At 44.9% G+C, this 576716-nt stretch overlaps 1 protein-coding gene across 6 annotated transcripts; it reads left to right on the plus strand.

Moving 5' to 3' along the window:
* The first annotated feature begins 656 nt into the window (after nucleotides 1-656).
* On the plus strand, nucleotides 657-408415 carry LOC147728640 (palladin-like). 6 transcript variants are annotated; one of them, XM_086962405.1, is made up of 16 exons: nucleotides 657-794; nucleotides 9798-9821; nucleotides 32074-32193; nucleotides 45067-45412; nucleotides 271449-272147; nucleotides 295550-295682; nucleotides 297537-297644; nucleotides 303802-303852; nucleotides 314635-314856; nucleotides 317112-317261; nucleotides 334145-334239; nucleotides 346798-346930; nucleotides 367063-367270; nucleotides 396448-396613; nucleotides 399989-400122; nucleotides 406345-408415. In XM_086962405.1, exons 4-16 carry the CDS (start codon nucleotides 45189-45191, stop codon nucleotides 406509-406511), a joined length of 2490 nt encoding a protein of 829 aa, XP_086818531.1. In that variant the 5' UTR covers nucleotides 657-794; nucleotides 9798-9821; nucleotides 32074-32193; nucleotides 45067-45188; the 3' UTR covers nucleotides 406512-408415. The 6 variants fall into 6 exon arrangements, with proteins under 6 accessions (XP_086818531.1, XP_086818532.1, XP_086818536.1 ...); XM_086962406.1 differs by lacking the exon at nucleotides 303802-303852; XM_086962408.1 differs by lacking the exons at nucleotides 657-794; nucleotides 9798-9821; nucleotides 32074-32193; nucleotides 45067-45412 and adding an exon at nucleotides 197608-197751.
* Nucleotides 408416-576716: the final 168301 nt, after the last annotated feature.

Genomic DNA, 576716 nt, shown 5'->3' on the forward strand with positions numbered 1-576716 from the left:
ATAGGTAGACATGATGTAAGCGATTAATATTCAGCATTTTAAGCGTGGAGTAGTTATTGCGTCTTTGAGGTTATGCAGGAGTCCTCAGTTGAGCTGCTGATGGGAGCAGGCAGTGCCGCAAGGCACTGATGGAGCCCTTCGAGCTGCAGATGTTGAGGGTGGTGATGAGTATAAGAATGGAAGGTGGCTCTTCTTGATACATTGGTCTTGGACAGGGGTGAACCTGCCGGATAACGATGGCACCCCGTTTTCTGTGTGGGTGTGGGTAGACACTGCCATGCTTTCTTTCCAGACTCAATCTAGCATTGGCTTTTGATAAGCAGTGCAGTTTTGGGACAGTCACTCACTATAAACATGGAACATTACTTTGTAGGAGTTCAAAAGATTCATGATATGTGCGTGGGAGTGAATATTCGTCTTTGAGTCTCTTTATCAAGTGATCTATAGCTTAAAAGCAAATCTTGAAGCCATGATTTTAATGGTGATATATATATGAGACAGTCAAAATGCTCAAAATGAAATATGCAATGCTATGGATTAAAAATATACATACTGCAATACTGTACTTCGGTATACTGATGCCATGGGAGTGTCTCCTCTCTTGATTCGCCAGGCTGATAGTGTGGCTTAAAGTACTTTTCTCGTGTTTCAGGAGCTTCAAAGCATCGCGGCCTATGAAGGGCAGGTGGTGGTGCTGGAGTGCAGAGCTAGAGGCGCCCCTCCCCTGGAGGTCAATTGGTTTCGCCAGGGCACTGAAATCCAAGACTCTCCCGACTTCCGGCTGCTTCAGAAAAGTAAGTGACTGACGTACGTGCTTGCTCTCCCGGGCAGCCGGTCCACAGTGTTGTTAATGATCGGGGGCGTGCAGTGCGGTGTGTCGGGTGGGTGTGTGAGGGGTTGAAAGTCTTACTGCTGAAAAAATGGGCAGGCACGTACAGTACTGACTGAGTTGAGAGAACTCCATTAGCCCCGACCACCTGAGACAACAATAAGCATCTGTTTCCCCACAAATCCTTGCCAGCCTGAAGTTTGTTAGAGTCACCAACGTTCATAAATTAACATAATTCCTACATTCCCCGCGTGGGAACCTTTCAGCAGCTAAGGTGTTTTATTATCCTGGCCCAGTGTGCCTTGGTGGTGTGAGTGGTCCTTGTGAGCGCGCACTGCAGCAGCGTCAGACAGCGGGTGAGCGCTTTACGGCGAGATGAGGACAAAGATAACAATAATAATAATGAAATAACCTATTTTTTGTATCTTTATTTAAATGTTTTTCAAAAGTACTTAAACAGTAAATTACTATCAAATATGAAAAGCAAATGTAGTGCCAATAACTCTGTTTCATACATTGGCAATTAAAAGAAATCTGAAAATGAAAAAAAAAATGTTTACAGCAAATAAATATATGTATTCAGAACCAAAACCTAAGTGTAAACCCATTACCTATAAATGTGCAAAATATAATCAAAATGGTCATGAATTTATGAAAGGACCCCGTACATAGTTAAAATGAATCACGTTGTCTTTCAGTTTATAAATCCTATTTTCAAAATTAGCCACATGAAACGACTTTATACCTCACTTCTGTCTTCCATGATCCCTGTAAAGTGGCATGTATTACTATTAACCACTGTAATTTACTGACCTTAAAAGGATAAACGCCGGTTCGGCCTTGAGACGTTCAGAGGCGAGCGGTCAGTTCTCGGAGCCATTGCTCTCACCTGAGATTTTTGTGCAGTCATGATGTTGAAATAAACATGTAGTGAGACTATGGCAAACAAGTTAACTGAAGATATATTTTTATGTTGTGCCAAATCAGAGACCAAAAAAGGCTTGCTACAGAAACTGCGATGCCACGCAAATGACACTTTGGACTGTAAGAGTCGCCGGCCACCTGCTCTTGTAGCCTTGTGTCGTTTAGCCTGGTTGCCCTTCTGTAATGTCGAGCATGCAGACGGAGTCGAAGCACGTCTATATTAAAATATTACTTTTTTTTATTTGCTCGGGTGGCATACCATGGAAATGAAGCACGGAGTATGTGGCCCTGAGTGTGTTGCCAGTAAAATGTTGCCGCCAGGGCACAAGTCCTAAAAAAAGAAGTGGGGGGACGCTGACGTCACAACAGGAAGTGACGTCACGAAAGGTGGCTTGCACTCCGTTGCAGTTTATAGTTATCGTGCCCCAGGTAAAAGAAGTGGGGGGACGTCATCCACCCGCGACGTACCCCTACTGGAGCCCTGGTTGCCGCCATTTATTCCCTTCTCCAACCCAAATTCTGTATGGGTGTTTTCCAGTGGTGGCTCCTCCGCTAGGGCGGAGTAGCGTCGCCCCACTGCTTTGAGTAGTGTAAAGGAAAGGAAATATGAAATTATAATAACTTTTAGTTATTATCATTTTAATTTTCCTTCCTTTGCTGGAGGGCAGGGCTGCTCTGCTCACGGAGCAGGGCAGGAGTGGTTTGCCCAATTCTAAGTGTGCAGTGACTGTCATGTGCAGACATGCGCACTTTCCCCATTCTCTATGCAGGCTGCATTACAGCCTGCATGGAGAACAAGCCCAGGCCCCCATTTTCTGGTTGAGCGTTGAACCAGGATGCTCAAAACAAATCACAACGCTGCATTGCAGCATTGTAATTGGTCAGGGTAGCCTGGGTAATGCAGCGTTGTGATTGGTCAGGGAAGCCTGGCTTCCTGTCCCAAAAGGAGAGCAGGAAGCAAGGAGCAGAGACACGGTGGCAAGGTAAGCTTGAAATTGTTTTTTTTCTTCTTTGCGCTACCTTGCAATCTGCTCCCGCCCCTTCTGCCCCCGCCCCCCACCTGCGAGTCATGCCAGCCGCTGCTGGTGTTTTCTCTAGCCAAGCAGTGTAGCCCAGTGCACACAGCCTGTCTCTACTCATGGTTAGCACTGCACATGCCAGTTACAGGTTGCAGGGTCACCTCAACAGTGAATGCACTTAAGAAATGCACCCACACTTAAGAGAACCCATTTGTGGTGATGGGTGCAGGTGGATCCAACCGGCACCCTGTTTGGGGGACTGAGAATCTCTTTTTCCCACCTATGTGCTGCGGTTCCTATCAATAGTAGACCTGCCTGCTGGGTCATGTTACATTAATAAGGCACTTAAAATCTTGTTATAATCGTCCCCAGGCAGTTTTTTCCCCTAGTGCCATGGTATCTCATTCCTTGATGGCAGGGCGAGCCATGGCCATTGGCGGAGTTGTAGCCTCTCAGAGTGTACATCCTCCCAGTACTTATTTTAGTAAGAAAAAGTGCCAGGGCCTTTGTCAGAAGGCCACTGCAGCTTGCACCACCCATTGCCCCCATTAGCGCCGCCAATGACAGTACCTACCCAACTAACATTCACACTCACATAAGTGTGACAATTCAGACTTTAAATATACATGAAACATTACTAACATATGCCAGCCAACCTATTTTAATTGCTTTGGGTGGCAGGTTTTTAGTGATTCTAATGTATATTTAATTATTAAGCAACTGTTGTTGTGTTCCTCACAAAATCAGATAAACTGCGCCACCATGTGGCTGGCTGTTATAAGAGCCGGTGTTGACAATAAAGTGCTGGTGCCGAGCACCAGAAACTAGGGGCTGAAATTAAGAACCGCTTCCTTCACAGTGCCTGCGCAACTCAGGCTTAATCAGCCCTGTTGCCTTGGCCCATGGTCGTTGCCTCAAACATGTCGCCTTGTCTGATGCTGCCCCCCTTCAGGAGCAGCATTAGACACTGCACAGAGTCTGATGGATTTCAAACCACTTGTGGAAAAGAGGCCAAGAAGGGAATCCGAGACACAACAATAATCAAAATCCACCTATTAGGCAAACCACATACGCTTACTCATTCACATTTGTTTTTAGATGTTTTGTTGTCTGCCTTTCTAAGGTACTGTGGATTGTACTTTTAGTTGTGACTTAACAGTAGGGTACATGTTTGTGCTCCTACGAACATCACCCTCCTGTAGTTATGGCTGGGTGTTAATGGAAGCCAGTTTTCTGAGGCTGAATATTTCCCCTGACAATCAGCACCCCTACAAATAAAGCGCCACCCAGAAAAAAAAATCAGATTTCTGCTTTTTGGGACAAGTCCGTAACTAGATGTACAGACTTTTAAGGCACTTTTGTGCAGACTAAGCTCACACCTCCGGGCCTGCATCATGTCTCCGTCGTGACATTCAGACACCTTTAAATAGATGACTGCTTAAACAGGCATTTGCAATGCAATAGGTCTCGCATTAGGAAAGTTTGAGCTATTGGTATTGTAAATGACACATTTTTTATTTATGTTTTGTTTTTGAAAATAGCAAAATTAATAGCTTTGTCATTTACAATGCCAATAGTTATAACTTTCGCAAATGTGACACCCATAGCATTTGTAATGCAATATGTGTTGTATTTACGTGACTTACATGTATTGATATTACAAATAACAATGGCTTTTATTTTTTTTTCAATAATTAATACTTAAATAAAAGTTATTGTAATTTATAATGGCAATAGCTTAAAGTTTTGTAAATAACTTTTGTGAAGATTATGTTCAGTGTATTTTATTGTGACAAAAATTCAATAACAGAAGTGAAATATTACATCTTTTTGTTACATTTGTAATAAAGCTTGAAACATTGAGAGAACATATTTGAACCAGGTGTTGTTGAATGGTTGCACAGATTGATGCTGTGGTGGCGCTGAGTGATGTTGTGATGGCGAACCAGTGATGCTGTGGTGGTGCGGAGTGATGCTGTATGCTATGCTATGTTTTGTTTTGCTATCCTATGTTTTGTTTTGTTATGCTATGCTATGTTTTGCTATCCTATGCTTTTATTTGTTATGTTATGGTATGCTGTGTTTTGTTATGCTATGCTACGTTTTGTTATGCTATGCTATGTTTTGCTATGCTATGCTTTGTTATGCTATGCTATGTTTTGTTATGCTATGCTATGTTTTATTGTGTTTTATTATGCTATGCTTTTTTTTGCTATGCTATGTTTTGTTGTGTTTGGTATGCTATGTTTTGTTGTGTTTTGTTAAGCTATGCTATGTTTTGTTGTGCTTTGCTATGTTTTCCTATGCTATGTGTTGTTGTGTTTTGTTATGCTATGCTTTGTTATGTTATGCTATGTTTTGTTATGCTGTGCTATGTTTTGTTTTGCTATCCTATGCTTTGTTTTGTTATGCTATGCTATGTTTAGTTTTGCTATCCTATGCTTTGTTTTGTTATGCTATGCTATGTTGTGTTGTGTTTTGTTATGCTATGTTTTGTTGTGTTTTGCTATGCTAGGCTTTGTTATGCTATGTTTTGTTGTGCTATGCTATGTTTTGTTGTGTTTTATTATGCTATGCTTTGTTTTGCTATGCTTTTTTATGCTATGTTTTGTTATGCTATGCTAAGCTTTGTTTTGTTATGCTATGCTATGTTGTGTTTTGTTATGCTATGCTATATTTTGCTATGCTTTGCAATGCCATGTTTTGTTATGTATGCTATGTTTTGTTGTGTTTTGGTATGCTATGCTATGTTTTGTTGTGTTTTGCTATGCTTTGTTATGCTATGTTTTGTTGTGTTTTGTTATGCTATGCTAAATTTTGTTCTACTATGCTATGTTTTGTTTTGCTATGCTTTGTTATGTTATGCTATGCTTTGTTTTGTTATGGTATGTTTTGTTATGCTGTGCTATGTTTTGATGTGTTTTGCTATGCTATGTTTTGTTTTGTTATGCTATATTTTGTTTTGCTATCCTATGCTTTGTTTTGTTATGCTATGCTATGTTTTGTTAAGCTACGCTGGTGAGGGTGGGTGAGGGTGAGTGAGGGGGCGTGAGGGGGTGTGAGGGTGAGGGTGAGGGTGTGAGGGTGAGGGGGTGTGAGGGTGAAGGTTTGTGAGGATGTGTGAGGGTGAGGGGGTGTGAGGGTGAGGGTGTGAGGGTGGGAGGTGTGATGGTGAGAGTGTGTGAGGGTGAGTGAGGTTTGAGTGAGGGTGAGAGGGGTTGAGGGTGTGTGGCGGTGAGGGTGTGTGAGGGTGAGGGGGTGAGGGTGAGGGGGTGTGAGCGTGAGTGAGGGTGTGTGAGGGTGAGTGAGGGTGTGTGAGGGTGTGTGAGGGTGAGGGTGTGTGAGGGTGTGAGGGTGAGGGGATGTGAGGGTGTGGGTGGATGAGGGGGTGTGAGGGTGTGGGGGTGTGAGGGGGCATGAGGGTGAGGGGGTGTGAGGGTGTGTGAGGGTGAGGGGGTGTGAGGGTGAGGGGGAGTGAGGGTGAGGGGTTGTGAGGGTGAGGGTGTGTGAGAGTGATGGGGTGTGTGAGGGTGAGGGGTGCGAGGGTGTTGGGGTGTGAGGGGGTGTGAGGGGGTGTGAGGGTGAGGGAGTGTGAGAGTGTGTGATGGGGAGGGTGTGGGTTGTGAGGGTGAGGGTGTTAGGGTGAGAGTGAGAGGGTGTGAGGGTGAGGGTGATGGGGGTGAGGGTGACGGGGGTAAGGATGAGGGTGTGTGAGAGTGAGGGGGTGTGAGGGTGAGGGGGTGTGAGGGTGAGAGGGTGTGTGAGGGGTTGTGTGAGGGTGAGGGAGTGATGGGGTGTGAGGGTGAGGGTGAGGGGGTGAGAGGGTGTGAGAGGGTGAGAGGGTGAGAGGGTGTGTGAGGGTGAGAGGGTGTGTGAGGGTGAGAGGGTGAGTGAGGGTGTGTGTGGGTGTGGCTGTGTGAGGATGAGGGGGTGTGAGTGTGAGGGTGTGTGTGAGGGTGGGAGGGTGTGTGAGGGTGAGAGGGTGTGTGAGGGTGAGTGAGGGTGATGGTGTGTGAGGGTGAGGGTGTGTGATGGTGAGGGGTTGTGAGGGTGAGGGGGTGTGAGAGTGAGGGCGTGTGAGGGGGTGTGTGGGGGTGAGGGTGAGGGTGTGTGGGGGTGTGAGGGTGTGTTGGGATGTGTATGGGTGTGGATGAGGGGGTGTGAGGGTGAGGGTGTGTGTGAGGGTGAGGCTGTGAGGGTGTGTGAGGATGAGGGGGTGTGAGGGTGGGGGTGAGTGAGGGTGGGTGAGAGGGTGTGTGAGGGTGAGAGGGTGTGTGAGGGTGAGAGCGTGTGTGAAGGTGAAAGGGTGTGTGAGGGTGAGAGGGTGGGTGAGGGTGAGAGGGTGGGTGGTGAGGGTGAGGGGATGTGAGGGTGAGGAGGTGTGAGGGTGAGGGGGTGTGAGGTGAAGGTGAGGAGATGTGAGGGTGAGGGGATGTGAGGGTGAGGGGGTGTGAGGGTGAGAGGGGGTGAGAAGGTGTGTGAGGGTAGGAGGGTGTGTGAGAGTGAGAGGGTGAGTGAGGGTGAGGGTGTGTGAGGGTGAGGGTGTGTGAGGGTGAGGATGAGGGTGTGTGAGGGTGATGGGGTGTGAGAGTGAGGGGTGTGAGGATGAAAGAGTGTGTGAGGGTGAGGATGAGGGGATGTGAGGGTGAGGGTGTGTGAGGGTGAGGGTGTGGGGATGTGAGGGGGTGAGGGTGAGAGGGTTGTGAAGGTGAGGGGGTGAGGGGGTGATGGTGTGAGGGTGAGGGTTTGAGGGTGAGGTAGGGTGTGTGAGGGTGTGAGGGTGTGTGAGGGTGAGAGGGTGTGATGGTGTGTGAGGGTGAGGAGGTGTGAGGGTGTGGAGGGTGTGGAGGCGTGAGGTTGAGGGTCCGAAGTAAATGGTGGCAGGGCAGACATCATAAGACAGAGAGAAGAGACTGCGTTATGACTGCGTTGGTCAGTTTCAGAATCAGGAGGGGCAGAGTCAGCACAGTCTGAGAGGGATCAACGTGTCTAGAGGCAAAGCATATCGGATGTAGCATTGCAGCTAGCAAGTCGAGTGTTTTCAAGCTGAGTGTCCCTAGAGAGATGGCAACACAGCAACAGCATTTGAGGAGCAAGGCTACTGTAAACAAGCACGGTAGGCTTTTACTTTCGTCCAGAAAAAAAAACAAGCAAGGTACAGAGAACGCCGAACAAAACACGGCTTCCCCGCGAAATGTATGCAAAAAAAACCAAGCTCTCGGCATTGCTGTGGCGAGGTGGGCGGGGAGTGGGAGAGCGCATTCCTTTGAAGTCAGATGCCAAGGCTCTGACAAATGGTGGTGTGCGATGTGCACGCAGGGGCGGGGGAGTGACAGCCTTTGAAGTCTGATGCTGAGGCACAGACAAATGGTGGTGTGTGATGTGGCTGGCTCTGTGCACGTGCATAGCTCACATGAACTGTACGCGATCCGCAGGCTAGGTAGACTTTTCTTTTACGCTTACTATAATCTCGCCTATTTATCCCTGCAGGATATAATAGGCAAGACCTAAAAAACACCATTAACAACTGCTCTCCTTCTGCCTACAGTGTCAAAATGCAAAGTTCAGGCTGATGTCTGACTCTAGGGTGTGCGTGATTCATGGAAGGTGTGTCAGTGGTTAGCCGAGGCAGACCTTCACTCTAGTCTCAGTAGTCAAAATTGCCTATAATTTTTTCAGGAAGTCTGTGGCCCATATGACCCTCCATACGTTCCATGTTGTCTTTCGGTACTGCAGTCAGTCCTATATTTCAACTGCATTGTGGAACTTGTGCTTTTGACTTCACCTGTCTGAATGCAAGGCTAGGTATAGAAGAATGTCTGTCAAGATGGGTGAAATAGTCAAGCATAATTTGGGACAGCTTGGAATCTTTGTGTGCCATCTCTAAATTGAAAAGATTTGTATTTTGCCCTGCCAGTGGTGGTAGTGGGCGGCACTGGTGGTGAAAGTGGGCCATGTTTATTGTGGAAGTGGGGAACATACCCTTGGGAAGAAGTTTGGCCACCAGCATGTATATATTTATTTATTTAATAAATTACGCACGACTAGTACCCATTGGCCACCCTTCAAGGCCGTGGAAGGTCTCTAGATACATTCACAGAGTTGTATGACACAACCACGCATCTGCTCCCTAACACGACTCTTTGTGTGCAGCAAAGTAAGTAAATAGCCTCCCCCGTAGAATGCGCAGCAAACACATTGCATTTGCTACGATTTTTCTTACAGAGCAGGCTGTCCCTGTACCCTGTCACCAGCGATCCTTCTGTCCCTTGAGATGAATCTGTCCTCTAAAATTCACACTATTCCTCCAAGGAGGCTTCAAAGCAAAAAGGGGAACATTGTATATACATTCAAGTTTAATTTTCTTATGGTACAAGGAGTGGAAATTCCTAGAAGTTGCAGCCCTGGCTCGAAGGTTCTGTGGGAAAGATGACAGGAGATGTTATAGTGTTACTGTTCATCAGCCGGCGGATGTTTTTTTTTCTAGGATTGGACTTACCATAACTATTCTTGTTGTTGTCCATGCAGCTGATTCCTAAAAGCATTTATGAGTAAGAAAAATAGCATTATAGGAGTATTCTTTTGCCCACTCTCAGCGGCGTAGCTAGACCTTTGGCCGCCCTCGGCAGCCCCGGCGTTTGTCGCCCTGCGGGTGTGTGTGTGCTGGTTATCCCTCGCAACAGGCACAGGTAAGAGCGGCGGGGGTAAAGTTGTGCCACACTGGGCCACTGCCTCTACTGCCAATATATCATAAACCCTGTACAATCTTCTGCTGCCTTTTGATTAGGTTTATGCTAAACAGTCTGTACAAATATACATAAAACTTTACTGTGTACAAACATATATATATAAAATGAATTTCTCCAGTGCAGTACAAAACAGTAGCCATAATTAAGGCCACTCTCAAATAATGTTTTGACAATATACTAGCTAGATAGGCTTACAATAAAAACCTGCTAGACATGACGATGTGCTAACAAAACACCGATTGACTTGTTTTCTCTTTATTTTCTTCTCATTGACAGAACCTCGATCTGCCTCCGAACCAGGTGAGTGTCCATTATAAAGACATTTTGGTCTCTGACTTGTTCAAAGTGAAGGTAAAATCATGTGAACAATGCTGTGTGGTTTTGTTGCATAGAGAATTTATGTGATCTTCTGTCGTGTCTAAAACCAACCCTAATCTGTAAAATAAAGTTGAAATATGTGAAAAATGTTTTACAAATTTATGTATAAAAAAGGTAACCTCTTCAGCTGAAAAATAGAAAATCTGCAGAAAAGTCTTTGAAGATGAGCATGCATACTTCAAAATGAAACACCCCAAAACATGGCTATAGAAACCATTACCAACAATGTTGAATATTAGGAAGGATTTTTTTTTTTTTAAAGGGAGGAACTCGGTTCCTTGAATGCACACATTTCCTCACAGAGGGGCTTGGCTCCGCCCACACGTTGGGAGCCGGGAACACATGTTTTGATTAGACAGAAATTGTGTGCTTTCACAAAAAAACTGCTTGCCCTTCACGCAGCTGTGATAATTTTGTTTTATTTATCCAGCTTCCTGTGCTTGAACTTTCAAGTGCGCACACATGACTTTGGAATGTTATTAAAGGGTCTTAGATAACTAGATAATTCATATTGTTTTTCTCTGGCAGCAATACAGATGGGAGGGCAGTCATTAACCTACATGGGTTTTTATGTCTGGCTTAACACTGCAACTGTCACTTGAACTTTTAATCTACACCAATATTATTCTACTGTTCTCTGCTTCTGCACAAATACATATCTATTCCTATGCTATTTACTTGTAACGCTTCATATGACTATACAACATTCCTTTAAAGCCAGACCTATTGGCATTGCCGATGCTTGTTTTGTTCTTATGGTAGGCTGCTGCACCTAATTCACTACCCTTCTTGCGCCCTCTTTGTGAGTTTTGATGTCAGGATTTCTCTTACCCTCTTGCTTCTCTCTCACTTCTCCTGTGTTCTCATCGATGGAAGAACACCACATCACATACCATTGCTCAGTGTCTCTCTTGAAGCTCATCACAGAGGTACTAGCCTTCTACATGGCAGAACCAAAGGACATTCTCCCAGTCTAGGAGAGGGAAGGGCTGACTGAATAATGCTTAATTGGCAGCTCTCATACCCCTGCCTTACTAAATGAACAACCAGCTTACTACATCATTGTGAAGGAGGAAAAGGATGAGAATAAACATTGAAGAAGAATATAGCTCCATGCATGGTGACCTTCTTGAGCTCCCTGCCCAGGATGCTCACTGTCTTAGAAGACTTCTTTGAATTGTGCTTTCTCTTATGGCTGGCGTTTAACTCTTGTATCATATAGCCACTGCTCTGGCACCCTGCAAGACCCCTGCGTGTCAGCACTGAAGGAATGCATGGGCGCCATTGGTTCTGATTTGCTGAATAGTATCACCAGCTCCTTTCCCTGCTGTGTAGTCCTCCCATCTGTTTAGTCTGCCATGGTGATTCCCCACCTGAGGAAGCCTTTTTCTCCCCTTCCGATGCCACCACATCACAACACACCTATTGTACTGCTTACTTAAGTGATGGCAGGGGAAGCTTCCACTATCATGAAGCATGACGTACTGCGTTGCACACACAGCTTTCCTATCCTTTAGGCTTCAAAAACCTTTGATGCTTTCATGATTTATTGAAGCCTCCCCTCTCTCATTGAGCACCTCCCAGATGTGCATTTTCACCATGTGCAAGTATCCCATAGGCTGCCATTCCTGGCCTTATGTTGATCCTTACACCAAGTATGGGCCATCCTTGGTTGTGATGCTTCAGAAATCACTTTAAACAGTGACAAGGCAGTTCTTCCCTCTCTGCCAGCCATATGTATGAGTTTTAATTGTCCTATCCCAGAATGCTTAACATGTAAACGTGCTTCTGGAGTCTACAGCCAGGAGTATGAAGATGTGGTATGGGAGACGATTTGACAAGGGTGCAGAGTCATGGAAACCATTCACCAGTCTGCCACTTTTTGAGGTTGTAATGATGGCATCAGGAGTAGTTTGCGCCAAACAGCGAGAACCCCATCCTATTACAGTGGGAAGTCAGCTGCATTAATAATGACTAACACCATCGGCCGAGATTATGTGCTGTGTTCTTCTCAGCTCCACCTTAATAATCCAGCAGGTCCAAAGAGCAACTGCTGTGATTATTTTCTGAGAGCCTCTTTTATGTCCCTAGTGGGCATATCCCACCATAGAAATCATGTTATTCCACCAAGGCATTGTCCCCTACCTTTTAACCTTCTCCTGCTTGTCACTCTCTCCCAGACCTTACAGCTAATTCAAACTTGCTGAGATGTGGCAATTCAGCACCAGGTATCCAGGAGCCAAGTATTGAGGGTATTCCACACCACTACATGTCTTCAGACTTTGGCTTACCCAAGGCCTACTGTCTCCAGCAGAGACTCTGACTTTGGGACAGGGCGATACAGGGACAAGAATGCACATATATCAGGACATTAAGACACAGGCCCTCGGAAATAGATGCGCATACACCAGGTATTGGAGACAAGTATAGAGGTGGCACGAAGACACTGGTACCCCGTTTGCTGCTAAATATAGACATGGGACAGGAAGAGAGAAATGTCAATAATAGAAATCGATCTAGGAAAAGGAGACACTGCCACCAAGAATGGTAGACAATGACCCCAGAACAGAGAGACGTAAACTCAGGAATTGATTTACCTGGGTGAAAGTGACAAGTGAAAGCATCCCATTTATGACTTACTGGTCTGCTGCAGGAAATTTTGACCGCTTTTGGCCGCCATAAGTGTGGCAGGGTATGCTCAGACGTGAGTCCCTTGCTCACTTTGCCACTGGATTCAAGCAAGCCGGGCTGAAGACGGCTGGAATGGCAGAAACCGGTCCTCGGAAGCTTGTTTCCGGTCCAGGGAAGGCAAGGCCCGGCAGTTCGGGCTGGACTGTTCCCATGAGGCACAGGGTCAGACTGCTTTGCATATAGCCATGTCTGAACTGGGGTGGCAGAGTGGGCTAAAGAACGGTGATGGATTAAACCCAGATCTTTTGACTGGGTGTGAGTGCTTGATTGGTTCAGATGCTCCGTCCATTACTACCCCCTTTTGTACCGCTTTTGGCCGCCATAAGTGTGGCAGGGTATGCTCAGACGTGAGTCCCTTGCTCACTTTGCCACTGGATTCAAGCAAGCCGGGCTGAAGACGGCTGGAATGCCAGAAACCGGTCCTCGGAAGCTTGTTTCCGGTCCAGGGAAGGCATGGCTCGGCAGTTCGGGCTGGACTGTTCCCATGAGGCACAGGGTCAGACTGATTTCCATATAGCCATGTCTGAACTGGGGTGGCAGAGTGGGCTAAAGAACGGTGATGGATTAAACCCAGATCTTTTGACTGGGTGTGAGTGTTTGATTGGTTCAGATGCGCCGTCCATTACCACCCCCTTTTGTACCGCTTTTGGCCGCCATAAGTGTGGCAGGGTATGCTCAGACGTGAGTCCCTTGCTCACTTTGCCACTGGATTCAAGCAAGCCGGGCTGAAGACGGCTGGAATGGCAGAAACCGGTCCTCGGAAGCTTGTTTCCGGTCCAGGGAAGGCAAGGCCCGGCAGTTCGGGCTGGACTGTTCCCATGAGGCACAGGGTCAGACTGCTTTGCATATAGCCATGTCTGAACTGGGGTGGCAGAGTGGGCTAAAGAACGGTGATGGATTAAACCCAGATCTTTTGACTGGGTGTGAGTGCTTGATTGGTTCAGATGCTCCGTCCATTACTACCCCCTTTTGTACCGCTTTTGGCCGCCATAAGTGTGGCAGGGTATGCTCAGACGTGAGTCCCTTGCTCACTTTGCCACTGGATTCAAGCAAGCCGGGCTGAAGACGGCTGGAATGCCAGAAACCGGTCCTCGGAAGCTTGTTTCCGGTCCAGGGAAGGCATGGCTCGGCAGTTCGGGCTGGACTGTTCCCATGAGGCACAGGGTCAGACTGATTTCCATATAGCCATGTCTGAACTGGGGTGGCAGAGTGGGCTAAAGAACGGTGATGGATTAAACCCAGATCTTTTGACTGGGTGTGAGTGTTTGATTGGTTCAGATGCGCCGTCCATTACCACCCCCTTTTGTACCGCTTTTGGCCGCCATAAGTGTGGCAGGGTATGCTCAGACGTGAGTCCCTTGCTCACTTTGCCACTGGATTCAAGCAAGCCGGGCTGAAGACGGCTGGAATGGCAGAAACCGGTCCTCGGAAGCTTGTATCCGGTCCAGGGAAGGCATGGCCCGGCAGTTCGGGCTGGACTGTTCCCATGAGGCACAGGGTCAGACTGCTTTGCATATAGCCATGTCTGAACTGGGGTGGCAGAGTGGGCTAAAGAACGGTGATGGATTAAACCCAGATCTTTTGACTGGGTGTGAGTGTTTGATTGGTTCAGATGCTCCGTCCATTACTACCCCCTTTTGTACCGCTTTTGGCCGCCATAAGTGTGGCAGGGTATGGTCAGACGTGAGTCCCTTGCTCACTTTGCCACTGGATTCAAGCAAGCCGGGCTGAAGACGGCTGGAATGCCAGAAACCGGTCCTCGGAAGCTTGTTTCCGGTCCAGGGAAGGCATGGCTCGGCAGTTCGGGCTGGACTGTTCCCATGAGGGACAGGGTCAGACTGATTTTCATATAGCCATGTCTGAACTGGGGTGGCAGAGTGGGCTAAAGAACGGTGATGGATTAAACCCAGATCTTTTGACTGGGTGTGAGTGTTTGATTGGTTCAGATGCTCCGTCCATTACCACCCCCTTTTGTACCGCTTTTGGCCGCCATACGTGTGGCAGGGTATGCTCAGACGTGAGTCCCTTGCTCACTTTGCCACTGGATTGAAGCAAGCCGGGCTGAAGACGGCTGGAATGCCAGAAACCGGTCCTCGGAAGCTTGTTTCCGGTCCAGGGAAGGCATGCCTCGGCAGTTCGGGCTGGACTGTTCCCATGAGGCACAGAGTCAGACTGATTTCCATATAGCCATGTCTGAACTGGGGTGGCAGAGTGAGCTAAAGAACGGAGATGGATTAAACCCAGATCTTTTGACTGGGGGTGAGTGTTTGATTGGTTCAGATGGTCCATCCATTACCACCCCCTTTTGTACCGCTTTTGGCCGCCATGAGTGTGGCAGGGTATGCTCAGACCTGAGTCCCTTGCTCTCTTTGCCACTGAATTCAAGCAAGCCGGGCTGAAGACGGCTGGAATGTCAGAAACCGGTCCTCGGAAGCTTGTTTCCGGTCCAGGGAAGGCATGGCTCGGCAGTTCGGGCTGGACTGTTCCCATGAGGCACAGGGTCAGACTGATTTGCATATAGCCATGTCTGAACTGGGGTGGCAGAGTGGGCTAAAGAACTGTGATGGATTAAACCGAGATCTTTTGACTGGGTGTGAGTGTTTGATTGGTTCAGATGCTCCGTCAATTACCACCCCCTTTTGTACCGCAGGAAATCTAGAGACACATGCAATTTCACCACTCAGACAGCCCTTTGTGCTACCAGACCATAAAAAAAGCAGAGGTGTCCTGCAAAAATACCAACTAACATAACACAACATCACATAGGTGATTACATTTCAAAATCCCTTTTCCAGCATATGTGAAATTAATCTACCCAACATGTCTTTGCCACTTTGAAGCAACCACTTCTGGGTAGCTGTAAGGGGCCTTTCTTCATTGACATTTGCCTCCATGAAATACCTTGGCATTGCACTTGGCAATGATCTTACCCTTGTTAAGCAGATTAGCCCAGTCATCATTTCATACTTTAGACATTTCAATGCTCTAACACACATTCTCCAAAACGCATGCTTCTCTCATCAGGGCCCAGGTGCTATTACTCTGGTTTCATCCTGCCTTGACTACTTTAACAGCGTGTACCTTGGCTCACCACAGGAATCCCTTATTTGCTTGCAGCATGTTCCGTAAGCTAGTCTTCTGCAGGAACTCGCGAACATATTACTCCAGTGCTACATTCACTTCGTTGACTGCCAAAGACCGGTAGGGATACATTGAACTCACTGGCTTGGAATGGGCTGTTGTTCCTGTCAAGAAGGTGCATGTTCTGTGTCCCTGTTATATCTGTGGTTTTGATCCTTTTTACGCCTAATTCAAACTGGAATCAGATAATAAAAATGTACCAATTTCCATGAGCTGCAGTTTATGCAGAAGATCTTCCTCAATGCAAACTACTCTGTAATGCAACTTTCTTCCAGTTTCAATCAGACAAAGTTATTTCTTTTTGAGACATTCATGAAATTATTTGACCTATTTGCAGGCTCTCTATAATAACTGGTTCTGTCCTCACAAGCCGGATGAAGCCTCAAGTGGACTTGTGTTTGCACAAGTGAAATGTAAGAGAGGCTTCCTGGGTATTTTCGCCCCAAATCCTCAAGTTTGAACAGATCCTCCCATTTTTTTTAAAACACCAGCTTCAATCAGGTCAACTTCAACTATCACCCAATCACACACCTCCCTTTTCTGGGCAAGATCACTGAGTAGTCGCTTGTTCCTCAGCCATATGAGTGAAAGAGATCAGACTTACAGGATTGTCAATCAGGATTCAGTCAACAGTGCAGCCCAATGAAAGCAAGCATCCAGGTGGGTGATGATGCCTGCCACATAATAGACAATGGGGATTGGCTTCCTATCCTCCTCAGCATCTCTTCAGCTTTTTCCTCTGTTGACCATCAAACTTGATCTATCCTTAAGAATAGGTACAATGACATTGTCTTTCAGTGACGGGCCAACAGATACCAGCCCATTGAAGTCAACATCTCATCCCGTCTTGACTGCTCTAACGGTGTATCTTGGGCTCCCAGAGGTATACCTTTGTCTGCAGTGTGTTCAAAACTACTACTGAAATGTTTTCACCATTGTCACATAGCACTGATATCTCATAGCCTAATAATGAAACCAGATTCTTTCATACAATAACACCAAACAGAACCATATCAAACGAGGAACCAATAAAATATAAGGAAGCGCACCAAATCTGTTGGAGAAAATGTAATTCTTGGGTTTATTGAAACTATGTATTGGGTTCAATTGTGAGCCATCTGCATGTATCTATTGATAAAGGTTGAATGACAAAACAAACGCAGTGAAATACTTTGCATGCCTTTGCAGCGCATTTTTTACCCTGCATTTTTTAAGAACACATATGTTTTTTGCAACGCATACTATTACCACACATTGTTTATTTATATAAAAACAATGGGGCAGATTTATGTGGGACTTGCACCGCTGTTGCATCACTTCTGTGACGCAGCAGCGGCGTAAACCCTGCGCCAAGTTGCAACATACTTACATTGTGACGCATCTATGGAGATGCGTCACGGTGTTATGCCCTGCACCACATGAAACCTGCGTCAGGTTTCATGTGGGCGTTTCCGCTCAGGGTGGGGTTTCCGTCGCAGCTACGCCCCTGAAAAATGACTCAGTGAAATCTACAAGATTTCACTGAGTCACTTTCCCAACGCTGATGCGTCAAAACCCTGCGCCTGCTTCAAGCAGGCGTAAGGCTGACGCACCACGTTAGAGATAGGGCAAGTTGGAATAGTCCTGGAGTTGTGTGCCGCATGCAACACAACTTCAGCACTGCGCCAACTTCACGCCCTAGATGCGACATGCATCTGTTTATTCCTGTGCCATGGTGCGCTGCATTGTAAATGCGGCGCATCATGGGTGGCGCAAGAAAAAACCTGCATGCCGTATCTTTCCTGGCGCATCTCTGCCGATTTGCAGTGATGCGTCAGGCAACATATATCTGCCCCAATGTATTTGTGGGGGAGACCCCACACGCCCCCTGTGGTAAAAACCTCATTGTACAGGCTGTTTCCTGTGATAAAATAAGGTAAGATTCATTCTGCATCAGGGGTACATCTTTATATGTTAATTGATGCAGTACTACATTTGGCTTACAAGGGGTGACTGCATCTGAAGACCAAAATCCAGGAGAGCAAAGCTCCCACTAAGAGGAGAGTAATCACAGGCCAACTCCTGAACTGCTAAGGGTTGTGACCGTCCTAGGGGATCCAGAGAGCATCGCTTTCAACCCGGATCCCATCCAGATGCTTTCGGAGACATATCAACCACGGCCCTCTCTGTTCGCATGCTTGATTTTGAGAGCCATAGGTACTGGATCCCCCGTCATTCCATTTGCAAAGCACAGAATAACTGCACGAACAATACAGGATTGACACGTTAAACCTCAAAAACCAGAAATCCTCATTTATAAGGGGTAATGGGCAAGGAAGGTTTTGCTGAGACCAATAAAAAGAAAGGGAGGTCACAGGCGGGAAATGGTTAATGAAAGCCCTTAAGCCTCTACCCCAGAAGTGACGATGTCGTAGCGATTGCACCCATCCACCCACTTTTGACCTCATGCCAATCCGCACCATGGCTACTAAGTGGGGGAGGGTTACATAGCAGCGGAATGGAATGTTACGCAGCTGCCCGCCTACTTTGTGGCACTTGATAAGACACTGTCAGTAAGATTACTCTGGCACTGTGTTCACGTCATTGGCTGCCACCCTGTGTGATCGAACATGGAGTTGCGCCTCTTTCCTGTGTAGGTGTGGCATGTCCTTGCTATATCTCTATTGTTTTCCTTTTTTCTGGCCCATTTCAACGTCCAGATACAATAGAATTTTCAATTTTAATTGCTTTTCGTTTTTTTGGTGTAAGATCTTTCTTGGTGGTTCAGAGATACAGGGCACTTTTTGACTTGGCCTCAGAATAAAGCTTATCCCTCAAACCTTGGTTGCTCTACCAATGGGTAGTCTCTGGATAGTATCTGGACCTGTCATCTAAAAGTGCCATGGAGCCTCTGGCATTTTTACACTTCAGTTATAAATTATTGTTATTGTTGGCATTAAAACTCACTGTACATGTGCTCTGCCCATCTTGCATTACTGCTGAGCTGTCATTACAGTAAGTATCTGAACCAGTGCCAGCTGTCTGCTAGCCTGGGGTGATAGCTGCCGCCCAGCCTTCTTGGTTCTAATCACTCCTCCTGCTTTTTCAGTGCTTCTGTGCACTTTCTCTCTCACTGGAGAGACATACCATAGAAATTTGTGGGTAATATCCCATATTTTCAAAATCTTAGAATATTTTATAAATTTGCTGCTGGTTTTTAAACTTGTGCTTGTTGAGAAGTCTCTGCTATTTAATCAAAACTCTGTCACAGATTTCCAATGTACCAAAGCTGGTGATTTACAAGTTAATCTTTGCATGTCCTTGAGCTCTGATTGATTCCATTGTCAGTGCCATACTACATCCCATTGGATTTTCATTCCATCTGCAGCACATGATTTGCAAACTTTAAAATGTAGTTGTTCGTTCAGGCTATTTCACTAAGCACCAGGGGCAGATGTATGAAATCGCTTGTTTGTGATTTCCTAATAGCACATTTTTGCGAATCGCTATTAGTAAATCCCAAACTGCGGTGAACAGCAGTGTGTTTGACATGTTAGCAATTCGCAGTGGGTCGCAAATAGACCTGCCTTCATGAGCAATGTGCAACCCATTGTGAATGGCTCCAATCACAGGGATGGTGTCCTGCTGCGGTCAGCAGGCCACCATGTCTGCGATTGCTTTTTAAATAAAGCAAAAGTTTCTGTAATGCAGCCCGTTTTTCCTAAAGGAAAATGGGATGCATTTCAAAAATAAAAATGAAAAGCTACCTTTTCATTTTATAAGAGCAGACAGCGGTCCATGAGACCACTGCCTGCTCTTAAAAAATGTTGGCGCCCACATTCCCTTGGGTTTCTTTTCCGAATGGGTTATCACTAACATTCCCGGTCGCAAAACATTCATACATACCAGTGCTATTCAGTATTAGGAAAGGGCGCTCTAAACACACCCCTTCCTAATACCAAATCGCAAAAATGCGATTTGGTAACAAGTTACTGAGTCACTTTTTGTCTTCTGTACATTGCAAAATGCATTTTAACGGTCAAATGATTCGTACATCTGGCCCTGCCTGGTTCTGTTTCCCTGAAAGTGCACATGTTACACTTCCTCTCAAGCCCACTGACCTGCTAAATGCAACACTCTGGTTTTATAGGAGTGTAGTAGTAAAACTAAGGATGTGTCCTATTGCTGTCAGCCAGCAATTGCTGGGAGTTTGGAAACGTCATCATAAACATTTCTAAATACTCATTTATTTACTGCAACACTATAATTGAAATAGGCATTTATATGTTTTCCTATATTTATTATTTGGTTTATTTTCATAGAAATCAGCAATAAAGCCAAGAAGTGTATTTGTCTTGGTCTGTCCGTGATTTGGATAGGCAGGTCTGCATGTGCCTAGCCAAAGCTTCACCCTTGTTTTCTCTCCCACACCTGCCTGGGCTACTAAAAAGGGAAAGCTTTTAGGGTGTCATTCCCCCTTCCGACTCAAGCGGTACCATGAATTGTGAGGAGAGTGTCCTTTTATTGCTCAACCCTATCCTGGGACCTCATCTCTAAACCTTAAATGTTTCTGATCAACTGTATTAACAGGCAGCTACTCCCTCAAATGCACTGTTCTTTAACATCCTCCAAAGAAAATGCATTTGTATCCTCTTGTCTGATAACCCTTGCCCAACAATCCATCTCTGTCATCCAGAACTGACTTAATGGGTCACATAAACATCTGGCTGAACACACCCACACAGGCTGAAGGAATTGTTTATGACTTGAGCAACTTTAGATTTCCCCGGGTTATCAATATGGGTACTCATTTACCTTACATCCCTTATTCCTTAACTCTACATTTCAAGCTACCTGTTTCTTACATGTGCTGGAAAATCTTTCATAGATTTCACCATTGACAGTGAGCTCGGAACTCAATGCACACGGGCCAATAGGAATCTGTGTTTTATTTAACACAGAACCTCAAAAAGAAAGCCACTGCCATTTTGAATGCATTCCCTACCACAACGCGTCAGCCAAATCTCTTTCTGAGACAATCATGGACGTCATCAGAAAGGGATAATCATATTCCTTTCCTAAATCGCACCTCTCAAAAAGAGAGGAAATTGATCAAAATCATGTGCAAGTGCTTGGTTTACAGAGGACCAGCTTCGAATGAAATTACAGATCATAAACTAGGAAAAGCCTTTGATCCATGCTGATCACAGAACTTGTTCCCTGAACTGCAAGAGATACAAATGAGCTGAGCTGCGGTCCATGAAAGCTGACACCATCCTCTCTCATTTCAAATATTGGATGGGATGCTGCTAAGGTGGAGAGTGGTCAAAGTCACCAGATAACTCTTTTTTTCATAGCAACATCGACTCATTCAAGAGAATAAGGTGACCTAAATCCTGCCCGGCCTCAAACAAATGTCTCCAGTTATAGACACTTGCAATGCAATAGTTCCTAACCTGGCAATGCCAGTTTAGCACATTTTATCAGTACCTCCATGGCATTTGGAACATTACCCTAGAAACTCTAGTCTGCAATTTTCTCTGAAAATTGAACCTAGGCATCATAGCTAACTTCCGACCCATATCGGAACTTCGTGGTCAAGATCTTTACAACAATCCTGCCCGAGAACCTCTGCTTCCACCTGGAATCGCACTACATCATTAGCACCTTTCAGTCCTTCTTCTAAACATTTCAAGGACCAGAAACAACCTAATCAATGTAAGGGAAGAATGTCATGCTCCCGTAAATGCAGGAGCCTGTCTATCTACACCCTTATATCACTGAATCTTTCTGCAATTACAAACACAATTTAAAGCAAGATGTTCTGTGTCTGCCTTTCACTGATGCTAGTATTGATGGCACACATCTGAGGGATCCTGGAGAACCAGACTCATCAGGTGTAGTGTGGCACATTCCTCTAGAAAAGTGGCCACTACAAAACTTTGTGAATAGTCAGCAAGGATTTGTATGGAAGGCCTCCAACTGACGTATACAAGTGTAAATGTAAATACCAGCCGATCAGATGCATACGTTGGTTTCTCTGATCCTGCATGCTATGAAGCCTGTAAAATTCAAGGAGTTGATGGAAAAACCCAACATACCTATGACTCCAATATCTGATATTCCCTTCCCCGCTACCTAAGGCTTGAGGACAAATTCTTGAGATTATATATTGGCCTCAAATTCCAGCTCTTTATTCCTCACTACAGCCTCAGCACCCCATACTATGATGCCAAGACCTCTCACTGTTTATCTACAGCCAGCAAGGCATCAAATATAAACACTCACTTTCCATTGAAGTACTTTCAAATGACTGTCAATTGCTCTGTGTGAGGATGAGGCGAGAGAGGCCCCATGGCGTCACAGTGGTGGGCACAGTCTTAAGATCTCCTAACCTTTCCCTGAAGTCACGGAAGAGGGACTGTGAACCACATAGGCCAACTCAGAGTGTAGGTTGTGGATCTGTAGAGTGGCAGTGGTCCTGAGATGTGGCGCTTCCTAGTGCTTTCGATGCAAGAGCGGGACAACGAGCCTTGAACAGGACACGTATGTATGGGCAAAACCCCTTAAATTGTGGGCGTTTTCATGAAGAGTGGGGGGTATCCTGTTATTGGACACTACAGGATGGGAGGTAAATACAATAAGATACATAAGTGGCATGGTTGCTTTTTTAAGGCAGGTGCTTTTGCTGAATAAACATCCATTTATCCATTGTGTAGGTAGCACCGCCTAACATGAATCCTGAAATTAGATACAAAGATAAGGTCCTGAATCCCCTGTCCATTTAATACATCCTTCAACCAGTGGCATAACAAAACTTGAGGGGGCCACCCTGCAAGGTAGAGGGAGGACCCCTTCCGACCTCAATCAGGAGCTCTCAGGCCAGGGTACTGTGCTGAGGGGCCCCCCTGGAGCTTGGGTGTCCCCCACACTGAGGGGGCTGCGGGGGTCATTTACAATACTAGTAGCTTCAACTCTTGCAATAAAGGGCCTTCTCGACCGTTTGTTAGGTTGTAAATATCAGAGGAAGAGACGTCTTCAAAGTAGCGATAAATAGTGCAGTGAAGAAGATGTGTAAGTGCTGTAAATTGCACAGACACAAAGTGTCAAGTGAGAGTTACATATGATTTGAGCTATAAACACTAACAAAGCGTTCCAACACCTTTCGCTCTGTGATTACACTGTTGCATCTCAGGAGGAAGAGCGGGGGGGCTATTTCCTGCCTTCTGCGTGATTTGAGTGTGCAGTATGGCATTCCATAATGCCATTGCTATCTTTGGCCTAATAAAAAACACTCCAGCTGTAGTAGGTCACTGGCTTCACCTCCTGGTGCAGGGCAGGCTGTGCTTTATGGCAAGCATGGAGGGAGGGAGGTATGGTCTCGGCTGCAGCTCCGGTCTCTTACAGTGCCCCTTCTAATACAAGTGAGCGAGAGGTGCTGAGGTGGTGGTAGTATTAGTGGTGGTGGTATGGGTGGTGGTGGTGGTGCTATTGGTGGTGGTATTGGTGGTGATATTGGTGGTGGTGATAGTGGTATTGGTGGTGGTATTAGTGGTGTTGATGGTGGTGGTGTTGGTGGTGGTGGTATTGGTGGTGGTGGTATTGGTGGAGGGGGTGGTATTGGTGGTGGTGGTGGTAGTATTGGTGGTATTGGTACTGGTGGTGGCGGTAGTGGTGTTGGTGGTGTTGGTGGTGGTGGTATTGGTGGTAGTGGTGTTGGTGGTGTTGGTGGTGGTGGTATTGGTGGTGGTGGTATTGGTTGTGGTGGTGGTGGTGGTGGTATTGGTAGTGGTATTGATGGTGGTGGTGGTATTGGTGGTATTGGTGGTATTGGCGGTGGTGGTGTTTGTGGTAGTGGTATTGGTGGTGGAGGTGGTGGTGGTGATGGTGATATTGGTGGTGGTGGTGGTATTGGTGGTGTTGGTGTTGGTGGTGTTGGTGGTAATGGTGGTGATGGTATTGGTGGTGGTGTTGATGGTGGTGGAATTGGCAGTGGTGGTGGTGGTGGAGGTGGTATTGGCAGTGGTGGTGGTATTGTTGGTGGTATTGGCGGTGGTATTGGTGGTGGTGGTATTGGTGGAGATGGTGGTAGTGGTGGTGGTATTGGTGGTATTGGTGATGGAGTTGGTAATAAAACAGGCTTTTGAACCTGTCAGTGGCTTTAGTACAGATGACACGTAACACAGAAGTGCTGTTGTCAGCTTCAGCCCATTAGCACAGGATTATGTGCTACCTGGAATTCACATTACTTAATTCACTAATCATTTCTAAATCCATTTTACTTCGGGTGGTTGAAACAGACACAAGATAATGCCGGGTTAAAGAGATTGAAAGCAGGCGACCGTGTTACGGGCGGCCCTGTTGCTTAAAAAAACACAAGCAGTTTCAGCTGAAGCAGGGTATGTCTGGCCTGCAGTAAGAGGAACTCAATAAAGTTAATAGTGCTTACAGACTAAGGGCCCGATGTAGGTAAATCTACATTTACCACTTCATAAATACCGAATCATACCGAATCGGTATTTATGAAGTGGTAAATTAGAGGGGGGGAGATGTAGGTATTTCAGATTCGGTAAATACCGAATCTGTAAGATTCGGTATTTACCGATTCTGTAAATACCGATTCGGTATCCCCCATTGCTTCCTATGGGCCTTGAAGCCCATAGGAATCAATGGGCATTACCGAATCGGTAATTACCGATTCGGTAATTACCGATTTGTGCAAGGGTGCAGGGGGTGTCACTTTGACACCCTCCAGCACCCCAAAAAAAGGCATGTGAGCCATGTGGCACACAGACATGCCCTAAGGGCATGTCTGTCTGTCACATGGCATAGGTGTGCATGCACACATGTGCATGCACACCTGGATTCGGTATTTTAACACCCAATTGGATTGGGTGTTAAAATACCGAATCTGAAGGGCCTGTGGGAAAGTAGTCCCACCTACATCCCAAATTTAAAAAATCGGTAAAATTACCGATTCGGTATTTTTGCGATTCGGTAATTTTACCGAATCGGTAAAATACCGAATCGGACAAAAAAAGGTCCCCTACATCTCAGTAGGCCAAATACCGGTCGGAAACGGCCGAAATCGGCCGTTTCCGACCGGTATTTGGTACCTACATCGGGCCCTAAGTAACCGGTTCTGTGTAACAACTGAAGTAAAAGGGCCAGTCACCATGGGAGGGTACAAATAAAGACGAGGCTGTACGAAAGAGGGACTAACAAGCCTATTAACGAATCCGAAGGCTACATTTACGAAAGACATTAACACAAGTCAATGAAAAATATGGGAAGAGAGAGGGCGCGGCTTCTTTCTCATACTGTACTACAGCAGTCTCACAGTGTGAGCAGTGCATGCGCGTTGCCACTAGGCTCGACCGAAAAACTATTTCCCCGAGCCTGTGGTCTTAAAATAAATCTGTATGTGGCACTCTGGTCCCTTCAGGAACAAATGGGTTAAAACATGGGGCAGCAGCATGGAATTAGCATGAGTAATGCATTGTATCTTGCATGTCCAGTAGTAATTTGGCAGAAATAACAGGATGCAGTTTAAGCTGTGCAACTGACCTGTGGAAGAAGATTGAATCTCAACAAAGGTTCCTAGAACATACAACTAACAAGCAGATGCTTGGAACAGTTTGCTGGACATTACAGCATCTGATTTATCTTTTGTTTAGTGGGGTTCAAAACAAATGTGAGGCCTTATTCAAGGCTTGCAACCCGGGTCGGTAATAAGATCACTAATACATACTAGATTAATTAGTACATCGGAAAGGTTGCAGCGTGCTATATGTGGACAATCACAGGAACAGCTTCAGTTCAACTGTGGACTCTTCAGTTGTGCTGCAACCCCAAACCTGTTGCTCCTATGGCCAGTTGTGCTGAAGTTCAAAAATTACCCTCTTGTGTTGAAGGTCTGAGACATGAATATGGGTGGTTCAACATCACTCATCGGGGTTCATAATTACATTTGCACCCATCAATTTATGCCTTTTAACAGGAAAACTGCAAATCCACTTCAAGAACAGCTTTTTAGCAACTGATGAATCTCTTCAGTGGAGATGAAGGCCAATGGCAGTTTTCTACGTTCTGGGATAGTTTTCAGGCCATTCAAATAGTTAATTTCAGACAACCAGTAGACCACACTTCTACTGCCGGATTTACCAAATCAATGAGCATGACTAGGTGTAGTCTTGATTGACTTCAATTGAATCAAATGGACAAAAGCAGCGGGTGACAGTAAACGGTAAAAGGAAGGCATATGACTGAAAACATGGTGTCCTGGTGATGTGGAGCCATCTGGCCAATCATTTCAGGGGTCAGATCCTTTCACTCATGAAACTGTGACTCTAGCAGTCTCAGGAGGTCCTGGGGCGGGTGCACAGATATACTGACCATTAACTCAATATGGCTAATGCCTGATTGGCCACCTCAATTAAAGGCTTATGAGCCAGATCTCTGTTTCTTACGCATGGGGACAGATGTACAACGAGATTTAGCATGCGAAAACAGGTTTGCGACCCGTTTGCGCATGCTAAATCTGATAGGGCCATGTGCAAACATTGTTTTGCGAGTCACAAAAAATAACGACTCGAAAAATAATGTTTAGCGACTCGCAATTAGGAAGGGGCATTCCAAGGGCAGCCCTTCCTAGTAACGACTCGCAGCCCTACGTATGAATATTTTGCAACCACATTTTACGGTCACAAAACACTAGCATTTTACTGCTGTCTTCTAGAGGGTGGTAATGCTGTCGCAAATGGGAAGAAGTCCCTAGGGGCACCCTTCCCCTTTGCAAATGCAGGAGAAATGAATTTTTAGGGGCAGACAGTGGTCTCAGGGACCTGCCCTTAAAAAATGAAAAGAAAGCCTTTAAAAAAAAAAATGCATCCTGTTTTCCTGCAGCGCCTCCATTAAAGTTACCTTGTATACAAGCGCTGGTTCCTCTACCATTTTTATTCAGTCCATGTTCAGCATGCAGCGCCGCACGGGGCCCCCTCCGAGGCGCTCAAGGCTTATCATCACGCGCCTGGACTAATGGAATAGAAAGATATCGGCCACTCATTGGTCATGGTCCCTGCAACATCTTCCTTGCAGGGTCACAGGGCTGTCTTAACCCCTTCCCTGCGGGGGTAATTCCCCCACGGTGCGGGGGCTTGGGGGTGAGGGCGGCTCTGCGGTGCTCGTGACGAGACCAGCTCGTCATGGGTCACGGTGGAGCTGTGCTCATGAAGAGCTGGGCTCGTCATGACCCTGCCCACTGATTAATTCGCCCGCACAGGCGGGGAATTAATCGCGCGTGGGCGGAGCGCAGCCGTTATGACGAGACCAGCTCGTCATGAGCACAGATCCACTGTGACTCATGACGAGCTGGTCTTGTCACGAGCCCCGAAGAGGTTTTTAAATGCCGATCAACCCGCCGACCTCGACCCTAGCGTGCCTTTTGAAGAGAGACATTCGAGTCAGCAGCAGGCAGCAGGTTTCCCTGCCTGTCACGGCTTTGTTGTGTCTGCCTAATGTGTTTCACACTCCTCGCTCTGTCTAGACGGAAATCAGTCCATATCACAAACCTCCCCGGGCTGCTTTGTGGATTAAAAGCCAGTCACGTGACTTCAGGGCAGCATATCAGTCTGTCTGATTACCTGCACTGAAGAGAGTGAATCACGGGCCAGCTGCGGATGCCGCGGCCATTGCGCAGCTGTCTGCAGGAAGCCGCATACCAGATGGAATTACTGCGAGGCCGGGGCCTGTTTAATGGCACGTTCGATGGGTAATACATACAAGCCATTGTTCGAACACGACAAAGGCATTGCTGTGTGGACAAATGTACAAAATGTAAGTCTGCATAAACCTCACAAAAACCGGTCAAATCCTGGCTGTGCTTACCTTCAGATTTCGACACGGGCTTAATTTAGAAAACACGCCAGCAAGCTGCAGATCTGTTCTGGAATATGAAGCTTGTGTGTGTGTGTGTGTGTGTGTGTGAGAGAGAGAGAGAGTGAGACTGAGAGAGAGAGAGAGATCGTGCGTGTGTGTGTATGAAAACTTCATGTGTGCAAGTGTGTGTGTGTGCATGCATGTGTATGCTTGTGCACATTGAAAACCATAACTATCTGTGCATGCACTTCCAATGCTGTCTATCTAATAGAGCAACAGAAACAGTATGACATGGCATTTGAGCAAATCAAATGCAGTGTGAACTCCCATGCCTTGGTCATACAGTTTCCCACCTAGAAGACAATCGCATTTGTGGGCTACTTTCTGAGCAAGGTTCCCGTGGAATGTTATCTTTCCGCAGAGGTAACTGTGGGAAGAAACAGGAAGCGACTAATGCCATGTTTGTTAATGATGGTTTTAAACAGCCCTGCAGCAGACAGGACTCTGCCTGTCAGGCAGGTACCTAGACATGTGTCATTGGCCTCAATAAAGTGCCCTTGGGAACCTGAATTAAATAGATGTTACACAGTTTATCCTGCATTCACTAGTACTGGGAAGAAAAAGGATTACTTTTTATGTAGAGCTTGTTTGAAACGACCGCCTTCAAAAGTAACAGCAATTTCTATAACTTGTTTATTTTATTCCCAAATAGTGTAAATTGGCAATTACTCACACCCGAGTTATTACTAAGGTAGAAATCATTTCAAAAGACACTATATTGGATAATGCTGTGTAGTTTCCAACTGCAGTCTAGTCGCCTTTACTGTATAAAGCAGGGGTTCAACTACCCCTGGCACACCTCCCAGGGAACGAGCCGGGGCGTTGAGTACATTTTTAGGAAGCGGCCTCAGCGAGTGATGGCGGCCGGGAGACAAGTGTGGACTATCACATCAGAGCTGTCTTTAAAGCGCGCCAGCCTCTGGACCCAGAGGAAGCTGATGCAGCAGTGTACTCGTGCACAGCTGACCATCTCTGAATTAGTAAATGTTAGCAGATGATAATGCTAAGGAGCAGGCATGTTGGAGCAGACTTGTGTGATGCGTTCTAGGTGCATCTGTGAATCTAGCACTCTTAGGCGGTGAATGAATGGTTGAGTGCTTCACTTAAATGAAACCATCCAACAACAGCAGCAACAGTTGAGGCAGATATGAAAGTATTAGAACTTTGCACTTTGAGGATGCAAATTGCAGCTTTAATGGGATAATAGTGGAAGGAAGATTCCAGTAGAAATGGTCCTCGGCTTGTGAGATCCATCACCCACATCCTGACCATTGCCAGCCCCTACCTCCTGGCAGGGACTTTTCGCCCCTCTCTGAAGAGTGACCGCATCCTACAAAAAACCGAACTTCGAGGCGGCTTGCTAGCTCGCCACGCAGCACCCCATCAGTTATCTCTGATACCTACCTAGGAAAATCCTGGGGAGGACCACAGCATCTAACTCCAGGCGCGTATTGACTATCGGCAAATGCTTCGGACCTATCGGTCTAGGTTCTGCTCTCTCTGCAGAACCAAAACGGTCACCATCTTAGTCAAGCGTATTTGCTTGTATCACTGTTTTATTCCCTGAAAAGTAAATTATATGATCCGTACGCTTGATGTGGGGATGGGTTTATTTACGATTCAGGCACAGATTGAATTCCTTTATGCAATGCTTTTCCCGAAGGTTGTGCCTGGGATTGTATTTGGTCAGAATTATTGACCAATAAAGACAGTCCCAAGCAGCAAGATTTGTTTGCTAGTAAGACAAGCCTCCACTTGATGCAACAGAAGGATTTTACACAATTACGTTCTGGATTTGGAGCTTTGTAGTTTGTCATGGATCCTTCTCTTCACTTTGTCCTCCATCACCTTTTAACACCTGCAGAATAGTGCAACTGTGGTAAAATGTGATCATTAGAAACTGTCCAGACAGTTCCACCATTCACAGTAATCTGGAGCTGCCCCCTATATTCCAGCGCCTAATTATAGCAGTTAATATAAAACTATCAACAAACACATGTTCCTTTTTTTCTCTTAACCCCTTAAGCGATGCGCCGGTCCAGCGGCCGACGGCACCACTACCTTGGGAGTGCTGCCGTCGGCCATTGGACGTTCCAACTGCACCTGCGCAATGGAACGTTCAGCACTGGAGCTGGACGTTCCAAAGCAGCTAAGGTGTTAAAATAGATATCATTCTTAATCAATAAAATGTCATTTTATTGACATCTACAGAAGGGACGCTTAGTCAGTTTGAATCTGTGATCATCAGATTGCAACACCTGCAGCAGCCACTCAACTCAGTAACATATCTTGACTATGACTAGAATGCGACACAACTTAAGCCCTACATGCAACTGATCTTGAATGTGATAGAGTGGTTGAGGTCCATAAGTGTCAGGCTGGCTGTTGAGATGATGTAACTGAACACAAAACGAGGATGGCTATTGCTTCAGAGATGCCTTCCAGACACAAAGGAACGCAAGGGTTTGCAGGTGATGAAAGCTGATGCGCACTGCTCCAGTAGTTTGGGTGGCAGGATACCAGGAACTGCAAGAGTGACATGGGGACAGGTTTTAATGTAGGTCCCGGTGGCAAGAAAACCTCCAATAACCCTCACAATGACCTCAATACTAAAGGATACACAGGGCTGAAGCCTACACTCACTTACAATAGAAGAGCCTGGAAGTCATGGGCCTCACCAAAATGTTTGAACAGCCCACAAAAGCAAATCCATACAAACTGTACGGGTGTCATAAAACACAAGATTGTTTTTCAGCATCACAGGTCACAAAGGCTGTGGATTAGGATGCTGGTGAGATTTTTATAGCAGCATGCCGAGGCTGCCACATCTAAAAATTAGTCGAATCATGTATCACAGTGGACTTATTAATATGCAACTTGAATACATGTTGAATACTGGGCAGCAACCTCACGGTGAGCAGCTCAGTAATGCATCAGGTGGCCATGTTAGACCAGAAGAATGATGATGCAATTGGAGCCTGCAGCATGTGGGGCCAGCCATGTCAGTCCAGGAGCTGACTACTGCTGGCATACAGAGCCCCGAGCAGCAGGGAGTGCCACCCACAGCACCCTTTATGCTTTGCCCAAGCAGCACCAGTGTGACAGGTGTTAGGGCGGGATCAGTTGGATGCTTCAGTCACACTAGATTTTGAAGCCTAGATCCAGAGGCTGGTTTGATCTGGAGGACATCCTGGGGCAGGTCAGCCGGCAACCAGAGGAGCCAGAGGTTACCTTTAGGAACCCGTAAGTGGGATGGATTGTGGGAATAAACCCACACAAAGTATTTCACTAGTTGTGGGACTGACTGTGTTGCTTTATATATAGGTTTAGATCGTATTTGCTGTCTCCTTCCACCCGAGAACTCCTGTCAATCTCCTAAATGCCATTTTAATTGTTAGATCAGAGGGATTTCATCTCTGTTATGATTATTCTCTGCCTCTGTCCCCCTAGCAACTGCTATGCACTTGCCTTGCACCAAGGATGGTGGAAGTGCTTGTTGTCTTGGATTCATAGAGGTCACAAGCGAGAAACAATAGTGGTGGGCCTCAAACTTAGATACGGCAGTCGCCCTTCACGCATTTGTATGTGGGCCTCAATGCAGGCAGGCCAAAAGTGTCCTGGGATCTCACTGAGACCCAGGTATGGGATATGTGTTCCCAGCCCAAACTGCTGTAGGGAACCAATATAATCTCAAGGATTACCCTCCCCAGATAGGGAAGAAACTCATGCATGGCCATCTATTGCAGAGATGATGTTGCCAAAAAGTGCGGCAAGTCGAAGTCAGTCCCTTTAAACTGAGGGAGGAATTTAAGACCATGGCTCCACCGTCTAATCCATTATCAGCCCACCACCCATTTAATTGGGTGAGAGAACGTTGAGGGGAGCGGATGGCACTTACAACAGCTTTAGAAGATGTCTCTAAATGAGATGGGACCAGCAACAAGTTTGGGAGGATGCCTTGCAATGCGACGGGACCAACAGCAGATTTTGAAGAATTTCTCTCCCAGCCCTCATCTTAATGTTTGTGCACTACTTCAGCTTCTCTGCATCGGCCACTGGCAGAGGTTGGAGGGTATTAATGACTCATAAAACCATTGATGAACAATCATGTATAATTTCTTAGGAAAAACTTCACACATCAATTGCACAGTTTTAGCTAGTTGATTGTTCAGAACATGGCCTTGGCAAACATCTTGAAGCAACATACTGTGCCAAGGAAAGCACAAATCAGTCGAAATTAGTGTTTTGTAAATAACTCTTTGGTATTCATTGAATACATGTTTAAGAAATATGATTTGAGCTCAAATCATTTCTGTATAAAGATGTGGCATCTTTTAATTGTATGAATGCATGGCGTTGTTTGATTGTTCAATAGAAAAGGCTTGATTTAAGGCCCATTTTCCCCTTCTTTCCATTTTACTCTCAGAGGAGATCTGCACGCTGGTGATTGCAGAGGCCCTCCCGGAGGATGGTGGGACATTTTTATGCAGAGCCAGGAATGAGTATGGGTCGGTGTCCAGCAGCGCCCAGCTGACTGTCTATTCCGGTGAGTTGCTGTCAAGTTAAAATGACATCTGTTTGGAGGAGAGGGAAGTTTATACTCTGAATTCCTTGGCTTGTACACTATTTACATGTGTTTGATATATATACCTATGTGAGCTTAGAAAGAAATCAACACACTGATGGTGCCTCACAGAGTGCCAGAAAGCATAAAAATCTGCTCCAATTACCGCATCCAGGCAAAGCACCACAAAACGTCCTGTGTGGCTGTGACCAGCCGCGGTCAATGCAGGTAACAGCGGTGGGGCAGTGGGGCTATGGAAGGGGGAATTCCGAGGGACAATGCCAAGGGAAAATTAAAGAAATAATTAATTTTCCCTTGGCATCGTCCCTCGGAACCCCCCCTTACATGGCCCACCACCCCACTGCGGCTACCTCCACGGATCGCGGCTGGCTGTGGCGCATATTGAATGCCCATAAGGCATGGACGTCATTTAAAGGTCGCAGCTGCGACCCATGGCTTACCCCTGCTACCCCTGGTACTGCTTTTGCGACCCCCTAGCTTCAGAGGTGGCAAAATCAGTGCCTGGAACACAGGGGCAGCTCTTCCTAGTGGACACTGGTTGGAGCTTCACTTGCCTGGTTTCTGTCATTTTTTTAAATGATAAACATAGTGAATAATATTAGTCACTATTAATGTAATAAAAAATGGAATACATTATCTGGAATATGACCCTATCTGGAAACTATGGTAAGTAAAAAATGCTGTTAAATGTATGTTGTATGTATGCTTGCAAGTGTGTTTATGTGTGCGAAAGTGCGTGAAAATGTTAATATATGTAAGCATGTGTGTGTAATCAAAGTAAAGGACAAATGGTGTGTGAGTTCACTCCTGCTTCCCCTGGCATTTTGGTGAATTGATGTCCATGAAAGGAAATGAAATGAATGAAATGAAAAAAGGACTTAATTAAGCGCACTGCGGCCAAGCGGCTTCCTGGCGCTGAGGGTTATTAGGTGTATTACTTCCGGCTTTGCACTAAGGGCATAGGGAACCAGGATGCATTAGGTGAACTTTTGGGGAAGCAAGAAGTTTGGGACTCATTTCTGCAGTCACTGCAATAAAATAAGGTTGCTCAACGTAAGTCCTTCTCTACCATTGTCGTGGGTTCAGACACAGTGGACATACAGCCTTTTACGGGCTCTGATAGCAAAAATGCATATGGATCACAGAGGTAGTCAATGCATGCTTACAGTAAGGCATAAATGCATGAGAAGGCCTATGCCATATACCCTCTTACCCCATTACAAACCTAGTACGTGCTCATACGCTTTGTTGTACCAACATTAGTGTTTTCTAATCAGTGCATGCTCTTAGTTATGAAAACTTCCTAGGGTTCTTCTTGTCCAAAGAAGGACTTTGGGGATAGGGGAACTTTGAGTACTGGGGCAGGAGAAACTAAATTACACTGGAGATCAATACCAGTTTAGGATTACACTGTTGATCCTCCTGCAACTACTAAAGGGAAAAACATAAATTATAATTGACCAGTACATTCTTTAAAAGATGAATGGTTTACAGTCTCTCAAACAGAAGTTGACCAGAGAAGTTAAAAGTACGTCCCTGAAGCTTCAGTGGTGGTACTGAATGACTTATCTTTGGAACTCTTCAGATCATTGAAGCACTAGGGGGTCTAGGCAGAGCTGGTCTATATCTGGATGACTACAGCCTAAGGCATATTTAGGAATCTCTATGTCTCCTTTGTTATGACTCAGCTAGATATGTTCTTGAATGTTATTTAGTCTTGTCTGATCTGTGTTTGGTCCTCCTTTGCTGAAAGCATTTTCCAGGTACCCCTTGGTCCTCTTCTTATCCCACTTGGGGTTATTTGGTCCTTTTTGGGTATTCTTGTGTTTGCTGGAGCACTTGACCAAATGTTGCCTCTCCCCTAGCCTCTCCCAACTCATGCAGTCACTGTCTCTTGCATAGAAATGAGGCATGTGGTTACTCTCCCACCCTTTTATGAACCCCAAACGCATCTCATGTGGGGTATCACAAGAGTCATCATTCCCTCTTTTCTTTAAAGCGTAACTGATTCCAGCAATGAGTTGGGCTTCACCCAATGGATTAACTCCTACGAATTTAGGTGTACCGACAGTACTCAGAAAATCGTAAAACTATGCCCCTCACCTCTGCTGTATGGCTTGCCTAAAAACTGTACTCAATATATGATTTTTATGGTTCAGAAAATACATTCAATGAAGGATGAGATTTCTGGTATCAACCGTCAGGCCTTAGTTTGGAATTAAGACCATAGTGCCCTTCTACAGCTAGGCCCTCAGTACGTAAAAAAAAAGATATTCCTTATGATCTTACCAGCATTACATTTATCTCATCTGGAACAATGGGTAGTTTCTAGATGTATAATAACTCTCCGTAGAGGCCGGTCTTTTTTGGTGCAGACAAGTAGGTTCTCGCATTCCACCTTATAATAATGATAATAATAACAGCAACTATTATTATTATTGTTATTATTATTGTCCTTCCCACCTCACTTCAGCCACTATCATCTTGTTGACCTGAGAAAAAGGAGTAATGTCTTCAATGGTGGGTATAAACCCTATCACAGTCCGATTACACTACTGGGATTATCTTCATATCCCGACAGTTGTATTTCTTCTACATTTAGCCTAATGGGACCCCTAATGGCATATTATTCTATTTCTAGACACATGTTGGCATGCCTTTCTTAAGAATACTTATACCTGCAGATTCCACTCCTATTTATTCTCCCTCAAATGTCAGACTAAGGGGCATATTTACAAGGACGGAGTTAAAATTATCGCTGCTTTAGCGGCAGGAAACTGCCGCTAAAGCGGCGATAATGGGCTTGATAATAAGCTCTTGAGAATTCCAGAGAATTCCAATAGAAGCCCAAGTTTACACCAGAACATGGGCTTCTATTGGAATTATCTGGAATTATTAAGAGCCTATTATCAAGCCCATTATCGCCGCTTTAGCTGCAGTTTTCTGCCGCTAAAGCGGCGATAATTTTAACACCGTCCTTGGAAAACCTAGACTCACCTGTCCTCAATATCCTACCTTTTTTCACACGCACCCAATCATTGACTCGCAAAGGGAATAAGGAAATCTTACCTGAAACATTGGAATTATCAACCACATTTTTCCTGACTCCATCTCCTTTGTAAACCAGATCCCTCATCCATCCTGGCTCAAATTGCATAAACTCTTCCTACCTCCCATTTTTTCAAAGGGAGATATATCTCCCTCGCTTCTAAGAGTTTTCCTGTAATTCCAGAGTAATTCTTTGATGGCATCATGGCAATTCTTTACATTGCTAATAGCAAGCTGCAATCCCTCTTTCAATACTCTTATCCATATTTCTACAATTCCATTGCTTTGAGGATAATATACTGAAGAACGCTTGCTTATAATACCATGACTCTCAAGAAATGACTTCATTTCAATACAAGTTAATTGCACCCCATTGTCTGTAAGTAACGATTCTGGAAAACCATCCTTTACAAATACTTCATTTAAAAATTGTATAACAACTTAGGAGGTAACTTGTGGGACCAATTTGACTTCAGGCCATTATGAAAGTTGGTCAATTAAAACAATGGCACAGACACACATTCCCACACTTGCGTGGGTCTGGAAACTGGAGAGTGATTATGAACAAGAGTTTTTTGTGACATATCACTAATACTACATTCAATACAAGATCTGACTCTTCTTTCAATGTATCTATCAACAGCAGGCCACCAAAATTCACTCCTATCCTCCTGGCAAAAAAACAATTGAAGTTTTGGGGTTTTTCACTTCTGATCTTAGTTTTAATGGTAAAACCATAGCTGCCAAAGTTTATGTGGCTAAAGAGGGATCTTGTCTTTTGGGTTGGCCACAGCAGCGAGATTTAATGATTACATCAGACCCCAATCATCCTGATCAAGTGTTGGGTTATTCTGATTTGATCCTTCATGTTGTAACTATCCCACAACGGATTGGGAAAAAATATTCCCCAAGGTATTTTCTCCTCAGTTGGGATTACTGAAAAAGTTTGTGCACAAGATCATTTTAAAACACAATGCAATTCCCAAAGTTCATAAAGTCAGGAATATTCTGTTACTGTTGAGAGATGCTGTAAAGAATGAATTAGAAAGATTGTGCCATTTAGATGTAATAGAAGAAATGGAATCTTCTGAGTGTCTTTCACCTGTTGTTGTTGTGCACAAACCTAATGGAAAGGTTAGGTTATGTGTGGACTTATAAGATCTGAAAGCTAATGTATGGGTAAATAGACATCCCCTACCAAATATTGGCAAGATGTTTATTAAACTCAAAGAGGCCACAATATTTTCTACTCTAGATTTATCAAACGCATATCATCAGATAGCTTTATATGAAGATAGCAAACAGTATACTTCTTTCATCACATCAGAAAGTGCTGTTAGATACAAAAGGATGCCTTTTGGGCTAATATCCGCTTCCTCCGTATTTCAGAGGGTAATGCATAAATTGTTCAAGGACATTAGGAATGTTTTGTATTTTCAAGACGATATCCTTGTTTTTGGAAAAAATGCCCAAGAACACACTGAGATACTACACAAAGTTGTGTCTATTCTCCAAGACAATGGATTAACTTTAACTAAAGAAAATACTAATTTGGGGTAGACTCCGTTGATTATCTGGGTCATTCCATCAGTAAGAATGGTATCTCCCCCAAACGAAATTTGGGTAAAGCTATTGAAGAAGCTCCCGAACCACAAAATAAAGATCAGTTAAGATCTTTTTTTGGTCTGGTGAAGTACTACGCCAAATGTATTCCTACTTTTGCAGACAAAACGGTTCATATGAGAAATATTATGAAAAAACACCAAATGTTTGTATGGGATCTCAAATGTACTGATGAATTTGCCCATCTTAAAAAATGCATAGCTTCAGCACCTGCCCTATCTCCATTTGATACTGCTTGTAAATCTGTTATCATTTCTGATGCTAGCAACGTTGGTATTTGAGCAGTGCTTATGAAAAATCAAAGAGGACATCTTTTCATCATTGTATTTGCTTCAAGGCCCCAAGAGGTGCTGAAGATAAGTACTCCACACTTGAAAAACAAACACTTGCTTGTTGGTGGGGCATTGAATATTTCCGCATGGATGTGTTTGGTACTGTATTTAAAGTTAAGACGGATCATCGTCCTTTGGTAGAATTATTTACAACTAAATGTTGTGGGAAAGCGACGCCTAGAATTGCAAGATGGCAATACAAATTACTAGATTTTCATTTTAAGGTAGAATATATTCCCGGAGTAAAAAATGTACTAGCTGACTATTTGTCAAGATTGCCTGTGAAAGATGATAGTGTCATCATAGACAATGGTGAATGTGAAAAAGTTGTGTCCATATGTTAGGTGTCTAATGGGTGCATAAAGAAGATCAGTGGAGAATGGCCTGTGATAATGATGAGAATATTAGCAAAGTGATGTCTTTTGTGAGATCATCTTGGCCCAAGAAAGCTGAGTTACCTCAAAGCCTTTTACCTTTTAACCTGGTCGCACAATAATTGTCTATTCAGGATGACATTTTGATGAGGGGTTTACAATTAGTTGTGCCTAGTGACCTCATAGAAATTGTTTTGTATACGGCACACGAAGGGCATCATGGTATGACTACTATGAAGAGGAGATCGGAAATAAAGCTGCTTCATCAAGCCTGAGCTAACGGTCCTTCTGTGGAATCTGGATCACATACCCAGTGTTCCAGATTCCACCCAAGAACTGAAGGATGCCACACAAGACCAATTATTTCCTGCCGTTCAACTTGTTATTCTCAAAAGCGTGCACTGGATGTCAGCATGGTACTTTTTCTGTCCCATGTCGCTAGATTGTATTCCCAGCTTGGTTTTACAAGATGATCACCTTCATGGGTCTGCATATTACTATTCTTTTGTCTCCTCAGACCCTCCTCCTGGGTTTATTACTTTGATATTGATCCATGAGGAGAGTAGACTGTACTTAACCTGCAATTACCAGTATCCAGCAGAAGAACAAGTTACTTTGTTAACAATGTTTTTGGTGTTTACTCTATCTACCTGCATATTCCTCACTGAGCCGCCCACCTCCCGATTCTAAGAAGTATTGTTGCATACTTAATAAGGTTCCACGTTAGCTTTGTGGGCTGCATTTCTGTCACTTTCGGCAATCTTGTACTGGTGGCAGGGCTTTAAGTGGGCCGGGTCTCACCGGGTCTGAGCACCGGCAGTTTTTGAAAGGGGGGGCTCGAAACAGGTCTCTATCTGGCTCTGTTTTGTGCCCTGGCACAGGCGGTCCTTTTATTTCCGGACTGCAGTGACAGCAGTCCTATTGATGTGCACGGGATCGCACTGCTCACTTCTCATTAGTGGAGAAGTTACGGCATGACGTCATGTCAGGTGAGTGTTGTAGAGGAAATGAAATCCTTTAAAGAGAGTCATTTTCTCTCTGGATTTCCCTTCTCTTTTTTAAACTGAGGAGCAGCAACATTGTCGTGTTGTCACCAGAGCTTTAAGTGGAAACTTTTTCAATATTATTTGCAAGCCATAATTGCTGCTTATTTATCTAATGCAACTAACAACCATTGGCCGAGCCAATAGTCCTGACTTGTTGAGGGTATGATGTTACTTGTTGCATCATATATGTGGATACAATTACAGAAACAGCAAAATACAAGTCGGACGGCAAACAATGCTAAGCACATATTTTTAGCTTATGTGTTTTAAGCCACACCCTTAATTTAATTGGCCACGCCTCTTTGAGAGACCCCCCCAGTCTTTTCATCACACTTAAATCCCTGAAGGCAAAAAAGGCAGGAAGTGACATCGAAGTGCTATGGTGGCTCTATATATTGCTCTGGTTGTCACTCTGGAGAGGTATCGGAGTCATGTTAGAGCCACTTGCGCCACTCACTGGTGCAGGAGAACTGGTTGAACTTTTCCGGATACAGTCTGGTGTCTGGAGAACTTTCAAGAGTTGAGCTATCTGCAGATAGATTATCCGCCAGAAACATCCTTCCTGGACGTAAGTAGCTTGTTAGTTATTAGCACAATTTACATAGAAGCAGGTCCTGCTCCATCAAGCTGTTAACAGGAAAGAAAGGTGGCACGTGGGTACCCCGGGTGATTGTCCCAACTTCCGCACTGCAAACATTGGACCATAGTGGATGCTGCGCCCTGGGCGCGGGGGTCAGGGAGGGTGGGGGAGGAGTGTAGGGAGGGAGGATTAACAGTAACTTTACAATGTTTTCAGATTGCATTATCCTCAACGGGCAGGTCTGAGAATATGAGCCATATGGATTCCATAAAACTACTCTCAGTGTCGAGACACTAATTTGGGGTCAAAAATGTGACCCACACACTATATTTCAGGCACTTGCAACAGGCATCTGCAGTCAGCCAGCTTCATCACTTTTAAGGAGGGAAACCAAAACGTAATCTTCTTTTTCTTCTGTCAGTTCAATCTTAAATGAAGAAAATTTGTATTGAAAAACAAACAAGTCAAAGAGAAATTAGAGAAATTACGAGTATTATTTTACTGAAAAAGAGCGAGAAGCTTTAATGTCAGAGCATTAACATGTGCTGTTCTTTCAAATCAAGACCATGTATTCATTTACATCAATGAACTCACACGTGGTCATGTTAATCACACGAGTCCCTTTAGATCTCCTTATGAGAGGCTTAATAACGCCCAGTCAGCCGATAACAAGCGGTAAAACCGAACCGGAACTACAGGCAGTGCGGAAACATTCCAGGCAAACATGCCGCTGGCAGCCAAGTGGAAGACGGGCCTACTATAACTTACAGCCCTCAAAAATCGGTTCAGGAACACAGATGTGCGCAGTTATTCCGCATTTTTCAACATCCAATGTGTAATTTTGCAACCTTGAATTACCAATGCCCTCGGTATCAGTACGCAAAATAACCGCATCTGCAAATCCTGTGCACTTGTATTGAGGGCCAAGGGCCCACATGCATCAAGCATTTTTGTAGTCGCAAACGGTGCGATTCCTTAAAATCGGCCGTTTGCGAATGCAAAAGTGCTTTTTGGGATGCATGAAGCAATTTTAGAATTCGTAACATGTTTGCGAGTTCTAAAATTGCGGGTGCTTTTAAGAAGTCGCAGATGTGCGATTTCTTAAAAGCAATGCATCATTAAATTTAAAACTGTAAATTCGCAATTAGGGTGCCAAATTTACCGAGTGGTCGAACCACTCGGTAAATTTGGAAAAAGTGTTTAAAATGCTTAAAATGTTTTTTTTCCAACATTCATGTTTCACACACACATGTCCCTAGGACATGTGTGTGTGAAACATGATGCGAAAAATACATTTCAGGGGTGCATGGGGGGGGTCCTTTGGACCCCCCCCTGCACCCATGAAATTTTCAAAGTGCCACTCGCAATTCCCATTGACTCCTATGGGCCTTTTGGCCCATAGGAATCAATGGGAATTGCGAAAATTAACTTAAGAATTCGGTATTCATTTGGGATTCGGTAAAAATTGCGATTTTTACCGAATCACAAATGAATACCGAAAATAATGATGCATAGCATTTTGCACTTCTTAATTTGCGATTCCTTATTTTTCGCAAATTAGGAAGTGCAAAATGTCACAATGATGCATGTGGGCCTTTGTTCTGTAGGCTTTCCAGTTCTGTATAAAGCTAGAAAATGTTTTGTTCCTCCGGGAATCAAGTCTCCATCCTGCTTAACCTTCCGATCAATGAAATATAGGCTGGTTTTAGCACTAGCGCTTATTGGGGAAACCGATTGTTTTGTGTGACTGCTTAGTTAAAAGTAAAGGTTAAATATATTTGGGGAGAAGTTGAGAGGATACTGCTCTATCCTTAATTTTTAATTAAGAGGAAACTGCTGATGTCTTTAATTTTTGCTGTTATTTGAGCTGCTCTACTCTTTTGCACATTGCACCATGTTGGGGGCATTATTTGAACTTCTTTTGGGGCATAATACATGCTTTCACACAGAGGCGAGCGCCATTTCTATTGCATCTCCCGGGACAATTTTTTGGTGCCTTCTTCATTGGTGAGCGGCCGAGCATCAGTAGACCTGCTCCTAATCACCATACCTAAGGAGACCCACACGGCAGACATGCAGCAGATGAGCGCAGCGGGCGCGCTGCTGGTGCACCAAAGGCAAGCCCATCTGCACCCGTCCGAGCCCGGACAGCGTCCAGCACCAGCCATGCTTCCCATTCCTCTATTAATAAGGCTAGTCCCCTATCAAGAGAAGATATTTTATCCTTAAATTGTGAACCATGCCATTTAACTATGCTTTATGATCCTTGTGCTGAAAGTACCGTAGACTTTGTGTGCACGTTTTGTAGTTTCACTCCTAAAGTAACACGGTATGCTCAAGCATTGCCCTGGGATGGCGTACCCCCGCCTTCGCTGTACCTTACAAAGTGGTCAGCTTCAACGCCTGCCTTATTAATTGCAGGTCCCTCCCCAAGCACTCCACTGACAGATTGCTTTTACTATCCAATAGCATGGGATTTCATATTTTTCACTGAAACCTGGCATACGGAAGGCTCCATTCCAGACCTTGCTATGGCCATTCCTGTGGGCTGTTGGATCTTGTGTGCTAATCCAGGTGGAGACAAGATATGAGGTGGCGTAGCCATCATACTCATGGACACTTCTAAGGTCCCGTCCTCTAGGCTGGGACAAATTGGAAATATTAAAGGTCTTACCTTCTGTATCAAATTAACTCCCACATTTTCTTTCTCCAGTTTATTGATCTAAAAGCCCCCGGACTGCCCCAATAGCTGAACTGTGAACTGATCACTTCCTTGTTCTGAATATTTACGATAGTCCCGGAAACCAGTGATAGACTAGAACTACACCCGAAATGAAGAGAAACTGATGGTAGGTGACGAAGGAGTTCCTTGTGTCTTCTCTGCAATCCTCCTTTCATGCATACTCTGGCAACACTGACAGGGATGTGATCCTATTTAATCAATGTACCGCCAAGGCCTTGGATATTCCTGCACCCCTGAGAAAGCATGCTGCCAAAAGATCCAAGCCTTCGTCTACCTGGTTTTCCCCTGCCCTAACAGCAGAGAAAAACCTCTGTAAAAAACTAAAGCGCAACTGGAGGTTTTATGACCGCAATGCAAAACAGTCATAAATGGCGGATCCAAAAAACGTCGGCAAACTCACTCGCAAGAGCATTTCTCAATACGTATTGAGATAGCCACCAACTCCTCTAGGGACGTTTTTAATAGTGTTAAGTCTTTTTTTTCTCATAATGTGGTTAAGAGCGCCTTTACCCCCTTACCGAATCTCTGTACTAGGCTCTCATTTTTTTTCAATTCCACTTTCCCCGAAGAAGCTGGTACAGTAGACCTAGTGATGCTGCCTGCCAGTCACCTACTTGTTCTCTCCGAGTTCTGCCTAATATCAGAAGATGACTTGCACGATGAATTCCTGAAATGAAAATCTGGCTGTCTGGAGGACCCCTGCCACTCTCCCCCTCCCAGTCTCAGACTATCTGCACAATTTGTAAATCCTTTCACAATTTTTGAAACGCCTCTCTGAAATCCAGTATCTTTCCTGATATTTGGAAACAAGCGTTCCTGCTTCCGCTCCTGAAAAAAACTAAAACGGACCCTAGTGTGCTCAGAAATTTTCGACCGATTTTACTGCTGCCAGCTCCTGCTAAAATCTTGGAGAAGCTATTAAATCAACAATACACAAAAACCCCATCTCCTGTGGGCGGCCAACAAGTTTATATTGTGCTAATGCGCGAAAAAATGTGTTCTATCAATATCTTCTGCTGCAATATCCTTCTTATTCCTGATTTTTAAGATCTAGACAGATGTCGCCATTCATTAAAAGTATAGATCACCTTCTTCAACTTGACAGTAAACAAGGGAAACTCTCAATGTCTGTGCATTAGATCAACATTACATCAAAGAGTGAAAAAATGTGTGTGGGACAAGATGACCCCTCACGGGCGCACCACCCTCGGGGTAGCTGGTAGGTACTCACCAGGCTTAGCCCCTTTTCTCATCACAGGCAGTCATCTTGTCCCAAGAACAAAAAAGTGAAAACAAAGAATGTGTCCAAACACAAAATAAGTAAGAAAGTGTCAGAGTGCAAAGGAGCGGACAGCAGACTCACTCCCTTAGTGACAAAGAGTGAATAAAATCAACAGGCACACTTCTTGCACACCTTTATTCTTAAATTTTAGGTGTGCTCTGTTGAATTAAAAAGGGGAAAGGTAGCTATCATTACATACCCACATCCATTGGCAATGGATGTGGGTCTTTGTCACTAAGGGAGTGAGTCTGTGGGGCCTCTGCCATGGTTGTGCTGTTAGACCTGTCGGCAGCATTTGACAAAGTGGGCCTTTTCACCATGCTGAACAGATTAAGCCTACTTAGCTTTTGGGGCACAGTTCTGTCCTGGATCCGATCTTTTTTGGAAGTATGTTTGCAGCAGGTCTTCCTCCATCCTTTCTCTTCCTCTCCTAAACCCCTAGTTTGTAGGGTACCTTAGGACTCAGCACTCAGCCTGCTGCTTTTTCGCAGTCAGCGAACGGCCGTCGCGAGCACTACCTGGCTAGTGCTGCACACGTCCGTTGGCCGACGCGGCCCCGCCCACTTTTCAGAACTCCCGCACCGTGGCGGAATTTGCGCCGTGGTTAAGGAGTTAAATCACTCCACCAACTCATGTTCGTATAAATCATAACATTCAATGCCTTTTGCATAATGCACAGAAATGTAAAGGTAAAGAGACTTGGCTATGTATTGGAATAAACCTCTTACCACCACTTTACTAGATATTCTAGATTCAAAGATATTTCCCCAATTGACTGCTCTGGGACTATGTGCACTTATGGCGCTTTGTCAGTGAAGAGGCTACTGAAAGACCATCAACTTTTTCTTAGGAACAGGGGGTCCAATCATTTTTGGCTAAGGGTGATTTTTAATCAGTTTCTTCAAGTGCCCCTTTGAAATCGAAACAATGCCGGCATGGTATTATAGAATGAGTTAGCATCATCTGCGCCTGCCCGCTGACTACCGACTATTATTTACCACAATCTTGAAAAAAGCTGATAAGGGGCCACGAGGTTTAGTGCTTAATTTGTGTCCTAAAGTTAAAAGTACATACTTTTTCAACATGATTTCATAAGATCCATATTTTGCTATCACACTGTTGAGTGACTGAGTATGAGAGAGAGGAAATTTACTTGTACTGCAACAAAAATCAGCTTATCAACTTCCAGTCTTCCTCGGACTCATTTTTAATTAGTTCTCCTTGTAAATCTTCTTCTAGAACTTAGATAGGCCCCCATATCAGTGGCCAGGCGCTGCATCTCAGGTAGGTTAATTCCTTTTGTTGTGCGGGCACCCCAACTCCATAATCACGAATACTTTCTAAGGAAATCAGAGCTTCCAGGCAGCTAGAGCCTCACACCCCTACTAATCTGTGAAGCTGAATATGAAGTAAAATGGACACAAATATCTAAGTTGTTAGTAGACATCACCAAGTTCTTCACGGATAGCATCTACAATACCAAGGAACTTGCAGGCATTTCAGGGGGGGAAATTTGTTTCTCTTTACCATGAAAGATATCAAGCAATGTGTTGTGGAAAATCATGGCATCAATACAATAACCATAAAAACAGTGATATAAAAAGTAGTCATGCCTGAAAGAAGCTAGACAATGGTCACCAGATAATAAATAAAATTGCTCGAATGATGTGTGATAGCACTGTTTATGGAGAACAGAGCATATCGTTGCATTATTGTTTGCTGCATGTTCACTGATAGTGAAAGGTTATGTACAATTATTTTTCCTTTGACAGTTGTTGCGCTTGTTTCCTCTCTCTTCATCACCAGATAACCATGAAACCCCTGGGGATGACACAGCAAGAGGAGAAGAAGTCAGTGAGCGTTGCTTTACTCCTGTGTCTCCAGGTGTGGTCTTTGAGAGGAGTGTCATTGAGCTGCCCCCTAAAAACATGAGTGGGCACCTCCCACTGAACAATGCGGAGTTCCAGCTTGGTGGCCCAAGACTTGGCTTACAGCTTAACCCTGATGAACTTAAAACCAATGGCATGCACCGTAGCAATGGACTTAATGGAGTGAGTAATGGCAAATCCGACAGCGAAACATCTGGCCCTTCTCCCACCCTCCTGCTGTCACCCACCAAGGAGCCACCACCACTGCCCACCAAGCCCAAACTGTGAGTACCTCAAAGATGTTGGTAAGCTTGGTAAAACATCTTTATTTATTGCCTGGCCTTTGCAGATATGCCCTCTGCCCCAGAATTCCTGTGTATTGGAGAAATACTAACTGAAGCTGATGGTGCTTCTGGGATACTGAGGCAATGTGCTCTATGTGTATGTAGCTAATAATCTCTACTCTACTTCCTGAGAATGGACTATGTGATGAAATATAACAAGCACAAGCCCTTCGGCAAGAGCCTCCACTGTAGACCGGTGAAATCCTCCATCCCCAATTCTAATATTTGTATTTAGGATGACTACACTAATCACCACTACATGATGAGTTGTAGAGATGGCTTTATGTTTACACAAGGCACGCCGTTGGTTTCCACTCATTCTTCACAGATTTGTAGGTAGAGCACTTAGAGAATGGCTTTCTAAAAGCTTCCTTTCGCAGTCGGTTCTTGCAACAGAGAGGGGTGAGTTCGAATGCCTAACTGCAGAATATCATTCACATGTTTCTATTCTAAAGAAAGAGATGGATCAAATCTCAAAGGAGGTCTGAGTTGAGAGAGTGCTGGTAGAAGGTGTCCAATTTGATCCTAAAAGTAGGAATGGATGATCATAAAGAACCAGTAATCTATTCTCACATCAATATTTCAATGACCACAAGTTCAGACTTTCTTCTTAGTAGCAGTATTATCCGAAATGTCAGGTGGGTAGCAGCCTTAACATTTTAATTCATAGCCCCAGTCTGAATGGTTAACATGCAGTGGTATTTGTATGTACCACAATATACCAGGAAACGGGCTCTATAATAAGGCTTCCATGGAAATGGACAGACTACTCAATCGTTATGTGGCTTTAACCAAGGCTTATCAATACATTTTACTACACAAACCTTGTGATGGGTTCTCTTTGCCTTGCAGGTGCATGTGGACTTCCATTGGAGGCTTATGTTAAGATGAAACTTTAGAGATTTTTGTAGCATCCCATAATGCTGTCCGGCTGCTCCTGTTCTTTGAGGGACTATGGAAGGGACTTCTTTCCTTAATGATTGATTGTCAGCAGGTTTTAGGATCTGGCAGTGGACTGTAGCAAAAGTAACCCACAGGCGCTTGTGTCATTTACATGGAGGCCCCCCCAATCATTTTGGTCGAAGAAAGCAAATTGCACAGCCCAGAATATTACAAACACACGACAGGAAAGATGTCCATGAGGAAATTGTGTCAGGCTTCTTAGTTGTATACAGCATGTTCCCTAAAATCAGGATATTTGCAAAGTGCCTCACCTCTACTAACAGGACAATCAAGAGCAACAACTAAAAACCACTTCAGAGGTAGGAGAACATTTTAAATCATTAACTGCTGTACAGAAAATGAGCATTAATAGTATGAATCATGGTAAAAGGGAACTAAAGGAGAATGCACTAAACAGACAATACCTCTGCGCCATAATTTGTTTGGTACCACACAATTGTGTGGTACCAAACAAAGTATGGCGCGGAGGTATTTATGTTTAGTACATTCTCCTTTAGTTCCCTTTTCCCTTTATTCATTCTATTAATGCCCATTTTCTGTACAGCAGTTAATGATTTAAAATGTACTCCTATCTCTAAACTTTGCACAAACATTGAAGTGGTGAACAGCTAATACAAAATAATCATTTCTGTAGTTCAGCAGTAGAGAAAGCACCTCAAAACTTAAAAATCAAAAACAAATTGCAAATGGTTAATGTTTTGTATGTCACAAGCGGATTTGAGTGATTTCTATTTGTTGGTTCTGCACTGAGTGCGGCACAGCAATCTCGCCTGCCACCTCTGCGGTCGGTAAGGTGAAGGTGTAAAATGAGTCTCTTCCACCTGCAATGCTACAGGAACCTACATGTACACTGCACACATGTGGATGAAAGGTGTGCTGAGGTGTCACGCCTCGGCCACATGCAGAGCCGGCATACACACGGTGCTAAAAAGTCATGAGCAGCTCTTTTGCCTGAACTGAGGGATTTGAGGGCCCACAGGCCTCATTTATGAGGCCGTGCGTCACTTTTACGCTGCCGGTGCGTCACTTTTTGTGACGCACCAGTGGCGTAAAAAATGTGCCTTGTTGCGCCATATTTGCAAAGTGACGCATCTAGGTAGAGGCGTCACTTTGTAAACCCCTGCTCCACATTATACCTGCGCCAGGTATAATGTATGCAAGGGGGGCGTATTGACGCAAGGAAGGGTCGTAGAAGTGACGCAGTGAAATCTATGAGATTTCACTGCGTCACTTTTAGGACGCTGTTCCGTCAAAATCTGGCGCCTGCTTCAGAGCAGGCGTAAGACTGACGCAGGCCCTTTCACATGGGGCTTGCTTCATGTGAAAGGACGCATTGCTGGAGTTGCGTCACTTTTGTGACACACTCCAGCAATGCGTCACTTTTGTGCTTACAGATATGTCAGAAACACACAGACGTATCTGTAACTCCTTGCGACATGATGCGTCATACATTAAATATGACGCATCAGGAATGTCGCAAGGAGGGCGCAATGAGAAGTGATGCATTGCTGCTTTCACGCAGCGATGCGTCACTTTTCATAAATGAGGCCCCACGTGTTAAGTAGAGGCTACGCTACCCGATGTCCCTCCCTGCCTCCTTCTCCCCTCTTTAAGTTTAAAAGACATCCTTTTGGGGTCAGCTAATGTGGTAACCAGGGACAGGACGCTGCAGAAACTGTCACTCGTTTAACACCTGTTCCTGCAGCCCCCCCTGTGCACTGTCTCCTGCAGTCCCTCTTGCCCTCTCCTTGGTTGGGGTGACCAGAATTTTGAAGCCCAAAACTGGGACATTTCCCAAAAATAGAGGAAGGACTACAATTTACCTTCAACCCAGCGCAAAGAGGGACAGTGCTCCTTAGCACTGTCCCTTACAGAAGAATCAATAAGAACATTCATAAAATGCCATTTTTAAAGCCAGTAGCATGCCTGCTCATTAAATTGCTTTCTTATAGCAGCTGCTAACTATCCCTGCTTTCCAAAACCTAAAACCGCACCTCCCACCCTTTTCAGCCGACGCCCTCCAAAAACCGGGACATGAGCCTCATTTGCTTAGACCTGCTGGGACAGCTGTTAAAAAACAGGGACAGTCTAGGCAAATACGGTCACCCTACCTCTCCTGCAGCCCCTTCTGCCCTGTCTCCTGCAGCCCCCACCTGTCCTCTCCTGCAGCCCCTCATGCCCTGTCACCTGCAGCCCCTCCGTCCCTGTCACCTGCAGCCCCTCTTGCCCCGCCACCTGCAGCCCCTCCTGCTCCGCCACCTGCTGCCCCTCCTGCCCCGCCACCTGCAGCCCCTCCTGCCCTGTCTCCTGCAGCCCCTCCTGCCCTGTCACCTGCAGCCCCTCCTGCCCCGCCACCTGCATCCCCTCCGGCCCTGCCACCTGCAGCCCCTCCTGCCCTGTCTCCTGCGCCCCTCCTGCCCTCTCACCTGCAGCCCCTCCTGCCCCGTCACCTGCGGCCCCTCCTGCCCTGTCACCTGCAGCCCCTCCTGCCCTCTCACCTGCAGCCCCTCCTGCCCCGCCACCTGCATCCCCTCCGGCCCTGCCACCTGCAGCCCCTCCTGCCCTGTCTCCTGCGCCCCTCCTGCCCTCTCACCTGCAGCCCCTCCTGCCCCGTCACCTGCAGCCCATCTTGCCCTGTCACCTGCAGCCCCTCCTGCCCTGTCACCTGCAGCCCCTCCTGCCCCGCCACCTGCATCCCCTCCGGCCCTGCCACCTGCAGCCCCTCCTGCCCTGTCTCCTGCAGCCCCTCCTGCCCTGTCACCTGCAGCCCCTCCTGCCCCGTCACCTGCAGCCCATCTTGCCCTGTCACCTGCAGCCCCTCCTGCCCTGTCACCTGCAGCCCCTCCTGTCCTGTCACCTGCAGCCCCTCTTGCCCTGGCTTTCTCCTGCAGCCCCACTTGCCCTGTCTCCTGCGGCCCCTCCTGCCCTGTCTCCTGCAGCCCCTGATGTCCTGTCTCCTGCGGCCCTCCTGCCCTGTCACCTGCAGCCCCTCTTGCCCTGGCTGTCTCCTGCAGCGCTACTTGCCCTGTCTCCTGCAGCCCCTTCTGCCCTGTCACCTGCAGCCCCTCTTGCCCTGGCTGTCTCCTGCAGCCCCATTTGCCCTGTATCCTGCGGCCCCTCCTGCCCTGTCACCTGCAGCCCCTCTTGCCCTGTCACCTGCAGCCCATCTTGCCCTGTCACCTGCAGCCCCTCCTGTCCTGTGACCTGCAGCCAATCTTGCCCTGTCACCTGCAGCCCCTCCTGCCCTGTCTCCTGCAGCCCCTCCTGCCCTGTCACCTGCAGCCCCTCCTGCCCTGTCTCCTGCAGCCCCTCTTGCCCTGTCACCTGCTACCCCTCCTGCCCCGTCACCTGCAGCCCCTCTTGCCCTGTCACCTGCAGCCCATCTTGCCCTGTCACCTGCATCCCCTCTTGCCCTGGCTGTCTCCTGCAGTCCCTCTTGCTGTGTACATTTAGGAACGTGCTTGCGTGTGGCTTCATATGCATGTGCTTTAATGTGTCAGAGTGCATATGTGTATGTGTGTATATATCTATAGCATATGGATGTGTGCAATGACTGTGGAGAAGACACCGTAGCATTGGCTTGCATATTGGGAACTTGACACATGCACTGACTGGCATATACATTGACATACCTGGGCACATGGCATTGACTGGGTCATCCCCACAATAAGCACTTGGGGTTGAATAGCATATCATTGGCTACCCCTGTAGTCATGACGGCCGGTGTTCATGCCAAGGGCTGCAGAATGCTGGGCTACTTGGGCACATAATCTGTATGTTAAACACTGTATTGATAAGCACTACTCAGACATGGCCATACAGCGCGAGCACATGGTAAACAGTCTTCTGTTCCATTTGTTAGCAACAAGTACTGGCGCCCAGCCCGGCAGAGACCGCCACAAATTAACTACTGCTAGTATGACAGTCACTGGTAAATACGTTACTAACAGTGAAAGGGATGCTTTGATGGAACACTGCTGGGTTTACTGAAAATGACAGACAGATATTTGGGGAGGAAATAAGTGCATGTAACGAAAATGTATATTTGCAAGTAAATTCATGTATGCACTAAAATGAAAAAGTGATCTTTGGGACCACAACTGATGGACTAGGAAGCTGATGTTGGAGAACAGGCATTTATAAATCCTGATGTTTGCAGACACACTGACTTTTTTTAAGCTATTACTTTAGCTTGTTTTTAACTGGAAATGACAAGCAGGTACATTGGGATAAAATTAGAGTATATTCAAAGAGTGTTCCATGCTGATTTGGCGTGCTTTTCAAGGGTGATTGTGGGGACGCGGTGATCATATGACATAATTTCCTTAGTTGCAGACAGCACTTTGTTGCGGCTGGAGTGGGTGTTTTGTGACTCACGAGGCAGCATTTCACAATCCGAGTTTGTAGTGTTTTTAAATTCATTCTACATGAGATCAGAACCTTAAGGATTGGGGCGAAATAGCTCTATAGAGCCTTTGACATGTTTCTAGCTTTAGGGAGTTATTCCATGCCATACTCTGGTATATTGTGCTCTGTTATCATTTGTATAGTGCTGAATGGCCATGCTATGGCCTCACAGCACTGTTGGACACAACAGTGCACGCTTCAAGGAGCTACACTCGGGAGAATAGACCATGTGGAAGAGACTAGTGCCTAGAAGTCAATGTGCGCACAACTGTGCGTTCCATTGGGTAACAGACACCATCCACCAGAACACATTACATAGAACACGGAGAACACAGCTAAAACATGTTCGGATACTATAGCTTTGTATTACCTAGCTCCCAACAGTAACAGACATAACCATTAACAGTCACAACAGAAAAGCTTTAAACAGGGCAATGTGTACACGCCACACACAGAGGCACCATACAGACCTCACTCAGCTTGTGCGATCTAGGTAACATTCCTAATCCATCATCCCAGTATCTGCTAATCAGATTATGTGACTGAGTCTCCATTTGGGAGGGCAGAATATGAAAACGAAGGACTTCATGCGGGGATTCAGACGTTTGCCCCATAGGTTGCTTGCACAGCTTTGCGGTAAGTGCAGAACCAATTCAGGGAACTCACTAGGATTCATGCATGTGACCTGCAAATTACTCGCTGTGCTCAGCAGCAAGTGTTTTAGCTATCAGGGCTACTTTATGAAGATTAAAACCTGTGACCAGCAGATTATAGGCAGATCTCTGTACTGTGCATTACTCAGCTGTGACATATAATCAGTTATGGAGGGTGACAGAATGAGGCAACGAGCGCCATCTAAAACATGAATACATGTGTTTGTGTGTCAATATCTGACCCTAAATAGATTGGAATCATGTGTACAAATAGAAATATGCAAAGTGGCAAAACCGGTCTCTGTAGCAGTGGTGGACAACCACTTCACATGCTGACGAGGCCCTATGACCTCACAACACGTCATTATCACTTCTCCCTGTGCCTCTTCCTCTGTTTACCTCTGGCTAGGGTCTGCCAGCACACGAGGCACTGGAGGGTTTTAAGGGGGGGTTGATTCTTAGCCCAGCAGGTCCTGGGTAAGTGGTCTGGCCTGAGGCTGTGGGGCTGCTCTGTGTCTGGTTGAAGGGAGGCCACCGCCTTCACTGTCTATTATTACTTTAAGGTATAAATCTTTTTGTGAACAGTGCGAACAGCTGCAGCCTTGTCTTCCATCAGACAGCTGTAGGGGAAGGGCCTGTCTGATCTAGGCTGGTTACTTCTGCACACTTAGCAAGTAGTAGATGAGTGCACTGGCCGTGAAAGAGAAGAGGTGTTGCTACAGGAGTGGTGGTTTGAGGATAGGATTGTTCTGGGAGATCCTGTTTCATCCTGTGGGGTTGGAGGTGTTTACTTGTGGAGCACATTGATTGCAGTACAATTGTTTGCCCTGCATATCTGGTGTATTATAATGAGGGATGGGTTAGTGTTAAGGGTCAATGGGACTCCCCAGTTTTCTCAGCAGACATACTGTTTTATAATGTGGTGAACTGTTATGTGAGGGGATCAATAAGCTGATTAAGTGACATAAAATTGGCTCCTTCCTACCGGGATAAAATGTTAAGGTTGTGTTGTGCCAAGAACCCACCTCAGAAAGTAGGATAGGTAAAAGCAGAAGGTAAATCGAAGATAGATGACCTTTAAACAGAAGGTGTGTTGCATTATAGGTATCTAACCACATTCAACCCATGGGAAGCGCCTCTGGTCTTATAGGTGCTAGGCTCCCTTTGCAGATCAAAGGCAATTGCAGTTGCACTGGTGGTAGAAGGAGACGCAATTCTGTGGCACTTGAGCCAACGACAGTACTCACTCTACTCTAACTAATGCTTCATATAACAAACTAACTGCAGTAAAATCCTCAAAAGGAGCAAATCGAGAGGCAAAAAAAGTGATTGAGAAAATATTGAAAGGTTGGCAATATTGTCAAGGAGAATGCACAGAAAAGGAGGATACAAGTTCCTCTACTTATACCATGTTTACAAATTCTTCCTCAAAGAGAAAAGCAAGGACTCCCAAACTCCTGGCGTTGCCTTATCATCATCAAACATTAATATTAAGGTCGACAAGTTGCAGCCTTATTCGGCACCCCGAGGTATAGATCCAAGCTTGCAGGTACTCGAGTAAACTATCCTATCTCCTTTTATGCCCGCTCTATTTCTGCACCTCGCCTGTTTCAACAAACCTCACAGGTGTCTGCGTCACCCACATCATGTTGGGACTGCGAAACCTCTAAGCGCCAAGGCATCGGATGTATGGCAACTTACACAGCATCCCAGTGGTCATCACTCAGTTTACCTACAAGTAATATCATAAAAGAAAAAAGAAAAATGGTAGCGAAGAATGACGTCGTTTTGAACACAAATTCTGGATTCACGGAATAAGACTACTATCACCAAGGTCCCCTACAACTTTGGAATGAGTCACTGGACACCCTGCAGGACAAGAACTAGTCCTTGCTGACCCTGCTGCGACCGTGCGGCATATTCAACTAGGTCAGAAGAGTATGCAGCTTCAACTGGACTGAACCAAACCATTGTCGAATTCAAGGGATAAGAAATCTAATAAGGACCAATAAACAGCATTCTGAGCACAAAATACTCCAGTCTGCGATTTCTTCTTTCATAGAAGCCCTAGTGAATGCCACGTCCTTCTAATTGTATTCCTCCTCCATTGTTCCCTGAAGGAACCTGTGCAAAGACATGGTCATACTGTCTTTGCCTTTCTCCCTTTGCATCCTGTTTGCTGAAGGATCCCGACTCTGAGGCTGGCACCAGTGCTTAATAGGTCAAGTAAGTGCCAGGGCCCTCATACGGAGGCCACTGCAGCCTACACCACCCAAGGCCTCTGTCAGCCCTGCCAATGACGGTGTTGCGGTTTGTAGGTGACTGAGCCAGGGCGGGCCTACGGAACGATTGTGTTCTTTGGCGACCTCCTCACCGGACACCAGTTCGAGTTTGTAATTTATATGAACTTGTGAATGTTCTCTCGCATTTGAGGGAACACTCTTCACATACAATACAGGAGAGGTACGGATCGATTTGACCTGCCCCCCTGTTGGGATAATATTTCTCCGAAGTACGGTGGTACCCAGAGTGACACCGAATGCGACGGTCCTGAAGAAGACCGGAGTGACCTTACAGGCGCATACAGAGCGGTCGAAACATGTTGACTCTGGCAGTGGTAGGAGGGATGCCTTGAGGTTCCTAATTACTTCTTAGAGGCTTATTCCCATCCTTTTCATCTATTTTTTAACCCTGGTAGGGGTGTCAAGGAAAGTTTAATAAAGGTTGTATTCTGGTTGACACCTTTAATCAGTTTTAATCACTCCTCATACTGCACTGTCGTGTTAAGAGAAATTTTTTCCCCTCCCTTATGCTCCGCCCTGTGTGGGGTACACCAGGGCGTATTGTAAGCAGGCCCGATGATGAAGCATGTCACATACCTTGGTATGTGAGTGAGGGCAGTTTTTTCAAATAGAGTGATTTGCCCTATCGGGGCCCTCTCTGTTTTGTTGTGCATATATGTATTTTTATGTTACCTACTCTATCCACCCCTTATGTGTGTACAATGACAGTACCAAACCAGCTACTAATCATCACACTCATACAAGTGTGACATTTCAGACTATTCCAGGCCGCCAAAGCTATAAGATTAGCAAGGGCAGCAGGTATCAGTCATTTTAAACGTATATTGAATTAGTAAACAACTGTTGTTGTACTCACTGTAAATCAGAAAAACAACCCACCCAAAATGGGCGGGGTCCGTCAGCCATCGGCCGACGGCAGCACTAGCGAGGTAGTGCTCCTGTCGGCCAATGGCCGACGGCAGCACGCAAGGGGTTAAGATCAGCAACAAGAAGAAAAGCTGAAGTTGTAGACAGTCTGTTTTGGATGCAGCATTTGAGACGGAAAGATCCAAGCTAGACTGATGATGAGGATGAATGATGATTGGGCGGGCGCTAATGGTGATGCTGACCTAGCCCAATAAAACAAAGGGCTACAAATGGAGGTCAGACGTGTTCCAGCAGCAAGGATTGGTCTTCTGGCTTCAGTTGGGCCCTCTATCAATCCCCAGTGATGGGCAGCCACAGACAGCCTCTGTAATGATGTTTCAGAGCTCGCGCCAGTTCCACGCGCTCCAGAGTTCAGGCTGACTCTGGGCGCGCGCTGCTCCTATGTCTTCCTTCAGGCATTGCTTCATGTCTGCGTGAGATAGACACAACAGCTCCGGGGTTATTAGGAGGAGAAGTGGTTTCGGCAGAGGGTTGAAGGGTGACATCATGGTCTCTTTCGGCCAGCGCTCATGTCCAAGAGCAGCGGAATCAGCCAGGATATGTGAACTGAACTTTGAGGTGATCCGACAAGGGAAAGCACCCTTGATTGACGCAGAACCATTAAGCACTTAAAATAGACAAATCACCACAGCTCGCCTTGTGCTTTAGAGATGCATTCAAGCTGTTGTCACTCCTTTAGGATTAGATGAGTGAGGCCCGATGACCTAACCCACCTTGCAAAGACAACTCAAAGTTTACCTGTCTAGCTCAGCGCAGCCACGATGGAAAGAGCGTCGACTAGAGCAAGGTAACATGTGTCGCATTTCGTCCCATCTGGGACTTCTTCAGAGCATTAATGTATCATAAGTATATTTCACAGGTTCTCCATGTCAGGCTTTGATGTGTTGAGAAAATGGTGCAAAAAGTAATGGGATAGGTGCCTCCCAAATGTGTGGTTGTGACGTCCAGTTAAAAATTTCTATTCTATTTCATCCCAGATGGGACGAAACGCGTCGGCTTTCGATTCTGTGCCATGATTTTAAGAAACATTCACTGAATAAAAGAACAAAGAATAAAAAGAAAATATTTTTCGAGAAATTACGACTTACAACGTCATTTATTTGGGAGATACCATTTCCACCTTTGTTTTGATGGTCTATGGACATTGCCTTGGGGTTCTCTTTCTCCATCATTGGAGACGTAGGAGGGTCACATCTCTGTCTCGCTGCACCACACATGGAATCTTTCTATATAACCTTCATACTTTTTTGACTGGTGCAGGATTTTGGTTGCCTTGACCCTTTTTTGTGTGTGTGTCCTTATCATGTATGCCAGGGAGTACTTTATCCCATGTAATACATGGTCACACCTTCACCTTTCCCACAAACCACTTAAACTTGGTGCGTAACCCTTTCATATGAAAATGCAAGCATGTAGGCGAAAAAGGAGGAATACAAGCTTCTAGTGCAAAATTAAACACATCAAAAACATGTTAAATATTTGTTGCACACAAGTATTAGAAACAGTTCAATACAAGTCAGTAGCTTGAAAGGGTAGAAACATGCAGACAGATTCTAGCTTTTCTGCATCTAAGGAGTGCAAAAATTAAATATTCTTTCTGCTTGTCATTGTAAGCTATTAAAATAGAGCAGAAGAAAGAAAAGCAACGTTCTGTTTATTGCTTTAAACAGCTACTTTAATTATGCTCTGGGACATGACCTGCCTTTCACCTCCCTGCTGGCTCTTATAATAGTCGAGTTCTGACATCTTTATAATTGGCAACTTGAGCCATCACAAGTCGGGGATTATAAAGAACTGCCGTTTATACAGGGATGACAGAATACCTTGTATTATAAAGAAAATCAGCAGAAAACAAATGACACATGAAACATCTGTAGACAACAGACAACTTGAAACATATGGGGCGAAATATAGACACGCTGGAGAATGTGTCTGGAGTTTCGAAATGTACACATCACCCCTGGCCTATTCCTGTGTGTTTGCTTGGTCTGCCTCTGTCGACTGCCATGAGGGCTCGCACCAGCCTTTTGCTGTTTTGTTAGCAGGCGCCATGTGTGCTTTTGAGCACGCTGTGGCCTTGCCTGAACTAGGCATTTTTAAGGCCCTGTTAAGGGAGCTCAGGATTCCTGTTACATATGTCCCTACATGGAAATAAGTCCCAGGGGGCAGAAAGTTACAGACGTGCACTGTTTTTGGAAAACTGGACGCCTTTCCCACACAGCTGAGATGATGCACAAATGGAAACTGAGAATCTGGACCCGTCACCTGTCTCCGTTGCCCACCTTTTTGTTTCCCCCGTCTCCGTTCCCCACCTTTAATAAAGAGGTTTTATTCCCCTAAACCTTGATTTTGTATCCGGGCCTAGCGGTGGACTGGCTGTAAAGCTGCCTTGTGCAGAATTTCATTAATGACTTATAGGCCACGATTAAAATTTGGGAGGAAGGAAGGAAGGGAGTGAGTGCGCGCGTCCTCGCCTGCCTGCCGGTCGACAGAAGCAGCAGACAGCCGGAAGAGAGGAGGGGCCGGGGCACTGGGCTGCTCTCTGCGTCCAGACTTGTAGGACTCTGAAGCGCAGCGCCGGCATCCTTTCCTCTGCAGGAGTCACTGCTGCGCTGGAGCATGGTGACGGAAATACCGCCGGCGGAGAATCCGCCAACGGAATTTACGCTTACGGGGGAAATAGCACTTCCACCAGGGTTGGATTGGGATTGAAAATCGGCCCGGGCACGACCCCAAAAAAATCAGCCCACATTTGCATAATCACTCCTCAAATCACTGCTTTGGCGTAATGTTATAAAAAAAACTTTAGGAGTGGAGGGGGGGAGGGTTAAAAAAATGCACGCGTTAGTTTACACTTGTGACACAAGTGACGTCACTTCTACTGCACACATTAATAGGCCGGCCAGCGAGACAAAGGGAGTGTGATACCTCTGCCTGTTGCTATAAACTGAGGTAATGGGCGCCCATCTGCACCCAGAAAGGCCACTCAGACACCCACTGGGCCACTGGCTGTATTCGAACAATAGAGACAGCGCCCAAATGGCCCCCCAGACTGCTCAAAAAAGCAGCCCACAGCTGAACTCGGACACCGGCCCCTCGGGCATTGCCCGAATGCCCGCATTACCAATCCGACGCTGACTTCCACTGCTGTTGAGAGGATTCAACGTTGGTGCTCGAGTCGGGGTACCACACGGGTGGACGGCGTCCCCCCACTTATTTTGCCAGGAGCTCGATTACTGGAGCAAATGGAGCCACACATTCACTCGCCTTTCTGGGGCGAGATCAGAGCTCATTCAAAATGCTGCTCACGCGCTGGCTTCTCTGATGCAATCGCATCTAAGGGGTGAGCGTGGGGAAGCAATGAGTCTGATGGTGCAAGCCACCTTTCGTGACGTCACTTCCTGTTGTGATGTCAGCGTCCTCCCACTTTTTTTAGGACTTGTGCCCTGTTCAACGTCACTAACTTGTCTGAATTAGGCACTTCATCCATACCACCATGGCCTTTTTGTGCCGTTCTTCTGGTGATTGAGATCTAAGAAATGCACATAGCAGCGGGCCACGTGGTTTCGTTTCGCTGCAATTCCATGCAACTAAAAGTGCTCCTTCTGGAGCAACATGCTGGCCTTCTCCCTCCCACCACGTCACTGCCTCCCCACAGACTCTTCAGGGTTAACAGAGTGCTGACTACAGTACAGGTGAATTGACAATACATTTTACATGACTTTGCAAAGACCCCGTGCAAGGCCCTCTATAGCCAAGGATCTGCCTACATCAACCATCGACTGAACTTCCACCAACCCTCTAGACACCTGTGCTTCTCCTCGCACACACCTGTGCATCCGTTGCACCCGTAGCGGTGGCCGCTCCTTTTACTACATAGCTGCCAAGACCTGGGACGACCTTCCCCTCCGGCTTGTACGGCCCACTGGCAAGCAGACTTCAGAAAGAAACTCAAGACGTGACACTTTGATGGAGACATAGCGCCCAGATACCTCAAGGGATGACAGTGTTGCGCTTTACAAATGCTGTTGATTGATTGATTGTGAGACAGTCGGAAGGGAAATCAACGAAATACAACAACAAAAATAGAAAAAATACTACTGATCTATCAACAATGCTAGAATGCTGTGTGCAGTGAGTGCTTAGCTACGAAAACAGGAATCGTAGCACTGTACATGAATAAGGAATTTTTGGATGGTTGCGAACAAGAGCGGGATCCGGGATGCAAGGGCATGGGGTTAGAGTGGAGTCAAGAGGACATAATAAATACATTATGCATATTAAGTGGAAAAGCCTCAGGTGAGGTGTTTGGGGACCTTTGAGCACATGAAGGAGCTCCTCCTTAAAAGACCTGTGTGACTGCAAAGTCAGATGAGAGATACACTGTCAAAGGACGTTTGGTGGACAGTTAACTCTTCCATCTACGTTATACCATGAGTGAGAGTTCAGTGGGCTCAAAATAAACTTTGATTGGCACCTCCTCGACCAGTGATGTGGTTGACCTAACAGCCGAAGTGAACCAGTATCAACATTACAAACTTGTTGAGCCTCTTTGGGCTCTCCTGTCTCGTACGCCACTTTGAGGACTAGGACAGAACTTCACTGTGCATTTTTGCCTTAGGACCAGCATAACTGTAGCTTGTCTGAAGAGATGTTCCTTCATCACCCTTTGCTTTGTGATTAGTGAAGATTCTCTAACAGGTGTGCAATATTTGCCCTCACTTGATTTTGATAAAGCAGAAATTCTCTGAGGCGATTGCTTTCTTAGCCTACACATCATGTGCAGTAATTCACAGTAACGCACTCGGACCCAGCTCGAAGGCCCAATATCACTGAAATGATGAGGATTCTGATGGGGACGCAGATCATTGCTTCCGTTCACTCAGAATAGACCGTTAGGTCTGTTGGAGGGCCGCACAACGTGACCTCCATCTTCTCTCATTCTCCGTAAAAGAGAACTTCATTTTGCCTTATCCAAGCCCCACCTTTTGAACATTTCAGATTACTGTACAAAGAGAACCCTCAGCTGAGTTAAGCAGGTATTTAAAATTGTAAATACCCTTGTAATTTAAGGATGATTTCCAAAGAGACAGCCTTTTCCAGGCTATGCTTTTTATAGAAAGCTATGGTGTATTATATGGTTGTTAGGGTGACAAAACTGCTTAACCATCCAGTTTGATGGGAGAACATTTGCATTATTAAATCAAGAAACACTTCGGCTTTAATACCTATCAGCACCCAAACTGGAACTCAGCATGCCAGACTGAAATGTTGAAAACTCGTTAGACAATCAAAAAGCTTCATTTGCAATAACCAGCAGAGTAGACCAGGCCATAAACCTTCTATGGTTGCCACCCTCCTATCCCCCCAGCAAATGTTGATCGGCCCTTTCGTGGTGGACTTCAGCTTGCCGCCTCCTTTGTAGTTTTTCCTGAATCAAGTTCAACCCACTTTAGCCCCTGAGTGATAATAGCAGCTATACAGTGTATGAAGCCAGGCCCTGCAGCCAACCCTGGCTTTACACGGAGGTAGGACGTGGACATTGAAACTTGGCCACTTGATTGAAGTTGTATGTCTGTGTATACATATATACACTACGCTCAAATCTGTAAATGTCTGTGGCTCCAACGGACTGCGAAAACGGAGAGAATGAATCAATTATTTTGCCCTGTTTGGAACTCCACCGAGTATGTGAGGGCCTGTAGGGATGAACCTTGCCTTCTGCTGGGAGCTGCCCCTTGAATGTGGAAGCTCCCGGCCATAGTGGAGAAATAAAGTGGGGACATACCAGAGGACTATTCTTTTCCAGTGCAAGAGTCTATATTGATGAAAGTATCAGGAACTGATTGGTCAGCTCCGCCATGAGGGCTTTGTTTGGTGGTGAAACCTATCAATCGTCGCTTAGGTGGTGGTCTGTGGATTTCTGAGGACCCAGGGCAACCTTTTCTTGTGTCGGAGGATCCTCCCCTTGGAACCTTTTTTGGTTTAGTAGATTTTAATATTAATTACTATCGGGGAGCGATTTAGAAGCAAGATTGTGAAGCTGTCCCCGATCTCAGCTCTTCTAGGGTGCTGAAAGCTCTTGAGAGGCAGGAAGTGCCGTTTCAGACCGCTGCCGCCTGCGCAAACCGGGGAAAAGGCCCAGTTCAAACCACTTTCCTTGGTGACTAGTGCGCTCGTCCAGGTATCGCAGCTGCACCCAGGACTGTCACCAGGTGAGTCAAGGTTATCATTATGCCCCAACCCTGCTCTAGTGACAGGCGACACAGAAATATACCGGCAGGAAGGGTGGAAAGGGAGAGGGGGCCAGCGGTCAGCACACAGTGGAAGCGTGCGGCGGGGGGGGATAATGAAAAATTGAAAAATCACGTACCTCATGCTGCAGCCGGCATTGCGCTCCTCTGCTGCAGTTTCTGGTCAGCATCACAACTCACATCCAATCCCTGCACTGCTCTCAAGCTTGAGAGCAGCGTGGGGATTGGCCTGAGCAGTTTGGAAAGACACTCGCTCAGGCACAGTGAGTGTGTGTGTTTCAACAACCCGGCTTTACAATACAGCCGGGTTGAAGAGACCTAACGGCGCATGTCAGTTTCGCTGGCCGACCAAACTGACATGCGCAATTACAAGTGCACGTACCACTCCTCCTCCGCCCTCCCAGGGCCTTGCCATGCCCCTGCCTGCACATGCTGGCTCAGAGCTAGCATCTAAAAAAGAAAACATTAGTAGGATATTGTTTTGTTTTCCACCTACTGGCTCTGAGCCAGTGGGGTGACGCTCCTCCGCCATTGTGGAGGGGCCGCCGCTGTCCTGCTCTTTTGCATGGCTCCATGCTGCTGCTTCAAAATCTATTCATAGATCTTAAAAAGCAAGCCAGCCTATTTTATGACGATACAGCTATCACAAAAATAGCACTAGTTGGTGTGCGATGCTGGGGGCAGGATTTGACACTTTCTTTCGTTCTATCCGGTGCTGGATGCACCCGGCATAAAAGGAAATACCAAAAGTTATTAAAAAGCGGAAGACTTATTGAAGAGTAAAGATGTAACTATTGAATTTAAGTAAATATCTGCTCTCTCAGCCCACTGATTTCAACCAAGTGACCAAATAATACGTTAAAAGTAACTGGACAGAGTAATATTTTAATATAATGTGAGAGATTATCAGCAGATTGCAGTACGAGCTCAAAAGGCGGACTATCGAAAAACTGGTGAGCGCAGAAAGATATGCCTGTACCTGTCACCAGATAGACAATAATAAATAAACATGGCCAGGCTGCAACCTGTAAAAGCATTGTTCAAAATGGTGTTTGTAAATCATTTTACGTAAGTTGTGTATTTACTTTGAAATTTAGTGGCAGTAAAATAAAGTGTACTCTATTACATTCTGTTGAATACATGCTATAATCAATAATTAAGGTGAGTGGTTTCCGGTTAAAGTTATGGATTCACAGACTAGCAAATTTAGTGTATGTTTGAGATCGAGGCCAAAGTTTAACAAAAAAGGGGTTTTGGGTTGGGGAAGGGTAGAATGCTCGAAGATGAAGGGGTTGGGTAGAACAGATTAAAGTTTAGCTTTTCAGGAGCTTCAGAGAAATATCGAGATTGGAACAGAGTACCCGAACTGTAGATAAGTACTGGTACAATTTAGTAGTCAAAATAAAGGTAGATGAACTCAGATTCCGCTAGTCTCTGCACACTTGGACCTCTGGTGTGTTGGTGAGTTGTTCTGTACAAAAACAACAGTTGATGGACAGAATGCAGAACAATAACAATATCATACATCCACCCCAATACAGAGATCTGGGCCTAAATCCATAGTTTTTTTTGTGTGTGTGGGTTTTTTCTATACAGCCTGCATTATCTTGACCGCGTGATGCTGCAGTACCGGATTGGCTCCCCGCTGGCCCTCAGGGGAGACACAAAAGAGAATAAACACGTTACATGAACTCATAGAGCATATTTCATCCCCCTTGTTATTTCTGGCTTCCAGCGTGCCCTTGGCATCCTTGCTGCGAGCTCGGTCCAGGGGTCCACTTAGCCTGCTCTTTTGTTAGCTTCTCTCGTCCCCCTTTCATGTCTTGCTTACTTTAGTGAGTAGGATAATACAAGCATTGCTGGACATACTTCCTCTGACTAGCCCTGACCGTGGGCCTGGGTTCCAGTGCAGTCTGTCCGTCTGCCTACGATGTGAACTTGAACTGTTTCCAAACTTCTGGCTCCTGATGCTGTCATTGCTTTGTCATTGGACAGAGTGAAAGGTGATGGACATTATGAAAGGATGCCATGGGATCAATGTGCAGAAACTCTCCTCCATGGATGCAGTCCACCAACTACTCCATTCAGTGTAGGTCTGCCATGTTTGTTTCAAAGAAATCATGGAGATCCCTTAGTCTAAGCCATAAGCGTGGAAGACCTTCTCTGCGTCCGAGATGTCTGTTTCATATCTAGTTACACTTCGCTATGAACCCCGGTCCATTCGGATAAGTTCTTGGAGTGTTTTAGACATTGTTGTATGCAGCAGCCTTGCAGTTTTGCAACACTACGATTGTCACATGCGCTGTTCCTCGACTCCATGGTACTTACGTGCTTGACCATGGAAGGACCCTGGATATCGATTTACATAATTGCTATGGGTAAGTGAAGTGACGCATGACTTTAACACCGAATGATATCATATTGTTGATCCCTCACCCCAAGGTTGACCTTACGCTCCACTGAGGGACATTGGGTCTGACTTGGAGCCAGTAGTGGATCATCGGTGTCCCAAGTAGCATTCAACAGTGCATTCCGCAGTTGTTGTGGCTGTAGTACAAGCAACATTATGCACAAACTAAGGGAGGAAATGTGTATGGTGCAAGGGCAATGGTGTAAACTGTAAATGGAGAAATAGAGCAGCTGGAAAAAGGCAGTCTCTGAATGTCCATTGAGATGCTCCACACGCCGCCATCTTCATCCTGAAATGCCAAGGTCTTTGATGATGAACGAGGTTAAGGAGCGTTTATCCTGATGAGAGTTGGAATATATCCAGTATAGGTTGCCTGCTTGAATCCAAGTTTCTCTGAGCGCTGGCCAGCTATTTACTGCATTTTAAAAGAGGCCAAACTTAGAAAACAATGTTGTGACTGTGCATTCAATTGTTATTTGAACTGTCAAATTTAACTTAATTCTGATTGAGCATCTGCCGTGAGCTTTTGGTGATGCTAAATTTTTAAAGTGTTTAATATGATACAAAACAGAACATGCCACTGCGCGGCATGGCTTATTTCACAATCCATGGCTTATTTTCCTGTTAGTTTTGGCCATTCCTGAGTCAATCTGACTGATTAAAGCACCTCTGTGGTCTTTATTTCATCAATATTCGCAAACAGAGAGTCGCCAAACATGATCATCTGCGTCTGGCTTTCCTCTGCTTGATGATATTCTATTCTAGTTCGCTGTTCCAAGTTGAACCTGGATCGCAACAAGGAGGGTCTTGTCCATCACAAAAGGACACATCTGAAGTGTACTGGACCAACAGTATATCACCCCGCCTGGTACAGAAAGGCATTTGAAGCCCCCGCCCGTCCCTCTTTAGCGCCGCCACTTATAAACCCACATGCATTGCATGGGCTTTTCTAATATAGGCTTCGCAGGAACTATTACAAACAACTTGCTTTCATGAAAAAATAGTGACTATATCATAAGTATATCCCTACAAGAAGAAAATACAACTATTCCACACAGGAACTTCCACAGTGTGTGGCAATGCACAGTTTTGCAGCGCCACCTCGCGATGGTGCCACCTTACTATAAAAGGCCAGAAAACGTATCTTTTTCCAGTGCCTGGGGTACACTGCAGCAGGCAATTGCTATTTTACCTGGAGCAGAGGAATCTATATACTGTTCCTAGCTCTTATCATGATGTGGGATACAAGACAATAAGCGGCCAGGTTTGTTCACTCGATTTACAGAAAACTGTGTCACGAAGTTCGTGCCTCGGAACTGTTCTAAGACTCAGGTAGTGAATGCTGATGTGGGAGCCAGTATCCTGTACTCTGATACTGGACATACATGTGCATCTCTGCTACCATCCCATCTTCACTTGACATATGGCCGGAGGTAGTATTCATGGGTTGTAGGGTCATCTCTATTAGGAAGACGATAGATTTCATTCCACGTTGAGCAGGGAGACAGTGTGTTCGATCACTGATGGAAAACACACTTAACGTGATGAATCGCCATTAGAACTTTGGAATGTTGAGAACTCCATTGAAAACAATGACATGTCTTGGGGATGAAAATGGCTGGTGCAGACCTTCTATTCCGCTCTGTTCCAGTCTGGTTCTCCCTGTTTATTTTAGAACATTCCACCCTCAACCGGTGGTATGTTCTAGTAGCACTGTAGCCCTTCTGCCATGAACTATAGCAGTTGTTAAAGACCTTCCTCTCCTTCTAGACCCTTGCCTGCAGCACAGGCCAATAACTCTGGTGTGGGGACTTTAACAATCGTTAGAACTCTTGGCATGGACTATAATGCTTTAATAAGCTCTTGGAATATTGAAATGAGAAAAACGTAAAAGAAAAATGCCTCCGGCTTTTGCATTACAGGAAAACAGTTTGTTGCTTGAATGGCAATTTCCATTTCAATATCACTCAATACTAAGCACATTTTATACTGCTGTGCTGATGAGCTCTAATTTAATCTCAACTCATAGATAACTTCAAACGGTTCTTTAACCTCTCATTAGAAAAGGGAAATAAACCAACTATGATTTGTAACATCACGGTCATCGCATTTGGAAACTGCTCTTCACTCTATTTTCTGATTGCTTTAGGGTTTTTTCCCTGATGAAAATGTGTATGTTTCTTGTTTTATTGTATGTAATGAGGACATGAAAGTATTTGTCAAAAATAGGCAAATGATATGCACAAAGCTAGCAATCAATGGTGGCGAAATTGGATCGATTATTGTCCTTATTTCAACCCATAGATCCCTAGAAGCAATTAACAGTAACACACAATCTGGGAATTTTAAGATTACAGACTTCCAAGTAGTCCTTGCTGCTTAGCGGCTTCTTAGCCATAGCACTGTGATTATTAACTGTTTCTATAACTCAATAAAATGGTACTCCTTTAACAACATGAGAAGGATGAAAGGCTAAGGCAAACACATCAAAGTACACATATGTGCTCTACATGTTGTATGTAGGTTTCTCTAGGACTTAAGTGCAGCTATCCACTGAGCTAACTTGACAGATGGGCATAGCACTGCTGAATATATAACAAAATAGGTGTATTTCTTTAGCGCAAGAACTGAGATAGTGTTTTTTTAGTGCATTGAATTGTTGGACACAAATCACAGAGCAATGCAAACCTGTATTCTAGTTTCATAATGCAGCAGCAACACAGCAGCAATACACCAAACTCAGATTATGAAAAACTGACACAATGCAGCATAGCAACTAAAGTTGCGGTATTGCGTTGCGTGGAAGGGACAGAGACACAACAATGCTACAGCTTCTAAGAGATGACCCTGTTTCCTTCTCTGCCTGCGCTGGCCCACTGTAGGCTGCCATGCGCCAATGCACCCAACCTTGCGCCATAGTGCAAAGGTTTGTGCGTTCTGTAAGGACTAGGGGGCATATTTACGAGTTCTGGCGCATCTCTGCATATCAGCAGAGATGCGCCAGAACAAATGCGTCACGCAAAACTACCCTTGCGTCACGGCAGATGCGTCGCATTTACAATGCGGCGCGCCGTGGCGCAAGGGTAGGCAGATGCGTGACGCAACTTGTCACGTAAGGGTGGCGCATCGCTGGAGTCGCGTCGCAAGCGCGACGCAACTCCAGCAATGCTCAGGGCCGCCCAATACTTAACTTGCTGCGTCAGTCCAGGCGTAAGGAATTGACGTAGCATTGTCGCGGAAGTACCTGCGTGAAATCTTGTAGATTTCACGCAGGCACTTTTGCGAGGCGCACAAGCGCCGGAACGCCCACCCTGCGTGGGAACGCCCCCATTGTGGTGCTGGGCTTTATAACATGACGCATCTCCCTAGATGCGTCACATTGTAAATGCCTCGCAGGGATGCGCCACATTTACGCCGCTGTTGCGTCACGCAAAAAGGCGTAAACGTGGCGCAAGGGGCTTGTAAATCTGCCCCTAGTTTTGTACTGGAAGGGGACAATTCCAGTGCAAAAATGATCCTTTAACACTTTCCCGGCTTTGTATCTATATGTTCAAGGCAGCACGCATGCAAAGTAGAAAAGACGAGGAGAAATTAAAACATTTCTCATCGTTATGCCTGCTTCCAGATGGCGTAAGATTTTGGTGCAAATCCAAATCTACAAATGTTTGCTGATAGAGTTTTGCGTCAAAACCCATGGGTGGTTGCGTTACTTTGAGAAACTATCCAACGTAAACCATGATTTGCGTTGGATATCAAATCCCAGCCTAGCACTTTGAGTGCGGTTTGCGTGACAAAAGTTACGCAAACCTGGTGCAAAACATTAGTAAATCTGTGCCCTAGTCTGTTTATCTTATAACAGTGCATCTCAGGCCACCTGTGTTAATGCCTTTGTGTTTCTTTACCGCACATAGTGCAACATCCCCAATTTAGTTAGAAACAGAGGAATCTAATTTTTTCTCAGAGGGCATTTAAACCGTTTCGGACCCCAGAATGATGCTTCTAGGGAGAGTCGGGGACCTGAAAGCAGGATTGGTGATTTATTGCTCACTTGTGGTCCGACCAGGTTAGGCATAGCTATGAGGCTACAGAGAGTGAATCTCGTGAGTGAAGCCGCTCGGCTGGGGGGTGTGTCACTGCTTGGGAAGCCAAACAACCCAGGGTGATTTGTCATGGACCCATCTGTCATCGAGTATCATTTATTCCCCCACGGTATCTGCTAATAAATTTCCTATTACAATGAAATTAAAGTGTGGGAAATTTACGAAAAATGACAAAGTATTCTATATGTTTAGTTGGAATTATGCAGAGGTCAGAACTCAGCCCAGGGAGTCTCTCCATATAGAAACACAACATATTTCAAGCTACAGCTCATCTGGCATGTCACCATTTTTTCTTGTAATCATTGGAAGGCTTGGAAGCGAAGGGAGATTGAAAAATTGTGTGTCGATCCCACTAGACCCTCGTACAAGTATGCGCACTTTACACCTACGGATGGTGTCCATCTACCAATGCCCTCACCTGACTCCGTCCCACCCCCTGTTCCCTCTCTTCATCTTCCACTCTGTGTCCAGCTAAGTATCTCTGAAGCATCCTTCACCTTCAAGGCCGGACTGGCCGTAGCGGGCACGGGGCAATCCCCCGGTGCGCCGCACAGGATATGGGCCGGTTTTGGGAACCAAAACCGGCCATGGAAAAGAGCTCGGCGGCCCCCAACCCCCCTCTGCCCCCCCCGAGTAGGGAGGGGGGGCGCGGCCGAGCACTTTGCCAGGGCCGGTTTTGGTTCTCAGTCTGGCCCTGTTCACCTTGCCCCTTCGGAGTTCTGATGGCAAAGGCCAGACTCGTGGGGGTCTACTTGAGAAGCGGTTTGGTACCCGTCAGTGGCGGTCTCGATCCCGGTGTCATAAGTGGATCAGAGCATGTGCCGTGGCCCATGACTGGTTCCGAACTTTTTGGCAGGTTCGGAGCATCTGGACTTTGCTCCTGTGTATTCTCTCCCATTGTTGTACAGCACAATCAGTGTCTTTGAAGCCCCCTCATTTAAATGATGTTATAAAACCTATAACCAGATAGATCTTTGTTGTCCCCCTGCCTTACACAATCCAAGAGCCACCTGACCCAGAAACCGGGTCTGGAGGCTCAGTGGATTAATGTATCCACTACAGGGGCCTGAGTTCGACCTCATGGTCACAGATTCAAATCCCGGCGGGTCCACTCAGCCTTTTATCCATCTGAGGTCGATAAAATGAGTACCATTGAGTTGGTTAACAATAAACATCTGTTACTCAGGGCCAAGATGCCTCGTCAGGGGTGAACGTGCGCTTTACAAATACTTATGTTATGTTATAACCAGACGGCTCTTCTTTGTTGACCTCTCCTATATTACCTCTAAGTCGATTGGCTGTCCTCCTCCCTTATGATTTATATAACCTATGACCAGACATGTCTTCATTATCCTCCCTCCCCCCGTCCCTTATATTATACCAAGTAACCAGAACATCGTTGTCTTTCCGCTCCCAGATATAACCTTTTCACAACATATAAACAGAGGGCTCTTAGCTGCCCTCTCGCCATTATGTAACCCTATATAACCTTTAACCTGATGGGTCTCTGTTTTCCCCTCCCTATATAAGCTATAACCAGACAGTCTCGATTGTTCCCCTCCCTTGTATACCCTTATATAACCTATAACCAGTTGGGTCCTTTTGGTCCCCTCCCCTACAAAACCTTATATAATCTGTAACCCATATTCAGATGAATCTTCATTGCCCCAGCCAAGAAGGGTCTTCGTTGCCCTTCTTTCCTGATGTAAGCTTATATACCTCTTCTTCAGATCACTCCTGGATTTGCGCAGAGTACGGGTTTCACTAAAACCAATGGCATGCTGATTTATTTACATGTCAGTGGCCCACAAAAGTGTTTCCTAAAATGCTGTACAGTCAACCTTTGGTAGGTGAATGGATGGGAGAAATGGGGCATATGCTGAAAACCACAGGAGTGAGGTGATGATGTTGGGTCCTTTTAGATATAAACTTGCCCCCCTGCATGTCTGCCCCACCTATCCATTTATCCATTTTAGGTCTGACCTACAAGACAGCACTGATTGCAAAAGACCAATTATGGGCTTACCAAGTACTTACAGGGGTTTACAGACCTCCCATTACTTACCATTAGTTGACTTTAACATCACTTCCAATATATTTGCTTCTTATTTAATTGCATTCATGTGCGAGCTTGTCCATCTTATGCTTGTCTGTCCCATGGAACATAGCCTCTTTACCATCTCCCATACTGCTTGGCTTCTATCCTTCCACTATTTACTTTTAGGGGGCTTTTTTGATCCTCTTGCTTAAGCCCGTCATGAGACTGCATGTGTTTTCCAGCTCTCTCCCTTATTTGCTTCTCTTCCGCCCAAATACCTGCCCTATGTTGCTGTCTCCCTTGTGTTGCAATTTCTTTCTCATGTGCTTCTCTCTCTGCCAAACTCCCTCCCTCTCCTGCCGCCATGTTGCTATCCCTCCTGTCCTGCTTTTCCCCTCCCCCACTCACTTCCCATTGCTTCACCCCACCTGTTCCTCCATTGCCCGTGCCAACTGTCTTTTTTAACTATTTTATATATATGTATGTATATGCTATTTTTATAGTGCGAACCTAGGTGAAAGGCAGAACAGTGCTGTACATGGTTAAAGACGAGCATAAAGTCAATGAGTAGGAGGCGAAGAAGCTGGTTTGTGGACGGTTAATATATTGTGATGTAATGTTCTTTAAAAAGTTGAGCCTTGAACTCTTTCCTAAATCACAGCAGCTTTTGACTGGTCCTGATGGATACAGGGATGTTGTTCCAGATCCTGGGTGAAGACAGGCCCGGACTGGCCGTCGCGGGCACCGGGTAATCCGTTACAGGGCAAAATCGGACCTGTAACAAAATCGGCCGAAAACCGGCCCTAGCAATGAGCTCAGCCGCACCCCCGGACCCCCCCCCACCTTTGGGAGGGGGGCCGGCCGAGCACTTTGCCAGGGCCGGTTTTGGTTCCCAGTCCGGCCCTGGGTGAAGAGATGGAAAACGTCTGCTGTCTTGTTTTTTCTTTCTTATACTTCTTAGTTTGACTGTGTCCTGGATGAGGGTGTGCTGAGAACCACCAGAGACATGGAGCTTGTCTGTAAGATAAGTGGGGCTGCTGGTTGTGATGGCTTTGTAAATGACGCAGCTGGGTTTGAAGATGGTGCGGGCAGTCAAGGGAGCTCCATCCGGATGAGTAGATGTGATCATATTTCTTAAGGACCTGGGTGAGTCATGCTGTGGCATGTGGGATGCCCCCTAATGGGTGCGAGTGTGGAGTCTGGGAGGCCATAGAGTAGGACATTACAACATTCAGATGTGAGGGTACGATGGCTTGAGCAGCAGTTCTGAAGTCGCTTTCTGAAATAAACAATTTGAATCTCTTTAGAAGTGAAAGCTGGTACGAGGCGGCTTTATGCTTTCTGGTATTGTATTCCTTGAGTGTAAGGTTGGTGTCCAAGGTGAATCCAAGTGACTTGCCATTCATTGAATGGTGGGATTCAAAGCCATCAAGGTTCATGACAAGAAGCACGCTTTGTGCTGTATCTTATTTCTTGTTTTTGGCCATTAACAGAAATCATGTCTTAGCTTGGTTGAGTTTCAGGTATGTGCTGGACATCCAGGTGTTGATACTGTGCAACTAGTGTTTGATGCATTGGATGTCTGAAGCAGAGAAGACTTTCAAGTAGAGTTGTATATCATCAGTATATTGGTGAATGTGCATGCTGTTATCTGTGAGTAGAACACCAAAGCATCTAAAGGTTGAAGATAACAGAAGACAGTAGGGAACCCAGGATGTGGACCAGGCAGCACATTTTTTCCAATCCTTCCACCCTAAAAAACAGTTTTGAGCTGCTTCTTTTTCATTTATTTTTTAAATAAATGTTTTAAAGGATTCCACCTAGCATTATTTTGTAGGCACAGATGCATAATGACGCATGTGAGCACGCACATCATCACACATGGTGTGCCTACAAAATGACGCAGCCAATGCAGCAGCATCATCGTGCCTTTTTTTCCTTTAGGCCATGGTGCAAAGAATGTTGCCAATGCTGTACAGCCTTGCCAAAAGGCACTGGTAAAAACAATGGAAAGGGCAGAACCTTTTGGCTTTGCAAATGTGTGTCAAGAATTGTACGTCATATACCAGAAAAGGGAGAAATCATATTTATTTCAGCAGTGCAGAGCTCCTTCATCAAGTGCCACGAACTAGATTTGAAATCTGATACCTGGCACATTAATTTGTAACTGTAAATGCCAAAAGGCACTGGTAAAACCGATCCCTCCTCTGCCTCCAACTACCGCCCCATTTCACTTCTCCCCTACCTTGCAAAGGTTCTCGAAACCCACATCACTTCCACTCTGAGCACTCACATTGAGGCAAACCATTGCCTCTCCCCTTGCCAAGCTGGTTTCCGTCCCCTGCACTCTACCGAAAAAGTGGTCATCTCAGTCATGGACAAGCTGCGTGAAGGCATCGACATCAACCTTCCGCAAGCCCTGATTCTCCTTGACTTATCCGCCGCTTTTGACACGGTGGACCGTACCATCCTCCTTAACCGTGTCAAGGCGGCGGGTGTAGAGGGCCTAGCCTTTTCTTGGCTGGAGTCCTTTCTTGCTGGGAGAACACAGGGAGTCCATTTGGCTGGTTTTGTGGCTGCCTCTCGTAAGGTAGAATGCGGGGTCCCTCAGGGTTCATCACTTTCCCCTCTTTTGTTCAACCTTTACATCTTTCCCCTCATTTTTATGTTACAGCAACTGGAGGTCACCGTGTTCAATTACGCGGATGACCTCCAGTTAATCTTCAACCTGTCTCACTCACCTTCATCTGCCCTGAATGTCCAAACTACCATAACCCTCATTCAAGATTGGATGAACTGCAGCCACCTCAAACTCAATCCGGACAAGACCGAGCTGGTCCTGACCGGAGGTGGCTGCAGTCCCTGGTCCCCTTCCTTCTGGCCCCCCTCCCTTGGTGCCCCTCCACTTCCGGTGTCCAAAGTGAAAACTCTGGGAATCTTTCTTAATCCCCAGCTCACTGTTCTCCCACAAGTTAACTCTGTGGTCTCTTCATCCTTCTTTTCCCTCAGAGTAATTAGGAAGGTTTCCCGTTTCTTTTCCCCTCCAGCCTTAAAAATCATCATGTTGGCCATGGTACTGTCCCGTATAGACTACGGTAATATAGTCTATAATGGAGCCCCTGCATACATGGTCCATCGACTATAACTGGTGCAGAATCAGGCGGCCCGCCTGATCCATGGCCTTCCCAGATATCATCGGGTCACCCCATTACTCAAAACTCTGCATTGGCTCCCCGTAAGAGAGCGTGCCCTGTTTAAACTCGGCTGTCTTACTTATCAAGCCAGAGCGGGCACTGCTTCCGAGTTCATTCGCTCCGTCATCAAACCATACTGCCCAGGCAGAGAACTTCGCTCGGCCCATTTGGCCCTCCTCACCATCCCCCGCTTCAAAAAGCAGAGGGCGGGCGGAGCGAGATTCGCTGTCCTGGCTCCAACCTTTTGGAACTCCCTCCCGATCACTCTGCGCACCTTCCCGTCCTACCCCTTGTTCCGGAAAAACCTCAAAACTTTTTTGTTCACACAAGCCTACCCTTAATCTCTCTGCTGCTGCCTTCCACTGATCACCACTAGCGCCATGAAACCGCTGGGTATACGAGCGCTGTACACATTTTTTTAAATTCAAATTCAAATTCAATATTATGGACAGGACCTATTGGCTCTGCCAATGTTTGTCAAGAATTATACATCCTATATCAGGTAAGGAAGAAATCATGTTTATTTCAGCAGTGCAGAGCTATTTCATCACCCACCAGAATCTGTGATGGAAATCTGGTATCAGGCACATTAATTTGTAAATGCAATAAAAAGAAATTAAAATATTTTTTAATTAAATCAAAAACAGGTACAGTTTTTTCAATATTTTTTAACATTAAATTATAATTATTTATATTTTTAACTGTTTAAAATAATGTAATTTAATTTCAAATTATTTCCTCTGGGGTTTACATGTAAGTGCTTGCCTTTATTATTTTCAATGGTGGGTGTTGCAGTGTTAGAATTTGGCCATGTGTGGTGCTAGACTTACTGTAGTACATAGTGGTAACTTACTCTTCTAAGTTAAGCTCCACCCCCATTTTCCAGTGTTGTAGACATGTTTTCAGTAACTTTACACTCAGGTTTTGTGAAAAGCAAAAAGTTGTAAAGCTGCTCAAAAATTGTAAGAGCAAAATTACACGTGTAATTTACTCACAAGTGTAACTTACCTTTGTGAATAGCCCTGTCTCTTTTTTTTTTTGTCGACTTGGTATGAGCTGTGTTATCTTCTCACTTCTACTCGTATTGAATCAAGATGCAAACTATTTTGTGCTGTTGCATGCTACAAATTCTACTAAATAGAAATGAATATTTGCCTGGAAATCTTCCAAATGATCATCTGCTCAGCACATCCTCTGCAGCTGTTCATCATAGCAAATATTTTAAATAAAGTTCAGCTGAAAATCGAACGCCCCTAACTTAGTTACTCTTCCTGTGTTAGTGATCAGAGTCTGAAGTAGTTGAACCCAGAAAATCATAAAACAATGTTTCCTTTTAAGTGTGTACAAGAGTCCAAAGAGGCCTAATCAGATTATCTGGTAGCTATCTAGTATCATCCCCAATTATGGTCAGTTCATGCCACTGGAAACAAGGACATTACACTGTGCGCTTGCATTTTATTTTCATTTTATGATTGGCTTTTGTACAGCGAATGATATCAGGGAATGCAAAGAAAGAGAACTCAAGCTACCGTTGTTCGTGACATTTGTGTTTTTGTGCTATTTTAGCAATAAATGTGTCCTCTGGTCCAAAATGGATTCCAGGACTCATTTCACACTAAAACATAACACTACATGCAGATTTGCATTTTGCAAAATCTTCAATGATTTTTCAGAAATTTCGCATAATTATGCACAATGAAATTACAAAAAGTTTGCACACCTCTATACCTGGAAGAGGGATTTCCTTTAAATCTTGACTGTCCAGGAACAAGGAGACACCAGAGGCGGGATGGTATCTGCTGGTGCGGACCCTCTCCCCATATGCCGTAGTAAGATAATAAAGTCTTATGCATCATGGAACTCTGAATTCGCCCTAACATGCCAGTCCTATGCACTGCTTCTACCAACGAGTACCTGCAATGCAGAAGCTTGTTCTTTAATGCAGTTAAAAGGATCCTTTTTTTGGCATAGAATCTCTCTTGGCAGTGGAAATTCTCAATGTTCTGACCTTCCAAAGGTGAAGATAGCCAGTTGTACATCCTGCTTACCGCAGCGTTCACCGGTAATTAGGGCGTAGAAGTCCAGTGCGCACATCCAGTATCCTGACCCTGAACACTCCCACATACACACATGCCTCTTGTACAAAGTGGCGTTTCAAGGCTTCCAACATATCATAGGGATGCAGGTTTCCAGTACTCGGATGTGGGTGAAAGACCTTCACTGGTGTCTGCAATGTGGCTTACGCTGTCCAGAAATCTACAATAATAGTTTATGGAAATGTTTGTTATAGGGAAATAAGCATGAAAATATATATGCTTTACAAAGAAGGTTGAAAGAACCTATACTCAAGAAGCAGAAATGACCCCCTTTGCAGAGTCTTTCAAACCGCACAATTAGGGCAACACAACTCCGAAGAAAAAGAATACATTCCATAAAGCATTTACTTTAAAAAATCTTCCCTAAGCACACTTCATTTTGTATCATGGCAAGTGAGAGGTGTACATACACCTCCAATAACCACTAGGAGGCAGTCAACTTATGCCAAAGTGGGCATGCCTTTCATTTGTATTCCTTCATACCAGGGGTTTGTTTGTGTGCGATTCTCACTGTGCAAATGAGCGGCCCCATCTGTTGCCTGTTCTGGCCTGTCACTTTGTCAGCCATCTTTAATTGGTCTACTTTTCCGTGCAAAGCGAGTAATTGCAAATGGTGCTTTAAACACAATTACTGTAATTTGAGGAAACCGGCTTGAAGTACTTCATCTTCCTTTGTAGCCTTATTATCTGTATAGAAACGGGGTTAACACACAAAACAAGCATTACTTTCTCCTAATGCAATGTGTACACTTGTGTAGCTGTCATACGGTGTGATTAGTAATTTCTAGGCAGATTTTGCTATTTGTAGTAAAAAACAGGATCCGCATCAGACACAAGAGTCCGCAGCAGACACAAGAGTGCAGTTCCTTCATCTGTTTGTAGGAATCACCAAAGAGCACGGAGACAGTTTATACAGCAGCAGCACTATAGTGTGTGTGGGGGGGCGGGGAGGGGGGGGGGGGAGGAGAGGGTGCAAGATGCACATTTTAAAACAGCGCCAAAAAATATTGCGTTGCTTGCACTACAAATTCACTTCAGTATTGCTCTACAGCTGAAACAACTACACCATTTCCAGTAAAAGATACAGTACCTAAAAATAAAGTCCTCCTCCAGTACATTAAACATTGCCGCTGGTTTTCCGAGCTGTCCCTAGTATTGTATAATTATTTGATGAGTATCTCAACAGAAATGCAGTATCGACCACAATATCCTCACCTTGCCTAAAACTTACTAGAACTCATAAACATACTCAGGAGTAACTCGAAAACTGGGTGTGGTAATACTGACCAGAATAGCGCGTGAGGCCATACTGCTGACAGTATCTGCACCATATACATGTGCATACACAGGCCACAGTCATTATATGGGAACGTAGTGGTGGATGGTAACAGAAAACCCAAGGGAGAAGGTGGGGAATCAAACATTAAAAGACAAGCACAAAGCTAAAAAAAAGCACTATGACGTGGATGCAGGAGCAACAAAGACAACAGAAGGGTGGGGGTAGCAGGAAAGGGGCAACTCAGACAGCATCAGCTTGGGGAGTAGGAGGAAAGAAGCAACACAGACAGCAGCAGGGTGGGGAGTGGGAGGGAAGAAGCAACACAGACAGCAGCACGGTGGGGAGTGGGAGGGAAGAAGCAACACAGACAGCAGCACGGTGGGGAGTGGGAGGGAAGAAGCAATACAGACAACAGGAGGGTGGGGACTGGGAGGGAAGAAGCAACACAGACAGCAGCACGGTGGGGTGTGGGAGGGAAGAAGCACTACAGACAACAGGAGGGTGAGAAGTGGGAGGGAAGAAGCAACACAGACAGCAGAAGGGTGGGGAGTGGGAAGGAAGAAGCAACACATATTAGGAGGGTGACAGATAAGAGGGAAGAAGCAGTACGGACATATGGAGAGTGGGGGTGGGAAGGAAGAAGCAAGAAGTACAATGGGAGGATAGGCTGTGGGCAGGGGCGGCTCTAGGCTCATGGCGGCCCTGGGCAGGGAGCGTAGGTAGGGGGCCCCGGAAGAGGGGGTCCGGGCGGGGCGGAGCACGGAGGACAGTGAAGAGGGTGGGGGGTCAGGGTGTTAGGAAGTGGAACAGAGCCGGAGGCCGCCAAATCCCTGCTAGGGGCCACCACGCAAATATGTATCCATCCTCAGATTATTATTATATTAAGGATATATATTGGCATGGTTGCCCCTGGGGTTTGGTGGCCCTGTGCAGGTGCACAGCTTGTACATGCCTAAGGCCGCCCACAGAAGCAACGTAACCAAGTGGGTGTTGGGGTTGGGAGGAAAGAAAAAACATGGACAAGAGGGGGATGAGAGGGAAGAAGCAACAAGGACGACTGCGCTATATGGAAAGATAAATAGTCCCTCAATCACAACACAGCAGCAGAAGGATCCTAAATAAGATGAAGCAATCAGTACTTGGTCCATGCTCAAGACCAAAAAAGAGGAAGTGAAGCCAACACCCGCTGCCCAATAAAGAGGCATCAAAGGAGAGTGACAGTAAGCCCTAAGAATGTTAAGAAATGGGCGGGCTCCAAATCCCTTGTAGTAAACAATATAACCTGCAAGTGAGAGCTCATGCGCTGTCACAGGCGAGACCTACAAATGACAAAGCCATTAGCCACATCTATCCATACACGTAACACATTACAAAATCTTGAGGGGGAGGGGAATGATTTTACTTTTTCATTAACCAAAAAAAGCATGACTAAACTTCACATTTCTCTGCTACCCATACAAAACCAAAAAGCAATTCACAGTGGAATAATTGAAACAACAGAACCATATGAAAGGGCAGGCAGATTAAAAACTCTGAAATGCAATCACCATGGTAGAAGGCCCTACTTACCTATAGAAATACTGACAGCGTAACATACCAAAACAAAAATAAATGACAATAGGGAGACTAACTACCAGACTAAATTACTGGAGGTTTTTCACGAGCATAAAATAGAGTGGAATTCCCAAACAGAAGCCATTGTGCCTCAACAGGTGTGGCTCTCACAAAGAATACACAGTAGAAGTGGGAATAGGACTCATGAATTGACAAGGCTGGGTCGGACTTTAGAAATAAGTGAAAACGATCCTACAAAGTTTGAAACGTTTCCAAAAAAGAGAGAAATCTGGATTCGTGTCTGGTGTCGTTTTTGAAAAGAAAACTACAAAGAGATGAAATTGCTTCAATATGAAAAAAGAAATGAACTAATGGGCCACGTGATGACAGAAATACGGGAAGAAATGATGTATTTTTAGAGAAAGGTTTATTTGTCAAAATCAATTTAAACCACGCTGATAGTAAAGAGCAGGGCCTCCAAACGTTTGCAGAATAAAGAGAGAAAATGTATTTCTTTGACTGGCATGACTGTAAGAATAAATATAATCCCACTTTTGAAATCGACCGACGAAAACTTTTCTTTTGACACTAATTCCACTCATCAAGCAGCACAGTGTGTGATGACAGCTGCCAGAACAGAACAAAAACTAATATACTGTAAATCGAAACCACAGGCATACGTGTCAGGAGGAGGAAGGAGCTGGCATCACTGCTGCCCTCGACAATGGTGCTTCGTGAGAGAGCACAAAGCAGTCAGAGACCCACAAGAGCAGCAGAAAGCCTCTTCCTGGTCCCCCGGCACTGTTGTGGGATGTTTGTTTACATCATTTGGCAGCAAGCAGGCTGACATCACTGCACTGCACCTGGCGGAGGGTTGTAGCGCCCATCACTGAACAGCAGGTATTATCAGGACCGGTGAGCACTGCTGAGCTGTGAGCTACACTAGGGGGCATCAAAGGGGGTTGTTGCCTGTTTATAAATTTTCTGTCTTCTCAGCTGTGTCCTTCATGTGCACAACCAGCATAACATATAAATGCAACCATAAAAATACATACTTTGTGTAACCCAAAAGAAAATGACACTGAGAATCCACACCCATTACTGAGACCAGCCGAACCCAGCTTATTTTCCATGAATGACAAGCATTTGCAATGCAATAGGTCTCGCATTAGGAAAGTTTGAGCTATTGGTATTGTAAATGACACATTTTTTATTTATGTTTTGTTTTTGAAAATAGCGAAATTAATAGCTTTGTCATTTACAATGCTAATAGTTTTAACTTTCGCAAATGTGACACCTATAGCATTTGTAATGCAATATGTGTTGTATTTACGTGACTTAGATGTATTGATTTTACAAATAACAATGGCTTTTAATTTCTTTAAAATAATGAATACTTAAATAAAAGCTATTGTCATTTATAATGGCAATAGCTTAAACTTTTGTAAATAACTTTTGTGAAGATTATGTTCAGTGTATTTTATTGTGACGAAAATCCAAGAACAGAAGTGAAATATTAACATCTTGTTGTGACATTTGTAATAAAGCTTGAAACATTGAGAGAACATATTTGAACCAGTTGTTGTTGAATGGTTGCACAGATTGATGCTGTGGTGGAGCTGAGTGATGTTGTGGTGGAGACAAGTGATGCTAAGGCGTTCAGTGATGCTGTGGTAGCGCATAGTGATGTTGTGGTGCCCCTGAGTGATGCTGTGGTGGTGCTGAGTGATGCTGTGGTGATGCGATAGACTGAGTGTGATAGATAGATAGAGTGAGGGCGATAGATAGATAGAGGGAGGGAGGACCATAGATAGATAGAGGGAGGGCGATAGATAGATAGAGGGAGCGCGATAGATAGAGGGAGGGCGATAGATAGATAGATAGAGTGAGGGCAATAGATAGATAGATAGATAGATAGATAGATAGATAGATAGATACATAGATAGATAGATAGATAGATAGATAGATAGATAGATAGATAGATAGATAGATAGATAGATAGATAGATAGATAGATAGATAGATGGAGTGAGGGCGATATATAGATAGAGTGAGGGCGATAGACATATAAATACATAGAGTGAGGCGATAGATAGATGAATAGAGTGAGGGCGATCGATAGAGTGAGGGCGACAAATAGATAGAGTGAGGGTGCTAGATAGATAGAGTGAGGGCGATAGATAGATAGATAGAGTGAGGATGATAGATAGTTAGAGTGAAGTGGCCTCGTGATGGACGTGGTGGTGGCCGTGGTGGTGGACATGGTGGTGGTGGACGTGGTGGTGGATGTGGTGGACATGGTGGTGGACATGGTGGTGGTGGACGTGGTAGTGGTGGATGTGGTGGTGGACGTGGTAGTGGTGGATGTGGCGGTGGGTGTGGTGGTGGTGGACGTGGTGGTGGACATGCTGGGTGTGGTGGTGGTGGACGTGGTGGTGGTGGACGTTGTGGTGGTGGACGTGGGTGTGGTTGTGGTGGTGGACATGGTGGTGGTGGACATGGTGGTGGTGGACGTAGTGGTGGTGGATGGAGTGGATGTGGTGGTGGTGGACGTGGTGGTGGAGGTGGTGGTTGTGGTTGTGGTAGTGGTGGAGGTGGTGGTGGAGGTGGATGTGGTGGTGGTGTTGGTGGTGGTGGACGCGGTGGTAGTGGACGAGGTGGTGGTGGACGTGGTGGTGGTGGACGTAGTGGTGCTGGACGTGGTGGTGGTGGACATGGTGGTGGACGTGGTGGGAGTGGGGGATGTGGTGGTGGTGGCCGTGGTGTGGTGGACGTGGTGGTGGTGGTGGATATGGTGGTGGTGGTGGACATGGTGGTGGACATGGTAGTGGTGGACGCGGTGGACGTGGTGGTGGTGGACGAGGTGGTGGTGGATGTGGTGGTGGTGGACGTGGTGGTGGTGGACGTGGTGATGGTGGACGTGGTGGTGCTGGACGTGGTGGTGCTGGACGTGGTGGTGGTGGATATGGTGGTGGTGGACGTGGTGGTGGTGGATGTAGTGGTGGATGTGGTGGTGGACTTGGTAGTGGACATGGTGGACGTGGTGGTGGTAGTGGATGTGGTGGTGGTGGAGGTAGACGTGGTGGTGATGGATGTGGTAGTGGCCTCGTGGTGGCCGTGATGGTGGCCGTGGTGGTGGAAATGGTGGCGTTGGTGGTGGACACGGTGGTGGTGGATACGGTGGTGGTGGTGGTGGACGTAGTGGTGTTGAGGGAGGTGGAGGTGGTGGACATGGGGGTGGTGGACGTAGTGGTGGTGGATGGGGTGGACGTGGTGGTGAAGGTGGTGGTTGTGGATGTGGTGGTGGTGGATGTGGTGGTGTTGGTGGTGGATATGGTGGTGGACGCGGTGGTGGTGGACACAGTGGTGGTGGATGTGGTGGTGGTGGACGTGGTGGAGGTGGACACGGTGGTGGTGGACTTGGTGGTGGTGGACGTGGTGCTGGTGGACGTGGTGGACGTAGTTGTGGTGGTGGACGTGGTGGTGGTTTTGGTGGACGTGGTGGATAAAGTGGTGGATGTGGTGGTGGACTTGGTGGTAGACTTGGTGGACCTGGTGGTGGTGGTGGTGGTAGTGGATGTGGTGGTGGTGGTGGAGGTAGACGTGGTGGTGGTGGACGTGGTAGTTGCCTCGTGGTGGACGTGGTGGTGGCGGTGGTGGACATGGTGGTGGTGGACATGGTTGTGGTGGTTGTGGACATGATGATGGTGATGGACATGGTGGTGGTGGAGGACGTGGTGGTGGTGGACATGGTGGTGGTGGATGTGGTGGTGGTGGTAATGGTGGTGGACGTGGTGGTGGACGTGGTGGAGGTGGGTGTGGTGGTGGTGGACGTGGTGGTGGTGGACATGGTGGGGCTGGACGTAGTGGTGGTGGATGTGGTGGTGGTGGTGTTGGGTGTGGTGGTGGACGTGGTGGTTGTGGACATGGTGGTCCTGGACGTGGTGGTGATTGACGTGGTGGTGGTGGACATGGTGGTGGACGTGTTTGTGGACATGGTGGTGGTGGACGTGGTGGTGGTGGATGTGGTGGACATGGTGGTGGTGGAGGTGGTGTGTGGTGGTAGTGGTGGACGTGGTGGTGGTGGACATGTTGGTGGTGGACGTAATGATGGTGGATGAAGTGGTGGTGGATGTGGTGGTGGTGGAGGTGGTGGTGGTGATTGTGGACGTGGTGGAGGTGGATGTGGTGGTGGTGGACGTGGTGGTGGAGGTGGTGGTGGGTGTGGTGGTGGATGTGGTGGTGGACATGGTGGTGGTGGACATGGTGGACGCGGTGGTGGATGTGGTGGTGCCCAATGTTCAGAGGGGACTGGCCCCATCACTGGGCAAGGGGGGGTGGGGATCCCGCTTGAGTGAGACAATAGTTGTATAGCGCTTTTTCAGATATCTCTTTAGGCATTCATGTGCGTCTCTTTTGCTTTTTCATGGAATACTTTTTTCCACTTCTGTATTTGATTTTGAATTTTGCATAAGGAGTTCCATCACCTTAGTCCCAGAGCGCCAAGGGCGGAGAGAAGTGCATGGATGAGAGAGAGCAATGTGGAGCCCGGGGGGAGAGACACATGGGTGAGAAAGAGACACACGTGCATGTGTGTGGATATAGAAGCACCTGGGCAAGAGAGAGCAACAGGGAGACTGAGGTAGAGAAGCACATGGGTGAGAGAGAAACATGAACACAGGTGGGAGAGTGAAGCACATGAACGCAAGAGAGCAACATGGACCATTAAGAGAGAAGCACATGGACGAGAGGGAGCAGTGTGGAGCCCGGAGCGAGAGACACATGGGTGAGAAAGAGACACATGAGTATGAGTGTGGATATAGATGCAAATGGGCAATACTTACCATCTCTTCTCACAACCCCTGTTGCGAGCTCTCTGCACCAGATGGCAAACCCGACTATCAGTTTCCCTAGAGGAGAACGAATTGGCAGAGCTCCTAGAAGCCCTGGATAGAGGCACCCGAGAGGCATGATTGAAATTCAGTCTATTTAAGACCCTGTACGATTGGCACTGGACACCAACAAAACTACATAGAGCAGGCCTGCTTCCACATGCAAACTGCTGGAGATGCATGAACACAAACTGCAACAGAACCCATATTATATGCGGATGTCCATCTGTACAGCTCTTCTGATCTTATGTGGGCCAGATCCTGAGCACCACTATGTCCCTACAGCTACCACTCACCCCCGCCATTCTCCTCTATGACCTGCGGCACTCTCCAGAGCTCTCAAAGAAACAACGGCATCTCTTTTACACGTCGCTGGTCATAGCTAAAATATGTATCCCACGGCAGTTAAGGTAGCCGACCCCACCATCACAGGAGGCATGGCTAGTGGCTGTGATCCAAACTGCCTCCCATGAGCGAGTCGCTTACAACCTCCAGGACCAATCTGACCTATTCCTTCAGGTATGGGCACCCTTCCTGCGCTTAGAGGGTAGTAACAAGGAGAACCATACAAGATGGAACCTGGATCCTGCAACAGTAACGTGACAGATAATGATACATAAACCGCGACACACAAGGTCACGTCACACACTGGGGCTATCCCCCCCCTGCGCTATTGCCGAGGTACATGCTCCCACCCCCTCCCTCTTTCCCCTACATGTACCTTGTACAGATTATACACATAAAGCCTACTCTGTATCACCCACTCTTCATATTCAACTACTCTGCACCCCCTTATGTTCTGCCAAATCTAGGGAAACTTCACATCCCTCCTATAAGCTTGTCCCTGACCTCTTCTTCCACCCCTTGGCACCCCTGTCCTTTCTCCACCTCCCTTCCTCCCTCTCCCAGGCGAATGGCCCCATGGACCGCTTGCAAACGGTTCCCTAGCTGCACCCAAGTACCGATATAGGAGCCCATGGATGGTGCTATACAACAACACACTCCCTACCAGCCCCTGCACCCCAGCAGCCGCTCCTCTGAAGTCTACACCACTTCTGACAATGGCATATCCCCCCAGTGATAACAGCAGACACTGTGACATTGGATACCTTACATCACTTGCCATACCTTCTCGTCATATATTCATGCTGACATGCATCACACACACACATACCCCGACACCTGTGAACCGCCTCAGCCTCATCCTCATGAACACTATCATAGTCCTCAGGGCTCACTACAACTCCACCCATGCTTCAGGATAACTCCCCCACTACCCCAGGATAGGCATTAATTACCACCCGGGATATCCCCACTTACACACTTCCCACGCTATGGACACACCCCCCCATTATCTCTCTCCCTCTACCTCCCCCTCCCCTACATGCTGGGACATTCTAGAGCGCACTGACTCTTCACCCTAGCGGAGGATGCCATATAGTACTGGTTGGTTTGGCAAACAAAAGCAGTCCTGGTAAATTGTATGACACCTGATGATGATGATGAGAAATTTATAAAATGCGACTAATACCCTGGGGTGTCTAGGCGCTACTTGCCATGTACAGAAACAAGCACAGACAAAAATTATGACCATATGCATGTATTTTCGGTGGATACATTCTTCCCAAAAGCAACATTTGAAGATGAGGTCAAACACTGCATTTTTACTATTGTGGTCTTCCACAGTAGTTAGGGTCGTAATTCTCTGCAACAACAGAATTGTCTCGCGTTGTAACAGCCTACCGGGAACGCTGTCACATTGGATGCATCTCTCTCAAGCCCTGATTTGTCTTGGCGTCTTGCCAGCCTACAAGACTGTGTGCAGGGGTGGCCTTAGGCATGTGCAAGCTGTGCATCTGCACAGGGCCACCAAACCCCAGGGGCTACCACGCCAATATATCCTTAATATAATAATCCTCTGAGGATGGATACATATTTGCGTGGCGGCCCCTGGCAGGGATTTGGTGGCCTCCGGCTCTGGTCCACTTCCAGACACCCTGACCCCCCCTCTTCCCTGGCATCCGCGCTCTGCCCCGCCCGGACCCCCTCTTCAGGGGCCCCCCGACCAACGCTCCCTGCCCAGGGACACCATGAGCCTAGAGCCGCCCCTGCTGTGTGCTCTCCGATAATCCAGCTACAAGAATGGGAAGGAGTATCAGGCACTGCACTGGACTGGCAGTGTTCATTTCTGACACGTGCCAATAAGCACAGACACATCCCTTTCAACATCAAAGAATGTGACGTGTATAAATCCAGGGCTTAGCAGTATCACTGCTCCTATTCAGTATCTACCCATGTCAGTTAACTGGATGATGGGACACTCTCTCAAGGAACTCAGGCATCACTATGAATACCTTGACCATATCTTAAGTTAGATTAAACTAATCCTTTCAAAGAAGTCCAAGATGTCAGTGTTCATTCTCAGTGGAAAGATAGATATACTGTTACATTTGCTTGGCTATATTCACTCCCAGGGGACATATTTACAAGCCCCTATCGCCACAGGAACATCACTTTTAAAGACATTCCTTTGCCAATGGGGTCTTCAGCTTATTTACCTTATGTGGCGTTAAGCCACTTAATGTGGTTTTACGACACCTTGTAAATAAAGTAACCTTTCACGCTATACTTACAGCGAAAGGGGTGGGCAATGGGTGTTGCGGTGGCCTTTCCACCGCAACACCCATTTATTTTGACGCTCCCCTTATTTACAAGGGTGGCGTAAATATGGGGCAGTGCCAAAGTTAACCCCTTAAGTGCTGCCTCGGTGCATTGGCCGACGGCAGCACTACCTCCCCAGTGCTGTGCACGACCATTGAACGTCCATTCAGCACTAGTTCTAATGGACAGCGCAGCACTGGGGAGGAATGTTTAATAGCAGCTATGAAGTTAAGACATGGGAATGCCTGGTCTTAACATGGCGAAACGAGGAGAAATAATTTCTCCTCATTTTTGACGTTTCTATGTGTGCTGCATTGTGCAGTACACATAGAAACAGCAAAATGCAATGAATGATTGTTTATGTGCAGGAAGGCCTCCCTTCCTGCACATAAACAATCATATAAACAATGACAATTAGCAACTTCTATATGCAGCACACATAGGAGTTTCAGATCGCCATTCTGGATTGTTTATGTGCAGGAAGGAGTCCCTTCCTGCACATAAACAATCATTCCACCAACGCAGACACTCTTGCACTATGGTGCAAGGGTGCCTGCGTTGTCGCTAGGCAGCTGAGTTTTGCACCAGCACAGGGAGCAATGCAGGGGTGAGCCGTATTATTGTAAATACAGGGCATCCCTCTGTTTCTACAGTGACGAAGTACTGCGTTAGCTGTTTTGGAGCTAGCCCGTGCTCCGCCACTTTTGTTGTAAATATGCCCCCAGTGTCATACTGCACTCTTTGCATAAGGTAGGAGTTTTGATCATATTTGGCCCTGACCCAGGCAAATATCGTCACCAAGGAGGCCATCTTCCAAACAATGTCAATAAATGCACTTCCAGCAGTGCATGTGGATCCCTATGGAATCATAAGATTGCAGGTGTTTTTTAAACTGATGTATTGCTATGTCATGTATAACACCATGTCCAAATAAAAAAAACCTGCAGAGATTCTAAACAACCAGTGGCCCTATCTCAGATATGGCGCAGTGTTCCTGTTTGCACCACAGTGCACTTTTAATTATGTGCGCTGTGTGCAAACCGGGAAAGTGCGCCCTGTTATGAAGAATGCGCTGCCCCCAAGACAGCCAAAAACGTGTGCTGCCTAAGGGGCAGCACTGTCATGTGAAATATGGAGTGGCAGCTTCAGAGCTGCTACGTGTTTAACAGTGAAGGCGGAAGCCGGCCTGCACTTTTAAGAGGGATTAGAGATGCCCTAGCATGTGGGTGCAGTGAGTGACTGCATGCTCCTGCAAAGGGAATGGCTTGGGGGCCCATGGGACACCCTTTTCATCCCTTGAGAGGGCTGCCCTCAGGGGGTGCACTGACAGTTTGCTAACTTTTTGTGGTGCACTTTCAGTGCGCCTCCTGCCAGATCCTTTGTTGTTGTATGCACGTCCAGAATAAGACGGGGTGCAGAGTCAAAGGGGTTCTCTCATTTGCATTGGGCCACGCCCCCATGCACATGAGGGAACGCCCTCTTGAGATAGCGCTGGCGCTACATATGCGCCAGTGCTATCTGTATTCCAGATGGGGTAACTCAAGGGTCTTCAGCCCCTTCTGTAATACCAAAGTGACCCGGGGGCGCAAGGAGTGGGAGCGCATGCCTGTTTTGCCCCGGGGTCACTATCTGTAATACGGCTCCAGGAGTCAGTATCCGCTTGGCTAGATGGAACTTCAACCACATAACACCAGAATTAAAGTATTTACAGTGTCTACCAATCGCATGCAGGATCACAATCAAGCTGCTGTGTACTGTACAGCAGACGTGGGTTAACAACAGATCCAAAACCCTTACAACATCCCAACCAGGAACCTGACGTCAGCCACTTGCAGGCCATCAGACAAACCCAATTCTGATCTTCACATGTGGAGGCATGGGCATCAAATTACAGGTTCCCCTTCTCCAAAACCGTAGAGGGCTATACCGGCTAGTAAAGGCCCGCTCCCGCGTTAAAGGCCCGAGCCGAAGGCGAGGGACTTTAAAAAGGGTCCAGGACTTTAATAGCCAATATAGCCCTGCTAGGAAGGGCTATAGGGCTATTAGAACATTCTGCCACTGGGGGGCAGAATGTTCTAACAAATAAAACAAAGGGCCCTCGAAGCTTAATGGGATTTAAATCCCCTCGAGCTCCGAGAGGCATTTGTAAAACATTGGGCTGTTACTCTGCGGGCCTTTACCTGCCCGTAGAAGCATGGAGCACTCCATTGTCTACAATAGAGCTTCCAACATTCCGATGTTCTAATAAGAGTTAACATGGGGCAAGTCATTATTTTAATGGCTCAGGTTTTGAACTGTTATTTTGCATGACTAAAGTAAAATTACTTTGTTAGGCCTTTCTAGGCTAACATTTATTTATTTATTTTATGCGTTTTTATATAGCGCAAACTTTACCCGAAGGTGTCAGAGCGCTTCACAAATACCCGAAGGTGTCAGAGCGCTTCACAATAGGACATCAACAAAGGTGCTCTAGAAGTCGATATAAGAGTCTCAAAAATGTAAACATATATAAAATCTAGTAAATGTGGTTAAGCATTCTTAACATTAAGCATCCTAAAATGTACATCAATTTCCTTGACATACACACATTTGAGGGAAAGGGCACTCTTAGAGCTTGAGATCATGACATGAAACTGGAGGGCAGAACACATTAAACTCAGGAGCCACATTTTTAATGGAAAGCTTTCATGCATTGGTCATGAACAATAGCTGTGAGAACTCCAAGCACAAGCTATGCAGAAGGAGGAGGCCGAGAAATGGATAGACTGCACCAGGCCAGCACCTCCTCAGGTGAGGGCTGGACTGGCAGTAGCAGGCACCAGGCATTTCCTTGGTGGGCCGCCAGTGTGGGGCCGTTTTTGTTACAGGGCTGTTCTGTAATGTCTGCCCCTGTAACAAAATCGGCTAAAACCGGCCCTGGCAAATAACTCAGCCTCACACCCAACCCCCTGGAGGGCCAGCCGAGTACTTAGCCAGGGCCGGTTTTGGTTCCCAGTCCGGCCCTGCCTCCGGTCCTACTTTGTGCTCAGTCACAACAGTCAAAATGCTACTCATGAACACATTTTTGTTCTAGGCTCATGTACCCTACCAGCTGTCCAGTGTGGCCACTTCTGGTATAACCTTGCAAATTATTGAACTTCTATGATCATGAATATGTATGTGTAGCGGTTGCATGGGCTCTGAGATGGCCTCCTACCTCTCTTGGGTCCCTCCCACCCTATGTATCACCTGAATTCCTTATTTGTTTTACTCTTTCTTTCCTTAGTCTCTTGTAAAGGGTTCTAATACCCTTCTAGGGTCATGTTCGTGCTATAAAAAAACTTTTGTAAATAAATAAATAATGTAATGAGACACTTTTCCCAATCATAGATCTTTCAGCCATCATTCCCCTTTCCCAGTTGGGTTTTTCTCCATGGCCCACGGCCCATACTATGTACAGGAGTCACTGTCCTGGTCTGCGCTGTGATGCAGCTTTAACTGGGTGCACCAGGGGCAGATTGAGGTACTGCACCCTGCTACAGGTGCGCAGTCCCCAGTGCATCAGCAAACTCCGTGGGGCAGCAAATTAGTGAAAGACAAACCTGTAGTTTGAAGAAGCCAGTCTGTCTTTCTTTTGCATGTGGCAACTCAGACAGCCTTTCAGCAGAAGACAGATAAGTGCACATGACTGCCGGGGGATGTCTGTGGGCTCCATAGAACCACCTTTACCCGCTTTCATGGGATGTGCTTGGGTTGCAGCATACTGACCTTGTTCTGTCTGTATGTAGCACACAATCCGCTCAGGAGCCTCTGTGGCAGCATTTGTAGTCCGGCCTGGGTGCAGAGGCCAAATGTTTCCTCATTTGCATGTGGCCATGCCCTAATGTAGACGATGGAACGCCCTTTTAGGAACAAACGAGCTCTACGTGTGCGCTGGTGACATCTGTATTACAGAAGAGGACATGCGAGCGTCTGCAGACCCTACTGTGATACCAGAGGGCCCTAGGCGTGCAGAAAGCGGGCACACATGCTGCTTGCTCCACGTCGACACGTTCCATATTACGGCCCCATGTCTCTTTCTTTTGCCTTCATCTCGTCGTTTCCCAAGGCTTTCAAAAACGTGCCTTCCTGGTCCAGTTCAGCCTTCAGGGCTTCCCTTTCTCCCATGAGCCTGTCTTCATTTGAGCCTGCCTGCTGCTCCTTAGCTTGTTGTCACAAACCGCTGTGGGAGGTCATTTTTACGGAAAGCTGCTATAAATCCAATGTTGGTTTAAGCAATCAAAGCAGAACGGCAGCTGTTCCTAATGTAGTAAAAATCTTATGCAATTTTAATGTGAGACACGAAAGAGTTAATTGGTTCTAAACACTACTTTTTATATATAAATCTATGAAGAGTAGCTAGTAACATTGTTTTTACTCTATGTCTGGTGCACAAAACTGAGCAGTGATCAGAGTCCCTCAGGAATTTAAAGGTATATTTCAGTGGTTAATTTGTTTAAAAAAAAAAGTGCTGCAATGCTGGGGCTCTAGTCAGGAGGCAGCTTGCATAAGCCCATTTCTCCTGTTAGCGCCGCCCAAAACAGAACCAACTACTAACCATGAACGTGGGGAGAGGATGTGGCATAATGACCAGAGCTGCCAACTTCAGAGCTGAGGAGCCAGGTTCAAGTCTTGGCATCGGCTCAACATCCTGTGATTCTGGGCAAATCATGTAATCTCCCTGTGCATACCATAAATTAATGTGTCCTTAACTAGTTCTCATGAAAGGCACCAGTGTTGCTGATTCAGTGCTGGTGCTAAGCACCGGAAAACCACTGCCTCAAATTAAGCACTGGTATATTCAAAAGGAAAATATCTGAAAACAAGCAGTGGTCGAATGTGCACACTGAAACCAGGTGGCGTCTGTTGCAATGAGGCTTCCATCACGAATTTTAGAGTTGTAAAGTTTGTAGATGCTGTATATTTTTGACTAGTTCAAATAAATATTGTTTTTATAAACCTGGTAGATGAATTTCCTTCTTGGGAAGTTTGTAATGCCTCCCCCGGCGAGGTTATCACAGGCCAGTTTGTAGAAGGCCATTGCTGGGTCATTTTGTGAAGTGAATAAAAACATTCTTGTGAGTACACAGATTACTCACTGTCCTCTGTCTTCATCTGTTATGACAACAGACTGGCTACTGGGAGGGGGTGCGCGTCAGCCTCTGCGAAAGAAGCAGAGTGGTGAATGCTTATAACAAAGCCAACAACTGCTGCTTTCTCCCATGCATGACTTAGCAATGTCATCACTTCTGGATTTCCCAGGAATTTTCCTTTATTAATTGGAATCCTCATGATGTGAATGTAGTTCGATTATAATTTGATTATTTCTCTGGTATTTGTGTTGCTAAAACAATTGCCATCCAACAGAAGGCCCAGTTAAATGATTAAATGTATTTACTATCCTTCTGGATACCACACATTCAACAAAACACCATACCAACTATACAGAAATGTTCTGTTTTTGCACACCCTTAGGGAAGGAAAAATGATTAAGAGCAGAGAGCCAAACTTCAGGAGAGGTCAAGGAAAGGCACACAGGGTGGTGGGGTTGGGTGGCAATATGCCAGTTAACCCGTTCCGTGCTCGCACCGACCAACGGCCAACGCAAGCACTACCTTCTGGGTGCTGCGCACGACCGTTGGCCGACGCAGCCCCGCCCACTCCGTAGAACACCCGCACCTGGGCGGAATGTCCGCTGCGGTAAATGGGTGAAGTTTCTGCGTTTGTAATAGGGAGGAGAGACCATATTATATATGGTTCTCCATTTCTCCTCTGCCCCTGCGTAGCAGTTTGTAGAAAGGGCAGATGATTTTGCGGGCATAACAAGAATTCTAAATGGATAAAATTGAATAAAGGGTTGTTTTTCAGCTCAGGGTTCTTAGTGACGTCATGGACAACTCAAGTTTTGCTCTCATTTATTTGATGCCACTCAGATTGTTATATTCCCAGTTGCTTATTTCTTACACAGTCCTCACAAATAAAATTTTCAGCTCTGACCTTTTGCACCTATTTGCGTGTACAACAATGTTGGATTAATTTCCATGAAACTAAACTTGTTTACACATTTAGTTTTGCACAACATTATCACGCCCTGAACATCATGTACAAGGTCTTGTTTCGCACTATGTACAAACTGCATCACTATTTTCATCCACAGGGCTTCAGGACTTTCTACATATCCATAACATAACTAATCTATACGTACATGCAAGGCTAGTTTCTATTATAAAAGATGAGCATCCCGATAGATTAGTAGAGGAGGCACTTCCGCAGACACCGAGGTCCTTGCATGCTCAGAGATCACCAAGCAGAGGTCAGAGATCTCGAGAGGGGTGTGCAATTCATGACCAAGGCGTGGTCTTTCACTCTATCCCATCAGGTAATGGGGTTGGATCTTCCCATGGAGGGATTCTCGGCTTTACACCTACATTTACCCTAGGTACACTTACAGTAGGTTGCGCATCGTAGGAGTACGCTTGATTACTGCATTGTGTTATATGCCTGCATATATACATTATTTCAGCACCATGGTAGAACTATATCTACTATTTACCCTTTTGGTGCTTGTAATCATGTTTATCTGCATCTGTCTACTAATCATTACACAAAGTTTATGCAAGACTAGCATTGGTTCAATAAATATTATTAAAAACGTCCCACTGTGTATTCTCTGTATATTTCTTTGAGAATAAGTCAACACGAGTGACTGAGCGAAAAGTTCTGTACTGTTTCCTGAAGGGTCAGGGTTGTCACGTTCAGGGGTTGCCAGAAAACAATTCGCTCCCTGGAAGGTTAGGGGGGCTTGCGGTGGCACTGTGACGTAGCAGGTCTATAGGCCAACATATCCTCTGGGGGTGTCTGGAATTAGTCTTGACACCAAGCCCTTAGTTTTTGTTGTCCAAACAATTCGCTGGTTCTACGGATTTGTAGGAACTACACAATAAGATCCCCTACGTGAAAGACATCCAACATTAACTGCACCCAAAGTATTTGCACCTGAGCGGTCTTATGTCAAGACGTGTCTGTGCACCCACATTCACTTGGTGAATGTGGGATGTTTTTTACTACAGGCTTTACTGGCATCAAATAAAAAAGAGAGCGAAGCTCGATGTATCTATGATGTCACGCAGCACCCTGAGGTTTGATCGAGGCCAGGATTAGTTTTGCAGTGCTGACTCATCACGAACACTGTGAGCCCAATTCATAAAACAGGGATATAAAAGTCAGCACTCTACTCCCCTGGGTTGCTTCTGTTAGGAGCAAATATCTGTCTTGCGCTGCCATGGAAATCTATAACAGGAGCAGATATGTAGCAGTATTTCGATGTCCTATCACGAGAACACATGGGCTGGAATTACAAGAGCCAGAATCACTGATTGTTGTAGTCGGTAATTCCTCCCCTACACAGAACTATTCTGAGTTTTCCCAACTAGATTGGGGGTTTATAAGTGGGACCGGATTTTATTGGGCCTGCTCCGGCGTGTTTTACTCGATCCCAGCCGTGTTTCTGCTCAAAGTAACACCGAAAGAATCTATACACAGAAACACAGAGGAAGAGACCTTATTCCGATTTCCCATTAGATGGAAAATCTGAATGAATAAATCATATAGAAATGTGCAATTGCAAATGTTTTTTTAATTTTTTTGTATATTTTCTCTGTGGGGAAATCCCTTCCTGAACTTCTCATGGAACATTGTTTTCCACTATGCAAAGGCATCTACTTTTTCTATTGCTAAGACAAAAAAACAAGCTGTAATAAATGCATTATGACATGGAGGAACACCAGCCAACCAGATTCCACAGATGGCTCCATGGCATTTGCCCTGGTCCAACCTCTTTTATACCGGTGTCCATTATTAAATATTCTTTTTGCACACAATGTGGATATAGTGCTGTTGACTGCTGTTTCACTTTGGCTGGCTAGGCACCTCCCTTACTTCTTTGGGAGTAGCTTAAGAATCAGAAACCATGGTCGAATTACGTCTGTACTACTGAAAGACTGCACTATAGCCTTGGAGTGGGCCGTGGGTGCTTCTGATGCTGGCTTCTTCCAACCAGGTGCTGTTGGTGCCCCACTCTACTCTGGAGTTCATTACCAGAGTGTTGCCTTTGGCAAAAGTGGCCTCTGATTCTTTTGCCAACCCACTTCAATAGTGAAAGGCATGAAGTGCATGATCTCCATCTGGGCTCCTAACAAGGGTGTGCCAAGCCACTGTCTTACCCGTAGAGCTAGTATAGTGTGGGTACATCACCTGGGCATGACAGCTATGCGGGAAACACTGTGAGTAATAGACGTGGCTGGTAAAAAAGTAAAGCCTATGGTACTGGATTGGGCAAGGGGGGGGGTAAGTTAGAGGGTTTGCAGGTCTGCTTCTGTTCCCAGTATTTGGAAGCCAACGGTGTCTTGCCACTGCAGCGCCCTTAGCAGCATATCTTCCGGGGCTGGATTGACCTGTAGCCAGTTTTTCCCGCTCCAGCAGCTAGGAGAGGTGCAATCTTCCAGCGATTGCCCTAACCGCTGGCACTAACACTGCTTTACTCCTGTTTAGAGAGTCTGCTGCATTCAAGCTCTCTACTAAGCATATGCCATCAGTGGTGCTCTGATGTTCATCCTGCATGGTAAGATTTGCACTACCAAAAAGGGGGGGGGGGGGGTATTGGACTCTGAGGCTCCCAGCTGGACTCCCAGTGATGCAGTGATGCACCCACAGCGTCCTCCTCATTACACAGGGCAAACCAGGCTCAATCCTCGATGCTATGGGTTGACTTACGGGTCATGGCTCACAGTTCTCACCTTGCAACAGCTTGGGTATTGGCAGCCCCTCCTGGCATACACGGTTGCTATAACTCTACTGGTCAAGGTGTCGGCCCTCAGCACATGGTAGTCTGTACCAGAGTGACTCCTTCTGGCATACTGGGTTGCCGCTAGGCTCCACACAGGCTTTGGTCCTTCATATCTGGCACAACTTACACAGCAACCCCTCCTGGAATACAGGGTCACTGCAACCGGCACAGCACATTTCCCTTGCCTTGCACAGCACTCCGCTCATGGATTTCTTCAATGTGGCCCCCTCCTGGCATACAGGGGTTGCCAACTGGTATCTGCACATTCACAATGACCTGATCGGTGCAGCATCCATCTCCTTATACCTCGTACTGGTAGTCAACTCGGCTGGGCTCCAACTAGACTTCACTCCCTCCAACGCTCTCCTCTTCCTCACCGGGCGCGCTGGTCTTGGCACGCAGGCAGGTGCTCCAGGCTCAGAGCAGGTGGTCTTGGTGTCCCTGAGTGATGACCTCTCATCCAGCAGGGAGACTAGCAGGCCTTGGCCCCCAGTCCTGGTCACAGTCAGAGATCTTTCAAAGCTGTCCCTCCTCACACAGCCCATCTGACTGCTTGGCAGATGGTACATTTTTGAGGTCTCAACCTCTCCTTCTTATAGACCATTTCCAGACACCAAATGTGGGTTAGAGCCTGGGTCTTTGAAATTTTATGTTGGGGTTCTGCTTCTTTTGAAGTGTGCACTCTTCCTCTCTCTTGTTCCTCTTGAAAGGCTTTCTGTCACAGCAGAAGAGACTCTGAAGCTGACTGTCCTTCAACACAGGCCATGGAAGTGACTAGAGTTCACACCTGGATGTCAGCCTCAGTGTGGGTCCAGCCCTACTCTTTATGGTTCCCTCATCAGCCCCATCTCCTTCCTGAGATGTGTCCAGGCCCCTTCCCTTGTGACCTCTCACTGAATCAAAGTACACTCTTTGAAGTGTACAGGGGGAGTTTCTCTCTCCCTTGCCCAGTGTGTCTCACACAACTTCCAGAAATGCAGCAATACACAAATATGTCATATGGAATTCCTCTATTCATCATGTCTTGACCAGGCAGACCTTGCTTTCCCAAAATGGAACCCTGGGTCCTCCAAGCAATGTACCATTACAGGCACACTTGCACGCAGTGTACATACACAGCACACATACTGTCCACTACTATCACCTCCATTTACTGTGCCATACCAGACGTTCACACAATCATTCTGTGCTCACTGCTCAGTATTGTATCCTTTCTGTAATATGCAATGGTGTGCTGAATTCACACACACCCATTGCTAGTACACACATTACCCTGCACAACACTTCACTCTCCATGCACTGCGCAGTACTACATCTCTCATGTAATGCGTTCCTCTCTGGTATACATACACCGAGTACACGCACTTGCCGTGCATGTACTGCGCAGCACCTCTCCACCCTGTTCTGTACCCCTTCCAGGCACACATACGTCCAGCACAGAGTCACCACTCCTGCGCTGCGCAGCACTCCTCATTTAACTGATGTAGGCCAAGGGGGAGTTAAGCACAAAGGAGCAGGACTGTAAAACAGTGACTGAGCTTTTAGGCCTCACTCCAGTGACACAGGTTAAAGGGGCCTGTTCACTCCCACTTATTACTACAAAGTATGCTGCCTCCACCGTACTTGTGCAGCTTAACTTTTGGTGAAGGCAGTAGCCTTCCATCACTATGAAGGTAGCGCTTTGGGAGCCCCTCCCCATCCACCACGACTGCAAACAGTGAGACAGGCCTATGTCATCGCATACACACATGATTCGTGTGTACCTATGACAACAAAAATCTGCATTAGGGATCCAGACAACAGTACATTGGGCCACGGCAGGGTTACATATCCATTACCACACAGAGGACTTTTCTCTCCCAACACCTTTGAAAGCTGCTGGTGAATTTGTGGTAGCAATCAGACCAGATTTCCATCCAAGGGATTTTTCTGTGGTTCTGATAAATCGCAGTTTAGTGTATCACTACAGAGGCAGGGCAAAGGCACTTTTCCATTTGGCAGAACTTTTCTGTGGTTGTTTCTTTTACGCCAGCATCCTCTAGTCTCTTCATTTCGGGATATGTATGTAATAAACTAATAATACACCTTTGGAGGGCCATTCAGCCTTCCACCGATCATGGTTCTGAATAAATATGTGGCATTCAGAGGCAAGATATTTTGTGCCATATGCATGAACACATTTTCCCATAGACATAGAATGGGCAAAACTCTTTGATGCATCTGGCTCTTGTTTTGTATAGCCAAACCCTTACTTATAGGGGCTTTCACCCAGCCCTCTTCACACCTTAGTCTGCTGTAGTGTCATTCACATTTTATTTCTGTCCACCACAAACGCAGAATACAGCATGGGTCAATGTCAGCCCACTTTCGTCATTGGTTAGTTTCTCTGTGAATTGCCTGTTTTTTTTTATTTTAACCGAATCACAGTTCGACACCCACACGGTAAGTAATCCTCTTCAGTGCCAGGGACTTGTGAGCATTGTTGTGCTTTTTAAATATATTTTTCGCTTTTATTTAAGCTTTGCAAGATCCCAGCAGTTCCCCAGACACCCTTCAGGGCCTTCGCTGCCGCGAGCACACTAATAACGGAAACTACGTCATCGCGCTCGAGACACAAAGGCCTGTAGGTAAGAACTCAAGGGTACGCCTGGCGACTTTATACATTTTTGGGGCATTTCGGCATCACAACTAGATATTGAAACGCCGGTTTCCTTTCCCACTGTGTGCAGGTACAGTAAATCTCCATTCTCAGCATCGTATTGCAGACCAGAAACAGCACATGAAGCTGGAGCAACTCCGAGAACCAGCTTACAAAAACAGACCGAATGCTGCTAAAATCTGTTTAACATTCACAGCCACATCTGTTTTCTATCTCGCTGTGCTGTTTAATTAACATCAATCTTGCACATTCACACGGGCCCTTTCCATCGAAATAATGCTTTTCAGGAAGTGGCTTTTTGTTGAAATCATAAGAAAAAGTCAGGGTAACATGGGCCTGATGATCGTTATTCTAGATTTAATTTCATTTCGGTGTCAGTGTCTACTCCCTTCAACAAGACGTTTTTGAGGAAGACAAAGGACGCGCCAGATGTTGCGTCGTTCAAGATACCAGCGCCACCGCCACGCTTCTGGGAGACCAAAAATGGAAGAAATTTTAACTTGACGATGTAGCGCCGAGACAACGCGGAAGTTTGGCGCTGTTTACCTCGCTGAGTGAATTTCAGGCCCTCTGGAAGAAGAAAGAGTTGCTGATTCCTGTGCTTGTACAAAGCTCTAACTGCTTGAAGACAAAATTAAACATAAAAATACTTAAATCGACTGCGTCTCGCGCTTGCTTTGGGTTGTCCTTGACATTTTTCCAGACAAGACCATCGATCTTGTAACTCGTGGAGATGAAGCTTTGGTTCTCCCGAGAAGGGGCCAAAAGATTTGTTCTCACTGTAAGAAAACGTGTGCTTTTTAGCATTTTTGTATCTGTGGACACAGGCGCTCGAGCGGTTTCCAGCAGAGGCCGCAGATACAAAGGCAGGGCCGGATTTCCAAAAGTCATGGCAAAGGGTCAGATGCAGGGAAGCATTTTAGAGTAACAAGTATGGAGGCTGAGGTGAGAACAACTTGTATTTGCGCCTCATTCAGAAAACGCATTGCTGTGCAGCCTGCCTTTGGCTAGGTTCACAGTTTACAAATGCAACATGCATACAACCATACACACACATATAAGTCACAGTGACTCAAGTGAACAGAAATAGCTAATCGTAGTTTACAAAATCAGTTTTAATTCCTCATGCACTGACTTTAATTTGGGGGGAAATCTGCTTCTCAGGGAAGATTCCACTTCGTTGTCGTTTAGACATAGGGGCAACAAAAAATAGTTATTGATAAACGTAGCATATACAATTTCCTTGCATTTTGGGTATGCTAACTGTAGTCAGTTATCAATTTGTAGGGCAGTTTTTGACTACTGAACATCCTTCTGTGATTTACCAGACAAAACAAAAGTGCATTATGGGATTTGTAATGTTGCATTTTCACGTCTCTGCTGAAGATCCTTCCCCCATTGCTCATTTATTTGGTTTATATGCATCTTGAGAGGGTTGGGGTAGGACACACTGGGAAGAAATCAGTGGATGGCCAACCATCTACCATTTTAATCTTAGTACCAGATCCACTCTCGAAGTCGAACAAATGTTAAATTAAGTCCAAAATTGTGTGTCCTGGCAAGTGGGGTAGGCTTACAGATGTGTCGAAAACGCACAACGCTGTAGCTAATATTTCGCCTCCTTCTGGAAGTTGTAAGTGGCCCAATAAGAGTGAGAAAGTGTTACAGACACCCCTGATTTTTAAGGTCGAGCCAGGGCAGCGCATGCCCTGCTCTGCGAGGCATGCGGTATTGAGGTAGGGACTTGAAGCTCCGCCCACTCTCCGCCCGTATTTTTCATTGGCCTGTGTCCTTGTCCACTGTAAACTGTGGCTGTTCATTGGTCAAAAGGCTTAGTTGTCCCTCCTTAGTACCGCTTGTCTCATTTTGTAACCTCCCATGGCGACACCCCCTGTTATGTGTGTTGTTTCTCAGTAGGCTTTAATTACAGCCTCCGAGCATTATTTTCTCAAATAGCTTTGTCCTGCCTGCTATTGCAGGCAGGAAGGCTCTCTCCTAACACTTTTTTAAATTAGTATAGCATGCATTTACAATGCAATAGGTCTCACATTTGCGAACGTTTAAGCTACTGGCATTGTAAATGACAATGTTTTAACAACAATACATAAATAGAAGGCATTGTCATTTACTTCGCAAATAGCTCCAAGTCTCGTAAATGTGAGACCTATTGCATTGCAAATGCTTATTTTAGGTGGAGAAGGGCAAGGGATTTCTTCAGTTGAAAAAAAAATGTAAAGGGGCTAAACTGTTCAATGAAAAATTTACACTAACGCTACGCTGTGGGTTTCTTTTTGCTTGTTAAGCATTCTGCAGGCTCCGACTGGCAGGCATACATAAACCAGGAAAAGTAGGAAAGTTGCAGTCAGAGCTTTCCCTGAAGCACACATAAGGGTGTGTGAATCACATACATTCAGAAAACAATGCAGATGCTAGGAGTATGTTTACGCCTGAGTGACTTCCGCATTCTTTATAAATCCAGCCCTATGTTATTGCAGCGGGCACAAAAATGTCCATGCCATACGAGCCTTACAGACCTTATCCGCCATCTGTACATATTACACTTCCTGCCCTCCATTTGTCCCATGGACTGCCTTGAGCAGATGGAATATCCCATTAAAAAATAAACAATATCACAATTATACTTAATGGAAACGTTCTGACCACAAAATATTCTTTTTTTTCAGATCGTTTTTTCCACTCACATTGATGGAAATGATCTCACTGCATTCAGAACAAATACAACAATGGCTTCCAAAACCACTGATTTCCCACTTCTGTTTCCAGTTATCGATGTTAATGCAAAATCCTTCAGTCAGTTAAACCAATGTAGATTGGACAGAACCTTGCGGCAGGATAATGGCCTCCAGCTGCCCTATTAAGGGCAAACAAAGCCCGTCTTGCATTGAAACAAATTCTCCTGTCACTGTGGTCTAAGCCTGATGGTTTTATTTTTGTTATGATCCAGAAGTAAAGTATAGAGACAAGCTGAGATTGGATCCATCTTTCATAAAAATCACTTTCTCTTGTAGAACATGGATACTCAACAGTGACATTTATTAAGCCGGTTAAAATGAGATACACAACTGGTTTGAAACAAACTTGTACTACTTCTTCCCTCTGTTATTTGAAACATGTTCAGTGTAAGGGACCATGAGTGTTACTTTGTGTTGTTAGCACAGTGATATTGTCTAGATGTAAGCAGTGGTACACTGTTGAACTGTCAATAACAATCAAGTGGCAGTCCAGACCTGGAATTCCCTCCCCATCCACCTCCGTCTTACCCAAGACCACCTCTCCTTCAGGAAGCAACTCAAGACCTGGCTGTTCGAGCAGTAGCGGACCCCCTCCCCCCAAAGCGCCTTGAGACCGTCCGGGTGAGCAGCGCGCTATACACATTTCTTGATTGATTGATTGATTGATTGAAGTCACATCAGTTACTTTTGATTTTCTGAACAGAAAGATCATTAAAATATACACAATAAATAAAAACATACATTTTCTAACTCCTGGTTTGGAAAAAGTCACAGTGCTTTAAAAATTCTGGGCTACTCCTGCCTCCTGGGTTTAAATAGCGGCTGGGCTCTCGTTGCTTCCTGATATGTTGTGTGCTCAATGGATAGCCCATCAAAATTATAGACGCTGTTGCACTTTCACTTCTTTCCGAACTGATCCTTGGACCCTACTAGAAATGGCTGACATGCTGTTGGGTTTCTGGCTGCCTGAGCACAGGTTCATTTAGGCAGTTGTGGGCAATGTAGCTTTTAAATACTGTAGGTGATAGGCATATAAAATGCTCACATCACAACTCAGAAAGTCTCCTTTCAGTAGTTCAAAGCTCTCGCAATATCCCGGTAAGGCAATGTCTCGGTAAGCACTAGCCAGATATTCCCACTCAGACCATTTCCCATTGACCATGTGCGCATGTTACTGGTTATATCAGAGAAGATATGAACCATGCAGCTGATTCCAACCCACCTGATATTCTGGCTGTAAACATGCTTAGTGTCCATGCACCCACTTACAGTTCCAGGGAAAGTGCATTTACTGGCTGTACATAAATACACACATCCTCTCTGCCATTCATATACCCTAGGTAGAGGAAATTAATTTACTAGAAATTAAAAAATCTGTAATTTTCGACTGCCACAAATCCTCCTCCTCTACCATTGCTATGTCAACAGTACCTTGCCCTGTTCATGTCAATGTTGCGCATTGTAAGGCATCATATTTAGTATGTATGTTAAAGTGCTAAATAAGAAGTTGCCTTTGTCGACTCTCTATCTGATCAGTAAATGTTTTGACTTAACATCACCTCCTGATGGCTCAAAAGCCACCGCCACATATGATTGTTGGTTAGCACAGCTGTGTGATGGCACTGGTTTTGTATATGTGTGTATAGCTTAGTATATTCATATAGACACATATTGTCAGCATATACTCCATTCGGATAGGGCCAAAGGGCAATCAGAGGCTACTGGGTTCCAGCCATGGTGGTTGAGGTTGTTTATCATTGGTGTCCTGAGACCGGCCTATTATGCACTGCAAATGTGGGCAGGTACACCCTTTCCATACTTGTCTCTCAAGGTAGCAAGGACGAGCAATGAAAGGTTTCTCACAGAGGTAGTGTGGGGAGCATGTCCCACCCAGTGTTGTCGTAGAATAATAGCACAGCAAAGCAAAATACTACAAACACAAAAGGGGCTGAGTAATAGGGTTTTCTAACACTAAGAGCTAAAAAACAGCTTGTGTAACTCATGCACCACCCCATGGTCCTAGTTCGGGAATGGCAGTTCCGTCGCCCTACGGTGGCTAGCACCATGACTGTCGTTCACACCAGCCTTTGCGAACGTAATATTATATTGAAACTTAGTGTGAGAATCAACTCAACTGAGTGTGAATACACCTTAGTTTTTGCTATGTAAATGTATTTGAGCTTATATAGCGCACAGCTACCCACAAAGGGTTTCCCGGCGCTTGCTTAGGGAACCCGTCCTGGTATTCCCCTGTGAGATAACCCCGGCAGGGTATCCACAAGGTGAAAGCCAGGCATCCCGCCGCGAGGGGCCGTTGTGGAGATTAAGCAAGCTATTGCCCAGAGTTGCAGAGTGTGAACCCGTGAGTCGAGAAGGCACCGGAGCGAGAATTATCGAGTCCGTGGAATTTTTGAGCGCAAGACCCGCCGAGGCGGGGAATTGAACCCTGGTCCAGGGCCGATCTCAGCTTCCGGGTCTGCCACCTCTAACCCCTGAGCCACACTTCTCCGCTAGTGATTGCCAAATGAGGAGACCTGTAGGTCAGTTCAGTTCTTATCTTGCTATAGATTTCGTAGCAACACTCCTGCCTTCTTTCATCTGGCAGTCCGAGCGCAAAACACTCTCTCAAACATTGCCTCATGTTTTACCGGTACTTGTGAAGCACCGCTCATAGCTGCAATGAGAATGAAGCACCCTTTTGATCACACAACAGTGTCCCTAGCATTGGATGCAGGTTCACAGCAGCAGTCCTACCTCTCGCCGCATTTCCCTGCAGATATGCCATTTGGCATTTGCGTTCTCCGGCTGTCGGGGAGTCATCTAGCTACAGCAGTGCGGATATCTGCATTCACAGCTCCTCAGTGGCAACAGGCCCATCTGGTCACAATGGAGATACGAGATGGTGCACTACTACTTGGAGTATACCAAATGAACCACTTAGAGCGACGGGGATGATCTCTCTTAGCTTTGGTCGACACAGGGCACACTCTCAAACAAAAGTTGTCGAGTTCTGGTTGTTCTACATGCTAGTAACATGGGTTGGCTACCTCCCTGGAAGGCCAGTCACCCTCCTTCCCTTCCAGAGCATGAATACACGCTTGTAGGGACGAGGCAGACCCACAGCTTCTCCTGCAAGTTGCACAGATTTTAGGTAATGTCCCTCGCCTCTGGGAGAATGGTTATCAAACTGATATCTGGCCTGGATCACATCACCACTTTGAATGCTCAGCAGAGCACTTCTTTGCTTGGTCAAGAAGAAGTTGGAACAGGAACGAAATAGGATGGTTTGAATCCCACCTTTACACTTGTTTTCCCCACAGGAAATACTAATTCACTGTCTAATGTCCTTGTCCTGGTTGGAGATGAGTCCCTTTCAAATGTCATTTTCTGGCAGCAGGTGAGACTCAACCTTTGTGCACGGTGGTGAAATTTTGGGTGCTGGGTTCAAGGTACAGTATCTAAAATGTGGAACAATGATATTTGAAGTCTCTGCACCTGCCTTACAGCAGCCTTCCTAGAGTAACAATCAGGGAAAGCCTGGCCTAGAAACTTCCTAACGCTGAGAAACACAATCTATAGACTCATCCACTACTTATTAGCATCCACCAAATGGCAGAGCTCAGGAAAGACTAATCAGCAATCCCCTGCTTAGAGGTCCCCATAGAGTTTCTAAGGCCACCCCTGTCCCCATCCTGCCTCTCTTCAGTGTCTGGGGCTCCTCCCGTCGGCTTCGGGAATGCATGCAATATATACTTCTAAGGTCTATGGAAACTGTATTTGCTCCTCCGTCTTGTGTCATGTCAAACTAGTGGCCATCAAAATGGATCGAATTGGTCCCATCAATCAGACTTTCACCACAACACGGAGGTCCACTGTCAACCATATCATATATGCATGTACATGACACACGCATCAGATGTCAGCGTAAAGGTCTGGATGTCACACTGAAGTGGAATTTACTTGAGTGGGGCTGTTAAGCCGCGCTCTCCCTGAAACAGGGAAAATGGTGTGCTCAGATCTGTCAATTCACAAAAGAAGGTATGCTGTCACCACAATTTATGTCAACAACCCAGGACATGGACAGTAGTCCTTTGTCAGCAATGCGGGCACACTTGGTGCACCCCTCCAGGTTTCGGAATGGACATAGAAATGTTTTGCCCTCACCGCACATACTAGATTAGGTTCAGGGCTGTGCCAATAAAGAGACAAGATACCAATGTCACCCAGGGCAGACGCAGGTCTGTTTAGTGTCCAGGGGATGGATGAAGACACACACACACACTCACACACCCTCTCTCTTTCTGATTTGATTTAGTTAGAGTATTGTATAGCGTGATAACTGCCATTGGGGTGTCTTGGCGCTGGCTTTCCCAAGGAGGGAATGATGAACTTCAGAGGGAGAGTGAAGAGCCAGGTCTTCAATCTTTTCCTGAAAGTGAAGGGGTTAACTTGGTTCCTCCAGCTCCAAGGCATTTGGTTCCATAACTCAGAGGAGTTATAGACAAGGCTTCTGCCCCCCAGGACACTTTCCTGGTGGCTGGGACTCGTACCTTATAAGCCGGAGATGACCACAACGCTTGTGTTGGTGTGCACGAAGAAAGTTTCTTATTTCTCTCTTTCTATTTCTCTCTCTATATATATATATTATATTTTAAACACAGTCAGGTATTAAGTGCATGAAAAATAAAAATGTCACCTTCTTTGTTTTACCTTAACAAATTTTGCTTATTATTCAAAACCTTGGTGTTAGTAACATGGCACCAAATTCTGAGAAGATTAAAATAAGATTTCAAATATCCTTCAGTGCACATCACGGTGCCTTTATTATTATACAGCGAGTCATTTTTATGATGGAATGTTAAACAGCTGTTATGTATAGGACTGAATGTACAAATCCTGTTCGACCACAGGTATGAGCTTAAGCGGGCTCAGGACTTTCACTCAGACAAAGCTTCTTTAGGGTGAATTAATCACTTTAATGAGAACACGAAGATCCCAATAATCTAAATAGAATCGTGTGTTGCTCTTAAAATAGGGCAAATCAGTGGAAATCGTTTTATTCTTCCTGATATGCATGCTCAGTTTAAGCTCCTTATAAGAAACATGCCCTTCAGTGCCTCTAAGTCTAAAACATTTCAGTCGTACAGTTTCGACTAGTGTGCTGAAGCTACATTTACAACTTAGCAGAACAATGAAAAACAGCTTCGTGAATGGCGAAACCGAGCTCCACATACCAGGAGGCTGACACAACCAACAAACAAGATTTTATATCCTGTCTGTAACTCTAAACTACAATTCGGAGACGTGCAGCTGGATGAATTGGGTCATGTATGTAGGCCACTAGCTACTTCCCTCTGATTCAGTACTCAACATCAGTTGTTCACCTGCCAACACTACTGTGCCATCTCCAATCAGATATTTTTGCCTCCTCACCACCATCCCACTAAAGGTGCTTTACCTGTTGACTTGTCACAGTGCTTAATTTGTTAGATAATACTTGCTAGGGCCCTGACCAGGAGGCCAACTCAGCTTGCACCACCCATCATCGCTGCCAAAACAACTACTAACCATCTCTCTCACCAGCAAGTGCGACAGTTCTAATTATTCCAGGGCCACAAAGCTAAAGGAATGGCTGGGGGGCAGGTATTAGCATTTTTTAATGTATATTGTATTCATAAATAACTGTTATTCTGCTCATCTCTAAATTAGATGAGCCACGCCACCATGTGGCAGACTGTCCTAAGTGTGGTATTGACAATTAAGTGCTGATGCCGAGCACCGGATATCAATTAAGTGCCTATGCTGAGCACCGGAATCCACCGGCTCAAATTAAGCACTGACTTGATAGCAATTACATTCTTACACCACTTCAATTAAACAGTCCAAAACCTTCTATTCTTATTCTGTGTTGCCATGTGTTGACTACACAGCCCACCACAATCAGTGGCAGAAACGATGCCCCAATGGTCCCCTGGACCTCTTTGACGTTAATAATGCCAAGTATCCTAATCATCTTGATAACGATTTGTGGACTAAGTCATTTTCGTGTTACAAGCATAGGCCACTGCTGTGGGCACAGATTTTGGCACAAAAACTATTTTGAGGGATTGAGTTCTTGCACAAGTATTGAGAATAAGAGAACAAATGATGGGGAGAACACGTCATCTGGGTTGTATTGCACTCCTTTTGTTCTCCTTCCTTGTACCACTGCATGCAGAAACCCAACGCATGCAAATTAGCTTTGTTTCTGCTCCACTAGGAACAGTACAGCCTGAAATGTCAGGCCATATCCCTTCTAAATGAGAACAAGCATTGGCAAAGCCAATACATCTCGCCTATGTGAGAGCTATCGGCTTGGTCAATGTTTTGTTTAGCCATGTTGTACAACAGTGTTGCTGTGTTGCAGCATGCCTGAAAAGTAAAGAAAAGAAATTGCTATGACCGGGTCAGTGTATAGGACAATTTTTTTGTGTTTTTTTCTGCAATGCTGCACTCTAGCTGCAATATGGAATATCATGCTAAAGCACATTGACAAAGCCAGTTGCGCTATGGAACAACATGCTAAAGCACATTGACAGAGCCAGTAGCTCTCACACAGATGAAACCTATTGGTGCATGCCGTCTCTTTGCCAAATTCAACCCGGCATCTAGGAATCTATGAAAATCTGATTGCTTCACCAACTTGCAGTCAGGACTAATAACTCAGTGGGCTAATGCATCCACTAATGTGACAGAAACAGGACGAGATCTGAACCGCAGGCTGCAGGATTACATCCAGGGTGCACTTAAAAGTTCGACGTCGGGAGGGTCATTCAGATTACACTAAGGACTGGTGTCCACGCGCTAACCTGGAAGTGTCCGGTGTGATCGCCATCACCGAGTCAGCAGTCCCAAACCTAGCATGAGGAGCTATGCCGACCACTTTCAGCACCCACCACACGTCCGACCCCATCCTCCTGCATCACACTCCCCCAAGGGTAGCCAACATTGTGCACTCTACAAGCGGCCGGGTTAAAGGCTGTTGTACAAGTTAGTCTGGCACCCAACGTACTGTGCCAAAAATCCAGTGCCTCTGAGTTTACTGTGGCTGGATTGGGTCCTGCTATACTACATAAATAAAAGTGGCCACCACCACCAGAGACCAGCACAAGATGCCACGTCTGAGCACATATGACTCTCCGCATGGTCCTTGTTCCGGTGAGGGGGTACCAATTAACTCGTCCATTTAAACCAGGGCACAAGTAATAACTTTATTGTCTCCATCTTGGGACACATTTGGAGGTAAGGGGGAAGAACTTGGAAAGCGAGTGCACAAACCCCTTCATCTGTCTAAAAGCTCCCTTCACGGTTAATAAAGTACAGTTAGCGTAGAAATTGGACCCCGGGCAGCAAGGCTACTATCATTGACAACTGAGCAGGGATTGTATTTAGTGCCACATATTCTGTTGGTGAGTTATCAGCATAATAGTTGGAGCACGGGATGAGCAGGCAAATGTTAGGTGCAGGGAGGGCTGGGGTGATTGTGTGCACTTTCTTTACTTTGCAGCGAATTGCCAAGGCAGACTACCCGGTTCACGAATTTAAAGTGAACATAATTCTCGCTTCGGTGCCCACTCTAATCACGGGTTCACACTCTGCAACTCTGGGCATTAGCTTGCTTAATCTCCACAACGGCCCCCCGCGGCGGGATGCCTGGCTTTAACCTTGGGGATGCCCAGTACGGGTTATCTCACAGGGAAAAAAGCCAGGACGGGTTCCCAAGACAAGCGCCGAGATGCCCTAGGGTAAGTCGAGCGCTATATAAGAACACACATACATACATACATTGCTATGAGAGCTAGGCCCTGTGTGGGAAGCTCTTTTTTGTCATATCTATGTCGTCCTTAAATTCCAGATGTTAGCACACTGGATGGTACTAAGGTTAAGTGGATGTGCACTCCAGTGGCTGAGGTCGTTAATAATGGGAAGCCTGCGATTTGTTTATTTCTACATCAATACTGAAATTCTGATTTCATTTATATAGCACATACTATCCTGGGCAAGATGTGAAAGCGCTTGTGGTCACTGAGACTATCAGACTATACGTTGTAGGACAACCGGATTGTCTACAAATCGTTTGCGGTCACTTGGACGCTGAGCCTATAATTTACTGGACAGCCTGCTTGTCTTCTTTAACGAGGTGTATAGTTCACAGCATGCTTTCCTTTACAGTGGAATGCAGATTTGCCAGCATGTCCTGCATTGTTGCTTAAGTTTGTGGCTGGGAGGGGGAATAAGTCATACGATTTCATTACGTTTTGTTCCCGATGTGGTCATTCAGATGCGGTGATACAGAACGTACTACCCTGGATGGGGCGTGGAAGCGCGTGCTGTCTGTCATTATTATTAACAAAAATCGTACCTAGTGAAGAAGTGTAGCCTTTGACTTGTACAGCAATAGTTTCTTAATGAACCCTTCTTACAAATAAGGTTTTATGCATTTAATATATTTATTTATCATTTAAATAAATTATTATTTAAAATATAAGATAGTATCAAATGTCAAACCAAGGTGCTCCTATATGGTGACAGCGCAGTGAAAAGTGATATAGTGAATAAATGGTGCGCTATTTCTATATACAATGATATATACATGTGACTGACAGGGATAGTATGATGTTATTTATGACATTCATGACATTTGTAAATTGTAGACGTTTGGATTCACAAAGCCAAAAGAGTCGGAAAAGAGTCCTCATCAGGACAGATGATAGAAGCAAACGCCTGGCAATTTTGGCAACAGTCCTACAATCACAAAAAGAACAATTGATGGCCAGAATGCAGAACAATGTAATATATTCACCCCAGTACAGAGATCTGGGCCTAAATCCATCGTTTTGATGCTCAGCGTGCCATTCCAGTTTGGACCCAGGCATAGGCAAATCAGTCTTGACCCTGATCCCAATGGGAACAGTCCAGCCCGAACCGCCAGGCCAGGTCTTCCCTGGACTGGAAACAAGCCTCCTAAGACCGGTTTCGGGCTTTCAGCCCTCATCTGCCAGGATAGCCTGACTCCTGTGGCATGGCGAGAACGGGACCCACGTCTGGGCACACTCGTCCCACTTGAGGTGACAAATGCAAAGAGAAAAATTGGGAATTCCCAGACATGGGTTCCTTGCTCACTTTGCCACTGGATACAAGCTACCCTGGCTGATGAGGGCTGTTAGCCAGAATCCGGTCACCGGATGCTTATTTGCGGTCCAGGGAAGACATGGCTTGGCAGTTTGGGCTGGACTGTTCCCATGAGGCACAGGGTCAAGACTGATTTGCATAAAGCTGTGTCTGAACTGGGGTGTCGAAGTGAGCTAAAGAACGATGATGGGTATAACCTAGATCTGTGACTAGGGGTGAGTGTCTGAAAGGTTTCAGCACGCCGTCCATCATCTCCTTGTGTTTGCTTTGTTCACCTTAAGTTGGCAGGGTATGCCCCGACATAGGTCCCTTGCTCACTTTGCCACTGGATTCAAGCTAGCCTGGCTGATGAGGGCTGTTAGACCGAAACCGGTCCCAGGATGATTGTTTCCGGTCCAGGGAAGGCATGGCTTGACAGTTCGGGCTGGACTATTCCCATGAGGCACAGGGTCAAGACAGATTTTAATATAGCTGTGTCTGAACTGGGGTGGCAAAGTGAGCTAAAGAACTATGATGGATTCAACCCAGATCTGTGACTGGCGGTGAGTGTCTGAAAAGTTTCCGCACTCCGTCCATCATCTCCTTGTGTTTGAACAGTCCTACAATCTTCAGGGATCAACAAACCCAATTAGTACGTCTTCCAGCTTAATCTCATACATGAAAAGCTACAGGGGTAGGGGTCTGGCTGAAAGAGCCCCAGGAAAGGAATGATTAGGATTCACAAAACGCTGAGATATTGATGTATCGTCCGATAACAGACCAATGCCGTCACAAAGATCATATTGTTTGTCGATGTGCGCGCCGTGCCGAATGAATCTGAAGTCTGTAATTAGGCTTTTTGATCTTGGAACAAAGTTCAAGGACACTGGGTGAGTGGCAGGTGGGGGAAAGCTTCAAGGTGCAAGGGAGGAAATGGGTGAAAGCAATAGGACAACGATGGGGGTTAACTGCCAAGGTGCAAGAGACGGAGGGAGGCTGCAGGTGAAAGCTGCAAGTGGAAGCAACAAAGCAATCAACCACGATGAGGAAGACAAAAAAATAGTACATCAATGAAGTTGTGAGCAGCGGAAAGACACCAATAAAGACCAATTAATCAATACTTTGTCCATGCTCCATTAAAAGATTGACAGGATGACTACACATGAAGACGAAGTGATGTTTACAAGTGCTGACTAATGAGGTGTAAGGAACTAAGTGTGATGAAAACATCACCCAATGCTAAGTAATGGGGCAGCTAACAGCCCCTTTTTAGTAGAGTTTTTTTTTAAAACACAAGAGATCATCGCCATAGCATGCAGGTTCGACCTAAAAAGTAGCATCTGTGAACTTTGTTGGGGCTCCTCAGTGAGGTTCAGGTACTGGTAATTGCCATGTCCCTTATTCAACTCAAATATATATTTGCTCAAAATGCCACTACATACAGTGATCAAACTATGTAAATTAGCATGAGACCTGTTCTAAGAGGTTTTTTTGTTGCCTCCAAAGAGTGGGAATAGCTTGATACAAAGATTTCACCCATCTCTTTTTGTACTTTTTTCAGTGAGACTCCTAAATCTTCCTGAGCTCCAACGTGGGTCTCATAGCTCACTGTGCCTAGGGCTCAAGAGTGCACATCAGTGATGAACCCCAAAAAGGGTAGACCCGTCTGGGTAGATTTTTTACTTTCCTTCAGAGGGGATGTGGCCTTGCAGTTAAGGTCAGACTGCTTCTACTAATGGCAGAGCAAGGTCAAGAGGGATTTGCAAGCGGCTGGTCTCTTTCTGATGTGGCACAGTGAGCAAAAAAACGATGGACTGGAATGTGGCTGAGCTATGTTCAAGCATTCCAGCTATCACTTTTTTGTGTTTCTCACTGTTTTAAAAATTGGCACAACAGCTGATTGGAATAATGATGGATGTCACAATTGCTTCCACAATGTGTTTAGTGTCACACCAATAGCTATGAATGGGGCCTATCACAGACAATGTAAGCATGATAAGTGTATCTCTAGTAAGAATATTCTGAATTCTACCTTGGTCTTCTGGCCGTAGTAGGGATTAGCATAACGTGCAATCGAGGCCGGCATGACTCGCAGGTGGGGGTGGCGCGGGTTTGTGGGGGGAAGAGGGGGTGTTTAGTTTAATTCAAATTTTTTAAAAACGTACCTTACCGGGTCCCACACTGCCTCAGCTCCTGGCCGGGTCCCGCGTTTTCCTGCTTCTCTCCTGCTCAACAGGAAGCAGGCATCCTCCATTCCCTCCCCTAAGCCAATCACAACACTGTAATGCCAGCGTTGTGATGGGTGTGGATGGCAGCCAGCCAGGCGCCTACGGTGCGGCCATTTTCTCTATGTAGGCTGCATGCAGCCTACATAGAGAAAAGGGAGAGTGCGCATGACTGGTTCGGTCGGCCCCTGAGGGCCGACTAAACAGTAAGGGCCCACTGCTTTGGGCATGCCACTCCTCCCCGCCCCGCCCTCCCCCAACCAGGCATACCCTTCTGCTTTCTAGCAGTGGGAGAAGCAGAAACATTAAATGGTGTATAAAATACCATTTTATGTTTCTGCTTCTCGCACTGCGAGAATGCAGTGGGCAATGCTCCTCCGCCCTAATGAAGGAGCCGCCCCTTATTAAATAAGCGCGGCTCTCCTGACAGAGAATTTATGATATGCAGACATTCTCCAGTGGCAGAACCGTCTTCACCTGTGCACGCTGGGTGAGCTAATAAATGTATTTGATGCAGAAGAGGGACATTTATTCTGGGTGCGGTGGAAAAACTTAAAACGGCACTGAAAACTATGGCTTTTTAACCTTTTGTGCATCTGTTTGCGGGAGTGTTTTCTAAAGCGCTACACGCCACCTTGCGTTTAATTGAAATTATTTGCTGCAGTGCTCCTCTCCCCTAGGCTAAGATATATACATCTTCTCTAAAAGCGTAAAATCCCTCTTTCAGTAATTGTCCTTTTTTAATAGACGAAATTTGCTTTTTATATATCGCATCTTGTGACAGAAATGTGACCTACATCGTAAAAGAAGCACACATCTCTTGACAGGCCCATTTATTGCGATCAGTGGGGGAGCGCACCCGGGGAACTCACTTGCGTCATCCTCGCATAAAAATCGTCATTCCTGAGTGACAGGTCGCGCCCGGGACTACCCCCGCCCACCGGAGTACATTATCAGAGGAAGTATTTTCAAATCTTTGGGGTGTCTGCAGCACTGAGATATCTCTGCGGACCACCTGGGGCGGCCCGCTGCCTGCCGAAGCGAATCCCACAGGTAAACGCGTTTTATGACAAGCGTGACCCCGAGGCTTTGCCCCTCTTGACCTCGTTGTCCTCTAGACGGTTATTTACCGCCAACATTTAGCAACACCGGTTGCAGAGGACCGCTTGTGCTCAAGAATGTACAGACTGTATAGACAGTTATTGCTCTGTGAGAATATAGAAACGTTAAAAAGGGAACATAGCACAAAAAAAATAATGTGTCCTCGTGTAACGAAACTGGTGCTCATCTAAAGCGCTCTGATGCCCGATGTCTCGGGTCTAATTAGCGCTATATAAAACTGCAAAACAAAGATATATCTATAAATAAATAAACACAAGACTAACAAAAAGACTTGTTAGTGGGGACTGGCCTGGCACGAGAGAAGTTATAAAAGATGACCCTCAGCCCAGCGCGCTCGAGACGCGCATCCAGAAGTGTGCAATCAGTGCACTGAATTTCTGAAATACGCTTATACTACGTCACAAGAGGAATAGGTGCCCCACTTTCTGTAGGAGCCCCCTGCTATGTTTTCCTACCATGCTGTGTTTGGCGTGATTCATATGTGCTTTGCGGGCCTTCCTGCGCCATTTAGGAGATCTTCCATTTCTCACCGTCTTTTGTTGTGAGCGCTGATGGTCCCACCGGGCATCGTCAGGGGGCAGGCCTACAAGCAAAGACCTAGACGTCTAGAGCTACTGCTACTGGTCTGTACAGGAAAACAACGCTCCAACACAGCGTGGAAGTAAAACTACCAATGAGCGGCCTTCTATCGATCTCAAACAGCCATTTGACGGCGAGCAAAGCTTGATTTTGAACAAGAACACTGTAAGGATGTTCAACTGTACAGGTAAAAACATTTTTCCCTCAGGGGCGCTCCCCACTCACCAACAAATTGCTCAATTTTTGGGCTTTTTATTTGATTTGGTCACCACCACTAGGTGGTGCTGTCTTGCTTCACCTTTTGAAAGCAGTGTCTGCAACTTGACTTAAAGCGTAGCGCGCTGTTTAGATTCAAGTGCTTCAGAAGCATTGAAGGAATAGGATAAAGTGTTTATGGAAACTGCGGTGGACGCGCATGTTAGTAAATCCAGAATTAATTATTGTACAGGAGCAAAGCAAACAAAGTATAGCCTGCCAGTGTGCAGCCAACTTTCAATTACCCCAATCTGGAACATAGTACATCGTGAGATACACAATTCTAGAAAGCAGACCCTGCTAGCATCAGTACCACTCAAAGGCACACAGCATGTGACTATCAATGAGGGAACCTAGAACACATAAGGGACACAATGAACTCAGAGACAAGGCTATTTTGAAAGGGAACAACGTTAGGTGTTTAAACTTAAAACGCACGTCAAATGGCATGAACGATATTATCCCGTGGGGCCAGTTCACCAGATGAGATAGCCACAGAAAGAAGAAAAATTATTTCCCAGATAATGGTGTATGTGTTATACGCACACTAACCAGCTCTCCTCTTTACTGTATTTATTTTTATAGTTGTCCGTGAGTCATAGCCATGACTCGAATAAATAAGAGTAAATCATTGAGTAATAAGGATATGCAAATAAGAAGGGCTCCAGACTAAGCATATAATTTCTACTGGAATTGTTTTAATCCAATGTACCCCATTCGAACCATGCCACTGTTCCAAGGTGCCCTTGGCCATTTTGAACTTTTAGTAACCGTCTAGACTCTTTTAAGGATGAACACGAGGACGTCCCGTCAGCACGCAACTATCGATACTTATAAATATCCTTATACAGCTCCTTGACGCCCTTGGGCTTAGTTTGCGCTATACAAATTGCTCATTCATTCATTTATTCATTACCCCGGAAGACCACGCATCTGCAAGATGCAATCCTCGGGTGAAGCCCACAATAGGTGCAAACAACGAGGGTTCGCATTGATGCGGTAAGCGATTTAGTAGACAGCGGCTTCTGCTCGATCCTCTGTTGAGTAGCGGATGTTCTTCAAAACCTTCCCTGACAACTATGTCGGCGCCGTAGGTACCGGCATCACATGAAAAGAACACAGCCGGTTTAACATTGTTATAGTTGGGTATCATAGATCCAAACGGATCCACCAGAACATCTCTGCTTTAATATACCTAGGCAGGCTCCTTAAAGCCTAAAACCAATCTCTTACCTTTCCCCGCAGAGTGAGATAACAGGCTACCCTCTTCCCGGAAGAGGAACCATGATGCGATATTAAAGCATCTAATATGTTTGTAGATTCTTTGTTTTACTAAATGTTTGGTCCTACCAGTATATTGATTCGGTAGTATGACGATTTATCTTGCATCATATGACCAATGGTTGTGGGAATTTATCGAGTTCAATAGAACTACACTAGAAGTGCTCACCCGTGATATGTATGTTTTTATCTAAATAGCACACGTTTTTTTCATGCGGAGGTGTTCAATGAGTATATGTAAAAATTACATGTAGCGGGAGGCTGATACACCTAACTCTCTATTTGTATCTCCACAGAGAAGCAGATAAGGAACACCAATTAGGTGGTAAATGCTATATATATATACATATATATATACACTTGAGGAAAGGGGGCGGAGCGGGTCCCTACCAATAGGGAAGTTGCTGGACTTTTAAAATTTGGTGCATCCTGATCATTTAGGCATCTGAAGAAGGACGATATACGCCGAAATGCATTATGCTGCAAGACTTACATTAAAGGTGTCTCCAACAAGTCCCCCGTGTGGCCTCTGCTCTTTCCTTCGGAGGGGGTAGTTCGCATGTTTTCCACGCAGGCCAGAGACGTGGTTCAGAGGCCCCTGTTTCACAAGCTGGCCATGGACGGCGCTGGCTGCTGCCTCAGCAGGTTTTGTTCTTCTTCCGAGGTATCGGATGGTCTGCGGCCTGCCTCTTCAACCAGGATCTACAGACGGCGGTGAAACGTAGGGTGGGATGCATTGATACTTCTGCCTCAGCCTGAACTGTAACCTGGCATGTGGGGGCTGAAATGGTGTTTGGGGACCCAAGGAGATGCAGAATAGACCATTCCAGCAGGAAATAGGCAATTTTAATTCACCAATGTTTGTCCCGCACCACGTGATTCCAATCGGACAGCATAACCCCCCTGCAGCACCTACCTGGATACTGGTGCATCCTGGGATCGGTAGTTCCTACGAAATACGCGATGGTGAGCAAACACTTGAGGAAAGGGGGCGGAGCGGGTCCCTACCAATAGGGAAGTTGCTGGACTTTTAAAATTTGGTGCATCAGACACCTCCTGATAATTTAGGCATCTGAAGAAGGCCGATATAGGCCGAAATGCATTATGCCGCAAGACTTACATTAAAGGTGTCTCCAACAAGTCCCCTGTGTGTCCTCTGCTCTTTCCTTCGGAGGCGGTAGTTTATATATATATATATATATATATATATATATATATATATATACAGCAACAGCAGTTTCCAATACAACGACCCAGGAAAACCACACGAATCCAGCGTAGATAAAGGCACAGAGTTTATTAAAAGCTTGAGTCCAACAGAATCTGACGCTTTTCGGGCATCCGCCCTTGCTCACAGACAGTCAGTTAATGCGACATCCACATTTAAATACCCAGTGCTTCACAGTTTTTTTCTTTCAATTAACATTTTTTTCTTTCTCAAGTATTACACCATGTGATCATGAAAATAAAGGACATACTCCATTCTTAGCACTTGGAAGTCTGTTTTTCAAACAATTATACCATGAGCTGTTTTTTTGCTGCATTCAAATTGGTTAGAATCCACAATTTAGAAGAATAAATTGAATCCATTATTTATAATAAAGTGCAACTAGTGGCCTTCAGAAAATGTATCAAACACACAATAGTTTAACACATATAATACAATTGCATCTAATGCTTATAAAATCCGACTAATAAAACCATGTTAAAATTCATTGAAAAACAGTACATTGAAAAACAATACAATCTTGTAGATAAAACCCAGTCATTGTGCAAATTACGCAATAAGGTGCATTTTTTTAGTTAATATTCTAATAAAGTGCAAATGCAAAGTGCAAAATTCACAACTTTATATGTAAACATTATAAAGTGACAAAATGCAATTTGTGCAAATAATGCAAAAAATGTAAACAATTGGATGAAATCCAAGATGACAGGGTTCTATATGTTTTCAGATGTAACATGGCAGTAAAGGAAATTAATGCTTAGAATGCAAATGGCCAGGAGTGCTGTATTCAAAAGAAAATGGATCAATAGTGGATAAACCACTATAAAAAATTCTCAATGCAGTTTTAGGTAAAGAAAACAGACATTAACAAATAGTCCCACGTGGCTATGTCCAAACAAAATAAAAAGAGTGTTACCCAAATAATAAAAGAAAAAAGTGAGAAAAAGCTTATATGGTCACAACCATGAAGCCATATGTGATAGGGAAAAATAGGGAAGTAAAGAAGTATATAAATGAAATTCTATATATAGGAAATATCAGACCGTGTGTATTTCAGGCGGCTGGCCCTGAGAATAATCAAAATAATAAGCAACAAAAGTTTACAGGAAAACGTGCAAATCTTCTGTAGTATTGAGCCCATTTGGAAATTTACTGTCTAATTCCAAAATAAATTGGGACTCAAGTCTCCTAAGCATCTTGTCCCTGTCACCGCCCCTAACAGGCTTATATATATATGCTACATTTGTGATATGGCATGCAAGTAGTGTGTTTTTCATTGAGAAAACCAACGGGAGTGGTACCAGGAAACTAGGCTCCCATGGTACTGAAGAAGAGCTAATAGGGCACGGCTCAAAACATGTTGACCTCTAGGACTGCAGGTACATTATAACCTAATTTTCCTAAAAAAAGAAACAGTTTTTAACCATACAGACTAGAGGCAGGATTAAAACTTAGACATACCTACTAGCCAGGTATTTTTAAATTACACCATAGCACTCCACTATCCCCCACTCCCCTACTTAAACATCCATCATCATATAAAGATCAATAAGTGCTCCCACATATTTCGTAGGTTGCAGCACACCCCAAACTGCAGTGGATCAGGATGGACCAGATGATGAAGCATACCACCAAGGGGTAACCCTGGTGGGTGAGGGTTTTATGAGAAAAACTTTGTTTTTTTCTGTTGTGGAGTGTTACTGAGTGTAATATTACTGGGTTCCTTGTTTAATTTACTTACATTAGCCATTTGGTGCCTGCCACTTGTGTCTGTTGTTTCTTGGTTGGATGACAGCCGGGCTTTGTGTATTTCCTCTCGACAGCCACCCACACAGGGAACTGAGGTGTGTCTTAATGGGCCTTTCTGTGAGATCAGAAGGAGGAGCTGGGCGTAGCCTCACACACCTGAATAGCTTGTGTCCTGTCCACACACAAAGGGCTGCATACCTCCCTGTAGCGAGGCTGGAGTCAGGGTCGGAAGGGAAGACTTATGCAGACTCCAATGCTTTTTTTGAAGTCTCCCCCACTTCAAAGGTATAACGTGGTGGGGGGCGTGGCTAGCGGCCGATCATGGCGGCAGCATAGCGTGAGAGCTCCTGAGGGCACTGTGGCCTTATCTTAAATCCGGCACATAAATCCGCTACCTTGCACACCTGAAGCGGCGGCGATCGGGTCCGGGCACGAAGCGGTGTCACCGGTCCGGCTTTCGACTGAATCCGAAGGATGGAGCCCGACTGAATCCAAGCGACCATATCTGGGCCTACCAGCGAGACGATAGCCCCGACCTCGCGTGAAGCACAGATCCCGGCGGAAGTGAGGCCGAGCCGGCCTGACCGAACGGACACATCCCGGCATCCGCCCGACTGAGCTCCTTCGCCGCCTGGGACTCCGTATAGGGAGACCGCCGTACAGACCACATACAGGTATCTGCACATTGCCTGCACGGGACGGGAGCGGTACGCGGGCACAGGTCCGGACTGCTACGGCCAGGGGCGCGCAACGCAGCGGCAGTACCCCGCCCCCACCCCCCGGAGGCCCAGCGCACTGGCCGGGACAGCTGCGGCAATCACCGCGCCCCCGCATGCCCGGAGGACGGAGTGGGCACAAATAAAAGCCCTGGTCTGAGGCTACAAAATACGTACCCCCGGGGGACAGTGGCACACAGAGGACCCACGCTGGGACCTACCGTAAGGACTTGGGGTTCATAGACTGACCCGGATGCATCAGCAGCCCTGGCACGGTGGAGACGCGGAACCTATACACCGAGCGGGATAGCCTGCGGACGGACTGACCTGTAGGTGGGAAGCACCTGCCTGAAACGGACCATCCGCCGTCTGAGGAACGCGACTGGGGTGGCTCTGCCCTGCAGACCCCAAAAAGAGGCTGCAGAGATCGTCCCTGCTCGGGGAGAAATTGTTGGACGGTGCGAACGCAGACCACGAGGCGCGGCCTGTAACAAAGCAAATCGCAACACACGCAGCGACCAACGGCAACATCCTGCACCACTAAATCGGCCTCTACAGATGGAGGAAGACATTACTACACTGAACTTGTGCCAGCCTACTACCCCCCCCCCTGCTTCCTTGCTGCGAGCCGCGGAACAGGACGGAATCACGACCCGGCAGGGGAAGACTCCGACTACCATGAGCCCAGGAACTATGGCGGGCAAAGGACTTAGAAGTGGCTCCACACAGGTCAAGTTGGATAAATTTGCCTACGGCTAGCAAGGTCAGTCGAACAATACAGGGCGCAACTCCACGGGCAATACCCAAGACTCCGAAGGTACCCAAAAAAAATAACGCTAGAAGACATTATGAAAACCCTCTCCGAGGTTAAAACGACAGTGGGCGCCATCTCCTCGGAAGTCACGCTGCTACGAGCGGACTTTCACAAAATGGCGGAAAGAGTGTCCCAAGTGGTGGTGGTCACGAAATCTCTTGTGGAGGACACGTCAGACCTGCAAGTGGCCATGGAACGCATGCAGAAAGTCACCAAGCTCCTTCACGACAAGCTGGACGACCAGGAAGGGCGTTCGAGAAGAAACAACGTGCGCATCCTTGGACTTCCAGAGACGGAAGGGAAGGGGGCCATGGGCCTCTACGTGGAGGACCTCATAAAGAACAAACTGCAACCTAAGGGCCTGTCCCACTTCTTTTCGGTGGAAAGGGCGCACAGAGTTCCGAGAGGTCCGCCCAAGACAGGAGCAGCGCCGAGACCTGTGCTGGCCAGGCTCTTCAATTTTAGGGACAGGGATGCGATCCTGCAAGCGGCGAGAACCTCACCACCTGTTAGGATCCAAAATGCAACCTTGGCTTTCTTCCCAGACTACACGGCAGAGGTGGCCAGGCGTCGCAAATCATTCACTGAGGTGAAAAAGGCATTGCGGGACAGAGAATTGCCATACTCCATGTTGTTTCCTGCTAAGTTACGTATTGTGGCCGAGGGGAAGACGTGGTTTTTCGATACACCGGAAGTGGCACAAGAATGGATAGAGGGCTGGAGACCAGCGGGACAGCGACATCGCCCACATCGGGACCGCCCGACACATCGCAAAGAAAAGACAATGAACAGTCAGGACTCCCACTCGCCCCGTCAAGAGGGCGCCGAAGAAACGGAATCAGATCTTGAAAGAGACCCGCTTGACTCTGGACAACTGGCTCCGATCTGAAACCAGATTGTGGTATATGGGACTGAGTATGGCACGACGGGCCCTGGACCTGGCGTAGCTGAGTAGGGTGGGCACAGTCAGTGCCTGTAAGGGACTCACCAACCCCACGAGCAAGTAAGATGGCGGGGGAAGGACTACAGCACTCTGCACAGTTGGGGACTTGGGCGGGGGTTTGTCCGAGGAGCAGGGTAGCAGGGAGGGGGGACGGGAATGAAGTTTTCTTGTTAGAGTTCATGTTTTTGTTCACAGTCATCACACAACACTCACACTATACCATCACCTCGAATGTCGCCATTCTCCTCCACTGTATAGCACGAAGCAATACATGTATTTTTCCTAGAGACACACTTAATGCGAAGCTCTCACACCGACTCAATGGCCAGGCCGCTTCACAACACGCCCGTTGAGGGCTCCCCTGTAGCTATGGGGGTGCCCCCATTGCGCATGCTAACATGGAATGTCAGGGGCTTAGGAGACAAAATAAAAAGAGGCTTGGTACTGCAGGTCATAAAGAGGCAAAGCCCGGACTTGGTCCTTCTACAGGAAACCCACCTTGCGGGATCCACTTGCAAAGCACTTGATAGGCACGGCTATTCAATGGCGATACATGCTGAATTCACTACCGGCTCCAGGGGGACGGGAATACTGGTAAAGAAGTCAGCACCCTTTATCATAACACATCGCGTGGCGGATGATCAGGGTCGCTTTGCTGCACTACATGGCAAGTGGGAAGGCAGACCTCTTAATATAGTATCGGTATATATCCCCCCGGCACTGCACTCCGTGGCCCTGCCTGCACTAGGCAACTTCCTCCTAAACCTTCCTGAAGGGGACACGATTATTGGGGGAGACGTCAATGCCATTATGGATCCACTAAAGGACACCCTACCCACTAGGGCCCGCTCACGAGGAACGGCTTCACTCTCGGATTTTGTAGAGGCCCTGGGCATCATAGACATCTGGCGGCATCTACATGCCGAAGACACTCAGTACACCTATTACTCAGCCGTACATAATAGCCTATCCCGTATAGATTACTTTCTAGCCCTGGGGTTGGGATTGGGAATGGTGGACAAAGTGGACATTCTACCCAGGGGCATCTCTGACCACTCCCCGATTGCGCTGTCGCTTACCACCAGGGAAAGAAAATGTGCTAGGCTCTACCCAATTTACCCAAATTTCTTAAAAGTCCCGAAGATTCGGAAGAAACTTAAACTAGCGACAATGCAATATTTTGCTGAAAATACGGGGACGGTGACATCACCATCAATCCTGTGGGAGGCATACAAAACAGTCCTCCGGGGGGCGGCCATAGCAGCCATAACAGGACACAAACGAGGCTCCCGGAAGGAGCTCGCGGAACTGGAACTAGCACTCAATACAGCCAACACTGCACACATGGAGAACCCCTCCCCGGCCACGACACACGCACTCATGATTCGGCAACAGCAGTACCAGGCCCATCTTAAGACGACAGAGAAGGGTTACATCGCGAACACTAAACATAGAATATATGACGTGGGTGACAAAGCGGGTAAAATGCTGGCATGGTTGGATAAGAGGGAGAATGGAGCGAAAGGCATTCAAAGACTACACACGGAGGGAGGACAGACACTAACACACCCAGAGGAAATAGTTTGCGCCTTGGCTCAGCATTTTCAAACAATATATACCCCAGACCGCATAGTCACAAAGCAAACGGCAGCAGCAACACTGGCGGACATTGCCGTTCCCAGCATTACACAGGAAGATATGCTAGCCCTGGAAGTAGACCCAACGGAAGAGGAAATTCAACTGGCAATTCAGGCATTACAGTCTGGTAAGGCACTGGGTCCGAATGGGATACCCGTGGAATGGAACAAGTCCATGGCTCCGGAGCTCAGTACCCCGCTGCTGGCCATGTATTTAGAAAGCAGGGACAAGGCAGAACTGCCGATAGACCAACGCACGGGGGAAACATTCTTTACAACGCAACTTTTACCACGCAGTGCTATTACAACGCAGGTTTTACAACGAAAACCATTACAACGCATTGCGCTGGGGGGCGCTCCAGGATAAGGAATAGATTTAATTTACTATCCAACACCTTCCCTAGTGTCCACAGGGACTGGAGTTGGAATAGTAAATTAAACTATTCACTATCCAGCACCCCAAAGCGCTATGCGTTGTAATGGTATGCGTAGTAAAACCTGAGTTGTAACAGCATGCATGGTAAAAGCATGAGTTGTAATGTCATACATCCAACGCACGGCCACGATTGTGGCAATACCTAAGCCGGGGAAACCCCCGACTGAATGTGCCTCATATCGACCGATATCATTACTTAATATTGAGGCCAAGATATTGGCTAAGCTTCTGGCCACCCGTTTGCTGCCGCACCTCAGTACCCTGATCCACCCTGACCAGTCAGGCTTTATGCCACACAGAAGCACGGCGCTGAATCTCCGGAGAGTTCATGGAGTGATGGCCCGTGCACACCTCCTCTCGGAGAGGGCTGTGATTCTCTCCCTCAACGCTAAAATGGCGTTTGACCTCGTCGAATGGGAATATCTCTTCATGGTCCTTGAGCATATGGGATTTGGACCGAAATATATAGCCTGGATACGACTGCTCTATACGAAGCCAGTCGCACAAGTGGTGGCTAATGGCCACATATCGCAGAGGTTCCAGTTAGGCAGGGGAACTAGACAGGGTTGCCCCCTGTCGCCTTTGCTCTTTGCGCTGGTGCTAGAGCCCCTGGCAGTTCAAATCAGGGCTACACCCTTATTTGCGGGCATTAAATGGGATGAGGGATGGGAGGACAAAATCTCTCTATACGCCGACGACATGCTCATCTACATGATGGCACCTGACGCCGGCATCCCAGCCCTGCTAGAACTCTGTAACACGCACGGACGCTCGTCGGGCTACACCCTGAATTGGTCAAAATCTGTTGTGTACACGCTGAAAGGCCCGGCACCGAGGTTGCGGGATGACTGTCCCCTGACTACGTCAACAACCTCCTTTAAATACCTGGGAATTGTCATCACGAGCGGGGAAACTGACTTCTTTGCCAGTAACTTAAAGCCACCTATAGATCGCCTACGGGCGGACGTTAAACACTGGGCGACCCTGCCCCTGACTCTACTAGGAAGGGCGGCATTATACAAAATGATGGCACTCCCAAGGCTCCTCTATGTCTTAGAAAACACCCCACATCTGGTGCCACCGCGATACTTCCAGCAGATTGTGGCGCTGGTCTCTACCCTGCTCTGGAATACTGGCCCGACACGTATAGCGTACGACAAATTGGTTAAAAGCTGGTATGGGGGGGAATAGCACTCCCTAATATTCAGCTGTATTACTGGGCGGCCCAGCTTAAAGTAATAAATTATTGGATACACACCCCGAGAGAAGACCCTGCCTATCGGGCGGACTGGTCGCAGCTTGGAACGGACTGCATGCTGTCAGTGCTATACAATAAACCGCAACTTAAAACTCTAATCGGTCCGACCAGACACACGGCGACCCTATGGCACATGGCGCAGGCTCGCCTGGGATGGGCAGGAAGAATCACCAAAATGACACCATTATGGGACACAAAATCATTGGGAAATCTCAGGGGCTGTAAAGGTTTTGAACGGTGGGACTCCATAGGCATTTCTACAGTCGGGGACCTCTGGGACAATGGCACGGTAATACCGTTTCCACGCCTACAGCAGCAATATAACCTCGGGCCCATGGAAACATTCCGCTATGTACAAATTAGACACGCACTACTTCGAGCGATTCCTGCGGATACTACTCTGCCGGACTCCTCTCCGTTAGAAGATAGGCTACTAACAGAATTCATGATCCAAAGCGCGACCTCACTCACATATAAAAAACTGATCAATAATTTGAAGGACCCCACACTGAAACTTAAAGAAAGGTGGGAGGGAGAAATAGGCGAGGCGGATGAAACTGAGTGGAATGAGGCGCTGGCCTCCCCAAGAGAGGTTGGAATCTCGAGTAAATTCAGACTGGTGCAACTAAAAATTTTACACCGTATCTACTACACCAGAACGCTACTTCATAGAATACAGAGAGCACCACATCCCTTTTGCTTGAGAGGCTGCGGGGAGGAGGGGACATTATTTCATACACTATGGGAATGTCCACAAATACAAGAATTCTGGAGGCAGATAATGCGCACGATCTCCCAAGCACTTAGGGAAGGGGAAGACCTAGACTCGGATGGGGAAGAGGAATGAAAGAGTGGAAGGGGGGTGTTAACCCTGGCGAAACGAACACACAATGGCTTTTGCGCTAACCTGGCTATGTAACGGTGAGAACACTATGGAAATGGCTGATTGAAGAGGTGGGTGGGAACACATTGGCAATGATGACACCGGTTTGAGGGGTGGGTTGTTTGTTTATTCTATAATATAAAAGCAATATTACTGTTGAATAAAGCACGAAGGGGGAACAATATTACAACATAGTACATACGACTAGAACGTACGAAAATGTATCTAAGAGTCCTCAAAGGTCTAATACATCACGATCTGAGCTCCTAACATGAATACTGCTACCTATGAAGAGATAACTGTACGAAATGTAACCATGACCACTTGAATGTATGTTACTATGTGAACAGTATTCCTTCCTGTCAATAAAGTTTAAAAAAAAAAAAAAGGTATAACTGGGTATAAGTACTGGACCTCTGAAACCATAACTTCAATACACCTCTGGACTTGTGACTACTCTACCAGGAAGAAGAGCTGCTGTGCTGCTGAAAGGACTGCCACTCTGCTTGACTTCTGCTTTGCTGGACTTTCGCCTTGCTGTGCTCTTGCCTTTCTGAGTTGCCCTGCTGCCTGCTGTTCTCCTTTTTGGGTGAGAAGAACTGGACCTCCATCCATGAAACCAGAGTGGCTTGCCTCCAGTTACAAGTCTCAGGATATTGAAGACTTCAACTACCTCCATCTGCATCGGTACTCTACAAACCTTGAGTCTGCCCTGCCAAGTGGAGCCCACCTGTGCTGGACCATTGGAAGTGAGGCCTAAGGTACTTCAACATCGAGAACCCATGCACCCTCATCAGATTAGGGGCACCTTTGCCTTTGCATGAGTCAGAACCAGCACACCCTCGCCTTGGTGTGAGTTGAAACCAGCACATCTTTGTCATTGCGTGGAGCGAACCCAGCGCATCGTCTTCGGAACCAATGCATCACCTTCTGAATCAATGTGTTGCCTACTGCGGGAGCAGGCGCTGCGCATCAAATCTACTTTGCACTCAGAACCAATACATCGTCGCTGTTGTGTGGAGAAAATCAAGTCATCTCGTCCACTGTGTGTCTAGACATAAACCCATCACCTCGGCTGCACCTCGCATCCTCGTTGACAACTACGCATCCCTGATCACTGTACTTTTGATTCGGTGGGTTTAAGAGGGTTCCTGTATCTGGCCCACGCTCCATCGCGGTCGGCCTGAACTTTTGATTTTGCCACGGTCTAGCGCAACCAGATAACCCATTTAAGTGCTTGTTGCTTTAAAGCGCTATTATACATTCATCCTTTAAAAATTCCTATCTCGACTTCTACTCATTGGATTTTGTCATTTTCTGCTTGTTTTATTTATAAAATGATTCTTTATTTTTCTAACCTGGTGTGGGGTCTTTTTGTTGGGTTTTCACTGTATTACTGTGTGAAGAGTTGCACACATACTTTACACATTGCCTCCTTAGATAAACCTGGTTGCTCTGTGCCAAGCTACCAGAGGATGAGCACGGGGTATTTAGAGTGTGTTGTGACTTACCCTGACTAGGATTGTGGTTCCTACTTAGACAGGGTGCACACCTCTGCCAACCAGAGACCCAACTTCCAACACTTGGCCGCATGTCACTTTTGTGGCTTCGACTGATGTAGACTTTTGTAGAATCTAAGAGTGCGCTTGATGGATGAACACAATCACAGCACTATAAAGAAATATTTTTAAAAAAACATAACTAGATCATTCACAAATTGTGTTCTTTATCCCCTCTGAGGGGTTTACAAAGGTTTCACACAGACGATCTACTTAGGCGTAGCAGAAAATTGCACAGCGCCACAAATCAGCACCCATGCAACCCTTAGTAAATAACTCTGAGGGGCTTATTTACAAGCCCCTTGCGCCACCGGTACCTCACTTTTTCCCATTTTAAAAGTGACGCACCGGCGGCGCAAGGGGCTTGTAAATAAGCCCCATAGTTCGTAATAGTACAGATACTGCTAATTTCAGATCAGCCAAGTTACATGATATCTGCTCCCTTCACATGTTCACCCAGTGAGAAGCCCGGTGGCAGGGAAGGCAAGCTGGAAACCCCTGCTCTGATTGGGTTTGAATCCTTCTTTTCTTTGGTGGCTCTGACTAGCAGATGTCAATAAGAGATATGAAAACACCCAAGGGCATTGGTGGAAGCCTCAGTAGCTTATATTTATTTTGGAAGGGGGTTGATGTGGGAAGGGGGAATAAGTGCCCCTCAGGAGGTTCTTAGCATGAAGCCCTACCTCCTCATAAAACAGTAAAAAAAATGTGGGAAGTTGGCAAGTCTGCACTTTACACAGACTACCACTACTTCCGTCCTGTTAGAATTGCAGAGCAAAATATATGAAGCAAATAGTAATTATGTTGTGATACGTTTTATAGTAAAATCATACCTCATGCTGCATATGCTGCCAGCTTTACCAGATAAAAATACCAACTGTTTGCTCACATTTTAAGATTTTCCAATAGTTTGAACATGATACTTAAATAGGTTATAGAAAATTGCCATTATTCATTTTTTTCGACCTTTCGTATTTATTTTATTTAATTGTCAGTTAGTGATCATTTAGGCATCTCTAGAACACATTTTAAGTGTTTTCTTCTTGTATTTACTGTTTAAAATATGCACTGATAGGTGGAAAAATGCCAGCTTTTGGTGATTGCCCTACTTTTTTTTTTACCTGCTGGAAAATTAAAATACTATTCTTGAAAAAAAATTCCAGGTGGCAACCCAGCGCTTGGGAGATGCTAAAGGCCTTGTTGTGAAAGGGCTTTGATCGCGAGAGTTAGACACCGAGGTCACTTCGACGCACTTGAAGAGGGAGTGACGAGCACACGAGTCACGCGCAGGTCTGCACGCTCATGCACAGACGAGCTGTCTGTCACAAGTGACCCGAGACAGAGGTGAAAGAAGGTCTGGGAATCCTCGACTCATCGGATGTGTCAGTTCACCGGAGCAGCAGGTGTGGGAGTCGCCGAAGAGAAGCTGAATGATGCCACACTCTGTAGCGGCTAGAGGCGATGTCTGCCCCTCTCCCTGCAGCAGAAAGACGGATGGGCCTTGCACGTGCAGCGAAATGCGCTTTACACGCACACTGTCGCCCGCATAAAAGAGTGCTCAAACTCCCAGTCCCTGGTGGTGATAGTACTTTCGGGCATTGTAAAATAATCAGAGCACTGGTGCAACAAAACGTTAGCGCCCTCCCTTCCCCCCGCAAAGTACACGTAGAGGGCCCCCCTCTATGGGCCACCACCTGGCACTTTTGCTGAGGGGGTCTCCTGGAGCTCGACCCCCCTGCACCTCGGGGGCTTATGTTACGTCAGTGATTCAGAACTTCTAGGTTGTGCTATGAACGAGTCAGGACATACAAGGTTGACCTTAGCTTTCATTTTAGTAGCCCTTTCTATATTCAGATCGCCCACCATCCACCTTCTCTTGCTGGAGGTCCTTCAGCCAAGGACGAGGACAGCAGATTTTTACCGGTCAAGTACAAGTTTGTGGGCCTTATTGTTGCAGTTCAAAGCATTTAAAGAACCATGTAGGCCAATTGCACAGTGGACACGGGGATGATGTAATCTGCGTATTGTAGGAAAAGGAGCGCATTCGCTTGTACACTGGGAGAAGGCCCCCTGAGCCGCAATTTATGTATTTGCATATGATGTTGCACAAGAGGATCTTGGCAGGTTCTACACAGTGATTGCTGGCAGGGCCGGACTGGCCGTAACGGGCACCGGGCGTTTCCCCGGTGGACTGCCAGGGTGGGGGCCGGTTTGGGCCCCTGGGGGCCGTTTTTATTACTGGGGGCCAGCAATATGGCCCCCAGTAACAAAATCGTCCGAGACCGGCCCTTTGAAATAGCTCGGCCGAACGCACCTCTGCTTCCGGGGGGGACAGCCAAGCAGTTTTCCAGGGCCGGTTTCAGTTCCCGGTCCGGCCCTGGTTGCTGGCAACCCCTAGAGTGGTGGTGGGGTAGGCAAATGGGTGGTGGGTGGGTGCAATCAGGCGTGGTATATAATAAAATTAAAAGCCACTTACCTCAATGCAGCAGATGACACGCCCTCCTCGCTCCAGTTCTCTTCTCTTGTTGAGACTCCAGCATGGGGCCCAGCCAACTCCCTTGACCAGTCCTGGCGCTGCCCTCATGCTGTTAACCAGCATGAGAGAAGCACCAGGATTGGAAGAAGCAGCCTCTCTCGATGCTCCCCAGTGCACTGGTGGCCTGTGCTTGCTCTCAACCCTGGGTTGAGGGGTTTAAAATGCACATGTAGGCTCTCACAAGACAGTCGGCCAAAGAGACATGCACGCTTTAAAGTAGTGTCCAGGCAGCCCACCAGTCCTCCCTGCGTCTTTCCCTGAGCAGGTGAACAAAGCGGCTAGTGACTTTGTATTTGGCCGGGCGAGGGTAGATACTCAGGAGGCAAAATCCTGGGAAGGAGTCCGAACACAGTCGGTGGCCTCGGCCAACAGGCACACCACCTCGGACCAATAATGGGAAAGGCAGGGGCAACCCCATAGCATAGGGAGAATATCTCCCAGAGTAACATTGCAACACGAGCAGTCGGGGTGGGGGAGGCGTGGGGGGGAATACTCATTAAGTTTCAAAGGTGTGAGGTACGCCCAGTGAAGGATATAATAATAGATTAATTTGAAACAAGCATTGCAGGAAATATAAAAATGGATTAATTTGAAACGAGCATTGCGGGAAATCTTTGGCGCCTTTTACCATATAGATGACCAATCATCATCTGAAAAGGGGTCCCCAGGTCCTCCTCCCATCGACCCTGCAGTACCGCAAGGGGGTAGCAGGCAGTGTCCCTTACAGCTACCTAATGGCCCGAGACCATGTGGCGAGTGTTGATGTCACAGAGGAAACAACAGCTGGGAAAAGGTGTAGGTTCCATACTGCGTCGACCCCAGATTGTTTGTTTAGCCGCTGTCAGGGTACCATATAACAGAAATTGCCCCACATGTATATCAAAGCCTGTGCATTGGACCTCGAACGGCAGTAGCACACCACCGGAATACAACAAGCCCACTCTGGCCACCCCGCTGATACCCATTCCAACAAGCGATCCTCTTCTATCACCTGCACCTGGGTAAGCAATGCCTGTAGCAGTAGTTTTGGGGAGTACAGTGACTGCAAGCGTGCCCTAGCGAGCGAGGACACACATCCAGCAAGATCAGAGAGCTGTTAAGTCGTGAGGACCAGCATGAGTGACCTGTTTCGGGTTGAGCAGCAGAGTCCAAAGCTGTTCCGAGATAGGAGGCTCCAATAAGCGTAGTAAACCTGGGCCTCCCATCCCTGGGTACCAGCCCACTCACCGTTGTAACTGTGCTGCTAAGTAGTAGAGATAAATGTTAGGTGCATTCATCCCCCTGTCAGTCGTTGCAAGCAGCAATTTAACTAAGGCTCTGCATCGGTGACCTTTGTTCCAAATAAGGTTACCAAACATAGCTCATGGTATCACCAAAGGGAGCACTGCAAAGAAATGCAGGAGAGGAGGGAGTGCCACTATCTTGGCCACTGTGATAGGGCCTCCACAGAAAGGGGTATGGTCTTCCAGAACCTCACGCTTTGGTGCACAGTGGCGACCACCTTACCCACATTGCCCTCCAAGAGGTCAGGAGCAGACTGATATACCCGTACTCCTATATGTTGCACCATTGTTGCTTCCCAGTGCATGCCCTCGAAATCCGGCGGTTCCTCTCTATCGTTGCGCATCAGTAAAAGATTGGTTTTAAGCCAATTTACCTCAAGACTGGAGCCTCCCCAAAAGTGAGAGGAAGCAAGCTGCTCTTGCTGATTCCATGAGTGGATCTTGAAGGAAGACCACCATATCATCCTCGTAGAGGGTAATACAGTGGGCCACCCCACAGATGTGAACACCTGAAAAGGACAGGCCACTATGACCCTGCACGCCAACGGCCTGACCACAAGGGCAAAGAGTGTAGGTGATAGTGGGCAGACCCGCCTAGTCCCCCGGCCCACTGTACATTGATTAGAAATTGTGCCTCCAATATGTTTCCTAGCTATGGGATTTGTGTACAATAGAAATGTCCAGGCCACAAATTGGGGCCCAGGCTCCAGTTGAAGCATGGCAGTGTGGAGAAGGCTCCAATCAAAGATATCGAAGGCCTTCTCTATGTTAGCAAACATGCACCCTGCCCATCTCTGGAGTCATGCGTCCTCCCTGAGGAGTGCCAAGAGCCTCCTAATATTGCAGGCTGTGCAGCAGCCAGGTATGAATCCTGATTAATCTGGGTGGATCAATCTCACTATGTGGGGAAGCAGGTGGTGTGCTAGTACACTGCTCAGATTTTATAGTCCATGTTAAGCGTGGACAAGGGTCGGTAGGTGGACACATCTGTGGCGGGGTTCCGCCGTTTAAGAAGAGGGACAATAAGGGCTTTGCATAACGTAGGGGTAATATCCGGTTAGTAAGTGTAGTTTTGTGTAAGTCCGCGAGGCGGGGGCAAGAATGTCAGGGTATGTGACGTAAAACTCTATAGGTAGGCCATCTGTCCCCAGGACCTTCCTGCAGGCCATGCAGCAGATCTCAGCCCAGAACTCCCCTTCGGTGATATTTCTTCCCACTGCATCCACATCCTCCAGGGTCAATCCACCCTCCAGCAGGGCAGCAAGCCACTCACCAACAGTGTGATCCCGTAGAGGTGGGCGAGCAGCATATAAACAGCATATAAACAGTAGTAGAAGTCTGCATAGGAGCTATTTTTGTCTTCCTACATATATAGGCGAGTATTGTCAAGAGCGAGCAATTCCAGGATAGGTGATCCACGACTGGAAGGGTTGGCCACCCAGGCCAACAGCGGAACAGATTTGTCCCCCTCAGTTATGTGCCCATACCATACAAGCCTTGGGGTGAAAACAGTGGAGACGTTCCACATGCTCAGCCACCTGCTCCTTGGCCTCCAATAGGTACAGCTGCAGCTCCGGTTGGCCAGGGCCCTGACCCTCTAAGTCCGTAAGTGTCTGTTCATGGACGACAACATCTTGTAGTAGTGACTTCCAAATTCCCCCCGATTCGGACAAGCCACTTCCCCTAATGATCACCTTAAAGACCTCCCATTCCTCAAGAGGGGAGGTGGCCGAACCAGCATTCTCATCAAATGAGTCCTGAATACCCTCCTGGAACAAATCCCAAAGCATGGGGTCCTCCAAGCCCACCGTCTTTAGTCTGCAGCTAGGAATACAGGCGCGCATCCGACCCCACCCCCCCCCCCCCTCCCCCCCACTGCAGTGTCATCAGCAGGGGATTATGATCTAGACGTACATCAAGTGTGTGCATGGTTGAGTGGAAAGAGTAGTCTCGTTGTAGTGGATGATGATGTCACCATACAACCATCAGGCCTCAGTTGCCCTGCCAAGTAGTAATCCTCTGAACCAATCTCCTCCAACTATAAGTGCCTGTGGTAACAATAGTGCCAACACTAGGGACAATGTACATCTTAGTTAACAAGGGAAGTATCACGGCCATCTAAGCGGCCTCTCAATCCTGAGTGCCAACCATCTGTATCTACCACACTATTGGTAAGTTAAAACAGGGCCCCATGTTATACCCGTATGAGTGTCCCCCGTGCAAATGTTGAGTAGGTGGTATACACGCCCAGACCTCGCCACCTTTTACAGAGTGCCGCGCCCTCCGTAGCACTCGAGTGGGTTTCTTGCAGAAAGGCGATATGAACCCCCTGCGTATCAAATATACCTTGCATCGCTTAATCATAGTATGAAGGATCCTGACATTCTAGGTGAGGAATATATAAGCACAATGATCATTCCCCATTGCAAAATAACAAAAGGCCAACCATCCCCAGGGGATGAGCGAACATTGGCAAGTAGCCGTGGAGTCGTAACCAAGTAGAAGGGGAATGAGAGGAAGCAGCGGCCGGAACCCAGAAATCCCCCCAAACAAAACAAAACAACCCAACATCCCCTCTCCAGGGCAGTAAGGCAACCACCACCCATCCAAACTAATAGGAACAACAAATAACTAGTCAGTTCCTTAAGTCAGAGATACACCTACGATGTAACTTGTGTGGTGGTGAAGGCAAGACATAGCACCCCAAACATGGGAAGAGAGCCCCAACGCGGCATTCCCGCCCACGACCTTAAGTGAAGGAAGGAACACCACCCCCAACGGGGTCTCATAGGAAATAAGGAGGGGGAAGTGAGTGGAAACCCACCCCCCTTAACTCTCCCCAGGCATACATGTCAGCCTTCTGAACACATAAGGCAAGGAAATAAAGGATGAAAGAAGAAAAGGTGACAACCCATGGAAATGTATAAAGTGAAAAAGGACATCAGCTGTCTTTCGGATTTGTGTGTTTTCCATTACTAGCTCTCTGTAAACATCTGATCTGAATAAGTGCTGGCCCGTAAAAATAAGTGCTAGTGACACCCATCAGCAACCCCCTGCTCGAGTTAAGCTGGGCAGAGAGAACATTTATGTCCAGAACACCTAAGATTTTAATTCAGTTGTTCTTACTATGTTGTTATTGAGATCAAAAGGACGATTTGCACATCGTAGTGTATTGTGTGAATGTAAAAATATTGTACAGGGTTACAGTTTATGTAAATTTATCTAAACATTTTAATACCATCACAATAAATGCTGTTATCAATGATACCCATGAGTAAGCCTCTCTTTTTAAAAAATAAAATTGATGATGTGACTTTCAAATTTGTTTTAACATTTATAGTTCGTTTTTAGTCAGGGATATGACTTTTGTGTAAAAAAAGTGAGATTGCAAATACAAATCTAGATCTATATTGGAAGGCGAGGTTCAGGATTTTTAATAGACTTTTAATTCCTGTCAGTAAATATTTCTTTGGGAACCGATATTTCTCAGATTCCTCTAGGATGAAAATTATCTTGTGAGTTTCATACTGCACTTGCAAACTATTCTCAACAGGCATAATCTGATGATCTCACTTTCACAATAATGGTAAGTAGAAGCTATGGGGCAGATTTACAACCCCCTTACGTCACTTTTACGCCGCCGTTGCATCACTTTGTGACGCAGCGGTGGCGTAAACAATGTGCCACGTTGCGACTTATTTACAACGTGACGCATCTATCCACATGCGTCACGTTGTAAAACCCTGCGCCACATGAAACCAGTGTCAGGTTTCATGTGGGCGTTCTGTCGCAGGGTGGGCGTTCCCTCGCAGGAAAGCCCCGTAAAACTGACGCAGTGACATCTACAAGATTTCACTATGTCAGTTTTACGATGCTGCTACGTCCAATACTTACGCCTGCTTGCAGCAGGTGTAAGGAGTGACGCACCACGCTGAGTATGGGTGGCCCCTGTGCATTGCAGGAGTTGCGTCGCGCTTGCGACGCAACTCCAGCAATGTGCCGCCCATACGCCACAAGATGCGTCACGCATCTTCCCTTCCTTGCACCATGGTGCGCCGCACTGTAAATCCGGCGCATCTGTGGTGGTGCAAGGAGGGGATTGCATGACGCATCTGTTCTGGCGCATCCCTACTGATTTGCAGAGATGCGCCAGAACATGTAAATATGCCCCTAAGTCTTTCCATCATGTTATGAGGCCTGGCTACTCAGACACTCCAAAAACTAATGTAAACATCAGGTTTGACGTATCTTTTCCAAGAGGGAGTAAGCAACAAGAGTTTTTCTTTACAGCTATGTGTTTTCCCAGAATTTCTGAGTTTTTTCAGTTTACCTTCGAACAATGTTCCCAGGATAAATTGATAGTTGAAAAGAGATCTCTGGTGACGTAGGCTTCCCTCCTCTGCCCTCATTGCCTGCTACTACAATTCATAACTAAATATTAAAGTATGTATGCTTAGTGCACGTGGTGGCTCACCAGGGAGTTGATAAATAGGTTCATTATTTACCTGGAATATTCAGATATATAACTAGGTTGCTATCAATAAGGACATTGTTTTCCACAGAGAAGTACCAAACAACACTATAGACAATGAAAGTGTAGATCGGATTGTTGAATCTGAAAACTACAGTGAAAATGTCCTGTTACTGACAGCTCCCAATCCTTAACCTGGCAACTGACATCCAGGGAAAGAAGGTATGGGGAGCCGCAGACAAAAAGCCATTTCTTCCTTCCGTTCCTACTAATCTCAGACTCTCTCCACCTTTCTACCTCCATCAGCCTTCCAAATGTTAAAAAAGCAATACTCAGCATCCTTCCGCCCTTCCTCACCTCATTCAGTGACCTCCTCAAAAATATTCCCTGTACTGTATTAATCCCAAAATTAATGTGTGATCTGTTACCATATCAAAAAATTAAAATCTGGTGTCCTAAAATCCATTCCCCATCGCCCTCTAAGAGTAATACCTGACATCTTGAAACCATGCCACATGTCCCTAACTAACCCGCTCACTGTCATCTTCTAATACAAAAACTGATGCCCTGTCATCATCCTGCCCCACCCTCTGAGCCTTCTCTCCCACACCCAGTGCAGGGCCATGTTTTCCACTCCCAGTGTTAAAGCAGAGAGGAGACAGCAGGCTGACAGCAACCGGATCAGAGCTTCTGGCAGCAAAGAGAGAGAGTCCTTGCCAGATGTGGCTGACAGGTTATACTGCTGTTGATGGAGAAGTGTGGCTCAATGGTTAGAGCGGCAGACCCTGATGCAGAGGTCTGGCCCGGGACCAGGGTTCAATTCCCACCTCGGCGGCTCTTGGGCTCAATTTCCCTGGACCTGATAATTCTCGCCTCGGTGCCTATTCTAATCATGGGTCCCACTCTGCAACTCTGGGCAATAGCTTGCTTAATCTCCACAACGGCCCAAACAACTCTAGGATGTCTGGCTTCACCTTGAGGGTGCCCAGGAGTGGGCACTTCAGAGGGAAAAGGCCAGGAAGTATTCCTCAGCGGTATTCGTACAAGCGCCGAAATGCCTCATTGTGATTCGTGCGCTATACAAGTACCATTACATTACATTTTACATTACATTGACGTTACAGGAGCATCAGCCATATCCATCCTGTTCCTTTCTCAAGTCTGTGTAGATCTTTGGGAGGTGAGGGATATAGAAGACCGTCATCCACCGTTCCACTTCTCATTTCAGGTTACTGTAGACACAGATCACCTCCATCCTTCCTCGACTTTGCTGTGGTCTCTGTAGAATCCAGTGAGTCAAATACAGAGCAGGGAAGTGACTACTTTTCCAAGTGATATCAAAGCAGTGACTTTTGATTTTTACTGCGGCTATGTTATAGTAGTCGGTAGGCAGATTTTGAAAATGATATTCCCTCGAAAGTCTTCAAATGAACATGATAAGCAGCATCCTATTGAGAATCACCTCAAGGGATAACTTGAGCCCATTCAAAGAAGATGGTAACAGATTCTAAGTCTCAGAACTAGAGAACAGATTTGTACTTTCTATCAAAAAGAGTTGTGATCGTGTTTAATTTGGGACTATCTCTGAAGATAGTTTTCGTGGTTAGCCTCTACTTGTAACTGTAAAATATGTAGGTTTTTTATGTACTCAAATTGATTGCGTTTTAGTGCTTTTCCATGACCTGAGAGTGCCTACTGAAGATTAACAGGACAAACCCCAAATTTAAACTCACTTTAATACGTCTTGTATACTTGTCACTCACTAATCCTAGCAGCTAGGAGTGATGATAAATGTAAGATCCACCACAATCTAAAAAGCGTACACATGCATGAATATAATTGTTTCCTGACTTCTAGGCCTGTTTTATAAATATATGTTGTAAAGATGTGTTTATACAGATCTCACGAGTAAAAATAAAGTATTTTGTTTTATAACGCACTTTGGTGAATGAGGAAGAGTCGTACATCTTGATTGAACAAATCGGATAAATATCACACTACTATTAGTTGAATATTGATAAAGCTGCAATCAGACAATGCTATGCTAAACGTAATAAATGTTTGTTTGCTATGTGAAAAGCAGTATCAAATAAAGCACGTTCATCAAGAAGGTGCAATGATAAATCTTTCATTTTTCCAAATAGCCAGAATTTGTTCAGATAACATGTTTTACTCCTGGTAAGTGCAAGGTCTAACACTCAAACATACAATTTTTCATGTTTTTCCATGAAACCACTTGAAATGTTAAGCCACATGAAATGAAAGTATAGAAATACATTCTATCTTCTAGTTCTACATTATGGTAATAATGGTGAATGTGTGTTAGAATCATTGCAGAAGGGAGTTTATTTGCAGTGATGGTAGTACTGAAGACTAGGTTGTGATGGTCCAACCTCCTTTTATCATACCATGAAATCTATGGGCCAAAGATGCTACCATGTTTGTTGAGCAAAATTCACAGGGGAAGCTGAGAAGAGCATTTGCATGTTGAAGTGACTTTCTGGGTACAGAAAAGTGGACCAGATTTAACAATGTATGAGTTTCAATACTTATAAAAATTTGACATGCATAAAAGACTAATAAGATGACATGTTGAGACAAGCATTGACGTTCAACAATTCAGACTAATACATGCCAATCTAGGCATGTACATATGTTGTTTGCATGTGATTCAAGCCCAAATGCTGTTTAGCACATTAAAGCAATACCAATTGCCTTTGTCAGTACTTTGGGCAAAAAGTATCAGAAAATTTTGTTTTCTGTATGGAATACATACAAGGGATAAAGAATTGACTATGATAAACAGTGTTTTGATTGAATGTCGTTTTTAGATGTAAAATAGTCCCCCACGCATGCCAATGGAAGTACTCCCTAGAAGGAAGAATAATACACCAAAAGCCAATACAATGAAGTGATAGAGAAATGTTTCGCCTGGTGGAGCTAAAGGCCACTAGGTGTATGTTTTAAATAATTGAAACGAATAAGATTGCAGGCATCTGCGCTGTCAAGCCATATCTAAGAAAACGATCCTAGAGGCACATCTGTATGAAAACATACACCTGGGAGTTAAAGACTACAATAATGTAGAGTAAAATATGCAAACTCCAATAACACCAACTATTATAAAATAATAAGTACTTCCTAAAACATTGTTAACAATTGCAAATTGTTACCCACTTATTGTATGTTTGAGTTAAATTTCTATTATTTTATTTCCTATCCTGGTATTTTTGAGGGCAAGTGTTTGATTGCATATTTTTGTGTTTCTACTTTTGCTGGACAACTAGTATACTGTGTTCTCTGTCACTAACTCTTTGAGACTACATATGATTTCTAATTTACCTCCAAGTGACTGTTCGAATCACTTGAAAGAGGAGACTGATATATTCAACCTTTTTATACGTACAAATTAAGGAGTCATACTGAGATGATTCTGTCTGGGCAGATTTTATTTTCAGGCTCTGCCTTTTCTGAAAAAATAAATGTTAGAAGTGGTTAGGTCCTAGGTTGGGCCTGCCTTACCTCTCACACGTCTGAATCACTTGGCAACGGCGGGGATTTGCTTCTCTACTGTATTGCATTAGTCAAGTTATTGCCACAGGGCAGAAAGGAAGTCTCAGAAAAAAAAACAGAATAAAAATGAAAGGCCAAGTTCTGGAAGCCTTTGATGTGGCAGGCTTTATATATGACATAGCCACTGCCAGTCTGCTGCAAGCGAGAGCATGCATATCACATCGCCTCTCAAGTGTACCTGTTTGGACTGTGCCAGATTTCAAGTCTTTTGTGAAGCAGCTGCTCAGTGTTTCCAAGCTAGAAGCCAATGAACTTAACTAAAGACTAGAACTGATTGCCCCATATGCTTAGCAAGTATAGACCAATAAACTACTTTTCTTTGCTGACGTCTATAGAAAACTTTTGTTCAACAAGCAATTATTTCTTATGCTCAAATTGACAATTGTCATTAGTTAAAATACTGCAATTGTAATTGTATTTATATAGCGTATACTCCAGATGAGGCGTCAAATCGCCTTTTGGCGAGTTGTACGCTACTCTGGAACCCAAAAGAATTAGCAGTGGATTAGCATTGGGAAAAATGAGTTAATTTGAGCACTGGACATGTCAGTCTGTTATTTGGATTGAATAGGGTAATGGAGGATAGAAGAGGGAAGAGTCGAGAAAGTGTTATTTGAGAGATCATAGTAGTAAGATTAGGTTTGGGATGAGTCAAAGGAGAGATGGAGGAGGGAAGAGTCTCTAGAAAGGGATTCAGGAGAGCATAGTAGGTAAATGAGGTATAAAATGAGTCAAAGGAGGGATACATGAAGGAAGAATTTAGGAAGGGTTGTTTGGGAGATCAGAGTGTAAAATGCGGTTTGGGTGAGCCAAGGAGGGATGGAGAATATCATTCATGACTGGTTTAAAAAATGCAAATATTGTACAATTGCAACCAAGCCTCTAAAATAAAATAGTTAAAACATTCTAAGGAGGCAGACTATTTTTAATTAAAGTAGCTACTGGAAATTTCTAAACTAGAGTACACTTTTCTAACATGATATGCCAGTTTATGCCTTTAGTGTTAGTGGGTTTAGCTTCCTACATGTGTCAAAATCCACCTAAGCAAGCTGCTTTTATTATTACTACTGAAAATCCCACATGCTCAGAAAAGAGTTTGCCACCAATTTCTATTGCTAAAGGGCAAAAGGTACTTTCATCCAGGAACAACTAACTTATAGCCAGTGCGCACCCTCATCTCCACTAGTAAGGCTTAAAGAACCAGTCTGCAGAGATATGGCCTGAAGAAGGATATAGCCACAGCATCTCTAAATGCAGATCTAAAAGGCAGGCACATAGCAACACGAAGGCACGCCTTAAAAGCAGAGCATGGCTTTATGCCAGGGCGAGACCTACATCCATCGCAGTATGGCCCACCTCCATTACCTCTGGGAGCGCCCTTGCCACCAATGCTTGCCCGCGAAGCAGAAACTTTCAGTGGAATGGGCGCAAGCAATTGGAAAAAACTAGGATGCCAGGGTGCGCAAGGATAATGATTAGGAAATTATTAATTAAGGAAACACGGGTAAGTAAAGCTGTGTGTTAATAGAAACAAAAATTATAGAGATTTCACTGCAGGAAAATTACCAACATAATGTGTTCATTAGTGAGGATCCCACGTTCAAAGTGGTTGAGGCAATCTACTGCAAGCCGGATCAGCATAACCAAGATCCTCAGCCTTGCACCACTTCAACCAGCATGTCTTCTCTGTTCTAGTGCCAAGAAGCAATTAACGTCTGCGGTCTGAGCTATTCAAATAAACATAAACTTTTACCCATAAATTTGTGAAACGAGCACCTGAATCTCATTTCTGACATAAGGGTTCTAAACAAGCACATGTTGTCCATCACAGTGCATGACGGGATGTGCTAACCCCATTCCCTCCTCATTTAATCAGCGTAAATCTCCACCTGCTGCAAATCACCACCAAGCAATCCTTGGCTCAAGAACACGGCCACATTTAATGGGCCGAAGACTTGCACTGGAGCACTGAAACATTTGACATACTGATATTTGGTTATTCTAGAGGTAATGTTTGAGTGAATAAGGGATAAATAGTGTAAGACAGGGGACCCCCTGCATAATATGAACACTCCAAGGGCAGGGATAAGAACAGTATTGTATAACAACCCTATCAACGGGCAAATTCACAGACTAGCTTCCTGTATACTATGTAGGGCTCAAGAGAAGAAATATGGGCTGAAGTGAAAGATTTTTTAATAACAATCCATATTTTTTTTGAAAGTTCATTAAAAACATACAATTTGTTCAGTAATATTCATCGTAATCTGTTTTTTCCACTCGAGTTCGCGGTTCCGCTGAAACGTGTCGAGGATGATTTATATTTCAAGCCACTGATTTAATAACCACACAGAGTATCAGATTATATAAATATATTGCAAAGATAAAGAAAAATAAGATTGTATTCAACTCGGTAAAAGTTTAATACAGTGAACTGTATTGAGCCAGAATGGTGTAAAACAAACATTAATATTATTCTTGTTAGGTACAGAGTAATAATTGGGGAAGATTTATACACTTATAATTGATATTCTAAGGGTGTGAGGTATGATTGAAAGTGTGAATGTTAGGTTTAAGTCAAGTTGAAAAACTCATGTCTATCCTTCAGGTGCAGCGCACAGGGTCAGACTGGCATATGGGGCAAACAGGCAGTGCCTGATGGACTGGCCTGATAAATCAGTGTGTTGGCAGGTTTTTCAGCCGTTTTGGGCCGGTTTGATGGCCAGGTGGGCCTGGTTTTAATGTACATTTCTCATATATTACCACTGTTTAACCAAATACTTCACTAATATGGGCCACTTTCAGCAGCGGACCCCCTATTAGGACAGAGGAGCGCACCCCCCCGACCCCCCCCCCCCCCCCCGCTGCCAGTGCAGCAAAAGTGAAAAATAAAATTAATTACATTTTATTTTTTACTGCTCCCAGCCCGAGCAATGTTTGGGGGTGAGGCTGCTACTGACTGGCAGCAGGAAAGTGATGCTTACGCCACCAGTTTACATGGCATAAGTCACTTTGGCCGGCCGTCTTGCAACGGCCAGCCTGCCATACTCAGTGTAAACCTCTCTACCTAGCTGTCTCGGAGAGCTGGGTGGAGAGCAGGCACAGGCCTCCTGTGCCTGTTGGAGCATTAAGGAAAGCCCTCTCCAGCCAATCCTAAGGGAACATTGTTACGGATGCCATCCACTTTGTGATGAACAGGGCACATGTAGAGGATTCTGGTTTTCTGACATCACCTTCCTGGAGGCCAGAGATTCCACTAACAGAAGCAAGATGGTTGTCTATAGCTGCCCGGGCAGTGAGAAACGTTATCTTCACAGTTTCACAAAGAATTGCTGCATAATATATCTGGTCGACCATCTCCTTCTTTGCGGACATCACCCTGAGCCCCGATACGGATACTTGATACGGATAACTTGAGATCCTGATAACCCTGAGACTCTGATAACTTGAGTAATTTTAATACCACCCGAGCTTGCCTATGCACTCTGATATGTGCCCACATTGTACATCAGCATGGCTGTCCCCTTCTCATCACTATATGCAGCTTGCTGCACAGCCCCCTAAATACACAATGCATATGTACTACTAAGCGCTCCCTTGTTGCACAACGCCTGGTGCTCACCTCATGCACAACACTCAGAGTTCCCCTGTGCAGAACATGTGTTGGCAGCACCCAGTTCTCCTCAAAGGCACACCCAGTACTCCACTGAAGTGCATTATTTGTGCTCTGGTGGTTCTCATCAGCCTGTGCTCCACCGATGCTCATCACCTTCTGTATCTTGCTCTCCTTCCCCCTGATACTCATGACTTAGTGGCCAGCTACACGCTTCTTGCTGCACAGGGTGTGGTGTGACTGTCGGTCTGTGTGTTAATGCGATCTGTGTGCATGCATTTATGTTGGGTCTTGGAAATATGGTTGTTATGGGTGTGTTGCTCTGTTTCCCTGCACCCCCAGATTTTCCTAAAGGCGTGTTCGACCCCACTCCTAGCATGCCTGGGGGCCAGTACGTTTCTTTTTTTTTTTTTACCTCTTTACCACTACATACATCGAAAACGTAGTCGATTAGTCAGTGTTCGCTTTTTCCGAGGTACAACTCACCATACAGACTTGTAAAAATGTCTTATGAGACGCCTTAGCCTCGGCAAGTGCTTTTTTGGAACACGTTCTTAAGAATCAAAACGTTTTTAAGTGTAGATCTATGGAGGTAATGGCTACACTGTGCTTAGACATCACAAAGTTGACTATAATGACCATCTTTCTCCCCTGAGTTACACATTCAACTTTATTTTAAATATGATGTCAGTGATTCGAATCCAAAGATTTTAGTGTTGGGGGGAGGGGCAGTAGTGAGCAGGTGCAAACAGAGAAGAAAGGTAGGTAAGGCAGGCAATGGGGCCATCAGTTCGGCATCGAGCTGTTGTTAAATGCACGTGTGGTTCACTTCGAGTGTTTCACCACATCTTTTCTGACGTTTTAGGACACCAGGCATTGGAATGAATAACTACCCTGTTGTTGCTTTTGTGCTGATCTGAGTTTCACTTTTAAGCACCCCTGTAAGCACAGCTGTCCGAGGGAATGACAAAGAGATTTACCCATCATCTCTCATGTTCATTTTGTATTTGCTGTTTGCCATAAATTTTACAGTAATTAATCCCAGAAGCCGCTGGGACAAGTTTCCATTTCTTGCTACAATTTTTGGCCCCCTCTTCTTGCTTTCTCATAGTGTGTTAGCACATCTCCCTTCGTCGTTCTTTCAAAAACAATGCTCTGTGAATCACCCCAGAGCTCTCTGGGACAAAAACACAAGGCAAGGCCAGGGTTTAGTCTCCAGAGACGTGCTCGGGGCTTGTTTCTCACCCTAAGGTGCCGCTTGCTCTTTGTACCGATGGATCAGTGAAGGTCTGGCAAGGGAGGTTTCACCGAAACCCAAATGGTGAGTGGCGGGGTGCAAAGTTTTTTGTTTGTGTCTTGAACGTCAGATCTTTCTCACAAATAGTACAAAGTACATCTATAGGGCACCAAGTTCCATACAAGTTGAGGGTCGTGTGAATAAGTCGACGTTTAGGAGGATTTTGATTGCAGGTGTGAACTGTGCTGTGGTACTCACAGGGACAGGAGAAGCAAGGCATTCAGTTGTATTTAAAATGTTGTGAGTTACCAGTTTTGTGCACTCACACGAAAAAGTGGAGTCAGGTATGCGCGGGAAACAGCCATTACAACGCAACTTTCACAACGCACTACAACTACAACGAAACTTTTACAACTCAGGATCCATTACAACGCATGCCATTACAACGCAGATGCTATTACAATGCATGCCATTACAGCGTAAGTATGGGTAAGTAATTTCATTCTAACCCCTACACTATCCGACACTTACCCTATTACACCCCCTGGAGTTAGAATAGTAATTTTAACCCCTACACTATCCAACACTTACCCTACTATTACACCCCCTGGAGTTAGAATAGTAATTTTAACCCCTACACTATCCAACACTTACCCTACTATTACATTCCCATTAATAAAAATTAAAAAAAAATACGTACCCATACTTACATTGTAATGGCATGCGTTGTAATAGCATCTGCGGTGTAATGGCATGCGTTGTAATGGCATGCATTGTAATGGATCCTGCCTTGTAAAAGTTTTGTTGTAATGGTATGAGTTGTGAATGTATGCGTTGTAACGTCATACATTCGGTATGCACTGGCCTACAATATGCGCCTGAGTTACTGGCACCCACAACACAAGAGGGAAACCCATTCCCATGTCTACAGCAGGCCGAATATCGGGAAACAGTGCGAGCTTTGCACATCCCTAATGGTGAAAGGAACATTGGCCTCCAGAGTCTAGTCTAAGTTAACTACTTTCCCGTGGTGGGGCTCCTTGGGAAACATCTTTACCAGATCTCTAGAAGGTGAAGGTCTTTTCACAGCGCATGCAGTAAAAAACTGCACTCTCGCCACAAACTCACGCCTCAAAGGTATTCTGAAGAGGATATAACAATAAAAGGTTGTGTTTTTTTTAAAAGAAAGAGTTCCAAGCTGTATTGTTGGAGCAATGTAAATCCTGACATTGCAGCAGCCAGAGAACAAAAGTGAAAGTCACAAAGCGCACAAGTGGAAACTCTGCCCCTTCCAGAGAAGGCCCCAAGGAAGAGGTGCTTTCCTATAGTGCAAAGCAAAGCTGCTGTCATGGAAGTTCCAGGTGGATGGGAGTGCCAGCCATACATGCTGGCCAGAGAGCAACAGAGGCACTCACAGACCCAGTACTGACAGTGCCTAGAAGTGCTGGGGGGCTTCCACCCAAGAATAAAGGCCTCCTCGAGGCAGCAGTGAGGGGCGCCATTTACAGTGATGGTACGACCAGTGCCAGACCGGCCTTAGATTCCACCAGGCTGGAGCCCTTGAGGTGGCTTTTGAAGACCCATGGCCCTGCCTCATGCCACTGCCACTGTCCCCAGCTCCCTGAGGTCAACTGCAGCAGGCGGGGTGGGGGGGAGGCTTTGGGGCAGCAGTGACAGCTCCTACGCTAAGGATTTGCAGCAGTGAAGTAATGGAAACATAAAATGATAATAACTTGTGTTATTATCATATTATGTTTCCTTCTGCTGCAGCTAACGACAGAAAGTCAAGGCAGGAGTGGTTTGCCCACTCCTAAGGGCACATGACTGTTTGGCCGGCTTGAAACATTCATGCGCACTACCCATCTTCTCCATCCAGGCTGCAAAACAGCCTGTGTGGAGACCATGCCCAGGTCCCCAGTCCCCGTCTGAGTGCTGAACCACAGCGCTCAGACCAATCACAATGCTGCATTGCAGCATTGTGATTGGCTATCGGGTTGCTGGGAGCAGGTTGCTTCCTGCTGCTTCCTGCATCCTGCTGCAGGACTGGAGTAAGGAAGACGAGAACGGAGCCGAGGTAGTGGCCGGCCTTCACAGGTAAGTTGGTTTTTTGTCGCTTTTTTCATCCCCACCCTCTACCCCCGCCTCACCACTTGGGTCTGGTAGCAGCCGCTACTGAAAGTTAGAGAGAAACACAAAGAGGAGGAAGGTAGAGGGAAAGCGGCAGAGAGTGAGAAGTGAGATAGGAGAGAAGAAGTGAAAATGGATGGATGGATAGAAAGAGAGATTGTACAGAAGACGAAGGGAGTAGGGCTGGTTTAAATATTTTTTGCAAGGGTTGCGTTTAGCTCCCCAGTCCCCCACTCTGTATGACATGTTTAGTTTCAGTGATGTTTTGGGACATGAACCAGAAATAACTACTTCACAAATGAGAGAGGGCCTTCAATGAGAGCACGCAACCTCGCAGGCTGTGTTTGTCTGCATTTGGTAGGGTGACCAGACGTCCCAGATTTGCCCTGACAGTCCTGGTTTTTCACCGGCTGTCCCAGCAGATTTTGACAATTTTGGCTTATCTCCCGGTTTTCAGAGGGGGTCGACTGAAAACAGTGAGAGGCACTTTTTGAGGTGTTCTAAAGCTGTGCTAATTAGCAGCTGTTGTAAATAAGCAAATTCATTAATAGATATGATGTTGGTTGTAGAAATTACATTTTATTTACTTTCTTAATGCATATTCTGTGACCCTATGTTGGTGACAGTTGTCATTTTCTGCTCCATTTCGTGGATGAACATTTGTAGTCCTCCTTTTATTTTTCCCCAGTGTCCCGGTTTTTGGTTCTCAAGATCTGGTCACCCTAGCATTTGTCATCTTTCTTTCTTGTTGAGGTGGATAGTGCGTGTGCACGTGCACATAAGCACTGTTCTTATTAGAAAACTAGAATGTACATTTTTGGTTCAAGGGTCGGTACACTAAATGTGCAGGCCAACTGTTTATGGAGGTTCATAAGAGTCTAGGTACGTACCCAGAGCTTCCCATAACCCCCTCGAAGACGTTTTCCAGGGTGAGTAATGTGAAATGAATGAAATGAAATTTGATTTGTAGAGCGCATGGCTGCCCGAAAGCGTCCCAGCGCTTGTAGTAGTGCAATGCTGTCCACTCCGGAGCAGTACATAGCCCGGGTGGGCTCGCAGGCGGACTCAAGAACCCTGAATGTCTGAAAGATGTAATTCAGTTTGTACAGCTGTTGCCTATGTAATGCCAAATGACTGTACCTCTCTACATGCCTATCCTATCCCTCTTTTGTTTCACATCTAATCTTCCTGTCCTTTCCTCCTTACATCTCTTTCACTGTCAAAATACAAGCAGTAGATGGTAGCTAAATATGCTTCATTGTATGAACGCCTACTGCCATTCGTGGCTAACCCTGCAACAGTATTTGTGATTGTATTCTGTATATAAAAACAAATTTAAAAAATAAAAGTAAAAAATAAAAAAAATAAAACCAGAATGTGGACAATAATCACAGACAGCCGGGTACTTTTCTAAAGACTCTTACAGATGTACCCAACTAAAAGCCATTGTAATATTGCAGGGCCTCCTTTCCGGCCAGCTGCAGCAAAACAGTCTAGAGACATTGAGAAACAGCCCCCATCACACATGCATTCTTTCAGTTCATGGCTTTTGCATCCATGTTTGCAACCAGCAGGTATACTGCTTCGTCTAACCCTTTATGCCCCCCACACCTCCACCCCTCCAGAAATACCACTCAACCCCCTTTGTGCATGGTCTGTTCGAATCTAGTGGAACACTCTGGAATTTTTCATTTTGAGATTGTTGTTGTGGGCGAATGCAGAAACCTGAGCTTTCCTCACCCAGTGATTCAACTCATAAAAGCAGTGACATTTGCCCAGGTATTACTCCTTCTCATTTATATGCCAAGCCCCACGGCTAAATGAAATGATGAGAATATTCGAATTGAATGATTTATAAATCTATAGGAATGTTGGACTTCAGCCAGAAGAATGGTTTTGTGGGATTGAGCTGTGAAGAGAATTTCTGAGCACAAACACCCCAAGCCTTGCGGGAACCAGTTTCAGGCAGTTCCCAATATAACTGAAGAAGTACCTGTAAAGTTGTGTCCCCATTCGCTGTCGATTGTTTTTGTTTTCACTGTGTGAAATGGATTGTTCACCACGCGGGACTAGTGCATGACCACACCATTGCACACTTCTAGCAAAAAAGCTGGTCCCATTACTGTTTATCAAAGTATCTGTCTCTCCAGAGATCGCCTTGATCTTATTCTTGGGCCAGTTTTTCAAAAATTAACTGCCACCGGGTAAGATCAGAAGGCTCTGGGTACATTGAGTAACACAGATGTTTAATATAATCTCATATAGCTTTATAATTCATTTATTCATCTTGCTCTGTTTCTTGCTCATGCAGGTTTCCTCAAGCTTTGTCTGTTTATTGTTCGTGCTATTTTAGAGGTATCACACAGCTGTGTTCAGTAAATAATGTAGGGGTTCGAGGTATAAGAAACCAATAATCATATGGAATCAAAATCCAGAAAAGTCTATTTGTCACAGATGAGGGCTGAGGAGGGCTTTCATGCCAAACAGGGTGAAGCATGATGTGCTCAACCAGATGATTCTTAGCAATGAGAAAATTAGCAACAGTGCGTGACAAAATAGTGAAAGCCACAACAAGGTGATGATGGAATGCATGAATTAATCTGTGCCACTGGCGCTTGCATGGGCCGCGATCCAAGCCATCTTTCTTCGCCCGTCATGCCATTCTAGACAGAGGTTTCCCTTCCAGATCTGTACTGACCCTGCTCCTCATGGGAAAGGTTTTTCTGAACTGCCAGGTGTAGGCCCCTCCAGAAGAGAACAAAAGCAACCCCATACCTTAGTGGAATGGGTGTGCTTAGACGTGGGCTCATGCTCTATGTGCTACTAGCACCAAGGTACGCCCTCCTGATGAGGGCCAAATAAGCCGAAACTAGTCTGGGGTTCCCTGTGTCTGGTTCAGAGAGAAGCTGGCCTTACAGTTTGGGCTGGACTGCTTCTATTGGAGCAAGACCAAGGCTGATTTGCACATGGCTGGGTCCTGTATGAAATGACATGGTGGGCAAACAAATAATGGAATGGGATGCGGCCCAAGTTGTTACTAGTCCTTAATTTCCGAATTCCTTGGTTCTCCGTCTGAAGTGCAAGGGGTATGCCCAGACAGAGGTTTGATGCTCACTGTGCTGCTGGAATAAAGCTTCACCCTAGTGACAAGGCCCAAACAGGCTGAAAACAGGTAGAAGTTGCTATGTTCTGGTTGAGCAGGGGCCTGGCCTGACAGTGGCACGTGGCCTGGCCTACTTTAATTGAAGCAGGACCTATGATGATTTGGATATGGCTGGGTCCTGTCTGAGGTGGCATGTTTTAGCAAAAACAGACAGACTGGGCTGTGGCTCTGATTAATTACCAGTGGCTGAGATTAATTAAAGCATTCCACCCGTAACGTTTTGTTTTCCTTAGTGCGACACCCCAAGTGTGACAGATATTCTCCGGCGTGGGTATTGTGCTAATGCAACTGAGCTACCCTCTACTGATGCGGTCCAAATAGGCTGAAACCAGTCTAGGGTTGATTGTGTTCTGGTTCAGGAGGGATCCGGCTGGCAACATGGGCTTTGCTGCTACTATTGGAGCAGGATCGAAGTTGAGTTGTATATGCTGGGACCCATCTGAGGTCTCATGGTGGGCAAAAAAAGGGGCTGGGATGTGGTCTGAGTAATTACCAGTGCCTGAGGTTTTCTAAAGCCTTCCACTCATCACTATTTTGAATTTCTCAATTACAAATTAATTAAAGTATACTACTGAATAATCAGCATTTTTCCAAATATCCCTAATAGGAATATCGTTTACAAATACAGAAAACACAAAGCTGGTCTGATGGAACCAATTCTTGTGGGAAACCACTAAGTCCCTCAATAGCAACAGGCCTATAGAGTTGTAAACCTTAACTTATTGTCTTTGACACAGCTAGCGATGGTACACTCACTGAAACCCAGACAACAGAGTTGTCAGGTCTTGGTGGCATGCCAATTAAATCATTTTATGTTTGACTTAAGAAACAGGCACAATAAAGTCACGCTATAAAGAAAAGCTTGATTTTGTTTAAAAGGTCTTACTGAAGAGTAATATAATACAATAGCACGAGGAACGCATCCTCCTTAAATGCACCCTTCAAGTGAACTATCTTTTCTTGCTCAACTGTAGAAAAACACAACACCAAGATCAGCTATTTAAAGATTTGGTAGACATAGAGGAATTGTGTCCATACTACAACCCACATGGGCATACCTAGTCCCACAGCGGCCTGGGCTGGAGAGAATAAACTGATGACAAGCTCTGAAATAAACATGACCTCACAGTGTGGTTTTCTAACACTGTGTTTAAGCCATAAAGGTGTCAAACACTTCAGGGCTACTTGTTTATTTCTTTGCTGTATGTAGCTTAGAAGTCAATATCAAAGTAAAAAAGATCCAAATAAATATATATAATAAACAAGAGGTAAAAATGCAGTGTTCTGCACCAGAGAGAAGGCATGCTAGTGAAATTGTCCACTAGAGGGCAGCCGTGCGCTGAGAAAATTCACTAGTGGATGTGTCAGGAATGTTCCCAGAGAACAGTGGTGCTGGAATGAAGTCAGTTTTATCTTTCTAGATGCATGCTGTTTCTCTCTGGTGATGTTGCAGGGGCTCAAGGTTCCAACAGGGCTTCGAGCCGAGCCAGAGTCAGACTTCAGGCTCGAGCCTGGCTTGAGCTTTCAGAGGCCCGCCCACCTCTACAGCTGATTTTAGAAAGGGAACACCTTGTCCGTCTTGCCCGATGCCGGCTTGGATGTGTTCTTTTTATTGCGGTGCAGCACCCTGGCTGTGCTCTGGTGCAATAAATGGTATTCTTCCTGGGTGCCCAGGGCCGGAATACGCGAGCTTTGCCTTCGTCCACTCCGGCCTGACCAGCAGTTGATGTTCCTTCTTCAAAACTTTAGAACCACTAGAATCCTCTTTGGACAGAGTCCCATCAATAGCCATAGTTGGAGAACAAGGAATGTTGAGGAACAGGCACCAGGACTACTATTACACTTTCATACCAAAATGCAAACGTTTTTGCCCCAAATAAAATGTACAAATTACAGTTGGTGGAGGAGGAGAAAAAAAAGCCATAAATTACCAAGTTCATTATTACCTCGCTTTTTGTTTTGTTTTGAGGTCCAAATCATAGTAATTGCTTAGGCTAGGGGTCCTCGACTTCCGTTAATGAGTCATTTGGGGTCCCCGGGTTACATTAATGATGCAGGGAGGGTCTACAGAAATCAAAAGGTTAAGAACCGCTGGCTAAGTCTTATATTCCATATGTCATTCCCGGTTCTCCTGGGGATAAAGCTATCAACGACATTGCAAAGAGAGTGATACATTCTTATGGTTATGAGTTAATCACACTTCTTCCACCAGCGCATTAAAGTGTGTCACTCATGAGTGCCAGTGGACCCCACCGGCAGCCACCGGCTAAAATTAAGCACTGGCCTTGCCACTATCCTGGTCGTGTTACCTGCCCAACCACAATTTAGTGAGAATTAGTTTACAACCTAGGTACAAGTATTAGTGGCTACTGTAATATTCTGATGGTACCCTGCATCCTGTTCTCTTGCACTATCAAGGTCATTGGGTTGCACCCCACCACTCCCAACTTCCTTTTACCCCTGAGTTCCTCTGAAACCTGTTTGTGTCTAGTGGTGGGTGTAGCTTGCTTGAGCGGACCTGCAAACATGCCAAGTACACAGATGAATATAAAGGGGGGGGGGGGAATCCTGCACTCCTACAGCCAGTGCATGTTACACTGTGATTTAATATTTGACGCTTTTCAGTGTCAGCCTGGCTTCGCCTCAAAGTGTCAGGCCTGTCCTGTTACCACATCTTGCACTGGGGGTGAATAGTTGTTTAGACACCATATAAGGAATGGGGCTAATTAGAAGGCCCAGACCTTAGCAGAGGTTTACAAGTGGAGTAAAGAAGCAGAAAAGCCTAGGGATTCACCAGAAGTAGATGTCTTGCAAAAGTTTTAGTGTGCTTGAAAGTGTAGCGCTTCCATTTTAGCCCAACTTTTTGTAGTGGAGTTGGATTTATGGCCTCGTTGTTTGTGCTTGAGAGTCAGAGTTCCCTTTAAGAAAGTAAAACAACAAAGGCTTGGAGATGACCATGTTGGTTTCATTTGCAGGGAGGAGGGGCTTTAGACACCTCGACAGGAAGGACAAAGGCAGGAAGTACTTGATTGCATTTGCATTAGCATAATTTTCCAAAAAGAGAAACAACATCAGCTGCTCCTAACTTTGGTATAGGGTAGAGTCAGGGAAAAATAGTTTTAAGACCAGTGACAAGAAATTCAAGTAAATTTCATTCAAACTGTTCTTGAATGGATCTGTTCATTCTAAAATAGAGGGTGGCGCAAAAGGTTTGGTGCCAGTCAATGAGAGGTAATGACCTGAAATTATAGCAGGCCTTTCACATTACTTTTTAATAGTATCTATGGCAACCCAGAGCCACTCCCTTCTCTTTCCCATAAATGCTCGCTTGTGTGGCAGGATAAAAAGCCCTGCATGTTGAGACTCCGCGACTTCCTTTCAAGCGCTAAGCTTTCGCTCTGTGTTTCCCACAGTGGCTGTTGACTCATGCCGCTAAGCCCCTAGGTTCGAGAGGCAGCTTGGCCGTGGAGCCCTCTGTTGTCTTGGGCCTTCCCCCGATAGCTCTTATCCTGCAAAGTGAAGTGAAGTAATCCATTGATTGCTTTGCGAGGCCTGCGCTAAACACCCCGTTCATGTTTCTCTTTTCTCTCATATCACATGGCTTTACGATATCTGTTCCTTTCTTTTATATGGCTCCTTCCGGCGAGTGCTTATTCTCTAACCTCATTCCTAAGTGATATGCCTTAAAGAATCAGTCTGTTCCACTGTAACTTAACTCTGACACACCCACCCTTTTCAACACTCTGCTGCTCCAAACATGCAGGTACAAGCGCCTGATATTCTTACCTCATTCACTGCTCTTTTACTTTCATTCAATTGTAGTTCTCTTTCTTTTGTACTTTGTTTCCTCTTATGACTCTGCCCCTCGCCCCTCCTCACCCCTTCAGAACAAAAGCCTTATTTCCTGGCCATATTACCCTCTTTCCAAAAAAAGGGTTGCATTTCAGCTCCCACGTGGCGACATTATCAGTCCTTCCTTTCTGTTCTCTTTTTTGTCGCCCACTCAGGTTATATTAAAACGCTAGTCAATCCTGGGGTAATGAACACAAAAGAAGGACAACCCGTGAGCCTAGGAAGCATTATTGCAGAAGCGCTCGATACAAGGGGTATTCTGCATTTCTTATAGAAAAATACAGTGAGGCTGCTGGCTGCAGTTCAAAGGGAGCTGCCTGCACGGTGGCGTGCTGCCTGCACCATGGTGTGCTTGCTGCCTGCACGGCGGTGTGCTTACTGCCTGCACGGCGGTGTGCATGACCCCGTACCAAGTCAGTCCTTGGAATCCAAAGGTGCACGTCCAGCAGTTTGTCCAGGTTGTGTCCAGGTTATAAATAGGACTAGGTCGGATCGGCTTTTATGGGTGATGATTTGAGTGAGTCTCAGCCTACAGAACCCGAGAACAACCCTTTGGGGGCGCCACACAATTTGCTGATAAACCCATGCGTTACTTATTGCTGAGAAACAATGATGCTTCTTAATTATTGGAATATTTGATTAGGCTTTTCAGCCATTTTGTTCCAAAAATAGAGCTGTAAGCTGAATCCCTCCCCCAGTATTTAAAAAAAACTTGAGGTAGAGAACCCATTAAAACCTGCCAGAGCTAGACAGATTTGCTTGCTAAGTTCATGCGACGCAATATGGGGATGTGTTGTGCCCTGCCAAGCATTACTAAATTGTGCAGAGATCTGTAAGTCGCCATGGCCATCTTTGAGTGGTACCTTTCAGGAGGCCACTGCAAATCACAGAGGGCAGGTGTTAGAAGCTTGTAATGACTAACATACCTTAACATTGTAGCAACCATTTCTGCACTAACTGAATTACTATGGGACGCACTATCTTACTTGAGAAACCAGAATGTAATTCTCGCAGATTCAAAAACAACACTTGATGGACAGAATGCAGAACAATGTCTTACATTCACCCCAGTACAGAGATCTGGGCTAAATCCATCGTTTTTTTGCACTCCACACCACCCCAGTTCAGACATGGCCATATGCAAATCAGCCTTGACCCTGTGCCTCATGGGAACAGTCCAGCCCGAACTGCCAAGCCATGCCTTTCCTGGACCGGAATCAAGCATCCTAGGACATGGCTTGGCAGTTCGGGCTTTGCCGAATTTATTCCAGTGACTAACAAATAAGTGGATGGGCTCATTCACTTTATAAAATCAAAGATGTCCTTATGACCCTTGCCCTTCGTCCGTGCTAAACAGATTCCAGAGCCGATAGCGATAATTCTGACCAACGTTTTCAATTCCATGTTTGCGACCGGCTTCTTCCCTACTACCTGGAAGAAGCATCAATCCTCCCTCTTCTAAAGAAACCAAATTTGGATGCAGAAGGTCCGGACAACTATCGTCCCATCTCCTGGCTACCATTTCCTGCAAAGATAATTGAGAAAACTATGAATACTCAACTGGCTCAGTTTATCCAGAAAATCATCTGCTAGATCCAACACAGTTTGCATTTAGACATGAACACAGCACAGAGACTGCGCAGATTAAAGCCACCGATGAGCTAAAGACCGTCTTAGATAAGGGAGGCACTTCATTGCTCATCCTTCTGGACTTATGTTCCGGCTTCGATATGGTGGACCACACCATCTTGGTCCACCGTCTCGAGTCACTGGGCGTAGAAAGCACAGCTGTGGCACTCCTGAAATCATTTTTTGAGAAGAAGGGAACACACAGTGATGCTGGACAGCTTAATTTCTAATACGTTCTCCCTTCCTTGTGGGGCCCCGCAAGGGTCCTCACTTAGTCCAACACTTTTTTATTTTAATCTTACAGAACTAGCCTCTGTAATTCAATCTTTTGGTTTTTCTTTCACTTCCTATGCAGCCGACACACAAATTGTGTTGTCATCTGTGTTGTCATCCTCCTACGATATCAACTCCACAAGCTCTCAGCTGCCTAACTGCAAGAGAGCAATTGGTGTTTGGATGGGTAATCACTGGCAAAATTAAAATCGGGCAATACCAAGGTTATCCTCTTTGGGAACAACCCTCAATTTTGGACCCCCACCAGCTGGCCTACAGAAATTGGCCCTCTCCCACCCCCAGTTGCGAAGGCAAAACATTTAGGAGTGATAATCGATGATAAACTAAATTTCAGTAAACAAATCAACTCTATCTACTCCTCTTTCAACATCCTGAGGATTAGAAAAGTAGTTCCATTTATTCCTTCCAACACTAGAAAAACAGTAATTTAATTTTTAGTCCTATCAAACATGGATTACAGTAACAGGTTGTACATCAACCTTCAAGAACAATACTTTAAAAAACGGCAAATCCTGCAAAATGCCGCAGACAGATTTTAGGCCTTCGTAAATATCACCCGGTCACTTGAGCAATTAAGGAATTAAGGAACTCCGCTGGCTGACGATTAGGAACTGCATCAAATTCAAAGCACTGTGCCTAACATACAAAGCCTTGCACAATACTGGCCCTGGATATTGAAAACAGTGTTTCTTTTGGTATGAACCCAGAAAAAACCTTAGATCAAGAGGAACTAAAAAAGTTATATCCTGCAGATTTAAAAGAGCAAAATGGGGAGGAAGCAACTTTGTTTCAGGAGCTACTAAGCACTGGAATCGCCTACCCCTGAAAATCAGGTCTGCCCCATCGCTGCTAGCATTCAGAAAGCTCCTGAAAACCTGGATTTTTAATAATTAGATCACTCTCAATCTCTGTTCATGTTCAGCCTGAGTTAGCACAAACACCCACCAGGGTAAACAATCCCTTAACAAATCTGTTAACATAACATAACACCCGGGCAGAGGCGAAGAAGGCAAAAAAGTAAAGGTGTTTCTGTACAACTGGACGGTCGGACTTTTTCAGCTAACACGGCTCGACTATGGAACACCCTACCACCTGATTTGCAAAGGGCCCCGTCAGAACTGAGCTTTAGGAAACAGCTCAAGTTTTGGTTATTTTCACTGGATCATTAACTTTGCTTGCTTACCAGGCAGTCTGGCTTTGTTTTGCTCTCACAGCGCCGGGACACCTCCTAGTTGAGGTAGCTGTTCGCGCTATAGAAAAAACAGTATTATTATTATTATTATTACAAACAATATACAGAGTCAGACCACTCTTGCATACAAACAATATGCCAAATCATTTCAGAGTACAAATTTAGGAGTGTTGTCTGTGAAACACTGCAGACTCTGATCTCACCAGTAATGCACCACACACGATATAACTGGTTGCTGTAGATTACATACATGAAAGGAACAGTGATGTCATGTTGTTGTTAAGTGTCCTAATCCTGAGTTTTGAGCTGGTCATCATACCAGCTGGACTCCCCACGCTGCTTCCTGGGGGGGAGGTGGGGCGCAAGACCAGATGGAAAATGGGAGGGGGAGAGCTGGAGGTGTAGCAGATGTGGGGAAACGTGAATTACAGTACCTGCTGCACGAAAAGTGATGTCATTGGCAAAGAGAAAATCGAAAGTCATCACTCCCAGTTTTACCAATGATCCACGTATGCCAACGCTCCTTATTTAAGAGACACGCTGCCTATCATTTCTTTTTTTTTAAAGTTAACCATTCTTTGCTTTATCTTTCATATGGATCTCTTGCTCAAATGCAAGTCAGAATTTTCATAGATCCTGCAAAATCTCCCTATTTGTAGTCCTAAATGACGGCAGGAACAGACGCATTCAAAGAAAGGGTGCGAGACCTGAACCAGCAACTGAGAAAACAACAGAAATAAATGTTTTTCCTATTCCTCACACCTGATACAGTCTGTGTCTTTGCAGAATGGTGACATAATACTGTGCGAAGAACAGAGACAATGTCTGTGTTCTCTGAGCATGACCTGAGGAGACCCGGCTAAGCCACAAACACTGTGATATTGTACAAGTCTGGCTACTGAACTGTTATGGGGACTTCTTTTTGCCAGCACTAGGAAGGAGCTTCCCCTGGATCTTACAGGAATGCTTTTGTCTCTGAAGACATTCTAATACAGACGCATATCTCGTCCGCCAGACTACAATTCCATTATATCCTATGGAACTTGTAAAATGGTGGATGGCATATACATCACGTTTGTGACAGAGTATCCCATCCACCAAACTTGTAATCAGTTCCTGTGTTTTTTTATGTTTTCTATGTAGAGGGCATTTATTTCTGCTTACTCTCTCTCTCTTTCCCTTTGCTGTTAAAGACCGAGGGCTTAATTTATGAGGATTTGACACAGGGCAGAGCCGCAAGTAATCTTGCAGCGCTTCCCTACATCAAAACAAAAGGGCAGGAATGCACCATACCTATCAGATATCGCACATTCCTGTCATTTCCCATGGTGCAAGGGTGCCTGCATTGCTAGGCTGATTGATTTTGTGCAGGAAGGGACACTTTCCTGCACAAAATCAAACGATTCAGGTGATTTCCTCTTTCTATATGTGCTGCACAATGCAGCACACATAGAAAAAGAAAAAAACGAGGAGATATGAAAACATTTCTCCTCATTGCGCCTCCCTAATCAGACCCCCCAGGATATAGCATCATGGATTAGCAAATTTAGCGGCACAAAAATGGAAATTTAGCGGCACAAATATGGAAATTTAGCGGCAATTATGCGGCATTTTATGTGCATCCATCCATTAGCAGGGGGACCCATTATTTTGCATTATGCCACTGGGTCACGATGATCCAGTGTAGAACTACAGTACTGGATAGAAATCACTCCAGGCTTCCTGCAGTAGGAGCACCCGGTGTTGCCCAGCACTGCAACGCAGTGATGTCTGCCATCACAGCACCCATTCATAGCCACCACAACCAACACAGAGCAGCAGAGCTATCTACCAGAGACCTCCAGTTATCCCGCTTCACATACGATTAGTTGATCCTGTTCCCTGTTCTTTGTTGTCTCTTTGCATCCTGTTGCTTTATCTGAATTTTGTTATTTGTGTTGGTTGCATTATTGGTCCTTGCAAAACTCGAAGTGCCAGAACACAAAGATAAAAGTCAAGCCTAGATAAACAATTTCTATCTGCCATGGCACACTTTCGGCTCTGTCAAATGTTGGACACACACTCTTTGCAGTGGTGCTTTCGCGGCCAAGGGCTTCCAGCTGGAACCTACCCGGCCGTTTGTGGATTGAAGCCAGACAGCAGATACACAGGCCGCAGCGGGGCGTCCCACTCTAGACATGCCCCAAGGTGGCACTGCTGAGGGCGAAGACCTTGGTAATGGGCTGCATTCTGCCCTTGCAGGAGGGCGGATCGCGCCTTGGCATGACAATGGCTTGGGTTTGCTGTTTTATTATTCAGTGTTTCTGTAATGCATTCGCGCGCCCTCCTAAGGACCCCCAGCTCTTTGGGCTGCAAAAAGCGCCACCTTTGATCTGGGGTCGCCCATTCATTAGGAGGACGCTTGTTAACTCGTTAACACATTACACAGACCCCACAGGATATAGCGGCTTTTGTTAAAATGCCGCGCGATTTCTACAAAAGTGCCGATTTCGCGGGCACTTTTGTAAAAATCGCGGCATTTTTACAAAAGTGCCGATTTTGCGGCAAACCGTGAAATCACGATATCCTGGAGGGTCTGCCTAATGCCACCCCTTGGGTGGCGTTAGATTTTGAGTCATTCCCAGGTTCATGATTTCTCGTAAATCTGGGAATGCTTCAAATGCCATGCTTGTTGTGTGGGAAATCCCTCAGCAACACCCATGGAACACCCCTTTCACACAGTGTTCTGCGTGAAAGGGGCACGTATTTATAAGGCCATGAAAATCCACATAAAGTGGCTTTACGTGGCCTTGTAAATATGCCACAGCAAAATGCACCACCGGAACGTCAAAACAGTGATGTTTCGGTGGTGCAAAAGTGCCGCAAGGTGCTTCATAAATGAGGCCCCCAGTTCATAAATATTTTTGCACATTTCGTAGGACTCTTAGATGCCCTGATCAGGAGCAATGGAAATTGGCACCCACCATTGGAACACAGGCCCTTACATACATACAGGTAGGTCACAATAGCTGGTTCAAATTATAAGCTGACTTTTTTCAACGTATCTATCATTTTATGATGCAACCTATGTATCAATAGACCACATTGCAAAATGTCCAGTTTGTAGAGGGTCGCAGAACGACGTGCCTATTGGATATTTATGAGCAAGTTGTTATTTGTGATCCTCTGCGATTGGCTGCGAACACAATGATGATGGCCTGCTAGAGACAGCAGACCTCTACCCCAGCATTCACATTCCTAAATGGGAAACATTTAAAAAAGAAACAGCTTGAGTCCCTTTCAGGGGCAGGTTTTGCTTTTAAAAAAATGTTTTTCCATTTGGGAAGACATCCGGTGGTAGAGGAGCATGCAGGGGTTCCATGTTCCAATGCCTCCTCCTCCTGAAAGTGCCTAATGGAATTCCCGTTAATATCTGATCAATGGCAATTCATTCACCAATCTCCATAGAATTGCACATCGCAATTAAGCGGAGACAACCCTTACATGCCCCCCTCCTCCCATTTGCGATTCAGAATGAGTTGCAAAATCCGATTTGCAAGTCAGAAAGGCATTCTTGACTCAGAAAACAAGTTTCGTGAATTAGCAGAGAGGAACTTTTTTGCAGTAGCATACCCTGGTATTTTGCAAACTGCAGAGTTTGCATCTACAAAATGACTTGTTACCTCAGGCCCATTGTTCTGCAAAAGCCTTTGCTACTATCATGCATTGTTTACTGCTCATAATATGAGTGGTGTGGATGGAAAAGAGGTTGTTAAGTGGGTGTGGAGGGGTATCCAGGCAGAATGTGCATCATGGCAATCACGATGTGTGAGTATTCTCAAAGATGTTGTTAGTTGTTTCCCACTTAGAACTGCCATTAGTACCGCTTTTTATTTTCCATGGTAAGACACAGGATCGGACTGGGATATAAAATAGTCACAGGCACCAAAATGAAAGTGCCCCCCATTAGCGAATCATCAGATAGTTAAAATGGGGGCCCCATTTGCAAATACGACCGTTTTGAACTTGTACAGGCATGCTGGATAGATGTTTTGCAAGGAATGGGAGACTGCATGCAGGCATGTTTGTGGTTATATGAGGGAAATCAATAGTAAAAACCATGAAACAGGCCCCCACCAAACCTCTAAAAATCCGGCCCACACACTCACCTATCAGACCAGCCTCCCAGGCACTGCCTGATTGCCTGGCACAATCCTGGTAGGAAAGGGAAGGGAACCCCTTCATGTTACCCGAGGGTGTAGGGAAGGAGTCACTCCACAGGGAAAACAAATCCTGTGGCAAAAAATAAATAGAAACACAGACTGTGGTTTGATTAGTGCAGGTGTAATGTGCTCAATTGCTAGTGCCTTAATCACTCTGATTGCTGCACTGAGAAAGAGTGAAGCTAAGGATAATAAAGTAAATGGAGAACTTTAAAACTTAACAGCACACAACAGGAAGGTTATGTAACACAGGTGGTGCTATGGTTAACAAAGTAAGTGTGGGACTTATGGGGCATATTTACAAGGGGATACGGCCACCAGAAAGACACTTTTAGCAACATTCTGGTGGCGATATCCCCTTCTCCTTATTTACAAAGCAACAACCGCCCTGTAAATAAGGCACCTTTTCACGCTTCACTTAGCATGAAAGGGGCGTGCAATTGGTGCTGCAGTGGGCGTTCCCCCACAACACCTATCTCTTTTTGACCCTGCCCCGCATTTTCAAAGCTGGGGCAGTGCCAAAAACTAAGACCAGGGAATACATGTTCTTAGACTGGAGATACAAGGGGAAATTATTATTTCTCCTTGCTTTTTGATGTTTCCATGTGTGCTGTATTTTACAGCACACATAGAAAGAGAAAATCGCCTTTTAAGATTGTTTATGTGCAGGAAGGTGCTCCTTCCTGCACATAAACAATTGCCCCTTGCAGCACAGGTACCCTTGCAACATGGCACAAGGGTGGCCTGCACTGGAGCTAGGCTGCTTTATTACGCCGGCGCTAGGGGAAATACAGGGGCGGTCTGTATTTTAGTAAATGTGCTGCATCCCTGCATTTTAAAAATATCCGAGCGCAGCATTACCAATTTTGGCATAACACCGCGCTCCAACATTTTGCTGTAAATACTCCCCCCCCCCCCATGTCTTCATAATACACACCATGAATAATGTAGAATGTGACTGTTTTTTCATGCATGACTTGCGTTTACCCATATGTGAACAAGTCAATAATATTTACTACTTTAATAAAACGTATGTCCTTACTTACCATTCTGAATTCTAAGAGTATTTCATTTAAGCTTAATTACTGCTTTAGTTTTTTTTGTCCTATTGAGTCTTCTTAAATATCAACCACATGTTCTTAGTATGTTTTCGCAGAAAGCTATTCAAATTCGTTCTACTTGATTATTAGAAAGTACTTTTATTTAAAAGCAGACCACACTGCTAAGTCACAAAAAGGCTTTTCCAGATGTTTATCATTCCCTTGTTTAATTCCCAAGAAAAGTGACGAAATAGTCAAAAGTGCAGTACAGCCATCCTTATTCATGCCTGTACTTGCTAGGGATTTCAGAATGAAGCCCTGGAGTTTATGAGGGGCCCTAGAGTTTATGAGGGAAGCCATTTTACTTTTCCCACCTCAAAACACACCATAGTTAACAGCAATGCCCCTGACCAACAGTGCAAAGGTTAAAAATCTAGGAGTGCTGAGTGTCTCAAATTAGTGAGATGGTTGAAGAACTATCACTGCTCAGAAGAGGAGTACTGCTGCTGCTTTCAGGTTAATTATTATGTGCAACTAACCGAATGCTACCAAGCATGGACCACCGAAACATAATTCACAGTGTCCTTTCCAGTCCTCAAATCCAAGCACTCCAGGGACTCCTAAATCAGGCATCCACACTCTGTCTCTAATGTAAAGATGTGTGACACTGTCCTCATTGACTTGAAGACACTGTACTGACTCGTTTCTGATACATCACAAGACCCAGTTCAAAATAGTGTACTACATGCACAGTGTCTTGTGTGATGAGGTTCTCTGTACCTTCACCATCTGGCCATTCATAGCATGCCTTCCCAAACCTCATACCCAAATGCACTGCATCTATGGGCCAATTCATGCCAAAACAGGACAAGTATTTGCAATGTAAAAGGTCTTGCATTTGCGAGAGTTTACGCTATTGGCATTGTAAATTACAATACCCTTTATCTGTTTTGATCATTAACACATAAAAACTCTTGTAAATGCGAGACCTATTTCTTTTCAAAGAAGCGGCCGCCATTGTCCTTAGCTGCTTGGATAGTGAAAGTGCGCATGGGGCGCTGAATGCTGTCCCGCGCTGCTTGGAAAGTGAAAGCGTGCATGGCGCATTGAATGTTGCAGGAAAGCATGTGGTGCCTGCAGTAGGAAAAACTCATTAACCCCTCCCACGCTTGTGACGTAACCGTTCTGTCACGCCCCTCGGGTGGGCTGTGCTGGTGACGGAACGGTTCCATCACAGCCCGCTCGCCGCGCATGCGCTGCGCTGATTTCGCGCCTGCGCGGTGCATTTTACTGAGCGGACGGGCCGTGACGGAACCGTTCCGTCACAAGCACAGCTCACCCGAGGGGCGTGACAGAGCAGTTCTGTCACCAGCGCGGGAGTGCCGCGCGGCCCCCCGCCCCTTAGCACTGCGGCGGAATAGCTGCCGCAGTGAAAAGGTTAAAGAAAACAGTGCTTACAGACTAAATAAAACATACTGTGTGACAACAGAAGTAAAAGGGCCAGTCCTCATGGGAGGTTCCAACTGAAGACAAGGCGGTACTAAGGAGGGACTAAAAAGCCAATTAATGAATCAGAAGTCAGCATTTAAAAGGACAATGACACAAGCCAATGACAATTAGGGCGGAGACTGGGCGGGGTTTCAAGTGCATACTCGAATACAGCATGCCTCGCAGAGCATGCGCTGCCCAGGCTCGACCTAAAAAGGAGAAAGAAACTTGAAGGGCCTTGGATCCAGTCTATGGAGCAACCAACACTCAAGCCTGAGATACTAACTAATGCCACAGAAAAGTTCTGGAAAGTCATAAAACCTGCATGAGAACGGAAATAGTAGGGTCTGAATAAGTCCCAGTGCACATCTGTCATGCTAATACCTTTGAATGTCTGGCATCCCACCTGTTGGGTGAAAGCCCTCCATCAACTAGGACTACTGAACAAGTGGTCCATTCACAACCAAGTGCTGTCTGGACCTCCCCTTGTGCCATCACGATATTTCAGTGTGTAAAACACTCACTGCTGAAATATGTGGTGAGCTGCTAATCACAACTTTGAATCCCAAGGCTGAACCTATTCCTACCAGCTCAGCAATTTAGTAACAACAAACTTTACAACTGAAACTTGTTATTTACAGTGCTTAAGAACGGCAGAAATATGCTGTGAAGCTACAAACATAAGATGTTATTCATATTATTATGATTTTTTTTGTTTTTAAGGAAACAAGAGAATTATCAAAACTAAATGCGTGGGAATATACCAGGTCTGTCATGATGACAAGTATGATGATCAGTCCACAGGATGAGGAATAACTTCAAAAATACGGAATTACTAGGTGAAAAACTGGAGATTTGCTACTGGAGACTATTCTACTAACCTTTGGTGGTAAATATAAGCTAGTGGCCCAAGTTGGTCACTGTGCTGAACGGGGTAGTAGGTCAGGAAGGCTTGGGGACATATCATGCTTCCTGTGCTTCAGTAGGGGGTGGGACAGGATCCTGGCTAATCCTCTGCTACAGAAGCCAGTGACTGTCCTGAGTGGGTTTCAGTGCCGGCTCCTCAGCTAAGGCGGAGGAGCGTCGCCCCACTGCCAGGAGCAGCCAAAATAAAATGATAATAACAGAATGTTATTATCATTTTATTTTTTCCTGCTGCTGCAGCAGTGCGTGAGGGGTGGGGAAAAGCTGCAGGGGAAGAGTGGCAGAACAAACACTCCTGTGCGCAATGACTGTTCAAAACAGTCATGCGCACTTCCCTGTTCTCCATGCAGGCTGCTGTACAGCCTGCCTGGAGAACATGCCCATCCCTCCAGCCCCTGGCTGAGCGCCGTGTCCCGATGCTCAATCCAATCACAACACTGCATGCAGCGTTGTGATTGGCTTAGGGGTGGGAGCCTGCCTGCTTCCTGTTCCAACCTGCAGTCGGACACAGGCGAGCAGGAGAGAAGACGCAGGACCCGGCGTCAGCGGAAAAGTACGTTTTTCTGGGGTTGGGCGACCCCCCACCCACAAGCCATGCCAACCACCCCTGCTGAGTTTGGTATAATCGGCCATGGTATTCGCGCCATCTGGTTACTTCAAGTGTAGGAACACTGGTTGGGGTGGTATGCGCCCTGGAGTACTGCTACAACCAACTGGGTCTTGGCACCAAACGCATGTACTCTAACGTAGCCCACCCATAAGCTTGTTAAATTAATTCACTTCCAATCAAAAGCCTTCTTTCACTGGGAAAGTGCAGTCATACCCAGGGCACAAGTCCTAAAAAAAAGAAGTGGGGGGACGCTGACGTCACGACAGGCAATGACGTCACGAAAGGTGGCTTGCAACATCAGACTCATTGCCTCCCCTCGCTCACCCCTTAGATGCGATTGCATCAGAGAAGCCAGCGCGTGAGCAGCGTTCTGAATGGGCTCCGATCTTGCCCCAGAGAGGCCAAAGAGTGAATGTGTGGCTCCATTTGCTCCAGTTATTGAGTTCCTGGTCAAATAAGTGGAGGGACGGCGTCCACCCGCGTGGTACCCCGACTCGAGCCCTGGTCATACCTCTGTACAGGAGAAGGCATGACACGAACACAGACGGGCCAGCTGCGTGTTCATGATACATGTATGCTTTCATGTCCCGTTGCTGTCCTCGCAGACTGGAGCCACAACAGACTGGAGCCACAACAGGCAAGGAGCACACGTGAAAAATTCAAAGAATCCATTTACTGTCCAAAAGTACTTTATTAAGCAGTCACCATTATCTCAGACTGAAATGTAGGCGGTGCGCACCTCAGAGCTGCTCTTCAAGCCAGATCCGATGAGGCTTGACTGCTGCCCGCAGGCCCGGGGCCATCACGTGCCTGCGCGCACGTGAGGTCTAAACATGAGCCGCTGCACGTGCTCTGCCAGGGTTCTCTCTTCCTTCATTCCCCTGGCAGGCCGCTCACTGCCTCCGGGAGAAGAGGGGCCTGTGGGGTCTCTGAAGCTCATGTCCCATTCCATCCATCACTGGAGTCGGAGGAGGCAGCATAACTCTCACGTAAAATAACGGACAGCCAAGAATCCATGGCACACACATGGTTGTAACAGAACACAACATACAATACAATAATATACTGTACTCTGCATACTACACCATAACACACAATAATATTCCACAACATAGTGAACCATATGGAACCCAACTCCACCATAACATACCATATCAAACCATACTGTAACATACAATCCCGCATCATAACTAGGACATACTGCAGAATAACACAAAATACCAGGCAGTACCATAATACACCATAACCTGTCATACTGTGCTGTACCATGATATACCGTCCATACTCGCCATATACCATGATAAACCGGAGCCATATAGCGTATGATCCAACTCCATATCTTAACGTAACACAAAATACATACAGTACCAACATATACCGTATAATATCGCAGCACGCCATACTTTACCCTAATATACCGTATCTTAAATTACCCTAATAGAATGTACCAGCCCATCTCGTGACATACCATAACCAGTGCTTGAAATGGAAAAATAGAAGTGCAGGTACTCTGTAACCAGAGTACATGTTTGTTTTTAAGAAGTGCTGGTACTCTCCTATTAAAGGTGTTGCATTACTCGTGAAAAGTGCTGGTACTCTCCTATTAAAGGTATTGCATTACTCGTGAAAAGTGTTGGTACTCTCCCTCTCAAACAAAAAAGTGCTGGTACTCCGTACCGGACAGTACCGGCCATTTAAAGCACTGATCCTAACCATAGCATAAGGTACCGTGACCTGTGACTCCAGGGAGCCTCCGGCCTGGCCTCGGTTGGTCCTCTTACTGTGGCTCGGCGGGGGCGGAGATAAGCTGTTGTGCCCCCACACAGCCGCAGATGAGGCACTGAAGCTTTCTGTGCAGCGCCCCGGTGCCCTGGTTTCCCATCCAGAAGGACGGGTGCTCCTTACATGGGCATGGAGCTCGGCGCCATTGGCTGAGGGCTGCAGAGGAGGCTGAGTCAGGCTGACCCCATGCCGCCGCCTGGATGTGCGGAGGGAGGAGGGGGAGGGGGAGGGATGCTGAGGCAGCCGGCAGGGAGGAGGGGCGGGGCGGGGCCCCAGGGCAGCTTCACCAGAACTCGGGAACAAGACAAAGAATAGCGCCAGCGACCAAATAAGGAAGCGAAGCAGCCGCGCTTCAGAATACAAGTATTTTGGGATTTCGGGAGAGCCTCGGAAAGCATCGGCGCCCGAGCAACGAGATACTACTAGAACAAAAATAACTACAGTAACAGAAATGTAAAAAAAGAAGAAAAAAAAAAGAAAGTATTGTTATGAAGTTCTTTTAACCCTCCTGTAAGCGCGAGGAGCGTGTTTGTCAAACGCGCGTGCAGTTTCCCTTTTGTTTGCTAGCTGACACCACCCCATGCCATGTCTGGTGTGCTGTCACCAGTGCTGGCAGCATGCTCCTCTTGCAGACGTTGGCAGGCATCCTGCAATGGGTTGGTGCTTTAATTCCCCAGCGACTGGATTCCACCGTTGTCATTTAAGTTCGGAATTACCTCTTCCGCCCACGTCTTTTGGCAGTTTGAGGATTACATCTAAGATGATTGACGGGTCACAAGCCGGAGACGCATTAACGCTATGACAATCCTTGGACTAGTCGTGAAGTACAATCGCACCACGCGTTCACGTCTTTATAATAGAACAAAAAGATAAGTCTTACAGTTTGGGACACCCGGTTCACTTTGTTCTATATTTCAAATTGGAATAAAAACTGACAATGCATGCTTGACGTAACGTCGGCATTCTGTCATCGTACAACATGAGGTGGTATAAAAACTCAAGTTTCAGAGGGAACCACAAAATATGGAAAACATGTAATGGTTCTGAGTGAAATATGGAAGTTTTCACCACAATGACATATTCCAAATCACTCTGCAGAGCGGTACTATTGTCGGGCTTCAAGGATTGTCCAGCATCGAGGATCTAATTATGTGGCACTATTCAGAACCGGCCCTTGCTCAGATAGCGCCCTGGGCGGAAACACAGGGCGGCCCGTTTTTTTATTCACAGGCCAGGTGTTACCTCACGCAGTGACTGCCTCTGAACACAAACAGTTCTGTGTCTCCTAAATGCACCTCAATTACCCACATCTTACCTCCTTCACTCTGGTGACAAGGTGATGGTGGTGGGATGTGGTGGTGAGGGGTGAACATTTGGGGTCGCAGGGGGTGAGAGGGAGCTAGGAGCGGAATTGTGGGAGTAAATAGGTCCTAAACACAGGGCATGCAGCATATTAAAAGATAAAAGATTAAAAGCAGTTTAGGAAGAATAACCGAAGCCGGTCAGAGGCAGACTGCTACATGCACGACCTTCCTTTAGAGAGAGGTCGGTAGGCCCCTCTAATGGTTGGCACACTGGACCCAGCTCCAGCTCAACCATGCCAAAAGCCGGCCCTGGTAATATTATCTTAATTGTGTAGCAACAGAAAAAAAGCATAGCAGCACGCTCTCTGGCAGTATTATATTCATCCGTTTCAGTAAGAAACACAATTTTTATGAAATTTGAAAATGATGTAAATTATGTGCCAACTAAGGTAAAGAATTCAGCCAGCATAAATCAACTGACCCTACAGTTGCCCATTGTTTTATCAAGAATTTAGTAATTGAAAGTAAACAAAACGTGAACTTTCTCTTTTTAATTTCAGATCGATTTTATTCCATTTTCATAAAACAATACAACAAAAGAAATTGCATGGCGTAGTGCAGTTAGAAGATTGAGTCAGGGAGTACATATGAACGATAATTGTTTGGGCACGACACAGTAGATAATAATTATGCAGTATAGAAAGTGGGAACCCCTTGCAAAATGTCAAGAACGAAAGGAAAACCTGACTCTTAAAATAGAAAAGAGGAGGAGAGAAAGGAGATAGCAGGAATGAGATCCCGCTGAAGGGGACAGGAAGGGGGTCGGGGATGGTAAAGAAAAGGAGGAGAAGAAATAGAGTAGGAATAAGAGAGGGGGAAGAGGGAGAAGGGGTGAGGGGTAAGTGGTACGAGGAATGGGATGATGGGTGGGAATCAGAGGTGGTAGTTAGGTGGCTTTCAGAGAGCATATTATTGGATAGGTAGAGTATGAAGGGATAATTGGTAGGAGATATGTATGGTGAGCGTGTGTGGAAGAAGGGGAATCCTTATGGTGGTATGAAGTCAGAAGCATATGAATCCAATCTTACCCACATTTTTTGTTTCTTCTCTGGAGGTAGTTTCATGTAGGTGTTTAAGGAGTTGTCTGCACTTCTGGTAGATTGGGTCCATACCCACCAAGGGTGGATTGATAACTTGGATAAGTCCTTCCATTCCGATAGAATGGATTTGAGCCCAATCAAGACTAGTATATCTAAGAGGAGAAGTTGCTCTTTGTTTGGAGGATGGGAGATTCATGGGGGAAAGAGCCTAGGAAATTAAAGCAAGATCAAGAGACCTTTTAGTATGCAAGATCTGGGAGATTGTTGTGCTGACCTCGGATATTATGGGGAAGACTTTCTATTTTATCCTTCTTTAGGGTGTATCCCAATACAAAGTGTTGCTAGTGTATGACATTGGGTATGGCAGGTTCTGCATGGGCTGTGAAGAATAAAATATAATCTACATATGCCACAACTGTTTGTGGGCTAGCGACACAAGGTATTCCCAGGATGGTAGAATTTTCTCTAATGCTGATGAGTAATGGTTCCATAGCTTGAAGAAATGGTGGTGGGCTGGGATCCCATTAATTCTAATTTTGGCTTTAGGATCTTTTTATAGAGCAAAAGCCATTTTGGAGAAATTTGTGACAAAGTTAAAAGTAATAAGTGATGCATGTAGAAAAGACCAAAAGACGTTATCAAAGGCCTTTTCAACGCTGAATGTTATCGAGCAATCTGGCTGTGTGAGAGAGTGGACCTTCTCAAAAACATGACTAAATAGTCTTATGTTGTCGGAGCTGAATCTACCTTTAAAGAAGCCAGTTTTGGGAGAGACGTATTATTGTTTTAAGGAGAGGTTCCACTCTGACGACTAGGATTATTTGCATAGATTTTGCAGTCCTTGTTTATTATTGATATTGGGCAGTCAATTTTAGAATCAGCAGGGTCTTTACACTCTTTTGGGATGACAATAATGGTATTCGCTAAAGCTGTGCCCTTAATTACAACAGAGTTAACAGTGTGGGAAAAGAGGTTTTTGAGGGGGTACACCGGAACAGATTCTCATGTGTGGTAGAAGGTGGCTGGGAAGCCGTCAGGACCTGGAGCTTTGCCAGATTTAAGGTTTTTATGGCTTTTTAAATTTCTAGTTATCAGATAGGTTTTGATTATGTCTATTTTGGGTATAGTAAGCTTATTGAGGTATGTTACTCATGTCTTGTATGGCGTGTGATTACTTGTAGAGTAGAGATTTTGGTAGAATTGTTCAAAGAAGGGACGAATATTGTATTCTTTGGTAGTGGGATTAACTTGATCTTTGATAATGGAAGTTTTTTTTGGTCGACATTAGTTTAGTTTGAGGAAGGATGCTAGTAATTTTCCAGATTTGTTGCAGCAACATAATGAGACACCTTTGTTTCTGTTGACAACAAGATGTGCTTTGTTTGTGCTTTGAGTGTTTTCCTTATGGATAATAATGTTTTCCTCTTCTTACGGTGTCTTTAGAATAGTCTGTTCTGTACATGAGTATTGAAGAAGTCTGGAGTTTAGTGCTGTGGTATAGGAGATGTTTTTGCATTCATGCGTTGGCACCCTATGGACACAGGCTATTTAAAATATCTTTTCAAAGTTAATTCCCAGGACCTGAGGTATCCATTTTTTCAAAAAGACAGAACAGGATAGGGCTTGGTTTTCAGAGCCTTCAGGGAGCCTGAAGATGTGGAGGTTTCCTCTTCTGTGGCAATCTTCCAGGTTTATGATATTTCATTCTGGTTGTGCCATCCTTATTGTGGTAGCTGTTACAGCTTTGAATGAATTCTCTTTGTGGCCCTTGAGGATACTTATTGGTGACTCAGCTTCAGACATTCTATCTCCATGTAGCTGGAAATCATCCTTAATGCATGTGAGGTCATTTTGCATAATGTTTGTGCTGGCCTTTGTAGACTGTACCAGGAAGTGAAGAGTTTCAAGCTTCTGTATGATGAGACTGAGTATAGGGACATAGTCCTGTTTGGGTTTGATAGGGCAGTCTGGATAAGAGGTTTCTGGTCGGGTCTCTCTTGGGCAGGTTTCAAGTCTTTGTGACCCCTTTAGCGTCTTTAGGGTCATGCATCATGGTGTCAGCCATCTTGGTATTTATATCCGGGAGTGGGATAGGATAACCAGGTAGTAAAAGTAGCAATAGTGACAATAGTATCATTGGTAACCTAATCAGACCCTAGTTCAGCAGTGGTGACCTTATCAGGCCATAGTTATCAGGCCCTGGATGAGCAGTACAGTCCTTATCAGGTCGTAGTTGAGAGAAGAGGTTTCTATTTGCAGGGAAGGCACTAAGTCATGTTGATTTATGTATGTAGTTCATGCACCGTAGAGTGCAAAACAACAGTGCAAGTACAAAGGTGTAGCCAAGGCTGTTTTGCAGAAAGGAGATCGTTAGCCTATTTGGAAAAACTAATTGTGAAACCTTGGTCAGCAATAAAGAAAGCAATCCACAAAGATCATTTGATCAGCAGGTCCTCGTCTTTAGGTCTAGCAATTTGTGTTAATATGTGCTGCTGGTTTCTCAATTCACTTAGAAGAAAGAGATTAAACTGAAAAAGGAGGAAGATTCAGAGGTCAAGATGATTGAATGGCCGGCTTAATTATCTGGAGTATGGCGGAGCAGAGTTGCCGGTCACATGGGCTGCTCCACGTATTGAGGGCCTTTGTCCACATGGCGGCCATTAGGAGGACAGGAATTGCGATCCGATCCGGTGGTCCACGTGTTGCACGGGAAACTCCACTAGCGGTCTGAAATTCAACACGGAAAGCAGTGTTAAGTGTAGTGCTACATTCTCTGATTACGGATTTTAGGCTAGATGTTTGAAAGTGGCACCAGAAGGCAGTGGGAGCAGCGAAATTAATTTACGCATAGCGGAGTTCAGTGGCAAGAATGGCCATTTTCATGGGTGGTAGCCACACCCCCAACAAAACGTACACTTTCTAATTCCAATCAGTTCCGATGGTTAGTTGCACTTTAAAGAAAACAGCTTTTTCTAAATAACTACCCTAAAATAAATGTAATTTTAAATATATAATGGGTAACCTGTGTAACATGGTAATATTTTGCCATCTTGGGGATCTGATGACATTGATAAGCCACTTGGTCTTTGGCCTTGCTGATTATGATGTCACCAGAGATCATAAACATACAGATGTATTTAATGATGGTTAAAATAGATTTAACTCAATAACAGTGTTTTAAGCATATTTAGAGCACCTGTACTAATGTGGATTCACCCATTCATTACTACTGTGCAATTGTCAAATTTCAGTATGTTTACATTCTTTTTTTAATTTAAATAAAAAATATTTTTATTGGCTTATTTGCTATACATAACAAAAGTGAGATAAGCATATGTCCAAAGCATAACAGAGGACAACGCAGAAGGCATTGGTACATCAAATAATGTCACAGGATACAATAGCATCAGTTTAAGTGTATACAGAGGAGCAATATCCTGCAAATGGGCACAATCATCAAGGCAATTTGGAGTATCAGGACCGTGTAGGCAGCTCAGTAGCTTGAGAATCGAGGTCATTGCATTTAATCCAGGTACCACATAACATGAAATGTATGAGGGCATCATCTACTCTTATACACCAATGCTCCATTGCCATATATAAGTCCATCCCTCGTTTCCATTCTGCCACAGTCAGTGCAGTAGGACCCCCCCCCCACCCACCCACCCTCAGTACTTTGCCAGGTCCCTTTTGGCAATCACTAGACCTAAATTACAAAACTGCAATTTCACCCTGGGGAGGTCTACATCATTTAGGATACCTAACAGGATATTGTTAGGGCGAATCCCAGTTCGAACAGTAATTTTGCCAGAAGAGGCGTATGACCGGTCCGGTCCAAAGCGCGTGAAAGAAATCACCCCCTTACCTATGCATCAAAGACAGTTCAACGATGCAGTCCACCCCAATTCATATAGATGCGCTCTGTCATAATAGATCTGGTGTGGAATCCTTAGTTGAATGAGTCAAAATCTGGATTTAATTGCCACCTCCCCGGGGAACATGAGGGCAGCATCCAAATACACATTATCCAGTTCACCAATCTCAGCCTCACAGGTGAGCCTACGTTTCTGTATGGTATCAGGCAGGTTATTGTTAATGGTTTGTATATAAATGAGACCACGTTTGTCGTTATTTCCCTCATCAACAACCTACTCTACAGGAGTGCATACTCCGGGGGGTCAGATCGGATAGGTTTTGCTGCCCAAGCATGTTTAAGTTGGAGGTACTTGAAATGCTGTTCATCATGGAGCTGGTACTCTTGCTGGAGGGAAGAAAATGACATAAGGGCCCCTCGGGCCCCTCCCTCTAGTATGCCACCAACCTTAGAAATTCCTATTCATAATTTGCCGATTTCTTTAAGACTATGCCCTGCCAATTGTTAAGTTTCCCCACCCAGACCAGATGCCTACTCGCTTTATGCCATACCTCAATTGTTACTTGCTTTGGAAGAACAATGGTTCAGGGTAGGCCTCAAGGGGTCCTTGGTAGAAAAAAGAACAGGGAGCGAATACTTAATAAATCGCTAGGGAGCAGAGGTAGTAGGTACAAGTAGGAGTATTTTATTTTACTCTTTTCTCAAGGATATACATAAATAGTCATACTCTTTTTCAGGTGCTCAAGTGAATAGTGTGGTGCAGGAAGTGACATAAGTGAACAAAGTGAACGGACTGTCACACAACAACAACAAGGATAAAAACACAACAATTATATACAATTAAAGCTAGTGAAATTCCTTGGGTAGGTCGACGGCGTTTCGATCTATATAGTTTTCAGATCTTCATCAGGACAGATGAGCCTCCTGAAACTATAAGAATTTCAATTATAATCTGTTTCTGACATGTATGTTTGCATACCTACATGTGTGCCTTTTTAATTACAATTACAAAAGATTTTTTGTGCTCCCTACCTTAATAAAAGTATATATACACACACACATATATGCACGTGTTCAATAATCACATGTGCATTTCAGTGTGAAGGTCTGATTCAAGATGCCAGGAGGAAGTATACAATTGACCTCACCCTGGTACGTGGCGCTTATTGTCAAGGATCATTGTTTAAGCGCATGCATTATTTTGCCCAGTTAGTTTCAACCAAAATTAATTAAATGAAATGGTCTTTACCTTGCCTTTGCTTGTGTAGGCAAGGAAGATTGTTTGGTGGTGCAGCTGATTAGCTGCCGTGGTTCCCAATGGGAGCTGCAGATAATAAAATCATAGAGAATGGGATAATCTAGTTAGCATTCTTTACATGTTTAAGAAATCCCTGTTTTAGGTTGATACAAATAAAAAATAGGGCCAGTAAGCGAAGTAAGGGGCCAGAGAGACTTGGACTTACATTATGTAGTATTTAGAAGGTCTGCTAATAGTAGAAAAACATGTGGCGCTCAGTCACTGCTACTGGGACGAGGGTCCTACATGAGCTATTACAGTGGATAAAGGACACTTGGTTATGATCTGCAGATTGTTAATGCTAAGGCTCTATGGGGCTAAGTTTAATGAAGGTACTCACTTAAGGAATTTTTCAAAAAAAGGAATCCGATTTAATTCGAAAGGGTCCTTTTTAGCGCGTTCTTTGCTGTTGACTTCAAAACAACGAGATGCCTGAAACTATAGAAACCAACTGGTAAATTACGTGGCTCGAGGTAATGGGTTTTCAAAACGCCAACGTATTACCCGTGAACGGAGGTCGCTTACCTAATTCAAGCAGGATTTCAGCAGGAGAAGGGGGGTCCGAGTGCCGCTTCCGAGGTGCTCACAGCTTGTGAGCGCTCGGCCGCCATTAGTAGCGTGCAGGGATTCGTGCGTGCGCAACCGCGATAGTGTTCCTAGCGGAGCATGCGCTTTAGAGATTAAACGCGAGCATGCGCCGGGAGTTAGTGAGTAGCCTGCGCAATGGGAATGGTATGGGATACCAGGGAGCATGCGTGAATAGAATACTGTGACCAATGTGCCGGGATACTGAATACAGTATGCCCTAATTACTTATTCCATTGGAAAACGAAGGGGATTTAAATTAAAGGATGCTGGAATACGAAGGGGATTTTAATTAAAGGATGCTGGAATAATTGGAAGGGGATGTTTAATTAATTATGAAGCGTCCACTAGCAATAATCAAGAAAATGAGTGAGGTACTCTCTAATGTGATACACTTTCCACAGTATTAATTAGATAACACTCAGTACATGATTAGGAACAAACATTTCACTCATCATATGTACGAAGGTGCCAACACAATTAGATCAATTGATAAATATAATACATCTCTTAAAGGTTTTTCAGAACGAAGGTTTTCAGAAAAAATACACTAAGTGTGTTTTCAAGTGCACATGTTCCATTCCTCAAGCGAATTGAGTCCTCTCTCAATCGTTTTGCATTGGAACATCCATTTGCATTCCAGGCGATTTAGTATTGTTTGTTGGTTGCCTCCTCTGGCATTGGGCCTCAGTTTGTCAACAACTTGCCATTTCATGTCGTTTTCATTATGACCCGCCTCGAGGTAGTGTTCCACTAGAGGGGCCGTTGTCACCTTGCATCGGATCCGACTTCTGTGTTGGGATATTGTATAGTGACTCTAGACATAGAGTCACTATACACCAATATCCCCCAAGAGAAAGGAATCAATGTAATCCAAAAACATCTCAACAACCGCCCAGCACCCCACCAAGTTCCTACAGAATTTATAGTAAAACTTTTAGAAATAGCCTTAACCAAAAACTATTTCTTGTTCAAAGACACCTTCTATAGGCAATGCAAGGGTACCTCCATGGGGGCTGTTTTTGCCCCCAACTTTGCGATTCTCTTCGTGGATGACATAGAGACTAATACCATCCTAAGTCAGAAAAATCCATTTCGCAATCAAATAAAATCATGGCATCGTTACATCGATGATGTCCTCATGATTTGGAGGGGTGATGTAGAATCATTAGAAAATTTCTGCAGATGGCTAAACACCTACCAAACAGACCTGAAATTCACCCATTCATATGACAAACACCAAATCGACTACCTAGATGTGACCATCAAATGCGAGGAAGAACAACTATACACCACCCTATTTCGTAAACCCACGGAACGAAATACCCTCCTTCAATACCATAGTGCACACCCCAGGGCTCTGAGGGATGGTTTACCCTATGGCCAATTCCTGAGAATCAGGAGAAATTGCAAACACAAGACAGATTTTTTCACCGAAGCCGAAGTCCTTTGTAAAAAATTAATGGCTAGAGGTTATCCCAGAAAATTGGTTAGAAGGGCCATGAAAAGGGCCTGGTACACACACAGAGAGCATCTACTTGAACCTCACCCTAAGGAAAGCACTCCCAAAATTACCTGTGTTACTACCTTTAATACAGCTAGCAACAAACTCACGAGAATGATAAAAAAACATTGGAATGTACTGGACCCCTTAGAACTGAACACTGGGCTCCCACTATTCTCTTTTAAAAGGGGTCGCAATTTGAAAGACCATTTAGTGAGAGCAGCTAACAGCCCAACCATTGATAATACAATTGAAGTCCGCCTGAATTTACCACCAGTGTTAGGACACTACAAATGTAATAGATGCATGGCATGCGATTTCACCACCAACACGAAAGTATTCGAGTATGGAAGTGTTAAGCACACCCTTAATTTTTTCACCAACTGCAATTCTAAAAATGTAATTTACAGTATTGAATGTCCATGCAAGCTACTATACATCGGACAAACGACGCAACAAGTAAAGTCCAGAATATCCCAACACAGAAGTCGGATCCGATGCAAGGTGACAACGGCCCCTCTAGTGGAACACTACCTCGAGGCGGGTCATAATGAAAACGACATGAAATGGCAAGTTGTTGACAAACTGAGGCCCAATGCCAGAGGAGGCAACCAACAAACAATACTAAATCGCCTGGAATGCAAATGGATGTTCCAATGCAAAACGATTGAGAGAGGACTCAATTCGCTTGAGGAATGGAACATGTGCACTTGAAAACACACTTAGTGTATTTTTTCTGAAAACCTTCGTTCTGAAAAACCTTTAAGAGATGTATTATATTTATCAATTGATCTAATTGTGTTGGCACCTTCGTACATATGATGAGTGAAATGTTTGTTCCTAATCATGTACTGAGTGTTATCTAATTAATACTGTGGAAAGTGTATCACATTAGAGAGTACCTCACTCATTTTCTTGATTATTGCTAGTGGACGCTTCATAATTAATTAAACATCCCCTTCCAATTATTCCAGCATCCTTTAATTAAAATCCCCTTCGTATTCCAGCATCCTTTAATTTAAATCCCCTTCGTTTTCCAATGGAATAAGTAATTAGGGCATACTGTATTCAGTATCCCGGCACACTGGTCACAGTATTCTATTCACGCATGCTCCCTGGTATCCCATACCATTCCCATTGCGCAGGCTACTCACTAACTCCCGGCGCATGCTCGCGTTTAATCTCTAAAGCGCATGCTCCGCTAGGAACACTATCGCGGTTGCGCACGCACGAATCCCTGCACGCTACTAATGGCGGCCGAGCGCTCACAAGCTGTGAGCACCTCGGAAGCGGCACTCGGACCCCCCTTCTCCTGCTGAAATCCTGCTTGAATTAGGTAAGCGACCTCCGTTCACGGGTAATACGTTGGCGTTTTGAAAACCCATTACCTCGAGCCACGTAATTTACCAGTTGGTTTCTATAGTTTCAGGCATCTCGTTGTTTTGAAGTCAACAGCAAAGAACGCGCTAAAAAGGACCCTTTCGAATTAAATCGGATTCCTTTTTTTGAAAAATTCCTTAAGTGAGTACCTTCATTAAACTTAGCCCCATAGAGCCTTAGCATTAACAATCTGCAGATCATAACCAAGTGTCCTTTATCCACTGTAATAGCTCATGTAGGACCCTCGTCCCAGTAGCAGTGACTGAGCGCCACATGTTTTTCTACTATTAGCAGACCTTCTAAATACTACATAATGTAAGTCCAAGTCTCTCTGGCCCCTTACTTCGCTTACTGGCCCTATTTTTTATTTGTATCAACCTAAAACAGGGATTTCTTAAACATGTAAAGAATGCTAACTAGATTATCCCATTCTCTATGATTTTATTATCTGCAGCTCCCATTGGGAACCACGGCAGCTAATCAGCTGCACCACCAAACAATCTTCCTTGCCTACACAAGCAAAGGCAAGGTAAAGACCATTTCATTTAATTAATTTTGGTTGAAACTAACTGGGCAAAATAATGCATGCGCTTAAACAATGATCCTTGACAATAAGCGCCACGTACCAGGGTGAGGTCAATTGTATACTTCCTCCTGGCATCTTGAATCAGACCTTCACACTGAAATGCACATGTGATTATTGAACACGTGCATATATGTGTGTGTGTATATATACTTTTATTAAGGTAGGGAGCACAAAAAATCTTTTGTAATTGTAATTAAAAAGGCACACATGTAGGTATGCAAACATACATGTCAGAAACAGATTATAATTGAAATTCTTATAGTTTCAGGAGGCTCATCTGTCCTGATGAAGATCTAAAAACTATATAGATCGAAACGCCGTCGACCTACCCAAGGAATTTCACTAGCTTTAATTGTATATAATTGTTGTGTTTTTATCCTTGTTGTTGTTGTGTGACAGTCCGTTCACTTTGTTCACTTATGTCACTTCCTGCACCACACTATTCACTTGAGCACCTGAAAAAGAGTATGACTATTTATGTATATCCTTGAGAAAAGAGTAAAATAAAATACTCCTACTTGTACCTACTACCTCTGCTCCCTAGCGATTTATTAAGTATTCGCTCCCTGTTCTTTTTTCTACCAAGGACCCCTTGAGGCCTACCCTGAACCATTGTTCTTCCAAAGCATCTTGTTACCCCAGGTTCTACTGTATGGGGTCCCCTTGTTTCTAACAAACATTATTTGCGCAGTGGCTACACTGCAAGGGTATCACTCTGTGAGTGGTTTTCTTTTTTTAAAATAAACACCAAAATACTAGATCCCCCTAACCATATAATGTCTACAAACACAGCTGTCACTTACACAGAAGAATACATCGCCTCCAAACTTGCGGGCCCTTCACTTTTCAAAGACCCCGTAAGCAATCCCAGAGCACCTACAGACACAGCCAGTGAAAAATTGGCCCAACTAGAACATCTCAAGAAAAAACATATACGCACAGAACTTCATGCTCGAATGCTAACAGATTACCTACGAGCAGAAGTAATCCCAATAGGCCTCCAGGTGCGCAACGTACCAGCTATTTTCATCCAGGATCCCAAATTCAAACTAGGATTCTCTCACATAGGGACAACGTGTTCACGCCACTGGATGGTTCTAGGCATTGACACCGCCCTCGAACACAGTAAAAAGGAGCTAGAAGAAATCGCAGCTTTAGAACAGGCAATCCGTGATTTAGACAGCCTGGCTGACGCCAAATCTGCCTTAGAAAAAATAGAACGTACTATTAAAGACTTTGAGAGCTTTGAGCACCATAAAAAAACAACAAAAGTTTCTAAAGACATCAGCCAATATAATAAAGAGAAAACCTACCCGTACCTTCGGGAGGACTACTTCACTGCGGGTCCATCAGACCAGCAAAGAGTTCCCACTGGATCGTGGGGTAGGTTCAGAAACCGAGCCCCAGTAACATTCTCTGAATCCTCAGCGGAATCAGAAGGCTCTGAGGGTTCGGAGGGCCCTGGTACCTCCACTGGTGCCAATCCTATTTTTTTAGGGAGAGGCCAGTCGAGGCACACAGACCCTCCTCGGGGGAGAGGGAGAGGGCGAACACGCCCCAAACCCAGGTACAACTTCCCCCCAGGAGAGCGCCAGACGAGGAACAGATTCTACCAATGGGGTTACCAATACTAAACATGGAACCAGCAACTAACAACAACCCTATACCAATACTAGACATTGAACCTGCTACTGATAATTCTGAAACAATACCCAATCTGTCCCAACATCAATTGATTTCACCAATACCTAATAACAGTCCTGAAACCATACCAATATTCAATCTGTCCCAACATCAATTAAATTCAACAGACATAGCTCTACTTAGCAGAGGCTTATCATTTGTAATCGCTGAAAAACCAAATTGGTTCAGCGTTCAGGCTGAAATCATGCAATTTTTCAGAAAAGTGAGATTGCAAACTTTCTTTAAGAACCGGGAAGCCCCAAACAGAAATGACACGACAGGCTTACGCCCACCCTCCACATTTCGTCCAACCAATGGGACCATGCCACCAGAAGTGCTTACTTTTGAACACTTGGTGCTACGAGATCTGGACAAAATAAGGGACAGCTATAAATTTACACCTTACAACATCAGTAGGGAGGAGAGAAATAGCCTGATTAGACTCAAACAGAACAATAACATTGTCATAAAACCATGCGACAAGGGCGGCGGTATAGCTATTCAAGACCGCACCGTATACGAAGGTGAAATCTTGCGCCAGATTACCAATAAAGACCACTATGAGCAATTAAGAGGCAACCCCATTAAAAGTATAAGCGAATCCATACTCAGTATCACCCAAGAAGCGCTTGAATCAGGCTTTCTAAGTAAAAATGAATCTCTATTTCTAAACAATAAAAACCCACGCACCCCTGTGCTCTACACATTGCCAAAAGTCCACAAGGACATTGAACGACCCCCGGGTAGACCCATACTGTCAGGATGCGGGTCAGTTGTAGAACCCTTGGGTAAATATATTGATTTCTTCATCCGAGACATGGTCCAGAATACTGCCACATACGTTAAAGACACTACACACTTGATCAATCTAATTGAATCACAACCATTCCACCCGGATAATGAACTCCTAGTGACTCTAGACATAGAGTCACTATACACCAATATCCCCCAAGAGAAAGGAATCAATGTAATCCAAAAACATCTCAACAACCGCCCAGCACCCCACCAAGTTCCTACAGAATTTATAGTAAAACTTTTAGAAATAGCCTTAACCAAAAACTATTTCTTGTTCAAAGACACCTTCTATAGGCAATGCAAGGGTACCTCCATGGGGGCTGTTTTTGCCCCCAACTTTGCGATTCTCTTCGTGGATGACATAGAGACTAATACCATCCTAAGTCAGAAAAATCCATTTCGCAATCAAATAAAATCATGGCATCGTTACATCGATGATGTCCTCATGATTTGGAGGGGTGATGTAGAATCATTAGAAAATTTCTGCAGATGGCTAAACACCTACCAAACAGACCTGAAATTCACCCATTCATATGACAAACACCAAATCGACTACCTAGATGTGACCATCAAATGCGAGGAAGAACAACTATACACCACCCTATTTCGTAAACCCACGGAACGAAATACCCTCCTTCAATACCATAGTGCACACCCCAGGGCTCTGAGGGATGGTTTACCCTATGGCCAATTCCTGAGAATCAGGAGAAATTGCAAACACAAGACAGATTTTTTCACCGAAGCCGAAGTCCTTTGTAAAAAATTAATGGCTAGAGGTTATCCCAGAAAATTGGTTAGAAGGGCCATGAAAAGGGCCTGGTACACACACAGAGAGCATCTACTTGAACCTCACCCTAAGGAAAGCACTCCCAAAATTACCTGTGTTACTACCTTTAATACAGCTAGCAACAAACTCACGAGAATGATAAAAAAACATTGGAATGTACTGGACCCCTTAGAACTGAACACTGGGCTCCCACTATTCTCTTTTAAAAGGGGTCGCAATTTGAAAGACCATTTAGTGAGAGCAGCTAACAGCCCAACCATTGATAATACAATTGAAGTCCGCCTGAATTTACCACCAGTGTTAGGACACTACAAATGTAATAGATGCATGGCATGCGATTTCACCACCAACACGAAAGTATTCGAGTATGGAAGTGTTAAGCACACCCTTAATTTTTTCACCAACTGCAATTCTAAAAATGTAATTTACAGTATTGAATGTCCATGCAAGCTACTATACATCGGACAAACGACGCAACAAGTAAAGTCCAGAATATCCCAACACAGAAGTCGGATCCGATGCAAGGTGACAACGGCCCCTCTAGTGGAACACTACCTCGAGGCGGGTCATAATGAAAACGACATGAAATGGCAAGTTGTTGACAAACTGAGGCCCAATGCCAGAGGAGGCAACCAACAAACAATACTAAATCGCCTGGAATGCAAATGGATGTTCCAATGCAAAACGATTGAGAGAGGACTCAATTCGCTTGAGGAATGGAACATGTGCACTTGAAAACACACTTAGTGTATTTTTTCTGAAAACCTTCGTTCTGAAAAACCTTTAAGAGATGTATTATATTTATCAATTGATCTAATTGTGTTGGCACCTTCGTACATATGATGAGTGAAATGTTTGTTCCTAATCATGTACTGAGTGTTATCTAATTAATACTGTGGAAAGTGTATCACATTAGAGAGTACCTCACTCATTTTCTTGATTATTGCTAGTGGACGCTTCATAATTAATTAAACATCCCCTTCCAATTATTCCAGCATCCTTTAATTAAAATCCCCTTCGTATTCCAGCATCCTTTAATTTAAATCCCCTTCGTTTTCCAATGGAATAAGTAATTAGGGCATACTGTATTCAGTATCCCGGCACACTGGTCACAGTATTCTATTCACGCATGCTCCCTGGTATCCCATACCATTCCCATTGCGCAGGCTACTCACTAACTCCCGGCGCATGCTCGCGTTTAATCTCTAAAGCGCATGCTCCGCTAGGAACACTATCGCGGTTGCGCACGCACGAATCCCTGCACGCTACTAATGGCGGCCGAGCGCTCACAAGCTGTGAGCACCTCGGAAGCGGCACTCGGACCCCCCTTCTCCTGCTGAAATCCTGCTTGAATTAGGTAAGCGACCTCCGTTCACGGGTAATACGTTGGCGTTTTGAAAACCCATTACCTCGAGCCACGTAATTTACCAGTTGGTTTCTATAGTTTCAGGCATCTCGTTGTTTTGAAGTCAACAGCAAAGAACGCGCTAAAAAGGACCCTTTCGAATTAAATCGGATTCCTTTTTTTGAAAAATTCCTTAAGTGAGTACCTTCATTAAACTTAGCCCCATAGAGCCTTAGCATTAACAATCTGCAGATCATAACCAAGTGTCCTTTATCCACTGTAATAGCTCATGTAGGACCCTCGTCCCAGTAGCAGTGACTGAGCGCCACATGTTTTTCTACTATTAGCAGACCTTCTAAATACTACATAATGTAAGTCCAAGTCTCTCTGGCCCCTTACTTCGCTTACTGGCCCTATTTTTTATTTGTATCAACCTAAAACAGGGATTTCTTAAACATGTAAAGAATGCTAACTAGATTATCCCATTCTCTATGATTTTATTATCTGCAGCTCCCATTGGGAACCACGGCAGCTAATCAGCTGCACCACCAAACAATCTTCCTTGCCTACACAAGCAAAGGCAAGGTAAAGACCATTTCATTTAATTAATTTTGGTTGAAACTAACTGGGCAAAATAATGCATGCGCTTAAACAATGATCCTTGACAATAAGCGCCACGTACCAGGGTGAGGTCAATTGTATACTTCCTCCTGGCATCTTGAATCAGACCTTCACACTGAAATGCACATGTGATTATTGAACACGTGCATATATGTGTGTGTGTATATATACTTTTATTAAGGTAGGGAGCACAAAAAATCTTTTGTAATTGTAATTAAAAAGGCACACATGTAGGTATGCAAACATACATGTCAGAAACAGATTATAATTGAAATTCTTATAGTTTCAGGAGGCTCATCTGTCCTGATGAAGATCTAAAAACTATATAGATCGAAACGCCGTCGACCTACCCAAGGAATTTCACTAGCTTTAATTGTATATAATTGTTGTGTTTTTATCCTTGTTGTTGTTGTGTGACAGTCCGTTCACTTTGTTCACTTATGTCACTTCCTGCACCACACTATTCACTTGAGCACCTGAAAAAGAGTATGACTATTTATGTATATCCTTGAGAAAAGAGTAAAATAAAATACTCCTACTTGTACCTACTACCTCTGCTCCCTAGCGATTTATTAAGTATTCGCTCCCTGTTCTTTTTTCTACCAAGGACCCCTTGAGGCCTACCCTGAACCATTGTTCTTCCAAAGCATCTTGTTACCCCAGGTTCTACTGTATGGGGTCCCCTTGTTTCTAACAAACATCAATTGTTACTTGGGCTCCGCGTTGGAAGCTCCCCACCTCGCTACCCCATACATATAGTGGAGATAAGGGCAGTTCATAAATTGCGCTCTTTCCAAAGCATAGTTGGGGTAATCCCCCCCCACTTGACACCAGTCATTTATTACAGCCAGGGAGGAGGCCCAATAGTATGCCCTAACATCTGGATGGACTGTGCCTCTGCTGAAGCAACTCAGTTACAACGTCTGGAGGCCTATCTTGGGGTACATTTCATTCCAGAACAGCCTCCGCCGTGCTCCTTCAGTTTTAGCGAACATTTAATCTGGGAGTTTATAGTAACAGTTTTGCAGGGCGTAGAGAAATTTGGGGAGGGTAGCCATCTTAAAAACGACTGCTCTACCCATTTTAGTGAAAGGAAGGGGCCTCCAACGCACATCATCTACGCGAAAATCTGACAGTATTTTTTATATTATCTTCTATATTTCTCCCGTGGTTCAGTGTCGCTTAAATGCCTAAATATTGGAAGTCCTTCTCTGTCACCCTCAGCCTCCCTGCCAGACTTTGTAGACCGTCATGGCCAGTTCCTGTACAGAGGACTGATTTCTTCCAGTTGATAGTATATCCTTAATGGGCACCATTTGTCTCACACATATGGAACTTTGTGGGAATCGAAGTGTGTGTGTGGGTAGGGTATAGAGGATAGCGTCCGCATATAATGAGATTCTTTTCCTCCATTATGTAGAATCCAAGGGCCCTAAAGGCTTTTATAGATGGATTGTCTCTGACCACGCAGGCTAAAGGCTCCAACGCGATGGCAAATACGAGCAGCCCTGATGGATACCCTTCCCAATAGGAAATTCTGTCGTTATTATGCCGTTAACCCACACCGTTCCAGTGGGTTTTCGATATAGTCGTGTTACCCAGCCCAAAAACTTTCATCCAGATATCATTCTTATCAGTGTTTGTACGATAAAAGGCCAATGAACCGTGTCAAAGGCCTTCTCCGCATCTGAAGAAACAAACACATGAGAGTCTCAGCAGGACTCTACCATCGTCATCCAGTTATGGAGTCGGCGAAGGTTACCCCTGGCTTTGGCATGAAACCAGACTAGTCTTTGTGAACCAATGGAGAAAGGACACCCATGAGTCTAGTAGCAAGCACTGGGGCCAGGAACCTAGATTGAGTAGGGAGATCGGATAATAGGATCCCAATTGGTGGTTTTCCTGGTTTACGAGTCACTACTATTGTAGCGCTGTGCAGGTCGGGTGGAAGAATTCCCTCCTGCAGGGCTGTCCCATATAGTTTATGTAAGTAGGATGCCAAAAGATCTGCCTGCTTCGAAAAAAAAACTGCCAGAAGGCCATGCGGGTCTGGAGCTTTTGCTGGAGTAAGTTTTTCCACGGCCTTCCATACCTCAGCGAGGGAGATCTTGTCTTCCAGGGACTTACTGTCCTCCGCAAAAAGGGCCGGTATGTCTATCGCAATCAGATATTCCTCAATCTGATGTACGTCTACCATACGACGTTCTTTATAGAGGGCCTCATAAAAGCGTGCAAATTTGTTATTTCTTTGCCCGTTACATAAAGAGTTCCCCCAGCTCTCTTTATCCGATGTATCTTTCCATTGTTGAGTATCAGGAGCGGCCGAGACTCACAATAGGCGACTGCTTGAGTGGGCGAAGATGCCGCTTCACTCCATCAACAATGGCTATCAATTGTAACATACACTCGGTGTGGCAATAAATCATGTTTTCTCATGTCAATGCTGCTATCCTATAGTAATAAATAGCATATTGCAATCTGTGTGTATATATATATCTAAATCATGCAAGTGAAACAGCCCATTAACACGTTATTTGTATTTTTAAACATAGATTCACACATGTTACTATTTTGCAAAGGTTAGATTCCATGTTATTACCATAGCAAAGCTTAATAGACTTAGCATGGGAAAAGATTGCTTAACACCAGAAATATTCAATTTTAGAATCACTTTAGAGAAGAAAACAAGAAAAGAAAACAACAAAGTCTTACCCACAAAGCCTAGTTACTGTGATTTTTATCTCATTGCATGGAATTAACCACAAGTGCTCTGGTTGTGATTAAATATTTTGTTTATAACAACAGACCCTGAGTGCACAGAGAACCATGGAGCGTAATATGGTATTTATTACTATTGTTGAGGAAGTTAAGGAGCGTGAAAGCCCATTTGAGACTTTCCCTCTCGTGAATCAGGGCTCTTCCCAGTGGCTTATTGGCCTATTTGAACTTATTAAAGGCTTTGACCCGCTGAGTGTGTTTTTCAACTGATTATATGTAATAAGGGAGACATGAAGCTATTTTTTTAATCTACTTTGCTACGCATTATGGGATTTGTACTCTAGATGTTGACATAGGAGACAAGTAGAGAGTGGCATTCTTCTTGCACCTGTGCTGAAGAGGTGTCATTCAACTACTTCAGTTTCTTAAAGAACCACCACAAGGCGGACCTGTGAACAGGAGCGTATGGGCAGTCAGGGGTAGAATGGAAGGCCAGAAAGCTGGAGCCTGCTAAGGCTTTCTTCATGGCCGCAACTCTACCCCAAATCTCTGTGTTATCATAATAGTGAGTTATGCTGCTGGGAAAAGGTGCGAAATTTCTACCTTGTATAGCATCTCTTCCCGTGATACAGCAGGACATACTAGAGCTTCCAGCTCCCATGAAACTGGCAATCAGAAGCCAGAAGAATGCTCCATCAAGCACTCTTGGAAAACTACACAATTCCCAAGAAAAGGTGGATAAAATGTGTGCTTGGACGACAATCAGGATAGCATCTGCAATTACTCGATGGCTCCTTGGTACCCGTAGCACCTCCCTTGCCACCTCTGGCCTCAGGGCTATAAAAGAAGCACCAATAATGGAAGGTAAACACGTCCTCAAGAGTCTGTTTACTTTGCAATATACAAAGGCCAGGCAAAAAGGAAAGGTGCCCTCGTGACCCTCTCTGACCCTGAGCATATCAGGTGGAGCATGAGTGAGTGAGGAATATAGCAGAGGTGACAGTGCGACATCTCCAGACAGGGGCAGTGCTGGGAGACCATTCCCTTTACCTTGCATGGGGGGAACTAGCTTTAGTTACGTTGTTGTGTCTCCCTGAACGCCGGATGGACCAGTGGTGGCTTATTGTTAAAATCTGATTGGCTAGGCACCTTGCCCTACAGTACATCACACTTTCATTCACGTGAGAAGTATACTTGGGTTAACATCCATAATGCTCCCGAGAAACTTACTTCAGCATGTCAAAAATAGAGGACTATGACATCAAGTAGCAAGGTTTATTTGTAGAAAACTCGTCTTTCGCAGCAGGAAGGGGCATGGGGCAATTTAAAGACATGCTGGTAAGGGCTGAGTAATGCAGCTCTGGGTAACTACAGTTGTGTATGTGGTTTGTGGCTCTGCAAAAGCGGAGTTGACCCAGCTGAGGAGACAACCCTGCGTAATTACATGGTGGCCAGTGTGCTGTAGCTCATGGAAAACCTTCAAAGAGCCGTCTAATCATAATGTACGCCCAGTGAACCTTGGGAAGCAGCATCCTGAAACAGCTATCCTTCGCACAACGTTTACAGTGCCTGTGATGGAGGTGCAAGTGATTGTGTGACAGTGGTTACTGGCTATCTGAATACATTTAATGTTGTGTTATATTACGCAGGTTTTTATTCATTCCATGCTTGCCGATTATTGGAAATCGCAAGGCACGTGTTAATGGCTGAGAACTAATGTCTGTAGGTAGGCACCCCATCAACATCTGCATGCCGACACCCCCTCATGATGTCCAGTATCTTGCCCACAAGAAGATCTTGCCTACAAAAAGAAGCCAAGCAAGAGGACTTCATTTCCCATCATCCTTCTACACAGGAAGAAAGCTCACTGCATTTCTCATAATCTATCTGCACAGGAAGTAGCATTACTGGCTTCATGCCAAAACCGTCTTTAAAAGAAGAAGACAACATTTCTGTTCATCCATCTGCACACCACCCCCAGTGCTCCTCCCTCCTCTCAGGACGTACTTAATAGTGGCCACAGCGCAGATGCGCAGCGCATATGCCGCTGGTTAGTCTTTCTGTGCCATCCATGCCTGCACCACGCCCAACACCAGCAACCCTGGTCTGACCCATACCACAGCTACCATGCTGTGTTCCTCTGTGCTCTCAACCTTGAATTCCTGCTTGCCGTACTGCTACCACACCACACAACATAAAGGGAGCATTCACATATGCCTCCTGCAAGCTCTCATGCACTCGCCCACACCCTACACTCTCCACTCCCACACCAACAGCACCAAGCACCCCATATGCCCACACTCACACAAACCACCTCCTCATAAAGACCAACCACCACCCACGCAACATGCCACTTTTGCATGCATGCTCCTCAACATCCGCCCGCTTACTAAACATGCCAGGGAGATATGGGACCTACTGCACAACCACTTTCTAGATCTGCTCTTTCTCACTGAAACATGGCTTTACCCAACCTCTGTACTGGACATCGCTCAGCCATCACCGTCGGATACAAGATTACCAGGTAAGACCGTCAGCAGAAGACTGCATGGAGTGGCCATCATCTTCAAAGGCCCCATAAAATGCACAACCTACACGGACAACCTCACCAGCGAACATGTAACACCTCACATTCAAGATACACATCACAGCCAACTTCTACCCGGGCCGAATCCTCATATACAGACCACCAGGAGCCAGGACCAGTTTCACCAGTGACATAGCGGACTTTGTTGTATCCCTCATCATCAACGCAAGCTCCTTCAACCTTCTTGGAGACTTTAACTTTCATATAAAAGAATGCCCTGACCCAAACTCTACGCCCCATCTAGAAAACCTCAGGAAACTCTGCCTCATTCAGCACGTTACTGAATGCGCCCACAAAACCTGGCACGTATTAGTCCCGATCAGCAACATCACAGTCAACAAGTTGGCAAACTATGACCTGGACACCCCACGCCCTCATCAGTTTCAGGGGACCTGCTGTCTACTGGTTTTGCTCATTCTTAACGGATAGAACATAAGCTGTCAGACTGGCACCTTACTCCTCAGAAAATGGCAAACTGATCTGTGTAGTTCGTCAAGGTTCATTGCTCAGCTCCACCCTCTTCAATGCATTCATGATCCCTCTGGCCAGCGTCATCCATGCACACATCAACTTCTACACTGTTGACAAACAAATCATACTCTCCGTCACAGACAAGACTGCTAACACAAGAAACAAGTTTACTGTCAGCATGACCGAAGACACTAACTGAATGAAGGCCAGCTGTCTCAAGCTCAACATTTACAAGACAGAAGTAGCGATCTTCGGCAGGAACACCTCAACATGGTACTCCAACTAGTGGGCAGCCGAACACGGACCCAGCAACCATGCCAAGAACCTCAGAATCATCATTGACAGCAAACTAGAAGTGACTGCACAAGTCAACACTGCCACTATATCTTGCTTCCACACCCGGAAGATGCTGATGAAGATCTTTAAATGGTTCCCACACAACACCATAAAATCTATCAGTCACATTATAGTCACCAGCAAGTTAGACTACGGGAACACCCTCCAGGATGAGATCATCAAGCAACTCACCAGTACATAACTCTGCAGGAAGATTTATACTCAACCTACCACACAGAACTCACATCACGCCACACCTAAGGGACCCACTAGGTCACCGATAAATAAACATGCTCATTTCATAGTCCTCACACACACTTTAAAGCAGTACACATCTGAGGTCCCCCTTACCTGAACAGTCAATTCTCCTTCAAGCAACCACTCTGACACCTTTCCGCAGTAGACCTACTAGTATACATCTCACACATGTTCTGTTCTGTTCTATTAGGTTGGTTTGTATAGCGCACTAATCACCCGAGAGCAGGGGTCTTTAAACTGGGGGGGTGAGCCCCCCTAAGGGTGCCTCAAGGGATTCTGGGGGAGCACCAGGCTCTGCCCAAAAGAAGCATTATGCTGATAGCACTGCTTTGTTTCAATAAGGAAAAAAATGAGCGACACTAAGCCGCTCTGTAATGGGTCATCACTAACATCTTTTGTCATGTATATCCTAGCTGAGAGTAGGTGTTAAAAGGGAAGGGACCCCAAATACTTTTTTTAAAATCCCACCCAATTTCTAATAATCACACTGAGGATACTTTTACACATTAGTAAGGCCTGACTGACCAGAATGGTTTGTTTGGCAATCATGTATTTGGTTCCATTTTTAAAACCAGAACAGAACTTAACTGAATTGTTTCAATATGTCTTGTGTTTAAATAAGTCAAGACATATTCAAACATTGCCAATTTAATAGAATAATTGTGACAGATTCTGAGGGGGGGCGATGAATTTGATTTCTTTATTGGGGGGCGTGGCATTAAAAGGTCTGAAGACCACTGCCCGAGAGGGTATCTTGGCGCTTGGGCAGGTGCGTGGTGCCCAAAACACGTATACAAAGAGCCCTTCAGCCAGCTTCTTGCAGAACTCAAGACGCGAGTTGGGGGCTCTGATGTGTTGAGGGAGGTTGTTCTATGTCTTGGGTGTGCGGTAGGAGAATGAGCGACTTCCAGTTTTGCTTTTATGGATGCAGGGAGTGTGTGCAAGTGAGAGTGAGGCAGAGTGTAGGTTTCTGATGGGTTGGTGAAAGTGTATGCTGCTGTACAGGTACTCTGGTCCTGTGTTGTGTAGGGCTTTGTATGTGTGCATGAGAACACAGAACCAGATCAGGAGGATGGCAATTTTCTTACATTACTCCTAAACCTTGGAATGACCTACCACTTCACATCAGAGCCTCCTCCTCTCTTCTTGAATTCTGCAAGAAGCAGAAGACCTGGCTTTTCACTTAATCAACCTACCCTAGGCATGGATAGGCACACACACCTGCTCAGTGCCAGGATACCCTTTTCAGGTGATAGTGCACTTTCCAAATAAACATAACATAACAAGATTGGAATTGCTTATTGGTGGCTCACTACATGTTGCCCACGTACTGTCAGACAAGAAATTGGACCAGCAATTCTTCTTTGTATTCTGCACCTTTATGTGATTCATGAATATGGACTGCTAGAGACAGAAAGGCTAGGGGGATTGTCCAGCCCCATAGCTCTTCTTATCATGGTTGTTACCCTGGACAAAAAGAGGACCTCCCTACAGGGATGGTGTTGGGTCATTCCCAACATTCCATTGAAAATGCTAATAATACAAGTGCTGCATAAATATAATCAAGGAAAGTTCCATGTCTTGGGTATTATTTACAGCATTTAATCTGGAGTTAGGAATTGGCTCTAACAACATTAGTGCCATTAAGCCCAGCAACATCAACTACATTGTAATTTATGCCTCACTAATGCTATTATTATTCTTAACTCCAAATGTGGTGTTGTTTATTCTTTGTACACCACATTTTGCGACACTGGTGGCGCCTTCAGCATTGTTATTACACAGGGTCTTAAATGCAGGATTAATAAAGATCGGTGATGCACTCATGGAGAATAAAAACGATGAGCCTTGAGAAGAACTTTTTCCGCAGACTTCCCTGTCTCTTAGAAGCCCTTCCGATGGCAACACCTATTTTATCTCTGGAACTATTCCTAGAGTATGGGCTTTACTTTCCATACCTGTTAGGCACATGTGTGGTTTAAGGAAAGCTGTTCTGTGACCCAGTTTGAAGTTTGTTCTTGCAGTGCTGGATTTGGAGAAATGTCCTTCTACCTCCATAAGACCTTCATTATGAGTCTAATGGACCTCAACCCAAGAAGCAGCGGAGTACTAGAGAACTGCCCGTGTCGGTGATAACTCTGAATGAATCCATGAAGTCAAACACTGCACTTCCATCTGATTGAATTGCACACTCCCACACAGGTTAATTGTACACTGCCACACAGAAATAAACAAACAGGGGAGAGGAGTTGGCCTAACGGCTAGGGCTGTCGACCTCGAATCTGGGGAACTGGGTTCGAGTCTCGGCAACAACGCTGAACATTCTGTGATTCTAGGCAAATCACTTAATCTCCCTGTGCCTAACAAAAAACCAAAATTAATGTGTTCTCATGTAACGCAACTGGTGCTATGTAAGGCGCTCTGATACCCAATACCTTCGGGACAAGTTTGCGCTATATAAAACTCTGTAAAAAACAAAAAACATGCTGAATTCAGTGCTTATTTAGTGAAAAAATGAGAGCCCGGGCCACCGTCAGAAGGTCACTGCAGCTTGCACCACCCATTGCCCTTGCCAGAGCGGCAAATGATGTTGACAAACACAACTACTAACCATCACATTGTACAAGTGCTTGTTGGGGGCTCATCGGAACTACGGATACGAGCGTCATGCTGGTCGTGACTTATCAAGGTTCATGACTCTAATAATACATATTGGTGGATCTATATACGACCCTGTAGATTTTTCAGGAGAAGATTTATTGGATTATATGACACCTGGCAACAGCTGTGGTTGGTCAGACGGCCATAACACGAGGGCCTCTCCAGTACATTATGAAATAGCGAGTCTTTCACTTACAATCTAATATTTTCTGGTGATGATATTTGGTTTGAAAATAAGACTGGAGCATACATGCTACTACGATTCTCTCCATTGATTAATTCTCAAGTGGCCTATAAGTGATTTATTTACAATAGCGCATGCCCACGGGGGGGCTATATATGGATGTGAGTCCAGATTTGGGAACAACCGTCGCAGACCACAGATTAGTGTACTGTCACTATTGCCTTGAAAAAGTCTTTTAGACGAAACACATGTCGGCAAGTCGTATGCTGGGAAGTTTTAAGAATACTATTTGGAATAAAGATTATCAAGATTACCACATGCGTTGGATCCTTGTATTTTGACAATTATCCCTGTTATTGATGTCAGTTCCATGAGGTTGGAGTGGGTGCTATTGATACCCATTGATTGTAATAATGGTTTACTGACTTATTAGTGACTATAGGTGTGCTGGCCGAGCCCTTTCTTTTGTATTACTACAAGTGTGACAGTTTGACTGCACCTGGCCCCGAAAGCTAGAAGAATGGTTAGGGCAGGTATTAGTCACTGTTAAAGTATGTTGAATTAATAAACTACTATTATTGTACTCATTTCTAAATTAGAGAAACAGTGTCACCAAATGGTAGACTATCAAAAGTACCAGTGTTGGAAATTAAGTGCCGAGCACAAGAAACTAGTGGCTCAAATAAAGCACTGATGTTGATGTGATTATAACTGGCACACAAATATAAATGAATGTCCGCACATAGCAGCAAATCTGTCCCTCACAGATGCGAATAACACCAACTAACAAACATAGATATACACTGTCACTCTACCCCACACAGAGAAACATACCACACATACAATTGTAAATACACAGGAACAGAGCAGCAAAATACCACTCAAAGTGGTGCATAGCGATCACACACAAACACAAGTTGGTACACTACCGAACAAACCCTACAAATAAAGAGTTTACCCCACCAGGCAAATGCTCCTGGACTAAAAGAGGAGATGTACACCACAATGGCAGAATGCGCCCTACACAAGTGTTAAATATTACAATAACATGTAGAGGTGAATGTCTCAGTAAAAGCACCTCGTGCACAACTGCAGCAGTACTCAGGCGCCAGGGTCATTGTACACAAAGGCTCACTGACTGACCTGGAAGTGTTTTTGCTCAGGGCTCTGAAGTACACAAAAAACTGATGGGTGGAATGCTTGAATTATTCTCAACCACTTGTAATTACTGGGGCCAAATCCCTGTTCATCATTATTTTGCACAACATGCCACCTCAGTTTGGACCATACCATATTTAAATCAGTCTTGACCCCACCCAAATAGGAGCCGTTCAGAAGGGACTGTCAGGCCAGATCCTCCTTGAATTGGAACACAACAACCCAAGATCGGTTTCGCCCTGAGGCTCTACAGTTGGTGTAGCTTGGTTCCAGCTGCAGAGCTCTGCATTTCCACTGGAGTTAACCATGTTCTCTGTAGTTCATTTCTAAGCACCCTGCATTTTCTACAGCAGAGTAACAATGATATAAGTTTGATTAAACGACAATCACACAATCATTCAAGTATAGAAACCCTAGATAACTGTAGACACCTTATTCTAGATTCAGTAATTTAGCAACCACATACATCTGCTTTATAGTCCAAAATTAGATGACTATAGTGTTAACACTGTAAAAGTGGTATAAAGGAGTGGTGGGCAGCAGGGTGCCGTGATCAGGCTGCCTCTGAGAGTGCCAAATTTGCTGGGCTCTCCAACTCTGAGACAGCGGTGACAGGCCCATGGGGAAAGTGAAGCAGCGGCGTTAGTCGCCGACGAAGTAATGTACCTGTGTTGCAAGTCATCTGTGGCACGCACTCTCACACCCTGGCCATGGATTGACTCCACCAACTGAGGCAGGCCTAGACCTTATAGACCGCGGGCGTCCTTAGTCTGGTCTACTTGTACAACAGGTCATAATTACAGCGTGCACCCTGATGATGAGCTGCTGCAGCTCCTCGTACGTGTAGCTTAGTTTCCCGGCATATGTTTTGTTCATAGAAGCTCCTTGTGGAACTTGCTCAACCAAACTCAGCTTGGATGGGGCACGCGGGGTTCTGCCTGTGCCCGATGCCCAATCCCTGAAGCCAGATGTGCTCTGTTTTTTTCCCTGTACAGTTGTCAGATTTGGGGCCGGCTTGCCATGCTCCTCTGAACTGGAGAGGGGCAGCAGCACCTCCCTGATCTAGCACAGACAATATGCTGACCCATTATTACATGCGGAATTACAATGGCCAGCCAGGACAGGCACAGCCTGCGGTACGCCTCCCTCTGCCCCAGCCCTTGGACATTACAAGGAGGATTGAGAATGTTCTACTTTTATCCAGGGGCTTATATGTATTTATTTATTTGCAGTTTTATATTGCGAGGATTCGACCCGAAGACATTGGAACGCTTCACTTGAGCACAGGTTACATCACACAAGGACATTCCAGTTTTTGTTGCCACGGGTTGGGATTAAGTGTCTTGCCAAGAATCACAAAATGTTGTCTTTAATGCCTTGCTATTTTCATTGGCAGCACTCTCTGCTAGCACCCCACAGGAACAGTCCAGATAGGGAACAGGTGGCTTTTTTTAAAATAAACAAATGCATTGACCCTCCCATGAACAAATAAAATCAGGAGTGTTGTTATTTTCATGACATCCCGAGCTGATAAATAGTCCCATGTCTTATTTGACAGCTGATAGGCCTTAAAGAAAGGCACGAGGACACCAGGATTAAACTGAATAACTGTCTCTCAGAAATGGAGGCTTGGATGTCGGACCACTGTCTGAAATTGAACGCTGACAAGTCAGAAATCCTACACTTTGAGGGGAGCCCACCTAATCTGGGATGCAACTTGGTGGCCCCAATCGTTATGTTCTGCACCTGCACCCAAACAGGTCACAAAAAACGTGGGCATTCGTATCAACAATGCTCTAACCATGCAGGACCATGTCCGTGCACTGTGTGGGAAAAGCTTTGCTACATTAAAACTCCTAAACAGGCTTTCTATGGATCCCCCTGGAATGTAGGAAAACCATCACACAGGCCTTGCTCATAAGCAAACTGGATCACGGGAATGCACTCTTTGTAGGCATGGCAGACTACCTCTTCTCTCGTCTGCAGGTAATCCAGAATGCGGCTGCCAAGTTGGTGAGCAACAAAAGCAAGTATAGCTCTGCATCAGAATGCATGAGGGAGCTCCATTGGCTGCCTGTGCGCCAAAGGGCCAGATTCAAGCTCCTGGGCCATGCACACAAAGCCCTACATCATCACGGCCCCAGAATTCTACATGACAAAACCCAATTCTATGCCCCTACACGGAATCTAAGGTTGTGCAACCTGGCACAGGCAAAAACCAAACACATTAAGAAGGCCAGGACAGGGACCCCCTCTTTCTCCCATCTCGCAGCAACTCACTGGAATGAAATACCTCTAGAACTTTATCTTACCGATGACTATATGTCATTTAGAAAGTAGCTGAAAACCCATCTGTTCCCCAGGGTTTAATTACTGGCCTCTAACATCACTTCACCCTCACTCAGGTTCTCGCTCTCCTAGGGCTGTAATATCCACTTCGGATTAATGTTGCGCTTATAAATATATAAATAAAATAAAAATAAGATACATTGACGCAGCCAGAAGGATTTGGCATTTTTATCAACAGCAGTTTGCATTCTGGAACTTGTATTTCCATATTAAAGTCAGTAGTATGGCCTTAAAATATAAGCATACAGTGTTGTCAGTTATAAAGCTAAGTTGCTGATGGTGTCACACATGACATAGGTCCAGTTGGTGGATGTCGCTATGGCAATTTGCAAGCAGCTGTTTATGTAAGCTTGTAATCTCACCACCCATCTCACACCATATGAGGAAAAATAGATACAATGTGACTGCCCACGTTTTTTGGGGGGAATTCCATTACTGTAATCTCATAAATGTCTATACATCCTTATTCCAAGTCCTCTGAAGCAGTCCAAAGGCGGCATCCCAACACTACATAAAACACTCTGACATCACAGACCTCAGAAGGGCGAAGTGGCACAGTGAAGGGTTTTCAGTTCCGGTCACACTGCTCTCTACCTTCCCCCATGTCAGGTGTGCGTAGCTCTTTTTTTTCCTTTGGATTTGAGCACTTGGAGTTCTTCATTTATAGTAAAGAAAAAAACTACAAGTGCCGGAATGCAAAGCAAAACCCTTGAGTGAAGGAGGTATTCCTTCCAGATACATGATGGGTTGAAAGCTTTGGGTTTGAAGCGAGGACATGCAAAAAAAACGACTTTTAGACCCTTTAAATAAGGATGTGTTCTCCTTAAGACACATGGCAAGTGCTTTAACCCCTTCACTGCGGCGGCTATTCCGCCGCAGTGCTAAGGGGGCGGGCGGAAATGCGACGGGCGCATGCTGGTGACGGAACCGCTCCGTCACCAGCGTCGGTTGCGCTGTGCTTATGATGGAGCGGTTCCATCATGGCCCCGCCCACTCAATAGAACGCTCAGCTCAGGCGCGGAATTCACGCCGCGCAGAAGCGTTGGGTGGCCAAGACGGAACCGCTCCGTCATCAGCACAGCGCCACCGCAGCTGATGACGGAGCGGTTCCATCGTCAGCAGGGGAGGGGTTAATGAATCAACAATTGCACTGCAGGAGGTTGGCTTCTACATTGTTGTCTTGTGGTGAGTAGGCAGCACAGTGTAAGTGGAAATCAGTGTACTTTTCAATTTAGAAAACTCTGTGGAGGCACTTTATATTTTTTCACTTTTTAAATGCATTCTCTCTTTCCCTGTTCAACTATTATTTTACTCCGTTCTTAGCGTGCATACAAGGTGAAGTCCCTTTGGTCCCTCAAACTCTCTTTCAAACTCATAGAACGATCAACCATCGTGCCGCTGTTTACCAAAATTAATTTCGTTCAAGATCTTAGAATGCAAGTTGTTAGGAGAGATGAGGTTAAGGGAGGTAAGCAGGAACTTCTTGGAACTGATGGTCAGCGAAAGCCTCTGGCAACTAAGATTGAGGCTGGAAACATGAGTATTAGTTGGAGCCTCAAGGACCTAAACTGAGAAGGACTTTTGCTGGGAGCCTCAGTGTGAGAAGAGACGTGTGGGGATTAGTTGTAAGCAGGAGCTTCTGAGTTCTATCAGGGAGTGGGAACCTCAGGGCCATCGTGTGTGCAGAGCACCAGGAGAGCTGACAGCATCCAGAAGCCCCAGGGATTCACCCGGTAAACATGGCTTCCACTGACTTGGGAGTGACCAGAAGCTTCCGGGTAAGAGTGAGCAAGAGATACGGGGCCTGAGGGTCAACAAGGATCTAAGCGGAACTGGAGACAAGCAGGATTCCAAGGCACCTAGGAGTGAGCACAGTTGAAATCGCACCTGAAAGAAAAGGAGCCTATTGGGTTCTAAGTGTGTGTAGGACCCTCAGAGATGTGAGCGTGAGAAGGAGCCTCGGAGGACCATAGAGAAGAAATGAGTTGACGGGCCCTGAGGAAGAGTGTGTAGTTTTATGACCAACTGATGATCAGCAAGAACCTGAGTGTCTTAGGGGGATCGGGCATCCAGGTCTTGGAGAATGAAGCAAAGCTTACCTACGGGTGAACATGATCCTTCGGGGACCTGTAGGTCAATGTACAATGAGGATCTCCATGAATGAGTAGGAGCTTTAAGGCCTAAGAGCATGAAGATGACTCAGGGATCTGAGGGGGAGCACAAGCGAAGGGAGAGTCAAAGACCTGAAGATGAACGTGAGATGCATTAAATGATGACGTTTTTAGTCCCTTCAAATTTTACTGGCCCTACAGGCTCAAAAATCCTTTATTTACCGCAAAACTCTCCTATAATTAGCCCACTGACCAAGCAATGGTATTCAGAAGGTGCGATTCGTAAATGTGGGCCGCTTTTTTTGTGGAATGCCTCGGCCTCATTTTGTTCCCCATCTAACTCTGCCGAACAATGGTGACAATGTGGTGAGGTGCCCATTTTCAGCACTAAATATTAGATTTTAGGCATCAATATATAAAAGCTGAGAAGGGGATACTCTTCTCAACTGACAAATTACTTACATTATTAATTTCTATTTATGTTTCTTTCCTATGAAAAATTATTGAGCTTTTGTTTGACTTTGTTGACGTAAAAGAGGGCATTGCCCATACAAAATCTGCACACCCACAGGTCTTCCTGAACCCGGAGTCCCTTGATATAGAGTGGCATGGGATTTTGTTGTGCATTGCCTTTTGAAATGAAATGCATCTTTTGTATAGCAACGTGAGGCCGCGGACACCTGAAAAAGTTTGGTTAGGTGAGAGGTAAGTTAGGGATTCAGCAAGAACAAAAGGCAGACATACAGAAACAATCACTGGCAAAGATAATAGGATCTCGCTTTGACTGTAAGTCTTCTGACTTTGCAAATAATTGTTTTGCTTCTCCTTGGCGTTTGTAAAACTTATTTTAGTTGCCTCAACATATACTTATTGCCACAGGTGTCCCAGGCAATGAATAAACAAACACAAAACGCCTTGCTTTCTGTATAGAAAGCATGCATGAAATAGGAATTGTATCTGTGATTACTCAATGTAGTTTCGAGATACAAAATAGTCCCTCGTGTATTACAATGCAGGTTCCCCATAGAAAGCGGAATGATACACCCAGTGGCATGATAAAGCCAGTAGCATGAAGTAAGGGGACAAATACACTGCTGGGCGTAGCTACGGCCCACTCGGTGTGTATTGTAAAGAATTGGAAATCTTAAGTCTTGCAGACAGCTTAACGAGTATTGGGAGAGGCAGCAGGTCTCAGCTTTAGAAGGCATGTGTTGATTTATTGGATTTGCCAATGCTTTTTTTAGTGGTGATCCGCAAAATTGTATTTTATTTTACCTTTTTTAGTTCACTTTTCCGATATGGCTGCGTGCAGGTGATAATTGTGTAGTGTGGTGTTTGTATTGTGTGATGACATGAGCTCACACCACACAACTAAAGTCAGCAGAGAGACCTAAAAAGTTCTCTTAAGTTATACATTCAGGTAAAAACGATGGAGCAGTGGTAGATAGGAAACTCGCTGTTGCCAGCTGTGCTAGGCGATCTTGGCCTCGTGCCCGGCTGGCTAGAGTTATAACCTGTAATATACAACTGCTCCCCTGCCATCGGGCGTGGACATTTTCCAAGTGCACGTTGGGCAGGCGGGCGACGGAAACAGCAGCCCTCCTGCTCGGGCACGGCACGCCGGCTCCTGCTGGGCCAGAAATGCTTTCATTCTGAGCCTGGATAGTCCGTCTGACGCGGGGATTCCTGACCATCCTGAAAGAGAAACAACCCGAGAGGAGAATGCAAAGTAAGTGTGTATAGTTGAGCGGTGACGCACCCGCGGGGTCAGGCAGGGAACTCTCGGTGCCTCTGGACACCCGTCCAGTAGACGAGCCGGAGGGTAGCTGGGGGCAGTGGCTGGCATCACACGACGCGTCATCACAGCAGTCATGTTATGAAGGGATGAGGGTGGGATGCTCGGAGTTTAACTTCAGTTTCGCGCCATCTGGGCTGTGATCCCGGCTGGCCGAGGAGCGCCGAGAGGAGGAGGGACTCTTATTGTGAAGGAGCCGCTCTGAAAGGGCTTTTGTGGAGAACCACTGAGTCATGAAGTCGGTGCTTTCTGACTAATGTCTATATATTGTTAAGTACCTGCCGGTCTCAGAAGCCAGTCCCCGGGACCAGCCAGCGCCGCGAGGCAGTGTGAGGAGCGCGCCAGAGACAGGTAAGGCACCTATATGCTAATACTAGCTGGCATGCGTACCCTGGCGAGTTATACCGCACCGAGAATAACTTCAGCCCGGTCCCGGCCGGGAAGAGAAAGTTTGGGAAGAGGGAATCGCTTTTTCATCCGTCAGCGTTCTCATCCTGTACTTTGCTCCTGTTTTTGTTCTATTCTCCTCATTAAGAAGCCACGGATTCACCCAGCGCACAGAGCCGCCTGCCCAGATGGTTGGTCTTGGGTCCAGCTGGGGTGCACTGGGCTGGCATCCGACCATACCAGTGCTATAAATGGGCAGGCGCTATCTATCGAGTACCCATCTTTTAGAAATTCACCCCAATCATTAGGACTTTATATCGACTTCTGTGTGCGCGTGTACTCTGTGTTCTTTGAAAGTTCTCCTTTCGTTGCATTTCAAATGAGAGTTGAGGTGTTTCCCTTCGTTCTGACCCAATATCTCCAAAGTGTGATCGCCCTGAGGTTGTTTAGCTTCACAGCAGAATCACCTCAACGTCACACTCCAAACCTAGAAGATAACGTGTAACAGTGGAGGGGCTGGGGACGGGTCAGTTCAGTCAGTTCAGTGGAGGGCTGGGGTCAGTTCAGTGGAGGGGCTGGGGCTAGTTCAGCATCTGGTTTGGGAACGCGATACGGCTACCCCAAAGGCTCTCCTGCTCATTATGTCCTGGAGCTGTGCTACAGATGCTGCGGTCAGCGCTGGACAGTGCTGTGGGTCAGTGTGCCTGCAGCTGTGAGAGAGCTGCTGCAGCCAGCGGTGGGCACTGCTGTGGGTGTCCGACTCCCTGTGCTGTGGGAGAGCATCTATAATCAAAACTAGGCAGTGCTGTGGCCTCCTGTCACTTTCTGTCTCCAGTTTCTGAATCCCCACAAAGACGTGCCGTGGTCACGGCTTCTAACGTCAGAGAGGACTCGGCTGTGCTCTTGGGCAGCTCAGCTCGCTGCCCCACCGCAGCTGACTCGCGTTCAAAGATTTGCTGTGGTCACAGATGAGAAGGCGGACTTTGGGTGTTGCGCTGAAAATATCGAGCAGTTTCTTTGCAGCGTTCATTGCGTGTACTTTTGGACAGATCTGGGAGCGCCGCCCTGCCCTGTCATCCGTGATGACCCGAGATGGGCTGCAGTGGTGTCTGTAGAGACGTGTGCGCTGGTGTACGTAGGGCAGAGACATGCAGAGCAACTGCATGAAAACACCACGAGCCCGCACCACAAAGGGAAAATGTGTCACAAATTCTCAGTGCAGCTGCCCCTCTCCCCGAATGCACATTGTATGTATGTGCACAGGATTCACAAAGAACTGCGAGTCTGGGATGCTCTTGTGCAACGCCGCGTCACGCTTACATAGTTCACTTTTCTGCAAAGCATGACTGGGCGCTTTACGGTTGGGGAAGTGGACAGCAGTGTCCAACAAGCGGCCAAGGACGGGCGGGGCAAACGGGACACGCCCACGAGGGAGGTCAAGGCCAGGTCTGTGACGGAATCCTCGAACCCAGGGCGTGATGGGCCTAGTAGCGCCGTGAGACCATGGTAATGCGATGCAGCACTAAGCTCATTCAACAAAAGAACAACCCCCCGTTTGTTGATCACACAAAAGAGGTGCGAATGATTTGCACCCCAGCTCTGTGTCCCTGAACGGCCTAAGTTTAAAAGTGGCTACATCTTTTTTCCTGTCTTTGTAAAGTGTTGTGTGACGCTTTCCAGCCACTTATAGGCGCTGAGACAGATCCAATGGAGGGGGTGAAGAGCGGGGGCAGATGCCTGAACAGTCATTCAGAGGCTAGCCGAGGCCGGGTGTTTGTCCGGGGCTGGCTGGCCAGTCTTGCATGGGTTCTCTTCGTGAGCAAGTGAATATTGCGATACAGAGGGCTTTGGGTATGCGACAGAGCTCGATCCACGCTGGTGGGTTCTGCGCAGGCGCGAGGCAGTCAGGCGACTGGCCAGCCTGTGGCAGGGTCTGAACAGGTATAGGATGGGCGAAGTACCTCGTCCCAGAGCAGATGGTGGATCACTACAATCCCCCAGAGATTCAAGGAGAAGCAAATGTACTTATTGACACGTCATTAGCAAGAGACGGCATCACACCCTAGAGAGGCTGTTCACACCCGCGTTATATACTTTTTTTTTATCAGTTCCAGATGTCAAATACTGCTTAGTATATTATGATGCATGACAATTGGATCCGGTGGACACAACTCTCATGTCTTTAGTCTGTGTTTGCTGACACATCTAGATATGCAACGTCATTCTTTTGGTAGCTTCCTTCCAAAACGGTCCACAGATACGTTCTTACTTTGCAGAAAGGGACACTGCATCAGTATTGCATTCTTCCTTTCTTTCCTTCTTTTCCTCTAACTCCTGCTCCCTTCCTCCCTCTCCTTCTGTTTCTGTTTTTCACTCTTTAATCTTCTTGTATAGGTATTTTGGCACGCCTTTCTCTTTACCTGTCACCCCAGTCTCCTTAACTATGTTTGATCTCTTTATTTCTCTAGAGACATCTTTCCACTCTTTCTTTGTCACTCATGTCTTTCATTTTCCTCCTCTATACCTTTTGCACTCAATATCTTCCTCTCTCATCTCTTTCATCCTGTCTCTTTAAGCATCTCAAGCGTTCTGTCTCCCTCATGTACAGGGCTCCATCAGTTGCGAAAGTTCCACTTTGCCACACATTTGCTCATTTGCACAACTATGCTAGAAGCAGCAGTTCACTTGTTGGCTTTGTGTAATGCTATTTGCACTTGAATTGTCTTTAAATTGAGCCTTCTCTGTTTTTCATGAATATTTTACCTTTAATTTTCTGTGGTTGTCATTTGATGATTAAAACAGTAGGAAGAGCGATTGCGGTTTAGAAGTTTAGTGTGGACCTGTGTCTACCGTGTAATGTATTATTGATGAGTGAGAGGACCAAATGGGTTACAGAGGAGGGTTCACCTTTTCTGTCTGTGCAAAGGTTCAGTTATATTGACTCCAAGGTGTGAAGATCTGGGACTTGCAATTGCTTATGTCAGTCATTAAATAAGTATTTGTTTAGGTTGCACGCCGCCTCCTCAATGGAAGAACTCTTTAAGAACTTGATATAGAACTGCATGTAGCCAACACATGCCCTGCCAGACATGTTTAATGGTGGCACATGCGGCTGAGCAATGACCCAGATGGATGGGAGCACACCTGGAATAATACCATCTCACTTTCACACAGCTGCCAAATCAAAGCACCCATCATCTCCTTCTCATCGCTACATCATATGTTTTTGTCATTTCAGAAGATTAAGCGCAGGCAAGTTTAGACCCCACCTTTGGAGTGCATAAGGATCTGATTCCAACCTCAGGCTGAAATACTTGCATAGTGCTCACAAAAAGATGCGGTTTGAACTGCAGATTACTATAGTTAATGACTTTGAAATCCTGGATTTTACACACTGGCCATGTGTTGGGCATGCTCAAAAATGTAGTAACTGCGGCCTAAATTTAGGTTCAAGAGACAGGAAATAACAATGATCTAAGATACTGTTCTTTAACCACTTAACCGCGGTGGCAATTCTGCCGTGGTGCGGTGGTTTAGCGGAGTGTGCAGGGCCGCGTCCGCCAAAGGACGTTCGCAGCACTATTGAGGTAGTGCTTGCGATGGCCATTGGCCGACGAACGCACCCACCCAAAGTGTTAAATTCAAGTGGGTTTTGGCCTCGAGATCAAGGTGGTATTAATAAATTCCTAATATTCTGTAGATGACAGCTGCTCAAAGCAGTATAAAGATCAAGACCCTAGGAACTTCATATTTACTGGCATATTTCCTTACCAATTTAGCGGTTAAAGTTCTGGACAATCACGGCTGCAGATCCATTCCAGAAAACTGAGGACAAAAAGAAAGCAGAACCTGACACTCCAAATGAGTCAAATGTTTGACTCATTTGAGTGGCAAATGAACTCAATAATCTGTTTATAAAAGAAAAGAGCCAAACATTGTGGCATGTAAAGAGAGAACCAGGATCTAAAATAGCTTGGCTTCACAAGCTGAGCACTGTGCCAGTTGAATGTGAACCTTCGAGGCTCCAGTATAAGGGGACATCACAGTGATGTATGGGATCTGCTTGGATTTCACCATTGCTTTCAGTATTGTCCATAAGTGGTGGCATGCATGCAAATTGAACAGACTCAGGAGGGGGACCCTTCTGGTAAAGGTAGGAAGCTAGGGAGTAGGAAGAAGCACAGACATCTGAAAGTTAAAATCTGTTATATCAGACAACAAACGTCGCAAGCGTGGTGCCACAGTGATCTATCCCTGCTGTATTCATTCACGAGTGGATTTGCAGAGGATCTAGAAGGCAATGGAGCCCTTTACACATGATGCAAACATTCACCAACAGAAGGAGTTGTGATGATGGTGCATGGTTTTGAATAGGCAGAAAGGTTATCTAGGAGGTGGCACCCTTCATGGTATCTAAGTATGACGTCAAGCAGATGGAGTGCAGATATCCTGTTGCTAGGATAGAAGTGGTGAGGGCACATTTTAAAACTGACTAACCGGAGAGAGACTGTGGGGACCTCAGAGTGTCTCTAAATGTGAAACAGACATAGGGAGGATGCATAGGGAGAACAAAACAACCATCTTCCCAGACCATAGCGGGTGTTGCACCCCAGATCCCGCACAAATCATCGATTGGTCTTCATCTCAGATCCGTGCCCAGGTCTAAGGTCCACTCCTGGAGAAGAACCAGCTGGAGGAAATCCAGAGGTGGGTTCCTAAAATGGCAAAGTGTTTAAACCACTATTCCTGAGGAGTGGCTCAAAAACCAAGCATTTGAAAACTGACAAGGAGGAGAGAAATGGAGGATATACTGAGGACATTCCAATCCATCAAAGATGTAAACACCATTCAGGAAACCAAACTTTCTTTCAGCCTTAGTGAATTTACAGTCACAACATGGCACTGGAGCGCGAATGCTCGGTAATGATACTATTTATGTATTTAGTATTTATATAGGAGTTCTGTGTCGTACTAAAACTTATTGTCTCATGTCCATGTGGGAGTGGTGAACAGCTTTTACTTCGCATGCGATACTTCGCATGCCGTTACAACGCAGTCGTTATAACGACCACGTTGTTCGTTCGCATACCTTTACTACGCAAATCGGAACAACGACTTGCATTGGGGGGAGAAGGTGTTGGATTTTAAATCCAACACCTTCCCTAGTGTCCACACAGACTGGAGTTGGAATAGTAAATTATACTATTCAAACATCCAGCGCCACCTAATGCAATTCGTTGTTCCGATTTGCGTAGTAAAGGTATGCGAACTAACAACGCGGTCGTACTAACGACCGCGTTGTAAAGTCATGCGTACTAAACGCATGCTAAGTAACAAGTGCTATTCGTGGGAGTGATTGGTACGATGGACAATTAATGAAATGTCAAAGACTTGAGGTTTTTAACTTGTTCGTCCTTTCGCGAGTGCATCCGTGCAGATCCAGGGCCACTGACACAGAGGGCAGGAACCCGGGACACAAGGGCAAGGTGAGGACTGTGGCAGGTGACGGGGAGGGCTAGTGAGCTGCCCCAGAATCGATTTAAACTCAACGAGTGGAAGTTCCAAGGTTAAAGTGTCACAGGCCAGACCTCGTCATTTATACAGGAGATTAGGTGATCCCATTTTGACAAGTGTATGCTCAGTTGTTACTTCAAGAACGAAAATTCCATGTTTTTCCTTAATTTGTGGTAGATTGTTTCGGACTTCAAAAACATACTTATTCATGTGAATATATAGTGAATGCCTGGAAATAAACTTCTGTGTGTGCTGGCTTAGTTGTATCGAACAGTAAATTACACCAGCAATCAACAACGTTCAATCAATCAATCAGGATTTATAGAGTGTGGCTGCTTCACCCGTAAGGGTCTCTAGGCGCTGTCGGGGAATTCTGCCTGTACTCCTTTTGGTTGAACATCCAGGCCCTTCCTGAACTGCTGGAGCGATGGTGAGGCTCTGAGGTGCAGGGGGAGGTCACAGTAGACAATTACACAAGGTATACTGGGATACAAATAAAGACTTGGGGTCATATATAAGATCACATTTTCCCATAGTCACAGAATGGGTAAAAGACTTTGATACATCTGGCTCTGGGTATGGTTTGTGTGTGTATACTATACAAGGAATAGTAACGTGCACCTCACTGTTACCAATCCCTCGCAGTCAGGACACACTTCATACATATCCATATAAATAAATGGCCTTCCTCCAGTGTCACCGTCTGCACACAGTGCCTTGTGTCCTACACTGGGTTAGGGTGGTGTTTGGCTGGTATGCGCCTGTGCTTGTACCTATAGGGAGCGAGCAAAGCCTGTCCATGCATTGTTCACGCATTGGTGTACCGCTGAGTGTGCCATCATGACTGAGCTCGCTTCAGATGATGGATGCCTGCACGAGGGCGTGTGTGAGCTCGTGAAAGTCCTTCTTACTTACCGGCAATGCAGCGTTCGCATCCAGCTCCCAGACAGCCCCACTGACTCACCCCCATCTGTGAGGAAATCTATCTGTGCACGCGTCGACCCCGTCTCTCGCGCCTGCTTTTAACATGATGTGCTACCTCCGGAAGCCATCCCATGAACACGCGCCTGGAAAGCATTGCGTCACTTCCTCCAAGGCTGTTACAGACTGGCTTCCTAGCCCCCAGTGTGCACGTGCTTTCTTTAGTGAGCGTGGTGCCACTATTGTGTTTTTGTTTCCCCCACACAGACGTTTTCAGTGCCTCCAATGCCTTTGTGTATATACCTGAACCAATTACCATAGAAAGTCTTCACAAAACCCTTTATACAATATTGAATGAGGCCCAGGGCAGCCTGAACATGTCCACTGTGCAACTTCTGCTCAGGAAGAGAGAGAGCCCATATTACAGCCACCACGCATCTGCTCTGTGATCTTTGTGGAGTCACTGTGCAGACCGCTGTAGGCCTTCTCCGCTGGGAGTGGAAACCGCACAATCCAGGTGTTCCTGCTATGGGGCAGGAGAGCTCGGGCCATTTCAGCGCGAGGCTTCAGACGTCATGATGTCTAACAGTGAAAGGAAAGCTAGTAATCATGGCTGTCAACCGATGTGAGGTCAACAGTCCCAGCACCCCGTATTCCATCTTCTCTAGCTTTGGGGCGCAAGCAGGCCCAGACACTGAGCACAAGGACTTTAAATGGTCCCTATGCCTTTTAGCCACGATTTCGACCTGGCTGCGCCTTCTTCTTTTGTGTGTTGTGAATAGTCGTCCACAGAAGTGTTTTCACAGCTTTTACTGATCAAATTCTTGTTGAAAACAATGAAACAGCATGGATGCGGGTTAGTAAAATGTGAAGCATGCAAAGGTCCTAGGGATGTGGCTAATGTTGTGGCAGAGTGGCTACTACTGTGACTTCAGGTCTTATGTAGAGTTTGGCCAATGGTTTACTCCATCACAAAGTGACAGATATATCGACTGTCTTATTTGCAAGTGAATTAAATCCTGTGGCATATGCACTATGGTGAATGGAATATCAGTCACGTTTGTGATGAAGTACCCTTCTGCGCTGTTGCTCTAAATGACTAACATGCCATGATATGTTGCAGGGATGTGCTCAGAGAAACCTAATCTTTATTTGGGGGTGGGGAAGTCTGAGGGACGTCTGGTCCCACGATACACAGGCTCCTGTTCTGCAGGAATAATTATTTTCTGAGCAGACATTAAATTCACCTGAAAACTACAAAATCATTTAAAAGAAACCTCCTGTATGATTTAGCAGGTGGTGAAACTGTGCTGGCATTTCTGGGAGATGTTAGTAGATTAGATGCGATTAGCCGGGGAATAGTTGAGCAACACCTGGTAAGCTCAAAGAAGAGGATCAGTTTGGAATCAGAGGGGAACTGAACTCTCCACTCACCTTCTGAAAGCATCTTGTCTGCTATCAGACCAGGTCCACTCTCGGCCAGTTACACTGGCGTTAGCAAGCCAGCAACTCACAGTTGTAGCTGCTTCAAAATAATGTCTACTACCTCCGTTCACTGGATTTTTCTCCTTTCCCACAATTGTCTGTGGCCTACCTGTTAGTGTCAGCTGAAAAAAATATGAGTGGGGTTGTAACAGTAGTAGCAATATGCATGTGGGTTGTGCACTGTTTACCATGTGGCCTCTCTTATCAAGCCCATCATCAACAGGTGTCTGTAACTTTTCTCAGGTCAGAAAACGAATTGGACTTTCAACTGTTTTATCATAGTCAGAAGGCTTCTGCTGGTGGAATGAGGGGTGTGGTGCAAGATTCTAAGTTCACTTAAATCATCTACTTTTACAATGGTGTGCAGGTACAAACATAGCTTTAACATCTATGAATGAATGAATGAATGAATTAATGCACTGCCTCTTGACAAAAAACGGGCAGCATGAGTATTTCTTTTCTAGTAATGTATGTGAATTAATGGAAAAACGAAAACTGAGAAGCCACACTGGAGGAAACCAACTTATAGAAAAACTATTTTAAAGAAATACAAAAAAAACCAGAACATTAAAGGAATATTTTAAATGAAATATCATTGTTTTTAAAAAAAATCTTTATTTAGACATCTGGCACATATATATACTTACAACAATACAGTAACCAAGAAATATTTCAAAACATATGAACAGGATGTCAGTTATTTATCTAGAACCCTCCCTCCAAGCAGCATCCTCCCTCCACCCCCTAGCCTCCCCCCCACCCTCTTCCCGAAACCATAGGAAAGTAGAATTTTATTTAAATTAAACCAATATATTCTCTATCATAAGGATACTTTTCCCAAAAAAATCTGTTTAGATATTGCCTCCCTGCCTCAGCTATAACTTAGCTTACACACCCTATTTAAAAAAAAAGATCAAGACATGGTTTCATTAATCCAGATACTCATTGGAGACCATATATCAAAGCCTCTTTTCCTGGCTCTCAGACCTCTTCGTTTATATATTGCTTTCTCCCAGCGATAGGTAGCTAGCAATTTCCCCAGCCATCAATGAACTGAGGGAAGTTCTTTATCCAACCAAACAGTAGCCAGGCAAAGCCGAAAAACTGCTATCGTAATGAAAAGCAGAATCTTATTAGGATCTGTCATTGCCTGATTGCTTACCCCCAGCAAAATTACTTGCGGCGACAGATCGACCTCAAAATCCAGCATTTGTTTGATATAGTTACCCATCTCCCCCACTAATCCTGTTAATCGGGGGCAGGTTGCAAACATGTGAAGGCTGTTTGCCGCAAGACATCCACAACGAGAGCAGTGTATACCTGTCGAGCCTCCCCACTTAGAAATCTGTGCTGGAGTGATGTATAAGTTTAGCCAGGTTTTAAAGCATTGAACTTGTAAGTTTGCAGATATAGCTGCAGTTGAGCTTAGCAATAAAGAGTCCTCACAAACCACCACCCCAGCTTGTACCAAATCCTGCCAACGGTCAGTGTGTTTAATAAGATCATCCTCCATTATGTTACTAAGTAATACATAAAACTTGGAGATTGGTGCAGATTGTGCTCCTAATACCACCTCCATTAAGGGTACTCTATGGCCCTGAATTACTTTTTTAGAAAGATAGTCCCTCACTTGTAAGAATTTGAAAAAATGGTTATTTCCAACCCCAAATTTTTCCTTAATTGTATCGAACGAATGTATTGTGTTATCCATTATCAGATCTCCAATATGCCTAATACCTTTCTCCCTCCAGGATTCCATATACCCATCATGAAAGATTCCCGGCAAGAGTTGATTATCTTTCAAAGGGGTATATCTGTGTATCCTATTTAATTTGAGTTTTTTCCTAATAGCCGACCAAATCTTAAATGCTCCCAACAGGACCTTAAACTTGACTCTTTTGAAGTAGGCAAAATCAATATGCCGCATCAAACACCCATGGGCCTCATCCCAGAGCAGTAACCTGTAAATTGAGGGGTATGCTGCTTCCACAATATCAGTCGATCCTTTTCCCAATAGGTCAGTCATCTGTTGTCGGTTTGCTGCCCAGTAGTAAATCTGGAGATCAGGAACAGACCACCCACCCTGGTCCTTAGGTAGGGTCATACATTTTAGTGCTCTACGAGGGCGTTTCCCAGCCCACAAGAATTTAGAGATAAGTTGATTAAAAGCAGACAACCAGGTTTTATTAACTTCTAGTGGGATGGCTCTAAAAAAATATAGGATTCTGGGTAGAAACATCATTTTTATAATATTTCACCTTCCTAGCAATGTAATGTGTAAACAGTTCATTCTATTAAGATCAGTTTTGGTCTTGAGTAACAGGAGCTCCAAGTTAATTTGCACAATTTCCTCCACATTAGCGGAAATCTCGACCCCTAAATATCTAGTACTTCCAGCTACCCTTGTATCGACCAGGTCTGACCGGGAATTTTTCATGATCATTGTCTTCTCTTCATTAAAAAAATAGCCTGATATTTTGCAGAATCTTTTGGCCTCCCTTTCTACCTCCCTCATCGCATCTGCAGTATTAGATGTTGTTATGGCAAGGTTGTTTGCGTATGCTAATATCTTTGAATCGCCACCCAGGGTTTGAGCTGCCTGAATCCTATTATTACAAGGAACAAGGGAACCCAAAAGTAGCAATAGGTCTGGGACCTTTGGGAATATAATGTTTCAAAAGACAGTGGCCCCAAACATTAGCAACAAAATAACAATCAAAATAAATATAGAGCAAAATTGAAATCTATATTTTAAACTGTCCAGCCGGACACACTTTAATAGTATAAATATTTGTATGTTACAAAAGAGATAAGGTAACAATAGCCAAGCGGGACACAGCCTGTGTCCAACTATCACAAAAAAACATACAAGTAAGGCAAACAAAAGAAACAGGGCAGTCTGTAAGTGCTTTTAGATTTAAACAGACGATGGAAAAATACACTTTGCGTGATCTATTCAATATAATAGCAAACAATCATCAAGTGTAAAGTGTCGACGACGTTTCGATCCCTGTTAGTATGGGATCATCATCAGGACATGTAATTTTGTGCCTTAGGTAATTATTGAAAGCCCAACAATTTAAAACAACTTGCAAATACATACACCATATATTTACAATGGAAATAGACATCAAGGGAATAAAAAAAGGCGGGGGGGAAACAAAATGACATCTGTTAAACACAATAGTTATACCTTTCATGATTTTTCATATAAGCTCTAAAGCAAGATTAGAGCATGTTCAAACAACCTAAATAAATCCAAAGAATGCTCATATCAAAATTACTCATGCATTCAGAGAAAGAAGAAAATACTTCAACGTGATTAAGAAGGAAGGAGAATGACACCTTATTTACCGAGAATCAGAAGAATAGAACACCCGTGAGAAGAATGTTAGCCTACTCTTGCCGTTAAAGCAATTTGCGAAGGACATACCTTAATGTCAAGAATTTTAGACGGAGATGTCCGTTTGATTAAAATAACTTTTAATGGACCTATTACGGGAAAGAATTAAAGTCACTTCTCTGTCTAGGTATAACTAATTTTAAGTATAGGTCAATAGTGAATAAAGCTTACCGATTCTACTTTTAGCTTTTCAAAAAGAGACAAGGTCATACCCGCCAGTTAAGGCAATTTTGGCGAATGGGGACCTAATAATAAGGAAAGGGCATTATTATCCTGTTTATATAGTTCTTAGAAACAAAAATAGAGTTCCAAGGCCAGGCTTACCATTTATCAATTTAAATAGCAATCGGTATCGAGATGACGCTCGAGAGCCGGATTTAGAAAATGTAACCCTAGAGACAATTGAGAACATAGATTTAGAGTTGTCAAGGCACCAGTTTAAAGAACCGCAATATATTAGCCTAGTCGAAAGCCTTACCAGAGAGCAAAAGCCAGGATTGGCCATATTTGGGGATCTATTACATCAGTCGAATCAACCTAGCAATGAAAAACAATGCATTGAAAATTGCCAAAAGTAATCTACTTCAATTCATACCGCCAAACTTAAAACCATGTCCCAGACAAGTAGTCTTACCGGAAAGAAGAGGCGGAGTACGCCACAATGGGGGTCTGTGGTCTTGGTCGAGTAAATACTCGTGCCGTTGTAACGCTCTACCAAAAATAACCAGATCGCCACAATCAAACATCTGCTCAAGTCAAATCGCCGCACTCAGAAACAAAAATAAAAATAAATATAAAAGTAAAAACAAAAAACAACCACCAGGCAAGTAACCTGCCAATATTCTTACCAGAAAAACAAGAGGCAGAATCTGCTGCGATGGGGGTCTGTTGTATCGGTCGAGTCGATACTCGTGCCGGTCAAACGCTCACTGAGTCCCGGTTAATTATTATGGCCGCAGGAAATGCAAAGCCGGGCGGCAGTCATGTGACAGCTATACTGAAAAAAGTGGCGGCCATCTTGTAATGGGTAAATGAAAGTATGTCGAACTGGGAGATTGCTCTGTGATATCAATTAAAGGGCAAACTGGTGACTTATTGGTGTCAAAACAGAACGCTTTTAAGAGTTTAATGAATAGTTTGGAAAAATTAGTGATCATTTACTGGTTCTACCAATTTTCCTAATTAAAGGATCTATATACAGTGTGAATAAAAGTGGAGAGCAAGGGCACCCTTGCCGTGTACCACGTGTGATTTCAATTATATCAGATGACGCACTCATCGTTGTGATCCTTGCCACGGGGTTCTGCTACATACATCCAATAGCACCGATAAAGCCCTTACCCAGTTCCTGCCTTTCCATGATTGCCCTTAAAAAGGGCTAGGAGACCCTACCAATAGCCTTCTCTGCATCAAGAATTATAGCCGCCATAGGATCTCCTGAAACCCTTGCCTAGTCAAAAAGTGTAATTATACGTCTGATATGTTCAGTTGTGCCCCTCCCAGGTACAAACCCATGTTGAAATGGAGAGACTAGCTTTCCAATAACTGCAGCTAGCCTATTAGCCAGAATTTTAGAATATATCTTAACATCGCTATTAAGCAAGGTAATTGGCCGGTATGATCCCAATTCCATAACTGGTTTGCCTTTTTTAGGGAAAACTATAATATTGGCACTTTTCCAGGAATCCAGAGTGGACAGATCTAGTTGTGCTCTTCGAAAAACTTCCAGCATCAATGCTAAAAGCTATTTTTTTAACTTTTTATAAAACTCCCCTGGGATTAGGTCAGGGCCTGATGCTTTGCCAGATTGGAGATGATCTATGGCAGCAGTTATTTCGTCCATAGTGATTGGCTCATCTAGTCTGTCTCTCTCCTCTGCCGAAAGCTGATCCAGAGTCAGCCCCAGTAGGTAATCCTGAATTTCCCGACTCCCAGCCTGGGTGTCTTCGGTATATAAGTTTTGATGACATTTTTGAAATGTGGTGAGGATAGCATTTGTCTCGCTCACTATACCGACATCCGTATCCCTGATTTCTCTGATCCGAGTTTGCACAGTTTTCTCCCTTGTGCGTACTGCTAGTAGATGCCCCACTCTCTCACTGCTCTCGTATGCCCGATTTCTCCAGGCCAGATATTTGATGGCTGCTTTCTTCAGTGAGATTTGTGTCATCGCGGATCTGGCAATAGTAACTTTTGACTGGCCTGCCTCCGAGTCTGCTCCAGCTGATAATATCTCTATCAGTTCGGCCTCCGCCTTACCCAGATACTCGTACAATGAACGCATCAAGGTTTTCTCTTGTCTTTGTGTCTCCCAACCATACCTAGTAGTTTCTCCTCTGACCCCTTCTTTTAATGTGTCCCAAATGATGCCTAGATTAGCCCTTCCATAATTCTCTTCGATAAACCTAGGGATCCATCCCCCCATTTGCCTTGTATACCCTGCTTCACTTAATTATGCCCCATTGAATGTCCACCGTGTCTGCAGGGATAAGAGCTGAATATCCAGCTCAATCACCAAGGGGTTGTGGTCCGACATGACCTTGGGAAATTTGTTAATAGTACTTTTCAAGACAAGTTCCTGCAACACTAGGAAATAATCCAATATAGCATGTACTTTATGTGGAGCAGAAAAGTACGTAAAGCCTCGGTCAGTTCCCCTTTTCACAGCCCATACATCCTCTAACCCGTGCAGTGATTTGAGTTGTGACAGTGAGTTAAAAACTTTGGGTTTCCTGCCTTGTTACAGAGCCTTCTTGGTGGCAACGAGGCAGCTTAAATTAATATTCAAATTCCCACAAAAAATCAAAGGTAAAGTCCACCCTACAAGCTCAGTTTTTAGCCAGTCAAACATTGCTGGATCATCCAACACTGATCTGTATACTGAACAGAGAGTGTACAATTATTAGCAATACAAACTTGAACAATCACCCATCTGCCCATTTTGTCAACCAAGCAACGAGGAAAACTACCCAAACCCTTATGAGCCAATATAGCCACCCCCTTAGTGCGAGTTTCTTGTGTCGTGTTTGCAATAATTTGATACCCAGTAATCTCCAAAAGCCATTTCCTACATCCCTCAATATGAGTTTCTTGGAGGCATAGAATATCAGCCATTAAAAATTGAAAATCGACACTGATCCGCCTCCTTTTTTGGGGATCCTTTAAACCACATATATTAACAGATGCTATTCTAATTTTTCTTATTTAAGAAAAGAAAAAGAGAAAAAAAAAATAATACGAAGCCTACTAGTGCACAAGCTAAGGTCTACCATATCAACGTACCCAAATATCATTCTTTTAGAAAACGTCTTCCCTGTTTCCCTGTGGTTTCGATGCCCCTCTACCCCCTTCCTTCCACCTCCCATCAAAAAGGCAAAACAGGTCCCTGGAACCTTGTGATGGCTCCTGCGTGTGGTTGAGCCCCTAGCGGCCCCCTACCAAGACAAAAAAAAAACACAGACAAAAAAAACAGTTTAAGAAATGCTGCCCTTTTTCCCCCCTTATATCTCATATCCTAGCCTTTCTGTTAGAGAGCTCTTGCAAATACTCCTGGGCTTGAATCTCTGAAGAGAACACTCTAGTTGTGCCTTTGGAAGTAACTTTGAGCCTGGCCGGGTTCATTAAAAATACTTCACACCCCAGCTGATGAGAGGTTTTTAGGGTTCAGGGATGTGTGGGATACAGTGGTGATCACACACAGGTTTTTATGGTTCGCAGATGGACAGAGTTTAAGGCTAATGAGGGTTTCAAGGTTCAGTTATGGGTAGAGTTTTGAGGTGATTAAGGATATTTTAGGTTCCAGATTTGGTGGAGTTTAGGAGTGGTGCAGCTTTTTTAGGTGTCAGTGATGGGTGGTGTTTGGGGCGCTGAGGGTTTTTTTTAAGGTTCAAGAATGGGTGGTGTTTAGGGGTAGTAAGGGTTTAAAGTTTTAGGGGATGGATGGGGCATAGGCACAGAAAGTGTTTTTAGGGCCAAGGAATGGGTGGAATTTGGGGGAGCAAGAGGTTTAAGGCTCAGTGGTGGGGGAATTAGGGTAGAAAGGGCTTTTAGGGTTCAGGGATGGACCAAGGTTAGGTGGCAGGGGTGGGTATGGTTTAGGCACTGTGAAAGGTCTTAGTGGGCAGTGATGGATGGTGTTTAGGAGTTGTGAGGGGGTCGGTGATTGGTGGTGAGGGTTCAGTGAACTAAAAGCAGTTAAAGTAATTGTTTGACAATGTAAAAGATATAAATCCAAAATAATGAAATAAATACCTGTGACAAAAATGTTTCTGGAAATAAGACCTGCAAACCTTTGTATTTATACTTTAAAAAAATGCTGAAAACACAGCCAAAGTATGCCTGATTACATTTATTTCTGCTTTCGTTAAACAGATGAAAAAAGACTGCTTTGTCTTGCAGGAGCCTTGTTGTCTCGCTCTTTCAGATTTTACGTCTTTACAAGACTTATCTGATCTGTTCTTTTTGTACTACATATCAGCAGTGGGGAAACTAATTTGTTTAAAAAATATGCCTCTGGCTTGTTTGATACAAAAGATTGGGTGACATGACATTGAGATGTGCACTTGGATTTTAGTGGTTGACAGGCATCTGTCTTGAGTTAACAGATGCAACTCATGGACTTGAAAATGCCACCAGGGTTTTCGACTTTTATTCTTGATTGGGCATGTGGGGACTTGCTTCAAAGCAGAGTCTACATTGAATTTCTTATGTAACTGGTGTAGCCAGCAAGTTAACAGGCACTCAAGAGGTGAATTATGCTTCCAGGTATTCCTTGATTAAGGCAATAGGGAAATTATGGGACACCATCAAAGCTAACAATATAGACTTGGCGGGTGGAACTCAAGCTTGAGGTGGATCTGCATCCTTTCAAGGATGGGAAATTGAGGGCATATTTACAAGGGGAGTGCAGAGTGAGGTGTTAGCCTTCCTGGCTTAACGCAAAACTTCGCCACTTCAGAAACGCAGGGCTGCACCATATTTACAAGAATATGGTGTAGCCTTGCATTACCCCCTGCGCTGGCGCTACACTTAGCAGCCTAGCACCAACGCAGGCACCCTAGCACCACAGTGCAAGGGGGTCTGCGTGCAGGGGAAGATTGTTTACGTGCAGGAAGGTCCCCCATCCTGCACATAAACAATCTTTAAACGCAGTTTTGTAACTTCTATGTGTGCTGCTTAATGCAGCACACATAGAAGTTGCCAACTGGCATTTTAAAAAATGATTATTTATGTGCAGGAGGGGGGACCTTCCTGAACATTAATGGCCTTTTGCCGTTTTCATGTGCGCTGCACAACGCAGCACACAGGAAAATAGCAAAAACGAGGAGAAAGGAAACTTTTCTCCTCGTTGCACCAGGATAAGACCAGGTTTCCCCTGGTCCTAATTCTGGCACTGCTTCCTATTTACGCTTCCCTTGTAAATAGGAGGCAGCGTCAGAATTAGTTAATGTTGCGATGGAACGCCCACAGCAACACCCATTGCCCTCCCCTTTAACGCTTAGCATAGCGTGACAGGGGGCCTTATTTATAAGGCAGCCATAAGCCTCGTTAAGTGACTTAAGGCTGCCTTGTAAATAAGGTAAAACCCCTCTCTCCTCAGGAACGTCGTAAAACGCGACGTTCCTGTGGTGATAGGGGCTTGTAAATATGCCCCTGAGTGCTTTAAATTTGGCAATAGTAAAACCTGCGATTTACAGCACTTAGAAATCGCACAACTTTTGCATGAAGCGCTAAATAAAATCAAGCCATTAAGTAGACCCCTGACCACCTCGCTACAGATGGCATATCATCTGCCAACAATGCTATTGTTGGGAAATATCTACATTAAGTGTAACTGTTTAAGGAATGCTCACTGTAATATACCCGTGCTCTGTGACTCTCAGGAGACAAGGCCCTTCTGCAAGAATGTTTCTTGAGTCCAAGCATAGCTCATCCAACCAATCACTGCAGGGTTACCATGTCACATAAATCTCATGGGTGGGTCGATGTAACTGGCTTTTAACTCCATCTCGGCATCGAGGAGGGAAAGACCAGCATGAGCGGCGGTGCCTCGAAGCATGTTACGAGGCACCAACAAAAGGTACCCCCTCTGATTGCAGAGCCAGGCCTCTGATGCAGCATGAAAGCGTTTGTTGGTTCAAACATCTGACTTGTGTTCTTTATCACAGTTGAAGATTATATTGACCGTGCACAATTTCTAACAAGAGGCCTTCATCTGGAGCAGCAAGACTGCAAGATTGATTTTGGCTAAGATTTCACATTTTTTCCAGGCACAAGCCATTAAGACAGAATTATGTTAAAATAGGGAAACGTGGGAATTGGAAATGATTATTACATGTTCTTTATAAGTAGCAGCATGAATGCATTACAGTATTCATAACATTTAAAATATTTGGTTATCTTTACAAAGGATAATGGGGGCACACAACCTTTATGAATAAGTAATGGAATTATCACAGTATATCCGATTATAAATAAAGAAAGCATTTGTGCACAAAGCAGGAAAGAGAGAGGCCCAAATGAGCTGTACTGTGTCAACACTTTGCCTTTCTGCATTCAGGAGTTCACAATAAAGCATTTAAAGTTTGCAATAGCCAGTAAAGTACTGTGAAGTTGCAATTCCTCGTTGTGGTGGTGTAAATATTGCACGACTGTAGTTGTGTGGCATTATTGAGTATAAGCACATTTTTGCTGAGAGTATGAATGCTGGATTCATACCCAGAGCCGGAAATAAAAAACATGGTAGTACTTTTATGTTTGAACTATCTACATTTAAGTGTACCAATGCCAAATTTCTATATGTACAGGTTTATAATTAACAAGATCACGCTTGTGGCATTTATTATTTTATTAGTAATCATCTTATTATTATATATCAACACTTCTGGACAGGAAGTACTGTAAACACATATATTATTTCGCAAAGCAAAGTCGACATAGTCAACAGATCAATTACTTCATTTGGTAAAGCGAGAACATCTATATCATGAAACACAAATGTCTCATTAAAAAAAGGAAAAATTGAAATTCAGTATAGTACATTCAATACATTATTTAGAGCCAATCATTGCTTCTCTAGTCCACTTGTTTTGATTTCGTGGGGCTGAGATCATGATTTTTCATCGGTTCGATGATTTTACTTCAACTATCAATTTCACTGTATGCACCAAGGGTCAAGAGTACCTCATTAGCTGATATTATGTTAAATTAAAAAAAAAACTCAGTTTCATCATGTTATGTCGACACGTTTCAACCCTATTGCTTTAAGGGTTCTCTTCAGTTTACCATATGCTGCTGGTTTGTCTATCTGGGAGACAGTTACATAACTAGAAGTCTTCGCAATACGTTTAGTGGAAGAATGCAGACACTTCGAGTTTACAGGTTTGGTAATTGCCTCTGCTTTCCTCTTTGCATTTGAAGAATTGGGACTGAGGGGTAGGTGCAGCTGTGCTTCGTTATGAGATGGCATTAGCAGCTGAACAAGAAAGGCTTTGGACTTCAGAGTATATTGGGAGCATTACCAGGTAAAAGAGGCAGCCAAGAGTATTGGAGAGGAGTCACTCAACATAGGACTAACTATAATTATTTTGAAATATTGTTGAGAATATTTGGAAGATGTGGCGGAAGGAATATAAGGAAGAAAGATATTAAAGGAGAGATGGGATAGAAACTAAAAAGATGCATGAGAAGAAGAGAATAGATGTGTATGAGGGTATGAAAGTGAAAGACGTGTAGAAATGTAAAAAAAGAACTTATCACAATCCTCCCCAATAATTGTCATTCTAGTATTTTGGCACTGTGGGTTTACCATTTTAGCCTTTCTTTTGTGTTAAGGGCCCTACAGGTATAATCATTTTTCTTAGTTGATTGACGGACCAATTGTAGTGATTTAGTAGGTCTTGCCTACAGACAGCTTTAGAAATCTGTCGTCGATCGACCTATTGTATCTAATACTTTTAACATATATTTAAACTGAACTTTGGGACTGCCTGCTTGAAACCATTGGCTTTTTGTGTTCTTTCTCATACGCCCATTAGCTTGAGACTTTGTCAGGGGCATCTTAGGTCAGCCCACAATCAACTGGCTCTTGGACCTTTTCTGTTGGCTGTTTTTCTGCCTTTCTTCCTCCTACAGAGTCACTGCATTCCATTGCTATAAGGACTATTCCTGCTTACTGCTGCTCACCCGTCGCACCCTGAATTTCACTCCCTCTCTCTCTCATCATCTCCTGCCACTTGGTCTCACCTAGTGCTCTCCTCCCTCTCCAGCTGTCCCTACATTTTTTTTTCTATTTATATTTTTTCACCTTAAGCCTAACAGCTGCACACTGCTACATGGCCACTCACTTTGATTTATGTGTGCGATGACCATTCATTCATCCTGGACCTTTAAATTAATAATAAAGTAAAACAAAAAAAAAGATGGCTACCCAACCATGTTCATGCATATGCACGCATAGCAGCTATCTTTCAATGATGTTTGCCATAAATCATGGCACAAACTTACAAGCATTAGCAAAGGGAATAGCTCCGCGTCCCGCTGCCACAGGCAAGATAAATTGGCTTTGCCAATGCTTGTCTAGATCAGTGATCTGTATGTATTTTGATTAGCACCAGGGACTGCTTCCACCCCAGAGAGGTGGTCCTGGGAGACTGCCTCCCCAGATTGGAGCAGGGTATTACATTCCTCTCCTCGCTGAATAATTTACATTTAGAAGTCCACTATAATGCCGGGCTAAATATTCAGGTAGGTGGGAAAACAGGACACTGTCCCGCCTGACCCCACCCCTTCCCTCCTGACCCCACCCCCTTCCCTCACTCCCTAGGGCTGAGGAGGATTTACTTCTGCATTGCCTTTGCACCCATCATTACTGTCAGTGGAAAAAGCTGTCTCTCTTGCTGGGTAGTACTTTTAAGTGCTTTGGGTTCCAAAGCCTCGTGTACCAAGCGGCTGAAAAATACCTTCCATTTCACAGAAGAAAGCTTGTTTTTACAAATTAAGTTTAAGACGGAAATTGAGTGAAGAGAAACAAATGCATCCAATCTCCCCACCACAGCAGTCACTACTGATGAGAAGGTGTCTGGAGATGTTTGGTTGCTGAAGGCTACTGTAGCATCCCTTACTGTACCCCCCCATGCACGAGGACACTCGCACCCTGCCTTTTGAATAGCCTACTGAATCGCCCCGCGCGGATCCAAGACAAATCTCTCCGCTGTTTTTGGAAAGGCCCCGCTATTTCAGGCTGTCTGTCTTGTCTTTCATTTCTGTTTACACGCAAACTATTAGAATGATACCATCTTTGGCAAAGAGGCTGGAGTCGCCATGGCAACAGAAATAGTTTTAAACAAATCGAGCACACTTCTTTGTGAGAGAGAGAGAGGTTGTGCTGAATCCCTTCCAGCACAGCCATCTTCCCTGGCTCGGCTTCGCGCACATATAAATCCTCGCCATGTTTTCGGCATCAAGAGCTCCTAAGAGTGCACGGATTTATTGGCAGAAGTGAGACAGGCCTCGTGCACGGTCCAAGCCGCAGTGGGACTTCTGAAGCTGGGGTTTGCAGCGGGTGCCAGGGGAGGTACAGTGTGGGAGCGCCAGGCAGCTTTGGACGGACCGATCCTGTGAAAAGGTTATTTTTACACTGGTCATTTAGTGCCAAGGCTGGTGCCAGAGTTCCTTGCATCTTCTGTGCACATGTGCCTGTTATAGGTCCAGTTTATGTAATCTGGCCTCCTTGTACACTTGTAGAAGACCTCGTCACATGCAGGGTGCCCTTGATGCTCGTGTGTCGGCTCCTGCTGTACATAATGCATAACATTGTTATGTGATGTTATATTGATTTGTATAGCTCACTATTCACCCGAGAGGGTATCCAGGCGCTTGATTCCGACTGATCCTATTTCTCACTCTTCTGTACTATCTTAAAGGAACTCAGGGCTGCGACATATGTAGCACAACAGGACTGGAGCACCCTTCCAAAGTTCACACAACACCAAGACATGCCCTCAACAAGAAACAGCACCAACAATTCTCTTCGTTACATACACAACAAAGTACTTACTTGCCGACCCCAAAAGGCTTTTAGGGCAATCTGGCAGTGCAGTAAGCAGAGGGCTGGTTTGACACGTCATTGTGTGGGCAGTGTTTTTGGGCTGTTTCTGGATTTATTGTAAGGTCCTGTTTTTACTGTTGAATTCCCAGATATCACCATAAGCATTACCTGTAGCAAACACAAATGCATACACTGTCCCATACCTTGCAAAACACATAGTGTCTTTACAAGTTCAAAACTAGCCCCATATTGAAATGGGGGCCCCGTTTTAGCTGTCTGACTTGATAATGGGGGCCACGTTTATTTTGGTGCCGGGCCTATTTTTTGTCCCAGTCCAACCACGCTTTCAACCTTGCAAGGGGACAGACAGCGCTGTATAAACCCCATACAATACAGTGTCCCAGAAGGATACTTTCCCCATTTTAAAGGATTGCCGCCCCTGAGAACCCGGGAATGAAGCTGCCCCAATGCAAGCTGCTTCCTGTAACTAGGCGGAAGGGGACTTGTAGATACCAACGTGTTGGCCCTATTTTCCTACACTAAGTTGGTATAGCATGAAGGCAAGTGTTTCATGTGTGAGCCACACCAATACTTTGTCTGCAGTGAGGGATGTATCTAAACAAAACTCTGTGTTTCATGTGTTCCCAAGTGACAGCACCAACACCCCATGTCTAGTTCATTGTTTACAGCTTACCACCTGCATGCAGTGATGTAACAGATGAGAACAGTGGGCAGCATACCCATCTGTTCGGTGAAAAGGAATGCTTTTAGGAAAAAGAGAGCATTTCACTTTATGCCAGTGTACCAGGGGCCCTATTATCCAGGGCTCCGGGAGCACAGGGGGTGGGCGCGGATCCAGGGTCTATTTAATATTCCAGAAATGCATAACTCCTCCTGTACTGCACATTGTTTAGCCTCGAAGTCATCACAAGCAATGTCGCAAAAGAGGGCAAGCCTTGGCTAATGCACGTGCACCCATAATGCAGGCACAGGCCCACATGCCCTCTCAGGAAGTTATCACATGCGATTCCAAATGGCCACATGCACGAGGGAAACCTTGGCTGGTGCCCGTGCACCCATAATAGAGGCACAAGCCCACATGCGCTCCTAGGAAGGCACCAAGTTCCATACAGGTCCGTATGCATATTTAGTGCCTCCTTATGCTACAAAAGGGGGTGGTGATGGACGGAGCATCCGAATCAATCAGACACTCACACCCAGTCAAAAGATCTGGGTTTAATCCATCACCGTTCTTTAGCCCACTCTGCCACCCCAGTTCCGACATGGCTATATGCAAATCAGTCTGACCCTGTGCCTCATGGGAACAGTTCAGCCCGAACTGCCAAGCCATGTCTTCCCTGGACCGGAAACAAGCTTCGAGGACCGGTTTCTGGCATTCCAGCCGTCTTCAGCCAGGCTTGCCTGAATCCAGTGGCAAAGTGAGCAAGGGACTCACGTCTGAGCATACCCTGCCATCACCACCCCCTTTTGTACCCCTTATGCTACAGCCCTACGAAAAACCACTCGTGGGGTGCAGTCATAGACCTCCACAAGGGTGCCTAGCCCCTCCAAGGGGAGATTGGTGTTGGGTCTGCAGAGACACTGAGCGTGCCACAAAAGCTGTGCAAAAAATGTCTCTGCATACCCACCCTGCAGCCTCGTTTCCTAAATAAAAACCTCTTTGCCATTGTCAGTCCCTGCAAGCAAAGAGACTTATTTTAGAGCAAGAAAGTCAATTTCGTACCCAAGTAAGTGTAAGTGCCTTTGTCTGGTAGAGGTGGGTGAGCCAAGCTGGAGCCTAAAGCCTGGCCCTGGCTCAGATCGAGGTCCTGTTGTAGCCGCGAGCTCATATCGACCAGGTTCGAGTCTCGGCGTGGGCTCAACATCCAGTGTTTCTGGGAAAATCACTTAATTTCCCCACATCTATAAACAATGAATGTGGCCTTGTGTAATGTAACCAACGCTCATGTACAACACACTAGTAGCTTTAGGTCGAGTTCACGCAATATAAAAACTGCATAAAATAAATGCACAGAGGTAAAAACAAAGCCTTAACAAGGAAAGGCAAATAGATACCCATTCCTGGCTGATTTGTAAAAAGTGAACCAGAAAACCTGGATAAATCACAGCATCTCGATTAAACTCTGTGATCTTAGGCAAATATTTTATTTCTCACGAACTCTTTTTTCTTCATTATTGTGTACGAAAGCTCTTTGAGATATGAGTTCAGAATTCAAGTTGTGCACACACCTACTGGGCTTGATTTAAGAGACTTACATTTTGTTATATAAAAACTGGATAACACTCAGTGTTTACATGACAATTGTCTTGCCTCTTAGTGGCCCAATGGCTCATGTTTAAAACCTATCACATTTTATAGGTATTTCTCAGTGCAGTGCTATAAAGTGATTTCTTAATGTCAAAGATTCAAATGTTGACGAAATGCACTTTCTTGAATTTTGAAGCAGCTGTTTTGCGTGATGGTTGTTGTGTGATTTACATAGCAAACATTTTCAGGACTTGGCTCGGCTCTGGCTCGGCATTCTTGTAGGCTCGCCCACTTCTGTTGTCTTCTATGCTCAGTCTAGACTGCATTTGCCAAGTGTGGAACGGACTAGCTCCCCTAAACCTGCATGCACGGTATCTGTGGTCATCAAGCCATAGGAAAGAGAACTGAAAGATACAACTCCATAAATCAAGCCACCCACACTCAGCTATGGGAACAGGTTCAACATGTCCATCTGCCTCTGGGTCGTTGATAGTTGATGACTCTAGTAGTGGCTGTGGGTATATTTATACTTGACGGAGTTTGGAAAGTGCTGACCATAATATCAGTGGAGTGGCGGCTTGCCATTCTGCAGTCGCTTGCTTTGGTCTTCAGTGAGCTTTATGGCAGGAGCTTGGCAGGGCCAGGCTGGGAACCAAAAACGGCCCTTGCAAAGTGTTCGGTTGGCCCTCCGAGGGGTATGGGGTGCGGACGAGCTGTTTGCCTGGGCCGGTTTTGGCCAATTTTGTTACAAGGGCCGATATTGCAGCTATGCTGCAAAAATGGCCCTCTAGCAAAAACGGCCCTCATGGGCCCAAAATCGGCCCCTACCCTGGCGGCCCACAGGGGAAACGCCCGGTGCCCGCTACGGCCAGTTTGGCCCTGGAGCTTGGACTGTGTGCTTGAAAATACATGAAGGGGCTGTTGATACAGTGGCAGGGCTTTAATAGATTGGTGAAATACGTGCACAGCGCTGTGTTAATCTTGAAGTTTCTCAAGTTACTCGTGCTCCTGGGTATCACTCTCCGAGTATAGAGTGTGGATATGGCTTTAGCAGTGGTGTCGCCTTGTGCGACAGTCTTTTTTGCACCCCCCATGACCTCCTTCTCTATGAATTTCCTCAGTACGACTCTCCAACAGTGCACCTCATCTCTCCATAGCATTTCTATTACGTACATTTCATTTATTCTAGTGCTATTCATAGTTCACTCACGTTCAATTCTGTGATCTGTATGGTACACATTCTTTGCAGCAGGCACATTAACCCTCTGCGCTATTTTATGATGAGCCAAAACTGCCACTAGGCAAACTTCCCATTCGCACCAGTAGAAACATTAATCACGAAAGTGATCTTGATATTTTTATTGTTGCTTGAAAACTGCTGGACGCACAAGGAAGTTCACGTGCATTTAAACAAAAAGTTATTTTTAAATTCAGCGCCGCCCACCACAGTCACTGTCAGGTGTGGCTGCGCTGGTTGCACTGCCGTAAGGATGGCCCTTAACAGTGGTTCTGATGACACAATTTGTGCTTTGACTGTGGTTCTGATGATGGTAGCAAAGATCTGGACAGTGGTTATGATGAAAAAATCAAGTTGGGGCTGTGGTCTGGCGATACTGCCAGGGGTGTGACTGTATTTGCTTCTCGGGAGGATGGATGGTGGTCCTGATGATAGAAGCAGAGTTTGGGAGGAGGAACGTAAATTATAGTCCTATGAATACAACCAGGGGTTTGGACTGTTGCTATGACTTTCAGTGCTGTAAGAAAAGTAACACCAGGCACAGACACACCTGTATGGTTAACTTCAAGCCAATCATCCTCTTGGACCTTTGAGTGGTGGTCCAGTCCTGGAAGTAAGAGATCAGTGTCCTGGAGAATAACTACCTCTTTGTAGGAAGACATACTCTACCCTTTTCATTGTCCAGGTTTGTTTCTATGTATTTGGGTTTCTGACCGGGTATAACTTTGCATTTGTTCCCTGACAATAAGGGTTATCTCAAACAAAGACCTTAAAATCACCTAAACCGACTAAGTCACATTCCTCTTAGAGGAGCAGTGGTCCAGGTAAGGATAAACATGCACTTCCGGGCTCTTCATCATGTCGGTCACTGCCAAGACTTTGGTAATTGTTCATGAGCGCGCTTGAGGCTGTATGACCACTCGACGGCAGGACTTTCTGACCAGCCCCTGTGATACCACCTGAATATGAATGTCTAATTAAAGAACATTTTTGGTTTGCTTTGGCTTTCACCCAGCAAGGGATGTAGGCAGAGGTATCTAAGGACATCTGTCGATAAGCTGTTGTCCCTTGGGGAAATGATGGCAACAAGATCTCAGTGGTGGGTTTGCTTCCACTCATCATTGTGGTTGTAGTAGCAACTGCTAAACTGGGGTCCTTCACAAACAAGGTCTTTTTTTCTTGGAATTTCTACAGACAAACCTAACACCCAGAGACCAACCTTACTTTTCTTATAAACTCTAGCTGACAATCCTACCACCAATTGTATGCCATACATCATGTTTGGCAGAAAATAATATTATTGTTCTAGGAAAAAGTTGTCAGTACTTTGTCTAGCCCGGCTATGGATACAGCTTGTTGAACCCAGAACCACAGAAAGCCGCCCGGCCTCACAGTCACAAATTTGATGAGTCCATTCTTGGGAGCTCATCCATGTGGTTATCTGATTTTCATACTTTCTTTTTTGTTGTGACAAGAGCCGTGTTAGGGTAACGCTGAGGCAGTGGTCAGAAAACGGGTTCTGAGGTCCAGGTGCTGTGGAATTGACATAAGGAGTGTGAAAGGGACTGCAAGCATTTGCATATCAGGCTCCACCCTACTCCTGCTTGAGACTCCCTGGCTAAATTTAAGAACACAATGTAGGGCGTCTTTGGAACAGGAACAAAGAGCAGGAAGACTTTGGAAAGAGAGAAATGCAATTCAGATTTTTTTCCCGATAAATATGGCTAAACTTGCAGATATTTATTGGGAGAAAATGCACGGATTTTACCTGGCCATGTGAGTTTTGGTTCAATAAATTCCAACATTTGCAAGTTATTTCCCCCAAAACTCGCAATTGGGTGGTATTTATTACAGCTGATAAAGTCCGACTGGCAGAGTCAGAGTTTATCAGAGTTTGTGAAAGAAATATCACCCCATTTACTTCGCCACTTGCGATGAGGGCTCGTGGATGTTGCAGTTTGTGCAAAACTGCACTTAGATTTGATTATTTAAACACATATTAACAATAGTACTGCATAGATTACAGAAATGTTCAGTGTAAGTAAAAATATCATAAAGGGCTTATCCAAACATCCCGCATTTAGCGATTAGCTTTCTGGAAAATGTATGCAGTGCATTTCCAGGTGTTTTGTACTTGGCACAAAACTTGCAATATGCCTAAATATTGCTCTGAGCCCCATCAAGGTAATGGGGTGTAGGTGTTGCTCGTTGTATGGATTAAGCCAGTGGGCATTGACAGCACACAGTTCCTGCAGTGGTTGTTGAAGGCTCATCTACTGCGATGGTTTCAAGGGGCCTGGGGGAGCATGCATCATTTGGCTTTGGACTGTGTGGTTGAAGTGCTGCCTTTGGGCCCTCAGGCTTAGATTTGGAGAAGAGGATCTGAAAGAGGGTGTGGTGAAAAATGATTGGCAATGGGATGGTCGTTCCTTGTAGCATTGTACTGATGTACATGATAGATGTTGTTATTGAAGTTAAATGGAGATTCTAAAGTGTCATCACTTTACTAGAGTCTTTGAATCCTTTGTGTGTTTCATCAGGACCGCAGCCCACTATAAGAGTTTGTCCAGACTTGAGTCTTTGCTACTGCGCATTGCAGAACAATGGCTTCCTCTTCAGCAGAATCCGCCAAATCTACTCAGAATATAGGTGGTTTCTTTGGGAGACACCCAGCTGTGTTTGAGAAGCAGATTCCTCATTGTGAAAGGATCTGTCTCACAACAGAAGATATAGGCCGGACAGCCTCTGGATAGAACCCCTTGGCACAGTACACAGTGTTCCAGGTCGTGTAATATTGGCTGGTAGACGGATGGGACAAAGACTCTGTATTGCTTTGCCAAGGACGCGATGTACAGCAGGATTGGAATAGGAGCAACACGGAGAGGGAGGTCCCGAGTCAGTATGTGTGGAGGGACAACCTCTGTTGACTGTATATAAGCTACACTATCACTCGCGTGCACTAGCACCTTCTTCTCACACGTGCTGCTAAAACTGAGTGACAGTCTTGGACCTCCAACTCCACTGATCTGCCGTAAACAGAACACTGAGACCCATGCATACTTTAAGCCTGCAGACCTATATGGCAATGTTCCTACATTATCAAATGTTTGGTGAAAGTAAACACACCATTGAATCACCTGGAACAACCAACCTTACAGACAGTTTGCTGAAGCTGAAGTTAAAACCAGGCAGTTCCTACTATCTTAAAGAAAATTGCCTAGGATTGTAGATTTCCATTGCACTAATTACGACCCCAGCCTAGTCTGGTAATTAATTTCTTGATTTTTGTACTAGCCCATAGCAACCTCATGTGCATCTTTAAAAAATGTGTTTGCGCATACCTGCAGATGCCATTTGAGTACCGATTTACAGAGGTATATAAGTACTGACAAACTGCATACCAACATTCATCTGTTATTTCAGTGCCCCATGGAGCCTACATGTAATCACTTCATACTAGAACATTTCATACTTAAAGAAAGAGGAGGATTGTGCTGTTATTATTGTGTGTAAGTAAAGTTCAGCAGAGTTACAGCTTGTATTGAATGTAAGGCAGACATTTGAGAAACATTTTTGATGTAGCTAGTGCTTTCTTTTCAAGCTTGCTGCATGTATGCTATTAGGGGCACTTAGATTAGTGTCTAAAATGGGAACTTCTGTTTTAGATTCACTTCACTGAAATGCACATCTTTTCTTTAAACATATCAATGTTTGTATCAAGCGATGTTGTTTATTCATCAGACATGCACAGTTATCTGATCTGAGGTGTGTTCTCAATTCAGAGATGCATTGTGTAGTGTAGATTACATCAACACCATTAAACCGTGCATTTTAGGTTACATATACACATAGGATACTTTACGGAATAAGACTTTCAATATGTCAGTCAGCTTAGAATTGGTAAAGGAGCCAGAACTACCTACAGCTGGGGGTTTGCTATGTGAGACTCAGAGATGGCTGGGATGTGACTGACTGCTTTCAGGCAGTGTTGGCTGAATCTTCCTCAGCACCCTTGAAAGCTGTCCTGATGGGTTATATGATGTTACCACGAATTCCGTTGCAACGCATGCCTTTTCCACGCATGCGTTACCACGGAATTCGTTTTCCCCTCATCATCTTTACTACGTCGCTCTTACGTCGTAAAGAGGAAGCGGAAGTTTATTCGGCTTCCTCTCTTAAGACGCTGTTTTCTTCGGCACGTCGGGATCGTTTTTTTATGGGGGGGGGGGGGAGACCCCCCCACCCCCCTTTTTAATCCTACTTTTTTTTTTGTTCGTGGTAGAGACATCGTTGAAGGCATACGCGTTGGAAAGACGTTTACGTGGTAAGTGCCTCGTTGTAAACGTTATGCGTAGTACTGCCTTCGTTGTTAATGATGTTTCCCGTCCTGATGGAGCAGCACACTGTTTTCTTCCAGGCATATACTTGAATTGATAAACTGGGTTGGCAGGCAAATTCAAGAAAAAATTAGTGAAATATTCCAATACTCCTGGGCCTGGCATAGTACTAAAGTTTAATTTCTGTTCAGCAGAAAATCACATATTGCTCGTTAGTATTCCTGACTGCAAAAAGTGAACCGTGTTGCCACCTTTGCACTCTATCATAGATGGTGCAAGTTTTTTGTTGGTATATTTTGCACACCACATCCTGAAAAAGTGGATTTTCTTTCATAACTTGCTTATGCTTTTTGTTAAAAAGTTATAATACGGCATAAAATGTGTGTGTGGCACTATATTTATTTTTCCAAATTGAACAGTATAATATTATAGTTCAAAACTACATCTAATTTAGTGTTAAATCGCGAAACGAAATGAACAGTTTACCGATTGCAAATGCACTGAAGCATTTTATTTAATGTTCTGATTGGGGTCAACCAGAGAACCAAGTTTCAATTCTACAACTTAAATATGTTTCTCTTAAATATATTTTGAGTGCTAAGGATAAAAAATATATTTTAAAAATTGACTATTCCAAGCTTCAGAATTTTGACTGATCTATCATAAAAGAGGGGGTGCTTTGGTGTGCATGAGCAACAAGCTCCTTTTAAAACTGACGTATAGCAAAGGGTTCATTTAGCCACATTATATACATCCAAACAAGGACAACATGCACATTTAGAACTCAACATCATTGTATTACGTACTCCCTCACGTACTCCCTCATTCAAATCATGTTTTCCTTAAAATAGTTGTGCTTTCTGTGTTATGTAGGCATTTTGTGTTGAGATTTATTCTCCCCAGGAAATCCTGATTTGTGCTGGACAGTTGTCTAAAGTGACGCAAAGTATCACTGTGAGCTACTTTGCGTCCTGGGACATTGCATGTGTTGTACATGGCCATTCCGCTCATGGATTTTGAATTATGTAACTCTCTATCTACTTACATTGGTAGACGGACATTTGCACCAAAAACGTAAGTCTCTGCAATGTAGGTATAAGGTTTGAGAAAACTTTTCTTTTCTCAAAGCTTTTCAAACTTTGCATGTGTACTGCCCTGTACAGTATGGTTTTGGCATTGGAAAGGTCGCTTTCAGTACAAAATCTGTGCTTGAAGGGTCACTTCCAGTATAAAATCTATGCTTAGTAGATTATCTATGGTGCAAGGGTGTCTGCGTCGGCGCATGGCCCCCAAAAGTGCGCCAGTGCTAGGGGAGATTAAAAACAGTGTCATATCTTAATAGATATGGCACTGTTTCTGGCTTTCTCATTGATGTAATGCAGCATAGCACCGCATCTTTAGTTCAAGCCTACACTGCACCAAAGTGTGAGTGGAGTTTAAGGAAACCCTGGCCAGGTGACCAAGAAAATAGCATAAAACAGGATAAGAGAGAAAAGGTGTTTGCCCAGTCAGTGGCCATGTCTGCATAAAGGAAGGAATGAAAATGTGTTAGTAAGCAGGGAGACAAGATATGACAACGGCTTATGTTTGCTACCAGCATGTAAATTCACCTTTTGAATGTATCAATTTCGACTGAGGGCACTTTGTAAACGTTTCTTTATTTTAAGAAAGATCCATGAAGGAAACAGAATGGGAAAGGCAGAGGAAGAGGAGGGCTATGGAAGTTCCCAATGGAAATAAGGGTACTCAGAGGAAAATTCGAGCATGACAGGCACGTAAATAATTTTTAAAATACAACTGGATAAGGAGAGTGCGCAGAAGGAAATAAAATGGGGAGGCTGAAAGATCCTGACATGGGATGAGAAGGTTGATTGGGCTGGGAGAAGTAATTAGGGATTCTAGTGGTTTCCTCTGACAAAGGCAAAAGATAACAAAGGGAGTAAGTGATCTAGAGAGAAACAGGCTTGGGGAATGATTTAACACAAATCATTATCCATGAAGGAAATTTAAGATTACTTAGTGTGTCTTTCGATGGGATGACCAAACCGTCTTTAAGTGCTGCTTGGTAGGTTGTTTGTATTCGTAAACTGACCTATATCTCCAGTCCAGGTCACTGTAAAGTCATCAGGGACGTCCATGGCCAGACTGGCATTTCCCTAGTCGGCTTCAGAATATGGTGCCTACTTTCAGACTAGAATGTGCTGTTTGGATCCAGTCATACACCCTGAGGAGCTGTTTTGAGCATTTTTACCATGGGCAATTTTTGGTTTCCATCTGGCCCTGGAAAAGGCCTTGGTGCCTATAAGTGTCAGATGGGAGAGCCTATTTATTTATTTGCAGAGTTTTATATAGCGCTGTCTAGACCCAGAGGTATAGCTATAGGTATAGGGAATGCCTAGTGCAGACAATTTACAGGGAGGAACTTAGAAAAGCCGACTTATCCACAGACAGCAAATCTCCTAGAGAGCAGAGCAGCAAGTTTTAAGACTACACCAGGAGGTCTGCACACCTCGAGATGGGTTAGAGATGCTTTGGATGGCATCCAGAAGTGGATCTTAATTTTGCAATCCAATATTTTACAATAGTCTTATATTTATATATGACAAAGAGTCTACACGAATTCCAAATTTCGTGATGAAAAAAGCGGTCATATTTTCAGGAAACTGCCACTGAAACACCATTTCTCCCTGTTCCTCAATTGGGTAACAGGAAGGGCTTGTCGGGTGTCTCCGGCGATATTTAAGTGTTTCATATTTGTAATTTAATCTTGCATGCATTAACATTCCTTCTTTTAACTTGTTTTTTTTTCCTTGGCAAAACTGCTGTTGAGGAAGAGATAAGCTGTTCAAGGAAGGCTGAACTATAATTGTTTGCAGATCCTAGCATTTTAAGTGCTCATCATGTGAGGCGGGTTCTTAGGGAGAGCTTCATGAATGCTGGTGAACAAATTTAAGAATTAGCAACAGTCTTGAGATGAACGCCCAAACTATTGAGTCTTCTAGCGCTATTGATCTACTGTGTAGGCTACAGTCTCCACCAACAACTCCTCTTACAGATTTTCACGTCCCCACCAGGTTTCTGTCTAGTTTAATATATTTTATATTCCTCGTTGATGATGGAAGTAAAACCACAAGCATGGTCTCCGAGTGTTTCCCTTTGCAGGGGACCGTGGTTGAAAAGCCTATAATAAGCCCTCATTTTCCATCATTAGTGCCACTTTGCTGAGCTTCCTGTATGCTGAAAATGCAGGGCAGCTTTAAGGCATTAAAGACGTTATACAACCCCGCTAATCTGCTGCTTAGGACAAATGAGGATGGGAGAATTCAGGAGGCCTTGGTTGTGAAGAAGCGATAGAAAACACGCACATGCTCCTACTTAGATCTGAGCGTGGACTGGAAGTAATTTAGCAGGCTGTTCTCCAAAAACCATCAAACAAAAGCATCAAAATTAGTATATTATCTGGGATGCTCCCAAACATAAAGAGGTTACTTAAACTTCAATTGTTCACCTCCTCCACCTCTTGAAACCTCCAGGATTCTTCAGAAAAGGACTTTATGCACCAAACATGAGTTTTAGAAAACATTCCCAGAAATGTCATGTTGTGTTAAGAATAGCTTTGATCAGTTGGCAGCAGTGGGTCTCATAGTGACCAGCCCCCGCCATGGAAAGTGCAGCAGATTTCATACACAGCAGTATCTCTATGCCTGCCTGCCAGCGATCAGTCCTTTTGCTTTGTAGCAATGGATGTAGATAACCGCCCCAAGTTAAATGGAGAAAAAACAGGTTACTGTCCTCAGTACATGAGCTGTGTTGAGAGTCATTTTCTAAGCTTACACTTAGAGCCCGCCCATTGTTTACCATAGGTGGGCCTCTTTGTCAGGCTTACTTGCTTGTTTATTTGATGGTTTGTGTGGGTTTTACTACCCCATCATGAGTTTGTCCCACCCCTAAAACAATGAGTAACTGTGTTCTTGCATTGCTTTTTTTTCCGGCGCTACTTTTTTCTTTTTAGCTAAGCACGCTTCAAGAGTGTGTGTGTTTTCCAGCTGTCTCCCCCGTGTTCTTCTGTGCAGCCTGTCTCCACGTTGCTCTCTCTCTCCAGGTGCTTCACTGTTTCCCTCCTCCATGCTGCTCTGTCTCATCATTATGTAGGCACGCCAAAGTGTGGTGCGCGTGCCCACAGAACGAGGCAGCCATCAGTCAAAAGTTTTCTTTTGAATTCTTTAGCAATGCTGCACAGTCTCAGGAAGCTTTTATAGGAGCTCCTCAAAGAGTTTTGTAGGCCACCTGTGTCTCTTTCTTATCAAGGATGTCAGTACAGAAATCTTCGCCCCTTTCTCCACCGTTAACCATTTGCTAAGCCTCCCACAATCATGCCTCGTGTTCTGCCACTCTGCCCAATGAGCCTATAACTAGCTTAGCAAAACCACACCCACCTCCCCTAAACTCTCTAGTGCTAATAGTTGTAGATGGGAACAGTCCTGTTAAGTCAGATTCATCATGCATAATAACATCCACCAATCAAACAGCTACCCCCACCTCATGGTGGAAGCCCATAGTAGAATTGGAGAAGCTTAGAAGAACAAAAGGAACACTGTAAATTAAGAAAGTAGAGAGACTTCTGTAACAAAGTAGGATAGATCCAGGATAAGGTTGATATGTAGTATTTATTCAGCCCCAACCAACAGTCAGCTAACAACTGACAAATATGGAACTTACACATTAGATGAACATTGGTGACAGATGGTTCCACCACACAGAGACAGGTCATCACAACTTCATTTGAAAGTGAATTGAATAAGCAGTTACTAGGAACAAAAGAACGACATTCAGCATTTTGGACTGCTGCTCCCGCTAAGCTCTATTGGTTTCACTAAAGCTCCATCCCAATTCGAACCTTTTACTTGCACTCTCACTCAGACTTGTTTTTAAAACTGGTCTTATTTCCATGCCCTGTCCGCTTCGGGGCATCTCGCTACCTGCCCGTTCTGATCAAGCCACTGGAATATTTTGTATTTTTGCTTGTCTTCCTGTTTGCTCCACATAAAGCAGTATTGGCTCCACGTCCCGCTTGCCCCAAGACCACACATATTTGGCCATTCTGATCCACCCTGAGCTCATTCAGCTTTTTCTCCACCTATATTGAGCTCTTGAAGTTGCTCTTGAATCAGCCTCTGAAGCACGCCCTCCCTTATTAATGACTTGATTGCAGGACCACGTCTCAGAATATGAAAACCTAAAGACATGTTCTGCACAGAATATCAGTCAAAGGAAAAAGAGAGAGGATGGTCAATAGCAAAGATTTTTCTAAATATTTTAATAGCATTGTTATGTAATTTACAAACAGCGTGGCTTGTAAATGTATAGACCTATTGTGCGTATCCATTGTAGCTTTGTTGATTAGCCATAAACAAAATTAAAAACAACTTGTGGCATATCGGCTGTTCTTGCAATTGTTGGCATTTTTAGGGCGGGCTGGATTTTGCTTATTTACTTAAATTAGCTATTTAGTTTAAACATATATAGGGATACCAGGGGACTAAGTGCCTTTGGTTTTAAAGACTTTAATACTAGGGAGGCAGAATAGGTATATTTTACACCTCACTCCTATCATAATATATGGCGGTCACTTGTGAGCATGTGGGCAATGTCCAGTTTTCAGATGAAGTGTACATTTCTAAATAGCAATATTGATGCTTTGGATAAGGCTCAAAGTTTATGAGACTTTCCATCCCTAATTCACTTGTTGTCGCTCTCCCATTTCTCCCATACCTGTTATCCAGTAAGGTCTCTCTGCTCTCTTTAGGAGAATTGTGAGATGGTCAATAGTAAAAGTAGGCCCTGGAAGCATCCTCCAGTTTTTCACATGGCTCACTCACAGATAGCACCCTCCTCCCATGTATATATCTGGTAGCCACCATTCCAAGGTTCCCAGTATTTAGACCTGTATCCCTTTAAAGCGTTTCCAAGCAGTCTCTTTTGGCACAATGACATTCTAAACGATCCACTCTCAGGTTGCGCACCACCCTGCCCAAAAGGCATCAAATGAACGTTTGCAGACATACTGAAAGCAACGCCCTTCCTAGCTATGTGGCCATACCTATATGTAACTTTATAGCAAAGGCAAAGAATTTGCTGAATGCCAATGGAAACCAGAACCAATGCCACACTGAGCAACTGATTTTTTAATTGAAGACCAGAGGCACTTTGCAAAAATGTTTCTTTTGCAATCGATTTAACAGATGTTAAGAAATCCAAGGCACATGAAACACAATATTCTGCATAGGCAATCTTTTTATGTCAAAGCACAGGAAATAAGGCCCTGAATACAATGGCAGTCGGACTGCTCACGGACAAACCGTTGGTGGCAGTCTGACTGCTGACAGCCCTTTGGTCCGACTGCCTGATTACAATCCCGGCAGACAGACACACAGCGGTTAGGAGGAAGACCACCGCCTTCACCAGGATCGGTGATCCCGATGGGGTGGCAGTCGGAATCGTATTTCCAAACGGTGGCAGTGCTGAGGCAGGCACCGCCATCGGGATTACAATATTACTTTCGTACAGCCTTTTCATGTCTGGAAGGCTGTCATGAAAAGGCTGAATGAAACTGAATGTAGGGGCCCCAAACAGGGCTAAGTCAGTCGTAGACCACTATAAAGTGGCCCTGGAGGCACGAGTAGTGCTCCCACTCACCTCCATGCACCGTGTGTCATTCACGACATGGTACATGGAGGTACAGGAGGTGCCCCATATCACGGCGGCTTGTGCTGTGGCCCTTTGCCTTTGCTGCAGCACAAGCCGCCGTGGTATGGAGCACTTTCTGACCACAAGCACGGAGATCATATCATAATGCAGTGGTCAGACTGCCGCTTTCTTGCCAGACGGTCTCCTGACTGCCGCGATAGCAGTCGGAGGTCCCACCATCCGCTATCGTAATAAGGCCTTACAGGACTATCAAATGTGGCCAGTTAATGCAAAGTTACTGTGATGGTCGACTCCATAATACTATTGCATATTTTCAGACAATTTGGCCCAATCGACCTGTAACTGGTGTATCTGGGAAGGGACTTCCATGGAACTTCAAAGAGAAGCAAACTTTGACCCCTTTTAACTTCTACTCCAATGCTCGAATTTTGCTTTAACCTGCAATAATTATGAATTTATAAATACATTTTACATGCCAGGCCCCCTTCCAAACAATGTAAGACTGTACACTACGGGGCTGGGCATAATTATCTACAAATGTGTTCCATTGCTTTCCTTTAGTCTTTTTCATAGTCGACCTACTACATTTTCATGCTTTGTATTATTGCTTCGACCCCCCCTCCTGTCTCCTCCAGTTCCTTTTACTATCAGAAGAATCAATGTGCCCTGAAGCAGCGCCATCAGTGACAACAGACACTACATAAAACATGCATAAAATATAGTGGAATTATGGTAAAATCATTTTCTAATTTCATAGATTAAAGCTAAACATGCCCAATGCTGCTGCTAGAAACTTACACTTCCTAAACATAATTTATGTTCTGTAGTCGCTTGAATCATAGCTATTACTGGTTTCAAAAGCACGGTGTTAATTAATCTCAAAGTGACCAGACTGTGGCGACCCAGATATAATTTAGACTAGTTATCTCATGGTTTCTGTGAAGGCACTTGTCCACCAAGCTAGCTTACTGACCTCCATTTTAATGCTTTACAAAGTAAAGATGGAGCTACATTGTTCCACTTGCTGCCCTCTTAAAGTAAACTTGAAACTCTAATATTGCTCTTCGAATTCAACGAGCGAGAAGCATATTTACCACACGTATGCCACTCTAGTGCTAAGGTACTTCAAGAAAATATTACACTGACGTTTTTTCATGCCTCTAGGCTGTGTGCCAAGTGGAGCAAGTATTTAACTTTTCAAGTATTTCTGTTACTTTTTTATGTGCTGTGTTTTGCATTTTATTCCATGTGTTCATTCCCTGCATACTGCCTTTTTGTGTGTTGAACTATGTTTACATCCAATAGCAAAACCACCAGGGCATGTTGGCATGAAAGGCAAAAGCGAGAGGCAGTTTTTCTCCATCACTCTGGAGCCAGAAGACAACCATATTCACATCTTCTTTACTTTCAAAGCGATGCTGCTGCTGTTCCACCATTAAAGAGCTATATTTTCACAGAAGAACATGCTATCTGTGAATCATTGATTTGGGCCCTCTGAAGCCATTTCAGCCTCTGGGCCATCACAATGAATACCGTTAATTTCGGTAACAGTGTCAACTGCTATTTCAACTCAGAGGGTAGTCCGTTGTAGTGCGTTCTGCATAAATGGTCAATTTAGTACAAACGAATAAGTGATGGACAAAGTTCCCTACAAATATTTATTGATTTGACAGACAAAGAAACGAATAGAATTATTGTTGTTTGCATCTATGCCTAATGATTGCCTCTGTTTCGTTGCTGGAGGTGTCTCACTGGCCTGTAGGAGATGTTCTTAAATTGCCTTTGCCTTAATCACTTGCTAGATGCTGTGATAAGCTAGTACTTGCAACAGGGGACTGTGTGAATCTACCTAGTGCTTTGATTTCAAAGCCTGTTCCTTTTCCATTTGCTATAGATACTTAGCTGGCAGGCTAACACTATTATAGCACGATGGAGGATGCCAGTTGAATTGTTTCCATTAAAGCTCATTTTCAAAGATGGATTTTCTCAGGATCTGCAGTGATGGTCCACCTTGGAACATCTAGGTTTTTGGGGAGAACAAACTTACCGAACAACTGATAGAACAGTAACAGCATCATTGGTAGGGGAATACTTCTCCCTACCACCAGGCGTGACCGATTGTCATAGGAGGAGCATATACACTGTGTCGGTCTCCGCCCTGCTATGGTTTGGGATTGTTGAAGGATAAAGATCCGGCTTGAAATCCCTGGTGCTTCTTAGAGGATTACTCCAATTGTCTCTGCCGTGCTGAATCTTGCAGGCCTTAGGACATTGCATCACTCTATTACTCTGCCGGAAGGAGAGTCCATTCAGTTGGGTGTGCCTCGTGCACTCAGCCACCCACTCAGCGAGGCGATGTCAGTCCGAACATGAAAAGGCTTGGAAGTAGAGACTGTTAGCAGAAGCTCGCCATTTCCTCCCATCTGTTAATATCTCCAACACTCTGATTAATTGATGGAGGTTTTACGAATATTGACTGATGTTTTCTTGTTGATTCTAGGGTGGCATTGGGATGTTTTCCTGAAAAAATGGCCAGCCTAGGAGAACACATATCTGTGCTCAGTTAATGTCAGTTATGCCCTTGAATATGTACCCTGTGCACGGTTGTATGCCAGAATATGTTATACAGAAATATTGTCAGACATAAATGCCATACCCTAAATATCATTTACAAACATATTGTCCCATTGGGTGCAGTTGCAGTGGCCCTGAGTCACAGGGGTCCAGCAGACCAATGCACCCCAATTATAGCTGTTTTTTTACTACCAACATGGGGTGAGGCAGGGCATTTTCTTCATTTATATTAGTGCCTACGTCATTCATGCTACCCCACTCACTAACTAAATGTGGCAAGATGTCTGTAGCCTGTAATTAGGACATCATATTTGTATCTGATAATATTCTAGTACCACAGCCCTGCATACAATGTACAAATAGTAAGGGCCTTATTGGACAATGAATTACACTTATGATCTTAAATAAAAAAAACATTGATTTGTAGTACCAACGAGGACAGTCTGTACATAGAACGCATCTACCAGAAGCAAAACTGTACAGTTGCACCTGCACTACCATGCATATGGCAGCTGCACCACTTGGGCGGCTGAAGAGTCTTGCCTGCTGCAAGCTGGGGATTTGCCCCCACCAACTTTACGTTTTTTCTGTTCAGTTTTGCAGGTGTTGGCAGCTAGGGAGAGGCCCGTTGTGACAGATGTGTCTATCATTTATCATTTTAGGCAGCATAAGTGGATGGCATAGGATCATCAAAATCATTGTGGCTCAGTTTTTGACCTCTTTGTGCCTCCTCTGCGGCTATGCCAGAATCTTTTTGGGCTCCTTCTTCAGATGCTTACACTGGGTGTGTTGGTTGGCAGCTTGGTGTTAGCTGTAGTGGGCTGGGAAGCCTGCTCACTGTATGTTAATGTTGTAACTGCCATTGAGCTTTATTCAGTGTTTATGTCAAAGGATATTATGTGCCAGGCCAATAATTACCTGTATTCTTATATTTTTTTTTGGGGGGGGGGGTTTATATAGCGCAAACTAGACCCGAAGGTATCAGATCGCTTACATGTGCACCAGTTACATTACAGACGGACACATTCATAGTTTGTTAGTCAACAAGAAGATTACGCAATTTGCCCAGAATCACAGGATGTTGAGCGTCCCTGCCGAGACTCGAACCTGGTTCCCCAGCTTCGAGGTCGATTGTAAATAAATGAAGGCACTGCTTTTGCACCTACTTGCTGCATTCTCACTGAAGGTTATTATGACCTGCTCCCCAGGTAATACCTCAGAGCTCACCAGCAACAAGGTCTGCCCTATCTTATAGTCAAACTTCTTCTCCAAGATGCATCACGTAAACCTTTTATGTACATTTGCTAATTACATTCCTCTCATGCAGCATTAGCTCGAAAAATTTCTAGTTTGGGGAGCAGATCATAATTTAAATGACTTCCTAATGAAGGAATGGTTTATCAGGAGCTTAAAGCGGCATCTGCAAAGAGGAGCTCCATGCTGCTGTTTCCTTTCAGAACGGGTTAGAGTAGATTTATATGTAATTCATAGGTCAGTCATTTGTAATAGTAACTGGTCGGGTGCTAACTGTGCGGACATATCAAAAAGCATGCTATGCTAGAGTCATCACATTGCTTACATTAGCAATGACATTATCCCATTTTTACAATTGGTTAATAGCAAAACGTGCCTTTTGGGAAGTGCTGTAATGCCTTAGGCACAGAAGAGATGAATAGACATCTTTTACTTCGCCCGGAATGCACCATGCATTTAAACACTACCCACCATTTCAAAGCACATGGGACAAGTTGAGAGCTGAAAAATGAAGTTGGGGTTTATGGTGTACAATGGTAGCGCGTTCAGTGGTTTCTGAAATGAGTTGACAGTCCTTGCTTGTAAAAGAAATAAGTCTCTGATTTCTGGTTTTCAATTCACTTTTCACTGTGAATCGGAGGGTGGAATGGAAGTCAAAAAAGGCCCAAGGATGCTTGGATTACATGGTCAGCTGTTGGACATCAGTGGAAAGTTTTCAAGTCATTAACTAGGACCACTCTCACAGAAATCTCTTTTAACTCTAGGTTTTGTCATTATGGCTCTGAAATAGTGGCAGAACCACGCTGCGCCAGTTGGAAGTGATGCATTAATGAGAATGTATAGAACATGTAAGAAATACTGATGTAGATTACATTTACTCCTTCCTTGAGGCACAAGGATGCAGCAGATGCAATTTAACACAATGTTCTGCTTCTGTAATAGTTAATGGTAAAACTACGGCTGGCCCAAGCACATCTTTGGGAAAGATATTTGCACTAGTGCAAGATCACATCGATATACATTTGCAGTGTTAACTTAATCAGTAATTTAAAAAAAAACGTATTTTCCACGTTTAATATATGGAAGTCGGTCCTAAGTTTAAGACAGAAAGAATTTACTCCATTTCCTTTCACTGATGTCGCATAACACAGTGCAAAAACGGTAATTTATGGATCATGTTTTTATGCTGAAAACAGTTTGTCTCTTGGAAATGATTAATAGGCAAAAAGATTTGACATTCTTAAATTACAACAGAGTAGCATTTTTTCCATATACGCTGTGGTGAAGAAAAGCTTCATGTCACATATACTGGTCTGGAACAAAATGTGTCTGCTGGATTTCCTTTTACGTAAGTAGCAAAATGGCGCAAAAGAGCATTTGATTATCTTCTGTCCGCTGTACAGTCTATGTTATCTATCCCCACGTCACCGCCACGTTCTATCTCTCTCAAGCACGTTGGAGGATTTTTCGCAGTTTAATAACATAAGGCGTCTGTCTCTTCGGGTAGCAGGCTCTGTAAGTTCTTCGCTGCATTGCAGCGTGTTGTGTTTTTATCACTGAGATTGGGCCCTGGCAGGATCCGTACCCTTGGCTAACTCAAACAATGATAAGTGCGCTCGTGCGAAGGAGGGCGCGTGGCAGCCTCACTGAGAGCTGCCACGGATTATTGGCGCCTTCGCAGCCACAGTGTGACGAGCAGGCTTCGGGGACGTCACATCTTAATCTCCTCCTTGCTAAACGAGTGACGTGCACGATGTGGCAGTTTACAACCCGACTGGTTCAAACCCCCTTCAACTGATAGTGCGCATTTCTTCTCACTGCGCGGAGTAAACTCATTTGCACTCCACAGCTATTTAAATGGTTACTTTGATAGTGTTTAGGTGGTACCAAAAGAGAATTACTATTCAATCCCATTTTCTGTGGAAAAAGTCACCTCGTGCGAGCTTCCTCCGGCAGCCATGCCACCATTCCTAGTCATACTGATCGCTATTACTCCGGACCAGCCGGGGCTCTGAGTCCATCGAGTGTCGCCTGCCTTAAGATGTCATGAGGGTTTTCCAGAGCTCCATCTCCAGATATCCAGCAGCTGAGTGCCAAGTCCACTCATAAATAATGCAGACTTTTTCGGGGAGAGAGCCATGCTTACAGCTTCCTCGTCTGGAAAAGTTGCGGTCAACGCCTTCAACAATTACTGTGTTGTTTAGTCTGAAAATGTAATGACTTCCCAAGAGAACAATAGAGACTTCAAAGGAAGGGCCAAGGGGTCACGTTCCTAGCACGAAGCGCAAGGCCACGCTCTTCAACCAGTTAGTAATGCGCCTATGGTGAACTTATATCAATTTTTGTAATTTGAGGCGTTTGCTCGGGTCCCTTCTCTTGTGACCAAGCTAAAGTAGCGGGTCCGAGCCTTCACAATGCCCACCCTTTCAAAGCTTGCAGGATTTCTGCAGGTGGAAGTTTGTTGAGAACACAAAACATGATGTTCCTTCTTTTGAATGGAAAAGGTTGGCCCACCCACTGATTCAAGCTGTTCCTTAAAGAGTGCGGAAGAGGAGGAAACTAACCCTGAACATCCCAATAAACCTCGCAAGCTTCAGCGGTGAAGCTATCACTAGTGCAGCATGTGGAGTGGCACCGGAGCCCCTAAGTGTAATGAGCCACTGCTTCCCAGTTAAGGTTGTCTTTTACTGTCCAGCATTGTAAGAGGACCTATTTTTTGCTTGCATTTGAACACAGGCATGGCACTCTTACAAAACCACTGACATACTTGGATGAAAAGGAAACTTCAGGTGTCGGAATAGATACGAATCCTGTATCATAGTAATTAAATTTTACTCACTCTGGCCAAACTCCAAAAGAAGGCTTTAAGCAGTCCAGTTAGCTCTTGTAGGTTTACCCCCAAACTTGGAGTATATTTATTTTTATACATTTTGGGCATGCAACCAGAATCTCAAGAGTACTCATGAATATCTTTGATGGTCATAGATTTCTGCAGCACTTTTATTAAGCAACATTTACACATAAGCAAATGATGCATTTGCATATGTAACTTTCGTTTTCTTCACAAAGAAAGCATAAAGCGAATTTCCTTTCAGAAAAACCTCTTGCTCCGAACATTTTATATCTACAGGGGAGTTCTCTTCATTTTCCCAACTTAAATAGTAAATCAGTAGTTTTAAGTTTCACATTCCTGTGGCTTGTTTGACAGAATGTTGAGGACAAAAATATTGTCGGGCCAAAATATTGAGTCCTAAATATCGAGAAACAAAATATTGGGTTAAGCACTGACTGGGCTGCTGTCAGGCTAATGTAAATTAGCCTCCAGGAATTCAAGGCAGGCAAAAAGTAACTTTCTAAAAGTTACTTTTCCTAAATATTTATTACAAATCTGACTTTACTAGATTAGATTTTTTATAAAATATTAAAAATAGTAGTTAAACCATTTTTCTAGCCGGTCCTAAACCAGACATAGCAGAATTAATATTTTAATCAGTACTCTAGTTTTCTCATAGGACAGTCCAGCGTTCCATGGTGAAAATAGCTTTTGCGAGCTTGTCACATTTCTACATGTCCCACTTTTAAATTCCTTGCACCCTACCTTGTGGGCTAAAAGGCCTACATACAGGCGACTAATTCATATTTAAAAGCAAAGATTTTCCCCTGGCAAAAGGGTTAGTTTGACAAGTCGGTCTGCAGGTTTAAACTGATCCAGTAAGACTATAATGGTAGCCTAAAGCCATGTTCACCTATGTCACACTAGTGGATGTCACTATTAGTACCGCTTTTCACATGTGACATTTAACTTTCCATGACATGGGTGTAGTTTCTCCATAATGTACTATGGCATTAAAAGAAAATTAAACATGCTAATTGAGGATTAGCCTATTTTTACACATTTTAGGGGCCACATCACATGCAACTGGACTCTGAATGGCAGCACCCCAGTGTGTAGAGTCTAAAAATCAACAATAAAATTCTGCAAACAAATGTGGGTGACCAGGCAGAAAGTGTCATTTTCTCACACTTACCTATATAAACGTATCCTCACAATATTTGGTCCTCAATATTTTTGCCACAATATTTTGGCCCCACACTAGTCTGTAGTCTGTATTCTGGATGAATACTGCTTCTGAAATGGGACACTTCCTGCAATATGTTTGTAAATACCGACAAAGTTACAAGTTTGTGCTTTTTTTCAATTCAACCTGACTCCAAAATAGTGTCTGAGTCAATAAATAGAGCTGAATGTAATTTTGTGTGTGTGTCTCAGTGTCAGGCTTCAGTAGGGATGAAGTTGTCACTCTTCAAATGCTAATCCCATGAATAATTTATTTGTACCTGGAACTGTGGTAGTCTAGGTGCTAGGGCTCAGGAGAGGACTTGGAGTTTACTGTCATGCTTGAATCAGTGACAAGGTTACCGAGTAATAAAGTTCTTATTTATGCCTAACTTGCTAATCAGTAGCTCAGTCGTAAAAGACAGCTCACTGTTTTCCAGTGCAAGGTTCACATTAAGAGTAATACACAGTGTTTGTCTTGGAGTAGAAATGAGATGCTGAGAAACATCTGGGGTGTGTTTCCTCTTCTTCAACAAGTACAAGAGGCTCCCGAAGTGCTAAGCAAACTTCTTGGTTCTGAAGTTGATGAGAAATCTCCCAGAAAAGCGTAAACTTTGATTAATCAAATTGTGAGGGACAACTGAAGTGACATCACACATTGTTTCACCTCTGATGACGTTTTAGAGGTGATCCCCTACCCCTATGGCAGCCTTAGCCCCTCAACAGAATTCTGTTTGCTAGTGAAGGGTTTGTAGAGCTAGTTTAGCACTGGGCTCTTTTTGTTTCCCTGAGACCAGAGTTTGCATGGGAGGATGGCTTGGGTACCAAAGTGCAAGTCAGAAGTAGCATCTCATACCCCTGGCTAGCTCTAATTGACGTCCATTCAGAAATTAATTTCATTTACCAAAACTTCATAAACATTACAGTGTTACCACATTTTCAGGACATAGATAACACATACCAAGGATTTTCCAGAAATGTAGGCGTAGATTTTGAAAATGAATACGTCCAGGTATAACTAGATTTTGTAGAATACATTTTTACAGTGGTCTTCCTGTAGGAATTGATCATTATTGGTCTGCCTGTTACATGCGTGTATCAACTCGGCGATGCAGCGCTCGTAAGGTAAATTGTTTTATTTATTTAATTACTTACCTTACTCCTGTCCATCGTATGTCGGACTCCACTACCCCCCCCCACCCTGCCCATCCCCCGCCCCGCCTCACTGCCCTGGAGCACTCCCACTTTGAGCCGCCACTGGTGCTGAGTGTGGGTGAAGACATGAGAGATTATGATGGAGTGAAACAGTGTGTAGGGGATTTTCCACTAGGTATTCATGAACACTTTTTGCAATTCATCCATATAAAATAAGAGGAGACCACTTGTTTCTCTGACTCCTGTGACGCTGCATTGCACCATGTTACACAAATACAAATTCTGATCACATTTATCATTTTTAGGGTGAAATATTTTCATTCTCCATATGTCATGAAGTAAGCGTAGAGGAGGATACAGGCATGCATTTGTATTACTTCTTAAAGACGTTAGCAGAGGCATAGAACAAAAGAATATTTATTAGGTTTTATAGGTAAGGGTACTTGTGCCATCCCTACAAACATTGTATTCTATACATACATGTTCAGTCATTAGCTTATTGGGCTCAGGAACTTTCAGCTGCTGGGTTACAAAATTGTAATTTGCATATTAGATCAGCCCACATGAGTATTTAGGTCTCCCTTTCTTTCTTTTAACAGTTTGGCGCTGTCTTTTGTCTTCCAATGGTATTCTTGGGGCGGGGTCTATTTTACATATGAAAAGTACACCTTGTCACCACATATTACATTTTTTGTCTCATTCATGCATTGCATACACAAAGCAATCTTTTTTAAATTACTTGGCACTACAGCAGGCATTTTGTATTGCTTCAGTCAGCAACTGAGAATGAGTGTCAAGCCTATCGGCTTTCCCAATGCATTTTTCTTGTCTTCTAGGCTGTATGAGAGAGCCTGAGGAAGCCACCCCCTGTGTGCATCGCCCAACATTTAGTGTGTAGGAAGAATGGGATAGGTAGTTGCCTCAAGTGCTCAAGATTGGTTCTGAAACTTCTAGATTGATCAAATGATTAATATATTATTTCTTATAGCACTTTGAATTCAGAATACACTGGGCTTGCATCATGGCTGATGATGGAATATATCTTAAAAGGGCATGAATGGGCCAAAGTCGCAGCACAATAAGCTCAATATCAGAAGCCTACATCACAGTGACACAACCCACAACTGCCTATAAGCTCAATATCAGAAGCCTACAGCACAGTGACACAAACCACAACTGCCTATAAGCTCAATATCAGAAGCCTACAGCACAGTGACACAAACCACAACTGCCTATAAGCTCAATATCAGAAGCCTACAGCACAGTGACACAACCCACATCCGCCTATAAGTAGGCAAACTAGGTCTGTGGCCAGGGTGAAAAAGGGTAAACCCTGTGGTATCCCATCCTGTCGGTGACCCTGATTTCATTGCTCGAAGATGCAGGGTCCAATGATGTTACCTTGAGCAGTGACAGAAGTGTCCAGGGGCAGACATGGGGACCCATGGTGGATGGGAGCTCGTGCCTGAGCAGGGTCCCCACTGCCACTTTTCTTCCCCCTGCCTCCTTTGTGGTCAGGAGTTGCAGGTGTGATAAAGACGTCCAGCAGGTCAGACACCATGAATTTCATCCCCCACTCATATAAGATGACGCATTCTCCTATTGAAGACACGTGTCTATCCATGCTACAGTTAGTACACTTTAATTCCCCAATTCAGTCTCAGCCTACGGTTGAAACTTCTAAGCCATTTCTAAAGTCACTCCCAGACTAGAAAAGGCACTGCGATGGAATATTGAGGGCAGCTTTCCTTATATACAAATAGTAACACTTAACATATCGGAGTGTAGAAGCTCGAAAGACAGCAGCACATCAAGCCGCAGCAGGGCAGGAGGTCCGGGGGGGACATAGGCTACGGCACACTCAGCGTCCCAAACCAGTGCTAGTCCTCTTTCTCCTCCGTCTGGTATTCTCACCTTTGTAGCCAGAAGCCCAGTGACATCACAGGGCTAAGGAAGCAGCAGTGTCCAGTTGCAGGCCTGGGCGATCTCAGTAGATATGGACCTGTCATTTCAGTTACCCCAACCAGCCAGTCCACTTGCTCCTGCCTGGAGCATCACACCTATGTGACCAGGAAGGCGGGGCAGGCTAAGTGACGTCAATGAGCCTTGCAACAGTCTCCAGCAGATTGCAGGACGAAGCTCTTGAGATAAGCTTTGGCTCTGGATGTTATTATTTGACTGATAGATGAACTGATGAAGAGTCATTTGAAGCCACATTTAACATGACTTGTATATGCTAAGGACCATTCAGTTCCCAAACTTATTTTCAGAGGCATCATGTTCAGTGCTTAATTTGAGCCAGTGTTTTCTAGTGCTCAGCTACAGCACTTAATTTGCAATCTGCCACAAGGTGGTGCTGTCTGGCTAAGATGACCACAACAACAGGTAATTATTAATTCAATATACATTAAAACTAGCTATTACCTGCCGCCCAAGCCATTCTTATAGCTTTGGAGGCATGACATAGTCCGAATTGTCACACCTATAGGAGTGTGATGGTTAGTAGTTGTGTTGCTACTATCACTGCCAGTGTGGCAAAGTCAATGTGTGGTGCAAGCTGCTGTGGCCTCCCTACAAGAGCCCTGGCACGTATTTATTTTTACAAATTAAGCACAGATTCTGTTTTAGCAAACTGTTTCCAGATAGAAATACTCTGACACTTTCTCCATTAGTAACCACAACCATCTGCTGACATAAGTTGATGTTTAACAACATACACAGATGTGCATTCAGTGGGAAACTGAAACAGAATGCTCATCAGAACTCAATTAAAATAAGTCAGCCCTATTTTATACAAAATTTGTGACTATTAAGGTATACTTTTGTCTTAAGTAAAGTCTCAATCAATATTTGAAATAACACAAAGTGGAACGTGTCCCAATATTTGCCACTTTCTGTGAAATGGGTAAACACGAATAATTGTTAGCACCCTGACTGGAACCTCGTGATCTGTAGAGCCTATCGCAATGCACCATTTGCAAGCAATACATACCAGGTTTTGTCTGCTAAAGACGCATTTATTTATTGGCTTCCAGATACCCATCCCTCTGATGTGCCATTACATCCTAAATCTTTCTCACTGTGGTTTGACGTGTGCTGATGGTGTATGAGCTCCAAACGTTACATCCAAAGAAGCAGCCTATTTAAACGAGCCTACAGGCACGATTGTGCCCTGAGATGTTTCTTTGCTGCAGGGATGTATACTTTGTTTTTTAGAAACCAATCAGCAGCACTGCGTGTGCCATCAATGTGCAGGGAGAAGGTATTCCTGGGCCAAGGCCAGGCCAGGGGAAGGTGCTGTTCCTTTCCCTCACTGATGGGAAGAGGGTCCGAGCCAGCAGCTAAATAGACACCTTCATTTGTTTAGATTGAGATGTCAAGTTTGAGCAAGTTGTCCATGTAGGGAAGAGTGATGCAATGCCAGAGGAGCCATGCCAGCGCCTCTCCAAGCTTCTTATTTATACAAGCAGCATACCAGAGGAAAATGCCCCCCTAACAAGAGTGCAGTCTATATTTAGCAAGCCGGCCTCACTGGCGGGAGTTCACTCCATTTATAAGCGATGGGAGTGATTATTAAGGGCATTTTTACGACTTTGATTCAGATTTGAGCTTGAAGAAAGGAGGATATTTGCAATTGGAAAGAGAATTCCTTTGGTATTAAGATTTCAGGCTGTGTTTGGAATTGCAACTGTCACTGAGTGCTCGATATCCAAGGAACTGAAAACAATTTCAAACCCTTGGATTCCCGCCCTAATTGCTTTCTGTTGTGTTCATGCTTCAGAACAGCACTTAGCCGAAGAATGTGTTTGTTAATTCTCATTAGGAAGAGCCAGAGGAAACAGTCTTACAGCATTCCAAAACATTCCGGGGGTGGCCGGGGAGAAGTCGCCCGGGCGAGGCTTCCCAGGCTTAGAAGTGGGTCAAGGCATGTGAGAACATAACAGACCAGCTCCTATGGAGACACGCACTCAGTCTCAGATGCTGCTAAGATTCTTGTGTTCTTCAGTACTCTCTTCTTTTGCAAGGCTTGTTGGCACCAAGGTGAAGTTACATTTTGCACCACCCTCACATGGGGCCTGGATTGCCTTTCAAGTTTGCAGTGGCATCCTCACCCAGCAAAAAGGTGGTGGACTGAAATGCTTGGAGTTATCTGTACCACTGGTAATTACTATGGTCCATTCCTTTTAATTGTTTTTGGCTTAGTTGTGCGGCAGACCTGCTCTAAAAAGGGACAGTTCAGACCAAACTGTTAGGTCATGTACCTTCTAAACAGGCAAAGATTCAACCCTGACCAGTTTCAGCCTTGTTTGGCCTCGCCGAAGAGGTGCATCTGGAGTCTTATGGCACACTGAGCTCGGAACCCATGTATGGACGTGTTACAGATACAGGTGCTCTGAGTGGCTGCATATTATTGCTTGTTGCATTACACTGAACATGACCCACGCTTGTGTAATGAAGGTCAGCCGGACCCAAGTGTGTATTTGGCCAAATCTCAGCCAACATTCATATATTTTGCTTTGACCAAATACATTTTTTAGAACTTGTATTTCTCAAAAGCTGACTCAGAAAGAAATCAGTGTAGTTCATCAATTAGTATTTTACAGATTTAAATAAAATGCAATCATCACATGTTGCAAGTTGTGTTGATTTCAATGAGAACAACCCAGGACCTTTGGCAACAGTAATGTACTTATTGTATTAAATTGTTTCTATGAAGTGTGTTTATCAATCTTGGGACTTTAGACATAAAAAGAACAAATCCTTTGCTTGAATCCTTGACCAACTGCTTTGTATGCAGGGTAATATGTAATTAAGCCTGCTGGTGCACTGCCAACTTTCTCTCCTTGGCCTGCTTTACAGAAACACAAATACTTGTGAAGATTTCACTACTGCACTAAGTAAGCATGAAGTTCAACAATTGTCTGCAAAGGTGAGTAGTTCGCTAGCTTTTGTACAGGCTGTCTTCTTTCTCCACTCGTCTTATGTTTGTTTGTGCTCTATTTATCACGGGATTAGTCCTGCCGGGTTCATTGGGTGGTAATACACAGGCAAGGCTTGCTGATGTAAGCTTCGGTGCTCCTTACATTCTGGTTACCAGGAGTGGAGGTATTTTTCTGTAACATTCAGAAAGAACAGATAAAACTCGGTCTCCACCTCTGAAAATATGCTCTTAGGTCTTTGTGGTCATTAAAGGCTTAGTCTCGCTTGGCAACCGGTTTCAGAAAGGGGATTCGTAGAACTGAAAGCATCTTTTCATCATGAAGTAACCTTCCAATTAACAGCACCTTGCCAAGCATGCCTCGCTGAATTCTTGCCACATAGTTTCACTGAAAAGGCTCGAACGCGCCCTCCCGTGCATATCTTCTAATGTGATGGTATTTGTCGGGCACGTGACCTCTTCCTGGTTAAAGCCTCGCTCTGAAAGCCCTGTTGCCATGGGGACATTCACGTAGGATATACACTGCCTGATGAAAGGCAGGATGCGAGCTGCCTGAAGAAAGGGGCTCCTCGTGGGCACCAGCCTCACAGTGGGACAGACCTGGGCGCATGCGTGTTCGCTTGGAGTTTAAATGTCATGGGGCTAAGCATTATATGAGGATTAAGTCAACTTCGGCTTTTAAAATGTTTTTCCCTGAGCAACTTTTGTCAAGGAGGAGTTAATTCACGCTGTCTGATGTGACCGCCTATTTTTGTGGGGGGATTTTTCCTAAAAAAAAGTTGGGAGCTACCTTCTGAATCTAAAGAGAGGATATCCGACCTCGGAAACAGTGTGTGACTTGAATAACAGAAATCAAGTAGGAAGAAGTTAAACAACATGGGCCTCAAGCCACAAAGGCTTTTCTATTGGTAGCTGTAGGTGTGATTTACACTGGACTTTCCAGGCCTAGAGTGATCAGATTTTCGAAGCCGAAAACCAGGACCTCAGTTTGCCTCCTACATAGATAATGAACTAAAATGTTGCAGCCAACATAGAAAACGGACTTCAGCATACCAGAGACATTGAAAACATGAACCAAAAAACAAACTTGTAATTGAGTCGACTTTTGGAAGTTTTTGAAGGCAATTAGTGAAGAGAAATGTAATCACATTATTAGTTTAAAGACTACACCACCTGTCCTCCTGACAAGTATCAGTGCACAAGTGCGCGTTTACTTCCCCATTGTATGAACATCCCTGCATGTCGCCCTCCTGCTAACGTCAATGGATGTGTGCAATTTTTTGGTACAGTAAGGAAGGTTTGCTGGGAAGGTGTTACGATTGTGCTAAGTGTCCCTGCGAGAACAGCATATGTTGTGTTGCAGTCCTGCGTCCCTGCGCGGACACATTACTGCCACCTCCGGTGTTGAGCTGTCAGCTGTCCGTTGACAGTTGACAGCTGACGACTGATAGGGCTACTGTTTAGTGTACGCTCCGCAACCGCGGAGCCTGTGTTGGTCAATGAATAAAGATATCTCTTTCCAACTACAAGCCTATCAGAATCTTTACAGAAGGTGTTACACTGAAGTCTTATGGAAGCATTAGGCGAGGGACGGTGAGCATGAATCAAAAGTGAATTCAAACAGGATCTCCGAGCACTCAATATGTCGAGGTTGTGGTATCAACAGTTTTTTTATTGCAGTATCCAATTCTAGTGCTTACACTTGAACATTCCACTTGCCCAATCGCCAACACGTGTTTCATCTTAAACTGTAATCCTGACAGCAGACTTCCTCAGGGCTTAATCATAAAGTATTCCAGATTGGTCATCATGTTCAGGATATCAAGTAAATCCTAAAGAATCGATCCCGGTAAGCGTAACAAACTAGGTCAGCTCTATATCGTGGCTTAAATTTCTCAATGTTCTTGAGTATAAACCGGATATGGGTTATGAGGTAATGCTGAGGTCTCCTTACAGGAGTGGTCCCATCAAGTGTTGGGTCCATGACGCCTACATACCTAGCCACCATTCTGCTTGTCTAATGTATTTGGGTTGGTGCACCACTTAAATAGGCATATCTACTGACTATACAGATTTTGTTGTGTGCACCAATATACCTAGCCACCATCCTGCTTGTCTAATGATTCAAAAGTGGGTTATACCCTTCAATTGAAGCCAGCTTGACAATGGAAGTCAAAGTCTGTAGAACATGTTCAAAATGATATTCTGAAACCTTTTATTATGTAAGAACAGCCCAATAGGTAAAAGTTCTTTTATTGCACACTTTTCACATTTCTACATACGATAATATGTGCTGTAATTGTTTTATTTCGTCTACTACTCAGAGTGAGGAAACCACATCAGGGTACCAACAAATTCCTTACATGATCAGAAAACATAGTTTGCAACTATGGGAGCATGCTGTAGGTCTTGCACAGGAACCACACACTCCACATTTGGGAAGAAAAAAATGACATACTGCAAGACTGATCACTGAGCCTGGTCTCTCCATGTAGGTGCATCTCTCCCTACAGGAACATATCCATAATCAGTAGGCCTCTCTGTCACTTTTCCCGATCTTTCTTGAGACTGTAGGTTTTTGTCTCGCTCACTGTCCAATCTACTTTCTTTCCATTCGCTTGTCTTTCTCAGTATGCCTTTCTGCACACCACCATTATGCCCAATCAAATCCGAGCCTAAAGTCGATCTTTCTCAGCTAGGTCTCTCTTTCAAGTCTTTCGCCCTGAGTCTTTTATCACTCCATGGGGATCTCAGTTACTTCGCCACTCTTTCTTTAGAATGCAAAAAACATGCCTCAGTTTCACTAACAGTTCAGTCTCCGTCTCTTTCCCATAGCCTAGAGCCTAGACTTTATCAGTAAATACGCTCTCTTCCCAGTGTGTTCAATAAACACATGCATCACATGTTAATTCAAGCAATCTTGATATGTCTATAAAATGCCAAAAGTCTTTCATGAACATCAATAAGCATTGGAGAAGACAGGACAATTTTTAATGTTAATATCACTGGCTTTCTATGTCTTAACAGTAAAGAAGTAAATGATAAGCCCCCTCAATGACAGTAATTACCTTGACTCGTAGAATAAAGGGGACTCTGAGCCCCCAGAGGTCTTCAGTGAGACATGTAAATTGTAGATTAGCTTGGCTGAGGGCACTCACATCAGAAAAGCACATTTTCCTATTTCTTGCAGTCAACTGTCATGCATCTAGAGTTTTTCGTCTTTACCCTCAACAAGGGAGATTAAAAGGTATTGCCAGGGATGCTGGTCACAGCTTCATTTTGATTCACCAGTCCCAAAGGGACAAGAGCAGAACCACAGCCAATCACTTATCTCGAGCCAGACTCAAGCCATGCTTGGCTTGCTCACCTCTATGTCAACTCAGATGGCATAGCACAGGAGGTCCGCTTACCATATATGTTGTTGGCACAGGTCTAGTTGGCACTGACTAGTATAGACATAAATCCATATCATGCTCACCTCACTTCCCATCAGTATCCTCCGAAAGCTCAGTCTGATATTCCTCATCGTAATGGACCCAAGTCTATTTCCCCAAATGTGATCTGAGCTTTCCTGATCAGATCTATGTATTTACAAACTGCCAAATCTCTCTGGATATTTTTCACAGTACACACTGGCATAGATCAGGAAGGATGTATCCAATTAGTATCAGTCCCCGGCACCTTCGGCCTCAAGGACTGCTTCAGTTCCTCCTCTTTAGACTCATCTTTTGCCCTCTCTTCCCTTAGCCATATATTTCATTTTTGGGGCTGCCATCAAATGCGCCCCTAGTGCCTTACCCTCACATACCCATATATGGCAGTTTCATAGACTTTACTTTCATCTTACTACCACCTTTCCCTCTTCACTCCGGACCCACTGTCTTCCTTCCCTAGATTGTTGGCTTCCTCACCTTCTTCTTATTCTATATTTTCCCATCCTCCTTAACGGAGTATTCCATTCCAACACCTTCATCAAAAATCTACCATTCTTTCTTCAACTGTCCTTCTTCACCTGAAACAACCTCTCCCACTCCAACACCTACTAATCTTATACGTATGCCACCCCAAACAATTTTTTGTCATCTCCCCTCCCCTGCCCCATACCTGGTCTCAATATTGTGACATTTCTTCCAACCTTACATGTCCATCCATTCACCGTAGCAATATTTTTTCCAACAGGGACCTTCTGCCTCTAACCCCCTGAAAAATAGCTATCTTTTTTTGCTCAGATGTATAGCACTAAGCTGGTCTGTGGTCAGTCAAAATCTCTTTCCATCATTGCCACTCAGCATTATCCCTTCCACCTAACTCCTCTCCTGACTCCGCACTCTCCCCTTCCTTCTCCTCCTCCCAAATTCATCATTGTCCAATAAAATCTCCTCTACTGAAGCCATAGTGACCAAAGCCCTTCCAAGGCTACTAGTGCTCTTCTACTCTCCCGTGAAAAGTGCAGAATGCCACAGCCGCCATCCTTCATGGCTCAAGCCTGACCATGGTCCATCTGTGCCTTTGAGTTGGATGCTCTGGGACATACTCTTTGTTCAAACCTGAGTTCTGGAGCCACATATGACTCTCCCGGCCATGTTACAATAGTAAATCCCCCAAACTACCTCCATCAACCCATCTGATCACCTGTATCACCTCCATACTCCTGAAACCCCAAGCCACTCTGGGCCCATTTATCCTCAACCCATGCCCACCTACCCGACCATCTTGATCAGTCTCCATAATTGCCCTCTCTGTACGCTCTGCACCACTATACTCAACTTCCTCTCCTCCTCTGTTCCCCTTCCTTGAACTGTCACATACCTGCTCCTCTTATAGACCACATAAGCCCTTTGTTCCCTAATGTCACAAGAGCATCCCTCTTCTTCACCAGTCTTGTCACCTTATCAGTCCACCCTCCTGCACATGACGCTTTGTCTGCTCCCTTTTCCCCTCTACTGCTGTCTGTAGCATTAGCCTGTCCTATATTCTCCGCTATATTGCTCCGTGATGCACCCTGGTGCCACACACTACTAGCATTGGCTCTGTTCTTCCCTCATCCTGTCCCCCTACAGCTCAGCAGCCTCATTTCCTCTGTATCTTCCCTGTACAGTTCCAGCTCACAAGATTGTTGTGGCAGCAGCTCCATCTGTCGTCCGGGACCTCTCATCATTCCACCCGCCTGGCCTCATCCATTGGATTCCACAAGCAAATTGTTCCTGATCTCCCACACCCCTGGCCTAAGCATGTTCTAGCCGATCAGTGAGCCAGTGACTGTGGCCCCACTCTTACTTTGTTCTGAGCTTCATCTCACCCTGCCTGCCCCACCCTTTAATGCCTTTCAGCACAACCCAGGCCCTCCTCCGAATGCGACAGCCCACCTGCACAGCATCCACCATCCCCTCCACCAGCGCTTTTTTTTACATTGCAGAGGAGCTAGTTGTGGCTAGTTCACAGCATTATGTGGAGGCCTTGGTGGCCCTTTGTTATGTGGAGAGAGAACATTTGGTTGCTCCTGTGGTTTTGGAACAAGCATGGGTGTAAAGAGAGCTCAGCCTCTTGGACGGTGAGCAGAGGTGACCCTATGCAGTTCTCTTCTGCAGCTTCTGGCATTGCCTCCCCGCATACCCCCCTCGTGAGGATGTCTACCGCTCAGACAATCTCAAATGCCGATGCGCACCAGGCTACCGGGTAGGTTGCAGCACACAAGTGAGATCATGTAGCCTGGTTCGAAAGCCTGGAATCAAGGCAGCATACGACAAATTACAATTGGCTCCGAAAACCTAGGTTCACTTGTCTAAGAGAAGATCAAGCCCTTAAATCCAGGCTGGCTCTCATGCTAGCCTTCCCCGCCCTTGCCACATTCAATGATTATCAACTTTGCATGCTGTAAATCACAGACCTGGAAGCCGTTTGGCCGCAGAAGCTGTTTTTATTGTAGGAGGCAGGAAGTTCAGCACTCGAAGAGAAGGTAGTATATCGTTCCCTGTTCCAAGAAAAGCTTTCAATCTTTTCGCGCTCCGCCGGCGCTGTGAGTGATTCATTAGAGAGGTTAATTGTTGCTAAATAATCACAGCAAAAACATTTTTCGTCCAACCATGGGTCAGAGGCTTTTTCCGCTTTTCATGAAGTTCGTCCATCAATCCTCACTGTTCTTTGCTTGAGATGCAGCTGACGTCAGATGCCACCGACCAGGGGGCCAGAGAAACCACCCAAGCCAAACTTCCCATGTTCATCAGGCATCCCTCGGCTCGGGCTCCTGGGGAGCACAGAACAGAGCTCCGTGGGGCAAGAAAGCAGTTTTGAAGTGCTGGCGATGGGCAACCCCCTGGGGTTACATCAACAGGGATGCTTTGGTTTACTAATGGTTTCCACTGATACAGACATGGCCCCACTGTCTCCCCTTCGTGAGTGTGGTCAAGGGATATGCAAGGCAAATGTTTGTTGCCTGAACGAACACTTTGTTTGTCCAAGATTTTGGAATGAAAGTAGGAATAAATGATAATTTCTTAGAAATTACTGGTTATTTTAATACTTTGTAAACTGGTTCCTGTTCATGTGAAGGGCAAGAAAATCACTTACCATTCACAATCATTTTAATGGCATGTTGACCCCCAACGTCTCCATGGATATATAAACCACTGAGATAGTAGTTAATAGCATCGCACAAACCCGGTCTTTGGTCTCACCTTCTACTCTATATGCAACTACTCTGTGCTCTTCTGGGATCTAGTCCCTAGCTGTGCAACAAGCAGCAGGGCAACGCTGTCAAAAGTGTGAAGTTATCTCTCGTTATCCAATGATCAGCAGGATGGCATATGCCATTTTTTAAATATCTTTTAGACCTTGTGGTGTAGAGTCCACTCCGGTGATTGTTTTGCCAGTGGTTTATTCATGTGCTGCTTTACATATTTAACCCGTTAAGCGGGCGCAAACATTCCGCCCCAGTGCGGACGTTCGATTGCGCTAACGGGATTCGGACGTCCAACGGTCGTGCGCAGCACTAGCGAGGTAGTGCACGCGACGACCGTTGGATGTTCGAAGCATGGAACGGGTTAATTGAGGCAGGCCAAGTTCAAAGGACTGTATTTGTGGCTTTTGTTTTGGATATATTAAAAAAGACAATGTTCCTCTCCACCTTGTAGATGGCATAAAAATGACTGAATTGCTGGTGGCGTTTAACTAGAACTGGGTGAATGCAGGTTCTTGGTTTGTGGTTAAGAAGGATCGCCTTTGCTTTATGTTTTTTCTGTAATTGGAGTTTCCTCACAGAGTAATTAGAAAGGCCAGTGTTGAGGTTATATCCATGCTTGCTTATAGAGAGGACGGTATTACCAAAAATTGAAATTGTATTATTTTGGGGAGATGCACAGTGTGATAATTTTGGCAATTGATAGTTAATAATGGCGGGATTTTGAACTTGTTAGGGAAGTAATGTCCTTGATATATAAGACGCTCCCTAACAATGTAACTAACTACCTGACGTATTTGAGGGAAATATGGGAGAGGGACCTTGGGCCATGGAGTATGTAGACTAAGAGGAGGCATTGATGCACCCGAGGGCAAGTGGCCATGAAAGCCAGCCTCTGTCTGAAAATGCCTGTTGTATAGCATATATTAGAACCCGACCCGACAATATGAGGCTATTAGCTGATCGAATAAGGTAGAAGTGTACGGTGAAGAAAGAACCTTCATTCAATAGGCCTAAGGATGTAGTGAGAATCCGATTTTTTGGAATGACATAAGTTAGAAGTTGTCTATCGTACTGGAATTTACTGCCCCTTGGCACCGCAGATGGACATTATGGGTATACTGATTGACATGGATTTACCACGGTGCTGTACAATAGTTTACTCTCTGGGTCTGATGATGGCCCAGAGTAATATGGTGCAAACATGGAAAACTTGTCAAACCGTTGTAAAAAGGTTGATATTTAATGGAATGGACTAGTATATGGCATAACTGTGAAGAACGCGGTTTACGAGGGGAGCAAGCCAATGCCCTCTAAGTTTATACATTTGGGGTTTGTGATAAAGGTATCAGGGACTGGAGGTTTTTAGGGGGCAGCTACGGGAATAACCCCTGTCTTAGTCAGCGCCCTTCAATACTGCACTCAAGATGAATGTAGGTAGGCCTTGCTTGGTTCTTAGTGACCACATGGGGGTGGGCTTACTGGTTCATATATGTGTCTGTCGCCAAGGTTTAATTGCCAAACAATATGGTTTCAATATTGGTATGAAGTTGTATTTAAAATGACAATAAAAATATCTGAAAAAACAATCAAAATAATGGCACAATTTAGTGGCTTGGCGCAAATTTGAGTTTGAAGTATGGTTTATGGACTAACAATATGCCCTATCAATTGGTTCAGGCAGTATGCAGAAACACAAAGGTCATTGGAAAGGTATATGACAGGAATGGTTCAATTATATGTCATCCGTTTTTTTTTAATGTCATAAGAACAGTTACCATATTGGTTAGGCCTGTCTGAGACTCTGTGCACTCAAATCACCATCTAAGCTTCAACAACATACATCTGAAAGGCAGGTTGTTCTGATGGTGCTTTATGAGATTTGTCTGATACCATATGAACAGGAGTACTAAGGCCAGGGCCGGACTGGCCGTAGCGGGTACCAGGCGTTTCCCTGGTGGGTTGCCAGGGTGGGTGCTAGTTTTGGGCCCCTGGGGTCAATATCGACCCCCTCTAACAAAATCGGCTGAAACCGGCCCTGGCAAACAGCTCGGCCGCCCCCGGGGGGGCCTGCCGAGCAGTTTGCCAGGACCGGTTTCGATTCCCAGTCCGGCCCTGACTAAGGCCCCACCTCCATGGAAGTGAGCCCACGCAAGTCCCACCTACCACTAATGTTTTCGATCACTAGTTATACTCTGCTACCACAGGAGTAATATGGGCCCGGTAGACTGTGTTACTGCCTGCTATGGCAGAATACGTCATCTCCCTGCTCTAGTGGGGCAGTACTTTTTGCAGTAAGGTACAGTTGTCTCCTATGAATGTTATTGCCATTCCCCAACGAAAGTTCACACTGCATAATCTAGAAGCTTCTTACTTACTTTGTTGAGACTTTTTGGAGTTTTATGATTTTGTCCACGCAGTCTATGCAGCGCATGGTTAAGCAGGCCTGAGTTTAGCTCGACAAAGGTTAAAAAACAAAAATTGACTTATCCTTATTGATGCACTAAATTCCATGACCTCCCATGGAATGTATTTGAACATCACAAAGTGGTTGTAAAGGCTATGAAACCTGCAAAGCTACTAAACACAGACTTCTGATATGTGACTCCCTTAATTTGCCGTCATAGGTAGTTTTTCTAAATTAGACTATTTTTCCAAAGGAGCCCTAAGGAGTCTTGGAAGTGAATCCATGCATATCTGCTGCATTCACAGTTAGCCTGCAAGCGACCTTACTCTGAACTGCTGTTGCCAACGAAAATAATCTATCCGTGGCAGACGTGTACGGGAGGGAAGTTAAGTCATTTTGTGCGTTGTGTCCAAGTGCGGGTTCTCCTGTATATTCGCCTTTAGTGATAGCGCTGAGCTCTGAAAGAAGTACAATTATGTGTTAAGGCAGGGTTCAGTCTAAGTTTATTAAATTGTGGCTAGCGAACAACCAAATTGTGGAAATTCGCAGACGTTAGGTAATGCATGTAATATAATTAAACCTTCAACAACTACATCAGCTATAGAAGTCTTTTTGTCAGAAGTTTGTGCAAATTTGGAATTGTATTGAGGTGCATACAAACTGTCTCAATCTAGCATGACTGATGTGTGGTGACCACAGGCTTCTTCTGCATCTGGCTTAAACTCAAACAAATTAGCATGGTCCTGTTCTGGAATAACCTTTTCCTGCACAGCGCACAAAAAGTGATTGGTGAACTGCTGAGTGGAAACTGCTGCAGCACGTTGAGTTAGAGAGCCTTGCTAAAAGCAGGCCACTGTCTGCCTCTTAAAGTCTGGAATCTGACCATGGCTACACTCATTTTTGTACTTATTTTATTAATTTGTGTCTGCTCCATTTTAAACAAAACTGTTTTCCAAATATCATTCAAATGATTCAAGCATTAAGAGTCCTTCCCTTTAAAACCTAATGTTAATTTTCCTTTATTCTCACGTTTAGATAAAATTAACCCAATTAATTTAATAAAAAGACAAAGACATATTAGTGGTAGCATATCTGCAAAGAACGTTTCACCCTTTCTGAGATTCTGGTTGGGTTGGGTTCGCTTTGATGGTCATTGGTCACCGTGGTCAGAGCTTCAGTACCAAAAGATGTAGGTAGAAGTGTGTAAGATGGGATTGGGTGTGTTCCTGCGATCTGGCCAAAAGACATAAGTACGACTAAAGCAAAGGATGGGATACATCAGCCAGCACAGAAACATTGAATGTACTGCCATCCTCCTGGAGCAGGCCTTTCCAGCAGAGAGCTTGGTCATCGAGACGGGTGTACATGATGTGTATCTTCTTCTACAAATCTTTACCCATAGATGTCCCGTCTTCTGCTCTCTTATTTCCTGCTCGTCCCCACTATCAGAATCAATATCCAATGCCAACTTTGCACAAGCCCCTAAATGAAAGTATTGTGAGTGCAGATCAGCCATGCTTCTTGTTCTTGATGCAGCTCCTGTGGCTGTCTACAAAACACACCCGCTAGCACCAGAGAAGAACTGCTCCTCGCATCTCTCCCCAGGCCAGAGCCCATATTCAATGCCACATACCTAACATTGCTGTGACTTCTTAATAAATCTTAGTGTCATGAACTGTTTCTATCACAGGACAAGTACAAAAGAACGAGCCACTACTCAGCATGTATTATCGTATACTGGTGCTGATAAACATGGATACATAAATGGCCGTTCTTTGTAATTCTGGAAACCTTGTATATAGTAGACCGCGTTAATATTCACATTTCGGTTCCATTTTCACATGGGGACAAGATGCACAATTATTTCTTTTCTTTACAAATGTATATAAACTGAAAATATGGTTATAAATCAACCCCTGTGTATGAGTGGTTCCTTGTCCTCTAACATTATAGTACCTTGCGTATTGCCATTGAGACTTTTTTATTGCTACTATTACCTTTACCAGCCATAGGAACCGTTGTTTCTTTTATTAAACTAGTACCCTGGTTCCTCCATGAGTAGGGTTCCTCCTGTTCTTGTCCTAGACAGGCCAAATGGTGACATGGTTTTATATGTTCTCAGAAGGCATGTCTCTAAAAAGATGGGTTCCTTTGGACCAGGTGTATTTAGTATATGTGCAGTAAGACTGGAGCTTTGCCTGATTTTTTTTTAACAAAGGCATTGCTCTGTACATCCTAGGCCCGCATTGCACACCCACTCCTATTTGGCTTCAACATGAAACTTGCTTCCTTCATCTAAATAAGAGAACATCATCATATTGGGAGCTGGATTCCCTATAAATAAAATTAACTTATTGAATGCATGCTTTCTTAGCGTTATTGTCCATGTAAAGAATAAAGACAACATTACCTGCACGGGCCGCTGCTGTCCGTGGGCACCCCACTCTCAGGCTTTCGCAATGGTCCATATAGATTTATAGAGGAGAGATCCCGTGGGCAGATTCCACCCTGCTGCTGCACTACTGACTGTTTCCAATGATCATTTCATTGTTCACTTGTCATATGCCTTCCTATAGTTCCCTACCCAAAGTCCAAAAAACAAAATAAAAAATGCAAATCAAATATTATATTTATAAAGTTTCTCATACCATATTTTTTATATTGATTCGCCCCTCTCCGAATGCAGGAAAACAATTATTTCCAATATTATGGGAGACCGGTGTGATGGCTTCCTTGATCATCACCTTGTGTGGAAACATCCAGGGCTCAAATTGACCTTGTTGCATTCATAAAATATGTTTTCCATCTATTGGGGTCATAAGCATTCAGTATAAATTTTATATTTAGCTCTGCCAGTGGGAGAAGACTGTATTCTCTGTATTCATAGTTGTGTGCCAAGTGTTATTATGAGAAGCAGGTGCAACAGTTTATGGAGTTCGTATTTTCGATATATCTCATGTACACCAAAAGTATTTTCATAAACCATGATATTGTCAGATGTGAAATGTAAATGTAAACCTTCCTCCCAAAATTCATTAATATATATTAAAAACACTGATCGTAGAAGTGCTAGTAAAGAACTACATTGATATATTATTACACAGAAAAATGTTCTTTCATTAAACTTTCATGTTCCTTTCTTTGTAAAGCGCCCAGTCACCCTCTGGGGGATCGGCAGAGCTGTGTATAATGGTAATATAAAATGCAATAAAACATTTTTGTAAAAGACGGTCACTGGCTTTTACTTCAAACAGCGGCTTCTCAGTCCGTGCAACATCGTTTACTTGTAGCAAACGAAATATTTCATTCATTTCAAGTAATTTACAGCTCTTTTTCCATAGCCTGGTCTTGGCACCTCAGAGACAGCACGAGCACGAGCGCGCCGCTCCTGTCGTGAGAGCCCCGTTCCCGCCACGCGCACGCATGCTACCTGGAGCAGATATACTTACGTCCTCATCTGTCATCGCGTCATCGTTCGCACGCGGGCGTTTCTCTTATCGCTCCCTGGAGGCTTCCACGTGAGGGATGCAGCCTGCAGGCCTTGTGGGAGCGCTGCGCGCGGGGATGTTAGCTCTCAGCAGCCCGCATCAGCCGTACCGAGCGTGCCGGGATGCGTCAGCAGGCTTCTGCACAAAGGCACGCTGGGAGGGACGCATTCTGAGAATGCCCTGCCCTTGCTGTCCTGCTTCTACACACGTTGTAGTGCGTCGTTTAATGATTTAAATAGCACAATCCCTCTATTTGTGTGGCCTCACAGCTCTGGGCTGTCGAGTTCACTACTGAAAGCAGTGCTTGAAATGGAAAACTAGAAGTACAGGTACTTTATCCCTACTTGCTAGTGCTGTACTCTACAATTAAAAGCATTGCTCCTATGCTAGGAAATGCGGGTACTCTCCGCCAGTGGCGGCTGGTGACATTTGAAAGTGGTGAGCGTAAACTTTGTGCATGACTGTTGTATAGCTAGCGATGTGAACAAGGTCAATGGACAAACCTGGGGTCCAGGGTGAGTCCCTCTCCTGAGAAAGAAATTTAAAAAAGATTGGCAAATGGTGCATTTTAAATCAAATGAATATAGCGATCAAGCAAGACTTATAAAGCAGTGGGAATGCTTAGTCTTGAAATATTAAACACATTCAAAGCTGCCCCATATCGTACTGCATTATGTTTAAAAGTTACTGTCATGTGTAAATTGTACAGCTTGACAACTTAAGCCCTTTAAAATGTATGCTTGCCCAGTGTCGTGCACTGCATGCAGCATTAACTTTGGAAAAATATGCTCTAACAAGACTTTGAGACGCACCCACAGATGCTAGCTGTAACCAGTCATATAGAAATATGTGCAGACAGGTCTTTAAGTGGGACGAAAAAAGTGGGTGCTCTCTATACAGGAACGTCTCAAATACATTTCTGTGATTCCCATAGTGTGCCACCTGACCGGTATTTTGCTTTCTCTCTGAGATATAATTGTATCCAGATAAATGACACAACAACTCACATACACCTAAATCCAGTCAATATGATTGACTTTGTCAGTGGGTGTTAGCTGTTTAAGATAAATGAGTAACAACAATGATTTGTTATAAATAATTAACACTAGAAATGTTTAAATTCTGAAATAGTGAGTCTGTGAATTAAATAGCATTGAGGCCTGCGGAAGGAGTCTAGGCCTTCTGTTATGTGTGCTTTATGTTAAATATGTATCCTCTTTTTCTCTGCATATCTTGTCCATCTGCACATCTTCAACCACCTCTCTTTCCTCTTCAGCATCCTCTTTTCACTCTTTCCCGAATGTACTTCCTCGCATCTCTGTCACTTCACCGCCCCAAACATGCACTGCACTCCCACACATGTAAGCACTTTAATTTCTCTTACTTTTGCCTTGCAAATATTTTGACATCTGTGTACCCCCTTCACACACATATCCACAGAATTTCAGTTGCAAATGGAATACATTAACATTGTTCTGTGTGCTATGCAGAGAGGCCAACCCACTGACAAGCACTTTGTTTATCTTCAGCCTTAGCTCCTGCGCATCCAATCATAGCCCCTCATCAACACCTAGCATGGCTCAAGCCTCAAACTATGCACAGAACAAGACTCACAACATTATAAAATAGCTTACTCTTGGGGAATGCAAGATTAAGTAAAGCATGTGCAATAAGAGAGCCACTAAATCGCTGAAATGCATTCCCTTAATGTTATTAACATTCATTTTTTGCGAGTTAATCCATGTTTTTGGCATCAGTGTTAACTTAGGAACATGAAGACAGGGCCAATTTTTATGTCATACATCAGAGAACTGTCCATTGTAAGCACATAATCCACAGTCAGCCCATATCTCTTGCTTTGGGCGTGACTCAGATATTTAGATCAAAGTAGCAAGGGAACAAGAACCCTGCTTGTTATCTGGACCATTTCGCGGGGGAACGCATACAACAGCTCCACTTCTAAAGGAGCTAGTGATCTGCAGCGAGGGCTGTGGTGTCACAATGGGGTAGGTTAGCGTGATGAGGGGGTCTCAGCACAATATACATAACACAACATTAGCATGCACACACCATTACTGAGACCAAGGCACCAGATCAGACGTGCTTGCATCCACTCTCACGTATGATGAAAGGGTGGCATCTATGTCTTAACAGGCGTCTGAAATTACGCAGGGATGAAGTCTCTGATGCCTGAAACCATGACGCTGCTTGCGTCACTGGAGAACAGAGTGCATACAACCATAGACCACAATGGAAATGAAGGGGTTTAAAACAGAAAGCCCTGCGTCGTGCATCATACTTCTGAAGGTTGTTAGGAAAGTTAATTTACTGCCTGGCTTCCGTCTCCTGCTTCAGAGCGAGGTAGGGCAGGCAGCCTGAAACAGACAGCCCAGACGTAAAAACATCAATTTATTTAGCGATACACTCATATCTCTCAATAAGTTGATCTAATAAATATGTTTTTATGTAAATGTGTAGGAATTTTAGAGTGGCGCAGCCCCTGAACCCTAATGGAGAAACCGACCTGCTCTCCCTTACAAAATATAGAAGGGCAGGTACTTAGTACCAGACAGTACTGCCAAAAGCACTGAGTATAGCATATTTATACCACATATTTTAACTTAGCCCACTATGCTGTTATCCATCCATACCACCACAATAGTAAGCAGTGGCAAGCCATGCATGTCTATCTGAGACTTCACAAGGCACGAGTGTCCCTCCTCCACCTGTGTAGATCAAGTTCACCTACATGGAGTTTTGGGGAGTGGATCCGAAGTCTACACACACCAATCAGCTGCTAACTTCTTAGACACCACCAACAAATTTACTGACCGAATACTTTAAGAAGGATTTCGTGGTAGTCATTAAGGCTGGGAGAAGGTTCAAATTCCACCGGGTTTTTAAGTCGAAAAGAATGGCAACTCCTGTTTACAGGCTCCGCGTTCGTGCTGCACAGAGGTTCTTAGAGTACTGAATGGAAACAGTGGAGTTTTGAACCTTCTCCCAGCCTTTTTGACTACCATGCAATCCTTCTTAAAGTATTCGGTCAGTAAATTTATTGGTGGTGTTGAATGGTGTCGAATCGTTCTATATAACGGGAACTGCATGTTTACATATATCCAGCATCTATCTTTGAGCTGCCTGCCACAGAGACCCCCCCATCAGTTTTATATAGCATCTGGACCTCCTATCAGACTATGTGATGTAACATCACTATGACTATTAGAAACTATTGAAGTTATCGGCTACCCTGAAGAACATTTTGAGTATTCCACTTTCACATCAAGTCATTATCTATCTTGAAGCATAGCTACCAAAACTAAGAGGTAGAAGATATATCCATGGACACGATAAGCTTCTCAGTTTGAAACCTTTTTGAATACATCTTTTAAGACAAAAATGGCTTCCTGATGAAGGCGTCCTGCCCGAAACGAGCGTAGATTGTAACCATGTTAGCCATAACCGTATTGTATGGTAGTCTGCTACTAATCGTGTATTGATCTATTTTAATGTCGTTGTCTTTGTTTCGCCTTTGATTTAAATCGTGTGTTTGATCTAATCCTGACATAACACAAAACATAGTACATAGCTGTGTATGACTAGATAAATAGGTACAAATAATGGTTGCAACCATTCATATTTCTCTACATGTACCAAATTTCATTGGCTAAATGAGACACCAGTTGGTTAAAGCACTATTTTGATTGTATTACACTTTAATAAACTTCACTGATTCTTGAAATAATAATGAAAATATTTTTTTTTAAATCTCTTTTTTATATCAAAAACAAACAAATAAAAAGAATATATTTTTGAATAATTAATGGTTTCTGGTCACATATTGTTATTAGTATAGATCCACCTTGTAATCGTTTCCTACATGTTTATTTTCAAATAATGTTGTTACCCTGATGTAGGAAACTCATTCCAGGGGATTCCCCCTTTTTTTCCACAAATATATTCAGCCATGTACATGTTCTGATGCCGTTCGGTTAAGTTTGCGTCAAACACATACCACATACATAAATACTTATGTTTATTGGGCCAAATAGACAGATTTGGATCAAAGGTGCAGAGTGCTGTAAACAGTGCCCTGATTGGATGACCAACCCTTCACGTAAGGTAAATCGTCCACATATTACCATCATAGGCCTATTTACTCGTTTTTCAATAGCAGACCCAGAGTATCCCTTAAATATTTTCCTTTAAAACAAGCATTGACAAAGCCACTTGGTCTGTTTTTCTTACAGTGGTACTTTTGTGTGTGTTTAGAATGAGATTTGTAAATGGTGCAGGTAGTATTTCCACTGCTCTTACAGTGTGTGACTCATACTGTCTGTTGTTGTATGGACAGCTTGACAGTATCAGTCATAATCAGAGGCTTATTTAAAAACGTTAGTCTAATAGTCAGAAATGTACTCATCGTAGGTTTACTTGTATCATTTGTCTTACGTTTATAGATTAACAAAGACTTCCAGTTTGACACTGCCTGTATCCTTTATATAGGCAGTATTAACTCAGTTAGTTACTTTTCTCATACACCTGTCACAGGTAGTTCTAATGTTGCTTTAATATCTGTATACCTGGAGTATGTAGTGGTGCAGTTTCCATACTCGGCCTAGGTGGTGCTGTTTCTGCCTCTGTGGCTGTACAGCTGGTGTAGGCTGCAGTGCAGTTGTCGCACTCTCTCTATAACGCTGTTGTAGGTAGTATGGCTATTGTCAGACTGCCTCACATATGATGCAGGTAGCGCTGGTGCTAATTCAACATCTGCGTACCAGAAACAGTCACTAAGGACCATATTTATGTATGGATTGTGTCACTTTTACACTACGCAAAGTGGTGCATGCATGACGCAACCCTAAAATGCGGTTTATTAAGGCACGCAACACCACTTTGCTTAGCCCTGAGTGGCTTGATAAAGCCAGAGTAATGCAACCCAGTGCAAATCGATGTGTTGCATTACTCTGCCCCAGGGAGGCATTCTATGGGCGTTGCATGAATGTTCCCACGCAACACCCATGGATTTTGATGCATTACGAGATTTAACATTCCTGGTAGACTCGGAAATGTTCCAAAATGCTACGCCTTCCCAGGAGAGGTGTAACGAGGAGAAATATCTTTATTTCTCCTCAGTACTCCCTTTTTCTATGTGTGCTGAATTCTGGAGCATACATAGCTAGAGGAAAATACCTCAGGGGATTGTTTTTGTGCAGGAAGATGCCCCTTCCTGCACAAAAACAACCCTGCATGTAATGTAGGCATCATTGCACCATGGTGCAAGGATGCTTCTGATGGCGTTAGGCAGCCCGTTGTCCACCAACCACTGGGAAGAGGCTGGAATGCTCTGTGTTGTGATAAATATGGCACATTCCTGCCCTTTCCCTGTAATGCAGCAGAGCAAGGCAACTAGCTGGGCTGCACTGCGGTACCTTTTGACAAATATGCCCCTACATGCAGTTGTCTCATTGTTTCTGTACGTCTGTGCTTTGTTGGACTAGTGTGAACTATGTTGATGACCAGCATGAGCTGAGCACTTCTTCACGTGCATGCAGTACTTAGAATGGACACAACAACTGACCTGTGCAGGCTTCATTTCCTTTTAAAGGGACAGTATCCAATGTTTTCAGTTGGGCAGCTCTACACTTGGTTGTTGACTATTAAAAACTCAGCAGTAGCAGCACTGCTTCCCCGCACCACCTCCCTGGCTGGCATTGCTACTCTTTGGATAGTAATACTACTTCTCAGCTAAGTGACTTACATTTCATTGGCCAGTCCCAACAGTTTTTAGGAGAGTGTCAGCGACAGCGGTAGGACTACTTTCAGGGGCTTTTCTTATGACACTGGATTAGTTCTGACACTTCCCAGCAGTGTTTGAAAGAAGAAATTGAATGCTCTTTTACAGTATGACATATTCTAGGAAACTGCTGGCTTCTCATAAACCACATTTAATAGACAAGGTTCAATGGGATGGGGGGGGGGAGGGGGCAGCCAAATAAGTGACATGTTTCTGAGTCATTGTGTAACTTTGGCATTCCTATCCAGCAGTTCTCAGGGATTGATGAATGACAGGATGAGCATTTGTTTTAAATAATGTCTGACTCCACAGAAATGCATCTTAACCACAAGTAGAGAACAATTTACATAGTTTAACGCCTTTTGTCTCATAAGCAGAAACACAGAGTCCTGGTAATGGCTGTGTTGAGTTATTTGCTCAATTCGAATTTGATGTATGTTTCTAAGCACATGACCTGTAAAGAATGATGTAACTGCACAAAGATTGGTTTGGGAGGCATGGGTGATATATATTCATATGTTCGGTGCTATGATACAAAATACATGAGCAGCCCGATAGATACCCAGAGCCTACACCAGACCTGCTCAACAACAAGAATCAATCCTTTCTTCCCTCTCAAAACCCATCCATTTTGTAGAGCGTGTGCCTTGGGACTGGTCCCAATGCCTGGGACTTCTGTGCCGGGACACAAGAGGCAGAGGGTCCTGTGCACTAAAGGGGCTGTTGTGACATGTTGTGGGCTTCAGGTGGTGTGATTGTTAACGCAGTGCCACGCCTCTTTGGCTGCTTTCTGCAACCAAGGCCTGATGTATTCTTGAGGACCATCTTATCCGTGTGATGTCATGACCATGATTCACTTAAGCTATTTCGAAATCACGAAGATTGCTGGTAGATACTTTATTTACTTTGCAGCAAAAGGTCTTTTGGCTGTAAATACATTTAAGAATCACAATCAAAACCCAGTAAATCCTTCCTTTCTTCAGATTTACCAGCAGGAATCCGTAATCCCATTGCTTACTACAACATAGACAGATCCTGGAAATGCTGCTCAAAGAGGATATGGTAAAGTAAGGTTGAAGGCACCGGAAGTGCGTCAGTACAAGTGCACGGTATGAAGCCATGGCAGGGAGTAGTGTTGACCCTACTTACGGAGCAGCTTTTGACTCCAGGGGCGCCAGGGAAGACTGCTAAATCAATGCGGCACGTTCAGATCTTACTCAGTGATGACTGTAGCACCTACTTGTATGGAATGTTCCAGTGCACACTGTATATACTGTTTAAACGTGCACAATACATCATATGTATTATATAGCTGGAAGACATTCAGTGCTCAGGGAGTAAATGTGTAAAACAAACCACCGGGAAATCTGTGGAGATGGGCCATGGGCTTCTTAAGGTAATTTGCTTATGTGATGCAAGCCTCTTTAAGTGCAGCCACTTTCACTCGACGCTGTACGTGCTGCACATGTTGCAAAGAAGATGGAAGGTCTGTCCGCCAGTGCCTCACGTCCACACAAAACCTATTCTCTCTCAAGAGTTAAGTGTAAAGTATTCCAAGTTTAATACTAACTCCAGGTCGCACCCTTTAAGAGACAGGGCTGATTTGCATGAAGAACAATAGGACAACTAGAATGTCTGGTCTTGTGACGCGCATGCCTGCGGCTTGGGATTGCGCAATCGTTCCAACCTCATGTTTTCTTGACAGGTGCACGAGGCAGGATTAGGATTCTAGAATGATAGGTGGATATTGGAGTTGTATTCGTCTGTGTTTACAATCCGGTCTTGGATACGGGCCTGCCTTAGCTGAACTCATCCAGCCTTGTGCTTTACCAAAGCACGTGCCTCACTCAACAGGGCGCCAGGACAGCGAGGCTCTTTGCCCCACTTCAAGGCACTCGTGCTCGAGCACACTCTTAGGGATAGTTGTTGCCAGCCCTCGACGCCCTCACAGGGTGAGCTGACAGTGCTTAATTTGAGCCGGGAGTTGCCGGTAGGGCCCACACACACTCATTTTGTTGGACCGGCATTCATTTTTCCAAAACAGACTTTGAGCCAGAGGAAAAACACAAAAGAGGGAAAGAAGGAGGAAAACCAAGAAAAGCAGCGACAAAGAACCTGTAAGAGCAAGATAAAGAGGCAGGAAGTGTGGGGTGGTGGACTAAAGAGGCATGAGGTGGAATCAGTACTATACAGCTTTGGTAGTTGGTATTCGGAAACCCAACACTCAACTGTACCAGCCACGGGCTTCAAAGCAAAATGTATGGCAGTGGCACTAATTCTTTTACAACTTAAGTACTGGGTGTGCCCTACCGCGCTCTTCGGGACAGATGTTACCAGCCATGGACTTCCGCACAGGTGTGCCATACTAGGCTCTTCGAGACGGGTATTGCCAGCATGTACCTCAACGCAGGTGTGTCCTAGTATGCTCTTCAGGGCAGATATTGCCAGTATGTACCTCAGCAGAGGGGTGCACTCGCACCGTTTTTAGGACAGGTATTGCCAGTCAGTGTCTTCAGTACAGGTGTGCAATCGCACCTTCTTCAGGACAGGCATTGCCAGTCAGTGTCTTCAGTACAGGTGGGCACTCGCACCTTCTTCAGGGCAGGTATTGCCAGTCAGTGTCTACAGTACAGGTGGGCACTCGCACCTTTTTCAGGACAGGTATTGCCAGTCAGTGTCTTCAGTACAAGTGGGCACTCGCACCTTCTTCAGGACAGGTATTGCCAGTCAGGGTCTTCAGTACAGGTGTGCGCTCGCACCCTCTTCAGGACAGGTATTGCCAGTCAGGGTCTTCAGTACAAGTGGGCACTCACACCTTCTTCAGGACAGGTATTGCCAGTCAGTGTCTTCAGTACAGGTGTGCGCTCGCACCCTCTTCAGGACAGGTATTGCCAGTCAGTGTCTTCAGTACAAGTGGGCACTTGCACCTTCTTCAGGACAGGTATTGCCAGTCAGTGTCTTCAGTACAGGTGTGCACTCGCACCTTTTTCAGGACAGGTATTGCCAGTCCGTGTCTTCAGTACAAGTGGGCACTCACACCTTCTTCAGGACAGGTATTGCCAGTCAGTGTCTTCAGTACAGGTGTGCGCTCGCACCCTCTTCAGGACAGGTATTGCCAGTCAGTGTCTTCAGTACAAGTGGGCACTCGCACCTTCTTCAGGACAGGTATTGCCAGTCAGTGTCTTCAGTACAGGTGTGCACTCGCACCCTCTTCAGGTCATGTGTTGCCAGTCATGCACTTGAGCACAGGTGAACCCCAGCCCACTCCTCGGGACAGGTATTGCCAGTTAGGGTCTTCAGTATAGGTGTGCGCTTGCACCCTCTTCAGGACAGGTACTGTTAGTCGTGCACTTGAGCACAGATGTGCCCTATTACCATCTTCAGGGCTGTGATTGCTTGTCAGGTGCTTCAGCACTGGTTTGTCCTTTCGCCCTGTTTGGGAGAGGTATTACTAGCCCTTTACTTCATAAGAGAGATGCCCGTACGCCCTTTTCAGGACAGATATTGCCAGTCATAATACTTATAACTAATAAATTTGTGCTGACATCTACAATAAGAAAGGACCACAATCGGTTTCTGGTCAAAACTCCTCTCTTCATAGACTCAAAGAGAGAGAGCGGGAAACTTTTTATAAACACCAATCAGACAGTCAGTAAGAACCGAGTCCTTGGCCGGCATTGTCTGGTAAACACTCCACCCGTCCAGAATGGCCCATGCTTGGTGCTACCCAACGGGGGCATAGCTTTCAATAGTGCAGCAGGTGCTGTTGCAGCAGGGCACAGAGCATCCCAATTTATAGCTGCAATTTATTAAGAAATGGCATGCTTGACTTGGGCTGATGGTACCCTTGCTGCCCCAGGTTGACTTCGTGCCAGACTGCAGGTTGACTCCTTAGTCACACGGCGACTTCAAATAATGCCAAGAGTTGTAGACAAATAAATACTGAGTGCTAGAGGGGCCAGGTTTAAAGTGAACAATTGACCAATCTAGGCACTTTTTATGTTTTCTTTGGAAACAGTGTTCTAGCAGAATGTAAGAAATGTTGACAGTGTAGTCAAGGAGGGCATACTCGGTTATAAACAATTTGGCACGTGGTCTAAAGGTTCATCCCTCCAAGGCATGTTATTGTTTTGCGACATTCAACTACAATGAGTCACACACCTGACTTACTCACAGTGGACAATGTCTGCCCTGTTTACTGCACCAGGGTGACTCAGTGAGGAGAAAGGCATAATACCATGGCTGACATCAGATATCCTGCTTACTCTGAACCCTCTGATGATGATACACTTCGGTAGTGGCATCTTGGTCCCAGATTCAACAATATTGGCTTCTGCGCCATTAACTTTGTAAGGTATGACGGGTTTTAGGAAGGTTTTCTGCGCCACTCGTGTCATGAAAAGCATTGTGTCGATTTAACTACCTCTGTAAAGCCTGCTGGTGCAGTGCCAAATTGTGCAGCAGCGTGCAAGTACCCCCAATCCTTAGTTAATCTAGGCTTGTGGTTTCATGAGCACAGTGAAGTTATCAGTGTGATCCTCAGCCCCTATGATCTTCACCTCTTTTATACAATGATATTATTAGAAAATATTTTAAATAATTATGTGCATACATCCACTATTCATGAGTTTTATTACAATTGTAAAAGTTATTAATTGACCAATACTTTTGGGTGAATTATTAGTACTTTGTTTCCTCTCTCAGTAGGCTCATTAAAAGAGTACAATACTTAGTCAAAGGCAGCTGCTGATATCGAATTTAGTTGTTTTTCATATTGTTTAGAAGTGAATCGTAGAAGGTACTTGAGGGCCAGTTTGATGTAGAATAATGCATTGTTTAATGAATGCTTAGTGGCCGGGCCGATCCTAGTATCCGCGAGTAACAGCATTCATATGGATGCACTGGACATTGTCAGAATGGAATCAAAATGTAAAACTTGATACAATTAACCACGTATTCTATCTTTTTCCTGCAGGGACCCATTGAAAATACAGCAGTTGCAGAACCAAATTCGACTAGAGCAAGAGGCTGATCAGTGGCTTCTCCAACAGCAAAGTAGTCTTCAGCAGATCCCACCTCAATCCCCAACCTTTCCTCCACCGCCCTCATTGCAGGAGCTCGAATCCAGCCAGTTCATCACATCCCCTGTGCAAATGAGTGTTCTTAACTCTCACAAATCGCCCGCTATGCAGCCGGCCAGCTCCTTCAACTATGCACGGCCAAAGCAGTTCATTGCCGCTCAGAATATGAGCCCTGCCTCTGGTTATGTGACCCCTTCATCTGGCTCGTCCACCTCCAGCCTCACTTCGCCCATGTCGCCGTCAACCCCCCAAAGACAGTTTGGACGAAGTCCAGCGGCTCCTTTCTCTCAACCATTCCCTTGTGAAGGAGATGCGTTCTGGTCCCGCTCATCACCTTCACCGCCTCCTCCTCCTCCCCCGGTAATAAGTCCTACAACATCATTTCCTGTTTCGGATTCCTTCCCGCTTCCTCCCCCGCCCCCTCCCTTGCCTGTCTCAAGCCCCTCTCCAACATACAGCCCCTCTCCCTCACCAATTGGTAGATTTTCCAACTCTGGACAGACTCCCGCCGCCTTCCTCAGCTCCATGTTACCATCGGAGCCCCCTCCTACACCCGTCAACGCTTTAGGACTTCCAAAAGGAGTGACGCCTCTGTGAGTATTTGCTTTTTTGTATTTAACAATTTGATTCGCAATTTAACTTGAAATTCACTACACATGCTATGTAAAATGGTAGAGGATTGTGAGAGCTTTAGTAGCTGTCCATAAGCTACACCGCGAAATCAGGATGCATTCCGTGCTGTAGCAGCAGCGGCAGGCCGATACACCAGTGGTGGGAGTTAGGAGAACCTTCCAATTGAGGCATGTGCTTTATAAGAGATTTTACCTAGTCGAACATGGGGGAGGCTACCCTTAAGCCAAATGACAGCTCATTCTAGTTGAAGGATGACAGGAAGTAGATCAAACTGAATCAAAGGGAGGTGCTTGCGAAGCAGCTCGCATTAAATGAGGACACATTACACCAGGTAGGGACGGCAATGTCACAGAGAGATTTGATTATAAGTGTGAGAATGATAGATGGACCGATTCAACATTGTTGGCTTGCCTGATGGATAATTAGTGGTGCAAGAAGAGAGGAAGCTAGATAGATGGAGCAGTCAGTGCCTGGTGACCATGAGGATTAAATCCAAAGTCTCCAAGGAGCAGCTAAGAAGATACAGGAAGAGGCTTTTGGAAGAGTGGATTTCGACGAATGCTGAAACATTAGGTGAGGGTGGATCTTTCATATGTTGAACCATTGCTAGTGATCACGGGTAGCCATCACTGCGATGATGGTGGAAATTTGTATTCCACTTTTTAAAAGAAAACTGAGATTGTGAGCAAAGTGGAATACAGGAACGAGTCAGGTAAAAAAGAATAAGGAGTTGGAATGGATTCTCGCCTAGTGCAAGCCAGGAAATAGATGATTTTCATCAAGGGCCTTCTGTTACATATGGCTGAGAGGCAATGAAAGGAAGAGAAGTGTACAGACAAAAGAGGCAAGGGTAAAAACAGAACACGGGATAACACCCGGCTGTGGGAGGGTAGGCTCAGGGCTAGACATTTACCAGGATACTAAAATGATAAGATGAACAGAAAACCAGAAGAGTTAAGCAATATAAACCCCCAAAAGTGGTATAAATGTTAGGGTTATGTATCTTGTGTGTAGGGCAACAGGAAAGTGAATAAAAAGAAGTATGGACGAAAGGCGACTGTGATGCACATACTTTATACAATTTTAAAAGTTGATTGAGAAGCCTCAGTTGATTTCCCTCTGCAGAAGCCCAGTTTCAGGTGGATGTGTATTTAGCTATTGGTGAGGGCATCCGCTAAAATCAATGCTTTCAGTGGTTCTAGAAACAGGAGGAGGAAGAGGCGATGTGACACATTGAGGTTATGGAGGACCCCACAGAAGACCCTGAATATATGTGAGAGATGGTTGAGTGTGGGTGGCAAGAAGGCAACAGAAGCTTACTTTTGTACTTATAAACCTCCTAAATATTTATCTTGTCATCTTACCACTGTTTGTCATTTCTACTTGGTTGGTATATTACGTTTGCAGACAAACATTATTCTGTTGATATAACATGAATATAATACATTCTATTGACTGACATAGGAGTTTGGAAGAAGATGAAATTAAACACCAGGGAAGACAAAGTATCCTTTAGTTTTGCCATACTAGTGGAATATCGACGACTGGGACTCAGCATAGTATAGATGCCACTGTGTCTTTACAGGGGAAGCGAGAAAAAACATAACCCCTTCTAGTGCAGCTGTGCCAGTTGACCACCCTGTTAGTCTTGCTTTAAGATGAAATTTACACATCACCTTCCTTGTCTTTTTTCTTTGGAGAGAGCGAGAGAAAGAGAGAGTCTGTGAGTGTGTATGTTCGAAATACCCAGTTTGCCCCCATGGTATGTTAAAGCTTAAAACATGTAATGCATGGAAAGAGAAATCACAGCAACTCCTCATCTTCCACCATTTAGTGTTAGACATGTTAGCTGCCTTATCAATAAATATTAAGGTACGGTTGCTTTGAAATATATGAACACATGTTGCCGCACAAGATCAGGACCCTGATAAGGAGTGGGGTTTTCAGAATATTACCCCCCCCGTGTTCCTCTTTTGAAGGGCCTGCAGTGAATATACACAATATGCATTTTTCTGCAATAAATACTCTAATCGCTGCCTTCTCCCTAGAGCGATTGAATTCCTAACTATCCCGACTTCAACAAAGACATGTCTCTTTTTTCTAATTTTTTCAAAAGATAGGAAATTGACCAGTTAAGATAAGAGTTTAACCTTAATTTTCACCTTGCCAGCATAGCTGACAAGTGGAAAGCATGTGAGAATTAGAGACAACGCGAGACTCTCTCTCTCTCTCTCTCTCTCTCTCTCTCTCTCTCTCTCTCTCTCTCTCTCTCTCTCTCTCTCTGAATGTATGAGACTCTCAGTGATTCAGTCACCAAGTTAATGATGAGGCCTGAAATGAATGCAATTATGTTTTGGTCTGGATATGTACTGTCATGTAGTAAAATTGTGTCGTATTGAAGGCATGATCCATCGATTTGTTGGTATGTTGATGGCGAGTTATCCTACACAAAGAAATACTTCTTATGTAACATTATTTTCAGGCGTTTTGGATATTGTATGGTGGTGTTCTGTAAGAAGTATAATGGCACAATTTGCAAATATTGCTCAGCAATGATACTGAATAAAAGATGTAATTTGTAGTGTATGTATGAAATGATATGTAATGAGCCATACTGCCACCATGTCTCAGCGCAGCCAGTGGCCCCAGCCAATAGCCAGTGGAAGTAATGAACATGAATGGACTGGCAATGCCAGCCAGCCAATGCCCAGGCACACTAATGAGCTTAATGGTCCCTTTGAGTAACAAGTATTAATGGTGGAAGCAGGCTGTAGTTAGTGTCAATGGGCCCAGCCAGTAAGGATCATTACATTGACTCCAGGCTGTAAGGTCTGGTGAAATTGAAGAGCCTTAATGGTCCCACAGTATCAATGGCCGAATACAACTATGATCATTAAAGGCCTGGGTATTAATGAGCCTCGGGGGGCCCCAGCAGAAGTCGGATGTAATATTTCTACATGTCCCAAAGCAGTAGTCGCCTTGTTAGTCCATAGGCAATAAGACGGATGTTTGGGCCAGGCATTTATTATCATCAAAGGCCGCAGGCACTAACGAGCATTATTGGAACCAAGAATAAGTAAGCTTCAATTTCCCCAGGCGCTAATAAACCTTTATGACCTTTTGGTGCTAAGGAACCTTAATGATTCTGCTGCCCCTACCCAAGGATCCGGAACGTTTTGGCCCAAATCCTCTTCAACTCTCCACTGAACCTCACGCCCAATGTAAACTCCAGTTAATGCTTTACAAGGCCAGTGTTTTATCCAGGTGTTTAAGTTTTATTTTCAAGGTTGCCAGCTTCTTACAGCAATACTGCCCTTACACATTATAAAACACACTCAGAAGTTAGTCGTTTTCTCCAGGAGCCTAAGTCAGGCTCTCAATAAGGCATTTATCCTAGTCCAATGCTAAAAGCCACATTCTGACAGTGGTGCCACTAATCACCACCACCATTAACACTTCATTTGAGTTAGAAAGGGTATCTGTCTCGTAGAACAGGATCAGAATCAAATCAATCCTAAATAGACACAGGCATACTGCTTCAAGTTGCCTAATTATTAAGCAATCATTCTATGTCCAGCCCTGGCTAATATAACTGAGAAATTGGTAGTCAGCTGGCTCTCAAATCATCTGGAGGACTGGGTCCTCTGGAAAGCTCCCAGGCAGAGTTTTGTCCTAGCCGTGGGATGGAGTCGGTCCGAATGGCTGTCCTAGATAAGCTCAGATCTACGCAGGACATGGGAAACCATGCACCTCTTGGACTTCTCGTCTTCTTCGGCACTGGAGTTAGGGCCGGCGTTGGATTCATGCCTGCTTTTGCGCAAGGACAGCCCAGTATTGCAGATCTGAAGTGCTAATCGCTCACAGCAGATCTCATACTTGCTGTGCTTCCCATGCATCATGTTGAATCACTGTTTTCCAGAATACATGCACTAAACAGAAAGATTGAGCAAGTTTCCCTGCACTACTTTCCTACTGTCTTTGATCTCTGGTGTTACTGCATCGATGCTCGAGGTCAGTCTTTTTGGTGAATGGCCCACAAAGTTTTCGGTTTTATTCCCGCCTAATTAGACTTTCTCCATTATTCCTATTTTTGTCTCATGCCCCTTTCTGGACGCTGTAATGTACTTAAAGGTTTAAGGTAGAACAGCTTGAAGGTCAAAATGAGTGTCTCGTGTCATTGCTAGAATGCAGAAACCCTAACTAATTCTTTTTAGCGAGCAGTTTGGCTTTAGCACTGATATTTAATACTTTTCCTGTGTCCTCAAAGACACAGGACTGTTAATCCTGCAATAATATGTTTGCAGATTACAGAAATATTCGTGACAATATAATGTAATAGGAATAGAGATGCATACTTCTCTGTAATATTGTTTTCGTTGTGGCCAAGATCTAACAAAGAACTACTTCATGTAACATGGATTCCTGTCAAGGATTGAGTAAAAAATATTTAGTTCTGGTTATCTGCTAATAACATTATGTATCCCAAGGCTATTTCTTTTTTAAGTGGAGTAGCACAATGACATGTCAGACAGATATTGTAATTTCCAAACCTTCCATTCATGCACTTTAGCTGTTAATTCCACGCACGGGCTTTGTAACTTTCTCCATTCTGCTGCCGCACCTTTTAATGTTCAAATATAATATAAGTATTAGATACAGAAATCGCCATATACTTTTTGAAGTGTGGCTCTTTCGCTGGTTTCAGGATTCCAGTATCATAGTTTTCCTACTTTCAGGTCAATCAAAACTGCTCTATCAAATTAAAAATGTCTTTTAGTAGGGAGAGAAGACATTCGCCGAAATGATTTAACAAACTACTTGTTAAACCAATCAGCATGTGAAAAAATCCTCAAGCAAGCTGATGGCTTAAAACTGTCTCTAGGGTTATATTTTTCTGCAATTCCTTGGGGTGATAGGGTGTTTTTCCTATTTACAAGGCGGACTTTAGCCACTAAACGTGGCTTAACGCCCCCTTTTAAATTAGCCCCCCTTTCACGCTATACAAATGGTTGTTTCTGTCGGCGTTCCGCTGCAACATCCATTGATTTTGACGCTGCCACATATTTACAAGAGTGGTGTAAATATGGAGCAGTGCCAAAATTAAGACCTGGAAAAACCTGGTCTTAACATGGCGAAATGAGGAGAAATGCTTTATTTCTCCTCGTTTTTGCTGTTTCTATATGTGCTGCATTGTGCGGCACATATAGATACAAAGTGCACGCATCTGGACACAAAGTACCATTGAATATTCCACTATGTTACTCAAACAGAGATTCATTTTCTGCATCATGGTACAGGCATGAGTTAAGTCACTGCAGGCAGGTGACATGCTACAGGTCTGCCTTATGTTCCACAACTTGCTCCTTAATACATGACAGATACCTGTGTGATTAACAGCCACGGCCATTGCTAAAGCAATGCAGGCATGAATTGGTCAGAAATTGACACAACACCATTGCCTTATGATAGGCGTGGAGCTAAGAGGAGTAGTACTAAGCTACCGAGTCATACTCTGGTAATGTCTGGCCAACAAAAACAGGGTGGGAGAAAACTGCCTTGACATCCCAGCACCCAGTTCCCTCAGATGCATTCTGGGAAATGGAGTGCATGGGAACACTGCCTTACTTTAAACAATATTTTGTTTTCTTCATGGTTGGTGCAACCAGTACTGAGTATCTCTAGACATAAGCTCATGTTCCCGGATAGTTGTCCTCCATCAGCAGAGAGTAACGCGTACTGTTAGAGGTGCTGGAAATAGAGCTCACTAGTCTTTACAGGTCATAGTACCGCTTCTTGGATGCAGGTGATTCGTCAGCTCAACCAGGTCAAGGGAGCCTTATCAAACAAAAACAGGGCAGGAGCACACTGCCTTGACATCCCAGCACCCAGTTCACCCAGATGCATTCTGGTAAATGCAGTGCATGGGAACTACTTACTTCCATTAAACAATCTTTTGTTGTCACTATGGTTGGTGCAGGCAGTGCTTAGTATATCTAGACATAACCTCAAGTTTCAGGTCTGGCTAAGCAACCAAAAGCACTTGCAGAGCATGGGAAAGAAGTGGGGAGATGCCTGCAGCTAATGCAGTCTTCAGACATCGAGCAGAACTATCCTCCAAAAAGCTGCACACACAAATGATTCTAAACCACAGAGGCGCTCCCCAGTACACATTTACAGGTTGCAAGTGACTCTTACTGACAGAGCGACTACATTCTACATCTGCTGCCATCACTACCACTTTCCAAAGGCACAGCTACTGACAACAAAACCAGCCCCTTTTGCAATTTCCCCCAACTGGCAAGCAAACATTTTACACTGTCATGGCATCATATGTTTTCAATAATAATACCGAATGCTTTGCTGTTTTTAAGCATCATACCATGTGTGCATCACTAGTAAGCATGGCTCCTTAATTTCCTGCTATATGGTGCTCAGTAACTCCTGCAGTGCTGCCCATGCCGCATCACTTCTGTCACAAATCACACACTGAAGGGTTGAGGCCACACTCATCACACTGTTGCTCTCTTATATCAGACGGTGCCTCTGCCTGGCTCTGCCATTTGTTGGTCACATTCCCCTCTAAGTGGCCGTGTTTGATTCCTCTGTTTCCTGGAGAATCTGCCCCCTACATATGTGTCCGGGGTGCCTGTCTCCTTTACCCCATGGGCAACTGTGGAAGGTATTGCCCATCAAAGTAGCCACATCTCCTATTTAAATTTGCATCTGATGCATGGCAACCTGACTCCAACTTCCAGTGGTAGTGTCCTTTCAATACCCTCTGGTAGTGTCCGAAAGTTACATACATAGAGTGGCATGCTTGTCTGTGTTCTTTTCTCTGACATTTTTGTTTTGGGGATGAAGCAGTGGCCCCTTGTAGAGACGGCTTGAAGCTTAACTCATGTCTGATGTTGACCCCAGGTGTGGGAAATTAAGAACTGTGGTTGTTTCTGAGGTGCAGACAGAGGTCTTAAGGACTGGACTCACTCCAAGACCCTACCGAGGTGCATCCTGCGCAATGCAAACGTGATGAGAGAAGCTTACCTTCTTCCCTCGTAGCACTATTTTCACGACCATAGATGATAAGCTTTGCCATACCTATTGTTTATGTTTCTTAAACTGTGTATTGTCCAGAGCCAGTTTCACTGTAGTTATGGTTAGGTAGATGGTGGTTGTAATGGGTTTTGTTATTGTATCCAATGGTGGTTTGCAGGAGTTTCTGACGAGCATCCACCTAGGGGTTGGTGAGGGGTACGGAGTATTTTATGATGCTTCTCTCTGCATGCGCATTCGTTTCACAGTGGAATTTGTTGCTTGTGTGCCCTGTTACCTTGTGTCTATTCAGGGCTGGGTGAGATGTGGAGATGTTCAGTGCTGGTAGTTTCTCATGATTTCTTTCATGTCTTTTACCTTGGTGAGTTTTATTGGTACCATAAAGAGTGTGTTGTCCCCATTGAATGCTGTCATGTACTTTGGTACAGAGAAAGTGTGAACTGTAGCACTGCTACCTGATGTGTGCATGACTCCATAGGGCGAAGGGGTGTCTGTGTGTCTCACATACACTGAGGCATGGTTGTAGCAGCAAAGTTCTCAGCATTGCATTAGGACTATTCTGTGTTCGTGGACGCGCATTGAGTTTTTTCTAATGCAGTTCATTTCATGGCAGATGTGAACACGTTTCGGCTCTAATGCCCATAGATGGTGGAAGGTGTGCTGCTGTGTTTGTTGCTGGAAAATTTTTATGGGTCTAATTATGGGTGTGTTACTGTGGTGTCTTTGCCTGGAATTGCTTTGAAATTTGAGTATAGCCACCATGATCTGGATTAATGGGAAACAGGGAGGGAGCACACTCCTGACCTCTCAGCCGGGTCGCTCCTTCCCATTCTGGTATTACACCAAGGTTGATGCAAGCAGGTGCTTGGTACAAGGTATCTCTAGACATGAGACATGGCTCGTGTTTCAGGATAGTATCCTTCATCAGTAGAGATCAGTTTGGGGTGGCTAAGAGGCTGCCAAACAATCCAGGCTTCGTTGCCTCTCGGGCGCGGAGGTGCTTCGCCTATAGCTCGTCAGCTACGGAGGCTCACGGGAGCCCTAAACAGGAAACAGGGAGGGAGCACACTCCTGACCTCTCAGCCGGGTCGCCCCTTCGCATTCTGGTACATGCAGTTCATACGATTCAGGACAAAGTTTGTAAGTATTACACCAAGGTTGGTGCAAGCAGGTGCTTGGTACAAGGTATCTCTAGACACGAGACATGGCTTGTGTTTCAGGATAGTATCCTTCATCAGTAGAGAACAGTTTGGGGTGGCTAAGAGACTGCCAAACAATCTAGGCTTCGTTGCCTCTCGGGCGCGGAGGTGCTTCGCCTATAGCTTGTCCGCTACGGAGGCTCACGGGAGCCCTAAACAGGAAACAGGGAGGGAGCACACTCCTGACCTCTCAGCCGGGTCGCCCCTTCGCATTCTGGTACATGCAGTTCATACGATTCAGGACAAAGTTCATAAGTATTACACCAAGGTTTGTGCAAGCAGGTGCTTGGTACAAGGTATCTCTAGACACGAGACATGGCTCGTGTTTCAGGATAGTATCCTTCATCAGTAGAGATCAGTTTGGGGTGGCTAAGAGGCTGCCAAACAATCCAGGCTTCGTTGCCTCTCGGGCGCGGAGGTGCTTCGCCTATAGCTTGTCAGCTGTGGAGGCTCACGGGAGCCGTAAACAGGAAACAGGGAGGGAGCACACTCCTGACCTCAAAGCCGGGTCGCCCCTTCGCATTCTGGTACATGCAGTTGATACGATTCAGGACAAAGTTTGTAAGTATTACACCAAGGTTGGTGCAAGCAGGTGCTTGGTACAAGGTATCTCTAGACACAAGACATGGCTCGACCATAGATGATAAGCTTTGCCATACCTATTGTTTATGTTTCTATAACTGTGTATTGTCCAGAGCCAGTTTCACTGTAGTTATGGGTAGGTTGATGGTGGTTGTAATGGGTTTTGTTATTGTATCCAATGGTGGTTTGCAGGAGTTTCTGACGAGCATCCACCTAGGGGTTGGTGAGGGGTACGGAGTATTTTATGATGCTACTCTCTACATGCGCATTCGTTTCACAGTGGAATTTGTTGCTTGTGTGCCCTGTTACCTTGTGTCTATTCAGGGCTGGGTGAGATGTGGAGATGTTCAGTGCTGGTAGTTTCTCATGATTTCTTTCATGTCTTTTACCTTGGTGAGTTTTATTGGTACCATAAAGAGTGTGTTGTCCCCATTGAATGCTGTCATGTACTTTGGTACAGAGAAAGTGTGAACTGTAGCACTGCTACCTGGTGTGTGCATGCCTCCATAGGGCGATGGGGTGTCTGTGTGTCTCACATACACTGAGGCATGGTTGTAGCAGCAAAGTTCTCAGCATTGCATTAGGACTATTCTGTGTTTGTGGACGTGCATTGAGTTTTGTCTATTGCAGTTAATTTCATGGCAGATGTGAACACGTTTCGGCTCTATTGCCTATAGATGGTGAAAAGTGTGCTACTGTGTTTGTTGCTGGATAATTTTTATGGGTCTAATTATGGGTGTGTTACTGTGGTGTCTTTGCCTGGACTTGCTTTGAAATTTCAGTATAGCCACCATGATCTGGATTAATGACTGCACTATAATGTTTTATTAATCTGATCAGTCCATGACCACCTAAAATGACCAAATGTAAGGTGCAATATGTCTTCATTTTTTATGACCTCAGCAGGGCTGTTTTCAAGGAAAGCTTTCCACCGGTGAACTTCGTGTGCTCCCTACAATTTAAAAATATATATTTTTAGGTTTATGGCATTCGTTTTGTAAGGTTTGGAGATCTTTCTTCATGCAAGTCTTCAGAGATGGTGAGAAGCCTCTCTTTCGCATTCACTGGGTGTACAAGAAGAACAGCATCCCCCACAGATAGTAGAACTAGAATCCTTTCCCCTACCTCGCTGGGATGTTTGATTCATAATCATGCATTACTTATGTTTGTTATGTATCAGATAAACTGTTTGCAGGCGAGGATGTACCTTGGGTGCGCTTCTCTGTTGACTGGAAGCTGTTCTCTCATTAGACCCTTCGTGTTGAACTAGGGCAGACTACTCTTCCGTTCGCTCACAAAGTCGAGTGAATTTGGGAGCTTAGCTGCGAAACTGGGCGAAGCTTTCTGACCTCCCTGGTGGCAAGTTTCATTGCCTGAAGCTGACCTACTTTCCAACCATAGGATGCACCACTTATGAAGGGCGGGCCACCCTGCCACTGGAACACTGCTGATCTCAAGGTACTGTCAGAGAAGGGAGATGCTTCTTGAGTAGGAGAGGTGGCAGAGGTCCAGCATTGTGCATGGTGGAATTAAAAATAGAGGCAGGTCCGCAGGGACCTAGGTGGGAAGGGGGGATGGAGAATGAAGCAGTAGAGCATGCAAGGACAGGCAGTGAGGCTGTAGATGTGAAGGAAGTGGGGTATTTGGCAGGGGATTGTCGAGCATCGGCAGTCCACACTTGTCCATTTAGTTCACCTTTGTTCTGTCACGGCAGCAGGAACAGTTTCTCACTAGTGCAAAGAGAAGCTAAACAGCACCTCTATTTTATTTTATTTTTTTTAACTTAGAAATGTTTCCACTTTGAGAAGCTGGAAATGTTCAAAAACAATTTGAAGTAGGATGTCCATTTAAACTTCACACTTCTTGCACAAACGTGACAGAGGCCTCGTGTTCACAGTAAGGGGTAATTTACAATTCATCAGTCCATAATCTCTTCTCTTCTATGACAACATGGCAATCAGGTGCCCGTGTTTACCGTATAAAAGGCAGTCTTGGTGTGCTTTGCTTTACCCTCCTAGCTACCTCAAGAAAAATAAGTTTTTTCTGACTGACCCTGTTCCGCTTTTGAAACGTGGTTGTCTTTTGGCTACTTTAAGGTATTACTTTTAAAGTATTCCACTTGCCAAACCTTTATAAGTCATTCCATTAAATGTCCCCACATGTCAGGCCAAATTCCTTGCTGTTTCCCAATGCATCAACCTTCTTTCCAACTCTCCCGATCATCTCCTGATTCTAGTGATCATATATAAGTGTTTTTCATAGCAATGCAAACAAGGTATGGATTCAGAGCAATGGACACCTATGAGAGGAACAGATAACATCTGTTCTGAAAAAAGATCAAAGGTGTGCCTAGCAAATGCTTGGAGGCAAAGTAACTCAATGTAGCTAGTTCAGTGGACGCCTGCCATGAAAAGCAGTGTTTTGCTCTTAATACACAGGTCCCTTTTATGCTACAGAGCTGACACTTGTTGACTTCCATTGGCTTGGTTACAATTAACATGGCGAGCAACCCAATATCCGTGTGCCACCAGGGCCGTTCCCATCTGGAATAATGAACCTGATTGTTCGTTAAGTACTGTCCTTGTAAAGTAGGAACAGTGCTTGAGTCTATGGGTCCGCCTCTGCTCTTTCCCTTCTAATGCACTTTACAAGGCTGACCCCATCTGCAGAGTTCACGAGAGAGCAAATGATAGCCTCAGCTAGAGTAGAGTAAGACATGCGTTTATGAACGTAAAAAGAGAGGCATCGAAGGATTCGTAATTGGTCCACTGCTATATAAATGCACCACTTAGGGCTCTGCTTTTTTTTTGACTGGTTTGATTTCATTTTTTGTTTTCCCAAAATAATTATATCACTCGACAATCCACACTAGAAACAATAACAACGTAGTCTGCATACTGGAGCCCTGTCTCGCTGAGACTCAAACACATCTATACTCAGCTGGTGTATGTATTAAGTTTATTTTATTTTGGCCCTAAGTAGTCCAGTGCCTTTGGAAAGTGGACTTACAGGACCAATCAATTTTTTAGGTCTCACCTGTGACAGTGCATGTGCTCTCGCTTGTGAGATGTGTTGTATAAAGTTAGGGGCTTGCAGCTCGCGCATTGCTTAACATTAGTTGGCTTCATTGTCACTCGTATTTGTGGCCCTCTAATTGGCTTCACTTTCTCTTGTTTTGACTGGAGCATAGACCAAGTACTGATAGCTTCAGCATTATTACTGTCCTTCCACTGATTGCACTGTAATTGAAGTACTACTTTTATTTTTTCTTCTTCCGTGCCCTCCTTGGTAAACTTCTTGCCATTTGTAGCTATATTTTATTTTATATGAATCAGTGCTTAATTTGAGCCTGTGGTTTCAGGTGCTCTGCACTTAATTGGTTTCTGGTGCCCGTCCCGGCACTTTATTGTCATCACCACACTTATGACACTCTGCCACTTGGTGACGCTGCTCATCTAATGTAGAGATGAGCAGAACAATGTTTGTTTATGAATACAATATGCATTAAAAATCACTAATACCTGCCTCCCCAGCCATTCCATTAGCTTTGGGGACCTGGACTAAGCTGAGCGGTCGCACTTGCAGGCGACAGAGCTGGTTAGTAGTTGTCATTGGCAGCGGTGACGGTTCAACATGTGGTGCAAGCTGTACTGGTCAGGGCCATGGCACTTACTATTTTACAAATTAAGCACTGGGTGATGAGTTGAAATGCGGCGCATTGCTCTTTAAGGAAACAATCGTGGAACTATTTATGTCTGCGCCGCCCCCTCCAATCCCATGGCACCCCTGCCCTAGCATCAGAGCCAGCCAAGAGGGGTGGCATTTGATAGGCCCGCTGGAGCGTTTGTTGTCCCCTCTCCGTGCGTGAAGAGAAAGGTGAACTTGGAGCCCGAGTTTATGTTTATCTTTCCGATTCGCCTGTAGTTAGTCCTCGCCCCTGGCATCTGTTAATTAAAGAAAGTGCATGGAGTTATCTCACAGTGCGCAGAGAGGAGCGCCGTTGCCTCGAAGCCCGCTCTCACAACAATATGGCATTCAGCGCTTGTGTTCAGCTGGATGTTTGGAAGCCGCGAGGCGTTCTCAGGGTAATTCCATTTATGAAGTAATTGGAAATACAGAGCTTGGAAGGGAGCGGATGTGCCACGCGGCCCCTCTTCTGGGACGCGCTAAGAAATGATAGAGCAGGATCAGCTCGCGCTCCCCTCTCAGTTCCGTTGGTGACGCAGCAGCGACCACAGGGAGGCCTCTTGTAGGACAGAGGCTAGAACAAAGTGCATGCTGTGAAATCCAGAACACACTTGTTTTAACTCTCGAAAGATGCGTTTTCTGAGATAATGAAATCAAGTCCTGTTGTTTTAATTTAAACTTCTCAGAAACAGATGAGCTTCATAAATTAGGCAAAACAGAAAAAGGCCCCATGGGACACTCCCTGTAGTATATATACCTAGAGCTTTTCCAATGGAACACGCTTTGGTTTCAATTGCACCGGGTGCCTTGTTTATGCCTAAACTGAGCCATGTTCCTCTGTCAGGCATTAATGAGAAGGAACATGTCCCAGGGGTGGTGGCTTTATTCAATTCCAGGTGCAGGTCGATTACATTTTATTGATGCAGACAGACAATGTAAACCTCGGCCTCCAATGGGAAATACCTAGGTAGTTTTCTGGCTTGGTATGGATAGCACGGCATTCACTCAGGGCCTCATTTATGAGGTTTTGTCGTGAGGCAGCGCAGTAGGCCTTCCCCCTATGGCAATAGAAAAGGGCAAGAATGCACCGTATCTATAAGATATGGCGCATTAACTTCTTGTAAATAACTTGCTCATATCTCATGTGGTGTATTGTTTGTGAAATTGGCCAGTATTTTCACTGCACAAAGAAGCTCTGACCCAAAGACTGTTAAAACCCCGCCTTAACGCAAGAGTTGCTTTCCGTATGGTGGTGTTTGAGGAAGGTTTAAAAAAAGGCCCATCTATAAAGACTCCACAATACATTAGTAATCAGGTAGCGTGGCCTTGCCACCCACTGCATTTTCCGCGTTGGGTGGATCTACTAAACTGCAATATTGAAACATACAATTACACATCCTTGTTGCACTTCCTTGGAATTGGGACAGAGTCCCTGAAGCCAGATTTACAATGGTTTGTCACTTTTTCACCTATCTTTCTTGAAAACAGCGCTGTCGAATCACAAAAGATAAGGGAGAAAAGCCTGAAATGTATCTGTAGAGGCTTACTACTACACTTTTGAGCAATTTCCTTATTTTTATGGAATTCTTAAAGTATTCCAGGAAAGTGTTCTTAAAACTCAGAGAGTCTTACATTTAAGGGCTACACAGAACCATAAAATATACAAATGTAAAAGTCACAATGGGAACAATTCTGCAAGTGGGAATCTGATGCACATGTGCATTCAGCCAGCACCATGCTGGGGTTGGCAGCCAGGTGCCACGCCAAGCCCATCATGCTGATTGACAATTTCGCTGTACATGGCCTGTGGTCAAGACCTGTGCCCAACACACCAGGTGGGCGGCCACCTCAACTGTACCTTGTTACGAATACCTTGCGCCCGGGATTGCATAGGTCACTGATGATTGCACCATCTTGTGGCCCTGGGCATGCACTCAGTCGCACAGTTAAGCATCTTGTCCCATGTGGCATAGCACTCTCTCTAAAACACAAAGGGCAAGGACTCCTTTTGGGCTGATAGTTGTCGCTACTCTCCGGTAGAGATTGGTGAAGTTTTCAGTATGTTGGAGCTATCGTTATATTCTGTCCAGTGCAAGAAAGCATTTTGTACAGATGAAAATACTCCCCCAAGAAAAGTAAAGGGCGTGCTTTAATAAAAGGAACCTCTACCCCTGACTTTGTGGAAAAAAGGTTTGTTGTGAGATTCTGTTTCAGCCCAGTGTGTACCAGGGGGCCAGGCAAAATGAAAGCTTTCCTTTTGGGTGTCTTCCCCACCCCAGTTCGAGCAACAGAGACACTTTTGTGACCATTTATTGCAATATGGCGCACTCTTGTGGTGGCGCCATCAGTAGCAATCTAGCAACAACCCTGGTGAAGTGGTTCGGGTTAAACCCAAGGTCCGTCAGTTGCATGGCCTCGGGGTGCAAGGACCAGATAGAAGGGTGTACCATGAGGGTACGTCTCATGCAGCACATGAGTTTGTTTTCACGAGTATATGTGAACAGCCACCAGAAAAGGAGTACACTTCAGTCAGGGCTGGGGTGCCTCGGCTGCTGGGGCACTCCTTTATTTTGATATTTCTGCCATTTTTTATATGTTTGCACAAAAAATACAATAAAAAAAAAAATGCATACTAGCAAAGTCCATCCGTAGGGACATTGCCAATGCTTGTTCTATATACATCAAACACACTGTAATCGCTAGAAACTTATGGCCATATTTTCGATGCGTTCACGCAACACAGCGCTGCAAGTAAAGGTGCTGCACTCTCCATTCGCTGGCGTACTTGTGACTGCAAAGCACCAACGCAGGCACCCCTGTACCATAGTGCAATGGTGTCTGCGCTAAGGTCAGAACGCAGGACATATGCAATGAGGAATTAACGAGGAAAAATAAATATATTTCTCCCTGTTATGCCAGCCTCAGGCAGGGACACTACTTTGGTGCCAACTCATGTCTACACGTCTTTGAAGATATGGATTTGTATCATAATCCATGGGTGGATGCACAGGAACGAACGCCCATGCTCCACCCACTGAACACCTACCTGACGCAAAGTAATACAAGGCAGCACAATGCACTACATTACTTTTTTTTAATAGAAAGCTACGCAAATAAGCAGTTGTGTTGCTTTGTGAATACCAAAAAGTATTTTGTGTCTGATCCGAGTAAAAAAGTGACCAAACCCAATGCAAAATCGTTGAAAATCTGGCCTCTAGTCTTTAGTGTCAAAATTGTTCAGAAACTGATCCCAGAAACAGTCACATGGATCTCTGACATTGGTGTATGTCAAAAAATCGACAGGATTACGCATATAAATTGAAGACAATCATAGATTTCTAAATGTACTCCTACCAGTTCAAATTTACTCCTCTGGATTATATTACTTGAAGAGGAGTAAGTTTAGTGGAGATGTCTATTAGCTCAAGTAACTTCTTTACTGCTCTACAACAGCTACATGGAGTTTTGCTTGCCTATTCCCATCCTTGTGTACGAGTGAATTACATTGTCAGGCTAAGAACGGCGAAGCCAAATGTCTGACACTACCCACAAACATCTGACTTTGGGGTTGTTCCAAGCATTTTGCATGTGTGTTTCATACTCCTCTACCCTCCTGCTTTCTCACCCCTGCCACTAGGCCTGTGACTGCAGAGGGTCTGACATGCATTCATATTTTCCACAGCCAGAAGTGGAATGGGTTCCTGGAAGAAACCACAAATTGTAGTGAGCGCGCCAGCGTGGTACGTCACGGAGCTACGTGACGTACGGTGACGTAGGGGCGCGGTGGGCGCAGCGCGGCATTGAGAGCGCGAGCAGGCTGGGCGAAGGACATGCTTTGCGCTCCTTGTATGTGAATGCTTGAATAAAGCGGTTGACACAGTCACCCGACTCCGAGAGTTATTGGGGGAAGAAAGTGCATCATTACAGTGGCGACGAGGGTGGGATAGCGACCCACGACCCCCACCACGCAGACGACGTGAAGCACGGCGGAACGGAGCGGAGTTGCAGAAGCGAGCAAGAAAGGCCTGAGGGAACACACAGCGACCACACCCTGATCGGGTACCACAAGGAGCGCGACGCAGCCAACAGCACGTGGAACAGAGCACTGGGGGCGCACAGTGAGTAACCTGTCGGAGAACTGCGACACACCCAAAGCAGGAGGCCAGCCACGGTCAAGGCCCACCGGCAACCGCACTGGCTACCCCACCTGAGCAGGAAAGGGCTGATAGGAGCAGCCCTCCACCCTTATTCGATAAGGAAGAACAGAACGGTGCGCCAGGGAGCCCGAGAAGCCTGGAAAGTACGAGTCCCACATCCCGGGGCGTGAAGATGAACGCACAAGCGGGTTACGCGATAGCGCCTGTCCAGTTCCTTCCCAGACCAGGGGAGCCGCTCATGAAATGGGAGGACTGGAAAGAATACATAGATAATTTCATAGAGGTGCTGGAAGATGAAAGTGAGGAAAAATTCAAACCGCCGAGAAAGAAACGCATTCTGCTGCTAAACCTGGGCCCAGAAGGCCTGAGGATCTACAAAAGCTTGGTGCCCATGAAGAGAGAGACGGATGACGACGATGTATACGCCCACGCGTTGGAAGACCTGGAGGAACATTTCAAACCCTCAGTATGTGTCTCAGTGGACAGGTTTAACTTCCAACAAAGGAAACAACTACCAGGAGAAACGGTGGAAGAGTATGTGGCGGCGTTAAGGAAACTGGCGGCCTCGTGCAAATACGCCAACTGGGAAAGTGAATTCATAAAAGATCAAGTGGTGATGCACACCACGTGCACAAATGTACAGGACAAGCTATGGGCTGCAGGAGACACCTCGCTCAAAGACGTGTTGGTGATAGTCAAGAGAGCGGAACTGGCGCGAAGGTGTGCAGCGGCCACGAAGAAAGAGAACGTGCCCAGTGGGGTGGTGAACAAGGTGGACAATGAGGATCTCCACAAAGATCACCTGGCGCGGAAACAGCCAGTAAAGGGCCCTAACAAATGGCAAAGCAGCCCAGGCAATCACGACAAGCCGGCCGGAAGTAACAAACGGCCTTGCTACAGATGCGGCAGTTGGACGCACGAGACGCACGACCGGAAGTGCCCCGCGCTTCGCGCCAAATGCACGTTTTGTGGAATCGTCGGCCATTACGAAAAAGTGTGCAGGAAGAAGGCATCCAAGAACGCAGTGAAGTACGTGGCCCAAGAAGTGGAGGAACCAGAAGAGGCAGCAGAGGAAGAAGTGGTCACAGTCCTCTGCATCTACGACGAAATCTTGAGCGTAAACGACCGAGGCACCGACGGAAGAAGAACGATGAAGCCAATCTTGGATATGATGATAGGAGGTGTGGAAATCCAAGTGGTGGCAGACACAGGGTCACCTTACACCATAATCCCAAGAAACGTGTGGGAGGAGAAATTTGCTCCACAATTGGGGCCCGAGCTGGACAAGCTGGACATACGTCCCGTCACCTACAACGGAGACCGAATTCCCATGGCCGGATGCAGAAAGCTGAACTTCGAATTCAGGGGCAGAGCGGCCAGGTGCAAACTGTATGTCTCCGAGAAAGGCCCTTCTGTCCTGGGGTGGCTCGACCAAGGAGACTTGGGGATCAAGTTGGATCCGGGTGGCAAGGAGCAGATATTGCTGACGGAGCCGGAGGAAGGGCTGGACACGAACAAATGGAGGAAGGAGTTCCGAACAGTCTTCGGGGGTTCAGTTGGAAGGCTCGACAAATTCGCGCACAAGATCATACTTAGAAAAGGAGCAGTACCGGTAGCACACAAGGTGAGGAACATCCCGTTGGCAGTAAGGGACGACGTGAAGGAGGAGCTAACACAGCTAGAGAAAAGAGGGATCATCGAGCCGATTTCCTGCGCCGAATGGCTATCGCCGTTGGTGGTGGTGAAGAAACCCAATGGCAAGGTCCGTCTATGCGTGGACCTGCGTGAGTTGAACAAAAACATAGTGGTAGAGAAGTTCCCCCTCCCCCGGATAGAGGAGATGCTGGCCAGCACGAGGGGAGTTCAGTGGTACTCCACCATAGACTTAACATCGGCGTATCACCAGATTGCACTACACCCGGAGAGCCGCAGTTTGACATCCTTCATAACTCCCTTCGGGTGCTATCGATTCCGCCGCATGCCGTTCGGGCTAGCCTCGGCGGCTGCGGTGTTCCAAAAATTAATGCACCAACTGTTCCAAGACATCGGGGGGTTCAATACTTCCAGGATGATATCTTGGTGATGGGCCACGACAGAATCGACCATGACAAGAAACTGGAGGTGGTGTTGGGTATCCTGAAAAGGAAAGGCCTCACAGCGGAGTGGGCTAAGTGCCGCATAGGAATGGAAAAGGTGACGTACTTGGGCCACGAGATAAGTGCCCGAGGAGTGACTCCCAAGAGAGAAAATGTGAAGGCGATCTGCGACGCACCATCACCAGCCAACAAAGAGGAGGTCAGGTCATTCCTGGGTATGGCGGAATATTACGGAAAGTTCATAGAACATTTCGCCTCGAAAACTCATCACATGAGGCTACTAACCAGAGAGAACAGTGAGTTCCGGTGGTCAGAAGAGGCCCAGCGAGAATTTGGGGTGATAAAGAGAGAAGTGGCAGGGGCAATTCCTCTGCAAGGATTTGACCCCCAAGGAAGCACAATACTCACGACGGATGCCAGTGAGAAAGGACTGGGTGCCGTCCTCATGCAAGACCGGGGCCAAGGGAGAGTAGAAACAATATGCTTTGCGTCCCGCACCCTCAATGACACTGAAAAAAGGTACAGTGTGATCGAAAAAGAAATGTTGGCAGTGGTGTGGGCCATGTCCAGGTTTCGGCAATTTCTGTGGGGCACCAGGTTCCGTTTGAGGACCGACCACAAGCCTTTGCTCAAGGTACTCACATCAAGCGGACACGCAGATGCAACGCCGAGGATCTCGAAAATGTCACTCAAATTAATGGAATTCCGTTATGATGTGGAACACATTCCAGGGAACAGGAACAAAGTGGCGGACTACCTGAGCCGGGCGGCAGCGATGGAGCCCAGCACAGAATGTAGTGAGGCGGCAGAAGAGTGGGTCGCACTCACCGAGGACCTAGAAATGTCCATAAGTAAGCAGGAATGGAAAACAGCATATGAAGAGGATCCGGACCTGGAAAAAGTGAAGGCCCATATAGTAAGGGGTTGGCCAGACAAAAGCAAGACTGAACGAGGCCTCATCCCCTACTTTGAAGTGAGAGAGGAATTGTCCATAGATGGCCAGGGCATATTCGTATACAGAGGGGAGAGAGTCATACCCCCGGCAAGGATGATCCCCCGGCTGATGGACATGCTACATGAAGGCCACCTGGGAGCGGGAAAGTTGAAACTAAGGGCCAAGCAGAACTATTGGTGGCCAGGAATGGACATAAGAGCAGAAAGACACGTTAGAGAATGTCCGAGGTGCCAGGGCGCGGACAAAACACTAAAACCGTTGCGCCCTGCCCTGGGAAAAATTGATCCTCCACAAAATCCGTGGGAGGAACTGTCCATAGACATTTTAGGTCCAGTACTGAATGCACAAGGAATACAGAAGTACATTTGCGTAATGGTGGATCGCTATTCTAAATGGCCGGAATTGAGGATCGAAGAAACTATGGACACGGAGAGGATAGTGAGCTTCATGGCGGAAACTTTTGTGAGAGAGGGCATTCCAAAGTGTGTCCTCAGCGACAACGGACCCCAATTCCGTTCTGAAAAATGGTCGCAATTCATGCGGAGAAATGGAATAGTGACAAAACACACGTCCATATACCATCCAGCGGGCAATGGCTTGGTGGAGCGTTTCAATAGAGTGGTGATGGGCTCGATACAGGCAGCTATTTCGGATAACAAAGACTGGGAAGCGGAGATCTGGCACATGGTGTGGGCATACCGGATAACACCCACGAACACTGGCTATAGTCCCTTCCAGATCCTTAGAGGCCGAGAGCCTTTCACTCAGGACAACAGAATATGGAAGGAAAAAGTCATTAAGAGCGAGTGGTCACCGGCAGTGGTGCAAGCCAATCTGGAGAGAGCACAAGCGGTATACACAAAACACTACGATGCCAGGAGAAATGTAAAGGACACGGCTTTAGAAAAAGGAGAATGGGTGAGAGTAAGACTGCCCACATTGCAGAGAAAGGGGGAAAGCAAGTACAGCAAGCCCCTACAAGTAGTGGAAGTCAAAGGCAGGGCGGCCTTGCTGAGCGATGGCAATGTGTGGTCGCAGGACCGCATGGCTAGGTGCAACAAAATACTCAGCTGGAGCAGTAGTGGAAATGAAGAAGGATGTGAGAACAGCAATGACCACCCCTGCGAATATGGGGGAGAGGATCTAGACATTGGTGAGAGAAGTGTTGAGGATCAAGAGGCTAATGGAGAGCAGCAGAGTGAAGAAAATGGAAGCCAGAGTGAGCCTAGCGCGGCCGCGCTAGGGAGCGGACAAGGAGAAGAAGCAACAACTGCCATGTCCCCGGTAAGACTGACGAGAAGGGGCAGGGCGGTGGTCCCACCAGCAAGGTTCAGAGACTATGACATGAGTCAGGACTTGTACATATAGTTCGTTGGAAAAAGGGGAGATATGTAGTGAGCGCGCCAGCGTGGTACGTCACGGAGCTACGTGACGTACGGTGACGTAGGGGCGCGGTGGGCGCAGCGCGGCATTGAGAGCGCGAGCAGGCTGGGCGAAGGACATGCTTTGCGCTCCTTGTATGTGAATGCTTGAATAAAGCGGTTGACACAGTCACCCGACTCCGAGAGTTATTGGGGGAAGAAAGTGCATCATTACACAAATCCTGATCAGGATTTGGGATCTGTGACCACAGATCTAAATGAATACCTGACGTCAGAGAGCTCCAACAGCAACAACAAGTGGCATCTTGCTCATGTTCCCTTTCTTCTGCAGCACACTATTTCCTAGCATCTACAGTCAAGGTCTCCAGACCGTAGTTGCCCTAAACATTGTTAATTTTTGTATGGAAACCCTTTTCTACTTTGCACAATTTCAGTAATACCTGGATGTGTTTATTAGGTGGTTTTGTAGAGCACTGTGCATTTCCTTAGGGTGACTTCGGCGAATATATATATTTACAACGAATGCGCTACTATGCATTCCATTACAACACGGTCATTATAACGACCGCATTGTTACAACGCAAACTGGACTTAATAATAGTATAATTTAATATTCATACTCCAGTTTGTGCAACATCAGGGACATTGTTGGATTGTATATCAACTTTAAGTGATTTAGGGTCACATGTACAAAGGTTTTTTTAGGTCAAGCCTGGTCAGCACATGTGCTGCTCTGGGAGCCATATTGTATTGGAGTATGGAATAGAACCCCCGCCCACTCTCTGTCTATATTTGTCATTGGCTTGTGCCATTGTCCTTCGTAAATGCTGGCTTCTGATTCATTAATATGCATGTTAGTCCCTCCTTAGTACCGCCTTGTCTTTATTCGTAACCTCCCATGAGGACTGGCCCTTTTACTTCGGTTGTTACACCGTGAGTCTTTTGTAGTCTGTAAGCACTATTTTCTTTAAATAGGCACAACATGCTTTCCTGAAACATTCTAACGCCTGCTATTGCATGACATTCGTTTTTGGCAATACCACAGATTTACACCTTCTTGTAAATTTGGGGCAGCGTAAAAAAGCAATGGGTGTTGTGGTGGTATGCTCACTGCAACGCCTGTTGCACACCCCTTTCATGCAGTTACCTGTGTCAAAGGGTAGCATATTTATAAAGGTGCGTTAAGCCACTTTGTGGCTTAATGTCACTTTGTAAATATGGTGCAGGGCATACTGCCACCGGAGCATCAAAAAAAGTGATGCTCAGGTGGAGCTAGGGGCTTGTACATATGCCCCCCACTCTCTTGGAACTATTGCAAACAAGATCATAAGCTGCAGCAGAAATTGAAAACACAGCCCTGTTTTAAGAGCTTTTCTGTAGAAGAGATGAGAGGAGGTAATTCGGCAGAGTGTTCCACAAAGTAGGAGCTACACATGAGAAGGCCCTGCCACCGAGACGGGCTTTGTGAAAACGGTGAGCACAGAGACAAACGCTAGAAGCTGTTCGGAGCCTCATTGCATTGAGTATTTTGTGAGTCTTTTAGGGATCAAGTGGGGTGCCTTGCCATAAAGTTACCAATGGACAATGCACAGGACCCTGAAAGTGGTGGGTTGTCAGACAGGGAGCCAGGCCAGGTAGATTGCACAGGAGAGACCCCACATGCCTGTAGCGAGGAGCTCCTGCTACCAGGCAGGATGCTTGATTTTGGATAGCTTGGTCTGGTCAACAGTGACGCTTTCATATCCAGGTAAGAGCTGTTCCAATAGTCCACTTCTGAACACAAGCGACACAGGCAGTTTGCCACAGGGGGCTCCGGGTTTGGTTTCAGCCTGATGAACTCTGAGTGCTCAGCTCCTCAGTGATTATACTACTCCCTGCTGGATCACATGAAAGCTTTGGAGGGAAGAAAAATGCATAATGACGTACATAGTAAGTCGTGGGCCAATAAAGGGACTTATGGATACATGTATGAACGTAAAACCTTCTTGAACCCTCTGTTGTGAGCCGATGGAGGCCAACGGAGGCCTTGCCCTTTAGGTCAGTGCAAAAAGCAGAATATGTCAAAATACACATAACTATTACACACATGTATTCAGACTTCGATTCAGTTAACGCGCTTTTGGAGATCATTAAACACCAGATATGAAAACAAAAGCACCAGTGGGAGTGCCAATGTACAAAAGTGCGCGGGGAGGCATTTCTGTGCTTTTAGGGTGTTTTGAAGTTGTAGTTAATATGTGATCTTTTCCTACAGGGGATTTCCAAAGAAGAATGGAAGGACAGCCAGGATAACATCGGATGAAGAGATCCAGGGGACCAAGGATGCTGTGATACAGGACCTGGAGAGAAAACTGCGCTTCAAGGATGAGTTTAACAATGGGCAGCCGGTACGTGTCACCGACGGGTGTTTTAAGGTCGCTTCTGTTCTGACCGCGATGTGTAGCACATTAACTAGCATCTCGCAGGTTCTATCTTTAAGAAATACAACTCCCTGCGCGTGTATTCACATTTCTGCAGCATTCAATTACTATTTGTTTGCGTTGCGCTCCTGCAATGCTCTATAGTGCAAAGGGCTGTGTTGAGCAACATCTGGACACAAAAAAAGTTTCTGTGGTGAAACTTAACTCGACCACAGCATCAAAATCCCTTTGCGCAGTGGTGCACCCTATAACTGATGAAAAGGGAGTGCAACGGGACTTGAACAGTACAAACATCCTATATTTTCATGCAAAGTTACATCAAATAACTTCACGTGACATGACTTTGCATGTGATCCAAGGGACAAACAGAATATGAACATAAGTGGCTTTCCCATGTGCGGCTGTTTCTTGATGACATTTGAAATGAAGGGTTACCTCGGGTACACATCTCATGCAAGGCCCCACTGGGTCACCTAGCATTTTGTGTAAACAGTTTTTTAGAGCAACTGCAGCTGATGACATCATTGGCATGAAGTTTTGCTAACCGTGTCGCTGCACAATGTCCCCTTGTTCACACCACGCGGCGTTGTAGTTATTTCACACAAGTACGAGAGTAGCTCTAGGTCTGAGTGTGATCTTGCTGGTGGCCCACTGTTTGCAGGGCAGTCACTGCTCTACAGCAGTGATTCACACAAGTCTCATTACCAACTTCTCAGTCCCTATTTGTTTATTAGAGTCTACCTTAGACTTCCGCTTTGCCTTGATATTCCTATTAAGCTGTTAATTCTTCAATTGCAGTGTTGATAGGTGTGTTTTTCACTGGCCACGTCTCCTTCGACCTCCGACCTCTCTTGAAAGACTTTTTTCAGCAATTTAAGCTGCATCCAGGATTTGAATTTCCTGTGGGTGTTTTAAAGGCTTTGAAAATTAGAATATGAAAGTGCATTAAACATTGTGAAGATTCAGTGGGTTCCACCACACTGGTGTGATAGTTTGGAAGAGCATAGGTTAATTTGCGTTGGCCATGGGAAGGTTTGGAGGACTGTAGCTAATTTCACAAGCACTAAATATGCAAGAGGAGAAGTGCAGGTACTCGCTGTCAGGTGTGACCTGTTTCCTGCTAAAAGTGCTGGGATTTACTTTTACACGAGTGTTGTGTAGAGCCTGACAAAACCTGTCCTTTTAAAACACAGATGGCAGAACAATACTGTAGGGAGTAGAAATCAGTGACCATGTATGACAATATACACATTAAACAATGCTTTGAGGTATAAGAAAAACCCACTGACTTCAAAGAGAATCTCATGAACTACCTACACAGCAAAGGTGTGTGCAGCTAGACAAGCCAAATCATCTAGCTTTGTGCGTCCTGTTGAACACAAGTCTAATTCCTAATTCCAAACTCAGGGTAGTATTTTAACTCCAATCCCAGTATACATGGAGCCTGGATTCCTTTGTGAGGTTAGGAGCAGGTCGACATTTTTGTAGAGAGACACTGTGTAAGATCGCCTGTGCATTAATGTTTTATTGTTCACATGGCGCCCTTTGCTGCTGATGCAGGCAGCGCTTGATGAACTGTTTGGCTTGGAGTCTGCTCCCGTTCGTTTGAGTGCAGAAGTGCAGAGCCCTCGCTGCTTATTGCATTAAACCATCACCAGCACCACGTCTGCATGTGTATCCACTTTCATCTGAGAAGATCTTGTAGCTTCTGATTTATGTAACATTTTCCACAAAGCATAAATTATGGGTAATGTCTAGACTGTGCTAGTAAGCCGTTTCCAATAGTAACCAGTAATCCATACCCTTTTCACCCTGGTGCAGAGGCTGACGTACGAGGAGAAGATGGCCCGCCGGCTTCTAGGCGCTGACAGCGCTGCCTCTGTCTTCAATGTGCAGAACCAGGAGCCGGAAGAGGAGGCGGGAACACAGGTGCGTGAGTGGCAATGTTATCCTTACTGTTTCTTACATTATTCCTCGGAGGGAACAGAGCATACATAGAGGGGCATGGGAGACAGGGAGCAATCCACCAGCCTGCACCAGAACTGCAAATAATAGGACAAGATGCTGTGACTGCTTCTTCTAATTCACACTGCTCCAGGGGCACAGATCAACCCATGCCGGTGAGGCTGCTTTAATCAAACCCCCTCCCATCTTATCTCCAAACCATCTCTCTGCTGTCTTCTAATTATAATCTGCTGGAAAGACAAAAGGCAAAGAACCACGTGTTTGTTAGATGAGAAAGTTGTGGACAATTGGATAGGCAGCCCAATTTCCATTGTCTAGTGGTTTTTGCTCAGCATGTTGTACTTGTGAAGTTGCCACACTGTCCTGGAAAGAGGAAAATAGGCCTGGGCTTGTATAAAACATTCACCACATAATCTGTTATTTGTGGTCCTCAAGCAAGGCCACTATGCATCAAAGGAATTCATTAATAATACTAACTTGTTTTTGTTTAGTGCGTTACTCCACACTTCTGCCGTTTCTAAGCACTGTTAATAATAGATGTTACTGTTACCTATTTTATGCTGCTCAATTTGCCAGCATTGGAAGGATGGAAGGCTGAGACTGACTAGTCAGTGTTTAAACTTGTAACTTTCACAACACTGCATTTGTCAGCATCAATGTTCAGTTTACTGATCCATGCTGTTAACTGAGTGACATGAAATCTGCACTCAGTTGAGACATAAAATCTACAGCTAAAGATGGTCCAACAGCAATTGATAACCTCTCTGAAGAGTTTTAGTCAAATAACACTTTACAAAAGTCAGCAAATGCACTTTCCTTTACCCCCAAAGCCAAGCTTTCAAGAGCGTTAGCTTTCAAACAACTTGCACCTCTAGTGACCACGCCAGTGAGTGGTCTTTGAGGGTAAACAACCTTTACAACGCAAATTTTACAACGCAGTGCCTTTACGACGCAACTTTTACAACGCAAACCATTACCACGCATTGCGCTGGGGGGCGCTCTAGGATAGGGAATAGGTTTACTTTACTATCCAACACCTTCCCTACTATCCACTGGGACTGGAGTTGGAATAGTAAATTAAACTGTTCACTATCCAGCGCCCCAAAGCACTATGCGTTGTAAAGGCATGCGATGTAAAAACCGCGTTGTAAAGGCAAGTGTGGTAAAAGTATGCGGTGTAACGTCATACATCCGTCTTTGAGCTGCTCAGAAAGATTGCTCGCTGGACATAGTTTTTCTATACCAACGTAGACATCCCTCTCAAAGCGCAGAAAGAATGTGTGTTTATAGTGAAGTTTTACATTGAGAAATAGTGACAGTAGTCTGTCCTGAAAGGACTGCTGTTCATTCCAAAGCTTCCTCTTTCGAAAGAGTAAACCAGGGCCCTGGAGAAGGATTAAGGGCTCGAGTACGAAATATATCTGTTTCATGTATGAGGGTTTCATATGGCTGATATAAGCTGCTATAAGGGAGAGAAATCTACTGTTGGCCAGAGAAGTCAACAAGTCGCATCTGGTTTTTTTTGTACACGTTTGAGATACAGCAAAGGTTGAAAGCAGTTACTATCCTGTTGCAAAAAAGAAGAGTGCAATGCATCAGTTTCTCAAAAGAAGTTAACTATGGTGCTTAGTAGCATTGCCTTTACTATCATCGCAAACTTGCCTTGTCTTAAATTCTATGTTAACAATTGATGGGATGCCTAGAAACTAAAATTTGTGATTTGTGGAAGAGTTTATGCTTTTCAAACAAATACAGCCTTTGTTGCATATTCATATAAATCAACCTTCCTACTGGCCTCTGATATCTCATTCATTCGTAGTAAAGTTCTTAGAGAAGTGAACCATTGCTCAAACAGCAGAGAGAGAAATGAGGCCTAGAGGTAGTTGGTAAACTTTATGTTCGGTGCCAAAAGCAGCTGATGTAAGCACCGGGTACATGGTCAGCGGTCACCTTGAAAACTGCTGCAATGGCTCAGTTAGTTAATGCAGTTGCTTTGTCACCTATGCAAAGCTGTCACGGACTCTGGCAATGCTGACTTCACCTTCAATTCTTTAAACGTGTGAAGTCCATCACCCAGTAAGTCTTAGAAGGAGACACCCTACAGGTATAACCTTCATATAAACTAGTGACCACAGGGGTGTATCCAGGAAACAAAGGGCTTCACTATTTCAAAAACCGTAAGCCTAGTTCTAATTTCCAATTATTAGTAAACCTATCGAAAGATGTTGTACTAACCAGTTTCTTGGCCAAATGATGGAAGACTCGTAGCCATAGGGGTGCCTTCCTGCCAGAGATTCCTAATGACCATGGAACAGAAACTGACCTAAGTCACCTGACAATTCCTACCCTCTCAGCTATGTTTAATACTTTGGGGCCATACAAGAACACATCCATTGTGGTGCTTTCTCTCTCGTGATTTTGTGAAGATGATGACACTTTGTTTAGAAATAGCAGGCTGCACAACCACTTCTCCATATAACATCGCTGAGTCCTTTCCTTCACCATTTAAATCTGTGAGGTACCACATTAGTCTCACCTATCTCCATTTTGTTTAAAACATAGGTTTTAAGATGTATCCTTCTTTGGCCTTTCTTTTAAGCTAGTAAGAAATGTAAGCAGAATATGTGACCTTTCACTGCCCTTCACCACTCAGATTCAATCAGTTGTTGGCTGAATTTACGTCGTCTATATCCTACTCTTAATAGCTCATCCTCTCTCTGCCACAATGACACGGTTGACTTAGGCAGGGGCAAAATCTCCAACCGGACTAGAAACAGATTGCAGTAAAGATGTGGCACTGGAGTGTGGGGTTTTGGATTCAGGTCCACAATTTAGCCTCCGATTTAAATGTCACTTTTTCCTTTATAAACAGAAAAATAAGTTCGGGCACTACATGTATTTGCCATGATAAAACTTGGGTAAGATATTAAACAGTAAAATATATTGTCTTTATCACCAAAGAAAACAACAAAAACGTTGTTAAAGTCACACCTCAATGAATAGGTAATACTTGAGTTTAGTAACTACAAGTATCTGGAGACATCTGTATAACAAAGTTCCACGTGACTGTTCACATGACGGCCAGCCTGCTTCTATGTTTACAACCCTATATGTACATTTCAGTAGCTACCATAAATATATGATTCTACTGCCACCTCACAGATACTATACCCTAACTCTACTCAAACACTACTGCAGGCACCCTACTCATATCCTTCCATTCACGCCCTACATGGAAGTTTCAATACCTATGCTAAATGTACGATTTCACAATTCCATAGCCATTCTATACATATTATATCCACTCCGCTCCTATACTTCTATAGACACTCTATCCTTTGATAGCCGCCCTGCATGCTGCTTCCATAGGTACTGTAAACGTTTTATTCCATAGCCATCCTACGCATATTATAACCACTGCACTCAAAGACATCTGCAGAAACCCTACCCCTATCCTTCCATTACCACCCTACCCTACATGTATGCTTTAATACCTCAGCTAAATGATTATTCTAGGATTCCATAGCCATCCTACACATATTGTGTCCACCCTACTGATACACTTCTGCAGCCCCCTACTCATTGCCTTCTATAGCTACCCTGGATGTATGATTCCATAGATATCCTACACATATTATATTCACTCTACTCATACACATGCACAGCCCACCCTACTCATATCCTTCAATACTCACTCTGCATGTATGCTTCCATAGCTACCTTAAACATAGGCTTTCACAGCCACCCTACAAGATTGCTGCCATATCCACCCTACTCATACTCTTCCATAGCCACCCGACGAGTATGCTACCACAGCCACCCTACTCATACACTTCTATAGGCACCTGACCAGTATGCTGTCACAACCACCCTACTCATACACTTCCATAGCCACCGACAAGTATGCTGTCACAACAACCCTACTCTTACACTTCTGCAGCCCCCTACTCATTGCCTTCTATAGCTACCCTGCATGTATGATTCCATAGATATCCTACACATATTATATTCACTCTACTCATATACATGCACAGCCACCCTACTCATATCCTTCAATACTCACTCTGCATGTATGCTTCCATAGCTACCTTAAACATAGGCTTTCACAGCCACCCTACAAGATTGCTGCCATATCCACCCTACTCACTCTTCCATAGCCACCCGACGAGTATGCTACCACAGCCACCCTACTCATACACTTCTATAGGCACCTGACCAGTATGCTGTCACAACCACCCTACTCATACACTTCCATAGCCACCGACAAGTATGCTGTCACAACAACCCTACTCTTACACTTCTATAGGCACCCGACAAGTATGCTACCACAGCCACCCTACTCATACACTTCCATAGCCACCCAACAAGTATGCTACCACAGCCACCCTACTCATACACTTCCATAGCCACCCGACAAGTATGCTGTTACAACAACCCTACTCATACACTTCCATAGCCACCCGACAAGTATACTGCCACAACCATCTTACGCATACACTTCCATAACCACCCAACAAGTATGCTACCACAGCCACCCTACTCATACACTTCCATAGCCACCTGACAAGTATGCTACCACAACCACCCTACTCATACACTTCCATAGCCACCTGACAAGTATACTGCCACAACCACCCTACGCATACACTTCCATAACCACCCAATAAGTATGCTACCACAGCCACTCTACTCATACACTTCCATCACCACCCAACAAGATTGCTACCACAGCCACCCTACTCATACACTTCTATAGGCACCTGACAAGTATGCTGTCACAACCCCCTACTCATACACTTTCATAGCCACCCGACAAGTATGCTGTCACAACAACCCTACTCATACACTTCCATAGCCACCCGACAAGTATGCTGCCACAACCACCCTACTCATACACTTCCATAACCACCCTACAAGTATGCTACCACAGCCACTCTACTCATACACTTCCATCACCACCCAACAAGTATGTTACCACAGCCACCCTACTCATACACTTCCATAACCCCCAAGTATGCTGCCACAACCACCCTATTCATACACTTACATAGCCACCCGACAAGTATGCTGCCACAACCACCCTATTCACACACTTACATAGCCACCCGACAAGTATGCTGCCACACCACCTTTCTCATACACTTCCAAAGCCATCCGACAAGTACGCTACCACAGCCACCCTAGTCTTACACTACCATAGCCACCTGACAAGTATGCTGCCACAACCAACCACCGTACTCATACACCTCCATAACCACCCAAGTATGCTGCCACAACCACCATACTCATACACTTCCATAACCACCCAAGTATGCTACCACAGCCACCTTACTCATACACTTCCATAGCCACCTGACAAGTATGCTACCACAGCCACCCTACTCATACACTTCCATCACCGCCCAACAAGTATGCTGCCACAACCACCCTACTCATACACTTCCATAACCACCCAACAAGTATGCTACCACAGCCACCCTACTCATACACTTCCATCACCACCCAACAAGTATGCTACCACAGCCACCCTATTCATACACTTCCATCACCACCCAACAAGTATGCTACCACAGCCACCCTACTCATACACTTCCATAACCACCCGACAAGTATGCTACCACAGCCACCCTACTCATACACTTTCATAACCACCCGACAAGTATGCTACCACAGCCACCCTACTCTTACACTTCCATAGCCATCTGACAAGTATGCTACCACAGCCACCCTACTCTTACACTTCCATAGCCATCTGACAAGTATGCTACCACAGCCACCCTACTCATACACTTCCATCACCACCCAACAAGTATGCTGCCACAACCACCCTACTCATACACTTCCATAGCCATCTGACAAGTATGCTACCATTGCTACCCTACTTGATAACCATTTCATGCTTCACTGACTATGGACCAGTTAAAGGTAATTCTCATTTTCTTGGTGTCTTGCTTTGCTGTTTTCTGAAGCACATCTTTTCCCTCCTGTTTCCCTCATGGCATGCCTCTTTTTGCTCGTACCTTAATCATGTATTCCTTATTCCCACCATATCTCAAACCAGAAATGTCAGAATTCTCTTATTTTCTGTCATCCTTCATCTCTTTTTTTTCTGCCTTTACAGGAAGTTGCCTCTGTCGATGTTCCTCTAGACAGCAATCTTGACAACCAAAAGGTTAATGCTTTCTTCTTTCTGTTTTGTCTGTCTCTTGTATTTCAGTTTGTGCAATGCTCGCTTTCTCTGCTCTTTACCTGTCCTCCTTGTTACCTACGTATGCAGCACGGCTTAGTTAGGGTTGATCAAAGGTATCATGGTGTACATCACATAAAGGGTCCTAGGATGAAAATTGGAATGGCTTTGGGTCATGCATGGGCCTGCTTTTGTAATTCGATTGATCACTGATTGTCGAACATTGATAGCACAACGTATTCATTATATTGTGAATTGTCACTTCTAAAGCTCTAGAGGCTTCGGCAACTTCATGGGCATTTAAAAAAAATGTATTAAAGGATGCAAGGCCAGCAAGAAGGGGGTATGCACAGTATGGGTCACATTTAGTAAATGTTGTGAAGTTCAGCGCCATGCTCATGGGTCTTCATAGTGGTAAGTAAATAGATGCTATTGTTTGTGTCGCACAAATCTTTTAGAAAATTTGGACCCGCGTGAATTAGCCACATTTTCATTATATGTGGTCAGCGTGTCCAGTTATTATTTATAAACAATATCAACACCGGACGCTGGTGACTCCCTGGCCGCGGACGCTGCGATTTTAATGAACAACAGTGAACTTTTACTGTAAATCCACAGCTGAAGTGCCACATGTCTTGTTAGATGATGACATTAATTATGTTAAGGAAGATATATCTTGTCCATCATCACTGTAAGCTCAAGCTTGACTCTCCACCATTAAGAAATTCAATCCAAAGAACCTCGAAGCTGGGCTTTTATTCTCCTCCTCCCACTAATTTTGAGGGTTTTGATTAGGGAGCACCTGACATCAGTGTTGATGTTGAAGGTACAGCTGTACAGGAATGGTGAAATTGCATTACTCCTTTTTATCCTTGCTTTCTGAAAGGATTTCCAATTGACAGTACCTTGTATTACCTCCACAGCCTTTCCTCGTACCAGTGCTTACACTATAAAGATATGTCCACCATCCCAGCTGCACCATGTGACTGAGACAAACTAACTACCTCTACAATCACTTGTTGACTGTGTCCTTACATTTGACCCTGTACAGCGTTCTAGTGTCTTTTGACTAGGTGCATGCTATACAAATTGCGCATATGAAAATACACGCATACATATGCTAGTTTGGGTGATCCTGCCTTCTTTGATTGTCTTGCTGCTTTTCCTCTTTGACTGGATGTGACCGTGAGTTCTGGGTGCTTTGGTGCTTCTCTTTGCTCTCACAGGCATTGCTGTTCTGCCTTTCCCCCACTGCTCGATTCCATGGAGCGGTGTGATTGGTGATGGGTTTATTTTCTCTTGGCTTCTTTCTTGCACTTGGTTTCTGGCATTCCCTCTGCCTGCTGTGCTGTTTGTTTGGTTTTGCGTGGACTTGTGTGGTTTGGCTTCATGTCTTGAGGATTTTAAGGCAGTTGTCCTTGGTTTGCCCACCTCCCTTTCATCTGGGAGCGTCTTCTGTCCTACTGTGGTTTATTTCAGCTCATCTACAGTGTTCTCCTGGGTTTGTTTCTTCTTGCAGTGGGGACTCCTTGTCATGGTGGTCCCTGGTGGGATTTCCTTCCTTTGGAGTGGTCTTGTCTTTGGCTCTCCAGGTTTAAGGGTGTTTGCTTCACTTTCTATTGCGGCTCTACTGAGTGAACCATTCGTGGGGTTCTCTCTCTTGCCTTTCTGGTGTCCTCTTGTGTATCCTGAGACCTGTCTCTGACCTTGGTCGATGATGGTGCCTTCTAGTGTGGCTCTGTTGGTTGGTGCTTGACTGTAGACCTTGGTGCTTTTCCTTTCAAAGTCCTTTTTCACCCATAGCTGGTTGTTGTCTTTTTTGTCTATTCTGGTCTCTTATTGTGAATATTTCTTATCCTTTTGGCTCTGTATGTAGTGTAGTTGAGTCGTTCTGCTCCTGTACTATCTAGCTTTGAGGTCATTCATCCTGGGGACTGGCTGGCCTCTTTTGGGCTGCTGACTTCCTCTATTTCTCTCCCGCTCTTGTGTTTTGGGGTGCTCTGTGTTTTCTGGATGGTTGGTTGCCTTTTTTCCCCAGTGTGTTTCCTTTACTTTTGCAGTATTACCTTTTCTATGGCAGCTTGGCTTGCTTGGGGGTTGTTTATGTAGTGGTGGTTGTGGATGGGGTCGTGGGCTCACTGCTGTGGTATTTCATTCACTATGTAGGAACTGGGATGGGGAATGGTTGAGGATGTAATGCACTGATTACTTACTAGTTATCTTCATTACTCCAATTACTCATACTCAATCAATCAATCAATCAACCATAGACATTTATAGAGCGCACTACCTACCCGTAGGGTCTCAAGGCGCTGAAGGGGGGCGGGGGGGGTGCTGTTACTGCTCGAACAGCCAGGTCTTGAGCTTCTTCCTGAAGGAGAGGTGGTCTTGGGTCAGGCGCAGGTCGGCAGGGAGGGAGTTCCAGGTCTTGGCGGCCAGGTAGGAGAAGGACCTTCCTCCTGTGGTGGCTCTGCGGATGCGTGGGACGGCGGCGAGGGTGTGGCTGGCAGATCGGAGGTGGCGTTTGGGAGCGTAGAAGTTGATTCGGTTGTTGAGGTAGCTCGGGCCTTGATCGTGTAGGGCTTTGTGTGCGTGGGTGAGGAGCCGGAAGGTGATTCTTTTGTTGACGGGGAGCCAGTGCAGGTCTCTCAGGTGTGCGGAGATGTGGCTGTTCCGTGGGATGTCGAGGATGAGTCTGGCTGAGGCGTTCAGGATCCGCTGGAGTCTCTTCTGGAGCTTGGCGGTGGTTCCGGCGTAGAGTGCGTTGCCGTAGTCCAGTCGGCTGGTGACGAGGGCCTGGGTGACGGTCTTCCTGGTCTCCGTGAGGATCCACCAGAAGATCTTCCGAAGCATGCGCAGGATGTTGAAGCACGACGAGGAGACGGCGTTGACTTGCCTGGTCATGGAGAGGGAGGAGTCCAGGATGAAGCCCAGGTTGCGTGCGTGGTTCGTCGGCTTGGGTGCGGTGCCCAGGGCGGGGGGCCACCAGGAGTCGTCCCAGGCGGAGGGCGAGGAGCCCAGGATGAGGACCTCCGTCTTGTCTGAGTTCAGTTTCAGGCGGCTCGTCGTCATCCACTCGGCTACCTCTTTCATCCCTTCGTGCAGGTTGGCTCTGGCGGCGGCGGGGTCGTTGGTCAGGGAGAGGATCAGCTGGGTGTCGTCGGCGTAGGAGATTATGTTGAGGGTGTGTTGGCTTGCGATGGCCGCGAGGGGGCTCATGTAGACGTTGAAGAGTGTAGGGCTCAGCGAGGATCCTTGAGGGACGCTGCAGATGACTTCGGTGGCCTCTGACTTGTACGGTGGTAGGCGGACCCTCTGTGTTCTTCCGTCGAGGAAGGAGGCGATCCATTCCAGTGCCTTCTCCTGGATTCCGACGTTGCCGGAACTAGCGCTGTACTAGGGTGCGGTGGCAGACCGTGTCGAAAGCAGCGGAGAGGTCTAGGAGGATGAGGGCCGCTGTTTCTCCGTTGTCCATCAGGGCTCGAATGTCGTCGGTGGCGGCGATGAGGGCGGTCTCGGAGCTGTGGTTGGCACGGAATCCGGACTGCGATGGGTCGAGGGATCCATTCGTCTCGAGGAAGGCGGCCAGCTGTTTGTTGACGGTTTTCTCGATGACTTTGGCTGGAAACGGGAGTAGAGAGATGGGGCGGTAATTCTTGAGTTCGGTGGGGTCTGCCGTAGGTTTCTTGAGTAGAGCGCTGAGTTCGGCGTGCTTCCAGCTCTCGGGGAAGGTGGCAGTGTCGAATGAGGTGTTGATAATGTCCCGCAGGTGGGGTGCGATGACAGTGTCGGCCTTGTTGAAGACGTGGTGAGGGCAGGGGTCGGTCGGAGATCCGGAGTGGACGGAGTTCATCACGCGGACGGTGTCTTCGGTGCTGATCGGGGTCCAGGTTCGGAGGGTGGTGGTGGGCGGCGTTACTGTGGTCGTGGCGTGGGTCGGAAGGGTGCTGAAGCTGTTGTGTATGTCCGCGATCTTGTTGTGGAAGTAGGAGGCGAGGGAGTTGCAGAGGTCTTACGATGGGGTGATGTCGTTGTTTCCGGCGTTGGGGTTGGAGAGCTCTTTCACGATGTTGAAGAGTTCCTTGCAGTTGTGTGCGTTGTTGTCCAGTCGGTTCTTGAAAGCCGTTTTCTTGGCGGTGCGGATCAGTTGGTGGTGTTTCCGGGTGGCGAGCTTGAGGGTGGTCCTGTTGTCCGGTGTGGGTTCCTTTCTCCAGACTTTCTCGAGGGCTCGGCAGTTCTTCTTGGAGCTCTTGAGTTCGTCGGTGAACCATGGGGCTTTCTTACTGCCGGGTCTGCTGGGCGGGGTCCTCAGTGGGGCGAGTTCGTCCGCGCATTTGCTGATCCACTTCGTGAGGTTGTCGGCGGCCTGGCTGGGGTTCGCTGAGCTGGCCGGAGGGTGCTGGCTCAGGGAAGCGGCGAGCTGGTCGGCTGTGATCTTGTTCCAGCTTCTTCGAGCAACCTGTTGCTGGTGGTGGTGGATCGTCGTTCTTCTGAAGGTGAAGTGGATGCATCTGTGGTCCGTCCAGTGGAGTTCTGTGGCGTGGCTGAAGTCAATGTCTTTTCTGGATGAGAAGATGGCGTCGAGTGTGTGTCCGGCGAGGTGGGTGGGGGTGCTCACCGGTTGCTCATTCCATTACTTACATCCGACCATTCCCCTCATATTGTCACTACCCTGATCCCTGGTTTCTTTGGGATGGCAGATAGGTAGGTGCATCTGCTCTTCCTTTATGTTTCGATTGTGAGTGGGAGAGGCCAGAGGAAGAGGATGGAGGAGGAAGATTGGGTTGATTTTTGGTTTGGCTTAGCTAGGTCACATGATGCCATGGAAGATGTGGAACATCTCTATAATATAATAAACTTAAAGAAATGATTGTTAACTTTAAATTCTCAGTGCATTAATATGTTAAAATGGATGAAAACTGCAAACACATATCATGCCCTCTGTACTGCACCTTCAACGTCCAGGCCAATATCATTTATTTGTACAAATGAGTTTTTGGATAACTACGATACTCTTAATCGCTAGACAATCTCAATTTAAGAACTGATATCAATAGCACCATCTGTTGAGAAGAGCAGATGTCTATCTTTAAAGCTACTTAAAACATAACCCAGTTGGCTATGATAATGTAGGTTAGAGATGGGCTTCTTGAAGTCCGAGGCAGTAAAAAAATCCAGTCAGTCTTTCAGGGTATCTATGAAGAATATGTTTAAGTCAAAACATTTTGTAATGTACATTTCAGTTGAGATTGTGCACATAATTGTTGGTCACTCTGAAAACTAGACTGTTTTTTACTATTCGAGAGTTGACAAGCCCAGTCTATACGTAGACTTTGCCTTACCCCTTGTCATCCAGTGGAGGCTAGTAAGCTTCAAAAGTGTCAAGATCTGAACTATAAGTCAAAGGTGGGAACTACAGACCAGAGATAGACCAATCAGAGATACCAATCAGAGGCTGAGAGTAGACAGTGCCGGGGTAGCCAACTTCTTGTCAATCATGGCCACACCTTTGTCAGAGATACCCTTCAAATCACGGATGCGGTTACAGTATTCACAGGGTGGCCACAGTATTCAAGGACCACCACCATATGTGAGGGTGGGCTGCGATAAGACGTGAAATGTCACCTTAAACCATAGATGTCCATCCTACATTTGTAACAGTGACCATATAGCAAAGGAAACCTCCAAAATGGCCACCCTTATACCTAGGATGCCAATAAAGTTATTCAAGGCATTGCACTTGTATGCTGGTGAGGGTCTCCATACTGCAGGGCAAGCCTCCCTTTGTGTGGGTATCTGGAGTGAATGCACTAACAGCCCCTGTCAGTCCACAACCAGACGGTAAATCCGCAAGTAGGCAGAGCCACACAGGATGGTTAAATAAGAAAATGCCCACTTTCTAAAAGTGGCATTTCCAAACACACAACTTAAAAAACACCTTCACTAAACGGTGTGTTAATAAATTCTGAGTTCAGAGAGCCCAAACTCCAAATCTCTAGCTGTTCCCAATTGAAAGTTACTCTTGTAAAATGTTACAAGGCAGCTCCAGTGATAGCCTATGGGAGAGAAAGTCCTTGCAATAGTGAAAACTAAATATACAGTATTTCACTATCCGGACATGTAAAACACAGAAGTACATGTCCTACCTTTTACATACACTGCACCATGCCCATGGGGGTACCTTTAACCTACCTTGGGGTGCATTACATGTATGAAAAGGGAAAGTTAGGGCCTGGGAAGTGGGTGCACTTGCCAGGTCGACATGGCACTTACAATTTGGGTGTGCAGATGCTGCAGTGACAAGTGTGAGACATATTTGAAAGCTTACTTGTGTGGGTAGCACAATCAGTGCTGCAGGCCCACTAGTAGCATTTGATTTACAGACCCTGGGCACACACAGTGCACTTTACTAGGAACTAGCTAGTAAATCAAATATGCCAATCAAGGAGAACTTAACAGAATTACAATTTACACAGGGAGCACTTGCACTTTGGCACTGATCAGCAGTGGCAAAGTGCCCAGAGTACCTAAACAAGAAAAAGCGAAATCCAACACATAGTTGAAAATATAGGGGGTTGAAGCAAAATGTCAGGGGAAACCGCACCAAGGATGCCAGGTCTAACAGTCACTATATGACAAGGGTGGCCTCAGTTGTCTGGGGTGGCTGTCAGGTGTGCAATTGGCACCCAATTTCCCGTGTCACACCTCAGAATTGATCCAAATTGTGTATCACTTAATCCATTCGTAGTGCAGTGCACAAACCAGCCTTTCACACATCATCATTGCCCCTGTGCCCCACAAATTTTGGCAGGTTTTACCTAGTTTAAATCGGAAGCATTAGCACTATAATCAGGAGCAAATTGCACTTGATTTGTAGACCTTATTCAGGCAAGAATGAGATAGCCTCTAGCGTCATAATCTGGGTCCAGCACAGTGGGAATAATACGATACACAGTGAAAGAATGCGTTACAAGGTGGAAGAATGCGGTACAAGGTGGAAGAATAGGGTACACAATTGAAGATTTTGTTACACAGTGAAAGAATATGGTACACAGTGGAAGAATGTGATACACAGTGAAAGAGTGTGGTACACAGTGGAAGAGTGTGGTACACAGTGGAAGAATGAAGTACAAGGTAGAAGAATGTGGTACACAGTAGATGAATGCGGTTCAAGGTGGAAAGATGTGGTACAAGGTAGAAGAATGTTACAACATGGAAGAATGTGGTACACAGTGGAGTAATGTGGTACACAGTGGAGTAATGTGGTACTTAGTGGAAGAATCTGGTCATCAGTGGAAGAATGTGATACACAGTGGACAATGTGGAACACAGTTGAAGAATGTGATACACAGTGAAAAATGTGGTACGCATTGGAAGAATGTGGTACACAGTGGAAAAAAGTGATACACAGTGGAAGAGTGTGGTACACAGTGGAAGAATGCAGTACAATGTAGAAGAATGTGGTACACAGTGGAAGAATGCGGTTCAAGGTGTAAAAATGTGGTACAAGGTAGATGAATGTGTTACACAATGGAAGAATGTGACACACAGTGGAAGAATGTGGTACACAGTGGAAGAATGTGATACACAGTGGACAATGTGGAACACAGTTGAAGAATATGATACACAGTGGAAAATGTGGTACGCAGTGGAAAAATGTGATACACAGTGGAGAATCTAGTACACAGTGGAAGAAAGTGGTACAAGGTGGAAGAATGTGGTAAACAGTGGAAGAATGCAGTACAAGGTAGAAGAATGTGGTACACAGTGGAAGAATGCAGTTCAAGGTAGAAAAATGTGGTACAAGGTAGAAGAATGTGTTACACAATGGAAGAATGTGGTACACAGTGGTAGAATGTGATACACAGTGGAAGAATGTGATACACAGTGGCAAATGTGGTACGCATTGGAAGAATGTGGTACACAGTGGAAGAGTGTTGTAAACAGTGGAAGAATGCAGTACAAGGTAGAAGAATGTGGTACACAGTGGAAGAATGCAGTTCAAGGTGGAAAAATGTGGTACAAGGTAGAAGAATGTGTTACACAATGGAAGAATGTGGGACACAGTGGAAGACTGTGATACACAGTGGAAGAATGTGGTACACAGTGGAAGAATGTGATACACAGTGGACAATGTGGTACGCATTGGAAGAATGTGGTACACAGTGGAAGAATGTGATACACAGTGGAGAATCTAGTACACAGTGGAATAAAGTGGTACAAGGTGGAAGAATGTGTAACACAATGGAAAATGTGATGCACAGTGGAAGAATGTGGTACACGGTGGAAGAATGTGATACACCGTGGAGAATGTGGTACACAGTGGAGAATGTGGTACACAGTGGAAGAATGTGATACACAGTGAAAAATGTGGTACAAGGTGGAAGAATGTGGTACATAGTGAAAGAATGTAGTAGTAGTGCATGAATGTGGTACATCTTGGACGAATGTGGTACACTGTCGTGTACAGCCTTCAGAGAAGGATCCGTTGAAGTGACTTTCATATCAGTATTCATTGAGTAGCTCAATAATGCACTAAAACACACAGGGAAAGGCGTCTCCCACATGTATGGAAGCCAACAATACACCCACGCTTCACGGGGCACAGAGAGTGTAATTCATCTCGTTTTGATTTAAATGCTTGCTTCCTGGTTTCCGAGGAATGTTTCTTTTGGTTTCCAGGTACAGCCACATAAATAATGAGTGTAATTAAATCATAAAAGACATCAAGTTAATTTTCACTGACCTATATCCTGAATGCACTTCCATTGCTGGCAATGATCTACTTATAGAACTCTTTATTCTTAAGAAAGTCTATATCGGAAATATAATTTTGGTAATTCATTTGATGTGTTGTTTACTTCAGTCTGCAGAAAGTACCTCTCCTTCCCATCTATTATCCAATATAACTCCATCTGACAGTTTTAAAAGCATAAACGCTCCTTAAGCTTGAAGAAATGTTTCCCAAATTGCTCAGAGGCCGAGACTTCTCAGGAGAAAATGAAACCTGGATGCTTGCCAACATCAGTGATTGCTAAGTTACGCATAATCAAAATACACAACAAAACTAATACCAGAGTATTTTATTTTTAGGACGAATGCACGCCTTGAGCTGGACAGAGCTGTCTCTACTCTGGCAGTAATCCTGACAGAGGTTTGATTAACTGAAACTGTTCTGGCAGGGTACCAGTGCAACACCTGATTGCTGCCACCCTGACTCATGGCAGGAGCCTCTGCCGGTAGGCCGAGTGTTCTGCTGCAGACGTGGTACAAGGCATAGGGGATCTTCTGGCACAGAGAGATGGGTGGGAAGCAGGGGGCGTGCCCGAAGACGTCACCAGTGCACAGCACCTATCCCCTCGCTGCTTCCCAGATTCATTTCAGCTCCCAGGAGAAAAGGCCCATTCTCATCCAGTCTATGCCACAGATAGGTCCCAATGCGCTCTTCACCGTGGAGACTTGTCTCAGTGCCTCAGTTAGTGTTGGGGTTTGGTAGAATTTAATTGCATGAATTGAGTAGCTGAAGTGAGGGTGACACGATTATGTTTCAGTAGACTAAAGGTGTGAGCTAGTGGCTGCTGTGCTCTGTTGATTCGCGTGAGGGTTATCTGGTGGATGTGGATGTGGTCTGATTCCCAAAGCGGGGCCCCTCTACAATACATATCTTTTGCTGTCATGCAGTGACCTGTGAAAGGTAAAGTGTAATTCTGGATGTTTGTTAAATTAAACATGTTGGACATGCACGATTATTTATTCATAATTTATCAGCTTCCATGTTGAGTTGTTCTTCAATGGCCCATTACCAGTATACCAGGTCTCAAGAGTGTCGCCATTGTAGTTTCTTTAAAACGATAGCAGTCCTACTGAGATCTGCTGGTGGTGCCACATGAAAGAGTAGCTAAACAGAACAAAGTGGCTAATCAGGTTTGTTTTATAATTAGTTAAGACGCACTCAGCCAGTTTGTACTGCGTGAGCCACAAGTACAAACTGGCTGAGTGTGTCTTAACTAATTATAAAACAAACCTGATTAGCCACTTTGTTCTGTTTAGCGATTGTTGAGGTCCAGGCTGGTCAGTGACAGGACCCAATACCTTCTTTTGTTGATTGACATGAAAGAGTAGCAGCATGCAGAGATGTGCTAGCTCCGCAGCATGACGAGAACAACACCAGTGTTGAGAGTACATTAATTGTACAACAGCAGCGGCATATGTGTCGGTTCTTAAAAGTATTGCAGCTGTGGCAGAGGTGCTGCTACTGTCAATTAATGGTCCAACAATCCTGCTCTGGAGAGCTGGAATAGTCAACTATTGCTGTAGTATCCCCGCCTGCTGTGAAATGTGGGTATTATTATATCAAATATGAGGCAGGCCGTTGATAGATATGAGTACTAATTTGTAGAGTTCTTCGAGGCCATTATTTCTATTTCCACCACTTTTTTTTATCACATAACAAATCAATCAATCAGGGAATTGTAAGCGCGGTACTCACCCGTGAGGGTCTCAAGGCGCTGAGAGGGGAGTGGGGGGAGTCTGCAGATCTGTTTAGCCGAAGAGCCAGGTCTTGAGGGTCTTCCTGAAGGTGTTCAGGACAAAAACGATCTTTGTTAGATTGCCGACACTCACTTAGCTTTTAGTCACTTGTAGTGCAGTTTTATGGAAGTAAGTGAAGTTCTCTGGTGACGAGGCAAGGATTGATCCTGTTTGGTGTGTGCATCCGCTGCGGTGTGAAAGGCATCACACACTGATCCCACCTTTCGTGTTATGCAGGAGTACAAAGTCTCAAGCTTCGAACAGAGGTTGATCAGCGAAATCGAGTACCGCCTTGAACGAACCCCCGCGGAAGAGTCGGACGATGAGGTGCAGCACCAAGATGAGCCGATTGATAACGGGGTGGCCCCTCAGTTTGAGGTGAAGCTAAAGCATTACAAAATCTTCGAGGGCATGCCAGTCACATTCACAAGCAAGGTGTCCGGGAATCCAAAGGCAAAGGTGAGCAGGGGAACCTCCCCACAGTTTAAAGACATGCTACTGGTGGGCGACATGCACAATTTTGGGAGTAATATTACACTTGCTTGTATTTTTTGGGCTTCTTCGGACATACCTGTAAGCATGTTATTTTTATGTTCGTATATTATCACTTTGTAGGCACTTCACATCGCTTTGGTATGCTGATGTAAGTACTATGCATAGGGTTAGTATATTCATTAAGATGAGATAGTGGATGTTCCGGTTAAAATAGGTACCATGTGTCACACTGGGGCTAGTGGTGGGGGTAGCAGTTTACAGAACGAGAAGGACTCCCTGTGTGATATTTTCTGTGGCAGTAATGTAGACCGTATTGGTTTTATCATTGACCAGGGGTAAAAGGAGGCTGGGAGAAGCCCTCAATAATGAAGAGAGGAGAAGGTAGGGAATGTTTAAGTAGAGGTCAGTCCAAGGCTGACCAGGATGGCTCTTACTTTCTGCTAATTACCCATTATTTGTGGTATCAACTTGTCATTAAACTATTATCTGTAAGAGGCACTCTGGGAATGCTTCGATAAGACATAAAGCCCACAATGTGAGGAGAGATGCCTCTCTATAGTACATTTTCTGAGTTTCTATGGACTCTGAAGTGAGGACTGTGTCTACAAATGACACCTTCAGTCTGAAGGGTCCTGTCCAGTTACCAGGAAGGACAGTCTGCATCGCCCACAAGTCATCTTCAACCCTCTATTTCTGGATATCGTTAAATAGTGCTAGAAGGTGTTGTCATCTAGGAGTTGGGCAACGTTTCCGAAAGAGTAACCACTATGGGGAGGGGAGATACCCGGATTTTGTGCTGTTTGGGCACGTCTTACACATCTCTCGTTTTCAGCTCTAAAGCCTGACGATGCCCCTCTAGCAGGGCTCTTAGACAATACCACCAGGGATAGTGTCTTTGTGCCATAGTGCCCCATCTGTTATGTAATTCTGAAGCAATTGTCATTTGGAATTAAAGAGTTTCCACATTTGCATTTTAGAAATATGGTTCAGGGATAAAGAGTTGCTCCCTAATATGAATTAAATGGATTGTCAAACATCAGAACTGCTTCCAAGTGCCACCTCTGTCCTACTTTCCCTACCAGCCCAATGGTACTGCTCTTTAAGTAATGTTGCTCCAGGTGATTCCCTTCCTTCGTTTACCTACAAAATAATAATCTATTTGATGTAATGCTTTGACTGAGATCTTAATGGTGCTTCAAAGCCCTGTGCATGGGGGGTTGAGGCAGGTGGCAAGGGACCAGCGGTGAGGTCATCATTTGCACAGTGACAGCTTGTTGTAGAGGACGGTCATTGGCTCCAGGAGTTCCACTCGCATTCACATAAATGGGTTGTAGGCATTTCCTGAATCCTAAGAAGCCTGTGCCATGGCAGAGGGGTCGAGGGTGTGAGATGCCTTACAGAAGCAAGGAAAACATTATTCATTCTATGCAAATGTTAGTGCGCCACAATCACCAGTTCCTCTGGTCCATTAGGTTCTCGGGGTAGACTCCTGTCTCAGATTGTCGACTTAACTGATAGAGGATATCTGGGGGGTAGAGGGGTGAGTGGAGCAGAGTGGAGAACTGAACAATCTTCTGGCTCAAACAAGTAATTGTGAGCTCGTCTGTGAGATGAGAGAGTTCTCTGTGGTGGTACTGTATAGGGAGCAGGGCAGATCTTGCAACATCTCCAGCCTAGCTCCCGCGAGGGTACGTTACATCCTGCGTTATCCATGTGTGGTACCATAAGGTAGACATCACACCAAAGTGCTATGTTTATTTATTTGGTGCTTTCTATGGAGTGATTGTATCTTCCTTTGATTACTTCATATTGCTGGAAAAAAGGAGAACCAAATTACTACTTTGTGGGGTCATTGGAATGAGAAGAGTGAGGGAGGAGTTCGTCAGACACTATTCGGCCTCAAGCCCCTAGCCGCAGAGGGTTAGTTGGAGGCTGAGTAGGCCAGGTGTTTTGTAAAAGGAAAGGAAGCCCTTCATGCAGGGCTGCTGAGGGTTAGACTACTAGGGGTGATCAGTCCATTTGTTCTATAAAAATAGCTGCTGATTTGGATGATGTCAGGCCTTTGTTTGTTTGTGGTATGCCACTGTTGCTCTGGATGGGGCTCTCTGAGGCAGCTGATGGCTCTCCCTAGGCACCCTGCTGCCCATGTGAGGAGCAAAGCCCACCGATGAGCTATTCTCTTTGCCTGAGTTAGCGCCTCCTTTTGTTCCGCCCTGCAGATCTATTGGTTCAAAGACGGCAAGCAGATCTCTATAAGAAGCGAGCACTATAGGATCGAGAGAGAGCCGGAGGGTACCTGCTCACTCAGCATCACGGCCTCCACCCTGGACGACGACGGGAATTACACCATCATGGCTGCCAACCCACAGGTAAGCCCAGGTGTGGCTAGAGACTTAGCCAAGGTCTTTATTTTTCCATTAAAACATGAAGTCATCGCAATGCAGCTCATGCGAGAATAATTCAACGCATCCTTTCGTCCGCATCGCCACAGCCGTGGCCTGAACAAGAGGTCTTTGTTTTCACTCTCACGTGATTTTCATCTGCAGTGTGTGTTCATCATCCTCACCTGCATTTTTTCTCCATTAGATCATACTTTGGGATAGTACTTGAGCTCTGGGCGGAGTTCACTGGCTGTTTTCCAATCTTTGAAATAATGTATGAACTTTGTGATTTCATAAAGTTAGAATACAGTTGACATCTAATCCAGGGTATTGATTTGCAAAATTCCCTCATGCGCACAGCTCCGATATTAGAAGAACCACTCAACACACAGACGTGGTGCATGGTACTACAAGCCAGTGACATTTCATTTATATTACATCCACAGTTGCATCTTTTAGTTTAACAAATGCTTCTTTGTATTCCAGGGCTAAGTAAAATGTATAAAGAAAATGTATTGCACTAAGTCTAGCATTAAACAAAATAGTAGCTGGCCCTTCGGAGGAGTTGTTGTCTGGGTGGATTTGGTGGTGGTCTTGAACGCTGAAGACCAAGGTTCAAATCAAAGTTTCTCTCTTTCAACACACATTGTGCTGTCATAAGGGCATCACTTTATTAGAAAGCTAGCTCAGTGAGTTAGGCACTTGCTACTGACTTAAGCTGTGACCAGTCAACCGATCTAGAAATTGAATCCTGGCAAAACCAACACGTTCATCCTTCCTTCTGAGGGTGGCAAATTGAGCATCAATAAATTGAGTGTTAGTAACGGCTGTTGTATACAATACGTTTGTTTCTATAAAATCTATATGTAAACAGGGATGTATGTTCTGGAAAAATTTATTTTCGTCAAACCCCTTACTCTATATCTAGTTATTAAACCCGTCACCTCCCTCCTGTAAATCTTTTGATGAAATATGAGGACAAAACTACTGTAGTGAAAAGACACAGTAGAAGTAACTTTGTAGTAATGCCGTGCGTGGCATAACTCAAAGGGAAGCATGCTCCCCTACTGTATCTCATTGGCATTTGGAATGTCCCTTTCCACATCTGTTTTTCAACCCAAACCTGTAAATAGCATTGTGTTCTGCACCCAGCCACCTGGCCCTCTTCTGAGGTGTAACATCGTTTTGTAGATAATAGTAAGTCCTACGGGAGTGATTATGTGTGTTTTACGGTATATCATACTGAGGGTGGCCCATAGCCGTTTTTCAAGCTAGAGAGTATTTCGATCTGCAGCTGAAAATAGTAAATTTAAACAGAAAGAGATGCTAAGCAGTCCACCATGCAAGCGGTCTCATTAAGAGGCACCTCAGCGTATTGACATTTTGCTGTTTCAAATGGTCTGTGCCTCAGGAAACCATTGCTGTACTGCTCCCTAATTCTGAAAGGTAGTATTCTATTTATACTTCTGGCAAATGCGTGCCCTGTGTCTGAGACCTGTCAGTGTGGTAGGAAAAACATATTTCTCAATTGCATTTTGGTAGAACGATACAATCCATCTTAAAATGAGTATTGTTTATTCTTGTCCTTCTTTAATATTCACTTATTCCCAACCAAAGACACCAGTGAGCAATCACTTAGAATATTCCAACTATAAACCTGTATGCAGAAAGCTCCAAGGGTTAACCCGCTGCATAAGGCGTGCTAAAACGGGGTAATATTCATAGGGCTAGATACAACTGTTAGCTCCCAACCACATTTCGAAAGGAACCCTGAGCTCTGGTTCCATCCTTGCCTGACTATCCGATTCTAACGAGTATGTGTCTTAGACTCCACACAACCAATCACGAGCCGGCATCATTTTAGGACCTCATTGTGAGAGCATCCAGTAATCCCTATGCGACCAATAATGGAAGTTACAGGCCTCATTGGGATTTCACATTGTGGTGTTCCTCACACAGATGTTTGCTGCTAAAAGCAGCTGAGAATTGTGTGGAACCCCTGGGAATACAAATCAGATTCAGCATGAAAACACTGGCTGCTGCCTTTAATTCCCAAAAATGTCTAATCTCCCTTATTTCCATGCTGATGCGATTGCACGGATCCCTTTTAATGGTAATGTAAGTTTGGGATCAGGGAAACAGCAGGGATCATTCTGGGGCACTCAAAATGACGCCCTTAGACATCTATTTTCTACATATCTCATCTCTCACAAGCAAAATAATATAGCAGATACTTCATGCCTGGACATTGGGATATTCCAATGCAACATTCACAAAAAAAATAAAAAAGCAATCAATAGTTATTCAAACATTTATGGAGCACGCGTACAACCAAGGCTGTCTCGAGGCTCTGTACAGAATGAAAACTTGCTTAATAGGTTTGGAATAAGTACGTTTTCAACTCTTGATTGAATTTCAATAAATGTCCTACAGTGCAAAAGGAGTCAGAGACATTATTCCAGACAAGCTCGGAGAGTACCCGAATATCTCACCCCCAAAGGTGACAAATTAAGGTAGGAAGAGGGCACCAGGTTCTTATTGGCAGTACACAGGATCCTTACAGGAGCATGGCAGATAACTGTGTCCCAACAGCAACCCAGAAGAGATCTTTGTCTGTGATATTAAGACACTTATCCTGGATTCTAGAATCCACAGGAAGTCAATGTGGGTTTCATTTTGCTGCAGTAATGTGATCTATTTTCCCTGGACCCCAAGTCAGCTGATGGGCAGTTTGGGCTTGTTGTAATCTGGCAGTGCTCCCTCATGATATGCCTAAGTATAGTGCATTACAATAGTCCAATTGAAGGATGCTGAGGTCCTGATAAGGATTGGCCTCCACTTAGCTGGAATAGGATGTATAATGACTGTCGGGCATGCGAAAAACTATGGTTTTACTTAAAGTAGAAACTGTGATGTCATTGAAAGGGAGTCATCACACAAAGAATTCCCATTGTTTCTCCCTTTTTACTGGTGTCCTATTAAGGTTTTGTCCAGCTCTGAGACATCAGGACTCAGTGAGCTTAGAACATAAAAGAAAACTCTGAAGTTCATTCTCCCCGCTGGTACCATAACCAAGGTGTATCATCTGAGTATGAATGACACCGGAGACCGTTGCCCGACATAACATTCATACGTGGTTGCATGTAAACTTTAAAGATAGGAGATCATTGGGAGCCTTGCGGAACTCCACATCTCATGTCTACATTATTGGACGAAAAGATAACATTTAATGCTTGATTTAAGCCACTCAGAAAGGATCTGGAAGCAGGTCACACAACTACTCTTGCCACTGACTATGAATAGGAACCCTTGGTCCACCGTATGAAATGCATCAGAAGATCTAAGAAGACCCACAGACCTTTAGCATAAACCTCTTTGATTGTAAAGCTACTTCAGTGTTATGTTATGTTAGTGCGTATTTATAAAGCTCATGGCTACTCCCTGGTGTGTCCCGGCGCTGAAAACAGCCATACGTCATGTAACATAGGGCAAAGCAGACCACTATCAAACGGCCCACAACTGGAAGACCCACGTTTTAAGACTTTTCCTGAAGGTCAGGAGATCAGGGCTCTGTCTGATAGAGAGAGGGAGGCTATTCCAAAGCCGTGAGGATCTGCATGAAAAGATCTGCCTCCAGTCCGAGACACTCACCCTGCGAGTGGCAATCAAAAGTTGGTATGAAGATCTCAGGATGCGCTGGGAGAAATAAGGCTGAATTCTGTCCCTAAGATAAGGGGCTCCAATCTTATGGAAGGCTTTAAAAACCAGAACCAGGGCTTTAAACTGAATTCTTTTCCGTACCAGAAACCAATGAAGTGAAGACAGGAGCTGGGTGGTATGAGTTCTAGAGCCTGTCAAAAAGATGGCTCTAGCTGCTGCGTTCTGGATCACTTGTAGCCGGCCCAAAAGATATTCAGGGAGGCCGAGATACAAGGAAATAACGTAGACCAGTCTAGACATTATTTAAGCCTGAATCACTGTCTTCCTGTAACGGATGGAGAGCATGGCGTAGGTCAGTGTTCGGTAGAATTTTGATCCTTTTGTAAACTACCTCCCAACTATTTATCTTGCTTCTAAATGGGTGGTTATTGAAAATGTTTTATTTTTGTTAACTGTACACACTAAATTTCAGCTTGGCTGCATGGAGGAAATTGTGGCATTTTGTGAACATAAGTTAGAGCCTTCGAGTTGACAGAAGGTTTATTCAATTTTTAATTTATATATGGTGTGTTTTTGTAAGGCAAGCATACTGTTTAGAAAGTGGGAGTGTGGCTACCCCAACTGCTAAGCTTAGTTTTTATTCCACCATCTGGTTCCCAAACTTCGAAAGGTTACTGAAAACGTTGTCCCCATCAATAAGTAGTAAATCCCCAGATCCTTCTGCGCTTCCTACTGCAGACCTGCAGTGTCTGCGACAAGCCCGGGCACTTGGTATCCTGGCAATAGCGGTAGGGACATATCTGACTGAACCTCTGCAAGAGTAAGGACAAGGAGTGACTGGCACGGCTCGGATGGGTGGCCGGTTGGGCTGACCAGGCACCGAGTGACGGTAGAACGGGAGGTAACTATGGAAAAGTAAGAAGGGTGAGTAAGTGAAAGGACAGGAGTGCATTAACGCTCAAAGGGAACTGGTATAAGAGGGATTTAGTAGCTACTGTGCAGAAGTGGCCTTAGGGTGGAGGATAGGTGGGAGATAGAGATATCCACTTATCTATTTAATAAGATATCCATAAGAGATAGGCAACAGCAGCTCCTGAATGTCACCCTGGAATCCACAGTGATTTTTAATAATGGTGTGACGAACTGTTGTTGGGTACATTAATTATATTGGAAACACGCACAGGATTTCATATTTCTGTGGTGTGATAAGTGCTGCGTTTGTTCTCTGTGCTGGAGGTAAGCAAGACGCAGAATGCCCCTCTGATGTCACTGATGTAGCAAGTGGTTAAAGTTAGTGATTTAATTTAGCGCAATAATGGTGACTCCGTGTCGGTGATAAGCTTTGGGCAGTCTTGGGTCTACATCTACATACCCAACAAAGTTCTACAGAAATTCGTAAATTGTCCTAATGTATGATTTTCTGTTGCACTGATGTTCCACTTAGAAGAGTAGAGGTGCCATCCTGCGTGTTTCTCACTATGGAGGTGTACAGGGTTTTCCATTGTGTGGATATGGTGCAGTGTTTCTCACTGTGGAGTTGTACAGAGTTTTTCTTTGTGAGGATATGGTGCTGTGATTCTCACTGTGAAGGTGTTGAGAGTTTTCCATTGTGAGGATATGGTGCGGTGTTTCTCACTGTGAGGGTGTACAGTGGTTTCCATTGTGAGAATATGGTGCGGTGGTTCTCACTGTGGAGTGGAACAGAGTTTTCCATTGTGAGGATATGGTGCTGTGTTTCTCACTGTGGAAGTGGGCAGTATTTTCGATTGTGAGGATTTAGTGCAGTGTTTCTCACTGTGGCAGTGTGCAGTGTTTTCCATTGTGAGGATATGGTGCAGTATTTCTCACTGTCAGGATGTACAATGTTTTCCCTTATGAGGTTATGGTGCGGTGTTTCTCACTGTGGAAGTGGGCAGTATTTTCCATTGAGAGGATTTGGTACGGTGTTTCTCACTGTGAAGTGGGCAGTATTTTCCGTTGTGAGGATTTAGTGCGGTGTTTCTCACAATGGAGTTGTACAGAGTTTTCCATTGTGAGGAGGTGGTGCGGTGTTTCTCACTGTGGAGGTTTACAGAGTTTTCCATTGTGATGATATGGTGCAGTGTTTCTTACTGTGGAAGTGGGTTAGTATTTTCAATTGTGAGGATTTGGTGCGGTGTTTCTCACTGTGGAAGTGTGCAGTGTTTTCCATTGTGAGGATATGGTGCGGTGGTTCTCACTGTGGAGTTGTACAGAGTTTTCCATTGCGAGGAGATGGTGTGGTGATTCTCATTGTGAGGTTGTCCAGTGTTTTCCATTGTGAGGATATGGCGCGGTGTTTCTCACTGTGGAGTTGAACACAATTTTCTATTGTGAGCAAATGATGCAGTGTTTCTCACTGTGGAGGTGTACAGAGTTTTCCATTGTGAAGGAGGTGTACAGAGTTTTCCATTGTGAAGATATGACGCGTGGTGTCTCACTGTAGAAGTGGGTAGGGTTTTCCATTGTGAGGATATGGTGCGGTGTTTCTCACAGTGGAGTTGTACAGAGTTTTCCATTGTGAAGATATGACGCTGTGTTTCTCACTGTGGAAGTGTGCAATGTTTTCCGTTGTGAGGATATGGTGCAATGTTTCTCACTGTGCAGGATATGGTGCATAAGACACTCAACAAACGCATTTCTGCGCTAATCACATTCCACCCTGGAGCAGCAGCGGCCAGTGCTGGTAAGAGCAGTGGGGCAGTGGTGCCCAGTGGGTGAGATTTTGATAGACGATGACGAGGGAAAATTAAATAAATCCTTAATTTTCCCCCACCAGCGTCCGTTGAAATCACCCCCACCAGGTTCCACCGCCCTTACCTGCACGGGCCGCGTCTGCCCTAGAGTGCCTGATCCAGACTGTTTTTCACTATGCGGGGATATGGTGCACAGTTTTTTTCACTGTTGAATTTATAGTGCATATTGTTCATCATTGTGAAGGATATAGTGCACTGGAAAATCAATGTATGAAGTTCTTTTGAATTCACGGTTCACTTAGGAGCGGAGCCCGCCTGGTCCACTTTGTTTCTTTTAATCACTGAGGAGGATGTACTAAGCTTGGAATTCAGTGCATACTTAGATGATGTGTTCATGTTTCACTAAGGAGAGTACAGAGAGCCTGACACAGTGCGCTTTTGTGTGGAGGCTATGGTGTGCAGTGTTTCTCACTGTGGGATATATAGTGCACAAGGTTTATCACTGTGGAGGATATGATGCACGTTCTGTAGAGCTTTGAGGAATATGGTGCACAGGAAACTCAATATGCAAAACTATTGTGTATTCACTGTTCACTTAGGAGAGGTGAGCACTTGGTCCAGTTTGGTTCTCACCGTGAAACTGCTACAAATTGGTAATCAATTCAGAGAATATAGTACAATGGAAACTCAATATATGCATTGATGTTGTGTTCATGCTCCACTTGGGAGAGTGCAGAACCCCGGACACAGTGTTTTTTTTACTTTGGAGGTTGTGGTGCCCATTGTTTATCACTGTGGAGGTTATGGTTCAGGTTGTTTATCACTAAGGAGGGTATGGTGCACAGAAATAATTGCTGCAGAGAATATAATTCACAGAAAACACAATAGGTTCTTTGGTGTCGTATTCAGTTTCCACTTAGGATAGAAGAGAACACAATAGATCGTAGTTTTCACTGTGGAGGATATGGTGCACAGTGTTTCTCACTGCAAATCATATGGTGCACATGTTATCATTGTGGAGGATATGGTGCACAGTGCTTATCAGTGATTGTTTTTCACTGTGGAGGATATGGTTAACGGTGTTTCTCACTGTGGATTATGTGGTGCACCTTTTTTCACCGTGGAGGATATGGCACACATTGCCTATTGGTGTGCAGGATGTGATGCACAGGCTGGGGGCCATATGAACAGCATTATAGGCCCCCGGGCAAAGCAGTGCACTGGGCCCTGCCTACACTACCACTCACAGGCATAAAAATGTTTAACGGAAAATTAGTGTTCAATTCTGGTCTGCATTGGGCCCCTATGCTCGTGGGTCCCCCGGGCAACTGTCCGGCGAGCCCATGCACCGTACACTGTGCACAGGAGCTCAATGCACTCAAAGACCCCGGTACATTTCATTTAGAGCAGAGCAACAGGGCCAGTGTGTGTCAAGCTGTGGAGGAACGGTGCTCAGTTCTTGTCACTGTGGACGATATGGTACACAGGATGTCAGTGTGCAAACATGTGGTGCACAGTATTAATTACTGGGATCTTCTACTGCGCAGGAAAAGCAGTTTGAGAGTTTCTGTTGTAAACCCCATTTCAAACGCTTGGGAACACACATGCATTAGGTGGCTCTCCGAATTTTACTGACTGATACCTCCCCTCTTATAATCTGTGGTGTCTCCAAATTTTTTAAATGTTGCTGGTTGATCCGTTGCAAGAGATTGTCTATATCGGTTTAATTTCTTTTTGGCTAATTTATCTTAGGGGGACCCCTACAATTTTATCTTCTTAAAATGTATGGCATATCGAATAAAGCTTTCAACCACAGTTTCTGTTGTATTCACGTTTCACATTGCTCCCAATACAGTGTGTTTCTTTCTGGTAAGGCACCTGGCACAGGAAACTTAGTTTTCGATTAAACCTTCAGAGACACCGCACAGAGCACGATCCATCCATGGCTTTCTGTGCAGGGTGAATGTCGTGAGACTGCACCATAAAAGCCCATGCCAGAAGCAAACCACAAATAGGATTATATTCTCAACCAGCAGCCCGCATCCTGGGATGAAGAGTAAAGTAAACACCGGGCCAGTGTTGTGCGCGGCGTGTTGCTAGGTTACCGCACAGGCCACTTTTCGTCAGGAGCCCCGCCTCTGAAGTCGTTACCAGTTCACGTTGGGGCGGCAGCTTGACATGGACATGCCGGCCGCTGATTGGGTCGTGCTAAGCGCTAGGATATACATGTTATTTTCACACTGTGTAAATAAAGCAGTGTGCTGTGGTGCAACGGGATTTGAATAATTCACAAAAGGCGATACCCTCTAAGCCATCCACCTAAACACGTGGAGCGCCAAGAATGTAAACTTCCAGGAGGTGTGTTTAGAGTGGAAGGGCACACTTGCTGCCTTAGAAGAAGAAAGTTTATCTTTCAGCAAGCAGTCTCTTCACCGCTCGAGAATTCCAGGCTGATGGAAAAAATCGAATAGATTCTTGACTTGGAAGCATAGCGTTCAGGACCAGCTAGTGTTAAAAGGTGACGCCTCAATTATTGTAGACAGTGTTCTGTAGTAACAGTTTATACTCATTTCTCTTGTATGAAGATCAGTAAATTGGGCTCCAGACAGAGAAAATCTGTACACAGTGGCACGAGGTGTAGTGTCACGGATGATGTCGTTTGACGCGTCAGTGAGACTCATTGCGTCATTGCGTAGAATGATGGGCAGACGGTACCTCAGATCCCTCCAGTAGTCCCACATGCCAAGAGTTACCATGAATAACCTGCTCAGCGGTCAAAGTGCATTGAAAAAAGAATGGGAACGGTGATGCTGCATGCAACGGGGGCGGTATCAGTGAGCATGGGGGCAGGGTCAAAGGCGCGGCTAAAAATTCAAATATTCTGTACCTTTTTTTTGGTCTTTCACCGGCAGGTAGCTAGATATAAAATAAATGGAAAGTAAATTAAAAAAAGATGTTACTCGGTGGGAAACGCACTACAGTACATTATGAAACCTCTATCAGTTAATGAACTCCAGAGGTCTGTGTCTGTAACCAGAGAGCTACAGAATTAAAACTTGGTTGGTGCAATGGAGAATAGTGACTTTTTAGTGCTACGAGGTCACAGCCTGTGACAGAAAGCACTGTAAATGTGTAAGTTATTATTTTAAACTTGCATTACACACAGCATAAGATAGACTGCTACAAATTTGCAAAAAGGTGTCTCAAAATATAAATGTTAGTAATACCCAGACTGTATTTAAAGCGTTTTTCTTTTTTACCTAACTATCCCTTCAACACCTCGTCTGGGGTAGAAAGAGCTTGATAAATATAATTACAATTAAAAGCATGCACTTCACTGCTCAGTTGTTAACTCTTTGTACTATCACTCAAAAATTATAAATCTTTGTCATAACAAAGTGTTGAGTGATTTGATCAATTAAAGCCAGTACCAGCTCCCAAGCATCCTTTTCATTTGCATATTACCCTCTACATTTGCAGAATTCATCCGTTGCACACATTTGCATTTCTTTCAGGCAAGCAACCCCCCTGGCAAAAGGCATGCTTCTTGTTTAGCGGTCTCCCTGGCTTCGGCTTCACAGCACAGGAGACTCACTGAATGGCACTTCAGCCAAAGCTTTCAAACTATCATTATTAACTGTCCCATGATGGTTCTCTTTTTTACAAAAAGTAGGGGAATGGTTTTTCATAACTCAAAAAAGTAAGGGCACATCGTGCCCCTCTGATACCACCCACTTCGACCTCTGAACCTGCTGCATGCTTATCTCCTAGCTGTCAACTGGCTCCATCTCACAAGGGCGCCTCTCAGCTTGTCCTGGTTAGCACAACTTGGATGAAACTTCTAGTTTCACTTTCCCCATTGAAGATATAGGCCTACCCGCTTTCTAGACTCTGTGGCTATAGTTCACTTGTGTGTCTCCAAAAATGGATTGACTATCCACTGGCAAATAAATGTATGTTTTAGGCATAGATCCCTACATTATCAAGACTCCTATTTAAGGGACTGTCGTCTGTTGAATCACTGTTGTGAACCTTATTGGCTGAAGCCTAGAAGAGCATTGAAAATCCACCTGCGGTGTTCTGCCCGCAGACCATGGTATCATGTACTATTTTGTTCCTCGTGCTCCCCCATTCACCTACCACTTTCCCTATGTGTTGTCTCTGTTCCGCCACACCTGTTCTGGACTCAAGCACTTTGAAGCAGCAACTTGGTGGCAAACTTTGGAGACTCCCGAGGATTGTTTCAAAGCTGTATGTGAACATTAAGAATTGGATGTGCGACCATTGGCTGAAACTCAACATGTTCCTTGTGGCTGACAACAGCGAAGACCTTTGGGGTTGTGCCATCTGGCCAGTAAATATGAGCATTTGTCCTGCTCCCGCTGGGGTGGTCAGAAGTGTCGAAATGAGCTTGTCTTCGAGCTCACTTCGGCCAGTACGAATTCATCTCAATTCTTTCAGTTAAAACCTTCAAAGTAAATTTCACCCTTTGTTTTACTACATCCTGAACAGTGTCTGAGGTAACAACACTTGTTGGACCAAAAGCTTGGCCTTCCTATGTTCTTTATCTGGATATAGCAAAATCTCTACACTTAAGACAACAAATCATCCAACATGCTGTGGCTCTGCTGCTTTTAAGAACAATTCTCATTCAGTTACTCCTCTTTTAAGAAAACTTCACTGACTTCCAGTTCATCCACGTTTACAGTTCAACGTTCTGTGCGTGACTCATCATAATAATTATGCAGAGTTCCTCCTTTCATTTCTTTCTACTGCGCCGTCCATTCCTGCATTCCAACTCAGCCTCAGCCTTCTCTCTGCAAGGAAGAGAAGCAAAAGTCAGACTTTTTCCATCCTGCACTAGCTTTTGGCACTACAGTGGATTAAGTCCAATGCTTCCTCTCATAAATACTTAAAAGAGTTGGCTCTTTGCACCTATGGACGCCTGAAGTTAGGATTTATTTTAAAAGCTTGTTTTAAGATTGCCAGCATCTCTTTCCGTAATAGTGCCAAGAAGCTCTATTGCATACAACGCTTTAAAGTATAGTTACATGACTTTACATTACATCATACACTATTGTCCAACTAAGTTATACTATATTAAGTTGCGAAGTACTTCTTTGTCATATGTTATTAGCACACTCACAGTTTAAACAGTTTATTTGGACATTTTTTCCACATATAGAAAAGGCATGCCTTTGGTCCCACAGATATAACTTACAGCCATGCCAGACATGTACTCCTAAGAAATGCCACTTTTGTCACAACTATAATACACATTGAAAGCAAATTATATGGCTGAATCAAGCTTAAAGAAAATAATATTACACATTCAGAGGAAACTATCATTTTTGCTCTGCGTTGATAGTAGACATTTAGAACCCATGTATTACAACATATGAACACCATTTGAAGGCATGTCAAATTTTTGCAGTTCTAGGGCCAGGTTATGTACACATTCTTTACCAGCAGTAATTCAAGTTTTGGTGCCCTGTTCTCTTGTGTAGCCTATATTACAAACGAGACAGGAACGCCTGCTGCAATCTACACTATTAACGTTTCCATTGTATTCTGAAGAATACTCTACGGTTATTTGAAAGTATTTATTCAAAAGAACATTCCCAACACAAATAAAAACAGACATTTGTGTCCCATCCTTAATATGGGCGAGAACATTAGCAAACAGCAGCAAAGCTTTTACTGCTGCGCTCAAAAACCTTCATGTAGTTCAGTCTCACATGTCCCTGGCTTGTGGTAATTTAGCCAACTGCATGCTTAGTACATGCATTACATGTGTGGCCGAGATGCCGTACAGAAGCAGAAGGCAGATTAGGCAATTTCTTGCACTTCCAGTGCATTTTATGTGTCCCCATTACTCGCCCACTGTTTGTAGTAAGGACAGGGCGAGGTGCAGGCAGATTTTGTTACATTCTAAGGATAGTTCTTTTCATTCTCAAGGGGCTGCCATTCACAAACAAGGGACTTTATGTTACCCCAATCTTAGTTTTTTAGAAGAACGTACCCTGGGTCAGCACACCACAGATGTAGACAGCTGTATGAGATGGCAAAGATGGCACCCAGGGCAGAGCATGGCGACGAGGAAAGCGCATTTGTGTAGACCAAGTGCATATACTTTAAGTGGCCTTCGACCTACCCAAAAACTAACATAGGGATTGCACAACTGTCAGGGTTATTCCCTATACATTTGTGCCAGGGAATCCGTGCAATCATCTGCCCTCTAAACAACCCTCAGCTCTTCTCTCAGCGACAAAGAAGACACCCAAATTGACCCAACAAGAGTAGTAGGTGAAACCACTTCCAGCTGAGGAGCATAAGGTACTTGGCTGCACGTACACAATCTAATACAGTGCCTCAGTAGCTACCCTTGCGTCTGTCACTGGTATACGGTATCCCAGGCTTTTCTGCAGTGGGATTTAGTAATACACTTCTTGATTCCTCTATTGTACTGAATTTAGTGGGAAAAAAACAGTTAATATGTGTAGTGTCCGCAAACGCCAGAGTTGGCTGTGTGGTACATAAAGTATTTGTTTGTGACTTGTGAAAGTCACAATTGAGGAAATTCAGAATGTAAAATACCCCGAAATGTATTATTGTGTACCCCGTGGTAAACAGGAGTGCACCGTTAAGGTGCATCATATAGTACTGCTGACACCTCCATGGACGGAATATGATTCACAAGAATATCTTTAAAATGTAGACTTAAATTAGGCTTGCATGTGCCATACTAATAACACAAAGTTCCTTAGTCTGTGAAGTAACTTCCAGCTGTAGTAAAGTGAAGTGTTCAAATGTCAGTGCAATCTGTCCCGCTTCAAGCCACCCCTGGGACTCTGTGCTATCTAACCCTAACAAACGCATGCCCAGTGCAACAGAACCAACCAGTGGTTGAGAGGTGTGTGATCTATATCAATGTCCACGACACCGAGTCTCAGATGTGGGTGAGGGATTTAAACCCACGCAGCCTACTCACTGAGCAAACTTATGGCAGTCCGCAAAGGGGGAGGATGGACTATAGGCGCAAAGGGTTTGACTGTGAATCTTTAGGCTGGTGTCCCCTAGAAGTCACTGGGGTCTCACAAGGAGTTACCAAACACACCTTCCTCCGTGGGCTTTTCCTTCAGTGCGTAAGATCAGCACACGCACAGTGTTGCGGTATGGCGTTCCTAGCAGTCGTGTCTAAATCTAGCACACGGAAACAGTTTAAAAAGTAAGAACTATCAGACCAATCTTATGTTTGTGGACCCTCAGGTATGCAGTTGGATTCTGTAATATACAATAAATACAATCTAATCTGCCTGCCACCACCAAGGACTGGCCTGACTGATATTTTAAAATATGTGTTGCTAGTGCTGTACCTTATTTGACTGGTTCGCTGTACGGTTTGGTCTACTGGCACGCAGGTTGTGGGGAGTGAGGGTGAGTGGTAGTTTTAAGCTACTCTTATTTACTGCCACAGGATACACTCACTGAGATCATGCTGGCTGAGACCCCGTCCTGTTACCCTCGCAAACCATGTTCTTAAAGATGTATAATAAGTCTACTGCAACAGTGCTATAATAGTATTTGTATATAATAGGTTACTGTTAACTGCTGAGATCTCAGAGTTGTGGGTGGTGTTAAACAATGTGATGGCGAGCACAGCTGCTTGCGGCAGAACATTGTTCCATCACATGCCAAAATTCCATCTGCATATACACGTTTATTTTACATCAGCCATATGCTATTCACATTTCCATTCTCAATCCCTCACGGTGTCCACTGAGCCTGACTTTAGAATGCAGACATATTCCTTTTTACTATTTCCACAAATAATGATAGAATATTGTGCTAGGGAAAACACCTGTCAGCATGGGTTCCCTATCCTTTTCGAGAGGATAGTCTTTTTGCTACATTAAGGTTATTAGCAGAGGTGTACAAAGAGACAAAGCCTAGGAACCAAGTAAAACATTTTTTACTAATCCAGCTTTGCGAACACAGCACTTGCGAAGCTTTAAAAAAATGGGGCAAATGGAGTCCTGCCCTGCAACAGGAACTTTCCCCCTACCACACAGGGCCGGGAGTTCACTGCTTGGCAGACACTGACCATTTTAGGTCTGGCGCTGGACAAGACTTTGGTTCGTTGTTTTTTTAATAATAAAACAAACATACATATGCTTACACCGACTGAGGGTTTTTCAGTCAGTCCTTTCTGTCCATTAGCCTGTTGTAGTGCCATTCACATTGTACTTCATCCACCACAACATAGAGCCTAGGGGTACAGGTCAGCCTACTCCATCCACTGTCATCCCTCACGGTGAATGACCGCATGTTACATATCTTCAGAAAAGGTAGCTCCCTTCTGTACCAGGGACTGGTCCCCCCTGGTGTCCTCGTTTTAATTCTTCATAAAACAAAACATGTAGTCATTTGTATTTCTTTTGCTAGGGGCCGCTGCTCCAGAGACACTCCTGCCGGATCCTCGTTGCCACTTGCCAGGGCTCCCATCTTTAAATATTTTTTGTACAACTTTATAACAAAAAACACTGTAATATGGCTATCCTTGCCTAAGCATTGGACGATGAAGTATAGCAAAGGAAGAAAACATTGGCGAAGCAATGAGGTCTGCAGCCAATGCAAAACCAATTGGCTTTGCCAATGATACCTTCTAAGTGACACTCAGCTAACAGAAGACCCAGGGCCGGACTTTCAGCAGCAGGGAAAGAAGCAGACATGGCTGAGCAGCAGGGCTCGAGTCAGGGTACCACGCGGGTGGACAGCGTCCCCCCACTTATTTTACCGGGAGCTCGATAACTGGAGCAAATGGAGCCACACATTCACTCTTTGGCCTCTCTGGGGCGAGATCGGAGCTCATTCAGAACGCTGCTCATGCGCTGGCTTCTCTGATGCAATCGCATCTAAGGGGTGAGCGAGGGGAGGCAATGAGTCTGATGGTGCAAGCCACCTTTCATGACGTCACTTCCTGTTGTGACGTCACTGTCGCCCCACTTCTTTTTTTAGGACTTCTGCCCTGCTGAGCAGCGGCTATCAAGTATACCTGCTGCAACTCAGTGAAACACCATTTCCTGTAGTCTGATGCCACTTGCTTGCACTCCCCTTGATGACTCCGGGGGAGATTACAAAGATTTTCTCTCGTTTTTGCACCACAAAAGCGACGCAAAACGGCACTAAATCTTTTTTTCCTAATTTACTTTCCAGCGCTAAACTTGTAAACGCAAAAGTATTGTGAAGCAGTGCATAGCGCTTCTTTGCATTACTTTGCACCATGGGGCATGCCAAGGATGGTGTATGGCGTTCCCATGTAACCACCCACGGTTTCTCAAGCTAAACCCAATTTACTACAGTTGATTGGGTTTAGCGTGAAAAAACTGCGCCCTTTTAAACAAGGAGAAAGGAAAGAGAAATGCTTTCATTTCTCCTTCCTTTTCCGACTTAGTATGCTTGCTTTCCCTCATGTCTAAGCATGGTATCTTGTACAGGAAGGGTAAGTTTTCTGTAAAAAACCTATGCTAGACTCACACACTCACACCCTAGCACTATGGCGCTAAGGTGGTGCGTGGCGCACAGCAGCTGTAAGCAGCGCCGGCGCGGGGGGAAAGGGGAGGGGAGAGACATATCTTTGAAAATATGGCGCTGTCCTGCTCCCTCCCTGTCGTGCAACGCAGCACAGTCTCTCGAGGGGCTGCACTGTGGTTTTTGGAGAATTAGCAAATCTGCCCAGTGGGACCCCTCTTCCTCGGCTGTTATATTATTAGTGCAATATGACAATTGTAGTCTTTATTCACTTAAATATACCTAATTCAAATAGCTCACCTTAAAACAATCATTCATAAAAAGGAAATTCCAGGACTGGAAAACTAGTGTCTCGTGGCATGAATTAATTTGGTACCACTAAAGCCTTCATTACAGGGCACGGTACTTGCCACGTCTCATCTTACTACACCATTATAAGTTTGCCTTTATAGAAAGAGGAATTTCCATGGAAATCTAAGTTTCAGAACAGATTATTTCCGAATTTGTGTTTTTTTCTGTGGAAATTAGGAAATGTTTCCTGAGAGAAATTGGGTGTGGCAATACTACATGCAGTAATACCACATATTTGAGAATTAAAATGGGTGTGGAAACTCCTGCTTTTGCCCAAACTTGGATTTCCGAAATACTCGGAATGAGGCCTAAGAAAGAGTAAATATTGTAATCACGAGCACCTGTCTGTAGATATTGACCCGGCTCTGGGTGTACTTTGAATAAGCTGGATTTCAACAAAGATGGTTTCTGTTGTAGTTAATCCAAACATGAATGAAGTCTGTGGTTCCAGGCCTGGTTCACAAGGACTTGTTTACAAGAAACTTACTATAGTGTTTGACCTTTGTGGTCACTGTTCCTTGAAGAATCAAATAGCTTGAGAAATACGCATTTTATTGTATAGTGAAGGTATTTCTTCCTTTTAAAGTCTCACATGTATTGTTTTCTTACCATCAGGGCAGAGTCAGCTGTACTGGGAGGCTGATGGTCCAGGCTGTCAATCAGAGGGGCCGCAGCCCTCGCACCCCAACTGGCCAATCCCACATCAGAAGGTAAAGTGCTTACATTTACTCCGACAATTGGCAGTTGTTCATGTAATTGAGATGTTATGTATCTTCCGAGATAAAAGATTAGCCTTTGTAGTTGTTTCCAAAGCCTACATTTGCCTCAACTTGTTTATAAAGCAGACACTGCAAAGAAAGCTTAGCTGCACTGTTCAAACAGTACAAGTCTGAAAGTGCAAACCCTCAGAGTTTAACAACTTTGTCAGCGGGCACTTCTAAACAGTAGTATTTTTTTAGTTTTCATTTTTTTATTCCAAATGTTATTTTAAGATGGGTACCCTTGGCTCCTACCCTTTTGTTTCAAATAATAGGTGTCTCTAGCTAGGCCTTGTTTTAAAGGCTTTCGTATACTAAAACTTGACTCCTATGTGCAAAAGTATTCAAACCCTGCATGCAAAAAATATTTATTGATTCAGAATGGCGAGTATAGAATGGTAACGCATGCAAATATGTCACACATGAGTGCTGAAATGAAATAAACATGGTGTAATGTTCTACATTCATATGCGAGTAGGGGTGTGTTAGCTTTGAAAGTTGTATGCTGGTAAGGAGACGCAGGAAGCAGGCAGGTACAGGTACTATATTTAGGAACATCCCCCAGAGGCATCGAGCATCCATTTTGCGATTCCTTATTAGGGAAAAAGAAGGAATCGCTAATAAGGAATAGCAAAATGCTATGCAAGAAGAACTCGCTCAAAAAATAGCCAATTCTTAAAATTCCTTAATTGCGAGTCGCAAATTGCGAGTCGCAATTAAGGAATACCTCCCCATTCATTCCTATTGGCCTAGAGGCCCATAGGAATGAATAGGAAGACATTCTCAATTTGCGAATCGCAATTAGCGAATCGCAAATTGAGAATGCGATTTCAAGGGTGCAGGGGTGTCCAAAGGACACCCTGTTGCACCCCTGAAATTGATCTGTGCACATGTGTTGCGCACACACATGCCCTTAGGGCATGTGTGTGCGCAACATGAAACTTTGAAAAATGCACAAAAGTGCATTTTTCAAAGTTTTTGCAAATTACCATGAAGTTGAACTTCATGGTAATTTGACACTCCTATTAGCGAAATCGCTAATTTTTTAACTTTGACGCATTGCATTTAAGGAATCTCAATTTGAGATTCTTTAAATGGAAGTAATCGCAATTTAGCGAATTCTTAATTTGCGATTTTTGATTTTGGGATGATGCATCCCAATTGCTAAAATACCGGTCGCAAAGGAGCAGATTCTGCGAATCTGCCCCTTTGAGAGCGGATCTTACCTTGATGCATCTGGGCCCAAGTTTCAGGTATATGAACCCCAGCAGGAGCTATGATGTAACATGTTCAGCCCCGTGATGTAGATTAAACATCAACTGACAGGGACAGAACACTCAAAATAATGACATCATGCATTCCATAAGACTTAACATATTCCACACCTAGCTTGGACAGGAGATAATATGTTTGAAGTGGTGGAGGGTGGGCAGGGAAATGCAATGTATAAGAGCTGACCACCCGAAGAGCAGCACATTTATAGGTCTTTACAAACAACTACAATACCTTTCCCACACTTACTCGTTTATCTAAACTTGCCAGTACCAGGAGAAACTGGTGAGCTTATGTGGTAAAGTAAATACAACTACCTCCTCTTTAGTGAGGCTGTAAGAGCAGGTGAACCATCACATCCCAAATTATTTTTCCTGTGGCCAAAAAATGAAAAGATGCACGAGTATAACCCACAACTCAATGGGGTGGTGACACTGGTCAGAGACGGCACACTCCCAAATGATATCCTACATGTAATACACAACAAAATAAAGCAAAGGATGTAGTTGTCCGGTAGGATGCTAGATGCTTGCACAGCTGGTTGTTGGACACAGTTCTTCGCCGCACATGGCCTCTGGACTAAACAACATTAGGTGCACGTATCAGCACCCCTTTTGTCAAAAATACAGAGAACGCATTACTGCACTCAGATTATACCAGTTTTGATCAATATAAGCTTCAGACTCGAGATCCCATTCCAGGGGTTTTCACATGTATTGTAATTGCATTTATATAGCGCTTACTGCCCCTGACGAGGCGTCAAAGCACTATTTCGTCGAGTAGCGCTTAGCGCTGCTACGCATTACTTTGGGCCACGGGGGTGTACCAAGGGTGGTGCATGGGCGTTCCCATGCAATCACCCAAGGTTTCTCACGCTAAAGCCAATTTACTAGGAATGAGAAATGCTTTCATTTAGCCTTCCTTTTCTGACTTTGCATGCGTGCTGCACTGTGCAGCACGCACGCAAAGAGGCAAAAGCTTTCCCTCGTGTCTTGGCATAGTCTTTTGTACAGGAAGGGTATCCTTCCTGTAGAAAACCTATTCTAGACTCACACAAACCCTAGCGCTGCGGTGCTAAGGTGGTGCGTGGCGCACAGCAGCTGCAATCAGCTCCGGCGCAAGGGAAAGGGGAGGAGAGAGTCTTATCTTTGAAAATATGGCACTAACCAGCGCCTTCCCTATCACACAACGCAGCGCAGCCTTCGCGGAAGGCTGTGCTGCGTCGCGTGGAGATTTGGTAAATCACCGCCTATGTATTCAGAGGCCTAATACCAGGAATTTTCTACTTGTTACGTAAAATACTAAATTAACTTAATAGACCCCATTAAACACCAATAACTAGTTTTAAATTTCTCCTGAAATCACATAACATAACATAGCAGCTCATTGAATGTCAAATACATATGCTATCACCTGGGTAAGGTAGAAATCATTCCTAACTGGTGAACTTAAGTTTCCATCTGTGTTAATCATGTACGAGCTGAAGGATGCTATAGATGCTTTAAGAGTTCATCCTTTTTAAGCCAGCCCAATTCATAAGTAGGAATACTAAGAAGAAAGAGGCAATGCCCCCTCGGGCCAGCAGGGGAGCAATCTCAATGAAAACAGCTGCATTGTCTCTCCTACTCCATTCAACGTATTCACGCGCTTATCTTCCTCGAGTACTCCATTGCTGAAAGATAAAAGCGCTATTAACAGCCCTGGAATGCCATGCAGGAGCCGGCATCCACTCTCAGTAGGCAGACTCCTCCCTCAGCTGCCATCCAATTATTTCACATTAAATCCATAGCTCTGAGGGACTCTGCTAAATTTTCCAAAGCAAACAAAAAATGCAGGCACTCCTCGTCACCACACAGAATGGAGCGTCATTCTGATTGACGGCACACTCAGGAGCTTGAGGGCATCAGTATTTGCAGATGGGGACATTCCAACCATTCCCTTTTATCCAGCCAGGGTGTGGAATGCAGGCCTCCACTCAGGGGCAGCTCTAGGCTCATGGTGGCCCTGGGCAGGGAGCGTAAGTAGGGGGCCCCGGAAGAGTGGGTCCGGGCGGGGCGGAGCGCGGAGGCCAGTGAAGAGGGGGGGTCAGGGTGTTTGGAAGTGGAACAGAGCCGGAAGCCACAAAATCCCTGCCAGGGGTCGCCACTCAAATATGTATCCATCCTCAGAGGATTATTATATTAAGGATATATATTGGTGTGGTGGCCCCTGGGGTTTGGTGGCCCTGTGCAGGTGCACAGCTTGCACATGCCTAAGGCCGCCCCTGTCCACTACACGCCCATTCCCAAACCCCTATTTAATGCCACTACTGTGTGTCGTAACCTCTTGAAGGTACAATAGGTTCGTCTTCCTTGACAGAAGGCAGACAGCAGCAGGTAATGGGGGCACATGTGGAAATTGAACAACTGTATATTGTATAAAATACCAGGGGAGCAAAATGAAATAGGCGGGTGGTTATTGGGAGACACCACAAAGGATGGGGATTTTGGGGTTGTCTAACACAACGACCTAAAAGTTTTCAAACATTGTGGCTTGTCAGCGGAGGGTAGGAATAGTGGGGTGTGCAGCTTGAGATTTCAAAAGAAAATAAAACAGAGATGTGAATGAATGTATTAATCACTGGTGTGACATCACATTGAATATTGTGTTCACTCTCATACACAGTAGCTCTAAGTGGATACATCTAGATTAGGGACAATACAATGCTCTGAGATGGTGCAGTACTTACACAAGATTGCTTCTAGAGATAAGTGCAAGGGCTGAAATCTGTGTTGTGAGAAAAGAGTGCTTTGCTATTATCACTGACACTTTTACAATTCTCTGTGAAATTGCAAAAACTCAGATCAATCACACTTTTCTAGCTTCACTCAGAAGTATTAAAGGGGGGACTAGGTTCAACATTTGTCAGAAATAAACAAATTCTAGCTTTGTATGTATGTGATCCACATTAATGCAAGAATGCATAACAACACACCCTGGTCTACACGGTTAAAGAGAAACAAAGAAGAACACATAGCAATCTTGAATTATGAGTGCCAGCAGGGGCCTGATTTGTTCTGAGGCAATTTGAAGAAAATTCCAAAATTTTGAAAGAACAGACTACCAAAGATTATTTTTTGTATGGTTTACTCGAACTTCGAAATTCTGCCTGCCCCAAAAAAGATAATAAATTCAAAACAGGACTAACCTTAATCGAAGGGGGTAGGGTATGATTTATAATATCTAAATATTTCCCCAGTAAAAATTTTAATTGAGTTCTTTAAATCAATAGGGTAGCTGCAAGTACATTCTATGTGCGTGTACTGTCACAAAGCTGCCTAAGGGTCCGAACACATTGTAGGTCCTCTTCATTAGTTCATTATTGTTTCATAGAAATCCGGATTAATTCAAGTAAGGGCAGAGGGATGGAATATTGCTATTATCACTGACACTTTTACAATTCTCTGGGTCTTAAATACAGTAGCGTTGTGAAATTGCAAAAACTCAGATCAATCACACTCTCCTTGCTTCACTCAGAAGTATTGAAGGGGGGGCTAGGTTCAACACTTGTCAGTAATAAACAAATTCTAACTTTGTATGCAAGTGATCACCATTAATGCAAGAATGCATTACAATTCACTCCTGGTCTACACGGTTAAAGAGAAACAAAGGAGAACACATAGCAATCTTGAATCATGAGTGCCAGCAGGGGCCTGATTTGTTCTCAGGCAATTTGAAGAAAATTCCAAATTTTGAAAGAACAGACTACCAAAGATTCTTTTTGGGATGGTTTACTCGAACTTCGAAATTCTGCATGCCCCCAAAAAAGATAATAAATGCAAAATAGGACTAACCTTAATCGAAGGGGACAGGGTATGATTTATAATATCTAAATATTTCCCCAGTAAAAAAAATAATTGAGTTATTTTAAATCAATAGGGTAGCTGTCAAGTACATTCTATGTGCGTGTACTGTCACAAAGCTGCCTAAGGGTCCGAACACATTTTAGGTCCTCTTCATTAGTTAATTATTGTTTCATAGAAATCCGGATTAATTCAAGTAAGGGCGGTGGGATGGAAGCCTGTGATGGGAGCCAACTTCGGTGGGTGAAGGGGCAGGCAAATGGGTGGGTTTTATAAAAATGAAAAAAAATAAGTAAATAAAATAAAAATGGACTTACCGTGGTTGCTGCTGCGTCTGTCCTTGCTCCGTCTTTTTCCCTAGTAACTCCCGGGCCCCACCTAACTCTCTTAACCAATCCTGGCGCTGCTCTCACAGCGTCAGAGCCACGCCAGGCTTGGTGGGAGTGGCCTCTTTCAGCACCCACAAGAGCACTGGATGCTTTCACTTTTTCTTATCCAGCTGTCTAAAGACAGCTGGCTGGGTTAGAGAGGTTTTAAGTGTGCATGTGTGGCTGGCCATCGCAAGCCGGCCAGCCAAAGAGGCATGCGCACTGTAAACAAGTGCAAAAGGCAGCCCACCCTCCTCCCTGAAGCTGCTGCCATTCAGCAGCAACCCGCCCCCATCCTGACACTCCGTTGGGGACAGGGTGATGAAAAATAAAATGATAATGAATTAACTTCATTACCATTTTATTTTTCCATCTTTGGGGGCATTTCAGTGGGGAAACACTCCTAACTGGATGTATACACATACTTATATTTGTAAGGTTATGAAGTATACAGACTGACAATAAAAACCTCTGTTTGTCATTCTTTCATACATGTAAACACGTGCCGCAAACATGATGTCTACTTTTGGAAGTCTATATAGATTCAGGGATGCACGCATGAATGTGATATGTTTCATGAAGCATCATACTCACAATTTGTAGGTTTATTTTAGAGAAGCAGGGGCTGTCTGTTTTAATATCTGGCCTTACGAAGCCGTCTCTTTACAGTTGCTGAATATTCTAGTGATGTAGAAAGTGAGAGTAGGTTAAAGGTGTGTGCCCAGCTTTCTTCTTTTAGTCAGATGTTTGGGGACTTCGCAGGGTGCAAGGCGACTCAAAGGAATCACGTTGAAATGTTGAGAGGAATGCCAGTTCTCTACATTATTAGGCAATTGGTTATTCACACGGAGCCATCAGGAACCGGCCAACAAACCTACAAGTAGAAGCAAATTCAATTAAACATTGAAACCAAATAAATAAAATGAAATGCTGAAACACTGCATGAGGACCAACTTAGTCGGACAATAATATAGCCTTAGAGTCCGCCATAGTGGGCTCTACGGGCCATCAAAGGCCCGCTCCAGCGTTAAAGGCCCTAGCCAAAGGCGAGGGCCTTTAACATGGGAGCAGTTCTTCAATGGCCGGTAGAGCCCGCTATGGAGGGCTGTAAGGCTATTCGAAGATTCCACCTCTGAGAGGGCAGAATGTTCTAATTTGTAAAACAAAGGCTTCACCGAGCCCCAGGGGGTTGAAATCCCATTGGTCTACCTGAGGCCTTTGTTAAACATTGGAATCTTGATGCTCCAGGCTTCTACCGGCCAGTAAAAGCCTGGAGCACTCCACTGTTTTCAATGGAGCGACCAACATTCCAATATTCTAATACAGATGAGAATTCTGCACTGTGTGCTCTACAGCAAAACATTTCACGAGCTGACATCAGAACAATTTATAGTTAAAGTGGTCCTGTAGAATATAAAGAGAGTAAGAGATCATTCCACGGAGAACAAAGTCACTGTGAATAAGACGCATGATTATCTCAAGGAGGATGATATATATATTTTTTGTATTACATTCTATGGTCAAAGGCCTCTTGAGGCCCCGGAATAGCAAATGCGCGCACTTGAGACATCTCCAGCTCTTTCGCCTCCGCAGATGACACTGACTCTGCCCTCTGTTTGGTGTTTGTGGGTGCGTGGGAGACCAGGAAGGCAGCCAACGTGCGTTGTTTGCCTATGACATTTGGGATCGCACTATTTGTTTGACATTTAGCCTCATCTATGTTTTATTAAAACTTATTTTGTGAGCATCTGTCATACTTCTTTCTGTTGGACAGGTGCCAACTGTTGGTTATATTTAGAAACTCACTGCAGCAGCAGCTACTAAAACAGAGAACTTGAAAGGGGAACACAGAAACTAAACGAAACAAAATGGCAGCTCTTGTCTTACTCAGTGTGTGCATTCATTTTACATGGAGCTTTGCGGCTTGATTGTTTTACTATACTCTAATAATTTACCTGCGCTCGAAAGTTATCTAAAATGAGATTATTTTTTAGCTCAGTATGGACAATGGATTTTTCCCTTTGAGATGGAGTCAAATATTTTTTTGTTACATTCATATATGTGAAAGAAAGACTTTGGTGATGTATAGCGGCAGGAGAGATACAGTGCAATAAAACCTAAATGCATGTGTGGTCAGATGGTAACAAAAGTCGCATACGAGCGAATGACTGAGGCTTTTCAATATATGAACATAGGTCACTTATCTTGAAGCAGGATTACAAAGACCATTTTCCATGTTTCAGCAGCTAATCGGAGAACCTGTTCACATAGCATTATAGTTTGGGAACTGATCTTACATATCACTACACCTCCTTTACCATTTTATTTTGACCTTTTATATAATACGTACCACACCCTCGTTGATGTCAGAGCGCTGTCCATGCATGTAGTCGGATAAACGGATTTCACATTCAAACAGTACTACTTACTGATATTTCAAACAACAGAGCAAAATATTCAAGAGCCATTAAAGTATCATGCTTCTTCATAACTGTGCTTTTTAATATCAAAAGAATCTTCGAGCCATTTGTAGTCAGAAAGGGAATTTAAACCTAAGGATTGCTATCAATTTTCTTGCTGAAGGTTAGTTTGGATGAGTAAGACTCTGATTCTATGAAAAAGCTGTGATATATTTAATAAGAAATCCTTCACTCCTTCCTTAAATATACTGTAAGAGGCTGTTGTGTGCAGTGCTTGAGTGGGTGCTGTTCAAAAGTCTCTGAGAGCTCCAGAGAAGGTTGAGCTTTTTTGTTTCTCAAATTTCAGGATTTCGAGGGGCGCACTCCTTTGTTCCTAGAGTTTTTTTTTATTACGCAGGACTCTGAATTCTGTGCTAGGTATGTTGGAGAGAGTTATATTACGCTAGATAGACTTATATGATAGCAAATGCCCTCCATCACTTACCACTACATTGTCAAAGTAAGTATATAATTTTTGTCACAATCTTTACTAACCAGCAGCGATCTGGCTCTTTTTTTTTTGCTTGTGGCAGTTGGATGACTTATATTATGAACCTCTACATACTGACTCGCTTTTTGCAAATATACTTCAAACTTGGACTCCTTTGAACTGGCACGTAACTGAAACAATATAACCTATAAATCCACTTATTGTAAGCATTGTTTGGCAAAACATTATATTCTATAAATTCAATTAACTGAAAACACTGGTTGATAAAAAAACATTACAGCCTCTAAATCCACAAGAACACCAAGTCCTAATAGAGTCTCCATTTTAATCCAGATCCTTAACTCCTGTATAAAGAATAATATTTTATTTCACTGACGTATCTCTGCCCCTTGAGGGGGGTCCATCTTGAACCCAATCAGTGTACAAAAGAGATGTCATTAACTCTAGTACTTACATAATGATTGCCGTCTTGGTTAGCATAGCAAAAGTGTTTGCTAAATTTATACACCAGTGTCTTCAGGCTTGGGTGACATACTTAAGCGTTTTATCTACGGGTGGGCGGAACTCGCTGAGTTTTACTCCGCTGAATTCCACGGAGTTACATAAAAACTCAGCGAGATTCTGTGGTGTTCTGCCAAAGGGCGAGAATATGCATGTCATGCTGTAATTTAGAGTGTGAGCATTGCTGAAAAATGTTGCGTGAATTTCAACATGTAGTGCGAAAGAGCGCATGGCCATCTGAGTTGATTTTACTGCTGCTTGAATAGAAAACCTACTAAAGCGGCAGCAAATCTACTTGAGAAGCAGCCCTCTGACCACAACCGCTTGTCACCGCACATGTTAGAGAATGGCGCTATTGGATGTGAATGCTCGCTCGTGTTTCCGGAGACTCGCATGGAAAATTCAGCCACACAGTAAAAATTCCGCCACACGGTGATTGGTGAAATTTGGCTGGAACTCCGCATTACAAGTGTAATGCGGAGTCGCCAAATTCTGCCAATTCTACGTGCAGAATGAAACATTCCACCCACTCCTAATGTTATCTTAGGTTCAGATGGCTTTGAAATAAACCACTCAATGGTTGACATTATAATATCATTAGCAGTCATGGTCCATGAGTAAATCATCCATGAAAGGTCTAAGCTCTTTGTTAGTTATTTCAACCATGCTTCCACATTTGGCAGTGTTGATAGGACCGGGTTGTTTTCTAATGTAACCTGATGGAAACTTAAAACCAGTTTTTAATCATTTTCATCCAATTACATTCAGATACCATAGTCAGAATTTGTTTGGGTGAAGTGAAACAGTTTCTACAAAATCACCTACTACTAGAATGCATAACAATGCATTTTGGCACTTTTATTATTCTGCCTTTTCACTATAGATATTTGAGATAAACTGGATGTAGTGATATCATTTGCATCCAGCCATGGGGATAAGAAGACACAGTATTCAATGTATGTGGATGACATAGTTATTCTTGACTTAACGCTGATAGAGTTACAGTTTTCCTTGATTAAACTACACTAATGTAACCAGGAACAGTGGTGCCGGCAAGTTTAGGAGGGAAGGGGGCGGACACACATGCACACATACACATACTCACATCCATGCATTGATACACACGCACGCACACACACATAAACACACACATCCATTCACAACACTCATTAACAAACATTCATACATACACGCAAGCATGAAACATTAATAAAAAAATACACACACTTATTTATATGCAGGTCTGCATCGGAAGTCCCATGAGGCTTGGGACTGCTGCCCTCTGCCTTCCCTCATTGGCTGACCTAAGGTCAGTCCCAACGTCATCACAGAGTGGGATGGGGTCAGTGAGACTGCTGACCCCACCCCACTCTGTGATGAAGTGTCACTGATTGACACTTGACCCTGGCGAGTCAGGGCTTAAAAGTGAAGTGCCCACTTGCGAGGCAACCAGTAATGCTACCCCTGTCACTGAGTGGAGGGCCTCAGGGACCTTTGCTTAGCTGAGGAGGTCATGCCCCAAGGAACTGTGACTTCCTCAGCCCAGCAAAGTTCAACGCATGCAACCAGGAGCCAGCGCATTTAGAGCATGTCTGGCTCTGGCTGCCTGACCTGAAAAAGAACAGTGCCTGTCAGGCTGATCTTTGTTCAGCCTGACGGGCACTTTGCGTGAGGAGCAAATGGTGGGGGGTCTTGGCCCCTCAGCCCAATGGACTGGCCACGGCTGATCAGGAAAATAAATTGACCAAAATGAAATATTGGCACTGAGATTTCAATTCTCAAAATGTAATTGGCAAGAGGATGATAAAAAGGTAAATACTGTACTCAGTACAACTATTGTGCAATAACGGTAACTTCAAGATTAAGATGGAAGCCGGAGTTGTCAGATCAAAGATGTCCTTTCCCACCTTTGATCTCCTAAAATTATTTAGAAATTTCTCTGCTCCAGGTATTTAATAGATCTTGAAAGTCTGTTTAGCTAAAGCCAGATGTACTAAGATATAGGTCGAAAAAGAAGTCGCAAGTTGCATGCTGACTTTTTGCATCCTGAGCCTGGTTTTGCAAAGTGACCTGTGTAATATAGTCAAATAAAAAAATGTCAGTTGGAGGGTCCCCACTAGGACTGGCTGCAGACACAGGGATGGTGGCCTACAATGAGCAGCAGACCACCATTCCTGTGTTTGCCTGTCTAAACAGGCAACTTTTGTTTCTGTTAGAGCAGTCATGTTCTTTAACCCCTCCCCTGCTGATGACGGAACCGCTCCGTCATCAGCTGCGGTGGCGCTGTGCTGATGACGGAGCGGTTCCGTCATGGCCCGCCCGATGCTCCTGCGCGGCGCGAATTCCGCGCCTGCGCCGTGCGTTCTATTGAACGGGTGGGGCCATGACGGAACCGCTCCGTCATAAGCACAGCGCAACCGACGCTGGTGACGGCGTGGTTCCGTAACCAGCATACGCCCGCCGCATTTCCGCCCCGCCCCCTTAGCACTGCGGCGGAATAGCCGCTGCAGTGAAGGGGTTAAAGGACCTGGTGTTGTTTTTAAAAAGGAATAGAGTTTGAGAAAAATACAGGGGGCAAAGGCATGATGCAATAACAACAATATATACGTTAAATAAGCAATATGCCATTCTCTTATACAGCTCTCTTTGTACCTTCTTTGACTTAAGGGAGGGACATCGCAAGCTCAGATTACTCTGGAGTTTAGCTTAACTAGAACCTCTTTGTTGGATGATAAAGCAATAATGAGTGACTACTCTGCAGTTGTGAATGAAAATATTTTGTGTGAACTAATATGGTTACAAATACCGTTACTTCTGAGTAATCCTTAGATTCAATATTTTAATTCTTGTGAAGCAAAGTATGATATTAACACAGATAAATAATTTGTTTAATAGGTGTTCATTAAAAAAACAGACAGTACTGGGCGCTACAAAAAGTATTCATTTGGAGAAGATGTTACTACTCTAGCAAATACGAATGTATAACATCCTTTTAACATAATACACTGATTCATCCCACATTCATTGGATACTCTGCCATTTGAAATCAGTCAGCATTTTGTTCAGTTCGCATTAATGCTGCTCTTGTTACTCAAATGTAGGGGACAATGGGAAAATCCCCAAAAGAGGGTCACGTCTTGTGAAGAGGATTTAGCAAACGTGTGGTGCATCTGTCTAACTTTAGAAGACGTTCATTAAAGCAAATTTAAAACTGTTAGTAAATAATTGTTACATAAGAATAAGAAAGAATGAATTTTTGAATTTTATATGCAACGAGGTAACAATCAGATGTGTGCATAGGTCGCCGTATGTACTCAATCCTCTAAAATGGTATTGGGTTCCAATAACTATGCCTAATCAAAAAGCTTAGATAATCTAGCAGTTTGAACATTTTTAATAATTGTGTTTTATTTGAAAGAAAGCATTTTTGGTGCCTATGTAGGCTACAACCCTTGTGGAATTTTCCTTTTATTTAAGTTTATGGATATTTATATGTGAATTTGTTTTGGTTTTAACTAACAGAACAAATATATTAGTACTACAAACACGACCACTATTAGTCATTGTAATTTTAATATATTTATTTATTTCTAATTGACTTCTCTTGTCTTCCTTAGACCAAGGTCGCGGTCCAGGGACAGCACTGAAGAGAATGAACCCATCCAGGAGCGGTTCTTCAGACCTCATTTCTTGCAGGCTCCCGGAGACCTGATCGTCCAGGAAGGAAAACTCTGCAGGATGGACTGCAAGGTGGGTGTAACATTACTCAGCTTGTCTTGCAGTAAGAGGACACATCTATGCAGGAATAAATTGTAGAAATAATAAATACATTTGAACAACAGTGTATCAATCCGTACTAGGGAACGCATCTGATTCAAAAGAGAAGAGACAAGGGTGAGGGCAGACTACAGACTCTAAAGTAATGTTATTTTATCACCTACTAAAAAATCACATTTTTAAAAGAATAAGACAACAGAACATCTAAAATGAATTGAGTCTCAAACTAGGAATGAGTCAGAAAGAGTCAGAAAGTTAATAGCGAATGCGTTCTCTTGGGGCTGGTGATGACTTAATGTTTTGCTTCTATGGCTGAAACATTGCTCAAAGGCAATGATCACCAAATTCCAGTGGCACTGTGGTCGAATGAACGCAGTTTCCAGTAAATTCAACAGAATGTCAAGTATTTTGTGTCTTTAGACTATTACTGTTAATGAAGGTCAACCGCAAAGACTAGAAAATTGGCTAGAAAGAAAGGACGGAGGCAGAATCATACTTTTCTTACTCTTGGAGCAGGAACAATCCTCTGAAGAAATTCTAAGATTAGCTTATTTTATTTTATTTGAACTACCACTCCTTTGAGTATCAAAGATTATTCATTTTGGCTGATTGGAAGTTTGTAAAGGTTTGCCGAGGCCTGTTTCCATTGAAGAAGAGGACACACAAAGATGAAGGGTTTATCAAGATACTCTCTTGATTTTAATTATTTGGCGGGGACTCTAATTAATGTTAATTGCTCTCAGACACAATTTTAGTTTAGCTCTTTAAGGGGTAATTTCCAGTTTAGCTGATAACACAGGGGCGATTGTAGCTTTCAAAACTTACATTTATGCACCGGTGGAAAGGAGGAATACGGTGTTAGAGTGCCTAGAAAACATGCTGATTCCCCTTGACTAACTGGCACACTAGCCGACAGCTAGGTGCCACTCCACCCATATCAGTGGATATTTTCCCAAACAGGACCACACCCGATGATGGAACCCACACATCATAGGTGATGATTTGACCTCCTTTAAACTCAGAACACACCGACCAGCCACATATTTTGATTAGGATCCAGACAAGTTCACCTTAGTGGATCCCAGACAGAGTGATCAATAAGAGAGAGTAGCATTCTAGTGTATGTCCAGTAGAGGTCAGTTTCAGTACTCGGGCACCTCACAGGGGGCACGTGTCACAAAGTTATTGGCGCAAGTGAGTGCAACTAAAATGTGGAAAGTCACGCATTTATGAGGGCAAAATCCCATTACTGAGTCATAGCATTTGGAATAGTGGGATTTTGCTTTCATATATGTGATTTCCTCACATGGAATTTCTGCTACTATGGTGGAATTACAATGTGACAACATTTGTTCACAGGATGAGTTTTTTGCAGGGTTTATCTGCCAAAGATTATGCGCACTTAAAACTTACACGTTTATCGTTATTTACAGATATTTTGAAGATAATTTCCTACACAAAAAACTCTTGAGATGAAGTTCTGTAAAGGGCAGGAGTATATCTATTTTCAGGATGAGAATAGGGCGGGAACATAACCATTATTCATGTGGGTGCAAGAAAAACTGCTTTCTGCTGGAAAAATGTTTTAGCAAAGGAGCAGCAAAAATAATTTACACAGTGAAAATCCACTTTCTGTTAATATTTATGTAAGAAAATGTATATTGCTCTAACAGGTCGCCTAGCAGCCATGTCAAAGCAATGTGGGAATAGGAATAATCGAGATAACAAACTCTTAAATCAAGGAAGAATAACAGAGCAGGATGAACCAGTCTAGCTATGGGGACCACTTTAACAACATGCCAAAAGATTCATTCTACCCGGGGAGTCAAACAGAATGGAAGAGCTTAAATTAGTCTAGGAGCCTGATTGTTTGATAAGGGTGGCAGTCATGTGAACACAAAAGTGATAAATGAATTAACAAATGAAAAATATGGATACATGACAGATATTGGATAAAGCACAGTCTTACCCCACTAGGGAACCCTGGCAACCTAGTAGGACAGCAGGATAGATTTGCATCATAGTACGTCAGGACATTCGTGAATATCGCAGCTTCCCAGGAGTACTACTGAAATTCTTTAAGAACTCCTAAAAATTCAGTAATGTTTTCATAACATAGGTATAGGCATGGCCACTGGAATTGTGTGATTTGTTGGCTGCAGCGGTTTCCGCATAATTATGGATTTGCCGCATTTCCAACTTTCCCATTATCTGTTACAAAATTTGCAAAGTCGAACTCTTTCTTGCAATGCTGTCACTCATGTTTTTGTCATACACTGAAAGTCCAGCTGCAGTCAACGTGGGTCCTGTGTTCACTGCAACAGTTTTGTTGTTCGTTCCTGCAATCTTGCTACTGTTAATTGTTGTCGAGCCTACTGCTGCTATTCACATGCCTATTTGACAGTGAACCTTAGAAGTCTCAGGCTGAGGCATTGCTGTACCTAAACAAAGACATTCTCTATTTACAGTGTGAAAGGGGCAGGAGACATAGGGGGTTGTCCAAAAGAGCCATTAAAAGACAAAAGGTCAATTAAAGCACTTCTGACTTTCCTTCTCTCTTCCCTTTCTTTCTCTACCTCTCTTGTGTTCACCTCTCCTGCATTCATTTAAACCCCCCTCGCACTCTGCGTTCTTATCTACCTCTCTCTTGCCTTCGTTTAGTCCACCAGACTTTTTTACACATATGCTCTATTACTTACTTCCATACTTCCTACTATCGTCTATTCCTTTTTCCCTGTCCACAATCTAAGGCCAATGCAAGGATTTCATTTGTTCCACTCACTCTAAATGGTGTCACATTTTCTGCATGTACATGTAATATAAAAATCCCTTGCTGATGGCAGCCACGGCATCCACTTAGTACTTCTTGCCCTCATACATTGCTTCTTCCCTCTCCACACACTTACTCACCATCCCCTCTTCTGCAAAACTCCTTTGAACTCTTTCATCTTCCTTCCTCTTCTTCAGCACATGCTTAATTCATATTCACCTCTGTTGCCTCCACTTCACTATCTCTCACACTTTCATTTGTTTACCCTATTGCTCTCCAGCTTTTAACATCCTGTTCTCTCTCTCACTCTATCACTTTTCTTGAGCTCACCACAAACATATATATGCCCCACTCTCATCTTGACTATGATCTCTCTATTTTATCACAGCTTCCTTTCACACATGGTCTGGTCTCAACCTCTCCTCACAACCTTCTCTCTAAAATCCTCTTGTGTCCCACGCTCTCTTTTCACCAACCCATTCTCACTCAAACACCCACACCCTTCTTTCACATACACACTTCACCCACGACACTCACATAGAGCTTTCCATCGCACCCCAGTGCTCCTTTCCCTTGCAAATCTCTCCATCTCTCTCCCTCATATATCCTCTTGCTTTCTCGCCTCTCACTAACCTTAACGCCCTTTACACTCAACCATCTCTTGTTCATGTCCCTCGCTTTGGCACCTTTTGTTTCTTCAACATACTTTCACTTTTTCACTTATAGAGACACAAACATGCTGAAGATGAATGTGTTTTTACACTCCAGCACAAATGTTGAATTATCATTTTTCGAATTTCGGGCCATATTATCAAGAAAGGGCAATACATTATCGCCGCTTTTATCGGCAGGAAACTGCAGCTATAGCGGCGATAATGGGCTTGATAATATGCCCTTGTGAATTCCCATAGAAGCCCAGGTTAACACCAGAACCTGGGCTTCTATGGGAATTCACAAGGGCATATTATCAAGCCCATTATCACCGCTTTAGTGGCAGTTTCCTGACGATAAAAGCGGCGATAATGCATCGCCCTTTCTAGATAATATGGCCCTTCGTCTGGTGATAACAAAGCTCTGGTCCACAGCAAGGCAATATCAACATAGATTACCTGCTGATGATGTGTGAAAAGAAAATTCTGTGGAGATTTTTTTTACTTCAATTTATACAATGAGGATTTCAAAATGAAACCTGGACTTTTGGTTGTGAAACAGAATCAAAAGAAAAGCTTTGGGGCATTTCCAAATTCCTGGGCATTGTTCTGGTTCTCTGATTTTCCATGTATTGAAAAGTAGCAGTGGCCTATAATTCAGTATTATCTGGAGCAGTCTAGCCACCATCTATGCAACTAAGCTCATGTTGAATACACAAGTGGCCTCATTGGAAATGTTTTGAATGTGTGCGTACTGTGCATTTCATACCTCAGTGTAGCACCTGTTCAAAATGTTATGGATAAAGGCTGCCACTAAGTCAATAAATGGAAGACCGTAATCAGAAACCAAAGAAAGTGCCTGATGTACAAAGCATTTTTGTGGTCGCAAATGCTCCCGATTCGGAGTTCGCAACTGCAAAAATGTTTTTTGCAATATACTAAACCCATTTAGGAGTCAGGAGTCTGTAACTTTTTTATGACTCTGAAAATTGGGTTAGAATTTGATTTGGAAGGGGTGTGCTGTGGGCGTCCTTCCCAAATAGTTATTCCTATCAACATGTGTCAATGGTTATGATTGAAATAGCAGTCGTAAACCATTGAATAGTTACCAGCCCCTAAATTGGAGTGGTAGCCCATTTGCAAAAGTCCCTTTTAGGAATGGTAAAAAAGGCTTGTTGGGGAGGATGCAGTGGTCTAAATGACCACTGTCTTCTCTCAAACAAACAACTTATTTTTTTTAATGGCCCCTTTTCCTTTAAGAAAAACGGGCTGCATTAAAAAAAAAACATATATATATATATATATATATATATATATATATATATATATATATATATCAGTCACAAAGGTTGTCCACATGGAGAAGTCTCACAGGAGAAGTCTGCCTCTGCCACACATAGATTTTGCCGGTAGCAACATTAAAAGACTTCCACTTCTGTTCATGTAGATATTGCCAGACGCGTTTCAGGATTGCTCCTTTCTTTAGTGGCAGCTGAGTGAAAACCGTGTGCTTGCAGGAACCCATTAGTAGGAGACATAGTCCCGCCCACTTGGGCGTGTTGCACCAGGCTTTCTGGTACTCGTGGTTCCCTTTATTCAACCCCAAGTGGGGGCCGTCGGTTGTCATCTCACGTGGATTATTCACAGGTAGGTTTTTGAAAATAGTCTTGCCCCAGTGGGTTTGAAACAAAAGTGTGAGGTACTAGAAATGCTCCCAATATATACCAACAATGACGGTCTCCTCCTCCGCACAGCCCCCGAGGTTTGCAGGTGCTGCAGGACTGCTTAACCAGCAGCGGGACTTCTCCGCGGCCGGACGAGCCGCTTAACATCAGTCACAAAGGTTGTCCACATGGAGAAGTCTCACAGGAGAAGTCTGCCACACATCGATTTTGCCGGTAGCAACATTAAAAGACTTCCACTTCTGTTCATGTAGATATTGCCAGACGCGTTTCAGGATTGCTCCTTTCTTCAGTAGCAGCTGAGTGAAAACCGTGTGCTTGCAGGAACCCATTAGTAGGAGTCATAGTCCCGCCCACTTGGGCGTGTTGCACCAGGCTTTCTGGTACTCGTGGTTCCCTTTATTCAACCCCAAGTGGGGGCCGTCGGTTGTCATCTCACGTGGATTATTCACAGGTAGGTTTTTGAAAATAGTCTTGCCCCAGTGGGTTTGAAACAAAAGTGTGAGGTACTGGAAATGCTCCCAATATATACCGACAATGACGGTCTCCTCCTCCGCACAGCCCCCGAGGTTTGCAGGTGCTGCAGGACTGCTTAACCAGCAGCGGGACTTCTCCGCGGGCGGACGAGCCGCTTAACATCAGTCACAAAGGTTGTCCACATGGAGAAGTCTCACAGGAGAAGTCTGCCACACATCGATTTTGCCGGTAGCAACATTAAAAGACTTCCACTTCTGTTCATGTAGATATTGCCAGACGCGTTTCAGGATTGCTCCTTTATTCAGTGGCAGCTGAGTGAAAACCGTGTGCTTGCAAACCCACTGGGGCAAGACTATTTTCAAAAACCTACCTGTGAATAATCCACGTGAGATGACAACCGACGGCCCCCACTTGGGGTTGAATAAAGGGAACCACGAGTACCAGAAAGCCTGGTGCAACACGCCCAAGTGGGCGGGACTATGACTCCTACTAATGGGTTCCTGCATATATATATTTAAAGAATGATTATAAATATTGTGGACTTTGGCTTCGGAATTTGTTTTCCGTAGGCTTCTGAAAACCTGCCTCCTTTCTTCTGGTAATCTAGCCTTCAGGCATTCTGTTCTTTTCTTGTTTGTGTACCGTACTTGCAGTTCTTAATGTTGGGACACTCCTTGGACTAGCTGCATGCTTTACCAAACATTAAACATCTGCAGCCCACAACAGGCCACCAATCGTAGTGAGTCACAATTTGCAACTTACCTCATAAATATTAATCAGGTAGGTCAGATTAGGACTATATACGATTCAGGATTTTGTGAAGCAACTCATTAGTAAGTAGGTCTGGCCACAAAACTCCATACTGTTTGCAAAAATACTGGTCGCAGTTAGCAGCCAATATTTTTCCGCTAGAGTTTCAAGCATCTGGCCGTAAATTCCTGAGCCTGAACTTGGTTTAAAAATACCAGAACTCCTTATTGAAGCTTCCCATGTGTCCATCTTGCAGAAGGTCAGGCACCATGCTGAAGCTGTATATAGATGTTTCTTTCTCCTGAAAATCCAGTTGCCAACCATTTCATTTTGTTTCCAGCAGTACTATTGTACTTGGATTTCTAACAGAGGCTGAGCTATAGATGGTCTATAGTTTTTGTTCACAGATGGAGCCTCCTTGTGCATTTTCTTTACTTAGTGCAAGACTAATTTTGGACTCGAGTTTCACTCATCAATGGTGGCTACATTTTGGTTGTATCAATAATTCTATGGTCGTTCTCACTTTCTGCCTCGGTGGCCATTAGTTGTTATATATTGGTTACTTGTGCCTTGGTGCCATTTAAACTGTTTGTCTGTGGGCGGCAGGAACTTTTACTTTTATTTGTACAATCACTGGTCCCTTACTTTTTTAAATGCCTATTGACTTGTTTCTGTTGGGCTTGCTGTGGTTTTTAATTTCTGGAGAGTTGTATCTAAATGGTGCTTGAGGTATAGTTCTGTGGTCAACTCCTGCCTTGGATTTCGTGGGAGGGTAGACTGATTTTATAGGAGCCTCTGCTTCCTGTAGGTCATGTTGGCCTAGATTTACTAACACTTTACTTTTGGTTTGCATCACCAAAGTGATGCAAACCCAGCTCAAAATGTTGTGATGTGATTTGCTTTCCAACACAAATCATGACAGCTCTAGGCATACCATGAGTGGTACATGGACGTTCCCAAGCAACCATCTATGGATTGGGATGTAAATATTAATTGTAGATAGGAATTTGCATCAAAATATGACACCTCTTCAAGGTAGGGATAACAATGGAGTACTTTGGAATCTCTCCACAATTATCCAACTTTGAACGTGTGCTGCGCTGTACAGTTCACATACAAAGTGGGCTAAGTATTAAAGCATACGTTTTGCATTGGAAGGGGCCCCCTTCTAGTACATATCCTATGCTTGATAGCATGCTCACATCCTTGCCCTATGGGGTAAGGGTCTACACGTTGGTGCATGGCAGCTAAAAGTGCCCCTACAATGGAGGGGAAAAACCCTGTGCCATATTTTAGTTGATATGGCACAATTTTTAAACACTGTTTAACGTATTGAGCCAAAACTTTGTAAGTCTGCCCCTAGTTCTATTGATCTCTTCCCACTGGCATCGAGGACATGGAGGAACCCGGGCCTTCTGCCATCCGGGCCTACCAACCATTTCCGGAGGCAGTTTTTGCCTCCGGTTCGGACGAAGAGGAGGAACAATCCCACCTCGACATCGAAGCAACAGGACCACTCACACAGACAATGCCACAGGTTTTGAGTATGGCAAACCCTCATACCAACCCCATCACAGTCCCTCAATGCGAAGCTGAGTGCCATCCACAAGGGTGTCTGGACATTAGCTGCTTGAAGTCGAGCCAGCCCTCCGGGGTACCGCATGGCTTAGCCACAGGTCGAACACACAATAAACCCATGGAGCCTGCCTTAATGCACCCATGGGCTATAAACATTCCAGACCAGCTGTCAAGTCTAAGACCTTAGCCTCCTAGGTGCTGAAGCCCATGCTGGTATGGAAAACACTCACAGGCCCCAAAGCACCGCCAACACCGAAGCCCTCTCGGAGCACAACCATCTGCGCTGAAATACAGAGAGGTAAGACCTACCTTGGTGCCGAGACTGCCCCAGCTTCAAGGTGTTGCTTGCGAGGGCTAACCTTTCGACATTGAGGACCACTAGCTCCGAAACCCTAGAGAAGTGGGAGCATCCAATCCTCAAGTGGCTTCATGCAGAGCTCAATGCACAAAAAGGAGACTGTATATACATCCTCAGATGAGAACGGAATTGGTCACAGAGGGCAACACAATATTGAACGCAACTATACTTTGTTTCATAGTTGCAGATGACACAGCACATGAGCAATGAATACAAGTATCACACATGGCCTCATATCTTTGAGGTGCAATAACACCTACTTAACCTCACCTTTGATGGAGAAAATGTGTTTGTCCCATAGTTCAACCAATTGTTAGAGAATTTTTTAAAGGATACTGATACAGGTATGGCCATCAGGACTCTCCAATCCACTAGTCAAAGGGGGTTACACACAAGGGGGTTATAGCGGTAACAGCAACAAAGGAAGAGACAAAGGTGTTTCTGATAAGGGTGCCTCTACTACTACAAAACATTGACTCCCTACAACTCCCACCCAACCACATACTGCCTGTTGGGAGGAGAATCAAAGATTTCTTGCCAAAATGGTAAGAGATATACTTAGACAAATGGATTCTGGCCATAGTTGAACATTGTTACTGTCTACAATTTTGCTTATACACTCCCAACATATCACCTCTTTTCTCACACTAAAGCAAGGACCAACACATCTTCTAGAGGAAGAAGTACAAGTCCTTCTACAAAAAGACCATTAAACCTGTCCCCTTACAACACTAAGGGAAGAGGCTTTACTCCATGTACTTTCTCATCCCCAAAAAGGATAGACCCTGTAGAGCTATTCTCAGTTTCAGGCCTCTCAAGCAATACATGGTATTAGAAAAGGATAGTTCCAGCAGAGCTATTCTCAGTTTTAGACCTCTCTAGCAATTCATAGTGTCGGAACACTTTCATATGGTGAACCTTCAGGATGTCATACCGCTCCTGGAGCAAGGAGACTTTATGGCAGCATTGGACCTGAAGGATACATATTTACACATCCTTTCCCACCCAACACATCAATGCTACCTGTGCTTTGTGGTAAGTGGTTATCATAACCAGTTCAAGCTCTTATCATTTTGCATAACCAACGCTCAAAGGGTCTTTACCAAATGGTTAGTGGTGATAGCAGCACATTTAAGAAGATGGGCATTCATGTTTTCTCTTATCTAGATGATTGGCTAAGGGAGAGCTCAAGCGAGCAACAATGCCTCACCAATGTGGTGACAGGCAAAGCCTACCCCAGCCTTCAAAGAGTCATGGCTTTCCAAAAACCTGCCCCTCTTTTTCAGGCAATTTGTTTTCACCGTCCAATCTGAACTGTTATGTGGCTCCTCTGCATGATAGCATCCTCTATCGCCATAGTACACCCATGCCAACCTACACATGCATCCGCTTCAACAGTGCTTTGTAGCACAATGGTCCCAAGTGTAGGATCTAGTGTTAGTAAAGGCCAGTGTTCATCACTCTCAGCAGTTGTGGAGGAGCAACAACCTATTGTAGGGCCAGCCTTCAAAGACCCTTTACCACAGGTCACCATCACCACTGATGCATCACACGCAGGATGGTGAGCACATCTCAATCTCTCAGCACTACAAGCTTTGTGGAACTCTCAAAAGTAGGGTTGGCAAATCAACTATCTTGAATTACTAGGAATCCAACTAGCCCTCAAAGCCTTCCTCCCTCAGATACAAAGCAAAATAGTACTAGTCTTGACTGACAACATGACAGCAATGTATTACCTACAGAAGCAAGGTGGCAACCACTCTCTCCGCCTTTCCTTTCTATCTCAGACAGTCTTGATTTGGACCCTTGATCATTGCATCCACTTGATAGCGGAGTACCTTCCGGAGGTGGACAATGACCTAGCAGACCTATTCAGCAGGTCACATCAAGAAGTCCAACCCTAAGTACTAAACCGCTACTTCAAAAGCAGAGCAACTACACAGATAGACCTGTTTGCCAACCCAGAGAATGCAAAATGTCCGAATGTTGCACTATGGATGAACTGTTCAGGATATTTGAGTACACTTTCCCACCTCTCCCACTCTTTCCACTAGTAGTGCAGAAGATGCAGCAAACATCTCAGACACTCAACCTTATAGCTTGTAGTACCAGACAGCCCTGGTATGCCATTCCACTCCAAGTGTCTATCCGTCCTCACAAGATGCTCCCAAAAGAGCAGACCTTCTCACCAAAAATCAGCAACAGATCAGACATCCAGACCCCTAACAGCTCATTCTAGCGATCTGGCACCTGAGGTCGTATAGTTCAGCTACCTACACCGCCCACTGGAGTGCATGCATGGACATTCTCAAGGAAGCACACATACCAACTGCTCGAGCTTTCTATGCAGCAAAATGGAAAAGGTTTTTCGGCTATTATATCCCAAAGCATATAGATCCACTGAAACATCCAGTTCAGGACATCATATGCTACCTCTTTTACCTACAACAATCAGGGTTAGGATATCCTTCCATTAGACTTAATTTCCCTGCCATAGCAGTTTACATGAGAAGACAACACACTTTCTTGTTCCGTGTTCCGGTCATCAAGGCTTTCATGGAGGCCTCAAAGGGTCATAACCCCAAGGGTTCCACCAGCTCCTCAATGGAACCTGAACATGCTCCTCATCAGACTCATAGGTTCTCCTATGGAAATTTGAATTCCTAATGGCAATAACCTCACTCAGGCGCATTAGTGAGCTGCAAGTACTCAAATTACAGAAACCCTACCAGCAGACATATATGACAATAGAGTAGTATTACAGATCAATCTAAAGTTTCTGTCCAAGGTGATTTCTCCCTTTCATCTCAACCGGACCATATAACTCCCTATCTCCTTTCCGCAACCACATTCAGTGGCAGAGAGAGCCCTCCACACTTTAGCTGTCAAAAGAGCTTTTGTGTACTACATTGATAGGACAGGGTCATTTTGTAAGCCAGACCAGCTGTTTGCAACTTTTAGCAATCAATAAAAAGTTCAGTCTATCTTAAAAGCAGGAATTGCTAGATGAATAATCAGACATATTCAAACCTGATATCTTAAAGCCAAGAGAGTTCTTCCTCTACTCCCCAGGACACACTCCACACAAAAAGGCAGCTTCCAATGACTTTCCTAAGAAACGTCCCATTAAGTAATATTCGTAAAGCACCTACTCTTACACACATTTACCAAACACTAATGTGTGGATGTTTTTGCTAAACAGCAAGCACTAGTTGGCCAAACGGTCCAAAGGACCCTATTTCAAACATCTGCTCTGTCCACATGCTAGCCACTGCTTAAACAAAGGGACTGCTTTACAGTCTATGCAGAGTATGTGTATCTACAGCAACACATGCTATGAACAGAAAATGTTACATACCCATCTGTTCGTAGCATGTAGTGCTGTAAATTGAAATGCACCCACCCTCCACCCTTGACACAATTGACTTTGGCTGTGGATATGTCTTTCTTTTGCTTCTATACTCATTTAGCAGTGGACTTTCAGAGTCGCTGCGGCTAAATTGTGGAACAGTCTGCCTCCTGATATCCGTCAAATCTCACAACTCCTCCCCTTCAGGAAACGCATCAAAACGTGGTTATTCCCCTATAAAAACCCCAACCTCCCTTGCTCCTCGCTGTCTGTTCCCCTTAGTTAAGAGTATTCACCAGCGCCAGGAAACCTGCAAGGTGTCAGCCGCGCTTTACAAATGTTTAAAATAAATATAAAATAAATAATAATAATGTACATCATCTTCTTCTACCATCCTTCCCACTCTCACCCACTGGATTAAAAACGATGTAAAATGGAGTTGATGGCCATGCGCAATGCACACAGAAGGAGTCACCATATACCTCATGACTCAAGGGAATTCTTCAAAGAAAAATAAGTTGCAAACAGCCCAATACTAGATGGCAGGAGTTTCCCGAGCAAGTGAACCTACAGCACTATACACTAGGAACAGATGCTTTCAGGATAAGTAACATTTTCCTTTAATGTATTTTTATAGTTTAATATTGCGTGAAATGGGACACAATGAGGGTGAGAGTCCTGAGGTCATTTGTATCTCTATACGAGCAGGGCAAGGCTTCCCTACATTATCTGGTACAACATTCCTGTATGACTGAGACTGGACATATCATTGTGAGAATCTTCAAGAAGCCATACCCCTCAGGCAAATAAGGGAGCTCCCTTCTCAATTAAAGGAGGTGTTCTGAAAATACACGTGATCCCTTTATATTCCCAAAATACTAAAATGTGCAGAAACATATCTAAACGTCTGTTGTGCCCTAATAGTCAGACGAGAAAAAAAGCAAACCACTGGGTTAGGAGCAGAAATATAAGGGCACTAAGCACTGCTGTTAACCCCTTAAGCGCTGCCGTCGGCCAACAGTCGTCGCGAGCACTACCTTGCCAGTGCTGCGCACGACCGTTGGCCGACGGGCCAGCGCTCGTTATTCGAACGTTCAGTACTGGGTGCTGAACGTTCGATGCAGAAAAGGGGTTAAGTATCCTGTAGATGACACCCTTGGAGCCGGAGAATGAGTGTCTTTGCAGCTAGAAACCCTGCTTGTAGCAACCCTCAGCACCTATACAGCTAATCCTGTTCTGTCCTTATGGGCTCTTTACTCCCTACTAAAGCCCGGCGTCCAGGTTACTTCTAGCGTGTGCCCAGCAGGTACATGTTCAAGTGCATTACCTTAAAATTGCAAAGAGGGTCTCGGAATACCACAACATATATACCTGTCATACATATGCGGGTTTGTTATGACATTGATTCTGCTGCTCTCTACAGCTGCCTACAAGCATTTTGAGTACATGAAGGTGGAGCCCTACCTGCAATGGAATGCAGAGCCAGTCACTGGTGTTTGATGAGCTAATATTCAGAGACAAAGGAACAGTTGTGCAAAAAGGCTAGATTTATTTTGCTGGCATATTTCCCCTAGGAAAAAGCACCGAAGGTTTTTGCAGTTTACAAGCAGGAAATCGTTTTTTAAAAGGTATAAATAACTGCCCCTGTCGCAGGAAATTGTATACTTTCAGATTATTGCAATCTGGTCTTGTGTGGGAGTGAGGAATTATAGTAAGAAATGGAAACCCCCAGTGATGAAGGCCGTAGAGATTGCTATTCAGACGAGCTTATGGCATTTACATAAACAAACAGTTTTCATAGCATGAGGTGTGGTCACAGCTAGAAACAAGTAGAGCTAATATGATATGCCATAAGACATCTTCTACCACTATGTATCTTAATAGTATAGGCACAGACTGATGGAAATGCCACTTTGTGGTTAGCCTATTTCTGCTCACTCCCACTCTCAGAAGATAAAGAGACGGAGGCGCAGTGGCATCAGCGCTTTGCCTGGGATCACACTAGGTGGGCGGAGGGAGGTACAGATTTGGACCTTGGTCCCCAGATGACATTTCAGCTACCACACCACATCTTCTCGTTATGGGACCTCAAGCATCTTCTCCCAGTTTGCCGTAGCTTACTTGAAACAGTGTAGTGAATGGTACCAATAGTAACGCCTCAATATTAGAGATAACACATTGCCAGCAGCATTACCCCTTCGATGCTCATGACGAGCTCAGCTCGTCATGAGGCACGGTTGAGCTGTGCTGATGACGAGCTGAGCTCGTCTTGAACAATGGTAAATCTGCGAGTGCAGCACCGGGGGGGGGGTAACCTCTAGCAGCCAAGGTGTTAATGCAGCACATATGGGTCGATAACACAGGTTTTCTGTCTAGAACAGGGCAGTTTTCTAGTGAGTGCTAGTAGTATGAATACTACAATACATTACATATACTTTTGGATTTTCATACAAATCAGAACTGCGGTCAAGTGGATCTAAAAAACTACTAATGGGATATAATCCCCTCATGATATCACCTCCCAATTTACTATCTAATACTTCACCATTAACAGGATAAGCATAAAATGTATGAAAGGGCCTGTTGAACCTTACTGGCAACTCGAGTGCACGATTGCAAGCTATGCCAGCTTACCTTACTAACTACTCAATACAAACCAGAGAGGTTTGCTAAGGCCGCAGAGATTTACTACACATTCCTGGTCTCTGGAGGACTCTAACATTGCCTACCCTGAGGTCCTGAATGGTCAAATACTCTGAGCATTGACATCCTATCATGTCATGTCATTGATAAGAAGTATGAATATAAGGCAATAGACCTTGGCAAAGCTCCTAACTTTATGTCTCATCGTGGGAATATTCAAAAGGAGGCCTGCAAGCAGTGCATTGGGAAGGTGTATGTGATTCCCCTCACTTCTTCTCTACACCTTTTAGGTCCCCCATAGAATTCCAGAGTGGACAACCTTCTACATCTAGCATAGGAAATCGAAAAGAGAACATAAAAGTACAAACACAATAAAGGGACCTGCAAAGTTAATCAGAGCTGCCAGCTTACCACAAACTAAAATAAAGCATATCTGTTTTTTCACACCGCTTCGTCCTTCACGCTGCTAAGTACTGCTCCCCACAACCTGATAAACACACCTCGGTGGTCATTGTGCACAACAAAAAATAATTCCCACATAGGCTCAAAACAAAAACACCATCTTTCTAACCACACACTCAACACAGTGTAGTGGTGCTGTCTTTTCGTGTAAGCGCTTGAGTGCCACACACAGGGATAATAAGCACTACAGAAATGCAACTATACAATACATTGGGTAATAGTAACAAGAGTTAGAAACCAGAGAAGTGTGGTGTGAAGCACTATAATAGAAATAATTATTAGTATGTATATAGTGGTACTTCTATAGAAAGAACCTAATGGGGAGTAACGGAACACCAACACCATAACAAGTGTAACCATTACTATAGTTGAATGCTTTTATTCCTTTTAGAAAGCAACAGAAAAGATTTTCAAACATTAGAAGGCACTAGGATGCCATTAACTGTTGGTGTCACGAACCAGCTTCTTAATTTCAAATACAAGAGGAAGGAAGTTTGCTTGCTGCACGTACTGGACAACACAAAAATATGGTTGTTATTTGCCGTTGTTGTCATTGACATGGATGCAGGGCTTGGCTTTTGGTGGCACAGCCTGTCAAGTGTCAAATAAGCTTTGCCAAAGCCAATATGTCAGCCTTTTGGCCTTGTCAGTGCTTTTTGTTTTGTCATGGGTTTTGCAAAACAATATTGCTAGGGAAACTTCTGGTACCTCCTCAGTCAAAAAAAAGAAATGTGTCTAAAAGCTAAAATACGTTTTGGGTTAAAAAAAATCTCCATTACCATTACCATAGTAGTACTCGACACTTAAATTGAAAGGTAAAAACGCTGTAACTCACTGTGAAGTTAACCAGTGGATGAAGTGGGCTGACAATTGCCCCATGATAGACTGCTGTTGTGGGTGGAAGAACACTGTGAAAGACTCACTAACAGGCCTACGGATGAAGAAGATTGTCTGCAAGCTCCTATAATGAAGCATACTATACATATAATTTTAGTCAACTCAAAACCTCTTGGATAATGCCACACCGTAAAAAGACTATAGGTGCAATGTGTCTTGTTAGCATGGCAGTCCTACAAGTTACTTTTACTTTCAGTAACTGGATCATGGCTTTAAATCTTCTTTTACTCTTTGGGCCTTCAAAGAGATGTAGTCAGGCGGCGTCGAACCAGCACTTGTACAAAATGATGATTTTTTATGTTCTGTCGAGGTCTCACAATGTCCTGAAAGTTGACGGCGAAGGAGAGAGAAGCAGGCACGCTTCTGCGAGTTTGTGCCCTTGTGGCGCAAGTCTGGTTCATCTGTCTGAGTGGGAATAGCTATAAAAATATTGGAATCTCCTTCGTATTGAACGCAATTTTTAATTTGCTTTCAAAATACAGTATGTCTTTTTCACGGGTTCTCTAAAGTTTGTGAGGACAAATTCTCATGTTCCTCGTTTTACAGCTGCACCCTAACAAACGCGCCTCGTGCGTCGGCGCAGATGGCGAAAGTCAACATGGAAATTATTTTTGTCATAACAAATTTCACACACGCTGCAGGCACGAAGGAATCGTCAAGTGTGTCTCGCGCTGACAGTGTACTTTCTAGTCTGAGCTTTCAACTACCCTGATAAACATTTACTGACTACCTCGGGGTCTTTTTCACACCTCTGTGGATTACCGCACGAGTTCATGCTTGGAATCCGCACCTCAGAGAAGCCCTCGTTTTTTGCATTTTTCTATAGCGCAATCTCAACCCGAAAGTATCGGAGCGCTTTACATGAGCACCAGTTAAATTATAAAAGGACACTTCCATTTTTTATTAGGCACGGGGAGATTAAGTGATTTGCCCAGAATCACAAGATGTTGGTCCGACGTCGAGGTTCGAACCTGGTACCCTAACTCCAAAGTCGGAAGCTCTGGCCTTTGCGCCACGGCCTCTCTTTTAAAATGGCTGTGCCGGTAACCGTGAGAGTTCAAGTGTTTTGAGGTGAAAAAGTCAACAAATCAACAGGGAGAGTGGAGGCATGGCTGGCTTGGCTCTGAGAGCCTATACACAAGCCGAACCATGCAATATGCATCACGTAAACTATGGCAAAGTCGTCTCAAAATTCAAACAAGTTTATTGTTTAACATGCAGAAAGTTTACTTTAATTCACAATATTTAACTGCACTGAGATGTACTTATTAAAAGTGATAATTTTTAAACACTTAGAGCCATATGTATCAAGCAAATTAGCATTCGCAAATGCCGAAATTCGCTGAATTTCGGCCATTGCGAATGCTAATTTGCTAAATGGTATGTATGACACATTTTGGCAGCACTTAAGGAATCGCAAATTGTGTGATTCCTTAAATGCAATGTATCAACGGAAAATGAATGCAAAAATGCCTATAAGGATTCGCAAAAGTAAGTTGCGAATTCTTTTAATAAAGCAATTTATTTAAAATCCAAAGGTGCCATATGACGCTCATACATGCCCTTAGGGCAGGTATGGTCGCCATATGCCAACACATGTCATTTTCAGGGGTGCAGCAGGGTGTTCTTGTGACACCCCTGCACCCTTGAAAATATTCCTAAATTGCGATTAGCAAATTGCTAATCGCAAATTTCCCCTTCATTCCTATGTGCCTCCTGGCCCATAGAAATGAATGGGAAATTTGCGATTAGCAATTTAGTCGCAATTTTGGAATGTTAAGGAATCGCTAAAAAGAAGCGATTTCCTACATACATACCATTTTGCGATTTCTAAATTGTGATTCCTTAAAAATCGCTATTTAGAAATCGCAAATGGTCAGTATGATACATATGGCCCTTAGAAACATCCCGCCCCAGCCCATCGTGGTGACAATGCCATCAGTTACTCAAGAAGGATTTAAGTCCGTTTTCATGAGCACCCTGTATATTTCCCAGATTCTTATAGATAGGACAACGTTATAGTATATTTAATCAAACACAATATGTTTTAAGTACAACTCTTATTCTGAACTCATGTACTTGAAGGTGCTTTCATATGTGATATTGTAGTAATAGGATAAACTGTGAAATAAAATATTTTCCTAAGATTATTGCATTTGGTTAAGCGGGAAGCTAGAATTGATCCCAGGTTTTCTGGTTTCACTTTGTACAAATCAGTCAATAAATGGTTATCTATTTTTGTCTCCTTTTTACCTCAAATTGTAATGTTTTGATTCTAGCTCTTTGACCATGAGGGTAGACCATGGGTGGCAGGTAGAAGCCACATGACATCTCAGCTCAATTTGTGTCAAAGTTTCAAATAGGACCTCAAGCTGAGCCAGAGCCTGGCATCTACCTCAAGCTTTCGGTGACTCGCCCACCTCTAGAAGTGGTCACACCGAGGCCAGTAATACACTGAGGATTTAAGACCTCCTCATTCATGCCTGAGAGTTGGGTAGGAGCAAACCTTGGTTATCTTGTATTGTTGCATGGAAGATGTTATGATATGGATGTTACGGAAAGGCACTGTTGTCTCGTGAACTTCAGCTTTCGGTTAACCAGCTTGAAAGTTAGGTCTGTGTGATAAGGCCATACAGGGGATACAAGAACCCTACATCCGAGTATTTAGATATTGTGAGGGATGTACGTTGTTACAACGCATGCTTTTACCACGCATACTTTTACAACGCAGGTTTTTCAACGTAAGTCGTTACAACGACTTGCGTTGGGGGGTGCTGGATAGTGAATAGTTTAATTTACTTTTCCAACTCCAGTCCCCGTGGATAGTAGGGAAGGTGTTGGATAGTAAATTAAACTATTACCTATCCTAGAGCGCCCCCCAGCGCAATTCGTTGTAATGACTTGCGTTGAAAAACCTGCGTTGTAAAGGCACTGCGCGGTAAAAGTTGCGTCGTAAAGGATGTTTCCCCTGTGAGCGTCACACTTAATTCCAATAACTTTAGGTGTGCTTATCCCAAAAATTATAACTCTCAGACAGACTAGGTGTATGCCTACACAATGCACTGTACAATGTCCGTAAAACTACCCGTTGTAAGGAAAAGAAAATTATTCTTTTTATAACATTCCTGGCATATACCTGTTTTCACAAGTGTGGTTTGAGGGGATATGGTGTAGAAAAATGTACGAGAGGGGTTTGAAAATTTTGGAAATGTACATTTTTTTTTCCTTCACATGGAAACATGTTTCCCTGTAAAGTCTTCATGCCTACACTCGAAAATGGGACGCTTTTCTCTTTTTTAGCATTATCACTTTTGAGGATTGTTTTTACAAGTTCCTTTATTAGTAGTTAGGAGAACTGAGGGAAAGGAATGAAAATTGAATGTGAACATCCATAAAGTTGTGACTGTGATTGTTCAAACCATTTGCATTGCATTCCTTGAACATCCAAGACCCTCCCCTGGACACTCCCACGAGCAAACATCTAGGCCCTACTTTGGAAAAAGAAACATCTTCAGAAGAATCATTTCTGCAACCCCTGTTTAGACAAAATTGGCTGCCTTTTGAAGATGGATTTTTAAACATCCCCTTTACATAAGACACATTTAAAGAAGGAACAAGCTTTGGGCATCGTGCCCTTAGTGTGCACCCTTGGGAGATCACACTACTGATGCATAGTAAGATGGCAACTGCCATGCACAGCTGCAGCATACAGCTATCTCAACTTGGTGCTCCATTCATGTACTGATGCTGCAGCAGACAGCAATGCCAAAGATGGTAAACACCTCGCTCACTCACTCACTCATTCACAGGTCTGCAAACATTTCATCCTCATTCTCTGAAGGGGTAACCTTTTCTCGGGTGAACAACTTACTTGCTGGTGAGATAGTTCATGTTCTCATAGGTTTCATTTCGTAAATTATAACTGGAAGTTAGAGGATTCTTGCTCGGAAACAATATATTTTTGATTTAAATCTAGCTTGGACTGACTCAGTCCTATTTTATTCTGATGCCAACTTCGATACTTATCTTAAAATTAAGATAATATAGTGTGGTCTACTAGACACCATCCTATTGTATGATACCTAAATGCCATCAGTGCGGCAAGGCCATACAAACGGCTGAATGCATGCTATAAACGTATGTTTAACACTGCAGAACATAATGCAGATACGTGTACCTCAGTGCATCTGCAATGAATTTCAGCAATCCAAAAACATATTACAGGAAATGACACATGGGTCTGTCCACAGATTGCTGGGAGTTGGGTGTATAAAGCAAAGGGCACAATTTAGAAGGAAACTGTTTGTGTGGAGCTGTTGTAAAGCTCACCCTGAGCAAACTGGAACACAGTTGAAAGGATAAAAAAGTAAAGTTGATTAAACAAAATGGTTACTGTGTCCATCTCTTCCATTGCTGAACACTACATCTTGAGCACTGCGTTTTGCTGTTGGACCTGTGCCTTCATGACCCCCTGTTCTTTGTATTTCAGGTCAGTGGACTACCAACTCCTGATTTAAGCTGGCAGCTGAATGGAAGGCCAGTCCGTCCTGACAGCTCTCACAAAATGCTGGTGCGCGAGAACGGGGTCCACTCATTGATAATAGAGCCGGTGACGGGCCGAGATGCTGGCATCTACACCTGTGTAGCCACCAACCGTGCTGGCCAAAACTCGTTTAGCCTGGAGCTGATTGTTGCCGGTAAGTGAACTTACACAAAGCTGTGGGGAAATTGAGAAGTTGCAGAGCCTAAACAGGTTGATTCTTGAGAGGTCAAGCCAAGAAGAGGCTCTTGGAGCGCCCTTGGACAGGACAACCAGCTGAACACGAGACCACAGTCTTATACTGCCGCACTCAAAACAGCGCACTGTTAGTTCTACATCTTCACAAAGTCGAAAAGTAGAGCTAGAGAAGCAACTTTACTACTTTATGAAGGCCTGTTGAGGGTGCATGTAGATGTTTATATTTAAAACTGAAAAGGTTCAACAACGAGAAAGTAAACCTAAATAAAGGAACAGAAGGTTGGAGTCATGATGGAAGGCTCAACCAATCAGTAATGCTTTTACTTGGAAAAAGGAGACCTAGATGGAAATTGATGATCATGAAGAGGTGGATATGTGGGAGTTGGATTTAGCATAGAGTCTGTCCAACCCCCCCCAAAAAAAGAAAGCAAGTTGGGCTAGAAGGGAAAATATGTATATAGACGCGGTCCGGGCAGGTGACAGTGGTGGGCCGGTGGGGTCGGGTAAGGGGGGATTTTGAGGGACGATGCTTAGGGAAAATTAAATAAATAATTCATTTTCCCTTAGCATCGTCCCTCGAAATCCCCCTTTACCCGGCCCCACCGCTGTTACCTGCACGGACCGTGACTGCATGTATACCCTCAGGGAAAACAACTTTATGGTGCAGACAGATCCAATGTGGAATAACCTCCCAGAAGAGAAAGGGATTGCAGCTTTAGAGCCTATTTTTTAAAGGCCTGGAGCCAGATCACTTAAATTTTGCACTTGTGCAATTCTGCACCAAATGTTCTTTTGCCTAAATTGTGTTTGTAGCATAATAGGGGATGAACAAACCAATTTTGCAATATTCATTCTATTTGATAGTAAGGAACCGAGCAAACTGATATTCTTCAAACCTAGTTTCACCTTACACATTTTGAAAGTAAAGAGTATTTGTTTGAGATATTCATTATTATGTAAGCTGAGCAAAGAAGAAGAAAATGAATCTTGTTTTGTAGTGTTACACTGGTGGAAAACCTTTTTGCAATGCATACTAGGGCAGACAAGGCTAATTAATAGTTAGAGAAGAAATCTAAATTTGAATAGAAAAAAACCCATAGAAAGTAAATGTTGCCACTTGCCTTAGCATTTCTACCAGGTGTGTACAGAAACAGCAGGCAGAAATGTCTCTGCCAGGTGGTAGGGAGGCAAAAGGTGAATGGTGTCTCCTGGGACAGCCCCATGTGCTGGTGGGTCGAGGGGAAGATCCGTCAGTGCCCCTTGCATACACCAACCAAGATCAGACCAGAAAATTCTTATCGAGTCAAGGTGGTGTGCACTATGTCACTGCCGGGACTGTAAGGGCGATTCTGCCAGTGCTTGTGATGGCTGTGTGCATGTGCAAGTTACCATGCAGGTGGCCCGTGGCCATATCCTGCCAGTGATGGTGATTCCTATCCAGTTCTAGCCTATTTTGGATTCACAGAAGCAATTTTTACATGGATGTTCCATGGCATTGTAAGCATTCACAACACCAACAGTACAGGAAAGATGGGTATCACACGCAGATCAGGGACTGGCCTGAATCTTCAGCTCCATGGCCTTCATAAATACACAGCAAGGGTGAGGAGTTGTCGCTGGTGAGCAGGTACCCAATGCTCTTTATGCTGAGGGACGACAGGTGATACATAGAATATGTTTTACACACTTTCCTCAACGGAGTTGCAGCACTACACTTAGTAGTTATTCAGAAAAGAGATACTGAAGCGGATCAATGTCATAATTCAAAAAGACCAACTTCAGCCAGTTCATCCCTCCCAACACAATCATTTCTAATGCAGTATCTAAGTGAACTCTATTACTTATGCAACCCAAAAAACATACACTTGCAAACAAAAGGGGCAGTGTATAGTGCCCAAGTGCAAATTCTCAGGTGGAGACTTAGATTGTCTTGTGGCTCGATGGAGAGTGACCCGGTACGGAGCAAAAAAGGAAGAGGGACTGTTGCAGTGCAGCATTCCTGCAGCTCACACCGGGAATGTTGAGTTGCATACAATAATTGGTGCTTCCATGCTGATTTCCTCATGTTATTCCCCATTTCATTCAGCCATGTTTCCTTCTTTCAGTAGATTAAATGCTCAGGTGAAACACTGCCCGCCCGCCTGTGGTGTCACCGCTGTATTCATAAACCATATTTTGCCTGTAGGTTCTGGATTAACGACAAACGTGTTGTGGGGCCTTTGGAGGGTGCAGCTCAACTTCAAACAACTCAGTCTTAATCAAATGTCGGAAGGGAATTTATAAGAATATTATTGGCCATTGCGGTCCGAGTGATGGTGAAAAGACTAACTCGCTAAGCAGTAGCTGGGCTGTGGGTACCTACCTTTGCAGTGGTCTTTCTTAGGGGGACCTTCCACTGTCACACTCCCGTGAGTGGACACTAGAGACACCCGGGCATCAGAAGCAAGCGCTGGGTCTATTTTTAGCACACCTGATTGATGTGCCCCCTCTGTACAGACTGCTGACAGCGAGGAAACAGACTCCCCTGCGGCGCGCGTCACCTCAGACCCGTTTTTGGCTAGACAGGCTCAGGAGGTGGTTGGGAGGCATGTCAGCCCTTCGGCTCCGTGTCTGTTCGCGGCGAGGGCTGACGAGCTCTCCATGTGTGCCGCGGTTTGTGCGGCGAGGGGCTCCATGGCGCGCGCCTCGCAGGGCTGCCGGCAGCGGAAGGCCCGCTCGCGCCAGCGGCGCGCGCAGCACTTCCGTGCCTCGAGCCCCGGGTAAACTTGTGTGGGGGGAGCGATTAGTGCAAGGGCCGGCCTGCAATCAACAACCTATTAACAAGATTTAATGCCAGCGAGGAAGCGAGATCTCTTCTGGGGAGAAAGATGACTAAATAAGGCCCGAAAACCCTCGGACTTCTCCCGTTTTGTGCATGCAGTGAGTGTTTAAACTGTGCAGAATTCTAGGATGTCACGTTCCTAAACCGAGCCGTCTCCTTTCATAAGTGCTGCGGCCCAGCAAGGGTGCCAAAGGCCTTTAGGAAAACATCTAAAATGGGCCCGTTTTGAGTAGGAAAGTACAGCCATAATGTCGTTCTGTAGGGCGCTCACCTACTGCATAGTAAGATGCACCCCTGTGATTGTAAGGCAGCACCTCCCAGTTGGCAGGAATGAGGCACTGGGGTGCATATTCCACTGTTTAATGTACTTCCGGAGGAGAGGTTTGTGAGAAAACCCTTCCCCGTTATAATCCAGTCACAGTACTAACGGGGAATGCCCTCTACATTTACAAATTCTTACTACTGTAGAGAGATCTTTTGCAATTGGGGTAATTCTGAATATTTGTTTGTAAAGTGTGTGCGTTTACAGTACTATTCTGAATGAAAGGTTATATGAAGGACCGATATGGTGCATTGTATTGAATTCTGGAGTGCCCGCTCGTCACAGAATAGTGCTTTGAGTCTGTGAAGAGGCTGGCCTCAAGTTCTGGCCAGGATTCACCCTGGGAGATTTTGCTTTAGGAAACTAAAGAAATGCAGACTGTTGGTACTGCAGAGCTGCTTGATTCACAGGTTGCTATGAAAAAGATGTTCCATCAGCAGAGGCTGCCCCTCCTCTAAGGTGGAGGAGCGTCCCCCCACTGCTCCACAGCAGGAAACATAAAATGATAATAACTTGTGTTCTAATAATTTTATGTATCCTTCTGCTGTGACAAATTTCTACTGCAGCAGCTTTCTGCTACGGCAGCTTTCTAGGCGGGCAGGGCTGCTCCGAAGACAGAAGAGCAGGGAAAGAGTGATTTGCCCACTCCTAAGTGCACATGACTGTTTCGTCAGCCCTCTCGGGCCGCCCAAAACAGTCATGCGCACTTCCCATATTCTTCATGCAGGCTGCATTACAGCCTGCATGGAGAACATGCCCAGACCCCATTCCTTGGCTGAACGCCGATCCGCAGCGCTCAGACCAATCACAATGCTGCATTGCAGCATTGTAATTGGCTATCGGGAGCCTGGGAACTGGGTGCTTCCTGCTGCTCCCTGTATCCTGCTGCAGGACTGGAGCAGGAAGAAGCAGATGGAGGAAAGGCGGCGGCCGGCAGCCCATCACAGGCAAGTGGTTTTAAAAAAAGTTTCAGCCCCCCACCCGCCTGCCCCCGCCCCACAACCCAAGTGGATAGCAGCCGCTACTGTCCATCAGCATTATAGATCCTATTGGCTGACCTGGTGCTCATAGCATATCAGTGGGAGAGGGAGTGTGTGTGAAAATTGCCCATGTCTGGTTCTGGAGGATTTTTTTTTATATTGACTAAAATAGAGATTAAAAAGGCAGTCAATTAAAATTAACAAAATGTTCTTGCAGTCTTCCATATTGGACGTTTGTGTTTGAAATCGATAGTTATTCCTACTTTGCTAACAGTTGTTTACATGGAATTGTAGTAAAAAAATCCAGCCTTATGGTGAAGTCAGATTTTAAATTACAATTTTGAAAATGGCACTTTTAGAAAGATTATAAAAAACAGAGCCCTGTACTTGCGCTCTTTTACTGTCGCACTGCTGAAAGCGGGAACAACTCCCTCCAATATGTAATATTCATCCAGGTATTACACACAGTACTCTTTGTAATCAACATATTCGTTTATCATCCTTGTTGCTGACTTTTGCATCGTATTCTTCACCACATGTTTTTTCTACTTTAGAAAGTTGGCATTTTCTCGCCTTAGCCAGTTGGTGCATGTAGCCTGCCTCTGGGTCATATGTCTGGGTGTAGTTGACATTTAGGCTTTGTGTATTCTTCCTAGACAACCACACGCAATGGGGAGCTGGGTTGTGACTGGATGGACCATCACTGGCAGGATGGAGAAAGGAGCTGGGCCCAGCTCCACTTACACTTGAGTAGGCTGTTTTCTGTCTCCAAAGGGCTGCATACACATGTAGTTTGTCTGGGAGCCAGGGCTAGGACGGCAGGGTATCTGTGACCTTCAAAGGCATGCCTCTAGAAGCTTCTCTCCGCTTCAGAGGCACAACTGGCTATACATACTGACCCTCCGACATCACCACTTTAGTATAATTCTGGATACTCTTCCAGAAAGAAGTACTGTTGTACTGCTGAAAGAATTGCCACTCAGCTGGACTGCAGCTCTGAAGGAATGTTGCCTTGCTGTGCTGACCTGATGCCTTCTTGCTTGGGTGAGAGGGACTGGACCTGCATCTCTTGAAATCATAAACCAGAGTGACTCCAAGGACAAGTTGACTGGCCTCCTGATCTGAAACCTCGGGGACCCAACAGGCTTCCAACATCCTTGCTCCTGCACCTAGACTTTTTAATCTGTGAGTATACCATGCTAAGTGGTATCATGCCAGTACTGGCCCCTTGGAATTGGGCTTAAGGTGCTCTGCCAGCCCCTTTGAAACCAACTGAACTGATGCATCTCCTCTGCTGCGCAGCACAAACCCGAGCAGAACTGACGGAACGCCCTGCTGGGAAGATTGGACCCATCGCAAAGACCTGCACCGTCTCCAAAGTCTCATTGGAACTACCAATGTGCAACGGATTCTCGGTAGAGGACCTCGTATCCCTCGTCAATGGCAGCCTCAAAGATGCCACCGGACTCCACATCGCAGCCTCACAGCTCCTTGGAACTGACGTATCATCCCAACGGAGCCACGCATCCTCGACGTCGGACTCTACATCGCAAGCCCCGTCTACAGGATCCTCAATGACAACGCAGGCCTTTGCATCAAAGCTTTGCCACATCTTGGAACCGACATATCACTCAAAGCAGATTCTTGCAGTGCTCTGCAAACCAAGATTGAAGGTACTTTGTTCAGCCTGCCTAATTGCGTCTCTGGAGCCAGCCCACGCTCCATTGTGATCGCCCTGAACTTGTGATTTTGTCCTTATCTGGCACGACCAGATATCCACAGGGTGCCCTTTGTGCACTTTTGGAGATCTTTTCACTAAAACCTTTAAAATTGCATCTCCCCAATTCAACTGATTGGATTATTGTCATTTTAGTTTTCTTTGATTTATTAAAGAAGGTTCTATATTTCTAACATGGTGTGGGATCCTTTTTGTCAATTAACATGTTAATTTTGGGTTGGCTTATGCCTGACACCCTGACAAGGATTGCGATTACTGCTTGACCAGGGCTAACACCCCAGTCAACCAACCTAATTTCTTACAACAGTACACTATGTTGGACAATATATTGAAGAAAAAGATGCTGCAAACCACCAAAATATCCTTTCAAGGCTAGACCAGGCCAATAAAACTGTTGAGAGTTTTCAAGCCTCAGTGGCCAATGAGATGATCTGCCCAAAAACAGAGCTGGTGGAGACAAGCTCTCCCCTTGAACATCTGCAACTGTGCCTGCAAGGACCATCCTACCCAATCCTTTTATGATGCACTTAATTAATTCTTCGTTGATAAGATTGAAGTCATTAAAGACAGCATCCCACAAAGTCCACCCACTGTGGGAAAATACTCACTAGTGATAAGAATCCAAATTTCCTCTCTGAGCTGCCTGCTATCAGCAAGGTGCATCTCACGGACCTGGTGACAAAAGTGAAGGTGGGCACCCCTTCTGACACTTGCCCTGTGAAAGTGCTAAAATATATTTTCTCTCTCTTCCCTGACCCTGCTCTATCCCTACTCAATGATTCTCTAAGCTGTAGCCTTTTAACGGTAGTGATCGAGGTTCCACTGTTAGAAAAAGCAGATGACGACCCATATATGCTGAAGGACTTTCACCCTGTCTCTCTGCTTCCCTGTTAAGCAAAAGTTTTGGAAGCATGTGTTGCTAGTTGTTTATGCTCTTTCCTCGAGGAAACCTACTTTCTTGATCCCCATCAAGCGGGTTTCCAGCCAGCCCATTCTACCAAAGCTGTGATCCTCTAAGTTGTGGATGATATGAGGGAAGAAGCTGATAAGGGCACCACTAAGGTGCTGGTGCTCCTTGACCTCTCTGCGACATTCGACATGGTCGATCATGAGCTTCTGATGGATCGTGTCCCAGCTGCCGGTCTGTGGGGCACTACACTTGTTTGGATTGTCTCCTTTTTGAAGGACCTTTCTCAGACAGTCTGCTTATCTCCTTTAGGCTCTGCCATGGTCCAACTTACTTGTGGTATAACCCAGGGTCTTCTTTGTCCCCCACCTTTGTAATTTGTATATACGTCCCATGGTGCACTCCCTGAAAAAAATGAAGTTGTGTATTTACAACTACGCAGACAATATGCAATTACTTTTTGCTATCGATAACTCACTAGAATCCAAATGACCTTCCAAAACCCGATGATGCTGTTCATCCTTGATGAGATGACTAATAATCAACTTAAATTAAACTCCAAGAAGATGCAGATTGTTTTAGTTAGCAGCACACATGACCTATGGAACTCCACGTACCGTTCAGTTACAATAGGTACCCTCCTCCCCAGCCTAAGAACTCAGTTAAGAGTTTTAGAGTCCTCATTGACAACAACTTGTCCATGAAGCCTCAAGTAGGGGGCTTTAATTTCGTCCTGCTTTTTTCAGCTTTGGAAAATTAGAAAAATTGGCAAATTCTTTACCCCTGAAGCTGTAATCCGGATCATCCTGTCATTCGTCATCTCGCTGATAGACTATTTGTATATACTTTACCTAGGTCTTTCTGAAAGTCTCACCCAAAGATTACAACTGGCACAAAATCAGGCAGGCAAATTAATCTATCCACAACAAAGGAAGTGCCAACTCACCCCCCTGATGAGGAAACATCACTAGCTGTCAGTAAAACAGCAAATGACTTTTAAGACTGGATGCATCATTTTAAAATCTCTTGATGGTAACAGGCCAGAGTTTATCTCTTTCTGTATCCAAAAGTACTCCCCCAACTTGAGGTCTTCTTACCTGAATCTTCTCACTATTCCCTCCTTCAAGAAGAATAGACTTGGCGGTTCCAGATTTTTCGTTCTAGCCTCCCATTTCTGGAACTCCCTTCCACTTGATACCAGGATGACTTCTTGCTTCTCTAGATTCAGACAACTCCTAAAAACATGGCTCATCCTACAAGCATAGGAGTGAAATAGTGACCAGTAAGTTATGTTCCTGTTACTTAGCACCAAAAAAACTGCACTTTATAAATATTTTTAACAGAACATAACTGCTCCAAGATATTCAGCTGGCTGGAAAATGTCATTTCTGCATACATGAGGGACAAGGGGCATGCAGGCCTAATCTATAATGCACTACAGTGAAAATGTACTAGCATTTTGCGTGATGGATGTGACACTCTTTTTGGCACAGCCGCCACACAAAAAGTTATTTCTGATTTGCAAAGCCATGCCCATCTGATTTGTGTGCCTTTGCATGGGATTTCTCCCAAAGAGTAATGCAAAGCTGCACATAGCTCTGCCTTGTGTTGCTTTGCAGTAGGGTGGTTTTTCATGGGCAGAGCATCGGCATCTCCATGCATCTACCCATGGATTTCGACGCATTGCCAGATTTACAAAATTTGTAAACCTAGGAATGCTTCAAAATGCTATGCCTCCCAGAACCAGGCGTAACAAGGAGAAATATTCTTCTTGTTACTTCCTGTTTCTGTGCGTGCTGCATCATGCAGCACACATAAAAGAGGAAATGCCTTTAAGGATTGTTTTTGTGCACAAAGGTACTACTTCCTGCACAAAAATAATCCTGCCTGTAACACAGGCACCCTTGCACCATGACATAAGGGTACTTGAGTTGGCACTAGGCAGCACACAATAAGCCAGCACTAGGAGACAGCAGAAATGCTCCATTTGATATAGCAAGTTTCTGCTCTCTCCCTTTCACACAACCCAGCAACTTTGCTTTGTGCCCTGCATTGCGTGAACTGCAAGTGCATCTGCCCCTTAGTGCAGAAAACCTGCGTAAGTTTGGTGAGCCATGCACAATGCTTAATTTGAGCCGGTGTTGCCGGTGGGATCCACGGACACTCATTTTTGGGGAAAGGCACTTGTTTGTCCTCATCAGACATTGATCAAGAACAAAAGAGGGAAAAACAAACACAGGGGGACCCGCTCGGACCCGACTTTCCCGCCGCTGCCTCCCTGCGGCCCGCCCCCCCGCCAGCCGATTGGAGCCCCGCTCCCGCCACCCAGCGGACCCTCCCTCCCGGCTCCCTTATTATGACGCCCTCTCCCACGCGCAGGGTTGACGCGCAGCGGGCGCGCCAAAGGCAAGCCCGTCTGCACCCGTCTGCGCCTGGACCGCGCCCAGGACCCCTGGCCCCCGCCGATGCAAGACTACCCGACGGACCTACGGCGCCGCCACCCTCTACGCTCTCAATGACAGACTGAACCCTGCCTGCTACCGAGCCACCCCGAGACGCACCCACGGACCCTTCGCCTGGCAAGGCTGCCGTTTCTCCTGCTACCGGACCTGCACGGCCCCCGCAAAGCCCAGCACCAGCAGCAACCACCTGAAGTGCACCCTGCTCAACACCCCCTCCGTCCACAGGCACGCCGTGGAACTCTGGGACCTGCTCGACACGACAGCACCGGACGTCGCCTTCCTCACCGAAACCTGGATGAGCGCCTCCTCAGCGCCCGACATCGCCATAGCCATCCCGGACGGATACAAGATCACCCAGAAGGACCGTGTCAACCAGACGGGAGGAGGCATCGCCATCGTACACAAGAACACCATCCGCATCTCGACTAACTCCGACGAAACCTTCGCCGCCGCAAAACACCTGCACTTCCAGATATACACTGACCCCAAGACCACCCTCCGAGGCACCCTCATCTACAGACCGCCGGGACCACGCACACAATTCAGCGAAGACATCGCAGACTTCATCAGCCCGCACGCCTTGCCCTCCGCTGACTACATCCTCCTAGGAGACCTCAACTTTCACCTGGAGAACAACAACGACAGAAACACCACCGCCCTGCTGGACAACCTCACCAACCTCGGACTCAAGCAACTGGTGAACACCCCCACCCACTACGCCGGCCACACGCTTGACCCCATCTTCTCATCCAGCAAGCACATCTCCTTCAGCCACGCCACCGGACCCCACTGGACCGACTACAGCTGCGTCCACTTCAGCTTCAAAAAAACTAAGACCCACCACCACCCGCAACAGGTCCCCCCCGATGCTGGAGCAAGATCACCGCCGAGCAGCTCACCGCCTCTCTCAGCCAGAACACTCCCACCAGCACAACGGACCCCAATGAAGCAGCCAGCAACCTCACCAAGTGGCTGACCGCCTGCGCCGATGACCTCGCACCACTGAAGAACCCTCCCAACAGACACGGCAGCAAGAAAACCCCCTGGTTCACCGACGAACTCAAGGAATCCAAGAAGAACTGCCGCACCCTCGAGAAAGCCTGGCTGCACGACCACACCGCAGACAACAGGACCGCCCTCAAGCACGCCATCCGCAAACACCATCAGCTGATCCGCACCACCAAGAAGACGGCACTCAAAGAACGACTGGACAACAACACCCACGACAGCAAGGAACTCTTCAGCATAGTCAAAGAGTTCTCCAACCCCAGCGCCGGAAACAACAACATCACTCCCTCGCAAGACCTCTGCAACTCACTCGCCTCGTTCTTCCACCGCAAGATCGCCGACATACACAACAGCTTCGACGCACAGACCACGCTCCCTACCACAGAACCAACGCCCGCCACCACCACCCTCTGCAACTGGTCCCCGATCAGCACCGAAGACACCACCCACACGATGAACTCCATTCACTCCGGATCACCAACCGGCCCGTGCCCACACCACGTCTTCAACAAAGCCGACGGCACCATCGCACCCATTCTCCGAGACACCATCAACTCCTCCTTCCACACCTACACCTTCCCGGAGAGCTGGAAGCACGCCGAGCTGACCGCCCTCCTGAAGAAACCAACGGCGGACCCCACCGACCTCAAGAACTACCGTCCCATCTCGCTCCTTCCTTTTCCGGCCAAAGTCATCGAGAAGACCGTCAACAAACAGCTGGCCGCCTTCCTCGAGACGAACGGATCCCTCGACCCCTCGCAGTCCGGGTTTCGGGCCAACCACAGCACCGAGACCGCCCTGATCGCAGCCACCGACGACATCAGAACCCTGAACGACAACGGGGAAACAGTGGCCCTCATCCTCCTGGACCTCTCTGCGGCATTCGACACCGTCTGCCCCCGAACCCTAGTGAAGCGCCTCAGCAACATCGGAATTCGAGAAAAAGCGCTGGAGTGGATCATCTCGTTCCTCACCGGAAGAACCCAGAGAATCCGCCTCCCTCCGTTCAGATCCGAGGCCACCGAAGTCATCTGCGGCGTACCACAAGGATCTTCACTCCGCCCAACCCTCTTCAACGTCTACATGAGCCCCCTTGCAGCCATCGCACGCCAGCACAACCTCAACATCATCCCCTACGCCGACGACACCCAGCTCATCCTCCCCCTCACCAGCGACCCCACCACCACCAGATCCAACCTACACGAAGGGATGAAAGACGTCGCTGACTGGATGAGGTACAGCCGCCTTAAACTGAACTCGGACAAGACGGAAGTCCTCATCCTGGGATCATCACCCTCCGCCTGGGACGACTCCTGGTGGCCCCCGGCCCTGGGCACCGCTCCCAAACCGACGGACCACGCACGCAACCTGGGCTTCATCCTGGACTCCTCCCTGTCAATGACCAGACAAGTCAACGCCGTCTCATCCTCGTGCTTCAACACCCTGCGCATGCTCCGCAAGATCTTCAGATGGATCCCCACGGAAACCAGGAAGACCGTCACCCAGGCACTCGTCACCAGCCGACTGAACTACGGGAACACCCTCTACGCCGGAACCACAGCGAAACTTCAAAAAAGACTCCAACGCATCCAGAACGCATCCGCACGACTCATCCTCGACATCCCCCGACACAGCCACATCACCGGACACCTGAGAGACCTGCACTGGCTCCCCGTCAGCAAGAGAATCACGTTCAGACTCCTCACCCACGCACACAAGGCTCTCCACGACCTGGGCCCCAAGTAACTCAACGACCGCATGACCTTCTACACGCCCACCCGCCAGCTACGATCGACTAGCCACGCACTCGCCACCGTACCACGCATATGCAGAGCCACCGCCGGAGGAAGATCCTTCTCCTACCTGGCAGCCAAGACGTGGAACTCCCTCCCCACCCACCTTCGGCGAACCCAAGACCATCTCGCCTTCAGGAAGCAGCTCAAGACCTGGCTGTTCGAGCAGTAACCTTCCCCTCCCCCAGCACCTTGAGACCCTACCGGGTGAGTAGTGCGCTATACAAATGTCGTGATTGATTGATTGATTGATTGAAAGGGAGAAAGCAGAAACCTGCAAGGCAGAAAAAAGGGGTAGGGTGTGTCTGGTTGTGTAATAAAGATGCATGAGATGGATTCAAGATGCCACTTTCAGTGCTCAGACATTTAATAGCACCAGCTGTGGGCTTCTGAGCAGAGTTTTGGGCACCAGGACTCATTCTATTACAAATTAAGCAGTGGCCAAGCATGATTTGAGCCAGACTTCTGAGAAAATTCTGGCTTATGCCTGACTTTAGTCAAAGACAAAGTGGGCTTGGCTAAACATACTTTGCAACGCCCTTTTCACTCACTAATGAAGGTTTTGAAAGACAAATGTAGGACAGCTGAGTACATACAAAAAATATGAAAGAGTGCTCGTCTGATTTATCTGATTTAAACATTTTTGATGTTTAGTGCGTAACACTAAACATGACTTAAAAGGTTGTAAAACCGAGCTGCATTTCACATGTTGCACCATTGAAAGATTGTAAGCAGAGAACAAACTTTGTGGCATCTTTGAAACCTCTTCTTTTGCAAATCTTTATAATTTCCTTAATTAAGGTGTTGACCCCTTCCTGCAATCACACACTGATAGTAGGAGAAGCTAGCGATATACGTATAATTCAAAGAGAGGTGCCCTGCCTTCCATTTAACTTAAATTTGTACTTTTTTCTGAGCAAGTCTTTGGGCATAATTAAAACTAAAGTGGCTCACTTTGGAAACGCAGGGCGGCACTGTATTTATAACAATACAGCGCAGCCCTGCATTTCTCCCTGCGCTGGTGTTAAATTTAGCTACCTAGCACCAACGAAGGCAAGCTTGACATTAGTGCAAGGGTGCTACATTGTGGGAATGATTGTTGTGCAGGAAGGTGTTCCTTCCCTTACCTGAACAATCATAAATGTCCATTTGTTACTTCTGTGTGTGCTGCTTTGTGCAGCACACATAGAAGTTGCAACTCTCCATTTTTAAAACAATTGTTTAGTGTGCAGGAAGGGACACCTTCCTGCACATAAACAATCATACATGGTGTTTTCCTGTTTCTATGTGTGCTGCACAATGCAGTACACATAGCAACATAGAAACAGCAAAAAGTAGTAGAAATACAGTATTTCTCCTCATTTTGCCAAGTTAAGACCAGGTTTTCCCTGGTTTTAAATTTGGCGCTGCCCCATATTTGCGCCACACTTGTAAATATGGGGCAGCGTCAAAATCAGTGGGTGTTGCAGCCGAACGCTCACCACAACACCCATTGCCCACCCCTTTCACGCTGAGTATAGCGTGAAAGGGTGCCTTATTTATAATGCGGCTTAATGCCACTTTGTAAATAAGGCGCAGCCCCTATCACCACGGCGACGTCTACAAAAGTGAGGTTCCTGTGGCGATAGGGGCTTGTAAATATGCCCCTACGTTTTTTAACATGCGATACATATATTTATGAAACTGTGTTCTAATGTAGCCTCTGGAAGAATTAAACACAAACCTTTGTCCTTTGCTGTTAAATGTGTAACCAGGGTTCAAATGTCAGCTTCCCCACTTAATTGCATTTTGGGATCCTAGCAAACAGCTTGCTTGAAAAAAGGCTTGATCGTCAACTTTGAGAACACCCTGAAGTAATTCAGTGCCTAATGTGCACTACACAAAACCCTCACTCGTTTGTGGTTCAATCCATACTAATAATATAAAGAGACAGCCTAAACCTTTGAGGCGGGTAAACTCAAAAAGTACTGCACCAATCACAACACAAAATACAGCGTTGGAAAGGGCAGTTGGAGCAGAAGGACATAGGCTATGCAGACGCCGACCATATACATTTAAAAGGTAAAAGAACCGTGCCAGCAAAGTAGTCCCTTGTGGGCGTGTCTGATTGTGCTGTGGGCGTGTGCTGGGGGCGTGTGGTACGTTCCGCCCTTCATGCCATGTCTTTTATCGTGTGCTAATCCCACCCTGCTCCCTTAAAATACTCCTGCACCCCATAATCATAACCCACCCGTACTCCTTAAAATACCCCAACACCCTTAAACACTAACCCATCTTAACCCTATAAATATACCCTGTACCCCAAAACCCAAACCTATCCCTAAACCCTAAAAATACCCCTGTACCTCAAAACCCCAACCTAGCCCTGAACCCTATAAATACCCCTGTACCTCAAAACCCAAACCTACTCCTGAACCCTAAAAATACCCCTGTACCCCAAAACCCAAACCTAGCCCTGAACCCTAAAAATACCCCTGTACCACAAAACCCAAACCTACCCCTGAACCCTAAAATACCCATATACCCCAAAACCCAAACCTAGCCCTGAACCCTTAAAATACCCCTGTACCCCAAAACCCAAACCTACCTCTGAACCCTAAAAATACCCCTGTACCCCAAAACCCAAACTTAGCCCTGAACCCTTAAATACCCCTGTACCCCAAAACCCAAACCTAGCCCTGAACCATAAAAATAACCCTGTTCCCCAAAACCCAAACCTACCCCTGAACCCTAAAATACCCCTGTACCCCAAAACCCAAACCTAGCCCTGAACCCTTAAAATACCCCTGTACCCCAAAACCCAAACCTAGCCCTGAACACTTAAATACCCCTGTACCCCAAAACCCAAACCTAGCCCTGAACCATAAAAATAACCCTGTTCCCCAAAACCCAAACCTACCCCTGAACCCTAAAATACCCCTGTACCCCAAAACTCAAACCTAGCCCTGAACCCTTAAAATACCCCTGTACCCCAAAACCCAAACCTAGCCCTGAACCCTTAAAATACCCCTGTACCCCAAAACCCAAACTTAGCCCTGATCCCTTAAAATACCCCTGTACCCCAAAACCCAAACCTACCTCTGAACCCTAAAAATACCCCTGTACCCCAAAACCAAAACCTAGCCCTGAACCATAAAAATAACCCTGTTCCCCCAAAACACAAACCTACCCCTGAACCCTAAAATACCCCTGTACCCCAAAATCCAAACCTAGCCCTGAACCCTCAAAAAAATACCCCTGTACCCCAAAACCCATACCTATCCCTAAACCCTAAAACTACCCCTGTACCCCATAACCCAAAACTATATCTGAACCCTTAAAATACCTTACCCCAAAACATATACCTCAGTACCCCAAAACATATACCTCTATACCCATACTTACCTTATCCAAACATTAAAAAAAAACATGCTTTTACCATTCATGCATTTACAACCAAGTTCGTTGTAAATGTATGCGTGGTAAAAGCATATAAAATGTAATGCCATGTGTTATATTGGCATTGCGGTGTCATGGTACTTTCGTAATGAAAGTATGCGGAGTGATGGTATGCGGAAAGAAAGTTGCGGAATAATGGGTGTTTACCCTCCCCCGGTAAGTACATTGGTGGCACGGCAGCCCACATCTCCAGCAACACACTCGTATTTTTTCACCACCGATTTGAAAAATGCACAGGTCTCTCTCATTGATGGCCAGCACCGACATACACTTTTAGACACACCTCCCGCCACAAGTTCTAGAATTGCGAACTTTAGAGCTGGGGAGCTACGTTCGAATCTCGGCATCAGCTCAACATCCTGTGATTCCAGGCAAATCGCTTTGTCTCCCCGTGCCTACCACAAATGAATGTGTTCTACTGTAATGTAAATTGTGCTCATGCCATGTTGTCGAGTTTGCGCTATATAATATTCCAAGGAAAAATAAAGTAGGGAAACTCGAGTTCACACACTACTAAACGCGCACTCTTAAGTGCATCAGCAGTGCACTGTGAATCGGAGCGTTTCACAGGAATGTCACAGATAAGAAATGCTATCAAAACGAAATCCTACAAAACAATATACTACTGGCCGGCAGCAATTCATACCCGGACAACGTCGGGACGGGCTGCTAGTAGAATATAAAGATGCTCCATATACAACAACGACCATAAACAGATTGCACATGAAAGACTTATCTTGTCTCTCGGTTCACTAATGCCAGGATGTATGTCGTTACTAAGCATGCTTTTACAATGCATGCCTTTACCACGCAGGTTTTACAACGCAAGTCGTTACAACGACTTGCGTTGGGGGCCGCTGGATAGTGAATAGTTTAACTTACTATTCCAACTCCAGTCCCCGTGGATAGTAGGGAAGGTTTTGGATAGTAAATTAAACTATTCCCTATCCTACAGCGCCCCCCACTTGCATTGTAAAAGTTGCGTGGTAAAGGTACTGCGTGGTAAAAGTTGCGTTGTAAACGCTGTTCCCCCTAATGCCAACGTGATGGCATGGGAGGTTTAATAAATGCTGTATCTGAAAATACCAAATTGAAACACGAATGTTTATTTTAGTATCTTTATCATATTTTTCAATGGCATGCTTTGCGTGATTCAAATACCAATATTTTGATGGCTTGGCTTATGCTTTGGTTTGGGGACCCGGCAAGACTCTTTGCCTGTGAGCGATGTTTCTCTAAAACACCAGTGATATTTAGAATGTAGGAGAGGTTAATTTACAAGGAAACGGTGCTATGTCCAACTTTTTGTACAGAAACATGCTGTTGGCACAAACCTTGTTAAGTGTGATGCATCAACCAAAAGATGGGCGATGAAAACCTACAGTAAGACTCCTGTGTTGCATTAGACGGCCTTGCGAAACCAGTCACCATTTCTCATCAAAGGCCCACTGGGTTTTCATTGTTACATTTCTGGAGTGGAATTTACAGCCCTCCGCAGCCCGGTTAATGCTTGGCGAATGGCATGCAAACCATGCACAGCGTGCAGACACATTCCAACACGACCGTCATTTTTTGCTTCCATATTTGTTAAGTACGCTAGAAAGGGAATCCAAACACTTTGTAAGGAAAAATAAAGAAAAAGGAAACTGACACAAACACGTTTAGAGAAAGAGGGTATTGGTGAATAAGGAAGGTGGAGAAAGGGTAAGCTGGTAGGTAAGAGAAAGAAACATGAGCCAGAAATTGCTTTAAAAATAATACAACTCTACAGAAACATATTTTAAGTACTTTTTAAACATTTTTAAGTGATTGGGAAAGTGTCTGATGAATATTTCATGTGCATCTATGATTCTTCAATTCATTTGTTTTATAAAACCCTGGGGCAGATTTACAAGCCCCATGGGCCACCGTTAGCGGTGGCATAAACTATGCGCCACGTTGCACCTTATTTACAACGTGAAGCATCTAGGGAGATGCGTCACGTTGTAAAGCCCTGCGCCACATGAAACCTGCGTTAGGTTTCATGTGGGCGTTCCGGCGCAGGGTGGGCGGTCCGTCGCAGGAACGCCTCGTAAAAGTGACACAGTGAAATCTACAGGATTTCACTGAGTCACTTTTACGTCCATGTTGCATCAAAACCCTGCGCCTGCTTGAGCAGGCGTATGGATTGAGGCAGCATGTTAGGCATAGGGCGCCCCTGAGCATTGCTGGAGCCACGTCACACTTGCGACACTACTCCAGCAATGCGACACCCTTACGCTACAGGTTGCGACACGCATCGCCCTATCCTTGTGCCGCATTGTAAATACGACGCATCCGTGGTGGCGAAGGGAGGGAATTGCGTGTTGCATCTGTTCTGGCACATCCCTGCTGATTTGCAGAGATGCGCCAGAACTCGTAAATCTGCCCCCCCTATATTTTTCTGTAGAAATCTCATTTGATATATAACTTCCTTCAAAATAAATAGAAGTGCTTCACAATTGCAAAATGTGCAACGTGTTACTGCAAGGGATCACAGCTGAAATATGAGCAGGAACACCTAGAGGAAAATAATATTTTTTCTTGTTAACGTTGGCTCATACAATATATAGGCACAAACCACGAACATGACTTTCACATGATTCCCCACTATCTTTGCATACTTCAACCTTTAAGGAAAGTAGGGAAGTGGGCCAGTGGTGTAAGATGTCCTAAGAGGCAGATTTAGAAAACTTGCATATAATCTCATTAAAGGAATACAACAAGAACTCAAAACTAAACTTAATACCTGGTATCTACGGGATCTCCTCAGATTAGAAGAAAAATTAAAGTACATGTTGAATCTCCCAGGATCACTTACATTTTCTCTTTACCATCAAATCTTACTTCTGAAATGTGCATTCCCACCCTCCAGGCAACCCATTATCTCTGGAATTTACACCATTTGCTCCATTCTGAGGGAAAATATTGACTCAAATTTCCAGGAGTTAATCAAAGGTCTTCCAGTACATATACAGATGATACCAAAAAATACCCTTCTCGATTGGGACATACAAAAGGATAAATATGTTGTACTTGCCACAAACTATGGGGTAATCCTATGTATATCCATCAGCAACATTGACAAAACTAAAACTACGAGAAATGCATCGGCCACTTGATCAGAAATATTGATGAAGTGACACAGTAGGTACTGGCCTTCTGCTTACAGAAGAACATCTTCACCTTTAACAAAGACCTCTCTGGTTACGTGGCATGGCAAATTGGCAAGCCCACATTCCTACAAGAAAACTTTGATTTTTGTGGGCATTCTTTCGTATCACTACAGTTGCGTCAGGTGCACCATTTTTCCCTTTGGGTTTTGTCAATTGTATGTTTTGGGTGATAGTTGCTAGTATGTAGTATCAAGTTAGTGGTTATAGGCTTTCTATGTGGGGTTGTCCTTAACATGTTGTCCTCATTGTAAATTGTGAGATCCAAAAATTCTACAATCCTATCACAGTTGGAGTTTTTTGTTAGGAGCCTGCTTGCTTGCTTCCATAAGTGTAGATGAATAATGCAGTAGCCATGTTGTTAAAAAACATACGGTTCTAACAGCTAAGCTGGAAAGTTGGTAAAAAAAACGCCAATTATAGGTGTCTGATCGGCAGGCAAAGTTAATATCAGTCAATGAGCAACTGGCTTGCAACTCAGCATGTAGGGAAACATCTAGCTATAGGCCTGGGTGAAATTGTATGTTTTCAACCCCTAGCTTAAGTCATTTTCAGTGAGATTCACCCATTAGATTCCTTCATCCTTCGGTTTCCTGCTTGTCCTAGGTAAGACACACAGGAGTTCCGTTCCCTTTATTGTATCTGCAATTCTATATTATATTATAAGTCTTAATGATATTCTAACTAAAATATATGAACATCAAATATTCTGTAGAAGGCAAGAGAACACTCTTTGCCAGCCTTTTGATTCAGGGTTTCAGCGGGGTATAACGATCACGGCAGAAACAGAAGCTGCAGGCTGGGTTCAATTTCTAACGTGAAACAACTAGTGCCGCTGCCGCAAATCTTTACAGGAGGTGCTGAAATCGTGATCGTCCAGTGGGTTTGGGTTTGCTGCAGCATCCCGTGTCTTAGTTCCTGTGAAAACAAATTTACTTGGTTCGGAGACCCTCAATAAAAGGCTCAGAGTCGAAGGGAATGTTATGATGTTGACATACTAGTAGTTGGGCGTGGGAGGAGCTAGGGGGCGAGAGGAAGAGGAGGAGTAGAGGCAGGATATGGGCAGTTAGAGTAGGGACAGGGGACAGGGCAAGACACGTGAAATAAAGCTCTGTGTAACAGTTACCCCAAGTGTCTGTCCTTCATTGTAGCTGGACGCTACAACTGGCGACGAGGGTGGGATTGGTGCACCTGTCACCCACTGAAGCCTGCAAGCCTGCAGGAGCGTCCTGTCCCGGGCAGCAGCGAGAAAAGAAAGTCAGGAGCGTCCAAGAAGTAACGCGCCCGTCGGCGCCAAAACGCGAATCACGCGTGACGCGTGGGAGTTGGTGAGCCCGGAAAGAACAGAAGTCGGGAGCCCACTCCGACTCTGCCGAGAGCCCGTCGCGGCGAAAATCGCCGTGGAGAAGAGCGCTGCCCCGAGGAAGATTTGGCGCGCTGTCGCCGAGTTGAGGAGGCCATCGGCGGGAAAAACGCGGGACTACTGAGGCAAGTCGGGAGCCCACCCCGATCTCACCTGGTGTCCGTGGTGATGGTGGGAGAAGAAATCCTGGTGTGAGCTGCCCCAGAGGCCGACCGCCGGTGAGTCCTGCATGCCCCAGAGTGAGTGAGTCGGGAGAGCCAGCATCGTGTGTGCCTGCAGGAGCGGCGGCCATCTTGAAGTCAGGCGCCTAGTAAGGACCACGCTGTGCAAATCAACGGCGGCCATCTTGAAGTCAGGCGCTGGTGAGAAAACAAGCATTGGCACAACAAACAAGCATTGGCAACTACAAGAAACAAGCATTGGCAAAACAAACAAGCACTGGCGACTACAAGCAACAAGCATTGGCAAAACAAACAAGCACTGGCGACTACAAGAAACAAGCATTGGCAAAATAAACAAGCTTTGGCGACTACAAGAAACAAGCACTGGCAAAACAAACAAGCACTGGTGACTACAAGCAACAAGCATTGGCAAAACAAACAAGCACTGGCGACTACAAGAAATAAGCACTGGAAAAAAAAATAAACAAGCTTTGGCGACTACAAGAAACAAGCACTGGCAAAACAAACAAGTGAGATTACTGCAGAATGACAGACGAAGACGCTCCACTTCCACCCGGTGGATCGCTTTTGCGAGCACCCGCCCCTCTCAAGGTCACAACGGAAGGAAGCATGGGCCCCAAATGGCAAGAGTGGCTGGAAGAGTTTGAGGATTATATTGTAGGTTCCGACGTCACTGATGAGGCAAAGAAACTGGTTATCCTGCGCAACTTGGCGGGGCGAGAGATAGTCAAGATACTCAAAGACCTGCCTGCGACTGACGTAGACACTTATGCCAAAGCGTGTGGAGTCCTGAACAAAAAGTTTCTTCACAAGAGAAATGTAGACTATGAGCGACACACTTTTCACTCCGCCAGGCAAGGGAAGGATGAGCCCATGAGTGCTTTCATGGTGCGTCTGCGGAGACTATCCAAGTACTGTGAATTTGATTCTTTCTCCACGGACGCTGCTATCAAATCCCAAATAATAGATGGATGTCATTCGGATCAACTTAGGAGGCGACTGCTGAGAAAACCACATGAATTGGACGAAATAGAGGAGATGACACGTTCGTATGACCAGGCAGAGAAGTACGCCGCCGTCATGGAAACGGAAAACAAAGGGAGTGACGAACAGGCACGACGTGTACACGCCCGGAGTGACAGTCGAAGACACTCCAGAGACAAACAATGGAGGTCGCACGCATCGTCACGTCAAGAGCAATCAGGCTATCAACGTCAAGAACCGTGGAAGAAGGATAGACGACAGGAAAGAGTGAGAAAGTGCTACCGATGTGGGTATGATTTCCCTCATGCGGGCAGTTGCCCGGCCTCGGGCCAGAGATGTCGAAAATGTGGTCGCACTAACCATTTCGAGGCGATGTGCGGGGAGTACCACAAGGAGCAACGAAGTGGCCACTCGGGTGCTACACGATCTGACACCCGAAGCAGAGCTCCAAGAGTGTCGCGGTCGGACACCCGAAGACATCATGTGCGAGCTGTCCAAGATCAGACGGAGCGGTCCCCTGAATCGTCACACTCCAGCAGAGAGTCACGTCGGTCTCGGTGGGAGAGAAGGTCGCCGTCCAGAGAATCCAGACCCTCATCCCGAGACTCTGTCTATACCATTGAATACTTGAATCTGGCAGCAGACCCGGACCAACTTAAGAGATACCCTCGGCTGGACATCAAAGTTGGAAATCACGACTCAAAGTTTGTACTAGACTCTGGTGCCTCTCTAAATTACATTCCAAGTACTGAATACGAGAGAATGAGTCCGCGACCCCCCTTGACATTTGCACCTGTGAGAGTCTACACGTGGATGGCTAAGAAGCCCCTTCCTTGTCTAGGGAAATTCTCTACGACACTTACACACGACGGCACAACTATATCGGCAGTCATCCATGTCATCAAGGGCCCTGAAGCAGACTGCCTTCTGAGTCTACCAACTGCTGAACGACTCCACCTGGTGGAAATTCTCTTCAAAGTCGGTGACATCCGAGATGTGACCCGCCTATTTCCCAGGTTGTTTCAAGGTTTGGGCAAGTTGAGAGACTGTCAAGTACGGCTTCATATCAACGAACAAGTCAGGCCTGTAGCCCAACACCCTCGGCGAGTACCATTTCACCTACAGGCCGCTGTGGAGGAAGAACTCCAAGATCTATTAGCTGCGGACATCATCGAACGCACTGATGGCCCGACTCCATGGGTTTCGCCGGTCGTCATTGTTCCCAAAAAGGGCACGGCCAACAAAGTCAGGCTCTGTGTGGACATGCGGTTGCCCAACACTGCAATAGAACGAGAGCGGCACCCGGGGCCACACTTGAGCGACATGATCGCAGCATTGAACGGAGCCACTGTGTTCTCCAAATTGGATTTGAACAAAGGTTATCATCAACTGGAATTGGAAGTGGGGTCTAGGTACATCACTACTTTTGCAACTCACATGGGGTTGTTCAGATACAAAAGACTGAGCTTCGGTGTGTCCTCGGCAGCCGAGATCTTTCAGGAAATGATCCGGCAAGTCATCCAAAATATTCCAAACACGCTCAACTATAGCGATGACATTCTTGTCTATGGTTCTGATGTCAGAGAACACGACATTGCACTTAATCGTGTCTGCCATGCCTTAGTAGCAGCCAACTTGACTTTGAACAAAGAGAAATGCGAGTTTCACCAAGCTACGCTGAAATTTTTCGGTCACATCTTCTCGGGTGCTGGCATGAAACCTGATCCCGACAAAATCATGACTCTAAACAACACCAAGAGTCCCCAAGACGTCAGCGATCTCAGATCGTTCCTGGGAATGGCCAGCTATTGTGCTCGCTACATTAAGGACTATGCTACTATCAGCCACCCACTCCGCATGCTAACCAAGCAGGGTCAATCCTTTGAATGGACTCCCCAATGTGAGCAGGCGTTCATGGAAATCAAGAAAGCGGTTGAATCGGCCAATCACTTGTCATACTTCAACCCGAAACGGAAAACTGAAATAACTGTCGATGCGAGTCCGGTGGGACTAGGAGCAATCCTGGCACAATATGAAAATGACTCGGATCAACGCCGCATCATTGCATACGCGAGTCGCAGTCTGACTGAGCCGGAACGAGCCTACTCCCAACCTGAAAAAGAAAGCCTAGCCGTGGTATGGGCATGTGAACATTTTCATGTTTTTATCTACGGGAAGCATTTCACGTTAATCACAGATCATCAAGCCCTCATCACCATCTATGGCAATCCAAGATCCAAAATGCCCCCACGGATTGAAAGGTGGGGTCTACGGTTGCAAGAATATACCTTCACCATACTTCACAAACCAGGGAAGTCTGAAAATCCAGCGGATTACATGTCTCGGCATCCTCTCCCATCATCAGCTTCCAGATCCTCCATTGCGGAAGAGTATATTCACTTTGTAACAGACCAAGCTCTTCCTCCAGCTATTCCCATGGAGGCCATTCGGGAGATGACTGCTCAGGACGCCATATTGCAGAGGGTCCTTCACAAAATCCGCAACAATCGATGGAAACATGATCCTCAGGACGATGAAACCGATTCATTGACTCAACGTGAACTACAAGCCTTCAGACATGTGAGTGGTGAGCTCTCCGTCACGACTGATGGTATAGTGCTGCGTGATCAGAGGGTTGTGATTCCTACTCAACTGAGACAGGGAGTGGTCGCTCTTGCACATGAAGGACATCGAGGTATTGTATCGACCAAACGCGCACTAAGGGAGCGAGTGTGGTTTCCGTTCCTTGATCACCTAGTGGAAGCCACCTTGAAAGATTGTCATCTCTGCCAACTCACCAGCAAGAGTGATTCTCCCGCTCCCCTACACATGACCAACTTGCCTGGTGGTGTATGGCAAGAGATTGCCATAGACTTTTATGGACCTTTATCGTCTGGCAAATATGTGCTGGCCATCATTGATGAGTATTCCAGGTACCCCATTGCCTGTTTTGTGTCGTCCACGAACACTGCCAGCACTCTCAAAATTCTTGATGAAGTCTTTGCAGCATGGGGAGTCCCCAAGGTTGTCAAATCAGACAACGGGCCCCCTTTCAACGGAAACGACTTTGCTGCCTTTGCGAAACACCTTGACTTTCATCACCGCAGGATCACGCCTCTCTGGCCACAGGCAAATGGGACAATTGAGAGATTCATGGCCACTCTTAAAAAGACCTTCCAACATGCCACCGTGGAAGGGAAAGACTTACAAACAGCACTCAATGAAGTCCTTCGAGCGTACCGTACAACTCCTCATGCCACGACTGGCCAATGCCCGGCGACCCTCATGCTGGGACGTCCCATGAGGAATCGCATTCCCACGTGGGATGGAGCCCTAAAAGCGTCATTGTCTGAGATGGACTCGCAGGAGATGAGAGCCACTGATGAGCGCAACAAAAGGAAAATGAAGGCATACGCCGACAACAGGAGGAGAGCACGGTCATTATCATTAGACGAAGGAGACAATGTTATCGTCAAGCAGGAGATGCAGAAGAAGACCGACTGTCCCTTCAAGGATGAACCGCTGGTGGTCACCCGAAGAAAAGGAACTATGGTAACTGCGGAGTCTGAGCAGCGGCGAGTTACGAGAAATATCTCGCACTTCAAGAAACTGCCAATAGACACCTCGAGAACCATGCTGAGTGACCTAAACAATCCCCGAGCTGGGGAAACCCAACCAAATGGTCAAGAGAACACTGCTCCAATCACTGATGCAGTGAGCACTGATGGTCCGAGAGCCAGGTCACCACGACCCCATCGAGACATACGTCCACCCAAGAGACTGATCGTGGAGATGGACTAAGAAGTCAGTATGTTCTGTTTGTTTCCGTTACAAAGGGGGGAGATGTTATGATGTTGACATACTAGTAGTTGGGCGTGGGAGGAGCTAGGGGGCGAGAGGAAGAGGAGGAGTAGAGGCAGGATATGGGCAGTTAGAGTAGGGACAGGGGACAGGGCAAGACACGTGAAATAAAGCTCTGTGTAACAGTTACCCCAAGTGTCTGTCCTTCATTGTAGCTGGACGCTACAGGGAAGCCTGTTTAGTTTGGCCGTTGCCCACCAAAGCTAGCCCTATTTACATCTGTGAACATTCACAGATGTGCTTTTGGTACAAGCTGCCAGAAGCAGTTTGTGTACTGTAGGGACACCCAGAGGCCAGCTTGAGGTACTGCAGCAAATGCATCACACTCCATTCTATATCCGCTACAATGTCTTTTTGTTTCTTCGAATTCGCTCATTATAGCTTTGTTTCAGGCGTTGACACCTGAAGCCCTATGATAAACATATTGTATACTGTTTATTTGCCTATTTTTATTTTGATAGAGTAGGTCACAGTTCTACCAAATGCTGTGAAATGATGATTAGGGTGATCATCTGCAATGGAGGCACATTCTGGGCAACAACTGGTAAATTTCAGGCTAAAGGTTCAAATTTCAGAACACAAAATGAGACAAAAGGACAATATTACAGACACATGAGAGTAGGTCAAGCAATGGTATAAAAGTAAGTAAACAGACAGGTGGTTCCAGTAGAAATCAAAATAGGTTTAAGTTATATGGTTTTTCTAATACAAAGCCATACTGAGCAAACATTTACACGTAACTGGCCTTATTTAAGATTAAAATACTAGCAAACACATGCACACTAAGCAAAATTTAACATCCAACATAAGGGACAATTGCCACGCGATTCTGCCCTCTCACAACGAAAGACAGTATCTGAAGCAGTGCTCTGTCGGTGAATGTGGACTTGCAGCTCACGGACAGTGATACTACTACTGCTAGAGGCAGTGAGAGTGAACTGTTGAGGTTGACAAGTGAACATAATGGTTAGACCAATATAGCTATGCCATTTTTCATCTTTTCTTTCCATCTTTTCTGAAAGAGCAGGTCATTTTGATTGTGAAAAAAAGGCCTCTGTTAAATTGTAGATCGGTGATTATATGCACCAGACAAAAAGTGCAACGTTTATTAAAACCAAGTAAAGTAAACCATAGGGCTAATAACATTGCCTGCGCTGTTTCATCTGTCTCTGTTTCAGCGAATAGAAGTGCATCAAGAATCCTTTACTACCCAGGAATACAGTAGAAAACTGTCAAGTTTCGTTAATATTGGCTGCTCATACATAGCAATGTTTTAGAGTAAAGCGGTACAAAAGGGGGTGGTGAATGGGGTGGTGATGGACGGAGCATCTGAACCAATCAAACACTCACACCCAGTCAACAGATCTGGGTTTAATCCATCACCGTTCTTAGCCCACTCTGCCTCCCCAGTTCAAACATGGCCATATGCAAATCAGTCTGACCCTGTGCCTCATGCCTTTTGTATCGCAATATTTTAGAGTAGACATGAATTTCAACATTCTGGAATCACAAAAAGTTTTACAACAGTGAGCTCTTGCAAATGAGAAATTGTGGGTTCACTATTTGTGCAATCAATCTGTGTATTTGGAAAATGCTTCGATTTGATACTTAGCATAGGGGAGGTTTACCTGGGGTTTCTTGAGAGGAGAAGCACAAAGTTCAGCAGCCAAGTCACAGAAGCGATGCAAATCAGCGCAAAATCTTAATTTCGGTTTTACTTTTCAACGCTAAACTTGTTTACCACTGGGGGGCAGAGCATGGGCGTCCCCATGCAACCACCCAAAGTTTCTGACGCTAAACCCAATTTACTAAATAAAGTGAAAGGGTTCAACGTCAGAAACCTGTGCCCTTTTAATATAGGCCCAAGTAAGGATTTCTCTTTCCTTTTCCGACTTTGTACATGTCCCGCATACAGCACACATACAAAGTCGGAAAAGGGCTAAAATAAGTCTATGCATGGTATTTTGTGCTGGAAGGCTACCTTTCCAGTAGGAATCCTATGCTCGACACAAGGAGACACCCTTACACCATGGCACAAAGGTGTCTTCTTGGCGCTCAGCAGCTGATTTCAGCGCCGGTGCTATGGAGAGGGGAGAAGAGTGCCTTATTTCAGTAAATGTGGCGCTCTCCTCCTCTCTTCTTCTCATGCAGTGCACCTTTTACGGCTGCTGCACTGCCCGGCATGAGAACTTAGTAAATCTGGCCCCTAGAGGCCTAGGTTTCCTAACTTGTGATCTTTTTCAAGTAGTGTGATTTTGGGTGAACACTTTATGACCTTAAAACTCACTTCTGTCATCCCCAAAAATGTTGAGAGCGCTCAAAAGCGATTCATGTTGAGATAATGGCTGAGTAATTCGCCCTTGATACTTAGAGGCAATTTAAAAGCATACTGCTTTGGGACAACCATCCTTTCACATGGGGGATTTTGTGCACTGTACATGTTCTTTATGTCAGTTCCATTATGCTGCTGTAACTTTGATGGACTCCACTGCACCCCTGTCTTGTTCCTGTTTCATCACATCATGACCCTAGATCTTATTATGTTGTCTTCTCCAACTTCTCAGGGCTGGTTATTCTTCTTCATCAGAATTTCTAGGGTCACTGGGTGCAGGGCTTGTCGCTGGTACTTATTTCTATACACAGTGAACCGTGTATATCAAAGCAGAGCATGGAAAGCCCTGCCCTTAGCAAGAGTGTGGCAGGAGTGAGACAACTACATATTCCAGGATGTCAGCAACATCCTGAGAGCAGTGATTTTCTGTGTCCCAAATGACTCAGATATTCACATATTTGCAAATTCAGCAGTCTTAGCAGACTGTACCCCTTTAAACTAACTGCAAAGCACAAACCCCTAAATATGCCAACTTCTGATCTACTATAGTGTGACGAGTGGTGATCGTTTTATGTGTAAATAACCTGGAATCAGCAACAAGATCTCCTCTGCGCCCACTTCCTTGATGCTTGAGGTCTGCAATAGTGTGACAGAACCCTGGTTCATCATGTCTAAATCAGGAAGGCGATCTCCCCTGTGGGCGTGTCTCTTGTCCACCCTATTGCCGGGGGTCGCTGCTCTCAAGTAACCCTTGAAACCCAATCTCCCATCTCTGTCTTTCCACTGGCAGCTGGCCCTCCATGTGATAATCACAGACAACTGTTGCATTCCTGCCTCATGGCTCTATATTCTATTTATCAAACCCATGGTGGAGGATCAGCGTTTATCTCTCGAAAGAAGGCAGGAATGTCACCTCTTTTGCAAAGAGACTTGTGACGTGTTTGAGTACTGTTAAAGTATGTGACAGTAACACTTTTTATTTGAAGCGCTTAGAAACAGCAGATGTGTGGTATAAAGCCTAAAAACCAAGTTATTATTATTTTAGGCATACATAAAAAATATTTACAAGTTGGTTACTTAAAGACAAGCTTCATACTTAACGTTTGAATATCAGGATATAAGGCTTTTGTTTAGCCATAACTTCTATCTAATCAGCATGCCCATCCACCCATCTAGCCCCATTTTCCACTCCTCTAGTATTTGTAAATCTGGCCTCTGTGTTTTAGATGAGCAGAGCTACATGTACTAGAATTAATAACAGCCTTAAGGTGGTGACCGCAACACTCAAGAACAAGCTTTTTTTTTATTGTAGATTTATATAGCGTAAACTCGGCCGGAAGGTATTGGAGCGCTTTACATGAGTACCAGTTATGTTACACTAGGACACGTTATTATTCTTGGTAGGCACGGGGAGATTTAGTGATTTGATGCTCGCTTCTCGGGTGCAAGGACTAGGAAGTCCAATTGATAAGGTCACTGGAGCCTTTTATTAAGAGAGCATTATGTGCTTCCACTGTTTGTTATCTTTGTACATAGTTTCCTTCGGCAGATTTCACTATTTCCAATCCACATATGTGTTGTGTTTTGAATTGTGAATGCCTTGGTGCCAGTTGCATTTACAGAAATGCAGTGCTCTCTTTTGTTGCCACACCAACCATGTCTTGTCGCTTGAAGATGATGATGTGTCCGTCTGTGGTGATTGTAAAGAGAGGAACACTTTCTAACTGACCGCAACTTTCTTCTGTTCTGTGCAGCGAAAGATGCCCACAAGCCCCCCGTGTTTGTGGAGAAGTTACAGAACACCGGCGTGGCGGAAGGATACCCAGTACGGCTGGAGTGCCGCGTCTCCGGGACGCCCCCACCGCAGATCTTCTGGAAGAAGGAGAACGAGTCCCTCACGTACAGCACCGACCGAGTGAGGTGAGTCAAAACACACCTGGCGCCGGTGATGTTTGATACACTGGCTGCTCGTACTATGTAGTTATTAAACTTACTATAAAAAGAACCCTGAACCAGATTTTTATATATTGCCCAGTCTTCTATTATTGACACTGAAATACAACTTCTTTGTATTATTCTGAGTGGATTGTGCAATTAGATCAAAAGTGACATAAAGGGAATAAAAAATGCATTACAATTCATATAAAGCCTTGTGTAGGCCGGGAATATCGATTCCTGAATCTCGACGAGACAGAATATTGTTACAACAACAGTGGTGGCTGGTATTTAATGGCGTGGGGGTGGGTCACAAGGTATGGGGGAGGGAATAAAAAAAATTAAAACACCTGTTGCTGCCAGTTCTCCTTCCTCTTCACCCACTTCTAGGGCAGGAAGCACCCGCTCCCAGACTCCACATAACCAACATAACACTGCAATGCAGCGTTGTGATTGGTCTGAGCACCGTGGTTCGGCACTCAGCCAGGGAATGGGATGCTGGGCATGTTCTGCACCCATGCTGTAATGCAGCATGGTGCAGAGCATGCAAAGTGTGCATGACGGTTTGGCCGTCTCGAAATGGCTGGCCACAGCGTCTTGCACACTTGGAGTGGGCACACCACTCCTGCCCTGCTCGGTGAGCGGTACAAAAGGGGGTGGTGATGGACGGAGCATCCGAATCAATCAAACACTCACACCCAGTCAAAAGATCTGGGTTTAATCCATCACCGTTCTTTAGCCCACTTGCCACCCCAGTTCAGACATGGCTCTATGCAAATCAGTCTGACCCTGTGCCTCATGGGAACAGTCCAGCCCGAACTGCCAAGCCATGTCTTCCCTGGACCGGAAACAAGCTTCCGAGGACCGGTTTCTGGCATTCCAGCCGTCTTCAGCCCGGCTTGCTTGAATCCAGTGGCAAAGTGAGCAAGGGACTCACGTCTGAGCATACCCTGCCACACTTATGGCGGCCAAAAGCGGTACAAAAGGCTGTGAGCAGAGGAGCCCGCCCCGCCCATACCCAGCTGAGCAAGGACAGATAATAACAATGAGTTATTATCATTTAGTTTTTTCCTTGTTGACCTGCTTAGTGGGGCGACGCTCCTCCGCCTTTGTGTAGGGGCCACCACTGTACAACAATATCGAGGGACAAAATATTGAAAGGTATGTTTCTAATATTTTCTATACCTAACTCGATATATACGTATATCGTACCTCAGTGATATATATCTTCAAGGTATGTAGATGTGTAGTTAAGAATAGTAAACCCATACCTCTCTCTCTGTACACCTTTCCATATTTTGGCCATCGATATTGTTGTAATAATATTCTACCTGTCAACATTTGGGACCCAGTGTTACCTATTACATTCCAGCACTACAGGTACAGCTTACTCAACAGCCAATATCAGTCTTTGGTCCTTAACTAAAACAGTGTTTCCTCAGAAGGATTGTCATGTTTGCATGTTACTACCAACCACACGTAAATCAGTCAGCACAATTATTCTCAAATTGGAAGTGTCTACCAAACTTTTGGACCACATCCTGCCTGCACAGAAGATCAATCTTCCTCAGACTCCTTTTGTTGTGAATTGTGAGGCACCTGATTGGTTGATAAGCTAAACTTCTTGCCTGGCACTTTTTAGAAGTTATGCTCTGTAGGCCTTTGCAACCAGATTTGAGAAGTGTTATGGCCGAAAGATCAGGAAAGGATCATTCCATTACAGAAGCAACAGTGCTTAATTTGAGCTGGTGGTTTCCGGTGCTCGGCACCAGCACCTAATTGTCAAAATTGGCACATGTGACAGTCTGCCACAAGGTGTCGCTGTCAAGCTATTTTAGAGATGACTGCAACAGCAGTTAATTATTAATTCATATACATTAAAATTGACTTTTACCTGCCACCCAAGCCATTCTTATAGCTTAGGGGCCTGAAATAGACTGAATTGTCACACTTGTAGGAGTGTGATGGTTAGTAGTTGTGTCGTTACTATCATAGGCAGCATGGCAAGGGCAATGTGTGGTGCAAGTTCTAGTGGCCTCCTGACGAGAGCCCTGGCACTTATTCTTTTGGTGGAGGAAGCGAAGGGACATGCTGTGCGTGTCAGTAGATTTAGCTTGATTCTGTCCTACATCTTCCCAAATATATGTGTTAGACTATTTAAGGTTTCTTTGCATTTAACAATTATACCCTCAACACGTTTAATCTTTTCTTTCCATGCGCAAACATCTTCTGCATTCATCTCGTTTCCTTTAGTGGAATTTGGACACATGTGGCACCGTCACCCTACTGTTTTAGGCACGGATCAACCTCCTGATATCTTGTTAATTGACAACATATTTGTTTTTGGATGAGCTGGCTTACCAAAGTGAGAGGTCTACATCCATTATGTAAGGTGCCTAGTCAATTCCCCAACAAACATAGCTTATTGAGACCCACGAGTTTGTGCTCAAGTGGCCACAAAATGCACAATTTCCCATTTAGTTTTAACTCCCATTGGGAGTTATGTGACAATTAAACTCCTCTGTGTTAGTTCAGACAGTAAAGATAATTGCCTTTGCAAAGCAGGCTGGAATCAGCAGTAGTGTGTTATTCCCAATTATTTCTCCAAGTTGTAAATCGATTGCAAAAAAACAGACAAGCCACGCGCTAACATCATTGCACTGGGTTCATACATGCACACACACTGTCCACATAAGTGTGAATAATCTGAACAAAAAAATCTGTTGAAATGTTTTGCAAATGAGCGTGAGAAGAAAATGTGAAAAAATGAATATTTGTGAAAGCAACAGTGAAAATTCACTCTAGTACTCCCCTTCTCAAGACTACTATAACAATAAAAAAACTATTTATTATTTGCACTAACAGCCTTCCAGAATGTTTAGAAAGCAAACTTTCTAACACACTTCGAACCCTTCCTTCAGAAGATCTCTGACCCCCTCACAGATCTCTCTTTTGCTACACTTTAAGGTCTCTGGCCCTCTCATACACTTCTCGCCCCTGCATCCTTGTCCTGATGACAAAGTTTATGCCACGTCGAACATCTTGCGTCAGTTGGCTGTTTGTATTTTTGGAGTTTTCACATTTTCAGAATTTGGGATTTCTGTAAAAGAATCTGTGCTACAGACTTGAACATCTCATACTCATGACTGATACAAGCATCTGTTGGAAAAACACATGTCACCAGATCTATTTAATGTACACAGAAAGTAAGAAATACTTGCCCCAGTATCCCACTTCTTCCAGAGATGGTGTTCAATGAGGTTAGTGTGTCACCACAGGAGTCAGGGAAAGATACTCGTAGAGAGGATGAGGGAGAAACTCATTCCATTCCGTTTCACCTCTGATGATCTTTCTCCGCAGCATGCACCAGGATAACTACGGCTACATCTGCCTACTAATTCAGGGCTCCACCAAGGAAGATGCCGGCTGGTATACGGTGTCTGCAAAGAATGAGGCCGGGATCGTGTCCTGCACCGCCAGACTGGATGTGCATAGTAAGTTGTATTTATAAAACAGTGTATTTAAGAGTCTCACTAGTACAATCAATTCCTGACACATCATGTATGACCATGATATACCTGAGTCTTGAGATGCATTTTCTGATGTTGTAGAGGGAACAAAACTGGCTTAATGTGTTCCACTATGAATAAGCATTGGCATAGCCAATAGGTCTAGCATTTGGGACATTATAAGTGTTTAGCCATGGAACAGTTGGTGTTGTTGCACCAAGGATATTCTGCTGCATAAGTAAATACTTATAGGGTCCAAAAAGCGAGACCTATTGGCTATGCCAATGCTTGTTTGTTTTTTGTTGCTGTTTTGTTTAAGTTGCCAGATCTACAATAGCTGGATATGGTTTTTGTTAACAGTTCTTTGCATCAAATGAACTTGTTATCATTGCTCTGAATGTTGTTTCCATTCTGGTTGTAGGAAGCAGTCATTCCCGGGGGTGTGGGAGCTGCCTAGCTGTGCGCATGCGCTGAACTTTGCAAATGAAAAAAGCCTGGTGCAGGCGCAATTTACAAGTTTGGAGTGAGTGAGCCACAAGCAGCATGACTCACTCACACAGGAGTTCATGCCCTGCAACTGCATACTCAGCATGGTTTAAGGAAACTCGACCCACTAACTCCCAGATATCGAATACATATTTACCAAGAAACTCTGAGAAGAGCCTGCCTGCTGCACTGACGACTTGTGGTGTGTGTGCCTTATGAAAGCATGCACTGACGGCTGGTGGTGTGTGTGCCCGGTGAAAGCGTGCACTGAGGGCTGGTGGTGTGTGTGCCTGGTGGAAGCGTGCACTGACGGCTGGTGGTGTGTGTGCCTGGTGGAAGTGTGCACATACGGCTGGTGGTGTGTTTGCCTGGTGGAAGCGTGCACTGATGGTAGGTGGTGTGTGTGTGCCTGGTGGACGCGTGCACTGACGGCTGGTGGTGTATGTGCCCAGTGAAAGCATGCACCGACGGCTGGTGGGGTGTGTGTGGCTGAGGAAAGCGTGCACTGACGGTTGGTGGTGTGTGCCTGGTGGAAGCATGCACCGATGGCTGATAGTCTGTGACAGCAGGTAGTGTGTGTGTGCCTGCTGAAAGTGTGCACCGACGGCTGGTGGTGTGTGTGCCTGGTGGAAGCGTGCACTGACGACTGGTGGTGTGTGTGCCCGGTGAAAGCGTGCACTGACGGCTGGTGGTGTGTGTGCCCGGTGGAAGCGTGCACTGACGGCTGGTGGTGTGTGTGCCCAGTGGAAGCATGCACTGATGGCTGGTGGTGTGTGTGCCTGGTGGAAGCGTGCACTGATGGCTGGTGGTTTGTGTGCCTGGTGAAGCGTGCACTGACGGCTGGTGGTGGTGCCTGGCGGAAGCGTGCACTGATGGCTGGTGGTGTGTATACCAGGTGGAAGCGTGCATTGACAGCTGGTAGTGTGTATGCCTGGTGGAAGCGTGCACTGACGGCTGGTGGGGTGTGTGCCTAGTGGAAGCGTGCACTGACGTGTGGTGGTGTGTGTGGAAGCGTGCACTGATGGCTGGTGGTGTGTGTGCCTGGTGGAAGCGTGCACTGACAGCTGGAGATCTGTGTGCCTGGTGGAAGCGTGCACTACTGACGGCTGGTGGTGTGTGTGCCTGGTAAAAGCATGCACTGACGACTGATGGTGTGTGTGCCTGGTGGAAGGAGGAGCATTCACAGTGATAGAAGACACAAATGAAACTGACGAAGAGGAGGGGAGGAGGGGGAGAAGGGAGTGGGAGCAGAGGAGCATGATTCATAGCTTGAACACACAAATAAAGCCGACCAGGAGGAAGGCGGGAAAAGGGAGGGGGTAGTGCAAGCAGAGGAGCCTGATTAAAGCAATAAAAAACACAGATGGCAGCTGTGCACGTGTTCGTGAACACAAGCTGTAGGCCAGCAAAAACCTCTGGTGGCACTTTTAAAACCCACTTACTAAATGTCTCGAAGAGACAGCGCATGCACTGTCTCAGGCAAGACCTAAAAAGGAACAGCACACAACTATACTAAGTTGTGGATGTGCATTGTATACATTTACTGAACGGCTGGGATAACCAGATGTTTGGATGAAAGTCTCAGGCCCTGATGGGTAGCAAGCAATGATTTAAAAAAATATATGCGTAGCAGTGGTGTTAATGATTGTCATCTAGATTCTTTGTGTGTAAACTTACCTCGCATAAAAATCGCGAGAACCTGGCCCGACCACAACCCTTGTCGAACCCTCCACCTGGGTTCCCCTCATGTAGACAAATCCTCTGGGTGCACATGCACCTCTGACATCAAATAAAATTGAAGTATGATACTTTGGGGAGGGAGATTAGATAGGAAAAATAAGCTGTTTCGTTTTTCTCAAACTGGAAAGGTGTGGGTCTGTTGAGGGTTGCAGGGAAATGAGGGAGAGAGGACTGAAGAAGAACTGGTTGGGAAGTCACTAGAAACAAAGGAACTTATCATCATTGGAGGTGGTGCTGGGAAGATCAAATATTAATCTTTGGGTGAAGGATGAGATACAGAAAAAACAACATTTCACACATTGAGGGCAGGGTAAGGGGCATTCAGTGAGAGCCAGGCAGCATTGTAAGGGAGGCTATGTAAAACATTCTGACAACTGAGACAGGTTCCTGGGGCCACATCCACACAATCTATGCCAATTTAACAGTCTTTGCCACCTACAATTCTTTTGGCATTGCATAAAGAATTGTATGAGCTAGCCTTATGTAAAATGTAGTTCTCGGTGTATAACATGTATTATGGCCAGAAATATAATTTCTGAGGAGGTGTGTAGAATTTGGCAGTTTATAGTTGGATTGATGTTTTTTGAAGCAAGATTGACATGTATAGGTATGGCCTAGAAACAGCTTTAGCAATATTGCCAATCTGACACAATCAAAATATATCTTAAATAAAAAATACACACATACTTAAAGTTGATACATAACGGTTAACCATGTAATGTGGTACAATGTTACCATTAAGGGGATCTGGTGACTTTTTAAGCCACACTGCCGAAGAAGACAAGAGGTTTGTAAATGTCACCAGAAGCCTATGATAACAATATAGGGCCATAATAGAAATGGTACCCATCACGTATATTTTATATTACATGTTTATTTCGGGGTAGTTAGCGACTTTCTTCCAGCTGCAGCTAACAATGGATTGGAATTAGAATGCATAGGTTTCATGAATAAACTGTTGATAAAATAAATGGACTCCGGTGAGATCAGTAGATTTATCTAATTATGTGACTGTTGTGTTTACCATATAATTATGCATTTGCTAGCTAATAAGCCACATAACATGCAGATTTTGCAAAAAATGCTGCTTTAGCCAAAATCGATAAAGGTTATACTGTCAGCGAATGTGCCCCAAAATTTGCATGTTAGGTGGGGTGTGATGTGGCTACGGCGGGGGATGTCGAGGATCAGGCGTGCCGAGGCGTTCTGGATGCGTTGCAGCCTTCTCAGGAGCTTGGCCGACGTTCCTGAATCAAGGTTGTTTCCGTAGTCCAGCCTGCTGGTGACGAGGGCCTGGGTGACAGTTTTTCTCGTTTCAGTGGGGATCGAGTTGAAGATCCTGCGGAGCATTCGGAGGGTGTTGAAGCAGGAAGAGGAGATGGCGTTGAACTGTTTAGTCATGGAGAGGGTGGAGTTGAGGATGACCCCTAGGTTGCGTGCGTGGTCGGTCAGTGTTGGAGCTGTTCCCAGGGTCGTCGGCCACCAGGAGTTGTCCCAGGCTGAGGGGGTGGTGCCGAGGATGAGGACCTCCATCTTGTCTGAGTTCAGCTTCAGTCGGCTGCTCTTCATCCATTCGACAGCGTCCTTCATTCCTTCGTGGAGGTTGGTTTTGGTGGTGAGAGGGTCTTTAGTGAGGGAGAGGATCAGCTGGGTGTCGTCGGCGTAGGAGATGATGTTGAGGTCGTGCTGTTGGGCGACGTCAGCGAGGGGTGCCATGTAGATGTTGAACAGCGTCGGGATGAGCCCTGGGGTATTCTGCAGATGATCTCGGTGGCCTTGGAGCGGAAGGGGGAGGCGGACGCTCTGAGTTCTGCCGGAGAGGAAGGATGTGGTCCAGTCCAGGGCCTTCTCTTGGATTCCGGCGTCGTAGAGGTGTGTTTGTAGTGTGCGGTGGCAGACCGTGTAGAAGGCGGCTGACAGGTCCAGGAGGATGAGGGACGCTGTTTCTCGGTTGTCAAGCAGGGTCCTGATGTTATCTGTGGCGGCAATGAGGGCAGTTTCGGTGCTGTGGTTGTAGCGAAACCGGACTGGGATGGGTCCAGGATGTTGTTCTCCTCGAGGCAGCGGGTCAGTTCTTTGTTGACGATTTTCTCAGTGACCTTCGCCGGGAACGGAATGCAGGGAGATGAGTCGGAAGTTCTTGAGGTCCTTGGGGTCTGCCTTGGGTTTCTTGAGTAAGGCGTTGATCTCAGCGTGCTTCCAGCTTTCCGGGAAGGTTGCTGTCTTGAAGGAGATGTTGATTACTCTCCGGAGATGGGGTGCGATGACTGTGCTGGCTTTGTTGAAGATGTGGTGAGGGTCTAACGGTGATTCGGAGTGGATGGTGTTCATGTTCTTGCTGGTGTCCTCGTCGTTGACGCTGGTCCAGGAGAGCAGGGTGGTAGTCGTGGGGGTTCTGGTCGTGGCGCTGAAGCGGTCGTAGATGTCGGCGATCTTGCGGTGGAAGAAGGTGGCCAGTAGGTGGCCAGAGAGTCATTAATATAATGAAATCTGTATTTTACTGAGAATTGTGAAATATTTTTCAAATGAAGTGGGCCCCTGTAATATATCATGTTTGTATTAGCCCTCTATATGTTTGTGCTGCTGCCTTTCACATTTTGCTTCTGTCCACCCCAGCAACGGACATTGGGTTAGTCCACTCAGACATCAACTCACTTGGGTTGTGAGTAATGGCATTTTGACTGGTCACATGGTCACGGAACGCACGCCATTTGGCTGCTCCGCACTGAGTCACTTTCAAAGCACAGGATACAACAATTTGCTTTTGCACAGGAAGGGTAACTGAAATGCAGTTTTTCTATGTGTGCTGCATTAGCACACATAGAAGTTGAAAAACGTCATTGTTTCAATGATTGTTTATGTGCAGGAAGGGAACCCTTCCTGTACATGCATATAAAAAATCATTGGAGGTGATTTATTTTTTCTATGTGTGCTGGAGAATGCAGCACACATAGAAAGAAGAAAAGAAAACGAGGAGAAATGAATACATTTCTCCTTGTTGCGCCTCCCTACGCATCCCCTGGGGAGGCATAGCATTCACAAGCATTTCAAGAATTGCCATTCCTCGTAAATCTGGAAATGTGTCTGGTTCCATGGGTGTTGCGTGGCAACACCCACAGCAACACCCATGGAACACCCATTTCACACAAAGTGCTGCTTGCAAAGGGGCCATATATACAAGGACAGGAAAAGTCACGCAGGGTGGAGCAGTAAAATGCGCCACCGGTACGATACAAAAAGTGACGCACTGGTGGCGCTAGGGGCTTGTAAATCTGCCCCTCTGTGTCTTAGAAATAGGTGGAAATATGTACACAGAGGTATCTGACTTTGCCTGGGTGCAGATTTCTGACTGTTATGCATTTGCCATACTTTTTCATGTTAGATGTATAAACCTACTAAAGATGCAATTTTCAAGATTTAACACAGAAATCATTTTATGAATTCCATTTTGCATGCAGAAATATGCATAAGTAGATGTTCACATGCGAAAATAAAGCAAGTACTTGCTAATTTTTTTCTCCACAGAGAAAATATTTTCCTATGAAGAAATCCCTTACCCCAGACCCAAAGCAGTTTTGGGACATTGTTCCTGCCACTCCTTGTAAATGAGGGGATGTGTCCTGGGACCCCCATTTACCTCATCCAGTGGGCCACCACCAGGAGGCGCACTCACCATGTGCCATCTTTTCGTGGCGCACCATCTGAGTGTCTGCTGACATCCTTATTGGCTACCCTCCCACATCCATAATACGGCACAGAGGCAACGTGTTTTTCTCAGTTGCATGGGATTGTGCCCCCATGCAAATAGGGAAATGCTCTCTTAAGATAATGGTGGTGCTATTTGTGCGCCAGCGCTTTCAGTATTTTCCTGTTTTTGGTACCTACAGGGACGAAACATGCCTTTTATCAGTTGCAAAACTAAATGTACCTGTTGGTTCAGTTTTACTCCCTAACACCTTTGCTTTTTTCATTTGCCAACAGCCCAGTGGCAGCATCAACCACATATCACCAAACCGAAAAAGGTGCGACCCTCCACCAGCCGCTACGCAGCACTTTCAGACCAAGGGCTCGATATCAAGGCAGCATTCCAACCTGATGCAAACCCAGTACACCTGCAGTCTGGCCTGATAGAGAGTGATGACCTGTAGAGCCACAGCTGGACGCCTCTTTTTCTGCCATCGAGGATTACACTGAAAACTAATGCCTTGAGAGACAAGCTATCTGCCACTGTTCTGCCAATAGGCAGACACGCCTTCTGCTAATAAGACACAGAACATCAAAAACAAATATTATCCATTATTTATAGGAAATTAGACCTTAAGGGGTTATATTTTGGCAGGTTTGTTTGGTTGGTTCATGTAGGGAGCATGAATATGATGTTCTGTCTGCCACAAACATCTGCCATGAACAGCAATGTACACGTTGCACACCGTATCACATTCACCAAAATCTTCCTTTGCAGATGTTTCTGAATATGTTACCAATTTCTTGTCCCTAGTGTCAAAATTACAACGCGTCCTTGAACCAAGTGTGCATCATCAAGGTCCTCCAACGTGCTGCTCTGCTTGGCAGTACTAAGGGACTACTTTGGACATTTGGACACATGATTCATCCGTTTACGAACCCAGCAATGTGTTCTAACAACCACAAGTGCAATATATATTGTTATATAAACAAGGGAGAGGTGATGAAGTGTGGGCAAAAGAAGTGCCTTGCCTCCTTAGTTGATATATACCACAGAATGTAAAAAGGAACCAACTGCCTTACTTCTTTGATGCAAATAGCCAATCACAGTGGTAAGATCAGTGCCTGATTGGGTGACTCTTTTCTGTATTTTTTGTCTCTACCAATGGGTGGTGGTTCGTTCACAAGTGTATTGCTGTTTGGTTAGATTGAGCACTCTTCAATGAACCTGGTCAAATGAGGTAGTAGAGGAGATGCTCATCCGCGGACTGGTGAACAGATGTGGAGGATTATCTGCAAACGGGTAACTACAAGTGAGCGCAATGTAAGAAACATTGCTCTAGATCACTGCCAGCTCACCCGAGGTTCCAAGAGCAGGTGGCACCAACTAGTGGTATATGTGCATCAATCACTGGTTATATAGCCTGCTTTCTGATATGTGGGCGAATGTGTGAAAAAAAGAAAGTAAGTTGACAGAGGATGAAACTTGCAAGATCTGTGATGAATATACGCCATAGGATGTAGTTTGAGTAGGTGTTTGAGGGAAGTGGAAATGGTAGTTGAATGTGTGAGATACACTTTATTAGTTTTTTTAACCACGTCACGTGCACGCGGTGAATGGTTTATCTGTGGTCCCTCCCCATTGCTGTATGACAGCAGACGTGCAAGGGGCCCTCAACCTGGGAAGTCGCGAGCTAAAGTAGGCTACTAGTCAATTTGGAGCACTCCCCAGCTGTCCTGTGAAACTGGGTCGGGCACTGTGCCCCTTAAACTTTCTAGTATGACAAAAAGCGTAGACACTTTTATAGACATGAAAATCATGGTACTTTGCAGTAAGAGGGAAACACTATTCCCTTGTATGAAGCACATCAACCACATTATCATTCACTATTTATAAGCGTTGAAATGTTTTAGTTCAGCTTAGTTGTACTAAGTACTCATAGTTTTTTTGTTATTGTGTACCACATGACATATCTTGTATTACGGCTATACATTACTTGCTTCGGAGCTTTTTTGTAATTACACAAATCCAGGTTTTTACTGAATGTTTTGCTTGTAACACATTAAAATAGCTCTGTTCTTTTTCTTTGGTGCTGGTTTCGACCACTGTTACAATTAATGCTTGTATGACTTTCATACACCTGTCAAACAGAAATATTTTACATATACGTTAGACAAATGTATGTCATACTATTTGCAAAATAACGCTTGAATGTGCCTGGTTAACGTTCTGTTTGTTTACCTTCACCTGTATTATTTTGCTGCCTTTTATTTGTATTTATAAAAAAGTACTGTCATATCTTTGGATTGTTGTGCTGATATCATGAAGGTTTAACAATCTATCAATAAATATAAACTGATAAAATTATGTTGTGTCCTTGTGGACGCTGCTTCGCAACAAAATATAGGTATGTTATTTGTATTTTTAGAGTGCACTGTCAAACGCGAGTTTATCCTGGCTCAAAGCAGGTGTGTGTCCTTAGCCCTGCTGATGGTCAGTTGGTTAATTGAAAAGCCAGGTTTTCAGCTTCTTACGGATTACAAGAAGAGAGGAGGATGCCATTCCATGCTTTAGGAGCAATGTAAGGGAACATCCGTCCTCCTGATTTGGCTATATGTCTGCGTGGGATGTGTGTGAGTAGGAGCCCTGCAAGTGGTGGTGTCTGGGTGGTTGGTGTAAGGAAATGTGACTAGTCCGGTATGTAAGACTTAAGTTGTGTAGTGCCTTGAATTTGTGTGTGCGAGGTGTTGAAAATTAGTGTGTTTGTGTATCAGGAGCCAGTGGTGCTTCTTGAAGTGTGGTGTGATGTGAACTCCCTGTGGGAGGTTAAGGATGAGCCTGGCTGCAGAGTTCTGGATGGTTTGTAGTCTTTTAGTGAGTTGCTTGGCAACCCAGGAGTGATAGGTGTTCTTGTATTCCCACTTGCTGGTGGCTAGGGCGTAAGTGACAGTTTTTCGAGTGATACTTGGGAGCCATTTGAAGATCTTTGTCAGCATGTTAAATGTGTATAAGCAGGATGCAGTGAAGGCATTGCCTTTGTGCGGTCAGGTCTAGTTTGTTGTCGATAAGTATTCTGCGGTTCCTGAAATGGGTGCTGGGAGTGGGTCAGAATTCGGCCGGCCACCAAAAGGAGTCCCATGGTGAGGTGTGAGGTGTTCTTGCCAAAGATCACTACTTCTGTTTTGGTGTTAAGCTTGAGACAGTTGGCTTTCATCCAGTTAGTTATGTTATGTTATGTTAATTAAGCTTCTTAAGTGCAACGGTTACCCTAGGGTGTCCTGGCTCTGAGCACTGCCTAATAGTTTGTTGAAGCATGGGGTGACTAAAGAGTGAATAACCAAGTCTTCAGCCCCTTCCTAAAGGAAAGGAGCCCGGTTGAGTTTCTGAGGTGGAATGGTAGATTGTTCCAGGCCTTGGAGGCACAGGCAATAAAGCCTCTACCCTCCCCCAGCTTGCTTTCTTGACCGGGGGAACAATCACGTTTTCTGCTCCTGTGGACCGAAGGGTCCTTCTGGGAACATACCATTGAAATCTTTGTCTTAAGTAATCAGGGCCCTCCCCTTTAAGGGCCTTCAAGACCGTACAAAGGGCTTTAAATTGTGCCCTTTGTTTGATGGGGAGCCAATGTAGTTGTTTTAGTTCTTTCTGAACCAAAGCAAATTTCTGTGTCCCTGTCAGCAGTCTGGCCACTGCATTCTGCACGATTTGCAGACTATTAAGATGTTTTTTTGGATGTTCAAGTAAAGACTGTTACAGTAGTCCAACCGTGACATGATGAGGGGCGTGACCACTGTCCTAAGACTGTCTTCAGGAAGAAAGAACTTTATTTTCCTTATAATTCTAAGAATAGGAAACTCGCTGAGACCACCCCACTAATGTGGTCCCCGAAGGTAAGCCTGTTATCCACTATCACCTCCAAGTTCTTTGCTTTCTTGGTCAGTGCAGGGCAGCTTCCCAGTTCTTCGGGCCACCAATCGGGCGTCCAGTGATGCAGATTGTTCCAAAAAGGATAACCTCTGTTTTGGCTGAATTAAGTTTCAGGCGATTGGAGGACATCCATCCAGAGATGGCTTATATACAGTCATGTAATCTTTACCCTGTTTCCCCCTCTTCCCCATCCTGGAGAGACAGCACTATTTGCATGTCGCCCGTATAAGAGATCAGTTGGAACCCAAATGATCTTATCAGGGCCACCAGCGTTGACACATAAACATCAAAAAGTGTTGGGCTGAGGGATGAGCCATGTGGCACCCCATATGGAAGGGAAAAAGAGTTGGAATTGTTATTTTCTAAGTCAACCGTTTGGGCTCTGTCTGAGAGGAAGGAGTACAAGAGGTTCCAGGCATTGCCTTGTACCCTGGCTTCTGACAACCAGTCCATCAAAACTTTATGATGGACCGTATCAAAAGCTGCTGAAAGATCGAGCATAATCAATACTGAATTGCCTCCCCAATCCAAGGCCTCTCTAACTTCCTCTGTAGATTTTATTAGGGCAAGCTCCATGCTTTGGTCAGTTCTGAATCCATATTGTGCTGGGTCGAGTATATTGTTGGTTTGGAGAATTGCACTCAGTTGGGCATTCATACCTTTTTCGATCATTTTTGACGGTAGCGGGAGGTGTGAGATAGGTCTATAATTGTTCGGGTCTTTAGGATCGAGGTTCTGTTTTTCGAGCAAAGGAAGAATAGAAGCTTTCGTCCAGATTCTCGGAAATTGGCCAGCTTTGAATATGGCATTGAACAGCAGGGTATGGGCTGTCCCTATGACCTCTGGAATGACTTCGGTCATGCAGATGGTGAACTAATTTCTTGTGTTGGGTGTCTTGTCTGGGAGGGAGAATATGACTTAGATGTGTTCAGTGTAGAAGTAGATGGTGATGTGTGTGCAAAGGTGGCATTGGTCAGACGAATCAAGTGTGTTTTGAATAGGGTACTGAGCAATGAACCTTGAGGTACTCTGCAGATGAGTTTGTGGGCTTCTAAGGATAAAGGTGCCAAGCTGACCGCTTGTGATCTATCTGTTTTTTTTTACTTTCTTTTTTGAGTTTCTCGGTATTTGTACATTACAGCCTATCTGTGATAGCCATTCATTAATCATCATTACAGTGATCTCTAATAACATTACAGAGCTTATCTCCAACTTTACTGTTTAGCCATATGTCATCATGTGCAAGTATTCTTAGTGATTCAGCTCTGTACATAGGTTGGGGGAACTGTTCTGCACGCATATTTTACAAAAGTAAAGTTCAAATTACAACACGGATGCTGACAGGAACCAATCAAAAGCAGGGCGTTCATTTTCAATCATTCAATATTTGCTCAGAGTGCCCAGTTATCGCCCGATAACTGAGAAGTTGCAATCTCCGGACTATCTCTTCCCACCATGTGTGATGTATGTTCCTACCCAGCATCAGGTGTCTGAGCTACCAAGTATGCTTGCAATAACTCCCAAATATCATGGGCCCTAGAGCTGGGGGGCAAGTAGCTCTGCATATGTGGTGAGTTGCTCTTTGCAGTATGTGAGGTTGTGCAGCCACTTAAACTTCAGCACTCGTTTCCCTACCCAATTTTCAAGCGACCCTGCACTTAGCCATTAAAAGAAGGAGTGTAACATATTTCCTAAACCCTGCCTCTATCTTAGCCGTGTATCCCAGTAGTGTTAATAGTGGTGTTTGGCCAATAGGATGTCCTGTCATTAGGACCAATGCGTCCTCTGTATCTTACTAATACACCCGTACAGGACCACAAGTCCAGGCCAAATGCAGAATCAGATCCCTCTGCTCCACATCTGGCACATCTACTGTCAGTTCTTAAGCTATACTGACATAGCCGAGCAGGAGTGTAGTATACACAGTGTATAAACTTGAAATGTATGATTCATAAACTGCTATTAGAGGAGATACGCTCTGTCTGCTGACAACAGTTGTGCCACTGCGGGTCGGTAATGGGTGCCTCTAGCTCCCCATCCCAACCGGATCTGGTGTGCCCCATATGTTCTAGCATTTCCAGTTGAGCAGAGTGGTGCAGGGTTGATACCAAATGTCTAGGACCTGTGGCAGTCAGCAGTGTGTGTAGCGTATTGAAGGTGGGAGCTTCACAGGGAAATTCCGGAGTGACAGCTTTTACATTTTTCCTAAGTCTTATGTAATGAAAGATCCCAGTGGTGTAGCTATCTCATCAGAGAAGAACGTATCTCATTCCTTAAACGTGTCATCCACATACAAGTCTACCCATATGTTGATGCTCACCCTCAATCGCAGGGCTCTCCGTGTTGCTTCATGCATCACAGGGAATGCAAAGTGATAGGGTAGTGGGATCAGTATAGTATAGGTCTGCCTAGTCGCCTGGCCATTCTTTCCCACGCTGCATTTGCACAAGTAACCGTGGAGTCCGCCGTACTAAGTGTCTTTCTACCGGTACCTAAATATGCTGTTGAGGGATAGGCACCATATAGACCTGTTCTATGGCCAGATGTGGCATAAAAGGAGTAGGTCTATGCCAATGTATGGCATTGTGGGCCTGGGCTGCCAGGAAATATTACTCCATGTCAGGAGCCTCAAAGCCATCCCTAGAAAAGGGTTGCGTCAGAATGCTCCACTGAATGCGGGGCTGTTTGCCTGCCCAGGCTAATCGGATCAACCGTATTTTTAAGACTTAAAAAAGTGACTTCCTAATGAATATGAAATATTAAGGAATAGATATACCAGCTTTGGCAATACCACCATTTTCATAAGGGATATACGCCCAGCCAAAGAGAGTGGCAGTGATAGCCAGCGGTTTGTTTTTTAATGTGATCGTGACAAGGGCGATGGCATAACTCTTTCTGATTAGCTCTTGCCTATCCCTAAAGATCAACACCCCCATATTGCAAATAGTCATATTACAACATTGTAATCAGGTCGAAATCGCAAAGTAGAAGGGGTAAGGGGGAAAGATGTGATTTTCACAGTTGATCTGTATCCCCGAGATGCCCCCAAAGTGAACAAACGCGCACAATACTCCATTCAGGCTGTCCTGCGGATCCCTTAGATATAGTGATATTGTCTGTGTATAGTGTTACCATTATATGCCTGGTAGGGTATCATATGGCATATTCCTGGTGGTGTTGTCGCAGCTTCGCAGCGAGTGGCTCAACTGCCAGCGCAAATAGTAGTGAAGACAACAGGTAGCCCTGACAAGAGCCTTATTGTATATGAAAAGAGGCAGAGAAGACTCCATTGATCTGCACTTTGGCTGTTAGTTGACAGTATAGTAGTTCAATCCAGGCCAGAAAGGGTGAGGGGAAACCCATTTGTCTCACAACCACCAGTAAGTAATCCCATTCAACTGAATTGAAAGCCTTGGTGGTGTCTAAAACAGACAGTCACTGCTGCTAATTCAGGGTCAATATCTTGACGGATTGCAAATAATGTTCTCAAATTATGTGAGGTGGCCTTCTCAAGAATGAATCCAAATTGTTTAGGGAGTACTGAAAGTGGCATCAAATGACTTAGGTGATTGGCCAGCACTTTTACAAGAATCTTCACCTTGCAGTTAATAAGGGAAAGGAGTCTATAGGAATCACATAACATTGCTTTGCTCATGGAGGGGTCAGCCGCTCAGTCTCTCTTGCCTCATGATAAGTAGATTTTAAAATGGGTACAAGTGTTCCAATATACGTTTTGTAGAAATCAACTGGTAGCCATCAGGCGCTGGTGCCTTTACCAATTGTAGCTGCATTATGGCTATTCTAATTTAATCCTTCTCTAGATCTGCAGAGAGAAATTCTCTGCACATCACCGAGCCATCCTAGCGTATCTTCTAAGTATTCATCTATATTCACTGCTTCAGCCATACGCATGGTGTATAAACTCTGATAATACCTGGAAAATACTTGTAAAATTTCCGTAGTGTCCTGGATTGTGTTACCATGCTCATCTTGCATTTCTAGAATGATTTTGCTGCTTTTAGGTGAAAGGGTAATGGTCACCAGCACACATACTGTCCTTTCTTCCTCGCCATGCCATATGCTCGTGCTTTACACTCTCGCTCAGCTGTTTCCTGATAGGTTCGCGGTTCGGGGGAGGAGGGGGGGTGGGGCCATAAGCCTTCCTCCAATGAATAAATGTCTTGCTTCAGACGCCCTATATAATCATGCATTAAGTGGAAATTCCCCCCACTTTTGGCCTAGCATGCTCCCCGCATGGTAAGGCTTCCCAGGTTATTCCGATCTGCGGGACTGAGATGACGTTCCTATCAAAGAACTAAACTACTTCCACTTTCATCTCCTCTCGAAAAGCTTAATCCAACAACAGTGTTGGACGGAGCCGCCATGAAGCCACCGGAGACAGGGCATTTGGGGGGGCACACCACCATAAGTACTGGGGAGTGGTCCAAATAGGTATGCGCAAGAAGACTAACCATGCAAACCCAGATACCCAACACCTGCTTATGCGCCAATAGTCTATTCTGGACTAGCTATTGTGCACTCCAGAATGAAAAGTGCCTTCCCTCAACATCGGATAGAGAGTTCTCGACTCCTCTAATAGATTATGTTAATCAATAATAGCCTGAATATGCCTACTAGCAATCAGAGGCTTAGACACTGGGTATGGGATCTGTCAAGCTGCGCATTCAATTTCACATTAAAATCGCCCCACCTCCAAATGATAAGTGTGATTTCAGTGTAAATGATAAAACCCCAGAGATGATCAAAGAAAGCAGGCTTGTCAATATCTGGGCCATTGCAGTTAACTATGACCACAGAAATGGATTAAGGACACTTGGGAGTGAACTACGATGGAACCCTTTTAGACTTAGACACTTTGAGAGTCAAGACCCACAGGAGCGCCGGAATACTCGTGTTACCTCACCCAGGGAAGCCGGGTGCATAGGTGTCTTTTGGTGTCGGGTTTCGTCGTCGATTCCAATGGAGAGCTGCGAAGAAGTGCTGCCGGCGACCACAGGAAAAGTGTCCGGGTGGATCCAAGGGTGGATTGGAGATCTGAAGAACATGAAAGCAGAGGGGACAGAGTCTGGGCCACTAGCCAGTGACCAGGATGCCAACAGGAAGAAGCCAGACGATGTCGGGTGCTTTAAGGTGAAGTAGGTGAAGCTTGACTCTTCAGCCATGAGGACCAGGAGGTGTCGACGATGACCAGGAGCAGGATTTGAGCTGTCCCACAAAGGATGTTGAGTGCTGTAGCGTCGGTATCCAGATTGGACCCAACAAGCCTTGGCAACAGCAACCCACGCAAGAAGTCAAGATTGGCTTTGGTGCAGACCAGCAAGGTTTGAGGGACTCACCCTTTGTAGGGGAGTCAGGGCACATCTGGAGCAACCAGGGAAGCCCAAGAAAAAAAGGATTGTCCTTCGTGGGGACCCACTAGCCAATGGACTAGAGATCGCAAAGGAGCCTCGAGCTGCGGTGAAGAAATGGGACTCACGGAACACTCGTGGAGTGCAAGCCTCTCAGCTTCGGTGCAAAAGGTGCTCGGGGCAAGGGCAACAAATAGCCCAATGCACAACGTCGGGAAACTTCGGGAAGTAGGTGCAGTTGCAAAATTGCAGCATGTCCAGGAGTTCCGGTCCCACGTCTCTCGTGATAGCTACAGGTCTCAGCTCTGCTAGGGACTCGTGTCAGCCTCGGAGATGTCTGGAAGTCTGTGTCCTGTGTCGCAGAATCTTCGAGATCTGGCGGGAGCCTCGAAAATACAGACCGGCAAGATGCTCTTAGGGGCCTGTTTGAACAGGGAGGTCACTCCTTGACCCCAAGGGAGATTTCTTCAGTCTTCCAGTTTATATGGAATGTCGAAGGTCCAAGATTTCTGTTTCAAAGTTTCGTTCAGGGTAATCTAAAGTCCTAGTGACTGGGTTCCTATAGTTATACTAAGTTTAGGGCTTGGACTAATTCTAGGGTTCCACCTATGGGAAGACCTGGGGAGGGGGTGGTTACACCCCTTCCCCTTTGTCCAGTTTCGCGCCAGAGCTGGGGCTGAATGCCCCGGCAACCGTTTTGAACTGGGAAATGCATGGAGCACCTTGTGTGCCCCAGGTAGTGTCTGAAAAGCATTCACTGAATGCAACCCACCCTGTCCCAATACACTAAAGCCTGTCTGGGGAGGTGCTGGCACCTCCCAGGACAGGAAACCATTGTCCAGGCCTCCACTGCCAGAGTTTCGTCCAGCAGCAGGAGGTCAGACATGTCTGTGGCAGCAGCATCCATTTTGTGATGCTGAGGCTATTTAAAACTATTACTGGGTATACCACTAGTGTGTACATGTCTTATCCCTCTAGAAGGGTGAGATGCTACCCCCAACACCAGAACTGGCGGGGGGGGGGGGTAGTATTCCAAAGCGTTTGACACCAAACACGGCATGTTTTGATTAAGCCAAACCAAAGTTAACATTAACCGGGAGGATTATAATGCACTTAAGAGTATATGGTATGGCTATATCATCGAACAGCTATAAGGAAGGATTTCCGAAAACTGCAGAGGGGCTCAGCTCATGCTAGGGCACCCTCTCACACAAAACCAAGCACTCTGCCTTCAGGATTGTCAAGGCCTGCCATAGGAGTCTGCCATAGGAGTGACTTATAGGTTAATATGTGTATATATAGGTAGATAAAGGTATACTATATCTAAGTAAGCGGTGCTTACACCACCTTACCCAGGCTGCAAGTGCAGACCTGTGGTGCCATTTTGGAAGGCTTCCCAGGGGTGGCATAATACATGCTTCAGCCCCTGGTAGGCCTCTGGGGTACCTATGCCCTTGGTACCATATACTAGGGGCTGACAAAGTAACTCAGTACCCAATCTGGTATGTACCTAATGTACATGGAATCAAGTTAGAGAGAGAACAGCTAGGCTGTGGTCCAGATTAGCAGGGCCACAGCCAGACTAAAGTGGAAAAAACAGTGAAACACAGCAAAAAGTGGGGTAACCATAGGAAGCAGACCCCACTCTCCTACAATAACTTCCAGTAATGTCTGCTGGTAGATGATCCTAGTCGGCCGCCCGGCAGTAAGTGGGGTACTCGTGGAGTAGGAATGGTGATGCCTCCATGCCCTGCACCCCGGACAGGAGTTCCCAGAGGTCTCCTGGACTGTGGAGTATGGGGGGGGTCAGATGGACACATGCAGGACAACGGTCCCATCAATGGACACGCATTCTCGCTGTGCGTGCAACTCTCTCCTAGATTGACCGGGTAGTAACAGATAGTCCTATAGGAAAAACGTTTGAGCCCAAAGGCTGCAAATAGTAGGCAGAGATGCAGGGTGTAGGACAGAAGCAACACACTTAGCCAGAGTGATCCGCCGTGGCCCAAGAATCTGTTTTGTGTCTCAGTGTCCTACCGCTTCATTAGCTGGCATGTATCAAATTTATAAAGGCCCTATCTTGTGCAGATATGGCCAGTCTTATGGAATCCTCACACACTTGAATGAAATCCTCAGTGGGGATGGCGAGGGATCCTACCGAATCCTCAAAGGAGCGCGAGCCAGCCAGCAGCAGGGCCGGTAGCAGGGCCAGCAGCGGGGCACAGCAGGCCCGTCCAGTCCTAGCATGCAGTCCTGCCCAGCAGGCCACCGCAACCTTCAGAGCGACCCCAACCACCCGTCACCCTGCCCCTCATCTGCTGTACATTCTTCGAGGGCCTTCCCCAGATTGGGGTGAAACGTAGAGGTCTGTCGCAGACAGGTATGCCGAACCAGCGCCTCCAGCGGTCCAATCCATCAGGGACGCAGCCCAGTCTCTGCCACTCCAACCACACTACTCCTCAGCTCCCTGCCTCGGTTCACCGACACACTCACCCGTCCGAGGGTGGGTAGCAGCACCAGCCATCCGGGGGCATGGGGGACAGCGAGTCTGTATTCCCCCAGCATCCAGTCCGCACTCCACTGTCTCGTCAGGTGAGCTGGTGCTTGCAGCAGTGCTGAACTCATTTAACAGCCGCCATTTTCTTTCTCGCATCTTTAATCCTCAGCTATGCCGCAGCTTCATCCTTTCACTCGATAGTAGTCCGGATGCACAGCTATTTTTACCACGCGTTTGTCACGTTCCCTGTGGAGCTGTTTTTGGGGTGCAATGAAATCATTCAGGGCAGATTAATATCAGATTTTGCCCCAGGTTGGTAGGAGCGTTGTATAAGTGCGGCCATCTTGCCTGCCAGAACTCTATCGCCCCTAGCTTTCTTGGATTATATTGCATCGGTGCTCATTTCATCTAGCAATTTCTTCATCATTGGAGACCTAAATTTACACTTGGATAACCCTAATGATAATCTGGCAGGAAATTGCATTGCTGATCTTACCGCTATGAATCTAATTTTACACAACAAGGGTCCAACCCACAAGGGTGGGCATCTTTTAGATCCTATTTTTTCAAATTCTTTACAAACAATATGCTCTCCTGCTTTGCCAGTCTCTTGGTCTGACCATTACCTTGTAAAATTCACTGTAACAAATAATAACACACAAACCATATCCAATCCTTCTATGAATATCAAGAAGCGAGTTTGGAAAAATTTGGACATTGCAGCTTTTAATAAAAACCTATGCGATCTCATGTCTAAACATCCACTCAATATGGATGACATGGATGCAGCTGCCAACTCTGTGAATTCCTGGCTCCTTGAGGCCATAAACACTTGCCTCCCTTTTACTAATAAGAAGAATAATGTCCACAAATCTCCTGCCCCTTGGTACAATGAAACCCTTCGTTCACATAAATCTCAATGCAAAAGACTAGAGCGTGCTTGGAGGAAAGACTACTCCATCACTGCTGGACTTACGTACAGAACAGAATTGAAACTCTATCACAAGGCCTGTGCTCATACCAGAGCCGCTTATGTCAACAATAATCTGATCACTGAAGCCATGAATAAGTCCAGTGTCTTATTTAATGTAGTAAAAGATCTGCTATACCCCCTCCTCTTTCTAGCAAGAAATGTGACGAACTTGCCCAGTACTTCACGTCCAAAATTGATAAAATCTATCAAGATATAGCAGCCCATGATAAATCTAATGCCATTCACTGTCCTTCTCCTACCACTTCTTGTCCTCCCTCAGCCACAGTGACGACTTGGCCTGCTCTCGTACCTGCTACCCTTGTGGAAATTCTAAACAATATTAAATCCGGTTCCCCCATGGACCCCCTACCTATTTCTATTCTACGTAAACTCGAGCTCCCTCAACTCAGTGTGATATGTACCTTACTTAATTCTTCTCTTGACTCAGCCACGGTCCCCAACTGCTGGAAGCATGCAATGGTGACTCCACTACTTAAGAAACCTACTGCAGACCCCAATGTTGCTTCCAATTTTCGTCCTATTTCATTGTTGCCGTCTTTTTCAAAAATTCTGGAAAGGCACATTCATTTACATCTATCACGCTTTGTCACCAGCAACAATCTTCTTCACCCCTCCCAGTCAGGCTTTCGCCAAGGCTTCTCCACCGAAACCACTCTACTAGGAGTAACTGAGAATCTTCGCCTACTACTTGACCGAGGTGAAACGGCTGCACTGATATTGCTTGACCTCAGTGCAGCCTTTGATACTGTCTCGCACAGTATCCTTCTCAGTAACCTTGCCTCTTTTGGCATATGTGATAAAGCCTTACACTGGTTCTCGTCTTTTCTCACTGACCGGACTTTTCAAATCTTTTCTAACACGTCTACTTCCAACACCTACCTTTCTCCACACGACGTGCCCCTGGGCTCTATCCTTAGTCCTCTTCTCTTCAATCTCTATGTTGTTCCTCTGGCTCATATTGCACATCACTCTGGTCTTAATCTCTTTACTTACGCTGATGATTCCCAGATTGTGTTTTCCCTATCCCAAGCGGATCCTTCCTCACCTTCATCTTTACAAACAGGTCTTAGTGATATCTCTCATTGGATGAGCCGCAACTTTCTCAAGCTTAACAGTGACAAGACTGAGGTGCTTGTCTTTGGTAACAAGCCTGATCTATGGAGTTCGAGACACTGGCCTTCGACCAGGGGCGATTTACCCATTCCTTCTGAGCGAGCGAGAAATCTTGGGGTTCTCATCGATAGGGATCTATCGATGAAAGACCAGGCCAATAAAGTCGCAGCCACCTGCTTTACTATCCTTAGATGGCTGAGGAAAATCTTCTGGATTCTGGATTCTGCCTTCCGACACCCAGAGATCTGTCGTGACGGCCCTGGTGACCTCTAGATTGGACTACGGAAACGTGCTCTATCTGGGGGCTACCAGGGCGGTCATGCGCCGTCTCTAACTTGTTCAGAATGCCGCTGCACAGCTTCTCTGTGGTTGCCGGAAATACGATCCAATTACTGAACGCATCAAGGAACTGCATTGGCTCAATCTCGACAACCGGGTAAAATTTAAGACACTATGCTTTATGCATAAGATTAAAATCGGAGCCGCCCCCACTTATCTCCAGTCCCTCGTGAAACCTTATGTACCTGCACGTTCTCTCCGTTCTTCTTCCCAACATCTGTTCTGTGTGCCTAAGTTCAGGCTTTCCAGAGTGGGCGGTTGTTCTTTTGCTACTTTAGGACCCAAACTCTGGAATTCTCTTCCCCTGGACTTACGTGTGGAGCATTGTCATCTTCGCTTCCGTAAAGCCGTAAAGACCTGGCTTTTTACCCAATAACTCTCCCCTTGGATTCATTATGCTATCATTCAATGAGCGCCGGGAAACCCTTACGGGTAGCTGTCGCGCTTTATAAGATTAATAAATAAATAAATAAATTGTGATCTATCTTTTAGGAAGGTGCAGATTAGGGGCCATATGTATCAAAATATTCTATAGCGATTCTCAAATTGTGATTTTCAGCAAATCGCAATATGAGAATCGCATAATGCTATGTATCTGGAATTTGCTAATCATTTTGTGAATCCCACATATTCCTTATTTGAGAATTGCAAACTGAGATTTGCAATTAAGGAATACCTTCCCATTCATTCCTATGGGCTAGGAGGCCCATAGGAATGAATGGGAAGGCATTCTCAATTTCCGATTAGCAATTAGAGAATCGCAAATTGAGAATGCAATTTCAATGGTACCAGGGTGTCAAAAGGACACCCTGTTGCACCCCTGAAATATGTATGTGTGCACATGTGGCGCACATACATGCCCTAAGGGCATGTATATGTGCGACATGGCACTTTGAAAAATGCAAAAAAGTAAATTTTTCAAAGAAATCGCAAATTACCATCAACTTGAAGTTGGTGGTAATTTGCGATTCCTTACGGCCAAATCACACTTTTTCTGTGCTTCCTACATTGCATTTAAGGAATCGCAATTTGCGATTCCTTAAATGCAATTGCAAAATAGGGAATCGCAAATTTTCCGATTCCTTATTTTGCGAGTGGTTTTCTTTCTCATACATTGCAGACAGCTAAATTAAGATTCTCAACAATAATGGGTATATAGAGACTACTACGCGGTGGTTCGGAGCCCGAGCATGTTCTGGTGGTGATTGCCATACTGAACGATTGTGTTCATGGGCAATAAACCCCCCGGGCGGCCATCAGTTCGAGTTTCAGACTTGCTTAAACTCGTGAATGTTTCCCCATGATTCATATGGGGATACTTCCTCCACTGATTTAGAAACATACCCAGCAGAGTACGGATCCTAGTGACCTACATCTAGCTGGGCTACCCAAGGATCTTATTAAGACAAGGGTAACTGGTGGATCCTACTGCGACAGTCCTGAAGAAGACCAGGGTGACCTTTCGGGGCACAATTCTATGGTCGAAACATGTTGACTCGAGCAGTGGTAGGAGGGAAGCCTTGAGAAACCTCATTTTCTCAAAAAGCCATTTTCCCATCCTCTCTTTTCTTTTAATCCTGATAAGGGTACCATAATTGGTTCTAATAAAGTAATTCTTTCTTTTGGCACCCCTAATCAGTTTTAACACACGTCCTTACTGCACTTATTTGTGTCGCACTTTTGATCCACAAGGTGTTCCTCTATACACGATATCACTTATGTATGTTACTCATTGTACGTATTTACGTATTGTGTTGTACGTCTTGTAACGTGGAAATTTATAATTTTTTTCCCCTCCCTAATGCTCTGCCCTGGATGTGGCTACACCAGGGCGTTTGTAGCAGGCCCTATGATGAAGCATATCACATACTTCGGTATGTGAGTGAGGGCAGTTTTTTCCAAATTGGGAATTTCCCTTCATCTATTCTCAAGAACTCTATATACCCATTATTGTTGAGAACATAGTCCTTTTAGGGGGTCTGGGGTATTGGAGTATAAATAATTTGGCCCTCTCCCCTTTTGTGTGTTTAATAGCTAAATTAAGATCACAAATGCTGAAATTCTGCGAATTTTAGCATTTGCGATCACAATTTAGCTTGATATATATGCCCCACAGTGCACAGTGGATCCTTGGATGTCACTCTTGTGCAGCACCTAATGAGGATAGGGTGTGAGGCTGTGTCAAATGTTGTAGAGGTCCAGGAGAATGAGGACTAGTGTGTCTCCTCTGTCACTGATTATGCAATGAGTGCTGATTCTGTACTGTATCCAGACTGCATGGGCATTGAGGAGCTGATGATTGCAGAGGTGGTTGGTGAGGTGTCAGTTGATTAGTTTCTCTAAAAACTTTGCGGGGTATGGTATGAGGGAGACGGGTCTGTATTGGAAAGGATGGCTGGGGTAGATGGTTTCTTTAACAGGGGCATGCAGATGGCAGGTGTCCAGGTTTCTAGGAATGTTTTCTGAGTCGATGGAGATGTTGAGAATGGGTGTTATGGCTTCGCTGGTCTGTTGGAGCCATTTGGTGAAGGTGTGGTGGGGGAAAAGGTCAGATGGGGCCCCCAAGTGGATGGTGTTCCTAGTAGCAGTGATTTTGACATTGGTGACAGCAGGCCATGAAGATAGGTTTTGTTTTTCGACGTGTTGAGAAGCTGAGTTGCAACAGTGACATGATCCGGTTGAGGGTTGAAGTTGCTGTATATGGAGGTGATTTTGTTGCAGACTAATTCTGAGAGCTTGTTGCAAAGATCGTGTGAAAGGGTAATGTTGCTGGAGGCACAGTGAAATCTTTGACGAGGGCACATATTTCTTTGTTGCTGTTAGTGTTGCCGTTCAGGCGGTCTGAAAGAACTGTGTGCTTGGTGTTCCCTGTCTGCTGGTGGTATCGTCTTAGGGCTGATTTGAAGATTTATCTTATCTATTTGCGTTGTCTTGCATTGTTCCCCATTTGCCCTCCAGTGGCTTAAAGTGGTGTTCTGTCAGCCTGAGTTCCTCTGTACCAGCTGGCCTGTGGTTGAGCTCTTGCTGTTGGGTTGCACTTGATGGGAGCCAAGGTACTAGTATATGCACTAATTCAGCTATTTAGGTTCTTGATGGCTTTTGGCAAACTGTTGGTGTTCTCAGGCCAGAGCGCAGGGAGGACGGAAGCCCACTTTTCTTCTGCGATGTTTTTCCAGTTGAGGCAGGCAGTTCCGGTGCTGGGAGATTTGTGGTGGAGAGGGATGGTTATGCTGAAACTGATGAGGGTGTGGTCTGTCCAAGTCAATGAAAATCAGGTCTAATTGTGTCCAGCAATGTGGATGGGTTTGGTAATGTGCTGGGTGAGGCTAAGATTTCTGAGGGCTTCTAGAAGTGCTGTCAATTTTGGGGTAGTGCAGTCCTCTAGGTGAAAGTTCAGATCTCCAAGGAGGATTTAGGTGCTGGATTTGATGATGAGGGGTGAGACGCAATATATGATGTAGGTGGTGCAATTGGTGTAGGGTCCTAGTGGTCTGTATACAAAGATTCCACCCAGGGAGAAGTTGACTGTGATGCATATCTTGAATGTAATGTGTTTCATGTATCTGGTGGGGATGTCTGTGTAGGTGGAGCAGCTTATGATATCTTTGGCACCCCTAGCAATCCAGATAATAATGTCAACGAGGCATCATGGGTCGAGTATTTAAAACCCCAGTATGCATAGAATAGGGATATTGTGGCCTTAGAACCTATCCCAGTGGCATTTTTTATTGAAAACCTGTTTTCAAACAAAGAAGCTGAAATGGTAATTTCAACCCTACAAGGGGGAAAGGCACCGGGCTTGGATGGGATCCCCTCTGATTTATTTAAGAACAACAAGGTACGGTGGGCTAGGTATGTGACCCTGCTGGGAAATGCCCTAGCTAAAGGGGCTAAAGTCCCAGAAATATGGAAGGGGGCAATAATTATACCAATCTATAAGAAAGGTGATCGGTCACTACCGGCCAATTACAGGCCGATAAGCCTGATTGACACCATCCAAAAAGTGGTGGGGAAGATGGTGGTCAATAAACTCATGGACTGGGTAGACGAGAACAACGCCCTTTCCCCTTATCAGGCAGGTTTTAGGCGCGCAACCAGCACTGTGGATCAAATATTTCGATTTACCATGTTGCGGTGGGGGACGGTACTCCTTGGCGAAGGCAGCCTATATGTCGCATTTGTAGACCTGAGGGCTGCCTTCGACCTGGTTCCAAGGAGCAAGTTATGGGCAGTCTTGAAAATGATAGGGGTTCCACTCGAGTTGCTAACTCTAATAATGCATCTCCATGAATGCAATTTTGCCAAGGTCCAATGGGGGAGGAACGGGGAATCTACTGCTAATTTTCCTGTCGAGCGGGGTGTGCGGCAGGGATGTGCAATGGCACCCCTGCTCTTCTCCTTGTTCATTAATGGTATTGTGGATAGGATGTTGGACGCAAGTGTGGATGCACCTTCGCTAGCGGGCATCAGGGTCCCGATCCTGATGTTCGCTGACGACACCCTAATTGTGTCCAAAACCCCAGCTGGACTCCAGCGTGCCCTAAATATATTCGATATGTTTTGCAAGGAGCATGGCCTCGAAGTCAATGCTAGCAAAACAAAGCTGATGGTTTTTTCTCAAAGGCGCCGACCCCAACCAAAGGTATCTCTGAATAACATCGAGCTTGAGGTAGTAAATGTCTTTACTTACCTAGGGGTAGAGATATCAAGTAAGCCAGGTTGGTCACAACATATAGAAAAGGCGGTATTGAGACACCAGCAGATTTCAGGGGCGCTCCGGGTAGAGCAAGCGAAATCAAAAACTAGGCCCATAAAACCGGTCCTTATGGTTTATGATGCTAAAGCTCTAGGGGCAGCCCTGTATGGGGCAGAAGTATGGGGTTTTGAGAGGTTCCCTAATTTACAATTATCAGAGAATAGGTTTCTGAGGGGAATCACGGGTCTCCCCCAGAGTGTGCCATTAATACCCCTTGGCCTTGACCTTGGGAGGAGATTGTTTAGTGATCGGGCCCGATTAAGGCCTATCCTTTATTGGAGACGGCTTTGGACGACCCCAGAGATCCGACACTATGCCTATGGGTTCTTAGCCCTAGTTAAATCAGACACATTCCATAAAATATCATGGTTGAAGATGCTCACTGCTGTTCTTGCTGAGCTCGGTCTCTCTAACCTTTGGGAAACCCCGTCTGGGGAAGTATTCCCAAGTAAAAATACCATCAAGGCCATATATTGGGATTATGTAGAAGACAAGCTCTGGAGGGGTACACAAGTGGAAACAATGGGGGGTAGATTCATGGAAATCAAAATGATACCTGTACTAAACCAGTACTGGGACAGTATAACTGTTCCGATAGACAGGAAATTATTTTTCCAGCTAAGATCAGGATCTCTCCCCTTGCGGTCATTGACGGGTAGGTGGAGGAGTACTAATACTTCGTGTTGCCCGGTATGTGGTGCCCCCAACGAAACCATTGCTCACTTCTTATTCCTGTGTGAGGCCTATGCAAATCCGAGGAGAGTATGGTTAGCTCCAGTTTGTAGAAACCTTGGGGTTTCCAGCGGTGTTGAGGGGTTGAGAATTATTTGTACCTCCACCGATATGCCTATTGTGTTGGGAACGGCAAAATACTTGGGGTGGGCCTGGTCCATTAGGCGGAGGGCTTTATCTCCCAATATGAATTAACATTTTACAGTTTATATATTTTCTTGTAAAAGCTTGCACAACTGTTTAATATCTATTTTATGTGTATGAAATGTGAATTTTAATTGTAATGTATTTTAAAATGTATTAGTTTTAAAATGTATGTTTGTGCTTTTATGAGTGTACAACTCGAATAAAGCTTTTTCAATCAATCAATATCTTTGAATATGATGGTAGCTTCACCTCCAGGCTTGTGCCAATGGTCTTGCCTGGCGATCTTGTAGCCGGCAGGGATAACTGTAGCTGTGTTTGGTGCAGAGGTTGGGTTAAGCCATGTTTCTGTGAGGAAAGCAGGTCCGCAGTAGGTCTCATACCTCTGTGGCATGTTTGGAGAGTGAGCGGGGTTGAGCAGCATGCATGTGAATGTGGTACATTGTGGGAGTGGTATTTGGTCTGTGTGAGCGTGAGCGGGTGGCTGTTTGGCCATGTGTGAGGAAGCGGGGTGCTGGAAGTTGTTGGTGCTTGAGTGGTGGGTGTAGGATGTGGGAGAGTAGATGAGAACGTCCTTCCATGTTGTGTGTTGCAGTGTGGCAGCAGTGCGATGAGCAGCAGATGGGGTTGAAAGCACAGAGTATCGTGGCAGGGTAGTGATGAGTAGTGGGAAATCCAGGGTTCCTGGTGATGGGATTGCATGGGCAAAAATGGGCTTGACTTTTTCATGCTAGTGGTGCGTCCGCGCTGACGCCGCTATTAAGTAGGGTTTGGGAGAGTGGAGTGCAGAGTGCTGTGGGCAGGAAACCAGTAACGTCTCTTCCTCTGCAGCTGAATGATGGTAAATCCAGTGTTGGCACTTCCTGTGCAGATGGGTGATGGGAAATGAAGTCCTCTTGCTTGGCTTTATCTTTTAACCCCTTCACTGTGGGGCTGTTTCCCCCCGCTGTGCTGGGGGGCAGTGGGGGGGGGGGCACGCACAGCGCCCCGGTACTCATGACGAGGTCAGCTCGTCATGAGCCACTCCAGTGCTCATGACGAGCTGAGCTCGTCATGACCACGCCCGTTCCAATGGAACGCTCAGCACAGCAGAGCAATCAGCCCAGCATGCGAGCGTTCCATTTAACGGGCGCGGTCATGACGAGCTCAGCTCTTCATGAGCACCGGAGCGCCGTGGTTCATGACGAGCTGACCTCGTCATGAGCATAGGAGGGGTTAAAGACGGTTTTTCCAGGAAACCAGAGATACTACTTCCTGTGCAGATGGGTGAAGGGAAAAGTGAAAAAGCAAATAACTTCCTCCTTTTTCATGTTATTTATTGTTTCCAGTAGTACATTAATCCAAATAATCTTCATATTGATACCTGTCATAATGATTATCATCCCATGATAAAACATGTAACTTGTTCATACACGGTTATGCAATCTTTAAGCATCCTTCTATAGTGTGAAAAGCACTGTGAGCCACGTCTCTGTGTTTTTAAAAGCTATCTTAAGGTAATGATGATTTTCTGTGCTTTGAGAAGGACCGGGAGGAATACCAGCCCAAAACTGGAGCTGAAGCTGCTTGGGTTTGGACTATCCTGTGGTGTGACTGTAAAGTTTGGTACCCAGAGAAATCAGGAAAAGTATTGGTGACCAGGCTAAATTTCCTATTGTGGATGAAGTATCAAAACTTAAAAAGTAACCAGAAACAGCTCCATGACAGGGGCCATTGTGCTCTGTTTCTGGTGCCTACACTAAGATCAGCTGCTAGGGAATCTTGCAGTTCGTTGAAGGAAGATGGCGTCCATGTGAGCGGTTGAAGTGGTTGTGCTCGGCGGTCTGGGGATATGTGATCTCAAATACCTTCTACAGTCCTACGGAGGATGAATTTGAAGAACCAGAACCAGAACTCGGCGGAAATCAGTTTAATCAGTTTTTTCTGGTCTGGGGCCTACCTATTTATCCAGCAGGCATACTCTTATTAACTATTAACTAACCCTCGACCAGTTGACTATCCTGAGTTCTCAGAGTTGTCGAGCGAGAAAGAAGAAAGAAATTACTCTGACTGTTCTGACTCTCGTTTCCGTTTCCGCTACCTGCTATCAGATTTCACTGCCTCTAATTCAACAGCGCCTCGTGGGGTAAGGCAGCGACTTTCACATTACATCATATTTAATTTTAATATCGTGATACCATGATGCCGAGGCAGTAGTGGAGACGAGGGGGGGGCCGTGTCCTGTGTCACGGCGGCTCTGCTCTGCTTTGATTAGCCCTAGCCCTCACCTCAGCGTTTCATCTCTACTTCTGGATCTAGCCTCTGCCTAGAGAGCTCACACCTCGTTCATTTCGTCATCCCTGGCAGCTATTACTTACTGCTTACTGCATACTGCTTACTGCTTGCCTGATTGTGAATCAATAATCCCTGTTCGTACGGGCAACAACTGCTCCAACGTGCTGGCTCCCGTTTCTCCTACTCTCCTACTCTCCTTGCACGCCTTGCGCTCACCTGCTCTCCAGCCTTTCCGATTCCCCAGCCTCCTGACTCTCGAGCGTCAAAAACGTCATCTGCGGACTCGAAGGAGGGGGTTTAAAAGTGCTGCATGTCCTTCATCTGTTTCTGCCTTTGTTGTCACGGGAGACGGCCAGGGCAGGACTGGAGACGGCCAGGCTTCTGATAAGCAATCGACGCAGGGGGGGGGGAGTGTTTATTGGAGTGAACGGCTGTAAGAGACAATACTGAGAGGATTTAATAAAAAATAAAAAAAGAGCTTAAGTTGGAAACCTAAAATTGTCAAAAATGACAAAATGTTAACAAATGCTACCAGATAAATCAATCTTAAAGTGGAAAGCACACATTTATATCTTGAATAGTCAAACTTCCAAAACTGAATGCCATCTAGATTTAAATGGAAGAAATGGGGTTGCAGCTTTAGCAGACTCAAAAATCGGATTTTCACTGAAGGTTTGTTTTCTTTTGTACGATTAAACTCTGCAATTAAAAACACATTAATTGCTTTATGTGCTGATGAATTGGTAAAAGTACAAATCCATGAGCTCTCTCTAGCTGATTTAACGCATACCGTCTTAGAAAACTATTCGAGAAAGTTTGACAGCAAATCTGGAGCAGAGGATTCAAAGGGTGATAAAAACGCATTGAAGAGGCATTCTCTCTGTAGTGAGAGACCCCTAGAAGGATATCATTGGAAAGTGTCACTAACATTCCCAAATTCTTGGACAGCGAGCACGGACGCGGACACAGGCATGGATAAAGACAAAAAGAAAGATAGAACTTCTGAAACGGAATGTACAGACGGAGCGTTTAGGGATGGAGAAAAGCCCGTACAGAAAGAACAAAGGAAGCAGAAAGAACAAAAAAATCAGACAATACAGAAATCGCAGACCTCAATAAATCAACCCCAAGCCAACAATATGGCCCTTAATAAGGGGCAAATCGCAGGGACTGAAGATGTTGCTATCTCCTCACTAGAAGAAAGACCTTGTATAGATGATCAAAACCCGATAAATAAAGAGATCGAAGAGGAAGGGGCTGAGGTCGAGGATCAGACCAAAACTATCAAGCATAAGGGTCCTGAAACAAGAGGAGCTCGGGCAAAGGAGAGAGTCATAACTAAAAATGAACCTCAAGAGAAAGAAAAAGAAAAAGAGAAAGCAAAGACTAAAGACAAAAACTTCGAAAAAAAGTTGGAAAGGGAAAGAGAAAAGATAAGGCGCAAGGAGAGGGAGAAGGAGAAAGAAAGAGAAAGAGAAAGAGAAAAAGGCAAAGAAATGAAATTGAAGACAGGAGATAAAAGTGAGGCAGTGGAAGATAAAGAGGAAGACGAAGAGAGCGCCAAACGGGAGCTCCTAGCAAAGAAAGCACAAAGATTACAAACGATAAAAAACTTAAAAGCTACAGCTAAGAATACCGGTCTTACAGGGACATCCCAGCCACGAATATCGAATATCTTCAGCCCCCTACCAAAGGAGCCTCTAAGCGATGCAACAATAAATGAAAAACTACTGGATCTACCACAGATTTCAGTTCACACCAAAGACTTTAGAAAGCCAGATGATGACAATTGTACTCAAAATAACCCTTCAAATGCAAGTATCTCTAGCATAAACAGCAATGTCATCACAGGAGAAGGAAATTCACCTGAAGATCCAAGCACTGGGAGCGAAGAGACAAGGCTACCTCCGGAAGTCGACAAAAAAATAATCAATCAAGGAGATCTGCCTGATCAAAAAAAGTCAATTCAGAAAACAGAACTTTTAGAACCTACTAGCAACATACAATCCACTCTAATAGGGAAAAACTTGCACTTAAATCTATCAATCACCGACGAGGATTCTGAATCTGAAATATATCAAACTGGCATATCTATCTCGAGCAACCCCAGTGATTCAAGCGAATTAAGTGACTCAAGTGAATCAAGTCTCGATATACAAAGAGATACAGTACCTCTAGAAATTACTGGTTTCAGTGAGTCAAGATTATCTACGGAGAATAGTTTCTTGTGGAAAAAAAGAAATGGGAGTGGAAAAAGACGGATAAAACATAAAAGGAGTGAAAAAAATCTGATAAATGAAGAAACTACAGATCCCGGTAACAATACAGACTACGACAAAATCAGATCCAATCCTACGAGAAAAAACCCAATGAATAAATCACCTGCTGAAGCAAATGACCCCTCACTGAGCGAGGTGCTCATATCCATAAAGAATCTCCATGAGGATGTTAAAAAAGACAGTCTAAAAAATCGCAAGGCCATTGAGAAGTTACAAGGGGCTGTGAAAAAAGTTGCCAATATCTGCTCAGAAATGTCGGATAGAATGGTTATGGTTGAAACTCGCACTGAGAACCCTGAGACTGATGTTATGAAACTTCAAAAAAATGAAAAAGAGCAAGATGGAATAATAAAGGACTTAATGGCTAAGGTAGAAGATCATGAAAATAGATCTAGAAGGAACAACCTAAGGTTCCTTGGAATTCCAGAGAAATTTGAGGGAGATGATGCCAGAGGTGCAATGATCAACATCCTAAAAGAATCATTCCCGGAACTGGAAGCCTGGGATAAGGCAAGGGAGATACAACGGGCCCATCGCTTCCCCTTGACCCTTTCAAAACATCCCAAAAAGCAAAATCAATATCCCAGAGCAATGTTGGTCTACTTTGGAAACTTTGTTCTACGCGAAGCAATTTATGATCTTGCAAGACCAACAACACAAAAAGAACACAAGGGATTTAAATTCTTTACGAGACCGGACTTTGCTCACTCTACCGTAGAGCGCAGATGGAAAATGCGCCAACTATTTGATCCATTTGAAAAACTCGGAGCGAAAGTATTTTTGCAAAATCCGTCACGCCTGAAAATCATATACAAGGGCACAACAAGAACATTTAATAGCGAAATACAAGCGCAGGATTATTTACATGAAATTACAGAGACTATTCCACGAAACTCTAGGAAATTATTTCAGGATATGTTAGGGGATAAGAGAAGTCAAATCAATTATCTCACCTCTTATTCATGCATAAAACTTAATGGTATACTTTGAAGATTTGTTTATCGGTTGAATAAGCTGGAAGACAATCCTATCAAACCGATAAAAAATGAAACGTTAATTGAAGAAATTAGGCCTTAGTTTATTTGAGTTAAGATAAATATGTAATATACATCCATAAACCAGCCCAGCCCGCTGGGCTCGCTTACATTGATGTCACACCCCTGGTCGCAACGAGACCAGGTAACCTTCAAAGGTGGTGGTGGGTGGGTAAGAGGGGGGGTGGTCGGGCAGATCAGATAGATTATCGACAAATTTTTCAACGAACTGAAAGAAATGCATTACTATATAGTCACAAAAACCAGGATTGATAGATGGGTCCATTAAAAATATTGTCAGTTAATATATGTGGCTTAAATGACATCAAGAAGAGGCAAATGGTAGCAGTTGGCCTACAGAATATTGGCGCCAATATCGTACGCTTACAGGAAACCCATATTGAAGGGTCACAATTACAATTATTAAATTCATTTGGATACAATCTGATTGGCGCAACTACACAGGGTATGCGGGTAAGAGGGGTAGCACTTTTGGCTAGAGGTAGAGGGTTTAAATTTAATAAAACTAAATCCGATATATTAGAAAGATGGGTGATCTCAGAAGTTCATACAGGGCAATCGTCTTCAATGACCATCTGCACAATTTATGGATGCAATAATGATGATCCTATGGTAATTAATAATGTCTCCAATGAACTTACCAATTGGCCACTACCACTTATAATTTGTGGCGATCTCAATATAAATCTCTCACATGATTGGTCCACAAAAGACAATTGGCATTACCATGGTCGCAAATCAAAAGTCTTTAATGCAATAAAGGAACTGTGTGTTACCCATGGGCTAATTGATGCGTGGCAAATTTTAAATAATAATTCCGATGATCCAGGGTATACATATTATTCAAATCCACATCATACACATGCTAGACTCAATTACTTTTTGATATCTAGTTCAATTAAAACTCATTCAAAAATAGAAAAATTACCCCGAATCATGTCGGATCATAATCCCTTAATACTAACACTTGAGATAACATCTCTGATACAAACGCCACAAACTTGGACCTTTGAGAGGTCTTTGCTCCTTGAGAGTGAATACTGTAAACATATGAGATGATGGATTTCAAATTTTTTGTTGGTTAATAATGGCAGTACAACGGTAAATTTCGTTTGGGACGCTTTAAAAGCAGGCATTAGGGGTGAAACTATACAATATTCACTCCGGAGCAACAAATGTGCAAAAGAATTATTAAGACTCTCACAAGAAACGTTAAAAAGGTTGGAGGAAGAGCTTATAAGGGTTACAAGAAACTCTTCTACTACAGAAGAGATAAGTAATGCACAAACTCAGGTTGCTATAGCTAAGGCATCAATTACAAATATATACATCAATAAAGCTATTAAAAAAGCTACTGCTCACCGGGAAAAAATATATGAAGTTAGTGAGTCGGTTGGCCAACAATTAGCAATTCGGATGAGACAGCAGACTACACAAAATCTAATACAAGAAATTCAAGATCCAATAATCGGTAGGGTAACTGACTCAGAGAAGATCCGAGAAGAATTTTGGCATTTTTATAGTGCTCTGTATACAGAAGAGGGAGAAATAGATCAAGAGAAAATTGCTGATTATCTAGATAGAAATACCTGTGACAAACTTAACATTGAAGACCAGCTAATTCTGGAAAAAGCCCCAGACATCGAGGAAATAAGAAAAACCGTGAAAGATCTTTCCCGCGGGAAAGCAACTGGAGTAGATGCCATCCCACTTGAATTTTACATAACATTTCTGAATCAACTCCAAGAAATCTTGTTGAGCCTATGTTTACACTTATTTAGAGGAGGTCAACCCCCCAACTCATGGTCTACGGCTAAAATTGTGATATTCCCTAAGAAAAATAAACCTCCCGACCAGATGGGTTCGTATCGACCAATCACCTTAATAAATGTAGATTCTAAAATCTACTCTAAACTACTCGCTAACCGTATCTCGTCAGTAATTCATAAAGTTACATCAAAAGTACAGCACAGCTTTATCCCTGGGAGAGACACTACCGACCACACATGGAGAGTAATTAGCCTGTTTGACTACACCCAGGTGGCAGGAGACCCGATGGCACTTATTTTACTTGATGCCGAGAAAACCTTTGACCGGGTCTCCTGGCCATTCTTGTGGCAGGCAATGTCCAGGGTCGGCTTCAATCACACATTTATACAAGCAATACAAAAACTTTATATTAATCCTCAAGCGATGGTGATGGTTAATGGAGGGAATTCAAAAGTACTAAAAATCTCGAGAGGAACACGGCAGGGATGCCCTTGCTCCCCGCTGCTATTTGCTCTCTATATTGATCCCTTTATTAGGAGATTACAAAATATTAGTACTATAACTCCTATCCGGATAAATGAATACTCAACAAAAATTCTCGCTTATGCAGACGACATTGCCATTGTCACTGCTAATCCAAACTTGGCTATGCCAATTATTGAACAGGAGGCACAAATATTTGGCACTATTTCAGGATATGCTTTAAATCGAGGGAAAACCCAAATAATTATTAATAACAAATGTGCTATGATAGACTCACGTATAACAAATTCAGGCACGTACCTAGGGGTTACAATAACTTCTGAACTAGAGAATTTAGTCGGCCTGAACCTTAAACCTATCTCAAATAAAATACAAAAAGACCTTCGCCGTATCAATAGTTTACATCTTTCTTTGATAGGACGGACAAATGCCCTAAAAATGGTCTACTTTCCAAAACTTTTGTTTTTATTTAGAGCGATCAATCTGGAAATTTCAGATCATTGGTTTAAAACAATGGAACGTATCTTTACGGATTTTATTTGGGCATATACTCAACCCCGCCGTGCCTATAACCTTCTCACACTTCCCAAAGAAAGAGGAGGGTTAAGTCTCCCAAACCTCAGGCTATATTATTGGACAACAGTCCTACTATATAATCATGAGCTTTTTTTTCTTGATGGAACAGGGATATCTCGGGATAAAGATGCACCGACTATTCATCAAATAATATTAGATGATAGAAGTATCGGCTATCTTTGGAAATATATCTTTGATAGCTATCATAAAAAAGTTAAATTAAAAACACTCATAGCCGTGTTTAAAGTCTGGAAATCTGTGAGGAAAATGATAGGTCTGGGACGGTTATCTGTCTATACTCCAATACAAAATAATCCCCTTCTACCAGACATTTTCAAAGATTCCTATATTGATAGATGGATCATAGCTGGAATTACTAATATAGGTTGCTTCTTCTCCGCAGAAGGGATATATTCTTTTGAATTTTTGAAAGACAAGTATCATCTTGAATGGAGAGATTTTTTTAAATATCTCCAAATTAGAGATTTTTTAATACGACGAGTGAGGAGAGAAGACAATATGGCTAAAAACATCATAGCTGAATCTCTTAGCCATCATCAGGAAAAAATACGGATTGGGGGATTTTATCAACTATTACTTACATATTTACCTGATGATAGGCAGAAGATTATTCAGAAATGGCAAAAGAAATTTATAATTTCAACTGATGAATTTGAGTATGTAAATGAGCTATCACAAACTGTACTCATGTCAACCAAATTACAGACACAATTTTATAAAATATGCTTCTTCATGTACTATACTCCAGATAGAATTGCCAAATGGGTTAATGGGAGAGGAACATGTTGTTTTCGCTGTAACTTGCAAGATGCGGATTGTATACATATCTTTTCCTCTTGTCCCGTTTTAACCTCTCTCAAATCAAAAATTGAACATTTCCTCTCATTAATCCTTAAAACTGTGGTCAATCTATCTGATCAAACAGTTCTATTAGGCTTAGTAAACTGTACTAATTTGAATACTGGTCACAAACTGATTTTTATCTTGATGGCCGTTCTAAGAATCTGTATAGCATTAGCTTGGCTAGATCCTATTGCCCCCTCATATCAACAGTGGTTTTCAAGACTGTTAGCAATTTTTAATTTAGAAATGGCAATATATAAAACTAAAGGTAGGAAACGTAGAATAAAAGGCTTAAAAATATGGTCTCCTTTAATAGAATGGTCTGAACTTTAGACAATCATTTAACAATAATATAGCTAAAACTGTTTAGATGTAATGTATACCCATCTATCCTAATGTATATCTGTATCTTGATGATTCATCTGTTAATTCAAATATTCAATTTTATGTACTATTATTATTTATAAGCTCTTGAAATTCTTTTTGTTCTACATTCAATCTGCCCGATCAGAGGGGGGGGGGGGGGGGCTGGGAGTTGTCTTATGTGTTGTATTCTCTTTTCGTTGTATAAAATCCAATAAAAAGAGTTAAAAAAAAAAAAGATCAGCTGCATCAATATGCACAGTTGTTCCTGAAGATAGTGTACAGATGACACTGAGCTTTTCTATGTGGCCTTGGTGTAGAGTGGGAATTAGTGTGTAGAAATTGTTCTCCGTCTCTAATCTGATCTGCAAATCCTAGGTCCTATCTCCAAGTCTGAAAAGAGAGAAGTTTTTTTTGTTCATTTCAACTACACTGGTAACGCAACCTTCCATAGATCGAGCAGGTCTGGCTGGCTCTCAGTATTTATCCAGAGCCATCTTCCTCGCAAAAATGATTGAGAAGCTTGTCAAACTGGGCAAAGGGCTAGTCCACTAGAAACCCATGGCATCCTATTCAACAGATAGTCAGGCTTTAGCTCAAGATTCGGATTGACATGCGCTAAATGCTCAGGGTCCTGGCCGCCTGAGCTGAACTTTGTTGAAGAAGTCACAGCTCCTGTGGGCGTGACCTCTCCAGCCTGAGCTCGAGGCCCTCCACCTCGTGATGAAGGGAAGTGTCACTGATTGCTATGGGCCTGGGCTCTTCAGTTCTAAACTCTGAAGTGCCCAGGCCTGAGTGTCAATCACTGACACCTCGTCACTCAGTCTGGTGGGCTCAGCAGTCTCACTGACCCCATCCCACTCTGTGATGAGTGGGGGGCTGCTGCCTTCCCTCTAAGGTCAGCCAATGAGGGAAGGCAGCAGTCCCAACCCTCCTGGGATCTCAGATGCAGAGCAGCATAGGTAAGTATGATTTTATTTTTAATGTTTGGTGCGTGCATGAATATTTGGGAGTGAGTGTTGTGAATGGATGTGTGTGTGCGTGCATGTGTGTGAGGGAGTGTTTATGTGTGCGTTTGTGTCCTCACCGCCCTCCTCCCTGCTAAAAGTACAGGCCGCCACTGAATCATCTGTGTATGCTAATTTCGAGGAACACATGAAAAAGTGCATGTCAAGGTGATACAAAGGGTTAGTTCGACAGGGATTGGGTGACCTTAATGGCCAATAAACAGAGCTTGGTCCTGTATTGAAAATATGCCATCTGTGAAGAGTACCAGCCCATTTAAAAAAAAGATGAAACCTCTGGTAGTTATTTTTTATCAAAATCTTGCAAAGATTTACAAGTAAATCAGCTGCCAGACAGTTTCCTGCACTGAGATGAGCTGTGTCACTTCAATACTTGCCGCACTGCTGGGGGGACCACAACCCCCACCGCGCGCCTGACGCTGGGCCCCCCTCTTACATCTGCATAAGGATCAACGTCTAACGATGGGCAAGAAGAAGGCAACCAACATGCCCACTGCCCACTGAGGAGGTAACTTCTTTCTGGCTAAGGCAACTACAGCAATAGTTAAGGAGATTGCTCTTACCGAAAGAAGAAATTCGATGGGTTCAGTGGGAAATGACAGGGGCATTATTATTATCTGCGAGTCCTGAGGCGCAGTCTTCTCCAATTCAAGACGTGCAAGCCCCTTGCGCTACCCATAGGTCACTTTTCCCATGTTAAAAATTACGCAAAAATGGCACAAGGAGCTTGTAAATAAGTCCCATAATCTCCATTGCTCCCGCTCCCAACTTGCCTGTCTCCTCCCAGCCAAACCCCGAGCTTTATAATACTTCCTTTTTAATGTCCCAGTAACGGACCGCGCATGCAAAAGGAAAAGAGGTACTGCCAAAACCTCGCTGCCCAATAATGCTAAAAGACCCAGAAAGGCCAAGGCAACTTCCTTAATGCCAGATATCCAAACCCCGCCAAATGGTACACCGCCAACGACTCCGAACTGGGCCGAGTTTTATGGCAAAATGTAATCGCTATTACACACAATATTCCTGCGCCTAGAGGCCATCGATAATGCAATTAAAGAGTTATTAGTTAAAAAGTCATCATCATTTCCCAAGATGCCACCAAAACATCTTATACAGCCATCACTGATGCAGCAGACAAGTTGTTGGGCCATAAATGACCTAGTCATTCTTCCCCCTCGATCCAACGAGCCCAAATGGCTTCAACACCAATTCCTGTAACGGCTAGCACCCGCACGCGTCCCGTTCCTGCTACCACGCCTTCTGAGGGTCTAGTGGTACATTCATTGACACAGAGACTTCCACAGGTTCCTGTAACTGCTAGCACACGCACGCATCCCGTTCCTGCTACCACACCACCTGAGGGTCTAGTGGTACATTCATTGACACAGAGACTTCCACAAGTTCCTGTAACTGCTAGCACCCGCACGCGTCCCGTTCCTGATACCACGCCTTCTGAGGGTCTAGTGGTACATTCATTGACACAGAGACTTCCACAGGTTCCTGTAACTGCTAGCACCCGCACACATGCCGTTCCTGCTACCACGCCTCCTGAGGGTCTAGTGGTATATTCATTGACACAGAGACTTTCACAGGTTCCTGTAACTGCTAGCACCCGCACGCATCCCGTTCCTGCTACCACGCCTTCTGAGGGTCTAGTGGTACATTCATTGACACAGAGACTTCCACAGGTTCCTGTAACTGCTAGCACCCGCACGCGTCCCATTCCTGCTACCACGCCTTCTGAGGGTCTAGTGGTATATTCATTCACACAGCGACTTCCACAGGTTCCTGTAACTGCTAGCACCCGCTCGCATCCCGTTCCTGCTACCACGCCTTCTGAGGGTCTAGTGGTACATTCATTGACACAGAGACTTCCACAGGTTCCTGTAACTGCTAGCACCCGCACGCATCCCGTTCCTGCTCCCACGCCTTCTGAGGGTCTAGTGGTACATTCATTGACACAGAGACTTCCACAGGTTCCTGTAACTGCTAGCACCCGTACACATCCCGTTCCTGCTACCACGCCTTCTGAGGGTCTAGTGGTACATTCATTGACACAGAGACTTCGGGCCCGATTCACAGAATGAACTTAAGACTAAATCTTAAACTTACTACTATTTGGTATTCACAGAATGCACTTACTACTTTCGGGATTCACACAGTGAACTTACTACTTTCGGGATTCACAGAATGAACTTACTACTTTCGGTATTCACAGAATAGATTTAATACTACTAACTTTACGTCCGCACTCGGGCCAGAAATTTCGGCCCGGAAGCGGAGTTTCTGGCTTGGAGGCGGAGCTTACGGCCCGGAGGTGGAGCTTCCTGGACGGAGGCGGAGCTTGCGGCTTGGAGGCGGAGCTTCCAGCTCGGAGGTGAGTATTTAGTCATGGCTGAAATCTCCACCTCTGGGCTGGAAGCTCCGCCTCCAAGCCGCAAGCCCCGCCTCCGGGCCGGAAGCTCCACCTCCGGGCCGTAAGCTCCGCCCTCAAGCCGGAAACTCCGCCTCCGGGCCGGAATTTCCGGCCCGAGTGCGGACGTAAAGTTAGTAGTCTTAAATCTATTCTGTGAATACCGAAAGTAGTAAGTTCATTCTGTGAATCACGAAAGTAGTAAGTTCACTCTGTGAATCCCGAAAGTAGTAAGTGCATTCTGTGAATACCAAACAGTAGTAAGTTTAGGATTTAGTCTTAAGTTCATTCTGTGAATCGGGCCCTTCCACAGGACTTGGAGCCTTCTAGTTTAGCCCCAAGGTCAAGGGGTGCCTGTAATGATAGGTGAAGAGACCATGAAGAGTTTAAAGGACGCATCCCTTGCACGAGATTAGACTTGTCGCCAGCAGCTTGCCCTCACGTGATCATTTTGGTTAATACCCCCGAGCTAAGAAGCACCCAAAAAGGAACAACTGAACAATTAATCCTTAAAGCACGCCATTGGTTTAATAAGTACACAGATAAGCAAGCGGAAGGCCTTACTAACATCTTAATGGCAAGAATGGTGGGCTGGGAGGAATACTCTGGAAAAAAAAACAATTAGGGGGACTGTGTGATATTAAGCCTTCATGGCCCGAAACCTCCTAAGCCTATTGCCCAAGGACCCAACATCGGCATCACAGATGTTCACCTTGCAGTTAGGTTTCTTCTACAAACCAGTAATTCAAACAGCTATGGCAAAAGGGGTCAGGGTCCATGTCAGTTTCTCTCACCAAATAGACAATCAATCCCATATGAGGCACGAGTTAACTTTTTTAATTGACCGTACTGGCAGATCTGGAAGTCTGCAACTTACAAACAATTGAGGGAGGCACCCTTAAAGCAGCAACCAGCACCGCCCGGGAGGAGCCGGAGTCTCCAATTCAATCTACTGGGGATAAAGACTAGGGGCCTTATTTATGAAAAGTGACGCATCGCTGCGTGAAAACAGCGATGCGTCAATTTTCACTGCGCACTCCTTGTGACACCAATGATGCGTCATATTTAATGTATGACGCATCATGTCGCAAGGAGTTACAGATATGTCAGTATTTCTGACGTATCTGTAAGCGCAAAAGTGACGCATTGCTGGAGTGTGTCACAAAAGTGACGCAACTCCAGCAATGCGGCCTTTCACATGGGGAAAGCCCCATGTGAAAGGGCTTGTGTCAGTCTTATGCCTGCTGTGAGGCAGGCGCAAGATTTTGACGCAACAGCGTCCTAAAAGTGACGCAGTGAAATCTCATAGATTTCACTGCGTCACTATTACGAGTTTTTTTGCGGGGGAACGCCCCCTCTGCATACATTATACCTGACACAGGTATAATGTGGCGCAGGGGTTTAAAAAGTGACGCATCTACCTAGATGCGTCACTTTTTAAATATGGCGCAACAAGGCGCATGTTTTACACCGCCGATGCGTCACAAAAAGTGACGCATCAGCAGCGCAAAACTGACGCAAGGCCTCATAAATGAGGCCCCTGGATTTCAGCTATTTCGGGCAACATTGCAGGCATTGCCCGAAAACTGCCTGATCAAGTGTGGAATAAGTATATATCCGCCTTTGACCTGATTTGTCTTCAAGAGACATGGGAAATAGGCCCCACCTATATAGATGACTATCGATCGTTCCACACCCCTCCCATTCCGTCAAATTCAGGCCGTGCGAGGGGTGGCATTTTGACATTAGTGAAAAATGCCATCAGATTGGAAGTTCTATCCTTCCACAGTGATTCCCCTTATTACAATATATTATACCTTAAAGGCGGGGGTGGGGGTCACACAGTATTCTTAATAAACTACTATAATTATAACTTTGGGGGAGAAATGTCAAAGGTCATGGATTCACTCGAAGGGAAAGTTATTGTTTTATATAATAATTGTAAGAAGACACCTGCTGTTTTATTGGTGGGTGATTTTAATGTGCATAGTTGTTTTTCTTCTAACCCATTATGTTGATTAACTGCCGAGGACGGAGAGGCTATTCCTCATTTTATCCATAACTTGCATGGTGACACACTTAATGGACTTCTTATCACAAAAGACTTAGAGATAATGAACCCCTCAGTGACCACAGTCCTGTTTCAAAAAACCTTTGGATCTAGTATCAACGGTTCCACCATTGACTTTTTAGTAGCGTCAGCAACCATTTAAAGGTCTATCTCATATCAAAATTTACTTTTCGAGCTTTAGTGACCATACGGATATATGCTGCCAACTGTTCTGGGACGGGATTCATGTTAAACAGACCAAGAACATAAAACCACTAGTAACAAGAAAAAATGGGATTGCACCAAGTGGGGAAAAATTAACAAAGAGTAAATTGTCCCCGGGTTGTAGCAAACAGATATAATGAAATTATGGGGAAACAACCGTTACAACGCAACTATTACAACACACACCGTTACAACGCACACCATTACAACGCAGGATCCTTTACAACGCATGGCTTTACAACGCATGACATTACATAGCAGATGCTATTACAACGCATGCCATTACAACGTAAGTATAGGTAAGTATATTATTTTATTTAACCTTTTTTTTAATTACAAAAATATTAAAAATAATTTAAATAAATTAATTAAAGTAATTTTATATATATAGTTTGGGGTACAGGGGTATTTTTAGGGTTCAGGGTTGGGTTTGGGTTTTGGGGTACAGGGGATTTTTTTGGTTTCAGGGCTGGGTTTGGGTTTTGGGGTACAGGGGTATTTTTAGGTTTCAGGGCTCGGTTTGGGTTTCGGGGTACAGGGGTATTTTTAGGTTTCAGGGCTGGGTTTGGAGTTGGGGTACAGGGGTATTTTTAGGTTTCAGGGCTGGGTTTGGGATTTGGGGTACAGGGGTATTTTTAGGTTTCAGGGCTGGGTTTGGGTTTTGGGGTACAGGGGTATTTTTAGTGTTCAGGGTTGGGTTTGGATTTTGGGGTACAGGGGTATTTTTAGGGTTCAGCGCTGGTTTTGGGTTTTGGGGTACAGGGGTATTTTTAGGGTTCAGGGCTGGGTTTGGGTTTTGGGGTACAGGGGTATTTTTAGGGTTCAGGGTTGGGTTTGGATTTTGGGGTACAGGGGTATTTTTAGGGTTCAGGGTTGGGTTTGGATTTTGGGGTACAGGGGTATTTTTAGGGTTCAGGGCTGGGTTTGGGTTTTGGGGTACAGGGGTATTTTTAGGGTTCAGGGCTGGGTTTGGGTTTTGGGGTACAGTGGTATTTTTAGGGTTCAGGGCTGGGTTTGGGTTTTGGGGTACAGGGGTATTTTTAGGTTTCAGGGCTGGGTTTGGGTTTTGTGGTACAGGGGTATTTTTAGGTTTCAGGGCTGGGTTTGGGTTTTGGGGTACAGGGGTATTTTTATGGTTTAGTTTTAAAATAAATCTTTTAATTTAATTAAAAAAATTAATTTAAATAATTGTATTATTTATTAATAATAGTTCTTTATTAAAAATAGTTCTTTTAAAAATAAACTTAAAGTAATATATGTACAAAATAATTATTTAAAAATAATTTAATTTATTAAATTAATTAAATTTAAATTAATTACATTTAAAAAAAAAAATATATACTTACCTATACTTACGTTGTAATGGCATGCGTTGTAATAGCTTCTGCTATGTAATGTCATGCGTTGTAAAGCCATGCTTTGTAAATGCATCTGCGTTGTAAAAAATGCGTTGTAACGGTGTGCGTTGTAAAATTTCGCGTTGTAACGTCATACATCCTTGCCCGCCAGCAGTACAAACAAGCATTTGCAATGCAATAGGTCTCCCAATAGGAAAGTGTGAGCTATTGCTATTGTAAATGACACATTTTTTAAATATGAGTTGGCTTTGAAAATATATAAATTAATAGCATCATTATTCACAAAGCCAATAGCTTCCACTTTCCTAAGGCGAGTCCTATCGACTATGGCAATGCTTGTTGGTAGCAGGCAAGGACAGTGCTGTTGTGGTGCTGAGTGATGATGTGGTTGGGCTGAGTGATGTGGTGGTGTATTAGAGTGATGTGGTGGTGTATTAGAGTGATGTGGTGGTGCCCAGAGTGATGTGGTGGTGTCGCCGAGTGATGTGGTGGTGTCCCCGAGTGATGTGGTGGTGTTCACGAGTGATGTGTGGTGTTCCCGAGTTGGAGGGTGGAGTTGGAGGGTGTAGGGTGGAGTTGGAGGGTGTAGTTGGAGGGTGTAGTTGGAGTTGGAGGGTGGAGTTGGAGTTGGAGGGTGGAGTTGGAGGGAGAGCGAGAAGTAACAGAAAGAGCGTGGGTGCAAGAGCGAGAAAGAGACGTAGAGAGAGGGGTAGGAGGAGAAAATAAAATAGCACACGTAGAAAGGGAAAAAATTGAGTTAAAAACACCTGGCGACTGCTTATATTTTTCAATATTCAGCATTGAAAGGGAATGTAGGTTAGCGAGAGGGATGTTACGGGGAGAGTGAGGGAGAGCGCCAGAATGAGAGAGAACTACAGGGGAGGAATGGAGACAAAGAGAGCAAGGAGTAACAGAAAGAGCGTGGGTGCGAGAGCGAGAAAGAGACATGAGGAGAGGAGCTTTTAGAAAGGGGCAAAAGGCCCACTGGTGAGCTTTAGCTAATGCATGGCGAGTGTAGGGCTAAAAGAACAAGATAGAGGGGAGTGCATTCCTTTCAAGTCTAAGGGGTGGGGGAGCGGCAGCCTTTGAAGTCTGATGGGGGGGCGGGGGAGCAAATAGTGAGGCACATGCACTGGCCATAATCCGCATTCCAAAGAACTCTGGCATCAAAGGAAGGGTGTGAGGGAACGAGTATATGGGGTCTGAGCGATAACGAAATTAAGAGGGGAGCAGGCAGTGAGGACGAGCGCGCGCTGGCGAAAGCAGTCCAGATGCCAGCTTCGCGCTTGAATGCTTCACATGCACTGGTAATAATCTGCATTCCAAAGCCCTCTTGTTAGGCTTTCCTGGAGCCCCTACATAATTTCTCGCAGAAGCAATGCGCAAGCGCATTGGCTACAGCGAGACCTAAAAAGCAAGGAAGGCCAGATTAAATACACTGAAGTAGGTGGCCTGGGATCAACTTTATCAAGCCTCCATTGCAAACAATTCCAGGGACTTTTGGACAGTAATTAATGCCCCTTTCCTGAAGCCATCCTACACTTTTCTAATGCTAGTCCTATTGACTATGGCAATGCTTGTTGGTAGCAAGCAAGGACAGTGCTGTTGTGGTGTTGAGTGATGATGTGGTTGGGCTGAGTGATGTGGTGGTGTTCCCGAGTGATGTGGTTGTGTTCCCGAGTGATGTGGTGGTGTTCCCAGAGTGATGTGGTGGTGTCCCCAAGTGATGTGGTGGTGTCACCGAGTGATGTGGTGGTGTCCCTGAGTGATGTGGTGGTGTCCCCGAGTGATTTGGTGGTATCCCCAAGTGATGTGGTGGTGTCCCCGAGTGAGATGGTGGTGTCCCCGAGTGATGTGGTGGTGTCCCAGAGTGATGCGGGGGTGTTCCCGAGTGATGTGGTGGTGTCCCCGAGTGATGTGGTGGTGTGATGTGGTGGTGTCCCCGAGTGATGTGGTGGGGTTCCCGAGTGATGTGGTGGTGTTCCCGAGTGATGTGGTGGTGTTCCCGAGTGATGTGGTGGTGTTCCCAGAGTGATGTGGTGGTGTCCCCGGGTGATGTGGTGGTGTCCCCGAGTGATGTGGTGGTGTCCCTGAGTGATGTGGTGGTGTCCCTGAGTGATGTGGTGGTGTTCCCAGTGATGTGGTGGTGTTCCCGAGTGATGTGGTGGTGTCCCCGAGTGATATGGTGTTGTCCCCGAGTGATGTGGTGGTGTCCCCGAGTGATGTGGTGGTGTCCCCGAGTGATGTGGTGGTGCCCCTGAGTAATGTGGGGGTGCCCCTTAGTAATGTGGTGGTGCCCCTGAGTGATGTGGTGGTGTCCCTGAGTGATGTGGTGGTGTTCCTGAGTGATGGAGGGTGGAGTTGGAGGGTGGAGTTGGAGGGTGGAGTTGGAGGGTGGAGTCGGAGTTGGAGGGTGGAGTTGGAGGATGGAGTTGGAGGGAGGAGTTGGATGGTAGAGATGGAGTTGGAGGGTGGAGTTGGAGTTGGAGGGTGGAGTTGGAGGGTGGAGTTGGAGTTGGAGGGTGGAGTTGGAGGGTGGAGATGGAGGGTGGAGTTGGAGGGTGGAGTTGGAGGGTGGATTTGGAGGGTGGAGGGTGGAGTTGGAGGGTGGAGTTGGATGGTGGAGTTGGAGATGGAGGGTGGAGTTGGAGGGTTGAGTTGGAGGGTGGGGTTGGAGTTGAAGGGTGGAGTTGGAGGGTGGAGTTGGAGTTGAAGGGTAGAGTTGGAGGGTGGAGTTGGAGGGTGGAGTTGGAGGGGAGTTGGAAGGGGGGAGTTGGAGGGTGGAGTTGGAGTTGGAGGGTGGAGTTGGAGTTGAAAGTTGGAGGGTGGAGTTGGAGGGTGGAGTTGGAGTTGGAGGGTGGAGTTGGAGGGTGGAGTCGGAGGGTGGAGGTGGAGGGTGTAGTTGGAGTGATGTGGGGGTGTCCCAGAGGGATGTGGTGGTGTTCCAGAGTAATGTGGTGGTGTTCCCGAGTGATGTGGTGGTGTTCCTAAGTGATGTGGTGGTGTTCCTGAGTGATGTGATAGTGTCCCCGAGTGATGTGGTGGTGTCCCCGAGTGATGTGGTGGTGCCCCTGAGTGGTGCCCCTGAGTGATGTGGTGGTGCCCCCGAGTGATGTTGTGGTGTCCCAGAGTGAGGAGGTGGTGTTCCCGAGTGATGTGGTGGTGTTCCCAGAGTGATGTGGTGGTGTCCCCGAGTGATGTGGTGGTGTCCCCGAGTGATGTTGTGGTGTCCCAGAGTGAGGTGGTGGCGTTCCCGAGTGATGTGGTGGTGTCCCCGAGTGATGTGGTGGTGTTCCCGAGTGATGTGGTGGTGTTCCTGAGTGATGTGGTGGTGTCCCCGAGTGATGTGGTGGTGTCCCAGAGTGATGTGGTGGTGTCCCTGAGTGGTGCCCCTGAGTGATGTGGTGGTGCCCCCGAGTGATCTTGTGGTGTCCCAGAGTGAGGTGGTAGTTTCCCTGAGTGATGTGGTGGTGTTCCCAGAGTGATGTGGTGGTGTTCCCAGAGTGATGTGGTGGTGTCCCCGAGTGATGTTGTGGTGTCCCAGAGTGAGGCGGTGGTGTTCCCGAGTGATTTGGTGGTGCCCCCGAGTGATGTGGTGGTGTTCCCGAGTGATGTGGTGGTGTTCCTGAGTTATGTGGTGGTGTTCCTGAGTGATGTGGTGGTGTTTCCGAGTGATGTGGTGGTGATCCCAGAGTGATGTGGTGGTGTCCCCGAGTGATGTGGTGGTGCCCCCGAGTGATGTGGTGGTGTCCCCGAGTGATGTGGTGGTGTCCCCGAGTGATGTGGTGGTGTTCCCGAGTGATGTGGTGGTGTTCCCGAGTGATGTGATGGTGTTCCGGAGTGATGTGGTGGTGTCCCCGAGTGATGTGGTGGTGTCCCGAGTGATGTGGTGGTGTCCCCAAGTGATGTGGTGTTGTCCCTGAGTGATGTGGTGGTGTCCCCGAGTGATGTGGTGGTGTCCCCGAGTGATGTGGTGGTGCCCCTGAGTAATGTGGTGGTGCCCCTTAGTAATGTGGTTGTGCCCCTGAGTGATGTGGTGGTGTCCCTGAGTGATGTGGTGGTGTTCCTGAGTGATGGAGGGTGGAGTTGGAGGGTGGAGTTGGAGGGTGGAGTTGGAGGGTGGAGGTGGAGGTGGAGTTGTAGTTGGAGGGTGGAGTTGGAGGGTGGAGTTGGAGGGTGGAGTTGGAGTTGGAGGGTGGAGTTGGAGGGAGAGCAAGGAGTAACAGAAAGAGCGTGGGTGCAAGAGCGAGAAAGAGACGTAGAGAGAGGGGTAGGAGGAGAAAAAAAAATAAAACACGAGTGGTGCTCACGTAGAAAGGGAAAAAAGTTGAGTTAAAAACGCCTGGCGACTGGATAGCCAGAAGGATGTTACGGGGAGAGTGAGGGAGAGCGCGAGAATGAGAGAGAACTCCAGGGGAGGAATGGAGGTAAAGAGAGCAAGGAGTAACAGAAAGAGCGTGGGTGCGAGAGCGAGTAAAAGACGTGAGGAGAGGAGCTGTTAGTGAGGGGCAAAAGACCCACTTGTGAGCTTTAGCTAATGCATGGCGAGTGTAGGGCTAAAAGAACAAGATAGTGGGGAGTGCATTCCTTGGAAGTCTGATGGGGGGGAAGCGGCAGCCTTTGAAGTCTGATGGGGGGTGGGGGAGCAAATGATGAGGCACATGCACTGGCCATAATCCGCATTCCAAAGCCCTCTGGCATCAAAAGAAGGGTGGGAGGGAACGAGCATATGGGGTCTGAGCGATAACATAATTAAGAGGAGGAGCAGGAAGTGAGGCCGAGAGCGCGCTGGCGAAAGCAGTCCAGATGCCAGCTTCGCGCTTGAATGCCTCACATGCACTGGCCATAATCTGCATTCCAAAGCCCTCTTGTTAGGCTTTCCTGGAGCCCCTAAGTAATTTCTTGCAGAAGCAATGCGCAAGCGCATTGGCTACAGCAAGACCTAAAAAGCAAGGAAGGCCAGATTAAATACACTGAAGGAGGAGGCCTGGGATCAACTTTATCAAGTCTCCATTACAAACAATTCCAGGGACTTTTGGACAGTAATTAATGCCCCTTTCCTGAAACCATCCTCTGATCCTAAATTAGATAGTCATTTGGTTGGGTGGCTCATTTCATAAAAATATTTGGAGGTAACAGTGAGGGAAGACATCTACCTTTGAAAGACATCAAGTTAAGCACCCAACCAGTTCTTACCTTTAATCACCTTGAGATAAGAGAAGCTCTGTTCCAGTGCTCTAGTAATAAGGCCCCGGGTCTGGACGGAACACCTATAGACTTTTTCATTGAACAACCTAATATTTGGGCCTAAGTTTTGACAAATGTCTTCAATGTTATAGACAGCGTACGTCTGCCGGAGTCAGAGCAAAAATTTATTTTGATACCTACTTTCTAAAAGGGCAATAAATCAGAGCCAAAAAACGATAGGCCCATATCCCTTCTGGACAGCACTACGAAACGTACGGGCAGAGTTCTATTGAACAGATTAGAGGAATGGGTCACTACTAACAAAGTTATGATCTGGTCCCAATATGGTTTTAAGAAGGGCAAAGGTACACAGGACCAGTGCCTCAACCTGAGCTTGCTCATTGCCAATTATACACAAGCGAGGCAAGGCAAGCTCTACTTGGCTTTTATGGACCTATCCAAAGCCTTTGACTGTGTTGCCCATCATCACTTGTGGGGGATTATGAAGGAGATGGGTGTTGATGGACCAATTATCTCTTTCATTAGACAGATATACACGAGGGCTGCGGCTTGCGTCTGCTTTGGGAAGCAGGGAGAGTGCACCAGATGGTTCCCCATTAATAGGGGGGTTTGCCAGGGATGTGTCCTCGCACCATTTCTTTTCTCACTATACACTAATGGAGTGGAGACCCCCCTGTTAAAATCAACCCTGGATGTTCCATCAATGAATAAAGTTTGCATACCTACACTATTTCACGATGATGATGTGGTTTTAATTGCACATACTGGTATGCATTCCAGAAGCTTTTAGAAACATATGTCAATTTTACGTAAAAACTAGATTTACAAACAAATGAGGCAAAATCTTTTATTCTAGTGACCGGTTCATAAGGCCTAGAAAGTTCCAACCTTTTATATTGCAGGGCGGAAAGTAGCCCAAATGGATACTTTTTCTTATTTGGGTTGACATTTCAGTTCATTTATTTATTTCGAAGATTAAAAACCATCATGAAAATACATAATAATCATAATATATAATCACAAAAAAAGAACATTCTGAGCAACGTGACAATTGTTAAAAAGAAGACAGAGAAAAAGACATCCGGTAATAAAGAAGGGTTTTTGTGAAAGATAAAAAACCTGTGAGCAACAGTGATGCAAGACCCCGTATAATAATATTTCAGGTACCTCCCTAACCCACCATTCATCATCCCCTTGTGTTTCTCAATTTAAAAGCAATTTTAAGGAAACTTATAACAGCAAATAGGGTTCGCGTTTCAATGGCTCTTTGCAAAAACAATAAGGCAGATTTAGCATGGATAATATTTGAGTCCTTCAAGACATCCACTAAAAATCTTTGGCGCAGTGTTTTATAAAAAGGACACAATAAAACAAAATGAAGGGTGTCCTGCGGAGACCTATTGTCGCAGCCGCAGGCACCCTTCTGCTCAATTGTTTGAGTGAAACCTGATGGATAAGCTAAAATATGGTGCAACAAATTGAGCCTAAAACGAGTCATTAAAAACCTCTCGTGCTGACTGTACAATAAAAAGAGGTACGGTTCCATGCCAACTTGATTAGAGACAAGGGAGTGGGCAACTGCCGAGGATTTAGCTAAATCCAACTCCCTCCTCCTGCCATTAAATTTGTCCAACAATAGACTTTGAACGGAGTATCTGGAGTATATGTCCACCCTGGAGGGGTCCAGGAATAGCATTTGTTCATCAATATCCCCCAGAGTGTCTTTAACATATTTCAGCCATGGGATTTGAAGGCATTTCTCTTTCAACAAGCAATCCTGGATGATCTGTCTGGATAATTCTGCATTGGGATTTGTCCAAATTTTGAGCCAGGCCAGTATAGGTCTCAGTCTGATAATGTCAGCAATATATGTGGTTCCCAGCTCTTCATGAGTAATTGCTGCAGTGATTCTCGGCGGAAGTTTTAACAGTTTTTTTAAAAATGTGTCTTCCTCACTTTGGATTAGTTGTGCATCTCTGCAGCCCCACACTTCTGCTCCGTAGATGGTCTTTGAAATACTAACTGATCTATACAAAGTCATCACCTGTTCTGGAGACCAACGACCCATTCGACGTGCAAAGCTCAGTATAGCCCCGTTAGCTGAGACTAATCTCCTTGCCCTCTCCTCAATCAAAGGGACGAAATTTAACTTCTCGTCAAATAAGAGGCCCAGATATGGAAATGTTTTAACAGTGTCCAAGACCTGATCCCCCAGTTTGAATACAAATTTCTTTTGAGGTTTCTTCCCCGCTATCATGATGAATGATTTTTTCATGTTGACGGAGAGATCCAATTTCCTCATGAAATCCGAGAAACCCTTGATTAAAAGTTGCAGACCAACAGCCGTTCGGGCTAGGAGCACCGCGTCATCGGCGTACAAAAGTACTGGCAGATGACGCGTGCCCACCTTAGGGCAGTCAGTTCCCAATACTACGAGGTCATTCTCCAGGCCATTTATGTAGAGGGAGAACAAGAATGGCGCCAGGATACACCCCTGCCTCACCCCGCCCGAGCACGGGAAGGGATCAGTACTCACCCCCCCCCGCACTGTAGCGGACCTTGGCAGTGGTGTTCCAATGTAGCTCCCTTAAGATGTTAATGAGATCCGGGTCAATGCCTAGGTTAGACATAAGTGTCCAGAGTTTAGCTCTGTTAACATTGTCGAAAGCTGCTGCTAAGTCCATAAACCCCATGTACATGGTGCCTTCAGACGCCTTGGTATACTTAGCAGTGATCAGGTATAGGTTAAGGCATTGGTCGGTGGTTGACCTGCCTGTTCTGAACCCATACTGGGTGTCCACCAGGGTGTTATTGATGTCAGTCCAATCTGTTAGTCGATTGAGGAGTGCCCTTCCTAGTACCTTGGCGGGGACGTCAATGAGCGAGATTGGTCGATAACACTGCGGGCTGTCCCTACAGCCTTTTTTATAAATAGGGACAATCACCGCAGTGGACCATGATCTCGGCAGACCCGTTTTGATTGCTGCATTCAAAACTCTTGTTACCATTGGGACCCATAGCTCAGTGTTGCTAAGAAAAAGATCCGGGGGGGTCCCGTCCGGGCCCGGGGCTTTGTTTCGTGTTAGACCTAAGATTGCTTTGAGTACTTCATCCAAAGATAGTTCAAATTTATCTGCCCTTGGTCCCCTCCATATTCCATCACCAGTGTCCGTCTCCTGTTGATTATACAGGGATTTAAAATGAGCGATCCAGTGTTCTGGTAAGATGTTAGAGCTGATGACTGGGGAATTTGAGTCGTGGAAGCAAGGTCTATTTATAATTTTCCAGAACTGGGCATAGTCTTTGTTCTCACCAGCCTCCCTTAGGTCTGCCCATACTTCTTTTTGAAGGGTCCCTTTCCTGATCTTTAGTTGGTTTTTGTAGTTTTTTCTGCAGCGAGCGATTTCTACCTTGTCCCTTGGGGTATTTTTCAGGCTCAGTTTTAGATCTCTTAGCGCTTTGGAACAGGTAGAGTCAAACCATCTTGGCGTAGATGACTGCGTTGCGGGCTTCTTGGTTGTTAGGAGTCTCTCAATTATTTTAGTCAAGTTCTCAAACGCCTCTACTACTCCTTTGTCCTCGGTTGTGTGTTCGAAACAGGTCTCTATGTGGGCTTTCCCTTCATCCACTAATTTGACATAAAATTCCTGGGGGTTGATCACTGACCACCTTAAGCCCCTTGGGCTATTGGTTGAATTTCTGATTGATGAATCAACCCTGGGTCTTTTTTAGTTAAATCGTTCCCTTTGATTTCTATTATAATGGGATTGTGATCGCTGAAGGGACTGCACTCTGTCCTGGTGTTTAAGATCTGATCTCTTGTGCTAGCTGAGATCATTATGTAATCTATTATGGACCCCCCACCTCTGCCCTTGAATGTCGGTGTTAGGGATTCGCCTACCTTGAGAGCAGCTAAGTCCATGACATGAATAAGCGCAAAGTCTTCTAATAACTTCATCAAGGTTGTTCCCTCTTTACAATGAGAAAAGTGGGGGCCCTTTTCTAATGGGCAAGCTGACCAGTCAGGGGTTGGAGGGAGTAATTTGGGGCATAAATGACAATTAAAATCCCCCATTAACAGAACAGTTGGTTCTGGCCCCTTCGTCCTTTGCTCTAGTTCCTCATTTAGTCTACCTTCCAGCTCCACTAATATTGGGAATTTCCCTTCCACTGGGCCGGAGTTATAAAAGTTTACAAACAGTAGACTCTCCCCCTTGTGAAGAAGTCTAACTGTTTGTATGTTGTCTGATGAACAATCTGGGTATGACCAGGTACCTTTCAGATCTAAGTCCACATAAACTACTAGGCCTCCTTTTGCCCTACCCGAGTTTGTTCCTTGGGCGGGTCTAAAAAAACACTTGTAGCCCTCCAATTGACATGGGCCTGAGTCCTTTGCCCAAGTTTCTTGGAGTGCTATGACATGAAAACATTTTATAAATTCTAACCATTCCTTACTTTTAAATTTGGCTTCCAACCCTGCGATATTCCAAGAAAGGATGGTCAGACCCTCCATCTTGTCCTTGCCTTTTGTTATGGGTGTCAAAGTTAATCTGTCCTCCCCAGTTATAGGTAAATCGATATTAGATAATTTGGTTCCCCCCTGCCTCCGAGGTAAGTCCAATCTCCCAGGTTGGATACTTTCCTCAGTCCCACGTGTGCCCCGTGATTCTAGGCCAGAGCAGCCACTGGTAGCCAGGCTTATTACGCTATTAATTTCTGTGGGTGTAAGTCAATCAATATCTTCTAGTGATTGGAATGGGGCAAATCTATTTGTCCATTGTGAACGATCTCTGGGGGGGTAGGGCTGTTCAGGGCGGCTTACTAGTCTCGGTCTATGTGGGCGCTGTGCTCTAACCCGCGTCCACCCTCCTTCGTCACCCCCATAATTGTTATTCCTGAATCTAGGGTAAAAATACCCGAGTGGGAGTGCGCAAATGGTACTTGTTTGGTTCCTATTGGAGTTTTTCAAAATATACTCAACCAGACTAGTGTCCGTAAAGTGTGCAACTATGCAGTCACCTCTAATGTCTTTATTTCTTCCCCCAATCCAGCTTGCCCTTCTTACACTTGCTATCTCTCCTCTCTCCCCAATGTTTAAGGGTCTATGGATATTCAGCCACTTGGAGATTTTGGAGAGCAGTTGATATTGGGTTTTTCTCTCATTTGGCCTAATTTCCGGGACCCCTGCAAAAATAACTACAAAAGGGCACTCCTCGGGGGGGAGATCTATGTGTGGAGCGTTGTTGTTATAAAAGGGGTCAGGGTCTGTGTAACAGTTATTATAATTCCCTTCCCTCTGGGTGCGATCATCCTGTCTCCATTGCATTAGAGGTTGTGGGATCGGTTTCTCTCTTTGGGTATTACTTGCACCTTGATTGTGTCTCCCTCTGGAGTTATCGTTAGTACCCCCTTTGGGGTTTTGTGCAATTTTGGGGGCCTCGTGAATCTGGACTATTTCTTGGTGGGAGTGACTAACACAATTGTTATTTTGCGCTCTCTTTGAGTCTACCTTATCATTTGTGACTTCCTCAATTAATTGGGGTGGAACAAGTGGAGTTTTAGTAAGTGTGTGCTCTAGGGCTTTAGATTGTTTGGCGAGCTCACACATTATTTTATCCACCTTACTTATGATAGGCTTTAATTGTGTCGTGATGAAAGATTCTAGCTGTTTTTTCAAATCCAAAACTACCGTGTCAATCCACCCTGGTGGTGCGGATTCTACTTGAGAGTCATTTGCTGCTATTGTGTGCTCTTGGGTACGTGTTAGAGAATTGTCTCTTGGTGGTTCTTTCCTCTGTCTCTGATGTCCCTTATTTCTCCCCAATCGCTTCCTTTTTTTCCTAAGGGTCATATCATTAAGCTCAGAGATTTCTAAGCCTGAGGTTTGTGCACAGGGGACGTCCTCTATATCGTTGGTTGTTTGGGATACACTGCCCTGAGTATTTGGGCTATCTACTATTAAGACATCTCTGGAGGGTGTTTGAGTGATGGCGTTAAGGTTAGGCGAGGAGGATAAACTCCTTTCCATACGTTCAATTTCACCTGTCACTTTCTTTAGCATTAAATAAATTGCAGTTGGTTTCTTCCCACTTACAAGGGCGCCCTCCTTTATAATTTCCCCCCGGATTGGTTTAGGGGTGGGTTTTTTATTTGATTTATTCCCAGCCGAGCGAGTGTTGGGATGAGTCGACATAATTCCCCTGAGGATTCCTGGCTTTTCGCCACAGTTCTATGCTGCGTGGGTTTCTGCCACTCCTCTTACGTAAGGTCAAGGGTAAGACTGATGTCTTTCAAAGGGATTCAATACCCTGTCCAACTTCCCTGCGCAAACAAGTAGTACAGTACCTGGGTGTATTCTCAGATGCAAGCGTTGGAGCCAAGGGGGGTTGCCCGTCCCGTCCCTCGTCGTCCCCGGACGGCCACAGACGGCCCGCCCTCTGCCCGGGCTCCGCCCGGTGCCGCCCGCGCGCGTCCGCGATGCGGCGGAAGCTGTCTGTGTTTATGCGCCTCCGTTCGCGCCAAGCAGGAAGTGGGCGGCGATCTCCCAGGGCAGGCTGGGAGCTGTAGTCTCGACCCCACTCCTCGGCCGAGCGATGTCTGCAGCTCGCCGTCGGGGGAGACCACAGCGTCAGGAGCCCAGCTGTGCCCAAATGCCCAATGCGGTCGGTGAAGCAAGAAGATCAGGTAAGCTGCGAGCCCCCTCGCAGCGCGTCACCCCGGTCTGGAGTTTGGCGTTCCCGCTCCTCTGTGGGGGCTGTCCGCCTTTAAGCGCCTCCGTTCGCGCCAAGCAGGAAGTGGGCGGCGATCTCCCAGGGCAGGCTGGGAGCTGTAGTCTCGACCCCTCTCCTCGGCCGAGCGATGTCTGCAGCTCGCCGTCGGGGGAGACCACAGCGTCAGGATCCCAGCTGTGCCCAAATGCCCAATGCGGTCGGTGAAGCAAGAAGATCAGGTAAGCTGCGAGCCCCCTCGCAGCGCGTCACCCCGGTCTGGAGTTTGGCGTTCAACCAGCCTCTGAGCGAGGTTTCTGTTGAACCTGTGAGGTGCCCGTCCTCCCCGTGTCCCTGGCGGCCGCGCACCCCCTGGCTCCCCTTGGGTCCAAGGCACCTCCGTGGCAGCCAGGTAGGGACCAGTCCGCGGTCCGGCACGCAGAGTTTGCAGTCGGCTTGCAGATCACACGGCGCGCTCACCTCACCTGCCGCAGATCACACGGCGGCCCACCGGTTGACATTTGACAGAATGACAACATGGCCCCACATGGTGACTAATAGAGGGCTAATGCTGGAAAAAAAGTATTATTGCCCTATATTCTTTCATCAAAAAGCTAGGGTCAAAATAACTAGAAACCGTTAAAAAAGTATATTTGGCTAAATCCAACACGTTTGCTACTTATGGTGCTGGTGTATGGGGCCATACCAATTGGGCAGCTATTCAATCGATAGAAGATTCTTTCTGGAAAAAACTGGTGGGTCTTCCAATCAGCTGCTCAAATTTAAACTGCAGTTTTTAGCTCAATGTTCGCAATATATCAGACCAGATATACCTGGCACCAATTCTCCAATGGCATTCCATACGGAGAAGTGAATCGGTTAATCTTACACAACAGTTCATTATGGATTGCCTTGCACTGGAATATGCACAGAGGATCCCTTGGATTGTGTACGTTAAAGATACCCGGGCATGGCCAACCAACATGGCCGATCGACGTGAATACAATCGGCTCCTTCCCAGGCCCTGCTGAAACCCATGAACCAAGGCGTCTTACCGGCCTCCGAAAAACTTCCAAGTGATGCCCAGGAAGCACTAGCGACGGAGAGGCGGACCGCCGAGTGAGGAGCCCCGGAGCGTGGGTAGGAGAGGCTCCACTATGAGGAAAGCGGCGCGGTGGCGCAGGATAGAAAATGGCGGTCACCTGAGGGCCGGCGTCTTGAGCAAGGAGGCTCTGAGTCCTGGCATTCCCCTGCATTGAAGGTGCCCCATGGTCTTTGGGGAGCAGTTGAGTGGGGGAACACGCCAGGTTGCTGCAGACCCCCTGATGTTATCTGCGTGAATCGGAAGGTGTATCGGAGCCCTTCCAGTTCGGATGTGGCACCATGCAAAATGGCAGGCTGCCGGTGAGCAGGAGCTGCGATCCGCAAGAGACAGGGGTCTTGATCCTGGCAGCCTGCCTATGTCAGAGAACACCGCATCGCCTGTCCAGAGCTTAACACTTGCTTGAATGGGAGAAGGTAGATCAATAGCTGCCGTTGGCCTCTCTTTCCCAGCCCTACCACCCGAGCCCGACCGACAGAGAGATCCGTGGATGCTTCTAGAGGTGCAGGTCCTTCCCCCTGATTCGGCTAATGTAAGGTAAATTGCCAGCGAACCGGGAGGTAGCGGAGGGGTCAGAGGCTCAAGCGATTGAGAGTTGATGAGCGCTGCCTAACCCTAACATGGCTCCCGTGTCACTTTTTGTCAACCTGCAGAAGCCACTAGGAACCTGAATTGAAGGGTGCTGGGACTGCGGGAGAGACCACCAGAGAGAGTACAAGAGTGCATATTCGCCCACAACAAGTGAGTGTCTGGCTGAAGCGGCTGCCACACGCTCGTCATCCCGGGGGACACCCGAATCAGAGACGCCCAGATGAGCACGTGGAGGAGAGGTGAAACAGGGGCCCAGGAGCGGCGCAGTAAGTGAAGGAAGGCCCTAGACGTGGATAGCTACGGTGCACTGGTGCCAACTACCTGAAGTGGTGGCCGAGCGCTGTCCGAGCGGGGTGTCTCCCTATGCCACCCACAAAGACCCCCAATAACAAGGTCTCCAACTACTTTGAGCCGGCCGGAGCAGGGGTGACCGACAGTGAAGCGACGCCAAGTCCGACAAGTATGGCACTGACTCGAGACGACCTCATGGCTTCCCTTCATGAATTCAAGCAGGAGCTGTGATCAGAGCTAAGGGCGGACATCAAGTCGGACATGGAGGACTCCTTTGAAACTTTCCGTGCTGTAGTGCGAGAGAAACTGGTAGTTGTTCAAGCGGATGTCGACTCAGTCAGTGGGTACGCGTACCCTCCACCTGGAGGCGAAGCAACAGGAGGTGCCCAACAGGATTAAGTCCCTAGAAGATGGAGCAGCCGAAATTCGAGGCCAATTAAGGGTTTCGCTACTCAAGTGCAAAGATTTGGAAAACCGTTCTCGTCGCGACAATGTAAGTGTCCGATAGGGGACTGTGAGGGCTCAGACTTGGAGGCATTCATAGTGGGCCTCTTCTCCTCAGTCTTAGGGGAGGATGGCCCGTGAAGTCTGGTTGGACAGAGTGCACAGAGTGGGTCCACGAGTGCCGGGGGAGAATCGGCACCCACGAGATGTCCTGGCAAAGTTCAGTTCCTTCAAGGTCAAAGAAATGGTCCTCCAGACGGCGAGGGCTACCGACACGCTCACCTTCCAGAATGCACCTGCTTGCTGTATCAGGACGTAGCGCAGGCCACCCTCCGGCGACGCCAGCAATTCCACCCAATCACCGATCATTTGCGGGAGAAGAAAGTCAGGTACAGGTGACCATACCCCTTTGGGATCGCTTTCCAGTGGCATAACAAACAACACCACTGCGTGGAGCTATCAGAGGCGGCTGATCTGCTGGGCTTGGAACTCTCCACAACTCCGTCGGACACGATCGGGTAGGTTCAACCAGAACGACGCAATAGGGGTCAGTGGCGGACAATGGGCAGGAGAAACACGAAATCACCAGACTGAGGCCTCTGGCCAGGAGGCCTCATGGGCCCTTCACTGTGCATCCTTAGATGATCTCTCGCCCAGAATGTCCTCTGACTGATCCCGCTACCAATTTGACGTGGTCTTGCCCACCCTTCCCCCATACCCCCAAAGTGCACATCCAGCCGAAGACTTGGAGAGATGCATGGGGCAGAGGACTTGCATCTGCCATATTGGGAGGGGTTGGGGGGGGTTCAGGAGCTCCTGGTTATGTTACTCACAGGGCACGACACGAACATCATGAGCGAACTCTGGGGCATATTATCAATGAAATGCAATAAATATTGCATTTCCCACTTTGCGCAATTCTGTTTAACGCCGCGTATCGCCGGATTTAATCGCCAAGATATCCCATTATTATCCAGGCCTATCTCCACGGCAATTAAATCCAGCGATAGCAGCTTGAAACAGAATTGCACAAAGCGGGAAATGCAATATTTATCGCGTTTCCTTGAAAATATGCCCCGTTGTCTCAGCCGTACAATCCACCTGCCATTAAAAGTATGGCTAGGTCAGTTTCTGACCAGGCGTTACAAACCTGCGATAACCGCGGTTAGCGCGGCTTATTTTATTGCATCGCAGGTTTGCTTGAGGCTTGATAATCTTGCGCTGCCATGTCAGTGCGGATTTCAAGGGAGAAATGAAAGGGAACGCCTACTTTGCATGTCATTAGCGATATTCATCGCTGACATGCAAAGTGGTGGTTAAAGGGCTGCTAAAACAAGGAAACACACGTTAGCGTGCCCTTGTTGATACTGCAATAGAATTATCGCTGCTTTTCGGATGAAAACGGCTGCTAAAGCGGCAATAATTCTCTTGATAATATGCCCCTCTGTACCGATGGTGACGAGGCAGGGGGACATTCTCATTCACAAGGTGGTAAGAGGGCTCAGGGTGGAGGTGGTTGGAGGACGAGATCTTGCAAGCTCCTAACTGTTAGAGTTATAGCTGAAGGTCTTTAGATTAGGTTATCATTGGCAGCGGCCTAGCTTCCAACGTTACTTGTTAATCAGTTTGGGGAAAACACAGTTTCTATGTAACATGTGCCTTGTTCTAAGATATGATAAGGGCTGGGGGAATGGAAATGTTTTTGGGTACTGGAATTCCCCTCTAGGAGGGAGATTCTACGCACTCATCTTAAGCATTTGTTCGGTTTTTAACTTTCGTTAGATGTCATGGTGCTTTTATTTTTTCTATTGTTGGTGGGCGGGGAGGGGCACACAGGAGATTTTTCATCGGAGCCGTCGCCAAAAGGACGACATCCCCCTTTAGGACCAAATGGCAGTGATAACGCTGACATGGAACGCCCCAGGACTAAATTCCCCTAACAAGCGCCAGCACTTCTGGAAATACATGCTAGATCACAATGTCCAAATAGCAGCTCTACAGGAGACGCACCTCAAAAAGTCTGACGAGCACAGGCTACGCCATAAAGCGTATTCCCTCATATTTCGATCTTCACACTCCTCGAAACATAATGGGGTGGCACTGTTGTTTCACTCAGGGGTCCCCTTTCAGGCTCAAGACACAAAACAGACAAAAGCGGGAGGTTTCTAATGGTTAAGGGGGAACTAAGAGGCCACCTGTGTACGTTCGCTGTCCTTTATGCCCCTACCACAGGTCAACAGGACTTTGTTCTTTCCTTCCTTATGAGGCTAGAAAACTTTGCTCAGGGAGACTGTGAGAAGTTGGCCTGATATGCAGTGCTCACTATTCTAGTGATCACTATGTATCAGTCCAAACAACCCTTATTGATGATTGGTTGTAAGTCAACCGATAGACCAGCTATCCTAGTAGCATGGACAAGAGCAGTCTTTAGGCTAGACTCTAGAGGGCGTGTTAAGCCAGTTGTTATACCATCACATATACCCCTTGAACACCAAGTGAAAGGACACCACAGAAGTGTTATGAAAATAAACAGTGTATTTATTTAGATCACAACAGCCCTGTACTCTTTATGAGGACAGGGTACTAAGCACACAACAAAACTCTTACGAAAATACTTTAAGTTGCACAATTTACACAAATGCCCGAGGGGCATGAAAAACCATATACTACAAAAGTGGAATGCGAAATTACTAGCAGGTAAGTACTGGACTAATAGGCTTTGGAATCGCTAGGACTGGACTACTGAACCTTCAGATTACTAGCAGGAGGCCTAGGGGACTCGGGTGCAGAGTGGGCACTCTCACGCGGGATGCGGGACAAAGTCTATGGATGCTAGAATTTACAAAGTTAGTGTTCTCGGGCGAACCCGACTAGGTAGAGCTGAAACGAAAAAGGATCTGGACCCTTGGATAGTGAGGCTATGCTGGGGCACCGAAATGCCGAAGTTACCTAGCCCAGGGGCTGCGGCTGCATAGGTCCGGAAAGACGTCGGGAATCCTCGTTGCAGTCTATGGAGCCTGAAAGAAGAAGTTGCTGGCAGGCGACCAGTGAAGAGATTCGGATGGATCCAAGCCTGGATCGAAGATGGAAGACACCTGTAAGCAGAGGGGACCAAGTTCTGAATCACTAGCCAGTGATTAGATGGGCACCAGGATGGCACCGGATGGAGTCACCTCGACCAGGTGAGTGGGCGACGCTGGGCTCTGCAGTCTCACGGACCAGGATGCGTTGTCGGCGACCAGGATGGAGGTGCGAGCTGTCCCTCGATGGTTGCTGCTGTCGACGTCGCTGGACCCAGGATTGGGGCAACAAGTCTTAGCAAATTCAAGCCCACGCGGTGGACTCAAAATGGCGTCTGGAGTGGACCAGGAGGGTCCGGGGTGCTCCTCTTTTGAAAGGGAGCAAGGGCCAGTCTGGAGCAACCAGACCAGCAGTGGTGTTGTCGTCGGTCGTCGTCGGGAAGGCCACAAGCCAGCGGGCTAGTAGCCAGACAATGCGTTGAGCAGCAAAAAGCAGAAGGGCCCCACGCAGATCTGGTGGATGCTGGAGGGCTGAACTTCGGTGCTGGAGCTGCTCAGGGTTGGGGCTTCTGGGACCCCAAAGCACTCTCACGAGGATCCCTCGGCGGTTGTGCTGGATAGAAGTCGTGCAGTTCTGATGATGGCCGGTCTCTCGAGGTCTCGTCGCACCTACGGTTCTCAGCTTAGCTGTAAAGGTAGGTAGAGGTCAGAGGTGCCAGGGAAGCCAGGTCTTGTCGTGCTGGTCGGTCGGATTCCGGAGGAAGGACGTGCAGCAAACCGCAGTGTTCTTAGATGGTGCCTGCGGGTGCAGGGTGACTACTCCTTAGTCACAAGGGAGAAATCTTAGGAAGAAGTCTTGAGTTCCTTTCGTAGAAAGTAGTTTCAGGATTCAAAAATGATCTAATTTGGAAGGGGGCCCACTCCTATCTTTATACTAGGAAAAGGGGCTGGCACGCGACTAGGTCCTGCCCATGGGTGGGACCAGGAAGGGGGGTGGTTACACCCCTCTCCCATGCCGGACTTTCCCCAGCTCAGGGGCTGGTGTGCCCCTGGAACTGGTTCTAGCCGGCAGATGCATAGTGAGCACCGGGGTGCCACTTGCAGTCACCTTCCTCTAAAGCCCTGCCTACCCAGGATACACAAAACCCTGTCTGGGATGGTGCTAGCACCGCCCCTGACAGGAAACCCTTTGTCCAAGCTCCCCTCGCTGGAAGGACTCCCAGCTGCAGGGGGTCAGACTTGTGTCTGTGGTGGCAGCATCCATTTTGTGATGCTGAGGCTCGAGTTAACTTTAACCGGGGTTCACAGTTACATACATGTCGTGTCCCTCTAGAAGGGTGGAATGCTAACCCCGTTGCCAGAATTGGTGAGGGGTTAGTATTCCAATTCGTATGACACCTTACTCGACATGTTTTGATAAAGCGATACCAAAGATAGCATATAACCGCGAGGATTATAATGCACTTAAGAGTATATGGTATGCGTTATCATGGAACAGCTATTAGGAGTTGGTTCCGCAAGCTGCAAACAGGCTCAGCTCATGCCAGAGCACCATCTCACACGATTCCAAGCACTCTGCCTTCAGGATTGTCAAGGCCTGCCATAGGAGTGACTGATAGGAATCTGTGTGTCCATTTTAGGGTTAGATATAGGTATACTATATCTAAAGCAAAGGGTGATTACACCACCTTGCCCCAGCTGTTGTGCAGCCAGTTGTGTCAGATTTAGATGGCCAGCCAGGGGTGGCATAATACATGCTGCAGCCCCTAGTAGGCCCTGGGTACACCTATGCCCTGAGTTACAGGGTCTGATAAGGTGACCCAGTACCAATTGGATATGTACCTAAGGTACATGGAATCAATTTTACAGAGAGAGCAGTAGACCTGGGGTCCTGATTGGCAGGGTCCCAGGCCAACTAAGTCGGAAAACCAGCAAAACACCAGGCAAAAAGTTGGGGGCAACCATAGTCAGGTATCCACCTTCCTACAGAGACACAATCCCCATGGGGGACTTCAATCTAGTCTGGGATCTTGACATGGACACGACACACTCAACACAGGGCTCCGGGAGGGGTGTTTGGAAAGGCACTGCGTTCACAGCTCCAGCTAATGAGATTGGTAGATGTCTGGAGGGATACCAATCCCACAAAGTGTGATTACTCATTCTTCTCTCATTCCCACAGGACGTATTCCCGTATCGATCAAGTCTTTATGAGCCAAACCTTGCTCCCTTTTTTACTGCAAGCCAAATTTCACCCAATCTGCCTGTCAGGCCACGCCCCCCTGGAGGTGTCGATCACTTGACCCAATACGCACCCAAAACAAGCGCAATGGTATTTCCCTAACTTCCTCTGCAGAGATACACTCCTCAGTGATGACCTAAGAATGGCCATTAAAGACTTTCTCAAGCTAAACATCCCGAGGCTACTTCCCATGCAACTAAATGGGACTCTCTTAAGGCAGTAGTTCGAGGCAAGTGCATTGAACTGGCCACTACTTTACGAGCTCAGCAATGTGTAGATCACCTCTAACTAGAACAAGAACTAAAGGTGGCAGAGCAGACTCATAGGCCAACCCTTCACTCTGGCTTTACGGAAAGTTACAGCCCTAAAAGGAAAATTACAGGCTATTTACACCAACAGAGCGGAGAAAACTATCTTACGCTTACAATCCTGGGGTTATGAGAGCGGAAATATAGTGGGATCCTTGTTGGCTCGCCAATTAAGGGCCAAGCAGGAGAGAGAGTATGTTAAACTAATAGTCGACGAGGTGGGCTTTTCTCACAGGTCAGAGGAGGGGAAGGTGGGGGCCTTTGAGAATTTCTAAAGAACTCTTTCCACCTCAGAGCTTCCAGGGACTCATGATCCATCGGGGTATTTGGATTCTCTAGATCTCGTTCAGGTGGGGGCTAGCTCCAATGACGAATTGGCAAAACCCATAACAGCTGAAGAAGTGCAGAAGGCAATCGATTCTCTCAAACTCCAGAAAGTTCCAGGGCCCACAGGATCAGAAAGAATCAAGAGATCCAAGGCATACATTTTTGCACAGATGATCATAAGATTTCATTATTTGCTGATGACATGCTTCTGCCAGTGACAGACCCTATTGTCTCCTCCCGGCTATCCAGGCGGAGTTGGAGTCATTTGAACGGGTGGCGGGATTCAAGATCAACCTGACCAAATCCTTCCTTATGAATCTAACCATTCCAAAAGACGAATGGCGAAGGACTGAGGAAGGGTCCCCCTTTCGCTGTACTAGTAGGGAGATCACTTACTTAGGGGTTAAGCTTACTCCGCGAATATGAGATTTGTACAAACCCAACTTCCCCCCTCTTCTGCGACAACTAAAGTCGGACCTGGGAAAATGGAGTGTGGTTTATATCACCTGGTTGGGCAGGATTAATGCCATCAAGATGAATGTTCTCCCTCGCTTATTGTATCTTTTCCAGGGCCTACCTATTCCAGTGGAGGGAGGGCTGTTTAAGGAGCTGTGGCATATGCTCACCAAATTTATTTGGCATGGGAAAAGGGCATGACTTCCCTATAATTTGCTTATTAGACCTCACCATTAACCGCCAAAGAAGAATACCGGGGCATATTATCAAGGGGGTTTAGCTCCGCTTTTTTGGCTTTAAAAGCCAAGAAAGCGGAGATAAAATTATCTCCCTATTACCTAGCTGTCGCTAACACCAGTTAGCGACAGCTAGTAGGAGATAGCGATCATCTTGGGCCCCACTTTGCATGACAGTGATATTTATCACTAATGACATGCAAAGTGGGCGTGCCAAGATGTTAGCGACTGGAAACAGTCGCTAACATCGCTATCTCCTATTACCAATTTTTGGAGATATTCGCGCTAAGCGCGAATATCTCCAAAAGCTAACACCTGCCCTGAGCAGTTCTTAGCCATGTTATCCAATGGAAGGTGGATAACATGGCTAAGAGCATTAGCTCGGTATTGCATGAATATCGCTGACTTTTCAGCGATATTCATGCATTGCGGTCGATATTTATCGCATTTGCGATAAACCTTGGTAATACCAAGGTTTATCTGCGATAAAAATCGCCGCAGTTCAGCGGTAAATTTTTGTCTCTAACCAAGCAATAGCGATAATTATCGCTATTGCTTGGTAATATGCCCCACCACTACTTGCAGTTGAAACACTGGGTGCTGCTGCCCTTGGTGCGGCTCACCACCACCAGGGAGTTGCTCCCTATAGAGAAGTTTGCTCAGTCCGGATCCTCTTCCAAGGAATGTATTTCCTATTTATATGCTCTCATCCAATCGATGAGTCCCAGAGCGATGTCATGTTACAAACGCTTTTGGGACGCTCTTATAGGGTCCCCTCTAGAAGATAAGCGATGGGAACACTTCGGTAGGGACATTGAGAAATTCAACTCCTCATTGTATCTCAGGGAAGCACTCTATAAAATCATGTATGACTGGTACCTGTACCCACAGAAACTTCATAACATTTTCTCTGGCTCATCGGATAGGTGCTGAAGGGGGTGTGGGCAGTTAGGCGATTTCAGGCATATATGATGGGACTGTCCCGTCATTAAACCTTTTTGGAAGGAAATCTTGTCCCAAATCAAGCTTATCTTAGGCTATCCCATACCCAGCTCCATGGAACAAGTTCTACTTGGGGGCCGAGATTCAAAGTTGAAACGACAGACGCAGGGGGACAAATCAGTGATGTTGATTTGTTTGGGGGCCGCCAAAATTACAGTTGCCGCAGCCTGGAAAAAACACGAGGCCCCATCCTTAACCCAATGGCATGCAAGCCTGTGGAGGGTTTTGGCTCTGAAGTGCATGACCGATATAATCGAAGACACCAGGAAAAGTTCTGATCACATTTGGTTCCCGCTGGTCACCTATTTATTGGAGTGGCTCCCTCTGACGACTTGCAACCCGAGGCTCAGGACTCTCAATTCGTTCCTTATCTAATTACTCCAAATTGACGGGTCTGCCGATTGGCGCGCCGATCGCCTGAGTAGAAGCCCCGTAACTCACTCCTCATGCTCACCTTCTTCTTTTCTTTTTTTGTCTTTTCTTCTCTATATAGCACCATGACATCACAGTTAGTTTTTTTCTTTTCGTTTCTTTTAGGCACAATTAAGTTTCCTTTCTTTGTTCCTCTCAAGGGAGGGTAGATTGTAACTTAGACGCAGGAGTATGAAAGGAACATGCCATGATGATGCTGTGTCATATCTCAACGTTAACTTGCCACGGTCCTATTGGGAAAACTGTATCCTTCAATAGCGAACTGTATAACTGGGCGAAATGTATTTACGACGAATGTTGCTTCTGTAATGCTATTGTTGCACTCCCTGAGAAAAATTTTAATAAAAAAGATTTTTGATATAAAAATGCCCTAGTAAATGCCTTGGGATTAGGAAAGATCTTTGAAACGCCAAGCAATTGCTCGAGTATCTCAAAATCTGTATTTAAATTACATGGCTGAAAAAAGGCTCCAAAGTAACAGTACCAAATATATGGTACAAGCCACGGCTCGATCCTCAGTGAGGGGTAACCCACATATCTGTCGATGGTGATAAATTCACACTACAGATCTAGTTTAACTAGGTTCCGATTAAACCTTATTTCATGTTTGTTGGGATTTCCATTAGGTATTTTTTCAATACAAGCTTTTCCCTCTTGTCCATGTGATGATGTTTCACCCCAATCTGATTTACACATCTTTTTCTTCTGCAAGTTCAACTTGGAACATCATAATAGGTTCTTACTCCCTAATACAAATTTAGACAATGTCGCCAGGAAATGTTCTTTTTACGAATGTTGTCCGATCACTTAGTCTGTAACTGTGTCGCGTCCTTCTTGTGCCTCTCTGTAAAGACGAGGAAATTGCGTATTTGATTAAATTAATCATTAAGCTTTTTTTCTTTCCTTTAAATGGGTTTTAATGACTTTTTTTAACTGAATATTTTATATTATACCATGAGAAACCAACTATGCATTTTTTTGGGGAACTTGTATGATCCAAAGTTATGAATAAAGTGATGTCAAAGCAAATCATCTTATGAGAAATTGTGGATTTTACGTTTGGGACTAAAGCCAAGTTCCCCTTCTACTGCCAAAAGAAAAAAGAGCAACATTTACGAGAGGAGTATTTATTACGCTTTGGTTACTGCCCTCATTTTATAGCAATTGAATGTTGGGTCACCTCCAAGTGATCCAAAATTATGTAACATGGTTGATTATTGTGGTGTGTGAAATGATCACATATCAAAATGGGTTGTCATAAGTAAGAGCATCCACTCATAAAGTTTAAAAAATATTTTATTCTTTCCATTTTTTTAGTGATCAACAATTAGTGCTTGTTTATAATAAATGTATAATCCATAATCATTGTCAGTCAATAACAATTCATACTTGTTGAAAATACATTTATAATTCATAATTCTTTTGCCATTAATGGAAACAATATTTCTCATCCATCTCCCTCAGCGTTTCATTCAGATGCCCCATTTTCAGGAGAATTACTAATATGGCTAAATAGTATAATCAGCAATAACTGAAATTAGAACATTGGAATATTAGGCGCTCCATTAAAAACTACGGAGTGCTCTTGGATTCTAATGGCTGGTAGACGCCCGGCACTCCAACATTCCAATTTTGTCGTTCACAGCTGTTGCTGTGAACAAAGGCCTCCCGGAGCCTGGGCTTTGTGAGAACTTTGTTTTATTTCTTAGAACATTCTGCCCTCTATTGGCGGAATGCTCTAGTAGCCTTTTTGCCCTCCGTAACTGGGATATACCGTCATAAAGTCCTACTCCCTTGTTGAAGGCCCTCTCCTTTGGGTCGGGCCTTTAATGCTTGAGCAGGCTTTAAATGACCGGTATAGCCCGCTACGGCAGGCTATAAGTCTATATTAGACATCAAATTTACAATTCACATCTCCAATAACGTACTTATGTTCCAAACTGAGTGTACAGCCCCTTTTTTTCTGGTGCTTCCACTCACCCCATTATGTGGATTCCAACTAGCAAACAGATTAGCCAATATGGACGTCATACATCTATATACATTAGGATGTGTCGCGGTCACCTGCTTTGTCTGGCTAAAGGATAATGTACCTATCATTTTGAATCACAATGCTTAAAAAATGTTCACGACAGTTAATAAATCATACCGCTAACAAAGCAAATATTATACAATGCACAAATTGGACAGGCATTTTTTTCTGTCCACCATCTTTTGTAGTCAGGTAATCCTTTCATACTTTCTATTGTAGTCTAATCCAAGACTTAGACCAAAGTCTTCAATAATTTACCATACAAGTATGTCCCAAAACAATCCTTGTAATCACTTTTGGCCAATATTTTTAAAATGTTCACGCAGCAAGCAACTTTGCTGCACTGGGCTGCGTGAAAGGGGTAGGGCAGGAATGCATCGAATCTAACATTACACTGCGCATTCCTGTCCTTTCTTAGTGCCAGCACACTTTTTGCTGCCTAGTGCCAATGCAGGAACCCTTTAGTCATGGTGCAAGGGTGCCTGTGTTGTAATCAGGACTGTTTTGTGCAAGAAAGAACACCTTCCTTACATATGAACAATCCTCAGAGGCATTTTCCTCTTTCTACGTGTGCTGACGAAAGCAGCACATTTTACATTAGTTTGTTATGGGCTTCTAAGATTTTCTAGAAGGTTGACAACTATGCGTCTCATTTACTGTTATTTCAAAAGAGTGTAATCTTGTAGAATGAAAATAATTAAAAGGGTATCAGGCCACTTTCTGTTCATTGTTTTAGTAAAGTGTTTCTAACTACAATGAGATTCTGTTAGAAAAGTCACGTTCAGAGAGTGACGGGCAGAGGGAAAACTTCACGCCAAGCGACTCTGGGACAGGCCGCTTAGCATCATATCTCATGTCCCAATTAAAGTCTACCGGGATGGGAGGAATTTAGCTTTAGCTGACTTATGAGTGCAGCTGCCACATGAGATGAGAATATCAGAACTTGTGACAGCATTGAACATAAAATCTATTGTTCAAACAGGTATGCAGGTGTTCACCATCTCTAAACCTTTAAATAGATTTTAGTTTTGTTGTGCTAGATATAGATTAGTGCTTAGAAATAGCAGAAAAGAGTGGGTTGGCTATAGATTTATCACTGCAACCATGTTGGAGTGGTGCCTCTTATTTACACTTTCGGTAAAACACCATTTTATTTGTTTTTTTTGGGTTAAAATTCATACTATGTTCATTAGACTAGGATTCTGATTTTAAATAAATATTTAAAATATATCTCTCATGTTCTATTGTTTTTGAGTGTGTCATTCTTTATTGATAGAGGGTTTGGGATTACATTAACTATTCTTGTAATGTCTCATGGTACTGATTGTTACCTGAAACACCTATTGCTCAAAGATTACTCAGTGAGTTATGGAATAGTTGCAGTACAACTGTTTTTCTGATCCGGATTGGTACCCTGAGTCCTCCGTGTCAGGGGGTCCAGAACACTGACCTCTGTGTTTCTACAAAAAAAAATCTAGAAACCTATCATGTCTTTTTAGTCAATTCTTTACCTGTCATTACAAAACAATCCAGACTGCATTTGTTTAAAATCATATCTCTTATTTCCTTGCAAAGTGTGGGCTTTAAGGGTATTCTCAGTCCCCATGGTATTGGGTTTATTGTTATTGCATGCAATTTGTGTCATACCAGAAGTCTGTTGTCTGTGTCAACATGATGGAGCAGTCTGTCAAACTGTCAGTGCACACAGAACATTATAGATGGGTAAAAAGCTAATTACGGGGATGTTTTCGCCTGCGCTTCCTGAGTGACATCATAGTCAACTACCGGTTCACTCGTGTTGTCTATCTGAAGACACTCAGACACTCTCAGTTAAAAACATCCCAGTAATTGACTGTTATCTATAATTCTATGTGTTATGCGTCGTTCTCATACAGAGCCTCTTTCGCTTACACTAAATCCTAAATCTGGTAACTCACTGCAACGAAGTAGCAACAGTTGATAACAAAAGCCTTTGCCCACTGTTGCTACATCGTAAAGGCCTTCTAGGCCAGGTTAACGGGGCTCTCTGATAGCCTGACGGTGCAGCGCTGCTTCTCTACTTGACTGAAAGCAGAAAGCACAGCTGCAGGAAACTGCCACATCCAAGGCGTGGTGCAGTGCACAGCATGCATACAATACTTGGGGAAACAATTGGGCATGCATGTGTCCAATTATCAATTATAGAACAAACTGTGGGCAAGATTTACTCAAAGTAGTGCAGTGCTAAGCTGTGCATACGAAAAAATATTGCGCTGCATTGCACAACTTTTTATGTACATGGGCAGTGTAATATTTATCATGAGTTGCACAACCGTGCAAAGCTATGCTTCATAGTGCAACTTGACATGTGATGCAAAGTGTTCTATGCATATAAATGATTAGTGGAAAGGTGTGATTCCAGCACAAACCAAAGAGTAGACAGTGCACACTAACCTCTGCACCACACTGCAGGATGTGCATTGCACAAAGCAGCTTTTTTATATACCAGCAAAGGGGGTGACAGCAGTAGCATGTCAATCTTAGTGGCTATGGCCTTGAGCTTCGCGCCCCCCAACCCCCCTTGTGCAATGTAGCAGAGGAAATTTGGATGCTCTACTGTGTTGCATGAAACATTTGTAAATCTAAGCCTACATTTGATGAGCCCCATGCACTAGAGGGAGCAAATACACTGGTATGAGACAACCTGCTATGTTTAGATAATCATCCTCCACTGAATAGGAACATACTCTAGGGTATATTTTGTTCAGTGGTTGGGGACAACAGGTGAAACGTGTTGCTTGTAGATTTTAAGCTTGGCTATTTTAAAAATGTGAAACACTCATCTCTTCAGCGTCACATCAACAGACCTTTTATACTCTATATTGATAGGAAGTGGCTTGATGCTTTCTGTTGAAACACTGTACAAACAATTGGGCATGCATGTGTCAAATTTTCAATTATAGAACAAACTGTGGGCAAGATTTACTCAAAGTAGTGCAGTGCTAAGTTGTGCATGCGAAAAATATTCTGGTTCTTTGCACAACTTTTTATGTACATGGGCAGTGTAATATTTATTATGAGTTGCACAACCGTGCAAAGCTATGCTTCATAGTGCAACTTGGCATGTGATGCAAAGTGTTCTTGCATGGTGCAAAGCACTGTTGCGAGACACAAGGCAGGCTTAATTTGCAATACTCTATTAAAAAATGGCACAAATGCAATGCAAAATATGTGGATTGTTCCAAGGTTCGAGAAATCAGGCAAAGAAAAGCCTACAAGTCAGGACATCACTCTTTAGAAAGGAGGGGGTGCTCAGGAAACTACAATAGCAAGGAAGCTTCACTGTGTCATGGAGGAAATTTGGAATTTGATTACAAGGTGAAAAAACAATAATAACATATGTCGCTCCTGAAAACACACACCTGGATTCTTTTGGCTTTGGAACTCTTGCCCAGCTGCCTCCCTCACGCAGACCAGTGCGTGGCCATCAACGGGTGTTCTTGCTCCCCCCTGCCGCCGCATATTCCACCACTAAGCGGCCGCTGTTGGATGGGGACTACAGCCCCCAGAACACCTTGCGGGACTGACACGCCCACCCACGCCCACTTCCGCGCCCGGAGGCGCTGATAACAATGGCGCTCCCTCGGTGGAGCGGGTGACGCTCCTGAAAAGACACGCCTGGATTCTTTTGGCTTTGGAACTCTTGCCCAGCTGCCTCCCTCACGCAGACCAGTGCGTGGCCATCAACGGGTGTTCTTGCTCCCCCCTGCCGCCGCATATTCCACCACTAAGCGGCTGCCGTCGGGGGGGACTACAGCCCCCAGAACACCTTGCGGGACTGACACGCCCACCCACGCCCACTTTCGCTGATAACACCAGCGCTCCCTCGGTGGAGCGGGTGACGCTCCTGAAAACACACACATGGATTCTTTTGGTTTTGGAACTCTTTCCCAGCTGCCTCCCTCACGCAGACCAGTGCATGGCCATTAACGGGTGTTCTTGCTCTCGCCTGCCGCCGCATATTCCACCACTAAGCGGCAGCTGTTGGGGGGGACTACGGCCCCCATAACACCTTGCGGGACTGACACGCCCACCCACGCCCACTTCCGTGCCCGGAGGCACTGATAACACCGGCGCTCCCTCGGTGGAGCGGGTATTGCTCCTGAAAACACACGCCTGGATTCTTTTGGCTTTGGAACTCTTGTCCAGCTGCCTCCCTAACGCAGACCAGTGCGTGGCCATCAACGCGTGTTCTTGCTCCCCCCTGCCGCTGCTTATTCCACCACTAAGCGGCCGCTGTCAGGAGGGGACTACAGCACCCAGAACACCTGGCGGGATTGACACGCCCACCCACGCCCACTTCTGTGCCCAGAGGCGCTGATAACACTGGCGCTCCCTCGGTGGAGCGGGTGACGCTCCTGAAAACACACACCTGGATTCTTTTGGCTTTGGAACTCTTGCCCAGCTGCCTCCCTCACGCAGACCAGTGCGTGGCCATCAACGGGTGTTCTTGCTCCCCCCTGCCGCCGCATATTCCACCACTAAGCGGCCGCTGTCGGGGGGGACTACAGCCCCCAGAACACCTTGCGGGACTGACACGCCCACTCACGCCCACATCCGCGCTCGGAGGCGCTGATAACACCGGCGCTCCCTCCGCGTTGCGGAACGCGCGCGGGCGGCGCCGGGCTAAGCCCGGGCAAAGGGCGGGCCCTCTGTGACCCTCGGAGGCCAGAGGAGGACGGGCAGGGCAACCCCCCTTTCGTCTCCGCTGCATAGGTAATCCGGGACATATCCATTTAAAGTACTGTGAACTCTAGCTGTTTCATCTACTCGTTTCACCTTTATTCTGTTTCCAGCTTACCAATGTGTTTGTATCCAAACTATATAGTGAATAAGCACAGATCTGAGCAGAATATGTCCCCAAGGGTGTAGTGTATGATTATTGTTTGAAATGACGCGCGCGAACGCACGCGCGTCATTCACAAACAATAAACATCGTGTTATGGTTTGAATGTGTATATTGTCGCGTGTTGTGTTCGCGTGAGGTGTGTATGTAGATTTGTGCCGCGTGTCTGTATGTTGTTCTTTGAATGTTGTGGCGTGCATGCAAGTTTGAGTCGCGTGTGTGTGTTGTTGCTTGAATGGAGACGCTTGGCTGCACATTAAAGGATCTGCCTACCGGATTAACTGGAATTGTCTCCTGGAGAGTTTCCTTCTCTTTTATTACAAAGGGGTAGCAAAGGGAGGAAATCCGTGGTGGGCGGGTCAGTGAGAGGGACCCTGGATCAATTCATCACTAGGGCGGCCTCAGTGCTGGAATACGAGATAGCCGCCACTGAGCGCCGTCTTTCCACAGAATTTCAGAGGAAACGCTCATCACTAGGACACCTTCAATTAGCGACCACCCCAACTTTAATCTCAGGGAAGGAGGATGCCATACATAGTGATACTAGTTTTCCATCTCAGTCCAAAGACGAAACAGCATTATCCGAGCTGATTAGGACACACAGCAACAAGGACTCTAGCATAGATCCTGTGCTAGAAATTATTTCAGAAGAATCACTGACACATAACCACTCGAAGTCCAATGGACAAAACAAATCCAGATCTTTACCACAACCAAAAGGGCTCACCCTAAAGAGAAAGCGGGGGGTGGGGGGGGAAATAGACAAAAGGGTAGGCAATCGAAACAACCTAAGATTATTAAATATCTTCCTACAAATCAAATTATAGAAACAGGGAACATAGCCCCAGATCAGATACCAATGCCCTTTCTCCCATCTCAAGAGCTAATGGGGAATATTGAAGTTTTACTGAAATCATTATTACTTCCATTGCTGGAAAGAGTGAAAAGGATAGCTGACCACCTGGGGGTAATACAAGAGGCAATCACCTCAAATACTGCCATTTTAAAAGACTTGGCAGCTGAAAACCGGAATAAAATCATAACAACGCAATCAAGGAAGCATAATCTAAGTAAGGTGAACAAAACCCCAGACCCCTCTAAATCACCACATGATAAAATACTGATCTCACTGAAGATAAGCAGCCACCCAATGAAATCTAGGATAGAAGGAAATGTAGGACAATCGAAAAATCGAGAGGAAAGACAGGGAAACGGAACCAGGGAGCATTTAAACATTCTTAAAGATACCAACATACAAATAGACTTGCCCCCAGAAGCGGCTCCATACGTCGCTGTATTGACGAGGGTCCCATAATTGGAAAAAGGGAAAACCGAAGGGTATTCTGAACTCAAAAATAAAGTCATCTATTGGCTGAGAACCAACAGACCACTACCCCCTAATCTCAACGGTGAAATCTTGCATGTAAGAAGGCTGAGATGGGTTGGACAGAGGCCTAAAGACATCCAGGGGGATGTCATAATTTTCAACTTTAGGGACCCCAGGGTAAGCACATATCTAACTGACTGGTACCAAGAAAGCGGAGGGGAGGGGATCAGGATTCATGATTTAAGCTATTTCTACTCTAGGTCCCTACTACCCCAGCAATCAAGTCTAATGAATTCATACCAGAACATCCTGGGGGGCTCAAGCATTAACATCCATACCTTAAATCGTTTTGCCACACTTATGGAACTGAATGGGGTAGATTGACCTAACAAGGTTATGCTTAGGACCTCACCTGTGTCTCACCATACTAATCCGCCAATAGGGACCTTCACCTACCGTCTCTCAGCCATGGGTGGAACTTAGTAACCCTATGGCCACCACTAAACCCTCCATACAAAAATCACTAAGGAGTGGGTGTGGGGGAAGGAAGGGCGAGGAAAATCACGTAGCCAATATTGTCCCGGTCACCATTATGGAGCCTTCTATTGTGGGAAGCTTTGATAATAGCACTCTTAAAATTATTAGTGGGGAAAACGGAAATAATTAAAGCAATTTCAATCAGGACAGCTGCCCCACAGATAATGTCCGAAAAATCATAATTAATGACATGGGCACCACAAATTCTTTGCCATCAAAAATAGTTTTCAACCCCCCTGCAAAAAAAGCTACCATAATTGTGGCGACCGAGCCACATTCAGTGAAATCACTGATGGATAACCCTGTAGTCAATTGTGACGGGCAACGACTGCTTTCTGCTTTGCCGCCTTCATGGGGAACTATAGAAAGTGCCACATTAAGGACTATAAATAACTTCCCTTTGATAGAGCCGCCACCTACCAGCAGTATCCTCAGCTGGAACGTGGCGGGTCTGTCTGACAAAATTAATAATTCAACATGGCAAGCAGTGGCACTAAAACATAACATTGTTTGTGTACAAGAAACCTGGGCAAAAAAGGAAATACAAATCCTGGGCTACAAAACATTTCACACTCCGGCCATGCCAAGCCAAAGTGGCAAACATAAGGGGGGCTTAAGCACCTATATTTCATCCACTGTTGGATCTCCAAATGTAAAGCTCCTTACTAACGAATTTTACCAAATAATAGTTACAGCTTGGGGACCCTTAAAGAACATGACTCTGGTGAATTTCTATAATAATATTCCTCCAGCATCAATTGAACCTGTCATAAAAAACATGCTGTCCGACATTATAAAAATTGAGGAACGGACGGCAGGAGACATGGCCTTGTTGTGGGTAGGGGACTTTAATTGCCCTCTTTGTCCCCGAGGAGCGGCGGGTGTCTGCGGAATGGGTGATTTTAAAGAAGGAGCTCCGTCCCATTTTCTTCACTCAAAATTAGGGGATCTTATCAACTCCTTGTCTTCCCATTTTATTTTGTCATTTGTCAATGAGCTCTGCACCCCCTAAAACATTTAGACCCACCTTTAATGGGAGGGGTTGCAACTCAATTATCGATTTTATACTTTTATCATCCAGGTATGCAGGGGCTGTATTAAACTGGGATACTGTTGACATTGCCCTCAGCGATCACTATCCCATCTCTGTAAATTTGAAGCCTGATAATTCTCCCTCAAACCCAATAAATAAAATGTTATACAACGTAACACCCAGGTTAGCAAGCAGAAATGGGTACTGCATTAAATGGGAGAAGGTGGTGTCTATGAACTTTATCCAAACGCTTGTCGGGAATAATTATGAGGAGTTCCAAATTTGCCTCTCCGACGAAGGCGATCACCAAACTATTGTTGATTCCTTTATAAAAATTTGCTCTGGAATAAAAAGCCTACTAACTAAAGTGTCTCACCATCCCCCAAAGGAGAGTCAGGGATGGTTCAACGGGAATTGCACCAAGGCGCTTGCTGCTTTAAAGAAAGCACTTCATTCCTCTACGAGGTCTCGGGAGACTATCCAGTCAGCTAGGCGCCTTTACCGGGCCACTATAAGAAGTAGGAAAAACGAGCTAAAAAGGATGGCGTGGTTAGCTCTCCATGAAGCCACGGAGAGGAATGATATATTTTAAAACAACAAGGGACCCCAATTTAAGTCGGCACAGGACCTCGGGGAGCAATTATTATAAAAATTCTTATAAAAAATAATAACCATTGTTGTTTTTATAACGGAGAGGAATGATAGCACAGCGTTTTGGAAGGCGGTATATGCCCCGTTTTTGCAAAATAACCAGGGACCCCAAATAGACCTAGCTATCCCAGCAGAATCCTGGGTTAGACCCTTTGAAAGCTTATATAAAGAGATAGACCTCCCAGCTTAAAGAACCTGATGCACCGGTGGTACATAACCTGAGAAGCTCTTTTCCATTGGGCATCCAGTTCAACCACGAGGAAGTGATTAGGGCACTCAAGGAATCTCCGTCAGGGAAGGCACCGGGGCCGGACTGCGTTCCAATAGACGCATTTAAGTCTATGATAGACCTGTGGGCACCTATTTTGACAAATGTGCTCAACTCCTCTAGCCACATAGGTTTCATCCCTACCTGGCCGGAGGCTATTGTAGTCCCGATTTTCAAAAAGGGGGACAGGAACGATCCTACCTGCTACCGACCAATTTCGCTACTTGATGGCTTAATGAAGGTCGCAGGTAGGATCATCCTAAATAGAATGCAGGTTTGGATGGAAGAGCATGAGATCATCACCAACCTACAATATGGTTTTAGGGCTGGCAAAGGAACTATTGAGCAGTGATTAAATCTGGCCTTAATAACATCTAAGTATATCCATGCCAAAAAAAGAAACCTTTTCGTAACATATGTGGACCTTAGTTCCGCATTCGACTGCGTGGACCATGAGATGCTCTGGCAAACCTTATCTGAGATTGGTCTGGACAATCAAATCCTCATATTTGTCAAAGAACTGTATAATGGGGCAGGTGCGAGTGTCAGATTTGGTTGGAGGTGTGAGTGTTCAGACATGTTCCGGATCCACAGAGCAGTAAGACAGGGGTGCATCTTAGCACCCCTGCTCTTTACCTTATACATTAATAAGATAGGACATTACCTCACCGAAGCCTACCACAACTACCCTACAGTAAATGGGACACTTATCCCCATACTTCTTTACGCGGACGACGCAGCAATTTTGTCCCAGACAAGGGTAGGCCTGCAAAGGGCGGTGGAAAAAATTTGAGAAATTTATGAAAATCAGAGGCCTCCGCGTGAATGTTTCAAAAACATACACTATGTCATGCGGAACTAAGAACAGAAGGATACCCTGCCCAATCTTTTAGATGGTAAAAAGGTGGAGCTTATTGATAGATTTTGCTATCTTGGCATAAACTTTGAGAGAAGGGGCTTCTGGAAACCGGCCGTAACTAGTAGGGGCTTAGCGCTTTCAAGAGCCACGGGTGCCCTGACTAATTTTGCAAACAAACTGGGTGAGAGACCAGTTAGAGAACTCCTTCAGATTTATAAGGCCAAATGCACTTTGACTGGCACATATGGAGCAGGTCTTTGGGGGATCGACCAGGCGGATTCCATCCAACGCGTTGAAAACCGCTTTCTTCGCTATTTACTGGCTACCCCAAAGGGCACCGCAACCTATGTGGTTCATGTCGAATTAGCTATGCCATATATTACAGATATTATAAAATCCTCTCCTGTCCTATTATGGCATAACGTTTGGGTAAATCCAGAGACCACCCTGAATTAGAGAGGTTTTAAAGGACTGTCTGGCTTTAGATGGGGTGAGAAACATCAAATGGATTCGTTATGTGAAAAATCTACTGAAAGACATCGGCAACCCAGAATACTTTTTCAACCCAGATAGCATGGCAAACGTGCCTCGAATAGCACTGAAAAAACTCCTCTCACAGCATCTAGAGAACAAAAGATGGCGGGCAGAAAAGTTCAAAAGTACGGTCATGGATCATCACTTGATTACCGCTACTGAAGGGGTACAGCTGTATCTCCTGATTGAACAACCCAATTTTAACCGCATGCTTTTGACCCGTTTTCGCATGGATACTTTTTTTAGAATAGTTAGTTTCCCTCACTGTAACGATTGGTCAAGAGACAAAAGAATCTGTCCATGTGACAATATTTCTTACCAGTCTAATATCCACTGCATACTTTTCTGCACATTCTATAGTTACCCAAGGGAAAGATTGCTAAAACCCCTACTTATATCATGGGGCTTGCGAACCTGCAGAGGAGCAAACGATAAACTAAATACTTTAGATAATGCATACACCATTGCAGCTGTATCCACTTTTTTGAGGGCGATTGTTAGATCTAGAAACACGATGCAACTCCAATAAAACTGGAATGGGTACAGTTCATGGAATGGACAAAGACTACAATGCATCCACTGATTGTACTGCTGCAATATATCATGGCTTCCCTAGTTTTTTATGTATTTTAAGCATTGTATATTTTTTGTATATTTTAACAACGGTTCTTTCTAATGTATTTAGCTATTGTGTACTGGAACTTTTTAATGTGCTGCATTTTTGTACGCTTTTATAATTGTGTTTTACAAATGAAATAAAGCTTATTGTATCGTATATGTCTGTCACATCAAATATCCCTCTAGCTAAAAAGGCTGCTTTGTGGAGGGAAATTGTAGTAAAACACAATGCTGTGTAGCACCAACATGCAGGACTGTGGAAGAATGTAAGAAAATTAAAATACTTTACACATTTTATACCCTTAGGGCCAGATGTAGGAGCGGCCGTTACTGACCGGTATTAGGGTTTTCTAATGTAGGGGGCCTATATTTTACAGATTCGGTAAATTTACTGAATCAGTAAAATACCGAATCAGTATATTTACCGATTCGGTAAATCCAGATGTAGCTGGCACTTCAAAGAGTGCCACAGGCCCTTTAGGAGTCGGTTTTACCACCCAATCTATCGGTAAATACCGAATCTTACAGATTCGGTAATTGTAAAATTAAAATTACCTACATCTGCCTCCTTCCTATTTACCTACTCTTAAATACCGAATCGGTAAAATTCGTATTTAAGAGCAGGTACATCGGAATTACCTACATCTAGCCCCTAGTATTTAATTATTGTGTGTAAAATTATTTGTGAATTAGTGTAGGTCAGCTGCAGCTCAATAAACTAAATTAATTTTTTGTTTAAAAAAAATTAAAACACTGCCCGTTTTGTAAACAATTAGTTATATATGAAAGTATGGATCATTATCAATCCCAATTGCAAACATATTTAGTTATAACACAATGGGACATATTTACTAAATTTTAGGTATCACTGTACCTAATTGGGAGGTGCTGGGGGAAGAGAGCATCGCAGAGCAATATTGCCTAAGCATGGCTTGCTTCTGGTCTCTTTCCCTGCTCTGGTGCAAAAACAGACTACCTATCGAGACACACACCGCCCTTCACAATACCTTCTTACACCAATTATAAATGTTCTGATACAGTTTAAAACTCACAAACTATTGTATGCTGTACAGTGCAGCACACATGCAAAGTTTTACCATTTTTGAGAAACATGAAGAAGTTACGTACCTTCTGTAATGCTCTTTCTGGTAGAGACTCTATCGTACCACAGATTCCTCACCTTTTGAATATTCCCCAGACATCAGAATGGATCTGGAAACTTTTCAGCCGTACGTCTGACAGCGGTCAGGTAACTTCATGTAAGACTGAGGGCCATATTTATCAAACATTCACTCAAGCCACCTAGCAGCGCTGCATGAAAGGACAGCAATGCGCTGTATTTACAAATAAATGGCGCATTCCTATCCTTCCCTAGTGCTGGAGCACTTTAGGCTGCCTAGTGTCAATGCAGGCAACCTTGCGTCATGTTGCAAGGGTGCCTGCATTGCAGCCATAATTGTTTTTGTGCAGGAAGGTAAACCTCCCTGCACAAAAACAATCCTCAGAAACAGCGAGGAGAAAAAATATATTGCTCCTTTTTGCGCATCTGGTGGGGAGGAGTACTATATTGATGCATTACCAGGTCTACCAATCTTGGTAAATCTGGGACTGTGTCAGAGTCCACAGGTGTATGCATGGGAACACCCACGCCCCACCCACGGCACTCCTCGATGCTGCAAAGTAAGGCAAGACAGCAATTTGTACAGCTTTGTGTTACTCTAGACTTTATCAGGCCACTCAGTGCCATGCAAGGTGGCCTAGCGTGGCTTGATAAATCTCATTTAAGTTTTGCGTCACCCTGCGTGGTGCAAGGGCGATGCTAAACCTTGATACATATGCCCCTATGTGTCTGAAGGATGAGGTAGCTGTGGTTAGAAGTCTCCATCAGAAATAAATATATTCAAGCTGAGGCCTGCCTCAAGGATGTGCGTGTTTCTTTTTTTGGGAAAAAGATGACTCCCAATGTTAGTAGTTAGGGATTTGTGTCAAATACCATGGGTGCTAGCATGTGAATGCACATACATGTAACACCCATGGGAGACTTTGTGCTGGTTATGGGAACAGTTTCCCCATGGGAAAAATTGTCATTGCATAACACAATTTCAAGGCATACTACTGACAATATATGTGACTTGCCAAAACTTAGCAAACTCCCATAGCCTCTATATACCCCTTTAAGTTAGTGCCAGGGGACAAATTGAGACATAATCTTGCTAAAATATTTTGTGTACTGGATTACTATAGATTGGTTTCCCAATCTTTGTGGCAGGAAGAATGGCATTGATTAAAGTGTACATTTTCCTTATGATTCTATATAACTTTGCTAAAGCTTTGATGTGGCTAAGTTCCCCAGAAATGTGCATAATATTATGAAATATTCTGATTTTTTAAAACCTTTTATTTTTTAGCTTAGCTGTGATTATCATTCCTCGATCACATTTCTGCTCTGCGTCCAGATCTTGCCTGGGTGTAAGCAGTGTAGCCATCACATTTAAAATGGGGTAAGTGGAAGCCTCCCAGCACACGCATGGTGTGCGCTAGACAATTTAAAGTTTCAGGTCATTCTCATCCCCTCCCTTTCTCGCTTAACTCCACTACGTGGCTACTTTTTTTAGCTCCCACTTCTTCCTTTCTCTCTCTCCTCCTCCATTGTGTGACCCTTATCAAGGGAAAGCTGCTACTATCAATGCAGAATTCAGAAAAAGCACGTGTGTAACCAACGAATTGGTGTTAACCTGATGCCCTTTATATTAATGTGTTTCATATTCATTTCTTTAATAATGCAAAAAATCTAAACAATTTAGGGAGTCGTTTGATTGTGAGTCTTCTTTTAACCTTTTCGACGCTGATGACGGAACCGCTCCGTCACCAGCCGCGGTTGCGCTGTGCTGATGACGGAGCGGTTCCGTCATGGCCCGCTCGCCGCGCCTGCGCAGCGTGGATTCCGCGCCTGCGCTGGGCGTTCCATTGAGCGGGTGGGGCCATGACGGAACCGCTCCGTCATGAGCACAGCTCAACCGAGACTGGTGACGGAGCGGTTCCGTCACCAGCATGGGCGCGCCGCGCGGCCGCCCCGCCCCCTTAGCGCTGCGGCGGAATAGCCACTGCAGCGAAGGTGTTAATGACAAGACAATACAGCACACTGTACTGTTATTTTTCTGCATAATTACATTACACATATTTACAATTAGGGTGGCACAGAGTGGAAAAGGGATTGGTAAGGAAACATCCGACTTTTTTGTCAGCTGCCAAAAATTGCATTTTTACTCAGGTCTGCAGATTCTGTAGCTAATTAATTCATAGCCTTCAATCCTTAGGTATCAAGAATTGGCATAGCCAATAGGTCTCGCCTTTGGGACCTTATAAGAGTTTAGCCATGCAACGGTTGATGTTGTTGCACCAAGGATATTCTGCTGCATAACTAAATACTAATAAGGTCCCAAAAGCGAGACCTATTGGCTATGCCAAGGCTTGTTTAACCATCTTATGTTATGCTACCCATAAATTTAGGGGAGTTTTGTGCACACTCTTGGTTGTTTGTAATGGGGCTTGTCACTGAAATTATATTGGTGTGGAGGGTTTTGAATGTGTGCTTATGTGCAGGGTCGCACTGCTGGCCTTTAAGTTAAAGGGTTATATTTTATTAGGTGATAATGTAGGATGCAGCACTTATGCTTTCATTCAGTTTATTATTATTAATTGACCATACTAATGAGTTCCTTTTCTTACATCTTGCATTGTAGTTACCCGTGAGGAAGGGAGTTATCCCGAAATTCATTGGGTACATGATGCTGTGTATGAGGAATATTGAACCCCCTTTGTGCTGCTTTGAAAATCCTGGATGGGCATATGTAAAACATGGAGATGAAAACAATGAGTAAACATGGAAACAAAGATGGAGAATGTTCGGAATAAATATATGGTTGAAGATTCAGAATCCTTTCCTATATATGGACATACACGGTCGACCTAGGCTGTGGTAGCAGGCAGTCGTAAATCTTGCTGCTGACTTAATAGCACGCATTTTAGCATTTTAAAACTGTATTTGTACCTTGACTCTGTTGCTGATTTAACAGCACGCAGACTTTCTTTTTAAAAATTGTATTTTGCACATTGCATTAGTAGCTTGCCACAGTCACTCTTACCTGTTCCTACTCCCCTCGTGGCCCCGTTCCGCCCCGGCTTGTGCCGTTTGTGCGGAGGGTCAGTCTGAGGAGTATTCAGTTCGTGTTCATTACATCACTTCCGCCCTGCACAGAAGCCCCGCAGGTTAGCGGTCTAGTGCTGCCGAGCTCACTGTCTATTTAACTTCCTCTTTGCTCCCAGCCTCATTGACATACACGGCGACCTAGGCTGTGGTAGCAGGCAGTCGTAAATCTTGCTGCAGACTTAATAGCACGCATTTTAGCATTTTAAAACTGTATTTGTACCTTGACTCTGTTGCTGATTTAACAGCACGCAGACTTTCTTTTTAAAAATTGTATTTTGCACATTGCATTAGTAGCTTGCCACAGTCACTCTTACCTGTTCCTACTCCCCTCGTGGCCCCGTTCCGCCCCGGCTTGTGCCGTTTGTGCGGAGGGTCAGTCTGAGGAGTATTCAGTTCGTGTTCATTACATCACTTCCGCCCTGCACAGAAGCCCCGCAGGTTAGCGGTCTAGTGCTGCCGAGCTCACTGTTTATTTAACTTCCTCTTTGCTCCCAGCCTCATTGACATACACGGTCGACCTAGGCTGTGGTAGCAGGCAGTCGTAAATCTTGCTGCTGACTTAATAGCACGCATTTTAGCATTTTAAAACTGTATTTGTACCTTGACTCTGTTGCTGATTTAACAGCACGCAGACTTTCTTTTTAAAAATTGTATTTTGCACATTGCATTAGTAGCTTGCCACAGTCACTCTTACCTGTTCCTACTCCCCTCGTGGCCCCGTTCCGCCCCGGCTTGTGCCGTTTGTGCGGAGGGTCAGTCCGAGGAGTATTCAGTTCGTGTTCATTACATCACTTCCGCCCTGCACAGAAGCCCCGCAGGTTAGCGGTCTAGTGCTGCCGAGCTCACTGTCTATTTAACTTCCTCTTTGCTCCCAGCCTCATTGACATACACGGCGACCTAGGCTGTGGTAGCAGGCAGTCGTAAATCTTGCTGCTGACTTAATAGCACGCATTTTAGCATTTTAAAACTGTATTTGTACCTTGACTCTGTTGCTGATTTAACAGCACGCAGACTTTCTTTTTAAAAATTGTATTTTGCACATTGCATTAGTAGCTTGCCACAGTCACTCTTACCTGTTCCTACTCCCCTCGTGGCCCCGTTCCGCCCCGGCTTGTGCCGTTTGTGCGGAGGGTCAGTCTGAGGAGTATTCAGTTCGTGTTCATTACATCACTTCCGCCCTGCACAGAAGCCCCGCAGGTTAGCGGTCTAGTGCTGCCGAGCTCACTGTTTATTTAACTTCCTCTTTGCTCCCAGCCTCATTGACATACACGGTCGACCTAGGCTGTGGTAGCAGGCAGTCGTAAATCTTGCTGCTGACTTAATAGCACGCATTTTAGCATTTTAAAACTGTATTTGTACCTTGACTCTGTTGCTGATTTAACAGCACGCAGACTTTCTTTTTAAAAATTGTATTTTGCACATTGCATTAGTAGCTTGCCACAGTCACTCTTACCTGTTCCTACTCCCCTCGTGGCCCCGTTCCGCCCCGGCTTGTGCCGTTTGTGCGGAGGGTCAGTCCGAGGAGTATTCAGTTCGTGTTCATTACATCACTTCCGCCCTGCACAGAAGCCCCGCAGGTTAGCGGTCTAGTACTCCCTCCCCCTCCAGTATTTAACAATGGAATGGAGGAAGCGCAGCGGACGAGCGCAGCGGGAGCGCCGACTTCGCGCCGAAGTCGCGCTTAAGTCAAGCCCGTCTGCGCCCGTCCGCGGCCGACTGGGTCCTGGGCCCCGTCGTAACGTCCATTTATACTCTTATTCCTCGGATGACCTTATGAGCCTCAAATCATCCGGACCCATTCCTGCCCGTGCCGTAAAAGCGGCTCGGGCTTGTGACATCTTGGCTCCTTCGGAGTCTTTGGAATTGGCTTGCTCCCTTGACCCTCCTCCCCTTGCCCCCCAGATATCCTCGACCCTATCGATTTATTACCTCAATACCCGCTCCCTTATTCGTCATCAGCTGGAGCTCTTTCAATTACTGCACCAGAGTTCAATTGATGTTCTTTTGTTAACCGAAACCTGGATCAATGATGATTCTACCCCCGACATTTTGGCAGCTATCCCTACGGGATATTACATCATACACGCCAACCGCCCTGCGGGGAAGATGGGTGGTGGGGTAGCGGCAATTATCCGCTCCGAGTATACGTTTTCCGAGATCACGGTCATCCCTATTCCTAAAATAGACTACTTGGCAATAAAATGTATCTCCGCTAAATCGTCCTTTATTTGTGTGTTAGTTTATAGGCCCCCCAACGCTATGCCTTTGTTCCCCCAACTATTCAGCGATGCTATCGCTCCGCTTGTCATTAACCACGCCAACATCTTGGTTATCGGGGATTTTAATTATTGGCCATCCGATGCCCATGAAAGCAACACATCAGTTGAATTCACTGAACTTCTGAAAACCATGAATCTATCTCAACACATCAATACCCCCACTCATCGGATGGGTCATATCCTTGACCAAGTCTGGACCTCAAACTTAGACATCTCCCTTCCTGCAGTTGCTCCTTGTTCCTGGTCAGACCATTATTCCATTTCTTTTCATCTACCCCTTCACACTGTGTGTCTTCCACCTCGCATCAAAAACCTTTCGGCACGCAATTGGAAAAGGGCCAATCTGCTTGACTTCCACGAATCACTGGTTTCTACTGCGCCGGAGTCGCAAACTTCACTTGAGAACCAGGCTGATAATTTAACCGACTGGCTGCGTCAGGCCAGCGATAAAGTCGCCCCTTTCAAGAAAACAAAAAGCAAGCGCCCCCATGATGCCCAATGTTGGTTTTCTGACCAACTTAAAGCAGCCAAACTCGCGCTTCGGCAATCGGAGCGCCGCTGGCGGCGCTATTATGATCCTCAGCTCAAGCTCGCATACATGGAGACTCTAAAAGCCTATAAATTATCTATTCTAGCAGCCAAGACGGCATTTTTCTCTCAAAAAATTTTGAAGTCCAATAATAAATCGAAGGATATCTTCTCAATTGTGAATGAGCTTTCCTGCCCAGACATAGTCACCCCTCAACCTTTACCCACCCAAATACTCTGTGATTCGCTCAATGCCTATTTTTCAGAAAAAATAATAACAATTAAAAACAACATACCAACTCCGGCTTCTCCCATTCCACCTCCTCTTCCCCCCACCAACGTCAGTACTTTGTCAGAGTTTCCACCCATATCACACCAAGAGTTTGTCTCTCTTCTCCATAAAGTCAGCTCTGGTGCCCCCAGCGACTGCTGTCCTCCGCAGGTCTTAAAAGAAGCTTTTCTAGCATGCCCAGGTCCCCCATTAGCACTATTAAATAACTCTCTTGCTACTGGGGAGGTTCCATCTTCTTTCAAGCAAGCTGCAGTCCTACCTATCCTAAAAAAAACAAATGCTGACCCTGCTTTACTCAGTAATTACAGACCCATCTCCCTCCTCCCTTATTTAGGAAAGATCTTGGAGACTTATGTCACCCGCTGCTTGAGCTCGTTTGTAGAGAAATCCTCTTTCTTAGATCCTCAACAAGCAGGATTTAGACCCCTCCACTCCACCGAGGCAGTCATAGTCGCGGTCATGGACACCCTCAGGAAAGGGGCAGATAACAACATCTCTCAAGCCCTTGTCCTATTGGATCTTTCAGCGGCATTTGACACGGTCGATCATACTATATTGATCGACCGTGTCCATAACGCTGGCATACAGGGAGTGGCCCTTGACTGGCTCAGATCTTTCCTTCATCAACGTAGTCAATCTGTTCATCTTTCCACCTTTTTTGCCTCTTACACTTCCCTTCCCTGTGGCGTACCCCAGGGCTCTGCACTGTCTCCTCTCCTATTTAATTTGTATCTCCAACCACTGTTAGCCTCCCTTCGGAATGCCCCAGTCACAATTTTTAATTATGCTGACGATCTTCAGTTAATTTTCCCCATCACTTCTCATCCGTCTTCCAGTTTAGATTTTCAGTCCACTATGCTGTCCATTGCGGAGGGGATGTATCACAGTCATTTAAAGTTAAATCCAACAAAAACAGAGCTCGTCCTGGTAGGAGGACCCTCGCATCCTTGGAATACCTCCTTCTGGCCCACTTCTCTGGGGCTAGCACCCACACCGGTGAGCTCTGTCAAAAGCCTGGGGGTAATCATCTCCGATGATCTGTCCATGAAACCGCATATTAACGCGGTGACATCCGCCTGTTTTTTTCATCTTAGGCGAATTCGTAAGATTAGTAGGTTCCTTACGAAAGAAGCATTAATCCAAGTGGTCATCGCGCTTATAACTTCCAGGCTTGATTATGCCAACATTCTGTACGCGGGAATCCCCGCCTGTCACCTTCACCGACTTCAGCTGGTGCAGAATCAGGCTGCCCGGCTGATTTTCTGTCAGCCCAGATATGAACATGTCACCCCCCTTCTCCGCACTCTGCACTGGCTTCCTGTCTTGAAGCGCTGCATTTTCAAACTGGCATGCACTACATTTAAGGCACTCTCGAACGCAGCCCCGTTGTTCATATCCTCAACTCTGTCTCGTCACATCCCCTCTCGAGCTCTTCGCTCTGCGTCACTCAATCTCTTGGATGTCCCCCGTTTTAAAAGAAAAAAACATGGCGGTTTGAGTTTCTCGGTCCTGGCCTCATCGACCTGGAACTCCCTACCGCTTTCTCTTCGTCTCTGCCCTAAATATGATGTGTTTCGGAAATCTTTAAAAACCTTGCTTTTCCAAGCTGCTTTCGACTAACTCCCTTTCCTAGGTCTCCGTTCACTGTTTTTGAGCGCCAAGAAACCTATGGTGATAGTGCGCGGTACAAATAATTTTAATAGAATAATAATAGAATAGAATAATGGCTGTGCATATTGTGTGGGGACCTGACAAGGCCCTCATTTGGGATGAATCAGGTGCACTGCCATGCTCATTTACCACGCTGGCGTGAACATTGTTTTAGATTAATGTGAGCAAACAGTTTTGTGGCAGCTGTGGTACTTTTCCCAAGGTTCTTTATAAATTAAGGTCAATCCCATTTAAAATTGACATGAAGATAATTAAGAAGATTGAGGCTATATTCATGAAATTCTTGTGGCAATATGGCAAAACAAGGCGATCAAATAGGTATATGTCATTACCACAAGATAGAGGAGGGTTGGAATTGCCAGACATTAAGAGCTATCATTTCGCATGTCTCCTCACAGACATGGCAATCCTACTCCATCCGGGGGGCCCAACCCTCAGGCAGGCGGTGATACCATCAATTTTTCAGCTATTGGTGGGAAGCAAAGCCGTAGGGCTCTTATTAAGGAGAACTTAGAGGAGTTATTACAAGGAAAGTGGATATAAGACGCTTGAAGATGTTTGGTATATATGGAAAACTGTTAAAAAAATCCTAGATATACCCACTATCCATCACAGCACACCACTCTGGAACTCAACACTCTTTCCAAACCTTAGTAGGGATGGAGCGTGGCGTCATTGGGAGAGTCAGGGCATTGTGGAGTTGGGGCAAATAATGATTAGAGATCATTGTAGAACACTTGAAGAACGTACGCAACACTATTCATTACAAGGTTATCAAGAGTTAAATACCTACAGATTGTCAATAGAATTAAATCAATTAGGCCACGTATCTCTTTGCTAGGGAGATATGAATTAATTGAGTATCTGAAGTCGGGGGGCCATAGAATTAGGGATATATATAAAATATTTAATGATGCATCGATGGATGATATGGGTAAAATGGAAACTGCCTGGTCCAAAAAATTGGGGGATCCGGAAGTAGATCTTGATAAGGCACTAGCTATGGATAAGAGGTTTCTGCGCTCTTCGAATCTCCGGGCCCAACATTACAAAACGCTATTCAATCTATACTATACGCCGGAAAAATTATATTCTTGGGGGAAAGCGGCAGATAGCAACTGTCCCAGATGTGGAAATGGTCCAGCTGATATTATACACATGGTCTATGGTTGTGAAAAACTAAAAAGCATTAAAACTGAAATAGTGCAGTTTTTAGAGGGGCTACTTGCCGTCAAAATTAATCTATCCCCAACCCTGATAATAATTGGATGTGATGTGAAATTAAATATGTGTACTGAGGCCGAAGCTTTAGTTTTCATCTCTGTAGCAGTCCTTAGGATTTTAATTAGTGCAGCTCGGAAGGATACAGAAGCTCCTACTTTTCAAATGTGGATGTGCAGAATGTTGGGTATACATAACATTGAGGAAGCACTATATGAATTAAAGGGAGCCAAGACAAGGGATATGGGTATGAGACTTTGGGCCCCACTAGCTGCTTGGAGGACAGCAAAAGTGCAAATGAATGATTTATTGGTATTGTAGTTATTTAACCTGTCTATTGTCTATTATTCTTTTATTTATCCTTTTAATGATGGTATAATTCTATGTATCTATCTATGTATCTATGTATGCATTTATGAATATGTATGTACTGGTATGAACTCTCAATAAATATATTAAAAAAAAAAAAGGTACTTACATTTCTGGACTCTGCTATTGTGTGGTACAGAAGCTCCGCATTCGTGTCATAAATATCATCGTACCATGACGCTTTTGGTACTAACAGGCCGGAAATGGCTTAAATGCTATACCTAAGCATTTTCGTCATGATCCAGTGACGAAATCACCCTGAAATTGTAGTTTTTGTCTTGAACCCTCGGGTTCCATTTTGTGAGCGGCATCCATTTTGTGATTGCCCTTACATAGCCAAATAACTAAGGCCGAATTCGATCTGAAAGGACACGTACACCTTTGCTGACTCCTTTGTGACCTGGGCGAGCTGACTCCACTGCCTCAAGCCAAACCTGTTCGGGCAGTTCCTTTCCCAGTGGCCGAACGAGATTAGTATCAAGGCACAACATTTCATAAACCGTTCATCGCACACAAGCTATGTCTAATCTCACACACACCTGTCCCTGTTTCATCTTTATGACCTATTTTACAAGGAGGAGGTGCCCGATTTTATTAGGGATCCGTCGATATCTGATGAAAGTTATGGGCCTTGCCGGGTAATCTATCATGAACTGGACAAACTGAAATGTGGGCTTGTCATCATGACTCTGCTTTTTCTTTGTAATAAAAATATTTGTATGGTCATCTGTAAAATCAGGAATGTTTGCCTGAAGCTCATTATTTCGTATAAAAAGAGAAGGCTGGTTCTTTAAAACCAGCAGTCTCCTGAGAACATACATGCTGTTGTACTTCTAGGATACCTGTTACTGGTTGCAGCCAATAAATACGATCTTTGACTTCACCTAGAATATTCTGTGTTTCTGTAGTCTGAAACAGGAAGGACTCGAGGTCTTTGGGTGTTCTCCCTGGCACCCCCGGGTCCATAAAAACCCGGTACCTCAGTTGGCGCCCAAAGTGGAGCGGTATCAGCGGTACCGGTCCAAGCCAGAGGTTTGTGAGGAGCTTCGTGTGAAAATTCCGGAGGACGGCCAACCACTTCAGCGACTCCTGTATGTCGACGTGGTCGGAAGGTCTTTGCTGCGAGGTTCCCCGCGTCCCGACGGCTACGAAGGACTGCTGCCCTGACTATCGCCCTGTTTTGGACCCTTGATGATTGGTAGAGCGAAACGATAGACGAGTCTTCTGATGACGTCATCGATACAAGACAATATCCCATGAGAGAAGTCCCCCCAGTTTGGAGGGAAGGGGACGCAAATGCTGTTCCAGCCATTCTGCCACATTTTCAACGTGTGTGGGTACATGTCCCATGGAAGGGAGCTGAAGTTCTGGCTCTTAAGCAGTCATTGCCTGATCCCCGTAAACATCCTGCAGGATATTACAAAGAATTATCACAGACTGCAGGCTCCTGTATCATGAATTTAGCCGATGTAGACATGTTGTTTGGAAATGTTGTTCCACAGCCTTTTTGGGGAAAGATTTGTCATGCGGATCATGATCAAGAGTTAGGCGACACATGGGTAAATATTGCCGCTGCTGATGCTAGACAAGTTGGTGGTGCTAAACCTGAGCCCTTAGTAGCAGAACTTCCTGGTAGGATTATTACGTATATGAAGACCTTAATGCCCGAATTGCGTGTTAATTGGGACAAGTTGTCTGCATGCAAACAGAAGAAAGATGAGACTGTGTCTGACTTCTTCACGAGGTTCGAGGAGACTTTTGTAGATCATAGTGGTCAGGATATGTCTACGGAGGGTGGCCAAAGATTGTTTGTTGACAAATTTGTACATAATTTGCTTCATGAATTATGTAATAAGTTGAAGGATTCTGAGAGTGCTTGGGCTGTTTCCACGTCAGCACAGATTTTAGCTACGGCCCAGTACTATGAGAATAGGCGTAAAGATGAGTTAGAGAGAGCGGATAAAAAGACTAAGGAATTGAAAACTAAAGTCCTTCTACAGCAAACTTATCCACCTCGTAATAATAGTCAGCGCGACTACCAGCAACCTCAGCAATATTCGAGGAACTCGCAAAGAAACGAGTCTTCTCAACAGCGTTTACCGTATGGTCCCAATCAGTGTGCGTATTGTAAAGAAGAGGGTCATTTCAAGAGTAGTTGTCCGGTTTTGTTACAGCGTACGAATGGTGCTTCTGGTGCAAGAGGTTGAGGCGTTCAACAAGCTCCTTGAGGTAGGGGACGTGGAAATTTCCCCCAGAACGCTTGTTCCTTCCCGCCTCAAAGTTCCATGAATAGTTTCGACCAGCAGAATAACGCGTTTGCTAGGACGGCTCAATACTATGCTGATGACTACTATGCAGAAGATGAGAATATGGAAGGTGATGATTGGTAGGACAGCCATGGACAAAGAGAGGGAGTTGTTTCAGTTCCAGTAGATCAGAGTGGGCCTTATGTTGAGGTGATTACATCAGGTGTGTCAGAGCCTTTTCTGTTGGATACTGGTGCTACAAAGAGTTCTATTATGCACTCAAAACTCCCTGGCGCACCTTTGTCTGGCGAAATGAATGTTTCAGTAGGTTTTTCTGGCGCCCCGTTTAGGAACCCGATTTCTAGTCCTATGTCCCTTTCTGTTGGACCTTGTGAATTCGAAGCACCCCTTATTCTTACAACAGGTTGTGGTGAAAACTTGTTGGGACTAGATTTGTTGAAAAGATTATATGCGACCTAGTACTGTTCTCCTTCGGGGGTACAACTTAAACTGGGTAAGAAAGTGGTTTCTCCAATGTATTTGTCGAAGGATAAACTTCCGACAGAATTGTCTTCTCTTCCGGATATTCTTTGGGCTACAGGCTCCAATGATGTGGGTCTCTTGGAAATAGCGCCATATGTTGTGACACTGAAAGCCAATGTTATAATGCCGCGCATTCCCCAATACAAGATCTCTAGTGAAGGTGAAAAGGTGTTGCTAGCGATTATTTATGATTTGATTGAGAAAGGTGTAATTGAAGAGACAAGAGGCAACATCTGTAATAGTCCTGTACTGCCGGTTTTGAAGCGTGCTGATCCTTCCCAGCCACCTGTTAACAGATTTGTTATTGATCTTAGGGAGGTCAATAAAATCGTTGTGTCACAGTTTCCAGTTGTCCCCGATATCACTGCCCTATTGACTATGATTCCAGCTTCGGCCACTTGGTTCTCAGTGATTGACTTGAAGAATGCTTTCTTCAGCATCCCGATTGCCGAGTAGAGCAGGGATATTTCTGGCTTCAGTTTAGGAGGCCGAAGTTTCCGCTTCAAACGCGCTCCTCAGGGCTACTGTGAAAGTCTATCAATATTCAGTCAGGCTTTAAAAACACAGCTTGATACGATTGTTTTACCTGACGGCGCTACCCTTATTCAATACGTCGATGATTTGCTAATAGCTGCAGATACTGAGGATATTTGTAAAGAAGCCACATTGTCGTTGTTGCGTCATTTGTGTGATTTGCGCCACAAAGTCTCTCTTTCAAAGTTGCAATATTGTCGACAAGAGGTAACCTACTTAGGTCACCTCTTATCGAAGGAGGGAAGGAAACTGACCCCAGAAAGAATTCAGGCAATTGCAAAATTGAGTGTCCCAAGGACACAGAGAGAAGTGCGTGCTTTCTTGGGCATTACATCATATTGCAGACAATGGATACCGAATTTTTCCTTATTGGCCAAACCTTTGGTGGCATTAACTTGTAAAGATACACCGAATCCCATTCCGTGGTCTGAAGAGTGTCAGAAAAGTTTTTCCGAATTGCGTGGTGCATTGTGTTCGGCTCCTGTGTTGGGTACCCCCGACTACAGTAAGCCTTTTACATTATATGTCCATGAGAAAGAAGGTTGCGCATTGTCAGTTCTGACACAGTCATTTGGGGACAAACAGCATCCATGCGCGTATTTTTCGGCGACTTTAGATCCGGTAGCTAAGGCGTTGCCAAGTTGCTTGAGAGCCACTGCGGCAGCAGCTGTCTCTATTCGACAGTCTGCTGGGTTAGTAATGAATAATATGCTAATTGTGATGGTCCCGCATGCAGTGGACATTCTGTTAAACAGAACAAAGACACAGCACTTAACTAGTGCTCAATTGTCAGGGTATGAGCTGACACTGTTGGCAAGTCATGTGCACATAAAGAGGTGCAATACACTAAACCCAGCCACATTGTTGCCGATTTTAGATGAGACAGACGATGATAGTGAAGATCAGCATGACTGTTTTCTGAGAACAGAGGAAGAGACGAAAGGGAAGATAGATCTTAGAGACACTCCTCTTCCAGAGTGTGATGGTACTTTGTGGGTTGATGGTTCGTGTTTCAAGTTGCCGAATGGTGATACGACTGCAGCGTATGCTGTGACGACTTTGCATACTATTGTTGAAGCTGCACGCATTCCACACAATTCAGCGCAAGCAGCAGAATTGATTGCACTTACAAGAGCATGTGTGTTAGCGAAAGGAAAACGAGTGAATGTGTACACGGACAGCCAATACGCATTTGGTGTGGCTCACAGTTTTGGACGATTGTGGAAAGAACGTGGGTTCCTGGCTTCGCATGGTGCTAAGATCCAGCATGGTCAGTTGGTGAATGAGCTTCTCGAGTCACTGATCTTGCCGTTACAGGTTGCAATTGTGAAATGCAGTGCGCACAAAAAGGTTACGGATGATGTTGGTCATGAAAATACGTTTGCGGATGAAGTTGCGAAAGAAACTGCTAGGAAGGTAATGAGTCGAATGTATGTTGCAGGACCTGCGAGATGGATTGGTGATGTTGGTATGTGTGAAGATACGATTGAGAGTGTGAAATCTATTCAAGCTGAAGCCACAGAGAAAGAGTTGAATGAATGGAGAGAAAGGAAGGGTAAATTGGATGCGAATGGTTGTTGGATTGAATTGTCAGAGCATCAGCGATGGTTGTTACCCGATGCGTATGTGCTTGCAGTGGTGACAATGGCTCATGGAATGGCTCATATCAGCGTGAAAGGGATTTGTAAGTTGTTGGCTCCAGTATGGCAAAATGCTGGAATCCCTAAATGTGCAGAGAATGTGGTCAAGAATTGTATGGTATGGCTGAAATACAACCCTGGTAGGGGAACCCCAACTCCAGCTGGTCATTTTGCGCCTCCAACGTATCCGTTTGAGGTTTTGCAGCTAGATTTCATCCACATGGAAAGGTGCAACAATTTGAAATACGTACTCGTTGTTGTTTGCGCCTTTTCAAGATGGGTCGAGTCATACCCCCTGAAGGACAATACTGCTTTGTCCACAGCCAAAGCCCTTGTCAAAGAGTTTTTCCCTAGATTTGGAATGCCTAGAATGGTTTGGAGTGATAATGGGAGTGAATTTGTGGGTCGAGTGATGAAGAGAGTGTGTGAAGGGCTAGGCATTCAGCAAAAGTTCCACGCTGCAAATCACCCCCAATCAGCAGGATTAGTAGAGTGCTATAACGGCACGTTAAAACTGAAACTGGCCAAGATTCAAGCGAGCACAGGTCTTAAATGGCCTACCGCTCTGCCCTTGGCACTCCTATCAACAAGAATGACTGTTCACTCTAGAGTGGGACTTAGTCCCTATGAAATTGTGTTTGGCCGCCCGGCCAACATATGGGGAGTGCCAAGGCCCACCAGGTTTAGCGAAATAGAACACCCTGTACTGCTTGATTATCTGTATGAATTGACGACTAAATTGCGTTTTTTACACCAACAGGTCCACAATACTCTCCCTCAGGCCTCTGAAGCTCCAGGGCATCCTATCGATCCTGGATCCTACGTGCTGGTTAAGAATTTCCAGCGAACAAAGAATGACCAGCCCCGGTGGACCGGCCCTCATCTAGTTCTTCTCTCGACAAGATCTGCCGTTCGAGTAGAAGGAAAGAAACATTGGGTCCACGGCAATCATTGTAAGAGGGTCCCACTGCCTCTTCCGTACGACCGGTGGTTCCAGGAGGGGATCGCTGACTCTGAAGCTGAGACCGTGCCTCGTTTTCTACCTTTTAGTGATGCACGTATAAAAGGAACAACTTCTGAAAAGGAGAGCGACAACCTTTTGCAAGAAGCTGTGCCTCCGTCAATTCGATTGAACACTACAGAGCCTGAACTCTTATTCCAGGACCAGACAACACCTGGCAGAAATCATTACAATTTAAGGCCAAGAACTATGACTATGGACAAATACAATTTTCTTTTTACTTTTTATTGTGCAGCTCTCTCATCCAAGAAACTTGCTCATTTTTGTTTTTTCGAACCGCCATCCGGTTCTGCTGCTAGGGTCGCGATTGCCAAAGTCTTTGGAGTGCAGCTGGAGACGGTTAGGTCGACAGTTCTGGTTGGTTTAAGGGGGTTACCCTAGATTGACAGAAGCACTCTTCAGCAGAAACATCCTACCACCGCGGGCAGCAAATTAGAGAGGATGGAGTTTTATGAGATGGAGAGACCTGCCAAACGAATGAACTTTAAAGATAAAATGTGTATATTAATGTCAAAGAAGAGATCGTTAATATGTTGGATCTTTATGTTGCTTGGTGTCATGATGTTTTTAATAGGATATGTTTTATACACTTTTCAAGTTTCATTTGTACCCACTACACAGCCCATACCTCCTCCTACTGTTTCCTCGCACTCTTTTCACCCCCTGCCTGAACATGAATCCTCAAGAAGATTAGAGTTTATTAATAACTCTTTCATTCAGCTCTTACACCAACACCAATTAGTAGTAAACACAACTAACTGTTGGGTGTGTGGTCTTATGCCACATACGACAGGCAAGGGTATCCCGTACCTGGTCTTACCATTTAGCTACAATGGTTCATTATGGGCGTTCCAAACAATGTTCATATTTGCCATCGAACCATATTCCCCACATTCCACAAAAAGTAACTCAAGTAACAAAGCATTAGTAGTAGGAATTGCAAATATGAGCAGAACAATTGACTCGTACAGAACGATTCCTAAAGATGAGTTGCAAGCTTATGTTAGATGGAATATGACGAAATATGGAATTGCTTTGAGTGAGAACCAGCGAGCGAAGAGATCCTCCTCTATTTGGATTGTACCCCATCAGGGTCACCTATGTCTGCAAGGTAATGGCAAAAATCCCAGAGCTCAGTTGGGGAAGAGCATCTGCACAGAAATGTATGTGTTTGCATCTCGGAATTCCCCTTCATTCTTAGCAGCTAAGGGTACTTATTTCATCTGCCATGATAGAGCCTATACATGGTTGCCCCCTGACTTCTCGGGCACATGTTTTGTCTCGTTCCTGTTGCCTCCCACCTACACGGCCGAGGCAGATTACCATAGGACAAGGATAGTTAGAGGTGTCATCAGTAAAGAAGACACTGCAGGACAAGAATTCGGAGATTTTGCAAAGGGTTTTCTGCCGTTTTGGAGGCCTATGGTGAACAGCAGGAAGATAAGGCAATTGACAAGGGTGGTTAAATCCACTGTAGTTGAAACTGCTGGTGCCCTTAGTAATTTGACTGCTGAGCTCCAGTCGGATCGCCTTATGACTCTTCAGAACAGGGTCGCGATAGATGTCATACTTGCAGACCGTGGTGGGGTATGTAAAGTGATCCAATCGAGTTGCTGTATTTTCATCCCCGATAACGCTCCAACAGTATACCAGGCCATCTCCAAACTACATAAGATCTCTGAGTCCATTCCACTGGATGAAGGAGACTGGTCCTCGATGGAGTGGTTCTGGAAACTGATATCTGCCTGGGGATGGAAGATTCTGATAGTCATTGGGATGATCCTAGCCATCCTTTTCCTGTTCTGTCTGTGTGTGCAAACCTGTATCAAGAGACGAACTAAGTAAACGGATGATGTTACAGCAACATCTCAATGACTTCATGAATACAGACCTGGACTCAGATTAGCATGAGTATAGGTTATTGCCTATATAAGGGCAAAAGGAGGGTCTGTGGTACTTAAATTTCTGGACTCTGCTATTGTGTGGTACCGAAGCTCCGCACTCGTGTCATAAATATCATTGTACCATGACGCTTTTGGTACTAACAGACCGGAAATGGCTTAAATGCTATACCTAAGCATTTTCGTCATGATCGAGTGACGAAATCACCCTGAAATCGTAGTTTTCGTCTTGAACCCTCGGGGTCCATTTTGTGAGCGGCATCCATTTTGTGATTGCCCTTACATAGCCAAATAACTAAGGCCGAATTCGATCTGAAAGGACACGTACACCTTTGCTGACTCCTTTGTGACCTGGGCGAGCTGACTGCACTGCCTCAAGCCAAACTTGTTCGGGCAGTTCCTTTCCCAGTGGCCGAACAAGATTAGTATCAAGGCACAACATTTAGTAAACCGTTCATCGCACACAAGCTATATCTAATCTCACACACACCTGTCCCTGTTTCTTCTTTATGACCTATTTTACAAGGAGGAGGTGCCCGATTTTATTAGGGATCCGTCGATATCTGATGAAAGTTCTGGGCCTTGCCGGGTAATCTATCATGAACTGGACAAACTGAAATGTGGGCTTGTCATCATGACTCTGCTTTGTCTTTGTAGTAAAAATATTTGTATGGTCAACTGTAAAATCAGGAATGTTTGCCTGAAGCTCATTATTTTGTATAAAAAGAGAAGGCTGGTTCTGTAAAAACGAGCAGTCTCCTGAGAACATACATGCTGTTGTACTTCTAGGATACCTATTACTGGTTGCAGCCAATAAATATGATCTTTGACTTCACCTAGAAGACTTTGTGTTTCTGTAGTCTGAAAAAGGAAGGACTCGAGGTCTTTGGGTGTTCTCCCTGGGACCGCCGGGTCCATAAAAACCCGGTACCTCACAGCTTTGCATATGTTAATACCCGTGCACACTGTTCTGCATGGGTTGTTACCAGGTAAGCACTATAAGTGCCTGGGCCCTTGGCCCCTGATTGGAACACGTGGTAATGCAGATATCACTCCATTTGTATCCATTCCACTCCTTCTCCACATAGGGTTGATAAGGATTAAAAAAAGAATAACATTGGTAAAACCAATAGTGAGCGCTTTTGGGACCTATTGACTTTGTCAATGTTTTTTAGCCATGCTGCACGGCCTCTCGGAAGCTGTGCAGCATGGCTAAAGGATATAAACTTTTTTCAAAAGAAGCTATAACTCGACGATCACGTCCTATTGTAGGTGTGTGCACCACACATGTGGGCGCCAACAAAATGACATGAGATCTTTTTTTTTAAGCACCAGTGGGGGGTGAGCAACAAGGAGTGTCGGGTGGGAGTTTGGGAGGTGTGGACGAGAAGCAAAGGATAAAAGAAAGAGGGTGTAGGCAGGGGTAAGCAACACAGAGAACTGTAGTGGGGAGGAGACGCAATGTATGGGAGAGCAACATGGAGCAGGCGGGGAGTAGCACACGGTCGAGCACGCAGTGATGGTGGTGGAATTATGGGGGTAGGAAGGAGAAGCAGCAGGCAAGAGAGAAGAAGGGTGAGAGGAACAAATACAGAGGACGGGGGATGGGGAGGAGAAGCAACAGGCAAGACATCAGTGTGGAGCAGGCAGGGGAGAAGTACACAGGAGACAGTGAGACAGTGACATGAGTGCTGAGTTTGGAACAGAAGTATGCTATGGAGACAGCTGGAAAACAGAGGAACTTGTGTACTTAAGACAAAGGATGCAAGTAAATTGGCAATGCTCCGGAGACCGGATTGACACAAGATGGACAAGACATGCCATTGAATAAGAAGCAAACATATAAAAGTGGCAGGAAAGCCACTATGGTAAGCAATGAGGGGGGCTCTGAGCCCCCATATGTTCATGGTAGGCTGACATTATGCCTCACAACAGACAGCACATATTCTGTCTAGTGGGCTCGGCCTAACGAGTCCTAGGCCTAATAGCACCAAGAAAGCAAAGACATAAACACAGACAGGAATGGTGGTAGAGGATCCACACACCTGACCTTCAAAGATGCACCCTTCTTTGGGACAAGCGGTCCTCTGGCTTTGTGAGACAACGAACAGCGCCAAGAAACTGCAGAAAGCAGCCAACATAGGTAACTCAGCGAGGAGCACTGCCTTTAGATGCAAAGCAGAATACAAGGGGTTGTTAGAGGTTATGGGCCCCATTGTCATTGATAAAGAGTTGTAAACTTACACTTGCAGATTTACTAGCACAGCTTCCTCTCTGCGTACTCATTGAATCCATGCTTGTCTTTGACAATGTTCAGTGTATCGCTGCTTTTCGACTAGGTTTGTGCTATAGCAGTACCCTATACATACATACTTACGTACATGTGTGTGTGTGTAGATTTATGTCAGGAAATCACAAATCTTTCCAGAATTGCGCTTGAAAATGTGCAGCAGTCACATGTTTTCAGACATACATGAAGAAACTATGGTGAATCCAACTTTTGCATCCATCCTGAGGCATTTCGGCATGTCTAAATATATACGTTGTACAATTTCACATGATGAAATGCCAAAGTCATTGTGCACTTCCACATTTAAAAAAAAATGGTCCGGAAGAGACAACATTTTCTCCTCAGCAGTAACCCCTTCTCTCTAACCTCATCACATTTTGGAGAAATTCCAGACCCGTTCTCACCTTGGGACTTACTCCTTCAGTTAGCAGGAGTAAATCTCCCATCATAGCAAGAGTGCAAATATGTCTGAGGTTTGAGAGCACCCACATTTACTGGGGAAACCTTAACTGAGCCACCACTTCCCCACATGAGATTTATTTACTCCAGCGCAATAGTGTGCCATCCTGCGGTAATGTTGCTCATCAGTAAAATAATGCGCGATTGCAAGTTCACCTTTTATGAATTCCTTCCACCAATAATTGTGTTCATTTGTGTTTGAAAGTCAGACTCTCAGGCTAAAATGACTATGTGACTCGGGCTGGGCAGAGGCTGACACACTGGAAGTCATGACCTTTTTTTATTCCATCTCGCCTGTTCAGAGGACCCTCTCCTGATCTCACTAAGAGCCTTAAGCGCCAATTGAGGTCTCAAGGAGCTGTAAAGGGGTGAAAAGGGGCCTACATTGCTGTATAGCCCGCCAGGTGTGTAAGGGGGGCGCAGCTGCAGGCTAGTAAATGCCAGGTACCACGTACACAGATTTGGAATCTCTGCCTCCATGCGTGTGTCTAAGAACAGCGTTCATTTGATCTTTTCCCTGTGGGGGAGGGGGAGGAACACAAGGGGTTAACATCAACCCCATGTGAGCAGAGACCACGACGAGGAAACCTTTGCATTGGTTTCTGGTCTGCTTGCTCGGGAGCCCTACGAACCTGCTCAAACATAGCCCTTCCGTGTAGTCGCTAATTAAACCAGGGAGGAAATGAAGAGAGGAGCGGGCGGGGAGAGACGAGAGACTCGGTTGCCATGGCAGTCGTCAACAGGCTCTGCGACATTGACTGCTTTAGCAAAAGTTGAGTAGAAACATTTTGCCGGATAACGTGCGCAGATGAAAAGGCCTTCGCCGGGTGTTTAACCCGGCCCTGTAAAATGCCTATTGACAGCTGGGCCTCTCAGTGGACCCGGGAGTGGAGATATCTGTTTCCCGATAGATATTACATCGGTCCATTTAGAACGATCGATGCAGTGCTTCCAGAAGGATGGATAATTAACGTTGTCACCTCGTACATCTTTTAGTCAGCCCTGGAGATACTGGGTTTCCTGTTTCGTGCTTAAATAGCACAGTCTAGGATTTTTCTTGTCATTTTTATTCTGGTATTTGTAGTCCTGCTTTTTTCATATGATGAAATCAGAACATCAAATACCAGAATTCAAAGTAAACAAGCATGCGCTTGCGCTGCAAGTTTAAATACACATTGGCCGAAAGTGAAAGAGATTGCGTCAAGAGGCGGAGCGAGGCGCGCGCGCTTGTGCGCGTAATAGCAAGCTGGTGGCCGGCAAAAGCCACCTTTGGTAGCACTTGAAAAACCTGCTTACTAAATGTCTCGCTAGAGTAGCACATGCGCTAGCTCTAGCGAGACCTAAAAAGGATACATTGATGTAGAGGGCCACCCAGGCTCTCCTGTACATTGTGTCCAGCATGCACTCCTCTGGCGTGCTCGAACCGAGGAGATAAAATAAATGGCGAAAGACCGCTCAGGGTCTTCCCGCCATACATAGCTACCTGTGTGGTGGTGTGTACTCCTTCGTGACACTGTTAGGCCCAACTACCCTGGGCCCCCGCCACGCTACAACTATGAGGACACGGGACCTGTGTTTTTTAGGTCTCGCCTATTAATCCCGCAAGGGATAATAGGACGAGAGTATAGAGGCCAAACCAAGGTCTGAAACCATTGCGGATTTCCTACAGTTCGTGTGGTGAACTCGTGCGGAAAGCGCGTCCACATCAAAGCCATCAGCTTCCCTCCCACAGGCATCTGAAGCTTCCCCCAGCGCACGCTCGGCCTCAGGCATTTCTCCTCCCCCCTAATTATTCAACCCTGCTGTTGCTGCCCACGGCCGGACTTTCACTTTCACGGCCGCCAGGCCGTGTCTCTTTCAACATCCTCCCCCTCCCAGTGTTAGACTCGTTTTTTTTTGGTGCCTCTCTGCCCTTTGTTAGACTCGTTTTTTTTTTTGTGCCTTTCTGCCCTCTGTTAGACTCGTTTTTTGTGCCTTTCTGCCCTCTGTTAGACTCGTTTTTCCCTTGTTTTTCTGCCCTTCTGCCCTCTGTTAGACTCATTTTTTGTGCCATTCTGCCTTCTGTTAGACTCGTTTTTTGTGCCTTTCTGCCCTCTGTTAGACTCGTTTTTCCCTTGTTTTTCTGCCCTTAACCCCTCTGTTAGATTTGTTTTTTGTGTCTTTGTACCCTCTGTTAGACTCAGTTTTTGTGCCTTTCTGCCCCCTGTTAGACTCAATTTTTGTGCCCTTCTGCCCTCTGTTAGACTCGCTTTTCCCTTGTTTTTTTTTGTGATCGCGCTAGGCGACTCAAATGACGCGCTGCAAACTGGAGATAAAATCCACGTGAAGAACCTTGGCATCATCAGGTATTGTAATAACGAAATCAACTGCAATGGAGTTAGTTTTGTGCATATGCCACCATGCTCAAGTCGTCCCACAATGTACAAATATCCGTAAACCCTTCCCCCACTGACTTCCAAGGGCACTCGCACCCACTTCCTGAAGTAAAGATGTTAGTTGCCTCTGTGCAGCACGCCCAGCTCAGAGGCGGCTGCTGGGTGTTTTGTACCTGTAAAAAGCATGCGATTCGGAGCAAACGCAGCTCCATGCCACTTCCTGCAAGAAGATTTTTTATATCGTGTGCGACACTTCACATAGCAGCTGCAAAGTTATCATATCGAAACCCGCTAAGACCCATACCATCTTCCCTTCTGTGAGGGCTGCGGGTTTGTTATACCGCTGCTTCTAGTTCAGTTAGGCTAGTGATCAAGCAATCTTGGGGCATATTACCAAGCATAAGCGATAATTATCGCTATGCTTGGTTAGCGGCAATAATTTTATCGCCGTGCTTCGCCGATTTTTATCGCTTAGGAACCTTGCTATTATCAAGGGTTATCTCCTAAGCGATAAAAATCGGCCGAAATGCATGAATATCGCTGAAAAGTCAGCGATATTCATGCATTACCGAGCTAATGCTCTTAGCCATGTTATACACCTACCATTGGATAACATGGCTAAGAACTGCTCAGGGCAGGCGTTAGCTTTTGGAGATATTCGCGCTTAGCGCGAATATTTCCAAAAGTTGGTAATCGGGGATAGCGATGTTAGCAACTGTTTTCAGTCGCTAACATCTTGGCACGCCCACTTTGCATGTCATTAGCGATAATTATCGCTGACATGCAAAGTGGCCCCTAAATGCCCGCTATCACCTACAAGCTGTTGCTAACTGGTGTTAGCGACAGCTTGGTAATAGGGCGATGAAATTATCGCCGCATTAGCGGGAAAAAGTCCCGCAAATTGCGGCGATAATGGCCCTTGGTAATATGCCCCCTTATTTTTTTCTCACTTGCGCCTCAAATAGTTAATATGTACGATGTAGAAAGAAAACCGCACCTGCGCAATTACTGACGTTTCCACCTTCTTCTCCATCATGTCCGGTGTTTTGTTTACTCCTATCTGGTTTAAAGCGTTCTCTTGCATGCAGGCTGTATTACATTCACCAGCACCTTCTTTCTCTCACACTTGGTGCGGCACTTTGCCCTTCCCCCTCCCCCACCACAAAGTGCGGATTGTATGGCCGGAATCATTACTACGAAACTGATCGACACTTACTTGTGCCAGAAGTCAGTGGCCTCGACGTCACCTTCAGCTAACTGTATTGTCAATTGAATTTCTTTCAAGCCTGTAGGCAAAAATACGTGTACGTTTCAGGGCCAATCAATATTTACACACCAGCTGCAGGCTCACAGTGATGTCGTTTTAGGCTTCAGATCTTACTTTTGTTTGGGGAACGATTCTGCATTCGTTCCGATTTTTGAAGACTGTAGTAGCGGTTCTATCGCATTCAGATGCCGCCAGTTTAAATACGCTAAGGATACAAAAAGTAATCAGGAACTTTCATGATAGCGAATTTCCATGTACACCCTGTATTACCTTTTTTGCAGTTATTTATGCTCATTACTCACTCACATTTGCAGTGCACAGGGTATGGGCTCTAACTTCAATACGGTTTGATTTGAGTGAAGGGCTTTTCTCCACTTTTTCTGTTTTAAGTAAACTTCCTGTCCTGTTCATGCTCCATTCGTAGTGCGATACTGAATGGAGCATGCCGGTACTTGTAGTTCTTACTTCTCCAAGCATGTCACTGTTTTGGTAAAGTCATTGGGTACGAGTGGTATAAATGTCCTGTACAGTTTCACAAAATAATAATTCCACGCAAATTTGGAAATACCTTTGCTTCTTGGTTTCCAAGTCTTTGAGCGCTTGTTGCAATTGAGAGTAGGTGGCAGGCAGAGAACAGACATGGCAGAAAATAAGCAGCGCTCTTAGAGCATGGATTACTGCCTGTTGTTGTCTCTACTACTGATTGCTATCCGTGATCTGAAATGTCACATAGACAGAGGGTAACTGAGGCTATCACCAGCTGCTGAAAACAACCATGACATTAGTAGCCATTACCTATATGCATAATGGGACACTAGTCTAATGGGTTCAGTGCATGGTGTGATGGTCATGTGACTATATAGAGCTGGTACCAAGATTCAACCGCCAACTAAATGTACAGCTAGGCAGAACAAAGTGAAAGGCCTTCTCTACTCATACATAAACACGCATTTGCAATGCAATAGGCCTCGCATTATTAAAGATTGAGCTATTGTTGTTGCATTATTTAGCAATGCCAATAGCTCAAACTTTAATAATGCGAGACCTATTGCATTGCAATCGCTTGTTTGTATCTGTTACTTTGGGATTCATTGCTTGTATAAATCGGCTGACAGTTCAGTAAAACTTCAAATGAAGAACTCCTGTTTTTCTCCAGTAGGGGGAACCAGAACTCCACCAAGACCCGACTACGCAATTGTTTTCTCCCAACTCTGTACACAGAAACATCAATTTATGCTGCGATAATGCAATGCAGGAGAATCATTTTAAATGTAATCTTTCCTGAACATCAAGTCTGTGGTCTGTCGCTTATTGGTCTGACTCTATTTTTAAATAGGTTTAAATAAGTTCCAATGCCGAAAAACGGCTTTATAATAAAAAGAATGGCAGAATGCCTGGAGACATGCGATTGAGGCAGATGTTTATGTACTTTTCAATTGCCTAGCAATTTGTCGAAATTGTTCGAATAACTATTTGCAGCTCATAAATGAGATGCTATTAAAGTGATGAGCCGTTGCATAGTATGCCGTCAGAGTGTAAACTATATCTCCAGTTTGTAATTACCGGCGACAAAGAGGACCTCGAATTTAACTGCGTGGGGAATGGCCAGTCTTGGGCGTTAGTCCCCAGGATGGGATTATTTTTCTTTGATGCCGTGATAGGAATGGGCCTCAGTTTTGATTCAAATCAAGCTTCGGTGGTCGTGTGCATTTAGTTCCTCTTCTTTATCTACAACTGTCCTTCCTCGCGGCCCCATGATGGCCGCTGTTTGCACCGGATATGGCGTCATTTTCATGCCAGCTTGTTTTGGTGCGCGTGGACTTTTTTTTTTTTTACAGTAGCCCACGTGGTACGGTTGTCTGAATGCACTTCTTGTTATGGCGTCTACAAGAATTCGAAATCTTAATCCATACAACTTTTCACTAGTGGAACAACTCACAGATTTGCAAATTAATAATGTTCTAAAACTTTCTTGGCTCGCGGTCGGTCCCAATGCTCAATTGTGGCACTGAACAGTGCTTTAAATGGAAAAAAAATAAGTGCAGGTACTCACTAAAAGGTGCAGTGGGCGGAGTTTTGGGAGGGGCTAAGGTGGAACAAGGGGCGGGGTTAGCTTTTTGACTTTGCCAAGGTTGTATGCACGAAATCTGCATGCATTGTTAGAATATCGGATATATCTGTTCATTAGTTATCTCACTAATAACTATATATATGGCACTTACTAATAAATGTTTATTACTACCCATAGTAGCCGTTTTTAGCATCCTTAAAATAAGAAATGATTTTATGTGGTTGAAAAGGAGTGATGGAAGAAGTAAACATGCTACAGATAGGATATCAGAAAGAATGAAGTATCTACTAGGCTGATCTGGCTGCACTGTTTGTAATAAAAATACACACCATGATCCCAGGTGTGTTAATTCAGTTAATAACGGATATTATATTCCTCATATACGTACTATACTAAATGCCAAATGCATTCTTGCATTTGTGAATGAAACAAATATTAAAAAGAAAAGGAACAGGCTTTCAAATCACATTATAAATGGCAATATGGTCTTTCTGAATCAAAATATGGCCAATTACGTGATATCCTGGTTAGGAGACGGGGCTTATTACAAATTAAATATGTTTTCTGTGCTTGTACCACATAACTTGTACAAAAATTTATGTTTTCCTGCTTTTGGCATTCGATCACAGTGTGCAATAAATTGCAGCCAGGAGTGTGAAGAACACGCACATACCTAGCCATGCAACACATTTACTGGCTTCTGATAAAAATGCAGCCATGTACATCCATGTGGCATGTAGGCCTAGGTGGTTTAACACTGGCTGCAAACATCCCTATTTAAAGAGCATTTCACATTTTTCACCGGACTGACAAGGTCGATAAAATAAGGATCAGCGAGTTTGGTAACATACAGCCCGATTCATCAAGCGAAATTGCGCTCGCAAAGGGCCAGATTCTGAGAATCTGGCCCTTTGCGAGTGCAATTTTTGCATTTGGGGTTCATCATCCCAAATGCAAAAATCGCTATTAGCGAAATTGCATATTTGCGAGGAATTGGATTTAAGGAATCTCTAATAGAGATTCCTTAAATGCAATTCATCAACCAATTAGAAATTGCGAAATCGCAATATTTGGTCGCAATTTACCACGAAGTCTGACTTCGTGGTAAATTGCGAAAAAAGAGTAAAAAGCACTTTAGTGCATTTTTTTCTTTTGCATGTTACACACACACATGTCCTTTGGACATGTGTGTGCGCACCACCTGTTTAAATGTGCATTTAAGGGGTGCTACAGGGTGTCCTTTGGACACCCCTGGCACCCTTCAAATCGCTATCTTATTTGCGATTAGCAAATTGCTAATCGCAAATAAGGAATACTCCCCATTCATTCCTAACGGCCTTTTGGCCCATAGGAATGAATGGGGAGTTATTCCTTATTTGCGATTAGCAATTTGCTAATCGCAAATAAGGAATGTGTAGGAATCGCATTTAATTTTGCGATTCCTACATGAATCCCGTTTTGCGAGTCTGTAATAGCGATTCCTTATGAATCGCTATTAAAGACTCGCAAAACGGGTCTTTGATGAATCTGGATGAAGATCCTTTTTATTTGCACTTGCAAGTATTGTATTGTAATGTAATTGCATTTATATAGCGCATACTACCCCTGATGAGGCGTCAAATCACTTTATCAGTGAGTAGCACGCTCCTCCGTAACCCATAAAGGATTAATGTAAAATTAGTATATTGAAATAAGAAAATAATTTGAGTGGTAGATATATGTTAGTCAGTTATTTGGATTGAGAAGGATAGCGGAGGGATAGATTTGTATTTATATAGCTCTTGCTACCCCTGATGGGGTGTTAAAGTGCTTTTTTGGCGAGTAGCACGCCACTCTGGAACCTATAATGGATTTGTTTAGTGAAATATGAGTGGACATGTTAGTCTATTATTTGGATCGATAAGAATAGTGGAGGGATAGAAGAGGGAAGGATTTAGACTTTTTTGGAGGGGAGGTCATAGCAGTAGGAGGAAGCTTGGAATGAAAAAAAGGGATGTGGAGGAGAAGAGTCAGAGGGAGGGGTTTAGAAAGGCTTGTGAACCACAACGTCCTTAAAAGTGAGGCTCGGGCACCGTGTTATCTTCACGCTGTGCTTGTGGTGGAGTGGAGAAGCAGCAGCTGTGCCATCGGACATTGCTGATCAAGGGCCACTGGTCAAATGAGGCCAACAGACTGGCTGCACTGCGACGGGACTCTGGGATTTTAAAATGCCCTAGACATTGCCGTAGGGGCTGAGCTGCTGGAATTACTGCTGAAATCGAGGGCCAAATTACAAAACCACAGGGCAACTAAAAGAAGTTCTTTTTGATGATACGATTAAAGTGAATATTGGGTCGGTCAGTGGCATCGTCTTTCACATTTTACCTCCGAAAAGGGAATACACACTTTTTTTTTTAAATGTCACTGTACGCAGGACAGGAGCTTTGTGAGGGACAGATAAAAGAGGGATACTGTTCAAGCATTTGAGGGTTAGGCTTCCTATTGACGTGCAGAAGAGCCATTTATGTACCCTTCCTAAGCTATCTCCTCGAGTCAAGTAGTTTGTTGAAAAGACGCACTCTGCAGAAATCATGCCCACGTGAACACAGTGCTCCAAATAGCCTTCATTCTCCACTCCTCAAATATGCTTTAAACCCACACTATATCGATTTTGAGTGTAACTCTCTCCATTTAGTAACCACAGACACAACAGAATTAATTATATTTTTTAGTTTATCACTGCAAGGACAACACTGGAAAAATGATGCAACATATTCGGGAATCTTTGAAATTGCCTGCTTCTTGAAATGGCTGCTGCTGAAAACAAACTCGGGATGAATGCCTATTTGAGACTCTTCTATGATGCTCTTCCATCAGTGCTCTCACCCACCCACGCATGCCATTCATGAGGTTGTGAAGAGCGTCACTTTCATTGTCCACATAGAAAGCGACAGTTACCGCTTTTAACGTGAGCACCAGGTAGTGAGATTGGTGTGCTGTGCTTTAACATGTGGGTCAGTTGGAGAATAAACCCACTTTTTAATTAAACGCTGCTGGTCAGTGATAACTAACATTTTCAACAACAGAAAAACACAGAAAGTAGCAGCAGGCAAGTAGGCAATTCACATGCGTGGTAGGCAATTAATATGTGTGGCGATAGTGAAAGCATTAGCAAAGGCTCTTTTGTTCTGTCCTGTCCACGGAATATTCTATCCAGAACGGTGCGTCCCACACCGCCACCCATTTGATTGTAAAGCCCCCTCTCAGCCCCACTGTGAAAGATCTATGGATAAGATAACCTCTCTGCAGACACCCCCCCCCCCCCCCGCTCTGATGAATTCCAAAGCAGCTCACGCTGGGTGACAAGTGCTCCCCTGATTAATTCCCTGCAGCGCTCGTTAAAGGTTGAGGGGCGAAAGGAGCACTGCCTATGTAGAAGTCAGGTCCCATGAGTACCGGTACTCTCTTCGTTTTAGAAAAAAGTGCCGGTACTCAAGGGGTGAAAATGAAAAAGTGCCGGTACTCAGTACTGGTGAGTACCGGCCCATTTAAAGCACTGGTACTGAATGATTTTGCTTGATGCTCAGACAATCTGATTTAACTTTTGCTGTCGAGAACTCCTGGGAGTGCAATGGAGCAGAGCATTTGGCTTTCTTGTACCAAGTCTTGAGAGGCATGTGTTGCACTATACCAGGGTTTTAAGTGGAATGAAAAAACTGGGAGGGGGTGCTTCTCTCAAAGGGGCGTGGTCAATGTAATTAGAAGCGAACACGGTAGCTTACAAACACTGTAGCTAAAAATCTATGCTTAGCATAGTGTGCCCCCCAACTGTTATTTTGCTGTTTCTGTCATTGCGTTCAGATAAATGATACAACAAGTAACATCATTCCTACAACATTTGTCAGTGGTTGTTAGTTGCATAAGAAAAATAAGCAGCAACCATGGCTTGTTGTCGTAATATTGAAAAAGCTTCCACTTGAAGCCCAGGTGACACCACGAGATATTGTTGCTCCTGCGTTTCAAAAAGAGAAGGGAAATTCAGAGTGAAAATGACTCTATAAAGGATTTCCCTTCCTCCACAATGCTCACCTGGCATATTGGATGTCATGCCGTAAATTCTCTACCAGTGAGAAGTGAGCACTGTGAGCACACACAAATCCATGTGCCTGCTGTCATTGCAGTCAGGGAAAAAAATGAACTGCTGGTGTCAGGGCACAAGACAGAGCCCGATAGAAACTCATGTTGAGGCCCCCTTTAAAAAACTGCCGGTACTCAGCACCGGTGAGACCCGGCCTACTTAAAGCCCTGCACTATACCCTGGAGAAATCAATTGTAGTTGTACAGAAGGGAGATGGTGCAATGACACTGCAAGGAAGTTAAGAGTCTCATTAAGCGTGTCAATTGAGAAGTTCTTCAGTGAGCAAAACTGTTGTCTGACCAGCTATTCTCAGTGGATGGGTTTGAAATGGGGTAGAATGAAGGCGTGCGCTGTGTGATTGGTCCAGACCTTTGGTCTTAGGGCGAGGCGCGTGAGCCTGAGTATGGATGGATGTTGTTGAGGACATGTTTTTTAAGTGTATCAGCTGGGTGACTAAACTTTGATGTTGGCAGGTCAATGAAGGATGCAACAACTTTATCCAAATACCACCAAATTTCCCTTCTATTTGTTACTGCTAAAATTATTGGGAGCTGCGTTAACAAGCAATTATCAAAATTTTCTGAACAACATTTTCTTTTAAACATCTATCAATCAGGTTTTCTACCCACTTTCAGTACTAAAACTATGAGGTATATTTACAAAGAAAGTGACGGAGCGCCGCGTTAGCCTTCCTGGCTTAAAGGTTGTTTATGTGCAGGAAGGTGTCCCTTTAGAAACAATCTTAAATGACAATTTGTAACTTCTATGTGTGCTGCATTGTGCAGCACACATAGAAGTTGCAATTTGTAATTTTTAAAATGATTGTTTATGTGCAGGAAGGGACACCTTCTTGCACATAAGCAATCATACATTGTGTTTTGCTGTTTCTATGTGTGCTGCACAATGCAGCACGCATAGAAACAGCAAAAACGAGGAGAAATAAAGCATTTCTCCTCATTGCACTATGGAGGGACCAGGTTCTTTTTGGTCTTAGTTTTGGCGCTGGACCATATTTACACCACCCATGTAAATATGGGGCAGCGTCAAAATCAATGGGTGTTGTGGCGGAACGCCCACCGAAACACCAATTGCCCACCCCTTTTAAGCTAAGCATAGTGTGGATGGGTGCCTGATTAAGTGGCTTAAGGCTGCTTTGTAAATAAGGCGAAGCCCGAAGCGCCACACGAAAATCAGAAAAAGTGACATTCCTATGGCGATAGGGGCTTGTAAATATTCTCCACAGTTTCTCTGACACAAACAATGTATCTACATGACTTTAGATGCGAGAGGCTCAGCTGCCCTTATTCTTCTTGACTTGTTGATGACTTTTGACACAGTTTCCCTGGCTATTCTCCTGAACAGACTTGTTTCGGCCGGCCGACAAGGAAATGTTTTGAGCTGGTTTTCGTCCCTTTTAAAGGATAGTGTGTGCAAAATTTATTGTGTTGTTAATTAAAACCATGACAATATAAGACATTTAAAAGACATGTTATACAAAGGACAAAAGAATGGGTGGGTCCTTGCAATACCCTTTAATGTGACTGGCACATATTGCCTAAAGATAAAACTCACAGTGTTCAGTCGACTTTAGTTAAGTTTAAGATAATTTGAATATTTAAAATCTATTATAGATAAATCGAAGTAAAATGTATATGAAAAAATAAAAAATAGTTTAAATCCACTACAAATTGGGTTTAATACATGGCTATTTTTAGAACTTAATTACAAAGAGGTCAGACTTTACAATGCCTAATATCCGTAGTGCAGGAAGTAAGTTATCAATCCGCGATCATCTCTGCGCTTTGTTGTGTATTTTTAAGAAGATCCTGCACTAATTAAAAACAATTGCCAATTCTTTCTAAAATATCGAAAGCAGACTGTATCCCTTGCTCATTACCGTTTTTATAATATAACTTGTGGGGCCCGCAGTGTTCTTCATTGAGCTCTATGCTCTTCGACATATATGTTGCCCATCTGGATTACCTAATTGCCTCCTTTGGCTTCAAATTCTATTCAGATGCAGATGATGCGCAAATCATCCTGCGTGTGGAAGGCGGGCAAGGGTTCTCCAGAAAACCACCAATTCAAAGGCTGACTGTGGCTGCCTGGAGTAACGCTCATTCTTAAAGGCTCAATCATGGCGTGATGGAGGTCTTGGTCTTGAGCCAGGGGCAGCCCTAGGCTCATGGCGGCCCTGGGCAGGGAGCGTAGGTAGGGGGCCCCGGAAGAGGGGGTCCGGGCGGGGACGAGCGCGGAGGCCAGTGAAGAGGGGGGTCAGGGTGTTTGGAAGTGGAACAGAGCCGGAAGCCGTCAAATCCCTGCCAGGGGCCGCCACGCAAATATTTATCCTCAGAGGATTATTATATTAAGGATATATGTTGGCGTGGTGGCCCCTGGGGTTTGGTGGCCCTGTGCAGGTGCACAGCTTGCACATGCCTAAGGCCGCCCCTGCTTTAGCAATTCCGGCCTCTGGAGTTGACACCAGTGGCCTGAGTTCTCAGGAATCTGACCCATCCTCTCTGCTAAGGCCCACAACCTAGGTGTTATGTTTGATCCTAAGCTTTCTTTTGAGGACCATAATAACAAAGATACAGCTACTTGCTTCTTTACAGTATTGGTCCTGCGTAAAAATGTGCTTGTCCTATCTAGTTCTGGCAGGAAAACATTGGTCCGTTACCTCATCACTAGCAGACTAGATTACTGCAACTCTATTTATATGCCTGGCTTCCTATCTCTTTGATAGGCTACAGCTGATGCCGAGTGGCAGCCAGATTTGCTCAAGGCGTTCACAAAAACTCCAGGATCTTTCCTCTACTCACTGCCTTCCAGGACACCAATGTTGCCTTTTTAAGACTTTATGCTTGTGTTGTAAAGCTATGCATGGCTCACTGACCAATAACTACTTGTCATCTTTGTTCTCTCGTTTACTCTGCTTCAAGAATTCTTCACTCTGGGTCTGCTTATTAATGAAGCATTCCTAAGCTTTATAGGATGCGCTTAGGTGGTCGGTTTTTCTCGGTCCTGACTTTTCCGGTGTGGAACAACCTTCCACCATCCATTTGTGCAGAACACAATCTTTCTAGCTTTTTCAGATCACTGAAAACTCACCTTTTTCAAATATAGGTTAGTTGCTTCTTCCAGTTACCTTTAGCGTCAGGACATAACAACCTCAAGTTTTTGCTTACTCTAAAACATCTAATCATCACCAACAAGGAAGGTTGCCTTCGTTGTCTTGGTTGCAAGAGTGGTCTGAGATCGTGTTGTGCAGTGGGTGCAAGAGATGGTGCAGTTAGTGCTAAGAGTTGTGGGTTGGATCCGCAGATTTGTGTGTGCTCAGACGTGATGCAGGGTCAAGGGTGCAGTGGCTAGGGAATCTGGCCCTTGGAGTTTACCAGGCCCAGACAGGTAACACTTTTCTCTTTATCTGCTGTTTGCTTCAGACCTCAAACCTTACATGAAGTTACAAAGTTCACGTCATTATAACAAGCAACCATCTCATTCTACCATCTTCTCTGCGTATTTATTCAACCCAAAGTCTGACTGGCCATGGTGTCACTCTGCCCTTCTCATGGTGGACTGCAGTCCAAGAGGCTGCTTTCAGAACAGGTTAGGCAGCCTTGGCCCAACCATGACATAAGGACTATGTTCTAGTGGCAGCCTCCTGCAGTGTGGGATTGGGTTCATAATTTGTGCCGGGGCTGGTTTTGGTTTCCATTACGCGCAGGCTACACCATTTGGTAGGACGATTAAACAAGGTGTTCTGTAACTTCCAGGAATTCTTGGATAGCTTTTGTGGTGAAGTGCACCATTTCTCTGACATCTGAGACACCCGCTCTGACTCCGATGCAAATCCCGCTGTGCAGCTGAAGATTCCAACGCATCAGCTGCTCGCGGCTGGGAGAATCCACGCAGCGCCTGTTTGCTGCATCAACCCCAGTGTGCCTGGATTTTCCATGCATCGTACCTGTGCTTCAAATCTGTATCGGCGCTGGACTTCAGTAAGGAATCGAGGCTGCATGTTTGGAGAAACGACGCATCATCTCTCCTCGCAGTAAGAAACCGACGCATCACCTCCTCTCACAGTAAGGAACCAATGCATCACATTTCCCTGCGTAGCAGCAAGGAACTGATGCATCACCTTCCCAGGGAGCAAGGAACCGACGCATCGCTTTTCTTTTCTGGCACCTCACCTCCCCTGTGACTGTTTTAATCTCTGATTTTGACGCATCCCAGGTACTTTGGACTAAAAAGGGACACATCCATACTTATATATGGACTGAACTGTTTTTGCCTTTTTACATTGACATCTTGATTTATGTATGTTGGATTTTTTGTTGTTTCGGTCTTCTTTTTCACTAGATAAATATTGGCTATTTTTCTAAACTGGTGTGTTGTCATTTTGTGGTGTTTTCACTGTGTCACAGTATGCGTGCATAAATGCTTTGCACATTGTCTCTGTAGTTTAGCTTGACTGCTCTGTGCCAAGCTACCAGAGAGTGAGCACAGGCAAACTTAGGTGTGCACTTTACTCATCCTGACTAGAGTGAAGGTTCCTGCTTGTACAGGGTACATACCGACTGACAACCAGAAACCAAATTTCTAACAGCACCGTATTCTTTTTAATACGGCACATTCCTGCCCTTTCCCTGTCACGCAGTGCAGCAGGGTGACTTGCTGCGCTTTGAGACTTTCCCATAAATATGCCCTATGGCTTGTACTGCAACTGAAAACCTTAAAGCGTGCTGTGGCGTTCTTCTGGTGGAAGAAGGGATATCGCTAAAGACAAGTTGAAGGAGAACAACAGTTAATCATGAAATCATTAATAAATAATTGCTTAATTTAAGCTGGGATTTTTCCAGTGCTCGGCACTAGCAATTTATTGTCAACACCAGCACATATAACAGTCTGCCACATGGTGGCACTGTTTATCTTCATACAATATGAGCACACAACAGTTGTTAACTAATTGAATATATACTAAAAGTATCTAACACCTTCCTTCCAAGTCCTTCTTATGGCTTTGGGGTTCTGGAATAGACTGAATTTTCAAACATGTAGGAGTGTGATGATTAGTGGTTGTGCTGGTACTATCGTTGGCAGTGCTGGCAGGGTCAATGGGACATGCAAGATGCAGTCCCTCCTTGCGAGGGCCATGGAACTCTTGTTTTTTTACAAATTAAGCACTGTTAATTACAAAGAACTGCGCCCTTCTTCAGTCTTTGCGGCAAAGAGAAGAAAGGCCTGGTGGGTGCTGGACAGCAGCGATCTCATGGAAGGAGCTAGGACTCACAGCACCCTGAAGAATAGCAGAGGTACCTTGCTTGTGGCAGCCTGAAATGTGGGTGAGCCTGCTGGATTTAATGCCATCACAGGAGAGTGAGCCACAGTGTAGGGCATAGGTATTCAAACTATGGGGTGCCCCCCACGGGGGGCGCAGCATCCCTCAGGGGGGGCACACGCTCCACCCCACCACTTAGCCTTTCATTGTTCCTTCCAGGCCCATTAGGCTTCGTGTGTCTCAGCCCTGGATTCTTGTTTCCGGCCCGCCCGAGTTTTTCACAGGTCTTGAAAGACCATGTGCAACCCATGTATATCTTGGGCCTCCCCTGGAGCATAATTTCAGTCGCCCTGGCTATAGCTCTCAAATTAACACGTTCATGTTAAACAACAGTCAGAAGCGTTTAATAACAAGTCAATTTTAACTTTACAAGAATAACATTTCAATTTGGGGAACAGTGCGGTGGTTGTTTAGAACAGGATTGTGTATTACATTTAAGAGTTACCTGCGCCTAAGTTCATATTTATGATTTCCTAAAAGAACTTGCATCATCTAAAATAAAACACCTGCCCCCTAGACGGTATCTTTTTATGTAGTGTTTTTTGTTCAGGCTTTTGTTTGACCTTTGACCTTTACCATACATGCCAATAGACCCGATTCAGGCGGGAGACTACCGATACTTCAAGCCAAAAATGGCTTTATTTGAACTGTCTCCCGCCTGAAATAGCATTAGATTAGAAGTCAATGGGACATTTTCATTCTCCCGAGTTTTTGTCTTAATTCTCCCATGTCTCTGTCCTAAAATGTTGGCATGTATGCCTGTACTAATGTTTCGATGTCGCAGGTAAAGGGGCAGGGCTACGTGTTTAGCGCTTTACCAAGGCTCAGTGAATGGACTTGACTCAGCTTCAAATATTCTTTGCCCTTTAGGACGTGGGCTTTGGTGGTGGTGGAGGGGCTCGACGTGTAAAAAGATTTAGATGGGGGGGCTCAGCTGACAAAAGTTTGAAGACCTCTGGTGTAGGGTGACCAGGTGTCCTGGATTTGCTGGGAGCGTCCCGTTTTTTCACCAGCTGTCCCAGCAGATTTCGGTAAAATTGTCTCTTGTCCCGGTTTTTGAGAGGGTAAACTGAAAACAGTGAGAGGCACTTTTTAGGTGTTCTAAAGCTGGGCTAGTAAGGAGCTGTTATGAGTAATTAATTATTAGATATGATGCTCGTTTTAAAAATGATGTTTTATTTAGTTTCTTAGTGCCTCTTCTGTATTTCGATGAGGATGAGGGCTGTCATCCTTTGCCACTTTATTGATGTAAATGTGTAGTCCTTCCTCTATTTATGCGAAATGTCCCGGTTCTTGGGTCGCACGATCTGGGCCCCCTACCACAGGGGCTATTTGCCCCAGCTATGCTCTTTTTATGGCCTACCACTGTCTCTGCTATCACAAAACCAGGCTCTGCTTACTTTTGTGATATATTCTCGACAAGACAGGTGATCGCAGCCGCCACTGAGTGTCGCCATGAAACCAGAGTAGGGCCCCTCATCACGCTTGTGACCTGAGCCCCAATAGCACATTGCCCCTACCTTCTCCATGACTGGTGCAGGGTTGAAATAAATAAGAGGACATGTCTCTCCCTGTCCTCCAACGTTATCAGGAACATGAATCGTGCAGTGCACAGTCAGCACACTGGGTGACAATAGCATCAGAGACACGCCTTCTTCTATGCACTGCGATTAAAGACACATTTCCCTTACTGGTTGTCGGTGATTCTAGACACCTACCCTGCATGGTTTCCTTATTGTTGAAGCATCATTGCTTCACAGGACAGCAGTAGATATACGTGCATTTCAGCAGTGACTGCCAGGGCACAAGCATGATGACTGCTTTGCACTTATGCAGCCAAGTCCGGAAGTGCCACCAGACTAAGGCTTCCATTGCTCTTGGCAATGCTTGCCTTCCCCAACTCTTTCCCACACGCAAGCCTGCAGGTAAAAGGAATGCTCAGGACACACAGTGGTATCTGCTTGTCACTAGTGAAGCCAACCTTGGTGTGATCCCAGTGGTATCAATGCTACACTGGCAGACAGCGTGTTAATGCCTGACAGACCCAACTAGGTGCGCTTCCCTTGTTGGTTCAACCACACGGGGATTTAATTCATCCTCCCTTATTTGCCTTCAGCCTCGAGTACTCACACCAGCTTTCAAGAACTGAGCCTCTCTTTCACTTTAGTGGTTGGTTCCGGCCAGTACTATCCCTGACACCCCCACAGACTAGTTCTCCTTACTCCAGTAAGAGATAAAGGCTAGGATAGTAGCTGTTGTTTATTTATGTGCTTAGAAGGCACTAGTGAAAGCATAAGGGTGCTTTATAGTTCACCCACCAATACATTAAAGTTATTGGAAGCAACAAATCTAAAGGAGAGAAGTTCCTAGTTCAGGAAAATCGCCTGGAGGAGGACTGAAGAACCCCATGGCCAGGGCAGCCTTGCCAAAGTCCAGGCGAGAGATTGTTAGGGAGTGGGCTACAGTCCTCAGATGTGCGGGAGATCTTAGGTGGGGCACAGCTTTGTTGTAAGGGTTTTTTGCATTTAATACCTGCCTAGAGTATGACAATTAATTTCTCTGTGAACTGGTTTAATACCAAACTACTTAACTGAAAAGAATTCAAAGCCGAGGGAAGAGGGGGTTTGCAAGTTTTATCCGTGGACACTGACCTGAGGTGACCACAACTGAGTAGTGTTTGGTTTATTATCCACAAAGCTCCACGAGTGACGTAGATGAACCTAATTACAAAATGTAGAAAACTGAAACACCCAGGCAGCTGCAAACAAGAGGGCCCTAACCCTGCTGCATCAATAGATGGGGGTCACCTGGAAACATTTAGTGGCGGGACTTCTATCGTGAGAAGGAGGACAGTAAAACGGACATGAGTCACCGCTGACGACGCCGCTCATTGCTCACCTTTGTATTTTGCTGAACTTGTTCAGTACTCATTCTCCCTTTTATTTTTATTTTCATAAGATCTGGGAGGTCACAATGTATTCACGTCCATTTCACCTGGTTCCACCATCATATCAATTTCATCTTCCTTCTCCAGGGGCGGTGGGTGACATTTGAAAGTGGGGGGGCACAAAGTGATTTGCATACAGCACCGTAGCGAGCGAGCGAAGCGAGCGAGCCCAAAATCCAAAAGGAGGTTTGGGGGGGTTAACCCCCCCCACGAACATTTTGAAAAAAAAGAAGAAAAATCGTGCATTTTCAAGCAAATTTGAGAAAGCAGGAAGGTTAATAAAGCAATTGTGAAAGTGCAGTTATTACATTAATAGATGGCTTAACATAGGTAGCTGCTTATTCAGTGTAACCACAGAGCTTCATACATTCCGTCCTATTATGTTCAGGTGCTGAATTCAGATTATAAGACTTTCATGAAAATCTCAGCTCTAAGAGTAGAAGAAGTTGCACAGCAGTTGGGAAACAGCCTTTACAAAGCCAGACTGCCAACGCACCTCCATATATTGGCCAAGTGGCCAACAACTGATTTTTCTATTTTTTGTTTTAAATAGCGAACTAGACCCGAGACATCGGATATCAGAGCGCTTTACATGAGCACCAGTTTCGTTACATTACAATTAACGACTAAATAAACCTTAGAATAAAGATTAAAATCCATGCCGGGGTAATGTGCCCCAACATTGTCCGCAACGTGAAAACCACCATTTCCACAGACCGACCACCAGTGCAAAAACAACATTTCGGCCAATCTGCTGGTTGGTCGGCTCAATATTGATGCAAGGTCAGAACAGGAAGATATGAAAAACAATTATTGAGTGTAGATTACAGATTGCTGCAAACCTAATGTGGCGTGTCTCTGCTTCCTCAGACCTCTGGCTCAACCCACTCTGTTATTATTCTGGAGCTAAGCGTGGAATGTATTTGTGCGCCAAAAATTGATGAAATAACTTATTTTGTGCTAAAATAAAGCACCAAATGTCAGCTTTGCATTTCACATTATTGGGTATCATTTCATCAAAGTGTTGCGCTAATTATGCAAAATCAAATGACGGGAATTTCACACACTTCTAATATTATCATCTTCTGAAATATTGTCACAGTGGAGTTCATAATATATATCTTCACCTACCTTGACGTCATTTTGGGAACCTTTGTTACGGTCGGGTCACAATATATCTGCAGATCGATATTTCAGGAGTCTGTATGGTGAGACACAACCCTCAGTCATTTGCATTCTAGTGTCCAAAAACCCATATGTTGCAACTAGGTCTATTAGAAGCTGCTTGGAGCTGTTCGACTAAAATTCCAATTTAAGAAGATAACCCAATCCCTCTGGATTCTCGAACTTTACTCCAGGCGTAATTGTCAAGAGTAAAACTTGACAAAGGCAATAAATGTGGCTTTTGTATATTGGGAAATTTTTCCGCAGAAAAAGACGCAGACACACGGCGACACACCACACACGATGCACAGGTAGCACATGCACCAGGGAAGCCAAGGCCCACTCTATGTACATTCTAAAGAATCGGTAGCAAACGCTCACAAGCAAGACCTAAAAATCACCATTCCCTAAGCACAACACCACCTTTGCCTAAAAACACACTTGTGAAACCTACGTACACTGGGGACATTCCATGCTAGATTTTCAATCAAATTATCACTTTATTGGCACAGCATGAACCTAGCTCCCCGAGACCTAAGTTGGAAACCTCTTGGTAAAACACACTTTCTGTGATTTAAGAGAGTAGTGCCAGGACAATTTACATCACAGTGTACATTCATAACAAGCCCAAACAGTCAAAAACCAGAATTTCCAACACCTACTTGAAGGTGAAATGGCTTGTGATGTCACTTCCGCTACCCCATACCTGCTGGTGAATTGATGTGAGGCAGATTCCCTGAAACGACGTGTTTTACTAAAATTGCCTCTGCGTGAGAACACTCCAAGCCACAAAGAGGAACCACACACAAACCATCACATCCGCACACAGGGGACACACAGCTCTACACGCAAAGAACACAATGAAATCTTTGGATGAGAAAAGACACACCACTCGAGACATACCACTGTGACATACATCACCCATCACCCACCTAAAAATCACGCCAGGCACACAAACACAAACCACAAGCTGAGACGCCCCCCCCCCCTGCCCCTGTGTGTTGTACGGCTCCCAGAGAACCAGCACTACAACTACAGCACATTGCCTTAAAATATGAGGAAATCCCATTATTTAATTCTACTCCCCTGATGTTATCATTTGTCTCGTGACACAACCCTCCTGAAGTCAATGGTGGGTGGATGCGCTACCTGAAATGATCCCCGCACCCCAATCCCCCATCGCCCCCCTTTCCCGCCAACACTTTTTTGGGAACAGAAAACAGGCAGTCTGTGGCCAGCACTGTTTTTGCATTTCAACATAGAATGGAACGCATTTTACGTTTCCAAAAATAGCTTGTGCTTCAAACAGCCAACCCTTGGGATTTTTTTCTTCTGGCAGTCATTTCTCATAATTTCTTTCACAGCCATGTAGGCCGTACGCATGTTGGTGATGTACCACCGTGACATGTTGCAAAGCGAAAAAAGGCCTCTTGTAAGAAAATAGATTATTACCGAACAGTACAAATGCCAAAAGTCAGGCAAAGACGAAAGACTGGGTCAATCTGAGTATTATATTTATGACCAGCAGATTACACAAACATCTGCAGCATGAGCTCAACCTACTGCACTAGGTTGTCAGCTAGAGATTAGAACCCCAAATAACAGCGCACTTCAAAAAACACGAAAAATAAAATGTAAATGTTTCAATAGTGAAACTATTCTTCGGGAGGGCAGTTGGAAGTGAATGGGTGCGGCGGGTTTATGCTCACTGTAGACCCCAAACGCCCCCGTCCCCCCAAAAAAACCAGAAAGCAGGCCTGTGTCCCGGGAAGGACCGAATGCCTAAGAGGGAGAAAGAAAGGCCTTGTGTGCGCGCCAGACTTGTGTTTTTTCCCCCTTTCTCATCGGCTAGTTAATTTCCCTGCACATAACGGTCTGGGCTTTGTGGGCAGCAGTCTGGAGCAGGAGCAGCCCCGGGCCGGCCCGAGTCATGGTGTTCTTGTTCCTGCGAACCACCCAAACACGTGCCCCCCCAACTGTCAATTGAAGCCACCCCCCTTTATCAAGAAACAAAACCCCGCATTCTACACACGAGTCTGAACCCTCTGCCCAAGAGCAGTCCAGAACCATCCGTGGCAAGGTCTGCCCCCTCGGTGCCATGGGTAATCTTTAGTGTCTGTTCCTGCACTACTGTGTCCAACCTTAATATGGAGGTCCACAGCCCACTTGGGTTTACTTTTTGTCCCAGATTTTCGGGACAGTTCCCAGCGTTTAGCCGTTTACTCTCCTGTCCGGGAATGAGTTCTACTTCTAAGTAACATGATTATTACTAGAGAAAACAATGGCAGCCCTTATAGGCCTAACTTAATGACGCAGGATGGCCGCCTCACGGAATCGCAGCATTTGCACATGGATGTGTCATTTACTTACTCAACTCAACTTTTTAAGAGAACAGCACGCACCTCAATACTTCTGTGTGACATGACTGACCCGTTGTCTGTGGACAGTGGACCCGGGCCGTCGGACGTCTGCTGGCTGGCTACTGCTGCTGCGACGACGACTCGAGCCGGCCCCCTACACTACAAAGAAAGTTAAGAAACAGACACTAGTCAAACTAAAGAATGTCACGGCACGCGCTTCCCGAATGGCCAATCACTGCGTGGCTTCATGCTGAAGTCACACAGTGATTGGCCATGACATGCAGTGTGCTGAGCAGTGTGCCCCCACCCACGCGCGGCATCCAATAATGGATTTTGCGTGGTGGACCAGCCAATCCTGGCGCTGCATGCAGCGCCAGGATTGGCTAGGAGGGCACACTGAGTACTCGCCCTGGCGCCCTATGTAAACCCCGGGGCCCGGCTGAAGCACCACCCCACTTCACTGGGTGTTTGGCCAGCTTAGCGCGCATGCTCGGGCAAGTCACAGCCATAACATCCTCATGCGCACAGTGCTGCTGGCCTGCTGCAGACTGTCACTCAAGCTGCAGCAGACCAGCATCCCCGCCCCACCCCCTGCGCACTCCGCATTCCATCATCGCCGACGTGTCCCAGATTGAAGCGCTGCGGCGCTTTATTATTGTTTTGATAATTACTCAATGTCAGTGTGCTTGCCACGGTGCGTCCAGGCTTAGTGGGGCTACGCCCCTACGCCCCAATGGACGCACCGCGGCTGCCCTTCTCCCTGTGCTGTCAGCGCATGCCTTCTGGCCTACTTTTTCTCTGCCATCTTCTCCAACCCACCTACATTTTGGCATTCATTAGGAGTGGCCTCTTAATTCCGATGGGGCAGATAACAGCAGTTTTTAACTTTCCAAAAGGAGATTTCGGCTGCTGAAAACAATTGAAATCTCCCTGTGAAACTCAAGATAAAAAATGTGAGAATCAGACCCAGAGTGACCGGTTCCTCCTGTAATTCCTCATTTCTTAGTTGACATTCAGGGTCTGATTTATCCACACCTCTGAGTTACCGGTACCCCAAGTATCTATATCCGGCTTATTTTCCAAGCCACTTGTAATCAAAGGCTCTTGTGTCTGAGACCCCTGGTCGCCATCCTCATTGCCTGTTTCCCACAATGTCTTCTGCATGAACTCTTCCACCTTCCTCACCGCTGCCAATCCAACAGGAGTAGATTGGCAGTCCAACTGGGCCAAGCTGAGCTCGCTGGATCTCTACCGGCACATCACTCTGTCAACAGCAGAACGGATAAAAGCTGTCACTTTCCTTGTCAGTGAGTTTTGACTTTTCCTATTTCACGAAGTCCAGCTCTAGATGGCTGCACCCTGGCATGTTTCGGGACAGAGGCAAAACAGCAGTGGCGGCTCTAGGCTTATGGCGGCCCTGGGCAGGGAGCGTAGGTAGGGGGCTCCGGAAAAGGAGGTCCGGGGGTGGCAGAGCTCCCCCGGAGCTCAGGAGGGGGGCAGGGGGGGTCAGGGTGTTACGAAGTGGAACAGAGCCGGAGGCCGCCAAATCCCTGCCAGGGGCCGCTACACAAATATGTATCCATCCTCAGAGGATTATTATATTAAGGATATATATTGGGGGAACATCGTTTACGACGCGGTTTTTACACCGCTGTGCCTTTACCCCGCAGCTATTACAACGCAAGTCGTTACTACGACTTGCGCTGGATGGCGCTGTGGGATAAGGAATCTTGCAATTTTATATTCCAACACCTTCCCTACTGTTACGGGGACTGGTGTTGGAATATAAAATGATAAGATTCCTAAATCCACGCCCTCCAACATAAGTCGTTGTAACGACTTGCGTTGTAAGACTGGCGTGGTAAAGGCATGCGTTGTTACAACATGCGTTGTAACAACGTACATCCTATATATTGGCTTGGCGGCCCTGTGCAGGTGCACAGCTTGCACATGCCTGAGGCCGCCCCTGAAAACAGCAAAGTAACACACAAAAGCGGTAAAACAAACAAGCAACGCAGGTATAGGTAGGTGGATGAGAAGACATGTATTTGCGTAATACATTAACAGATGCAGATTAGAATATTTAAAAAGCTATATATATGCTTTTAGCTGTGAGGTACAACATTCACGTTGACACGCTGTCTTCAATCATTTTTCAGACTAAGGCAGTCATCTCTTACTTTTCAGTCTCGACCCAAAGGGAGATAATACAGAAGATTTGCATGCAGTTATGTTTATGCCCCGTGGTATCAGGGTTGCTCATTTTTTTTATTTTGCTCACAATCGAGACAATACATCATTTTGCTCTAGCAATCAGTGTAATCATACAAAAAGAAATAAACATTGAACACATTAAAGAAAATAAATGGTATTAGCCTCAACGTAATCCTACACAATAGAACTGCAGAATGAGTTGCATTTGCTATGTCTAGGAAAACACCTTTCATGACCTTAAGGTTTATTTTGAACTTTTCCAGTGTTTCCAATATTACTGCAGAAAAATGCTGAGTCCAGTTCAGAAGACATTTATCTATTATAGTTTTAACTTAATTCACCACTGTGCTCAGATAAATTTCCTATTTTGATCTTTGACGGAATTTCATGCACTCACGAGGGATTTACAAATATGGAAATTCTGCCAGCAGAGTGACATCTTTGCATTCACTATTTTTTGGTTATGGCCAGGTTAATTGCCATGAGGTTAGCCTATCTGCAAAAGTATGGAACTCCCACCAGCTTGTACATTTGTATAACACTTACAGGTAGTCTACCACGCTCCAAACACATGCAGATAGATGCACGCGTTTACGGGGTGGGGATAAGGGGGGGGGAGCACTCCTAGATTTATTGAAGGTGCAGGGGAAGGGTCTAACATTCTCCTGGTGTAGAAACTTTAAAGATATAAAGGTCCTCATGCACATTGGGCCTAATGCCCACATGCATTATTTTCACCTGGTGTAAAAGCCAAGGAAATTAGCCCCAAACATAAGAGAATACTCAGAGGAGCAAATTTCTGTTTTCTAAAGTCAAAACTGTGACGTTCTGGCCAATGATTTGGAAAAATAGCTACAAACCAAAGACATGACTCCGTAGTCTCAAATACTGACCAATAAACATCTGGAAACACAAAAACGATGTGCCCCAAATTTCTAACTGTACCATATTTATATGACAAAAATAACAGTGGAGCCAGCACATTATATTACATTTAATAGAAGAGTCTGGGCTTGATGTCCCTAGCCTAGTTAAGCCAGGCACAACACACAGTGAGCCTGATTCACAGTGTTTGATCTACTCCTGGAAATTGAGGCCTAGGTCAAACCTACATCAGGTGTAAGGCAGAACTACTCCCACAAGAAGCATTGTTAATCAGCTCTTGAAAACCAAGAGAATATTTTCCATTTATTGAGTATATTTATGGTGAGGAGGCAGAATATACACATCCATATCTGTTGGGGCAGGGAAATGTTCCCTGCATGGCTGTTGACAGCTGCAGCCTGCCCTCACTACATGATAGCAAGCAGTAGCTTTTTAACCCCTGCCTCTACACACACGAAGATCATGTATGTGTACTGGAAGTATATATATATATTTTAAATACATTAAGACCTAAAGTGGGGCTCTTGATACGTTTTATATTTATAGAATAATAACGCTCAGTTTTGTAGATCGCCAGGCATTAAGGACTCAGACAATGCGCCAACCCGAATCAGGAAAACTGTTGGACTGCAACTCATACACAACCCACGGTGCAATATTGCCTAACGGGTTTCAGGTAACGATCAGTTTCATAAGATAAGACAGGCACACAGTTAGTGAAAAAAAAAATCTTCTTTCATAAATTAATAACATACTCAAGAATCCCTTCCAAACGGACATTACATTTAAAAAACCCAATGTAGTGCACACAATATGGACCGTAACAACAAAGTAAATAAACATTAAGGCAGCAAAAATGTTTATGAGTAGTGTAAACAGCAAATAGCAACCCAACATTATTGCTCTGTATTGCATAGCACGATCACCCTCATTCATTACAAGTGCTAAACTAGTTCTAGCACATTAGCAAATAAAAGCCTGTTCTGAGGTTCAGAAGTGGTTTACACCTGCATATCTGTTTTCAGAACATTAAGCTTAATGTTAGTCTCACTAAAGCAGCTGTGTGCACCAATGGTTTTTGAGGTCTGTGGCCCGGTAGGAAGGTTCCTCTGTGGAGGGACAGAGATCCATGTCCTGGATCTATTATACCCTTGAGGGGGCCACCGCCTCCCCCCAGATACTAGCTAAGACCCTCTTGGCCACAAGTAGGCAAACCTTGATCAGCATTCGTAAAGCTAATCGTCCCCCTCAGTCTTTCATAAGGCCTTGGAGGGTGAACTTGGAGACTAAGGGAACATTCTGGCCCACCACCCGCCCAAGTAAAAGGTGAATCACACCCCAGTATTTGACTATCATGGGACAATCCCATATCACATGAATGAGCATGGCATCTGGGTGTCCTGAAGGGCTCTGCCCCATCTTCCAAAGTCACCCAGGGTGGTAATACTGGATAAGGCGGAGGCTGGTTGAAATTGCCAGAGATCTGTGGGCCATCTGTGCCCACATCCACTCTCCGTCCTCCAGCTTTTCCCAGATCCCCCACCAAGCTCTAAGAAGCTTGTTGAAGACACCTGGCATATTAACTATCAACAGCTTGTTAATTCTCAAAACCCCTTTCTTAACCAGAGGTTTGAATCTGAGCTTAGCCTCGAGTGTATTATAACCGGTTGGTCACTGTATGCACCCAATGCATGACAGAGTGGCAGGTAGCAGTAGAACTGCATGCTTGAGAGCTCAAATTCACCTGAGAGCTGCTGAAACAATACAATTCGTGTTTTAGATGTCCCCCAACTGGGACAAAAAAATAAAATCCCAGAAATGAAACCCCTCTAGGCGCGACGCCTGTGGGATCCCTCATCAGGGACTCCCAGCATCCCAGCCATGGAAGTGCCTCTTGCCAGCACTTAAATGGTAATGCTGTGAGTGAGTGTGATCAGAGTACTGTACAGAAGGGTGAGTATTCATTTGGGCTGTAAAATGTCCAGCTCCATTCAAATAATCAGATCCAAACAATCTCCTTCAAGCCAATCACTGAGCAGTAGCATCTGCACCACCCAGTATGATCTTAAGTCCGGGGTCCCAAGACCTCCCTCGTCTAAATGATATTGTATGCACTTCAGCATCAAGATCCTAGCAGGCTTCCCATCCCACAGGAAAAATCGCCCAGGGTTTCAAAGTTTTGAAACCAGTTTGGTGGTAATGAAAAGGGGAAAATGTGGAGAATGTATTGGAAGTGAAGAAGAGAGACCATTTGGAAAAGGGACTGCATCCTAATATTCAGCAGCACTGTGGAACAGCGATTTAGTTCAGACTTTGTTTGCCCAATAAGAAGAGCGATATACAGGTCTTTTGCTCTGTCCTGATCCTTTGTTACCCACAATCCCAGGGAGCACAGGTGATCTCCAGACACTTTCAGAGGAAGGGAGGTGAGAACCTCTGGGTTGGAGGCCTCACCCAGGAAAGTAAGTCATGTTATCCCAGTTGACCCTCAAACTTGAGACATCTCCGAATGCATCCAGGATCTGTTGTAGTTTGGGAACACTAAAGGGGGGTTGCTGGATATACAACAGAAGATCATCAGCATATAAAGAAAGTCTGTTCTCACCATCACTCCAGCGAAATCCCTACAGCTGATCATCGCACCTTACCCAAAAGGCTACTGGCTCCATTGCTATAGCAAAGAGAAGCGAGGACAGGAAGCACACCTTCTAGTGTCCTGCTGGATGGAAAAAGTGGATATAGTACCCCAATAACAACCCCATTAACTCTCACCCTTACTAATGGAAGCGTATAGTGTTTCTTCATGAAACGACAGAATCGGATACCAAAGGCAAATCTACAGAAAAGGAAATTAAGAAAGGCAAATAAACTGTGTTGAGCGCCTTTTCTAAGTAAACAACTAGCAAGGTTACTCCTCCCCCATGCCCCATGGAGCCCAACTGCCCTCGACAGTGCCACATTTAGCAGGTGCAGACAATGACAATTACTGCGTTTATTCATGGAAACGTTTTTGTCGAAGTTTGTCAGAACTCTGTGTAAATAAGAGAGATAGACCACTAGGAGATGCATGCCTGTGGGGGTTTCCCTCTTTAGTATCATCACAATTGTGGCTCCCCACAGGTCCCACAAGAAAGAACCTATCCAGAATGCTTCCTCATAAGCAGCTAAAAGGTGTAGAGAATGCAGTGAGGCATATCTTTTGAAACCTTCTAGGGGGAGTCCATTAACTTGCCATCTTGCCAGAGAGTAGAGCAAAAATCACTGTCAGGATTTCTTCCCGGATAATGGGAAGATCCGAGGCCAAACTATCCTCTTAAGAAAGGCAAGGGAGAGGCACATTGTCTAGCAGTGGGCAGTCTTGCTGAGCACAAGGGGGACCCTTGGCATAAAGCACCATATAAGATTTTGAGAAGGGGGCTAATATTTCAGCATGGTTTTTCACCTGTCTTGTTAAAAATAAATGGAAATATACGCATCTCCAGGTCTCGGTCAGCCAGTAGAGCATTTTTCCGGATTAATTCCCATCCATAAGTTTTATGTCAGGTGACTGTCCTAATTCTGCGCACACCAGCTCGAGGGACTTAGAAAACGATAACTCTTAGGTAGAAAAGCTAACAGAAAGGCAGGACATCCTCTCACAGACCACCCCTTGAGATTCCCCTTTGGACGGTCAATGGCCAATGACCATTACCACATCAGACCTGTCCATGGGAAACAATTTAGACTATCCCACCGATTGCCGCAGAGACTAAGCCATAGTTATAACATTTGTGGCCAGGGCTGGCTTTAGAAGTTGTGGCGCGCTGTGTGACTATATTTGTTGCCCCCCCCCGAAACAAACATTATTTTTTGTGTTGAGTTGTATGGTTTTTCAACCACATATTAAATATATACAGGATACATTGTAGAGTATATAAAATGTATGCTCAAATATTATGTAAAGGAAATAAGGATTAGATGGGGAACAGATATTACGACACCGTCAGTCAAATATAACATATCTTGTTTATGTAATTAGTAAAATTTTCTAACTTCGCCATTCCCCTGTAAATATGCCCCTTCGTTTGGTGTGTGTGCAAATCCTGCATTGCAGATCCCTGGTGAGTTTCACTACTCCTGCTGAAACAAGGCCAATGGAGGTACCGGTGGGTGAGGCAGACTTGCCTCAACGGTCCTGTGACCTCAAGCTCCAGGGTGTGCTGATTCGTAGACCTGCCTGCAAGACTGAAGGTGAACTTCAGTATGGATTGTGGTGGACATTCCTTCAAGGTGATAAAGTCTAGCTGGGCCTTCTAATGTCTAGCATTACCATGGAGAGTGGTCTGGTGGACTGTTCATGAAGGCTGAACCTAGTTCCCCAGTTACAAATTCAGCAGCTCTGGCCATAGTGCCACATCCTTTCCCCCAATGAACACAATACTTTCCCACTGAGAGAAACTTGCACTGCCTTAAGCAACAAGCCAATTGTGACGGCTATAAACACCTGGATGCGACTCAATTCAAATTATGCACTAGACAAGAGTAATATGCTGCCTAAAAAATCAATAAAAAAAAATGAGAACATCCTGGAAAAAGCAAACCCTCATAGGGAATGCAAGATTAAGTAAAGCATGTGAAACGTAAGCAGAAGGAGTAGTTTCTTACATGTAACTCCAGTTCTGTAGTAGGGGTATCTCTGTTATACCAAAACAAAAGAGGAAGCATAGAGGTGCTGATAGAATCACCCTCCTAGCAGTATCGTATAAACAATGAGATTCTATCAATGTGAAATGGTGATAATGTTTTGGGTGTTTTTATTCTTTTAGGTCTAGTGAGATACTAGGCTCTCTCTTAGGTCTAGAAAGACAAGAGCACTATATGCTTTTTAAAATACCCCTCACACACTAAAAAGTACTTTAGTGTCATGCTTCATCATAGGGGTCTTCCCGTCCCTATAACGGGGCGGGGCGTGCTACGACCAAACAGACTACGCGGGAGCACTTAAGTTGTGACAGAGGCTATGTGTAGGTGTAGGGGTGTCAGTGAAGTGTAGGGACCTAACAAGTGAGTGCAAAAATACAAAAAGTTAAAAATTCCCTGGCTTAGTAGAAAAAGTATATTTTATTCACTTCTCTAGCTGGGAACATTAAGAAGGGGATTGTGAGGTAGAGCAATAGCTTGCTACCAAGTTTACATGTTTCGTAAGCAGTCCCCTGCTGCTTACTCATCAGGACCATATAGTGATCCCTACTACTGATAGCACAGTTCTACAGTGGTATGCCTACTGTCCTACAAACAAGGCAGCAAAAATAGGCTGACTGTTTGAGCTTCAGGGCATGAGCTGGCCCCAGTGAAGCATGGTAATTTGCAATGAATACCAAAAATATTGACCTATTGCGGTCTTCTTTTCATGAGTGTTCAATGCCCCATGAGCTTGCAGGCGAAGGGTGTTCAGCGCGGTCGAATCACCGGCACAAGAACGTTTCCTTATTCCTACCCCCGTGCTGCTCCAGTCTTCATAATAATAATTCATTATTTAATTACAAAAATGTTTTAATTTATAAGTATGTTATTTTTAACACCTACGCTATCCAACATTTTCCCTACTGTTGCACTCATTGGAGTGGGAGTAGTAATTTTTACCCACCCGCTATCCAACACTTTCCCTACTGTTGCACTGTTTGGAGTGGCAATAGTATGTTATTTTTAACACCTACGCTATCCAACACTTTCCCTACTGTTGCACTCATTGGAGTGGGAGTAGTAATTTTTACCCACCCGCTATCCAATACTTTCCCTACTGTTGCACTCACTGGAGTGGGAAGAGTAATTCTTACCCACCCGCTATCCAACACTTTCCCTACTGTTGCATCCACTGGAGTGGGAATAGTAATTTTTACCCACCCGCTATCCAACACTTTCCCTACTGTTGCACTCACTGGAGTGGGAACAGTAATTTTTACCCACCCGCTAACCAACATTTTACTTTCTGTTTACTTACTGTTGCACTTGGTGGAGTGGGAATAGTAATTGTTACTTTTCTGCTATCCAATACTTTCCCTACGGTACCACTCACTGGAGTGGGAATAGTAATTCTATCCCTAGGTTATGTAACGTTTTCACTATTGTTATATTTATTAAACTGTAAAATATTCATTAAAAAAATATATTTTTATGTTTTAACTTATATATAATTTATTTTTATATTTTTGTTAGAGGTTCATTTATATATATACATGCAATTATATTTTAAAATATGTTTTTAACATTTTAAAATTATAAATAATAATTACCTTTTAATATTATTAAATTAATATTTATAAAAAATAAAAATGCATGTTTAGATTACATTTTTTATTTATTAATTTTGACCTTTTTTACTTAATTTTGAGTATGTTTTACTTAATTATATTTACTATTTAATTAATGTTATATTATTTTTAAGATATTTAAAAAATCGATATTTTAGCATTCTATATTTTTAATATCGATATTTTTTGTTCTATATTTTTGTACTTACCTGTTTGTCGATAGGGAGTCGATATTCTGTCATTCTATATTTTTACTTTGATATTCTTGTATTCTATATTCTGTCAGTGATCCGTTGGCAAGGCTGTGGTGAAACAAGCTCCCTTGTATATCTTCTGAGGACTTGCCCTCTTCTGGGGCCTTCTGGGATAGCATTTTCTTTGCCATTTCCCATATACAGGGTTACGACCTGGACAAACTCCTCAAGCTGGCGTTGTTAGGTAAACTATCAGATGACTTTTATAGACGTCACTGAACTGCTTGTAAAAGGATCTTTCATGACCTGTTTGCAGTTAAACACACTAGCATCTCCCTATGGGGGAGGCTGTAACCCCAACATGTGAACACTGGCACATAAACTATGGTATCTTCTGAGATACGAGAAACTGGCCTAAGATTTGGCTGACAAATCTAACCTCTTCCTTAAACTCAAGAACCCAATTATCTCTTAGCTCAACAAAGACTATAGAGGCTGGACTTATCCATAATCACTGCATGCCCGGTCCCACGATTTGGCTCCTCTGGAAGACCGATGACATACAACCATTTCCTTGCATCTGGAAGTGACCCGGTGTGGGGGTGGGAACTATGTGTGTTTCCTAATATTACAGTCCCCTGAATTCTTAATCCAACCCTTCTCTATCTTTGCAGTCATACTTTCTTGTTATTTTACCAGGCTACAGAGAAGTACCCCTTTACTACAGAAATAAAATTTATAGTTAATCTTTCAGTTTTTAACCACCTAGCTATACTATTTTAGACCTACCTACTTTGAAATGCACATGCTACAGCATAAAAACAATTTTTTTCCTGAATGTCATTCCTGTTCACCTAATGTGACTCAGCAGAGGCAAAGAGCCCTTAAGCACTCCAAGACCGAGCATTCCTTTGTTTAAGGATCACTAAATCCACAGCAGTCACACACTCTTGTATTTATACCAATCTCCAAGAACAATGTTTCTATCTTTAAGAATTACCCTTGATGGAGGATCACTACATCCCCAGCCGCCTCCACGCTCACACATTTACACCAATCAGCACATGCCACTCTCTCATTTCAGAATAATCCTGCATGGAACCTTCTTTACAACTCAAATACTTCTGCGCCAATATATTTATGGTGTTCCTTCTAGTGCTTAGGGACACTCTTGAACTTCCTGACACTGATGCCCAGCACACTCCTACATTCTCACTCTGTCAAATTAGACTGCACACTACCACCTACCCACAATGCATCCATCAGCCATTCACATCAATATCAACCACTACAAATGAGCTGAATCCAGAGAATCCTAAAAACACCCCGCTTCACTACCATGTGACAAAAGAAGTTGGAATCTACTGCAAAAATAACCAGACTCTAAGGCAAGTCCTTTTCCCCTGATTAGGCTTGTAGTGTAGTTCCTATATTCCCAATAGGCTCTGCGCATTGGAATAATATATCCTATAGATGTGACGTAGGACTTACGTCTACTAGGTCTCTATCGAATATATTAGACTTAATTATGAGTGTCAGCTAGCTCAGAGGTCACTAGAAACTTTCTCGAGTTCACAAGAAAGGATTTAGTTTCTGACAACCGCATAAACATGACAACTTTGCTTCCCCAAGATAAAACTGATCTTCAGAGTCATGAAAACAATAGATAGATATTTCACTCAGTCAATCGTGCATGCTTCGTTTCACCAGAGGTGCAGAGAAATAGAGAGACGGGCGTTTTCAATAAAAGGTATTTATTGCACAATCTTCTTTCTCATGCAGAAGAAATGAACTGCTACAATCGTAATACTGGTAGCAAAGTATAATGCGTACAGTAAGAAGAGTATTATAAAATAATACTGTAAAAGCATTTTATGGCTCCTAGACCATAGATAAGTACATACAAAAATAACAAAGGCTTAAAAGTACTCTACTGGTGCTTCTAAAATAGCCCTACCTCGATGTACCTAACCTAAGTCTAGTACGAGGGAAGAAGTAAGGCCCCCATTAGGATTGCGGGCGGACTTTGCCCGCCCGCCATCCTCACAGTACCAGGGACCACCAGCCATAAGGGTGGGGGTACCGTGCCTGGCATTAGGATGTGCCCGCCACAGTGGAGGGCGCATCCTGCATTCCTACCATTGTGGCGGGGGTGCACTCAGCATCGCTCGCCACAATCGCAGGAAGGCATGCAGTGCACTTCCATGCACAGCGTGGCAGGCACCACGCAGTGCCTGCCATGCTGTGCATGGAACTGCTGGGGGGTACCATAGGTACCCCCCATGTACACAACCTACCCCCCCGGAGTCCATGGGAGCCCGCATCGGGCCCCCAATGCAGACTCTGCATGCCTTTTTCCGTGGCGGAAAAGGCATTTAAAAAAGCCTATCCTAATATGGCTGGCGGTGTCTGATAGACACTGCCACCATAGAATCCCTTTTCCGCCCCGGTCGCAAGGTGACCGGGGTGGAAAAGTGGCACCAGTCTTTCCGTCCGCCGCGGACGGTCTTTCCGTCCGCCTCGGACCCCCCAGCCATACTAATATGGCGGGGGGTCATTCCGGGAAGAATGGCAGGCAGATCGCCCCCGCCAGGCCGGCGTTGCCTACCGCCGACCTGGCGGGGGAGATCCGCCCGCCATCCTAATGGGCCCCTAAGTGTGGAGTAGCATAAGTTTAGTATTCTTTGGCAAAGAATCTAACCAAGATCTCTCTTAGGGTCTTATCAGCTCCGTACCTTGGTTTTAGAATGAAGGAGGTCAGTCTCAGGGCTCGATTTCCCAACAACCCGCAAGGGTAGCTTGGAAACACTGGAGCTGGATTTCTCGGCAAGAGAAAAGACAGCGTCTCTCTCAGTGTGTCTGCTGGAGGGTCGGCTTCCTTCGGCACTTGCTGTAGCAGGATGCGTCAGGCAAGAAGATAGTCGAACTGCTCCAAACCACCGTGTGTTTGCTATGGCAAATGGCAAGTGTGGGCATATTTATACTTTGAAGGTACTGAGTTTGACGTGAAGGTGGACATAATAACGTCTTCAAAGAGTCTCAAAAACTCCATGAGTTCTTGGACAAGTCAGTTTTCGGGCAAGGGGAAGTCCCTACCTGCTGAAGCTGAGTTTTCCAAGAAATCGTTGAAGATTTTATGAACTAGTGGAAGTAGCCCTGCCGTACTTGGACTGCATGAGCTATGTCTAAATATGGTTATGATTCTTATCCCTATATAAGGATATGGTGATTTATACCTATATACGGGCATGAATCAGGAAAATTACAATAGGGTCCTAAAATGTTATACAACACCCACTCCACTTTATCATGTTCAACCAAGTTCAAGCACTAAAACATATAATCTAGAGCATGTGTTTACAATCCCATCCAAAAATACAAAAAACGCATTTCAAAATGGTTGTAGCATTTGTACAGTATGCATTTAAAAGCAATGATTTCATTGTAAGCATATGATATGATATTAGCAATGCTAACCGATTAAATCACGAAAATTACATGTATGAAATGGCTCTTAGTTACAGAAGAAAAAGTCGAGACCATCCCATAGCAGAATATACAAACTGTTTCGGTTTTGGTATGCGTATTAGGTCAATATTGTTCCTAGGAAGTATTCAAATAATTCTTGTTCTCTAAGAATAGTTCTACTTTAAGCAGATTGCTTTGTGCTAAAGTTCATTGTGTTTTGGAAAAAAAGTCAAATCAAATCGTAGAAAAAAAATAGAGTTCCAAAGTTAGAAGTTTTTTTGTTTCGAAAAAAGTGAAGGTCGAACTTCAGATTTCAAAGAACGCTGTGTGCTAGCTTCAAAAGTTATTCTCGATGTCAGGAGAAAACATTAAGTCATCTAGGCTGGCAAAGAAATCGTCTACCACAGTAGATGAGAGTTGAACCACTTCATTAAGAAGGTCAATTGTACACAGATGTGAAACATCGCCGTCAGCGTCAGTCGCATTAGCAATGTTTGCAGCAGATGGTGTCTGTGTGCCTGTTGGTCCGCGTATCTCACCTTCAGCTGGAATTGCCGGTGAGATCTCAATGAATGCCGTCATCAGGATTGGTAGCCATTGGGGGCAACACAATACATGAGCCGTTACCGGACCCAGTAAAGCATCAACATCCGTTGGCATTGCTGATGGAAGTGTTAGACAGATATCCAACACGCATTCCTCTCCACAAAGCAGGCATCGTAGAACAGCTAAGATGCAATCTTGCCAGATTTGTCTGAATGACAGGAACCATGTGGTATTCAGATCTCTCAAACGAGCCAAGCTAAGGATCTGTGTTATGCGTTCACGATACGGCATGGCCAGAAGAGTATTCTCCATGGTAATATGGGTATTGCTGGTAGCCAGACTTGCCATAACGGAGCAGGAGGAATGAAAATTGAGTCCCTGCTACGAGTCCCAAGATGAGAGGCAGGCCGCCGAACACAGAGGGCACAAAGTTAGGAAAAATACCCAGGCCCGCTTCAAAGGGTGCTAACAGTTCCGAAAAAATCATATTAAATACATGTACAATACCGCTGGTATCAGACATGTTTAAGATATGACCTAACATTTCTGCGAAATGTATGGGGCAGTTTGTTGATAATAATGCATGTATCTCTGCAGAGGACCTTGCAACTTGCAGATCATATGTCTCTCTGGACGAGGTCAGGTGCACAGTTTTTTGTAAAAGAATGGCTTGCATTCTGCTGAAAGTATCAATTCGTATAGAAGAGATGTTCAGTGAAGGCCATAGCGGAGACTCCCCGTCTGTCTTAGTTTTTGGAAACAATACTTGCATACAGCAAGTGACCCTGACTGACACACTAACCAGATAGGCTGTCCCTTGCATCATTCCACAACAGCTGTAATCATTCAGCATTATGTAGCTTCCATTGGAAAGCTGCCTAAAAATTGGATCTATCACTGTTGCCGGTGGAATCCTGCAGGTGGCATGATAAGTTGTTTGAAGAACCCTCACAGGCTCCATGTAAATTAATGCCTTGACACAGAAGTGTACCGCTTAATGTAGTTTTACAGTTTCTACCACTAAGAAATACCTCCTTTTACCCACTCCAACATTTGTGTGTGTATGGTAAATATCAGGTCGACTTTATGTATTCCTTACCCAACCTTTCATACAGCCCTGCTGGTATGTGTTTTAAGCAATATTGAAACTGGAAAATCGTCACTGGTATCATGATGGTGCCCTGTATTATCCATTCAACTGATGGTTTCTCAGAAGCGGTCAATGGTAATCTCTCCAGTTTTTCTATGCCCAGCACCGTATAGTCTGCACCTCTCTGTGCCAAAGAGATTTGTTTATCTGTAAGGTTAAATACAGAAAACAATGACGTAGTGTTGATTAGACGCCAAGGCACATAGCCAGAACAAAGGTTTCGTAACGTCCAGCCTAACAGCATTATAGAACGTAATTGAGACTGGTCATGTTGTATCATTAGCAAGTCCTGTTCCATTATGTCAATGGCAGAGGATACAATGCTGTCCAAGGAATACATTCTGGACGACAGAGTTGTTAACCCATTGTCAACCACAGAGAGAGCTTTCATTATATTAATACGATCAATTTCTCATATTCGTTCAGCTGTTTCCATTTGCGTGATTTTCCAAGCTTCATTGTAAGCAGCGTATATACCGGCGTATATGAAACGTTTATGACGTGGTTTGCGAGGTCCAAGTAAGAATTCTCGTAAGTCAACGCCATCTTTAAGTAAAGTTAAGTGTTGTTTTATATCTGGGAGTGTGGATTTTTTTAGCCATTCAAGGCACAGTTTTCCTACACTGTAAGTTGTTATTATCCCTGAATGTTGTGTCTGGACACATCTTGGATCTGGCCGAGTTACTGTAAACCCTTGTGTCTCGTTCAGGAATCTATCTTGACAGTTATTCGTGTCTGTTGGCCAGATTAACCATTTTTTCCAATCAGGATTAGCTCTGTTTTTTAGTAAAATATAATTTACGTCTACCTCCTCATCCGAAGTTATATTACTTTCAGGTGTGGACTTAGGTATAGACGGTTTGTTTAAATCTTTTATCTTAGCCAGGCCAAGACAAGATGTTTGTTGAACAGTTTCATTTAAGAACAGTATTTGTTCTGGGATGATGCAGGCTCTGAACAATGCTTCTAAACCTTGTACCTTCCAGTCTTTTGTGCCCCAAACAGTTTTTGTCTCAATGTTGTCTTTCCAAAAGTCAAAGCCTAATGTGGACAATTGAGCATAAAAGGACGCAGAATAAATCTGTTTAGTATTTGTCAACATACTTTTCATGCCTGTCTTATTAACATTTTTAAAGTAAAAGCTTTTTTGGGTTTGTGACATTAAAACCTGTAATGTGTGGAAATTTTCTATAGAATGTTTTAGAGCTACCTTTTGGAGGTGTCGGACAATGTTCCCATTGATTATAAGTTAAAATATTTCTAGTGTTTGCAGATTTATGCAAATAATGACGACCACAATTATTAAAACAATACATTTCTTCATAATTTTATGAACCTTCTAAGTATTCATGTTTTGCAAATTTTGCAGACATTTCTAAGTCTGCCATCATGTTATTAACAGTCTCAAAGTTCCAATCATCAGACAATGTACTGGGTGAAACAAAATCACTCAAGGAAACCTTAAATTGATGTGGAATCTTCAGCAGCTCAACAGGGCCATAAATGTCATAATCAGTTCTATCCCAAGCTATACAACCCGGTAGAGTAATGGCTGTGATGTTCACTGATGACAGGTCTCGTTGTTCACGATGAGATGATTTGTGTGGTTTCAGGAGCAAGTTGATGTTCTTACTTGCTGTGTCCATTTTAATATGTTTTCCATCTATCAGCTTTCCCAAACTTAAAACAAGAATGAGCCATAGTAGGAGATAAAATACACCTAACCCAATCCAAAATTCAACCTATGGTGAAACCAGATATGTATTTGCAAGCTGGTGACCAAGTTCCGTTAATTGTTCCTTGAAAGTTTTGTTTGTTGGCGTTGTTTCAGGTTCACTGGGATCCTCAGAAAAGGTATCAAAGTTGATGAAATAGCCAGAGGCAGTTCTGTCAATAGTTGATATTGCATCCGAATTATTTGAAATTGCTGGAGCTGCTTGTTCCCTTGACATGTTTGTATAGTCAGATGCTACATCATTGTAGACGGGAGTTTCTTGACAAACTTTTATTTGGGTTTCAAGAGGCACAAGTCCCATGGCTTTAATGCATAGTCCTTCTTTTCTCACTGCTGAATCTTCAAAGGTGATGAGTCTTTCAGTTTGAACCTCTTGGATAGTAGCAATATTTGGTCATCTGCTACATCTTGGGAGTCCACTGGGCCTACTATTTATTATCGGCCACATGATGTGGTTTTACCAGGTCAATTGATATAGACCAGTTCTCCTTTCTTCCAGCAAGGTGCGGCAGTAACACTGTTCTTGATCCGTGGACTGCTAGTACAGGTACTGGTTTTCTGTAAGAAGGCCCAAATTCCTTCCTATTCGCTATTTTCTCTCTGACCAGATCCCCAATCTTTGGAATCCAGACAGGTCTTGCTGGGACAGGTAGTTTTTAGGTTTCGCCTAAGTGAAAGCTGCGCACTGCGCAGCTGTTCGGGCAGGCGAAAGCCTAATGAGAATGTTATGTGGCTTAGGAATCCACCCTCTGTTCCATTGGCTAGCTCCATGAATGGGGGCTAGCCATTGGAACAGAGATCTGTCCTTCATGGCCGGACCAGATTCGTGGGCGTTCCCGCGATTTCTTCCCTCTCCACCCTTTTCTGATCGTCATTGCGGCTCATTCCGCAACGTCATGCGGCCGTGGGCGGGGTTTATTTTTTTTTGTCGTCCAGGTTTGTTTTGGCCATTCCACGGCCGACCGCCACCGGAGGAAGTACAGGTGAGTGCTTGTTTTTCCTTGTTCTTTTTCTTTTTGCTTCTCTCATTAAGTTGTTTTACTTTTCCCCATCATGCTCGGTCTGTTTGCCTCTCTTGCTCTGCCCTCTTTCCCCCTTTCTTCATGTCCACCATGCACCTATCTCCTTCACTGCGTGGATCTACGTGCACGCCTGTCCTCGTGGCAGTGTTATCTGCGGGTGTAGCCCGAGGAGGACGAGAAAGGAACAGCAATGGTTTAATGACTCCGTGGCGACCCCCGCTGGAGATGCTACATGGGGCCAAGCGTGACTCATGACGTCACTGGAGCTCACTCCTGTGTAAGAGCGCGGTCAGCGGTGGGCGCATCTCCATAGTAACACTGGAGGCTGACGGGTGACAAGGCAGGGTGCGTTTAATATATACTGAGGAGAGTAAAAGCTGCGCGGTATGGTACGGCTGAAGGAGGAGACATCCTTCTAGTAATAGTACAGACGGAGCCCATGTATAATAATAGTATTGACTTGGGTTACATAGGTACAGTAATACTGCGTAATGAGGAAAACCACATCTGGGTAGAAATGGTTCAGACTGAGGGAGGCCACACCTGGGTAGTAAAAGTGCAGACTGAGGGTGGCCACACCTGGGTAGTAAAAGTACAGACTGAGGGTGGCCACACCTGGGTAGTAATAGTGCAGAGTGAGGGAGGCCGCACCTGGGTAGTAAAAGTGCAGACTGAGGGTGGCCACACCTGGGTAGTAAAAGTTCGCATTTGGGGAGGTTGCATACCTACACATGCAGTGTGAGGTGCAGAGTGAAAGAACCATTAGTCTTATCATCGGTTAGCGAACTGCACACCTATCCGTAGGCCCCAGACTCCCCATCTTCTATTGCAGTTTCTGCCCATCAGTGGCCTCAACCTTAAGCCAGGGGGAGGGGAGGTAGGCGTGTAAGGAGTAGATGTTCAGTCCATTATTGGAACTAACTCCCTCCCGCCCACGCCCGTCCTAATAAAAGCCACACTGAGACAATGTGCTCTGCAGGGGGTTGTTCAATGCTCTCAGCTGGACCCACGGCTTTGAAGAGCCTAGAAATAGGCCTGACTTTCCCAAGCAGCTGTTCTCTTCCGGGGGCGGGGGTGGGGGTCAGGGTGGGCAAATAAATGTCAAGTACCCAAGGAGGACCCTATCCGCTGGAGACCCCCACCCTCCCTATCAGAGGCAGGCACCGGCACGCAAGGGCCCCTGGAGCAACCCCAGCAGGCGGGCCTCTGAAATGCTGGGGAAATGAGCCACGGTGAGCCGGGTGGATGGCTCAGGACAGACTGCCACCCCTCAGCTTTCATGGACACCGGCCTGTTGTGCGCACACCGCGCCACATGCGGGTGCGCCTCTGGCCAGGATGGGGGGGCGCCCCTTGGACGCAGGCAGTATAACCAGAGCGTGCTTTACATGGTTCATATTGTCGCCTATTTGCGCTGGGAATGACAAAGGGGGACCTGGCAAGACTAACTTGACACACTCCGGATGGATGAAAGGCTGATACTGCCTTTGCATGATTCACATTTTAAATTTGGACAAGAGCGAAATAAAGGGACAGGGAGTTTTGGATGTTGGATGGAAGAACCATGAGGCAAAACATGGTTAATGAGAGCGTTAAGCCTTTCGTAAATTGCTGAAGAGCCTTTAAATTTTTTTTTAATTATCTGCACTTACAGTAGGTAATGGGAGATGTTTTACCACAGATATTTAGCATCTCTATCTAACCTTTCAGGTGGTAACATTACTGTGCATATCTGCTGTGTGCGTTCAATTCGGGCGGAGTAAAACATAAGGCCATAATACTGTCAAGGCTTCTGCTTGGCTGAGCAAGGAGGACCATTATTAAAGGGTGCCAGCTTTGTGCCGGAGCAAAAAATGGAGATGGGGTTGTGCTAATATCGGGTAAAACGTTGTGAGAGCAGAGACCAGATCGTAGTGATGCGTTGCAGACATGCTTAATTCAATGATTGTGTTTGTGTGTGTGACACTCTAGCTCATGTGTTCTCTACCCCTTTTAAATTATTGGTTTGTTCCAATATCCCATTGGTAGAATGAGCGCAGGGTCACAGAGCTCTAGTGCGCTAAGCTCCTGCCCAGCGCCCGTGAAGGTTCAAGCTTTGGAAATAATTAGATGCGTGCTTGGCGGCTAACTGCGTACCTTCGTGTTCCTTGTTATTTAGGGCAGAGGGTGTTCTGGTCTTCTGCATGCTTAGCGCGTGCAGGTCACCCAGGGCTCACTTCTGTGAGATTGAGTTGGGTGGTTGCAAGCAGGGTCACTGGAGTGTGAATTTATCCCAGGGCCTTGTACGTTGGGATTACATGGCCTGGGATACATATATACATATACATATATATATATATATATATATATATATATATATATATATATATATATATATATATATACATACAGCTGATTTGAGGAATGTAAACAGTTCCTCTGCTGCAGCTCGTTTGTTTGGCCTAATGGCTAGGGCAGTAGACTTTAATGTTGAGGAGCTGCAGAACCATGTTCAAGGCTGGCTTGGACGTCTCGGAATCTCCCCCTACCTACAACAATTTGTTTCCTCCTGTAATGCAACAGGCGGTCATGTAAAGCACTGTATAAAACGCAAAAGGCTGTCAAAATAAGTATCTCTAGGCACCCGCTCAGGCCATTGGTTCTCTGCTTGTGATAAACTGTGGGTGTAGGCCGGGGTTGCGAGGTTCCTGCTGTCTTTCCATCGTGTCTGTTCGATGCGGATGGTTGTTAATTAGGCACAACTGTGGGTTGGGTCTGGCCTCGTAGAATTGAAGTAAGCCTGACTTGAAATCTCCCAGTTCGTCCATCGCCCGTAAGCATTTACACAGCATGCATAGTCCAGTTGTCCCGCGGTCTGGCTGAGCAAGGTCCTCTATAGCGTCCAGATGCCCGATGGATCCGGCACAAGTATGAGGGGTACGTAATCACGATCTGCTTGCCCCCTACAAGCACTGTTATTGTGGGTGCAGGCACATGGGGGCCGGCAGGGGTTCCGAAACAGGGCCCTCTTTCTGCAGTGGGTGAGGAGTTTGCTGGATGGTTGTCTGCCAAGGGCTGGGGGTGAGCACAGGTTTGAGCATGTGGCTCCATGCTGCGTTGCACTCTGGTGCCTACAGGCAGCATCTGAGTTTTACTCATGTGGCGTTCGGGCCCCGTTGGTTGTTTGTTCATTCTCCTGGCACCGCTCTCAAACACGTGGGGTCAGGATGAGAGCAGCAGTCCAGCCCAGACAAAATAAATAAATAAAACAATAATACCCTTCACTTGTCCCCCAAGGTCTCAAATGTTTTAATGCATGGGTAATATGCACGCTGGGCACACCCTAGCCTTTCTGCGGGCCACATGACGGAGCCTGCTCTGATATGCTCCTCATTGTTTTGGCTAAAAACCACTAGCAGGGTTCAAGGCCCTGTCTCTGCTGCGGTCTCTTGGGTCCGTTTGAAATGCCCTGTCCAGTGCACCAAAAGGTGTCATGCTGCGAAGTGTATTTTAGGGGGTTTGCCTTCTCATGTACGTGTTTGCCTAATGTGAGGCCATACATTGATGCTCTGCTGCCCTTGCTGCAATCTTGTCATCGGGGGCCGCACCTGCATCTTCGACGGTGGCAAGAGTTGGCATAACAGCATGGGGCTTTCTGAACCGTGTAATTTTATAAACGTCCGTAATATCAGATGTTGGTGTTTTTACAGCTCTTTGGTCATCTCAGACTGCAAGGACTTCCCGTCCATGCTGGCCTTGGAGGGTGCGTCCCGACGGGGGTGAGGGGGGCTGTGTGTGTGTCTGTGTCTCTGTGTATGTGTGTGTGTGTGTGGCTCTGTAGGTATGTATGTGTGTGGGACTCTGTGTGGGTCTGTGTGTTTGTGTGTGGCATTTGCGAGAGATTAAGCTATTGGCATTGTAAATGACAGTGCCATTTATTTATCTGTTTTCAAAACCAACACATAAATAAAAATGTTGTCATTTACAATTCCAATAGCTCTAACTTTTTCAAAGGCGAGACTGTTGCATTGTAAATGCTTGTTCTTCAGTGGTCGTTGGTTTTTGCATGGTGTTGCTTAGACTTCTTGTTTAGTTTAAGTCCTGTAAAACAGCCAAACGATCTTTGATATCAAAGGGTTTTTGTTCTACCACTGAAGTATGACGATCGAGGTATTCAACCATCATTCTAGTACCAAAAAAGATTTCATATGGAGTGATTCCACCCAGAGAATTTCTTGGCAGGTTATTAAGACTACATTGGACACTTATAAGATGTTTGACCCACCCGTCACCCAAACCTAATACCCTAGCTGTTATAGATTGCTTTATGTCACAGTTTTTTCTCTCCACAACCGAATTTCCCTCAGAATGGGTTGTAGTCTAAAAAACCGCAATGCAACGCTCAAACTGGCCATGGCCTCCTTATAAGCCTGAGAGCTAAAAGCAGGACCCTGGTCAGAATGTAGTGTGCCGATTGCGTATGTGCTGATAAAGACTCGCAAATCTTTCATAACAGTTCGGGCGTCAGCCGAGCGCTGAGGCCACATCCAAATGAATCTTGAGCATGAATCCACTGCAACCATGATGTATTTATAGTTACCATCCCTTTGTAGGGGATCACAGTGGTCCAGATAAGCACGTGCTAATGGTTTATCAGAAATTAACGGGGGCGTCTGCGCAAGACGTTTCACGGTTGAAACTTTCATCTTCTGGCAGATTTCACATTCCAAAACATAGTTTCTGGTTTGTTTCCTCATGCGTGGCCACCAGTATCTTTGTTTTAATAATGATACTGTAGCAGAAACACCTGCGTGTGCAGAGGCAAGCCCTTCATGTGCTGCTAAAATTAGTCCTAACCTGTGTTCCATGTTTGGAATTTCCCTTTCCCCAACTCCAGGGATTCGAGCAACAGGAACGGAGTTTGCATCAATTATGTATGTATACTCGAGTGGGTAGTTTAGAGGTAACGCAGCTCCGCTGCCTTTGCTTGTGGCATTGACAGCGAGCATGGTTTCACCGTCTATTTTTGTTTTTGAACGAGTGATTGCAGCTACGGAAGCTAGTTGCACAACTGCCTTCGCGGCTTCATCAGCCAATGAATTCCCTTCAACGTGAACGCCATGACTCAGTGTATGGATCACGTGAGTCTTTTGTAGTTCTTTCTGTAAAATAACTACTTGTTCCCAAAGCATTTTATGCTTGATTGTGCCACCTTTTGAGTCTTTAAATCCATTTTGAACCCAGTTCTGCAGATATTCATTGTAAGACTGGACGCATAATACGAATCGCACACTATGAGTGTGGGGAATTCGCGATCGGTATTTTCAATCGCCATCTTGAAAGCTTGTAGTTCAGCTCGCTGAGCTCTACAGTCTCTGAGAGATTGAGTTTTTGTGACCATAGGTCTGAATTTACCATTGCGCCAGCGACCTTTCACAATCACGCATGCAGCACTATAAGCTTGTTTACCCCCAGTTGCGGGCTGTGCTGATCCGTCTGTATATATTATGCTGCCGTAATGTTCTAGAGGCAGAATCTCAGTGGGCAGAGGACATTCTTGTTCGTATTGGAGAAATTCTTGTGTCTTCGAGTAAGGGTCAAAAACGTATTCAACGTCTGTTGCAGCAAGAGAATTAACCCATTGTATCCTCCTCGGATGTAGAGCTTTTGCATTTGGAATGATTGCTTTCATTACTGCCTCTAAGGCAGGTACAGGAGTAACAACTTTTATGCGTTTACCCTGTGCCAGGGCTCTCTCTTTTGCTACCGTAGTCTGAACCGCTGTCAGAATTTTTTCTGTTGAAGTGAATTTCATTTCAGCTTGTGTGTACAAGTGTGATTTGTAAGCTATTGGTACCTTTTCACCTTCATTAAAGGTTAGGTATGTGAACCCGCATCTCCCTGGGATGATTCGGATTACAAGGTTGCGTTCATTTACGCATGTCTGTAAATGTGTTGTTGCCAATATGTCTGTTTGTACTGAACGCAACATTTCTGTGTGTTTTTGATTCCAATTAGTAGGTTTGAAATCAGGTTTGATTAATTCGTAGAGAGGTTTAACCCTTTCGGCGTAATTTAGAATGTAAATTCTTCAGAAATTCAGGAATCCTAAAACTGACTGCAAGTTTTTCAGTGTTTTTGGAGGTTGGACCAGCGCACCTTTTTTCTAAAAAGTTTGCTGCAAGGCTTTTACCTTCACTTGAAAGTGCATATCCTAAGAATAGGAGGTTGAGGTGGGCAATTCTTGATTTTTTAAAGTTGAATTTGTACCCTTCAGAGGCGAATCCAATTATTATGGTGTTCACCCTGGTCAAGTGCCTGTCCAAGTCATCATCTGTAAGATAGATGTCATCGACATAAGATAATGCCTCATCATCGTAAGTTTTTAGTAACTCTGTTTCTCTGGCTGAAAATAACCCAGGACTGTTCTTGAATCCCTGGGGGAGACGACAAAAGTGTTGTTGTGTCCCCATTATTGAGAAAGTGGTCAAATACCAGATTTCAGGTGCAATGTTTTGACAGAAGAACCTGTTTGAAATATCTAATGTCGTTTTATATTTTTTGCGCACAATGTTATTCATCAGTGCTGCACTGTGTGCATTTTGTACTGCAAATGTTTTACAACAGGAATTTAAATGTCTGTAGACCAAATTAGACGATATGTATTGTCTGGTTTGGAGACTGGAAACAAAGGATTGTTCATGGACGAGGTGCATGTTTCAATCACCCCTTGGTATTCAAGTTGATCTAGGATCTCCCTGACCTGTTTCTTTCATTCTTGTTTAACTGGATACTGCTTCTGAGCAGTTGGTTGATTTTTTAACTGGATTTTGTGGTGATGAGAATCCTCATCCCATCCCACATGCTTTTTATATAATGTTGGAGCCTGGGCCACAGCCCATTTTCTGGCATAGGTGTATTTTTTATGAATAGGAATATGATTTGAGAAGGCTGGCATAATGCTCTCTTCGCTATGTGGGCACTCCCTGACAAATTCAGGTGGCCAGTCTTTTTCAGCCAGAAGGATGTCATAACCCTTAGATAGTTTTTCCCAAAAGAGTGCTTTTATTTTCCTAGTTATGTCCCCCTCTATTCGGAGTGTGACTTCATATAACATATGTGGTACACTAACCCTAGTATCTGCAGTTTCAACCTGAATGCATTAATTCAGGTCCACTGTCTCCAGAAGATCCTTCAGGATCTTGCGAGCTATGGTAACCTCTGCTGCTCTGTCCAGCATTGTCTGGGCCCACTCCCCGTTCTTGAGTTGTGTCCTCAAGGTCCTCTGCATGTCTAATTTTAAGACTTGCTACCTTCTTTTATGTGAATTGAGTTTTCTTGTTTTTCGGGATGTGTTGATCGTCTTTGGACTTCACGCGTTCTTCCTTGTGTTCTGATCGTCCTCTTCTTTCGGATTTCTGCGAGGAAGTCTGAAAGGTACGAGAGGAATGTGTATCAGTATCTTGATATCTATCAGGTTTTCTCAAATTATCCCTGTTTCTGAGGTTATACCTCTTTTCAGAGAGTTCCTTTTGAGGAGACCTACCTCTGGATTGAGAACGTTTCTCTTTAGGAAGTGTTTGTGTAGTATTTTCCCACTTCTTTTTAGGAGTGGTGAGATTGTTTTTAATAAAAACCTTTTCAGGATTTTCTGTTAGTTCGGGTTTTACTGGTTTTCCTCCCAAACTATCTTTTCCTAGTTCTTCATAGGATTTTTCTATTATTCTGGCAAGTTCATATGGTTGCTCAGTTACATCAAGTTCTTTTAGTTTTTGTCAGATTGCCACGGATGCTGCTTCACGTTTAATATTAGCTAATATTATAGATGAGACCTGTTTGAAATCTTTCAGCAATTTCATAGCCAGATTTAAAGAAGGCTCTGCCCTGTATTCATTTTGAGTCTGTTTCAGGACGTCTGGTATTACCGCCATACACGGTACACCAGGAGTTTTTGTGTAGATATCAGCAAAGACTGAACCCCAAGTATCACGGTCCTCCAGGTGTGGTGCGATCCCCATTGGCAAACAGATTGTTAGAATCCTGTGTTTCTCATGAGGTGTACTATCAGGAAATACTGCCTCTATCTGAGTCATTTTTTGAGCTAACCATAATGGAATTTGTTCCTTTTTTGTGGGTAATTTACCGATGACTGATTGTACAGTCTATGGTGTGATTTTGTTTGTGTTCTCGTGATGAGGCGTGTGCTGTGGAATTCATATAGCAGGTTGGACTGTTAAGAGTCCACATGACATATTGTACCAATTGTCTATGGATTTTAATTAATTGTTTTAGCTGAGCTAACAGTTCTACATCTGTCATTCTTTCAATGTCAGGATGTGGTGTATAGCTGGCTAGTACCGGCCATGTTGCTCCTGGTCTACCTAGTGGACCAAGCCTGGTAATGTGATTTTGATGTTGTAGGGCGCCTTTAAACCAGAGCTGATGCTCTTGGTAAGTTAGTGGAATTTCAACATTGACGAAAGGATCGTATTCCACTGTAGGTTCCTCTATCTTGTAGAAGTGGAACACATGTGTTGTTGGATTCACTTGTGGGAAGAGAATCCATGAATAGAATACCTCTGTCTGCCGATATTCGTGTGCCTCTATAACGAAAATTACTACACCACCTCTCGGTGATAGGCCATTTTCTATAAGCTTTATAGGTATTGTTTTTCTTACATTTTCTGGGATGATTATAGCATCCTCGCCGTCTTCATTAAACCCTGTTGTGTCAAAACCTGGTCGAGCAGTTCCAGCTCCACTGGCTGCGGTGTTGTCGTTATTCAACATTGTTTAATGAAAGTTTGCAGAGCAAGTTTCAAGGAAACAAAGATTAGGTGCTCAATATTTTGGAACACTGTATCCTTCAACGTTGAACAAACCAAAAACTATACATAGGATTTTTCATCCTGCTCAGTTTAAGACGGATATTTTTATCCTTTAACCCACTCCAGACGTCTATTGAAGTATTTTACGGGATAAAGGGGTCTCTGTGAAAAGCACGACTGAGTTACCCTAGATTCTAGCAGTAAATTAGTGCCTTACCAAACGTTGGGCGCCATGTAGTGTAGTTCCTATATTCCCAATAGGCTCTGCGCATTGGAATAATATATCCTATTGATGTGAAGTAGGACTTATGTCGACTAGGTCTCTATCGAATATATTAGACTTAATTGTGAGTGCCAGCTAGCTTAGAGGTCACTAGAAACTTTCTCGAGTTCACAAGAAGGGATTTAGTTTCTGACAACCACATAAACATGACAACTTTATTTCCCCAAGATAAAACTGATCTTTAGAGGCATGGAAACAATAGATCGATATTTCACTCAGTCAATCGTGCATGCTTTGTTTATTGAACAGTCTTTTTTCTCATGCAGAAGAAATGAACTGCTACAATCGTAATACTGTCAGCAAAGTATAATGCGTACAGTAAGAAGAGTATTACAAAATAATACTGTAAAAGCATTGTATGGCTCCTAGACCCTAGATAAGTACATATATAAATAACAAAGGCTAAAAAGTACTCTACTGGTGCGTCTAAAATACGCCTACCCCGATGTACCTAACCTAAGTCTAGTACGAGGGAAGAAGTAAGTGTGGTGTAGCATAAGTTTAGTATTCTTTTGCCAAGAATCTAACCAAGATCTCTCTTAGGGTCTAATCAGCTCAGTACCTTGGTTTTAGAATGAAGGAGGTCAGTCTCAGGACTCGATTTCCCAACAACCCACAAGGGTAGCTTGGAAACACTGGAGCTGGATTTCTCGACAAGAGAAAAGACAGCGTCTCTCTCAGTGCATCTGCTAGAGGGTCAGCTTCCTTCGGCACTTGCTGTAGCAGGATGCATCAGGCAAGTAGATAGTCGAACTGCTCCAAACCACCATGTGTTTACTATGGCAAGTGTGGGCATATTTATACCTTGAAGGTATTGAGTTTGACGTAAAGGTGGAAATAATAACGTCATCAAAGAGTCTCAGTTCTTTGAATACTCCATGAGTTCTTGGACAAGTCAGTTTTCGAGCAAGGGGAAGTCCCTAGCTGCTGAAGCCGAGTTTTCCAAGAAATCGTTGTAGATTTTCGGAACTAGTGGAAGAAGCCCTGCCGTATTTGGACTCCATGAGATATGTCTAAATATGGTTATGATTCTTATGCGTATATAAGGATATGGTGATTTATACCTATATAAGGGCATGAATCGGAAAAATTACAACAGGGTCCTAAAATGTTATACAACAGACTAGTTACCTAGAGTTAATCCCATAATGAGTAGTGAGCCTGTCCTGATGACCGCTGACGCAAACCTGCAACCAAGATTTTAGAACCCTTTTGCTCTAAGTGCTGCTGGTTTGCATTCTGTTCATAGACAGCTATTTACACCAAACACAAAAGGAGCATCTCAGGCTAGAAACTACATGACACCTGTATAAGCAAAGAAGCCTCACTCTTGAGGTAATTGTACCAATGCTTTAATTTATGAGCAACCCCCTTCTTTATGCAACACTAACACAGGGTGAATTAGAAGGCGTGAGATAGAAAAAGATCTTGCCATCATCAAGAGTGCCACTAATTACACGATTACAGCAGAATACCCCCACTGTAACATTACATACAGCAGCACATCTAACCAAGGGGAGTCTAAATGGTCCACCTCAGAAGCAACTTTGGAGCATGAAATACTACAGGATGGTCCTCATTTAAGAAAGGCTCGCCAACCTGTAGCGCCAAGTTTGGGAACCTGTCTGGAGTGAAAAACCTGTCAGGCCCGACAACTTCAAAGACAAAGGGGCCCATTAGTATGGCCAGCGGATTGCCTCGGTCGGGCCGGCGGTGGTCACCGCCGGCCTGGCGGGGGCAATCCGCCCATCATCCCTGTAGGAAAGACCCCCGCCATATTATTATGGCTGGGGGATCCGCTACATTTCCGCCCCGGTCGACTTGCGACTGGGCCGAAAAGGCTGCAATATGGTGGCGGTGTCTGTTTGACACCGCCAGCCATATTACAATGTGGTTTGAGGAATGCCTTTCCGTGGCGGCATCGCCACCACAGAAAGGCATGCAGAGTCTGCTAGGGGGGCCTGTTGCGGGCCCCCAGGGACTTCAGGGGGTGGGGGTGCAGATGGGGGGTACCAATGGTACCCTCCAGCAGTTCCATGCACAACATGGCAGGCACCGCGCGGTGCCTGCCATGTTGTGCATGGAAGTGCACAACATGCCTCCCTAACATTGTGGCGGGCGGTGCTGAGTGCACCGCCCGCCACAATGTTAGGGATGCAGGATGCGCCCGCCACTGTGGCGGGCACATCCTAATAGTCCCCACGGGACCCCCGCCCTTATGGCGGGTGGTCCATTTACATGACAGGATGGCGGACGGACAAAGTCCGCCCGCCATCCTAATGGGCCCCAAAGTAATAAAACAATCCTTTGGAGGGATCTGGTTCCCAGGAACTGCGCAAAGTTAGATACAGCATAATAATCATAGATAAAATAGGTTGACTATGATTAGTCAAAAACAATCAGGGGCAGTGAGGAGGATATCTGAACGCACAAATACCTGAACACAAATTAACACGATAATTTCTATGACAATTAAATACACTGCTAACTACTGGAATTTTGTGAAATGACATAATGAAGAGAAATTAAAAAGTAACTTGGTTTAGAAATATTATGTAAGGCGTCAAAGACAAGGGAAGCAGTGGATTTCCAATATTTCACTAAATGTTATCATTTTAGATATTGATTACTTAAATTAAAAATATAAATCACTTTTTTCAATAGCAAATTGCTGAGTGAATGAATCAGTTTCGGTCAGGCACTGTTATGCATTTCCAATAAACTTTAGTGATATTCATTAACGAGTACAAATGAAATATGAGCGTTAAAATGCAATCGAAAATCCAAGAATGCAGATTTGGAATACTTTGAAAAAGAGAGTCCCAAAGAATGCTGGGTGAAAGACAAAGCGGGAGAAATAGAGGAGGGACAGTGTGCAAGTGAAGAGGGACACCGAGCTAGATCTTTATGGGACAGTCATGACATACACTGAGAGGACTCTTCATAAACTGCTTTTGTAGTAGGTTTAGTAGTACTACAAAAGTAATACTCACATACTACAAATGCTATTCACAAACCCACGTGCCGAAGTCCGCCCCTCCTATCGTTTATGTTCAGAGATCTCAATTCCCACTGCAGACATCTTCGCTCAAGCTAGCCTAAGTTTTAGCAGTAAATGTGGGAGTAATGGGAGAGTGGTACATACATGGGAAATGCTTACTACTATATAGGAAAAGTTTAGAGAGGTGTAAGGAGGAGTTTGACGAGGGTTAAGAAAGGGTTTAATGGGGGACATTCACCCACATACAAAAGACTAAGGGACAGATTTAAGACCGCTTTTGCTTGCGCAAACAGGTTTGCAAACCCGTTTGCGTATGCAAAAACAGCATGGACCATATACAAAGCCTATTTAGCGAGTCGCAATTTATTTGCGACTCACTAAATAGGTTTTGCAACTCGCTATTAGGAAGGGGCGTTCCCTTCCTAATAGCGATCGCAAGCCCATGTATGAATGTTTCGCGTCCGCAATTACGGGCGCAACACACTCGCAAATTAGCACCCTCTTCAAGAGGGTGGTAATGCACTTGCAAAAGGAAAGGGGTCCCCAGCGGACCCCTTCCACTTTGTAAATGCAGGGAAAATATTTTTTACGGGAAGGCAGTGGTTCCAGGGACTACTACCTGCCCTTAAAAAATGAAACGGAAACGTTTCTTTTAATTTTTTTAAATGCATCCCGTTTTCCTTTAAGGAAAACGAGCTGCATTAAAAAAAAACTACTTTATTTAAAAGCAGGCCCAGACATGGTGGTCTGCTGAGCCCAGCAGAACACCATATCTGGGAGGGCCTGCCATTCATTCCCAATGGGGTCGCAAATTGCGAGAGGCTCATTAATATTCATGAGCCTCTCAATTTGCGACCCCATTGAGAATTGCAAACAGTGTGATACACACTGTTGTACATCCAAAATAGCGCATTGCAAACGGCGAGTCGCAAAAAAATCGCAATTTGTGAGGCAATATTTTGCGCATTGTACATCTGGCCCTAAGCCCATTGCTATTCACAAACTGCACTTCTATAGCTACTACAGCCACAAAGAACCTAAAATAAATCTACTCCACCACCCAAAAAAAAGATCACTCTTTTATTCCTCCACTATCCTTTTCAATCGAAATTAACAGACTAACATGTTCACTTCTCAAATTCCATATTAAACTATACTAATGTACTACCCAAATAACTGAATCACAGGCCAGATGTGGCATGTGAATGATCCCACATCTACTGTGCATGCTATATGCATGTTTCATTTTACACTTTTACCCAATATTACATCAACATATTAATGCACATGTAAATGTCGAGTGTAACACTTCCAGCCTGATTTCATTTCAGTTGCTGGAGTGCAGCATGCACCATTTGCCCTTGTCTATCTGTTTCAACTTTGCTAGGGAGCAGTCTTCATTACATCTGGGCATTCTGCAAGCTGTGGGGGATAAGCTGCTATACAACTTAGCCGCTGGGGACATCAGCACCCACAACCCCTTACAGGATCATCAGCTGTTCCAAATTAACGCTATTTAAACAGCTTCATTGACCCACTACGTGGAGGAGGGCCCACTCTGAGTCTGCGCCCGTCAGCGCCAGGAAGAAGCGGGGTAGGACCACCTTCCTTCATTGCTACAAGCATGACTGACCTTACACCCGCCTGCAACCACATAACAGAACTAGAGGTACTTTGACTTACAGGCCGAGGGCCCGCCTCCTTGATTTTTCTCAAGATGGATCTGTATTGAAACTTGTACGTCTGAGGATCAGCTTAAGTGCCATAAATTGTGGACAATTGTAATTAATAATTGTTGTGTGTGCAGGGCTACTATTGCTCATATAGGTTGACTGTGAGCTTTTTAAGTCATATGCTTTTAACATGCTTAGCTTGTTATTTAGCAATTAGTCCATTTCTACTATAGTAGTCTCTGCCAAAAACAAGTATGGTAAAAAGGAAAGCGGCAGCTAAAACCTCTGAAATGGGAGGAGCTAGAAAGGTCCCTAGGCATTCAGCTGAAAATTGCACTATAGACGCAATTAATCATTTGATAGTGAAAGTTGAAAGTTTGCTAGCGACAGAAGAAACTAGCATTTGCAATGCAATAGGTCTCGCAATTGTGAGAGTTTGAGCTATTGGCATTGTAAATGTCAATGCCTTTTATTTACGTGTTGGTTTTCAAAACATAGATAAAAAGCATTTTCATTTACAATGCAAATAGCTTAAAGTCTCGCAAATGCGAGACCTATTGCATTGCAAATGCTTGTTTAGACTGGGTGTGGTTTTCAGTGCAGGCACTGTGAAAGAGGATGCACAGGAGTGGGGTCACATGTTTTTTGGGCTCTCTAGACAGTTTGTCAAGGAATGTATTGAGGCATCCTATATATATTTGATGTTAAACCAGCCCAGGTATGGCATCATCACTGTGAAGATCAACACAATTATCCGGATTTTTCGCAGGAGTGTCAATGAATTGCAATAAGGGGCATACTCGGGCATGTGTATCCCTCATAATAATATTAATTGTAAAAAAAACACACTTAGCTCATTCAAAGGTCGCCTCTGCGTCCCTGCATACAGCATGTCTGTGCATGCATCCCTGCTTGGGAATAAACACATCAACAGGCAAGAGGTCTGCACGATATGAAATGTGGACGAGACAAAGAGGGTGGGATGAGTCCTGCGACAGAGATCCCCATGGGTGATGTGCCCTGCGAGGAAATCTGCATGAGCGAGATCTACTTTGGAGATGGATTAGAGGGGGAGACCTACTCTGGGAAAGAGGTAAAGAAGGGGCACGTGGCACCCAGAGGAGATGTGCAGTCAGTACCCTCAATAAGGTCTTCTGATTCAAAGCTCTAGGCTGAAAATATGTAACTTTGAAACAAGATCATCTTTTTATGTGGCATTTATGGTAGTAAGAGAGACGTTTGACCTCATTCCAAAGGATAATTTAAGGAGGGTTCTGGAAGCCAGATGATCTTCTCTGGATCCTGAGAGTCCTCCATGAAGATACTTATGCGAAAGAAAGATGGAATAGGGGCGGGGACCTCATGTATAAAATCCCCATAAAACGGGGAGTCAGGCAGAGATGCGTTCTTGCATCCATATTATTTAGCCTGTATATTAACGTAACGGTCGAGTGGCTAAGTGGGTGCAGGCACGATGCCTCTAGGTCAGCGGGTGTCCATGTCCTGCTCTTTATGTTCACTGATGACTCTCTCCTTATATCTAGAACCCCTACGGACTTACAAGCAGAACTAGACTCATTTGCAGATTTTTGCTCACAAAGAGGGTTAGAACTAAATTCCTCTAAGTATGTGGCAGTAAATTTGCACCGTAACTTCAGAGTAAGACCATTGAGGGTTCCCAGATAGATCAGGTCAAAAGCTTTGACTATCTGGGAATCAGATTGTTTGATAATTTTACCTGGATCTCCCAATTTGCCAAGAGTAAAACGACCCTTACCCAAAGGGCAATGGCAATAGGGAGGAAATTAAAAGCTACCTCAGGTGGATCTCTGCTCCCAGCCCTTAATGTATACAAAGCTACAGCCTTAGCAGCAGCTTGCTACGGGGCCGATATCTGGGGCTATGTTAACACAGGTGTGTTAACGCTAGCAGAAAACAAATTTATCAGGTATCTATTCAATCTACCAGTGAGCAACCCACTTCTTCTATTGAGAATCGACCTGGCACTAAACTACTTTAAAAACCTTTGTTGTACTGGGTATGGCTATGGTCTACCGTGGAGCTGGCTTCCCACAGGACATTTTTAGAAAATCTAATCCTATGTGACAAAAATGTCCGCACCCCATGGCTAAAATATGTCAAGAATCTATGTGGAACTGTTGACATGGAAGAATCGGGGGATTGTACAGCTATAGACAGGACTATAGTAAGGACATAATAGATACATTGAAAATAAACTACTATGAGAGCGTGCCGAAGCGCCTCTGGAATGACTATCCAGAGGGGACCATAGCTGGGCAGTTTTTGCTGCACAAATGTACCCCTAGCTTTGAGCTATATATGGATAGAATGTATCTGCTCCAAGCTAGAAGGCTATATGCCCAGTTCAAATGTGACGTCATACACCTATGTTCAGTCACTTCAAAATGGAACAAGTAAGGAGGCCTCCTAAGTCAATGCGCCCACTGTCCACAACACACAGAAAGGGAGGCACATTTCCTCTTCTTCTGCCCGAGGTATGTACTGCCTCACAAAATAAATTGATTATGGCATTATGTCAGAATACTGGGGTGAGTCAACAAAGGAAAGTTTCAAGGGTCCTAAAGTGTGACACGAGTTAACACCTAAGGCCTGAGTATGATTTTTTTGTAGAAGCAGTGGTGCGGCGTTGCAAACCGCTGCACCACTTCACCGCCGAAGGTCCCTGCCACCGCCTGCCCTATTATGACTTTTTAGTAGTCTGGCAGGAGGGCGGGGTTCCCATGGTGGTGCCTCTTTTCTAGGCTGCAGTGCCTTTGAAAAAGGCACTGCAATGGGACTGCACTACAAGGTTCCTCCAAGGCATGGACTTGAAAGTCCATCCCATGCAGGAACCTCTGTGCATGCACACAAAGGGGCACATGTTATGCCACCCTGTGTGCCTCCACATGTAGTTGAGACCCAGAGTGGCCCTTTGGGGCCCCCTTTGTTTCCTCTTCTACAAGGTTTACATGGAGGAAGAACATCCATGTACACCCTGGAGGAGAGGAAACTTTTAATTTGCTTTGTGGGACCACAGTGGTCACGACAAGCACATTGCAGCCTTAGACTGCCGCTGCAATGGCGGTTCACTGGCAGAGCCGACAGTCCCAGGGTGGTCCGAATGGCCAACTCCTAATGGGTGATCGGACATCCGGTACGGCGGTGGCTGGATCCACCCCCCCGTTACACCACAAGTCTGACTCCTAACAGGGCCCCTAGTGTTCACGGTCTCTGTAATGGGTCTGGACCACCAGAACAAAGGTGTAGCTTAAGATTCCTCTATAAACACATTGCTAGGAGCCTAGCATACATTGGCCCACTCCAGTAAACATCCCATGACCTTCCAAGTGATGGTCTAAGTACAAAGCATTTTATGAGCATTTGAGGATTTTGTATTCAATGCTCCTTTTGAATGTTCAACTAGTATGTTTGGATAAATCACTACACCTGTGTCTGAAAATATTTTGACATCCCTAATTTTAACCTGCAACTGTTGGGCTCCACGAATGTGAATTATTAAATAACAACAAGAGAGGTAGGGCATAGACACTCCTGTACCCCGGTTTAGTATATAATAATCAACAAAGGAGTGACTGTGATACCAAAAAATAAAAATGTGATAATTTGAAAATTTGTTGGAGCTAAGCTCCGCTGTGCGCCGCACGCGTGATCAATGCTCACACGCGTGTGGCGTACACAGTGGAGTAGTCTTGGAATCCCTAAATATCCCCAAAAGGCTGTCCTCAACTAGGGACGAGTCTAGGGGCTTGTTGGTCACCCAGCTATGGGTGGGAAGGGAAAAGTCCCTACTTTTTTTGAAGGACCCTCACTCACCACTAGTTGGTGACATGCTTCATCATCGGGTCCCCGCTGGGGTGACCGAGTGTCTCCCCAGCGTGCTACGACGCCTGGTTACAGCGGAGCAGGATGTGGTGAGTGTAACAGTGCCAAATTAGGAAGTGACTAAATGTGATTGTGCAGAGTGTAAAAAAAAATTAACAAATGCAAGGGTTGTACCTTTAGAATTTTTTTTAATAATGGCCACCCCGCATTAATTAAAAACAAAGTGAGCAGACTCCCCAGGTTCTTAATTACGGAACCGGAATCCAAAATCAGAGACATAGGTTGGTCGACATGTTTCAGCTGTTTGTAGCGTGTCGCTCAGCTTTCTTCAGGACCTAAACAAAAGTCCTCCGGTGGTGTGCGCGCGCTAAGGCGCACCCTCCCGGGAGGCTCTAAGTGTGAAAAAGTATATACAGTAAAATAGGACGGAAAGTGTCCGTCAACACCACACTACTCAATTGGTAGGGATGTATGGAAAAAACCTGTGGGGAAAAAGGGACAGACAAGACCACAACACATAGACATGAAGAAGATGGGTTACTATCTTCAATACTGAAGTTCTGTTCAGCAGTAGTTATCACCTCTAGGTAAAACTAAGCATTATGCAGCTTTTTATTGTGCCACCAGAACTGGGGTGCTACCTTAGAATCCTTCATTTGGATGTTTCTAAATTAGCCATGTGGACCGTCCCTGTGATTAGGTCCGTGCCCAAATGTTGCTCCGTATTCATTTGGAGCGAGCAAAAAACGTCACTCGCCCTTCATTCTAAGAGCGATGAAGTTAGTGAGTCATAGTGTTATACGAGAATGATTGCAAGTATTCTAGGAAATGGATGTTAATGGAGAACCATAAGCCCATACTATGAGAAGGGGGAACCTCTCACAGCGTGACAACAAAGCAGAAGCAGTTTACAAACAAACGTAAGTGAGATTTGCTATTTCTTCAGAAACTCACTTTAAAAGGGACATGTACGCCACGCGCGTGTGAGCATTGATCACGCGTGCGGCGCACAGCGGAGCTTAGCTCCAACAAATCCCCACGAATGTGAAGCCATTGTATGAATATAATCATCTGCAATCCTAATGTGGTGAAAGACAGCAATTGAGATTGTGCTCTTAGATATTAGTATAGAATATATTATTTCATTTAAAAAATGTATAATGGCCTGGCTGTTAGGAACTAGATAACGCACAATATTTTTATGGGAAATTGGGGACAGTATTTTTAAGATGTTTTTAACTGATCAGTTAGCATGCTTTGAACCATCTATAGTTGTATATATTCAGTTACATTTTCTAATGTATGAATGTCAAACTTTGATGGCTGTTGCTGCCGAAATAACGTTTATTGATGATTGAATGATAAGTCAAACATTTTTATTTAAAGATATGTGTCAGTTTGTCCAGAGGAAGACTTTCAGACTGTGGTCATACCATGACACTGTCAAAGATTGACAGAGGAAATGAGACATTAGCTCTTCCTCTGTCATAGCTGATAACTTTCTAAGCAGATACGCGAAAACTGAAACATCTTAGGCTGTTCTGACAACTTTTATTTTGGGAAACACATTAGCATCTATCTCCATTTGTTAAAATTGTCCATATTCTATACGACCTGCATCTCCTCAAAAACGCTCTAGGCTCCAGGGACAGCACCTGTATTACTTCCCTCATAATTGTCAGAATAAAACTGGACTTCAGAGCAGTTATAAACCATCAATAAGATAATGAGACTAATAAATTTACTTTGAGGTCATTCTCCAATTGTAATTCTAGAAGTGTCATATATGTGATTAGATATATGTTGGCCAAACTTCACAGATGATCAAATATCGGATTGGACAACAGTAAAGTCGAATTAAATGCAAGACTGAAGGTGCATCATTGGTCCGACACTTGGAAATGGGGCACACTGAAAATGATATATACTGGCAAGTGGTGGAAGTGATCATGTTGGACAACAGTGGTGGAAGTATTACAAAGAGATTAGTGAGTGCAAATGAATGGACTTACTGGAAAGCACGACAAAGAGACTGAATGATGTATATGACCTGCAACTATAGACCTATCAATTTTACTTTTTATGGTTGGTTAACTTTCCTCTACCCCTCCATAAGGGAGAGGGGTGACCACACGTTATTCCATCACAATGAATATATGAATACATAACAACTTTTTGAATGTACATCAGTATAACTACAGTGTAATTATGAAACATTCATTGTGACAAGGATGGGCTGTATTGGTACAAGCAGACAGAAAGAGGCTATATTCCCTCTAAATTTAACCAGAAATTACTATAGACTTAGGGTAAGATAAACAGGATTGGGCTGTAGGAGAATAGGGGCCATGGTTCAATCCAGGAGGTTTACTTTTACTACAGATCCCGGGGTAAAACATACCCATCCTCCGGTACGGAGTGATCGGGCTCTTTCTCACCTCTTACTGGTCTGACTGGGCCCTATCTTCTTGAAATCGGAGCACTTTTCGTTGAATAAGGACTAATAAATTTTTTAAAAAAAAAAGATCAACAGGATTGCTATTTTGAAGGGGATATGCCTCATTAGACCAATAGGCACACATGTCTAACTACATACGATGCTGTTGACATCAAGTCATTTTAATTCTTGCCCCTTTCTCTGTGAAGTAGTTTTGGATGTCTTGTCTGTGGTTGTATTATAGTATGGCGGTCACTCTACACCTATTTGACTAGCTTGACATGCATCAGAAAGAGATGGTGTCCATCCAGCATACCAGCAGGTTGGTGAATGATTAGTAGCGGTCCAGTTGTTGTAGGGAGACTGAGTGATAGTGCAGTAGTGTCTGTGTATCGTCTCCTTGTTCAACTCTGATGGCAACGCAAGCATGCGAGCCAGCAGGCAAAGAAAAGCTCTTATGATATGCGGCACACCGCAAATTGTAATGCCTTAATAGTACATAATGACACTTCGCACCCAAAAAAAATCTTGCTTGTGTGAACATGGTTGTTGACACCGAGGTTAGTCCTTGTTAAACACGGTTGTGTGGTCAAAATACGTTCGAGTTTGTTTGTATAACACAGCCAGTAGTGGGACATTGATTGTTAATAACTCCGTGCAGGTGATCTTCACAAGTGGTATGGGTGACTAAGGATTAAGGATGACACAACTACTTTGGATGCAGATGACTGTAGTTGGGCAGGTGCCATACAGCGGTATTTTGCTTGGGATATACCCACAAGACTCTTCTAGTAATTTTGAGCCTCTTTACTTTGTAGTTACAGGGGAATTACTATGGTGGCATTGTGGGTGCCTATTCACTAGGAAATATTTTGTTAAGTAGTAAATCAATTTCAAATTAGTATGGATGGCGACTGACGGCCAAAGCAGGTACATGTACTTAGCTGTACTCTTTCTCTCTTGATATAGGGGCAAAAGGCAGAAGACAACTGTCCTGATGAGACCTGACAAATTATTAACTGGCCAAAACATCAACATTACTCCCTCTGATCTGGTTGTTTGTTTTACTGAGAAATATGGAGAGGGATTGTTTATGGATAGATACATATCTCCAGGAGAGTGAATAATTGTACAACCAGGGGTCTTTTACCGTGTCAATGTGTTTCATTGTATATAAAGTATGTCTCTAGATAGGTGCCAGAACTCGGACCCACCGAAGGGAGAGAAAAAATATGCAAATGGACTACATGTCCCAGCGTCCTTTGTTCAATGAGGGTTTTCAAATTTGGCGCACCTGAAGCCTAATGGATACTGAAACAAACAGGGGAAGATGTGGCAGCAAGCAATCGAGTACTGGTACGGTCCCGGATGAGAAAGCCGCAATGCTTTTGAAACGCGTCGGACCAAGAGACTTAATGCGGGATTCGGAGTCCCATGTTGACTTTAATAAAGTGTGGTACACTTACCTGTGATGGAGTGCGGCTTCAACTCTGGGCACCTAGGTAGAAACATACATATATATATATATATGTAATAAAGCCGCACTGGTCTTGAAATTAAAGGTTGACCAAATATATCGAACTAGCTAACTCTGTAGCATTGATTTAAGTATATATTTTTGCAAATTATTTAATAACATATGGAAGTAAAAAAACAGTGATGAAATGCGCTGTATAGAACCTTCCTGTTTTTTGTCATTGCCTATTAAAATGCACTTGCATGATAAGGTAAAGAGTTAGCATTGGGTTTAAAACATTACAAAATGGCCCCCGTGAAATGTATTCCAGACGTTGAGACGTCCAATGGGACAGTCCTTTGTTTGTTTTTATGTACATATTTAAATGTATTTAAGGTTTAAAAAAATGGCAATCTGCATTGTTATCAAGGCTGCTTGACAGCCGGAACGAATAAAGTTGAGCAGTTACAATCCTTTGGAGTTCTGGTTGATTTTCCTTGGAAGTGGAGAATTGCTGTTTATTATATATTTATATATATATACATATATATATATATATATATATATATATATATATATATATATATATATATATATATATATATATATATATATATATACATACATACACTGAAAAAACCATAGGTTTTAGGGGCGTTATAGGTGGACATTTCACTCATACAAAACCATAGAAATTCCCCCGTTATAATTAGTTCAGCTAACTATAACTTGTGCCCCTGCAATGCACTGCTGATGACGTCACATATTACATCACTCATAACATGGTCAGTGACATCACTGATGAAATCACAATGTTCTATGTCATTTTTTGTATCTGTTGGTGATACTGTGTTGACTTACTGATACCAGAGGCTATGTTTTATAAGATCCAGGTCTGCCTGTCATGTTACATTAAGTTGGATATAAGAGGCAAGGTCAGCTTGTATATAACACCAATGTATATATGGTTTTTAAATTGTCATTATTACTTGTATTTATACATTTTAAAATGAATTATTATATTGTGTATTTTTTGTAATTTTCCAGCCTTGAAAAAGTCCTTGTGTAGGACGAAACACGTGTTGGTGATGTTTAATCTTGCTGGGAAAACCTGTGCTTTGGAATTATAAGAATAAAGATTGAAGATAACAAAAAACAAGTGGACTATATCTCAGAACTCTATATCTGAATCATTGCCATTGAATGTTGCCTTATTGAATGCTTTTGTGTTTACTCTACAAATACTAGAGTCTCACATACTAGGGGCCATTTCTTGCCCTAACTGTTACAATTACTGCTTTACAGGAGTGCTATTTTCTCTATTTTGTTTGGTTTCATGTGACGCACTTTCTAGTGTGTACTAACGGCATCCTCAGGTGGTAGGTGCCTTGAGTTTATAAAGCACCCTAATGATTACGCTGTTTCCATACAATGTGTACTTAACATAGAAAAAAACAATTGTTTATGCAGAGTGTGTGCGGACATTTCCCTCTTGGGAACACTACCGCCCGTTCTTTTCTTTTACTGGTGGTAACTGACTCTGACTAACCAGGCCTAAGCCAGTGCTATGCTAAAATACAGGTAGATACAGTCAAAACACCTACATACACTAGGGAACACTATGCGTTGGGGTACCCCTGTGATTAGCATGACCTCCTCTGTAAGGCTCTAGTATATAATAGGGCAGGGGGATTAAAACTACCTCTAAGTCAGAGGTGCAGAAATATGCTACTTTAACTAGTAGTCGCTTTTGCAGAGTGGTGGAGAAAGGGTGCTGGGCGTCCAACCAACGGTCAGGAATTCCGCTGCGTTGAACTTACAGGAGGTACCAGGAGAGATTCTTGGCCCCAAAACTTACTCAGGACTAAATTGGACTTCATCGCCCATCCCGTAGTCTGACACAAGGCATGTTTGCAGAGTGGTAGAGAAAGGGGGCCAAGGTCTACGAAGATGCCTTAGCAATCCCACTTACTGGAGGTAACAAGAGGGCTAGTTGGTCCCCGAGGACATCCTTGGGGGCCAGTCTTGAAGGGGAATTAATTCCCCAATTTAAAACACGCCACAGGGCGCGTTTGCGGAATGTTGCTGGGAGGGGGCGGGGCCTCCGGCACAATCGTTTTTCTTTTTAGAAGTGGGGCTGTGTGGCCCCTCTTCGCTTTACTTGTTTTGGGCCCTGGGGACCCCATCCCCCAGGGCCTGACCCTCATTTAAAAATATATATATATATGACCAGGAAGGGGGCCGCGTAGGCCCCCCTCCTGTGGCCAATTCAAGCCACGGGACCTTATCACCAGGGGCATGGCCACATATATTTTTATTTTTTATGGAGGGGGCTGCGTGGCCCCCCTCCTGAGGCCTCTATTGGCCCAGGGGACCCCATCCCACGGGGTCAGCCTTTATTTATTTATTTTTATTTATTGGGAGGGGGCCGTGTGAAACCCCTCACGGGCCACTGCTAGCCCCAGGGACCCCATCCCCCGGGTCAGGCCCTATCTGCTGGGTACTGTGGGGGGAGCCCCAATGCCCCCACGGTCCCGCCAGCTCCCTGCGTCCTGCGGGAGCCGGCATTGCTTTTCCACATGGGGAGCTGCTGACATGCAGCTCTCCTTGTGGAAAAGCAATCTGCTTTGCTTGATTGAAGCGAGAGCAGGTTTCCCTGCTTTCGCTTTAATGAAGCAAAGCAGTTTGCAATGACAGGGCGGGAGTGGCACTGCTCCTGCCCTGCCATTGCAAATAGCAGTGTCCCGGGGGTGGGCACCCCGGGACACTGCAGGCGCCGGCCCTGGAGGGTGGCGGTCCCCAGGGCCATCAAGCCACCGGTTAGGTGGTGGTCCCTGGGGCTGGGGGTCCATAACGGACCCCTGCATTTGAATATTAGTGCCCGGGAAAGGTGGCGGTCCCCAGGGTGTGTGGGGGGATCGAGCCTCCCCACACAGGGGTATTTTTTTTTTTTAAAGCCCCGGGGGTGGCGGTCCCCGGGGCAGCAGGGGACGAGTGCCCCAGCAAAATAATTAATAAAAGCCCCAGGGTTGGTGGTCCGGGGGTCTTGGGGGGGCCTTGAAGGTCCCCCACATTAAAGTTTTTTTTTAATGCTTTTTGGGCCCTGGGGTTCCTTGTGGGACCCCATGAGCAGGCCTAGGGGGTCAGGGAGTTTCTAACCTGCCCAATTGTCTTGTTTTTTGCATTTGTTTTTCTCTTTTCTTGCGACTCGGTTCTACCAAGTCACAAGATGGCTGCCAACACTTCCTGGTTTGGAGTGTTGACAGCGGATTAGAATATAGCTTGTGGTTGGGAGGGTCCGCGGATCCACCGCGCCTCTGAATATCAAAACTTTTATTTTTTGATTTTCTCAGCAACTACTGAACGGATTTACACCATTTAAAACAAAGGGCGCTTTCTGAACCAAGCACTAACATTTTGCCAAATTTGGTGTAATTCCGTTCAGCAGTTCAAGCTGTAGCCGTGCCTAAATTTCCTATGGAAAATTTATTTTCTGACCTCTTTTTGTACAATTTCTCTGGAACTACTGAACATATTTACACCATTTAACAAAAAGAGTTCTTTCTGAAACAAGGGTAACCTTTTTGCCAAATTTGGTGTAATTCCGTTCAGCAGTTCGGGCTGTAGCCATGTCTAAAGTTTCTTATGGAAAATAACACGGAGAAAACAAGTTTTGGGACCACCCTTTTTTCTCGACCCCTGCTTGGCGAATCACCCAAACCTTTCAGGATAGGAGCTGACTGGAGCGGACCACAAATTTTGAAAATTTTGCGAAGATTCGTCAACCGCCACCAAAGTTATTTGGAAAAGAAAAAACGCTTTTTCTATGGACACTAAGTCCTAACTATAACTATCTAATGGCGACTGCCAGTAGATAATATATATATAAATGTATATTTGTTTCAACTTGAGCACTGCTTCAGAGCACTATTATCACATTATACATACTGCACCTATTTTAATACCAAGCCAAAAGAGAGATTGACAAAGAAAAATGTGCCTTGTAGTTCTTTGTTAAAATTCATTTATTCTTTCACCAACATTTTTTTGCTTTTCATTTAATGTTGATGGAATGAACAAGGTATAGAATAATACCTCAGAATCACATAAAGTGGTATTTTCCAATGAATGAGTCCCATAAGACCTCGTGGGCATATAGGGTTCTCCTTGTACTACTTGACTTGGAAAAATAAGGGTCAGAAAAAATATAGCTAGTGGTTAATTAATATCAATAGTCTATCTCCTTTTTATGGGTTAAAGTATTCCTTTGTTTTGTTATGCACTCTACCGCCCATTTCTAACTACAATACTTTGGGGTTGCATACAGAATATCATCCCCTTACAATAAAAACAAAAGTTCCAAATTTAGTATTTCAAATTTTGCATGCCATGTAGTAATCAGCGTCTTCACTTCATCACACTCACACCTTCTCCCCCTCCCCCTTGCAGAGTTAAGCTATGCTCTACTGCATAGTGCTTATGCAAGTAGCATAAATTCTGTTGGCATATGCTTGTGCATAGCCTGATCAAGGATTTTATAACGTGTTCCCAAATGCAGCTGCCTCTACGACAAGGGCAACCTCTACCAGATACAGCCAAATGTCAATAAAAGCTTCCACATCCATGGCCGCGAGATCTAGTTTCTACTAGTGTCTAGCCACCTGGACTACGGCAACGCCCTCTACATAGGAATCATCACACACCTCCTATAGAGACTTCATACCATACAGAACGCCGCAGCCAGTCATCCTCAGCCTTCCCCGACAAACCCACGTCACACCCAACTCAGGCAACTCCACTGGCACCCGAACAGAAAAGATGCCAATTCAAGCTGTTGACCCATCCACACAAGGCTCTACCTAACAAAGGATCTGCCTACATTAACCATCGCCTGAACTTCCAGCAACCATTGAGAAGCCAGCACTCCTCCTCCCTCTCACTTGCCCATACTCCAAGCATCTACCGAAGCAGAAGTGGAGGACGTTCCTTCTCCCACATTGCAACAAAGACCTAGATCAGCCTCCCATGCATCTCCGGGCTATCACCTCACTTTCGAAATTTCAAATGGCCTCAAGCATGGCTGTATGAATAAACCTCTGAAACCTGCAAGAGCCTAGATACCCTATTGGGTGATTAGCCGTGCTTTATAAATCCTGATTGATTGATCACCCATTGGGCGGAAAGATGGTTTGCATGAGCCCATAAGTATGGGTACATGGGTGTTAGAAGCCTCTCCCTTCCCAACTGTGCTCCCTTCCACATTCCTGCACTCAAAGGATATTTCCATGTTAATTGTAGTGCACTGATGCATTGAAAAAGTTAATGCAGTGCACAGATTTAACTGCATTTCTAAGGTTTTTTTGTGTATATAAAAAGAGAATAACATTTGTTAAGTATAACTTCAATGTGCATTTGCGAAATACTTTTATTTTGTTTAAAAGGAGGCATTTTTCCTGCACCCCAATACGTGTGGACTGCTTCTCACCTCTTTCAGGACAGGGAGTGCCCTAACTTCTGCCTATAGCAACAGTCTTTGCGGTTCCAGTGTGGGAATTGCTATGGAAAAACTTTGTGAATATCCACACAGCTCAAATTTTTTTAGTTATACAAAAGATTTACCTGGTCATACTCTCACTGAATAACTTTTTTTCTACCCCTTTTCTAGCTTGTATTCAGATTTACACATGTGACACTATTAAACATGAGTACATAGATTTGTTTTTGCCAAAGTCCACACATCTACAGTTTGTGAATCTGGATTTGTATTTTACAAACACAAATTCAACCTTTTGCACATCAATGTGACAATAGGGTGCACATAATGTTTAGTGAATTGAGCACTGGTAGACTTCCTAGCCATGACCTATTTTGCTTTCCAATGATCTGGAAACCGAAAAATATAAATAGAATTGATTTTTCTAAAATGCTTACATGAATAGGTACTGCTGTTGTGAACGATTAAGATTGATTAAGATTGATAACTATTCAATATGGATAGCTAAAGACACATGTGTTTTAGCAAAAAGGGCACACACAGAGAATGTGGGAAACACGTCAAATGTTGAAACTGCTGTGGAAAGGAAGAAATATCGTGCTTCTTTGAAAGGTCTGGCAAGACCCTTCCCTTAAGGGTGCTGCATAAGGTGCATATAACTTTGAATTATACCAGCGCTTTGAAGGTACGTATATGTCATAGTTTCTTCAAAGTTCCGTTTTTTAGGTCTCGGCTAAAAGACGCGCGTAAGCGCGTCTCCGCCGAGATCTTATGTTAGCGAGTAGCAGTCCCAGGAGACACTCCTGGCCGCGCGCAGGCGATTCTAAACTGGCACGCGCATTAGCACGAGCGCTGCGCGAGGCTCCCACACCACACACGCATACATAGAAACAGAAGCGCTCACGCACGCACATACATACAGAACCCCCCCACTCATACACACACACACACACACACACACACACACACACGCGCGCGCGCGCGCGCACCGGCCCCCCCCTCTCCCCTTTAACTTACTGCTCCGCACCGGCAGGGAGAGTTGACGCTGCGGCTCCTATCCCGGGACTCCCTCTTGGTCAAGGGAGCCCCGCAACACGCGTACAACGTCCTGTTGTCGGCCCCGGGGGCTCTCCACGCTCGCAGGAGCTCCGGGCCGCTCCACGCATTTCCTCCGCCTGCCTCCTCTTCCGGTCCGGACGCGGCTCCGCCCCCGTCACAGGCGACCTTGCCTGACTTCCGGTGCGGCCGCGGCGGAATTCCGGGGGCAGTAAGTTATTGTATATTTGGCTGCTAAATGAAAGCGTGTCCATCTGCCACTGACATTTAAATTTACTAAAAATATGTGAATATGCCCTAAATCCAAATGTAAATTTAATTTAGCTAAAAACTATTATTATTTTAAGTGAAATTAATGTTTTCATGTAAATCAAAACCCATGCTGAACAGTTTGTTTCGGCATTACTGTTTGCATGTCATATTTTTATCTTTTTGAAGGAAATGTACTACTTTTGAGTAGAGAAGTAGTCTAAAGCGTGATTTAACACATGCTGCTCGAAATGTGAACTTGGCGTGGTACAGACAGCTTCAGTGTGTTTCCTTGTTTTCTCTGTTTTGACATTATGCACTAGTTCTAGCTGTGGAAGGAAGCTGTAGTGAGTGCAGAGTAGTGAGTGTGAGTAGTGAGTGTGAGTAGTGAGTGCAGAGTAGTGAGTGCAGAGTAGTGAGTGCAGAGTGCAGAGTAGTGAGTGCAGAGTAGTGAGTGCAGAGTGCAGAGTAGTGAGTGCAGAGTAGTGAGTGCAGAGTAGTGAGTGCAGAGTAGTGAGTGCAGAGTAGTGAGTGCAGAGTAGTGAGTGCAGAGTAGTGAGTAGTGAGTGCAGAGTAGTGAGTAGTGAGTGCAGAGTAGTGAGTAGTGAGTGCAGAGTAGTGAGTGCAGAGTAGTGAGTGCAGAGTAGTGAGTGCAGAGTAGTGAGTAGTGAGTGCAGAGTAGTGAGTAGTGAGTGCAGAGTAGTGAGTAGTGAGTGCAGAGTAGTGAGTAGTGAGTGCAGAGTAGTGAGTGCAGAGTAGTGAGTGCAGAGTAGTGAGTGCAGAGTAGTGAGTAGTGAGTGCAGAGTAGTGAGTGCAGAGTGCAGAGTAGTGAGTGCAGAGTGCAGAGTAGTGAGTGCAGAGTGCAGAGTAGTGAGTGCAGAGTAGTGAGTGCAGAGTAGTGAGTGCAGAGTAGTGAGTGCAGAGTAGTGAGTGCAGAGTGCAGAGTAGTGAGTGCAGAGTGCAGAGTAGTGAGTGCAGAGTGCAGAGTAGTGAGTGCAGAGTGCAGAGTAGTGAGTGCAGAGTGCAGAGTAGTGAGTGCAGAGTAGTGAGTGCAGAGTAGTGAGTGCAGAGTGCAGAGTAGTGAGTGCAGAGTGCAGAGTAGTGAGTGCAGAGTGCAGAGTAGTGAGTGCAGAGTAGTGAGTGCAGAGTAGTGAGTGCAGAGTGCAGAGTAGTGAGTGCAGAGTGCAGAGTAGTGAGTGCAGAGTAGTGAGTGCAGAGTAGTGAGTGCAGAGTAGTGAGTGCAGAGTAGTGAGTGCAGAGTAGTGAGTGCAGAGTGCAGAGTAGTGAGTGCAGAGTAGTGAGTGCAGAGTAGTGAGTGCAGAGTGCAGAGTAGTGAGTGCAGAGTGGTGAGTGCAGAGTAGTGAGTGCAGAGTAGTGAGTGCAGAGTAGTGAGTGCAGAGTAGTGAGTGCAGAGTAGTGAGTGCAGAGTGCAGAGTAGTGAGTGCAGAGTGCAGAGTAGTGAGTGCAGAGTGCAGAGTAGTGAGTGCAGAGTAGTGAGTGCAGAGTAGTGAGTGCAGAGTGCAGAGTAGTGAGTGCAGAGTGCAGAGTAGTGAGTGCAGAGTGCAGAGTAGTGAGTGCAGAGTGCAGAGTAGTGAGTGCAGAGTGCAGAGTAGTGAGTGCAGAGTGCAGAGTAGTGAGTGCAGAGTAGTGAGTGCAGAGTAGTGAGTGCAGAGTAGTGAGTGCAGAGTAGTGAGTGCAGAGTAGTGAGTGCAGAGTAGTGAGTGCAGAGTGCAGAGTAGTGAGTGCAGAGTGCAGAGTAGTGAGTGCAGAGTGCAGAGTAGTGAGTGCAGAGTAGTGAGTGCAGAGTAGTGAGTGCAGAGTAGTGAGTGCAGAGTAGTGAGTGCAGAGTAGTGAGTGCAGAGTAGTGAGTGCAGAGTGCAGAGTAGTGAGTGCAGAGTGCAGAGTAGTGAGTGCAGAGTGCAGAGTAGTGAGTGCAGAGTGCAGAGTAGTGAGTGCAGAGTAGTGAGTGCAGAGTAGTGAGTGCAGAGTGCAGAGTAGTGAGTGCAGAGTGCAGAGTAGTGAGTGCAGAGTGCATAGTGAGTGCAGAGTGCAGAGTAGTGAGTGCAGAGTGCAGAGTAGTGAGTGCAGAGTGCAGAGTAGTGAGTGCAGAGTGCAGAGTAGTGAGTGCAGAGTGCAGAGTAGTGAGTGCAGAGTAGTGAGTGTGCAGAGTAGTGAGTGTGCAGAGTAGTGAGTGTGCAGAGTAGTGAGTGTGCAGAGTAGTGAGTGTGCAGAGCAGTGAGTGCAGGTGCAGAGTGGTGTGTATTGGCAATGTAAATGACAATGCCATTTATTTATGATTTAAAGAAAAAAAAAGAAATGTCATGAGCAATGCCAATTGCTCTACCTTTAATGATGCCGAGACCATTGCATTGCAAATGCTTGTTCTTTATGCACTTTTCAAACTTCTTCTTCAGACTCTCCTTTCGCCTGTCTGTGAAACATTGCTTTTTCTCCGACACCAGGAATGACAGTGCCTCAGTGTGCACGCCTACGACCGCTGCATCATTCATACCAAGGTGGCAGCCATCTTGCAGCTCTGACTGTCAGCGGCAGGATTTAATGATCACTTTCTCGTTGAAGACAACAGCGTCCTGCTGATACAAGCACACGCTGGGAATTCTTCTGACAGGGCCGTCTCCTCTTGAAATATTCAGTGATGTCTATTCTCCCATCGGTTCCATTATATGAGGCTCACGCATTACGCTGTACAACCGATGGCTAAACAAATGCCGATAAATAACATGTGTTCTTTTTAGTATTGTATTCCTGTCGATGCCTGTGAAAGATGCACAGCACGTCAGCGACGCTCGCCCAGGCCTTGTTAAATCTAAGCTACAGGGAAGAAATATTCTTGCAACTGTCAGTTCGGTCTTTGGCAGCTGGACTACAAAGAACACACAGAATACAAACAACTGTCATTCAGTCAGTCGGTTATGTGGCTGAAGGTGAAATGCTTGCTTTTGTGGTCAGCTCATGTGTCAGTCAATCTGTATGTAGCGGGCTTGACTGCGTAGGTCTTGTGGTAGGAAGTCATCAGGTAGCATTAATTGAAAAATGTACACCACTAGTGCTACAAATCCATAAAAGTGGTATTAAGGCGCCATAGTAATTTAAATAATATAATATTCTGTCTGATCACGTTGATAGCTTACTGTGGTATCATGCTTTTGTGTGGATGTAGATGTGTAAAGCAGCACAAGGCTGCTGGCTGCTAGTAATGCTGGGGCCGGATCTTGCATTGACAAGGGGTCAGGCTCCAAAGGGCTGTGAAGGGGGTAAGCTGCTCAAGGGACACCGGGCAGCAGGTTGAAGGAAGATGATAGACGCATGACACCAGGCGGAAAGCTGCTGTGAAAGGGAGGGAAAATGAAAACATGGGCGAGAAGAGTGAAAACACACAGTAGACAACCGTGGGCAGGAGGGACACAGGGGCCGTGAGAGGTATGTGAAAGGATACAAGGTTCTGCACATGCAAGGTGAAGGAACATGGTGGCACAACCAGGATGGACAGAGGTATGAAGAATGCTCAATGCAAACGAGTAATGGGGTACTGGACCTGTAACTGGGTGGAATGAGTGGGAGACCGAAGGAGAGAAGGAAGATAATAGCAGGAAACAAGTGAGGCCGATGACTGGAAGAGGTAGTGAACGGGGACTGGACAAGGCTTTAGGCAGAAAAATCAAAAGGACAGTGCAGCAAATATAGAAGAAGACCCAAAAACTGGTCTTTCCAGGTGAGGTGTGCCATGGGTGGCTTATGGGGGTCTCCCCTTGAAAGGTGAAGCAGACAGGAGCTCCAACATGGGATGTTGAAAGGGTTAAACCATAACGACCACTGTAGCCATAAATTCCTCAATTGAGCGTCTGATGCAAGCCAAGAAATTAGATTCTCCCCAAAAATATACAATGAACCGGCTTTGGGTAAGCAGCTGTCAATCACTGGCTTCTTTGGTTACAGACTCTTTAGCCATTGGCTAGAGACATTGTCAATCACATCTTGAATTTGCCAAAAAGCAGTATTGTAGTCTTTTTGTTGAGTGTGTGTAACAGTTCACCTTCACTGGGATGCACGAGGGACTATTTTACATCTCAAAAGTACTGTTAATTATCACTCTCTATGGCATTCTCCGTTACCTCAGACATGCGTTTTTTTTAAAAAAGTATACATGATTTTACTTTAACATCCATTTATATCACTTTATAAAACGACTTGCATAATCAATACTACCATTAGAAGAACTCTGTATCCTCAAGCACATACTATCATTACAGTGGTCTGGGGAAAGAGTATTGCTTTTTTCGAAAACGCGGAGTACCTTAAACAAAATATAGAAACATATGACACAGCAAGAACACAAATGATGCATTCACTGGCAGCTGAATATGGAAAATAAAAGGCCAGTAAAAGTTTCAATCATTTTCAAAAAATATTTGCAAATATAGTAAAGTGCGAGGGTTCAACTCAATATAATTTTGGTTCCACTTAGCAAAATGTCTCCATATTCAAAACGTTTTTTTAGACACTATCGAAAACCTGAGTCCATATGAACTAGGAGGAACATTAACTTATTTACTACACCAGCCACAATAGTTCCCAGATCATCCTTTTTACTATAAAATACAGCGCTTCTTTAAGTGGGTGAAAGAAAAAAGCAAGTAAAAGATTTTGAGCTGAATCTGGACATTTTTTCAAGTAAAGACAAACTCCTTTTGCGTTGAAAAGGCAGTACATCGTAGGAGCTTTAGAATGTTATCATAAATGTGCAAAATCATTAGACGCCCAGCACATTATTGTGGTGGGCTCATCCTTGCAACAAAGGCACTAAAAATAACACGGGTAGATTTTCTTGCATTTCTCACTCTCACCACATCTTTGTAGTAACTGTCTCTGGCAGGCTTCAGACCCACGGCAGACCACCATCCATGATATTTCAGAAGCATGAGCCTATATTTGAAACATGCAAGACATGATCATGGGATATTGCTGAACAATGTTGCAGGCACTTCTCTCCTCCAAGTAAACATCATTATCGATCATTCTTTGTCTTATGTCATGTAGCTTGCTCCTAACTAATCTGTCATAATGGGGGCATTAGGAAGACTGATTATCTTGCCTTAAATTCCTCTAAATTGAACAGTTTCCATGAACTTGTGCAAATTCAAGAAGGTCAAACCTTTCCTGAGGCTAAGACAATAAAAGGACATTGAAGAACTGCTAGCCTCCTCCTGATGTCAGTTTGCTTCGATGCAAGATTTCTTTGCTTCCGCCACCCAGGTACTTCTCAGGTCTCCAGCCACTGATTAGATAAGGCTGTGAAAGGTGCTGGCAATCCATCCATACACTTCCTTAGCACCTCATCGTCTTGTTCAGCTTATGCTATACTAGTTGCACATTGTCTCCTATGAATGGGCTTGTACACTCCTTCCTTTAAAAAATAATAATTTTGTCTATCCACCGGAGACTAACCTAAATGTATACAGTTCTGAATACTCATGACATTATCTATTTGACAGTGTTATCTCTACACTTTTGCAGCCTTCCCACTTCAGTCTTACGCTCCAGGCTAATGATCTGGTTACATGAAGTCAACAACGTTTCGTGAATGAACAGTCATTTCTCGCTTGGGGTACTGTAACTAGAATAGTGCATTTGTGCCCCACTGCAGGCTCAACTACACAAGGTGAGCCCCCTGGCTCAAGACTTGAAGCTGGCCTGCACAAAACTAACAACCAGCCCACTGATTGCATGAAAAAACAAGCATTTGCAATGCAATCAGTCTCTCCTTTGGGACCTTATATGTATTTAGCTATGCAGCACATTAGCCTTGGTGCTGAAACATCTACTGTTCTTTAACATGGAGGGAAAGTAAGCACCAAATTGCATGGTATGGGAACACATGGAGAAAACTATTGTCTTTCAGCGGGAAATGGTATAGTCCAAAGTTTTTAATATAAAATCAGGGCCTTCGGTGGTCATATCACAGAAAATACAAGATTTAAAAAAAATATTATTGTCTACGGGTGTTTGTGGAAGACAACATCTATGGACTGGAATCTACAGAATGATAAATTGATTCTGGTATTTTACTGACCTCTGCTGGTCGTTTTCTATCAAGAAAGTTAAATATAGGCAGTTGAATAAGCAGGAAGCAATTCTGGTATTTTACTGATCTCTACTGGTCGTTTTCTATTAAGACAGTTAAATAGAGGCAGTTGAACAGAAAAAAAGTCCCTAAGCGTAAGCAGACAAGTTCTAGGGCTGATCTCCAGAACCCACACTTATAAGTATATACTAAAGTATATACAAGAGGTCTCGAATGCTCGACCTAACTACCCTCCTTGAAAATGGTTGGGATAACGTGTATAACATCCATTTCCCCCATCCAACTCGAGTCAGATAAACTATATTGGGATGAAACGTGATTCAAACACGAACAGAAGGCTCACATCACCGCACTTATAATGACCTGGCTCACCCAAACTCCCAGCTCCACAGTAGATTGCAAGCTTACATCGCAGTACTTGGACTAGTGTCCAGCAGCATGTGTTGTTACAATCTTCCCTTGAAAGGTGATTTTATGTACTCCCGGAAAAACCAACTCTTCAGTCAGAATCTGCCACCAAGTGTTGTGCCTCTTAATTCAAGTGCAAGCGTGGCTGGGGACTGGGAAAGCACCACAGTGCTGTGGTGATTGTGTAATGTGAAAGCACCACAGTGCTGCATTGACAGCGTAATGTGAAAGCACCACTTCTCGCCCCTGATCCCAGAGGCACAGAGATTTCATGTCTGACTGCCAGTGCATTAGAAAATAAATCAATTTAAAGACGCTGGTGAACTATTAGAAAGGAAGGCGTGGACTGTCCAGTTTGCTTGTGTCAAGAAGCCATGAAGTATGAAATACCCTGCATTGAGTGCGATGGGCTTTTTTCAATAAAGGAGAGGAGGGGCAGAATGTGGCACTGAGAGTGAGAAGCGGCAGTCATTGGTTGTAACTGACATGAGAAAGAGGTAGAAACTTTCCTGGACATAGGGGAGGCGTAGTCTCTATGGTCACACCTTATCTGTGCTGCTGTGTTTTATAGTAAAGAGGATGCTCGCAATAGTACTCCTCTCCAAGTGCTTAAAGGAATTTAGATTTCCTACGTGAAACTTGATATTGTGCAGCACTATGTTCAAAATTCAGAAAATATTTCGCAATTTGCATGTTCCTTTGGCCAGTCCATACAGCATTCTTCTGTTTCTCAATCTGCTCGTTAACTTGTTTCTCCCACATGCAGCTCCCACCCAAATATTTTTTCATATTTAATACGATCTATTGCTCAATTTGTGTGTTTTTGACACTTTGGACCCGAGATAACAGAATTACAATAAACCCCATTCAAGTAGTAATGAAACTATTTCAGATGATGACTAAATCATTTCGATGATTTTGTTCAATAAGTAAATCGTCTTCCATCAGTATTCATATAATTAAGTTTGCATTTGCCAGGATATATAGTACACTCCAATATTTTTGCCAATAAAGGATGACATTAGGGTGAGCCTCAGTAGCTTTCATAGTCAAGCTCAAATGGACGAAAGCTTTCAGACCTGACAGCTTTCTGTTTATTACCACAAAACAGGTCCTACAAGCATCAGTTTGTTATTCACGCCAGACCTCTTTCAACACCGATCGTTCATACCATCTTTAGGCAAACCGTACTTTATTTATTTATTTATTCATTTTAAAAGTTTTATATAACGCTGGCTAGACCCAGAGGTATCAGAGCGCTTTACATGATCATGATAGAATAAGGCCACGAATAGTAAAAGAGCATAATAACAAAGTAAAAAACAACCATATTACAAAATCAAGGAGGAACGAAGCAAGAGACAAAGCAGTATAATACTGGTAATATAGGTGATTTGGATTACAGTAAGAAGGCCACTAAATTACAGGGACAGATATGGTATAGTGAAATGAGATCAGGAGTCAGGCACAAGATTGGGATCCCCAGTAGTAGTTAAGGATGTGGGTTTTGAGGCTTTTTTGAAGCAGGCATACGAGGGGTTACAGCGAAGGTTTATTGGGAGGGAGTTCCAGATAGTAGGGGCATTTCCAGAGAAGGAGCGAGATTGTGTTCCTTTCTTTTTGTGCAGAGGAGGGCGTTGGAGCTTCTCAGAGGACGAGTGGTACCAGCGATAAGGTGTTTCTTGGATAGGTACTAAGGAGAGTTTTGGTGGAGAGCTTTATGGGTAATGCAGGTCATTTTGTAAGTTGATCTCCCTTCAACTGGGAGCCATTTAAGCGATTTGAGAGCTGGGGAGATATGGTCGAAGCGTTTGGAGTTTGTGATGAGCTTGGCTGCAAGGTTGAGCACAGCTTTAATAGGCGCAAGGTGGACCATGGGGATTCCGTTGAGGATGGCGTTGCCATAGTCAATATGTGAGAGAACCAGTGATTGAACTGCAAGTTTAAAATCATCAATGGGTAAGAATGGTTTGATTTTCTTGAGGTGACGGAGAGCGAAGAGGGCTCCTTTAGCAGAATTTTTGATGTGAAAGTTTAGGATGAGGGCGTTGTTGATAGTAATGCCAAGCGATTTGACGGCGTTAGACAGTGTGAGTGGGCAGTTGAGTGCATTAAGGTCTAAGATCCACGATTGAATGGGGAGACGGTTCTTTTTAGGGGCAAAGAGGATGATTTCAGTTTTATTTGGGTTTAGTTTGAGATGATTTGACTGGAACCAGGATTGGATCTTGTGAAGGGACTTGTTAAGGTGTAAGATGTCATAGTGAGTTTTAATCTTGTAATAGATTTGGGTGTCATCAGCGTATAGGTGGTAGTTGATGCCAGCTTGTTTAAGAATGAGAGTGAGAGGTTCCTAAAGAGGTTAAAGAGGGAAGGGGAGAGGATAGAACCTTGGGGGACTCCAAGGGAGATGGGAGAGAATTTAGAGAGAAAATGTTGAATTTTTATTTGCTGACTTCGGTTTTGAAGGTATGAGGTGAACTATTTGAGGGCAGTGTTGTTAAGACCGAAACGGTCATGAGAACATAAAGTAAGGCTGAATGGTTGACTGTGTTGAATGCTGCGGAGAGATCCAGGAGGATAAGAAGGGAGGACTCTTCATTATCAAGTGATTGATGGATGTCATCAATGACATTGAGCATTGCCGTTTCGGTGCTACAGCCTCTCCTGAAGCCAGGGCTACAGTGGGTCGAGTAAGTTAAAGTTTTCAATGTGTTTGTCAAGTTGCAGTAGGACACATTTTTCAAGGACCTTTGAGAGAAGGGGAAGGATGGAGATAGGGCAGAGATTGTTAAGGTCATTTCGGTCCGCGTTTGGATTTTTAATTATGGGCGAGATTTGACCCAGTTAAAGGGAGGTGGGGACACAGCCCGTGGAGAGAGAGGTGTTGATAATTTTTGTCCAGAATGGGGCGATGATGCAATTAAACGAGTGTAGAAAAGTATTACAATTTGCATGCTTATTTTATGACTCGAACATTAAGGCTTCTTTCAGAGTGCTCAAAGTATTCTGGTTGGGGCAGAAAATGGTAGGTAGCATCACTAAGTGTTATAAATGTAGGTTCAACCTGGGGACTCTAGCTGCTGAAAGCAGTTGAAATCTATGCGTTAAACTCCATGGGAAAACATTTAGGAATGGGCACAAAAACAATTCCCACATGTTAGTCCCCAAAAATATGTTACAAAGTATTTCAGCCTCACCCCCCTCTGGATTTAGTGATGCCCTGGTATTAGTATTTATAGGTGAGGGGGGAAAAAATCAGTCCAAATGTCCCCCAAAATAGTTTTCTTTAGAATCTCTGTCTCTGGAAGGGTGGAAATGCTGCTATATGCACAAAGGGTCAGTGCTGCTTGGCGGAAGGCTTCACGTTCCTGGAGGCTGCACTACACCAGGCTTACAGACAAACTAAGTGTCCTAGAGACCCCTGAACTAGCAGGACAGTTGGAAAGTGCATTAGCCACTCTGTTTTGCACATATTTCTTCCACGTGTTTCGCAGCACTCTTGCTAGGCAATCGAACTACAATGTTGCTGCAAACAGGACACTTGCTTCGTGGATTCACATTGAAGGAACAATCGTCTTAGTTGCAAGGGCTGCTCCTGTATGGCAGAGGAGCGTCGCCCCACTGCTTTCTCGCAGTGCGAGAAGCAAAAACATAAAATGGTAATAAATTTATGTTATTACCATTTTATGTTTTTATTGCCGGCAGGTGGGGCTGCTCTCCTTACAGAGCAGCAGGGCAGGGGAGGAGTGGTTTATCCACTCCTGAGTGCGCA

This window comes from Lissotriton vulgaris, chromosome 3_1, assembly GCF_964263255.1.
Source record: "Lissotriton vulgaris chromosome 3_1, aLisVul1.2, whole genome shotgun sequence".
NCBI classification, from domain to species: Eukaryota; Metazoa; Chordata; class Amphibia; order Caudata; family Salamandridae; genus Lissotriton; species Lissotriton vulgaris.

Excerpts from the sequence above, each read along its gene's own strand:
- LOC147728640 (XM_086962405.1), top strand. The coding sequence starts at position 45,189 with ATGAGTGGGCACCTCCCACTGAACAATGCGGAGTTCCAGCTTGGTGGC. Across the intron at positions 367,271-396,447 it reads CCTGGAGCTGATTGTTGCCG|CGAAAGATGCCCACAAGCCC; the intron begins GTAAGTGAACTT and ends TGTTCTGTGCAG. Across the intron at positions 400,123-406,344 it reads CGCCAGACTGGATGTGCATA|CCCAGTGGCAGCATCAACCA; the intron begins GTAAGTTGTATT and ends ATTTGCCAACAG.